The sequence below is a fragment of the Choloepus didactylus genome, chromosome 10 (genome assembly GCF_015220235.1).
Source record: "Choloepus didactylus isolate mChoDid1 chromosome 10, mChoDid1.pri, whole genome shotgun sequence".
Lineage (NCBI taxonomy): Eukaryota > Metazoa > Chordata > Mammalia > Pilosa > Megalonychidae > Choloepus > Choloepus didactylus.
Window position 1 is genome coordinate 100,538,731 of NC_051316.1, and position 405,331 is coordinate 100,944,061.

General features: G+C 44.1%; 4 protein-coding genes across 7 annotated transcripts; 3 read left to right on the plus strand and 1 right to left on the minus strand.

The window, feature by feature from the left end:
* The first annotated feature begins 236 nt into the window (after positions 1 to 236).
* On the plus strand, positions 237 to 25,497 carry LHX6 (LIM homeobox 6). 2 transcript variants are annotated; one of them, XM_037798501.1, is made up of 10 exons: positions 237 to 407; positions 1,587 to 1,658; positions 2,030 to 2,212; positions 2,576 to 2,697; positions 11,632 to 11,852; positions 14,466 to 14,566; positions 14,769 to 14,864; positions 15,092 to 15,266; positions 18,471 to 18,574; positions 22,902 to 25,497. In XM_037798501.1, the coding sequence occupies exons 1-10, from the start codon at positions 324 to 326 to the stop codon at positions 22,920 to 22,922; spliced, it is 1,179 nt and encodes a 392-aa protein (XP_037654429.1). In that variant the 5' UTR covers positions 237 to 323; the 3' UTR covers positions 22,923 to 25,497. The 2 variants fall into 2 exon arrangements, with proteins under 2 accessions (XP_037654429.1, XP_037654430.1); XM_037798502.1 differs by lacking the exon at positions 18,471 to 18,574.
* A 1,559-nt stretch (positions 25,498 to 27,056) lies between these two features.
* On the minus strand, positions 27,057 to 62,620 carry MORN5 (MORN repeat containing 5). Of its 2 annotated transcripts, XM_037798374.1 has the most exons (5): positions 62,534 to 62,620; positions 55,772 to 55,919; positions 54,435 to 54,546; positions 50,477 to 50,608; positions 27,057 to 27,646 (listed from the first exon to the last, which is right to left on the minus strand). In XM_037798374.1, the coding sequence occupies exons 1-5, from the start codon at positions 62,578 to 62,580 to the stop codon at positions 27,567 to 27,569; spliced, it is 519 nt and encodes a 172-aa protein (XP_037654302.1). In that variant the 5' UTR covers positions 62,581 to 62,620; the 3' UTR covers positions 27,057 to 27,566. The 2 variants fall into 2 exon arrangements, with proteins under 2 accessions (XP_037654302.1, XP_037654303.1); XM_037798375.1 differs by lacking the exons at positions 27,057 to 27,646; positions 54,435 to 54,546 and having other exon boundaries at positions 50,513 to 50,608.
* Positions 62,621 to 62,755: 135 nt separating this feature from the next.
* On the plus strand, positions 62,756 to 75,891 carry NDUFA8 (NADH:ubiquinone oxidoreductase subunit A8). Its single transcript, XM_037798373.1, has 4 exons — positions 62,756 to 62,906; positions 67,635 to 67,798; positions 70,988 to 71,153; positions 75,581 to 75,891. The coding sequence occupies exons 1-4, from the start codon at positions 62,856 to 62,858 to the stop codon at positions 75,716 to 75,718; spliced, it is 519 nt and encodes a 172-aa protein (XP_037654301.1). The 5' UTR covers positions 62,756 to 62,855; the 3' UTR covers positions 75,719 to 75,891.
* A 55,040-nt stretch (positions 75,892 to 130,931) lies between these two features.
* TTLL11 (tubulin tyrosine ligase like 11) lies at positions 130,932 to 387,248 on the plus strand. 2 transcript variants are annotated; one of them, XM_037797799.1, is made up of 10 exons: positions 130,932 to 131,395; positions 196,877 to 196,973; positions 203,949 to 204,082; positions 230,188 to 230,763; positions 244,087 to 244,182; positions 244,922 to 245,037; positions 247,585 to 247,638; positions 340,348 to 340,599; positions 349,480 to 349,586; positions 379,210 to 387,248. In XM_037797799.1, the coding sequence occupies exons 1-10, from the start codon at positions 130,988 to 130,990 to the stop codon at positions 379,500 to 379,502; spliced, it is 2,133 nt and encodes a 710-aa protein (XP_037653727.1). In that variant the 5' UTR covers positions 130,932 to 130,987; the 3' UTR covers positions 379,503 to 387,248. The 2 variants fall into 2 exon arrangements, with proteins under 2 accessions (XP_037653727.1, XP_037653728.1); XM_037797800.1 differs by lacking the exon at positions 247,585 to 247,638 and having other exon boundaries at positions 130,933 to 131,395.
* Positions 387,249 to 405,331: the final 18,083 nt, after the last annotated feature.

Below are 405,331 nucleotides of genomic sequence, written 5' to 3' on the forward strand. Positions count from 1 at the left end.
AGCGGGGCTCCAGAGGCAGGGCGGCCGCCGCCGCAGCTGGAGGGGGAGGAGGACGAGGAGGAGGGAGAGGAGGAGGAGGAGGACTAAGAGGAGGGGGAGGAGGGGGCGGGGGACCTCTCCAAGTTTGTCGGGACCTTCTTCCGAGGCAGCGGCGGCGGCTGCCAGGGAGGCCGGGGCTGGGCGCGGGGCGGGGGCGGGCGCTGGGGCCGGCGCCTTCGCTCTCCTGCTGCTCCTACTTCAGCCTCTGCTCCCGCTGCGACTGTGGCCCCCCTCGGCGCGGCTCTCCGCACTGCGCGTCCGCTGAGCCCGCCGCTCCCCGGCCCATGTACTGGAAGCATGAGAACGCCGCCCCGGCGCTGCCCGAGGGCTGCCGACTGCCGGCCGAGGGCGGCCCCGCCACCGACCAGGTGAGCCAACGAGAGAGTGGGCGAGCGGCCGCGGCCAGGGCCAGGCAGCGACCAAGACCCAGCCGGGCCGGGCCGGGCCGGGCGGCGGGCGGCGGCAGAGAGGAGGGGTGCTGGGGTGCGCCTGTGAGTGTCTGTGAGTGTGCGAGCGCGCGCGAGCGCGGGGGGTGGGGGCGGCGGCGCGGAAAGCGGGAACACATTATGCAAATGTTGGAGGAATTTCTCAAAAAGCGATTTAGCAAAGACACAGGCGAATCAAGAGGAGGCGAGGCGGTTATTGTCCGTCTGAATAGGCGCTGATAGCGCCGATGCACCGGGGGTTGTGCGGACACATCGCTGCGAATCCCGAAGCGGGGCTGGTCCCGGGCGCGCCGAAAGGCTAGAGAGTGCTTTCTCCTCCTTTTGGATGAATCTCTTTTCTCCTTTTGGTCCCGTTTCGCCCCCGATCTTGCCCCCATTTTGCCCCAGTTTCCCTCAGACTGTCCCGCGAAAGGCACCCGAATCCGTGTCAATATCGCCGCGTAGACTTCGCGGCGCGCGCGGAGCCGGCGGGCTGATGCTCCAGGCTCAAGGGTTTTTATTTTCCTCAATCCCATCCCGCCCCCGCCCCCCGCCCATCTCCTTTTTATTTTCTTTCTTTCTCTCTTTTCTCCTTTTTGCATTTTGTGCCTAGAGGAGGAAAAGGGAGCGAGGAAGGGGGGGGGGTGTGTGGAGGGAGAAAAAATTCGATTTTTAATTACTACCATTAAAAAATCAAATTTGCAATTCTTTGGGCGGCCTGATGGATCTCACTGATTGACAGTTGGAATTGACACTCTGGCTACCTCTTATCTTGGGCATTCACGACAATTTCTAATTGCAGGTAGTTTGTGTGTGCTCGTGTTTTTTTTCCCCCTCAGAGGCTTGGATTGCAAGGGAACTAAGCGATTACTTCAAGAGCCACGGGTTAAGTGCAGGGAGAGGGGGAGAGAGAGGGAAAAAATCCAATCCAAATTCAAATTGCTTCATTAGAGAGACACCGCTTTTGTGGGGAAGGGCTTTAAATGCCCACTACAAAGTTAGGACTCATTGTTCGGAGCCGGTTTATATAACAGGCGCGGGGAGGCGCTGGGCTCAGGCTGAGCGCAGCCAGTTCTGCAGCCGCGGTCGCCTGCGTTCCCTTCCCCCTCCCCCGCCCCCCAGGTGATGGCCCAGCCTGGGTCCGGCTGCAAAGCGACCACCCGCTGCCTCGAGGGGACCGCGCCGCCCGCCATGGTGAGTCCTCGCTGCCCTGCTTTCGGTCCCCGGTTCTCCCATGGCCCGGCCTTGGGGACCTGGCCCGGCTTTACCGCTGCCCACGCGCTGGGTAACTCCCGCGGGCGCCGCCCCTCTCTGAGCCTCAGTTTTCCGGCCGAGAATGTAGGCTTTGAGCGCCCCTGGCACCCACGATGCGCATGCTGAAAGTTGGGGTCGTCCCTTACTATCCAGTAGGCCCCTCCATTCCGGTCCTCCAGCCCACGGCCCAGAGTCCCGGGGGAATTTCGTTGTTAGTTGGCGCGCTGGGGCCCTAGATATGTCTACGAAGCAGCAGCAGCATCGCTCGGCGCCGAGCTTAGCGCCGCGTTCTCCTCTCTCGCCCACCACAGGCTCAGTCGGACGCCGAGGCCCTGGCAGGCGCTCTGGACAAGGACGAGGGTCGGGCCTCCCCCTGTACGCCCAGCACACCATCTGTCTGCTCGCCGCCCTCTGCCGCCTCCTCCGTGACGTCCGCCGGCAAGAACATTTGTTCCAGCTGCGGCCTCGAGATCCTGGACCGGTATCTGCTCAAGGTGAGCAGATAGGGGCAGGTTGCTGCGTGTATGTTGAGGGGTTAGGGGAGAAGAGGGGAGGTTACAGAGAACTGCCGGGAAGCATCGCCGGCTTAATTTCGAACCCCGGCACAGCCGCTTCCTGATTGAACTTATCTTGGGCAAGTCTTAGCGTCTGTGTCTCTGAGCCCCTGGGTTCCCATCTGTAAAATGGGAAGAGTTTATTTCCAGCTCTCTGAGTCTCATTGTTACAGAAGAAAAACGGGGGAGTCACATGCACCTTCTGAGCTTGACAGTTCCTGTCTGCAAATGGGGCCGGGGAGGCCGGGGCCGGGCGTAAAAGAGGCCCTCTCTGAGCCGCTCCCACCCCCGCCGCCTCTCCAGGTCAACAACCTCATCTGGCACGTGCGTTGCCTCGAGTGCTCCGTGTGTCGCACATCGCTGCGGCAGCAGAACAGCTGCTACATCAAGAACAAGGAAATCTTCTGCAAGATGGACTACTTCAGGTAGGCTGCGACCGCCCGGCCAGCAGTGTCGTCGCAGGCAGTCACCCGGCGCGCGCGGCGGTCGCCTTTGCTGCGCGTGGTCTCGGGCTCCGGAGCCCGGACGTCTGGAGTGCACTCCCGGCGCGCGGCGCAAGCCCAACTCGCCGGCTCCCAGCGCCGCGAACCCGGAGCTCCAAGCCGCGCGCTGGTGCCCGCATAAGTTCAGCCCCGCGATTCGTCTTCGGTTCCCACGGCCTACTGGGTTTCGGTCGCGTCTCTGGCTCGGTCTCGGGTCCTGCCAGTTCCGGCCTCAAGCGCCTCCGTCGAGCTCGGACATCCCGGCTCTGGCCTGACCCCGCACCGGACCCCAGCCGCGATCTGGCTGCATCTCCATGCGCTCCGGCTCTGGGTTCCCCTTGGAACCCTTCTCCGACTCCAGCTGTGCCCCAGTCTCTCCCGGGCGGGACCCTGAACTGGGTTCCAAATTCTTGCCCCGGTTTTGACTCCGGCTCCGCTCTGGGTTCGAGTTTCGTCCGGTCCCAAGCACCAGCGCTGAATGCGTCTCAGCTCCGACCCCATTGTGCCACGTTCCACTCCCTGGCTTCGGTCTTCGGCCCCGCCTCAACTCAGACCCCGGCGTCGTTCGCGTGTCTCATATCGGGTCTGACCGGGTCCCAGGCTCCCATTCCAGTCCCAGCTCCGTCGTCGTCTCCGGCCCCAGCTTGGCCCTCTCCGGAGTCCAGGTTCTGACTCCGGCTTTGGGCGGCAGGGACGGGAAGAGGGAGAATCGTACGCCGCAGCCCAGGGCCGCGCTCTCCGAGCCGCAGGGCAGTGTCCCGGCTTCCTGCCGCTGCGCTTCCACGTCCCGGCGGCTTGCGCACACCTCATTCCCAGCCACGCGGCGGGGGCCTGACCCGGTCATGGGGTCTAGGTCATTGAGAGGTCAGTGGTGCTGCGGGCGCCGCAGCCTCTCGGCAGGAAGCCTGGACCCGGCCTGAGGCCCGGCCACTGGGTCTACTGAGTCCGAGGAGATTGGTTCCTGAGAGGGATTCCTGTTCTGAAGTGCTTTCTCAGGAAGTGGAGAAAGCTGCTCACCCACAGCCCCCTCACCCCGCACCCCCACCTCCACCCCACAGACATCCTTCCCGTTCTTCCTCCGTGAGAGGTCTTGGCTTCAGTCTTCATGGGAAGACCTTCCTCACTGCAGGAAGATTCTCTGAGAGTCAGGGAATGTGATGGAAGGCAAGGGAACCAGCCCCTGGTGTTGAGTCTTCAGGGACCTGAAAAGAGAGGACCTTGAGTCGAGGGGGGACGTTTGCAGCATTTTGGGCTGGGGTACTCTGGGGAAAGCATAAGAAGCATCCTTAAAGGAGCTGACTCTTCCTTTGTGTAATGCGTGTGAAAGCATGTGCAGCTGGGAAGTGTGTGGGTGGGGAGGGGCTTGGGTCAGATGGCCTAGGACTCAGTGAGTGAGAGTGTGTGTGTGTGCACACTTGTATTATCTGGGCTCTGCGCAGTTGGGCCGAGTGAGTGCTTCCCTGGACTGTGTCAAGGCTGTGTGGATAGTGTGTGTGTGTTCTGTTATTGACAAGCAATTTCTCTTTCAGTTCATGTGTGAACGTCCAGAGTGTGTGTCTATGTGCCTGTTGGGATTTTGTGTGTGTGTGTGTGTGTGTGTTTGTGCAAGGTGGCCAAGACAGGTTTATAGACATGGATCTGGAGGTGAGAGGGTGAGGTGGGGTGAGGGAATTCTGGATTCCCATCATAGCCCACCCTGTTCTCTCTGAGTGGGGGGCATTCCTTCTTACCGCCGGCCTTCTGGCTGGGCATTGAAAGATCTCAGGTGTGATGTGTGCCTGTTCTATCTCTGTGAAAGTGTGTTTGTGGATGTGGAGCACTATGTGTGTGCATGTCAGAGGGAGATCATCATTGTGGAGGACATGCATATGTGTGTGGGGCGTGTGAGGTCATGTCTCACACCACTCTCTCATCTGGCCATTGATTGGGCAGGGGCAGGAAATGGGGGTTAGAGTCACTGTCTAGAGCCACCTCCCTGCTCTAGGCCTGACTCCAGTTGGTGAAAAACCAAGCCAGCTGCTGCTGTTTCAGGGCTCCCTGGACTCATCAGCTAGCTGGAGACAAGGCTCTAGCCTGGGACCCCAGAAGGATGCTGCTTGGGCCTCTCTCTGTAAGAAAGGCAGGGCAGGACCCTCTCCCAGCTCTCTTGGTGACGATGGGTCTAGCAGACCTTGCAGCCATTTGCCTGTCATCTCTTGCTGCTTCTCTAGCTCCAGCTCATGCCCAGGCTGCACTGAGCCTCCTTGGTTACTGTGCTTCACTAGACCTTGAAGGACTGGTCAACACCCAGGTCTTGACTCTACTGTTCAGAGCCTCTGCCAGCTCCTGATACCCTTCCACTCCCCATGTACGGTGGCATGGCAGGTAGGATGTGCAGCCCTGGGGAGAGGCAGGAGCCTGGGCTTTGTTGGGCCAGTGTTGGATCACCATGTACCCTTGGCAAGTCACTCTGCCCTCAGTTTTCCTCTTCCAGGATTGTCTCCCTGAGCTGCCGAGGAGGCCAGTGAAGGGGGAAGGCTCGGGAATGGCTCCCCAAATGGCAGGTGCTCTGAGTGCCAAGATTATCACCATTGTTACCATCTGCAGGGTGGGGGCCAGGCACACCCCGTGATAACATTTCCCCCAGGCAGCTTGAGGAGCAGAGCTTGCTTGGAGGGATGGGATGGGGCTGTTTCTGGGTTGCAGGTTCTGGGTACTAATCCTTTTCCAGTGACAAGAGCCCAAAAAGCAAAACTAAACCAGACTTTTGGTTAAGAAAATGGAGGGAAATAAAAGCTCACATTCCCCGGGTAGCAGGTACAAGTGTGGCTCTTCTGGGGAAGGGTGGGGGCTTTTGCCATCATTTTGCCCCCAGCCAGGTCTCCCTGCAGGTATAACGTGCCTGGCAGCCCCACCTGTAACAAAATAACAAAACCCACAGAAAGGGAAAGAAAAAACCATTGGAGCAAGGACTATTGTCTACTCTGAGTGGCAGCCCAGATTCCGGGTGGCTGCTGTGAGGAAGTTCTTCCTGGAAAGAGTGTGAATAGTGGCTTGGGAGGCAGGGTTCCCCTCTCCAGAGCTGGGGCTCAGAGAGGGGTCCTGTACTGAATGAGAGTCTCTAGGCCCCTGTTTCCTGAAGCCCAGGGTGAAGGGTCTGGTGAGACATGGACTGGAGGACTGTGCCCAAAGAAAGGCCAAGCTCTACCAACAGGGCAGGAGCGGGAGGTAGAGAGTGGCCAAGAACCCGGCGGAGGAGGCACTCAGGTCTTTCATGGTCTTCTGACCAGAGAAGTGTTTCTCCTTTTTTTTATCCCCTGTCTCACCGCTCCTTGTCACCGGCCTGTGGACCCTGTTTCAGTTCCCATTGGCACAGTCGGCATCCTCGGTGGCTCAGGAAATTAGAGGTTAGGAAGGAACTCCAAGGTTGCCAGGGAGGGGGCTGCAGAGTGTGGGGGCAGTGGGGGAGGTCTCAGTGTTGCCCCTGGCTCACTTGCATTCCTGGGAGGAGTGGACTTTCCACTGGCTTTGTGCCCTTGGCCAGATTGCTGGACCTTCCTGCCTCAGTTTCTTCAACTCATCTACCAAATAGGGGGCCTCACCAGCTGGTGGGCGTTCAACCAGATTTCCACTTCCCCTCAATCCCTGAGAGTCTTACCATAATAAAAGTTACCACCAGGGAAATGTGATATTGATTTTAAATTTCTTCACTTTTTTGTTAAGACCATTTTCCTTTTTGTTTTCTTCCAAGAAGTGAAAAATAGTGTTCCTTTCTCAGGCTTTCATATCTCCACTGCCCTCAGCGACCACATCCCCCAGACAGCTGCCAATAGCCCCCTTCCTCCCGCCCACCTGCAGCTGCTGCTCAGATGGGGCACTGCCTGATCAGCAGTGCCCTCCCGGCTCCCTCGGCCTCCTGGAGCACTGTGCCCATTGAATAGCTGGGAAGACTGAGGCCCTGGGGGAGTGGAAAGTGAAGTGCTCAGGGTCATGCAGTGAACGAGAGAGTGGAAGAGGGGTTAGGCAGGGGTGAGGACCCCCATCATTGAGCTCTTGTCTGTGCCATAAACTGTGCCTAGCTCTTTACATGCTTTACCTCATTTACTCCTCAGGTCCTCCATGTGAGTATAATACTCACAAAATCCTCATATTATAGGAGGGGAAACTGACTCCCTGAGACCTGAAAGGTGAGGTCACACAGCTAACAAGTGACAGAACCTGAATGGACGCGATGGCCACCTGACTCCACTGTCCCTGCTCCCAGACACCCCAATACTCCTGTTTCTGAGATAGTTCAGCTGCCCTTCTGTGCAGGGTGGGGTCCTCAGATGGAAAAGACCCCTTTCTGCTGGCCCCAAGATTCCCTGTCCAGTTTGGTTGACTACTGAGTGAACAGGGGCGCTCCCACTGTGTGCTCTGATGTGGGACTCCCCCTTGGGTGTACCCTGGGAGGGCAGAAGTGCCCGCCTCAGAGGCGGGGAACTGCAACAACTTGTCCAAGTTCAGGTCACCATGGTCCCTGGCCGCCTTGCTTCTGATCATGGGAGTGGAAAGTGAAGGGTTAACCACCTCCCCTTGCATTTATGGGTGTTGGGGGTTCAGAGAGTGTTCTAGGCTAGGCCGTGACCGGCTGTCCGCCAGAGGTCCTGTCCCCTGCTCGGGCCAGCTGACTTAGGACAAGCCCCCAGCCTTCCCTGGTCTTCCTCCTGGAGCTCGAGCGCGGTCTGCGGGCTCCAGCGGGAGAACCCCACCCCCTCCCCCTAGAGCGAGGGTCCCCCGGGAGGCTCAGAGCCGGGAAGCGGCCCCCCACCGCGGCGGAGAGCGGCCCAGCGGCAGCCAGCTGTTGGGGGACAGATGTTGGGGGAGCGGAGAGGGGAGCGCGGGGGAGGGGCCTAGGCCGGGACCTCCGAGCCGCGCGGCGTTTTAACCTCTTAATTGCTGGTTCCTTTTTCTCTGGTTTCTTTACCTGAGGGTTTTCCTAGAAGGGAAGTAGCAAATGGGATAGGAAGGGCTCCACCTCCAACCCCCCTTGTTCCATACATGGACTCGAAGGCCATCTAGGGAGTGCCCTGAATCCAAAATAAGTGAACCCTTGCTTGGGTTTCGGCACCCCAAACCGCTGGCTTCCTAAATAACATTGGCGGCCCCACTATCAGCTTGGGTTTCGTCTTACGGAAAAGGGGTAGCTTAATAATAAGGGCTGTAGCGAGATTCCGTTGGGCACCTGATCATTGAGGCTCATTGATTCAACAAATAATTACTGAGCGCCTACGAGGTATCTGGGGGAAGTAGGCCGCGAGAGCGGGCCTGACTTGACCAAAGGCGCCCAGCTCCTTCTGCATGACCACGGGTACCCAAATATCTCTGTTCTCCACTCAGGAGCTAGAGGGCAAGGTGGTGCGAGATGCCCACCTCGCTCCTTTCAGCAGATGCCAGGATGCGCCTAATCAGTGTGACACCTCTCCATCCCCGAAGTGCCTCTGTCATTTGCGCCTTCGTCCACCGCACCCTGGGAACCGGGGAGGGACGCACAGTGCCCGGACCTCACAGCAAGACTGGGGTGGCAGTAGGTGAGACCTTGGTCCCTTCGACGCTCCCTTGGTGGCTCCTGAGCGCCTCTTGCTTGAAGTTTCGTTGTCTTCGCCGCGGATTTCGCTGCTTCCGGAATCCGGCGGCTCGGGCCTTGCATCCCGCCTGGGAAGGAGCCTGTCGGTTCGTCAGAGCCTTCATCCGAAAGCCTCCTCATTTTGCCGCTGGCCCCTTCCCTGGGTGGGAGACGCGCTGCAGCAGCGGCCGGCAAGGCACCCCAACCTGCGTAATGACTCCTCGGAGGAACTAGCGCGAGGACGATTTGACTGAGCGGAACTACGGCGCGCGCGGGAAGGTTCTAGGGCCAGGGACAGCATTTGGAGATTTGGTGCGACAGGCGCAGGGTATCTTCCCTCCTTTGCCTCCGGAACCGGGAGAGGAAGTCGCTTGGAGGTCACTCGTGGCGCCTGCCTCGGAGCGCGTAGGATGGAGGTAATGTGAGCGGCTTGGGTAGGCGCAGGCCGGGCCCTGGCATCGGGCATTCGAGGGTCTGGAAGATCGAGGGCCGCGAGGGGAGTTCTGGACTCGTCCCTAACACAGGATGAGAAATCCCGCAGAGCCAAGCTAAAGGACCGTTGGCCGCCCAAACTTGGGTGCAGCGCACCCGCGGTGGGGCGCGGAGACCCGCCGAGACGCAGCTGCTCTCCTCGGACTACTGAGGGTAGAGCTCCTCCTTGCCCCGGCTTGCCCCCTCCGTGGGACTGCACCCCTAGCCTTCCCAAGCCGGCTGGACCACCCACCCGGCGCGCTGGAGCTTCCAGGACCCGCCGCTGGCAGTGAGGACACGGTGCGGTCCCACCAGGCTTCCTTCCTGTCCATCCATCCCGAATCCCAGCTCTCCCCATCTCCCGTCTGCACGTTCCTCTGTTTCAGATTTTTCGGTCCTTTTTGCCCCTTGGAGGGGGCCCCAATCTCAGCCCGAAACTAGCGCTTGGTCTTGGACGCGTCAATCCCCACCCGGAACCTCCGATTCTATATGAGCGAAATGGGGGCCAGAGTCCTCACCCCACCGCGTTGCCACGAAGCTGAGGGTGCATTGAAGGCGCTTTTGCCCCACGTGCCCTGCCCTCAGCAAGAACTCCGTAGGCGGCGGGTCGCAACCCCGAAAGGACTACCATTTCGGAAGCCAACAGCTGGGCGGCGGAAGCCAGGGTCGGCCCCACAGCAGGGGTGGGCTGGAGTGGGCAAAGAGGTTTCCTTTTCCCTTTAAAGCAGTTTTGGGAACAGAGATCACGGGCTGTGCTGGGCGCTTCCCTCGGGAAGCCGAGTCTCCGAAGTCGGGTACTGCCTCTGCTTAGGCGGGCGGTTGGCCGGAGCGAACCGCGCCGCCAGGGGCAGTGTCCCCTCGCACTGCTTGTTGGAGAGGAAGGAGTTGGGGTGCATCCTGGAGCCAGGGCTGGCTGCGACCCGCGCGTCTTTCTCGCTCCCGCCCTCGGTTCAACCCAAGACCGATAGTTACTTGGGTTTGCCAAGACAGGCAAGGCTGCAACCAGAGAGCTTTTGCCGGACTGGTTGCTCCAGGAGCTCACAGGCATTTCCGAAAACCTTCTCTAGGTGGAAGGGTGCCGGGCGCTTGGGATACAGAGGCGAATCTTCTTGGTCCTCCTCTGAGGGACGTGGAGGGGGTGGGGCGGGGAGGCGGCGGTGACAGCCAGGGAATCATTTATAAACCCCGTGGATCAATGCTGAGAGAGAGTGGCGCAGGAAGCTGTGGGACTCTGGGAGAGGAGCACATCTCAGAGATGGAACAGCATGTGCAAAGGCCTGAGGGTGGGAATAAAATTGTTTCATGGGGGCCGCAGAGACCTGGGACTGATCTTCCATTGAGCCGGACTCGGACTCATGACTGGAGGGGGAGGGGGTACGGAAAGATTTGAAGAAGGTTAGGGAGAAGATGGACTTCAAGAGGATGGGGTATGTTAGGCACTGTAAACTCCGGGGATCTTGAACTAGATCCTGAGGGCAGGGTGGAGTCACTACAGGATTTTAAGCAGGGAAGGGACAGGATTTGATGTGTATGCTGGAAACATCCCTGTGGCTGCTTTGTTGAGGATGGGTTGGCAGGGACAAGACTGGAAGCAGAGAGATTGGTCAGAGACTGGCAGTGAGGGGCTGGATGATGGGAACTTGGCCTAGATAGGTAGCAGTGGAGATGGAGAGGAGGAGATGGATTCCAGGGATACTTAGGAAATGGAACCAGTGGTGCTGATGATTGGTTGGATGTGAGCTTGAGTAAAGGAGGAGTGTATGATTTAGGTTTCCCAGCTTGAAGAACTAGATAAATGGTGACACCATTCCCTGAAATAGTGCACACCAGAGGGAATGGGGGCTTAGATGGTTGCAAAAAGGTCACAGAGTCATCCATGCTAGGAAGGAAACTTCCCTGGTGCCCTGGGGTCAGGCCCTGGGCTGACCTCTGGGACAAGAGGGAACGGAAGGGGCTTCCCAGTCTTATGGTCAAGGCAGCTGCAACTAAATAGCCACCTACAAAGCTGGAGGGAGAATGGGGAGAGGTATCACCAGAGAAGGCTTAAGGGGGAAGGGCCATTTGAACTGGGCTTATGGGTCTGGGTAGAATTTATTTTGTCTTTATAACATTCAATTAGAATGTCACGGGCTCTGGGATATGGTTCTCTGGCATGTGCTCAGACTAGTGAGTGCTTAGTAAACTACAAAGCACTAGACAAATAGTAGGAGTCCTTGCTATAGTCATCAGAGGAAAATAAGAACCGAGAGGGGTTAAATAATTTGCCCAGGGCCACAGAACCACTAAGTGCATAACTGTCTATTCTTCCAAGGTACGCCAAGCTGTAGCTGCAGCTTCTGCTTATTCATCTTTGGAGTCAGACTGGTTCGGTTTTCTATCCTTGTGAGTTGTGTAACCTTAGGCAAATCACTTTACTTCTCTGGTCCCCATTTTCCTCATCTGCGAAATAAGGATTAGTTGGGATCCATGTAAAACACTTAGAATCTTGCTGGGCACATGGTAAATGCTCAAAACTTGCCTATATGATGATGATGATGATGATGATGATGATGGTGTTTTCCTACCAGTTACAATGTTTAGTGAACAAATTAATACACAAAAATAAGCAGTTAGTGTAGAAAATTTGCAAAACAGAAAAGTGCCAAGAAGAAAATAATCACCCACCAGCTCACCACCTAGGTGGGACTTGGCTACAGAGGGGCAGCACCCAAGCCCTGGGGCTAGGAACTTGGGCGCTTGTGGGCAGGTGGGAGGAGGGGGGCAGGGATAATTGCTGCGCCTCCCCTTACCACGGCTCCACCTCCCTGCCTCGTGTCGCGCAGTCGATTCGGGACCAAGTGCGCACGGTGCGGCCGACAAATCTATGCCAGCGACTGGGTGCGGCGCGCGCGCGGAAACGCCTACCACCTGGCCTGCTTCGCCTGCTTCTCATGCAAGCGCCAGCTGTCAACGGGCGAGGAGTTCGGCCTGGTGGAGGAGAAGGTGCTGTGCCGCATTCACTACGACACCATGATCGAGAACCTCAAGAGGGCCGCCGAGAACGGTACCCAACTCACCCTGCCCAGCACTCAGCCACACCTCTGCCCCCAGCCCTCTCCCACCTCGCCCCAGCACCCCAGGAACCGCCCCCACGCCTCCAGGGACTAGATGCTCCTTATATTTCCTGGAGGCAGCGTGGGGGTGGGACTGCACATGGAGCATGCCCTTCTGGAACCACCATTTGCTCACCGTGTGACCGTGGGCAAGTCACTGCAGGTCTCTGCTACTGTGTTTCCTCACTGTAAAATAGGGCTAATGATAGGATACCCTCTCAAAGAGAGATGAGCTGATGTTGTAAAGCCAGAAGGCACTCAATGACTGCTGGAGATGATTCTCATAACGAGGCAGTTTACATCATCTTTGGGACAGGTCTCACTGGCCCAGGGGCTCAGCCCCTACAGCTGCCTGGAACTAGGTTTAGGCCAGTCCTGGAGAGAGGACATGGCCCAGTTCTCCCACCTCCCACCCCAGCAGCTCCAAGCCAGATGATGGGGTTTTCATCCTGGACCAGGGTGTCTGACTGTGAGGGGAAAGAGTCCATGCCTCTGAGTCAGGAGACTGGGCCTTCAATTTCACTTCTGGCTTGCTAAGCTGACATGAAATTTCTATCCCTCTCTGGGCCACAGTCTCCCTATCAGTGCAAGAAGGTTGTTGGACTAGAGTGATCTCTAAATCTCCTCTGGTTCTGACATTGTGATTACCCGAGACCCAAAGGCCCAGGGATGGGGTGGCTTCAGGTACTCCAGAGATTTTGAGGACTGAGTCGCAGTTGGTTGGGCGCTGGAGAAGAGGAATGGAGAATGGAATGTGGGCAGAGGTGGGACCCTTTCCATAATTCCCCCCTGCCAGGTCTGTGAAGACAGAGAAGCTGCTAATTTCTCTGTGACATGGAGCATTTTATGTAATCTTACAACAACCCTAGGAAGTAGGTTGGAGTATCCCTATTATACAGCCGAGAAAACAGGCAGAGATAATCTGCAGTATTTGACTTGCCAAAGGTCTGTTAACCCAGGCTCTTAACCACCATACTATGTTGCCCTACTCCTACGCTCCAGGTTCTCTTGATCAGAGCCATAAGGCCGGGGAGGCAGCTTCTATCAGTTTCATTTTACCATCTAAAAATGGGCACACCAATCCTTGCCCTTCCTTCTCCCCCATTATTAGACATTATTATCACAAACTGCTCCATCGCCAGCTCTACCTTGAGGAAGCAGTATGAACCATCCTACCTTAACTTCCAGGTGCTAGACTGGGGACCAGCTGGAGTCCCCCAGAATGCTCCTGCCAGTGGCCACACCTGGACCATCATTTTCTCCTGTCAAAATCAGGCTAAATGGGGCTAGGTGGGGACAAGTGAAGCTGGGGTGCTATGAAGTTATATGCAGTGGCAGGCAAGTCAGCAGTGGAGTGGGGATGAAAACCCAAGGGTCAGAGACAGAGCTTCTACCCCCCCCTTGACCCTCCTTGTGGTCCATTGGTGACCTCAGGCTCACTGGACCACACCTGGACAAAGTAGGACCACTCCTAGTTCCAGCTTTGCCAGTTATACCCTAGTTCTCATAGCCAGGACTGACCCCACACTCCTACCAGGCAGAGGGGCTAGGGATTGGGGTCTTGGATCTCCCTTCTTGACTAGCCCTGAGTGTTGGATACTCTTTTACTTTTTCAGCTACACAAACACAAGTTCGTTGTAGGAGAATGAAAAAAAAAAAAATGAAAATAAAGATCACGCAATGCCACCACCCCTCACATTTTGGTGTATATATTTCCAGATTTCTTCTAAGTATGTACATAGAAGTGATTTTTTCCCTTCAAAATAGTATTTTCCTAATTTAAAAAAATTACAATAAATTGTGAACAGTGGTGGATTTATTGGTGATTGTTATTTTGTTCTTTGTGCTTATCTGTATTTTCTGAGTTTTTGATAAGGCGCATGTATTACTTTTGTATTCAGAAAAATGAGGTTTTAAAAATAAAATGGGAATATTTTTAGTGTTTTAGTAGGATTGTAAAAATAATATTAATGGAAAGATAATATCTAACATATACCCCAGTTAATAAACCTTAGAGAAAAAAAGGCTACAAATGACTGTTGCGAAAACTTTAAAAATTATGGAAATATTCAAAGTAGAGAGTCTCCATGGTTCCTACTGTTTGGAAGTAACCACTGTTAACACCTTGGTGTAAATCCTTCCAATTTGTTTTCTTCCACTCGTTTTTACAAAAATGAGATCGTAGTTCTGCAAGCTGCTTGTCTTCTATCTCCATCAGCCTTTGGTTTCCCCCAGTTTAGCTAGGAGAGAGCCTAGTTTGGGGCGCTGGGGTCAGCCAGCTTGCAGAATACCAGTCGAATAGTCCGGGGCAGGAGCCTCAGTTTCCTCCGCTATAAAATAGGGATAAAGTCGCCCCTTCTCAGGGCTGGGAGACACAAAGAAAAGCGTCAGGAATGAAAGCTCCTTCCCCAAAAACTGAGCTCAGGGTCTAGGACCCTGGGATCCCCGCTCCCAACCTACTCGCTCCTGACCCTTCCAGGGACCAGCTCCCCCGACCCCCGTCCTTTTCAGGCTGCTACTAGAAGAGATGGGGACGCGTGGTCAGCCGCTTCTGTCGCCCCCAGGGAACGGCCTCACGCTGGAGGGGGCAGTGCCCTCAGAACAGGACAGCCAGCCCAAGCCGGCCAAGCGCGCGCGGACGTCCTTCACCGCTGAGCAGCTGCAGGTACCGGGTCAGGACCCGAGCGGTCGGGGCATGGGCCGGGCTGAGAAGGCCTCCTGGAGCCGCCCCCTCTGCCGGGCTCCAATGATGGCGGGGAGGGGCTGTGGCTGCCTGGGGCGTGGCCTTCGGGCCCGAGTCTCTGATTGGGCCGGGGCCTTGGAGACCTCCTCGCTCTCGTGCCTCACAGCCCCCCGGCGCCCGGCAGGTTATGCAGGCTCAGTTCGCGCAGGACAACAACCCCGACGCGCAGACGCTGCAGAAGCTGGCGGACATGACGGGCCTCAGCCGGAGGGTCATCCAGGTGGGGCTAGAGGGCGGGGCTTCGGGTCTGGGGCGGGGCCTCGGGGTCTGGGGCGGGGCCTCGAGGTGTGGGGGCGGGCCCTCGAACGCGAAGCTTGAGAGGTGCGGGTCCGGGGCGCAGGTGGCCGCCCTTCCTCCGGAGACAATGAGGCAGTCCCACTTGGAGTCTCTCGGCGGTGCGTCCGACCCTTTCCTGCGAGGCTGAGGCTGCTGAGGCTGTCGTTCCAGGTGTGGTTCCAAAACTGCCGGGCGCGTCATAAAAAGCACACACCGCAGCACCCCGTGCCGCCCTCCGGGGCGCCGCCGTCCCGCCTCCCCTCCGCCCTGTCCGAAGACATCCACTACTCCCCGTTCAGCAGCCCTGAGCGGGCGCGCATGGTCACCCTGCACGGCTACATCGAGAGTAAGTCACCGCGGCTAACCCGCCGAATTGGCCCGCGGGAGTGGGAGGTGTGGAGGCGCGGGAGCGGCCGAGGAATGGGGCGGCCTTGTGGAGTCTGGTGGGTGAAGACGGAGGCCCTGCAGTCGCTCGGACCTGGGCGGGGCGGGGTCAGGTAGTTCCCCGGTTCTGCCTCGGTGGAACGGAACCCATAGTAGGAACGAAACAATTCAACCATTCACAAAATATTTTCCAGAGCCAAGGACTACGGAAAAACAAGATGGGCAAGGCCCTTGTCGTCATGGAGAGCATAGAACAATAACTAGACAGACAGGCATGTCCTTTTAAATGTGATAATTCTAATAGGAGAGGTGCTGGATAGGAGCTTCTGGAGATGCAGGTCTGGGGCTGCCTCTCAGCAAACTGAGACCCAGACAATGGGTAGGAATTTGTGCAGCACCAGGGGTGGGGAGTAAGATGGGGGCTGTGAAATCGAGTGTGGGCAGGCCCTAGTTCAGAAAGGATTGTGGCATGGGTATGTTTGGGGGACCAGAATGCAGCCAATGTGGCAGGAGCACCCAGGCTGTAGTGCCTTGTGCAACCCCCCCAACCACCTTAAGGTTCAGTTTCCTCATCTGTAAACTGAGATGATCATAATCACCTACCCCACAGGATTGAGTCCATTCATTAATTCAGTAATTGAAGTTTTGAGTGCCTTCTGTGTTCTAAGTCCTGGATACAACAGTGTACAAATGGGCCAAAGCCTCTGTGCTCCTGGAGCTCCTATTCCAGAGTGGCAGATGGGTGGACAATCAGTAAATAGAGGAAGGACAGATTTGTGAGTTGGGAATCAGTGTTGTGGGGAAGAAGGAGGTGTCATGGTGGAGTGACCTTTGAGCGGGAACCTGGAGGAGTAAGGGAGCAAGCCATGTGGATTTCTGGGGATGAGCATTCAGGGAGTTTGCTACTGAGCAAGTACTTATGACAGATTTTCTTTCCCTCTGAGGTGGTCTCCATTGACCATTTCCTTGAACCTGGGCCTGACCCCCAAAATGGAAGTGACTTCAGCATACCTACACATATACCCACAACCACAAGTGCTCCCTTCTCTGGCTCCAAGAAGGAAAGGGAAGGATGGTCAGAGAGAGAACTACTGTTTCCTGAGCACCTGCCATGTGCCAGATGTTGTGCTGACCATGCCTCTAAACATCAGAGATCACCATTCCCATTGTATAGATGAGGAGACCAAGGGCCCACAGTAAGTTAGTGGGAGCCAGTACTCCTTAATGGTTGAGTCTGGGCTTTGTAATCAGACTAGTGGGCTTCAAATCCCATCCCTGACACTATCAGTGTGATGTTGGGTAAGTTTCTTACCTCCCCTAAATATCATCTGTAAAAATGAGGATAATGAGAGTACCTATGTCAAAGCAGTGCTGTGAGCATCATATGGGATAACCAACTTAACGTCTTTAATATTTAGTGAGTACTGAGTAAGTATTAGCTGCTGTTGGGATGGTGGTGGTGGTTATGATTGGTAGAGCTAAGAGTCCAGAGTCACTAGTGTCCTGACTACTGCACCGGTTGCCTGTGGAAAACCACGTCTCTTTAATCTATTCCATTTTTGAACTATTGGCTTAGTAGGAGGGACTCTCCCCTCCCTTTCTTTTCTAAACAATGACATGTTTAGGCCACATAGAGTTAATCTGTTAAAGGCACTAAGGACCAGGTTCTTTCTACGTACCAGGGGTCTGGGCAACCAGCCAGCACTAGGTGTGGAGTTGGTATTGGATCTGGTGACCCCCCTGGGAGTGAGGCGATGGCGTCCACAGTCCCTGGCCAGCCCTCTGTGCCCACACTTTGTTGACCAGGCCTAGATCTTTGATGCCCAGAGAAGAGGGTGAAAATGCCCTTTTCTCTTTACCTTGAGATGGAACCCAGTTTGGAGCAGGAGGTGCCAAGGGTGTCTGGACCTGTTGCCTCTTGTTGCATGACCAAAAGTCACCTCAGTATTTTGCTTCACAGTTAACTAAAGTCATGGGGTTTTCAATTTTCTGAGGCCTTAGAGCTGGGAAGCTGATAAAAGTATTAGAACCAGACCCCAGAAAAATGAACTTTGCTTTGCAGTTAACTAAAGTGAAGGATCCTTAGTTTCCTGGAGCCTTAGAGCTTGGAATAGGGTAGAAGCTTTGGAACTAGACCCCAGAAAATGCACAAACACACATAGTTTTTCATGTAATTTCAGGCTTTTCATGGATCCCTAGGACACTGCAGGTCAAGACTCCCCAATTTAATCCAACTGCTTTATTCTACAGATGGAGGAACTGTGGCTCAGAAAGGCACAGTGACTCATCCCAAGTCACATATCAATTGTAAGTTTCTGTCCAAGCCTCTTTCCCCTGTGACCAAAGAGGATGAAGTCTAAGGAAGAGACAGGCAATGGACTTTTCCACTGTAGTGGTAAGCAGGCTGAAGCATGAAAGATTTGGATCAGACACAGGGATGGACATTCTCTAACAGTTTTAGATGTTGAAGTAGGAGACTCACTCAAATCTTTAAAGAATACCTACGAGGTACCAGGCCTCATTCCAAGTACTGGAAATCCACAAAGATCTGTAATTTAGAAGACAGGAAAAGTTCCTGCACTCATGGAGCTTGCATTCTAGTTGACAAAGATGGATAATGTAAAAAAAACAATAACAAACAAATAATAAAAATATACAGTAAGAGAGATGGTGATAAGTGCTAAAGAGGAAAAATAAAGCAGGGAAGGAGGTCAGGGAGGATGGGAGTAGGTGTTGGCATGAGGTGACAATTATTATTAGAGTGATCAGGGAGGCATCACGAAGAAGATGACATATAAGTACAGAATCTCCTAGGCAATATGGCCATAAGCCTTGGGGATACCTAGCAGATCAGAAGGTACAAGGCCACAGGGGAGGATCTTAATTAGGTGGGTCACAGCCTTGCTTACAGAAGGTGTTCAGTACATATTCATTTATGCGTGATTGTTTATCAGTAACCAGACAGCTATACCTAGTCATCCTATAGCACTTTAGAGATTACAAGAACTTTCACATACAGCATCTCAACCAGCCTTGCCCAGAGTCATGCAGCTGGTAAGTGGCGGAGATGAGAACAGGTCTCAGGGCTCCAGCCTGCAGAGCACGCAGTAGGTGGGATCCCACATGGAGGCTGGGGACAGGCTCCAAGGCATCCTCTCGTCCACAGGTCAGGTACAGTGCGGGCAGGTGCACTGCCGGCTGCCTTACACCGCACCCCCAGTCCACCTCAAAGCCGATATGGATGGGCCGCTCTCCAGCCGGGGTGAGAAGGTAAATGGAGCCAGGTTGGGTCTGGTGGGGTCAAAGCGATCCTCCAGGGATGGCTTTCTGGCATCATTCCTCATTGGGGAGCTGGCACCATGCTGCTTTGTGGCAGATCCTCTCCACCCAGAACGCTCAGGCCCTGGCTCCTGCTGTGGCTCCCTAGGCAATCGTTCACCCAAGCCACTGCCATGGTTCTGTGTGTGCACTGCCAGTCCCAAAGGCCTCCCTGTGGCCCCTGCTAACAGTTGGCCTTCTCTTCTTCCGATTTGTGCATTTAGTTGCTTTACTGAATCTTTGCTGTTCCTGGGAGGGCATATATCAAACAACACCCTGCCTCCCATCATCTCACTAATTTCTTCTCCTCTTCCTCCTCCATTTCTGTCTTTTGGGAGTGAATATCCTGTGCTGGTGGGGGCCTAGAGGGCTAGCACCTAACCTTGATTGGCCGGCAGGGGCTGCTCTGCGGAACTGAACACCCAGAAGGGTGCTTAGACATCACCCAGTCCAGTGGCTTGAAGGTTTGTTTTTTGTAAAGCACTGGAACTCTTTGTTTCATCTTTTCCCAACAGACGGAAGTGGATGGGCTGTTTTGGGTGAAGGGAACAGGTGCCTCACCTCCCTCTCAGCAGTTTGAAGACACCTCACCTTTAGTCTTGAAAGTCACTGCTCTAAGACCACTCTTCTTAGTTTTAGAAATGGGAAAAATTGAGGCCCAGGTAGCTTAAGGTCACAAAGCCTGGATAAGAACCTGTGCGTTTACTCATTCACTCATTCACCTTATTCATTTATTCAGCCAACATTTTTAAGTACTGACTTATGCCCAGCAGCCCTGAGGTCAGCTGCCAGGAACACAGAGATGAGTAAAGCATGGGGGACCACAGTCGAGAGGGGGAGACAGACCCTCACAGTTGCAACACAGTGTGATCAAACCGTGATGGTGGAAGCCAAGGGGCTGGGGGTGGGCGGCACAGGAGAGGCACAGGGAAGACTTCCCAGAGGAAGTTGGGGCTTTTTCAGCCCAGGTTTGAAAGATGAATTAGTTTGTCAGGGCAGGAAGAAGAGAAAGCTAGCACAGGTCAAGGGAACAGCACGTCTGCTTTTCCTGAGCAGTTCACTGTTGCTGGCACACAGGCTTGGGAGGAAGAGTGGTAAGAGGGGAGGGCCTCAGGGCTGCCAGGCGGAGGAGTCTGGACTTGATCTCGGGGCAGTGGGGGCTCTGGAAGGATGTGTTAGGGGGCAGAGAGGCCAGTGAATCAGAGGGTGTTGGGGTCCTGGGAGACAGGGCCAGGGCCTTAGAGCTAGAAGCGCCCTTGGGGGCCTGCATCCCAGCACAGTCCAGGCTTGGAGTACCTCAGAATCACCCAAGCAACTTGTAAAGATACAGATTCCCAAGCTTAGCCCCGAGAGTCTGACTGGGAAGGTCTGGAGTGGGGTGAGCACCTACTGTGTGCAGTTCTGTGCTGGACACCGCGGGGGAAGGCATTTGGCGTGGACGTACAGCCAGTCTAGTTGGACAGATACGTGTATAAGTAGACAGTAGTGTTCAACACCATATGCTGTCATGTGTGGGTGAGCAACCCCCGGAAGAACCCCTCTGAGACTGTCATATGATAAAAGCTGCTGCTTGTTGAGCTCCTCCTTGGCTTGTGGCAGGCATTTTACTCATATCGTCTGCCTGACATCTCTCAACCACTTTATGGGTCTGAGGAAGGCTGTCCTCATGGTAAAGATAAGGAAACTGAGGCTTAGAGAAGTGACATGACTCGTCTGGGGAGTCTGGAGCTCATGTAGTTCAATAATTGCTTCCATTTGCGCAGCACTTTATAGTTTATACAGTGCTCTCCCTGACCTCATCATTCACAGCCTCCCTGGGAGAAGGGTAAGGATGATAATGACTCCATGTCATACCTGCAGGAACTGAGGCTCAGACAGAGCAGTAGCTGTCCCAAGGTCACAAAGAGAGTGTGGACAGATCTGGCCTTGATTCCAGAACTGCCTGACTAGGAGCTGCTCCCAAGTCAGGAAAGCATTTGTTCTGTTGGGCCCTGACACTGGGGCTGCAGAGGCGAGCTGACATGGTCCCTGCCCTCAAGGAGCTCATGGCTTACAGCAGGAGGCTCCAAGAACAGGGCAAGCTGGGATGGGGAACAAACATGGCCTCTGAGCACCCAGAAGAGGGAGTGATGAGCTCTGGGGGAGAAGCAGGGGACGAGGAGAAGAGTATTCCACCTTGAGAGAACAGCATATGCACAGGCACAGAGGCCTGGAGGAGCCTGGGTTTGAGAGGACTTCAGGGTGTTTAGTGTGGCTGAGGTTTGGGGAGGTGGGAGGAGTTGGCAGGGGCCACTAATGAAGGGCCTGGACCATTGAGCTGAGAGACTTGGGCATGATCTGGAGGGCAGTGGGGAGCCTTGGAACTACACAGGGCCGGGCTCAGTGTTTGGAGAAGAGCCCTTGTCTTCTGGTTGCTCAGCTAAGCTTGTGTTGTGTCTGGTTCAGTCTGAAGGAAGAGCCCAGTCTGTGATCTGGCTGCTTTGGCTGTAAAGGGTTTCTGACCACTAGGTTTGGCTGATGAGTCAGAGTTCTCTCTTGCTGGGCCCCGTTTCCAACTTTGCATCTGAAGCTCTGCAGAAAAGTATCTCTCCCTCCTTCCTGACTTTCTACACTCTCAGTGCCAGGCCTTCCCTCGACCCCATGGGGACCTTTTCTAGCTACATCTTGCCAAACCCATGGGGCCTGGTGGGACCACAGGGCGTGGGGCTGTGTGTGGTCAGCATAGGACTGCATGGGCTTTCTCCCAGGTTCCTCTAGGCCTGAGCCAACCTAGCTGTGAGGAAACTCAGTGCTCCCTTGGAACAGGCCCTAAAAGCCACTCAAAAAGACTAATGCTGGCCTGGCCAGGAGAACAGTGCCCTGAGACTCCTTCATGTCACCACTGACCATGCATGTCTGTGAGTTTCCAGAACCACATTTCTTTTTGGTCATGTCCCCTGATCCTACAACTTCTGAGCTTAGAAGGTTCTTAGAAATCAGGGATCAGAGGGACAGACTGAGGCCCAGAGAGGGGAAGGGTCTCAACCAGGGTTGTTCCTTATTAGGGTTTATAAGAGTTCCTTATTAGGGTTAATAAGAACCCTAAACCAGGTGTCCTAGGGGCCAGAGGGGAGCATTGCCCAAGGTTGGCGTAAGGCAGCGCAGCATGAGCTCTGAAGTCAGGTAGACTCTGAATCCCAGCTCTGCCACCTCCTGTCTGTGAAGATCTGGGAACATACTTAGCTTCTCTGAGGCTTGGTTTCTTCATCTGAAAAATGGGGATGATGATAGTGCCCACCATCTATGATTGTTATGGAGAGGAAAGGCAAAAAGGTATGCTAAGAGCCTAGCACAGTGCCTGGCCCGAGAAAGTGCTCCCTGATTACTCTGATTGAAATCATCATTGCTTTGCTCCATCTGCTCGTGGTGACTGATTCTGGGCAAGTGACATTCCTGACCAGAAAACAGAACAGCCTCATAGCCATGCCCACTTAATGTCCTTGGATCACATGAAACCCCCTCCTGACAATTTATTGTGAAAAGGCACATCCTAGTAATCAGCCAGCCAGTAACCCTTGTCCTGACCTTTAGGAGATGCTGTGTTGATGGCAGTGAGACACCAGCCATGCACTTTGGGTGGGAGAGGGAGAGGAGAAGGAACGGAGGGTCCTTGGTCACCCCTTGTGTGTCTGAGCCACCTGCCTCTCAGCTTTGTGGTGATGAAGTGCATGTGAGATGCTTGGCCCATTGCCTGCTGTATGGTAAGCATTCAAAGGCTATTGTCATGGTGGCATTTGAGAGGCTAAGGCAATGTGTTTTGATAAAGATATCTTGCTCTTGAGCCAGGCCTGGGTTCCAGTCCTGGGCCCACCACTTCCCAGCTGTATGATAGTGGACTCATTCATTTCCACCTCTTTGAGCCTCAGTCCCTTCCTGTAAAACAGAGGTCATGCTGGGGTTTCCTGACAGGCTTGAAGCTTCAGTGAAATAATCCATGTAAGGAACCTGGCACAGGGCAAAGCTCCCAGTAAATGTTTGCTGCTCTTATTGTATCTCACTGAATCTCCCCAAGATTCTGAGAGAGAGATTTGTCATCCCCATTTTACAGATGAGGAAACAGGCTCAGAGAGGTGAAATGAGTTGCCCAAGGTCCCACAGCAAGTAAGTGACAGAGCCAGGATTTGAACCCAGATCTGGGCCCTGAGCCCACCCTCCTTTTCCATGCCTTCAAGGATCTCTGGGGGGCTGCTGGGCAAGGCAGGCCCCCAGCTCAACTGCCTCCTGGGCTCTCCTCCTGCAGGTCATCCTTTTTCAGTACTGACACTTCCGGCTCTTCAGCATCTATCCATGGGCACCCCACAGCTGCCCCTCAGCCACTGAAATCCGGTGTCCGAGCCACGGCCAGGGTTCCACCCGCCTCTGCATCCATCCCCATCCAACATCCTGCCCTTCACCGGCTTGGCTCCCCGGGCCTGGCCTTTCCCTTTCCTGCTGAGAACCAGAACCCTTCAGGAGCACCACAGAGTCTTCCCCTCAGGAGGCAGAGCTCCCTGAAATTTGGAATCAGGGTGAAAACAGCTTATTTTTTCCATTTAAACCGGAGTCATCATCAACTTTTGCCGATTACAATACTGAAAGGCAGAATTGAACTGTGTGATGCCAACAGCCTTCTAATTTATAGGTTTTCTTTCCCCGCATATTGGCCTTTAGTTACTACTTCCTTGGAATCACCTCTGAATTCTGAATAACTGACAACTCCCAATGTTATCCACTCTGTTGCTTTTGTCTGGAAAACTCTACAGTGTTTATGGGATATCCCCAAAGGAAAGCTATGTTCTAATTTTATCATTTCCATCTGTCTGGTTATGTCAAGTTAACTCAGAGAGAGAAGATACACTGAGCAACGCTGAGAGGCCCAATAGGGCAGAGATGGAGGCCCAGACCCAGGAGCAGGGGACAAGGTGGGGGATAGGAGGCTTCAGAACCCCATTTGGTTTGGAGATCAAGGAGAAGGACATGGCACATGGTGCCAGAAGAAGCACTAGCCATTTTAATGAGAGGAAAGAGAGAACTCGGCAGGGGTGGTAGTGGGGCTACTCCATCCAGTTATCCAGGGGAAATAGCAGAGATGGGTTTGATCTTTGTGATGACCCTTCTGATTGGGCAGGTCAGAGTTGGGGACCCTTGTTTGCCACTTGTTGTCCTTGATGGGGGTGCCTGGGCTGCATCTTCTCTGGGGTGAACTAGTGATGGAAGGCTGGGTCATCCTGCTGCAATTCTGGGGAACACAGCCCAGTGACATGGAAGCCAGCATATTAATTACAGCCCAGCTCTGACTATAGAGAGGATGCCCACTGCCTGGGTGGGAGTGCCAAACCCCAGGTTCCAGCTGGCACCTCTAGGCTTCCCCACCAAGCCTGCCCAGAGCCAGCCTCACCCACTCCTCAGAGTGGAGGCCAGGCACAGCTGTGCTCTTATTCCACTCCATCCTGCTTCATCTCTTCCACCACGAACAAAAGGACCTGGGCTACACCCAACCATGATTTATGTTTTCAGGGGACTTTGACTTGTCCCAAGCTTATCCCTTAATTCTAGAACTGCTTGGTATCCTGATGCATTTCTCACTAGAGGCTGCTATTAAGCATGTTTTAGCCCAAGTCCTCCTTCCTGCTGTGGTTAAATGTTATGTTGCTTTTTGAAGGAGACTCTAGGACAGGGAAAGCAAGTTCATGGTACAGATGCAGCTGCTGCCCCTGTTCTTAACCACAGCAGGCATTGCTAATCAATCAGAGCACACTATCTCACTAAGTCTGGATAAGGTTTCAGAGTCCAAATGCTTGAAGCTGGCACTTAAAATGAAAACCTGTATGCCATTCTTGCTCTGGGATCTGGGGGAGAACTAGGCAGGGTTTTGGCCCAGGAAGAAGCTTGTTTCCTCTCCCTCCTGAAGACAGTTACAGCTGACCCAGGGCAAAGAGAGGGCACCACTCAGAATGTGGTTACTACAGTTCAGTTCGGTACTCATCTTGCAAGTAATAGGTGCCTGGCCTAGTGCTGGGCCCTGATGGTAATGGGGTGACTGGGGATGATCCTTGGCCTTAGGGAGCACTAATCTTTCCTTTGACTTTTTGCTCCTGATGATCAAAGTCCTATTGCAACCACCTGGTCAATGGCCAGCCAAGTCCTGCCCAGGGTCACTGAGTACCCACTCTGCCTTGAGCCTCTCCCGGGGTCCATTCCTTGCGTGGATCACATGGCCATAGCATGTTCCAGTTCAAACATGTCTCCACCATCCTGTTAGAACAGCCTGGGAATGTACAGGTTGTCAAGACTATTTATTTAAATACAAAGGGGAAAACACACATGGAAAAAAATTGTAAGCACTTTTTTGTAAAACCAATGTCTGTTTTGTTACATACCTTTCATGTCGTGCTTTGTAAATGTCTTATTTGTGTAATAAATAAAGTTAATGCAAGTAGAAGTGCTGGCACTTAAATCTAGAACATCATGGGATTCCATTTCTTTCCTGTTCTCTGGTTAAGGGCTCAGGCCCCTGGCTCCCAGAGTATCTGGGCTGTTGGACAGTGCAATCCCCCTTCCCAGAAAATTGGTATCATTTTCCAGCTAGTAAACTGTGCATTATGAAGGCACACTGAACTGTTATCTGAGCTTTGTAGGAAATGAAGCTGGTGGTTGTCCTCCATTAAGCTCCCTGAACACAAGCTCTCTGCTGGGCCCTGTGCTGACACTGCAGACTCATAAGGGTCCCAGAGGATTCTGCCCTGGGGCAGCTCCCAGTCTGGTAAATGTTATAAGCAGACATTCTACAATAGGCTGTGGGAGCCAAAGGAGGCATCTGAGCTGGAGCCTATCAGATGAGAAGTTCATAGAATAGATGTGAGTGTGATGGTGGAGGGTGTTGGGGGTGGGACAGGGAGGAAGGCACAGAGGAGCCTGTTTGGAAGATGGGGAAGAATTTGACGTGGTAAAGTGAAGGGAATCGGGATGGGAGACAGGGCTCCATCTGCTTCTGCACAAGACTCGGTCTCACACTGGCCTTGTCAGATCCCAGAGCCACCACTAAATCTTGAGTGGGAGAGAGAGAGCATTCTAGTGTGTTTCAGGTTTTGCTTTAGCTGCAGAATTGTCAGTTCAAGCCAAAGTCCTCCAGCAAGCCCAGCAGCTGAAGAAGATGAGTGTGGACCTGTCCTCTTAGGCACGGGGGCTTCCCTAGCTCCTGTTACCCTGCACTGTAAACCTCAGTTCATGGTGCACTATCATCATTGACTTTGGAAGGCCCCTCTCTAATTATTAAAGATATTTTTCCATCCCCCATCCTGGATGCCATTTCTCTCCCCACCCCCAACCACTCTTCCAATCCATTTTTCAAATGTTGATTTAGATATATGTGTGTCTTTGAAAATATATTAATTTAGTTTGGTTTTGTTTTTGTGTGTGTTTCTCTATATATACCTTCTGTTTCTAAAACATAGTTTTGGAACCACTGATGGAGCCCAATCATCCTTCTATCAAGGTGATCTGGAGGCTCAGAGGGGAGAGGTGATTCTCCAGGATTCCTCCAGGGCACAGCTGAGAGGGGGCTCAGACCTCCCTCTGACTCCTGGCTGTATCCTGGCATGATACCTTCTGGGTCCCTAGTTCTAAATCCAGTTTCCTTCTCCAGCAGACTGCACCCCAGTGAAGTCCTCCTGAGCTGATTCACTCTGATGAGCCAGGGGACAAAGCACAGGGGCTACAGGATCCAGCATCCTCTCTGCCGTTTCCCTAAGATTAGGTACTTACTGGCAATTGAAAGATTTGACTTTAGTGAAAGGTCTATTTCTTCTAAGCACAGAGCTAAAGAGACTGTCCACCAAGGCCATCACCCTGTCTGGAATTCATCCAGTCCTGAGACCCCATCTATACAGTTATGCATAGATCCAGGATGCCTGTTGCCCAAATGGGGCCCTGGATCATGTAACAGCTTCCTCTCCTGGTTTTCAGCTGACAAATATGATCTCTGGGGGTGATTCTGAGGAATGTTTACTCTGTTTGCACACCTAACAAATGTTCTTCAAAGCAAACACAAGTTAAGCACCTGCTAAGTGCCAGCTCCTTTACTGGCATTATCAATCCACAGCTACCCTATTGGTTTAAGCATCAACATACCTGTTTTACAGATGAGGAAACTGAGGCTTAGAGAAATGAAATGACTTGCCAAGGTTACATGATTCCTGTGGTTGAGCTGGGATTTGAACCCAAGCATGTATGATGCTAAAGCCATGTTCTTTCTATGGCACCACACTGATTCTGTGTTTAGAGTATGAAGTTCAAATGAGAGAGCTTCTAAGAAGGAGAGGTAATTCCTGGGCCTACTGGCGGGTACCAACTGTGAGTCCAGGCATGGTCACCAGGTCCTACTGCCCCATGAGACCAAGACTGGTAAGGCAGGTAACTAACTTGGTGAAGTTAAAAAACAGCTGAGCTTTGTCCTCAGAGGGACTTGATTCAAATGCTATGTGATCTTGGGCAAGTCACTTAATCTCTCTGAACTAAGCCTTCTCTTGCAAGGCTATCATGAGAAGCAGCGATAAGACACACATACTGCCTGCACATTAGTTGCTCATTAAATTATATATATTGATTATCATAAGGTAATAGTTCTCAAACTTTTATATGCATAAGATATACTTGGGAATGAAAATTGCTAGGCCCCATTCCCAGAGATTCTGATGAGCACATCTAGGGGGTACCCGGAATCTCTGTAGTTCACAGCTTTCACCAGGTGATTATGATGTAAGTGAAATGAGGGTCCCCGCTCTGAGAACCATACTTCTAAGGGCCTACTGACTACAGAAAGTCTTTATTCCCAAGTCAAAAGACAGGTTCTAGAACTATCCTGCCCTGCTAGACCAGCCCATGCCTGCAGTGCAGATGGAAATCTTGGTGAAGGCAGCTGCAGAACTTACAGTTTGGGTCTGTGACCCACGATCTCATCCCAGCCCTTCCGGCAGGTCCGGATGATCCACTCATGCTCGTCGTCATCTGCAAGGAAAGGGGAAGAGCAGGTGATGCCTGGTGCTCACTGGAGCAGGGAAGCTGCCTGGGAGTTCCCTCAGGTGGGGTGGCGTGTAGGGTCTCCAGACTGGGATGTTTCCCAGTCCCCAGACTGGTGATGATCTGGTGGCCAGTCTGTAAAGCTCTACGTTGGGAAGGAACAAACCTTACGCCAGAACCAAATCCCTTGGTTGCCAGTAAGTGCCTGGTCTTGGGGAAATTGAACATAGAAAGGTTTGATGGAGGCAAGCATGAGATCAACTGGCCACCCTGAGCTGGATGGTCCCCAACAGGCTGGCAGAGAGCAGCCCCAATCTCAGGTACTTGCCCAACCTGACATCTCACAAATGGTATCCTAAGTTTCATCAGGTCCAAGCTTTGCCGGACAGTTCTAGGAGACAGAGCCTAGAGATTCTTTCCTTTCTGGGCTCTCCATTCTTGACCCTTCAGAGAGCCTGTGGTTTCCCCAGGGACTGATACTCTCTGTTTACTCAGGTCCTTTCCATGGGGAATGGAGAGGAGGGGTGGCAGGAGCTGGTAAGCAAGAGCTGGTACTCCCTGAAGGCCCGAGACACATTTATCTCCTTAATTCACTCCTCATGACCACCTGACAGGCAGCTATCAGTCCTACCATTTTACAGATGAAAAAGAGGCTCAGGGAGGTCGAGTCACTTGTCCACCATAGGGCTAGCATCTGGGAGAGCCCAAAGTTCAAACCTAGGATTGTCTGACTACAAAGCCTGTGCTGCATTTTGCACCTCAAATGCACAGAGTTGAGTGAATCACACTCTGCAGCCCACAGCAACCACTCTCATCTCTCTATGCAAAGGCCCTCTGTGGATTGACTTTTTAAATTTTCCTGTTTCTCCCCCAAACCCCCTTCCAGCCTCTTCCCCACCACCATAGGGACTCACTGTAATGGTGGGATATATACCCTTAAAAATGCATGTAGTTCTATAAAATATGTACTATTGTTATGTGTGCGAATGTGTTTTTAATTTATATAAATGGCATTGTACTGTGAATCATTGTCTTACTTTTTTCACTCAACACTGTTTTCAAAATCTCTCTCTGTCCCTGCATGTACATCTAGTTCTTTGCTTCTTCCTGATGCCTAAGATTTCATGGGAGGCTTCTGTCACAATTTACTATCTATCTTCCCAACGGTGAGCACTTAGTCTGCCTCCAACTCCCTGCTACCAGGAACAACGCTGCGACAAACGTTCTTGTGCACATCCCTGCATGGCTACGTGGAGAATTTCTCTGGGGTTATATTCCAGGAGGAGGATCACTTCATTCACCAATGCTCTTCTTGCACTACACTCCCTGTCTGTCTGCCTGCCTGCCCACCTGCCCTCCTTCTGTCCTCCTGTCCTTCTGTGCCGTACCCTGGGGACACAAAGAGAACTAGCTCAAACACCTGCCCTCAAGCTATTATATGTCAGGGCTACAGCTCTGGAGGAGCTCTTGCCTCCTCTCTATACCCTGTGCCTTGCCCAGGGCCTCCTGTCTAAGAGATGTTCCTCATCCACCATGGGTGACAAATGTCAGAAGCTGGAGAACAAGGGAATCCCTGAGAATTGGAAATGCAGAAGGCCAGTAGAAAGACTGCCTTCTGAATCAGATTCCTCTTCTCAGGGACTCCTTCCTCTTCTGTGAAAGGCTGGGTGTGGCTGGCACCAGAACCAGGATCTGGGAGATGGAGGCTCATTGATAACCCACTGTGTGCTCTATGCTTTACAAACACATTTTATAGAATCAGTGGGAGAGGGAGATTGCCCCCATTTTATAGAGGTGACAAGCTTTGTCCCATGTCTATGGGACAAATTCAGACCATAACCCAGGAGGCTCCATAGCCTGACTTGTCCCACCCCAGGGCAGACGTGACATGCCAGGAGCCACGGCTGGCCCTACAGAACCAGGCCTCCCACCCCCTACTATTTCACTGTAGTGGCCTGATACACTCTGGCCTTTCAGGACTGCCCCACTAGCCAGTGGATCTCAGTCTCCTGTGGGGAGACTGCCTGGGAAACCCCATGTGGCTGTACAATCCCGGGGTGGGGAGGCCGGCCTGAGGGAACAGCAGCAGTGATGTGTCAGCACACAAGGAGTTAAGTGCTGGTGAAGCCCACTTTTGCCACACTGTGAGCAGCCTGGTTGATAATTACAGTTCTGAAGTCTCCAGGCTATTCGATTCAGTGCAGCTGCAACCTCTTCAGTGGTAACCCCTGAAACCAGACAAACTGGGTTTATTGTGCTGAACCAGTCTTCAGGCCCCTCCCTGATTGTTACAAATTGACAGCAATGGACTTAACAGCCCTCTTCACTACCCCTTTCACTCTCTACCTGGCTGCACAGCTACCAATTTGAATCACAGATGCCTCCCTTCTCAGCAGCTGCTCATGACCCCTCCCTCCACCTCCCCTGCACGCCCCTGCAGCTCCCCTGGCCCTGCCACGCCAGGGTGAGGCTGCCGAAGCACATTTCATCAATATTTAAAATGGAATTAAACCTGCAGCTTTGATTAATGCCTCACAGAACCTGGGAGTTGTGATTACTATTTTGCAAATTGCAATTGTTGGAATATGTTAATATGATTGTCTGAGAACATCTTCACCTTCTGGGATAATTTTCCCCCTTTTTGGCAGGAAGGGAGGAGAAGAGGTGGGGAAAGATAGGGAAAAAAAACACCCCACAAACTCTCTAATCAATTGTAAATTATTACCCTTCTCACAGTTGCTGGTGGTACAGAGTGGAAGGGGAAGAAGATTTCTGGTTTGGTGCATTTGTATTTAAAAGTTTTGGCCCCTTTTGGCCCATGTAATTCCAATTTTGGGACACTATCCTAAAGGAATAATCCTAGATATGGGGGAAAGCTTTGTTTGTCTCAGAACTATTTAGAATCAAGGAAACTAAAAGTAACCTACATTTTGAAAAACAAGGGGATGGTTAATTTGCTGTGTAGTCATTCACTTAACAGATAATTTCTCAACACCAACGGTGTGCGAGGCATTGTGCGAGGATCTGGGGAAGCCCAGGAGCCACATGAGGGGATATTTAGGAGCTACCGAAAATAATGGTTATGAAGTCTATATAGCAACATAGGGGAAATATTTTTGAAAAGATAATAAGCAAAAAAAAAAAAAAGTGTGGAGGGGCAGGAAACAAAATTACTTAGGCAGTATAATTTGTGTAAAAATTGTGCACAGAAGAAAAATGAAAGATGATACATTGAACATGAACCATGGTTACCTCTGAGCAGTGGGACTATCTGCTTAAATTATTGACATTTTTTCCTACCCTCTTATTTAGCAACTTGGTAATTTCATGCATTTTATTAATTGAAATAAAATATTTCTAGGTTCCTTAGAAACACCGACAGCATTCTTGAATTTCTACCATGGAAAAAGACCCGGCAATAAAATATTGATAAAAATGCATGAAAATTGGAGAATAGTCAAATCTCCCATGCAGAAGAATTCCAAATAATTTATGTAGATATTCTGCCTTCAAGGAGTTAGAGCATAACTTCCCAGTCCTTAAGTTTGGGCTGTGCACAGTGACTTCCTTCCAAAAAGTATAGTATGGAAAGGGAGGGGAAAAAAGAGTGACTTCACAGTGGAGAAGCCTGACAAACACTAATTTAGCCAGGCGATCAAGGTCAACATCAACAGTACTAAGTCATATTAATAGTATGTTGCCTTGGCATGATGTGATGAGAATGACACTTTATTTCTGTGGTCTTCCTCCTAAAACCCAAAACCCCAGTCTAATCATGAGAAAAATATCCGACAAATCCTAATTGGAGGACATTCTACAAAATACCTGACTAGTACACCTCAGAACTGTCATTGAGAAGAAGAAAAGTCTGAGAAACTGCCACAGCTAATAGGAGTCTAAAGGCAACTAAAGGTACTGTGGGATCCTGGAACAGAAAAAGGACATTAGGGAAAGAATAAGGACATTCAAATAAAGTACGGACTTTGGTTAGTGATAATGTATCAATACTGGTTCATTAATTGTGACGAATACACCATACTAATACAAGATGTTAATAATAAGGGAAACTGGGTATGGCTATATGGGAATTCCCTATACTATCTTTGCAATAATTCTATAATCTAAAACTATTCTGAAATTAAAATTTTATTTTTAACAATGCATGGAAAAGATGTTATTGGGACACAAAAAAACTGGAATATAGACTAAACTTTATATCAATGTTAAATTGCTTGAACTTAACTGTACTTAAGGTGGTTACATAAGTGAATATCTTTGTTCTCAGGAAATGTAAAGAAAAGTTTTAAGTGTTGAAGGAGCATGATGTGTATGGTCTACTCTCAAATGCTTAGAAAATGATAGATGGATGGAGAGAGAGAATGACTGCAAATATGGCAAAATGTTAAAAGTTGGTGGATCTGGGGATCTGGATGGGGGTTAGAGTTCTCTGTATGGATTTTGTATTGTTTTTGCAATTGTCCTGTAAGTTTGAAATTATTTCAAAATAAAAAGTTTTAAAAAATGCATTAACCTTCATAAAAGAAAAGGTTATCATGTTCTCCAAGAGGAGTTGCGGCTTCCTTTACACCTTCCCAACCATCCAAAGTCATTCACTCCTTTTTCTCTCTTATGACACCTTAGCATTTAACACAATGTATGAATTTATATTTATTTGCATATTTTCTTTTTTAACGTCTTTCTACCCCACTAGATTGTAAATTCCCTTAATATAGGGACTATATCTGCTTTGTTGACCACTGTATCCAGCACACAGTAAGCACCTAATAAATGCTTTCTCAGATAAAGTCTGGAATAAACCTGTTGTGATCTGACTTGCCATTATCACAATCAACACACATTCCCTGAGTACTCACTTCTTGATAGCCAGGTCTCAACTCAAATGTCACCTCCTCACTGACTCCCAGTCTAACTGCCTCCACTCCTAGTCATTCTGTTGCATCTTCATTTTATTTCTTTCATAGCTTCACCACTCTCTGCAATTTTCTTATTTATGTATCACCTGAGATACTGTCTGTCTCCTTCTCTCCAGACTCATCTCTAAGCTCCAACAAGACCAGGAGCCTCGTCTGCTTCTTCTCTGAGAAGAGTGTCTGGCACATAGTAGGTGGTCAATCAGTATCTGTTGAGTGAATAAATGAATCTACAAGCCCAATCTATGCCCAGCCTTTTGTCCAGAGAGGAGGGACAGAGGGGACTGAGACCCAGCTTTGAGCTCTGCTAAAGGCCTGACCAGGCACTCTTCAACTTAGGTCTGTCTGCCACTGGGGCAGAAAGATTTATTTTGGTTCTGAAACTTTGGAATTGCCTTCGCTGTCTCCTGCATACCCCTCCTCAATGAATCTCACCAATCAGCAGGAGAACTGGGCTCCTTAGAGTAAAGGAAAGGAACTTGTGGCAAGAGAAACCCCAAACCTGACCATGGACTCCTGGGGTGAAAAGCTGTCCCTGAAAAGGCTCTCCATTCCCTAGCCTGGACTCCAAGGTCCTCCCTCACACTGTAAGATGCAGCCACCCTGACATATCGCAGTTGCCTACATGCACATGCTCACTAGTGCCTCTGTGCCTCTGTACGTGCTGTTCCTCTGAGGGGAACACCCTTCCCTTCAGGACTAGGGTCAAGACTTGACCAGTGCTCAAGAGAGGCCCAGGGCGCTTTCCAATTCTGCGATTTAGTATATACTAAAAAATGAAGAAAGGCCTCAATGGAATTATAAAAATTGCAGTATATTTTAAACATTTACACTTGACAAATTAATGCTTTTAACACAAACAACCAAACGTGTTATTCCAGTATTTCGTTCAAAAACATATAGATTCACAGCACGCTCAAGGATATGGGGATATGAATTTAGAGCTGAGTGATGAACATGGTCTTCTTTCAGTCCTGTCTTGAGAGAACATGCACAGCCCAAACCTGAGGCTCCTCATGAATGTGTGGCCTGAGCCCAGTGGCCCTCCTGGCTGCCCCCCAACCCCAGGGGTCCTGCCTCTGTGTCAGCTGCCCCTGCACCAGACTGAGGTCAGTGCCCTGGCCATGCTCCACAGCCCCTGAGCATCCTGTATTGTAGGGTTGGTCACACTCGTCCTCACCAGCCTGGGGCAGTCATGCCCCAATCTCTTCTGGTCTTCAGGGCTCAGCACAGATCTGGCACTTCAAAGTTTTTAAAAAATATTTGGTGAATGAATGAAGAAAGAAATGTAAATTTGGGGACATAAAAGTAGTAGTTTTACTCTGTGGGATTTGGACAAAGGGGGAAGAATTTCTTCCCCGCCTTCAGTAAATGGAGCTCCTGAGAGGGCAAAGTAGCTGTGCCAAGTGCAGGTCCAAGGCTGCCTGATGCTGTTTTCTTTTTGTCTTGAGGCGATAGATCAGGCCTCCCCACAGCCCATTAGGCTGGGTTGTCTGGCACTAACCATACTCGAGAAGCTCAAAGCCCTGGCTAGCCTGGGGCCTGCCTCATGGTGAGGGCAGGAGGGGCAGGCCAGCACAGGCCACAGGTGTGCCCAGACTGCCAAGTTGTGCCCAGGTCACTGAGGGTGTCATTAATGCAATCTGGGAAGAAGGGATTAAATCTCAGGAGAGTTGCAAGGAAATTTAGTTCTTCAGACAGTGAGTGGGGAGGCTGGGTGGCATGATGGTTAAGAGCATGGGCTTGGGGCTCTGCTGCCACTAGCTCTCAGACCTTGGAGAGGTGGCCTCACACTTCTCTGGGCCTCGTTTCCTCATCTACGAAGGTGCCTGCTCTTGAGTTTGATCAAAAAGATCAAACTTGAAAAGCATTTAGCACAGTGCTTGGTGCACAGGAAATACCCAAATAATGGTGGCAAAACAAACAAACAAAATCCAAAGGAAAGCCAGACATTGTCTTTGCAAGGTGGGCTCTCAGGGCAGCACAATGTAGGCTGGATGGAGTTTTGGAACCAGACAGGCCTGGGTCCAATGCTGTGTCCTGCTGTCAACTCACTGGGTGATTTTGGATCGGTCCCTTCCCCTCTGACAGGGATTCCTTGCCAGACCTCCTGCAGAGGGCAGAGTGAGGGCTGGCCAGGATGAGTGGCACTTGGTAGGCACTCAGAAAGTGAGAGCAATGATCGCCATTTTGACTGGTCTTTAATTCTCAAACTGGATGCTTGCAAGGGAGCGCCCTTCAGGACTCCCCAGAGCACCCCCTGGGGACTTCTGTTCCCTGCCAACATGGAGGGGAGATCAAGGGGCAGGAGGAGGTCTTTGCACAGGATCAGCACTGTAAGGATCAAGACCCACAGCTCAGCTAATGATTTTGTTCAAAGTGAGGTGGGCAGGCTGAGGCATGCGGGCCCAGAAAGGGCAAATGGGCGGATTTGGTCATTGGGTACCCACAAGCCGGGCTCTGCCACCCCTTGGCACGTCTTTGGGCCAGACACACCTGCTCTCACCGCAGCTATGCAGCTCCCACCCTGTGTAACCAGGGGGGCTGGGTGTGGGACTGGGAGAGGGAGGAGACTGAGATGAAACAGGGCAACTAGCCTCAGGAGAGAACCCCTAGGAGGTGTGCAGGAGGAGCATTACATCCATTCTGCCTCAGTTTCTCTCTTCTGTGAGTGAGATGTGATTGTCTCCATTTTGCGATAAGGAAAAACAGGCTTAGAGGGTGAAATGATCTTCCCCACTTCATTCTACCAGGGCAGAGGGGAACAGTTCAGTGTTCTCAGCTGCCAAAGTCACACTCAGTGAGGCTGCGAGTGTGTGCATGGCACAAACGTGTGTTCCCATCCACCTGGGTGACTGTGTGTGAGAACCAACGTCAGTGTGAGTGTGAATGGGTGTGAAAGCATGAATGGTGTGCGCATGTGAGTGTGTGAGTGGCAATAACTGTGGGGGGTGAAGATGAGAGACTAGGCATGGTAAATGAGACATGTGACTGCTCAGTGTGTGTGAGACACTCGGCGTGTGCCTGGGAGTGACCGTGAGTGTGGCTGTGTTCCAGGTCAGCGTGTGGAGGACCTGAAGTGTGAGCATGGGTGTGATCATAGGCAGAGAGTGGAGGTGCTTCCAGCTAGTAGAGATAGCCCAGTAGTCACCTAATGCCAGGCCGGCAGTGTCACAGGTGCTGGGCCAGGCTCTGGTGGAAGGAGGCTTCTGTTGTCAGGGGCTGTCTTCTTTTCCTGGGGCCACTGGGCCAGGGCTCATCCTTAGACAGCTCCTGTGTGAACCAGGCTGGGATAGAAGATGCTTGGCGGCCCCGGCTCCCAGCCTGTGGTCAGGTGTCCACCCCACCAGCCCTGCCATACCCTCCATGCAAGTGCAGGGTTGCGTGAGCAGACCAGACAGGGCCAAGGTCCTGGGTGGAGCCAGGGCCTGCAGTGAGGGCGGCAACACCCAGGTGCCCCCCTCATAACTCCTGACAAGAAAGAGGCTTTGAACTTTGTTGGCACTAGAGGTGGCCAGAGGCCAAGGCCACAGCATCACCAATATTGACAGACGGGGTCACCACTCAGGCAGAGCCTGCCACAGGGCAGGAGGGGAGGGCCTCGGAGCAGCTCCTGCTTTTCCCTGTAAAGGAGCATTTTCTGGGCTGGGCCAGGGAGAGTCAGGGGTGAATGAGGCTGGGCTGCTTCACCCACTGGGCGTAGGGCCCTGCAGCCACAAGCTTTTCAAGGCCCATGAAAATATAAGAGACTCAGAAAAAAGTGACCCACTCTAAAATATAAAAAAAGGAAACTGCAAAACTGAAATTAATAAATGTTCCAATTAATGCATTCAGATTTAATTAATTATTAAATTTAGAAATCAGAACAATTTTACTATACTTGAAATCAATTTGTAGGCTAGGTCCCCACATTTTGCAAGAATACGCCAGTGTGCACATGACTCTCAAGAAATCGCAGCCGATTATTAAAGAACTGTAGTCAGTTCTTTGCTTGATTTACAAAGCAAAATTACAAAAACCCTTTCAAAGTCATAACAGCAAAAAAATTTATATTTCATGTGGGAATGTGGGAATTTTGCATATGTTTGAAATGGCTGGGGTGGGGCCTCCAAGGTAAGGCGGAGGACTGGGGTGGGGCAAGTTGGGGCAAAGCACAGGGCTGCCTTGTATTAGGAGGCATTTCCATGTGCCAGGCGCTGTGTCCCTCACTTTGTGTGCCTGATCCCATGCAAGTCTCCATAAACTCCTCCGCAGTAGGCCTAGCTGGTGTTGTGTTAGGTGGGAGTTTCAGGTGGTCCGTCGGTGGATAAGAGGGAAAGCACCCATAGTCACAACGACCCTTGGAAATCTCTTAGGAAGTTCATCTCATAAAGGGCCACACGACCAGTTTTCCAACACTGCTGGAACAGAGAGTCATTCCTGCTGTTGAGGTCCAGATTCATAGCCTGTTTGTGTTTACAAGCCAAACAATCAGAAACTACCCAGCCTTAAATACCAGAATCTTCCTCTCTGTTGGCAGATGCGCATACCACGGAGGCACACAGGAACGGAGACCAAATGACCACATCTCCCCACACTCACTTCAGGGAAGTATGCGCCGAGGAGAGAGGGGATGCAAAACCATCTGCATCGTTTACATTATTATATTATTCTTCTCGCTTCCCCACTCCCCACTTTCATTTTTCAAGCACTTATAATTGAATTTGCATTCACAAAACCTGCTTACAATGCCTAGCCACTGTACTGAGCCGGCTCCGAGAAGCAAACCGCAGAGGCCAAGGTCACTCCCCTGGGCTCTGCTCTGAACCTCTGCTCCCTTCTGCCCCTTCTCTCCAGCCACATGTGGAAGATGGACTGAAGGGACAGGCCTGGCAGCTGGGAGCTCTGGTGTCCTGTTAGCAGACTGAGGGTTGAATTAAGGCTGGGGCAGTGGGACATACAGGGTAGACGTAAAGGAGGAATCTGTGACAGATGACAACTCCTTTTTTCCTCACAGCCATCTTGCAAGGTAGCTGTCACTGTCTGTGTTTCACAGGGGAGGGCACGGAGGCTCAGAGAGGTGAAGTCATTTGCCCAAGCTCACCCAGCTAGTGAGTGGGCACAGGGTCACACCCTGCAGCCCTCAGCCACTACACTCTTCCTTGAAAAACCTTTCTGCAACTGGAAGGTCTTCACTTCTCACTGTCTGAAGAGTTGAGGCTAACCTCCCTAACATGGCATCAAGGCTCTTTCCAGCCCACACTGGTTCCCTCTGCCTTGAATGCCCAGCTCAGATCCATTCCTACCAAAGCCCAGAGCCTAGCCTGGCCATCACTGCTCAAGGGAGGCCTTCCTTGACTCATCCCCCATCCTCCAACACACAGGTGTTGAGTACCCCCTGCTCCTGCCTCCCTCTGTGCCTTTGCCCATGCTGTTCCTTTCCTTCCATGCAGTGATCCACAGCTAGTTCTTTAAGGCCCAGCCAAACACCACCTTTTCCAGGACATCATCCTGGACTACTTTTGGGACACATTTATGTTCTTCACATTGAGCTTCTGGCTCTGGGCACCAGCCAAGCAGAGGCACCCCCTGTGTTTTTGGGAAAGAATCTCATATATGAAATTTCAAATGAAACAGCAACATAAACATCATAAGGAATATAGGATTTTGTTGGACTTCTTTCTATATACATATTATTTTATTTTTATTCTGAACTACCTTATGGCGGGGGGGGGGGGGTTGGAGGTACACTGCAGTCTCTTAAGTACTTAGGATCCCTAAAGGGCCTAGGCTTTGGTCCAGAGAACACCCATCCCAGGTCCTGTACCTGTCTATTCATGCCTCTGCTCCACCTACTGCTTCCCTCCCTCACACTGGTTTTGGAGGACAGGTTCTGGGTCTGGTACCTGAGTGAGACCCGAGAGGAGTCTCTGCAGGGACTTAGCAAAGGCCTGTGGTCTGGGGGGATCTTAGGGCATGTGAAGCTCTAAGAGGATAAGAAATGGTAAAGATGATGGGGAGCACATAGATAGAACATCAGGGGCTTGCCAGAGAAATGAGCTGCAGACCAAAAGCAGGTGGGAGGAGGCCAGAGGTCAGGTTGCCAAGGTGACACTGACTCCTCCTTAACGTGGAGTTAAGGAGGCCTCTGCTTCTCAACTTCTCCTGGGTGTAAAATATCAATTGTGATGGCTAACAGGTACTAAGCACTCCTCCTGGGCCAGGCACTGTGCTCTCTGTGTCCCCTTGAATCATCTCAATGCTTACCACATCCCTATGACAGAGGTGCTTTTATTAACCCCATTTTTCAGATGAGGAGACTAAAGCTCAGAGGGGTTAATAGACTAGCTCAAAGTCACACAGCTGCTATATGGCAGAGCTGGGATCTGATCCCAGATTTGTTTGACTCTAAAGACCATGTTTGTAACCACATCTGCCTCTCCTGGACCTGAAGTTGAGCAGGGGTCTTAGCCAGCTGCCCTGAGTTCCGGAGATTGGAGTGGCCAGAGTTGGCTGTGGAAGAGGGATAAGGCTCCTCTCCCGTGGGCTCTGGCTTTGTATTTACTTCCATTAAAGGAGACAAAACCAACCCTTATGTGGCTGGCTGGGGTTGACTTCAGCCATGGGAGGGGAAGCTGTGTCCTTTGGATGCCTCCAGGAGGCTACTATGGGGAGGGAAGGAAGTATTGTCAAAAGCCAAGGAGCACAATGGCTGAAGGGGCATTTCCAGGGCCTTTGGAATTGGGGTGGGGAGAGAGGATGGCAATGGGCAATTCCTGCCAGTCAGAGAGGCAGCAACCCAGCACAGACTAGAGCAAAGATCTTTTGACAGGGGCCTATGGGCGGCTTCCAGGGGGCCAATTCTGCCCTCTGTAGGCAAAATTCTGTTGGCAGGCTCAAGTGTATTTTTCTGGGGAGAGGGGCCATAGCTTGGCCCAGATTCTCAGAGAGGTTAATGACTCAGAAAAGGCTACAGTGTATCTCACTGGTTGAGAGCATGGTCTCTGGGGTCAGAAAACCGGATTCAAATCCCAGTTCCTCCTTATACTAGTTGCGAGACCTTCAGCAAATTACATATTTTCAGAGCCTCAGTTTCCCCATCTGCCAGATAGGGATAATGGAATACTCCCCATAGGATTGTGACGTGGTAAGTTCCTGGCCCAGAGGAGGCATTCAATACTCATAACTTTCCTTTCCATCCCTTTTGCTTAAAACAAATGCTCAAGCCTGGCTGGCAGGGATGTGTGATCCGTGCAGGCATTTTATTTGGCAGTTACAAGTGTGATATTATCCCTCCACAAAGCATTCATTATGGTACTGCTAACAACACTGCAGATGAGGCAGGGATGCCCCTGCATGGCAGCCTCCAGGTGATTATAACATTTGGGAAAATTGCTTTTTGTCTCGCTGGAGAGAGGATGGGGAGGGGGGCTGTGCAGGAGATTCACTCCGCCATTTTGCGGGAAGCACGGTGGAGAGGCAGCCTGGGTTTGCAGAGGTTGCCCAGGGCGGCGGTCAGGGAAACCTGAGTTCAGCCCAGCTCTTCCACTGTTGGGCTGTGTGGGGTCAGGCATGTGATTTGCCCTTTCTGGGTCTCAGGTTTCTCACCTTTAGGTGAAAGACAGTGACTTGAAGATTAGAGGAGTCTGTCAGTGTATTGAAAGACTCTTGTTCATTGACCAATTTTTGAGCAATGAAGTGGGTAGAAAACATCCTGAGACAAAGAACCACTGCTGCAATCTTATCTATACCCCCTTTTTATATCTCTGAACTGCTGGGAAGACTTTGGTACTTTCTTTCTTTAACTAGTAAATTCGGATTTCCCGTTCAGAACCAGCTCAAACGTCATCTCTAGGTTTGGAGTCAGCGAGACCTGGGTTCAAATTCCACCTTTGCCACTTATTATCTGTGTGACTTTGGGCAAATCATTTCACCTTGCTGAGCCTTAGTTTCATCATCTTAAAGCGGGAATAATAACTATTATTATTATGTAATAACTGTGAAATAATAACTATTTAATAGGGTTACTGTAAGGAATAGATGAAGTAATATATGTTGACTATTTAGATCAGTGCCTAGAACATAGTAAGCAATCAATAAATACTAGTTGTTATTATTATACTGCCTTTTCACCTAAAATAGAGCATAGATACTTTATATATCAATGGATTCATTTCTTCATTTCCATCTTTAATAGCTGCCTTGTATTCTATTGTACAAATATACCATATGTTATTTAACCAGTCCCCTACTGTGGACATTTGGGATAGGTTCAGTTTTCAATTGTTAAAACAATGCCAGAGAAACTTTAGAAGACCAAAGTGTTCTAAAGGTGTTCTAGTCTAGAGGTCCACAGGCAGTTTAGATTAACTCCTTGCTAAATTTGGGTGGCAGCAGACTAACACCAATGTCTGGGAGCTCCTGTCTATGCCTCTTTTGACAGACGATCTTGGAGCTGGCCTGGCAAAGTGCAAAGAGGAAAAGCTCAGGAGCCAGACAAACCCGAGTGTGCATCCCAGCTCCTGCCACTTATTTGGGGACGTTCTGTAGCCTTCATGAGCCTCAGTTTCCTCCTTTGTCAAACATGGATCACATGAGCACTTCCCTCCCCCTTTGTGCAGTGTCTGGTGCATGGCTTAATAAATGTTAACTCTCATCATCAGCACCACCACCACCACCACTACCAACCACCATCATCCTGGTCCTTATTCTGCTAAAGCCAGCCCCCATTTCCTAAGGATCCTGAATCACCCCAAGTGAGGTCACTTTTTGGACTCCAATTCTCACTCCTTTCCATTGTCCATTTAACTAAGTATACATTCAAATTAGACTTGTAATCTTGATTTTAAATTCTGTCTGGAACCCACAGGTTCAAACATGAAGGGGCCCTCTCTGGAAATAATCACTGGTGTGTGATATTTTTAAGAAGGCAAAGCCATTGTTTCTGATTGAAGGAAAGTTGGTGCTATTTTGAAGAGCAGCACGATTAAGCGGTGGCGTTATCTCTTTAACCATTGGGAATTATACGCCGTTTGAAAGATTTTTGAGCTCTAGGACATTTGCCAGATGTGCTTGATTCGACATTTCAGACAACAAAGGGGATAATGTTGGCGGGAATCTTGACGGCATTTCTGATGATCAGGATATTCTTTGAGGATGGTACTGAGACCTTTTGGGGAAGAATTTCAGCTTTTACATAAACTAATTTGGGATGCTCACTCGCTGTCTCCAACAAAGCAAATTTAGTTCATTGTTAGTTGTATATGTTAAAATGGTTATGAGGGTTTTTTTCTTTGAATATTAATAATGTGCCTTTCATCTGAGACACTCGCATGGGGTATCATTAATTGGGGGGAGGGAGTAAGGATTAGTGGTACAGTTATTTTGCAAATGACTCCTACTAGTAACGTTGAAGCAAGCAACAGCTACATGAAAGAGACACACGTACAAACTGCTAACATGGCTCTGGCTTATCCTTCCTGAGAGGAATGAAAGGGACATAGAGGAGGGGGAAGGGCTAGAGTTAATGTCCCAATTTCCCACTATAATTAAGGTAATTATCCCATATATATCTTCAAATGCTTCTTTATTGGCCCCTAGTGTGTAAAGGGCCCTTTTTCAAGTAAGGTAGCATCTCAATTTGGGACTGTGGTGTTTTTTTTGTATTAAGACTGCAAAATGGACTTCTTCATTCATTTAGTAACATTCCTGAGCTCCCCCTGGGTGCCAGGAATTCTGTTTGGTGCAGGAACAAATATGAATCAGACATGGCCCTATCTAGGAGGGAAGATAGCTGTATAAAGACTAAACTAGGGCACAAAGCTGGTAAGAAGAATGAAACAGGCTTTGGACATATTTAGGTCTGAATCTGGGTTCATTACCAGCTGTGTGACCTCAAACAAGTTATTAATCTATATGAGACCAGGTAGTGTCCGCATTGCAAATGGTAGCTCATGAAAATTACCACTTGAGGTGGTAGGAAAGAGCAGATGACATAAGCAGATTAAGTGCCTAGTACAGGGCCTGGCAAGGATCCTTCACGAGGGTCATCCCTTTCCCAGGTTTGTGATGTGTGATGTACATCATTCTTCAGGGTTACAGGTGAAGACCCCACGGCCTTCTGCTATGTGCCGAGCTTTGAGAAATGAGGAGCACTGGGCTAGGTAGAGGAAAGAGGGAAGGGCAATCTGGGTGGAGGGACTATATAAGGTCAGAATAGAGATTAGAAAGTATCAGACATGTTTATCAATGATGGCGGCTAGCCTGCTCGGGCTGGAACATGGGGTGCTAGTGGCAGAGGAGGGAAGGTGGGCTTCACTGATAGGCTGGGGCTCTGAATGCCATCATCAAGAGCCCAAAGACCCCCAAGGTTCAGCAGCATTTCATTTCCAAAGTGAACCCCCTGAGGAGACAGAGAGACCCAATGTATCCAGTCACATCTGTCTCCCAAAGACATCTCTTCTCTCAAGCACTCAGAGAAATGGATAACGAGGCACCAAATATAATTTCCTTTGTGTCATTATAATGGCTTAACACACTTTTCTCTCTTCCAGCCTGAGTCAAAACTCTCCGTAATAGTAACAGCCACAATACCAATGACTGAACATGTGCCTTGTGCCAGGTGCTGTGCAACCAATGTTGCACATTTCATATCCTTTAGGAAATGTACATTTTCCGAATGCAGCTTCTCTGGATAGGGACTACTATAATGTCCATTTTCCAGATGAGGAAACTGAGGGTCCAAGAGGGGAAGTAACTTACCCAGGGCCACACAGCTGGCCAGGACTAGAGGCCAGCCAGGGGTATCCAACCCATTATCTGGGCTTTTAACCACCAAACCAAGCTGTCTCTCTGCCCTCTCTCAGCTCTTAAGCCTTCTGCAGGGTGGGAGACCCTAATTTAGTCTCTGTTTTGTCTTGCGTTGGCTGTATATTGCTGGAATACTGCCTATATTGAGTTGCGATTGTTTAGGGTTTTAAGATCCCAACAAAGATAGTGGCAGGATATAGTGGGAAGAGTACTGGACTTTTAGTAAGATGGGAGTGAATTGGAGTTCCAGCTTCACCATCGCTAGTCTTTGAGACCTTAGGCAAGTCATTTGTCATTCCAAGACCTGGTTTCCTAATCTCAGCCTACATGAGAATGCATGAGAAGGTCACGTAAGGTACAAAGCTCATGAGTTCGAAGGTCTTAATGGGTACCAGAAATGACTGAATGCTGCTGGGGGTCAGACAGCAGTGAGCGGTGGGGATATGGGCGGTGCATGCCCATCTAGTCCTCCAAACCCAAGCATTTTCAAGCACAAGGGCAAACAAACACCACTGCAGACCAGATCTGCCCTGAGAGCCACTGGTTTAAGACCTCTGATGGATGTTAAGGTGCTTTAAAAACTTTGCGGTGAACAGAAATATAAGGGGTTGTTCTTATTATTTGAAATAATTTGTCTATTATGTACCAAGTATTAAATTTTTTATGAATTATTTAAAGACTATGAGGAACTTTTAGGCAGGGGCTCTGCCTGCTTGCCTGAATTTCTTTCAGAAACTTTTAACCTCTACCTCACAGGACCTGTACAAGGTGCTGGGGACCAGTGATGAATCAGGTAGTGACACAGTTCCTGCTCCCAACAAGCTCAAAGTCTAGTGGGGAGATAGGAAAATAATGGATGCTCCCATTGGCATGGGATAAGTGCTGTTAGGGAGGAATGTGGGGGCATAGCGGAGGGCACCTAAGCCAGACAGAGCAATGGAAGGAGGGTGAGAGAAAGATGGGTGGTTGGGGAAGGCTGTGCAGAACTGTGAAGTCAATCTAGTGCAAGGTAACAAGCATTAAAAAAATTCAATTGAATAATAGAATAGCATAGAAAATATCATAGTATATGACATTAGAAAAAATACACACATACGTGTGTGTGTGTGTGTGTGTGTGTGTGTATGTGTGTGTGTGTATTGGGTCATGATGTTAAACATTTCTTACTAAGGACCTTGGTCCAAAGATTTGAAAGCCACAGTCCAAAAGAATAGCTTGTCTGCCCTCATCCCCAGAGCCTGGCACACTGTAGGAGTTCAAAGAATTTTTGATGAGGGGTGTGATGGTTGGGTTCATGTGTCAACTTGGCTAGGTGGCCCAGCTGTCTGGTCAAGCGGGCACTGGCCTGACCATTGCTGTGAGGATATTTGAGGCTGGTTAATAAACCAACGGGCTGGTTTGTTGGATCATCAGTCAATTGACTGCGGCTGACTGATGACTCATCAAGGGGCATGCCTTCCACAATGAGAGAATGCAATTGGCTGGATTTGGTCCGGGTGATCAGCGGTTTGTTGGATCATCAGTCAATTGACTGTGGCTGACTGATGATTCATCAAAGGGCATGCCTTCCACAATGAGAGAATGCAATTGGCTGGATTTGGTCCGGGTGATCAGTTGGAGGCTTATAAGCCGGACGGTTAGAAAACCTTCACTTCTTCTTCGGCTGCTCAGTGAAGCATTTCTTGGGGAGTTCGTCGAAATTGCCGGTTCGTTTCCTGAGGAGTTCGTCGAAGTTGTCGGTTCGTTTCCCGAGGAGTTCATCGGACATCTTCCTTGGAGTTGACAGTTTGTTGACGGCTCTGCAGAATTTGGACTTGTGCATACCCACAGTTGCGTGAGTCACTTTTACAATTTAATAATCAGAGACATCTCTCGTTGATTCTGTTTCCCAAGAGAACCCTAACTAATACAAGGGGATAGATAGATTTATATTCTCACAGCATTCTGTAAAGGCAGATACCATGATCCCCAATTAAGGCATTCTCTAAAACCCAAGACTAGCAACCCCAGATTGGTCAAGCATGTCTTCAGTTTAGCAATCCAGAGGTTTCCGGTCAGGCCTAAAGCAAGCTTCTCTGGCTGGGGAAAATAAGCCAGCAGGAGACAGGGAAGGAACCAGGCAGTTCGGAGAGGTGGGAAGGTGAATCAAAGGTGACTTCTGCTGGTGCCCCAGTCCGTGACCTCCTACAAAATGGGCATTTCCAGCGCTGACCCATGGAGGTGGCATGTGTTTTACTGTTCTGTTTACCCTGGGATGGCCTCAGTCACCCACCTCAGACCCCACATTCAGGAGCCCCAGGCCTTCAGGATGCAACAGAAACACTGTTTATGGGAACAGCTGGGCATGCAGGGGAGAAAGGGCACTGGGAAAAACAAGCTGGACAGAAGCCTGAATCAGTCCCTCCCAGGGTGAAGTGCGTCAGGGGTAATGACAAGGTGGCCACCAACAGGGACTCCTTTTTAGTGGTTTTCAGGACACTCTGGACCTGATCTGTTAGGACCAAAATACCTTTTAGCTACCTTTCTCTTCCATCATAGGCTCTTAAGGTTGGAAGGACCTTGGAAATTATCCAGCCCAACACTCTCATTTTACAGATGAAGAGCAAGGGGCCCAGAACAGGAAGGCACTGGCCCAGGGTCAGCCAACGGGCAGTCTGAGAGCTAGGACAAGGGCTCAAACCCAGGTCTCCTAGCTCCATGAACTTCGGGGCTTGTGGTCCTTTGGATGCCCATCTCCTGCCATTCTGCTAGAAGGATCTCCTGTGTAATCTTACCCCTTTAGCACTTTCTCTATATGCAACCAGAGGAATCTTTCTAAAGGACAAAATAGTTACTATCCTGCCCTCCAAAACCCCCCACTGCCTTCACATGGAAAGACACCCATTTCCTTCCCCTAAGCCCTCACCCTGCCCACCTGTTGGGCTTCCTCTCTTCCTCCTCTTTCCCTCATACACCATTACCTCATGTTCCCAAAACACTCAAAGCACCTTAGATATGCACTGTTCTCTCCACTCCAATCCATTGCACATGCTGTTCCCTCTTCCTTTAGATTCTTCTCAGCCCACTACATTTGTATGCTCCTCCTTAGGTTTCAGATTAGATCTTGCTTTTTCCAGGAGACATTCCCTCTCCCTCTGACACCCAGAGTTAGATATTCCTACAAGGTTCTCTTGATGTAACTCTGTGTTGTGACGACCCATTTTACTATTTTTTCTGCTCCTTGAGAGAAGATTCTGTGACACTGCTATCATCTCCATGCCTAACACAGAGCCAGACCCATATCAAGTACTCAATAAATATTTGTGGCCCAAACCATCTTCAGTGTCCATCCTTCTCCAAACTTCTTACAAATGGCTTTACTTTTCCATGACATATTTTTAAATTGATCATCAAGCATGGCTTCTGCCTACCAGATTTTGGAAACCACAGTTTCTGGTTCCCTAGGCTCACCATGCTTGTCACGCTTTTTCTTTGCCCATGCTGTTCCTTCTGCCTGGAATGCCCTTCCCCATCATTCCATTTCATCAAGTTCTTTAAGACCCACTATTTCTGTGACCTTTTTCTTGACAGATAGCCTCCATCCCAGCCAGATGATCAATCCCCTCTCCTCAATGCCCCCCCATCCTCCAGGGCTTCCCTCCACCAGAGCCCACATCACATGATATTGTAACTGTATGTTTATGTGTCTGTCTCCCCTCCTAGACTATGAGAATCTCCAGGGCCCAGGATGTCATCTCTGTGAGGTAGGACTGGAATACAGCTCAAACCCAAAAAGCTGAAAATGAATCTGTTGTATTTTACCACAACTGAAGAAAGAATGCACTAACTCAGAATTTCCCCAAAATATGTTCCATGGAATCTGAGTTCCATGAAACACTTCCCTACTGTCCCATCTCCCAACTAATTTCATGGTCAAAGAAGTTTTGGAAATGATACAACTACTTCTCCCTGGTAGAGATGCCATGTACACATTCATCCCTTCATTTATTACATATATATATATATATATATATATATATATATATTTAACATTTCTAGTTAATGAGCACGTACTGTGTGCCTTAGCCTGTACTAGGTGCTGGGGCTCCAGCAGTGTGCCATTCATTAACCAGAATTTTTGCCTCCTTCCCTGCAACTTTGAACTTTTATGATTCAAGAGTCTTAGCTCTCAAGGAGAAATGGTCCCACCTAGTGCTACAATGATGGTTCCCTTGAACTGGAAGTTTAAGTAACCACACCCCTTTTTGGGCTCCTTATGCCACTGAAATAACAGGCAAAGAAACGGAATACTGTACTAACTGGAGTGGTTGATCCTGATTTCCAAGGGAAATTGGGTTCCTGCTACAAAGTGGGGGTAAGGCATCTCAGTGGAACCCTGGGGATTCTTTAGGGCACCTCTTAGTTACTACCGTTGCCAATAGTAAAAGTTAATGAAAACCTACAGCAACACAAAAGGTAGGAACAATAAGGATTCAAGAATGACAGTTTAGGTCATCCTACCAGGTAAAGAACATTACCAACTGAAGTGCAGGCTGAGAGCAAAGGGAACATGGAATGGATAATGGAAGAAAGAATTCATAAATATTAACCACAGACTCATGACCAGTTAAAGAAAGAGGATTGTAGTGGTGATTCAGTTTTTCTTTCTTGCTTGTATAGGTATGTATATCTATATCTGCATCATCTATCTATTTATCTATCTACACAGATTTGTTTATATTACCTAATTCTTTTCTCTTCTTTCCTTTTTTCATTTGGCAGAAGGAGTAATGACAGTGGTTTGTAGGTTACAGAATATTGTTATAGAATAACTTCACTCAAAGATGGATATAATGTTTACTGGGGCTTCACTCTCCCCTCTTTGGGGAGAAGGTGAGAGTATCTTTGTATTAATATGAAGGAAAGTTGCAACTCATCAGACAAAGCATAAGTTTGTTATCTTTGTTATATGGAAGTTTCAATATATGCTGAAGAGCGTGTATGTGTGCTGAGTAACTAAAGGGGTGGACTGTGCCAATGATAAAGCCATGGAATCTCAGCTCCAAACCTATCTGTCTGTCTCTGTTTTGTGTTGCTGGAACTGAGACTATTTGACTTACATTTCTACTTTGCCAGCTGGCTCACAGGGAGATGCTGTAAGGCAGAAGAGGGAGAGTGGACATATTCCTTTCCATTTTGCTTGCTGTTCATGTCAATGTACTCTCAGCAATGGCATTTCACTTCCAGTATTTTTTTCCACGTGTTTAGAATAAGCTTTATTGTGCCCTCTTTTCGGAGACTCCTCTAGGAAGTTTTCCCTCCTCAGAGGTCTGGGTCCCAACTCTGCGGGGCTCCTCCTCTGAGCTCCTAAGGAAGCAGCACTGGATGAGCAGCGCCCTCTTCTCCGAGGTCTGGATTGCAGCTCCTTTGGGGTCTCTTTACAGACCTTCTAGGTTCTAATAACCCAATTTCTTGGTTTCATTCTTCAGTTCTTGAGGTGGCAGCCACTTCCTGTAGTTACTTTCTGTTACTGTCAATAGCCTCCTTTGCATTTTTAGTTCTCTATACCCATTTAACCAATTTCCTGGTATTAAATTTTCTCTGCTGAAATACCTATGTGATTTATGCTGTTCTGACTAGATCCTGAGTGATTCAAGCCGAGACAAGACAGACAGGGTCCCTGCTCATATGGATCTTATAGTCTAGTGGAAGAGACAGTTATTAAGCAAATAATTACACAAATAAGTATTTGATTACAGTTGAAATAAGTGTCATGAAGAGAAAGTCCAAGAGATATTAGCATAGTAAAGGCTCTGAGAAGCTCTACCATAAATATACCTGTTTAGCATTGCTTAACTCAACATTTCCTTGCTTATTTGACAAAGAAACTCACAGTGAGTCTCTTAACATTCAGCAGAATTAGTGTTAATGGAAAAGAGGAAGTTTGCAAAGAGATTTAAGCCCAGAGAACTGGAATGTGAACAATTGCCATGTTCTAGTAGTACGCAGTGGGTTAGGGGCATCTCAACTCTAGGTCCCTGTCCCAAGTTCAGCTGAGCAATTCCCTTTGCTCCAATTCCAGCCTCACAAGGCAACCTTCTGATCATCATTGCCTTATCAAGTAAATTTTTCTATAGGGAGGGAATGTGCTTATCAGCCAGGACAGGCATTCTGGTCTACCTGGCAGTTTTTTCCTCATTATTGAGCAGGATTTCTTAACTTGATCTTTAGAGGAACTATCAAGCTCTTAAAACAATATGCAAAATTCTGCATGGGCATTTTTCTGGAAGAGGGGCCATAGATTTTATTTTAGATTTCTCCAACTGTGACTCCAGAAATGAGGAAAGTTAGGAATCAGTGGGTTAAAAGAAAATGTTCATGTTCTTATTTGTACATTGACCTCCTGTGAGCTTGGTCGCTAAATCAGTCTGATCAGTCTTTGGTTCACTCACCAAACTGAAGTTGAGTCCTCCAGGGTACTTTCCTTTGCTGTTTCCTTTGGATAGAAAACTCTCTTCCCACGTATTGTGGTCAACTCCCATTTATTCTTTAGGTCTCAGCTTGGATGTCATTTCCTCCTTGAAACCTTCTCTGACTTTCCAATTCTGGATTAGATACCCCTCTTTTGTGTTCCCATAGCATCATTCCCATCTCTCTGGGACCCCTACCTTTTAACTCCCACCTTTCTCCTTTGATGGTACTTATTCCATGATGTAATCAACTGTTCACAGTAAGCTCCATGAGGAAGGAAGTTTGTTCCTGCTTTGCTCTGTCTTATCCCCAGCACCAAGTATAGTGTCTAGCACACAGTAGGTGTGCATTAAATAATTGTTGAAGGAATGCATGCAAAAATAAATATTCTAATTTGTTCTCTTTGTGCTACATTTATGTGTTGTCATAGACCACTAGTGCCCTTGGTCTCACTTTGTGATTATGCACAGACTTGCCAGCTATGAAAAGTCCAAGTAGTGAAACATTCAGATAATCAATTTTTGTCCTTCACCAGCAGAACTCTCTTTCTCACCAAACACACAAATGTGTCTGTGCATACATAGCACAAGCCTATGTGTGCATGAAGAGAAGATAAAACCTGTGCTGCAGGGTGTCAGAATAGACATACCTGCATTTCTCAGGTAGCGATATCTGTAGTCCTTGATTACCCTCGTGACTGGGTTATAGAACCCATCTCCACAATCATAACAGCCAGCAGGGATTTTTCTGGGTGGGTCCATATTGGTGAGTTGAGAGATGCCTTGAAAGGACATAATGGACAATTAATTCACCATGAAGGCCAAATCTAGATCTGATCCCCCCCATAAAGCCTATTTTGGGGAGGCTGCTCATATGAATCTCTGGCCCCTCTGTTGGAATAAAGTCTCGCTATTCAGGGCATGGAACGAAAGCAGCAGGAACAGTGCCCCACAGAGCTTTCTGAAAATGGCCCTGTGAGCAGGGTGGGAACTAGATTCCCTGTCTTCTTCCTTTGACCCCATCCTCTATTTCTAGGAACATAATGACAAAGTGCGCAAGTTCTGGAGTCAGACAGACCCTGAGAGTGAGTCAGAATGGGCCAGGTGGACAGGAGGGCAGGCACAGGACAGGAATGGCATTCAAGGCCTAGATAAAGGCCAGAGGCAAGAACCATTATATTTCACTCAAGAAACCTTGTGAAGCAGGATACATGTGAGGGAGAGTGGTAGGAAAGAAACTAGACAGGTGGGCAAGGACCAGGTAATGGAGAACCTTGAATGTCACCAAACTTATAGGAGTAGCTGCCCTTTATTGAGTGCTGATTAGGTGCCAGGCATTGTGCTAAGTGCTTGACTCCTTCTATTGCATTTAATCCTCACAGAAACCTGTGTCCCCATTTATACATAAGAAAACCGAAGCTCAGAGAGGTAAATTAACTCGCTCAAGGTCATCCAGCTAGGAAGCAGCAGAGCCAGAATTCAAGCCTAACAGTCCAGCTTTGTAACCTCTAGGTTAAGCTGCCAACATGAGAGGAGGAGAGGGTCTGGAAGTGGCCCCTAGGATCATAGGCATTTAAACCCCAGGAGTAAAAGAGAAGTTAGTGCACCTTTTAGGTTATGCCACCCTGTGTGCTATGTATCTTGGAATGCTATGGCCCGAGTAAGGGGTAGGGGGTTGGAATAAATAGTCTAAAGTTCCTTCTAATTTGTAGTTCATATAATTTCTGTTGTATCAGGATTGAGAGCTAGATGCCCACTGAGCACAGCAGCATGTTCCCAGCTCAGTGTCCTGCACCCAGCAGGTGCTCTTATGTTGCCTAACAATGTTAAATAGGTATATAGCTGGCTTATGATTACTGAGCACTTATTCTGCACCAAGCGCTTACAGACATCCTTTCACTGAAGCCTCATGCCAATGCCCATCTCACAGAGGCTCAGGGAGATGAAGAGGCACTCTTAACCATCACCCTGCCTTCCAGGCAGGAGGACAGAACTGTGTTATTGGTGCCTGCCTACCGAGGCTGCTGGGAGGCTGAAGAGTTGGCTGTTGGAGAGGTCTGCAAAGTGCCAAGGGACTCGGGAAGGAAGAGGTTACTCAGGATAAAGCTGCCCTCCTGGGGGCCACTGGAGGAGAAAGGGAAGGGCCAGGAGGGTACTGGGGAGGTTGCTGACTGCCTTCAAGACTTGGAAGAGTCCCCGCTTTGGCAAAAACTGTCTCGCTGTGAGAGCTAAGGGCCTGAGGCCCAGGTATCCGCTCTCAGGTATCACCTGGGGTGAAGAACCCGTGACAAAGTCCAGGCCCCATCATCACTAACCCAGGAGGGATGAGTCACAAAGTCCTCGAATGGCCTCTAGACTGGGAGCTCTTTGAAGGCAGAGACACTGTCCTCTCACCTCTGGACTCCCTGGGGCCTACGAATCATCTGACACAGAGTAGATGCCCAGGAGATGTTTGTTAACGTGATTGCCTTAACTCCCCTCAGCACATCCCACCCTCACCCCCAGTGACGTCAATGTTAGTAACCCTGTTTGACAATAACTCTTTATTGAGCCCTTACTACGTGACAGATGATGCGCTAGGCATTAGGGATACACTGGTGAGTCAGTCTCTGCCTTCACGGAGCTCCCGGTCTGCCCGGGAAGACCACAAGGAGATCTCACCTGGTATGGGAGTGAGGGGAAGGGGTCCCAGAAAAAGGGGCATTAAGAGACCTAAAGGATGAGAAGAAGTTATTCAGGTTAAGTGAGACGGTCAGAGCATTCCAGGTAGAGGGAATGGCAGGAAAGAGAACAGTCTCTCAGGAACAGAGAGAAGGCAAGCGTGGCAAGAGAGGATAGAGAAAATCAGAAAAGAGCAGGTAGGAGGGGATGAAGGCAGGGAGGAGGCACTGAAGGGTTGGCAGGGGATGGTAATCAGACTTGTATTTTTAAAAGAAGACAAGGCCTACATGATTGGGAATGGACCGGAAAGGGTCAAGGGTGATCTCAGGAGATCAGATAATCCAGGGGAGAGATGATGGAGGTCCAGAATAGGGCAGTGGCAGAGAGGATGAAGAGAACACTTCCCCAGCACATGGAGGTGCTAAGTAGATATTTGTTGAATGAACAGATAAGTGAATATATTTATGAATCCATAGGACCAGGTGATTGCACATGGGAGTATTAGGTTTATTTAGGTAGATGGGGGTGACATTTAGCAAGGTAGCTACCACTGAGGGAGAAGTGGGTTGGTGGTGAAGATTATAATTCAGCACAGACAATTTGGGGACAACCAAATACAGGTGTTGGGGAGTCCGGATGCAGGAATCTAAGGCTCAAGGATTCTGATGTCAGTTTGGAAGCTGATGGTAATTGAAGGCTTAAAGTGCAACTTGTTTGGGATAAGGTACAGAATGATAACAGAAGAGGGCCTAAGCTGGAGAGACTTAGGAAACTCCAACATTAACAAATTAGGTGGCAGAGGAGCAGGAACTGGAAAAGAGGACAGGGGATAGGAGGAAAGTGGGAGACTGGAGTGTCAGGAGAGCAAAGGGAGAGAAAGAGGCTCACCTGGTCAACTAACTTATTCAAGGTCGCATAGCCAGGAAGTGGAGGAGCTGGGATTTGAAGCAGGGCTGCCTGATTCTGGTGCCTGTGTGCTTTCTGGAGGTTTCTGCCCTAATGGAGGATGACTTGCCTGGGATCATCCAGATATTAAAAGGGAATGCCAGGACTCAAGCCCAGACTTTCTGGCTCCATGCTCTGTCAGCTACACCACATTACTTCTCTAACTCAAGCTGAGATTTTTTTTTTTTTTACAGTTTACAAAGTAATTTTCCCACCTGTCATTTTAGGTATATTGTCTCTGCTGTCTCAAAAACCAAGTTGTTCTTCAGATTCAAATGACCTCGCATGAATTTCGGAAACACAGATGAGTGCCCTTAGGCTGCCCACTCTCTGAATCCAGATTCAGGCCCAAATGGAACCCTCTGTGATGGAGAATGGCTTTGTGGGGAGGTAGCATGAGACAGGGCCCCAGAGAAGAAGAGCTGGGCCCATTGTGAGCTCTGTCACTGGGAAACATGTCTGGACTCTGGGGCCTCAGTTTTCTCCTCTATGACATGGGACTAAGGCCAACCTGGCAGGGTCATCTGGAGGCTCAGCTGAGCAGGGTTTATAGAGACCCTCATCAAGCACTTGACACACAGAGCACAGGGCCCTTCAGGGCTGGTCTTTCTCCTCTTCACTTTCTTTTTAAAAATATTTATACAATTTTAGGGTTATAGTTGGCACTACAAATAATAGCTGGTATGTACTGTGTACTTACCCTGTGTGCAAGACACTTTACACAAATTATCTTAATTATAATAATGTTGTGAGGTACATGGTACTATCATCCCTGTTTTGTAGATGAGAAAACTGAGGCACAGGGAGGTGAAAGCTCTTGTCCACAGTCCCCCAGCACATAAAGTGGAGCTGAGGTTTGAGTACTGGCCTTTCTGGCTCCAGACCCTGTGTTGTGCTAAACAGCTCATTTCCTCTTTTCCTTTGGATCCCTTTACTTATTTGTAACTGCCTATGGTTTCCCTCTCAGTTTTGGATATGAGGGAAGGGGAAGAACCTGGGTACCTGCAGGCTTCAAGCCATAGCAGATCTCGGTATAAAACCTCCGATCGTAGCTGTCGCAGTAATGCCAGTTCTCACCCTCGTACTGCAGCCCGTCAGCAAAGGTGTATGTACCCTGGAAGACAGGGAGCACACATGTGTGTCTGAGGAAGTCCAAGAAGGAAGGATATCAAGGGAAGAGGTGGCTTTCTCATTGCAGCAGGAAAGAAGTGGTAAATATCGTAATTATAATGGTTGTGACAATTAGAGGGAACGGATAACAAGTGCCGAACTCCATGCCTGGCACTCAAAACGTGGTAACTCATTGTGGGACCTACTCTCTCTAGGTCTCGGTTTCCACCCTTGTAAAATGAAGATGATGATCATGGCATATTTCATAGGGTTGATTGAGAATTCAAGAGATAGCATGTGTAAAGCATTTAGCACAGTGCCTGGCACATAATAAGCACTCAATAAATGTTGAGTTCTCATTAATCTTTTATCATTATCATAGCTGGAATGGTCAGAGCCATCAGCCACAGCCCTTTGTCTGAGCCCACTACTTTCTGCTTTTGCTGCCCTGGTGTGAAAGGAAGCCTCAGGAAGGAGAGCTCACATTGGCCTGGGTGTCAGGAAGAGGGTGGAAATTCCAGCAATACTATTAATTCACTGTGTGACCTTGGGTAAGTCACATCCCCTTCCTGGGGCTTAGATTCTCCAAGCTGTAAAACAAGGAATATTTTTAAACCAGTTTTTAGGTCATGAGCCAGCCCTCACACACAGACTTAGTGAAACTGATGATAGTGACAGATCCTTTCCCTCGAGAAAGACATGGTCACATACACACAGTAACTTTTGTAAAAACATTAAGAGGTTTTGCTGACCCCAGATTTCTATTTATGGCCCACAATCCCAGGTTAAGAACCTTGGATGAGATCAGTTACAATGAAAGCAGCACTGGTGGTAATAGCCCTAAGAAGAGCTAACAATTATTGAGTGCCAACCATGTACCAGGTACCGAGCAAAGTATTCATCTAGTTTGTCTCATTTACTCTCACAACCATCCTAGGAGGTGCCTAGTACTCTTGCCCCCAATTTATACATGAGGAAACCAAGTCTCAGAAAGGTGAAGTCATTGGCCTAAGGTTACACAGTAAGTGGCATAACTGGGATTCAAACTCATCATGGCTTCTCCAGGGGCCCTTCTGGGTCAAGGGGAGAGGGCTCCAGGGAGATGAAGAGGGGAGAAGGGGGAATGAGAGGAGGTAGGCTCCAGACAGAGAGGGTTGGGGAGGGGGTGATATGGCAGTGGGGGCTCTTCCTGCTTGAGAATTTCCCCTCTGCAGCCCCCAGATGATCACCTTTACGACCAATCCCTTGTCCCAGATGGCATCGTATCGGCTCCCGCTGGGGAAGTACAGGGTTCCTTGGCCATGAAACATGCCGTCCTTCATGTCCCCAACATATCTTGTTTCAGTAGGGAGGATGTATTCAGCTTTGCCCTCCATCCTGCAAAGACAACGGAAATCAATGAGCCCCATGTGGAAGCTGGAGGATCAGTCCTGGCAGGCGCTGGAGAGTGAGCTGCGAACCTCATCCTCAGAGTCCTCTGACATTATTGCCCCAGAAAAATTCTTTTCAAAAACAAAATTTTTGTTTTGTTTCCCTCAAAAGCTCAACAAACAACAGAGGCTGTTCAGGGTGCAGAGTTTGGTCTGCTTCTTCTCTCCCACACCTAGAAGCTGTCCTGGGATTCATGCTGTGCCCCGCAGCCCTGGGGCTCTCCTAATGGTATGAGAGTGAAGCAGTTTGATTCCCTCTTCTTGGGCTCAGAGAGGGAGGGCATGTGCCAAAAGCCACACAGTAAGCACTGGGAAGCAGAGACGAGGGTCTGTGTTTCTTGGCAGCTGGTTCTGCAGTTCCGTCCCCCATCATCAGCTCACCACTGCCCATTACATCACAAATAGGATATGAGGAAAAGTATGAAATTTAGAGACAAGGAGACATGGGTTTGAATCCTTACTTCCTAGTTGTATCATCTTGGAGACTTTCCCAACTTGTCTGTTTTCCTTCCTCCCTTCCAACAAATATTTACTGAGCACCTATTCTGTGCCAGGTGCTGTGCTGAGAGTGGTCTGCTGGCCACAACACAGATACAACAGTGATTGAGGCATTCCCTGTCTTCAGGGGCTCCCAGTCCAGTGGGAGACACAAGGAATTACATATTGTGTGGTAAGTGCCACAGGGACTCCCCAGCTTGACCAGTTTCTTCAAGTGTGAAATGGCTGAGATTAATGTCCAAGATTAATCCAGATAATGTAAATGGTTTGCCTAGTAAAGGGCCCGACAACTAGGGAGTGCTCAAGAAACATACTTTCCTTCCTTCCTTCCTTCCTTCCTTCCTTCCTTCCTTCCTTCCTTCCATCCATCCTTCCTTCCTTCCTTCCTTCCTCCACTCTCCATTCTTTCCCACTAGCTGGAAGTCCCCTCAACTAACCCTAAATTTCTTTAGCCTTGTGTTTGTACCTGTCTGGGGCACTTAGCACTTTTTGCCTTGCATTGTAATTGTATATCTCATTTCTCCTATTTGCTTGTAAGTTTCTTGAGAGGATGTCCTTGGGAACCCTCAGCTTTCTATGCTGAGTGTAGGTGCTATGTAAACACGTACTGTGTAAGGAATCAAGGAAACAGAAAGGGTAGTGAGCTGACTGAGTGGATGATGGAGGTGCTGCCAGGCCACAGGACCCAAGCCGGAGAGTACATTGTTAAGGCACAGCCTCCGAGCCCTGCAGACCTGGAGTCCAGGTCTGTTCTACCTCTCTGAGCCTGTGTGACCTTGGGCAAGCTCCTTCACCTCTCTGAGCCTGAGGTTCTCATCTGTGATATGGGGGTAATGATAGTATCACACCCCGTAGTTGTTGAGATAATCAAATGAAATAATGCATGCTGACACCAAGTGGAGCACCTGGCATATAGTAAGAGCGCAAAAACTATTTTGCTTTTGTTCTACTGCAAGAGATGGGGGAAGGGAACTCCTCTTCTTTTCTCCTCTGCTTCTTTGCTTTGAGATCATATCTATCATTTCTAAGCACAGTCTTCATCTTAAAGTTTCAAGCTCTTCCCTGAGATTAGACTTCACCCCTTTTCTTATAGAGAACTGGACATCATTGTTCAGACTTCCCACAGATATCTACAACTTGCACAAAATAGAACTCATCCTCTTCTCCCCCACAGCAGTGCCTCCTCAGAGTTCTCTATTTCCATGCATGGTATCAGAATCCTCCAGGTTCAAAGCCTACTATTGAGCTGGACACTGGGCTGAGGCTGAAAGCAATCTCTGGATGGGACTGGGAGTCAATCAGTTACCAGGCCCTAATTATGAAACCCCCAACCTCTTCTACATTTTTGTCTTTTCTGCAGCACCACTGCTTCTGCTTGGGCCCAAGGTCCTGCTACTCTTACCCAGACAACTGCAATGGGCTCTGACCTACCTCCCCGTCCCCAATCTTTACTCCTTCTCTCCCTTCTCTTCCTCTCTCCCTCCTTCATTTTCTCCCACCCTCCTTCCCTATTTTCCAGTTTTCTTTTATTCATTCAAGGCAAAAAAACTTTATTCCAAAATCAAAGCAAGTTAAAAAGAATAAAGAGCTACCTCATAGTGAAAACGTCAATCCATTATGAGGATATGATTACCATATCTCAAATATCATTCATTCACTCATTCTCTTATTAATTTCTTCAGCTAATATTTACTGAGTGCCTACCACACATGTGCACTCTGAGGAGAGATAAAGAAATGAAATAGGTTAGACTTCCTAATGCCAGGCCCTATTGAGGATCTATCAGTGGCTTTTTTGCCTATTCCCTGCCTCTGCCCTACCCCTCCACTCACCATAGAATTGTGCATGGAATTAAAATCTCTCTATGCCAGAGTGCAGAGTACAGATGTCCAGTGACTGCTCCCATGGCTCCACCTTACCCTCTGGCCAAACTGATCTGCCTGGTCTTCCCCATATAAGCCCTTTGGGCCATTGGTCATGCTGTTCCCTGTGCCTGGAAACATTCTTCACCTTGCATTTCCACCCAATCTTCAGGGCCATTTCAAATATTACCTCTTCCTTGAAGTCTCCCAAGACTGCCCCAAATAGATCCATCCTCTGTAGGAGCCCAGGCAGCAGGGCTGTATAGTAGGAAGCACATGGAATCAGATAGACCTGGGTTTTAACCCCTGCTCTGTCAAATGCCAGTGAGGTGACTTTGGGCCAGTTATATAATTACTCTGGACCTCACTTTTCCCACATGTATAATGGGGATAATGGTCTCTGTCTCATAAGGCTGCAGTGAGGAGGAGATCAGGCAAAGTCACGCAGATGTGGTGGTTGCTCTATAAATGTTATTGTCCTCTGTTCCTCCCCCGTGTTTGTAGATCTCCTCTGGCACTTACCTTGCAGTGCTTTGCAGTGAGTTATCTAGAACTAAATTGTGCAACTACTATAGAGATATCAAGACCTTGAGGTCAGAGAGATCCTTTTTACTTTTTATATTCACACATGGCACAGGACAATCACATCCCTTAAATTTTTTAACAACTTTATTGACATAAACTTGACATACAACAAACTACACAGGTTTAAATTGTAGTATTTGATAAGTTTTGACAAATTTATGCACCAAGGAAACCATCACCACAATCAAGGTAATGAATGTATCTATTACCCTCAAAAGTTTCTGCATATCCCTCTGTAATCCTTCTCTTTTGCCCCTTCTTGTAACCTCTATCTCCAAACAACCATTGATCTGCTTTCTGCCATTATAGTTTAGTTTGAATTTTCTAGAATTTTATGTATATGGAACTGTAGAGTTTATACTCTCTTCATCTGGCTTTTTTCACTCAACATAATTCTGAGATTCGTGTTATTGTGTATACCAATAGTTCATTCTTTTTTATTGCCAAGTAGTATATCATCAAATTCATACACCACAAATTGTTTATTCATTCACCTGTTGATAGAAATATAGGTTGTTTCCAGTTTTTGGTTATGACAAATAAAGCTGCCACAAACACTTATGTATGTGTCTTTATATGGATATATATCTTTCTCTGGGGTAAATCCCTAGGAATGGATTGGCTGTTTAACTTTTAAGAAACCTTTTCCAAAAGTGAAATTTTTCCAAAGTGATTGTATCATTTTACATCCCCACAGGCAGTTCAGGAAAGTCTACATGAATTTTTTAAACTAAACATTAAATATCTCTATAGAGAAGCTAGTCTATTCATTTAAAGTCTAAAAGGAAAACACCCCCTCTCAAAATTAAAAAATACAACAACCAAACAAATGATTATATATCTACTGCATACAAATCACATACATCTATGCTACATTGCTTATTCATTGGAACAACCCTGCTAGATGTGCATTATCATCCCCATTTTAGAGATGAAGAAACTAAGGCACAGACAGTTAGTTTAGCACACAACTAGTAAGTGGTAAACTTGAGCCCAGGCCTGTCTCATGCTGAAGGCTTTTTCCTCTACTCTGCTGTCTCTCTCATCACATGCTGAAATCTGAAGGGTCCCAAATTGGACTCTAGTGAAAAAATTCAACATAGAATACATGGCCAAATTATGAAAAGAAGTGTAACAAGCAAAACAACTGCTGACTTCTTGCCAGTTGTGGGGAGTTGGGAAACCCTGTTGAGGTCTGGAGTCTCTAACACAGTTACAGTGGTCCAGAAAAACCCCAAGCAAAGCACAGATTCCTTGAGACAAAGGCACAGAAATAGCTCATGCAATAAATAGACAATGAAAATGCAAGGAAGACCAAAGGTGAAAGACTGTGAGCCTTCTCTCTCTGTCCCTGTCTGTCTGTGTTTCTCTCATAAACACACACACATGCACACATAGCTTATTGAAAATAATTGCAGGTTCTCTAATTCTTGTGACTGAAATATCCTCCATCTCTATCTGCCAAAACCCTACTTATCTTTGTGTAGCAGAACCCTATGAAAAGAAAGAATATGGTTTGGACATGGAACTGGGTTCAAATTCTGGCCCCATCACTTCCTAGCTGTGTATCTGTAATCATGGGCAAGTCATTTCACTTCTCTTAATCTCAGTTTACTTATTTGCAAGATCAGCCTCAACTACCTTGCAGAGTTGTAAGAGGGAGTACTTATCAAACACCTCTGCCAATTACCTGCCTGGTTGGATAAGCGTCTCAAGCTCTTGAAGCCTCAGTTTTCTTATCTTTAAAGTGGAAATAACATCTCCATTTCAGGACTGATGTGAGGATTAAAGATAGCATCTCATATGTACTTTTTTAGTAATCTGTCCACTATCCCTGACCAGTAACTCCTCCTTCCTTTGAACTCAGCTCCGAATTTCACAAACCTGTAAATACAGAGCAATGATTCCACCAAAATCTTGGCCTTCATCTCCAGAGCCCCAAGATCAGAGCCCGTCATAGTCCCACCAACCAGCACTTGTTTGCCAAACCACTTTACCTTGTTGAGCTTCAGTTTTCCCAGGTATAAAATAGAGATTACACCTTCTTCACTAGGTTAGTTGGCCAGGAAAGTGGCCACCTCTGTATTTCCTCTGCTTCTCTCTACCACAGCACTTATTACAATGAATTGCAGTCATCTATTTTATGCCTACTTTCTCCACTATATTTCTCTGAACTTCCTGAGGGCAGGAGTTGTGCCTTTCATATTGTTGTGTCCTGAAGTCAAGTCCAGGGCCAGGTAGTTGGTAGAAAACATTTGTTGAATTGAACAGCTTTTACTATTCGTTTACCACAGTGATTTGTGTATATAATTATCTCTAATAATACCTAGATTGTGAACTTATTGAGGGAAGAGACCATGCATATTGTGTTCAAATTAGCCACAGCAACCCCCCAGGCTTTATTTGTTTTTATAGTATTTATCACTATCTGAAATTACCTTCTCAGCATTTGTTTATTGGCAAATAACTCATCTAGACTATAAACTCCACGAAAGCAAGGATCTTGACTATTTTTTTATCTTCATTTTATTGAGATATATTCACATACCACGCAGTCATACAAAACAAATCATACATTTGATTGTTCACAGTACCATTACATAGTTGTACATTCATCACCTAAATCAATCCCTGACACCTTCATTAGCACACACACAAAAATAACAAGAATAATAATTAGAGTGAAAAAGAGCAATTGAAGTAAAAAAGAACACTGGGTACCTTTGTCTGTTTGTTTGTTTCCTTCCCCTATTTTTCTACTCATCTATCCATAAACTAGACAGAGTGGAGTGTGGCCCTTGTGGCTTTCCCAATCCCATTGTCACCCCTCATAAGCTACATTTTTATACAATTGTCTTCGAGATTCATGGGTTCTGGGTTGTAGTTTGATAGTTTCAGGTATCCACCACCAGCTACCCCAATTCTTTAGAACCTAAAAAGGGTTGTCTAAATTGTGCATAAGAGTGCCCACCAGAGTGACCTCTCGGCTCCTTTTGGAATCTCTCTGCCACTGAAGCTTATTTCATTTCCTTTCACATCCCCCTTTTGGTCAAGAAGATGTTCTCCATCCCACGATGCCAGGTCTACATTCCTCCTGAGTCATATTCCACGTTGCCAGGGAGATTCACTCCCCTGGGTGTCTGATCCCACGTAGGGGGGAGGGCAGTGATTTCACCTTTCAAGTTGGCTTAGCTAGAGAGAGAGGGCCACATCTGAGCAACAAAGAGGCATTCGGGAGGAAGCTCTTAGGCACAATTATAGGGAGGCTTAGCCTCTCCTCTGCAGCAACTGTCTTCCCAAGGGTAAAACCTATGGTAGAGGGTGGATCTTGATTATTTTTTAAATTCTTATCCCCACGTCTAAAACTGGCAGATAAGGTTAGCGCGCACACGCAAGTTGATATGGAATGAACTTAGGCTCTGCCATTTATTACATATGAACAAGTTACTTCACTGGGGAATAAACAATCCTATCTGAAAGTTTGTCTTGAAGGTTAAAAGGGACAAAGTTTGTGACAGTGCTTGGTACAAGGTCCTCTGCAGAGGCAAAAAGACAGTTGTCTTTTCCCAGTTCCGAATGTTCAAGACATATTTAGTGGAGCAAATGAGGACCTTACCTCCCGTCTACATATTCTCCGATATATTTGCTCCCGGTGTACTCCATGGCACCTGCTTCTAGCTTCCAACAGTTGGGACCCCGGAGGGTATCCGGCCTCACTATGACAACCAAGAATGGTGGGCGGGGCCTACACGAAGCCCCGCCTCCGAGAACACGGCCCTTTCTTACATTGCGCACGCTCTGTTGCTCGCATCCGGGCAGAGCAGTGCGCCTGCGTACTGTCGGCTGCGCATGCGCAGTCGCCGTGTGGCCCTTCGGCTCTCGAAAGGCGAGTTCAAGGAGAGAAGGGCTACCCTGCTCAGGTCGGGGCTGCAGCCGTCATGCCGGGGATAGTGGAGCTGCCCACTCTGGAGGAGCTGAAAGTGCAGGAGGTGAGGCTCGTCCGGAGGACAGGCAAGTGGGGCATAGGGCTGCAGCCTCCCAGCGTTCCCTGGGCCCCGGTTCTCCCCGCTCCCCGCCCCCCAACAAGTACAGAGGTCGACCTCTGGAAGTCGTCTCCGCAAGTCTGGGAATCACCCCTCCCCCCAACCCCGTCCTGCAGTGGCTCTGGAACCAACCTGCTTCTCCCTGCTTGAGTAATGTTGGTACTTTTTCTTAAGCACCAACCAGGACCATTTCATTTACTTTCTGTCACTAAATATTCAGACCTCGGTGGGAAGTGAATACAGAGCCGCAGGTGCTCACAGTCGTGGGAGAGAGACAGTCATCTTAAAAGAGTGTCATTGGTGCCGTGGTAGAGGTGCAGAGTGTCTAAAGTAGAACTAGGAAGCTGCAGAGAAAAGATGATAATCCAGAATGAATCTGGCAATAGTCCTGGACAGGTGTTTGGTAATGGGACTTTTGAAGCATTCATGTGTTCAAGAGATATCGTTTGAATAATTACTATACGCACATACAGTGGGAAATGAGACATAGTCCCTAATCTCAAAGAGTTTATAATCTAAAGGGGTGATAGACTCATAAAGAGGCAATTACAGTAAAGGTTAGTGACGGCTATGATAAGTAAAGTACAATACAACAATAGTTATGCCATTATCAAGCCTTTACTAGATGCCAGGCAGGATGCTAATTACTGTACACACATTCATTGAATCCTCCCAGCAGTCCTATAAGGTGGGATATAATGGTCTCTCTATGTTATAAATAAGGAAACAGGCCCTTAGAGTAGAAGTGATTGCCCAAGGTCACATAGCTGTTAAGTGGTAGAACTGGAACATGATCCCAGGTCTACCTTGATTTTAAAATCTATGCTTTTAAACTACTGTATTATGGGCAAAGGTCAAAAGTGAGAAAGCTTTGAAGACCCTTGAATGTTTAGGGAGCCAAGTGCTGTTTGACATGACTAGTGTTGGTGTGACGCAACAGGTGTTGAGCCTGGTGAGATACCTTTGGCTGAGGCAGGATTAGGAAGCAGCTTCCACAAGGCCAGACTAAGGAGTTTGGACTTTATCTTCTAAGTAGGTGGTGGGGAGAGGTGGAAGATTTTAAGGCAGAGAAGTGTCATGGCAGGTCTGGGTATTAGAAAGGTCAGCCTGAATTGGAAGAAAGGGAAGGCAAGACTAAATATTATGTGCCAGAAATTATATACCAGGCACAATGTTAAGTGTTTTATATGCATTGCCTAATTTAACCTTTTTAACTGCCTGTGAGAATGGTAACTAATATTTTCCTCAGATAAAGAAATTAACTGTGTTCAGGGGCTTTATAGTAAAGTGATATTTACTAAGAAGTGAAAGAAGGGGGTTCCTGCCATGGAACCAGTCATTCTTTTGTTTCTGGTCTCATTGAAGCTGGTTTTTCAACATATATATATATATATATATATATATATGTATATATATATATTTTTTTCCCTTAAACTTTTTATTTTGAAATAATTTCAAACTTACAGGACAGTTGCCAAAATAATACAAAACCCATACAGAGAACTTTATTCCACCCCCCCGTACTCAGATCCACCAGTTTTAACATTGTGCCACATTTGCTGTATCTGTCTGTCTATCCATTGATCTATCAGTTTTCTAAACATTTGAGAGGAGGTTGAATATATATATCATGCTTCTTGAACACATAACACTTTCCTAAGAACAAGGATGTTCGCTTATGAAACCACCTTAAGTATACTTATCAACTTTAAGAATTTTAACATTGAAGAAAACTTCCCTTTTCTATCCCAATTTTCTCATATGTCCTAATAATGTCTTTTTTGGCCTTTTCTCCTCCATTATTAGATCCAGTCCAGAATTATGTATTGTATTAAGGGTCATTGTCTCTTTAGTTGCTCTGTCTCTTTTTTTTAATTGTGGAAATGTATATACAACATAAACTTTTGCATCTCGTCCACTCCCAAGCATACCATTCAATGAGATTAATAGGGTCATAATGTATGCTTACCACCATCCATTACCAGAACTTTCCCGTCACTCCAAGCAGAAACCCTATACCCGTTATGCATTAACTCCTCATTCTCCCTCCCCCCACCCCTGGTAAACTGTATTTTACCTTTTTTAAGTTGCTTTATTTTTAGTTCAAACTTTAATTTGGTTCAGCAAACATCTGAAGTTGTTCTTCATGCAAGTATTCTATATCTGGAATAAATTTGCCTTCATGCACATTTAGTTGAATTGAGAAACAGGTAACTACATAAATAAGAAATTCCGAACAATGTATGATTAAGTCCTATGGAAGAGGGGCAGATGTGGTTTAAGAGAAGAGAATAGGATTTGAAGTTGTTTCTAAGATCTAGGCCTAACTGCTTGGTCATCTTGGTTTGTAAGATGAAGTGATTCCAGCTGAACAATTCTGAGGCTGTAAGGAAACAGTGAAAGCACTTTTTGGGCATAAGAAGTGGCATTTATTGCAGAGATGGAGAGAAGAGCTCTCTGAGTGGAGGGAAGGAGATGGGAAAATGGAGGGGACCAAAAATGGGTTCTGGGAATAGTGAATTCAGTGTTTTGAGAGAATAGCAAATAGTCCCATTTGAAGTGTGGTTCATAAGAAGACTGTTAAGATAGTTTTGATCTAGAAGGCTTTGAATATCCAGTGAGAAGTCTAGACTTTATTCTGACCTTATTCTGCTGTTAAGCCTGAATACTTGGAAGGTTTTGTTGTTGATTTGTTTTAATAGCAAAATAAAATAAGAATTGTAAAGATCACTCTAGCAGCTCTGTGAAGAATGGATTGAAGAGAGTAAACAAAAAGCAGGGAGATTAGTTTCAGTGGCTGTTGAAATAGTTGAGGAAGAGGTTAAAGACCCCAATGTAATTAGTGACTGCTAACAGAGAAGAAAGAACAAATATATCTAGAATCGATCAGACTTGGCAACAGATTAGATATTGGAGGCAGGAAAGGGAGAGGAGTCAGTGTCAGATTTGCAACTTGATGATAGGATTGGGGAAGCCAGAAAAAAGAAGCAGGTTTGAGGGCAAGTTAAACACATTTTGGGCCTTATTGAGTTTGGAGTTATGACACATCCCCATGGAAAAAGTAGTCAGGAGCTTTGGGCTGGAAACTCCTTAGACAAATTAATGTTTTTGAATAACAATAAAAATAATGGCTAATATTTATGATGCGCTTTCTATGTATATGTGTAATAACTCATTTAATCCTCGTAACGGTTCAATGAGGCAAATACTATCATTGCCCAATCTACATTAATTAAGTAAAACATAAGACATATTGTAAATCAAGTACTATAAAAGGAGGTGCCAACAGGTTTTAAGGAAGAGAGAACAGGACTGGAAGATGGATGGGTTGTGGATTGTTAGACTTTCTTTGTCTCATTTTCCACACCTGCAGACTGTATGTACTAAAACCTGCTGTGCAATGAGTTGTTGTGAGAATTAATGAGGAAGGACGTTGAAATTCTGTAGTTCTTTGAGACAAAAGGAGCTGAATGAATTTGAGAGGATATTCATGGTAAGCAGCTGTGAAAGGATGTTGTTTCTGTTGTAATTCGTTAGTCTCAGTAAAGAAGCAGGTGAGGAGATGTGTTGATATCTGAAGTTCTTTGCCACCTCAGTGATGGTGAGATAGTGGGAAAAGGCCTGAATGGGAGGTCAGAATCTCTGGGTTCTAGTTCTGGAGTTGCCACTGACCCCTGTCTCATCTTTGGCACATCTCTATTTTTCATTACTTAAGAAATAGATTTGATGAGTGGCTCTCATCCTTTATTTCCTGTAACAGACATGGATGGTGTTTTCCATGCTTAATAGTATGGGTGTACCTAGATTTCGATAAGACTTCCATATTTCTAGGGAAGTAAAGCAGATAGTGATGCAGGCTTTTTTGTCATGGTAGTCATGAAAACATTTGAGTAATTAAGTCAGCCATGAAGACATTTGACAAATAAATATAACTAATTTAATTTTTTTAATATATTAAACTTCCTAAAAAATTTTAGTATGGATTTTTATTCATCCAGCTTTTTACTTTATGGGTAAAAAAGCAAGTAAATGTGTACCACTCATTAACCTAAATGAACTATTTTATTATTAAGAAAACTACAGTACAAAAACTTAAAAGATTAACATAAATATATTAGAATCGTTTTGGTAAATTTCGCCTGCATCATAACTTTACCTTTGCTTTGATAATTATAAGTTGTGGGATTATTAGACAGTCATAACTTTATCCTCTTCTTCCTTTAGTGTATAGATGAATTATTCTCTTCATATTCCTTTCCGTCTATTAATTTAATCTAAGCTGGATCAAGAGCACACACACACAAAACAGCTGTAGATTATTCTCATGTATAGAGATAAAAATTCTTAATAGGATACTTGCAAATAAAATCTAGTAGTGTATTAAATTATAATACATTATGACAGACTAAATCTTATTTTAGAAATACAATGGGTCAGCTTTATAAAGTCTCTTAATTCTTTCTATTTACATCTAGCAATAATTGAAAGAGCTTTGTGATCTCAAAAGCACTGTAGATCATAAAGAATTATTATAGTAACCCCTGTCTTTAATTTTCATGGTAACATCAGAATACCTTTGTGTTCCCTCTGTTTTGACCAGCATGAGGCCAAGTTGAAGAAGTGACATCCTGATTCATAATTCTGTGGTCTTTCTCCCATGGTTCCTTTTTCCAGGTGAAAGTCAGTTCTTCTGTGCTTAAAGCTGCAGCCCATCACTATGGCGCTCAGTGTGATAAGCCCAACAAAGAGTTCATGCTCTGTCGCTGGGAAGAGAAAGATCCAAGGCGGTGTTTAGAGGAAGGCAAGCTTGTCAACAAGTGTGCTTTGGACTTCTTTAGGTAAAAATCTTTTGGCATCAGTGCCTATTTGGTTGAAACATCATGGTATACATATCTTGGTGAATGTCCTGCTGATTAAATAGAAGGATGATTTTAGTGACTGATTTTAGTAGGAAGTACATAGGCTTTGAAATCAGATGGAACAAAGTAAGCCCTCAATATATGATATAGTTATTTTTGATTCTGTCTGGCAAGTTCTTTAATCTCCATGAACATCAATTTTTCAAATGTATTTTAAAAGTCACATAAAAATGACTCAACATAATGCTTGTTAGCAGGCATTCTCTGGTTTGTTATTATCATTACTACAGAGCACAGAATTATGGTGGAAAGAAAAGTGTGTTCAGAATCATGTTTTTAGCTAGGCCACTGTGCATGATACTATACATAAAAAAATCCACATCTGAATTATGTAACCATATTAGTCAGAACTCTATTATAAGGGAGAGATACTCAATTCAAAGGGGTAAAGTCTGGAAATAGATCTGGCACCAAGCAGGGTGAATCCAAGGGCCTAACTAATTTCACAACTACTTGGTGTCTTTTTGCTTCTCTTCTACCCCCAGTCTCTTAGTTCTGCTTTTCTCTGTTGACGTTTTTTTTCAAAGAAAGTCTTCCCTTGCTGTGGCAAAAATGGCCACTGTCAACTCCGAGCTGCTATTCTGTTTGCTTAGCACACCTCGACGGAGTGCCATTTCTCCCATAGTTGGAGCAGAGGTTTCTGGTCTGAGCCTGATTGGCCTGGATGGATGACTTTATATGCATATCTTTGAACCAGTTGTGTTGCAGGTGATACAATGATCTGATTGGCCAGGCCTAAATGGGGGTGGGTGGGTAGAGTTAGCTTTACCCAAACTACATTGCTGAGGGAGAGGAGTTGTTCCCCAAAGAAAAACAGAAGGACGTTACAGAAGAATGGGGAATGACTGCTGACTAGGCAAAAACCACAGATGTCCATGACAGTGATGGTAGAGGGAAAATCCAATACCTTAGCACAATAGCTGCTTTCTTGCTTGCTTGCGTCTGCTGTCTTTGTTCACATGCTAAGATATTTTTGTAGGTATAGTCATAATGTATGTACAATTTAAAATTCATTTTTTACTTGAAACTATTGGGAACATTTTGTCAAGTTGTCTTTATGATTATCATTTTTAATGGCTATATAATATTTCATCAGTGGACAAACCAGCCATAATGTTCCTGATCAATACCTGTTATTAAATATCATTATTGATTCCAGGTTCTTCCTTCTTGAGTCATGTTAAGTAAGATTGATGAGTTGAGAGGCAGTTAGATTTCTGGAGTATGGTAAGCATGCACTCCATAGTTATTCCACTGAGGGAAGGAGGTACTCTGAATTTTTTCCATTGCCTCCAATGTGGTGTTTATGTAAAATAATGATATTTTATTCTTGCTTAAGTCTGCCTTTTTCTGATTATTAGCTAGATTGAATGGTGAGAGAAGGGGAATTTTGAAAAATAACTGAAGCTTATCCCTTTTATGCACTAAAGTTACTTTTTCCCTAACCATTTTTGATTGTCGCAAATGAACTATATACTACCCTGCTTCTTGACAGAGAGCACCAAATATAATTTACCTTTCTTCTTGATGACAAGGATTAATCTCTGTTTTTGTTGAATGTATTAGTAGAATGCAGACCTTAAGCTTTCAAGGAGTGTAGGGCAGTTTACCTCTATAATGAATAGCCCCAGGATCTTCTTTTTAGTTTATCTTTGTACTTGCTTTTTGTAATTCTGTCTTCTCTTTGCCATCTTCTGTCACCTCTCACTTCTATCAAGATGCCCATCTGTGATTGTGCCTCCTTCTCTTCTAAATTTGCTATGCTGATAATCTTTAGAATTGGATCTAAAGAAAAGAATAAATAGGCCTCGTGAGGAGCTCCCCTCTGAGTAAAATACATGCTCCTTAGGATTTAATCTTTTAGCATTTCTTTTATTTGTTTTGCTACATAAAGAAATTAGTTTTTCACCACAGTTGCATGGAGCTTTGAATAGGAAGTGAGATACGGTAGGTTAGTATAGGCTGGAGTGAAATAGTGACACATCCTAGAGTAATTTGGGCAGATAATAAAAAATATATTTATAGCCTCCCCCTCCCCAGCCCCGAGGATCTGGGGGAAGGTGCGGATGTGTTGGGCGTCCTCACCTGGACTGGTGTTGATGTTGTCACAGGCATTGGGACTGGCGGTTTGATGTGCTGAGCCCTCGAGCATGGGACTTACCCTTATGAAGCTCATTACCACAAAGGAGAGTCTAAAGTTGTATGTAATGGTGCCTAAGAGTCTCCCCTCTGAGTACCTCTTTGTTGCTCAGATGTGGCCCTCTCTCTCTCTAACTGAGCCATCTCGACAGGTGAACTCACTGCCCTCCCCCCTATGTGGGACCCGACTCCCAGGGGTGTAAATCTCCCTGGCAACGCAGAGTATGACTCCTGGGGATGAATGTGGACCCGGCATCATGGGACTGAGAGTATCTTCTTGACCAAAAGGGGGATGCAAAATGAGATGAAATAGTTTCAGTGGCTGAGAGATTCCAAATGGAGTCGAGAGGTCACTCTGGTGGACATTCTTATGCACTATATAGATAACACCTCTTAGGTTTTAATGTATTGGAATAGCTAGAAGTAAATACCTGAAACTACCAAACTCCAACTCAGCAGTCTGGACTCCTGAAGACAATTATATAATAATGTAGATTACAGGGGGTGACAGTGTGATTGTGAAGACCTTGTGGATCACACCCCCTTTATCTAGTGTATGGATGAGTGGAGGAATGGGGATAAAAAACTAAAGGACAAATGGGGTGGGATGGGGGGATGATTTGGGTGTTCTTTTTTCACTTTTATTTTTTATTCTTGTTCTGGTTCTTTCTGATGTAAGGAAAATGTTCAGAGATAGATTGTGATGAATGCATAACTATGTTATCATACTGTGGACAGTGTATTGTATGTCATGGATGATTCTATGGTGTGTGAATGTATTTCAATAAAACTGAATTTAATAAAAAAAAATTAGTTTTTGTTCCTCAGAAACCTATTCTGTTTATATATTTGTTACCATTTGAAAAGCAAGACTGTGTATTTGAGGTTTGAGGTCTGGTCATCCCCCACCCCCTTTCTGGTTTTCAGTGTTTTAGAAAGAGCTAATCCTAACCTAACCCTCCTTTCCAGGCAGATAAAGCTTCACTGTGCAGAGCCTTTTACAGAATATTGGACCTGCATTGATTATTCCAACCTGCAGTTATTTCGTCACTGTCGCAAACAGCAGGCGAAGTTTGACGAGTGCGTGCTGGACAAACTGGGTTGGGTGCGGCCTGACCTGGGAGAGCTGTCAAAGGTAAAAAGGCTTGCTGTTGGTGGTCTCACTCTCTGACTAAGGGGTAGGGTAAAGGCAGGAATTGGTTAGAAAAAGGTCTTTTGTGACTATAGATATGATGTTACAAATAAAAATTTACCAAACAGGTTACTTAGTGAATGATTATACACAATCCAGAAGGGGGTTTATTTAATAGAAATAATCCTCTAAATAGATCTTCCAGCATGAACAGGTTTATTTTTGGTTAATTAGCTAATTAAAGAACAGCAGGGAGCAGAGGATGATAAATTAATTGTTTGGGGGACACTTTCAATTGAAAACATCTTGAGATTATTACGGAGTTCAGTGGGAAAAAAGGATCAGATTTTTCAGGAATGTACATAACATTAAAAAAAATGCCTGCCGTTTCCTTCTTTGTTGAATGAGGGATAGTCATAAGGTAGAAGCAGCTGTAAACAACCAGAAAAACTTTCTTAGCTATGGAGCAGTGTGCAGTGACCAGTCCTCTGCTGGGAAAGGTCATTTACATTCTTTCCTGCTGAATATTTTTCCTGTTAGTGTTTATACTGAGCTAGTACTGTAACTTGCAAATGAGCGCAAATTTAAATGCAATGTTTTCCTCATGATTCGCACATTCACATTTTTTGGACTGCTAGTTTTTCTATTTAAATACTTGCCTTCGTGTTAGGAATGTAACACATGAACATATTTGTAGTGGACCAAAACATAACTTCTTAGTCCAACTTAGTACTTTTTCTTTTGATGTATTCAAGGTTAAACACCTACATTTTAAGGTTATGTTGAAACTACACCAATAGAGCATTTCATATCATAATTAAAATGAATGTTAGGCTTTTTGTGGCCAATTAATAGTTGGTAAGATTTGTGATATTATTTATTACCACAGCCTGTTGTATAAACTATGCAGAGTTAAATATTATTTGCTTGTAAAATATTAGCCAATGTCATATTTTGATGTATTTCCTTGGTTGTCACCAAAAATATGTTCTTGAAATATTGAAACCAATGTCTGTGTGTTAAATGTTAACCAGCAAATTGTCTCATCATGTTTATGAAGATGTTTAATGCCTGTGCAGAAAATAGTAAAATATAATGGCATAAAAACACCTTTCTCTGAAGGTGATGTGATGTCCAGGTGTGAAATCCATATGTAAATGAAAAATAAATGTTATTTGTTAAAGTTTAAAAAAAAAAAAATACATGCCAGTAGTTTAAAAAGTGTGACACCACCATCTGTTGAAACAACAGAAACAGAAACCTGCGTGTCTTTATTCTTAACTCCCCACTCTTTCTCCCTCCATGCAGTCATCAGTTCCCATTGATTAGCATCTCTTGGGATATTTTTAGAACCTCTCACTGCCCCTGCCACTACTATCTTATTCTTGGATAGGAGTTTTTAACCTGGGCTACATGAGTTCCTGGGAGGAAAATGGAGATTAATACAGACTTTAGAAGACACTGCATCCTCTGAAATGAAGGAATTTAGGAGACGATTACATGTTTATTCTAGGAGTGATCTGTGTGGATGATAAATCTTATGTCACTTTCTTTTTTCAAACCTTGAGCAACTTCCCATTGCTTTCAAGATAAAGTATCCTCTCTCCTGTCTTGGCACACAAGGCCCTCTATGATCCAACCCATCCCTACTTCTTGAGCTTCATCACCATCTATTCTCTCTGTGGCAGCACAGGTAGCAAGGCATGGAAGAAAACACTCAATTTTTGAATGGAGACAGATCATAGATTTGAATCTTGGTTCTGCTACTTAATTGCTTTGGGATCTTGAGGAAATTCGTTAATATTTCCAGTCCTACTGCACATGGAAAATAGGGCTAATAATCCCTATTTTTCCATGAGGATTAGGTTAGAGAACCTATGTAAATTCTCAGCATTGTGCCTGGCACGTAGATCCACAATTAATGCTAGTTCTCTTCCATTTATGTCTAGCATCTGTGGATAGTTGATAAGCTTGGTCATTGGTGGAGGAATGGCATAACAAGTTTTGTTCTGGTTTTTGTATGTGGCATGATTATCTTTTCTTCAGATACCTTCTTTTTTTTGCACTGAACAGTTGATAGTTGATAATTCTGAGTTGGAAAGTGGTAGAACTTACACATTTATCAAAGAAAACTATCTTTTCTCATTTCTTTCTCATGAAAGGAATAACTCATATAATTAAGAAAGCATATTTATGCCTGTGTTTTTGTATTGAAATTAAAAAACTGTAAAATAAAAAAAGTCTTAACTTTTTGAAAGTGTATTGCTTTAAGAGAATCATCGTTTTTATTTACACTTAAATTCAGTATCCAGACTCAGTTTCTGAAAAGGTGATAATCAGCTGGATAAAGCCTAAATTTTGACTTCATTCACTTTTGCATTCTGTGTTTCCACTGGACTGCCTTTCTCTGCTGTATTTGCCTGGTGAATTCCTACTCACTCTTCTAGTCTCAGCTCAAATGCCATGTCCTCTCCAAAGTCTCTGACTTTCCTATGCAGAATTGCTTTCTCTCACCCATAATCCCATCATACTGCTGAAAATAATAATATTAAAAACAACTTAAAGTACCTAATATACATCAGGTATTTTATGTATATTATTCCTTTCATCCTAATGATGTGCGATACTAATAGCTCCATTTTACAGATGAAAACTTGAAGGTTAAGTAAACTGCCTGAGGTCATTTATCTAGTGAGAAATTTGACCACAAGCCTATATCCTTTTCCTTTTTGGGGGTGGTACAGAAGAGGAAGTTGCTTTATTGTCTTTGATAATAAAAGTAATACCTGTGCATCATGAAATATTCATTTAGAAGAAAGTAAAGATCATCCTCAGCCCACTACCCAGAGGTAACCACTTATAACTTTTCGGCATATCCTAGCCATACTTTTATGTGTTGGGAGTCCCATGATAATTTGTTCTTCATTGGGGTCTTTTAATTACTTTTAAATTAGAGAAACATTTTTCTAAATTTATTTCATAGGTATCTTGGGTTCTTTAAAGCTCTTCAAATGTCAGCTGGAGGCATTTGGAATTACTTGTTAAGCAATAAGGAGTCATTAATGATCTCTAATCATGATGGACAGATGGAAAAACTGCTTTAAAAATAAACAAACAGAAAACCTCTCTGGACTTGTAGTCAGAAGACTTGGGTTCCAGCTCCAGTTCTGACATTAACCATCTATATTTATCTTAGGCAAGTCAACCTCCCTCATCCTGATCTGTGAACTAGAGATAATACAGTCTCATAGAGTGGTTAAAATAATGGTTGTGTGATTGTATATACGAATGCTCTGTTCACAACAAATGGTTTCTGAATTTATACATCTAGAAAAATTAGTTTGGTAATATTATGCAGGGTGAGTTCAGACCACTAGAGTAGCAATCAGAAGACTGTTAATAACTTTCCTTTTCTCTGGGCCTGTTGCCTCACCTTTAAAATGGTAACAGTTTCTGCTTGAGTTCCCGATTGGGATTTTTGTGACTATTGGGATAATGTGGGTGTAATTATCTTCTTCTCTGTTGCTTTAGTTCAATACTTCATCATCTCACCTGGCTTATTGGCTCAGCTGCCTAATTCTGGACTTGCCCCTATCCAGTCTAGCTTCCATACTTTCCAGCCTACAGAAGTGATTGGCACCTTTGTGTTCAGGTTAAAAGTCAAACATCTTTGCATATCATTCAGTACCCTTCATCACCTGGACCCTGCCTACCCGTGTAGCATGTTATTTAAAGGTTCAGGCTTTGGAGTAAGGCACATCTGCTTTTGCGTCCTAAGTTTGTCTACTATTAGCTAGGTGGCCTCAGTGTGAATTTCTACAGTATGACCCCATCAGAGTTTGAAGATGAAGTGCAGTAATGTGCTTGGCATCATTTCTAGAACAGTGAGTATTTGTTTAGGTGCTTTATATCTTGCCACTCTTCATGCAACCTTTGCTTCAGCCATTCTAAACATGTGCCTCTCTGTCTTCGTATGTACTGTATTGTCTGCTTGGAATGCCCTTCCCTCCCTAATCTTCCTGGCTAACTCCTGCTCATCCTTCAAGACTGAGCTCAATGTTACCTCCTCAGAAGTAACCCATACCTCCAGCTTTTAGATGCACAGTCTCTGCTCCCACAGTACTCAGTTCATGTCTCAGTTATGGTAATTATTAGGTTAGGAAGTCTTGGTTAATACTCTTGTCTGTATCTCTCACCAGACTGTGAGCCCTTGAGGACAGTGTGTATCTTGTACTACCAAAGGGAATGACATAGATTAAACTTTTGTAAATGTTTATTCAAGAATTTTATGAGTCTCGATTTGCTGAGGCTTTAAACTAGGGTAGGAGTTTGGATGGCAGGAAGAGAGAGGAAACATGCAAAGCATGTTTATGGTCACATATTGTTCACCTGACTTTCAACTTGGCTTCTTTCCTCTTCACCCTTCCTAGGTTACCAAAGTGAAAACAGATCGACCTTTACCTGAGAATCCCTATCACTCAAGAGCAAGACCAGAGCCCAACCCTGAGATTGAAGGAGATCTCAAGCCTGCCAAACATGGCAGCCGTCTTTTTTTCTGGACCATGTGAAGATGGGGTCCATTCACATGCCCAGACAATGAGGGATGAAAACTCCCATGAAATTTGCATGGACTGATAGTGTGTTCTTTCCGGGATCACAAGTTAACAAAAAAGTTAATTTATGTGTCTTGGCAGTTATTCTATACCATTTCCTGGCCATTAAAAACTTTAAAGGAAACAGTTGTATTTTGTTATGTTTTATGTAACCTTTGGCCTTTAAAGATAGCTTTTTCTTTTTCTTGTGTTCCTGCCTGTTTCTCTCTTTACTTTAAGCAGGCCTTCACCAGTGTGGCAGGGGAGCCTGTTAGATCATGGAGAAATGACTGTGTAAAGCAAAGGTTTTGTTACCTGAGCAGCTCCTCAGGGCCTTTTTGTGTTCACATATTTTGAAGTCTCAACTCTTTTCCTATCTAGCATCTCAGATACATAGATTTCCCTAAAGGTCATACAAGGGAAGCTTCCAGGACAGGAGAAATGAAGAAATGTTGAACCTTGTGACTCAGGGCATAGGAGGGGCCTCCTGGCTGGGTCTTAGGCAGTCTTGCTCAAAGTTTCTTAAAGGACCAAACTTCCACCACTTCCCCTCGATATCCCATCCTCAAGCATTATAACCCAGATGTTTTTCCTGATAGACAAGGGACAAGGAGGCTGAACTCCCAGCTCCAAAGCCAGGAAGTTGGGAGGTCTGAGTGTCAATTCCAACCTTGGGTGTGTTCCTTAACCTCTTTTAAGAGGTTGAATTTGTGGACAAACTAAAGGGAACATGCTTATCTACCTCCTGGGCAGGTTAAAGGCTTGCGTGTTTATAAATCTCTTTGGTTCAAAGCATTATGTCTTTTTTTCTTTCATTCAATTCCTTTTTCACCATAGGCTATTTCCTCCACATCTGACTGTGACTTTACACCTTTTGGTTGTGGCCCTCAAAGTGCATATGACCCTGCATAATTCTCAACTCCCTGGGCTTTGGTTTCCTATTTGCAGTGCTCTAAAGTGTGAAGTAGTTGGACAAGAGACTTTCAACAGGCCCCTTGAACGCTGCCATTCTAGAAGTGGGCAGATTGCTGTGAGGCATTAGGTGAGGCCCAGGGCCTGTTATCCAAAGTGTTGGCATGTTTGTTAAAAAGCATAGCATGATCTGACCCCCAGTTGGAAGAATTTTGGGTGAGCCTTACTCCTTCCTACCTGTTCTGCAAAATTTTCTTGGCAGCTGCCTTTGCCTCAGATTCTCCAGTTTAATGAAGAAAAAGAGTAAGTTCTTGTGTTTTTGAAATGGCTGAGGCAATGTCCATTAACCTTTTGGTGGCCAAGTAATTGGAAGTCACCTCTTGTGGGTAGTTATGAGCATGGCTGTAGACTGGCATTTATGTGATACCTCAAGCTACATGTTGCTGCCTAGGTTCGTTCTACAAAGGAGACTGAGACTTGCATAGATAGCAAATGCTCATTGAGCACATGTCAAATATTGTGCTAAGTGCTTTACATGTATTAACTCTTTCGGTGCTCAGAACCTTTTGGAGGAGGTACTGTTATGTGTCATGCCCATTTCACAGATGAAGGAACTAAAATTTAGGGAGAGGCTAAGAAGCCCCAGTCCTCTTATATAAGAAGTAATAGACGTGGGATACAAATAAAAATTGTCTGGTTCCGATGGCCACACCCTTGTCCTTCAGATTTATCAGTGCTTCTCAGTCTTGGATACACAATAAATCACCTGGGGACCTTTAAATGCTGACATCTGGATCCCATCCCCAAAGATTCTGATTTAATTGGTCTGAGGTGTGGCGTGGACATGGAGTTTTTCAGAGTTTCCCAGGTTATTCTAATGTGCAACCCAGGAGTAGGACCACTGATTGATTTTATACTTGAGCAAGTAGGTCCAGGAGGCTGTGCTAGCAAGTAAGTAATGAGTGGCTAAGCTGAAATTTAAACCACCCATCTGATTCCAGAGCTCAAGCTCATATTCTGAACATATACCAGTGAAGATCTTGTTAAAATGCAAATTCTTATTAAATAGATCTGGGATGGAACCTGAGATTTCTAATGAGCTTGTTGATGCTGATGCTGCTGGCCTGAGAAGCACACTTTCAGGAGCAGGGTTATAAACCATTCTATCTTTCTGAATACAGCATCCATGTCTGACTGTTGCCCAAAGTGTTGTCATGGTTGTTAAAAAGCATAGCATGATCTGACCCCACAGTTGGAAGCATTTTGGGCGAGCACAGCACAGGGCACTCTCCAAGCGTTAATTCACCTCGTTAGAACTGTTAATGGCTTCAAATTCAATTCTAGGATGTTTTAACTTTTGACCAAGTTGGACAACAGTTCTTGCCCCCCACGCCTCCCACCACCTTGCTTTGAATTCTTTGAACAAAGAAACTAATTTTTGGCTTTCCTGTCCTCTTGATGCAATTATACCACTTCATAGCCTTCTAGGATAGAGGAGTCTAAGTTATTAAAGATAGGGTTTCTAAAATCTCTGACAACAAATGCATCTCTCAATTTCAGTAGGTAAAAGGTCACAGAACAATTTGAAAGCAGTTAGTCTGAAGGACCCCTGAGCAGGGCTTCAAATAATAGAAAATCTTCCTGCAGATTTGGTTTGAGACTAATGACACTAATTCCTTACATGTCCCAAAGGAAACTTATCTGCCTCTTTTCCTCAGCCAAGCCTGTTCCTGTCTTCCCTATCTGAGGTAATGGTGTCTCCATCCTCCCAGTGTCAAAACATGAGATTCATCGTTGACTCCTTCCGCTCACTGCTGCTCTCCCCATTCTAATCCAACACCAAGTCCTGTTGAGGCCTTTCTATAATCTCTCACATTTGTTACTTCCTTTTTTATCTCACGGTCACTGTCCTAGACTGTTTTTGTTCCCCCCTTCCCTGGATTTTTTTTTTTTTTTATCTTCATTTTATTGAGATATATTCACATACCACGCAGTCATACAAAACAAATCGTACTTTCGATTGTTTACAGTACCATTACATAGTTGTACATTCATCACCTAAATCAATCCCTGACACCTTCATTAGCACACACACAAAAATAACAAGAATAATAATTAGAGTGAAAAAGAGCAATTGAAGTAAAAAAGAACACTGGGTACCTTTGTTTGTTTGTTTCCTTCCCCTATTTTTCTACTCATCCATCCATAAACTAGACAAAGTGGAGTGTGGTCCTTATGGCTTTCCCAGTCCCATTGTCACCCCTCATAAGCTGCATTTTTATACAACTGTCTTCGAGATTCATGGGTTCTGGGTTGTAGTTTGATAGTTTCAGGTATCCACCACCAGCTACCCCAATTCTTTAGAACCTAAAAAGGGTTGTCTAAAGTGTGCATAAGAGTGCCCACCAGAGTGACCTCTCGGCTCCTTTTGGAATCTCTCTGCCACTGAAGCTTATTTCATTTCCTTTCACATCCCCCTTTTGGTCAAGAAGATGTTCTCCGTCCCACGATGCCGGGTCTACATTCCTCCCCGGGAGTCATATCCCACGTTGCCAGGGAGATTCACTCCCCTGGGTGTCTGATCCCACGTAGAGGGGAGGGCAGTGATTTCACCTTTCAAGTTTTGCCTGGATTTTAAAACTACTTCCTGATTGGTCTCCTGCCACCATTTCCCCATCCAGTCTGAGCTTCAATCTGCTGCATGTGCCTCTGCTACTCAAAAACCTTCAGGGACTCCCAGATAGCACCTAACTAAAGCCCAACTCTTTACTGGCATTTTGATACTCCATCTGGCCTAGGGCCAGATGATGTTTTCCCCACAATTATCTTACTTCTTATGTATTCTACATGCTTCCAAATGCTATTCCTTGAGAGCGCTTTCCAATCTCCAAATCTTCACTAATACTTCTCTCTTGCCTTGAAACAATCCTTTCCCCATCTCGGCCTCATGAAAGTCTGCCCGACTCTCAATGGGCTCTTCCCCAGGAAGCATCCTCTTTGGACAGCCAGAAGTGGACTTTCCTGCCCTTTCGTTCCCATGACAATATAGTGTGATGGCTGAATGCAAGGGTTTTGGAGTTGGGCTGCCTGGATTTGAACTTGGGCTTTGTCATTTAATAGTTGTGTAACCCTAAGCAAGTTACTAAATCTTTCTGTTCCTTATTTTCCTTATCTGTAAAATGGGGAGACAATAATTGTACCTCCTCCTGGGACAGCTGTGAAGATTTACACATGAAATGCTTTATATAGTGTTGCTAAGTGGTAACTTGTTATAACACTCTCTGAGTAGCCCCTCTCATAGCACCAGTGTGTTATCTCCCTTAGTCTTAGTGCTGCAAGAGCTAGACTTTAATATCATAAATGTTTTTCTATAGTTCTATCTCCCAGCACATGATAGGCATTCAAGAAATGGTTATCGATACACCAAGTTTATCTTTCCAAAGAACTTCTAAATCCCCTCCCTGGGACAAAACAACAAACAAAAATAAATTTTATGTAGAAATAGGAGTAACTGTTTAAAGGTCAAATTGCCTTTGTAGGTATCAAATCCCAGCTAAAATGTTTTCCTTGTGATAAAGGATGTATTCTTATGCCCTGAAATGGGAACATGACGTATCTATGCTTGAAAAACCACCAGCTGCTTCTACCACATAGGAGGTCTCAGTTTCAGGTTAAGTCTTTGTATGTCTTAATCATTTGTAATGTGTATCACAATTTGTTTTAATAAGGTATTGAGAGTTGCAATTAGTTACTTAAAAAATTAAATTAGAACACATTCAAGATTCTCCCTGTAATAAATAATATCACTTTTGTTCATTTATACTCATGTGTACTCTCTTCAGTGGGAGAAAAAAGGGGTGCAGTTGTGGCTAGAGCCCTGGCAATACATTAGTTAATGAGTTCACTCAACAGCTATTTTACAGCCTCCTGTGTGCTAGTTCCATTCTAGGCTGGGTGATACCATGATGAAGAAGACAGGGTCCCTGCTCTCATGAAGCTTCCATTCCAGTGGCGGAGATAATAAACAAGTAAAGACAGAAACGACGATTTCAAGGTGATGAGTCTTGTGAAGGCCTCTCAGAACAAGTGGTGGTTAAGCTTCCTCCTGAAGGATGAGAAGGAGCCAGCCAGACTTGACAGAAGAGGGCCCCAGTCTGAGGGAACAGCAGGAGAAAAACCCTGAAGCAGAACAGGGCTCAGCGTGCTTCAGGGACAGAGGAAACGCGTCTGGTCAGAGTGCAGTTTTGTGTGGGTAAGCCAAATGCAGGCTGTGGCTTATTTGTCTCTGCCTTTCTACTGATGGGGACGTTTCCTGCCCAGGTGTCGCCACAGCCTGCTGGATGAAGTCCAAACTCCCTAGTGTAACAGTCAGTCTCCCCAGAGTCTGACTCAAATCCCTCCAGCTTCATCTCCCACCATTGTCTCCTCACAGCTGATTCATTTCAGACATCTGCGCCCTCCCTCATGCCCCAGAGCGTCTCTCCCACCTCTTCTTGGTGAATTCTTCTTTCAAGGTTCAGCTCAAAGTTTTTCTCCTTTGTGAGCCTTCCCTCAGTTCCTCAGAGCTAATTTTACTGTTCCAGAGCATCCCGTTCGTTACTGCAGTTGTCCGTTGCTTCTGCCGTGCCTGGATTGGCACTCCTTACGAGCAACGACCACATCTCCTCCATTGTACCTGCTCCTTCACGTAACAGTGGCATAGCCAGGGTCTGAGAACTCTCTGCTGAATACTGTTACACAGCCAGCAGCTTCCCCAGAAGAGAGTGGCTTGACTTAACTGTTAAATGTGTATTCCTCTATGTAGAATAAACAAGAGGGTGTTTTCTATTCAAAGGGAGGCTCAGATTTCTACTTGAATGATTAGCACCATTGGAGAAAGAAGGGAACCCTCAGGTTTTTAATTTTTGTTTTCAAAAACAGCCCAGAAATCCCTGTCACATTCTCAGTCAAAATGCCACCATCTGTGAACTGAAGGGAGGATTCATAAAAGGTCAGATTAGGCTATGATAAGAAATATAATTGCATGCTGGTATTCCTTTAATTTGAGGGTTGAATGCAAATTAAGCAGGCATGCCCTTTCTGGAAAGCTTGTATAAATCCATTCTGCAGCTCTTGTGGAAGGGTTGAAGCTAAAAAAAATAAATAAATAAAAGAAAAGACAAAAGAGAATAATGTTCCTTACAGTTGCCATCCAAAACCAAGGTATTATGTGATGTGACAGTAGTTTGATTTAAAGGCTTTTTTTTTTTTAATGTCTATTGAAAATGCAGTACCTTTATGTTGTTGCGGTTTTCAAGGATCCGAGATTCTCAATGGTAAACTAAAACCAAAGAACTGTCAAGAAAATCCTTTAGCATCCTTTCTTCCATGTCACTGTGATGGGCAGCCGGGCATGGTGGGAGGAGGGGGCTGGGGTCCTGCTCCCCCTGCTCCATCTCTGACTTGCTTTGTGGCCTTGGGCAAGCCACTTTCCCTTCTGAGCCAATTTCTTTGGCTGTAAAATGAAATTTTGGATTAAGATTATATCTGGGCTCTTTTCCATCTCAAGAATTATATGAAACAAGTTTCTCTATTAGCCAATTTGTTGGGGAGATGGTAGAGTTTTGATGATTTTCTTGAAGTAGATCTAATTAGGCAGTACAATCTGGAAATTTCATTAAAATGAGAAGGACAATTTAGGATTTAAAGAAATTTGTTTTTATTAGAGGAATTGTAGGTTTACAGAAAGACTGCAGAAAACACAGAGTTTCCACCCCCCCCACACACAGTTTTTCCTATTATTAACACCGATGTACCTTTGTTACAGTTGATGAAAGAATGTTGTTATAATTGGACTATTAACTGTTGTCCACTTTTTACATTAGTTTACAGTGTAATGTGTTTATAATGCAAACAGAGTTTACAATGTATAGTCCTACATTTAAAAAATGTTATTCTAGTAACATATATACATCCTATAATTTCCTCTTTAAACCACATTCAAATATATAATAATGTGGGGTTAATTACATTCACAATGTTGTCCTACCGTCACCACCATCCATTACCAAAACTTTTTCATCACCCCAAATAGAAACTCTGTACCAATTAATCATTAATGCCCCATGCCCTATCCCCTTCTTGGCCCCTCCTAACCAGTATTCTAGATTCTGACTCTATAAATTTGCTTATTCAAATTATTTCATATCAGTGAGATCATATAATATTTGTCCTTTTGAGTCTGGCTTATTTCACGGAACATGATGTCTTCAAGGTTTATCTATGTTGTTGCATATAACAGAACTTCATTCCTTTATATGGCTGAATAATATTCCATTATATTGTATATATCACATTTTTGCTTATCCTTTTATCTGTTAATGGACGCTTGGGTTACTTCCATCTTTTGGCAATTGTGAATAATGCTGCTGTGAACACTAGTGTACAAATATCTGTCTGAATCCCTGCTTTCAATTCTTTTGGGTATATACTTTAAAGTGGGATTGCCAGGTCATATGCTAATTCTATACTTTCTGAGAAACCACCAAACTGTTTTCCACAGTGGCTGCACCATTTTACATTGCCAGCAACAATGAATGAGTGTTCCTTTTCCCCCACATCTTCTCTAATACTTACAATTTTCTGTTTTTTTCTTAATAGTAGCTATTCTAGTGGGTGTGAAGTGGTATCTCGTGGTTTTGATGTTGAACATCTTTTCACGTGCTTATTGGCCATTTGTATATCTTCTTTGGATACAGTCTACTCAGGTCTTTTGCCCATATTTTAATTGGATGTTTGTGTTTTGGTTGTTGAGTTGCAGGATTTTTTAAATATATTCTAGATATTAAAACCTTATCATATATGTGATTTCCAAATATGTTTTCCCATTCATTAGGTTGTCTTTTTTACTTTCACGATGAAGGTCTTTGATGCACAAAATTTTAAATTTTGATGACATCCCATTTATCTATTTTTTCTTTTATGCCTTGTGCTTTGGGCATAAAGTCTAAGAAACCACTGCTTAACACAAGGTCCTCAAAATGCTTCCCTATGGTTTCTTCTAGGACTTTATGGTTTTGGTTCTTATATTTAGATCTTTGATCTTATATTAGATCATTTTGAGTTAATTTTTGTATATGGCATGAGGTAGGGGTCCACCTTAATTCTTTTGCTTATGGATATCCAGTTTTCCCAGCACCATTTGTTGAAGAAACTATTCTTTCTCAATTGAGTGTACTTGGCACCCTTGTAAAAAAATCAATTGGCCATAGATGTGAGGGTTTATTTCTGAACCCTCAATTTGATTCCTTTGGTTTCTATATCTATTCTTATGTCAGTGTCATGCTGTTTTTTTAAAAATTCAATTTTATTGAGATATATTCACATAACATACAATCATCCAAAGTGTACAATCAGTTGTTCACATCATATAGTTGTGCATTCATCACCCCAATCTATTTTTTGAACATTTTCCTTGTACCAGAAAAAAGGGAAAATAAGAATAAAAAATAAAAGTAAAAAAGGCACCCAAATCATCCCCCAGGTGCTATTTTTCATTTAGTTTTTTTGTCCCCATTTTTCTACTCATCCATCCATACACTGGATAAAGGGAGTGTGATCCACAAGGCTTTCTTAATCACACTGTCACCCATTGTAAGCTACATTGCTATACAATTGTCTTCAAGAGTCAAGGCTACTGGCTTGCAGTTTTATAGTTTCAGGTATTTACTTCTAGCTATTCCAATGCTTTAAAACCTAAAAAGGGTTATCTGTATAGTGCATAGGAATGCCCACCAGAGTGACCTCTCAACTCCATTTGGAATTTCTCAGTCACTGAAACTTTATTTCGTTTCATTTCGCATCCCCCTTTTGGTCAAGATGTTCTCAATCCCATGATGTTGGGTCCAGATTCATCCCCTGGAGTCATATCCCACATTGCCAGGGAGATTTACACCCTTGGGAGTCAGATCCCACGTAGGGGGGAAGGCATTATGTTCACCTGCCCAGTTGGCTTAGCTAGAGAGAGAGGGCCACATCTGAGCAACAAAGAGGTACTCAGGGGGAGACTCTTAGGCACAATTATAAGCACGTTTAGCCTCTCCTTTGCAGTAATGAGCTTCATAAGGGCAAGTCTCATGAGAGAGGGCTTGCCACATCAAACTACCAGTCCTCAATGTTTGTGAGAACCTCAGTAACAGTCCAGGTGAGGAAGCCCAACACCTCTGCATTTTCCCCCAGCTCCTCAGGTCCCTGCATATATATTTTTATTCTCTGTCCAAATTACTTTGGGATATCATGCTGTTTTGATAATTGTGGCTTTGTAATAAGTTTTAAAATCGGGAAATGTGATCCTCTAATTTCATTCTTCTATTGGCTATTTGGACCTCTTACTGTTCCATATGAATTTGATGAGTGGCTTTTCCATTTCTGCAAACAAGGGAGTTGAAATTTTTATTGGGATTGCATTGAATATGTAAGTTGCTTTGGGTAGAATTAAGATCTTAACAATATTTAGTCCTCCAAACCATGGACATGGAATGTCTTTCCATTTATTTAGGTCTCCTTTAATTTCTTTTATGATCTGTAGTTTTCCATGTATAAGCCCTTTATATCCTTGGTTAAATTTACTCCTAGATGTTTGATTCTTTTAGTTGCTATTGTAAATGGAATTTTTTTCTTGATTTCCTCTTCAGATCATTCATTACTAGTGTATAGAAACATTACTGACTTTTGCATGTTGATCATGTACCTGCTACTTTGCTGAATTTTTTAATTCTAGTAGCTTTGTTGTGGATTTTTCAGGATTGTCTATATGTAGGATCATGCCATCTACAAATAAGGAGAGTTTTACTTCTTTCCTTCCAATTTGAATACTTTTTATTTCTTTATCTTGCTTAAGTGTTCTGGCTAGATCTTCTAATACAATGTTGAATAGCAGTGGTGGCAGTGGTCATCCTTGTCTTGTTCCTGATCTTAGAGGGAAACTTTCAGTCTTTCACCATTGAGTACGATGTTAGCTGTGGGTTTTTCTATATGCTCCTTATCATGTTGAAGAAGTTTCTTTCTATTCCTAGTTTTCCAGCTGTTCTCATTAGGAAGGGATGCTAGAGTTTGTCAAATGCCTTTTTTGCATCAATTGAGATGATCAGGTGTTTTTTTTCCCTTCATTCCATTAATGTGGTATATTAGGGCCTTTGTTTTAAATAAGCCACCCACACTGACATTTGGAGGACAAGATATGGAAGAGTTTCAGGAATTTTGTCATTCATTTCCCTCATTAAAAATTGCTTCATGTAACTTTATTGTTGTTTGGGGCTGAGTTTGTTCAGAGGTTTATTATGAAGGCTTTGAACTTGAAAGTTAAAGAATAAAACCTTTTGGAAGTTATCCCTGCTTGAACTGCCTTCTGATTGAGCCAAGTCCAGACCGAATCCCTCTGCCTTCTTGGGTTCAGGTTTGGTGAGTCAGCTGGAGGCTGGTGCTGTATGGAGGGGCTAGATTGGGAAGATAAATAAGAGGCTATCTGTGGGAGAGGGTAGCATCACTTGGAATTCCAGAAGGGAATTCTTGGAATTCTGAGCATCAGAAGCCAAAAGGACAGGAATGAGATAAAAAATTTGAGACAGAATCGAATTGGAAAGTCAATTCCAATTGACTTTGGGAGACAAACACCCTAAGAAATATCTGCGAAGGCCATGAACAGGCAGTTCACAGAAGAGAACATTGAAATGGGCAGTAAACATATGAAAAGATGTTTAACCCCACTGGTAATCAGAATAAAGCAAATTAAAACCACAATAAGAAGCCATTTTATTAGTTCAGCAAAAATTTTAAAGGTTGATAATCTCAAATATTGACTCAGATGTGGGGAAATGGATATTCCTCTACCCTGCTGGTAGGAGTATAAGTTGATTCACTGATGCATTATATTTGGAGGGCAATTCGTGGCATCTGTCAAAACATAAGGTGAGTGTTATCTTCCATACCTGTAGAAATTTATCCTATAGAAGCACTGACACAAGTTTGTTAAGATGTGTATGAGGATGTTCAATGCAGCATTGTTGCTTAAAATGCAAAAAAAAAAAAAAAGAAAAGAAAAAAGAAAAGGAACAACCTACATGTTTATCAGTAGCAAAACAGTTGAATGAGTTTCAGTAGAGCCATACAATGAAACCCTAAGCAGCCATTAACAAGAATGAAGCAACTCTATAATAACTTGGAAAGATTCCTATGCAATATGGTGATTTGTCCCAGATTTCTACAAATACAGAACTAAGCTTATGTGCTAACAATTTGTGGGGAGAAAAATCCCAGGGAAGCAGGTGTGAGGGAAAAGGGAGACTAAGGAATGGAATGAGGGAAAGCAAATCTAAAGGAGTATAGTACTGAGTGGCCACTGCTTTGCGACAAGCTGCGTGCTTAGGCTCATGGGATGTCTTCTGCGAGGCCACATGGAGTTACACTTTCTCTGATCAGTCAAAATGGGGGAAAAAAAGGAAGAAGAATTTGTCTGCTGGCTCCCATCTCTCACTGATGAAAGATCACCTCTATGGGACATTGACTTCCTCCGCACATATGTCTATGCTTGCAGTAGATCCTGTACCATCTCCTACCTCTGTAGCAGCAGGGAAGCCTGGGGAAGGGCGGTGAGAGGTATGTGGCACCCTTGTGAGGACAGTATTGTTGGGGTGTACTTGCAAGCAACACCGTGGACCAGGAGCAGCTGCTACAATAAGCTTCTTGGCCTGAAGAGGCCGTGAGAGCAGGTACAATAACCCAGCTCCACAACATGGGAGCAGCGCAAGCTATTAGTAGGTCTGCTCTGGCCAGAGAGAAAGCCAACTCCATGGGTCTGGGTGACGTGTAAGCTGAATCCAGTATATACTGTTAAATGAAAAATGCAGGCAACAGAATTGTGTGACCAGGAAGATCCTTTTGAGATACATACATACATATATATATATATGGAGAGGGAGAGAGAGAGAGAGAGAGAGAAATAGAAAAGAAGTTATGGTTTGGATTTTTTATAATAGCGTGCATTGCTTATTATATATAATTTTTATATTTATATTTAATCATTATGCTAATTATTATTTAATAAAACAGGTGGATGGAAAGTGTGGAGTGGGGAAAAATGTTAGGAAGCCTCAGAGTGGGTCCGGACAAGGCACTAAACCCACTAGACCATCCTGGCTGATGGGTGACATACATATGCCTTTAACAGCTCCAGGGTGTCAGTTTCCAATCCCACTAGAGTTTTCCCAATGGTTATCAGGATACAGGGCAAAAATTGTAGATTTTGGAGGGAGAAACTAGGGTGGTCACCACCCCAGAGGGACCTGGAATTAGTCCCTCTCCCTCCCTGACTGGCAGGTCCTCATTTGTCATGTGAGGCTCATACTCTCCTCCAGATACTCAGGGGATTGTGAGGACCAGTGAGTGAAAATCCTCATGTGAGCCCCCCACACAGGAGATGCTCAATGGGGACTTTCCTGCACCTAATACTACTTCACAATTGCAGGACTTTCTTGGACATTTTGGAAGAGCCAGGTCCAAACAGTACCAAACAACCTCCAGAAATTTATCCTGATGGCTTCTTAGCAGGTAGAAAGCAGGAATGTGGAAAGCCGGTTTGGGACCTTTGCTAACAACAGGAGAAGTACTCAAGCTGAATCTGGGCTCTGTGCCTGCCTGGGCTGCTGGTCACGTCCTAAATCATTAAGTAAGGGACAGAAAATAGTTGGCTCCCTTCACCCTCCTTTTCCACTCCAGGGAGGCAAGCATAAATGAGTTAAGCTGGGAGACAGGAGAGTATGGCAGTTTGGAATGGGGTGCATCTCCCAATTTTCCTGTTGCGGGAAGAGGGAAGTATCAGGTGGAGAGTAGGGATGGCCTTTCTCAGAACACACTTCCATGTCTTTGTATAGGCTGTTCCCTTTGTCCCCATCCATCTACTTATCCTTCAATACCAGCTCAAATGTCAGCTCCTCAGAGAAGCCTCCCCTGGCAAATCTGGAGATTCCCTTTAATGTGCTCCCATAGGGTGCAGGGCTCTCCATATGTCAAATTATACCTGTTTGCTGATCTATCACTCTTCCTTGACTTGAGCTTCTCAAAGGCAGGGACTGTAGGCATTTTATCACTGGCAGAAGCAGAATTAAAATTCAGGCCTGATTGCCTCCAAAACCTGGGGTCGTTGCCCTGCTCTTCGCTGAATGTCAGTTTGGAGTTGGTGAATTAGATGATAGGAAATGGAGGTATGAGGGGGATAGGAGGGAAAACAACTAGTCTTTCTCAAGTGTCACAGAGGACCAAACACCTCTTTAGATCCCAGACAGAGCAGCCAATTGGATGGTGTTTGCCAGGTAAGCTTAGAGGTGTGTGGCTTGGTCAAACAAACCACTTCTCTTCTCTGAGGCTTAGTTTCCTCCTCTGGGAACTGAGGATAACAACAATGCTTCCCTTCCTGGGAGGTTTTGTTGATTCAACAACAAGAGGATTGTTCATGGCCTAGTACCAAGTAGGTGTGCAATGAATGTGACTCCCTCAGGTTGAGGGGTTGTGAGACAATCTGTACAGGCAGCTGGAGTCAAGGTTTTCCAGGGGCTCGGGAGGAGGGCTGATGGAACACAGTAGCCCCAGCACGGTGTTCCCTGTGAGTCAGCTTTGGGCTAATTGGTGGACAATGGAACTAATGAAAAGGCCATGTTCCTTGACAAAAGCACCCACCCAGCTCTCAAGCCTGGAGACAGTTCAAGCCAGTTGTGTGGTGCTCGCCTTTTGGGGAGGATTCCAGCCTGGTTGTGAACTGGAGATGCAGACACCCTCTCACACTGGGTCTGGGCCCCAACTCTTTGTTTGGCAGGTCCAGTGCCAGGAAGCAAGCAGAAGTCTGGATTAACTCATAGAACACCAGAATTGGGAGGCCTTTAGAAACCAATAAATTCCCTTTACTTCACAGAAGGGCCCAAAGATGGGAAGGGCACAGAGACTAGTGAAATTAGGGCTGAGCCTCAACTTCTGACTTCCCACCCTAGATTACCCATGGGGCTGCAACTAGATATTAAAACTTGAGCAGAGTGGATGAGTGCACGGTAGAGAGGAAGGGCTTCCCGGCGGGGAGGACAACGTGAGCAAAGATAGGAAGGTGGTGATGTGAAGGCCCCACGTGGAAATAGCATGGGAACGGCTAACATTTACCGAGTGCCTACTCTTTAACAGTCAGTGTGCCAAGCATTGTACATTTACAACTCCATTTATTTGTCATTGGGCATTCTTGTTATTCCCATTTGACACATGAAGAGACCGAAACTCAAAATTGTCCCAGGTCGCATAACTTGTAAGTGGCAGAACTGGGATTTAAATCCAATTTTGTCTGAGTCTGAAATCTAACCAGTCTGACACACTGTGATGTGTTAGATACTGCTGCTGCTGCTGCTTCTGCTGCTATTATCACCTCCTTTGATCAACAAGCCCACTCTGCCAGGTAGGGATTATGTTCCCCACGTCTCAGGTGGGGAGGTGAGACCCAGAGAGGTTAGGTGGTTTGACTGCAGAAAGCCTAATAATTGGTGGCAGAGTGAAGCATCAGACTCAAAGAGATAAGAATAAAGCACAGCCTGGCCAGGTCTCAGGAGGTGGGGAGGGATGGGGCAGGACAAGTCCCAGGGCAGCAGCCCCTTCCTGGCTTCCTGACAGCGCTATTGTTTGAAGCCGGTTCTTGGACATCCAGGAAATGGGCGACATCACTCCCAACAAAGGAGAGGAAGCTGCTTGAATGTTTCAGCTCCACCTCGTGCTCTTGCCCTGGGGTTGGAGATGGAGCCAGGCCAAGGCTGCCTGACCCCTCAGCTCAGAAGGCTCCCCAGCCCCCACCCCATGTCTGGTCTACTCCCCCGCTTCTCTGCCAAAGTCTAAATCCAAACCCTTCAGGCTCTGACCAGCAGACCTGCCTGTTCTAGGAAGCTTACTCGGGGCACCACTGATCTCCCTCTTGATGAGAGCCTGCACCCCGAGAGTGCTGTGGGATGGAACTCTTCTTCCACCCTGCTCCATGCTGGGACGGGAGACTGACCATTAATCCTGGTTCCAGGCCTGGCTCTGCTCCCCACTTACTGCAGGTCCCGTCCCCTCAAATAGCTTCAGTTTTCTCATCTGAAGGGAGGAGAACTGGTCAGGTGGGGTTGGTCAGGGTGATCACAGAGGGCTCTTTTGCACTCTGATACTCTTGGATTCTGAGTCCAAGCACCTTTCCTGATTGGATGAGGGGAGTCAGGCACCTGGGGCACCATGGGCAGCACCTGGGGCCCCAGAAAGAGGAGGAGTCCTGGTGAGAGAGCTGTCACTCAGGGTGAGACAAGTGTAGTAGGTAGAGCAGAAAGCAAGGATGCTTTTCCTACCGGGCTCTGGAATCAGTCCTGGGTTCAAATCCCAGCTCTGCCACTTATTATCTTATGACCTTGAGCTAGTCACTACCTCTCTGAACCTTCCTTTCCTCGCCCATGAAATGCAGGCAGTAAGACCTACTTTGTTGAGGATTAAATTAGGCCACAGGGATAAAAAGAGCATGAGGCACATGGCAAGCATGCGGTGCCTTTCCCTCCCCTTCAGTGACTTTTCTGGCAGAAATTGGAGCTGGATGGAGAAATAGACAATGCAGCATCACAATGAAGAAACTCAAGGCTCTGGTGGAGCTGGGAGAACAAAGACATTGTTCTATTTCCTATTTCTTCAAGAGCAGGTGTGAAGCAAGGCCTGTCAGTTGGTGGAAGAGGTCTGTGCCCTAGTATTTGCAAACTCACAGGTCACTGTTGCTCAGGATTGCAATGACCCATGAATTTGCCATGAAATAGAAGAGAACCACAACCTATGTGAGCATAATGTGCCCTCGGGTGCCATCTGGCTCATTTTCTAATCTAGAGCATCCAAGGGAGACCCAGAGATGGCATTTGACCTCTTCCAAGGTCACAGTCAGGCCTCCTGCCTCCCAATCCAGGGCTCTTTCTACCGAGGTTCCCTTCCCCTGAACTCTTGTTGGGAACTAGGAGGAAAGTAGGGTCACCTACCTGTGCTAGGCAGAGAAAGAACGGTCCCAAGCCCCATTCCTCCCAGCCAGCCTCTCTTGGGGCTCCCCAGCGTTCGCATCCTCCTCTGTCCAGCTGGGGCTAGCAACCAGCAGAATTGGGAGGACCTTGGTGTGGCTGTATGACCTTGGCCCTTCTCTCCACCTCTCTGACCTCTTCTTCTACCAAACTGATGCTAAAAACCCACCTGGGGGGCTATTGTGAACGGAGAGATAAGAGTGCCTGGAAATCCCGTGAAGGCAGGGGGCTGTTTCAGACCTTTAATTGCACCAACAGCACTCATTGGGCACCCAGTGGTGCCACATCATTGCCCCAGACCACACAGCAACCCTGCGAGGGAGGCATCTCACAGATGAGGAAATGGAGGAGCAGAGAGAGGAAAGGTTTGGCTCAAGACCACACAAAGTGATGGTGGTTTATTTGGGATCAGAACTCCAGTTCCTGCTTCCAGTCTAGGGGAGCCCTCGCCCCCTGTCCCAGCCTGGTAGCTGGCTGTGCTGGGGGTGGGGAGGGGAAGGGAAGAAGGGGTAGGTTTAGAAGCCCCCAGCTCTCCAGCCTCCCATTATAGGGAACAGATCTCCAGGAAGCCCAGCGGGTGGCTAGGTCCCAGCACTGATTACAGGAGATGGCATGAGGGCCTGGCGGTTGCCATGGCGACTTCCTGAATCGCAGCGCCTGTTCCCGCTGAGGCTTTGGGAAGTTGAGACATACCTGGGCATCCCCTGCGCCCAGCTGGGCCTCTCTGAGGGGGAGGACACACAGGAATGAAGGATGCCTGCTTACATAGAATCAGTATGCAGCGTGTGAGATATGGCAGAAGGCACATAAACTGAGCATAGACACAGGCCTAGGATGCGGTGACCCACACATGGCTGGGCGTGCACCTTCCTGACAGGGAGCCAAGTCTCTAAGCATGAGAACAAGTGGGTGGAACGAAGGCATCAGGGAAGGATGTTCTTGGCCGAGGGAATGGCAGGGAGGTGCTAGAGAGCATGCCAGGGAGTGGGCTGGGAATGACGTTGGTAGGGCTGGCAGGAGCCAGAGCACATGGGGCCTTGAATACTAGGCTAAAGTGCTTGGGCCTTCACCTGGAGGCAGGGGGAGCTATGGAAGGCTTTGCAGCAGGGAGGTAGCCTTGCTGGATCTGTGATCCCTCTAGCAGTCCACAGGGAATGGGCTGAAAGGAGGTAAGACTGAAGGCAGGGAGACCAGTGTAGAGGCTAACCCTCCTTACCTGATTCTACTTTTGTTTCCATTAGCATTTACACCTTCTAACATATGTGATTTACTTATTCATAATGTTTATTGTTTATTACCTGTCTTCCCCACTAGGATGTCAGCTCACAAGAGCAGAGGGGTTCACCATGTATCTCTGGCACCAACAAGAGTGCTGGTACATAAGAGCTAAATAAATATTTGCCAAACTAATGAATGAATGAATGAATGAGGCCTGACTAGGGAAGTGGCAGAAGGATGGGGAGAGAAGTGTGAAGACTGGAGAGAGATGTAAAAGGTACAATGATTGGTTGGATGTAAGGTTGAGGAGGTCAGATGGTAGACGTAAACCACCAAGGGCTTCTGAGCTGGGGGTATGTGGTCTTCTGCAGGTGTCATCCTAACTCAGGGGTGGGATTCAAGGTGGGATGCGGGGATCCAGGGCCAGGCAGAACTAGAGGGCTGGATGAGGGAAACTGAGGTAGACACCACGTGCTGTGTCCTGGGCCACTGAGGGCACTGGGGAAAGGGATGTTGGTGTCACTGTAAGTGAATGTCCCTCTGGATTGGACTGTAGCATCTTCTAGAACACTACTTTCAACAGAGACACAACACAGGCCACAAATGCAAGCCACGTAAAATGCAAAATTTTAAATTTTCTGCTGAAACATTAAAAATGTAAAAAGAGGTGAAGTTAGTTTTAATAATATATTTTATTTAACCCAATATGTCCAAAATACGATCATTTCAACATGTTATCAATATAAAAACTATTAATGTCAGACATAGGGGACTGGTGGTTTGATGGGTTGAGCCCTCTACCATAAGTTTTACCCTTGGGAAGACGGTTGCTGCAAAGGAGAGGCTAGGCCTCCCTGTATTTGTGCCTAAGAGTCTCCTCCTGAATGCCTCTTTGTTGCTCAGATGTGGCCCTCTCGCTCTGGCTAAGCCAACTTGAAAGGTGAAATCACTGCCCTCCCCCCTACGTGGGATCAGACACCCAGGGAAGTGAATCTCCCTGGCAACGTGGAATATGACTCCCGGGGAGGAATGTAGACCCGGCATCGTGGGATGGAGAACATCTTCTTGACCAAAAGGGGGATGTGAAAGGAAATGAAATAAGCTTCAGTGGCAGAGAGATTCCAAAACGAGCCGAGAGATCACTCTGGTGGGCACTCTTACGCACACTTTAGACAACCTTTTTTAGGTTCTAAAGAATTGGGGTAGCTGGTGGTGGATACCTGAAACTATTAAACTACAACCCAGAACCCATGAATCTCGAAGACAGTTGTATAAAAATGTAGCTTATGAGGGGTGACAATGGGATTGGGAATGCCATAAGGACCAAACTCCACTTTGTCTAGTTTATGGATGGATGTGTAGAAAAGTAGGGGAAGGAAACAAACAGACAAAGGTACCCAGTGTTCTTTTTTACTTCAATTGCTCTTTTTCACTCTAATTATTATTCTTGTTATTTTTGTGTGTGTGCTAATGAAGGTGTCAGGGATTGATTTAGGTGATGAATGTATAACTATGTAATGGTACTGTAAACAATCGAAAGTACAATTTGTTTTGTATGACTGCGTGGTATGTGAATATATCTCAATAAAATGATGATTAAAAAAAAAAAACTATTAATGAGATATTTTACTTTTTTAATACAAAGTCTTCAAAAACCAGTGTGTATTTCACACTCCCAGCACTCCACAATTTGGACTTGCTACATGCCAAGTGCTCAATAGCCACATGTGCCACTGGCTATCATATTGGAGAGTGCAGCTCCCAGCTCTGGAGCCCACCCACAATAATGAGCTACTGGGGGAGGCTGAGCTCCCAGAGGTGCCTCAGTGATACCAACTGATTAGGGCTAGGGTTGGGGAGAAGGCGAGCCACACAGGTCAACACCCAGCCTGTCCCTGCTGCTTTAGAGTTCGCCTTCTTTTGTTTCAGCCCTTCTCTCTCACTCACTCACTTGACAGACTTTTACTGAACACTTACTATGTGTGGGAAACAGTCCTAGGTGCTAGAGCTAGAATAGTGAGTTGGGCATGGAATAGTAATTCTTACCATGACAATAATCCCATCTCATAGATGTGGAAACTGATACTTAGAGAAGCTGAATGCCTTTCTGGAAGTCACACAGTGAAGTAACCCTCTGAGCTCTTTCCCCTGTCCCATGTTACCCATCTAGGCTAACCTATATATTCGCCCCAGGAGAGGGATACAGGTGGGATCTACAAAGGAACTTCCTCAAGGAAATCTATGCCTCTAGGCTTCTACACTCCCTTGGAGACATGGTTCCGCCCCCTGCCCCTCTCCCCAACTGCCTGAGCTTTGATGCTCAGGGCCTTGAAACCACTGTTTCTGGATGAACGTGCATTTTGGCTGTCTTCCTGGATCACGCTTGGTCCCGCAACCCTGCAGAAGGGGCCACTGACTTGTTACCACCTCTGACCTGGCAGCGCGAGAGGCTGGACTAGGGCCCAGACCGGGTGTCCCTAAACTGAAGGCCCAGCTCCCACTCAGGCAGCAGAGAGATGGGAGTGGGGTCAGGGGATACTGTTCTCAGCATTTGAAGGCTTGAGCTCATGTCCTGACTCCTTTTCTTACGTTGGTGACCTTGGGGAAGTGCTTCAATCCACTAGGCTTTGGTTTCTGCCTCCCTAAAATGGCAAAATAGCCTTCCTCCTAGGATAGGGCCACATAATGGACCTGAAAGAATATTGTCTATAAGTAAGGGTCACACAGGGCTTGGGAAGGGGCCGTTTTCCAAGAAAGACAAACTTGTGAGTTTTGCTTAGAAATTCTGACTCAATTGTCTCCAGCAGCTGGGGCCTGGCAGGGGTTACTCATGAGTAAAAGCTCTGGAACATGTGCTGGGGTCTGGGCATCGGGACCAAATCCAGCCCAAGGGGTATCTTCCCTTGTGCTCTCCTTCATCCTATCATTTACTAGGCCCAGAGTGCCAAGCAGGGTGCTGAGTGAGTTAAATAGTGTCTCTTTACAAATGAGGAAACTGAGGCACAGAGCAGTTTGGTGACTTGCCCAAGGTCACACAGCCAGGAAGTGGCAGAGCCGGGTTTAAACCCTGGCCTCCTCATCCAAAGCCATTGCCTCAGTGCTCTGCCCAGCACCCCAAGATGCTGATGGGCTGTTCCCCAGGAGTCACTCGCAGCAGCTGCTTCACAGATAGCCCGGGCTTCTCGCAGGCTGGGGTCAGCCTGGCAGTGAGACACAGAGGATCACGGAGGCTGCGGGGACAGGCGGGGCCGGATTCACAGGTTGAAGACTGTTCCTCTGGGCTTCCGGACTGCGTGCCTTCCCCCGCAGCCCCGTCCGTGGCCACCTCCCTTCCTGGCCCGGTGCTGGGGGCCACCATGGGTGGGGTGGCATCCGGGCTGGGCCCAGAGCTGTGAAGAGGGTGTCTGGGCAGAGACCGATGGCTTGTCAGTTGGCTGCTGTTACATCCTCAAATTCTTTGTCTCTGCGCAGAGTGAGGCTGTGTAGGGGGTGGGGGTTGGGACACCGCAGAAGAGGGAGGTGGAGGTGGCTGTGCACTGGGGGTGGAGGAGGCCTCCGTGGCCTGCCACCTCTTTACCCGCTGGTCATTGGACTGGGTCTGGGGTTGTGTGAGTGAGTCTCAGTGTGTGTGTGTATATATGTATGTTTGGGGAAACCAGGCCCCTGTACCTCCCACTTACTGGGACGTGGGGCAGGTGTCTCCCTTGCCTGGGTCTCTGTTTCCTTATCTGGGCAATGGGCCCATCCAGCACTGACATGCTGGGATTTTATATCAAGATGAGTTTATTAGAACATTTGGCTCAGAACTTCCAGAGGCCTTGAGGCTCTCTCTCTCCATAAAGGGAGCAGCCTGGGCTGAATCTCAGTCCTGTCTGAGGATGGCATTGAGGGGGCCCAAGGTAGGTCAGGGAGGCTGGGGAGGTGAGCCCCCCACCTGCAGGGCCTGCCAGTAGGGCAAAAGTTTCTCCTCTCCCCAGCCTGGGCACACTGGGAGACTGTGCTGGGGAACTGAGGCTGATGGGGGAAGGAGTGGCTATTGGGGGGACAGAAGCTGTTGTCAGTCCTGAAAAAGACAACCCCCTCAGCGCTTGGGATATTCACACACAAGGTCCTGCCAGGTCATCTGGGCCTCAAAGGCCCCATATCTGTAGCCCCCTTCCTCACACAATTGCACAGCCCTTCCCTCCAACACACAGCCACCCTCAGTCCCTGTCACTTAGCCACAGTTGCACAGCCACACTCAGCTCATGGTCTTACACAGAGCCAAGCAAATACACACACACAGGCACACGTGTGATCATGGTCCCACTCACACAAGCATACCTGCGGACTTAGTTGTACATGCATGCACACCCCCATAGTCAAGTGGCACACATGGACACAATCATACACAGACACAAAGCCCTTCATATAGACACAAAATGACTTGAAGAGTCATAGGTACCCTCAAGCATGCAAATTCCAGCACACGTGCAAATTCACACACATGAGCTTTGTGGGTGAGACCAGGGCTGGATCCAGCTCTTTGGAGAAACACCTTCAATCCTCATAGACACACACAGTGTGAATGCAGCCTGGCCCTTCGTGGGCCCCCTTCCTCCAGCTGCCCCCAGCATCCCCCTGCACCCCCAGCCTCAGCATGAAATGCGCTAGCCCATCTCACAGAGGGCAAACTGAGACTCCGAAGTAGGAGCAAGGATTGCCCCAGGACAGAGCCAGGAGATGTCAGAGGCAGGATTCGGACCCTAGGCGGTGGGCCCCCCAAACCTGCACCCTTCCTTCCCCGTCACCCACACCTCATCTACCGGACTGGGTCCCCCTCCACCCAGCACCAAAGTATCCCTGGGGTAGAAAAACCACTTGGCGGCGCTCGGGGGGGGGCGCGCGTAGGAGCGCGCGCGGCGGCCCGCGCCTCCGGCCAAGATGTTCCCTCTCGGCGTGATTGACAGGCTCGAGTGCTGAGAAACAAAATTGTTTATGCGCTAATGAATAAAGCCCTGATTGCAAGATCCTGTTTGGAAAATTATAGTGCGGCGGCGGCGGCGGCGGCGGCGGCGGGCCAATTACAGCCCGCGCTGCATATTCATTTCGTCTCTCCTTTGCATCGAGATGAACCAGCGGCCCCGCGCCCTGCAAAGGCAACGCCAAATTTAGTCCCAGGTTCCGCACTCCTCCGTGCCATTGTCTGCTCCGTACCACCTGCCTCCTGCCGGCCTGATTGCTGGCCGCGGGCTCCCGGGAGGCCGCGAGGAGGGAGGCCAAGAAACTTCTCCCTCCCCCCACCCTTCCTCCTTGCACCCCCCCGTCTCTCCTTCTCTCCCGGGTATTCTTCTGTCTCCTTGTCTCCGATCCTCTTCTTTTCTCTCTCCCTTCCTTCATTTCTCTCCCGTGTCTCTTTTTCTGTCTCTTTTCTCTCTGTGTGTCTGACACACTTTGACTCTGTCGGTGCATCTGTGTGTGCATCTCCCAGGTCTAGAATGTAAAACATACAGAGTAGTTTCAGCTACGTCTCCCCTCCGTTCTCCATTCCAGTGCTCCAGTGCAGAAATTCCTGGGGGTTCCTGGGTCCTTGGGGACAGTAATGGGGGCCCTGCTTGTCTGTAGAGGCCCCCCCAGCTATGGGGCGGAGCTTTGGCTAGGACTCCTCCCACTTTGGCTTTGGGGATAGAGTGGCTTGGCCGGCCCCTCAAACCAGTGCGCCTGGGAGAGAGGTTGCTCTCTGTCCACGATGTCCCCTGCCTCCTCCACCCCATCACCCACACACATCCTGTGGCGGCTGGGCCACCTTCGGCTGACCAAGCCATCCTTTCTCACACCTCCCGCCTTTGCACATGCTGTTCTCTTGCTGGCACTCCCTTCCTGTCCTCCAAGACCCATCCCAAGTATCAGCTCTGAAATACCTCCCCACGCCCCCCAACAACCCCAGGCAGCAGGATAGCTGCCTCCCCTGAGCACCCTCACTTCCAGGCGTGCCCTCTGTTTCAGAAGTGGTCAGGGCTATGGTAGAATAACTACAGGGTGGGCCTTCTCCTGCAGCTGACCCGTGAGACCTGGGACAGGGTCTCGGTCACCACGGGGCCTGGGGTGGATCAAACTAACATCCTCCTTTTCTCCTCCTCTGTGATATGGACATATACTCGCACCATCCTTGTTGTGGGTATTGGGCAGGAGTGGATTGAGGCTGGGCAGGGGGACTTGAAGTGCCCCCAGCCCTCATGGGCCCCATGGGCCAGGACCTCCTGAATCTCCAAGTCTTGCGACAAGGACCTAGGACATCTGCCCCTGCTCACTGTGGTCATTGCCCAGTGGACAGAGTCTGAGGCCTGGGTGTGGCCAGTGAGGCAAGGGGGGCTGGGGACTTTTCAGAGAGTGAGGGCTGTGCACTAGGCCAGGCTGTGGTCTGCCCCATCCTTTCCTGGGGCACCAGGGAGTGGCAAGGACACCCCTTCGTGGGTGGGAATTGGGGGACCCAGACAGGCATGAATGAAAATGGAGAGCTGCAGATACCAACTGGCCTACACAGTAACGAACTCTCCCACCCAGAAACACACAAACTAACGCACTCACACAGCCACATACATACTAGCGTGGACGCACACAGATTCTCCTGGTAACACAAAGACAGGCCGGTCCCAGGAGCATGTGTGGGGCAGCACTGCCCTCTGGTGGCTACTCTGGCAATCTCTCAGTCAGGCCCAGATGGGCTTCCTGGAGCCACAGCTGAGCCAAAATAGGGGGTGGGGGCACCCAGACCCAGGGAACTGGGACTCGTAGGGACGGGTTTCAGGGAAAAAAAGGAATTTAATGACCTTGGGGACTAGGATCTCCCGAGTTGCAGTTCTCCGCCCCTATCTCCATCCACTCCAGGAGCAGAAGTTCCTCGGACCTGAGGGTAAGAATTGGGGCGCTCCGCACCGTGGGAGGTGTACAAGCTGAGCTGGGACCACTGACAGACTGGTGCCCTTTTGTGGCTAGAATGGACAATCTCAGAGGTTCTCAGCTGCTTGAAGAGCCCTGGAAGGTTTGTCCAGCCTTCTCCTACCCCCAGCCCAGCCCTGCCACCCCCCACCCCCCATTCCGGTTATTCATTAGCCATTAGACTGTAACTGTAGTCTCAGTGCCTGGAACCTTGGTATGAGGTCATGGGTGGTGGGAGATGAGGCTGCAGAGGGTAGCGAGCTCACGCTAGCCCTGGAGATAACAGGCATGTGGGGAGGGGTCCAGACAGGGAAGAGACATGGTTGGGTGGGAATGTGAAACCTGGCTAAGGAGGAGAGACTGCAGCGGGAAGGTCAGCCATGGCCTGGACCAGGGCAGGCCCTGCAGAGGGGTGGCGAGAAGGGCGCACGTTGGCAGCTATTATGGAAATTGGCTCCACAGGTCTTGGCGAGGGATTGGTGTGTTGGATGGGGAGCCTGAGGAGGTGACGGTGAAGTTCCCTTGGGGAGATCAGTGCTGGACGAAGGGGTTGGGGAGAGATGATGCGTTCGATTTGGACAGCCAGCCTGAGTGCCTGGGGGCCACGGGCAGAGAGATCGGGGAGGCGGTTGAATTCAGCCTAGAGACATCCATGTGGGAGTTGAAAGGTGATTGAAGGTAGTTGAAGGAGCAGATGAGGTCACCCAAGTCGGGCTCTTAGACTCCCTAAGCACCAAAAAGATTTTGGTGCTCATGCTACCCTGTCAGCCAAAAATAAGAACACTAAATTATTAAGAAGAATGCTAAAAACAAGTTTTCCTCCCTGTCTCCCTTTTTTGGGCTCCTGGTCTGTTGGTACCCTAAGGCTGCGTGCCTGCCTGCTGGGATCCAGCTCCAAATCCACACAAGAGCAGGGAGGACAGGGCCTCAGGAAACACCAACAGTCAGGGACAGAGGGACACAAGATATCCACAAAGGTCTGAGAAGGAACAGTAGAGAGGAAGGAGGCAAACCAGGAGTTCAGAGTCATTGGGACCAAGAAAAGGGGCGGTTCACAAAGGAGGGTATGATCAGTCATATGGATGACCAGAGAAGGCAAGGAAATGAAGACTGAAAACGGTGCCCCAGGTGTGGCAGAGGGGCATCCGGGTGGGCCTTGCTGTGGACACTCACTCAGCAACATGGGCTGGTCCAGTTAGCTCTCCTCCTTGGGATGGGGTGGGGTATGTGCCTTCACCTTTCAGGTGTCCCTGTGCAAGAGGTCAGGCTTGAATGTGGGAACTCGATGCCTTCTGCCCTCGAGCCTTCTCCAGACTGGAAAGGGAGATGGGATGGGGCCCTGGGACAGGGGTGCAGGGGGAGATGGACCCCTGTCCAGCTGGGAAGAAGAAAAGGAGACCCAAACAAGGGATACATCTGTATCTCTGCCACTGGGCAGCAATCCCTTCTCTGCACACAAGGGGGCAGCATAAGAACAGGTCATGCCTTGGCCCAGGATTCTGCATCTAAGGAATGCATCGCCAGGTCTTGTTTGCACCTGTGGTATAGCCTTGGTTTCCGTGGGCCTCAGTTTCTTTCCCTACAAAATGGAGCAGTTGGACACCATAATCTCTTTTTTGTTTACTTTTAAAAGTTATTCTTTATTAGAGAAGTTGTAGGTTTAGAGGACAATATGCATATAATACAGGATTCCCATACACCACCCCACCACAAACACCTTGCATTGGTGTGGAGCATTTGTTATAGTTGATGGAAGCACATTTTTATAATTGTACTATTAACCATAGTCCATGGTCTGACATAGTCCATGTCACTATTTGCGTATTGTAGTTACATGAATTATTATTATTTTTTTGGACACCATAATCTCTTGGGACCCGTTGGGGAGCCCCTTAATTTCACATCCTCCCATCACCTGCCCAGTCCTCAGGCTTTGCTGAGAGACTGACCCCATGACAGAGGACAAGCTTACAGCTCATGAGTGAAAAGACAACGTCACAGACTCAGAAGGAGCAGGAACACAGACTGTGGGCTGACAAGGCCCACGGGGGTGTGCAAGGTCCACAAAGCAAAGACCAGATGATGCCACCAATGTAGGAGAAACCTGCCCATAATGACAATCCCTGAAGGTGATCTCCAGCTTCCTCTCACCAGGAGTCCCAGGGAGGTGGCTACTCTCTGCCCCTTCTGTCTGACCCATGAGTGGACTCCCAGCTGGGAGCCCAGGATGTCCCTGGGCCTGCTGCCGATTATCTTGGTGACCATGTCTGACCCCTGCCATCTCTGGGGGTCAGGGCCCATCTGAACAATGGTGGGAGAAGATGGGGGAGCTTCCTAAGCATCTCTCCACCCTCATTCCTCTGTGCATCCCTACCCTATCCTTGGACACCCCCAAGGCTGCCCCATGGGTCCCTGGCCCTCTGCTGCTTGTTGGGGGAAGCAGAAATGTGGAGGAGCAGGTCAGCTGGTTCCTGGCCCTGATGCCCACAATCTGATCTTTGGAGAAGCTGGTATATTGGCAGCTTTTGTAGGCCTCAGTCACGGTTGAGGAGTTGGGCCTGGAGTCCTGTTCCCAAGTCTGGCTGAGTGTGGCCTTAGTTGACCACTCCTGGAGAGGTGGTGAGGTAGCCAGAGCCAGGGCAGGAGTAGGAGTGTCTACCAGGGAAGACAGCATCTGCCTGGAGGACCCCCTCCCCACAGGCCCAGGGCAGCCTGCTGGGAGTGGCACAGGAGAGCACTGGGGCCAATTGGCCAGTGCCAACTCTCCTGCTGTGGGCCTTGGGCAAGTTGCCAACCCTCTCTGGGCTTTGGCAGGGGTGGGTAGGTGGGTGGAACTCCTCCAGGATTCTGGACAGTATCTTATAGTCCTAGAATAGCCCAGGGACTGGGTGGGGAGAGGGGCAGGCAACCCCAGGTCACTCACTTATCCTTGGGGGCCTAGTCTCTGGGGTTTGACCTTCATAGAGCCCACTGGGGCTTGGCCACTCCCTCAACAGACAACCCTGGGCAAATCTTCTCCTTATCTTTCTGAGTCCCACCCAGGGCAGGACCCTTGGAGTTTCAACCCCCACCTGGCCTACTGCCTCCCAAGTCAGGCTAAGTTTGTTCTTGGGGCCCTTTCTTTCCCAGGTGGGCCCCAAGTTTGGCCTTCCAGGACCTGCAGTGCCAGATGCTACAGGAACTCATAGTAGGCCTCCTTGAGCCTCAAGGATCCCCACCTGCGCCAGCTGGGATGGGAAGGGGTGGTTGTCTGGCACCCTCCCACTGCAGCTCACCCACCCACTTGCCCAAGCCTCAACTTCCTGTATCTGCTGCTGAACTGAAACCTGAGGGGCTGGGGCTGTAGCTGGGTGATCCAGAGAGAGAAGAAAGAGTTGCTGGGGTCTAGGCCCCTGAGTGGGGAGCTTGAGACCTTTCGGATGCAAGTTCATCTTCCTCATCCCTACCTGTGTGCAGCCTCTTATGTGTATCTATACAAGTGCGGGGGTAGCCTTCCCATCTGGGGCTCTTCCCACTCTGGGACCCTAGGAGAATATGTGGGGAGGTTTGTGGTGGAGCTCACCAGAGCATGCGCTAACCCTCCCTGGTCTAGGGTTTGCGGGGTCACACCAGACAGTCCCCTCCCCCTCTCTGGATTTTGTCCTGTCCACAGTTCCTGGAGGGGGCTTGTCTGAGCCTGGGATGGGTGCTGGTGCTGGCCTTGTTGGTGTGGTGGTGCTGGAGTCATGCCATCTGTCATCGGTGCTTTCCCTGACCAGCTGCTGGCCTCATCTGCCATGTGCAGTGCATGCTGGAGGCCGAGCTCAGGCCAGACCGCAAAGGCCATGGTCCTGGGTCCTCACTGCCATACTGAACAAACGTGCACAGAAGTGGATGAAACGCATTGGCACACATGCCTTACCCAGAGCACAGATGGCTTCTCCAGGTCACTCTTCCAGGCCTCCCAGGTGTCTAGAGCAGGCTCAGAAGCCAGGAGGAGCCTTGTGAAGTTCCCAGGCCCTGGGTGGATGGAGACAGATCTCCACCCCTGGGGAGCCTAGGAACAGCAGGCAGAGGGAACTTTAACTTTGTCTTGGACCTGAAGACATGGCAATGGAAGGTATCTTGGGCCCTACCTTGGGTGATAGAGCCAATCATCCTGGGAGTCATGGCACACGTCACATGTCCTGGAGGAGGGGGAAGTGGTGAGCTGGGCTGAGCAGGCCGGGTACCCCGGGGCTGAGGCCCCTCCAAGGGGTCTCCATACCTGTATGTGGGGTTGTGCCGGTTTGAATGTATTATATCCCTCAAACACCATTATCTTTGATGTAATCTTGTGTGGGCAGACGCTATCAGTGTTGATTAGATTGTTAATTCTTTGAGTGTTTCTTTGGAATGCGCCCCACCCAACTGTGGGTGATGACTGTGATTGGATAATTTCCATGGAGGTGTTGCTCCGCCCATTCGGGGTGGGTCTAAGTTGAGTCACTGGAGCCATATAAATGAGCTGACAGACAGAGGGAACTCAGTGCAGCTGTGAGTGATGTTTTGAAGAGGAGCTACAGCCAAGAGGGACACTTTGAAGAAAGCACAGGAGCTGCAGATGAGAGACAGTTTGAAGACGGCCGTTGAAAGCACACTTTTGCTCTGGAGAAGCTGAGAGAGGACAAATACCCCAAGTGCAACTAAGAGTGACATTTTTGAGGAACTGCAGCCTAGAGAGGAACATCCTGGGAGAAAGCCATTTTGAAACCAGAACTTGGAGCAGATGCCAGCCACGTGTCTTCCCAGCTAACAGAGGTTTTCTGGATGCCATTGGCCATCCTCCAGTGAAGGTACCCGATTTTTGATGCATTACCTTGGACACTTTATGGCCTTAAGACTGTAACTGTGCAACCAAATAAACCTCCTTTTATAAAAGCCGATCCGTCTCTGGTGTTTTGCATTCCAGCAGCATTAGCAAACTAGAACAGGGGTCATGCAGCACTAGGGCTGAAGCCTCACCGCTTGGCTGCTCTGGTCTCTTCAGAGAGATGGGAAGCATAGGAGGGCCAGGTCCTGCCCAGGTGAAGGGGCTGCAGAAAATGAACAGACCCAGGCTAGGAGCAGCAGGGGGCCAGAGCCCTCGGTGGAGGCCTGAGTTCACCATGGGGCTGGGGTCTTTCTGCGACATCAGGGCCACTGTTACATGCAGGGAAGTTATCCAGCCCTGCCCTGCAGAGACTCCTTGACCAGAGCCAGCAATGACTGTGGCCTTGGTCTCCAACGTACAAGGACTCCAGCCAGCTCCTGGCCACAGTGGAGATAGGAAGGGAGGAACCCAGGCAAAAGGTCAGGAAGCTGCCCTGATTTCAAGAAGGGGACTGTTCTGGTTTGCAAATCCTGCCATTATGCAAAATAGCAGAAGTGGATTGGCTTTTATAAAGGGTTTTTTTTGGTTATAAAGTTACAGTCTTAAGGTCATAAAGTGTCCAAGGTAAGGCATCAACAGGATACTCTCACTGAAGGATGGCCACTGGCTTCCAGAAAACGTCTGTTAGCTCAGAAGGCACGTGGCTGGTGTTTCTTGCTCCCAGGTTGTGTTTCAAAATGGTGTTCTCCAAAATGTTGCTCTTGGGGCATTTTGTCCTCTCTTAGCTGCAGCTCCTCTTCAAAATGTCACTCTCACTTGCTCTGCGTCTGGGCCTGTGTGGCTCTTTTTCAAGTACTCCAGTGATCCAATAAAGACCTACCCTGAATGGGTGGGGCACCACCTCCATAGAAATAATCCAATGAAAGGTCTTGCCCACAGTTGATTGAGTCACATCTCCATGGAAACACTGAACCAATAGGTTCCAACCTAATCAATACTAATATGTCTGCCCCTACAAGATTGCATCAAAGAACATGGCTTTTTCTGGGGGATATAATATATACAAATCAATACAGGGATCAAGCTAGCTGTGGCCAGGAATGCCTCGGAGTGTACCTTCTCAGGGTGCTCATTTTGGGTTTCATTTAATTCTCAGTAAACCCTGTGCCAGGTGGGCATTTGCATTTCCATTTTGGAATTTTAAAAATTGAGAAAGAATTCACATGCCACAAAATTCTTCATTTTACAGTGTACAATTCAGGGCATTTTTAGTATATCCACAAGGTTGTGCAATCATTACCTCTATCTAATTCTGGAACATTTTCATCACCCCCAAAACAAACCCCATACTCATTAGTAGTCACTCCCCATTCCCCACATCCCCCAGCTCCTGGCACCCACTAGATAGGTAGATAGATAGATAGATAGATAGATAGATAGATAGATAGATAGATAGATAGATAGATTTGCCTGTTCTGGACAGACATCACATATAAATGGAATCGTACAACATGTGGCCTTTCGTGTCTGGCTTCTTTCCTTAGCACGCTTTCAAGGTTCCGTGCTGCCACTTTGTAAATGAGGTGACTTGACTAGGCAGGTGGAGTGATTGCCCCGAGTCCCACAGCCACCAGGACTCAGGTCCCTTCACAGCCCTGCCCTTTAAAGGGCCTCCACCTGGTTCTGTGGTGCTGGGGACTCTGGACAACTGAAGATCCTGTTCCCCATGGAAAGGGGCAGCCACTGTTCAGTGCTTAGTGTTTTCCGCCTTGAGGGGAATGTGGAGTCAGCAGCGCCTAATGCTAATACTAATAAATAATGATAAAAATAATATCAGCTAACACTTCAAATACTTCTGTGCCCATTACCATTCTAAAGAAGAGCTTTTCAAACATTTTCTCATTTAATCCTCATGACAAATTTATGAGGCAGGTAGTATTATCATCGCTGTTTTACAGATGAAGAAACAAGAGCCCAGAGAGGTTAAGTAATTAGCCCAGGACCCACAGCAAGCTAGTGGCAGAACTGGGATTGGAATCCAAGTCGTGTGGCTTATGAGCACATGTTCTTATCACCTGCCCAGATGCACTTCATCTGGTGAAATTTTAGAGAACAGCAACTAGTACAGATTTTAACATGAAATCTCATAATTTTAAATGTCTCTAAATGGTGGCAACTAATCAAAATTGTTTTTCAATAGTACAGGATGCAGGCCTCAAGCCTGGAAAGTTTGGGTTAACACGATGTGAGAGGACACACGCCTTTGGCTGCTCCTTTGGCATCACCGCCACATTGTCCTGTGACATTGCTGTGCTCACCTTCCTCCTCCTGACACTTCTTGCCTCGAACTCGTCCTGGCAGGGGCAGGGAGAGCCTGTTATCGGCACCCTGGGTCCAGCCTGAGGGCCATGCTGCACCAGACTGCCCCACCCCCAAGAGGTCACCTTGCACCTGGCTGTGTAGCTGGGCCAGTCCCTGCTCCTCTCGGGGTCCCCACCTCCTCCCCTGCAGCCCAGGGAGAGAACTTTCTCATAGGTTCTATGTGATACCTCTGGCATAGAGGTAGGTGGCTCAATAACCATTGCTGAATCAGAATCCATAGGACATATGGTAGGCCAGTGTTTGGAGTGAAAAGGCTCAGAGGCCAGTAGTGCCATTTATTGAGCACTTAGGCAATTCCAGACAAGGTGCAAAGTATTTTTTACATGTGTGCCAGGTTGTATATATTATGTCCCTCAGAAAAAGCCATATTCTTTAATGCATTCTTGTAGGGGCAGACATATTAGTGTTGGTTAGGTTAGAACCTTTGGATTGGGTTGTGTCCATGGAGATGTGACCCACCCAACTGTAGATGATAACTGTGTATAATTTCCATGGAGGTGTGGCCCCACCCATTCAGCATGGGCCTTGATTGGTTCACTGGAGCTCTCTAAAAGCTCAGACAGGAGGAGCTGACAGCTAGCTGGAGCTGAGACAGACATTTTGAAGATGGCTGTTGGAAGCTGATGCAGACATTTTGGAGAGCAAGCAGACACCAGCCACGTGCCTTCCCGTCTAACAGAGGTTTCCGGATGCCATTGGCCATTCTCCAGTGAAGGTACCCGATTGTTGATGACCTACCTTGGACACTTTATGGCCTTAAGACTGTAGTGTGTAACCAAATACACCCCTTTTTATAAAAGCCAATCCATTTCTGGTGTTTTGCATCCTGGCAGCATTAGCAAACTGGAACAAAATGTATTGCTTTATTACCCCTGAAATAACCCTGCACATTAGGCATATGGCATGAGGATTATGGATCTAGGGTTTCACGCCAGACAGCCTTGCTTAAATCTGCCACTTGCTAGTTGTATGATGTTGAATAGCTGCTTCACATCTGAATGTCTGTATTTTCTTCCCTGCAAGATGGGGACCATAATACCCACCTTTTAGTGCTGCAATGAAGGCTCAACAAATTAATACATAAAGCATGTAAAGCACTTGGGACAGTGCCTGGCATTCTGTAAACACTTATTGCAAGCTAGCTTTTATCTTATCTCTAGTAATTCCCATTTTACTGATGAAGTCGCTAAGGACAAGGAAAACTAAAGGACTTACTAAGGCAATGGTTCTCAGCCAGGGGTGATTTTACCCCAGGGCACATTTAGCAAGGCCCAGAGAGATGTTTGTGGCTGTCATACCTCAAGGAGGGCTGTAGTTATCCTTGAATATGTGCAGGACAGCCCTCCATACAAAGAATTATCCAACCTCAAATGTCAACAGTGCTGAAGTGGAAAAACCTGGTGTAAAGTAACAACCAAAAAGTGGCAGAATCAGGGTTTGAGTGTGGTTCTAGTACTGTGCTCTCCCGCTCCTCAGCATTTTCTTCTGGCGTGAGTGCTAGGATAGACCAACACTATCTTGGGCCAAGCGCCGCTTCTGGAAAGCCAAGAGTTGAGCACATGTTGTTCCTGGACACAGAGGCTTTGATGAGGCAGAAGATATCTATTTCAGGTTGATGTTAATCATAGGGAAGACTTGGGGGCATGTCAGAGATGCAAGGGCCAAAGAGATCATCAGATCCTGCCTGCCCGTGCCCTCACTGGACACATGGAGAAATAGCTGGAAAGAAGAAGGTCATAGAGCCAAGGTTAGGAGCAGAGCCGGGATTGGATCCCAGCTTTGTGGCTTCTCTGCCCCAGCCTTTCCCCACGGCCCCCTGCCTCTCTGCGATGATCCACCAGGGAGCAGAGGCTCACATGACACACAGGGGTACCCCACTCGCAGCAAATCCCATCGTGCCACTGCACCCAAACCCAATAATTTAGAGGGTGATGCTTTGCACAATAGTGGTGCTTTTTCTCCAGGTCCATTGGCTTTGGGGCCTCGGGACAGGCCCTGGACTGGCTCTGAAGGAGCTGGGATTGCCGCTGTCTGAAAAGCAGCCCTGGGGTTGCTGGCTGCATGCCTGCCAGGGAGAAGGTGTCTCCATTCCCCAGGGAGCCCAGGCCAGGTGCCCCACAGAGGAAAATGGGCCTGGCATGCAGCCTTGGTCCTGGGCTGGCTGGTGGGAGGGACTGCAGACCGTGCCCTGTGGGGTCTGGTAGGCTCATTGCCCAGACACTGAGCCGCTCCTCTGTGCACCCCCTGAAATAAGGAACTCATAGTCTAATGGGGGAGACAGACCAGGAAGCAAGCCAGAGGGAAGACCAGGGTCCAGGGAGCACAGAGGCCAGCCTGGCCCCTGTTTTCCTGAGGAAAGGCCACTGGAGCTGGGTTTTGAGATCCTGGAGCAGGGGCGGGGCAGGGGAGAACTGCACAGTACAGAAGCTCACGCTTCCATGATGACTGTGAGTGGGGGGAGGGAAGCCCCAGCCTGAGGTGGGCAGGGCAAGGAGGAGGCTGGTACAACACTTTGGGGTAAGGGGATGAGGCCTGACCCAGGGCAAGGGCAGGAAGGGGGTTGGTGGGTGGTGGTTCTGCATTCACGGTCCTAGGACTTCATGACCCAAAGCTGCAGCAAAGGTGGGGAGCCGAGGACACCTCAGCGTGCAGGAAACAGCACCTTCTGCAGAAGAGTGTGCCTTCTGCTTTTGCCAAGTCCAGGCCTCCACAGCAGGGAGGTGAGGGGGTCCTCCCTGCCCCCAACATCGAAAGTACTACCAGAGCTGGGTCTGGGGTGTATGGAACATTTTGGAGACAGCGATGATTTTCCAGAGATTAGACTCAGGCAGTCTCTGTTTTCAGCTGAGCAGGTGATAAAAAAGAGGGGAAAGCGTGGGTGTCCAAGGCTGAGGGGCCTCCTCTGCCCCTCAAATTGTGCCTGGATCCTTCCACGGAAGCCTGGCAGCTTCTTCAGGTGCACCTCTCTCCCTTCTTGCCTCTTAAGAATCTCGAGGAACAATTGCTAATCAGCTCCGGAGGGAGACTCAGGAATGAATGGAGCAGCCGAGAAGGCGCCTCAATTAGTGGCAGCTGGTCCCTCCCCAAGCGGCAGCCCAGAGCTCAGGTCCCAGCTCCCCTTCTCAATTCCAGTTCTTCCTCCTTCTGCCCAATTTTTCTCAGGTCTATTTGGGTTTCTCCCATGTCCCGATGGAGCCACAGGGTTGACAGGTCCTGGGAACCTTCTTTCACTCATCTCCCCTATGGTGAGGCCACAAAATGCTACTCCTTCTTCCGGGACAGCCTTCCACTATCTGGCAAACTCCTATCCATCTTCTCAAGTCCAGCTCACCTGTTGCCTCTTCTGTGAAGCCCTCCCAGATCTCTTCTGCTCTTCCAGGGCACACTCTCTTCTGTCTGGACTCCCTAAGCAGTGCCCACACTGAAAGACTCATGGCGCAGCCACGGGCATGTCCATTTCCCTTGTGCCCAGGTCAGGGCCTGGCCATGGTGGGCAGTCAGTCAATATGGCAGCATGATGTGGTGTAAAGGGTACCGGATGTGGAGTTCAGTGATTTCCCGTCATGGCTCTGACCCTTAGTTGGGCAAATGACTAACCCAAGTTTCTTCTGCATCCTTATTCCATCTTTATCTGGTTGCCTCCCTCTCCTTCTCTCCCAGAGAAGGTCTCAGCTCCTCTGCCCCTTCCTCAGGAAGCCTTCCCAGTCCTCACTCCCATGGATCCCTAAGCTCTCCTCCACACTGCTCACCCCATTAGGAATTGCTGATTCAGCATCCCTGGGCACCTGGGGGCAGCAGTCCTGACTGTGTGTTCACTGCATTCACTGCCATAGGGAAGGGAGAGATGAATGAATGAATGGAACCTTGGGTTTCTCATCTATAAAATGGGGGTCATAGTAATTCTGCCTTCCCAGGGCAGCTGTGAAAATTGATTGAGATTAAAGTTTACTTTTTGCCAATTCTCAGTATAAATGTTTACTGGGAATTGAATTTCCCTAAGGCATCACTGTTGGGATTCCCACAGGCAGACACCTGGAGAGTCCCCAGGGAGCAGCCTGCAGGCTAATGGGTGGGGGGAGGATGTGGAGGGACTGAAGGTCTATGGAGTCGGTGGGAGGCAAAGGCCCCAAGGGCTGGACTGCAGGCCGGGAGCCCGGGGCAGCCATCCCCCCACCACCCAAAACTCCAGATTGAGCCCAAAGTTACAGCTGCTGAGGAGGCAAGCTCAGCACAGGGAGAAGGAAAGCCCTGGGAAGTGGGGCCAGGAGAGAGGCCACATGGGGTACTGTCTGTGCTGCTAGAGCACCTAGTGCTCCAATCACAGCCCTTGCCACGTCTGCTGGTTTTGTCTGTGTTCTTCACTAGCCTGTGAGCTCCACAAGGGCAGGGGCTGGGTATCTGGTCCACTTCTACATCCCCAGGAGGGAACCCACCCTCCCCACCAAATCTGAAATGCTCCTAACAATTACAATATAATATGAAGTGGGAATCAGGAACAAATAGTATTCCTAACAGTCATTATAACAAAAATATTAATATACCAGCAACTGGCATTGTCATGACACTATGTATTTTATTTCCATTTCCTCATTTGATTGAGAACTATTCAAGGTAGGCATGGTTATTCCCATTTAGCAGATGAAGGAATGGAGGCTTGGGGGTAAGGACCATGAAGGGGGGAAGCATAGGCCTGTGGCAGCACAGAGGGGTTCCCCCCAATCCAGTCTTTCCCCTTGCCAGGCCTGGACCAGAGCCCCCACTTGCCAGGGCTTTCCTTCTCCCTGAATTCCAATCTGCTTCTTCTGCAGCTATGGTTTGGGGCTCAGTCTGGAATATCAGATTTTACAGCAGAGTCTGCCTGACCCCAAAGCTCAGGCTCTTTCCACCGAGTCCTGCAGATTCCAGCCTGAGGAGGGCACGGGAGGTGGGCGAGCCAGGGTGGCGGGGATGGGGTGGGGAAGAGGTGGCCTGTGGCTTCAGACTGCTTGGCTTTGAACTCAGGCTCTGCTGCTAACCGGGCGAGCTTATGACCCCCAGCTGGGCCCCAGGGTCCTCATCTGTCCACGGGGGCTGATAACACTCATGGTGGGTGGTGATGGTGGTGAGGCTCAGGTGTCTCTGCTTCCCTCCGGCCCTCAGGCCTGTCTGTCCAGTTTCTCCTCTGAAAGGTGCTCCCCCCCACCCAGAAGCTAAGTAGGCCCCCACAGCTTGAGCAGGGACATCCCCCCATGCCTCCCCGCTGGGGTACCAGCCTTGCAGCAGCTCACCGGGACTCTGCCAGGCTCACTTGGCCCAGGAATGAGCAGGGAAAGGGGAGCTCCAGATTCTGGGAGGGCCTCCCTGACCCTCCAGGCCCAGCCTGGCCACTCCCCTCTGTCCCCAAGCCTCAGAGGACCTAGGAGTCTATCTCATGTTAAGAAAAATCTGTTAGGCAACAAATGGGTACTTTATATATAGGCCACATCCATAGGATATGTATATCTCTGAAAATAAGTGGAGAAGAACAAACAGCAAATTCATGGTGTATGCTTCTATTTATATTCTCATTTCCAGAGCTAAAGATCATCACTCATTTAATAAATATTTACTGTGCACTTACTGTGTGGCAGGTATTGGCTTGACCTGAATCTCTATGCACATTGTAGTAAGAAAGTGATGGCTGAGCTTTGTGACATTGTCCTTGCTTTTGGCTACTGTCTTATTTGCCAGGGCTGCTGTAACAAAGCACCACAGACCAGTGGTGTAAAACAACAGAAATTCATCGTCTCACACTTCTGGAGGTTAGAAATCCAAAATCAAGGCATCGGCATGGGTGTGCTCCTTCTTGAGGGGGAGCCCGTCCCACGCCTCTGCCCCGGCTTCTGGGGGTGCCTGGTAACCCGTGGTCCTCCATGGCTTGTGGCAGTGCCCCTCAAACTCTGCCCCTGCCATGTCTCTGTCTCTCTCTCCTTCTCTCTTCCTCATCTGAGTAATAGCATCTTCAAAGGTCCTGTTCACAGATAAGCTCATGTTCTCAGGACCACTTGAAGGTTCATGGTTAGGACTTGAACTTGTCTTTTTGAGGAACTTGAGTCAATCCATAAAAACTTCTAAAGTTTAGCAAGTCAAACAGCTGTGAGATTCAAAATAGAAATGGAAGGAAATTTCAAGAACTTTTGGTTCACTTTACACAAAATCAATGAGAGACACTGAATCTGGGGACTTCGGGTTGTGCCAAGGACCCCTCCCTCCTCTCCCAAGGGTGTCCCAAGTCTGTGGAGGGGTGGGGGGGGAGACTCTATTTGGTGTCCAGTGGGGGGAGTGGGGCAGGAGGGCTTCCCTGCAGAGTCCAGTCCTGCCACTCTGCCCTCCACTTGGGCTCCTTCCAGCCCTCATCCCAGGCCACTTCATGGCTGCAACCACCTCCAAGTGATGGTGGGTTCAGGCCTGCCTGAGCCCTCGGGGTCCTTACTGAGAGAGAGAGACAGGACCTGCCACCAAAACAAGGTAAAACAGGAACAAGGGCACATGTTCCCTCTCTCCAAACATGCCTGTGGCCCCAATACAGCCAGCCCCACCGTGTCATTCTGGGCTGGGGATGCAGAGGTGAGTGGGTGGTGGACCAGGGCCTCAGGGAGTCGCCAGCCCAGAGGAAGGAACAGACACATGAGCAACTAGTGTAACACCAGAGAATGAAGGAAGAAGAGATCTGACAACATTCAACAAGAGATGGAGGTGGGTGGGGGTGGGGGAGGGAGTTGGGGGGGGGCTGGGGCTGAGCCTAAAAGGAGCTGGTGGGTAGAGCTGAGGATGACAATCTAGGCAGAAGGCCCAGCGTGAACCAAGGCACAGAGCACTGTGTGTCCCAGTAAGAGCGAGTAGATCTGCGTGACTGGAACATGGGGTATTGAGAGGGCTGAGGGGGTATACAAGACAGAAAAGGGTGGGCTGGGGGACAAGCCTTGAAGGCCAGGCCAGGGAGGAGGGACCCTTCTGTGTAGCCCAGAGGAAAACCCAAGTGAGAGATGGACAATTGCTGTCAGAATTCTTCATCTATCAAAAGGAGCCAAAATCCCCTCTTTTTTTAAAATGAGAAATTTCACAGTTTTAAAAACAGTGCAGGAGGGAGCTAAGATGGCAGCATAGAGAGGTGTGGAATTTAGCTAGTCCCCTGGAACAACTAGTGAACAACCAGGAACAACTAGTAAATACTCTGGAATAACTGCTGGGGGACAACCATGACTGTCCACACATTGTTCACCAACCTGGATTGGGTGGAAAGGCTGAGATCGCAGCATAAAATCTGTAAGTAAAAACCGCGGAATCACGCCAGAAGCCCCCTCCCTCCACGGCAGGCTGAGCTGTAGGACCTTCCTGTGGGAGAAAGTAGCATTCTTAGAGCAAGTGAATATAGCTCAGCCCAGGGGCAACTGGGGTTTTAATTAACAAATGTGGTCTGTTCAATATAGCTTGTTCTAGTTTGCTAATGCTGCTGGAATGCAAAACACCAGAAATGGATTGGCTTTTATAAAGGGGGTTTATTGGGTTACACAGTTACAGTCTTAAGGCCATAAAGTGTCCAAGGTAAGGCATCAACAATTGGGTACCTTCACTGGAGGATGGCCAATGGCGTCCAGAAAACCTCTTTTAGCTGGGAAGGCACGTGGCTGGCATCTGCTCCAAGTTCTGGTTTCAAAATAGCTTTCTCCCAGGATGTTCCTCTCTAGGCCACAGCTCCTCTTCAGAATGACACTCTAAGTTGCTCTTGGGGCATTTGTCCTTTCTTAGCTTCTCTGGAGCAAGAGTCTGCTTTCAGTGGCCATCTTCAAACTATCTCTCATCTGTAGTTTCTGTGCGTTCTTCAAAGTGTCCCTCTTGGCTGTAGCTCCTCTTAAAATGTCACTCTTAGCTGCACTGAGTTCCTTCTCTTTATCAGCTCATTTATATGGCTCCAGTGATTTAATTTAGACCCACTCTCAATGGGTGGGGTAACACCTCCATGGAAATTATCCAATCAGAGTCATCACTCACAGTTGGGTGGGGTGCATCTCCATGGAAACACTCAAATAATTACAATCTAATCAACACTGATACATCTGCCCACACAAGATTACATCAAAGAAAATGGCATTTTGGGGGACATAATACGTTCAAACTGGCACACAGCTACAAACATAGACAAACAGCAGAGTACGCTGAGGTCGCTCCCAGTGGAGAGGATGTAGGGCTGATGGAGAGGAAAAAAATTAAAAAAGAAAAAAAATACAGAGACTTTTAGAGACTGAACTTAGAGAGCTGGAAAACACCTGTGCCCCAGGAGGAGAGCCCAAAAGACCAGGTGCTCTATCTGTCCGATGGGCAAAATTAGGGGGCCATGGACTGGCTCTGAAAGGGAGCTTTCTTTCCCTTTTTCTCTCTTTCAACCTGAGTGACTCAGTGGAACCTCAGCCATTTTCAGTTCACAGCTCTCTGACCCAGATAGGGGTGGAGTTGACAGAATCAGAGAGACAAAGGAACTACTGAAATGAGGAAGATAGCTCCCTAGGGGGTGTATCTTCCCTAAGAGGAAGGAGATGGGGCCCAGCTCAAGGGCCTGTCTGCCATTTAGAACTCAGACCACGGGGCCTGGGGGAAAACAGTCAAAACAGAAATAACCTAAGCTAAGAATTAAAGGAGCCACACTTCTTTGCACCAGTCAGAGCAACAGGCTGACAGGCACCACCTGCTGGGCAGGTTAGGAAAAGCGCAGCAACTAGAGACCTCACAGGAAAGTTTGTCAATCTCTAAGACACACCCTCAGGGAGACTTGAAACTGAATATAACCCCATTCTGAGATCTGAACCCATTCTGGTCTGGGAAAATCTGACTGGGGCAACTGGGGAAGCCAGATGTCTAGATAACAGAAAACTGCAAATTACAATAGGAAAAATGAAGATATGGCCCAGTCAAAGGAACAAACTTACACCTCAATTAAGTTACAGTTGAGATATTGTTTCCCTTTAATGAAACAATCAATTAAAGATTTTCAAATAAATATGCTAAATCAAATAAAAAACCAAATCAATGAATTGAGGGAAGATATGGCAAAAGAGATGAAGGTTATAAAGAAAACACTGGGAAAACATAAGGTAGAAATTGAAAGTTTGAAAAAACTACTGGCAGAATCTATGGAAATGAAAGGTACAACACAAGAGATGAAAAACACAGTGGAGACATACAACAGCAGAGTTCAAAAAGCAGAAGAAAACACTCAGGAACTGGAGAACAAGACACTTGAAATCCTACACACAAAAGAACAGATAGGAAAAAGACTGGAAAAATATGAGCAACATCTCAGGGAATTGAATGACAACATAAAGAGCATGAATGATGTGCCATGGGTGTCCCAGAAGGAGAAGAGAAAGGAAAAGGGGCAGAAGCCAATAATAAAGGAAATAATCAATGAAAATTTCCCATCAGTTATGAAAGAAATAAAATTACAGATCCAAGAAGTGCAGTGTACCCCAAATGCAATAGATCTGAATAGACCTACACCAAGACACTTAATAATAAGATTATCAAATGTCAAAGACAAAGAGAGAATCCTGAAAGCAGCAAGAGAAAAGTGGTCCATCACATACAAAGGAAGCTTGATAAGACTATGTGCGGATTCCTCAGTAGAAACCATGGAGGCAAGAAGGAAGTGGTGTGAGATATTTAAGATACTGAAGAGAAAAACTGCCAACCAAGAATCCTATATCCAGCAAAACTGTCCTTCAAATATGAGGGAGAGTTTAAAATATTTTCCAACAAACAGAAAATGAGTTTGTGAACAAGATATCTGCACTGCAGGAAATACTAAAGGGAGCACTACAGACAGATAGGAAAAGACAGGAGTGAGAAGTTTGGAACACAATTTTGGGTGATGGTAGCACAACAATGTAAGTACACTGCATAAGGATGACTGTGAGTATGGTTGAAAGAGGAAGGTTAGGAGCATGTGGGACACCAGAAGGAAAGAGGAGAGATAAAGACTGGGAACTGTATAATTCAGTGAAACCTAGGGTGCTCGACAATTGTGATAAAATGTACAAATATGTTTTTACATGAGGGAGAACAAATGAATGTCAACATTTCAAGGTGTTAAAAGTGGGGTGGTATTGGGGGAAAAATACAATCAATGCAAACCAGAGACTCTAGTTAACAGAAACATTGTATTATGCTTCCTTTACGTAACAAAGGCAATATACCAAAGCTAAATGCCTATAAGAGGAGGATATAAGGGAGGGGTATGGGACGCTTGGCATTGGTGGTGTTGTCTGACTCTTTTATTGTACTTTAGTTTAATTCTATCTTTCCTTTTGTTGCTTTTTAGCTGTCATGTTTTTCTTTCTTTCGTCTCTCTACCTTTTTGACTCTTCCTCCTCCTTTGTGGAAGAAATGGAGATGTCCTTATATAGATAGTGGTGATGGTGGTGAATGCATAAATACTTGATTATACAGGAAACCATTGATTGCATACTAAGGACGGAATGTATGGTGGGTGAACAAACCGTCTTAAAAACAAAAACAAAAAAGGGATGATGAAGAAATCTTGAGGGCACGATATTGAGTGAAATAAGTCATATACAAAAGGACAAATATTGTATGGTCTCACTGATATGAACTAATTATAATATGTGAACTCATAGACATGAAATATAAGTTACCGGCATATAGAACAAGGCTAAAGAATCAGGAATGGTTGCATATTATGAGCAGAATGTTTAACTAGGTTGAACTTAAGTGTTTGGAAATGGACAGAGGTGATGGTAGCATGTTATTGTGAGAATAACTAACAGTGCTGAATGGTGTGTGAATGTGGTGGAAAGGGGAAGCTTAGAGTCATGTATGTCACCAGAAGGACAGTTGGAGGTTAAAATATGGGAATGTATAAAACAATGTATCTTGTGGTGGACAATGTCCATGATTAAATGTACAAACATTAGAAATCTCTTGCATAAACTAGAACAAATGTATGACACCATAACTAAAAGTTAATAATAGAGGGGTATATAGGCGAAAAATATACCTATTGCAAACTATGTACTACCGTTAGTAGTGTTTTAACATTCTTTCATCAACAGCAACAAATGTACTATACCAATATCATGAGTCAATAATGGAGGGGGGAGGGGTTAGGGGTATGGAAGGATTTGAGTTTTCTTTTTTGTTTTTATTTCCTTTCTGGCATAATGGATGTACAGCTGTGTGACAGTACCGTGGGCAATTGATTATGCACATTGGATGACTATGGTATGTGAACAATCTCAATAAAATTGAATTAAAAAAAACACACACACAGTGCAGGCCAAGAAAGACGTCCACAGGCCAGATCTGGCCACCTGGCCTCCCATGTGGGCAGCGGCAGGGTGATGGGGTAGGTGGGGGAGCAGTATGCAAAATCATTCTAGAATGGTGTGGATAGTGGGTGGAGGGGTGAAGCCTGAGTTAGGAGGCTGTGGCCATGGCCCGGGGCAGAGAGGCTGAGAGCTGGAATTGTCAGTGGCCTGGGTATGGAGAGAAAGGGACCAAGTCCAGAGACACTACCCAGCCCCGGGTGGGGTGAAGTCTGCAGACTCCTCTGCCTCACGTTCCTGGGAAGACATGCAAGCACTCTGCAGCCACTGACAGTTGACAGAATGAACCAAGCTCAGGAGAACTTGGGTTTGGCACCATCCTGTTCCTGCTCAGGCTACTCAGCATCTGAATCAGGCTCTGGGTTCCTGCATGTCTCCCTGGTCACCTCCCCATGCTGACTGGTCACCAAGTGTACTCTGTGGTCTAGCCCAGGGCTCAGAGCCAAAGTCACCAAGGCCACATAGGCACCCTGGCTCTGTTCTAAGCTGTGACGAGTGATTGCATCTTCTCTTTGCTACCCCAAGCCTGAGAATAAAGAAGAAATCAGGCAGAGTCTCATCAGCATGTCTGAGCCCCAAGTAAGCAGGGCCCTGATTATGGAAGGACATAGCTTTGGGGTCAACCAGGGGTAGGATCAAATCCTGGCTTTGCAGCTGTGGGGCTTTGGGCAAGTTGCTCAGCCTCTCTGAGCCTTGGACTCTTAACCTGGATAGTTAGGATAGTAATAGCGACCCACTCGAGTCACACTGTTGAGAGGACCCCAGAGTAGGTATCCTGTTAATAGCTCCATTCTTACTCGCTCTCTAAGAGCAGGGGGGAAGGGGGCTTCTCGCCTCCATCCTTCGCTCCTGCCATGCTGTCTCCCTCCCTGCCTGGCTCCCTCCCACCTCCCAACCAAGGCACCTGGCTTTATAGGACCCTTCTCTGCCTGGAACTGAAAAGGCCCCCCAATGTCTCTGTTCTTGAGCCCTTGCTCTGCTTCTGGGGTCTCACAAATTACTAAAAATGAATGTATCAGTCACTTACGGAGGGGTCATTAGGGGACTGGCTTCTTGGCTAAGAATGTTACCTGGATTCTCTGGTTTAATCCTCAACAATTTTATCAATCCCAGTTTACAGACAAGAAATGTTTGTCCCCTGGCATCCCGTTGAAGGTTTGCTGACAGTACTGGAGTCCCCTGTTCTAGTTTGCTAATGCTGCCAGAATGCAGAACACCAGAGATGGATTGGCTTTTATAAAAGGGGGTTTATTTGGTTACACAGTTACAGTCTTAAGGCCACGAAGTGTCCAAGGTAACACATCAGTAATTGGGTACCTTCACTGGAGGATGGCCAATGGCGTCCGGAAAACTTCTGTTAGCTGGGAAGGCACGTGGCTGGCGTCTGCTCCAAAGTTCTGATTTCAAAATGGCTTTCTCCCAGGATGTTCCTCTCTAGGCTGCAGTTCCTCAAAAATGTCACTCTTAGTTGCTCTTGGGGTGTTTTTCCTCTCACAGCTTCTCTGGAGCAAAAGTCTGCTTTCAACAGCTGTCTTCAAACTGTCCCATCATCTGCCGCTCCTCTCTCAGTTCCTGTGCATTCTTCAGTGTCTCTCTTGGCTGTAGCTCCTCTACAAAATGTCACTCTCAGCTGCACTGAGTTCCCTCTGCCTGTCAGCTCATTTATATGGCTCCAGTGATCAAGGAGCCATTCAGGGTGGGCCACGCCTCCATGGAAATATCTCATCAGAGTTATCACCTACAGTTGGGTGGGTCACATCTCCATGGAAATCTAATCAGCAGCAAAATGTCTGCCCCACAAGACTGCATCAAAGAATATGGCTTTTTCTGGGGGACATAATACATTCAAACTGGCACATCCCCCTACCCTTTCCAGGTTTCTCAGCCACCCCTGCTTTCCCCTTTCCTCCCATCTGGTCTCGGAACAGGCTAATTCCCACAGGTTTTCCCAACTCACCAGTGCATACACCTGGGCCACCTCTGCATCTCCTTTCTCCCAGAGCAGACTCGCACCACCTAAGGGCTCCTCTTGGGGGGAAAGAAATCCAGACCAGGAAAAATTGAAGGCAGGGACAATATTTGCATGCTGAGTTTCTTTTCCTGGCAACCCAATAGCCAGGCTTATGGTCCCCATGACATAAATGGAAATTTAGGCTGGGAGAGGTCTCCACTGGCTCCACAGATGTCTCAACTCAACATGCCCAAAACTGAACTCACTCTTGTCCCTCAAACCTGATTCTTCCTCCGAGTCTTCAAACCTGATTCTCACTCACCAACCACATCACCTCCCAACATCTCTAGATCCCCTGCCCCCTCTTTTCCATCCCCACTGTTCCCAGTTCTGTCCATCACCCAGAACTGTGCCTGGCACATCGTAGGTGTTCAATAAATATTTCTTGAATGAATGGATAGTTCAGGTCCTCACCAGCTCTGTTCAGCCTGCTTCCACACTCACTCCCTCCAATCCATTCTCCACTTCAGCCAGAGTGAGGTGCTGGACAATGCCAGCCTCACCCCAGCTTCCTCTGGTTTCAAACCCTCAGTGCCCCCTGCTGAGCTCAGGATGGTGTTTAAATTCTCTCTACTGGCTTGCAAGACCCTAAATAACCGGGTCTTGCCTGCCTCACCAGCCTCCGCTCGTCACACTCTCTAAATATAGACTTTGCAGCCATAACAAGGTGGTTGTAGGCGGCGAACTGCTCCAGGCTGTTCCACACTTCTCTGTCCTTATAGATGCTGGTCCCTCTGCCGAGGAAGCTCCCCCACCCCACTCCACCTGCCTGGTGAGCTACCTGTGGTTCAGGGGTCATCCTGACCACCTTGTCTGTCTCCCGATCACAGCATTTCAAGCTCTGCTGTCATTTATAGATGTGTCTGGCCTCTCACTGGACAGGAAACATCCCCAGGGTGGGGAGGGTCCTTCTCTTGTTCATCTCTGTGTGGAGCTCCCAGCATAGGCCTTGGCACAGAAGCAAGGCATGAAGGAAGTTTCTCAGTGAGGTTAAACCTGAGACATGTGGGAGGCAGTGTCCAGGTGCCTGAGCATGTGTCCTGCACATTTATCTTGATCCAAAGAGGCCAGCATTTCCGGGATGTATTGATGCATAAAACCAACCTTTAACTGAGTCAATTAAAACAAGGGTAATTTATTATTTCTTCTGATTCTGACAGTTGACTGGGCTCTGCTGGGCAGTTCTCATGCTCCATGTGGTGTAGCTGGGGTCACTCATGGCCGCATTCAGCTGGGAGCTCATCCTTAAGGGTCTCTCCCTGTGTGGCCTCATTCTGCAGTCTTGCCTGAGCATCTTTAGAGCCTGGTGGCTGGTTTTCATGAGGGAACATTCCAAGGGGGCATGTCCTGTTGTGCAAGAGCTTCTTAGGCCTTTGCTTGCATCATACTTGCTAATATTCCATTGGCCAAAGCAAGTCATACGGCCAATACTGGAGCCATCAGTGTGACTATCTACCCTGGTCATGTTTCCTTCTTTAGAAATGGTGCTGAGTACAAGTGAGAATCCTCTTCCCCTGTCAGGTCAAGGGCAACCTGAATCAGTCAAGGGCAGTTTGAAGTGGCCTCTGATCCCATTTCTTCAAAGATAAAGCCCAACAAAGTTGGGACCTGTCCCATTAACGAAGGCTGGGTCTGCAGGTGGGGCCATCAAGGAGATTCCCAGCCCTGACCTGTGTCCAGCATCAACCTTTCCTTCCGGAAACTGGATCTTTAAGAACAGTCCCTTCCCATGGGTTGCCTGTCACTAAAGGCAGTGGAAGAGGGAACGAAACCCTTTGCTTTCTACCGAGAGAGAAGAGCAGGACTGGGCAGGGGCTGCGGGGATTCTCCTGAAGGGTAGGCCTTTGCAGCTTGGAGAAGAACCTTTTCTCCCCCTTCCCCACTTCCTGGAGTCCCTTCCTTATTTCACTTTCTCTTTCCCATTTTTGATTCAGGGAATTGGGCTAACTGAACTTTAAAATCCTTCCATGAGTCCATGTCTCTTCTATCATCATTCTTTTGGGGCCAATTAACACTGTGTTTATTGAGTGTCTACTGTGTACCAGGCATGCACAGGGCACTTTACCTGCCTTCACACTACAAGTCCCTGGATACTGCTAAGCTCCCTGAGTCCCATGCAAAAGGTTTAAAAGTTGGTTTTTGGGCCTGGGGCCTATTGCCCTGGTCTGTATCTGAGGTGGGTTGTGGTTGTCATGACTGATGATCACTTAAACTTTTCTGGCTCCTCCTTCAGGCACATGGTGGTACCTACCCTCTCTATCTTTGAAGTGAAGCTTGCTCTGGCCAGTGCTGTATAAGCACAAGTGTCACACATCAGTCCTAGGTGGAAGCTTTAAAAGCCAATGTGTTATACACTATGTCCCCTTTCTTTCCACCAATGGTGGTCATAGAAGCATAAGTTGAAATGGCACTTCTGTCAGCCTGTGACCTTGAATGATTACCATGTGCAGACCCCCTTCCCCTGTATGTTTAATGTGAGTGTGAAATACTTTTTTGCCAAGTGGCTGAGATTGGGGGGGGGGGGGGATATTTGTCACTGTAGCCTAACATAACCTGTCCTGACATATACACATTCCAGTTCAGTACAAGAGACTACAGGAATCACCTGTCAGGACTTCCAACTAGCCTTTTTGGAAAATGGCAAACCATTCTTCGAACTATCACAAAATCCAGTTGGTAAATTCCAATAGAAACCAATTTGGGTCTTGGTGGCTAATTGGTTGTAGAGTGGTGGGGGCAATGGAGGAGTCAATAGGAGATTACTTTCCTCAATAAACCATTAAATCAACCAGGAAGGGATTCTTCTCAACCTGGGTCACCTGAGAACATCAGGAACTTACTTTTCTTTCTTTTTTTTTAACCTTGCTTTTCTAAGTTGGATTAAAATCAAGCTCTCAGTAGCGTATTCTTTTCTTCCTGGCACAACTCCACTGATACACTTCAATATCCCCTGGCTTTTTGACCTGGATGAGGCATGTCTCTTGATTGCATGCAGAAGATTGCTTTGTAAAATATTTTTAAACCCTGACAGCTGCCCAAGAGAGAAGCCTGTCCTTAGGAGAGTGCAGTAGCTTTTAGTGCTCTTAACCTTTTAGGAAAAGTAATTTGAAGTTTGGTGTTTATTCTCTGCCTCCACAGAGAACTTGGAGAATGCAAGGTGGTATCATGTTCTCAGTTATTTTATTTCCACCTCACTGCTTCACCAGCCTGGCCATTATTCTCAAACTGTAAGTACAGTATTGTGCACCTCCTCTTCTCTGGGGTTTGGCATGAGAGTCCAGAGAGTGAAGCAAGAAATCCATCTCCCAGGCTAAAGCTGATGGCACAAGGATGCATGGATCCTGGTCCCAGAGACCCCATTTCCACACCATGTTTCTCACCAATTTATAAAATGCCATTGCTGGAAGAGCTCTTAAAGGCCAACCTCCTCACCTGGCAAAGGGAGAACGGAAGCTCAGAGGGTGCAGAGCCAGGCCAGGGCCTCTCACTGAGTCAGGACATAGCCAGAAGATGCCAGCATGATAGACTGGTGGAAGGGAAAGAACACGGACCTAGCATTGGAGAGTGAACTTTGAACTCCAGTTCTGTCATTTACTCACTGTGTGACCTTGGATAAGACTCTCCTTCTGACTGAGACTTATATTTCAACTCATTTTATTTTTACAAACAATTTAAGGCACTGTTATCATCACTCCACTTTCAGATGAGGCAAATGGGGCAAAGAGAAGTTTAAAAACTTTTCCCCAAGTTGCAAAGAAGAGTGCAAAATTCCAGCCTAGACAATCTGACGACTCTACTCTAGACCAGGGGTCAGCAAACTACAGCCAGTGGGCCAAATCTGGCCTACTGCTTGTGAATGTGTGTTCTTTGTTGACAACTTTATTGAGATATAATTGACATACCGTATAATTCACATATTGAAAGTGCATGAATCACTGGTTTTTAGTATATTCTCAGAGTTGTGCATCTATTACCACCATCAATGATCATCACCCCCCCAAAAAGGCTCTGTACCCCTTGGTTGTTACTCTGCCCACCTTCCATCACCCCAGCCCCGGGAAAACTGCTACCTACTTTACACCTTTACAGATCTGCCTGTTCCTGACATTTCACATAGATGGAATCTTGCAATAGGTGGTCTTTTGTGACTGTCTTCTTTCACTCATCATAGTGTTTTCAAGGTTCATTGTGTTATAGCAAGCATCAAAACTTCATTCCTTTTTGGACCAAATAATGTTCCATTGCATGGATATATCACATTTATCGATTGGTGGATATTTGGGGCTGATTTTACTTTTGATTGTTATAATATTGCTGTAACATTCATGTATAGATTTTTGTGTGGACATACGTTTTCATTTCTCCTGGGAGTGGAAATGCTGGATCATTTGAAGAAATGACAGACTAAAGTGGCTGTTCCATTTCACATGCCCACCAGCAGGGGTTTGGGGTTCTAACTTCTCTATATCATCCTCATTAACCTTGTTATTGTCTTTTGTGTTATAAAGACATATACTCCATCCTAGTAAAAGTGTGGAGTGACATCTCACTGTGGTTCTGGTTTGTGTTACCCTGATAGCTGATGATGTTGAGCATCTTTTCGGTTTTTATAAATAAAGTTTGAGTGGAACATAGCCACTTTGTTTAGATATTGTTTGTGGTTGTTTTTGCACTACAATGGCAGCATTGAGGAATTGTGACAGTGTCTGCAAAGTCTAAAATATTTACTGTGTTTACTATTCTATTACATTTTTTACAGAAAAAGTTTGCTGACTCCTGCTCTAGACCATAGAGTATAATCTTTACTGTGAAGGTTTGTTGTAGGTCAAGTTTCCAGTGTATTGGAAATGTTTGCCTCCTTCCCTCCTTCCTTCCCCTTTCTCATTCTTTCTCCCTCCTTTCCTTCAGTTTTTTTTTTTTTCCAGGATCTATCTTCTCCTCACCCTGGCCTGCCTGTCTGGCTGTGGCTGTCCTTCTGGCACCTCTGTTTTACACTGGCCTTCTCTATGAGACTTCCCAGGACAGGGGCTCTGTGTGTGTGTGGGTTGGGGGGAGGGGGCACTGCTGAGTCTGACAGTCTCCTAGTTGCCACTGCCCCACCTTAGATGAGGGGGTGCCAGGTGTGGGGTTGATGGCAGCTTCATGCTAATCTCCTGGGGAGAGGGGCACCCTGGAGGAGGAGTTTGAATCAATCACAGTCCAGTCCTTGGGAGACAGGAATGCAACCTAGTCTAGGGGGGTCAACACTATGACGGAGGCATGAAAGTGGAGCAGAGACGGGGGACAGACAGACTGCTCCCTAGAGAATCATAAAGTCTAGGGAGACATAGGGTAGAGCTAACCCCCTGCTAGATTTTCCTGAAATGCAATGGAAAGGAACAAGCTTCTTAATGAAAATAATGTGGTGGTTTAGAGTTTGGGAGTAGGAGTTGAACACAAAAGGGTTCAAATCTGCCCCACCTCTACCAGCCCTGTGAGTTTTAGGCAACGAGTTTAATCTCCGAAACTCAGGGCTTCTCTTCATATAAGAATAATAGTAGCTAATACTTATTGAGGGCTTGGCTGTTTTCTGCTCTAAATGCTTTTCATGTGGCAGCTAGTTTAATCCTTAAAGCCACAGTAATCCTGGTGGTAGATACTGTCATTATTACCTTTTTACAGCTAAGGAAACAGAGTCACAGAAGGGTCGAGCCACCTGTGTAGGGATAATCAGCTGGGCCGCAGTTGAGTTGAGACTTGAACCTAGGCAGTCTTCAGGGCCCATGCTCAATCTCTGCTAAACTGTCATGTGGGGAAGATAACTAACTCTTGCTTCTTCAAAGGTTGTTTTGGAGGATTAAAAGCTCTAGATATGTAAAAATGCTCAATGAGCAATAGCTAATAGTTACTCATTCAATTGTTTTCAATAAAAAAGAGACAATCTAGTTGAGAAACAGTTAATCCCAAACCCCACAGAAATCCCTTTGCTCATTTATTAAGATTGATTCATTAAGATTGCTCTGTCTCACCTGGTCTAAGAAGAGGAGCTTTTTGATCAGGGCCTTAAGGATACACAGCTCACTGATCAGCCCGCAGGGGAACTGGGGTGTGGCGGAAGTGTACCAGGCAGGGGGAGCAACACTGGCAAAAGCCCAGCAGTGGGAAAGTGGGATTGCAGATAAAGCCAGGCTGGAGTGGGTTTAGTGTTATTCAGGAGTATTGTGGGAACTTGCCTAGGCCTCAGCCTTCCTCAGCCTCTTTGAAACCGGACCTTGGGCGCACCTGGTGGCAGCCACTGGGCTAACTGGGCAGAAATACCAGCTGGAGTTAAAAAACACCCTTCTGTGGGCTGCCCATCTCATCTTTTCTCTCTGAATTGGGCTTGCTGTAGAAGTGATATAACAAAATCAAGATAAATCTTTTGTTTAAAAATTACATTTATCTTCTAGTTATCAAAGTGACTCATGCTCATTGTAGAAAATTTGGAAATACAGAGAGAATAAAGAAGAAAAAGAAGTCACCCTTAATTCCATCCCCCAGAAGTAACTGCTATTGATATTTTGGAATATTTGCTTCCAGTGTTTTTCTCTGCATATACTTTTCACATAGTTGAGGACTGGTGTGTATATATACTTAAGTGTGTGTGTGTGTGTGTGTATATATATATATATATATATATATATACATATACACCTATATGGACTCAATTATGTTTCAACATATGTTGAGTATTTTTTGAACAGAGACTTGGTATGGAGGTTAGTGTGGATGCTGGGAGCCTAGTGCTGGTATCAGACCACCCTGAATTTGAATCCTGTCTTTGACTCTACTAGCTGTGTGACTGGGGTAAGTGACTTTTCTGAGTAGCAATTTCTTTCATCATCTATAGAGAGTGGTTAATAATGGGATCTATGCCTGGGCCATGGTGGAGATGAAATGTCACTATGTATGCAAAGTGAAGGGCCTGGGAGAGGTTTCTCACTGATGAATATTACTTTGTAAGGCTTATTCTGCTTTCTTATTTGTCACAGAAATCTCTAGAAAACGGGATTGATTTCTGGGTACAAAGGACATGAAGAGCCTCAAGGTCAATGCAGTTTGCCAAAACTGAAAGGAAAATTTCAACCAAGATCTCATGTCTCCAGCACCACAGCTGTTCCTGTTTGTCTATATATTCTTCCAGGCCCTGTTTAGGCAGAGCAGGTTTTTAAACATTGTAATTAGAATGCCTGTACCAGTTCCCTTATGTTCTATCCTTGACATTTTGCTAAGTGGCTAAAGCTGTTGACAGCATTCGCCATAATTCATTTAACTATTTCCTTATATCTGGGCAGTTTAATTTTTTCCTATTAATTATTAATTCATTCAAGAAATCAGTTCATTCAAGAAGTTGAATGCCTACTCTGTCAGGCACTGTGCTAGGCATTGGGACATCATGGTCAACAAGAATAGCACACTCTCCTTACTTGTGGCACTTGGACTCTGGCTCGTGGGGCAGAACGTAACAAGTAAACGAACGAATGAAACCATCACTATAAGCTATTCTAAGTGCTGTGAAAGAAGGAGGGAACTACTGGAGAGACCTACATTATTTATATATTTGTATATATTTTTTAATACATACATTCTAATCCTCTCTTGCTCTTCAGTAGCCACAGCTGAAGCTTTTCTTGAGGAGCTCCATAGGGATTGGATTTTTCCACTACACATGTAGTTTCTTGAGAACTCAGAGCTCATTGTGGTATCCAACCACCCCAACAATCAGACTCAAATGACCTTATTTCCAGTTCTCCCTTGTGTTTTCAACCAGTTCACTCTACTCACCACCCCCCCTGAAGAAGCTTATGATTATCCCCTTCCTAAATCTACCTTCACTGTGCCGTTTCCTCCCCACCCATCTCAATACAGGATCTGCACTAGCCCTGGGAGCCTTTGATACAATCAGCAAAGGCGCCCCCTTCTGGTGGACATCGCCTGGATTGGCGAGGTCTGCTGGACAAAGCAGGGCTGAGTAATGGCGGTCCTGCCCATAGCCTTGGAATGATCACCCCACATACTTCCTATTTGCTGAATTCCCTCTCCTGCCTGAAGACTCAGTTTATATTCCAACTCTCATATGAAGCCTGGCTTTTTAACTCACAAAAAGTTCTCCATTCTTTGACCTCCTAAATTATTTCTAAGTTTTTACTTTTTGCCTCACTCAGCACTTGGTCATTTACTGCCTCGTGGTCCCTTGTTTTCCTCTCTCATATCATTATTCCATCTCAAGAGGCCCAATTTAGGTGAAGAGATTAGAGTTATCTCTGCAGATGTATTATTTACATTGAACACTGAAGGAAATGTGGGCAGAGATCTGGGGAAAAGTGTCCTAGGCAGAGGGAAGGGCATGTGCAAGGTCCTGAGGCAGAAAAGGTCTGGGAACGTGAGGCCAAAACAGTGTCTCTGTGTGTGATGATCTTTCCAGCTTTAACAAATAAAGTGGAAAACGATTCATTCATTCATACTGTTTTCTGAGGGCCACTGTTCTAGCCCCTGGAGAGGGTACTGTGCAGATGAATCAGACCAGACTTATCCCTAGCCAGACTCACTGGGGAGGCTGAGAGCAAAAATGATACTTTCTATCATTTTAACAGATCGTGGTGGTGGGATATCATTCATGTCAGGGGTAGAGGGAGTAATCATTTCTTGTCAGGGACACTGAAGAAAGGTTATCTAAGAAGAGACACTTGATTTGAGTCTAAAGTATGACTCTTCCAGGTAAAGACACAAAAGAAGGGGAAACCCAGGCCTAGGGAACAGTGTGTACAGAGGCAGGGGGGCTCAGAGAGCAGGATGATTTCAGAGAATGGTGAGAAGCTCTATCTGGCGGGAGACTGGGATGAGTGGTGAGGAAGTCTGCAGAGGCAGAGAGAGCCGGACGGGTCTTTTGAGCCATTTAGAGTGCTTGGGCTTTATATTGCACATGATGGGAAACCATGGGAGGTTTCTAAGCAAGAGAAAGGCAAGTCTGGCTGCAGTGTGGAGAATGGATGGGAGTGACATTTCAATGCGAAACCTATAAGCCTTGGTGACAGACCAGTTTTAAGGGACCAGGGAGAAGGATAAGTTAAGACTTTGCTATCTTCAAGCATAAAGGTGGTACCACTCACTGAGACAGGATCACCAGGAGAAGGAGCAGGATTTGGGGGTGGGGTGGGATGGTGGAGGAGAGAGGTTAGAGTGGTGTCTGTGAGGGTTTCTTATTGGTACCACAGCCTTGAATAAATGAATTATCAGTGGTTCCCTGACCTGGGCTGCTTTAGAATTGCCAGAGGAGGAGCTAATTTAACATGCAGATTCCCAAGTCCACCCAGATGTAGTGCAAAAAGTCTCTGGGGTGGGGTTCAAGAGGTTGCCTCAAATAAGCACCCTGGGTAACTCCAGGCAGACTGTCAGGACACTACATGAAAATAAAGCCATGGTGGGGAAAGGGAAGCCTTCTGCTGCTAAAAGGAGGTTGGACCTCTTGAGTTTATGACTTGCACATTTCAAGGCAGTCTATTCACTCCATTGAAACTCAAGACCAAAGCAAAGGAACAAGAGGCCTGAGGAGATGAGTGAGGAGAAGGGGTCACCTTACTTAAAAATTTCTGTGTTCCTTTCACCCTACAGCGCAGAGTGTCGCAAAGCTCACCTATGTGCAGTCATAATTACTGTCTTCGGTCTGGGGTGCTAGTATACCTTCCCAATCCCTAAAAACCAAATGTGGCTCCTTCCACGGGAAGGGAGAACCCAAGGCATAATAAGAAAAAGCAGTCGTTAATATCTTCAACTACACTGGGAATCTGCAGGGCTTCTCCATGGCTTCTGCCCCTTCCCATTGGGAGCTCCCTGAGAACAGGGAGGGTGGCTCCCCTCAGTCTAGGGCTCTCCCAGGACCAGAAAGGTGTTTCTGTCAACGAATAGCTGTTCCCTGAGGGCCTGGACTTGCATCCATCATCCCTGTGACGCCCTTCCTAACGCTGGAGTTCTCTGGGATAGGTGGGACTTGTGCCTCCTCCCTCAGATCAGGAGTCATCCCACCCAGTGTTGGGGGCGGGGGAGGGGGAAACTGATCCTCCTGTTTGAGATCGGTATCTCTCCTTTCGAGTCCCCAGACTCAAGGGCCCACATTTGCTCAACACCTTTTTACCCTCAATCTCACCTCCACTTTCTCCTCTCCAAGTTTTGCGCCCTCAGAAACCTAGTGGATTCTTTGGTGGGCGGAGCTGAGGCGGCTTTTTGCCCTCTTCCAAGATGGTCGTTGCCACCTCTGTGACAGGCCTGGTCACGTGGACACATCCGCCTATGAGGTCGCTGGGGCTTGGTCGCCGATTGTCCCTTGCCGGGCGCCGTCCCGAGGCGGCGACCGCCCTTGTCAACCAGAGCCCCAGCGATCATGGCAACGGGCTCGCGCGGGGAGCGCGTGGCGGCGGCAGCGGCGGCGGCGACAGCTTGGTCGCGGGCCGGGGCGGCGGAGCGGCGGCGGCGGCGGCGGCGGTGGCACTGGCACTGGTACTGGCACCGACCTTGAGAACCATGCAGACGGGCAGCCCGGAGAGGCGGCAGGCGGCCGGGTGGGAGGCGGCGGCGGAGGCAGCGATGAAACAGGTCCGCGTTGACACGGGCGCGGCCGGGGAGCCCGAGCACAAGGCCGGGGAGGAGCAGCCCAAGGACCCGGCGCCGGCACAACCCCGCGCGGCCGAGGAGGGGGACGCCCGCGACCCCCCGCGGCAGCCGCCCACGCTGTCCCCGTCCAAGCAGGCGCCCGCGCGGGTCGTCTGCGCCCACGGCAAACCCAGGAGCAAGGGCCGATGCTGCAAGCGGAGCTCCGGCCGCCGTTGCGAGGACTTGCGCTCTCGGAGGCCGGTTACCGTGGACAGCTCCAAGGCCAGGACCTCCCTGGACGCCCTGAAGATCAGCATCCGCCAGCTCAAGTGGAAGGAGGTGAGGCCCGGCCCGGCCGCGTGGGCACAGGGGGGTGGACAGAACAACCGCAGAGGATCCGGCGCGGCCCAAACCGGGTCGGAGGGCAGGGGCCGAGCTCCTGCTGTGCGCCACGCTCGAGCCTGCTTGTCCGCTACAAACTGCTCATCCCTTCAATGCCTAGCCCCAAAGTCACTTCCTCCAAGGCTTCCCAGACCTCTCCAGGTCAACTTAGCTGCTCCCTCTTCTGGCTCCCCTATAGTTCTTTATAAGGTTTCCAGCACAGACCTCTTCACATTGTAGTTAGGTATTTATATGTCTGTCTCCTCCATCAGATTGTGAGTCCCTGGGACCAGAGACCCTGTCTCTTTCTCTTATTCATTTAAGTTTTATGTAAAGTACTTATTGTGCGACTTGGGCAGTATTAGCAGTTTGGAAACGGGCAGACCTAGGGTCTCTCTACACCCTGCCGCTTAGCTCTGTGATCTTTGACCAAGTTGCTTCACCTCTTAAGCCTGTTTTCTCCTTTGTAAAGTGAGATTAATAATGCTTGTTTGGTACTTTTGTTAGAAGACTCTCTGCTTAGTGGTCACAGCACACATATACACTAAATGGCAACTAATCTTACCACTCCTTTCTCTCCTCCTCCATCATCATTATCATCATCAGTGTCATCATCATTATCATCAGTGCAGGTGCTATATTTTTTATTCCAGTGTTTGGCATATAGTAGGTGGCAGTAAGTGGTGGATGAAAGGGTAAATGAGGAAATGGGTTATTCAACCCTGAACCTGTTAGACCTGGTGGGTGCTGGGATGCATTACCAATTACACCCAGAGATATCTGTTGCAGTTGGCTGAGTGCATAAAGTCACTTGACTTTAACTGCAGCATCTAAGGCTGTTTAATGTGCTTTCCAGAGTGTCAGGATTGTGATTTAGTGTAGGCGAGTCTGGAGACTTAGACCCAGATGGTCTGCTGATGGTATCAGGTTATCTGCAACATGAGGAGTCTGGTACCTAGCCCTGTACCTTGTTTGGTAACGGTTTTATAGCATTGGAACATGAGAGGGATGGCCACAGAAAGGACTGATGTGGTCAGAGGGTTGATGCCCTAGCAAAACCGAGTCATGTGTTTTGAAGGGAAGTCAAGATTCAGGCAAGGCAGACTTCCAGATGTGTAGGGGGTCATCACTGGGGAAGTCCTACCCCAGGTGTCAGGGCCTCCAGTCTTGGGGTTTGGGATTCAGGGAAGGATTTCTATGCCTGGGAAATCTGGGGAAAGTGAGAGTGGGTTCCCAGTCCTGGAGGCTCTGGGTTTCTGGATAGGGTCCCAAGCCTGGCCAAGAGATATGAGGGCCAGAACAAGAAAAAACTGGAGAATTCATCAGTGCCACAGTCCTAATAAACTGAGATCCAGACACTGAAAGTAGGCCATGGAGTCAGGCCAGGCTGGTTGGGCCTGTGCTTAGCCCTGTGGGAGAGTGAAATGAAGTGGGCCAGATCTTGTTCTCTAAGAGAGATGGTCCCAGATGAACTCAGAAATCAGCAGACATCCATGCCAGTCAAAGTTCATTCAGTCATTCAGTAAATGCCTACTATGGAGGTGCTGAGTTCTGTGCTGAGCCCTGGCAATCAAAGATGACCTTATTGTTTAGTGTGGACAAAACACAAGTAAAAAAATAATTGCAGTAATTACAGGGCCTTTGCTGCTCTTTCCTGAAATGTTCCTTTCCCAGTTATTTGTGTAGCTTACTCTGTCTCTTTTTCAGATCTCTGATCAAATGCCACCTCCTCAGAGAGGCCTGGTGATCCCCCTCCCCACTTCCATTAGTCTCCAAACCTTGCTCTTCTGTATTTTTTTTCTGCATAGCCCTTAACTCTACCTGACATTATATTATGTATTGTTTATTTACTGTCTGTTTCCCTCACTAGAATGTAAGCTCCACGAGGGCAGGGGTTTTGCTTTATTGACTGATGTATCCTCAGGTGCTTGGCACATAGAAGTTGCTCAATAAATATTTGTTGAATGGATGAATAAATTATGTGATGAGTGTTTCTCTCTATATGTGTAAAGCTCTAAGTAAAGGTGTAAGAGCTATAGGAGGTAGAGGAGGGGAATCTCGGGAGGGCTACCTGAAGCAGATAAAACTGAAATGAGTTTTGAGTGCCAAAAATGAGTAGGAGTTTAGCTAGGGACCATGGACTTTATGTCCTTGGTAGAGGGTGGAGTATAGGCAAAGTAGAGGTACATTTGGGGCTTTGTATGTAGTTACTCTGGCTGGATCATAGAGAGGGAGGTGGAATGGTGAGTACTGAGGCTGGAGAAGTGAGCAGGGGTTAGATCATGGGCCATGCTATGGGATTTGAAGTTTTTTCTGAAGGCTATATGAACCTTTAGGAATTTTAGGGTTCTTCCATTTATCAACTGTGCTACTTAGGGCAAGTCAGCTAAACCCTTCAGGCCTCAGTTTTCTTATCTATAAAGTGGGGGTGAGTATAGCTGTTAGTTGGTTCCTGTATGCTCAGCCCGCATAATGCTGATGTTAATCTCCATGAGACCTTTGCACTGATGAGGCCACCAGTGTAGGCAATTTCTAGGGTGCCCCCTCTCCTGCCACCTTTTTCTCTAGCTCAGAGAACATATTGGTCTATAAGTAGAAATACTTATTCTAATATATTGTAAAACATAAATCACTCACAAATAGACTTTACTATTAGCTGTGTGATTATTCACTTAATGTCATTCTTCCTCATTAGTCTGTGGGCTCCTGAAGGCAGGGTGGTGTCAAACTTGTGTTCCCAATGCCTGGCACATTGTAGATGGTCAATTAATACTCATCGTATAAAAGAAAGAAATACTTGTAGCAGAGTTCACATCTCATCTTGACACCCAAAAATTTGGTTTAAGTGCCATACTAGATAAACTTTGAAGTTCCTTTCAGCATTAAACTATGATTGTACTCTTCTTAGTACCTTTTACAAAGAGAATGTGTGGCTAGTAACAAATATGTGAATCAGGTACAAAGTACAAACACAGGGCCTCTCCAGGCCTCAGTTTCCCCATCTGTTACAGAGGTGGTGTTGGATCAAATCATCTCTAAAATACCTGCCAGCATTGACTTCTAGGAGTGGTAACTTCTTCTGGGGGCTGGGGGAACAAGGGAGTGAGCAACAGTGTCCCTTGCATGTAGTGCTGTGTTGCTGCAGGGTTAGGGAGAACCTGTTTGGCTGGTTTTGGGGGGGTGTTTGGGTAGGTAGTTAAGAAATCCAGAGTGTAAGTTCCCTGTCTCCTTTTGTGGGTGCATAGTGAGGGGGCTGTATAACACGGTCCACTTAACAGGGCAGTACTGAGCCAGCATGCAAATTCAGAAGTTTGTTTGGCTACAGGGCATCATCTCTCTCTCCTCCCCCATCCCCTCTCTCTCTCTTCTGCTTTTCTTTATTCCACACATGTTTAACAACAACAGCAGCAGCAGCAATGATAAACCCTTACACAGCTTTACTCTGGATCAGGCACTGGTCTAAGTTCTTTACAGGTACAAAATTATTTGATTCTCACAACAACTCCAAAAGTGTTATTATTTTCTCCATTTTACCAATGAGGAAGTTGAGGTACACAGAAGTGAAGTAACTTACCCAAAATCACATCGCTAATAAGTGGCAGAGCTAGCATTTGAAACTGGCTTTTTCTTTGAAACCAGGCTTCAATTTTGTGCCCTTCTCCACTACTCTCTACTGACTCTCTAGTGGCAGACCCTGTGTCAGGGGCTGGAGATATACATATAAATAGGATATACTCCTTACCCTCAAGGAGCTCCCAGTCCGGAGGAACTATGCAAATAGACAATTACAGTCCAGCCTGGTCAGGGCAGGGTTAGAGATGAGGACAGGGAGCTGGGAGCCTAGAGAGAAGGGATGCCTCTTGCAGTGAGGGGGCTGGGCTATGGGAGAGCACAGTGGGAAGGTGATGCTTGGACTGTATTTTAAATGCTAGGAGACAGCCAGGGAGTAGACTGGGTAAAGGGCATTCCCTACAGAGTGTGAACAAAGGCAGGGAGTGTCGACCTGGTTTTATGTTCAAGGTGAGATGATGGGACCTTAGGGAGCATGTGGGGGAGTGGAGAAAGATAAAGCAGGAGCCTGGTCATGGAGGGCTCTGAAGGCCATGCCAAGAAGCTTGTGCTTCTGACTGAATTGGGTCACAGATTGCTTGCCATATATAGACTGAACCTCCTTGCCTGCTCTTCTTCTGTCCCAAGCAAACCACGCTGACTCTCTGATGAGTCAGTTTTCAGTCATATCCATTCTAGGTCATATCTATTTCAACTGCCTCTGCAATGTCCAATTTGTTTCTCAAGGGAAAACTCACAGATGCTAGCCCTGTAAACTTGTAGATATAAGACTAAAGGTTTATTATAGAATAGCAAAATTATGTTTATAAGATCACCATTGAAGTTGCTACATGAAAGAGAGGGATGGTTCCTGGGTCATAGTAGATGCTCAATAAATATTTACAGAATTACACTGTCCTTTTCCAGTCACGAGCTTCTCTCCCCATTCCCTCCCATATTCTTTTGCAGTTTTGCTACCCTCGTTAAAGAATACCTTAGAGAAAAGGACACTGCAGAGAATAGATGCCACTGTTGTTGTGAACTGCCATCCTTAGAGATATAGATTGTGTATATGTGTACAGTGGTGCCATGGACACCAACTAACATGAATGAGGGTGCTGAGCACTTTGATAGAGGGACCTTTGTTGACAATAGTTTGCATAAGTCCCTGTCCCAAGATCTGTTAGTGTAATCTCTTTGTTTCAGAGACTTCAAACCATGCTTTGTTTTCAGAAATGAATCTAGCCTTTGTTCAAAGCATGTATACACTTGTTATATTGTCCTACTTATAATTTGTATAATATGAGTTACTCTCTATTAGCTAAATATCTATTATGTGCTAGGCATTGTACTAAGTACTTTATGTGCATTAAAAATTGTATTGAGCATTTTCTATGGATTATTTGATTTAATCTTCACAACAAGCCTCTGAAGTAGATCCTAATGTCATCTCCAATTTACAGTTGAGGAAACTGAGATTTAGAGAGGGACTGGTACAGGAATAGCCCACGGCCACACAGCTAACAAGTGGCAGAACCATCCCCAGGCTGTGATCATAGCCAGGATACAATTCTGTACCATCTTTTTTGCTAATCCTTTGTTAAAAATCATCCTGCAAGGAATTATTCTATTATTATTATTATCCCCAGATAACAAAGAAGATGCTGAGGTGGACACAGCAAGTAAGTGGTAGAGGCAGGGTTCAGACAGAAGTCGGTCTCATTCCAGAGCCCACTTTTAGGTGTGTTTTATAATTCTCCTCTTCTTAACCTACCCATTCCTCATTTGACCTATACCTCTGACAGCAGAGTCACTCAGAACTAGAAGAGCCATATTGCAAATAGGACTTAAAATAAAATACATTGAACTATATCCTGCTTGGCAGAGGGGGCATTTGGTGCCTGCGCCTTGCAAATCCTATCTTACTGTTGCCCACAGAAGAAAGGCAATTCCTGTGCCATTTAACAGGCCAAGTTGCCTTGCTCTTCCGCGGAATGTGCACTTTCTTTTTGAATTACTCTGCCTTAGATTCCTTCTGAAAGAGGCTGGGAATAAAATAAAAAATGAGTAGTTTAACCTTCCCTCCCTTTCTAGTTTCAGGGATAGCTATTGTGATTTACTTCCCCTTTTTTGAAAACAGCATTATATTTAAGAATGGTTTATATCCTCCTCCACTAAATTTTCTACTTCATCTATGTTAAACATGTTATGTAAAACAGGCATGTTATTTTAATGTCTGTAATCCACCAGAATTTTTCCTGGGCAATTTAAGCTTGCCATACTATAAAAAGCATAATTCAGTACAATGTTATTTGAACAATACAATATGTGCAAAAGCTACATGAATCCATACTAATTCCTTAAACAGTCCTTTAAAAGACTATAAATTCCAGGGGCTCAAATTCAAGTTCTATAAATACTGCAAATTAAAATTTTATTTTTCAGCAGGCGTTGCAATTGTTAGAGATGTCTTCCATGTTATGAAAATACACTGTGTGCATTTTTTGGTGACATTCTGGATCTAGTTTTTTTTTTTTTTTTTTTTTTTAATTCAGTTTTATTGAAATATATTCACAAACCATACAGTCATCCATGGTATACAATCAACTGTTCACAGTATGATCATATAGTTATGCGTTCATCACCACAATCTATTTCTGAACATTTTCCTTACATCAGAAAGAATCAGAATAAGAATAAAAAATAAAAGTGAAAAGAGAATACTCAAACCATCCCCCCATCCCACCCTATTTGTCATTTAGTTTTTACTCCCATTTTTCTACTGATTTTTTTTCAATTTTTTAACTTTGTTTATCAAAAAATTAAAAACAAACAGGCAAAGAACAACCAAAAAAACCCCACAACATTTCAAACAAAGCAATGGATTAAGGAAAACAAATAACCTAAAATAACTACTTTGCTTCCAATATGTTCCTACCATACCCCAAGAAAATTAATAAACCATGTCCAAACAGAGGAGAAAGAAAAACAAATAATCTAAAATAACTACATTGCTTCCAACATGTTCCTGCCATACCCCAAGAAAATTAACAACCCCTAAGAAAACAAAGGAATAAGAGAAAAAAAAAACCTAAAATAACTCTATTGCTTCCAACATGATCTTACTATATCCAAGAAAGTTTACAAACCATAATCATTCCTGAGCATTCCCATAACATTGAGATTACCCTCCATAGTTTATCTGTTCTTATTAGATTATCATTCCCCCTCCACTAATTGGTATCTCTAGGTCCCCTACATTCTACAGTATAAAACATTGTACATTTTTCACAGAATTCACATTAGTGGTAACATACAATATCTCTCTTTTTGTGCCTGGCTTATTTTGCTCAGCATTATGTCTTTTTTTTTTTTTTTTTTTTTAATCTTCATTTTATTGAGATATATTCATATACCACACAGTCATACAAAACAAATCGTACTTTCGATTGTTCACAGTACCATTACATAGTTGTACATTCATCACCCAAATCAATTCCTGACACCTTCATTAGCACACACACAAGAATAACAAGAATAATAATTAGAGTGAAAAAGAGCAATTGAAGTAAAAAAGAACACTGGGTACCTTTGTCTGTTTGTTTCCTTCCCCTATTTTTCTACTCATCCATCCATAAACTAGACAAAGTGGAGTGTGGTCCTTATGGCTTTCCCAATCCCCTTGTCACCCCTCATAAGCTACATTTTTATACAACTGTCTTCGAGATTCATGGGTTCTGGGTTGTAGTTTGATAGTTTCAGGTATCCACCACCAGCTACCCCAATTCTTTAGAACCTAAAAAGGGTTGTCTAAAGTGTGTGTAAGAGTGCCCACCAGAGTGACCTCTCGGCTCCTTTTGGATTCTCTCTGCCACTGAAGCTTATTTCATTTCCTTTCACATCCCCCTTTTGGTCAAGAAGATGTTCTCCGTCCCACGATGCCAGGTCTACATTCCTCCCCGGGAGTCATATTCCACGTTGCCAGGGAGATTCACTCCCCTGGGTGTCTGATCCCACATAGGGGGGAGGGCAGTGATTTCACCTTTCAAGTTGGCTTAGCTAGAGAGACAGGGCCACATCTGAGCAGCAAAGAGGCATTCGGGAGGAGGCTCTTAGGCACAACCACAGGGAGGCCCAGCCTCTCCCCTGCAGCAACCGTCCTCCCAAGGGCAAAACCTGTGGTAGAGGGCCCAACCCATCAAACCACCAGTCCCCCATGTCTGTGGTCACGCCAGCAACCATGGAGGTGGGGCAGGCGAACACCCCCGCACTCCCCACAGGCTCCTCAAGGGGGCACCGCATCTTTTTTTTTTTTTCCTTGTTTTTTTTTTTTTTTTTTAACTTTCCCTTCTTTTTTAAATCAACTGTATGAAAAAAAAGTTAAAAAGAAAACAAACATACAATAAAAGAACATTTCAAAGAGACCATAACAAGGGAGTAAGAAAAAGACAACTAACCTAAGATAACTGCTTAACTTCCAACATGTTCCTACTTTACCCCAAGAAAGTTACCTAATATAGCAACATTTCTGTGAACTTGCTCCTACTATATCCATCAGAAATTAACAGACCATAGTCATTCCTGGGCATCCCCAGAACGTTAAATAGCTTGTCTGTTCTTCTTGGATTATTGTTCCCCCTTCCTTAATTGCTCTCTATTGCTAGTTCCCCTACATTCTACATTATAAGCCATTTGTTTTACATTTTTCAAAGTTCACATTAGTGGTAGCATATAATATTTCTCTTTTTGTGCCTGGCTTATTTCGCTTAGCATTATGTGTTCAAGGTTCATCCATGTTGTCATATGTTTCACGAGATCGTTCCTTCTTACTGCCGCGTAGTATTCCATCGTGTGTATATACCACATTTTATTTATCCACTCATCTGTTGAAGGACATTTGGGTTGTTTCCATCTTTTGGCAATTGTGAATAATGCTGCTATGAACATTGGCGTGCAGATATCTGTTCGTGTCACTGCTTTCCGATCTTCCAGGTATATACCAAGAAGTGCAATCGCTGGATCGAATGGTAACTCTATATCTAGTTTTCTAAGGAACTGCCAGACTGACTTCCAGAGTGGCTGAACCATTATACAGTCCCACCAACAGTGAATAAGAGTTCCAATTTCTCCACATCCCCTCCAGCATTTGTAGTTTCCTGTTTGTTTAATGGCAGCCATTCTAACCGGTGTTAGATGGTATCTCATTGTGGTCTTAATTTGCATCTCTCTAATAGCTAGTGAAGCTGAACATTTTTTCATGTGTTTCTTGGCCAATTGTATTTCCTCTTCAGAGAACTGTCTTTTCATATCTTTTGCCCATTTTATAATTGGGCCGACTGTACTATTGTCATTGAGTTGTAGGATTTCTTTATATATGCAAGATATCAGTCTTTTGTCAGATACATGGTTTCCAAAAATTTTTTCCCATTGAGTTGGCTGCCTCTTTACCTTTTTGAGAAATTCCTTTGAGGTGCAGAAACTTCTAAGCTTGAGGAGTTCCCATTTATCTGTTTTCTCTTTTGTTGCTTGTGCTTTGGGTGTAAAGTCTAGGAAGTGGCCGCCTAATACAAGGTCTTGAAGATGTTTTCCTACATTATCTTCTAGGAGTTTTATGGTACTTTCTTTTATATTGAGATCTTTCGTCCATTTGAGTTAATTTTTGTGTAGGGGGTGAGGTAGGGGTCCTCTTTCATTCTTTTGGATATGGATATCCAACTCTCCCAGCCCCATTTGTTGAAAAGACCATTATGACTCAGTTCAGTGACTTTGGGGGCCTTATCAAAGATCAGTCGGCCATAGATCTGAGGGTCTATCTCCGAATTCTCAATTCGATTCCATTGATCTATATGTCTATCTTTGTGCCAGTACCATGCTGTTTTGGCAACTGTGGCTTTATAATAAGCTTCAAAGTCAGGGAGTGTAAGTCCTCCCACTTCGTTTTTCTTTTTTAGAGTGTCTTTAGCAATTCGAGGCATCTTCCCTTTCCAAATAAATTTGATAACTAGCTTTTCCAAGTCTGCAAAGTAGGTTGTTGGAATTTTGATTGGGATTGCATTGAATCTGTAGATGAGTTTGGGTAGAATTGACATCTTAATGACATTTAGCCTTCCTATCCATGAACATGGAATATTTTTCCATCTTTTAAGGTCCCCTTCTATTTCTGTTAGTAGAGTTATGTAGTTTTCTTTGTATAGGTCTTTTACATCTTTGGTTAAGTTTATTCCTAGGTACTTGATTTTTTTAGTTGCTATTGAAAATGGTATCTTTTTCTTGAGTGTCTCTTCGGTTTGTTCATTTCTAGCATATAGAAACATTACTGACTTATGTGCATTAACCTTGTATCCCGCTACTTTGCTAAATTTGTTTATTAGCTCTAGTAGCTGTATCGTCGATTTCTCAGGGTTTTCTAGATATAAGATCATATCATCTGCAAACAATGACAGTTTTACTTCTTCTTTTCCAATTTGGATGCCTTTTATTTCTTTGTCTTGCCGGATTGCCCTGGCTAGCACTTCCAGCACAATGTTGAATAACAGTGGTGATAGCGGGCATCCTTGTCTTGTTCCTGATCTTAGAGGGAAGGCTTTCAGTCTCTCACCATTGAGTAGTATGCTGGCTGTGGGTTTTTCATATATGCTCTTTCTCATGTTGAGGAAGTTTCCTTCAATTCCTACCTTTTGAAGTGTTTTTATCAAAAAGGAATGTTGGATTTTGTCAAATGCTTTTTCAGCATCTATTGAGATGATCAATTGATTTTTCCCTTTTGACTTGTTAATGTGTTGTAATACATTGATTGATTTTCTTATGTTGAACCATCCTTGCATGCCTGGAATAAACCCCACTTGGTCATGGTGTATGATTTTTTTAATGTGTCTTTGGATTTGATTTGCAAGTATTTTGTTGAGGATTTTTGCATCTATATTCATTAGGGAGATTGGCCGGTAGTTTTCCTTTTTTGTAACATCTTTGCCTGGTTTTGGTATTAGATTGATGTTAGCTTCATAAAATGAGTTAGGTAGTGTTCCATTTTCTTCAATGTTTTGAAAGAGTTTGAGTAAGATTGGTGTCAGTTCTTTCTGGAAAGTTTGGTAGAATTCCCCTGTGAAGCCATCTGGCCCTGGGCATTTATTTGTGGGAAGATTTTTGATGACTGATTGGATCTCTTTGCTTGTGATGGGTTGGTTGAGGTCTTCTATTTCTTCTCTGGTCAGTCTAGGTTGTTCATATGTTTCCAGGAAATTGTCCATTTCCTCTACATTATCCAGTTTGTTGCCATACAGTTGTTCATAGTATCCTCTTATAATTTTTTTAATTTCTTCAGGATCTGCAGTTATGTCACCTTTTTCATTCATTATTTTGTTTATATGGGTCTTCTCTCTTTTTGATTTTGTCAGTCTAGCTAGGGGCTTGTCAATCTTGTTGATCTTCTCAAAGAACCAACTTTTGGTGATATTTATCCTCTCTATTGTTTTTTTTGTTCTCTATGTCATTTATTTCTGCTTTAATCCTTGTTATTTCTTTTCTTCTACTTGGTTTAGGATTGGTTTGCTGTTCATTTTCTAGCTTCTTCAGTTGATCCATTAGTTCTTTGATTTTGGCTCTTTCTTCCTTTTTAATATATGTGTTTAGTGCTATAAATTTCCCCCTCAGCACTGCTTTTGCTGCATCCCATAGGTTTTGGTATGTTGTGTTCTCATTTTCATTCGTCTCTATATATTTAGCAATTTCTCTTGCTATTTCTTCTTTAACCCACTGATTGTTTAGGAGTGTGTTGTTTAACCTCCAGGTATTTGTGAATTTTCTAAGTCTCTGATGGTTATTGACTTCTAATTGTATTCCATTGTGGTCAGAGAATGTGCTTTGAATAATTTCAATCTTTTTAAATTTATTGAGGCTTGTTTTATGTCCCAGCATATGATCTATTCTGGAGAAAGTTCCATGAGCACTAGAAAAGTATGTGTATCCTGGTGATTTGGGATGTAATGTCCTGTATATGTCTGTTAAATCTAATTCATTTATCAGATTGTTTAGGTTTTCAATTTCCTTATTGGTCCTCTGTCTGGTTGATCTATCTATAGGAGAGAGTGATGTGTTGAAGTCTCCCACAATTATTGTGGAAACATCAATTGCTTCCTTTAGTTTTGCCAGTGTTTCTCTCATGTATTTTGTGGCACCTTGGTTGGGTGCATAGACATTTACGATTGTTATTTCTTCTTGCTGAATTGCCCCTTTTATTAGTACGTAGTGGCCTTCTTTGTCTCTCAAAACATCCCTGCATTTGAAGTCTATTTTATCTGAGATTAATATTGCTACACCTGCTTTCTTTTGGCTGTAGCTTGCATGAAATATTTTTTTCCATCCTTTCACTTTCAGTTTCTTTGTGTCCCTGTGTCTAAGATGAGTCTCTTGTATGCAACATATTGATGGTTCATTTTTTTTGATCCATTCTGCGAATCTATATCTTTTAACTGGGGAGTTTAATCCATTTACATTCAACGTTATAACCGTGAAGGCATTTCTTGAATCAGCCATCTTATCCTTTGGTTTATGTTTGTCATATTTCTCCCCTCTCTCTATTAATATCCTTTATTGTACCCATACCGAATCTCTTTAGTACTGAACCTTTCTCCAAGTCTCTCTGTCCTTTCTTTGTTTCTCTGTCTGTAGGGCTCCCTTTAGTATCTCCAGTAGGGCAGGTCTCTTGTTAGCAAATTCTCTCAGCATTTGTTTGTCTGTGAAAAATTTAAGCTCTCCCTCAAATTTGAAGGAGAGCTTTGCTGGGTAAAGTATTCTTGGCTGGAAATTTTTCTCACTCAGAATTTTAAATATATCGTGCCACTGCCTTCTTGCCTCCATGGTGGCTGCTGAGTAGTCACTACTTAGTCTTATGCTGTTTCCTTTGTATGTGGTGAATTGCTTTTCTCTTGCTGCTTTCAGAACTTGCTCCTTCTCTTCTGTGTTTGATAGTGTGATCAGTATATGTCTCGGAGTGGGTTTATTTGGATTTATTCTATTTGGAGTTTGCTGAGCATTTATGATTTGTGTATTTATGTTGTTTAGAAGATTTGGGAAGTTTTCCCCAACAATTTCTTTGAATACTCTTCCTAGACCTTTACCCTTTTCTTCCCCTTCTGGGACACCAATGAGTCTTATATTTGGACGTTTCATATTATCTATCATATCCCTGAGGTCCATTTCGAGTTTTTCAATTTTTTTCCCCATTCTTTCTTTTATGCTTTCATTTTCCATTCTGTCATCTTCGAGGTCACTGATTCGTTGTTCAACTTCCTCTAGTCTTGTACTATGAGTGTCCAGAATCTTTTTAATTTGGTCAACAGTTTCTTTAATTTCCATAAGATCATCCATTTTTTTATTTAGTCTTGCAATGTCTTCTTTATGCTCTTCTAGGGTCTTCTTGATTTCCTTTATCTCCCATACTATGGTCTCATTGTTCATCTTTAGTTCTTTGAGTAGCTGCTCTAGGTGCTGTGTCTCTTCTGGTCTTTTGATTTGGGTGCTTGGGCTTGGGTTATCCATATCGTCTGTTTTTTTCATATGCTTTATAATTTTCTGTTGTTTTTGGCCTCGTGGCATTTGCTGAACTTGATAGGGTTCTTTTAGGATTTGTAGACCAATTGAAGTCCTTATCTCTGATTTATCAGATCTACAGCTTCGTGGAGTACACTTTCTCTAACTAACCAGCAGGTGGCATCCACGAGCCACCTGTTCTCCACAAGCCAGTTCTCCCCTGCTTTGCCTTTTTGGTGAGTGGGGGAGTGAGTCTTGTGGGGTCCAATTGGTGTACCAAGCTTGCGTGTGTAGTTGGTGTTGCCTGCCCTGTATATGGGGCGTGTTTCTGGGCAGTCAGGGAGGGGGGGGGTGGCTCTAACAATCAAATCTCCCTGGTGATCCTAGAGTTTTAAAGCTGCTGCAATAGTCTAATCCTTCAGTTCAGTCCTGCCACAGTTTGTCTCTGCCACTGACCCACAAGTCCTTGGTATTGGCGTATGGCTCCTGAGACTTGCAAGTGGGCCCCTCTTCCAGGCTGTGCACCCCGGGTCCTCTGTTGAGGGATGACTGTGCTATGTCACAGGTGAGTGCCGTCCCCCCAGGGCAGTTCTGGGCTGCTGGGCTGTGTAGGGAGGCTCCCAGTCTGCTGAAATGATGGCTGAATGGGGGTTTGTTAATTCACACTGCTCCACCTTCCCAACTCTGGGACAATCAGCTGAGGTTGCAGGGAAGGCTAATGTCCACGCCCAGTTTTGTGGAGTGTGCCTGTTATTTGAAGCACTTCCGTCACACTGGGTTGTCTGGGGCAGTTCTGGGCTATGAGGCTGGCGATGGGCAGGAGTGTTTCCTGTCCACCAGGATGATGGCTGTGAGCAGACACCCCCCTTTTCTTGGGAAGTTGTGGTGTTTAGTGAATTTTGTCAGCCACTGGATTATTGCATTTTGTCTCAGAGCTCTCCTAGTTCTGCTCTTGACTTGACCTGTCCAAATAGTAAGTCTTTGAAGCTTTCTGTATTGGGCTTCTTAGAGTAATTGTTTTAGAAAAAGAAAAAAAGGATTAAAAAAACAAACAAACAAACAAACAAAAAAAATGGGCCCTCCTCAGAGATCTAATGGGTTATTGAAATGCTAAGAGACAAAGCAACCAGGGCCATTAAGGAAAGGTCCACAGGGCAGAGAGATCAGCTTTTCTTCGGGATTTGCATATGCGCCTCAGGGCCCTTCCCCTTTCTATGTTCACCAGAACTCCAAAAATCCTCCGCTTTTATTTTGGAGTTTTTCGTGTTGTTTTTTTTTTCTATGCCTGTCTCCTCTCTGCTGGGCTGGCTGCTCTCAGATTCTCTGGTGTCTGGTCTCAGTCTATCTATGGTTGGATTTTGGATTAGTAGAATGAGTTTCCGATAAGGGCTGCCACTTCAGTTCTCCCTTCTCCTTCCCGGAGCTGACAGCCCCTCCTCCCCCGGGACTGAGCCTGGCAGGGAGGGGCGCGGGTCCGCTGGCCGCAAAAACTTACAGATTTCGCTGATCTCAGCAGTTCCACGTTTTCATGAGTGTTGTATGAAGTATGCCCAAAGTCAGATTGCTCTGTGGTGTCCAGTCCACGCAGTTCGAGAGTGGGTTTTTTAAATTGCTCAGTTTTGAGGTCAGCAAATGTCCACATCAAGGCATCATCAAGACGATGCTTTCTTCCAGAAGAAAGTAGTCTCTGGATCTAGTTTTGTATTAGCAGAAGTTTAATGCAAAAATCCAGCCATATATTTTATTTTTCTTTTAAATCTATTCCTTGAGAAGAATACATTGTAAAAGTAATTAACCACTGTTTATGTGTGCCTTTGCTAAAGGGGAAATGTTGTATCCTGGAATTAGTATGGGCTTTGGTATCAGACAGATGTTGTTTAAAATCCTCACCACTAACTGTTTGTGTGACTAAACTGATTGTGTTCTAAATACAGAATCTCTCTGAGCCTCAAATTCTTCATCTATAAAAATGACTAGTAATATATTATCTTGCAAAATTTTTGTGAGATTATATGAGGGATGTATGTAAATTGCCTTACCCAATGCTGGGCACCCTGTAGTTACCCAGTGTTAATTCTTTTTCTTTCTATAGGGTATTTGTAAACATTGGTTATTTGATCTATTTTTTAGAAACTAGAAACTAATATTATAGAATTTAGTCTGCAAGGAAAGGTCACTGGTTAGCAGAACAGATATTGAGTCATTTAACAAATACTTTTGAGACCTGCTTTGTGGCAGGCTACATTTAGACTCTCCGGATATAGCAGATAAAAACACATAAAGATCCCCATTAGCTAAGGGGCAGGTACATTTTGAATGAATATTAACTTTGATATAATCTAGACGTCACAATTTATTTTTTAATTATACTGATTTAAAGTTTTTTTTTCTTTTTAAATCAATTATACTTTTAAAGTTTTTTGAGTTTAATAATTTTTTTCTAAAGCCTCCATTCTGGACCTGTTGTCTGTTTTATACTTTGCATATTAATTATAAACATCGCCATGAGAAACTTATTTTGACTATTTGAGTGACATATCTTAATCTTTGTGTTCACAAAACGAGGCAACTAGTTCACAGAGACAAGCTGAGGTGGTTGAACATCAATGTCCAACTATGTGGAGGAGATGCAAATTTCCAAGGTTAGTTTCTTTGCTCTTGACTTCCCTCCCCACTAATTCTGGAAATACCATAGCTGGACATGAGTTTGAATCTTGACGGTCGCATAGCGACTCTGTGACTCTGGGTAAGCTATTTTAGCTCTCTGAGCCTCAGATTCCTCATCTTGGTGCTTTAAAGTAAGACTGCTTGTTGGTTTGACTTTCCCTCTGATGAATTTCTATGACATCTTAGTTGAATTTTGTAAGAAAATTTTGTAACAAAAATTGATGGTGTGAATAGGCAAATAGCCTAGCTGTTCCCCTAATGGCTTTGAACTACTCCTCTTCCTTGTGGTTGCTCCTCTGAAGCCAGGTCATGTCCCTGAGATTCCTCAGCAAAGGTTTTATTTTCTTTTCTGGAGAGCACAATTGTCATGTTTCTCTATTCCAGATGTTCTGACATCTCTCCTTCCTCCTTACATCAAATTGTGCCTTGTCTTAATAGTTGTCTCTGCTGCTATTTGTGTACACATTTGTTTCCCTGGGCATTTTTGAACCACTATCTAGTAATTTTTATAAGTGCTTTGTAAGTCATAGCAGGCACTTCTGGCATCTTCTCTTCTCCCATCTGCTTCTACGTCCTCTGAATAAAAGCTTTTCATCTATAATGAAGCTGGGAAGATAGGGAAGTTTAACTCCTGTTCAGTCTTTCCTACCTAGCTATAGTTTTACTTTTCAGATAAGTCCCTTGGTACTTCTTCCTAGAATTCTTAGGTAGGCCAGTTTTCATATTTCATTCTTTATGCCCACAGAGAGATTTTTTTCTCGTTGTATAGAACTGTGGCCTATTGGAATTTTAAAAATAGCAACAATAGAAAATTCTAAACATCTTAAATTATTTACAATTACTTTTTAAAAAATTCTAAAAGCAATATGTGCTTATGAAAATTATACAAGTCCAAGTATATAAAACAAAAACTGAAAGTCCCTACTCCTTTATCCCCCTTCCTTCCCCTCTTTCCCTCTAATCCTACTCCCCCTCACCACGATTACAGTTTGGTATGTGCCTTTCCAGATTTTTTTTTTCTTTTCTTATTTCTGTGTAACAGGCTGGTTAAGTTGTGCTGTAGTAGCAATCACAAAATAGCAGCGGCTCAATACAACAAAAGTTTATTTCTTGTTCACACTGCATGTTCAGTGCTGGTTTGGGGTGGGAGCGGGGAGAGAGGGCTCTCATCATCTTGCCTGTTCTGAGGACCGGGTTTCTGTGGGCACAGGACGCATGCTTCCAAGAGATCCCTGAGGGGAAGGGAACATGGCAAGTGGCACACTGGCTCTTAGAACTTCTACCTGGAAGTGACGCATAACATCTATTCACATTTCATTCCCCAAAGCAAGTTACAAGGCCAAGTCTAACCTCAGAGGGAATGGGGATATGCAGTCCTACCAAGAGGGTGTAAAGAGGAAAATAAAAATATTTGGTGAATCCTAGTGACTACCAGGATATAAAACATATGTAGAGATACATATATATTCTATATAGATATAAATAATTGATTTTTACAAAAATGCAGTTATACGATATATATATAGTGTTTGGCAACTTGTTTTTTAGCAGTACATCATGGACATCTTTCTATGTTAGTAGGTATAGATTCGTTTCATTTAAATAACAACTTCATAGTCTATTTTATGGATCCATTGTGATTTATTTAATCAATCCCCTAGTGATGGATGTTGTTTCCATATTTTTTTCTTTGCTATACAAATAGTGGTACAGCAAACATCCTTTTTCAGACATTAAGTGTATGCTTGTTAAAATACTTTTGTAGGTTAAATTCCTAGGAATTTTTGGGTCAAAGGGTATATACACTTTGTATTTTGATTGTTACTACCAAATTGCCACCAGCAATTTGTAGGAGAGCACCTGTCTTATATTCTCCAGTGCTGGATACAATTAGTCTTCTAAATCTTTTCCAAACTGATAGGTAAAAATATGCTCTTTTAATTTACATTTCTCTTATTGTCAACAAGGTTGAACTTTTTGCTGAAGTTTATCAGTCATTTCTATTGCTTCATCTGTGAAATGTCAGAATGTTTTTTATCTTTTGGGTTGTTTGTGTTTTTCTTATTGGTTTGTAAAGTTTCTTTAAATGTTATAGGTAGATACTTTTTGTCTCATATGTGTTGTAAATATTTTCCCCCGTTGGTTATTTAAGTATCTAACAGCTAATCATTTGCCTTGCATGATCTACATTGTTACAATTAAAAAAATTTTTCCCCCTTCCCATTCACCTAAGACAGTCCTTAACCTATTATTGACTTGTTAACTTTAAAGGACAGAGGAAAAACACAGTTCTACCTTCAGGTACTATTAAACTTCTAGTGAATTACCAGGCTGCGTGGAGAGACTTGGAGTATTAAATCTCTATGGGACTGTGTCTTTTATGTGAAAATTCTTACATACATTCATCTAACTTGACTTTTACTTTGTGCAACAAATATGGTAGATTTCATTATTTCTGTTTTACAGATGTCAGTGTTCAGTAAAGTTAGAGCTGGATTTGTAGCTCACTACTTATTTGTTCTGTCATATGGGACATCATGATACTTATCTCATAGGGTTGTTGTCCCATTTTAATAACATATGTAATGCTTATGCCAAATAAGTGTTTATGCTGTTTCAACTCTCCTGCTTTTAAGAGGGGTTAATTGACAGAGAGGTTAGTTCTAGTGTAAGATGAGAGGCTGGGTCTCCTGGCTCTCAGACCAGGTCTTATTCCAATGGATCAGACTGACCACCTAAATAAAGAATGATTTTTTGGCCCTTTAGAAGTAAGTGCATCTGAAATTAGTATTTACTTGTCCTTTCATTGCAAGACTGAACTTTGAGACTTTATGTTAGTTTTATTTAAAAAGCACATTTCTCACTTATATAAGTGATCCTTGTCCATTGTTTAAAATATTAAAAATTTGGAAAGACAGAAAAAAAAACATTTATAATCCCACCATGGAGATCAATCAGTGTTTTCATTTGGAAGCATTTTTGTCCAGTGTTTCTTCTAGGCACATATTTTATATTTTATAAAGCTGGTGTAATTTTTTTTTATGTTAACATTAATGCCCAAATTATAATTTAAGTGTTTCCCATAGTATAAAAACTTTTCATAAATTCATTTTAATTGCTGAAAAATATTTCATTCAGTGGAATGTATTTCATTATTTATTTTTCTGATATTGAGTGTTTAAGTTAATTCTGCTATTAAAATTTTTTTCCTGGAGTGCTTCTTTATGCATAAAGCCTTCCTATATTATATATTGTTTTCTTAGGATAACTTTCCAGAAATGGAATAATTGGGCCAAGAAGTATATACTTCTTTTGAGGTGGATTGCCAAATTGCTTTCTGAAAGGCTTGTAGCAATTTAGACTAAACAATGTATGAGAGTGCCTATAAGTACTTACTTTTTAAATATGTAGTGACAAACACTGGAGAAAAGAATTGAAACATGAATTTTCTCCAACCTATGGATCCTTCTTCACCAAACACTTAATTCTAATCATCAATGCCTAATTCAAAGCAGGGCATTTTGATATGGCTATTTTGGTGTAACCATTATGTCTCAATTGAAACAGCCATGTCAAAGTATACAGTCACTTTTTTTTTAATGCAATTTACAATAATTCAAAGTGTACAATCAGTTGTTCACAGTATCATCATATAATGGTGTTTTCATTGCCACAAACTTTGAATATTTTCATTACTCCAAAAAATAAAATAAAAATAAAAATTTAAAAAAACCACCCAAAACATCCCATTCCCCTCCTCCCCCCATTGTTCATTTACTGTTTTAAAAATACAGTTTAATTGAGATATAGTCACACACCTTACAGTCATCCACAGTGTACAATCAATTATTCATGCCACCATCATACAGTTGTGCTTTCATCACCAGAATCAATTTTTGAACCTTTTTCTTACTCCAAAATAAAAAAAAAAAGCAAAAAAGAACCCCTAACTCTTTCTATCACCTCCATCCTATCCTATTCTGCATCTAATTTTTGTCCTCATTTTTCCACTCATGTGTCCATGTGCTGGATAAAGGGAGTGTGAGCCACAAGGTTTTCACAGTCACACAGTCACACTATGCAATCTATATAGTTATACAATCATTTCCAAGAATCAAGGTCACTGGGTTGCAGTTTGACAGCTTCAGGTATTTCCCTCTAACCATTCTAACACACTAAAGACTAAAAGGTAATATCTATACAGTGCATAAGAATACCCTCCAGGGTGACCTCTCGATTCCATTTGAAATCTCTCAGCCACTGGAACCTTATTTTGTTTCATCCCTCTTCCCCTTTTTGGTCAAGAAAATCCTCTCAATCCCATATTGCTGGATCCAGGCTCATCTCCAGGAGTCGTTTCCCACATTGCCAGGGGGATTCACACCCTTGGGAGTCACATCTCATGTAGGGGGGAGGGTAGTGAGTTCACCTGCTGAGTGGGCTTAGAGAGAAAGGGGGCCATGTCTGAGGAACAAAGAGGCTCTCTGGGGGGGACTCTAGGCACAATTATAAGTGGGCTTAGCCTCTCCCTTGCAGCAACTAACCTCACAGGGAAAAGCCCCCGATCAAGGGCTTGACCCATTAAATTGGCAGTCCTCAATGTTTGCAGAAAATCAGACATAGTGCAGGTCGGGAAGTCCAATACTTCCACATTTCTCCCCAGCTCCTCAGGGGGTTCCTGCAAATACACTTCTACTCTCTGCCCATATCACTCTGGGGTGTGTTGGGATTTCACCCCAGCCTGTAGAAAATCACCAAATCCTACTTCCCATTCAAAGCTCCATGCACCTATGGTGTTCAAACAAACTGATGGTACAAGTTAAATTATCTAGTGGAGTCACTCTTTTTAATTTTCAAATAATCTCTGCAGTAGATATGCATGAATTTCTCCCTATCCTTAATCCTCGCCCCACATCTAATTCCTTACCTTATTCCCAATCTTTCCATGGGTTAAGGCTTAAGCATTTCACACACATTTGGGTAATGAAATTGCTTTAAGTTTCAACAGGTTATATCTTAAGTTTTGCCAAAATGTCCTTGGTGTAGGTGTTAATAATAGGGTGGTATATGGGAACTCTGTATTTTATGAATGATTTTTCTGTAAACCTACAACTTCTCTAATAAAAAAAGAGTCTCTGGTGTAAAAAAAAAAAGAATATGTTAAAATCTGTATTAAAATGTTGTATGCCATCATCAGTGATTAAGGAAATTCAAATCAAAACCACAATGAAATACCACTTCCTACATAAAAAAAGATAGATAATAAGTGTTAGTGAGGATGTGGAAAAATTGGAAATCTCATAGACACCTGGTAGGAATATAAAATGATGCAGTTTGGAAAACAGTTCCTCAAAATGTTTAAGAGTACCATACAATTCAGCAATTCTATTTCCAGGTATACCCAGGAGAAAGGAAAACATATGTCCACACAAAAACATGTACACTACTATTCATAAGAGCATTATTTATAATAGCCAAACAGTGGAGACAACCCAAATGTCTATCAACTGATGAAAGGATAAATAAGCTGTGGCATATCCATTCAATGGAATATTATTCAGCCATAAAAAGAAAGTATTGATAAAGCTACAACATGGATGAACCTTGAAAACATTATGTTAAGTGAAAGAGCCAGTCACAAAGGACCACATATTATGTGACTCCATTTATATGAAATGTTCAAAATAGACAAATATGTAGAGACAGAAAGTAGATTACTGATTATCTAGAGCTGGAGGGGATGAGAATTGGGTATGAGGAATAGGGAGTGATTACTAATGGGTATTGTGTTTTTTTGGGGGGTGATAAAAAGGTCGTAAAACTCTATAAAAACCATTCAATTGTACATTTTAAATAAGTGAATTATAATTCTTAATAAAAAAATTTTAAAAATGTTTTAAAAAAAGTCTGTCCAATTCTCATCACTGACCAGTACCTGTCTCCTAGGTAGCAACTAGGAATATGCTTCAGGACTCTTAAGTTCTCCCCCCACCCCCCACTGTTAATTCTGCATTGTAGCATTGCCTGTTTTAGGTACATTGACTCCTTATACACTTGTATCTAATGGGATCCTGTCCTGATGGCAAAGAGTAGTAGTAGCTGTAACAGCACTCCAAACTTTGTTCTTAGGAGTGAGTTTTGTGTTTTTGGTGGGTGAAATAAAAGAAGTTGTCTGAATAATAAAGTTTGGACTCCTTATGAGGCTCCAATGGAAGCCCTCCATGACCTGAGAGGCAATATAACATGGTGGTTGAAAACATGGGCTTTGGAGTCGCACAGATATGTATTTGAGACAACTCACTATGTGACCTTGGGCAAATTTTACTCTGCACCTCAGATTCTTTATCTATAAAATGGGCACAATGTCAACCATACTTCACGGAGCCGTTTGTTGTCAGCATAAAAAGACGTAATCTTGTAAAGTACTTAGCCTATGATGCCTGATACATAGTCAAAGCTTATTTGAATATTAGCTGTTAATAATTTTTGATTATTGTCTGGCCTTAAGCTTCCCTAGATTTACCTCCCACGTTCTATGCCTTGAACCTTATGCACTACTGACACCACACTGCTTGTAGTTCTCTTGAGCCTTCATGTTGTGCGATTCCTCCTTACTTTTGTTTATGCTTTTCCCTCTACATGGAATGCTCCCTTTCTTTCTTTGGCTAACTTTTACACATCCTTCAGAAATAACCTCATGGTTCATCTTTTCCATAAGTCTTCCTTGATTCCCACATGCATCCCAGGCTAGGCTTGACTACTTATTGTACTTTATATATATATCACCATTTGATTAGTCCTTTCAAAGAAGCAACTTTAGGCTTTATTGATCATCTGCAGTGAATCTTTTGTTTCTAATTTATGACTTTGGGCTCTTTATTACTTCTTTTCTTTTGCTTTTTGAGGTTTTATTTTGTTGTTCTTTTTCTGACATTAATTGGATGCTGAGCTTCATCTTTTCTAGTAAAGTTATTAAAGACTACAAACTTGCCTCTAAGTACTGCTTTAGCTGCACACACAAGTTATGATATGTAGGGTTTTTTTTAATCACCATTCAGGTCTATGTATTTCATGATTTCTTCTTTTATCCATGATTTATTTAAGTGTGTGTGTGTTTAAAAATTTTTCTAAACATATGAGGTTATTTTTACCTATTTTTTGTTGTTAACTGCTGATAATTCATTGTGGTTAGAAGATGTTCTCTTTCTTCCTTCCTCCATCCTTCTGTCCCTCCCTCCTTCCCTTCTTTTTTTAAATATTTATTTTTGTTTTATTACCTAATATATGGTCAGTTTTTGCAAATATTCCATGTGTGCTTGAAAAGAATGTGTATTTTATAGTTATTAAATGTGGCATTCTGCATATTACATTAGATTACCTTGTGAATTGCATTGTGCTAATTTTATATCTTTCTTTTTTTGTCTGTCTGATCTATTAATTACTTGAAGAGTTATGTTAAAGTTCCCTTCAATGATTGTGGATTTCATATATTTTTAACTTGATTTTTTTCTTTTTCTCTTGCACTAATCTGGAAGATATATATTCCAGATGTATAAAATATACTATTTTCATTATAGTATTCCAAAAATTATATTTTGTTATAGTATTCCAAAAGTACTATTTTTATTCTTCTAATGGCTACCCTAGACAGTTTAATATACATGTGTAATTTCACAAAAGTTAAAGTTGGTGTCTTTACTCTCCTCTTACCAACACTGAAATCTTAGGATGCTGTCATTTTTGTCAAATATCCACTGGCATATGCTTTTATTGTCCAATATTTTAGTTTTATCTTGTTTTTTTCCTTTCTTTGGACTCCACAAATTACAAATTAATATTATTTTATATAGTCTCAGTGTCTTTTTTAATTTATCCATATGTTAACCATTTTAATTGTTCATTATTCCATTTTGCAACTCAGACCTTCCTTTTGGAATAATTTTATTTCTTCTTGAAGTAATCTTTCAGAAGTTCCTTTAGTGGGGGACTATTTTTAATAAATTCTGTCCATTTTTATTTCTTCAAAATCACCTTCATTTGCCCTCATTCTTGATAGTGTTGCTGCAATACAGTTCTAAGTTGACATTTATATGACCTCAGGTCTGAAGTTATGCCACTATTTTTTCACTTACATTTTTTGCTGTCGAAAAGTCAGCTATCAGTCTAATTTTTCTTTTGTTGGTAATCTGTCTTTTTCTTTCTATCTGCTTTTAAAATCTTCTCTTTACCTAGATGTCTTTTGTGTCATAATGATGTGTCTAGGTGAGGATTTCTTTTTATTTGTACTGCATGGAATTTGTTGGGGTTCCTGACTCTGAAGTTTTGTATCTTTCATCAATTCTGGAAAGTTATCACCAGTTTTCTCTTTCAATATTGTCTTACACTCAGTCTCTCTCTCCTCTGCTGCTGGAATTCTGATTAGATTTTATTGGATTGCTCACCCTATTCTCCATGGTTTTTAATTTCTCTAGTAGATTGAATTATACACCCTGGAAAAACATTTTCTTAATCTCAATCTATTGCTGTGAGTGTGACCTTATTGTAAATAGAATCTTTTAAAATGTTATTTTTAGATAAGGTGTGGCCAACTTAATCAGGGTGGGTCTTAATGCTGTAACTGGAGGACTTATAGAGAAGGACACAAAGAGAAAGCCATGAGAAGCTAGAAGCTGGAAGTCAACAGATCCCAGAAGAGAAAGGAGAGGAGATTGTCACATGACAGAAAAACCAAGGAACCCTAAGCATCACCAGCAACCAACTCCACAACACCACAGTCTTCGGGAAGAAAGCATTACCTTATTGGTGACTTGATTTTGGACTTCTCCTAGCCTCAAAACTATGAGCCAATACATTCCTGTTGTTAAACCAACCCATTGTGTGGTGTTTGTTTTAGCAGCTAGGAAGCTAAAACAATTTCTTTTTCATATATTCCAAATATTTATCTCTCTGTGTGATATCTTCAGAAATATCTTCCACTTCTATAATTTTTTCTTCAGATGAGTTTAATCAGCTATTTATTGCATTCATTGAGTTTCTACTTTCAAAACATGGTATTTTTCATGTCTAGAAGTTCTATTTGGTTTAAAAATATGTCTACTTATTTTTACTGGTCTTCTGTTCCTTCATGAAACCTGCTTTCATTTCTTTAAATTTATTAAACATACTTATTTTATATTCAATGTCTGATAATTCCATTGTCTTCAGTCTTGGTAGGTCTCCTTCTATAGTTTAGTGTTTCTTCTGAAACTTTCTTCCTTTCTTGTGAGCTCATTTCCTTGGAACTTTAATCTCTGATAATTTTTTGATACATGGGTTTAAAGTGAGGATTTTCATCTTGTGCAGATACTCAGGAGAGCATGACTAAACAAGAACACTTAAAATAAATTTTTAGTTTCAGGCTTTTAAAATTATAGACATAGTCCATACTGACTCCAAACTTGTATCAGGAAGGTATTATGGCTAGGCATTCTGAGGGGAGACCTTATTTCTTTATTTCCCCTTTCCTGAGGCAAGTCTAAGGCAGGGCAAGCTTTCTTCCAGTTTGCTCACTGAGTATGTGGCCTTTCAGAGGTTCTGACTGGATATGGGAATCCCCAATCTGATTGTTGCTTTGTCAGCAGGCCTTCAGGGATCAGACCACATGCAGAGCCCAGACATTGCCTAAATGTGCATAGAACAAGATAATTAGACTTGCTGTTTAAAAAGATCACTGTGGCTGCTCTATGGAGAGTGAAATTATAGAGGTGTTCAATGGTGGTGGGAGAGAGGCAAGTTAGGGTGCTATTCTAGACCTCAGAGGAGAGATGATGCTACCTGGGTCAGGATGGTAGTGGGTGGGGAAGGTTATTGATTGAGGTGGTTGTCTCTTCCCTTAGACTGTAAGACATTCAGAGGCAGGGAGCGTGACTTGTTCATCTTTGAGTCCTCAATGCCTGGCACAGAGAAAGCATTCAGCAAATGTTAATTGAATAGAACTGTGTAATCAGTAATGATTCTAGTCTGGTTTTTTGGACTACCTTCAAAGTGACTATTTTCTTTAAAGGGAAATGACATAAAGGGATTCCAGGCAGTGAACTCTCATGCCTGTATCTGGCATTGCAGAGCTTAAGCCAGAAATAGAGAGCCAGCTGTTTCTGAGCCCCTGAAAGCCTTAGGTTTTGGCAGGGTTTACTTTCCATGATAGCGTAGCTTTCTTTAGCCTGTGCACTTGTTCCTTTCTTAAGGAGTTTCAGGCTCTGTTTGAGATTACTTGCATAAAGCCTTACCATCTACTGGATTTCTATGGCATTTCTCAGAAATTACCAGACTTTATGACTCTCTAGGCAGATTGCAAAGATGTTTTTCTAGTGGTATATTATAGCTGTGAAAACTCTTTACTCCTAGGACCTTCTTCCTGGAAAAAGTACTCTGTGTCTAGGGAACAAAGGGACAGGCAAACAGTCCCTGCTGTGTGACAGCTTCATAAGCTTCAGCTGGTCACCAAGGACTGTTGTTCTGAGAGTTTATGCAGTACTCTTCCATTAGAACATGCAGAAGTATTTCTAGAAAATACAGTGAAATAAATCATACATAAAAGATTTTAATTACTGGGGCCTTGGAGCTCTTCATTATTCATTTAACAAATATATGTTGAATGCCTACTCTACCCCAAACCCTGTGCAAAGCACCGGGGTTAAAGACACAATTGATCATATCTTCTTATTGTGTGAATTTAAAAAACGCTCCCTTCTCAAGAAAAAAGAATATAACTTTATATCTGCATAACGTTTGTTAAAGCAAGTAAATTGCTAACAATAAATGAATACTAGTTATTAAATAATATTTACATGGTATCATAATGAAAGTACTTGTGATTTCAACTGGGAATTCAGAAGTATTCTGGAACAGTAAACAAACATCAGATGATCGAATTGCAATATGAAACTTCAAATTTAACCAGTGCACCAATACTAAGAAGGGATCTTTTAAATTTTAAATTTTAAGATACTCACTATCATATATCAGATATAAAAGCAGATAGTTCTTTAGAGGCACAGGTTATTTTAGATATTATTAGATCAACAAACTTTTTATTGCTGAATTTGTCAAAGGGGAGTGATATATTTATGTATATACATATGTGTGTTTGTGTATATATGTATGTCATCTTATCAGAATAAGACACTTTATTGCCATCTGCCAGAAAATTATCATAAATACAAAATTTCATAAATATGAAATCATCTGATCTTATTTAACGATCCAGAATATTTCTGAAATCCCAGTTTAAATCAAGAACTTTCATTATACTTTGTAAATTTTGTGTAATAACTAATATTTATCATGAATAATCCATTTTTTGTTGTGTTAAAAGCATCATTATAAAAATATGAAATGTGTTCAAAATAGTCACAATGGCTGCATGTGAACAGCATCACAGCATCCTTGTGCATGACCTCAGTGACCATACAGGGTGGCCTTGGAGGCCCTGGTCTAGGGGTAGCAGACGTGGCTGATGAGGCCCATACAGTATATTGAGGGCTCTGTTAGAAGTATGTACAACACGTGGAGGGAGACAGGGAAAGGCAAGATGAGATCTGCTGGGAGGTATCGGGAGAGGCTTGTGTGAGTGAGAGGCTCTCCAGTAAGTAAGATGCAGTAGCTTTTATCTCTCTCTCTGGGTTCATGCTATTTTCTGGGTACATGAGACAGCTAAGCTCTGGATTGGTGAGACATTTCTATTTTTAGGCAGATTGCACTGATCTCTCCACCTACTTACCTCTTTCTGTGTCTTCAGATATCTGCTTAAACCTCACTTTCTCCAAGAAGCCTTCCCTGCTCCTCCCTCTCCCAACTTGGCTGGATGCTCTTGCTTTGTGCTCCCATCATCCCTGTACATTTACTGTCACAGCATGAATGAGATTTATTGCTATTTCTTGGTTAATTTTCTTTCTTTCCCACCAGATTTTAAATTCCACTAGTGTAGGGGCCACATCTGTCTTATTTATTATTATATTATCACACTCCAGTGTGGCTGGCATACTCTATAATAAGCCTTTGATAAATATTGGTTGAATTCATTTTTTCAATCATTCCTTAAACCCTTCCTGAGCCCTTATGTTGTGCCAGGCACTCTGCTGAGCACTGGGCAAATAAAGAAGTCACATTCTCTGTTCCTCCCCTCAGGGTGCTCACTCTCTAGTTATTACAAAACAGTGTAGGAAGAACCCAGTTAAAGGGAAGTAATGGAGGAGGGAGGACAGCCTCTGGAGGGCTGCTGACTCAGATTCAGGGGTCTTCTACATTAAAGGGGCCTCTGAAATGAGTCTGGATGGATGGGAGGGTGAACAAGGTTTCAGGGGTGGGGGGTGGGAAAAGGATTTAGATAAGGGCTCATCTTGTGTGATGACATGGTGGGAAGATAGAAAAGGGGACTTTAGAGGGGCTGCAAACATTTTCCTCCGGCTGCAGTACAGGATGTGAGAAGAAGAGAGTGATGGGAAATAGGACCTGGATGGTATGTGGGAGCCATGTTGGGAAGGTCTGAACTGCAAACTGAGAGCTCTGCAGAGCCATCAGAAGGTTAGAAACTGGAGTTTGCATGCATATGTGAGACAAAAATTAAATTTTTATTTTAGAAAGATCCCTCTGGCTGTGGTGTTGAGGGTGTAGTTAGGGGTTGGGGCCATGGCACAGGAAGTAGGGAAACCCTCCTTGCGGGCAGGGACAGTTGCTTCCTCATCATCTCCAGTATCTGGCAAGTGCCTGGTACATACAAAGCACTGAAATAATACTTTGTGCCTAAATTGATGGATGGAAACCAGTGCTCTTCTGACTTCATCTAGGTAGGATAAGCCCTCATGGCAGAATAGCCGCAGAATTACTGCTGCCATTTTACCCAGTCACCGAGGAACCCTCTGAGGCAAGTAGGAAAATATATTATCAGCTTCACTTTACAGACAAGGCAACAGAGGTCTGGACTGAAGAAAGGACTTGCCCCAAGTCACACAGTTTAGAAGTGGCAAACCCAGACTGCAAACCCAGGTCTTTGTCGATGCCAAGTCAAGTGCACTCTCCTCTGTCCCATGCTGCCTCTAGGGAGCGGGATGGGGTGGGGGTGGCAGTGCTGGGGAGAGAATTGGCCTCTCCAGGGACCTCCTTTCTGATGAGGGAGGGGCCAAAAGGGGTGTCTCCAGGCTTCCATCCACTGAAGGCCATCTAATGTGTCCCAGGAGGCAACGAGGTCCCCTTCCCTGAGCTTTCTTCTAGGCAGAGAGAGATGGAGGCCCAGAGAGAGCTGAAAGCTGCTTTTACCAAAGCAGTGGGGAGAGATTTGTGTGCCGCTCACATTCTCATCGCCTGGGTATCATGCTGCTATTTAATAAAGGCCTCATTGCTTGAAGGGCCATTAAGTAACCAATGATATATTGCAACCTCATTGAGGAGGAAGATGCAGAGTTAAATCAAATTCATATGTGCGGATATAAAATAGTAAAGAGGCTATTCACATGCATGGCCTTCTTCCTAAGGGGAAAGGGAAGGGAACAAACATCCAGGGTTGTCTTCTCTGAGCCAGGCGCCAGTGGCCGGAAGCTTTCGCGCTGGCTTTCTTAATACTTTCAACAGTGCTGGCAAGTAGAGGTTGTGATTTCCATTTTGTAGGTGAGGAAAGGGAGGGCCAGAACTAGAATTTCAATCCTGGGTCTCTGACCTCAGGGTGTCTGCTCCTTCTGCCATACAATGCCGCCTTTTCTGTGGAGTCTGTTCTTTCCATGACACAAGCAGTGATTTATTTTTGTGCAAAAGATGAATGGTAGAGAGGTTGGCAGCCTGTGTCTGTTTAGAGCATACACTCCCCGAAGACAGGAACTCACCAGCTTGCCACCATGTACCTGGCATGGTGCTATCGCCACAGTTGGATGAAGGCTGGCATGTTCTTGTCATCCTGAGGAGGATGTCACAGTCCTTTCTACCACCCTTTCATTACTGTCCATTTTTTCTGTCATACTCTCTGAGCACTGTCCTCCCCCTTACCTTTACAAGTGCTTCCCTGCCCCTCAGAGACACTTGTGTGCCCCCATGTAAGCTAGTTTTGAATCCATCCTAAGACCTTTGCTGGTTCTAAAGAGCAGGTCAGTGGAGAAGTAAGTTGTGACTTCTTGGGGTGCCCCATTTAAAAGGAGACTGGACAACTGCATCATCCTGAAGATGCAAAGGAATGAAGTGTCTCTGGTGGAATGACAGGCTGTGGAGTGGATACTCTCACATTAAAATTCCCTACTCACATCTTGGCAAAGCACTCCAAGCCCTTAAAATCTCCCTCTCCTACCTATTTAGCCTCACCCCCGGCAGGCTTTCCCCACCCCTGCCATTCCCAGTTGCACTCTATCCTAACAAGCCAGTTCATTTTATGCCAACAGCCTTTGCTCACACTGAGTTCTTGGCCTGCTGGCTGAACTTGAGGTCACCATTCAATATCCAGCTCAATAATGAGCTCTACCATGAAGCCTTACTCTCCCTGCAGAAGTAGCCACCCCTTCCTCTGGGTCCTCCTGGCACTTGGTATGTCCCTATTACTTTTCACGGTGGGTAATGATTTGCTTACGGGGCTGGGTCTCTCACTAAATTGAGCAGTTTGAGGATAGAGATTGTGACCCCCCCCTTTTCTTCTTTGTTTTTGTGCATGTTTCCCAAGTGCATGCTCTAAAGTAGGTGCACAGGAAGGGATTGTGACCTGGAAGGATGTGAGACTGTGTGCCAGCACCGGCCTCAGCTGCAAGTGGGGAGAGAGATTCGTTATGTGAGGGTGCGAGTCAGATCCTTTCCCTCTCCTCTTTTGGGAATCACACTGTTGCGTCTTCTCTAGGGATGTCCAGCAGGGGTCCCTCACCTACCCTTACTAGGCCCCACCTAGCCTCTCCTGTCTTCTGTATTGACACCCTGGCTGACTAATAGTGCTAATAGTGAACACATGAAAACTTCCTGTCCTTCTTTTGCTTTGAAATGTCTCTGACCCAGCCTAAGGAGGTGGGATTCAAATACTAGGGAAGTCTCCCCATTGCACTGATAGGGACTATCTTAATTCATTACTGTATTCCCAGCCCTAGAACAATGCTGACTCAGTGACTGTTGTTGAACACAAAGTGGTTTTGCACTTCTTGGTCTTTATTAGTTTGTTTTCTTTGTTCACTATGTATATTTGTTAGAATAGGCTAAGCTGTTTACCCAAATATGTAATGGCTCAACACAATGGCAGTCTATTTCTTGCTCTGGTAACAGCATTGGGTAAAGTTATTCAGTTTGGTGGAATATCATTCAGGGATCCCAGATCCTTCTGTCTGTGGCTCTGCCATCCCCTAGGGTCTCTTCATCATCAACAGCTAGGTGGAAGAAAAGGAAGGAGCATTTAGGAACACACATTGGAAGTTTTTATATGTGAATCCTGGAACTGGTGTATCACTTCTGCCCACATTTCATTAGCTGGAACTCAGTCACATGGTCACACAATTGCAAAGGAGACTGGGAAATGTAGTCTAGTGTTGTGTCCAGGAAGAAGAGGAAATGAATTTTGGTGAACAGCCAGCAGTCTCTGCCACATTGCAGTATAGAAAAAGTACAGGCTTTGGAGTCTGTCAAAACTGGGTTCAAATCCAGGCTCTGTTCCTTACTAGCTGTGTGGATTTGGACAAGTTACTTAACTTCTCTGAGCCTCAATTTCCTCAACTGAACAATAGGAGATAAGAACCTCTACCTTAGAAGATTATTGAGGCATTAGATATAATGTAGGGAAAGTCATTATATCCCTATATCATTATGATATTTGTTATTACTCTAGTTATTATAAATGATAATTGTTATTACTCTAGTTATTATCTTCATTATTACCATATGTCTCAATTTTGTCAGTTGATTTAAAATGTAGTAACATGCATATGGTAAAAATCTACATGGTATAAAAAGGTATAAATCCTGGAAAATATGTTTCTCACCCACCCGACTCTGTTTCCTTTCTCATAGGCAACCACTGTTATCAGTTTCTTGGTGTCTTTCCAGAGATAGGCATATACAACCGTGCATGTATAAATAGACCTTTTTATTTACCTATTGTTTTCATGTGACACACACTATTCTGTCCCTTTTATTTCATTTCACAATATAACTTTGCTATTGTTCATATAGGTATGTATTGATTTACTGCATTCTTTTTAATGGCTGCATAGTATTCCTTAATATTGATATACCTTCATTTATTTACCCAGAGCTCCATGGACACACATTCAGCTATTTACAGGGTGTTGCCACTATATAAGGCTGCAATGACCATATCTTTGTGCATATGTCTTTGTGGACTTGTGTGAGAATATCTGTAGGATAAAATCTAGGAATCATACCATACATTTAACTTCCTTCAAGACTAGGATTTAAAATGTGGAATGCTTTCACTCTGGTAACTGATGGAGAGAGAGAATTTGGGATTAGAGCCCTGGCTTGTTATGAGAAAGTAAGAGATGAAGTACATTGTCTCTTTGCTTTTAAAATCTTTCCTGATACCAACTCTTGTTTCTTCCTTCTGTGATGCCTTGTATTCCACATTCTGCAGCAGTAATATTTGGCAGATGTGTAAATCAATGCATGCCAACTCTAGTTTCACACTTTATTTCCCCACATAAACCAGTTGTCTACCAACTTTTTGAACCCCATGCCCATCAAGTCACTCTATCAAATACAGTGTCCTCATGATTATGGAAACAAAGTCCACTTTTTTTTTGAGCGACAGAGAAACAAACACTGTTAGGTGCTTTCTCTGTGTGAGGCGTTTTTCATAGATTATTTCATTTAATCCTTGCAAACCCTTTGAGGTGCAAGTAGTACCCTGTTTACCTTACAAAGAAAGGGATGTGTTCACAGAGGTTATGTGACTTGCCCAAGGTCATGCAGAAACAGGATTTGAACTCTGGTCTTGATGATTATACTACTCTGTGGGCCTCTCTTGTTTTTATTTAGGGAAATCATTAGAACTTTCCTAGAGGTCAAATAAGTTTTTCCCTAGTGTATAAACAATGTCTAGCAGTGCCTCTTAAAGATTCTGCAGGCTTTCTCAGCTTAATGGAAAAAAGAGGGTCATTTCTATTATGGCCCCAAGCTCAGTATTTGGCATAATTAGATTTAATCATGAATTCAACAACTCTTGGGTAATTAATCCAGTTTTTGCTCAGGTCTGCTGGTTCTCATCTTTAGATGGTCTCTAGCTCTCAGTTCTGAGGTGAGGTTGCTCTCTTTTTGACCCTGGACTCTAGCTCAGTGATTTGTGTCTTTCCCATACTCCTTAGCAAACTTCTCTAATTATTAGGTTTTCTGTCTCTTAGCAAAGGAAACTCATTTTAAGCACTTTCTAAATTGAATGGCATTATTATTACTAATGTGACCTATGATTCCTGACACCATTCTGCTTTCCCAGTTCTCCAGCCTTTGAGGTGGTTTTAGCACAACCTGAAGTCTGTTCTCATTTCCAGCTCCCAGGAAATCTATTGCCTAGGAACAAAAATTAGACATTATAACTACCCTTCTCCAACCATCTTAAAACATCATATCCAGAGAACCGCATTATAATTCAATCTACCCTGTACTGGGAATGATCTTATTTTTCCACAACATAGTTTAGAATCAGTGCCTTGTGCCTGTGAGTCTTTCTTTTTTTTCTTTAATATATCTTTATTAATTGTTGGTTCCATATTAATAGTCCCTCCTTTGCTGGGCTCTAAATTCACTCTTGTTTCATTATTTATTGACAAGCATTTGTTAAGGGCCTGGCAGTGGCAGGTCGTCACCTCCATTTTCTCAGATTCCTCAGATCAACTCTGCAAAAAAGTATTCATAGCCCCCTTTTGCAATTGGGGAAAATGAGGCTCCAAGAGCCTCATTTCATTAACTTGTCCATGATTCAGCTAGTAAGTGGTAGATCTGGGATTTGGACCCAAGTTTTTGGATTCTAAATTCATAAACCTCTCCCAGATGAAAGCCAAGCCTTGTAATTTCTTATTATCTTGCTGCTTTGGATACTCTCCCAACTCCTTAATTAGAGATGACTCCAAATCAGTAGCATGTGCCCAAGACTTCTGGTGTGGGAATGGGTTTTGTTTTGACAGCCGTCACATAATCTATACCAAGAAGATGTTACTAAATCCAGAATGAGAGAAAGTAAAAATCCACAGGAAATTCAGAAGAAAGGAGGGAGAGCATTTTTATTTGACTGGCTGGCTGACTGATCTCTAGAGGTTTTGTGTGCGTACTCTCCCCCGCCCCCCACTTTCTTTTCTTCTTGGAAGGCTAAATTACTTCAAGGAGTTCCACTCAGTTCTTAAAAGTATCCCAGAGATTACTATTAAGTAAACCCTAGGGTGTTGGATTTTAGTTTTTCTGAAGCAGTAACTCACCATATCTACAATCATAAGAATCACTTGGGGCATTTGTTAAAATTTGATTTCCCAGTAGGGGCCCAATCTGGGAATCTTTTTTTTTTTTTTAAAAACAAGCCCCCTCAGGCAGTTCTTATGATCAGACTGGTTTGGGAAACACTGAGTATCAGCATTGGGAATTTGGCCCCCTTTGTGGCTGGTCCACCTTAGAGTTGAAGAATAGCTGCTCACATTGTATTGTAGTAGAAGGAATGTGAATTTTGAAGTCAGAAAGCATAGGATTCAAAACTCCAATCTGACTATTATCTCAGGCACATAACTGAACTTTCTCCTCTCAAGACTCCTGCATGCTGTTTTCTCTGCTTGGAAGCAAAGGAAATTGTTTTCCTTTCTCTCTCCACCTCCAATCCCCTCTTTTGTCTCCTTATTCTTCAGCTCTCTGGGAAGCATTCCCTGTTTCCTCCTAAGCTGGGTCATTCATTATTATTTTTACGTGTCCAGCATTCCCCAGTAGTCTCTAAGCTCCATGAAAGCAGGAACCATGACTCCTATGTTTATTATTGCATGTCCAGCATCTAGCACTGCGTTGTGTGGATGAACTTCTCTAAGCCTTGTTTTTCTCATCTATAAAAATGGGTAAATACTGTCTATCCACAGGATATTGGGAGGTTAAAGTGAAATAGTGAGCATGGGAGCATCTGGCACACAGTAGGCATCTAATAAATGTTTGTTTTTACCTTCCTTTGGAGACAGTGTTGATTTGAGTAGAGTCGGTTATAACGGAGTCTTAAAGACTGTTTGCTTGAAACACCATTCTAAAAGTTTCCCGTATTCTTAAAATTTTAAGTTCTCAATTAACTACCATACCCACACCCCCAGCCCCTGCAGCCCAAAGACTGTCTTTCACTGTCTTTTAACTTTGTTCTAATGACCCATTTCTAGGTCTCTTAACAATTTTGCCTGATTCCCTGTGGATAGCATATCTTTAAGGTTTCTTTATTCAGTTTGGTATGGAGAATGAAAATGATATAATAGTGGTTTGAACTTAAATATTTTCAAAAGATCATGGGTGATGGAATGGGTTTCAAAGGTAGCTTTATCGAATCTCTTTTCATGGAATTCTTTAGAAGAGAATAAGAAGATTGACTTGTGAAAAGTCCCTTTAGTCCTTTGTGAAATCCAGGCTGATAATATTAGGTGAACTAAATTCAGAACTTTATTTTGTTTCCCTACCCAGTTAGGAGTAACATTCAGATTTATGTAGATGAGAAGGGCTTGTTATTAATAGGCCCTTCTGCCCACACATTGCCAAATGGAAGCTGCCCCAGTGCTAGGATGACCAATTGCCCTGGATTTCCTGGGACTGGGAGGTTTCCTGGGACCCTGGACTTGCAGTTTTAAAGCCAGGAGAGTTCTGGGCGAACTGGGATGAATTGGTTAAATATCCAGTGCACAGAGTAGCTTGGTGAAGGAATTAAAGCAACAGTGAAGTAAGCATTAGCATGAATTTCTGTTGTTTTAGGAGACAGCCGAAACCGCAGGTTGTTAAAACTGCCTAGCAGAGAGCGAGCGAGCAGATCATGTGTCAGAGGCAGTGAGTAAATGATGCTGCCACAAGCCAAGGAGTGCCGTGGATTACTGGCCACCCACCAGAAGCCAGGGCAGAGGCGTGAGACGGATTCTCCCCCCCAGAGGAAACATGCCCTGCTGACACCTCGATTTCAGACTTCTAGACTCCAGAGCCTTGAAACAATGCATTCCTGTTGTTTAAGTCAGGTGGTCTATGGTGTTTTGTTACTGCAGCCTTGGCAAACTAAGACACGTGCCACTTCATGATACTGAGTGCCTCAGAGGATAGTTCAAAGATGGAACTATTTTATTTCTTAAAAAGAAATCTCAAGCAAAAATGTCAATATGTTAAGATTTGTTAATTCTGAGTTATGGATATATGAATATTTGTTCAATTGTGTTCTGAACTTTTCTGAATTTAATTTTTAAAATTAAAATAAGTTGAGAAAAGGAGGAAACTGGGAAGGTAATGACTTTGACCAGCGCAGTCAAAGGGCCATTCTGAGAAGATGATAGCCATGGGGATTCACAGGACTACTATTCACTGGGATCTGCCCCCAAACTCAGGGATACCTGGAAGGGGGACTACTTGTAGGGTTCTTCCTCAGTTAAGGGAACGAAAACATATTCTTTGGAGCTAATAATCTTCCACAGTGAAACTGAAACAGCTGTTTGATTTCTGGCTTTGCCCTGATTTGAGGCTGAACCTGTCCTTGGAGACCAGGTAGTCCATCCCATCCCCCTCACACACTCACACACACACACACACACACACACACACACACACACACACACACACCATTATACAGATGAGGATGCCCAGACAGGGAGAGTGAATTGCCCAAGACCCTAGAGACAATATGGGGCAACGCTTGGATTTGAACCTAGACTCCAAACCCTGTGTTCTTTTCATTTCAGCTGTGTTGTCAGCACTAGAAAATATCCAGGCCTCTCAGATCAATAGGGCAGAATGGGCTGGAAGAAGGCGCTCAGGTGCTAGAGTTGGAAGACTTGAGTTAAGTCTTTGTCTCCCAAGCTCTCCCAACATGGCAGGGAACATGCTATGTGATTTCTCTAATCCTCAGATTCCTATAACTTTTTCTCTAGCACCTGAATCTCTCTGAGTTGTAAGGGTCAAATGAGAAAAAATATGTGGAAAGGTACTTATTGTATTAAACTACAAATGATTATATGAATAACAGTTATAATCTAGTCTAGCCTCAGACCAGGAAAGTGAAAACTCAGAAAGGAAGGCAGGCAGAATTCTAAGATGATCCCTAATGACCCTTGCCCTTGTATAACTCTCTACCCTCTGAGTGTGTGTGGCTTGTCACTATGATGAATTATATCACTCCTGTGATTTTGTTACATTATATGGTAAAATGAGGAGTCAGCCTGGGTGAGCCTGAGTCTTCTCTAGCTGGTCACAGAAGAAGTCAGAAAGATGCATTCCGGTTAGCCTGGAACAAACAACCAACCAGGCTGTAAATTGCCGATGGTGGTCACAATGGTAAGAAACTGGCTAGTGGAGCTGAGGGTGGTCCCTGGCCAATAGCTAGAAGGAAGATGGGGACCTTAGTCCTATGGCTGCCAGGAAATGAATTCTGCCAACAACCAGTGAGAGTGGAAGAGGACGTCAAGCCTAGGTGAGAACCACAACCCTGGCTGACACTTTGATTTCATCCTTGTGATGACCCCGAGCAAAGAACTCAGCTGTACCATGCTGGACTGTGAGCTAATAAGTGGGTGTTGTTTTAAGCCCCCAAGTCTGTGGTAATTTTGTTTGTTTGTTTGCTTTTATTTTTTTTATTTATTTATTTTTTAAATCTTCATTTTATTGAGATATATTCACATATCACACAGTCATACAAAACAAATCGTACATTCGATTGTTCACAGTACCATTACATAGTTGTACATTCATCACCTAAATCAATCCCTGACACCTTCATTAGCACACACACAAAAATAACAAGAATAATAATTAAAGTGAAAAAGAGCAATTAAACTAAAAAAGAACACTGGGTACCTTTGTCTGTTTGTTTGTTTGTTTGTTTCCTTCCCCTATTTTTCTACTCATCCATCCATAAACTAGACAAAGGGGAGTGTGGTCCTTATGGCTTTCCCAATCCCATTGTCACCCCTCATAAGCTACATTTTTATACAATTGTCTTCAAGATTCATGGGTTCTGGGTTGTAGTTTGATAGTTTCAGGTATCTACTGTGGTAATTTGTTGTGCAACCATAGGAAGCTAACACAGAGAGGTTAAATGTTTTTTCCTGGGTCACAGAGAAGTTCACATGTGTGCAGTCTTTGTATTATCCCAAGAAACTCTGAGCTTCTCTAGGGCTGGAGAGCTCCATCTGCTTCCCCTCTGGAGTCGGATTCACATCCGGGCTCTGCCACTTATGAGGTTGGAAACTGAGGCAATTTACTTTACTTCCATTTTGCCTCCATTTTCTCATCTGTAAAATGAGTATGAGAATATTACTTACCCCAAAGGCCTGTTAGGCGCATTAAATTATTTTATACATGAAAAGTGCTCAGAACCATGCCTGGCACAGAGTAAGCACTCGGCAAGTGTTGTGGTGGTGTTCTGTATCCCAGCACTTAGCCCAGTAGCTGCACGTAATAGACATTCAATTAATGCTTGTCAAGTGGATGAATTAACTAATTAGAACCAGAATCTCAGTCCCTTTGATTCTTAATCCTATAGTGCTTCTATTAATCATTCTTTGCAACAGGACACAGATTTTCCCAAAAGCTAACTTTATGGATTCAATTTCTGCGCAGTGCACCAGAAAAGCACCAGACTTTTCACAATATGGAAATACAGGGGTGTTTAAATTGCTGTCAGAGTGGTTAAAATCTGCATGCTGTGGAAGCTGACTGAAAGCCATGAGTGGGCTGGCTTTGCCTTAATAGACTGTGTCAGCTGATCAGGGTGATACACACGAAATGCAGTTGCCTCATTATCTGGTCATCAGGGAAACACCGACTGCCATTTCCAACTGAGCTGGGCCATCAATCAATTTGTTCTGAGTTCATTAAGTAAATTAAAAGGTTTTGTTTAAAGGCTTAGTAGAGAAATAACAACTCTCATCTTAAGGAGCTAGTGAAATCAGTGATTTTTACCACAGCTTTTGGCTATATTGAGCTGTGAAAATGAGAGGATTTAGAACTTGATAATACAGTTCAACATCAGAAACAAAAGGAGACTTCAAAATTTGAAAGAGATGTACAGACACTCTAAATGCCTCCATCTCATTTGGCCTATTATTGCTGACGATTCCTTTTAAAATTCTAAACAATAAAGTGGATTCTCTTATAGCTGTGAACTAGCCCATCACTCTTGAGCTGGCCCAAACAGATTGTATGTTTCCTTCCCCACAGCTGCCTTGTTCTCCTGCCAAGAGACGGACATGTCATCAGTTGCTATCAAACTCTTGGCTGGGAAAATGATCAAACCTGCACATGTCTGCTGTATACCTGAGCAGTTTCACATTAAGATTTGTTTTGAGGTTTACAGATTCTGGTCCCATTCAGTTCTCCTGTTGCAAGAACCCACAGCCATACTTTACTTCCATACTGAGCTACATGCCATTCATTCCTCCAGCCGTTATTAAATGTGTGCTCCCTCCCAGGCACTGGCCCAGGCATCAGGAATATAGAGAAGATAAAGACATTCCTATCCTGAAGAAACTTAAAAGCATGCTCTTTTATGGTTCCATGCCTTTGCACACGGGCCTCCTGCAGCCTAGACAACCTCCCTGGCTCCTGGGCTTGTGAATTTTTGCCAAACCATACCTTTTACCACAGCAGAATGACTCACACTGTGCTTGATGCTCTCAGGGTTCTTGGACCCTCATCTGTTAGAGCATTTAGTACTTTGCTTTAGGATTTATTTGCAAGTTCACCATCCTTAAAGACAGGAACTGTGCCTTATTCTTCTCTGGCATTCACTTGATGCAAAATAATGCTAGCTTGAATGAAAGACTAAGTTAATAACAGGACATAACTATTCTTATGTAAGGTGCATGGGAGGGAGGAGGGTAGAGGGTAGAGGTGGGGATAGAGAATAAATGTGATTTTTTAATATCCTCTTTTACCACCAGGGGGAGAGACATGTTTATAGATATCCCATCATGCAAGCCTTTAGGTTCTATGGTTGGAAAAGCCAAGGAGAAGCCTAGGACCTTTTTGAGTGACTTCTCAAATTTATTAGGAGCTGTTTTTGCTTCAAGAAAGACTGGGACCTAAATTAACTTGAATCATGACACATTATGGCAGACCAATTTCTATTTTTCCCTAGAAAACTTTGTCATTTCTTTTTCTGAGTTCTTTGTGGGTTTTAGGTTGGTGGTGGTGGTGGTGGCTATTTATTCACAGATTCAAAGCCACAGATAACAAAATTCTATCCCCTCTGAACACATTTTAATGCCACATTGGGGTTTGTCTTAGTTTTCTATGGCCACCATAAAAAAGTACCACGAAATGGGTGGCTTAAAACAACAGAAATTTATTGTCTTACGGTTCTGGAGGCTGGACGTTCATATCAAAGTGTCAGCAGGGCCATGCTTCCTCCGCAGTGTGTAGAGATCCAGTGGGGCCTTGCCGGCAATCCATGGCATTCTGTGGCTTGTGGTATAACTCAGTCTCTGCCGCTGTCATGTGGCTGTCTTCCCTGTCTGTGTCCAAATTTCCTCTCCTTATAAGGACTCCAGTCATATTGATTAAACCCCACCCTAATCCAGTTTAGCCTCATCTTAACTAATAACATCTTCAAAGTTCCTATTTCCAAAAGGCTTGCATTCATGGAATTGGGAGTTAGGACTTGAACATATCTTTTTGAGGGACACAAGGTTCAGTGCCATAGGCAATAAAATTCTGTCCTCTCTGAACACCTTTTTTTTGTTGTTGGTGTTACAGTTTTTTAAATTTTTTTTTAGAATTCAGTTTTATTGAGATATATTCACATACCATACAGTCATCCATGGTATACAATCAACTGTTCACAGGGCCATAATATAGTTGTGCATTCATCGCCCCAATCTATTTTTGAACATTTTCCTTACACCAGAAAGAATCAGAATCAGAATAAAAAGTAAAAATAAAAAAAGAACACCTAAATCACCCCCCCATCCCACCCTATTTTTCATTTAGATTTTATCCCTATTTTTCTACTCATCCATCCATACACTGGATAAAGGGAGTGCGATCCACGGAGTTTTCACAGTCACATTGACACCGCTTGTAAGCTACATTGTTATACAATTGTCTTCAAGAGTCAAGGCTACTGGGTTGGAGTTTGGTAGTTTCAGGTATTTACTTCTAGCTATTCCAGTACATTAAAACCTAAAAAGTGTTATCTATATAGTGCATAAGAATGTCCACCAGAGTGACCTCTCAACTCCATTTGAAATCTCTCAGCCACTGAAGCTTTATTTCATTTCATTTTGTATCCTCCTTTTGGTCATGAAGATGTTTGCAATCCCACGATGCCAGGTCCAGATTCATCCCTGGGAGTCAGGTCCCATGTAGTGGGGAGGGCAGCGAGATCACCTGCCAAGGTGGCTTAGCTAGAGAGAGGGGCCACATCTGAGCAACAAAGAGGCACTCAGGGGGAGACTCCTAGTCACAATTATAAGCAAGTTAAGCCTCTCCTTGCAGCAACAAGCTTCATAGGGGCCAGCCCCAAGACAGAGGGCTCAGCACATCAAGCCATCAGTCCCCGATGTTTCTGAGAACATCTGAACACATTTTAACACAACATTGGGGTTGGAGAGTTTAGTTATTTATTCCTAGTACTCACTGTCAAGAACTGCTAGGGAGGAGTCCCAAGTCTCTTTCCTTCCCTCTGTTACTCACCCTTTGTTCCTTTTTCTTGGTCATCACTGCAAGAATGTACTTACACATTCTCCACTTCTCTCTTCTATGACTTACCGAATTTGTACCTCTTGCTTTTTACTTCTCTCCACTGTGAGTCCTATATTTCCAATCCCTTTCAGGATAGCTCCAACTGGATGTGGTTGTCCTTCAAGTTCAGTACTTCTAAAAGTTAACTGTTTTTCTTCTAGATATACCCACTTATTGCAATTCCCCTTTCCCATTTGTGGCTATACTGGGTGCTGAAATCAAAAGGTATGGGTTAGCTAGAAGATACAGGCGACCTGAATCCAAGCACTTTGGCAAAGAGAGTTCAGCCCTCTGTAGAGCTCCTAGGCAGGGACCCCCTCTCCCATCCCTTTTCCCTCCTCCCCACATTGCCCAAGATACTGAGTTTACTGCTCTGGTTACTAGGGTTCTATTGTTAAAGGATCCTCATCCATTTCTCCTAGGCTTGGTCCTTTGGGGTCTCAAGACTCACCTATACACCTCCAAATAGGAGATTGGAGGCAGCGTGGTCTTTGAGGTCTAATAGGGCTGAGTTCTGTTCCTTGTTCCAGCGTTTAATGAGGAACATAGACAAGCTAATTGCTCTAAGCTTTGGTTTCTTTGTTTGTTAAATGGAAATAATACATCTACCTACTCCATAGGGATGTGTGAAGGTGAACTGAGATACCACATGTAAAGTACACAGTACATAATATGAAATCAATAAGTTGTAGCCACTGTTTTATTATTATGGAAATTATTGGTAAAATAATATGAATTCTTAATAATAAGTGATGGTATAACTCGAGACTCTTGTGGAAGTTACATTTCTCTGGGATATTATAGGGTGGTTTTAGGGGTTAGGAGGAGAAAATGAGTTTGAGTGGGGCAGAGCCCATCATTTATCTGGCTAATCCTCTGGGAAACCTCTTCTCTTGCCCTTGGGCAATTTATTTTGGCAGCACTAGGTGCTTTAGGATTAGCACAAAAAGTAGTCAGTATCTGGAAAATTTAGAGAAAAGGAGCAGGTCCTTGTAGAACTGCAGAATGGAAGATGCAGAATGAGAAATGCATGTGACAAATGGGGAAAGAGACCTAAAGAGGTCAAATGAACTCCTAAGGTGGCTCAGCAAGTTAGTGGCTGTGTCAGTTTGGCTATATTATGTCCCCTAGAAAAAGCCATGTTCTTTGATGCCATCTTGAGAGGGCAGACGTGTTAGTGTTGATTAGGTTGGAACTTTTGGATTAGGTTGTTTCCATGGAGATGTGACCCACCCAACTGTGAGTGACACCTTTAGTTAGGGTGTGACCTCTGATTTAACGTTCCCATGGAAATGTGGCCCTGCCCCTTCAGAGTGGGTCTTCATTAGTTCACTGGTGTCCTATAAAAAGAGCTCACAAACAGGGACTTTGGAACAACTGAGAGTGACATTTTAAAGAGGAGCTGCAGCTAAGAGAAAACAAAATGTCCCAAGAGCAACATTTTGAAATGCAACCTGGGAGCAAGTGGATGCCAGCTACGTGCCTTCTGAGCTAACAGGTTTTCTGGGCACCAGTGGCCATCCTTCAGTGAAGGTACCCTATTGTTGATGCCTTACCTTGGACACTTTATGGCCTTAAGACTGTAAATTTGTAACCAAATAAACCCGCTTTATAAATGCCAATCCATTTCTTGTGTTTTGCAAAACAGCAGCATTAGCAAACTGGAACAGTGGCCATAAACAGATCACGATCTCCAGGCTCTTGACTGCTCTTTGCTCAGTCTTTGCACGTGCTGTTTTCTTCCTCCTGGTAGAACATTTTCGCTCCCTAGTTTTCTCGGCAACTTACCTCTTTCTCACTGTTCTAGTTTGCTAAACACCAGAAGTAGATCGGCTTTTATAAACAGGGTTTATTTGGTTACACAGTTACAGTCTTAAGACCATAAAGTGTCCAAGGTAACACATCAACAATTGGGTACCTTCACCAGAGGATGGCCAATGGCGTCTGGAAAACCTCTGTTAACTGGGAAGGCACGTGGCTGGCGTCTGCTCCAAAGTTCTGGTTTCAAAATGGCTTTCTCCCAGGATGTTCCTCTCTAGGCTGCAGTTCCTCAAAAATGTCACTCTTAGTTGCTCTTGGGGTGTTTGTCCTCTCTTAGCCTCTCTGGAGCAAAAGTCTGCTTTCAATGGCCATCTTTAAACTCTCTGTCATCTGCAGTTCCTCTCTCAGCTCTTGTGCATTCTTCAAAGTGTCCCTCTTGGCTGTAGCAAGCTCGCTCTTTCAGTCTGAGCATATATAGGGCTATAGGGCTCCAGTGAACTAGTCAAGGTCCATGCTGAATGGGCGGGGCCACGCCTCCATGGAAACCAGCCAATGAAAGTTCCTGCCCACAGCTGAGTGATCACATCTCCCTGGAAACAGTCAATCAAAAGTTTCCAACCTAATTAACACCAATACGTTTCCTGCCCACACAAGACTGCATCAAAAATAATGGCATTTTGGGGGACATAATACATCTAAACTAGCACACTCACCAAAAGTCAGCTCAAAAGTTTCCTACCTCTCTTATCATTTAGTTGCCTCTTCTGTGAAATGGGGATATGACTGTCTATTCACAAGGTCATGTGGAGATTAAATGTGACAGTGTGGGTAAAGAGTCTAGCTCCAAGTTAGGCATGTAGTAGATGCTTAGTAAAATGGGGGCTATAGGCATGATCGTGATCCGTTTATTTGACTGCCTCTTGCATTACACTATGAGCATCTTGAAGGTAAGGATTCTGTTTCACTCATCCTCATTCTCACCGGTCCAGCTTTGTCTCCTACCGCTAACCCTCTGCTCCCGGGCATAGTGTCTGGCTCAAAGGCCTGACTTGCTTGTGTGTTGCATGAATGACTTGATGGGCAGGCTAAAACATGGTGCCTTTAGTCTGGCTTTTTGTTGGGAATTTCCACTGTGAGAAGTACTGAATTGGCCTGGGTATCAGGGTTTAACTGGTGGGCAAGCTGCCTTAAGAGGTGTTAGGTATGAGTAAAGTTGCTTCATTTCCTCAGTGGGAAGAAACTGATGCTGAAATGGAAACCTGATTTGCTTTGTTTCCATTTCAGTTAATGAACACATTTAAAGTTTTGATGTGGAAGAGACTGGGTAATTTGAGGCCTAGTGGTGACTTGATATGATTTACCCACTGTGAGGGAGCTGAGTGCAGGGAGATTACTGTTGATAATTTTGCAGAGCATAATGGAGTTAATTTATAATTTTAATTGATATTGGAATTCTTTTCCATAGACTGAATTATGATAGAATGGAGCAAGAGTCATTTAACAGGACTATTTGGTTGTTTGTGTCACCCTTATGAATTGAAAAGTGGAAAAAGAACATAATGCTAAATTGGTATCTAATCTTTACAGAGCTATTTGCTAAATAAACTGGAATTTTAATTAAAACTGCAAGCCAAGTGGTAAATCACTTTAGAAGTTGGTGAAGTTTTTCTTCTTCTCTTGCCTAATATAATTACTGCTAATAAAGATTCTTTACAGGTGGGAAATTAGACAGCAAAGTAAATAACTGGAAGAGATTTCTGTGATGCACTGAAATTATGAAAGGTGCAAGGTTATCTTCCCTCTTGCTAGTGTGGGCTTTTTTCCCATACTTAAATTGTTTGATAGCCATTTCGGTCTTATTACAAGGATTATGATCAGAAGCAGAAGCAAGGTGGACAACAGGCCTCACTGAGCTCTTCTAGCTTTAATTCATATGAATCAATTATAATGAATGGATTTAATAAAAAATACAGCATGCTTTGGTGATTAACTCAGAGAACAACAAATGGCACACTTACCCAGAGTATCATATTTGCAATAACAAAGAAGAAGTGAACAGGGAAGGGAAAATTCATAGATCACAAGAATTGCTACTTTTCAGCAAAAGGTTGTTAATTACTTATCCTCTCACTATATTTATTGGCTCTATTACAGAATGAGTAATTATTGTGTTCCTGGGAAACTCATTGTAACCAGACGGCAACTTTATTGAATTGGAAGTCTCCTCAGAACGCTAGTTACCCCTGTAGGATCTTCTCTATTCAGAGTCCTGAAGGACCAGGAACCTTGCAGGAGATGAGAGAGGAATGTCATCCCAGGGCTTGAGAGAAGGGGCTTCTTTAAAGTGCGCCAACTGACAATATGCTCTAACTCCTCCCCGCCCCCTCCCCACCCCGCCACTACTCCCAATACACCTTTCTCTTTGCTCGGTCACCACCCTGCCGCAATCCCTTTCTCTTGCCTTGTCCAGCTTCCCCATGGGTCTCCCTGGCCTCACCCTCTCTACCTTCCATTCATTCTCCATTCTACCCAGGTCTGGCAGAGCCCTGCTTGGACACTTCTGACTCTCCTCACCTTGCAGAATCAAGTCCCAGCTCCTTGGCCTGCTCTTTGTCATCTGGGCTGTACGGCCCTCTCCAGCTTTGTCTCCCACACTCCCCCTAGGCTCCAGGCATGTGGAGCTTCTCATGCTCTCTCAGACTCCATGCCTTGTGCACATGGTTCCCTTTGTGCAATTTCCCTTCTTCAAATCTCCCTGGGGAACGCCTACTTCACAAACGTAGCTCAAATGTCCCCTCCTCGGTTAAGCTTTCCGCATTTTGAACAGAAAAGATTTCTCCTCCTTCTGGTCTCTCACGGAGCACTTTATCACACAGCATATATTTGCATATCTATTTATGCATCTGCCCCCACCCCCAGCCTGGCTCCTGAATTCCTGTAGGACTGGATCTATGTTTGATTCACTACTGTTTTGCCAGGGGTGGACTTTTTAAGGGCCGGCCTGTACTTTCTTTACCATCCGGGATTTCTGCGGACTCTTCCTCTCTGCCTTTCTCACCAAAGGACTTAATTAGATGAAGAACAATCCAGGAGGCTTGCCCTCAATATTCTCTAATTCGACTAGTTTAGCTCCTGCTATGTGCCAGCCACTTTACAAACATTTCTTTCACCTTCGTGGTTGCTTTTAAGCTTGGAATATCCCCTGCGAGAGAGGTTTTGCTATTCATCTTTCTCAGATGATAAAACCAATGCTAATAGTAGCTGGCAGGGCTGAGATTTGAATCCAGGTTCTGAAACTCAAGGCAAGGAGCTTTTCTGCAAGTGAGGGCTTTCCCCCACAGGATAGGTATACACCCAGGATGGCCCTTCATGGCTTTAATTGCCCAGAACAGACTTTGTGCACATTTAAACTTAGGCTAATTCTTGAAAACAACTCCCAGCTCCTTTGGGCAACAGAGAGATGGGGGTAGAGCGAGTATTTTAGAGCTGATCAGTCAATAGGTATGGGGTGAAAAGTGAGGGGAAAGAATGCAAGAGAAGAAGGAAACCAGCATTTTTTGAACACCCATGGGGTACCAGGCATTGTGTGACAGGCACAGTCCTTGAAGGCCCACTTGCGACATTAATCATTACAATGACCCTATCAAGTTGGCATCATTGTTCCCGCTGAGGAACTGGTTTAGAGCTCCATGGGTGGGCTTCCTCCCCAACCCCATCCCAAAACACTGCTCTTAGGAAGTCGGACCAGCACCGGGAGACCTCTTCTCATAGGGCCCCATTTTCCACAGGCAGGAGGAAGCCTGGACTCCCGCTGTGGCCTTGCCATGGGGCCGCTGGCTTTTCACATTGTCTGGGAGAATAGCTATGCCATTAGCTGAGATGTGAGCGGCAAAGAAGAGGAGAGCCTGACCTCCCTTTCTCAGGCTTGAAAAGGGCCCGTCTTATTTTGGTATGCTCACATCTGACAGCTCCAACTGTGTTCCATCTAGCCACACCCTTCAGGATTTGATAGACTTCCGTCAGTCTTTTCTTAGTCTGCTTGCTTTCTTGCTGAAAGAGAGCAGTGCTTAATTTTTAGTCCATCCTCGAAGAGCAATTGCTCAGTTCTTTCTTTGTCTTAATTGACTTTCTCTGGAATTTTTCTGTGCTACATTCTTCCTTGAATTGTTAACCACAACTGCCTGCTGTATGTGCTCTTTTTGTTTTTTCATAGATTAATCCAACTATCCATCCATCCAGTGGAGTTGAAAGAGCACATTTTGATCAATATGACTTTGAATTCTAGTTTTGGCACTTATTGACAGTGGGATTGTACTTCATCCGCAAAATGGAGGCATATATGTAAAATCAATGGTACATAGTTAAGTGCTCAATAAACAGTAATTATTATATTTATTGTATTATAATGATATATATTAGTCCTAAATTCCTTCATTCTTGGAATGTGTTCTTTCTCTATGACCCTACTCTAAGGTGTATTAGTAATCTATTGCTGTTTAACAAATTTCCCCAAATTTAGCAGCTTAAGAAAACAAACATTATCTCACTGTTTCTGAGGGTTAGGAATCTGGGAACAGCTTAGTTAGATGGTTCTGGCTCAGGGTCTCTCATGACGCTCCAGTCAAGCTGTCAGCCAGGGCCACAGTGTCTGTAGACATGACTGGAGCTGAAAGATCCATTTCCAAGTTCACTCACAGGGCTGTTTGCAGGAAACTTTGATTTCTTATCACATGGGCATTGGTAGGTTTCTCCCAAAGTGAATGATGAGAGAGAAAGAGAGAGAGAGAAAGAAGAAGGAGGAGGAGGAGGAGGGGAGGGAGGAAGGGAGAAAGGGAGGGGGAGAGAGAGAGAGGGAGAGAGAGAGAGAAGAGAAACCCAAGACAGAAGCCACCTTCTTTATTAACCTAATATCGGAAGTGACATACCATCACTTCTGCTGTATGCTGTGGCAGTTTGGGAGGGGACTGCACAAGGGTATAAATTCCAGGAGGCAGGGATCATTGGAGACCATCTTAGAGGCTGCTAACCTTGAAACAGTTCTCATTCTGTCTGGTATGGGAGGCAATCATGTAAACATAAATACTCTACAAGGTAATGGCTGTACTTCAGTCATTGACAGAGTACAGAGGGAGCACTGGAGAGGAATCTATTAACCCTGCCTGGGGACATCATGGACATTTTCCCATGGGCAGGTATACTGTGGGGTCCTCATTCAAGAGCTGTCCTAAACATGTTCAATATTTGGATAGCATTTTTAAAATTAAAGTTACTCATTGAAGTGGTTTCTTTGGACATTAAAAATAATAACCTGTCCTATATGACCAGCAATTTACTGTTTACAACATGCTTTCCCATGTATTACCTCAGTGCACATAACATCCCTGGGAGGTAGTTAGGTTTTATTGCTGGTGTTTTCTTTATTTGTTGATGATCTGCTGAGGCTTAGCGGGGCAAAGGCACTGTGTCAAGGTCTTTGGGAAGAGTGTGGCAGGTTGGGGCTTGAGCCAGGGTCCCCCTAGTCTAAGCATGGTGTTCTGGCCTCTACACCTTCCTTGTGTTCCCCTTGAGTGCTTGGGACCCCTCACTTTAAAGCAGCAGTTTGGGCCATTTCTCCCTGAAGATGAATTACATGTGTACTTGTCCATATCAAAGTTTATTTGCCACTTTTATGCCCAGTCACTCAGAAGATTTTCTGTTCATGAAGAAGCTTTATGAAGAGAATCATTCATAAAGTACAGAAATGTGAATTGTACTTTCATCAGCATTTACTGTGAAATTTCTTTTTGCAAAATCCCCAGAGGGGAGAGTTTGAACTTGCTCTTCGGACCATTAGAAGAAGGACCCAATTATCAGTTCCTTAAGAGCAAATTTTCTCAAAGGACACTTAATGACTTCAATTCTCCTCTGGGCTTGGCTATTTTTCATGGTTGTATTTAGTCTTTCTGGGCAAGAGGGAAAAGGATTTCAGGTCCACATAGGTGTATATTCACAAGGGAGTAATTTTCTTTGTGGCAAAGATGGTAGCATGTAAGGTGATGAAGTTTAGTTGAAATATTCATTTGTGACCAATAAATACAAATATAGTGATCTGTTCAAGAAGTATTGTGTAGTGGTTGAAGCTTAAGAATCAGGCAGACCTGGGTTTCATTCTGTTCTTACTAGCTTTCTGACCTTGGGCAATTTATTTAATCTCTCAAAACTTTGGTTCCCTCATCTGTAAATATGGTTAATCATAGCACCATTCTCACAGTTGTTGTGAGGTTTAAGTGAGAAATATATAAAGGGTTTAACACATAGTAAGTATTATATAAATGTTACTTTTGATGATGACGATGACAAATTTGTGTAGCTGCTATTCATAAACTCATTTATTCATGCATTCATTCATGAAACTTTACTGAAGAGATTTTTTAAAATTTAATTTTATTGAGATTGTTCACATATCATACAATTATCCAAAGATCCAAAGTGCACAATCAATTGCCCACAGTACTATCATACAGCTGTGCATCCATCACCACAATTAATATTTTTTCAATTTTTATAACATTTTCATTACTCCAGAAAAGAAATAAAGACAAAAAAAGAAAACTCAAATCTTCCCATACCCCTAACCACCTGCCTTCGTAATTGATTCATAGTATTGTTACAGTTACATTTGTTGCTGTTGATGAAAGAATGTTAAAATATTACTAACTGTAGTACATAGTTTGCAATAGGTATATTTTTTCCCTATATACCCCTCTATTATTACCTTCTAGTTACAGTGTCATACATTTGTCCTAGTTCATGAAAGAGATTTTTAGTATTTGTACAGTTAATCACAGACATTGTCCACTACAAGATTCACTGTTTTATACATTTCCATCTTTTAACCTCCAACTTTCCTTCTGGTAATATACGTGACTCTGAGCTTACCCTTTCCACCACCTTCACACATCATTCAGCACTGTTAGTTATTCTCACAATAACGTGCTACTGTCACCTCTGTCCATTTCCAAGCACTTAATTTCAACCGAGTTGAACATTCTGCTCATAATAAGCAACCACTTCCCATTCTTTAGTTGTGTTCTATATCCTGGTAACTTACATTTCATGTCTATGAGTTTACATATTATAATTAGTTCATATCAGTGAGACCATGCAATATTTGTCCTTTTGTGTCTGACTTATTTCACTCAATATAGTGCCTTCAAGGTTTCTTCATCAACTGGTTTTTTTTTTTTTTAAGAAGGTTTTGGTCACCCACCATACTTTCTGTCCTAAGTAAACAATCGATGTTTCCCTGTATAGTCACATATTTATGTATTCACCACCATCACCACTATCTATATAAGGACATTTCCATTTCTTCCACAGAAAAAGAGGAAGAGTCAAAGAAGGTAGAGAGACAAAAGAAAAAGAAAAAGAAAGAAAAAAAAAAACCATGACAGCTAAAAAGCAACAAGAGGAAAGATAGCATTAAACTAAAGTAGAATGAAAGAGTCAGACAACATTACCAATGCCAAGAGTCCCATACCCCTCCCTCATGTCCTCCTCTTATAGGCATTTAGCTTTGGTATATTGCCTTTGCTACATTAAAGGAAGGATAACACAATGTTTCTGTTAACTATAGTCTCTAGTTTGCATTGATTGTATTTTTTTCCCAAATACCACTCTATTTTTAACACCTTGCAGTGTTGACATTCATTTGTTCTCCCTCATGTAAAAACATATTTGTATATTTTATCACAGTTGTTGAGCACTCTAGGTTTCACTGAGTTATACAGTCCCAGTCTTTATCTTTCTTCTTTCCTTCTGGTGTCCGACTTGCTCCTAACCTTGCTCTTTCAACCATACTCACAGTCATCTTTGTTCAGTGTACTTACACTGCTGTTCTATGATCACCCAAAATTGTTTTCCAAACCTCTCACTCCTGTCTTTTCTTATCTGTCTGTAGTTCTCCCTTTAGTATTTCCTGTAGTGCAGGTATCTTGTTTACAAACTCTCTCATTGTCTGTTTGTGGAAAATATTTTAAATTCTGCCTCATATTTGAAGGACAGTTTTGCCAGATATAGGATTCTTGGTTGGCAGTTTTTCTCTTTCAGTATCTTAAATACATCACCCCACTTCCTTCTTGCCTCTGTAGTTTCTACTGAGAAATCTGCATATAGTCTTATCAAGCTTCCTTTGTATGTGATGGATTGCTTTTCTCTTGCTGCTTTCAGGATTGTCTTTGTCTTTGATGTTTGATAACCTGATTATTAAGTGTCTTGGTGTAGGTCTATTCAAATCTATTCTGTTTGGGGTATGCTGCTTCTTGGATCTGTAATTTTATGTCTTTCATAAGAGATGGGAAATTTCATTGATTATTTCCTCTATTATTGCTTCTGTCCCTTTCCCCTTCTTTTCTCCTTCTGGGACACCCATGACATGTACATTCACACACTTCATGTTGTCATTCAGTTTCCTGAGACGTTTCTTATATTTTTCCATTCTTTTCCTTATCTGGTGTTTTGTGTGTAGGATTTCAGGTGTCTTGTTCTCCAGCTCCTGAGTGTTTTCTTCTGCCTCTTGAGATCTGCTGTTGTATGTCTCTATTGTGTTTTTCATCTCTTGTGTTGTGCCTTTCTTTTCCATAGATTCTGCCAGTTGTTTTTTCAAGCTTTCAATTTCTACCTTATGTTTGCCCAGTGTTTTCTTTATAGCCATCATCTCTTTTGCCATATCTTCCCTCAACTCATTGATTTGGTTTTAAGGTCTTCACAATCACATTGTCACCCCTTGTAATCTACATTATTATATAATTGTCTTCAGGAGTCCAGACTGCTGGGTTGGAGTTACTTCTAGCTATTCCAATACATTAAAGCCTAAGAGGTGTTATCTATATAGTGCATAAGAATGTCCACCAGAGTGACCTCTCGACTCCATTTGGAATCTCTCAGCCACTGAAACTATTTCGTCTCATTTTGCATCCCCCTTTTGGTCAAGAAGATACTCTCAGTCCCACGATGCCAGGTCCACATTCATCCCTGGGAGTCATACTCTGCGTTGCCAGGGAGATTTACACCCCTGGGAGTCGGGTCCCACGTAGGGGGGAGGGCAGCGAGTTCACCTGTTGAGATGGCTCAGTTAGAGAGAGGGCCACATCTGAGCAACAAAGAGGTACTCAGGGGGAGACTCTTAGGCACCATTACATACAAGTTTAGACTCTCCTTTGTGGTAATGAGCTTCATAAGGGCAAGTCCCATGCTCGCGGGCTCAGCACATCAAACCGCCAGTCCCAATGTTTGTGACAACATATGCTAGGGGATCAGCATCTCAAAGTTTAGAGATAGGCCTTACAACTCAGGGATAGAGTTAACTGCTGTAAGAGCTTACAATCTAGGGACTATTACAATTATTGTGTCCACGTTAGGCTATGTTCTAAGATTCAATTCTGAGTTTACACATTGTAGTTAGTCCATATTGGTGAGGCATCATCCCTCTCACCATGTTTTCTCCAACACTTTTACTCCTATATATATTTTTTCCTACAATTTTATAGAGTTATGTTCACATACCATACATTTATCCACAGTGTACAATCAGTTGTTCATGGTATCATCATCAAGTTGTACATTTATCACCACAATCAGTACTTGAACATACTGATTACTACAAGAAAAATTGTTTGTTTGTTTGTTTTTTTAGCAATAAGAAAAAATGATAAAAAGAAAAATAACATGTCATACAATACAATATACTGCTAAGGACGGCAAATAACACCACTACCAAGAATCCCATATTCCTCCCCTATATCCCCCTCTCATATACATTTAGCATTGGCATATTGCCTTTGTTACATTTAATGGCGGTATATTACAATGTTACTGTTGACCATAGACTCCAGTTTGCTTTGATTATGTTTTTTCCTGAATACCATCCCTTTTTCAAATTTCTACATGGTTGACATTCATTTGCTTTCCCACATGCAAAAACATTTTTATATTTGTATATTTAGTAACAGTCATTGGCCCCTCCAGTTTTTGCCACATTATACAGTCCCAGTCTTTATCATGTATCTTTACCTCTGGTGTCAAACATTCTCCTATCCCACCTCTTTCAGCTTTACTCACAGACATCTTTGTTCAGTGTACTTACAATACTGTGCTACCATCACACAGTATTATGCTATTTATTTCTGGATCTATGCAATCAATCCTAAACATTCTGTAGTCCTTCAGCATCAATGGCTGATCTCTTGCCCTTTTCTATTCTCTTGGTCGCCTGTGTTGTCAGCTTTAACTCCCAAAGTTTGTTCATATTAGTGAGACCATACAGAATCTGTCCTTTTGTTTCTGGCTAACTTCACTAAACATAATGTCCTCAAGGTTCATCCACATTATTACATGATCCATGTTTGTTCTGTCTTACAGCTGCATAATATTCCATCATGTGTATATACCACAGTTTGTTTATCCACTCGTCCTTGATGGGCATTTGGGCTGTTTCCATCTCTTGGCAATGTGAATAATGCTGCAATAAACATTGGTTTACAAATGTCTGTTTGTGTCTTAAGTTTCAGTTCCTCTGAGTATATACCCAGCAATGGAATAGCTGGGTCTATGGCAAATCTATTATTAGCTTCCTAGGAACCTCCATACTGCTTCCAGAGGGCTGTACCAATCACATTCCCACCAACAATGAATAAGTGGCCTCTTTCTCCACATCCTCTCAGCACTGTCATTTTGTTTTTTTGGATAATGGCCATTCTGGTAGGTGTGAGATGATATCTCATTGTGGTTTTGATTTGCATTTCCTTAATAGCCAGTGAAGTTGAGCATTTTTTCATATGCTTTGTGCCATTGTATTCTTCTTCAGAAAAATGTCTGTTCATGTCTTTTGCCCATTTTTCATTGGATGTTTGTCTTTCTGGTATTAAATGCAGGATTCCTTTATATATCGGGATATTAAACCTTATCTGATATGTGGTTTCCAAATATCATCTCCCATGTGTAGGTTGCCTTTTGACTTTTCTGACAAGTCCTTGATGTAAAAAGTGTTTAATTTTGAGGAGATCCCATTTGTCTATTGTTCTTTGGTGCTCGTTGCCTTGGGTGTGAGGGTCTAAGAACCACCTCCTTTCACAAGATATTTAAGATATTGCCCTACATTTCTTCTAAGAGTTTTATGGTCGTGGTGCTAATGTTTAGGTCTTTGATCCACTGTGAATTAATTTTGGTATAAGGGTGCAATGATTGGTCTTTGATGATTAGAATTTCTTTGAAAATCTTTAATAAATTGTTTCATTAAAGTGAAAAAAAATCTCAATTGTACCTTGATTGAGGTGTAAGTTTGTTCCTTTGACTGGGCCATATCTTTGTTTTCCTAGTGTAGATTGTAGTTTTCTGTTGTCTAGGCTTCTGGTTTCCTTGGTTACCCCAATCAGATTTTCCCAGACCAGAATGGATTCAGATCTCCGAGTGGGGTTATATTCAGTTTCAAGTCTCTTTGCGGGTGTGTCTTAGAGATTGACAGACTTTCCTGTGAGGTCTCTAGCTGCTGTCCTTTACCTAACCTGCCCAGCAGGTGGCACCTGTCAGCCTGTCTCTCTCAACTGGTGTAAGGGGGTGTGGCCCCTTTAGTTTCTGTTTTGACTGTTTTCCCCAGGCTCTGGGGTCTGGTTCTGAAGGGAAGGCAGGTAGTAGAGCTGGGCCCTACCTCCTTCCTCTTAGGGAATATACATGCCCTAGGGAGTTTCTGAATTTGAATTGTTTTCTCTCTGACTCTGTTATCTCCACCCCTGTCTGGGTCAGAGAGGTGTGAACTGAAAATGGCCAAGACTCTCTCTACTGAAAATGGCTGAGGCTCTCTCCACTGAGCCCCTCACGTTAAGAGAAAAAGAAAAAGGGGCAGAAAGTCTCCTTTTAGAGCCAGTACACAGCCCCCCAGTTTCACTCATCAGCTAGAGGTAACCCTGGTCTTCTGGGCTCCCCCTCCCAGGACAGATGAGTCTTCTGTTTCATTAAGGTCAGTCATCACTAAAAGCCTCTGTCTGCTTGTTGGGGGTTTGTAGCTTGTATTCAGCAGTCCACATTAGTTAATTAAAACCCCAGTTGGAGGTGGGCTGAGCTATATTCGCTTGTTCAGAGAGTGCTGCTTTCTACCACAGTGAGGTTTTGCATCTCAGCCTGCAATGGGGGTAGGGGTCTCCCAGCATGGTTCTGCAGCTTTTGCTTACAGATTTTATGCTGCGATTGCAGGCATTCCTCCCAATCCAGGTTGGTGTACAATGTGTGGACAGTCACAGTTTTCCCCCAGCAGTTATTCCAAATTATTTACTAGTTGTTCCTGGTTGTTTATTAGTTGTTCCAGGGGACTAACTAATAACTAACTAAATAATAACTAACTAACTAACTCCTCTCTATGCCACCATCTTGCCCCCTCCCTACTGAGGAGATTTTTAATGGTGGTGTTTGTCAATAACTGGGGCTTCAGGGAGTCTTTGACTCTCTTAAAATAATGTGGAAAATTTTCTACATATGTCTATTTTTCTGGAGAGAATCTCAAAAAGGGATTCATGACCCCATAAAGGTTAAAAACAAAGTGTTCTATCCTGAAGACTGTGTACCTGAAGAGACACACAGATGACTAGAAGGCTGTCCTCATTGTCAAAGAGTTCTCAAAGTGGTGAGGCAGGCAGCTTTATGAACAAGGCCATCACAGAATGGCCTGTGAAGGACAATGATAGCAGAGAGTGTAAGAGTCAGAGGCCACATAGACAGGGGAGTTGGCGAGACAGCTTCATGGAGGTCATGGGTGGTCATGCCCAGTGATGAGATTCCAGGCAGAAGGAATAATATGTAGAAACCCAGGCCACAAAACCGTAAAGTGCTGTATACTTAAAGTTTCAAAAGTAACCTGGTTTGATGGCACACAGTGCCTGAGGTGTAAGCAGCCCAACTTGAGGTGGGCTAGGATGGAAGAGGTGAGGTTCTGAAATGTCTTTTGGACCAGGCTTGCAGCTTAGACTTGTTCCTTGGTCCATGGGAAGGCATTGAAGTGTTGTAAGCAGAAGAGTGACACGGTCAGAGCTGGGTTTTTAAAAGAAATTCCTCTGGCTGCTACTTGTCAAGGGAGACTCTGGTGGCAGGGAGATCAGAGGGAAGCTAGAGTAGTCCTCACCCAAGTGAGAGATGAGGCCCTGAACTAAGGCAGTGGAAATGGCAATTAAGGAAGGAGGAGAAATTTTTTAAAAAATTGGGAGATAAAACAGAGGACTTGATGAACAGTTGGATGGTGGAGAGGGAGGAGGTGGCATGGGTTATTCTCAGGATTATGGCTTCTAATTTTCCTGTAGGTCCAGGACCAGGTTAAACACCAATCTCCATTGAGACAAGGATGTCAAATTGTTCCTGCCTCTAAAAATTCATAGTGTTATGAGGAAAAAAAGGGCTATACATGAAGTGATGAAATAACAGTGCAGACAAATCATAAGCTTAGTAAGTGCTGAAGGGATTAGGAAGGTGATCATTGTGGGCGGAAGTTGTTACAAGGCCCTCCATGTCATTATATCTAATAGATAGTGTTTATTTCTCATCTTACTTGACCTTTCAGTCACATTTGCACTGTGCACCACTCTCTTAGTCTTTAAACACTTCCCCCTTTGCCTTTTACTGGCACATGTTCTCCTGGTTTTCATCTATCTTTCTTGTCCCTCTTTCTTAACTTGCTCAGTAGTTTCCACCTCCACTCCTCAGGGCTTACTGGGAGCCTACTATGTGTTCCAGGCCCTGTTCTAGGCAGTGAGGCACAGCACAACATAATCTCACCTCTGCCTAAATCTTCCGTCCTGTCTCACACTACTATCCTGTCATCCTCTGTGCTGCAGCGACCATAACCTTCTTTCAGGCTCTCCAATATGCCACAATCTTTCCTATCTATGGGCTTTTACATTTTTATTCTCTCTGCTTGGAACACGCTTCGTCCCTCATCTCCTAGTCAACTCCTGTTCTTCCTTTCTTCCTTCCAAACTCAGCTCAAATAGTACTTCCTCAGCAATAGGGTGACCATATAATTTGTTGTCCAACAATGTGGACAAATGTCCAAACTGGGATACTTTTGAGAGTGAAAAGGAGTGCTAAACTGGAACTGTCCTGGGCAAAAGGACATGTGGGCATGTGATTCAGAGTGGCCTTCTCTGACTCCCTCAATGTGATCAGTCCCCTGTGCTCTCACTGCTCTCTGTGCTTCCTTTCATATCCCTGATCATACATTGTAGTGACTATTTGATCAAACTTTTCTCCCCAGTGGGCTATAAACTCCATGAAGGCAGATATGCCCCATTGTGTTTTAGCACCTGAGATATATTGTGCCACATAATATGTTCTTTTTAAATGCAATTTTATTGAGATATATTCACATACCATACAATCATCCAAAGTATACAATCAATTGTTCACAGTATCATCATATAGTTGTGCATACATTATCGCAATCAATTTTTAAACATTTTCATTACTCCAGAAAATAAAAATAAGAATAAAAATAAAAGTAAAAAGGAACACCCAAAACATCTCATACCGCCCCCCCCCCCCATTATTCATCTACTTTTTGTTCCCCTTTTTCCTACTCATGATGGATGCATCCTTGGGTGTCTCCATGTTTTCACAATCATACAGTCACACCATAAAAGCTATATAGTTATATGATCATCCTCAAGAATCAAGGCTACTGGATTGCAGTTCAACAGTTTCAGGTATTTCCTTCTAGTCTATTCTAATACCCTAAAAACTAAAAAGGAATATTTATATAATGCATAAGAACAACCTTCAGAATGACTTCTTGACTCCATTTCAAATCTCTCAGCCACTGAAACTTTATTTTGTTTCATTTCTCTTCCCCCTTTTGTCAAGAAGCCTTTCCCAATCCCACAAGGCCTGGTCCAGGCTCATCCCTGGGAGTCATGTCTGCATTGCCAGGGAGATTTACACCCCTGGGAGTCATGTCCCATGTGGGGAGGATGTCAGTGAGTTTAACTGCTGAGTAGGTTCAGAGAGAGACAGGCCCTGAGCAACAAAAGAGGTTCCCTGGGGGGTGACTCTTGGGCACAATTATAAGTAGGCTTAGCCTCTCCTTTGCAGTAATAACCTTCATAAGGGCAAGCCCCAGGATCAAGGGCTTGGACTACTGCAAGGTAGTCCCCAGTGCTTGTGAGAATTTCAGAAATTCTCCAGGTGAGGAAATCTAATATTTTCACATTTTCCCCCAGTTCCTCAAGGGGGCTTTGCAAATACTTTTTATTCTCTGCCCAAATTACTCTAGGATGTATTGGGGTTTCATGCTAACCTGTACAAACCAACCGGATTTCATCTCCTGTTCAAGGTTCCACGTAATTATGGTGTTTGAATAAATTTAAATTACATAGCATGCTACAGAAAATATAGATTTTGCACCAAATAAACATCTCTTCCTTTGGTCTCACACAGAAGTTGAGATTTTAGAACACAGTCAATATCATCCTTTTCTCTTTAGTCTGGGTTACCTTAATTCTAATCAAGTCCATTTTGTTCATCTCTCCAACTGAAGTCTGATCTCTTTTTCATCTTCTTTAATACTTGCCACATGGGGTAATGATGATATTCATAGCTGCTGGACTCTGGCTCTGAGTCTCAGATGTCACACAGATATCTGAAGTTCCAGGGACCAACTAGGTTATACACAAACAGCTCAGCATCTCAGAATTTAGAGATAACCATTACAACTCATGAATAGGTATGACTGCTGTAAGAGTTTGCAGTTTAGGAACCTTTACCATAAGCTTTCCTCTGGTAACCTATGCTCTCAGACTCAATTCTCAGAGTTTGCACATTATAGTTAGTCCATATTAGTGAGGCATTATAATGTTTATCTTTTTGATTCTGGCTTATTTCACTTAACATACTGTTTTCAAGGTCCATTCACCTAGGTGCATACCTCACAACTTCATTTCTTCTTGCCACCACTCCGTATTCCATTTTATGTATACACCACAGTTCACCATTCCATTTATCAGTCATTGTACCCTTAGGCCACCTCCATCTATTGTGAATCATGAATGTGGTTCTCAAACACCGGTGTGCAATGTCCACCCATGTTCCTGCCCTCAGTTCTTCCAAGTATATACCCAATAACAGGGTTGCAGGACCATATAGCAGCCCCATAGTTAGATTCCTCTGGAACCACCACACTGCCCTCCAGTTGGCCTGCACCTTTCTACTGCCCTACCAACAGGGAATAGGTACATCTCTCTCTCTCTCTCCAAATTTTCTCCAGCACTTGTATCCCTGTTTATTTTTTAAGCTGTTTTATTCATACACCATACGGTCCATCCTAAGTAAACAATCAATGATTCCCAGTATAATCACATAATTATGGCTTTACCACCACAATCTATATGAGGACATTTCTATTTCTTCCACAAAGAAAGAAGAAAAGGAGAAAACAAAATGAAGAATAAAAATATAAAATATAGAAGAAAAATAAAAATAAAATAAAATACAATGAAAAGGTCAGACAACACCACCACCAAGAATCCCATATCAGTCCCTTAAATCCCCCTCTTACAGACATTTAGCTTTGGTATTTTGCCTTTGTTACAATTAATGGAAGCATCTTACAATGTTACCATTAACTATAGACTGTAGTTTGCGTTGATTGTGTTTTTCCTCTATACCATCCAATTCTCAACACCTTGCAATGTTGACATTCATTTATTCTCTCTCATTTAAAAATACTCTTATATTTGTTCATTTAATCACCATCACTGTCCAGGAATTGCTAAGTTATATAATCCCAGTTTTTATCTCCTTTCTTTCCTTCTGGTGCCATTCATGCCCCTAGCCATCCTTTTTCAACCATACTCACACACATCATTATTCAGAGTACTTTATTGTACTACAATCACACACTATTATGCTATCCATTCCGTTTCTGGATCTATACAGTCAAATCCTGTTGAACCTTCTGTACTTCTTCAGCATCAAATGCCTGATACCTAACCTCTTTCTATCTCCTGATGACCTGTGATCTCAACTCTCAAATTTCTCTCATCAATATGAATTCATATTAGTGAAACCATATAGTATTTGTCTTTTTGTTTCTGGCTAATTTCACTCAACATAATGTCTACTGTCTACCATTTTGTCTTTTAGATTTTACATGTCATATCTGATTTTATTTTTTTTCCCTCTCTCTCTTTTTACCCTTACTGATAGTCTTCATTTCTACACTCTTCTCCAAACCTCTCTCTCCTGTCTTTTCCTATCTGCCTGTAGTGCTCCCTTTAGTATTTCTTCAAGAGCAGGTCTCTTGTTCACAAACTCTCTCAGTGACTGTTTGTCTGAAAATATTTAAAACTGTCCCTCATTTTTGAAGGACAGTTTTGCTGGTTATAGAATTCTTGGTTGGCAGTTTTTCTCTTTCAGTATTTTAAATATATCATACAACTACCTTCTTGCCTCCATAGTTTCTACTGAGAAATCTGCACATAGTCTTATCGAGCTTCCTTTGTATGTAATAGATCACTTTCCTCTTGCTGCTTTCAGAATTCTCTCTTTGTCTTTGACATTTGATAATATGATTATTAAGTGTCTTGGAGTTGGTCTACTTGGATCTATTCTGTTTGGGGTATGCTGCACTTCTTGGATATGTAATTTTATGTCTTTCATAAGAGATGGGAATTTTTCAGTGATTATTTCCTCCATTATTCTTTCTGCCCTTTTCCCTTCTCTTCTCCTTCTGTGGCACCCATGGCATGTATACTCATGTGCTTCATGTTGTCCTTCAATTCCCTGAGACCCTGCTCATATTTTTTCATTCTTTTCCCTGTCTGTTCTTTTTGTATGTAGGATTTCAGATGTCTTATCCTCCAGTTCGTGAATCTTTTCTTCTGCCTCTTCAAATCTACTGTTCTATGTCTCCATTGTGTTTTTCATCTCTTCTATTGAATTTTTCATTCCCATAAGTTCTGCCAATTGTTTTTTCAAACTTTTAAGTCCTTCCTTGTGTTTGCCTAATGTCTTCTTTATATCCTTCATCTTTTTTATCATGTCTTCCCTCAACTCATTGATTGGATTTTTGAATTGATTTAGCATATTGTTTGAAGATCTTTAATTAGTAGTTTCAACTCCTGTATTTCATTTAAAGTGTAAGTTTGTTCCTTTGACTGGACCATATCTTCATTTTTCTTAATGTGATTCATAATTTTTTGCTGTCTAGGCATCTGGTTTCCTTGATTACCCCAGTCAGATTTTCCCAGACGAGACAGGCCCTGGTCTCAGGAGGGTATAATCTGTATCAGGTTTCCTTAAGTATGAGACCCAGGAGGTTGTCAGACTTCCCTGTGAGGCCTCTAGACTCTGTGCTTTTCCTATCCTGTCCAGCAGGTGATGCTTGTCAGCCTGCAGCTCCCCACTGGTGTAAAGAGGAGCAGTGTCTTTAATCTCTGTTGACACTGTCCTGGCCAGAGACAAGGGTGTCAGAAACCAAGCTTAAGCTGTTTCTGTCTCCCCGCCCCCAGGCCCTGGGATCTAAGTTCTCTGAGGGAGGGCTGCCACTTGAGCTTAGGGCTCATCTCCCACATGCTTTTCTTAGAAAATAATCCCCTTAGGGAATTATCTCCTACACTTGAGTTTTTCCTTTGACTCTCTGATTATCTTAACTCCACCCTTGCCTGGATCAGTGCTGACAACTGAAAATGCCTGAGGCTTTCTCTAATGAGCTACTTAGAATGAGAGGAAAAAAGGAAAAAAAGAAAGAAGTCCCCTTTTCAGAGCCAGTCCCAAGCCCTCCAGTTCACCAGGCAAGAACTGGAGTTGTTACCCACTTCTGTATGCCCCTTTTCTTGGGACACAGCCCTTTTCCAGTATTCTGAGCTCAGCCTACTCCAAAAGCCTCTGCTTTTATTAATTTATGTATTTTGTCCATCAGCCCCACCTTCTCTCTGCTGTGAGAAACCTCCGTGTTCTTTTCCTGCTTGCTCCTAGTTTATCTGTGCTTGTAGCTTATATTCAGTAGTTCAAATTTGTTAATTAAAACCAGAATTGGAACTTGGTTGAGCTACAGTCCCATGCTCCCACTTCTTTTCCCACATGTTCCAAATGAGCCTGCTGTGCTGGTGTGGGAGGAGTGCCAGCTCCATAGTTTGGGGAGCTTTACTTACAGTTCAATGCCACGATCTCAGCTGTTCCACCCATTCCAGACTGATGTATGATGTTATCTAGTCACAGAAGTCCTGCTAACATTTGTTCCAGATTATTTACTTGTTGTTCCTGGCTATTTGCTAGTTTGTTCTAGGGGACTAACTAAATTCCACACCTCCCTATGCTGCCATCTTACCCCACCCTCACCCCATAATAGGTTCTTAATCAACACTTAATGAGTAAATAAATTAGTGCTTGGCCTCAGATTTTTTTTTGGTGCTGTGGAGGGTAAAAAGCATTTTCATTTCCACTATCTTGCTTCCCATCACCACTTTGCCAGATTTTCTCATCTCAACACCAACCAAGGACACTGAGGTTTCAGTTTGGTTGCTTAAGATCCCATAGTTGGTGACAGAGACAGTTCTAGAATCCCAGATCTTCTGACTCCCAATCCAGTGCTTTTTTCCAAAAGTGTTTGAGGAAGGGGAAAATGAAAGATGACTCCCAGATTTAGAACCTGGGTGCTGATCTGAAGGAAAATGAGGAATGGGAAATCTGAGAACCTTTTGTCCATTTCCAATTGCCCCATAAAAATCTGAACAGCATTCCAGGCTGCAAAGAACTCAGAGTAGAGCCACAGATGGCCCCTCTACCTCAGGGGGCTTAAGCAGACAGCTTTTAAAAAGAGCTTAAAAATAGAGAAGATTATGAAGTCCTGGAACCTATGTAAAATTGTTTTTTCTGTATTCTTAGCACCTAGCACAGCACGTGGAATATAATAATTATTAAATGAATGGATAAATGAAAATTTTGGTAGTTCTCCAAGCTGAATGGGCCAAAGGTACTTCTGAATGGAAGGTTGATTTAGTATTCATCTGGTTGTTTGAGAGGAAATGCTGACATGGAGCAAGCATTAGTCCCGTATTTCAGGCAGCAAAATTGCTTGGATCTAAGCATACTTTGCTATGATATCTTGTTTTTTAGAGAAACCACTTCTAGTTATTTTCCTCTTCTATATACTAGCATTTAACAGCTGGAAGAAAATAACATATGTTGTATCTTTTTGTATTTATGACTACTGAATTAATAACTTTTAGCCCAGTGAATGCAAAGAAAATGAGTGAAAGGCTGTAAATTATAGGTGGAAGTTGTTAATGCTAATGGAGTGTGTAACATATGCTTCATTTTGGCACAGCTTTGAAATAATGTGAATGATTTAAAAGGCTGGAGTCTGTTTGCCTTCATTTCCTTTTTTAAAAAATTAGAGAAGTCATGGGTTTACAGAACAATCAGGCATAAAATACTGTATTCCCATATACCACCCTATTATTAACACCTTGCATTGGTGGAGTATGTTTGTCACAATTGGTGAAAGCACACTTTTATAATTGTACTAGTAACTATAGTCCATGGTTTAACTTAGGGTTCACTGTTTGTGTTGAACCATTCCACGGATTAAAAAAAATTTTTTTTTAATTCTAGAAACATATATATATATATATATACAACCTAAAATTTCCCCCTTTAACCACATTCAAATATATATTTCAGTGCTGTTATTTATGTTCATAATAATTATTGAAAAGCATTGAGTCACCACCATTTGATTGGTAATATTATATTCTTCCAGTGTAACTTAGCACCCTCAGTGTGAAGTATAGATCAAGTTTCTGATTAACGTAGTCTTGGAATGTTAAAATTGAATGACTTTATTTAATGTTTTTGTATTTCTATTCATTTGGATTTGTAAAGAACAGATTCTAAATACGAACTAACAATGTCCCCATTTTTTTCCTTTAACGAGATTATCTGAGTTACAGATTTCAAAAATGCATATTGCAAATGCAGAACTTGCTGATAACTTCGAGAGGCAGAAGGCAGTAGGGGAAAGGGAAGACCCTTTTGTCACAGAGGGGGATTTTCTGGTTGCAAACAACTGAAGCCCCATAAGTAGTGTAAAATAGGTGATGCATTCTAAGGCTTTGTTACAGAATATGAGGGTAGGAGGGGCAGCCCTGCTCAGGAAGATCTGGGACTAGGACCTAGAAACCTTCAGGAAGTGAGGTGAGTCAGTCCCTGTCTCCAGGGCTACGTGGTTTCTTATCTCTACTTTTCTCTCTGCACCTGCTCCTTTTTTCTCTTTCAGCACACTGGCTGCCTTTGCTTCTGTGTGCACACAGCCAGCAGAGGCTCTGGCATCCCTGAATTCCAAGTTCCTGGAAAAGAGAATCTGGTTATCTCATCTTGAGTCAGATGACTGCTCCTGCTTTGTTCACTTACTCATTCAAAAAGTCTTTATTGAGTGCTGGGAGCTATTCTAGGCATGGTGGATACCTACAACCCTTATGGCACGCATGTGCCTGTGTTTGCATTCTGAGTGTATGTGAGACAGAGGCAGAGACAGACAGACATAAGACTCTGAAAGCTCATCCTTTTTGGTGCTGGATTGAGGGTTACAATTTTCAGAAAAGAGGAAGTATGGGCTTGGGATTTAGGCAGACCTGGATTGGAATCCTGAATCCTCTCCTTACCACTATGTGTGACCTTGCACGAGTTAAATTATGCCACTCAGCCTAATTTCCTCATCAGTAAAATGGGAATAGTTCTTTGGGATGGTTATTAGGATTAAAGTGAAATGGTACCTGTAAAGCCACTGGCATTGTGCCTGCTGTGTAGAAATCATAACTCTGCCACTCACTGTTGGTTGTGATTCTGAGCAAGTTATTTAACCTGCCTGAATTGATTTCCTCATCTGTAAAATGGGAAAGAATATCACCTACCTCATGTGCTTATTATAAAGATTAAATCATGTCATGTGCCAGGGTTCCAGAACACTGTGCATAATGGGCATTCAGCTTGTAGCTGCTCTTCTTTTTGTTATTATTAATCACATTTTTCTCTTTCTTCTAGTTCCCATTTGGCCGACGCTTGCCTTGTGATATCTACTGGCATGGAGTTTCATTTCACGACAATGACATATTCTCAGGTCAAGTGAACAAGTTTCCAGGTATCTGCTGTTATTGGTGACATTTAAAAATGTTTCTATGGCCAAGTTTCAGGGAACACTCTTCTACAAAAACATGACAGTGTTTTGAGATCAAACTTGAAGTCTCTTAATTAGGCCCTGCTGCCTGCACTCAGCTGCTGTGTTGCCACCTTGGGAGGGAAGTTAACTCAGAGATAATCAGAATTAAACCACTAAGGGTTTAAAGACTTGAGGTTCAAAAACATAAAAAGACAGGCTTTCCTGGTCTAATTCCACTGGTTTAAATACACAATCTTTACCTTATGGGTTATAGGTATAATATGGGAACTTTAGTCTCAAAATGAAAAAATAGAATATTTCACTTGAATAATTTGCAGGATAGAGAAGTACTAAAATTATAGGAATATATCACAGAAATAGGTCATTATTCCCCTTTTCTTCTTGGAGGTACCATTTTTAAAACCAAATATACAAGTCTCCATACTAGATACTATAGGCGTTAGGCAGCTTCTGCCTTTTACCTAAGGACATTTTCTAAATGAGATTTTACCCTATGAGAAGGGCTTGTATGCCAGGAAAGGGTCATAGCTAATACTTTAAGATATCCCGTCACTCCATTCCCTCATTCCCCATACACCTTAATTTATTTTTAAAATCTTTACCACCGTATCCTGCTAGGATCACTATTTTTCATTATTTTTGATGAGTGAAGAGGTTGATTAAGGGTGATGGGAGTTCTTAGGGAGAAGAAAACTTTTAGTCAGGCTTGGAATGAGCAAAGCCAAAGGATCTTCTACTTATTTTTAAAATTATTCATGTATCATACAACCCATATTATAATGCAACCATAAATAATTAAAAAAAAATCACCTCAAATCCTATTCCTCATTTTAACAAAATGATATGCATATTTCCAAATTTCCTTCCAAACCTTAACCATGTTTGTTTATCATTTTTACATGGTTGCAGTCAAAGGGTAGTTACCTGAACATGAGGTATCTTCTCTTGGCATTATATCATTTACGTCTTGTTTATATTATGTTGTGTTTATCTTAAAAGGAGAATCAGTTTATTCTTTCTTTGATATTCTACTCCACGTCTTTTAGAAAAAAACTAGCAGAAAATTCAATTTTATATACTGACTATGCCATGCCCACTAGGGGGTTTTTCAACTAGCCCTACAGACTCATTGGCTCAGATTCATTCAGAAGGATAGAGAGCAGGCATTTCTCTTCAGTGGGAATCTTTGCAATGGCTCCAGATACTAGTCTCTGCCCTGTCAAGTCAAAATTTGGGTGCAAGGTGGCAAGATCCACTTTGGTGGATGTGGGTGTCTTTTGGCTTAGAAGCCCTATAGGAGTCAACATCTCTTGTAAGGACTCCAGAGCAGAGCTTCCTGGGTCTCTGCAAGGGTCATGCTAAGTTATAAGAATTACCACACTCAGGAAAGCCCAGAGCTATGACTTCCTACCAGGTATTACGCAATTAACCAATCAGAGATCATTTTAACCATACGTTTTATTGTTAGCGACATAGCTGACATTCCAACTTTATTGGTTTTCAGGGGAACAGAGCTAGAAAGTTAACCCAAGGTCAAACTTGTCCTTAGGGAAGGAGAAAGGGTTTTGTTAGAGAACAAGAATGATTCTCATAGCCAGGCTTCTTGCACACCAGTCTAATGGGCTAACTATTATGTTCTCTGTCTCACTGGTCAGAAAAGCAGATTTTGATGCCACTAAAGGGACTTGCTGGGATAATGGGATAGTACAGTTTGGAAAGGAACAACCCTTTGGTTGAGGACAGAGTGCCTAAGACATCAGTCATTGACATTTCCTCCTTTCACTCATGCCTCTTCCAGTAGCTGAGTAGCTGTGGCTCTACCTTTGGAACACAGGTTAGAAATACAGAAAAGAATACCCCAAAAGGACTAGTTTCATTAAGCGTGTTATAAGAATATTCATTCCAAAGAAGCAAGTTTGCCCTGTCTCATATTCCATGTGTCAGTGATTGGAGCATATAAGTTTCCACTTTACTAACAGCAATTAATTAGCTCTAATGACAAAGCAGGCTCTCAAACCTCCAGGCGGAGGAACGGTGCTGCCATACCTCTCCCCTGTGAAAAACAGCTTTCCTCAGCAATGGGGTAATTAAAGAACAGTCCATCCTTTGGCTCCAGTTTGTGCCAAGTCTTAACTTCTGTAGCTCATATATTCTGTTACTCTAAAAATGCATTTTCTATGCATCGTGCATTTCTTAGAGTGAGTTCTAGTGGATGTTCCAGGCAAGCATAAATTACATGCTGAATAAACTGAGACCTTTTGAATACTCTTATGGAAGTAACTTATTTTGTTTGTGTCAGTGCATTAGATTTTAGTCACTTTTCTATGGGCAATTTCCTTGTTCAAAGTATGTCATTAACTGTCTTAACTTTCTATAAAAATAATCTGATTTAGTTATGTCTGTGCCTTAAGAAAGTCCAGTGCTGTTGATCTCAGCTTATAAGCAAAGTTTTTGCTGAGTTTCAGGGTCTGAGAGGTATAGTAGCACATGGTAGGTGGAGGCTGAGAGCCCAACATGAAGAAGAGGCTTTCTGTTGGAGAGGGAGAGGACTCCAGTGAGGATTCTATGGAGGTGACTATCTCTCAAGACCAGTCTGTGCTCTGGGGGTACAAAGACAAGAAGAAAGTCATGTGAAGAGAGAAGTAAAATATAAAATAAGTGCTCCTCTAAAGGAAAGGTTGGGATGTTGTGAGAGTTTGGAGCAAGAGAATGTAACCCAGATTTGCTTAGGAACAAGAAGGGTCAGAGATCATGGAGAAGAAGACTGTTATGTGAACTGAGCCTCCAGTGATGGAGGGGTCTTATCTCAGTGCATTCAAGAGAGTGGAGTTGGTGCAAAGGCACAGAATGCTGAGAGCATGTTGCTCATTCAATGAAGTTCAAGTGGCTCATCAGTATCTCCCAGGATGAAGAGCCTGTGCATTTTTTTTTAAAGTTGTTTGGTCCCCCACCCCCACCCCAGCAGATTCTTGTGGGACTAGCATGGATGCTTGTCTCAGTTTCATCCTCAATAGCAACAGCTTCTGGCTTCCCATTGGCATCTACCAAGAGACTTGGAGAGGCAACATAACTTTTTTTTTTTTTTTTTTTTTTGATGGTGTTTTTTTCTGTTTGTTAGTATTTATTTTTTCTATCCATTCCCAAACATTTAAGTTCAACCTTGAATTAGATAACCACTCCCCCTTCTCTGGCTTCTTTCTGTCTTGGTACCCTATATTCTTCCTTTTTTCCTCCATGCATGTCTTTATTTTAATACTCATCTAACCATACACTAGACAAAGGGGGTATCAGCCACAAGGTTATTACAATCACATGATATGGCCAATTGATTTTTGAGAAGGATGTTAAGTACATGCAATGTGGAAAGAATATCTCTTCAACAAATGGTACTGGGAAAACTGGATATCCACGTTTGAAATAATTAAGTTAGATCCCTACCTCATACCGTATACAAAAATTAACTCAAAATGGATCAGGGAGCTAAATATACTAGTTAATACTATAAAACTCTTAGAAGATAACATAGGGCAAATCTTCATGACCTTGAATTCATTAATGGATTCTTAGATATGACACCATAAACATGAGAAACAAAAAGAAACAATAGATAAATTCAACTTCACCAGTATTTTAAAAATGCATTTGTATATCAAAGGACATTATCAAGAAAATGAAAAGATACCCTACAGAATGGGAGAATATAGTTGCAAACCATATATTGGTATGGGCTTAATATCCAGAATATAAAAAGAACTTTTACAACTCAACAGCAAAAAGACAACCACCCAATTAAAAGATGGGCAAAGGTCTTGAAAAGACATTTCTTTTCCAAAGAAAATATACAAATGGCCGAAAAGCATATGGAAAGATGCTCAACATCATGGGCCATTAGGAAAATGCAAATCAAAGCCACAATGAGATAACACTTTACACCTACAAGGATGGCTACTATTTAAACAAACAAACAAAGAAAAACAAAATAACTGTTGAGAAGATGCAGAGAAATTGGAATTCCAGGGCATTGTTGGTAGGAATATAAAATGGTGCAGCAAACACTGGTGGTTCCTCAGAAAGTTAAATATAGAATTACTATATGACTTCTAGGTATATGCACAAAGTGAAAATAGGGTCTCATACAGATACTTGTACACCAGTATTTGTAGTAGCATTATTCACAATAGCCAAAAGGTTGGAAAGAATCCAAGTGTCCATCAACAAATGAATGGATACATACAATGGAATACTATTTAGCCATAAGAAAGATGAAGTTCTGAGACATGCTGCAAAATGGAAGAACTTTTGAACACATTATGCTCAGTGACTAAACAAGACACTTAAGGACAAATATCATATGGCGACAGCAAATATGCAGAGACAGCAAATAGATTGGAGATTACCAGGGGATGTGGGAGGTTAGGGGGTGAGGGGCAGTGTATGTTTGGTGGATATGGAATATATGTAAATCAAATAAAATTTTTAAAAGTCAGGTAACCAGAATTTGGGGACAAGTGACTGAGCCTCAAAAAAACAAACAAACAAAAAAACAGGTAAAATAATCCTTATCTAATTGAAGTACAAAGTTGGAGCCAAACTTTTAGCAGGGGGACCTGATGGTTAGACCTAGAGTAGCAGCTTCCACCTAAGGTCAGAATTGGTCCCAGAGCCCAGGGTAGGGGCCACAGGGGGGCAGTCAGGAGCTGCAGTTGCTCGGGGAAGGGAGGCAGAGTCAGGAGCCAGCAGACCCTGGTAATGACCGCCCTTTTCACACATTTACTACAGCGACAGCCACTCTGGTTCAGCTAGCACCCACCTACTCTTGACAAGGTCTCAGTGAGAAAAAAAATGACACTCCCGAATCCATCTCTGAGCCACCACCAGAGGCAGGAAGACGCCTCGGCTTCCACGTGGCATCCAATGAGGGGCCGGAGACTTTCTCTGGCAGCTATGGAGTGGGAACACGGCTTTGGGTGATGGTGGGTTGAGGGAGGCCTGCAGTGGTGCCTCCAGGAGATGGGTATTTGGGCAGGGTTGGGGTGACCTGTCCACAGCAGGAAGTGGCTAGGAAAACGCAACCACTAGCTTGTAGGGGGATGCTTCTTAAATGGGCTGTTTTTCGTACAGAACTGCCTGGCGACAAAAAGGTAAACTTGGCAACAGATCTATTAGCTGGTGTGGAGGGAGCATTACAAATGGTGCTATTGCAGATTTCAAATGAATAAACTCAAATTGCTAGGTTTTGATTTCCCCAAAACTTTTTGGAGCATTCAAACCAAATACCATGTACTCACAGCCCTTTTGTGTTGTGTGAGTTGTTCTAACCTACATAGGAATTTCTGAGAAAATCTTCCACTGCCATAAAGCCATCTAAATACAGAAAATACTAGAACACTATTTGGTCAGCAGGCATCATCTACTTGGTCTAAAGTGCTGTATTACACTTATTTGTGAAGATTTTTAGTTTACTACTATAACTAGAATGTTAGTCAACTACATGTAAAAAAGTTTTGAAAGGTTGAAATTTTGTTTAATTTACTTTATGTTCAGCTCCAGTGTTTATAACTCAGAAATTCTAATTTTATGGGGAAATAAAAGGAAATTGCTCTAATTTTTTTTGTACCCACGTTTATTTCTTGGGAAGCTCAGAACAGTGTCCTCAAGTTGAGTTTTCTTAATAGTGAAGAGTTCACAATAGAGCAGTTTATTAGTGCTTTTTGAGCTCCTTTATTTCTTCCTTAATCCCTCTCTATATCCTTCTAAACAAGAAATAAAAATCTCGGCATTGATATCTTGAAGTTGTAATCTTTAGATTTATTGCTCTTTTTGACATGCTAAGGAAAGCAAGACGGCAGTTATTAAAACTTTCAACCTCAGGTGGTCACACTTTGTTTTCTGAGCATGGAAGTTTAGAGGGACCTCACACATTCTGCCTGTACCCATTCAGAACGTATAACTCAGACACGCCGAGCTGCCATCGAACTCTGTGCTTTCTATTAAAAATAAGTTTGCTAAGCAAATTTCTAGTGTCAGTAAAGGAAATGTTTAGACTTCTTCAGGGTGAAGGTCATTTTTAGTTTCCATTTTTAGCAGTGGTGTTTGCCTTAAAAAGTAAGCATGCTAATATTTAAAGTAGTTTTTATCTGTTTGCTTAAAATTTTCTAGGATATGTACTCAGTTTTTTCTCTTGTCAGAGTTACAGGAAAGTAACAAAGATGTTACAAGGAAAAAAACTCCATTCTTTTAAGATGTTTTATAAATGAGAAATTTGTCTCCTCTGGGGCAATTAATGAGATCTGATCAGTGTCAGTGTCAGTAATTATAACTGAAGAATTCCTACGGCTTGCTCTTTTCCCCTTAAACTACTATAAATTCTGTTGTGGTTTCTTTTCCATTCCCTGTCCTCGATTCAAGGAGACAGATTTTATGCCAGAAAGTTTATTTTCTATTTTGTACCCTTAACACCCATGAAAGATTAAAGCAAAGCAACTTAATTAAGCCTCTCATAATGTAATCAGAGTCCACTAGACACTTTTCTCTAGAGTACAAGATGGAAGGAATCCCTAAAGTATGTATGGTAGCCAAAAATTAAAGAGGATATTAAATTTTAAGTACAAGATATAAATGCTTCTCTTTATTCTTTGTCTAGGGGGCTGACAAAGAATAGAATAATAAACTAGGTGAAAACTCATTCTTTCACATTGATGCTTCATTTTTACAAGGAGAAAAAGAATTTGCCCATTACCTCAAGTTTTTTATTAATTTGGTAGATCTTTCCACGCCATGAGTCACTGCTGTGGGGAACCACTCATACCCTTTTTTTAATTCTGTCTGAAAAACAGTGAATTTGTTGGGTGGATAATTTTAAAAGTCCCCAATAATGGCTGTTTTATAGCTGGTGGCCCACTGTTGTTAAAACCTCACAGCTTCTCTTCTCCCCAGGCATGACGGAGATGGTGCGTAAAATTACTCTGAGCAGAGCAGTGAGAATCATGCAGGATCTCTTTCCTGAGGAGTACAACTTCTACCCTCGCTCATGGATTCTGCCTGACGAGTTCCAGCTCTTTGTTGCTCAGGTAGATGGCACTCTACCCCCATGATCCTTGAATTATATTATGTTTGCAAAATTGTGTCCTATCTCCCATCCCTGGCAGGGAAGCTGGGACCTGGCTAAGGGAGCATCTCACACAGCACAGTTGGTGTGGGCAACAATTGATGCAGCTTGCAGAGTTGAACTGGTGGGGTGATGGGTAGGTAAATTGAGGAAAGGAGTCTTGGCATGAGGTGACTGGTTGGTGGCTGACACTGAATCTGGAGAATGCAATCAGGGCTTTGGAGAGACAGGGAGTCAGAGCCAGAGCAGGTGGTTGGGCAGGCAAGTGGAATGGGGCTGTGTGGGTGAATCGTTGCTGTGTGGTCTCTCCAGCTTCTTGTGACATGAAATCTGAGAGGACGGGATCTCTTTAAAGACCGAAGGGAGTAATTATGACAAACTGGGAGACATTTTACTTTCACATTTGTTGTAAACACCACACTACATTGTTATTATTTTGGCTGAAACAGTTATCTTTTAGAGTGATTTAAATAATGAAAAGGAAAAAAAAATCGTATATTTACTCATGTAGTTACTATTTCAGTGTTCTTTATTCCTTTGTGTAGATCATCTTTCTGTCTGGTATCTTTTTTTTTTTCCCCAAAAAACTTTCTTTAGCATTTCTTGTAGTGTGGACCTTTTGGTGATATTATTTCAGCTTTTTTTATGTCTTAAAATGTTTTTTCTGTTTTATGAAAGATATTTTTCTCTAGGTATAGAATTCTAGGTTGGAAGTTCTTTTTTTCTTTCAGTACTTTTAACATGTTCCTTTGCCAATTACTTGCATTATTTCTGAGATGAAATCTGTTGTCATCCTTATTTTTGATTCTCTGTACACAGCATGTCCCTTTTTCTCTGGATGCTTTTGGTATTTTCTCTTTATTAATGGTTTTGACCATTGGATTATAAGTTTTGGTGTAATTTTTTTTTTCATGCTTCTCATGCTTGAGTTCATTGAGATTTTAGATTTGTAGGTTTAAAATTTTTCCCAAATTTGGAATATATTCAATCATTATTTCTTCAAATATTTTTTCTGTCCCCTCTCTCACATTTGAGGACCCCAATTACAGATACATTAGGCATTTGAAGTTATCCTTCAGTTTACTGATGCACCCTTCATTACTTTGAAATTATTTCTGGTTTTTTTTTTTTTTTTTGGAGTGTTTCTATTGTTTGCCTTCATGTTCACTAATTTTTTCTGATTTAATATCTAATCTTTTGTTAATCTTGTTTAGTGTACTTTTCATTTTACACATTATTGTTTTTATTTACAGAAATTCAATTTTTTGTATCTTCAATATTTGAACAAATGGAATATATTAAAATAACTGCCTTCATGTAATTGCCTGTGTCATTTCTGGGCTGGTTTTGATTAATTGATTTTTCTCTATGTTATTGGTTCATATTTCCCTACTCCTTTTCATACTTAGTTATTTTTGGCTGAATGCCAGACATTGTGAATCTTACCTTATTTGGGTGTTGGATATTTTTATATTCCAATATTCTTGAACTTTCTTATGGGGTCCAGTTAAGTTACTCAGAAACAGTTTTATCCTTCCAGTTCTTGTTTTTAAGATTCGTTAGGCAGGAGTGGAGCAGTGCTCAATCTAAGGCTAATTATTCCTCACCACTGTGGCAAGAATCTTATGTGTTCTCTACCCAGTGCTCCATGAATCATGATGTTTTCCAGTCTGGCTGGTGAGAACAGACACTATTCCAGACTCCGCATGAGCACGTCCTTTCAGATGCAGAGTTGAGCCTCAACTAGTTTCCCTACATGCATATTCTGATCTGTACTCAGCTATATACTCAAAGGAGACCCACAGCAGCTCTCCACAGTTCTTTCTTTATGCGGCAATTTCCTCCCTAGTCCTCTATCCTGAGAACTCTAGCTGTCTTAGCCTCCCCTGACTCTCCATTTCCTCAACTCAGAAAGTCCACCAGGCTCCACCTGAGTTCCTGCTCCCTGTGTCACAACTTAGGCTCTCTCTCATGGCAATAAACTGGTGCAATTGTAGGGCTTACCCACTTGTTTCTCACATCCCAGGAGTCTTTTGTTGTCTGATGTCTAGTGACTTGGAAACCATTGTTTCATATATCTTATCCATTTTTTTTTTTTTTCAGGTGGAAGGGTAAATCTAGTCTTTATTACACCGTCTTGGCTGGAAGTGGAACTCTTTTGAATGAATGAATGCATAACAATAACAACAGAAATATTTATTGAACATTTTACTGGATTACCTACTTTAAGAATTCTACAACAACCCAAATATGAGGGTATTAATATTATAACTAGAATAGGAAACTGAAGAGATTAGCTAATTTGACCGAGGTAACACAGCTTCGAAGATTGGCTCTAAAGCCCATACTTTTACCTTCCCTGCTATAATTTGGGAGGGTCTTTGAATAAGTGTATGTGTAAGGTACAGAAATATTCCTCAGAAAGGAGTATAACTTTGCTGGTGGTGAAGGCATGGTAGGGGCAGGATAGAGGGCAGATGGAATGGAGAGAGAGAGAAAGCTTCCTGGTAGAGGTGACCCCTGACCTGATTTTGAAATAATGAGTTTATGAGACTAGACAAAGAGTATACTAGCCAAAACCAATAGCTTGTGCAAAGGCACAAAATCTGAACTAGTTTGGTGTATCGAAATGATGAGCAGTTTGGTACTGCTGGGGCTTGAAAGAGAAGGGTTTGACAGTAGTTGAAGTATGAGAAGTAGAGGCCAGATCACAGAAAGTCTTGAATGACAAGTTAAAGAGCTTAAGAAGGGGAAGCCATGGAAGGTTTTAAGCTAGGGGTGGAGGAAGGATATGGTCAGGTTTTAGTAATAGAAAGGTAACCTTTAGCAGAGTATAGAGTAGATTGGGGAGGGCAGAGGAGGGAGACCTATTGGAAAAGGATATTCTGCTTGTCTAGGCAAAAGAGATGTTGAGGATTGTATTAAGACATAATACAGAGAATAATAATATTAATAAGAGTAATAATAATGCAGAGAAGGGCCAGATAGGAGGAATTTTAGAAGGTGGAATCAACAAGACTTAGAGACAGATTGCAGAGGGGGATTAGGAAGAAGGCGGGATTGACACTTTCAGGAATCTGGGGTGGGGGGTGCCATTTGCCAAGCTGGGAGGCACAAGAGGAGGAGTGGGTTTGGTTGATAAGATGGAGAGTCAATTCCTTGTAGCTAACTATTGAGTTTCTTTTTCAGCCATTTTAGGGAGACTCTTTTCTCATCGGTAAAATGGGGAGGTTGGGTTAGGTGATCAATTGCTCAGGTCTTTTCTTGTTTTAGCATTCTAAGCCCATTTGACTGATGCTGAAAGAACTTGGAACTGGGCAGTTCTCTGAGAGGAGGATTTCCTTTTTCATATAATGGAATTAATTTAGAAACTGCTGATTTAGGGCCTGGCCCATGCAGAATAAGGCTATAAAAACCTTACAGTAATCATTTGCCTGCGAGTCCTGACACCTACACTTATTCCTTATTGATTCTCAGGCATGTTCCTTATCCTCTCAGCCCAGTTTCTTCACTTGATAAATGAGGAAAGCATCCTAGCATTTTTGTGGGGATTCACTGAGTATTTGATAGCGAAAATGCTATATAAACTGCAAGGCTGATCAAAACACGTGGCATTATTTTTAAAATCTCCTTTGATTTAATACAAAACAATGCACTCTCATTAAGAACTCAAATGATATTGAAATGTGAAAAGTAAAAAGTGGAAAAAAGCCCTTACTCCTCAGAAATTTAATAGTTTAGTGTGTATCCTTCCAGGTTTTTTTCCTATGCATAAGCAAATATACACTGCAACACAGCTTTTTTCCTTTAAAAAATGAGATTATACTATGTATTCTCTTCTTTAGCCCTTTCCCCCCCTCTAATGAATATGTTATAGAAAGCTTTTCTTTCATGTCAGTGCATGAATGGCTGCACAGTATTCCATTGTTTGATTGTATTATAATTTTTTAAGTAGTTTTCATTTTTTTGGTTCAACAAATCGTGCTGTTGGAAACACCCTAATAGAGGTATCTTTGTGTACCCATGATAGATATATTGACGTGGAATTGCTGGTTAAAGGATATGTGAAGTTACATTTTTGACAGGTAAAGCCAAACATGAGGCTTTATTAGAAACAATACATTTAATTCTGAGGGTAAACAATGTCTTGACAATGACTCGGAAATGAGCTCTCAGACAAGTGGGTGTGAGCTTTGCATGTGCTTGCCGCCAACAACGGGAAGAGATGTGAGAAGCAGCAAAACATTCCAAAACCTGACATTTTGTAGGGTATTTTTTTCTCACACATTAATTGGGACTAAATATATTTCATTAAAGAAAGGGGACGATCCACATTTCCTGTTATCCATTTGCAAAACTGGTACCCAAATATGATCAGCAGGTGGCACCAGGAGGAAGCAAGCAGAATTCTCAGCGGAAATTTCTGTGAAGACTAGAGGAGGATGCAGGCTTTCTTTCCAATTTTAGCAGATGGCCAATAAAAAAATTCCTTGAGTTTATTTTGCATATGGTCTTCCATCTGGGTATTTGAAAAAAGTACAGTTTTGTTATCAAAACAGTATTTATTATGGTAAAGGAGTTTGTATTTCTCAGTAGAAGAATTTTTTTTGGTGAATAAAGCCAAAAACCTGTTCAATAATGTTGTGCAGTGTCTTGGAGGGAACTAGGGAGCCTGGGGTTCTTCCATTTTCCTCTCCAGTTACCATCTTAAGTGAGCTTTTATTGATTCAGCTCCACAAGGCTGAATGAAAAGCATCATTTGCAAAAACCCCAGGGAATAATGTTCGCCACTGGGTTTAGGAACTAGGAAAATGTGGAGTTATAAGTGGGTCAGCATCAAGGAAGAAAGAAACCCGGCAATATGAGGCATATATCCCTTATCCTGCTTCCAGGCTTATCAAATAACCTTCTGATTATTGATTATTCCTATCATTTCCCTTCAAAAAGACCAAATGCTGATTTGGCTGACTTCTGGTCATCCAATGGTTTATCTGAAGGATGTTTAAACGCCTTCATGTACCCTACAGAGCACCAGTCCTGACCTTGTCCTCAGGGGTCCTTCCATATTTGACTTCTTAGGACCCAGGGTACCACTATCTCTTCTACCCCTGGGTTTGGCACATGCCTTTCCTTTTACCCAGAGCCCTCATCCTCATCCTGTGTTCCCCTCCCACCTCCAAGGATGCCTTCTTTCCCCTGACTCATTTTGTTAATTATTCAGACTCCTCTTTATCTTTTACTGCCTCTTTCCCCTCACGTCTGGGTAGCTTTTTCTATGTGCCTCAATAGCGCCCTGTTGTCTTTACCCATTGTGGTATGTGCTTATTACACTATTTCGTGACTCTATGCTTAATTATCTTTCTTTCCTTCCAGACTCTGAACTTCATAACAGCAGTGACTGGGTCTGTCTTACTCACCATTTGTATTCCTACTGCCTACCACAGTGCCTGGCATGTAGTAGGAGTTTGAGTATATTTGCCAACTTACATTGTAAGTTAATACTCAGGTGTTCTGGTTTAGAAATTTTTTACTCTCATGAGTTGGTAGGCATCACAAGTGAGCCCCTCTGGGGCCAAAAATCTCTGAGGTGTCAGCATGACCCAGGCTGTCAGTCCACAAGGGTGAGGGCCAGACCTAGGCCAAGAGAAACTTCCCAAAGTGATGCCATCCAGTGAGAACTCTATGGAGGCAACTCTCTGACCTTTCCCTGGTGATGCCTCAACCTCCACAGACAGACACACTTCTCCCAAATTTCTGTAGCAAGCTGGGTAGCCTATGTTGAGAATAGAATGTCTTCTGCATGTAAAGCATCCCTGGAGCATGATGCAGTAGTCCAGGGTTCTGGTGCATAACGAGCAGAAGACTGGAGACGGAAGCGAGGGGACTCCAGCTGTCAGTAGTAGATTCAGAATCACTGACAGAAACTCTGTAGGAGCAATGGTTTCATCCTCTCTCCATCTGCTTCAAGTTTTATTTCCTTTGTTGCCAAAAATAGACCTTCACCTCCTGCTTAGACAGGTCATGCTGTTCTTGTGCCCCTTGCTTAATGGCTTAATTTGTTTACTGGGAAAATGATATCATCTGAAACTCGAGATGCTGCTCCTTGTGGAAAAGCATACTTAGAGCCTATTCATTAGGAAGTCCTTTTGAGTACCCTAAATGACATCTGTGTAGTGTTTTGCAGTTTATCAAGTGCTTTCTATATACATGACCTCTTTTATCCTCACTCAGTTTGGGGAGGTATATTATCTCCATTTTACAGATGCAGAAATAAAGGTTCAGAATCAAAAGTACTTGCTCATGGTTACACAGCTGCTAGTGACAGAACTAGGTCTTGTACTCAGATTTTTTTTTTTCCTATTAGATTTTTTTTTATTTTTTTATTTTTATTTTTTTATTAAATTCAGTTTTGTTGAAATACATTCCCACACCATACAATCATCCATGGTATACAATCCACTGTCCACAGTATGATAACATAGTTATGCGTTCATCACCACAATCTATCTCTGAACATTTTCCTTACATCAGAAAGAACCAGAACAAGAATAAAAAATAAAAGTGAAAAAAGAACACCCAAATCATCCCCCCAGCCCACCCCATTTGTCCTTTAGTTTTTATTCCCATTTTTCTACTCATCCATACGCTAGATAAAGGGGGTGTGATCCACAAGGTCTTCACAATCACACTGTCATCCCTTGTAATCCAGATTATTATATAATTATCTTCAGGAGTCCAGACTGCTGGGTTGGAGTTTGGTAGTTTCAGGTATTTACTTCTAGCTATTTCAATACATTAAAACCTAAGAGGTGTTATCTATATAGTGCATAAGAGTGTCCACCAGAGTGACCTCTCGACTCCATTTGAAATCTCTCAGTCACTGAAATTATTTCGTCTCATTTTGCATCCCCCTTTTGGTCAAGAAGATACTCTCAGTCCCACGATGCCGGGTCCACATTCATCCCCAGGAGTCATATTCTGCATTGCCAGGGAGATTTACACCCCTGGGAGTCGGGTCCCACGTAGGGGGGAGGGCAGCGAGTTCACCTGTCGAGATGGCTCAGTTAGAGAGAGAGAGAGGGCTACATCTGAGCAACAAAGAGGTACTCAGGGGGAGACTCTTAGGCACAACTACATGCAAGTTTAGACTCTCCTTTGTGGTAATGAGCTTCATAAGGGCAAGTCCCATGATCGAGGGCTCAGCACATCAAACTGCCAGTCCCAATGTTTGTGACAACATCAACACCAGTCCAGGTGAGGATGTCCAGCACATCCGCACCTTCCCCCAGAACCTTGGGGCTGGGGAGGGGGAGGCTGTAAACATATTTTTTATTACTCTGGGATGTGTCACTATTTCACTCCAGCCTATACTAACCTACTGTATCTCACTTCCCATTCAAAGTTCCATGCAATTGTGGTATTTGAACAAATTGACTGTAGAGTTGTACTGTTTAGAAAATTTAGATCCTGTACCAAATAGATATCTCTTCCCTTGGTCTCATATGGAAGTTGAAGTTTAAAAACACAGTCAGTTTCAACCTTTACCCTTTGGCCTGGCTTGCCCTGGTCTTAACCAGACCTGCTTCATTCATATCACTAATTGAAGTCTGGGCTCTTTTTCAGCTTTTTTTTTTCTTTTTTTGACAGTGGCTGTATGCACTAATACTGCCATTCATATCTGCCAAGCTCTAGCTCTGAGTTTCAGGTGTCTGAGAGATATGCATTGTTCCAGAGACCAATCAGGTTATATGCTAGGGGATCAGCATCTCAAAGTTTAGAGATAGGCATTACAATTCAGGGATAGAGTTAACTGCTGTAAGAGCTTACAATCTAGGGACTATTACAATTATTATGTCCACATTAGGCTATGTTCTAAGATTCAATTCTGAGTTTACACATTGTAGTTAGTCCATATTGGTGAGGCATCATCCCTCTCACCATGTTTTCTCCAACACTTTTACTCCTATGTATATATTTTCCTACAATTTTATAGAGTTATATTCACATACCATACATTTATCCACAGTGTACAATCAGTTGTTCATGGTATCATCATAAAGTTGTTGTTCTCAGATATTTTGACACACTTTAGTTCAAACATTTTCAGAGACCTACTAAGTGCCAAGTGCTAGGGATACCAAACAAGCTAGAAATGTCCTAGGTATATAAGGGTGATGATTCATTCATTCCGTTAGACATTTATCAGGTTCAGATCCCATTGCCTTTCCTCTATAGCATGTTCTTATTCATCATCTTATAGATGAGGAACCGAGATTCAGAGGGTTGGGTAACTTTCCAGGCTCATATGGCTTATAGTTGCATAGCCAGGACTAGGACCCACATCTTCTGACTCCAACACAATTTCCTTTAGTGTCAACATGCATTTACTGAGTCCTTTTTGTGTCCAGCACTGCTAGACTGGAGAGTCAAAGTCAAAATAATTGGTCTTTACTTACAAGGAGGGTGCTGCTTAGCAGAAGAGATAGATGGTTTAGCTGGTAATGGCTATGATGGAATTAAGCACAAGGTTCTATGGGAGCCAGAGTAACAAGTGGTGGGAAAGATGGGAGATGGAGAGTGTCAAGAAGGGTTCCTATACAATCATTTAATGTGAAATGGAACACTGGACTGGGAGTCAGGAGACCTGGGTTCAAGTCCTGGCTCCAACCAAAACTGGTTTTGGGACCCTTGGCTAGTCACCCTCCTTCCTCTGCCGAAGGAGGAGATTGGAGATTGTCCCTAAAGTCCCTTCCAGCTCTAATGTTTTGTGATTCTGTGATTTTGGCTTTCTTGGACTTCCATAAAACTCCCTTTTGGAGTTAAAATTCTGCACAAATTTCTGCTTCCAAGGTTTCAGTCAGAGAACAAAGATCTTTATGTATTCAATCATCTTCTTGCTAATGTCAGGGTCAGTGCAGCCTGAGGCTTAGTGAAGTAACGGATAATGAAGGCTGAAATACAGCTGCATCTAGAACTGCACTACAGGCTGACTGTGGACCCCCCATGGCGATTGCAGTTCCACACGTTCCTCCTTCCAGGGGAGTAACTGGTGCTGTGTCTGCACATTCCTTCCCAGAGTATTCCTGTGGTGTGACTGGTTGAGACAAGCAAATATTGGCTAAGCCAAGGCACCCTTCCTCTTGGTTCCCTCTAAATCGCATTCAGAAAGATTCGCATCTACCAAGGTTTTCACACCTCTTGACTGTCTCTCACGCCATTTCCTCTGCTTTGAAAACCTTTCCTGCACTTGTCCACTTGTCTTACTAAGTTTCCAAGTGTCAGTGTTGGTGTCACCAAATATATGAAGGCCTTTCCTGATACCTCCCTCCTCTATTACACCTCCCACCCCCTGCCTTCCTGACCTTTGGACATTGACCATTCTCTTCTCCGGGTTCCAATTCTATACTCGTTCTCAATTGTAGGGCCCCCAAACACTGTATTTTCAGTGTTCAAGATTGAGGAAAAGTGAGTCAAGGGTTTGGAATTTAGGTTAAAATGCCTTCTTTATGGGATGGCTGTTATTTAAAAAACTGAAAATAACAAGTATTGGTGAGGATGTGGAGAAATAGGAACTGCTGTACATTGTTAGTGGCAATGTAAAATGGTGCAGCCACTGTGGAAAACAGTTTGGCAGTTCCTCAGAAAGTTAAACATAAAATTACCATATGTACCAGCAATTCCACTTCTAGGTACATACCCTAAAGAATTGAAAGCAGGGACTTGGACAGATATTTGTCCACTGATGTTCATTTCAGTGTTATTCACAATAGCCAAAAGATGGAAGCAACCCAAGTGGAGTGGATAAACAAAATGTCATATGTCCATACAACGCTGATACATGTGACAACATGGATGAACCTTGAAGACATCATGCTGAGAAATAGAAGCCAGACACAAAAGGACAAATATTTTATGATTTTGTTGATATGCAATACTTAGAATAAAGAAATTCATAGAGACAGAAAGAAGAATAATGTGGTGGGGGTGGAATGGGGAGTTATTGCTAAATGAGTATGAGTTTCTCTCTGGAAAATAGTTAATGATGAAAGTTACACAGTATCATCAATGTACTTAATGTCAAAGAATTGTCATTAAATGGTTAAAATGAAAATGATTAAAATGAAAAAAAAAAAATCCTTTCTTCATCACTTTCTGAACATGTCCCTAGGGTAAGTTAATTACTCAGAGCCTCAGTTGCCGCATCTATAACACCATAGGATTACTCTGAGAATCACACTGTATCCCTTCAGTGAGTGGACATTTACTTATCTGCCTTCCCTGCTAGACTGGGGAGCTCCAGGGAGCTGGAACCTGGTCAGATTCATCTCTGTCTCCCCAGTGCCCAGCACAAAAGGGACCCTCAGGCATGTGCCTGAAATGAATGAATATTGGAAAAAAGGTTTTACAGTCTTAGATGGAAATTTAAGCTGGAGCTAAGAATGCTTAGACAAAGCATTCTGGGTGTTTCTAGCTTATTGGAAATGTGGAAATAAATGGACTTATTTCAATTTTTAATAAAAATCTAGTCTTGAGACTAATTATCTCATTATTTGAAGATAGATCATTTAGGAGAGGAAAAGAGCTAAGACTTCTCTTTGACTGAACGGCATCCCAGCTTGACTTAACTTGGTTTAAGATATATTTTCCCCAGACACAGCCCTGTGCAATAATACTTCTAAGGGTAGAAGCTTTATTGTTTAATTTTCTAAATTTCAATTTGCCCCTAAATACACTTAGAGTTTTAAATCACAATTATTATAATCTTGGTACTTTGTGGTGCTAATTTATTATGTAGGATTTTGAGATGAATGTGATAATCAGAGGACTACAGCTTTAATGTGATTTCCTTGTCTAATGGCAAGGTTTTTAAAGAGAAAAAGTGAAAGAGGTAAACATTTTTCTGGGAGACTATTTTAAAGGTCAAGAAAGCCCTGCTTCCCCAAAGCAAATTAAAGGTCATCTTTCACCCTTCAACTTTTGTCCTTTCATTTAATTTTACAGAAGTTCTTAGTGATGTCACTTGAGTAGAGATGTCTAATTTTGTACAAGGAAATAGTTGAGCCATTCTTGACTTCAATGCCTATTTCAAAGGGAAATTATGAAAATTGCTCTGCCTGTACCTTCTTTCCTCTTTTCCAAAGAAATGAACAAATCTGTCCTACTCTGTTTCTTGTTCAACTTCTTTACTGTGTAATTGCTTCTTTGAGGAGTTCTAATGAAAGGCAAAGCAAAGTAGAGATTTGGATTTAGAAAGGCGTTGTAATAGAATTCTCTAGCCTAGTTAATAAAATGATTCTCTTTTCCTTTCCTCTCACCCAAACATGCACCCCCTTCTCCAGCCTTCTTCTGAAATTAACCCCATACATTTTCTAAGAGTTAGAAGAGTGGGATAAAAGGATTTCTTTGGCTAGAATAGATCTTTGAGGCCTTCTCCATCTTTTTGGAACCAAAGTTCTTTCATTTTCTTTTAACTTTTTATTTCGACATGATTTCAGACATACTGAAGAATTGCAGGAATAATGCAAAAAATTTCTACTTACCCTTCACTCAGATACCCCAAACATTTTACCAAATTTGCTTTCTCTCTCCCTCTTCTTGAATACACACACATGCGCTGTTGTAGTTTCTAGGCGGCTCATGCAAATACCATGCAATGGTTCAGCTTAAACAATGGGAATTTATTTGCTCATAATTTTGAGGCTAAGAGAACGTCCAAATCAAGGCATCATCAAGGTGATGCACCCTCCACCCCCTCACCCCCTAAAAAACTGTGGTGTTCTGGGGCTTCCTGCCAGTGGTCCTTGATCCTTAGTTTGTCACATGACAAGGCAATTGTTGGTGTCTCCTTTTCTCTCCCTTCTCTTCTGGGGGTTCCATTGATGTTCAGCTCCTGAATGCTCCTTCTGATTTTCTCTCTCTCTCTCTCTGTCACCACACCCTAACTGAAGTAACCTCCTCAAAAGGTCCAATTTGCAATGGGTTCACACCCACAGGAGTGGATTAGATTTAAGAACATGTTTTTCTAGGGTACATATAGCTTCAAACCAACACACACACACAGACACACGTTGCAGACATGATGCCCTTTACCTCTAAACCTTTCAGTGTGTATTTCCTTAACTCTGCGTAAGGTCATTTTCTTTTACAACCACAGTGTAATTATTAAAATCATATTATCTAATTATCTAATCAATCTAACCTAACCTAATCTAATCTAATATTCAGATTTTGACTGTTGTCTCCCAAATGTCTTTTATAGCAAAAGAACGCCCTGGATCATGCATTTTATTCAGTTGTATATCTCTTTAGTCTCCTTTAATCTCAAGAGTTTCTTAGTCTTTCTTTGTGTTTCATGACATTGGCATTTTTGATGAGTACATGCCAGTTATTTTGCAGACTGTCCATCATTTTGAGTTTGTCTAAGGTTTCCTCATTATTAGATTCTGGCCATGCATTTTTGGCAGGAATTGCACAATTCTTCAGAGTGTATCATTTATGGAGGTATGTGATGTCATTATGTTTTATTACTAGTGATGTTAACTTTAATCATTTGGTTAAGGTGATGTCTGCCGTATTTCCACTGAAAGTTACTATTTCCGCCTTTCTAATTAATGAGTATCTTGTGGGAAGATACTTTGAGACAATGTAATATCCTATTACTCCTCAAACTTTCATCCTCTAGTGTTAACCTGGGGTTCATGATTCTTGCCTGATTCAGTTGTTAGACGGTTGCCAAATGGTGATTACCTAACTCTGTCATTCCTTCCACGTCTGTTATTTGAGTTTCTACTGCAAGGAAGAGACTTCCCTTCTCATTTATTGATGTATGTATGTATGCATATTTGTATGGGCTCATGCATTCTTATATTATTCAGTGGATTATAATCCTTTACTATCAATATTTATTTAAATGCTCAAATTATCCAAGATTTGGCCAGTGGAGTCCCTGTTACTTTTTGAGTACTTTCTTATTCTTGCCACAATTTATTGTTAAAGGTTTTTCTTGAACTTTCCCTGCCCCAGCCCTGAACTCAGTCAAATCTCCAAGAAGCCCTATTCCTTTTGGTGTGCTCAATTGCCTCAGCAGTGTCATCCCAGTGCCTCACTTTCATAAAAAATATTTTGTGATGTCCTCTTTACTCTCCTTAAATGAAATATGATCAACTTACGCACATAGTTTAAAAAAACCACCCTGAATGCTCTCTAAAGACAAAATAAGGGAAAGCTTTTTATAACAAAATACTATATATTTCAATAAGTAAATACTTTGTCATCACTATAGTAGAAGACTTAATTAAGTAGTCAGATGCTTGCATCTGCCTATAATGAATAATTTAGATATAAGAAAAGCAAGACAATATTTGATTAAGCATGTATTCAACTGTTTCCATAAGGGTGATTCAAATACCATGAGCCGCAGTGCCGTAAGTTATGTGATGTTTCTGAAATATTGAGCAACTCTTGATAAAATACTAGAAAAAAGGCAAAGTATATTTTTTCCTTTATTTACATGATTGTTATTTTCCTGGAAAATTATGATGCTCTTTTTAAACTTTGTAAAAAAATACTTTTTGTTTATTTGTAACATGGAGTTAAGTTCTAGGCTATCTCTGATAGCCTATAAATAGGTTTTTCACTTTCTGGGAGGCCTGGCAGGACTGTCAGCACACAGCAGTATGTCTTGCATTCCAGGCCCCTGCCCTCTAGGCAGTAATACCCCTCAGTCACCAAGACAACCAGAAACATCCTAAAACTCTCCCTAGGTGGCAGTGCCACCCTCAGTGAGAACCACTGTTCTATATATATGGAGTAGAAGCATTTTCATCTCTCTTCCTTAAGAAACACAAATACTGTTTTATTGCTTGAAGACATTTAATTTTAAACATATTCTAGAACTATGTCTAATGTTATGAATTTTCCCGATTCCTGCTCTATTTTCTGGGTCAGGATGAACCTGATGTGCCTCCCTGCCTGGGTGGGGAAGCAGCCTGAACTCCCTTAGGTGGGCAGAGTTTGCAGGCAAGGAAGTAGCTTTGTGTCCCCCTCATGGCCCAGCTTCACTACACAGGCAGTCTTGTCATAGCCCTTGCTCTCCAAAGGGCATACAGAATTCTGGAAGCCCTAAGAAGAAGTGTTCTTGATTATCTTCAGAAATGGGCAATTTAATATTTGTCAAGACAATTCGTACCATTGTGGGACTGTTCTAAATTTTAAAATATTCTTAAGTTGAGACCTTTCTCCCTCTGTCTCATCCTCCGGTCCCTGCCCTCACTGGACGTAGTTTGGCCCCGTTGTTCCCAGGGAACATGTATGTTCCCTTTAGGCTCTATGACAGCCTTTCAGAAATTTCAAAATTGTAACCATGTCCCCTGAGCCTTTTAAATTTCATTCTCTGGTTCTGTACTTGGCACTGAGGTTATGGTGGTAAACAAACCTGACATGGTTCTTGTTCTTATGGGGCTTTTAGTGTAGTAGGAAGGTAAATACTGAATAGGTAAGAACACCTGTGCTGAGGTTAAATCCCCCTGCTTCCTTTATCTCTGTGGTGCAGTAGAAAGAGTTTGGGCTTTAGACCTGGCCAGACTTGCATTTGATACCACTGACAGCCATGGTATTTATTTCTTCCCCTCTCTGAGCCTTTGTTTCCTCCTCTGTAAAATTCAGCCTTTGTTTCCTCCTCTGTAAAATTCAGTGACCCTGAATTTTACAGAGTCGAGATACAGCACTAAATAAGAATACTTGGAAAACACACAATACTGTGATGTTCCATAAATGTTACTTTCTCTTTTTCCTCTTTTCCTTCCCCCAGTATGACATGTTTGAAACAACTTCTAGATATTAAGATAGGGCTTAAAGCTCATGATAAAAATGATTTATCAGAGTAAAATCAGCCAGGTTTATCTCTGTTGCTCTTGGACTCTACCCTTTTGTAGGTAGCTATGGAATACTTTAAAAACTATACTGGCAGAACACAAACAAGGAGCTTATGCATATTTGGACTGAAGTTGAAGTAAAAAAAAAAATTGTCCTGCACATTAATTGTTATAATAATTAATTCTACAATATATATTTATTAATGTCACCATCGACTAATATCACTGTATCTTATATACTGAAATTATAGCATGCATAATTGGTCCATAATATTAATCTGAATATATCAATACCTGTTGGTTTTCCCCAAGTACATTATAATTTCAAAGGTATTCCCTGGTCATGCAAATTTGGGAAAAGCTGGACCGGGGAGGTTTATTATAATCCCCATTTGACGAACGAAGATACTGACTCTATGATATAACAAATACTCTACTACTTCTTGTACCCATCTCTTCTGGGGATGTTTAGTTTATGGTGCCCTATATTCTGCATTGGCTGTCTTGTTGAGGCTACAGCACATGCTTCTGTCTTTATAGGTTGTAGGTGTGGTCTCCCCTAAAGACAGTGAACTTTCCAAAATAGTCAGCAGAGAATTCCTTAAGACTGGGCCTCCAAGGAATCTAGATGTGCTCCTAAGGCATGGGAAAACACTGGCCTCTGCCATCTAAGGGCTAAGGGTCCTGTAGTGCTGAGATCAGAGTGTCTCATAAACAAAATATCTAAATGCAAGCTCTTTGCTGAGTCTAGTTCACTTCTGCTTTTCTTGAGTCTTTAGTAAAGTCTTTTTAAAAGCTTGGCCTAGTCTGGGTTATGGGGAACTAAAGAAAGAGTTGGAGCCTGTGCTTGGTTCAGAACGTTAAAGGGGATCAGAACTCCTCTTCTGCCCAAAGTCCATTGGGTGTTGGTGGCAATGATTAGTGAGATATTCCCAAAGGGAAAGTGAATTTTGGGTGACTGAGTCAGGAGAGTCTGTTCCCACAGAGAAAGACTGCCTCTGCTGCCCCTCTTTGACTTATTAAGGAAGCAGGGAAGTTTTCTTATGGATGACCGCTGAGGTTAAGTGACTGGCCAGAGGTCAGAAAGGGGGAGCTGAGCTAGCACTTCCTGTGAGCCCATCAAGAGCTTAGCCAAAGATCTTGTTGTTCAGTGACCACCTGCTACCATTGAAACAAAAAGGAGAAAACAGACAGTGTTTGTTTAAGGAAAAGTGGCTTATATAGCTGGCCTTCAGTGGCACAGTAGGAGTTCTGTAAAACTCAGCACAGCATGGCTTCCAACCAGCATGCTCATTTATAACACCACAGAGCTTCACGGTGATCAAAGGCACGCTACAGTAATTTCTTACATGTCAACACCTTCGTGCTTCTCCTTGAAATTTAAACCAGTGGTTGAAATCCAGAAGCTTGCAGAAAATCCTGTTATCACTCTCCTGGTGTAAATGATCAGGCTAACGACTGTCTAGTTCTTGGGCAGGCACTTGGCTGCCCCAGGCCAAGTTCTCAGAATAGATTGGTACGTGCTTAAAACTGTCTTCTTGGTTAGTCAGTTTCTGCCCAGTGTTTTTCTCCATTACAGATCAGAGCTCTTCCCCAAGGCCCCAGCGCTCTCCCTGGGATCCTGAGCCAAGCAGACCTGGCCACAAGCCATGCCACTGGTACTCAGGGCAGCCGAGTGTCCAGATTCATGGCCCTGGTCCCTGAAGTCATCCTTCCTGCCTCACCTCACTCTTACTCTTTATTATTCCTGCCCTCCTAACATTTTGGCTACTTACTAACTCTGTGATTCACAGGTTACCTGATTTCTCTGAGCCTCCGATTCCTTATTTGTAACATTATTAAAAATAACATCAACAGATTCCTTATATGGTGATTGTGAGGATTAAGTAAAATATTGAGTGTAAGGCACATAATAGGTGCTCATAATTGGTAGTTATTATTATTAATTTTACTTTAAAATATTAAGCTATGAGCATTCTTCTAGGAACTGGTATATGGGCACTGAACTATATGATTAAGCTGAAAAAAGTATGGCCTTTGGAAATCTGAGCACTTACTTGTATTCAGATCCTAGCTCCCAAGCGTGTAAGCTATGTGACTTTAGGGAAATAACATCCTTTAAATCCCAATCTCCACACCTATGAAATGGGGTAATAATAGTATTATGCCAAACCACATGAAATTGCCAATATATGACTGTGCTTGCCCCATAAAAATGGCAATTTCAAGTGGCTCAGCTTTTAATACCTACCTCATAGGGTTGCTGCAAGGATTGAAAATAACCTGTGGGAAATGGCCAACACAAAGCCTATACATTGTAGTCCTTCTGAACAGTGTTGACATGGACAGACCACTTAGGAAGCTATTGCAGTAATATAAGTGAGAAATATTGAGAGGAGAAGAAGGATATAATGTGTATTGATGAAGTAGAAATAGAAATTGGTGACTGGGTGGATATAGGGGAAGAGAAAGAAGGTAGAAACCAGGGTGACTCCCAGATTTCCGACTTGGGAACGTGAGTGGATGGTGGGAATATTTACTGGTATAGGGAACACAAAAAGAATAGATTTGAGGTAAAAGACAGTGAATTTAGTTTGGGACATGCCAAATTTGTGTTGCCTATGGAGATGCCTAATTGTATGGGTTTGGAGCCCAAGAGGGAAGTGGGTAGATGAATTGAGGGTAAGGATCAAGGGAATGCCCTGATCCGCATTCAGGGCATAATTTAATTCAAGTCCCTGGCATGGTTGAAATTACCTGAAGGTGGCATTCAAAATAATGTTACAAATGATCCTGGATAAAACGTGGCAGCATTAAATTAAGTGGGACAGTGGGCTATATTCCAACAAGCATTTGCCAAGTCCCACTCTAGGCAAGAGTGTTAGGGTAACAGAGGGAGACGAGGGACCTAGAGATGAGGGAGATATGTCCCTTGCTTCAAGCAGTTAGCAGTTAACCCAGTCTTTCTTTACATAGTCTTGGAACTATGGGGGAAAACCTTCTAGTAACAAAGTATAAACAGGAAAATGTTACTACTTGTAAGATTTAGATCTCATGTTTACATGCTGATGTGCCCAGCCCAATGCCCAGCACTGATCAATATTGCAAACAGTGACAGTATGCAGGATATCTGGCTTGAGTGTTGCAAAATGTGACATTGATATTCTCCTTTTTTTTTTTTTTTTTGTAAGTTTAATTTGTAAAGTATGGCAAGAGCCTCAGAGATAGACTGTGGTATTGGGAAGGAAGAAAGCTGGGGTCAATGATCTGAAGCACTCTGATTAGAATGTAGTCACATACATTTGGAGTTGGGCTAAAGATTATTTAGCCAGTTCATTAGGAGAAAATCCTCACTATTGGAAAAACGATTTTAGCTGGAAGGAGAGCTGATTCAGCACCCAACAGTTATGTTCTGGGTAGAACCAGTTGCAAAGCCTTCTGGGATCTCAGTAGGAGACAGTGGGGAAGAAGAGGAAGAAGAGTGATGCCTGAGAGTCCAGGGAGACAAACTAGGGTGTGGGTTGGACTCTGGTGGGTTAGTCCAAAGGAATATGGGAAACGCAAGGCTGAGCCATCCCAGGAACCAAGGGGAGAGTGCTGGTAGGATATTGTACGCAGAGTTTAGACTACAGCCAAGTATGATGGAGATGAGCCTCAATAGGGAATTTGGAAGATGATCAGGGAACCAAGGCAGAATAATAAAAAAGAAAAGAAAATAACAATAAAAAGTAACCCTGTGTTAAATACAAATGCAATACATTATTTAATCCTCACAGCAACTGTAGGAAGTAGGCATTATTATCCCTATTTTACAGATGAGGATATTGAAATGCAGAAAGGTTAAGTAACTTGGCCAGGGTCACACAGCTAGGAAGTGGCAGAGCTGAGATTTGAACCCAGATGCTCCCCACAGACACTCAGATATATGGTCTTGGTGGAAGGAAAGGGGAAGGCTGCAGCTTGAGGACTCCCTGGTGCTCAAGGATCACTCAAGGCCCTTAGGATGCTATGCTTCAGGCAAAGCAAACCTGGCTTAGGGCCTCCTTCTTAGTAGGCATTAGGTAGGGATGGGTAGAGGGATGGCTGTGGAGAAAGGGTAGGGGAGGCCATGCAGGGGCACATCAGTCACCTGTCCTCATGTCCTAACTCTCCTCAGCTCTGGCAATAAAGGGTCTGTCAGGTGTTGATGGGAGACCTGAGAGGAAGATGGACAGTCTCACAAAATTACTGGTTCCTTCCTATTAAGCAGGTTTTATGGTCCCAGGTGTGTTCTAGAGTGGCTTTTTGATTGCTCACCAATGATGGATAGATTATGGCTCACATAAAGTTGCTGTTCACTAAAAGTGGGATCCATTAAATTGAGTTGACAGCAGGCTGGATTTGGGGTAAAACAACATGGAGAGACACTCTTTGCCCACCAGACGTCAGCCTGGACATTTTACATGCGTTCGCTTAGGCAATCCTCACAACAACCCTGTGGCAGAGGCAGCAAGTACCACCACCCTCAGTTGTGAGGTGAGGAAACTGAGGCACAGAGAGGTGAGAACATTGCCGAGGGTTGTGCCGCTAGTGAGTGGCAGTGCTGGGCTTCCTAATGCCGGAGGCAATCTAGCTCCAGAGTCCAGATTCTTATCCTTCCTAAGGTACTTAAAGATGTGGTTATCATACACTCTAACTATAAACTTAAAGACACATTCATGTTTATATTACCATGTGATAAAGACATGTGTAGAAAGGTTAGATGCCACAGTTGTGCGAGCACTGAAGATGAACCTGGAGGGTTGCGGGCCAGGGAAGGATTCAGAGTGAAGCTTTGAGCTGGGCCTTAGATGACGGGTAGGAGCTGTGCAAGCAAAGACAAGGCAGAGAGGACACTGGAGGCAGAGGGGGACAGCCTAGGTAAAGACCCAGAGGGTTGGGGTAGGAAATGAGGCTGTTGAGGTAAGCTAGAGCTAGCCTACTAAGGAAGAAAGGCTTTTAAGCCATGCCAAGGAGTTTGCACACGAAGGGCAAGCTATAATCCCTTGGGGATAATGAACGCTATTTCTTTTTAAACTGTTCAAGTAAACCCAGGATAGCCATCTGTGATAAAATGAAGGGTATTTTTTTTTTTTTTTTCTTTTTCCATTTAGGTTTTCTTAACTGAAACTCTTCAAAAGCCAGGGAGTAGCAGGTGGTTCTTTTCCACTTGGCCGTGGCCGGTGGTTCCCCCACTGACCATGGAGCTGAGAGGTTTACTTGGGTATCCTTCTTCCAGTGAAGATCTTCCATGTTGACTTCAAAGTCTGTCTCACTCCTGCCACATGGCAGCTCTTATCTTTTCTAAGATTGGGAGACTTGCATCAAAATTAATCATCTCTATTAGACATTGAACATCGTGGTCTAGTTCTGATGACCAATAAGGGACTTGAGGAATGAGTTTATGAAGAAACTAGCTTGGTGGCATAGGTGCTCAGTAAATACTTATTGAATGAAGTGAACTCCTCATTTTTCCCTCCTCACCCAGACCTGCTCCTCTTCCTGTTTTCCCTAAATCTATAAATGGTACCATCATCCACCCGATTGCTGAAGCCCTGATAGCATCTGGAAGCTCTTACAGCATCTATGACTCCTTCCTCTCTCTCTCACCCTTCACATCATCCAGTCACCAAGTGCCATGATTCTAGCACATCTGTATCTCTTTTTCCTATTCTAATCTCATTGCTACTGCCCCAGCTCAGGCCTTCAGGTTACTCTGATAACCTAACCCCAATCTTCCTGCATCTCATTCCTTCCATACCATCCTCCTCATACATATCAAGGGCAAATAGAAGGCATTTCTTGACCTTTCCTGTCTGTTTTGGGCCTCTTGTTCCCAGATGTGCTCTTTTTCCTCTCTATTCTCCCTGGGTAATTGGTCCATTGTGAAGGCTTCGGCCATCATCTGGGACATGATGACCCCAAACTCAAACTCTCCCAGACTCCAGAAGCCCGTTCTCAGGTGACTCTAGAACCTCTCCACGGCATGTCCTACAGGTTCCTCTGTCTATCTCTTCCCTATGCCTCCCCTAAACCTGTTCTTCCTCCTATTATATTCCCTGTGACTAGCACCACCATCTACCTAGAAATTTCACAAGTTGTCCTACCTACTCTGTGTCCCTTACCTAGTCTCCCAGCTCTGTCAATTTTACCTCCAAAATATTTCTCAAGTCTTCATCTTGCCACTAACCCCACTGCCAGCCCCAGTTCAGGCTCTTTGTCTTTCCTGGCAAACCACCTACTCCCTACAGCCCATTTTCCATGCCACAGCAAGAAGAATCATTCTACTTACAAATCTAAGTAGCTCCCTTAAAACCCTTCAGTGACTTCCCATCTCCCCATCACTTCAGGACATTGTCCAAATTCCTGAAAGTGATATTCAGGGAGCTTCCCATCAGGCCTCAGACCCCAGCTTGATCTTTGTCCACTCCACTTCCTCACACACATCCCTCAATCCTGGAACCTTATTTCTTGGGTCCAGATTTGGCTCCATGACGTATCAGCTAGGCGACCTTCGGCACTATACTAAAATCCCTGGCCCTCTAGTATGAGGATTAAATGAGGATTAAGTGCCATGAGTTTAGAGCAGTGCCTGGCCCATAATAAATTCCTTCAGTGTAAGCTGATGTTACAGCAGTTGTTATCTGGCCCCTGCTAATCTCACTAGTGAGATTTCCACACGCACTCCCACTCACTCTTTGTTCTCCAGCCATCAGAATGATTTGCAGTTCCCCAGATGTATCTCACCCTCTACTGCCTTCATAAAACCCCACTGGGGCAACAGCATGTTATCTGCTCCAGTTGATCCTCTAGGCCTCACCTTTCTACCCCACCCCCTACTCTGCCCCTTGCCAGGCCCTTCCTGCCCTTCCATCTAGCACTTGGTAACCTGACTGCAGACTGCCTTCTTCCTCACAGACGCAGAAAATGCCTTGAACTCTGGGAGTCGGAATTTGCCCTGATGCCAGGCTCAGCCCCCTGAGGCTAGAAGGGGCTAGTCCCTGCATCCTGAATTGCATGCACTTTGTGACATCTATTTTGCCTACCAGAGGCTTAACTTTGCTTGCGCTGTGCTGCCCGTGCCTGTGGCACCAAGGGTCTGGGCTGTTATAATTAGATGCGTATCCACCTGAGTGACAAAGGACTGCTCTAACTGGCCTTGACTTTCCTGGTATTGCAGATACAATATTTCTTCAGAAATTGTCTTCTTGTCCGCCCCTCACTGCTAATAGTATTTTGTGGTTTGGTTATTCCCTTGCTGAATTTCTTTCTCCAAATATTTTAGCTCTCTTCCCCCAAATGCCCAGCTGACTTCCTCAAGTGCACCATAAGCCTCCAATCCAAATCTGCTGCTTTTATAAATCATCCAGTGCACCAGTGAAAACAGCACAGTAAGAACTCTGGTGATTACTGTCACTTTGTGTTTGTCGCACATCCTTCTCCTCTGATGATGTGAAGATAAATCCTTGTTCAGAACTTGTTAGTTGCTGAAACCAGGGACCTCATTGTAACCCCTTATTTTATAGGGTGAGTACAGCAAAGTCCAGGAGGTTAGAAGACTTTCTCGATGTTATACTGTCAGAAATTTCCTGACTAAATTGGAACTAGAATCCAGATTTCTTGTTTCTCACTTTACTACTATTTTGAACTTGCCCAAAGCTATGTCTCATGAAAATCTTTGTATCTAGAGACATTGGCTGTTGCCCACCATTTCCCCTCGTATATTTTTCCTAACAGAAAATACAGAAAGCTCAGTGAAGAATTAAAAGTCTCTGTTTTGTGTGTGTGTGGGGGGGGGGGGGATATATCTTCTCAGACTTTTATATTCATATTTCACATAATTTAAAAAATTTTATATAAAGAGAATTTTTACTGATAAGCCAATCGGTACAGCAGAGAGAACAATTGAAATGTTATTTAAGGGTCAGAGAGCATGAAAACTGAGCATGACCTTGGCCAACTGTGGCATTTGGATTCATTCAAAGTATGATCTTACCTTAACAATACTACAGAGAGAACTCTTTTTGCCGTGGTGCTTCTTTAAGACCATTTTAACATCTTAATAGAATGTCTTACTGTTGGAATTCTGAACATGGTGACTTTCCAAGTCACATTTCCTAAATATCCACTAGGCGGCAGTAAAAGACACAAAATTTTCAGATAGGCCTGATTAGTGCCAAGCCATCAGGCCACTACATCCTCTTTGTATCTCTGTCAGCCATCCATGTATACAGTTACAAGATAATGGATTTCCTGTCCAACAGCAGATGTGAATAAAATTGAAGATACCATCAGCTGTAACCTAAGTGCACGTCTTCTTCAAACCCAGGCTAACACCAATGCACAAAACTTCATTCATTATTATTGGTCCCAGATTATATTTGTATGTAATTCGTGTTAGACCAGTGATTCTCTGACAGATTGTACATCAGAATTGCTTGTGGTATTTTTCCTAAAATACACATGCCCAAGTCTCATCCCAGATCTAATAAATCAGAATGTCTGGGGGTGGGGCCTAGGCATCCAGACTATATTTTGATTCTGGTGCATGGCTCCTTGTTAAGAACCAGTGCATTAGAGAAACTTTAATAACTTGGGGGTGGGGGGTAGGGAAAGGGACACCCTTAAGCAAGACCTCAGAGGAGAGTGAATATGAATTCTGGAAAATCTTTCTCCCTTTTGAAAAGTAGAAGTGGCAGAAGGGTCTAGTGGCTATGGGAGCCACATCCTGAAGGCTTTCTGTAGATTGGACCTGTAGTGTAACAAGCCAGGAGCCCAGAAAGAATGTCTGGAATGCGGGCAGTCCTGGGAAACTCAGGCTCTGTGGTTATAGTTACAAGAGGGTGATGCTCAGGGGCCAAACTGAGTGAGGCTAGAGTTCAGATATCACTACTGCTCGGTATTTTAAGAGCATTTTTTCTACGGTAGTCAGGAAAAGGAGACCTTTAAATACATTTGTCTTATTAGGGGTAAACATGTCACAGTGAACTTGAGGTGGGGCAGGAGACCTCAGTTCTCATCCTAAGCATCCCACTAACCAGGGGGCCCAAGGCAAGTCATGCCACCTCTCTGAGCTCCAGTTTCCCCATTTGAATTATGTGAGGATTGGACTACGTCAATCTCTGAGGATCCTTCCAGGTCTGAGATTTCAATGGTTGTATTAACATTAATAATCTTAATTTGTATGGTCCTTCTCTGACAAAGAGCACAAGAAATATTCAGTGCTGCAATGAATGACAGAGGCTATTGACCACGTAGTTTGATTTATTTAATGCACATACACTGAATTCAAAGGAGAAAATATTGTTCCCAACAATATATTGAGCCGTTAGTGTCTTTGGCGTAGCAAAAGCTTTCCAGACGCAAAAATTACCCATTGGTGCAAACTTGACATTTTTCACTTCCTGATCCATAAGTGCCATTTGTCCAGTATGCTTATATTTACTGTAAGATGCCAAGTGTTTGCATACTTTGGATGAATATTAAATAACTACATAAACGTCAAGGTCACAGTTATAAGAAAGGCTCAGTTGAGGGCCCCTAGGAGAGTTGCATTAATCTCTAGTGAAGTTCCATTCGTGAATCCTGCTGACAAGGGGGATCAATTGATGTGGACCATTATTAAGGCTTTAAGTGTTTCTCCATTGTTAAAGATCTTTTACAAGCTCAGAGTAACTGATAGTGCCCAAGGAATTGGCAAAAGCTTCACTTAGAAATACAGGCTGGTCAAAGAGATGAGTAAAACCCAGAGTGTAGATGTTCTGGCTTGGGCTTCACCTCAAAGGAGGATGGCCGAGGTGGGTCCTGCACTGGGACACACCATCTCCTTGGGCTGCTGGGGCTCCGGGGTTACAGAGTTAAGAATGGAAGGTCTGGTCATGGGCTCTTTCACACCAGAAGCGGCTGAGACAGCAGCTGCCTCTTACAACTCCACCTTTAAATTTCCTTCAGCTCCTCTCTCCCGGTGAAAACCTCCTTTCCTGTCATTTCAGTTCATTCATTCTCCATAGCTGCAAGGCAGGAACTCACAAGTGTCTGGGGAATCAGGCTTGTGAAATTATGCAGAACCACAGACCCAGACTGACTGCCCGGACTGGTCAAGTGCCCCAGATAATTACATAAATGTCCTGGTGACCTGAAGCTGGGAGAAGAGCTAAGATTGTGGATGACACCATCTAAATTCACACAGATCCCAGCAGGCTGGAAGGCTTCGCTAAATCCACTAGGTGAAATTACCGGGATATAAACCATACGACGAACATTTCCTGAGCGCTAGCTATGTGTTTGTCATTATGCTTGATCCTTTAAGAATTTCAATTTATTTAATCTTTACAATGACCCAGTGAGGGTAGGTAACTTTTTATATCCCCATTTTAAAAATGAGGAAACCGGGACATGGTGGGATAGAGGAAGATTGTAAGGGCTTTAGATTCTTGGATCTAAATTCCAATACCAATTCTGCTCCCCAGTTAGCTGGCAAGTCACTTTGTCTTTTACAAATAGCAATAGCTAGGCTTTATGACCTTCATTTATGTGTCAGGTTCTGTGTGCTTAGCCCTTTGCATTTATTATCTTGTTTAATTCTCAGGACAACCTTATGAGGTAGGTTCTACTACTACTCCTATATTATAGACGAAGAAGGCTAATTTAAGTAACTTGCCCAAGGTCACACAGTAAGTGGCAGGACCAAGATTTGAACCCAGGCCTCTGACTCCAACACCGCACTCAACTGCTGTAGGTTCTCTATTTTCTATATTGTAGAAAGAGAATAACCATGTTTTCTATGAGGACTAGATGAGATAACTTATGTAAAGTGACTAAATTGAGTTCTGGCACCTAGTAGACGCTCATAAATGGTATTGATCATTATTATCAGTGATGCCTTGCTCAAATTTATAGCTAAGAATAGCAAAATAGGATTTGAACCCAGATTTTGTGCCTGCAAACCCACTGCACTCTCCATCTGACATCTGGAGGACAAGAGTCAGGGAAATTCTTATGTCACTGTCTTAGTACCTCATACAGTGCGTATTTCCATGGCAGATGCTCAGTGAGTGCTCAGATAGACAGGGCTTGTTTTGTCACTCACCCACCAAACATTTGCTAAGATCCTACTCTGTGACAGGGGTCCAGAGAGGAAAAGAACATAATGCTAACCATTCTTTTTTTCCCCCAGGTTCGCATGGTGAAAGATGGTGATCCCACCTGGAAGCCCACTTTTATTGTAAAACCTGATGGTGGTTGTCAGGGTGACGGAATCTACCTCATTAAAGACCCCAGTGATATCCGCCTGGCAGGGACCCTCCAGAGCAGGCCAGCTGTGGTCCAGGAGTACATCTGCAAACCTCTCCTTATTGACAAGCTGAAGTTTGATATTCGTCTGTATGTCTTACTAAAGTCCTTAGACCCCTTAGAGATTTATATAGCCAAAGATGGACTCTCTAGATTTTGTACAGAGCCATATCAGGAGCCCAACCCCAAAAATCTGCACCACATCTTTATGCACTTAACCAACTATTCACTGAACATCCACAGTGGTAACTTCATCCATTCAGACAGTGTTAACACAGGCAGCAAAAGGACTTTTTCTAGCATTCTTGGTAGGTTGTCTTCCAAAGGTGTTGACATCAAGAAGGTCTGGTCTGATATCATCTCCTTGGTGATTAAGACTGTCATTGCCCTGACTCCAGAACTCAAAGTTTTCTACCAGTCGGACATCCCAGCAGGGAGGCCGGGGCCCACGTGCTTCCAGGTAACCATTGCCAGCTCCCAGCCTGAGTTCCCAATCTTGACTGGGTCTATAGAGGGCTCCCTGGCCTCATGTGGGATGAGGGATGGGGGTGGGATGGCCAGAGGGGGAAAAGGGTGGTTTGCCAGTGTGGGCTTTGGTGTTAAACCTGGGGCCCACTCCCAGCTGTCTACTTGTTAGCTGTGTGATTTGGGGCAAGTTACTTCTCTTTTCTCATCTGTAAAATGAGACTAATAATACATATCTTAAAGGATTCTTGTAAGAATTAAATAAGATAACATATGTAAAGCCCAGAGCCTGCTATTTGCTTATTCATTGACTCTTGCATCAGTTTTTATCACCAACTTAGTAGGAACCTGGTGCTAGCCTAGGTTCTAGTGAGACAGCACTTAATAAGCCAGTCCCTGCTGGCTGATGCATGCAGTCTGTTGGGGGAGACAAATAATTTAAAAAGCAATTATTATTAAGTGTGATAAGTGCTAGTATAGGAGACACACTGGATACTTGAGATTGTGGGACCATCTAACATTTTCTGGGTTAGGGGTGGGGATGAGGGAAGGCCTCTCAGAAGAAGAGGCAGTTAAACTGGTACCTGAAATAAGAATTAGACAAATGAAGTAGGTGAGGCTGGATGGGGATGGTGGGTGCCAAGTGTTCTAGGTAGAGACATGTTCACAGCCCCAGAGGTAAGAGGGAAGCAGGGGGCATCGAGGAACTGAAGGAGGTTCAGTTTGAAGTAGAGTTTGAGGCAGAGATGTGGAGAGAGAGGAGGGAGGACTAGGTGGGAGATAGAGAGCACAAGGGCAGGGGACTGACTACTCAGATTTGCCTGTTACAAAGAACAAACTGACTGCAGGGTGGAGAATGGATTGAGGTGAGGCTAGAGGCAGGGAGGTCACTAATGAGGCAATTGCTTTCATACCAGCAAGAGATGATGCTGGCTTGGATTAGGAAGGTCTTGGTGGAGATGGAGAGAACCGATAGATTGGAGAGAGAGATTTGGAAAGCAGAATGATTAGACTTGGCAACTGGATGGGGCTGGGCAAGAAGAGTGTTGGTTGCAGTGAGTGAGGGGGAGGAAGTGAGGACTCATAGGTCTCTGGACTGGGCACTTGAGAGGAAGGTAGAGACCACTGGAAGAGTGACAGGCTTGTGAGGTAAAGTCAGGAGTTGGACTACAACATGAAATGCCTCTGTGATATCCAAGTGGAGAAACTGAGTGGACAATTGGTATTTGGGTCTGGAGTTCAGGAGAGAGTGGTTTGGGCTGGAGAGATACATGGGTAACTAGTTCATCAGCATTCAGATGGCAACGGAAGCCATGAGAGACCATAGGATGAGATGGGGCTGAGAAGACCCCATGGGCACCACCATTTCAGTAAGGGACAGGCAGAGGAAGAGGAGCCGGCCAGGAAGGCCAAGAAGAATTGGCTTGAGCTATACAAGGACTATCAGGAGCAGATGTGTCCTCAATGTCAAGGTAGAAGTGCTTGGAGAAGAAGCAGGTGAGGGTCAGCCATGTCAAGTGCTGCTGAGATGTCAAGAAAGACCAGGACTGAAACCGTCTACTGTATTTACTAATAAAGAATTTTCTGGGGACCTTATCGAGCTTTATCTTCAGTGATGCGCTGGGGCCAGGGACCAGATTGTAGTGGATTGAGCAGAGTGAGGGAGGGAAGGAAATGGGGGCGGAGGGTGGAGCGTCCTTTCAGGATGTTTGACTGTGAAGGGAAGGAGAGGGTGGTGGTTGGAGAGGACAGAACATGGAGCCCAGACCTGCGGTAGGCACACAGTTCCCTGCCACCAGATAAACTGGGGCGAGGAGAGTTATTGGGAGATAAGAAGTGGTATATCTGGGACTCTCTCCATCCTATCTTTGAAAATTATTTTGTAGTGGTTGATTTCATATATATATATACATATATATATATATATATATATATATATATATATGCATATATATTTTACATGAAACATATATGTAAGCTATGAGCAGAACAACAAAATGGTCATCCAAAACCCATCTCCCAACCCAAGATCTGCAATCAGTGTGCTTCTCTTCTATCCCATTTCCCTAGCCCCCCTCCCCCTGCTGAGGTAACTGTTATCCTGAATTTTATGGTTATCATTTCCTTGCTTTTAAAAGAAATATTTATATATGAATGTATCTCAAAATAATATATTGTTTTGTTTTGCTTGTTTTGAGCTTTATAAAATGCTATTATAAAGTATGTAGTCTTCTGTAAAATTTTTTTCTATTACGTGTAGTATTTCAAAGGTCGGTCCATGTTACTATGGGTAGTTAGCATTCTTTCATTTGCGCTGCTGCATATGCCATTGTAAAAATGCACAATTTATTTATCAGTTCTGCTGTCAGTGAGCACTGGGGTTGTTTCCAGTCTTCTGTCTAAGACTGCAGCAGGAGGGTAATGGATAGCATGGAACAAGAGGGAAAGAGGAATGAGTTGGGCTCCTTCTCTAATGGATGGGTAATTCTTCCAACAGCAGCGGAGAAGGCTGGCTCCTGAGGTGTGGCTGAAAATCCAGGGAGGCACCAATCAGCAGGATTCCAGGGCAGCCTGGTGGAACCCTATGGAGGGGAATTCAGGCAGAGATCTGTCCTTAAGCATTTGGACCCCAAACCTTTGGTTCCCAGGGGGGATGTCCAGCTCAGTCATCAGGTAGTGAAGACATCAGAGAGGATAAGTGGGCAGAATGTAGAAGTAGGACCAGAGAAAACAAGTGCTGACCTGAGCCTCCAAAAAGGTTAGGGCAAAGGAGACAGTTGCAACGTGGAAGCATCCAGGGGTCAGCCCAGGGGACTGTTTGGTCCCGTCTGTTTGATGGTGAAAGCTATTCTAGGAGCATCATGTGAGCCCAGTATGCATGGCCAAGCCGCAGAGCCCTGGCTCGGTGAGTGTGGCTGGGGAGTGTGGCGGGGCGGAGGGCCAGGGAGGTTGTTTTGCTGCTTGCCTTGCTATGGAGGCTGCATGGAGCAGCGGTAGGGGTGGTATCAGGGGCCCAATCTGTGGTGAACTGAAGAAAGCCTGGGAAGACAGGGAGGGAGCAACTGGTTTGGACAGATCATGTCTAGCAAATGGAGCTGTGCTGGTTTTCCATTGCTTGACCACACTAAGTGCTTCCAGGCCTGGGGTCAAGGGAGGAGCACAGGGCTAGAAGTACAAGCACAAGTAAGACCTCTGCCTCTTACCAATTGTGGGACCTTGGGCAAGTTTCTTTATCTGTAAATCATCTACACTCACTTCCCTACCTGCCTTCACTGGAGTATTGTGAAGTAGCATAGGTGAAAACACTTTGACAGGTATAAAGTGTTCGATGTTTGAAATTTGTTTTAACTTTCATTTCAGATATGCAGTGATTGAGAGAGACGATGCTATCTTTTTCTCCTAGGAGTCCTCTCATACTTCCTTTCTTCTTCTATTTTTCTAATTAATTTTTTTTTCAAATTAGAGGAGTTGTGGGTTTACAGAAAAGTCATGCACAAAATACAGTGTTTATTCTTATTACTCATTAAACCAATCGTTAGTTTGGTTCTCAAACACCTGAACTGATGTGGAGCCCAAAGACTTAGGGGAAAGTCATGGTTCTGCCATTGCCTTGCTGTGTGATCTTGCATAAGTCACTTAACTTCTCTGTGCCTCAGTTTCCTCATCCACTTCACAGGGTTACTATCCAACTCAAATGAGATAAATATTATAAAAGAGCCTTTGCAAACTCTAATGCTCTAGTTATATCTTTGCCATACAGCCAACTAAACTTGTATCCTGGGCCTGGCCCAGATTGCAGCATTCCAGAACATAATCTATAGCCAAAAAAATTACATTTATTTTAAACATGTGACTGTGACCTCTTTTCAATCATAGCCATAATAAGTACTTGGGAAATTGTGATGGCCTGGAGCAGCTGCTGACGCTGCTCAGGCTGTGGGCAGGTTTCCTGTAATCTGTTGCCTAGGAGCGTGGCTGCCCTGTCATTCTGGCCTGTTCTCCTGCCATTGCCCAGTCAGCTTCCAGCAACATATCCTCTTGTCAGTCATCATGAGGGCAGCAGTGTGACCCTGGCTTAAACATTAAGGTCTGTCTGGGTGAAGATGATTCATGTGGCAGTAAAACATATGCAGAGGAAAGGTTTCTAGCTCAGCTTCTGAGAGCATTCTTTCCCGATTCCATTACTTGCTCTGTACCTTCCTCCAGCTCCCAGTGTCTAATTCTCTTCTTGGCTCATGATCCTTTCCCTTAGATGTGGTGTTTATCATTTTGCTTTTTTGTTCTTCTTGACCTCTTCCTTACCCTTCCTTTTCCTTGGCAGACACCCCAAAGGAAGGAGGCAAAGAGGCAGTGTAGTGGTCAAGGGCTTGGGTTTTGTTCTTAGGTCCCTAGATTTAAGCTACACCCAGCTCCTCCTTGGAGCAACTCTAGTTGGTGAGCTTGGCAAGTTAATCTTTCTTAGCCTCAGTTTCCTCATCTGCAAATAGCGATAACATTGGCATTTACCTCACAGGGTTGTTGTAAGATCAAATAAGAGAAAACTATGTGGAACACTTGGCCAGATCCTAGCACGCAGCAATCACTTAATAAATTGCAGTTTTTATAATTACATTGTTAACTGTAACAACAGCAGTTCTCAGACTTGGCTGTGCCTTGAAGTTATAGGAAACCATGAAATATTGACATTTTAAACTTAATTGGAGCACCATGTTCTAAGGAGCATAGTTTGAAACCGAAGTCTTTAGTCTGGCATGTTTTTGCCTCTCCAGCCTGGCCTCAGCTGAGCTTCCCTGTACCCTACCTGAGCTCTGCGGTCCTGCCAAACAAGTCCAACTCCTATCTCTTGGACATAATTTATGCGTTCCCAGTTCTGCTCTTTTGTTCTTTTCTGTCTTGGCCTCTCTTCCATTCTCAAATTTTTTTTTTTTTTTTTTTTTTTTTTAAATCCAATGTTTTCCAAGGTGCTGCTCAAATCCCAACTTCTCTGTCAAGCCTTCTTTAAGCATTTCTGATTTTTAAGCTTTTTTACTTCTTTGGACTCCTTTGACCCTAACACATTCCCTGGGAACCCACTGAGCCAAACCCTGGGCTAATTGTGGGGCATGTGGTAATGGAGGAGACAGGCCCTAAGAGACCCACAGTCTAGTGAGAACAACAAACACATGAGAATTACAATTCTTCATAGTAAGTGTTGTGAGAGGGGCTATGCAGGGTGCTTGGAGAATACTGAAAAAGGAGTAATTAACTTTGCCTGACCCAATCAGGGGAGACTTCCCAGAGGGGGGAGACGCTCAAGCTAGAGCTTGAGGCACAAAAGAAATTTGCCAAATCATAAAAGGTGAAGAACACCACATTCTCCTGGTTTTCATCCTTACTGGCTACTGTTTCTTATCATCTTCCTGAGCTGTTGGTGTTGGGGAGCCCCAGGGCTCAATCTTCATACATTTCTCATCTTATCTATCCTCCCTTCCTAAGTGACCTCTTCTGGCCCTGTGGCTTTTTTTTTTTTCCATTTTTTTATTGTGCATTTTAATATATATCCATAACAGTGACAACATTCAATGTACGATTTCATAAGTAGTTAGAGAGCAAAACTCAAAGAATGTCACTTTTACGTATCAACTACATGCTGGGGACTCCTAAATTTGTATCTCCAGGCTTGACCTCTCCTTGAGCTCTATATTGGTATATCCAACTGCCCACTTCCATTTTCTACTTGGATATCTCATGGGCACCTCACATTTAACTTGTCCAAAATCAAACTCTTGATGTCCCTCCCAAAAATACTTTCCCATCATCTTTTCTGCGTCAGTAAATCAGTTACTCAGACCAAAAACCTAGGAGTCAACCTTATTTTTTTTCCCTCCTTTTTTTAATGCATTTTTTATTGTGAACTTTAACATATATACATAAAAGTGATAACTTTCAAAGTATGATTTAATAAGTAGGTAGAGAACAAATTTCAAAGCATGTCATGGGTCACAGTTCCACAACTTCAGCTATTTCCATTATTGTAAAATATAACATACATGCAGAAAGGTGTTAACTTTTGATGTGCAGCTTAACAAGAAGTTATATAGGTATTTTCAAAAATTGTTGTGGGTTACAGTTCCACAGTGTCAGTTCTTTCCTTATTATGCAATATAGGGTATATACAGTAAGGTGGAGACTTTCAAAGCACAATTCAACAAATAGCTATAGAGCAAATTTCAAAGGACGTTATAGGGTACAGTTCTACCATGTCATTTACCTCCTTCCAGCTATTCCAACACCCCAGCATTTAATATATATATACATACATATATATATATATATATATATATATATACTTACATAAAGTTTCAGTATTCATAGACCTTTGTTAAATCTTATCTTATTTGTTGCTAACCCTTCCTGTCACTTAATCCCTTTCTCCATCTTCAGGTGTTACTAGACAGTGAGCACCCTAACTTGTTCATGTAGAAAGGGAGTGTTGACAGTATGGGGAAAGGGGTTGCATCTGATTGTTGTTCTTAAAGAAGCTGTTGCCTCTGGGTTTTAGGTCTTGTCTGGCATAGGAACACTCTGGTGGATTTAAGTTTCTGAGAGAAAAAACTTAGTGAGTGAATCTTTTATAGAATCTCAAGTAGGGACCTAGGTATTTGGGGGTTACTTTTGGTAAGGGCATGGCATACTGTGGCCATTTGGGATGTCTAGCTGGAGCTTGCACAATAGAAACCTCCAGGATGGCCTCTCAGCTCTATTTGTTTCCCTCCTTCTTACATGCAACCATCAATAATTCCTGAAAATGTATTTTAAAATACATCCAAATGTAACCACTTTTAACCAACTCCACTGCTACCATCCCAGCTAGGCAGCCATCATCTTGCACTTGAATTAATGCAATAACTTCCTAATTGATGTCCTTCTTTCCACCCTTGTCACTTATAATCTATTCTTTGTACTGTAGCCAAAGTGATCCTTTAAAAACATAAGTCAGATTAAGTTACTTCTTTTGCACAAACTTTCCAATGACTTCTCATTGCACTTAAAATCCAGGCTCCTTACCATGCATGACCTACAAGATGCTCTATAAACTATTCCTTGTCTTTCTATCTGACTTCATCATCCTACTTCTCCCCCTCTTGATCACTCCTTCTTTATGTTTTTCAAAAGCGGCCTTTGTTTTTGCTTTCCCTCTGCCTGGAATGCTCTTCCCTAGGTCTTTGAATGGCTTATTCTCTCACTTCATTCAGTAACTGTTCACATGTCACCCGAGACTTTCACTACCATCATGATGGAGTAACAACGACTGGACTTAACTTCCTGCTGCAAACAACTAGAATATCAGATAAACTATATGAAGTAAATGGTTTCAAACTTTGGATGACAGACAGCTCAGCACTGTGACCCCTGAGAAAAGGAAGGAAGAAAAAAAAAAACAAAAAAAACTAAGGTGCTTCCTATGGTTGTCTCAGTCTTCTCTCTAGAGGCAATTTCAGGACATGGGCACAGGGAGGTGGAACCTAAGCAGAGTCCACTGACCTTAATGAATTGAGGAGATGGAGATTGGCCTTCAGGGAGGTTGAGGTGGTTGGAATTTATGGGGCAGAATTCTGGAAAGGAGGGAGCTAAGCAGGAAAAAAGATCCAGAAATCTGCATTGAATCTCCATGAGTCTTTGCTGAGGACTAAGCCATGCATGCATGGAGTGTTTCTTCATAAAGCTGAGCAACGAATGACTAAGGAACTGACAAGCTGAACAATTTCCAGAGCTCACACGGGTAGGGAGATGACCAAGCTTTCAACAGAAAGTAGAGAGTCCTTGGTGATCACTGGAAGCATTCAGTGGAGATCCCAGGGAAGTTCTGCCTTAATAGGTAGGGCTGAAACATCCCTGGAATGAAGATTACTCTAGACCTATCCTAGTAAAGTTTAAACAACAGGACTTGAGGGGATCCAACAGATCTGCAGATAATTGACTGCCAAGACAAAGCCCAGAACTCTTTAAAGGAAGGCAAAATCCAGGCACTCAGCACTGTAACTTTCACAATGTCAAGCATCCAATAAAAAAATCACTAGACATTCCCCAAAGTGGGAAAATGTAACCCATAATTAGGAGAAAAATCAGTCTTTGTAGATGAAACTAGCAGAAAAGAATTTTAAAGCAGCTATTACAACTATGTACAAAATTTTAAAGGAAAACATTAGATTAACAAGAATAGAATGGAAGCTATTAAAAAGAACCAAATGGAGCATCTGGAGGAGAAAAAGACAATATCTGAAATGGAAATTTCACTGGATGGGATTAAGAGCAGATTTGACACTGTAGAAATGATCAGTGAACTTGAATATATAGGAATAGGATCTATCCAAAATGAAACAGAAAGAGAGGAAAATATCAGGAAAAATATGAACAGACTGTCAGTGTCCTATGATAGAGTATAAGGTGGTCAAATATATGTGTAACTGTTGTCTCAGAATAGAAGAAAGAAGAAAGTACCAAAAATATTTGAAGAAATAATGGCCAAATTTTCCAAATTTGATGAAAACTGTAAACTCATAATCCAAGAAGCTTAACAAATCCCAAGTAGGATAAACACACGCACACACACACACACACACACACACACACACACACACACACTCTCACACCCCAAGGCTCATCATAATCAAACTGCAAAAAGCCGCTGATGATGAGTAAATCTTAAAAGCAGCTAGAGAGAAAAGACACATGTTCAGAGGAACAAAAAACATCCATACATTTCTCTTTAGAGACTGTTTGAGCCAGAAGACAATGGAATGACAAATATCACCTCCTTAGAGAGGCCTTTCTTGGCCAACCTATCTATACCATCACACTCTTCCTTCTATCTGCTCTATAACTCTCTATCTTCTTACCTTGCTGTAATTATTAACTTGCTTATGGTCTCTTTCCCCACTGGAATGTAAGCTCTAAGAGGGCAGGTACTTTGTCTCATTCATTGCTTTATCTTCAGTGCCTAGAACAGTGCTTGGTATTTAGTAGGTGTTCAACAAATACATGATAAATAAAGGATGACTTCCAGGCAGAGGAATGTACAGGCAGAGAGCAGAAAAGCATTCCAGAACACTAGTATTCAGCACAGTTAGATCCCAAGATGTGCAGTGAAGAGTGGGAGGAAATAAAGCTGGAGTGTGAGACAGATGCCAGGTCATAGGGGAATTTATGGGATACTATGGAACTTGGGATTCATTCTATAGGCAGGGATTTTAGGCAGAGGAGTATTAATATTTGATTTACATTTTAGAAAAAATTACTCAGGCATCCCCTTGCGCCAGATGAATCAGCAGAGTGAATTTGAGAGCAGGGAAACTAGTGGGGAGGCTATTGAAGTAGTCCAGGTGAGAGAGATAGTGCAGTCCTAACCAAGAGTAAGAGCAGTGAGCGTGGGCCAGATTGAGAAAGCATGCTAGGAGGTAGAGTGTACAGGATTTGGTGACTAGGCTTGATGTCAGGGATGAAGGGGTTTTTTTTACTTTTGTAATTGGGTGGATAAGGAATGCAAGAGGCAAAGTAGATTTTAGAGAAAGATAGCATATTAAATTCCTATTGCTGTGTAACAAATTACCCCTAAAACACAGTTTTAAACATCAGTTTAAAACAACAGAGACTTATGATCTCACAGTTTCTGTGGGACAAACATCTTTAGGTTGAGCTGAGTGCCTCTGTCTCAAGGTCTCTCAATAGACTGCAATATGCATGTCAGCCAGAGCTGCAGTCATCTCAAAGCTCACTCAAATGGCTGTGACAGGTCCTCAGGTCCTCAGTTACTGTGGCTGGAGACATCAATTCCTTCCTATGTTGGCTTATCCATAGGAATCTCACAACATGGCAGCTGGCTTCCCTCAGATTGAGTGAGAAAAAGAGTGAGAGAGTGCACCCAAAATGGAAGCCACAGTCTTTCAATAACCTAATCTTGGGAGTGAAATCCCATCATTTCTTCCATATTGTATTTGTTAGAAATGAGTCACCAGATCCAGTCCATACTCAAGGGAAAGAGATTTAATAAGGGCATGAATGCCAGGAGCAGGTGTCATTGGGATCATCTTGGAGAAATACTGCAGATAGCGGGTTTAGATGTGTTGAATTTGAGGAATCTGGAACCTCCAAGTAGGACATGCTCTGGGTGCAGACAAATGTGTATGTCCAATGCCTTTTTATTGGAATATCACTTAGGACCTTTGCCCAAGTTTATAATGAATGGTTTAGGACCCTTCTTCCCACTTGATCTGAAGCTTTTAGATGCCAGGGAGAAAGACAGATATATCTGAATCCTCCAAGGCACTACTCAAGTGAATTATTTGGGGAGGCAGAATAGCACACAGTTCAAAAACTCTCTCTCCATTTGATAATTTCTGCTCTGCCACCAATCATTGGAGGGATGGAGAGAGGATTATCTTCTCTAAGCTACAAGTCCCTGGCCTGTATAATGTGGATATTACACTAGATTAGTGGGTTTTACAAATAATGTACAGCTTTTATCCTTGAAACTCCAGTATGCAAAATAGCTAAAATTTGAGCTGATTTGGGTGGCTTCTCCATTGCTTCCCCAGAAAAGAACTCCATGTTGAAAAATACTGGGCAAATAAATTCCTGATTTTCTGCCACCTCTCATGTTTTATGACAAGATCAACTCTAGGCTCCTCCCGGTTCTTCAATTATTTTTATTGAAATCCTTTGGTGCTGTATATTTCCCTGAAGTTTTGAAAAAAAATAATTCAACTTTCCTTGAATGTGTGAAAGAATATAATAAAACTGGTCCTCATTAAACACTTACTATGTGTCAGATACTGTGCATAGTATTTTATGTCATAATCTTTATTTGATCCTGTTTCCCCTACTAGACTGTAGGCTCCATGAGGGGCAGGGACTTTGTTTAGTCCACTACTGTATTTTCAGCTGCTAGAATAGTTCCTGAGGCATAGAAAACATTCAATAATTATTTTATGAATGAATGAACTAAGGTAAGTAATTATCCTTATTCCCATTTTTACAGGTGAAGAAACTGGGTCTTGGAGCTGCTAAGTAATTTGCCTGTAGACATACAAGTTAAAGGCTTGAACTAAGATTTGAAATTAGCTCCTCTTGACTCGAAAGCACACTAATGTCATTTCTTGTTGGTAGGATTAGTAGTAAACTGGAAAGGGAGCTAGCATATATTGAATTTCTTCTATGTGATAAATATAGTCCTATGTACTTTTCACTTTCATTATTCAATTTAATTCTATCAAAAGCCCTGCAAGACAGCTTTGGTTATCCCCATCTTTTCGGATGAGGTCACTGAGGTTCAGAGAACCTAAACACCTTACCTAGAGTCATCTAGCTAGTGTGAGAGACTGAGCTGGGATTAGAAAGCAGGTCTTTCTGACTCCAAATCATTTCTGTAACATATCAAACATATTCAAATACATACACCAAAGTTTAGGGTTCTGGAAAATATTATGCCACCAGGTGGTGGAGACCAATATGGCTGATGAAGTTTTGCCACCCCCATCATTTCACTCTAGCTCCTATCATTCCTATAGCTTTATTTTCATGAAACCATGGTGTGTTGAACTTGGAAGAGTCCACTAGATTGACAAAGTACAAGTCCAAACTTCTAAGGTATAGCAAAAAGAAAGAATTGATGACTTAAGATGACATACTTTGACTCTGTGGTCTGCCATTTTCTGTAACCTCAACATCACACATCCCAGACCAGGTCTGAAATTAGACTGACGATGTCACCAGAGTCTCTTAAAGGCTCCATCATTCATATCCACTTGTCATATATTATTAAGCAGATCTATAATACATGTAACATTTTCTACTGAATTTCCACTCTTTCCTTTTCATGACCAGAGAAAGAAAAATAGAGTGAAGATGACTTTTCCTAACTTCTCATCCTTATTGCCCTTCATTGAAGAATAACTTCATGTGCAATCATCCCCAAAAATGGTCATTCAGGCTCTGAATTCATTAATGAGGATGAAGCTACAGTTTAATGATTATGATTTAACTAATGCATATTCTAAATAGACAAGTAAATGGATTTCTGTCATCTTTTCTTCTAGAGTCCACAAAGAAGGAAAGGCTACAACCATATCTTTTTCTTCTTTTCTCCTTTATCCTTCATATTATTTTTTGAAACTTTGGGGTCGTATCAATTATGTTAGATGCTTTCTACTTTATCATATCCTATGGAGATAATGAGCATCCTCCCAAGAATCTAAAGTTCTAGTAGTTCAATTATGAATCTAATTAGGAACCATGATCTCAAGGAGGAGGAAGAGTTATCAAGGCAGAAAGTTTTTTCAGGCAGAGGGAATAAGATCAACTAGGGTGGCTTGCCCCTAGCAGATGGCTTGTGAGGAATTGAGAGAGGCCAGAGCAGCCAGAAGACAAGGCCTCACCTAAGGGCCCCACACTTGGTTTAATGCTTTTATGTCACCATCATGAAGTTGTTAATACTTTTTTGAACAAAGGACCCTGAATCTTCATTTTGTACTTGGTCCCATACATTATATAGCTGGTTTGCTTGGGCATGAAACCCAGCTCTGCCACTTCTTAGCTAAGTGGACTTGGGAAAATCTATCAGCCTTTCTGAGACTCGGTTGCTGCTCCTGTAAAATGGAGAAAATCATCCTTACTTCAAATACATTGGCCTGAGGATTTAAACGAGATTATGAATAATTGTCACATTGAATAATAACAGGTGCCTAGGTGCTTGCTAGATGTTTCCGTCTCCTTAGCTAAAAAGGTGTACCAGAATCACCTGGGGATTTGATTTTTCAAAATACATTTGTCTGGATTCCATCTAGAGAGATTTTGACTCAGTAGGTGTGGGGTAGGGGCTGGAGAGTGATTCTGAAAGCTCTGTAAGTGATACTGATGAATACTTCAAGTTAAGAAAATCAGCCTTGGGTTTTCAGAGATCTAGCTAAGAAGTAACCTAGAGAACAGAGGAATAGAGGGCAGAGGGAGAAATTGATGGACTACTACTGATGCTTAACATAATAAAAAACCTGTTAAAGAAGAAAGAGGTCATCATCTTGAAACACTTCAGATGACACGGAGAGGGCTGAAATGCAGTCTGGGTACTGATCCCATTATCAAGGTTTCTATAAAATTTTCTGCTGTCCATTTGGCCTAACAAGTACACATAGAGGAAGAGGGGACAAGAGAGGCCAAGGTTAAAGCACAGGTTAGGGGACAAGTTTGAATTTATTTTCTTCATGACGACCCTAATACCATACTCAATTCCTGAAAAGAAATTGTGGCTAGAGGGAGTAATTCAAATTGTGTTTATCCTGCCCAGATTTTAGGCTTTGACATTCTCCTAATGAAAAATCTGAAGCCTATACTACTTGAAGTAAATGCAAATCCCAGCATGAGAATCGAACATGAGCAAGAAGTAAGTATTCTCAGTATCCCATTGAATATGTGGCCATACCACTGAAAGATTCCCCCCTCACGTTGTTCACTTGGCTAAACAAGATTCAATATTCCCGAATTTGCACAGCAAGGCTCTATTCAAGTCTAAATAATTTTAGTTTTGTCGCGCTCTGAACACAGTCTATTAATATAAGACCTATCTGACCTTTGGTAATTTCCCAGCGTGCCATTCTTCCAATTTTTAAGTTCTGGCAACTTAGAAGCAGCTGAGCCTCTCCATCAGTTTTGACATGAACTAATTAGTTAGCCTCAGGAGATGAACTAATTGAAATTCTATGAATATGATTTAGCCATGTTGACATGCTTGAATCACTAAGATAAATAGTATATTTAACAGTGGTTATATTTTTTTCTATAAAAATATGCATTAAAAAGACTGGAAGGAAACACACCAAATACTAATATTGGATTTGGGGAGGATTATTTGGATTCTTTTCATTTTCTTAGCCCCTGTCTAGATTTCTAAAATTTCTATAATGATCATGTATAATTTTCAAAATCAGAAAAAAGTAGTGCTATTTTTCCTCTTCATGTTGTTTGTTAAAGGAAATTGTCATTTTTAGGGTAGTATAAAGGAAACCTTTAAAATTTTTCATCTATAAATTAACAAATAAAACCTAATAGTACAACCACTTGAGCCAGTCATTTGGCACTGAATCACTCTCTTCACTCTAACACGGAATTCTCATCCATTCAAGCTTTCTCCAGGTGTGTTTGAAAATGTCCCCAGCCTTGTGGATGAAGAAGTGAAAGTGGCTGTGATCAGAGACACACTGCGCCTCATGGACCCACTTAAGAAGAAAAGAGAGAACCAGTAAGTATTTTCCTTATCATTTGTTTCTATCAACTCTGCTTTCCATGTCCTAAGCAGGTAAGTTAAATTCTTGGGACCTGTTAATGTGAGTGAGAGTTGCACATTAATCTAATAAATCATATTGTCATTTTATAAATATCAGCCCTCCAGCAAACAGGGTCTGAAAATCAGAGGATAAAAACATATATTAATCTGATATATGGGGTACAGCTGATGAATTTCTAGCTGATTGTTGTCTAAATCTGGAAAGTCTCTTCTAAAAACCCACTTTCCCCCAGTGATAGGACCCCCTCCCCCCCACCATTGTTCATAGCACTTCTCTTTGAAATCTTCAAGCAGAGGTAGAGAGTAAAGCAAATTGGTAGAAAAGAGGGCTACAGGTAACTTGAACATGGTAAGGGTGGCTTCCTTTTTATTTTCTTCTTGCAGTGTAAACTTCTTGTTTCAAAATTTGCAGAGCCAATTAAACGAACTTTTGACAGGTCTATCATATTCACAACAGTCAAAATTTTTCTCAATCCCTGCCCACCCAGTAGGACATTACATTGGAATGCTGATGGGAGTATGTGCTCCAACCTACCCTCCGTGAAATCACCCCAAATTTGATGACATTTCATTTGGGTTTTTTGTTTGTTTTGTTTTTACCAAATCCCAAGCCCTCACAAAGTAAGAGCTGAGTAAATATCATTGTGCCTATGTTTTAAGCAGAAAAATCAAAAGCATTTCAATTAGCGCTTCTCTTATCCCCAGACAAACCAGGTTGGCCCAGATACTGCCAGACAAGTAAAGCACTCTTCAGCTGAGGTCCACGACTTGGGGGAGCACTGAAGGTTACTCTGCTGTGGTCCCTTACCAGCTGGGTTCAAGCCCAAATGTTGTTAGAATCACCCTACAGTAGTGGCTCTCATCTGTGGCTAGATTTTACAATTATCTGGGGAGCTTTCAAAAATCCCAGTGCTAGGGCCCTCACTTCTGGAGATCCTGATTTTAATCACCCAGAATATTTTTACGTTCTCTAGGTGATTCTTCTGTGCAGCCAAGGTTGAGCGCCACTGCCCGACAGGAAACATTACCTTGAAGGAGTATTTGCCATTTTCTGAGTCAGGCTGGGTGTTGCCTGCTCAGATGAGTTCTCCTCAAGAGTGTTCTTTACCATGTGAGGAATCTGTAGGATTGCCATGGTTGGCAAGACTGGGCTTGGGATGGTCCCCTGTAGTGTGACTAGGCCAATCCTGCCAGGTTAGCTTCCACTGATCAGTGCTTCAACGTGAGAGTGGTGGGCCTGACAAATCTCTGAGCAGCAACAACACATGGCAGTCAAATAATTTTTCCACCAGTATGTGGATGCAGCTGCCTTCTTTAGCCATCCTTGAGGAAAAGCAATGGGTTAATTAGTATCTGTCAGTTTTGTCAGATTAATTGCAAGAAAACTCATTCCTTCAAAAACTACTGTCTAATAATTATTGTTCCCATCAGCAGAGACTGTACAGGACTGGTGGGTGAGATTTTGTGTCTATCCAAGTCAGTATGATACACTGGTACAGTTGTTTCCAGAGTGACCTTGACATGTTGGCATTCTGATTCCTTTGGTGGGAATAGCAAGTTCAAAGGCCATTGTGTGGCCTGAGCCCCCTTAACCTCTCCCACGAAAAACATCATGAGTTGGAAGGGTGGCACTGTATTTTCCCATTAAATGACAATGAAACACGATTAGCTTTCTTTCTCTTGTTCTAATTGTTTTTCTTTACTTACACCTGGCATTCTGTATAATCCATGTGCATTAGAGATCTAAAATTTAATAGCAGTGAGGCATAGGACCATTGGGAAGGATGGGAAAGGCATTTTATAATTTATCAAGTTATAAGTAGAAGCATCTCATTTTTAATTTAAAAAGCATTGACTTTTTTATTGATAACCAGAACTTCAAGAGCCTGACTGAAATTCTAATATAAAAACCCTTTCCTTAGCTACAATGTAAGGGTGTATGTTAATAACTAAATGCCAATTTACTAATATTTTTCCTTAATTTCACCTGTGTTTTTTTTCTTTTTCTTTTGTTTTGTTTCATTTTACCCAATCGTGATGTTTTGGTAATCTGTAAAATGCATTTATATGTAAAGGATTATTATTATTGTTTTGATAATCTTTCCACGCAGAGGAAAAGGCTAAAAATATTCTCAACTTCTTTGGGTAGAAATGTTTCAGAATAATTTGAAAAATCACCATATTTAGACCCAGAAAAAACGTGCAGTGTTGGACTGCTGAATCATCTGTGTCCAAACTGGAGACCACGTCCCTCCAACTGCATAAAATGATGTCACAGAGACTTCTTGGTTAGAAGTTTCCTTTAGAAGCCCGAGTTTCTTGTGTTTGCATAGGATCAGGATTAAATCTTTAAAAACAAATGGTATCCTAGCTTTCCCCCTCAACCCTTTAGCAAAAGAGGGTCAGAATTATCTCTCGTTAGGGCCTTCTTGAGTAGGTGGGCAAGACCACTGAAGTGGGTCAGCAAGACCACTGAAGTGGGTCTTCCCTCTCCCCACACAGACTGAAGAAAAAAGCGGACGCCCTGAACTCGGCTCACGATACTGCCCTGGAAAGGTACAAAGGAGGCTTCAGAAGGGGCATGAGGCTCATGTATCCATGTGTGACACATCTCCATACACCTCGGGGGGCTGGTAGGCAGGGTCAGTTTCTCAATGGGGCTGAGCGTGCTCCACGTGCACCCGTGGTAAGACGCTGCTGACACCCATCTTAACATATTTGAAAGAGATTTCTCTCAGGAGGAAGAGGCTGAGGTTCAAATCCTGTCTCTGTCATCAACCGGTGGTAAGACCTTGGTGGGTGTTACATAGTTTTGGAGCCTCAGTATCTTTTTATATAAAATGGGGATGATGATATTGAATGATATTTAAATAATAAATGTATACTAGACACTTAATAATGTTTCGTTATCCTTCTCTTTCCTGGTATACTTAAAATTAGAATTTAAGTTTAAAACCCATGACATATCCCAAAACTTGAGCTGCTAGGCCACTGTGGATCTGAATTGACATTGAGTCTGGATTGCCAATGGAAGTTTCTGAAGGAGAAAAACAGTTGCCATATGAGAACTATTTTGACTATTTGTAACATTTTATAACATCTAGTGATGTAATTGATTTTCAAATTTAGGGTTCTTTGTGCGTGACATTAGGGACAGAGGAAAGGGGAAGCTGATGGGGTGGCATTCTGGAACAATCCCCTTTTTTATATAAATATATTTATTTTAAGGGAAGTAAAATTCACATTTAAAATTAACCATTTTAAGTCTGGCAATTTGGCAATATTAGTACATTCATAATGTGTGCAACCATCACCTGTATATAGTTCCAAAACATTTTCATCATCCCAAAATGAAACCTGAACCTGTTAAGGAGTTCCCAGTCCCCCCAGCCCCTGGCAACCACTATTCTGCTTTGTGACTCTAAGGATTTACCTATTCTAGATATTTCACATAATGGAATCCTATGTGGACTTTGTGTCTGGCTTCTTGCACTTTGCATAATATTTCAAGTTTCATTAGTGTTGTAGCATGAATCAGTACTTCATTCCTTGTAATGGCTGAATAGTATTCCATTGTATGGCTGTATCACATTTTGTTTAACCCATCATCTGTTGATGGACATTTGGGTGGAAATCATCCCCTTTTCAACCAGAGAGGTGCTGTAATTACCTGTTTTATGTTTCGGCATTCTACATTAGATTTCATTTGAGGGGAAAGGGTCTCTTCTGCTACACGTTTTAAAACCCCTGATTTTATCCACCACCCTCCCCCGTCATTTTATCAATAGAACCACAGACTTTAGAATTGGAAGGTACCTTAGAAATCATCCTGTCAGCCAGTTCCCTGCTCCAAGAATCTCCCTCATGAGCATCCCTGACAGAGGAGTAAGTAGTACATGTCCCAGACAGGCACTGGCCTTGGCACCAGTCAGGCCTGGATTGAAGTCGTTGATCTCTGATTATTGCTCTATAAGCTTGGCCAAGTCACTTTGTTCTCAGATCCTGTCTATAAAATGGGAATAAGGGTATCTCCTTGGCTGGATTATCGTGGTCATCATATGAACTGATGCACGTGAGAGTGTCTCCTAAAATCTGAGAGCATTAGACAAATGCTAGTTATAATCACCAATGGTCAGTTAGGATTTACTTTAAAATGATGCTGATGGTGGCAAATTCACCAGCTCCAGAGGCAGCCTATTTGTGTTTTGAGACAGCTGTGTAAATGATGGTTCTGTCCACCTGCATCATACATGATGAAACTAAGCTGAGACAAGGTACGTAACTTGCCACAAGTCCCAAAGCTAGTTAGAGGCAGAGGAGATTTTTTGATACACTTTCTCTCCCCTTTGCCATATTGCTTCATGGGCCCCTGGCTTCTAGTTCACATTCAAAACTTAGCTTCTAAGATAAGGGGAAAAAAATAGGGAAAATCAACTGAAAACATCCTCCTTCTCAAGATATTTGGGCAGCCTAGGTTATCCTTTTCTAAAACTTGTATGAGAAGCAATTATAAATTGCATTGCATAATTGTTTTAAAAACAAAGTGATTCTTCCATCAGTTTATTAATGTTTGGAAGGTCAGTTTACCCCTGGGGGAGCCATTTTACTAGCATTGGGCTCCTTTGCTTGAATTCAGGTAGTACGGGTGACCGGATTCCTTTCTAAAGAATAATAACTCTTTGGGTCCCCAGAGTAATATAAATGAAGACAAAGACTGGCTCAGAGAAATCCCAGGGGATCTTATTGATATGATGCCACACAATACCTGGGAGCTGGGTTATAGGCAGGCTTGCCTCTTATTCCAAGGTGTATACTTGAACATGACTGATAGAGGGTACAGAGGCCCTTTCCCATAATGGTATTTCTTAGTCTTCTCCCAATTTTATTTCTCTCCTATCACCATAACAACCAGATTCATCATAAAGGGAAAAGTCAGCCTTCCAGGACAGCTTTTGCCTTAATTCAGAGATGTTTGTCCTCATAAGGTGGTATTGGGAGCTCAGGCTTAGCTTGTTACCTTACCAAGTTTAGTCCTTATATTCTGTGCTATGTTTCGAATCAATAGATTAGACAAATCCACATATTAGTTAGATTCTACATAGATGAGTCACATTCTCTTAGCATTTTCATCTTTAAATATAGGATATAAATGCAAATAAATGAAAAGGGTGCTAAGAGAGAATGTTGGGGACTAAATCATGTCCCTATAAAACAGGTTCAATCTTAATCTGCATTCCTGCAGGTGTGAGCTCCTTTGTAAACTGTACCTTCTGAAGATGCTATGATTAGTTAAGGTGTAGCCAAACTAAATCAGGGTGGGTCTTAATCCAGATAACTGGAGACCTAGAAAGAGAGGAAATTTGGATGCAGTCAGGTAGAAGTCAGTTAAAGCCAGAAGTCAGAAAGCCAGAGAAGAGATAGAGCTCGCCTTGTGACAGAGGACAGCCATCACCAGAAGGCTACCGACTCCAGGAGAAAGCATGGCCTTGACGACATCTTGATTTTGGATTTACAGCCTTCAAAACTATGAGATAATAAATGCTTGTTGTTTAAGCCAACCAGTGTGGGGTGTTTGCCATAGCAGCCCTGGCAAACTAGACAGGAAAGGAAAACAAGGAACCTCCCACTGGCTCAGTTTCAAGCTAGGGGCTGAAGCTTGTGAACCAAGGAATGTGATTCAGTCCAATCCTGGACAATAATAGGGAAAACACATTAATCAGAGACACTGAGTCCAGACCCTTGCCCCTTGAATAGGCAGTACATCTCTCCGAAGCCTCATTAACAACAAGGAAGTGTTCTTCCTAAGCTATCCAGACTACACATGCCATTGTAAGAATTGAACATTATTTTTCTGACCCAAGAGTATTCTTCTGGAAAGAAACATTCTTTCAGAAGAATCATGTGACCATCCGGCTGAGGGCCCATCTGTGTGGGCACAGCTGACACTCTGTTGCAGTTCTGAGGTTTAGTTGATTCCCAAGGAATCCTTTGTGGCAAGAACCTACAGATCAGCACACACTGATCCCAAACTCCTTTGAAGATTTCACATAAATCAGGAGTCTGGGTCACAGAGAAGAATATTTTCATATTCATTTACATTTTATTTGCACCATGTATGGATTAGAGAAACAAGTATTTGTTTATTCAGAGTGTTTATTGAGCACTTACTGTGTTCCAGGCAGAAGGCTGCAGAAGTGAATCAGCTCAGAGGCCAGTAGGGGAGGCAAGATCCACACATAAATATCTCTAAGGTGGAAAGGGCTAAGTGCACTAAATGAGGTATAGACAAATGGCCAAGGTAGGAAGGCACAGGGAGAGATTATTTTCTGATGGGAAGAATTTAAAAGACTCAAAAGGAGGAGGTGGTTCTTGAGTCAAGTCTTAATGAATGGGTAGGATTTGAAACATTGGAAATGAGGGGAAGGATGTCCCTTGTGGAGGACACATGGCACAGGGGAACCTTGAGTAGTCCAAGTCGGCTGGAGAGATGGCGTGCCTGGAGTGGATTAGCCAAGAGGAAGCGGGGAAGGTAGAAGGAGAACTGAAGGCTAGAGGTGGATGGCTTTGAATGTCCAGGTAAAGAAATCTGGAGCTCATGAACTCTTTACGTCAAATTTTAATCGTTGGAGGCTTTCAGGAGCTGAAGTGTCTTGTCCAAGATTGGGGAATTGGGGCTTTGAGATACAGTATACCCTCCATACCTTAGAAAGTTTTCACATTCCAGATGGTAGTCATCAAGCCAGAAAAATGTGCATGCATTTTCAAGTAAAAACAGAAAGGAAATGACTACTGGTAAGTCATTATTTTAAGTGCAAAAAATAAAACCAGACAATTCTCTTTCATTTGAAAATGTTTAAGGGTTAAGTCAGAAGTAACCAGTAAAAGACTCTTTTGCTTCAAGGTTGTTGAGAAGGAATGGTTTCTGAGACTTAGCAGGGAACATGGAATTTCCTGAGCTGATATGATTTCAGAGAGCCTTCGACAGGAGCCAGGCCTCTCTGCCGTCACGCAGGCCGGCTCTCCCTCTCGCCTGCGCAAGGAGCAGATGGGATCCTTGACGAGCATATGGCCAAACAGTCACCATGATGGGGGAAAGGCAGTGCTGAATTCTGCGTGGGCCCTTCTAGAGTTATTCCAGGTAGTGATGAGGTAGCAATTGCATTTGGAAATCTTACAAGTTGCTCCAGTGAGCCTTAAATGTGCAGGTGCTTTTTAAATCAGGAGTTGCCCACTTTTTTGGAAACAGGCATTGTGGTTGGGGCTCAGGAGACAAAAGTTTTGGCACCAGTTCTACCCTGCTTCAGAGGAATCACTATACTTTTCTGAGTCCAGTTTCCTCACCAGAAAAAAAAAAGGGGGAGTGGGAATACTAGTTCCTGCTTTGCCTCTTTCATGAAGAACTTGGGTACTTTAGTCATGGTGCAAGGCCTGATGGGTAAATGCTTTATGTTTACTCCCATTTACTCCTCGAAACTGCCTCGTGCAGTAGGTACTACTACTACTTCTGTTTTGCAGATGAGGAGACTGAAGCTGGAAGAGGTTAAGTGGCACACCCCAGACCATGCTGCTCCTAAGAAACAGCCTAGGATTTAAAGCCAGGGTAGTCTAGCTCCTGCCCTAGGAGAGAATGAGTGTGAAAGTATTTAGCACACTAAAGATCTGTGCACCAATAAGGTGTAATCATTATCTGGTTGGGTTCCTGCTTCGCCAAGGCTCTTTCTCTCTTACTGTGAACTTTGGGGAAGAGACTCATCTCTTTTCTTTCAGGGCCAAGCACAGAGCATGAGTAGCTACTCAATAAATACCTGCAGTTTGAGTGATTATCTCCTGTGAGAAAGCTCTGTAGCCAGCTGGGTGGCCACTTCATTTTCGACAATGTTCAAAGAATAAAATGTAAACCAATGTGCAGGGAACACCAATCAAAGCAGGATGCATGCGTGAGATAAGAGAGGGTAGTACCAGACAGGAAAGCATTTGTGTGTAGTTGTGTGTCCCAGAATGGGAAGGTGCTGAATGTTCAGAAGAAGGAGGGGGCGAGCCAAGAATGAGGTTGAACCATGTGAAATTGCCAATATCAGATCTTCTTTGGACCTAAAAGAATGGCAATTTTATATGATTAAACCTAAATGCTGGCCTGGAGTAGTCAGGGCAGACTTCTTGAAGGAGACAGGACTTAAATTTTCTAGGGCTTGGTTTGTTGAGAAAACGCAAGAAGGCTTGAGAGGGCAGGGATAGAGGCAGGGGGAGGGCACAGCGGTTAGGTGGGGGTGGCAGGGTCCACCAATCACACTTCCAAAAGGGTGTTTTGGGCTGGAGAGGACGGACCCTTCTCTGCTGCCCATTTCCTGTTAAGAATTTTTTTCTCATCATAAAAGTAATAAATGCTTATTGTAGAAAAAATTGGAAAGTACTGAAAGGTGTGCAGCATGAAATAAAAATCTCCCTCAAATTCTACCAACCAGGGTTAAGCATTATTAGCTTTTTAGTTATAAAAACAGTATAATTTTCTTTTGACTACATTGTTTTATTGTCTACGTTAGGCCTTACTATTTTATGTGCTTTTTTTTTTTTTCTCCATTTTATATGACAGTAATTTCCTCTTCTTAGTAACAACTCTTTGTGAACATGATTTTCATCAAATGGCTGGACCAGAACTTGCTTCCCTATTGGTGAATGTTTAGTTCAGGTCCAGTGTCTTGTGCTTAAAGCTCTGTGTGCAGTTTAGAATGTTGTCTTAGGAAATAGAGAGTCCCAAGAAGGAAGTGAGATCTGGTCATGTTTTTAGCATGTAGTCAGGAGAGCAGAGTGGTTGCAAATTCTGGCTCCACCATTTACAGCCGTGTGGAGTGGGGCAAGTTACCTCCTCTCTCTGTGCTTTCGTTTCTTCATCCAGAGAAGGGAGTTTCCAGTTGGGTGTTCTTTGATCTGCAAAGCTATGAGAAGTTCTTAATTTGGAGGGAAAATGTGGCTTACATCTAAGAGTATTTGTCATGGGAAATGTCCAGTCTGCATGTATATACAATTATGTCACCTGGAGAGTTTTTTAAAACAATATTTTTTTAAGAAAAAAAAAGTGTGTGAAGGAAGAGGCAGTAAAAATAAGTGGGAAGGAGGCTATGACAATGGCAGGTTAATTTTTCACTGTGGAGATGGATTTGATTTTCCTTCTAATTACCTGCAAGATTGAAAGAAATGAAAGATCAAAATTAAAGCCAGTTGTAGTAATCATTTGAAAGCCCTTGGTTACTACACCAAATGGTTTGCAATATTCTCCAACTGCCTTCTATCCTTTTCCTTTTATGCAATTTCCATTCCTTCCTTTACTTTAAGCAGCATTCGAGTCCCTTGTAACTCTCATTATAGAGGCTAATGTGAGGGGGCAGGGAAGGGGTGGAACTTGAGTAGTTCAGAGTAGTAGAAGCCACCCCCAAGCTCATCCTCAGCTGGGTGCTCAGGGCATGAGTGAAAATCAGCAGTGCTTCATGTCTAGCTGGAAAGTTGGTCTTACAGTGTGTGTACTTCCCATTTGGGTTGATGGCTTCATTTGCTTAGAGAAGATCCACTTTCTTCCCCCAGACTATACCACGCCTCTGCAGCACTGGAGGCCGTTCCTGAGAAGCTGCTAACAAATGAATGGATGAATGGACGGATGATTGAATGAATGCATACTGAGGGCTTGTTTTGTGCTGGGCCCTGTGTTAGAGGCTGGGGTCATAGTGGTGACCATGAATCTCTGTGAGTGGCAGGAGATAGTGGGAGCACCAATAGCAAGGTGAGCTGGGACAGGGATGGGGGGCAACAAGGAAGAAAAAAGACAAACCAAAGAAAAGAAAACAAGCACACGGGGGCCACAAGGTAGGACACAACATGGGGCTCTCAAAGCACTGAAAAAACACCAGAACATCCATAGCCGCATTACTCGTAACAGCTTCACTGGAAACAACCTAACTGTCCACCAACACAAGAATACACTAATTATGGATATTCACTTGCTGGAATGCCATATATCAACAAAAATGCAGGAACCACAGCTCCATGCAACAAGATGTATGAATCTCACACGTTATATTGAACAAGAGGAGCAAGTCACACACAAATCTATATGGTATAGTTCCAATCAAATAAAAATGCAAAAACAGCTAAAACTAAACTGTCATTTTACGGATGTGACCCTAAGTGGTAAAAATATGAAGAAAATAAAGGAATTATGATCAGTGTCTAAGATGGTTACTTCTGGGCAGGGATGGGAAGAGGGTGGGATAATCTGAGAGGAGTATGAGTGAGCTTTTCAGATCCTGATGGTGTTCTATTTCTTAAACTGGGTGGTGGCTCAGAGATATTAGAATATTAGAATTATTCTTTAAATGTACACATCTGTTTTATACCTTCTTCTGTTGGTATGATATCTCAGTTTTATAGGTAAAATAAAGAATTCTAGTGTGACTGGAGGTCAAGTGAGAGACAGGGTCAGATGCTGCAGGGCCTACTGGGACAGGATGAGCATTTTGCTTTTCATTTTAAAAGCAATGGCACCGTTTCCAACAGCAGGCTGATAGGATGAGGTTTGTGTTTTAAAGGGGTAGCTTGGGCTGCAGTATGAAAAACAAACTGGATGGATGGGAGGGGCCATTTAGCAGTTAGGAGAATTTATGGTGGCATGGATTAGGTGGTGGGCTTGGAGAGAAATACTTTATTTAAGGGGTATTTAGGAGAACGAATGGGTAGTGTTGGGGATAAACTAGATATGAGAGATGAGGGTGAAGGAGGAGTCAAGAAAGTGGCCTAGGTTTCTCACCTGAGCAACTGGGTGCCTGCTGGTGCCAGTTGTAGAGGTGGGGAAGGAGCAGCTTTTGGGGAAATATGATGAGGGGCCATGAGATTTCCAGGTATGTTCTGATAGGTAGCTGAGTACATGGGCCGTGAGCTCAGGAGAGGGGTGGGGCCTATTTTGGAAATAAGCATTCCCTAGCATAGACCTAGGCTATCTACCTGGGCTGTCTCTATTGAGTGATTTCAGTGGAATGAGCTGGGAACAGGAGGTCTTGGTTCAGATCCTGACTCTGCCACTCTTTCCGGCACATTCTTTAACTCTGTTCCCAGCATTTACCATGAAGCAGAATGCTCTTGGAGCACAGCCCTGCTGGCTAAATTCAGTTGCTGGGCACAGAAACATCCTGTGTTGAGGTACCTTTGGCAGGTTATCCATGTCGACTTAACATACTTCCAGGCTTTTGGAGTTTTGCAGATGCCTTGATGTCCTTAAGAAGCATGTGTCCCCATTTGTGAGTCATGTCCATGTCTGGCAGGAGGAGTGATGGAGGAACTAAACTTGTGGAGCAGGCAGAGAGGATCTCTCCCCAGCACCTGCTTCACTGGGCTTCCCCAAATCAGCCTCCCTCTGCTCTTTATCTTCAGTGCCATCATCATCCCACACACCTGTACAGTGCTTTGCAGTTTACAGAGTCATTTCAAAGCCAATTATCTTAAGTAATACTCATATGGCCATGCAAGATAGGCAGGGTATGAGTCATTGTCTCCATTTTATAGGCAAGGAAACCAAGACTCAGAGAGGCAATGTGATGCTCCACAGTCCGTGGTTCCCTGGCAGAAGCTGGTCTCAGTTGGTGTTAGGACTCTGCATATCCAAGAATGTCAACTGCCAATGATGGGAACATTTACTTGTGTGTGCCAAGCCCGCCAGCCGTGGCATTGGCTAGGTTGCATTTCTGTACACCGTGCATGGCCTCTCTGAGATGCTGTTGGGGATACCGCTGGGATCTGCCCTCAGAAGCTTGATCAGGAAGTGGGGGCTGGAAACCACCTGCTAGGAGGAAAGTTCCAAGGAATGGAGGATGTTTAGCTTGGAGAAAAAAAAGACTCCAAGGGGTGAGATTACTATTTTTAGCTTGAAAGCTTGTTATGTGGGAGAGGGCTAAACTCTCTGGAGGCCCCGGTGGGCAGAACAAGGAACCATGACTGAAACTGGCTGAGAGATTCAAGCTGGGTGAAATTAAAAACTGTACTCTGACTGAAATGCTAAGGGCTGACTTACAGGGGTAATGAGTTCCATGCAGCTAGAGGTAGTCAAGCCAAGGCTAAATATCCACGTAGAGACAATGAGCACCAGCTTTGGGATCAAATAGAGTTGGATTCAGTTCTTGGCCCACCTTTTGAGATCATGTGATCTTGGGGAGTTCCTTAACCTCTCCAAGCCCTGGTTTCCTGATCTGTAAAATGGGAAAAGTGGTACCTATGTTGCAGGTTGATTGTGAGGACCAAATAGGGTACCAAATGTAAAATGCCCAGCAGATCTCTGGGGACATGAGTTCTTGCTAGGTGTATGACATGGTACCTGATTTCATTTTCATCAGTTTGCATGCAGGCCTGCCCCTAACATTTGTGGGGCCTGAGAACAACCACAAAATGAGGTCACAGCTTCTTGCCGGTACCCCCTTCTCTTTCCTCTCCTGATTCGACTCAGTGCTAAAAGGGGGTGGGTAGTCACTCCAGTTTACATGTCCAAGCTCTGGCCACACTGACCCCCTTCCCCCAACAGGCTCTCCTTGACCACCCCTCAGGCCTAGGGGTGAGCACACCAGAAGCACCATTTGCCTTGGGAAGATGGACTTGAGCCAATTAGGAGGGGAACTCCAGGGTCCTGGGTAGTCAGAGTGGTGTCCAGAGGGGGTTGGCCTGGGGTCCCTTGGGGGCATGACTCCTTGGCTTCAAGAATTCCTTTCCCTGTGGGAAGTGTGGCTGCCAGAAGCAGGCTGGAGCAGGACTCTCAAAGGGCAAGACCCAGGACAGGGGCCCAGTTGCCAGAATCTATATAAGTGCAGTACTGTAAGCAAGATTCTGAAGTGGTTGTGCTTTGTTATCTTAGTTGTGCTGGGCCATGAGCTATGCTGGAGCCTTAACAGCAGCTAAGAGGAAGGGAACATGCAAGAAAACAGGAGGGACAACAGGGAGACTGGGTGAGGGGTAAGGTATTGGAACACGGCAGCAGTCTCAATTATAAATGTCTGTAGAGATAGGTTGAACTCAGTTTCCTTCTGGGTCGAGGTTTTTACTTTTGTGGTCGTGGAGGGAATCTACAGGCAGGGTGTTGCTTTAGGAGTCCTTGGGCTGTGGCAGAAGGAGCCTTCTGAATGTGGCTATCTGGCCAATTTAAGGAAGAACCAGGAGCACAAGTCCCTCCCGTGGGGGTGGGGAGGGTGACAAGGACCAGGCCTCATCATCCAGCCTGGAATTTAGGATAGAACTGCAGCCCTATTAAATTAGCTCATCGGGACCACATAGCAGCAGAGAAAGCACAACTGGGCATCAGATTCTGGGATTGGGCTCAAGACCACCCCCTGGCCCTTCCTCTACTGGTACTTTGGAGTCTGCCGAGGTGCTCCCTGCTGAGGTTGGCACAGGCTGTGGGGCTGGATGGGAGCAGGACCCTAGAACCTGTAGCTGAGTAGGGACACAGAGACAGACTGCCTATGCCATAGATCTGTGTTTCCCAAACTTTACTGGCATTGGCCTCACCTAGATGGCTTGTTAAAACCCAGACTGCTGACCCCTACCCCAGGAGTTTCTGATTCGTTTGCATCTTTAACATGTTCACAGAAGCTGCGGATGCTCCTGGTCCAGGTACAACAATTTGAGAACCACTCACTTGCCATCCCCCATCTTTGTGCCTGACCCAAACCACCTGAAGACTCGGGGCAGTGCCTCTCAGCCTCTGCAGGCCTTAGCATTATGCTCTCGGTGGGGTGCCAGGTGGATTCATCCTTGTGCACAGCAATGGAGGATGCCCTAGTGCAGGAGGCCTTTGGAGACAGAGTTTGCCAATAACACAGGGAACAAGATGCCCCAGTTCAGTATAACTCGACTCATAGGTGTCACATATTTGCTTATGACCACAGAACTGAAAGGGGAAAAAAAAAAAAACAAAACCATGGCCACTTCCTAAATTCGCATTTTATTCATCTGTGTCATTTCCCTGCCTTGCTGTGTAGGTTTCTTAAGACAAGTAAAATACTAAATTATTGTAAAATCTAACCTTTAAGACACACTCAAACACTTTTAAAACAATTCTTCTGATGAGGGAAAATGTTGCGGATTTTGTTTTCCATTCTTTTCCAGCTGGTACACAGGCAAAGTCCTAGATGCATTCTTAATTTTGTCTCAGCCTTTCTCTATAGCAAAACAAGTGGTGGGGAACGTTTTTCTTGAGGCAGTGGCAACATTTCTGTCTCATTTGTTAGGTTTTGCACTGTAACATGGCAGCTGGCAGGGCTGCTAATTTGAACTTAGGTCCTTCTAGGAAGGCATCGTTTCAGGATTGGTAAATATATCAGGTTGCAGATTTTAGCCATTTAATTATTGAAAATGGGAATGCTTCTTTGCCTCATGAATATTTTAAAATGGGACAATAGACAATTTATATTTCACTTCCAAATTTCATTGTAGAGCTGAGCCACTTCATGTTTCAGCATTATCTGATTATCCTGATGCTATGAGCTCTGTTTTTCCTCAGAGAATTTGCCAGCAGAGTTGCTTTGTTCCAAACCATGGAAAAGTCCAAAACATTTATGGGAAACAGGTCATCTTAACACTATTTAGTTTGTCCTTGGATCTATAAATATCCTTCTGGAAATGGAACTCAAAGCAATACTTTTATAAATGAGGGGGCTATAGCATTGTATAGTGGAAAAGGCAATGAGCTCTGGGGTCGAGTGGACCTGAGTTTGAATCTTGACTTTCCCTCTTGCTAACTGTGACATCTGGGGGCAGTTACTGAACTCAAAATCTGTTTCTTCATCTGTAAAATGTGAATAATGGCAATAATTACTCACAGAGGTATTGTGATCATTGAAGGAATTAAAGTACTTAAATACATAGCATAATGCCCGAACATGGTAAGCATTTAATAAATGGTAGATATTTTATAATTATCCTTGTTGTTATTATATAAAGTGCCTATGACAGGGCTAAGCACATAGAAGTTCACTAAATGATGATAATAATTATTATTATTATCCTTATCATTATCACCATTACAAGTCTTGCAGAGGGACATTTATTGAAACATACAGGTTTCCACCATGTATGTTTTATTTTTTATATGTAAGTGGACAGCTTCGTGAGGCTTAGCAAGATTGAAGTCAATCAACAGTGCTTATATTAATAGTTTAATTAAGATAATCCCTGATGCAAAACATTTGTTCAATTTGGGACTCAAACTGAAAATGGTTTGCATAGATTATCACAAACTTCTCTTTGCTGTGCCGTGGGTAAAGGGGCATTAAATAAGAGCAGTGTTCGTGTGGGAAGGCGGGACTGTGGGAGATGACCTGGGCTGGAAGTCGAGGTTACAGGCTGAGTCTCAGCCTTGCCACTGTTACACTCTGAGCTTGACCTTGGGCAAATCCCCACAATTCTCTGGACTGTGGCTTGCTCATCTCTAGAGTCCGTTATGGTGTGAAAATTTGATGATTTTATTGGGGCATGCAATTTTTTCCCTTCAAAAAGAGGTATAAAAAGTAAGAAGACAGACTTCATCCTTTAAAAACCCTTAGACACTGCGAAACTTTCTAGTTGCTTTTAAACCATTTGATATTAGGTGCTAGATATTTGAGACAGGCTTAATTGGAAATTGTGTTTAGCATATGGAGTGTATGTGCTTGCACTAAATGTGTTTTTGACTATCTCTCACTATCCAGTTTCTTATTCCAATCAGAATGATCTGCTTCTTCATTGCATTCAGAAGAAACTCTGTAGTCCTGGCTTATGACCATTAATTAGTTTGAAGAAGAGAAAGAGGATTGTGTTTCTAAAAATAGGTCTCAATACAGGAGGCCATTTCTTTTGGTGCTGTTACAATCTGGGTGCTTCATAAGGGTGAGATTCCAAGGCTTCACACTTATGCTCTGTGCAAGTTCATTGCTGACATGTTTGAAATTGGTGAACCAGTGCTCATAATTAAGGAATAGTATGGTGCTCATCTCTATGCTTAAATATCATACCTGTGGCCCAGTGGCTCCCATGGCCACTCATTGTTTGAATCTTAGCACTTATTCTACCAATTGTTTGTTTTATCCAGCACACATCAGTATAGGGAATGCTTTGTCATGATTGCGGGAAATCTTTCCTCTGATCTTGGAAGCGTGTTGACTTCACCTGTGATAGCACAATAGTGCAAATTCACCGTATCAGTGAAGTGAATGGAGAAGTCTCACTGTGGGCAGTGCAACATAGAAAAGGGAAGGAATCCTGGAGTTGGGAGAACCAGGACTCAGTTCTGGGTCCACCACTGATTTGCTTGACTCCACACACTGTGTACCAGGCTCTGTGTTAGTTCGTGTGGATGCAAGGATAATGCAGCATGGCTCCTCTCCCGATTCTGTCATCCGGGCTTCCTTCCTCTCTCCAGTTAGGAGGTTGGGCTTGATTGCAGAGGACCCTTTCAGTTCTAACATTCCATGTAGCTCAGTTTTATTAATAATAGTGATGTCTCAGGCCTGTTATTAAGGTAGGCATTTGGGGAGAACTCCATGAGAAGCAAAAATATCTGGACAGTCTCCAAATTTGAGATGGCCCCAAAGTGTGCTTAGTTGTGAGCTTGGTTATACCCCACCTAAGATTTGTTGTTGGGAGTGGTGAGATAGACCTCTAACTGGTTCTTGGCTGCTTCTTACTAGTTTGGAAAGGCTTTAGTTAATAGTTTATTCTGGACCCTTACTGACATTCAGATAAGTTTATGTAGGATCTCAGATTAGGATCTCAGAATTGGTGGGAGCATGGCATCTTTTTGATTTACAATGTATTCATTGGAGGTTGTGTTTTCTTTTTTTGTTTATTTTACATTTGAGTTATTTTTGGTGGTATTACCCCACTTCTTTTTTTCCTCACAGGGTTGGGCAGAGCCGGCCCCTGGTGAGCTTCCTGTGGGCATCTTGCTCCCAAGAGGATGCGAGAGGAAAGGGTGGGGCTGCATTTGCCCCCTTTCTCCCTTCCAACTCACCAATTGTAAAGGCATTTTATTTCCCCAGGGGTAGAGGGAGTTTAGGGCAGAGGGAGGCCAGAAATGTTGTGCTAATGGTGCTCCTTTCAAGTGGAAAGAAACACGGAGAGTGGGGAGAGAGTGCCCCTCCCCCAAACCATCATACTTCTCTCACAGGAAGCTGAACGGCAGTGATAAAAGTACAAGCTTTGGAATCTGACAAACCTGGATTCAAAGCCTAGTTCCTGACTGCGTTGTCCTAGATGAATTATTCCATCTCGTTAAACCCTCACCCGTAAAATAAGGATGATCATAGGCCCAATCTCATAGAATGTTGTGAAAATTAAGCGAAATAATATATGGAAAGTGCCAGGCATATAGCAAGTGCTCATAAATAATAGAAGGTCAAATGAGATCATATATGAATGTCCTTTGTAAATTATGCAATTTTATACAAATTTCATTTATATAAATATAAATATTTTTATTTGTGGTGTCAGTACTAATGTAATATTGAAGACTACTGGCTAGGTAATACTGTCATGCTCCTGACTTAGGCTTATTTAAATAGGCTGGGTGTACTCAGTGGCTTATTATGTATCTCTTTTCTATCTGTCTTATCAAAGAAGACCCACAAGCCAGAAGAAAAGAAGAAATTAAATTAACGAAAAACTTCCAACCATCAGAATGACCATTCTTCTGATTCCAGCTATTTTTATAGATACTCCTGGAAGCTGTCATAGAATTCTGTAGCAGCCATTAGAAAGTATTCACTCCATTTAATTTATGCTGAAAAATCATTAGTGGAAATTTGACACAGTCCTGAAGTGTTCATAAGCTAATATTCTGCTGTCAGGCTTCAAGAGACAGCTCCATTTGCCAGAAGCAGCCCTTGGAGTGCATTCAAGAAAAAAATGGCAGAGGTGGGGAGATTGGGGGTGGGTTTTAGTTTCACTTTGCCTCCTCTTCATCCTTCTCTGCCATCATTAGGGACATCACGTTTACTGAATGTCACCACAGCCAGGTATTTTCTTGCCTCGTCCTTCTATTACCTATGAGCTATTATTACCTCCATTTTACTGTTAACATCTCTTGCCCAACGACTTGGGCCAAGGCGGATTTTTTTTTTTTTTAATTATTATTATTATTTTTTTTAATCTTCATTTTATTGAGATATATTCATATACCACGCAGTCATACAAAACAAATCGTACTTTCGATTGTTCACAGTACCATTACATAGTTGTACATTCATCACCAAAATCAATCCCTGACACCTTCATTAGCACACACACAAAAATAACAAGAATAATAATTAGAGTGAAAAAGAGCAATTGAAGTAAAAAAGAACACTGGGTACCTTTGTCTGTTTGTTTGTTTCCTTCCCCTATTCTTCTACTCATCCATCCATAAACTAGACAAACTGGAGTGTGGTCCTTATGGCTTTCCCAATCCCATTGTCACCCCTCATAAGCTACATTTTTATACAACTGTCTTCAAGATTCATGGGTTCTGGGTTGTAGTTTGATAGTTTCAGGTATCCACCACCAGCTACCCCAATTCTTTAGAACCTAAAAAGGGTTGTCTAAAGTGTGCGTAAGAGTGCCCACCAGAGTGACCTCTTGGCTCCTTTTGGAATCTCTCTGCCACTGAAGCTTATTTCATTTCCTTTCACATCCCCCTTTTGGTCAAGAAGATGTTCTCCATCCCACGATGCCAGGTCTACATTCCTCCCCGGGAGTCATATTCCACGTTGCCAGGGAGATTCACTCCCCTGGGTGTCTGATCCCACGTAGGGGGGAGGGCAGTGATTTCACCTTTCAAGTTGGCTTAGCCAGAGAGAGAGGGCCACATCTGAGCAACAAAGAGGCATTCGGGAGGAGGCTCTTAGGCACAACCATAGGGAGGCCTAGCCTCTCCTTTGCAGCAACCGTCTTCCCAAGGGTAAAACTTATGGTAGAGGGCTCAACCCATCAAACCACCAGTCCCCTATGTCTGTGGTCATGTTAGCAACCATGGAGGTGGGGTAGGCAAATACCCCTGCATTCTCCACAGGCTCCTCAAGGGGGCACTACATCTTTTTTTCCTTGTTTTTCTTCTTTTTTTTTTTTTAACTTTCCCTTCTTCTTTTTTTTTTTTTTTTAAATCTTCATTTTATTGAGATATATTCACATACCATGCAGTCATACAAAACTAATCGTACTTTCGATTGTTTACAGTACCATTACATAGTGGTACATTCATCACCCAAATCAATCCCTGACACCTTCATTAGCACACACACAAAAATAACAAGAATAATAATTAGAGTGAAAAAGAGCAGTTGAAGCAAAAAAGAACACCGGGTACCTTTGTCTGTTTGTTTCCTTAGCCTATTTTTCTACTCATCCATCCATAAACTAGACAAACTGGAGTGTGGTCCTTATGGCTTTCCCAATCCCATTGTCACCCCTCATAGGCTACATTTTTATACAACTGTCTTCGAGATTCATGGGTTCTGGGTTGTAGTTTGATAGTTTCAGGTATCCACCACCAGCTACCCCAATTCTTTAGAACCCAAAAAGGATCGTCTAAAGTGTGCATAAGAGTGCCCACCAGAGTGACCTCTCGGCCCCTCCTGGATTCTCCCTGCCACTGAAGCCCATTTCATTTCCCTTCACATCCCCCTTCTGGTCAAGAAGATGTTCTCCGTCCCACGATGCCAGGTCTACATTCCTCCCCGGGAGTCATATTCCATGTTGCCAGGGAGATTCACTCCCCTGGGTGTCTGATCCCATGTAGGGGGGAGGGCAGTGATTTCACCTTTCAAGTTGGCTTAGCTAGAGAGACAGGGCCACAGCCAAGGCGGATTTTGAACCCAGTTTGGCTGATTCCAGAGCCCATGTTCTCTGAGTTGGGAGCCAGGGTGGAAAACTTCTCTAGGCTGGAAAGAAGTTTGGGCAAGGGCCTCGCAGCCTTTTATGTCACTGACATTTGGCCTTATCCAGCAGCGCTTCCATTTTCTTGACAATTATTACTGTTAATATCTAGCCCCAGTCCTCATTTTTCAGTTTTTGCTTTTTAAAATAATATGGCTTTTCTCCCTTGACCAGTGAACACTTAAGCCGTGAGGAGCAGGGCTCTCAGAAAGGTCCAGAAGGCACACTCTGCCCTCTGTTTGGACCCATTTCCTCTGCACTGGTTAGAGAGACCATACTCTCAGCACCGTGTTTTAAGGATATGAATAAGTTAGAGTTTTGTTCAATTCTGAAGAAAAGGTATGAACCCTACCCTTTGTTAGACCCAGGAGAAAAATTAAATAATAATACCTACCTCAAGTGGTTGAGGTAACAAGTATAAATGTTTACAACAGGGCCTGGTACATGGTGAGCACTCAGTAGGAGCAGCTATAGTATGATTGTTGTTAACCAGCTCGTGGTCATAGAGAGCTCACAGACTGCTAGGAAGAACATAGCCACAGAGAATTTCTTTACCATTTGGTGACTTCCATAATCCAGGGGGCAGAGCGCACAGGAGGGTCATAACTGGGACTTGGTGGGGAGAGTCACTGAAGACTTCCAAGAAACGAAAGCCCCCAAGCTGAGTCACAGTGAATGAGTGGAGGCTGATTAGATGGAAGAATGATCAGGCTGGGAAAAGATGGGTATTTCAGAACAGGAAGAGCTGAAGACATAGGATGGGTGGCCTGGAGCAGAGAAGACTTGGGGAAGACTAGTAACTTTCCTCCCATGTGTGAAGGTTGTCTCATGGGAGCATTGCATTTATTTGGTCTGGCTCTGGGAGGAAGAGCTATGACTAACAGGTAGAATTTACTAGAAGGCAAAACTTTAGCCAAACTTTCTAATGATCAGGGTTTTCTAAAAGTGGAGCAGGGCTGCCTAGGGACCTAGTGAGCTTGCCCTCTGTCACTGATGGGCCCAGGTAGAACCAGGCAAGGAAGGTGGTAAATTAGAAAAGAGTCCAAGATTTTGTGTCAGAGATCCAGATATGAATCAAACTCAACACACTTGCTGTGTGACCACAGGCAGATCATTTGACTTGTCCGAATCGCCTTTTCTTGCAAAGATCCAATTATCAAGTGTGAGAGTGCTTTATAAGTTATGAAACATCATACAAAATGTTCATTATTGTAATGCTCATTACCGTTTTGCTATAGTTACTGGCGAATGTCTTAGTCATCCAACTAATTTGCTTTTGATTCCCCCATGGTTTCTAGCTTAGTGCCATCACACAATAACCAGTAAATGTTTGTCACATAAGTGAATTAATAAATTCACAACTGGCCCTGAAGCTTGATGTGAGATGTATCACTCTTAGTTCACTTGTTGCTGCTGCACCTGTTTCATTACATCCACCCTCGGATCTGGCACATAGTAGGTTCCAACTTAAAATGTATTGAGTGAACAAATGAGGGAGGGGTTAAATACATTGACTGTTACTACTTACTGTGATAGTCATTGAACTAAGCATTTACATATATCATTTAATCCTAAGCACAATCCTGGAGATGGCCCCCAAATGTGTCTGACTCGGGATTATGAGGCGATGCCGGCATTGGATGGGAGGCTGGCCAGCTGGCCTAGGGGTCATTCGCACCTCCAGGATTCCACAGTTGAGGGCAGCCAAGCTCCCAAGAGGGAGTCAGACCCTCGGCTTGCGTTAGGTGGTCTTCCTGCTCCTGCACGTGTTTTGCTTGCATTAACTTTGTGCAGGCAGTGGGAACTCAGAAAGCAGTGCTTCACTCATTCCTGAGAAGCCCTACAATGTCACTCATTCAGGAATGGTCTGACACACTCCAAAGAATCACTGTAGCCCAAATATTTGGTGGTTAGGGTTAGGGACATGGGGTTTGGAGCTCCATGATCATGAATCCCAGTCTGGTTCTACCATTTTCTTAGCTCTAGTACCTTGGGCAAGTTGCTCGCCAAGCCTTGTTTTCTATGACTATAAATTGGGAAAATAACTACCTCACACAAATATTGTGAGTATCGACATTAAATGCTTGTTTAGTCCACTGCCTGGCATATGGAAGGGTTCAGAGACAGGCATATAATCACCATCCTCAGAACTTTCATATTTCTCTGTACATACATACTATATATAATTAACATTACTTGCCTAATTACAGAAACATGCATTAAAACCATTCTCTCCATTACTATAATATTGAAGGGCCCACAGTTATTTTTTGGTAAATATTGACTATGAAAACCTGAGTTTAAGTCAGCAGCAATTTCCTTTCTATCAGAAGTATGTCCCTCTCTCAGCACGGAGACCTGCCATGGAATTCGTTGCTCAGCTCAGGTTCTAGTCCTGACACTGTCACGTTCCAGTTTTGCTAACTCAGGGAAGTGACTTCAGCTCTCTAGTCTGCATATTCTCGTGTGTAAAATGGGAGGAACTGTAGCTACTTCCCAGAGTTGTTGAGAGGATTAAATGAGATACTCTGCCTAAGGACCTGATGTATAACAGTCATTCAGTAAACGCCTGACCTAGTAACGTGTCTGGCAGTGTCTACCTCAGTGGTTGGCTGTAAGGTGGTAGCTTCCTTTATTCCTTTTCAATTGACAATCTCCTTCAATCCTCTAAAAGCACTGTAGCAGCGTAACTAGCTTTATAGCTCTCAAGCCAGGCTGATAGAGGAGCCCTGCTGTGAGGAAAAGATGGCACAGAGTTCTCTGTTCACTGGGGCCCCTTGAAGCTGAGCTCCGTGGTGGCACTGGGAGATCACAAGGGGGGTGTAACTTCCGTTAGTCTCTCTTGTTATTCTTTAATAGGAGGCTCCAATCCAGCACTCCAAATCGGAACTCAGCTCTTCCAGGCAGTTAAGGTACCAGACACCCAGCAGCCAGATGGCATATTCTAGAGAACTGTTCTATTATGCTCCCAGTGGCAGGCAGGGAGCACCTCAAGAAAGGTTGTTCCACACTTATATTTTCCCTTTTTGCTGTCACTAAGTGATTTTAAGTCAAATGCACCTAGCAAATAGCAGCATGCCAAATGTGTCTGTACCCACATGGCATCTTAATAAAAATTACAGATGTATATTTTTCACATACTTGAGGTTTATCTTTTCAAACTCAAAACCTCTTTCAGTTTTGACTGTTTGGAATTGAAATCTTTCTAAAATGCATTATTGACCTTGCTTCTTGAAATCAAAGGAACATAATTTGACTTTTTGTTTTTTCTTGTTGGGTGCCTTGGCATTAAGAGGTGTTCTGGGAAACTAGCTCTCCAAGTATTTGCTGATTTCCGTGATATAAATTATCCCACCACAGCTAGCAATGGTTTTCAACAATCAGCTCGCAAAATTCCTGAATATTTATGGACTGGCTTCACACACCCCTGCAAAGAAGCAGCCTGGCACAGTGGAAAGGACACAGGCCATTAGACCTGGATGGACCTGGCTTTAACCCTTATTTTTCCACTTGATAGCTGGGTTACCTGAGACAGGATGTTTACCCTGAGTGTCTTTATATAAACTAAAAAATAAATACCCCAAGGGTGACTGTGAGGTAAGATAGATCAGATGGCCCAAACTTGAATGCTTCAGGTGCCACACAGGTGACACAATGAATGAAGCAGAATGGGGTGGGGACTTGGGCAAACATCTGAAACAGTGATGCTGAGCTTTGGCTGCACATTGGCACCACCTGGGGAACTTGACTGGTGCCTGGTTTCTCCTCAGACCAATTGAGACAGAATCTCTGGGGGGTAAGGCCTAAGTATGGATTTTAAAAACCCAAACATCTCCCCCAGGTGATTCAAACATGCAGGCCAAGGTTGAGAGCTACCAGTCCTGAGAGATGTCTGTGGATGGCCAGTGTGTCACCTCTGAATTAAGTCAATGGCTTGGCAGTGTGGCACCCACTAGGGTTTGCAGAATATCCTTCCCTGATCCAATAGCTCAGTACTAAATGGTAACAGTTCTTTGCTCAGGAACTTTTTAATCTTCCTAAATTTTATTGATTGATTGATTGATTGATTTTGAAATAAATTCAAAGATATAGGAAGAGTTGCAAAAACAATACTAACCCCATACACAGAATTCCATCATACCCCTCCCCCCTCCCCCAATAGCTCAATCCACCAACTTTAACAGGCTGTCACATCGCTATTTCTTTCCCTCCCTCCCTCCCTCCCTACCTATCATCCGTCATCTATTGCTCTGTCTTCTGAACATATGAGAGCTAGCTGCACACATCCTTGAACCTACACTATAATTCACGTATACACTTGCCATGAACAAGAACTTTCTTTTATGCAATCCCATCAAGTGCAGCTAAGAAGTATAAGAGATTCAACAATGATACGAAGCTTACATTCTATATTTCCTTTTCCTTATGTCTCAACTGTGTCCCTTTGAGCCACCTGTCCTCTATCCTCCAATCCCATCCAAGTTCATCCTTGGCATTCAATTGTCATCTATTTAGACTTTTTTTTTTTTTTTTCAATTGTGGAGACATATATACAGCATAAGTCTTCCCATTCCACCCCCTCCCTAGCCTTCCATTAGTGGGATTAATCACATTTAGAATGTTGTAATGCTCTTTCCCATCATCCATTACTAGAAACTTCCCTTCACCTCAAACAGCAACCCTACACTCATTTCTTAACTCCCCATTGCCCCTTCCCGCATTTGTCTTAACCCAAACTCTACTTTTCATCTCTATGGTTATATTCTCTGATAATTTCTTTGTGTTTACTGTGGGGCTTAAAATTAACCTCTTAAATCCATATCAATCTTGTTTTTCTTTGATACCAACTTCACTTCAATAGGACACATAAACTATGTTCCTATACTCCTCCATTCCCCCACTTTTATATAGTTGTCTAAAATTACATATTTTACATTGAGTTCAAAACCACTGATTTGTCATTAGAGTTTGTGTATTTTATATCATGTAGGAAGTAAATAGTGGAGTTACAGTTCAAAAATTATTGACTTCTATTTGTATTCCGTTGTGGTTGGAGAACGTGCTTTGCGTATATTCAATTTTTTTTTTTTTAAATTTCTTGAGGCTTGTTTTATGTCCCAGCTTATGGTCCATTCTGGAGAAAGATCTGTGATCACTAGACAAAAATGAGTGTCCTGGTGATTTGGGATGTAAGGTACTATATATGTCTGTTAAAATTCTCTATATCTCTTTCTCCTTTCTTTGTTTCTCTGTTGGTAGGGCTCCCTTTAGAATCTGAAGTAGGGCAGGTCTTTTATTGGCAAAGTCTCTCAGCATTTGTTTGTGAAAAATTTAAGCTCTCCCTCAAATTTGAAGGAGAGTTTTGCTGGATAAAGTATTCTTGGTTGGAAATTTTTCTCTCTCAGAATTTTAAATATGTCATGCCACTGCCTTCTCGCCTCCATGGTGGCCGCTGAGTAGTCACAACTTAGTCTTATGTTGTTTCCTTTGTATGTGGTGAATTGCTTTTCTCTTGCTGCTTTCAGAACTTGCTCCTTCTCTTCAGTATTTGACAGTCTGATCGGAATATGTCTCGGAGTGGGTTTATTTGGATTTATTCTATTTGGAGTTAGCTGGGCATTTATGCTTTGTGTATTTATATTGTGAGAAGGTTGGGGATGTTTTCCCCAACAATTTCTTTGAATACTCTTTCTAGACCTTTACCCTTCTCTTCCCCTTCTGGGACACCAATGAGTCTTAAGTTTGGACGTTTTATTTTATCTATCGTATCCCTGAGATCCATTTTGATTTTTTCAATTTTTTTCTCCATTCTTACTTTTGTTTTTTCATTTTCTGTTCTGTGGACTTCTAGGACACTGAAACGTTGTTTAGCTTCCTCTAGTCTTGTATTGTGAATGTCCAGAGTCTTTTTAATTTGGCCAACAGTTTCTTTTATTTCCATAAGATCTTCTATTTTTTTTATTTACTCTTGCAATGTCTTCTTTATGCTCTTCTGGGGTCTTCTTTACGTCCCTTATATCCTGGGCCATGGTCTTCTTGATGTCCTTTAAATCCTTTGCCATGTTTTCATTCCTTGATTGTAGTTCTTTGATTAATTGTGCGAGGTACTCTGTCTCTTCCGATATCTTGATTTGTGTGTTTGGAGTTGGATTCTCCATATCGTCTGGTTTTATCATATGCATTAAGATTTTCTGTTGTATTTTGCCTCTTGGCATTTGCTTTGCTTGATAGGGTTCTTTCAAGTTGTAAAAAAGAAATACCTATCTAATTTTTCAGAAACACAGTTTGATGGCGTACACTTTCTCTAACTACCCAGCAGATGGCGTCTGTGAGTCACCTATACCCCTCAAGTCAGTTCTCCACCTTGTCCCTGCGGTGTGTGGGGAAATGATTCTTATGGGGTTCAGTTGGAGAACTCAGTTTGGGTGTGTTGCTGGAGCTGTCTGCCCCAAATGTGGGGCATGTGTACAGGTGGCCAGGGAGGAAGGATAGTTTTAATATTCAAATCCCCCAGTTTCCTGGGGATTCAAGGCCACCGCAAGAGTCTAAACCTTCATTTCATTTCAGCCCCAGACCCTCTCTCTCGCTGTCCCTCAAACCACTGGACTTGGCGTAGTGTCCCTGGGTTCTCCGAGCGGGCCCCCCACCCAGCCATGATCCTCCAGGACCTCTGCCGAGGGAATGCTGTGCTACATCACCAGTGCGTGCCGTCCCTCAAGGGATGCCCCGGGCCGCTGTGCCGTGCTGGGGCGCTTTCAGCCTGATGCAAAGATGGCCAAATGGGGTGTCTCCACACCCCCCTCCTAGCACAGTTCCTCCTTCCCAGCTCCGGGACAACTGGTGGGGCTCTGGGCTGTGGGCATGGCCCCAGGCAGGAGTTTATCCAACCCTCCGGGGAGCCAGCTGCTAGCCATGGGGTTTCTTTCTGTTTCCGGCTCTCCCCTCTGTTCCCCTGGCCCCAAGGGTATCTGCAGTGGGCTATCTTCCAGGCCAGACACTGAGAGGCTGGCCCAGCCCCCTCTTGCTGTGTTTTACTGCATGGCTCCCACTATCACATCCGTAGCCGCTCCTGGGTTTTTCCCCCTTTTTTTTTTTTTTTTTTTTAAAGAGCCCATTGGTCTCCAAACGCCAAACCCTGGCTTCCCCAGACCACCGCGTGGCTGTGGGTCTTCCAGCCAGCTTACTCACTCATTTCATAATGCAGACTCCTGGTTTCACCAAGCATATGGCCTCTGTGGAACTAGAAGACCTTGTCCAGCTGGCGCATCGCTGTAACTGGTATTCTGGGTCACTTTCTAGTTTTTATCTAGTGTTTTTCATGGAGGTGTATTTTTGCCCTGTTTCACCTAGCCGCCATCTTAGTTTTCCCCTCACTTCCTAAATTTTAAAGGCTTGGCTTCAGGCATCACTTCTGCTGTCAAAGTGCCTGCCTCTGAAAGCCCCACCTGGCTTTGCCTTGCTGTTCTGGTCTGCCAGGAGCTGGGAGACCAGAAGGTCAGTAAGTCTATTTTGTTCATCTGTCCATTTTCCACCTGGTGAACACCTCATCTTTCCAAGACCAGTTCCAAGTCATCACTTGAAGCCCTTTTCTGCCTCCCCGGAAGTTAGCCACTCTTTCCTTGGAGCCCTCATGACTTTGGAGCCCTCCTCTAGCTCAGCATTTCCTGTGTGATATTGCAAATATTAGTTTACATGTTTGTCTCAATTCAGCAAATATTTATTTATTGCCCTCAATGAACCAGCCTATAATGTTCTAGATTTGTGGCTAAAACATCCTGTGAGCTTCTCACGAGTCAGAGCTGCAACTGATTCATCTGTGTCCCTGGTGTCTGACGCAGGGCCTGGTACACGGGGCTTGGTGCATATTTGAAAGATGGACGGAAGGGTGGGTGGGTAGGTGGAGGTATTTCCAGCTTACTTCTGTGTTCAGGACTGTGATTTAGAGAGATGAATTCGCTGGAAGGGTGACCTTCCAGGTAAGTGGAATGTTTTTGTAATTTCCAGAAATTTCACAGGGACATTCAATTCCGAAGACAGGACTTGTTCATGGTAGTTAAATTGTGGGCCATTTTCTTTAAGGGGTTTAGATATTGACTTTTAAAATAATTTTCCTCCCCAATATTGTCCTAAATGGAAACATTAAACTTTAGGGTGAGTTTGGAAATTGGGAGTAATTTAGTATGGGCTAGAGGGGTTGAGTGTAGGGTAGCAGAGAGAATGAAGCTAGAAGCATTGGCAGAGATCAGATTATAAAGGCCTTGAATGCCGGGTTTAGGGGTTTTAGATTTGCCCTGGAGTCAGAGGGGAGGAGCCTGGGGAGACCTTAAGGGAGTGGGCTGGCAGCAGGCACCATCAGTGATTGGGCAAGAGAATCATTTGTGGTTGACCTGTTGAGCAGATCAGATTAAATCTCTCATCCTTCAGAGAATCCCTACCACTACCACCAACGTTGTGTTCCTGTCTTAATTTGAACAGTTTACAAACTGGCAGGGATGGTCTAGTGCAGGGTGGAATTAAACTGGTTGAACCTCAGAAGACCTCCTTTGTTCATATTATTAACCTGAATATTTTTCAGAGAAGATTTTATTAAAAGAGATCACTGGGTTTGTTTTCAGCTTTATTTTCTGGGGAAAGCATGGCCAGTGACTGTTCCTTGCACTTGACTCCTCTCTGTGTGTGCATTTTTAAAAGCAGGTGTCCCTTGGAGCTTAGGAAGTGCCGTTTTCTAATTAGTTGCTTGTTAAACCACAGGCCTCCAGATTGTGCTGCTAAAATTACTAGTTTATTCAATGAAGAAATTCTGATGGCATTTTTTCTAATCCCAAAAAACAAGTATATCAAGTTCTTTGCTGACACCACATTTTTCTGAGTTGTTACATGTTACTATTTATGGTGCCAGGGGCAATGCTGGGTGCTTTGCAAATATTATTGTCTCATTGAATTCTCAAAGGATCTTTGCAGAGTATGAGTTTTGAGTACTGCTTTTACAGAAGAAGAAATCCAGTCTCAGAGAATTAAGTCACTTCCCAACATCACAGCCAGGGAGCATCAGGCTGGGATTCGAACTCAGATGGGTCCAGGCTGGCCCCATGTCTATGTTCTTTCCCCACAGCCTCTCCCCTGCAACATGCTTATTGCTGTCCACGTGTCTATGTTTAATCAACCATGTTTTATGAGATTGGAATTTGTATTTTAGTTAAATGGCATCTGGAAGATAATGAAAATATTTTTTTAAAATATAGCCTAAATATATTACAGATGGATATTAAATACCACTAATAATTTCCCTGGACTCCTGTCATTTCATTTGAGCTCATTTAAAGGAACAAATTCAGTATTTCCTTACTATATGCTAGTGAAGTTCCAAATTCTGAAATTACCCCAAGGGCAAGAGTTTAGTTCTTCAGTGATTATTCATGGTGTAACCAGTCTTCCTAGGCTATATTTATCATTTTGTTAATTGGGTCATAGTTTGCTGTTTCTTCCAGGAAAATGATAAATGTATAGAATCACTTTTGATTAGAGATTTGTAAACAACACCTTAATTTGGCTTTTTACCCTTCACTGTTAGTGGTTTGCCTTTTTATAGTGTGAGGGTAGATTTTTATTCTTTGATTGGGCAACATTTATTCAGCAACATTTCCCAAGTTCTTCCCATGTGCCTGTGCTTTACTAGGGGAGGGGGCAGAGCTGTGAAGCAAACCACAGGGGCCCTGCTCTCACGGAGCTTGCATTCCAGGGGAGGGAGACAGGCATTAAATTAGGGCACAGAGAAAGAAACCCTCGAGTAGAAAAAGTGCTGTGATGCCAAGCAGCCTGGCAGAGCGATGGTGGTGGGGCTGGTGCTGGTGAGACGTGATCCTTTGAGATGCTCTCCCTCAAGAAGGGGAGAGAAGACACACCCAAATAAATAGATACAAACTCTGGCTTCTTGGCATTAGCAGATTTAATATTTGCTGTTTTGACCATGAAGATCTGTGAAATGTAGCAATTTTTCATTTTGCTCAGGTGTAAATTATTTTCCATTGTAAAAGAAAAGGTTTTTGTCTTCTGGTAAAATAATCTGGACATCAACATGTAGATGAGGTAAGTGTTTGGGGAAGGAAGAGGTGAATCTCTCCCGAGCCCATGGAATCAATCCACATAGGTCTTTTTTCATTTATTAATTCAACAAACCTTTAACTTAATGTCTATTATGTTCCATACTCCTAAGAAGAAGAACTAAGGCTGCTCAATCCCTGCCTTTAAGAGGAGAGAAAAAGATACATAAATAATTGTAAAACAGTTGGCCCTTGACAGTCCCCAGATACATGTCTTGAGACTTTTGTGAATCCTTAAATTGACTGCTACTGATTGTTATGCAGATGTTCACTGGTTGGCTGGGCTCTGCCTTGTAGAAGAAGATCGTGCAAGGTGCTTTACTCATGTAACCTCATTTCATCCTGATGACAATCAGATGGTCAAGATTATTATCTCCATTTACACTGCTACATGTCGTGACCTTCAGGATTGCCATGGCCAAGGGTCTACTGTGCCCCACCCTAAGTCCAGTAATGGAGATATGAAAGGACATGGGAACTCTGAGCTGTTCCATTGCTTGAGGCATTTGGATTCGTCTTCTTGAATCAGGTGATGCCAGAGCTAGGTCTTGCAGAGTGGGAGGGGCTAACCAGACAGAGAAAGGGAAAACATTAGACAGAGAAAACTATATGTGCAAAGATATGAAAGTAAGAAAGTGTATCCTATATTCAGGCAAAAAAATAGGAAGGTCAGGAATGTGGGGGAGGAATGGTAGGAAATGAATTTGAAAGGCAGGTTGGAACCAGACAGTAAAGGACCTTCAGTGTCAGGCTCAGAGGTCAGGCTGTATTCCATGGCAGTGGAAAGCATGGGGCATTTTAAATTAGAGGCATGATCCCCATTTATTCATTCAACATTCAAACAAACATATATTGAGCAATTGCTGCATACCAGGCATTCTTCTAGGAAGTGGGTTTAAAGTAGAGCAAAGAGAGATGAGGTTCCTGTTCTTAAGTAGCTTACCTTCTGGGGAGGGAGGCAGACAGTACACAAGTAAGCAAATAAATCAGCAGTAAAATTTCAGAGTGAAGTACTAAGATGTATATAAAACTGGGTGATGTGATAGTGCCCAGGGAACTATTTGAGAACGGGTGGCAAGAGAAGGCCTCTCTGCAGAGACGACATTTGAGTTTAAACCTGAAGGAGGAGGTGGTCATTCAAGGAGCTAGGAAAATTTCCCAGGTGACAGGAATAGCTGAGCAGAGATGCTAAGATGGGATGAGTTTAGTATGTGTGAAGTTAAATGTGGGAAAGTACGCCACATTTGAAGGCAAGTGTGGCTGGAGGAATGATAGGAGATGACGCTGGAGAGGTAGACAGAGCTGAATCATGTTGGCCAAGGTAAAGAGTATAGATTTGATTTGAGGTGCAATGGAAGCCCTGATGATGTGATCTGATTCACGTTTTTAAAAGGTGACACAGCTGCTCTGTGGAGATTGGGTGGTAGAGGGGCATGATAGAAGCAGGGAAATGACTTGGTTATTGCAGGAGTCTAGGAGTGTTGTGACAGAGGTTTTGAACTAGCTTTGTAGAAGCAGAGATAGAAATGAACAGACTCAAAATGTGTTTGGAGGCAGTGTTGACAGGATTACTGCTGGATACAGTGGGGGGAGTTGAGGGAAAAAGGAACCACAGATTTTGGTTGGGGATTTTGGCTTGAGCAACTAGGGGGAAATGGAGAAGACAGAGGAGTTGCTGATCTGTGCCACACAAATATCCCCAAGGGGACAGTCTGAAGGATGGACTGGAACAATGAAACTAGGAAGGCTGCATGCCAGTTGGCAGATGAGAAGTGAACATTCTGAACAAAGGAGTTTGGCAGTAGAGCTGTAGACAAGGGAATTGACTAGACAGACCATTCCTGGCTCAACTCAGCAGGCCAGGAGAATCAGTGGGATCTGGAGAGTGAAGAAACTGGAGGAGTCAAGGACTACTGGTTTGAGATGAAAGAATTAGCTTAGGTCAGGGATGCACAGGAAGAAGAGATTTCAGTGGGAGAAAAGAAGTACGGTTTTGGACATGTTGAATTTAAGGTAACTCTCCAGTTGAAACTGTGACACTAGAGACATTTTAATATGGGCTGTTTACCTATGAGCCAGACCATGTGGGTACAAATTCCAGCTCTACCTGAGTGACTCAGGACAAGGCATCTAACCTCACTTAGCTTCAGTTCCTGCTTTCTTTAAAATGGAAGCACTGGTAGCACTTACACTGTAGATTGAGAGAATTATATGAGAGCTTAGCAGGGTGTTAGTACACTGTCAGTGCTCAATAAATGTTGGCTGTCATCATTATTGTTGCCATTACGGATTTTAGAGTCACAGCAGGCCAGGGGTGGTTGAGGCCATTGCTGAAGATGAGATCCTCCAGAGAGAATGTGTAGTATACAAGAGAAGAGGGTCAGGGAGAAAGCAGCCTCCACACCCATTTCTTTTAGAAGCCAGTGCAAAAGGCATTTTCTGGTATTCAGGGCTCGCTTTTGTGAAAAATGTGGCTTGACCTGAAAGTTTCTTAAAACTAATTGCAAATTTTAGAAGGTAAAGAGTAGGCTACGGTTATATCTGATAATCCCGAGGTCCCCCTTACATGAAAGCTCTTATGAAAACACCAAGTAAGAAGATGACAGGCCTCAGCACAGCTAAAAAATTTTAATGGGGAAAAATGGATGTGAATGGTAGACTCTTAAATGCATTTGTTCTCAACATTGTGAAATTAATTGGCTCCCAAATATAGCCTGCTCCTGCAGTAATTGGAGTTCTGAGAAGCCTCCAGCTTTCGTGTTACCTTTAGCCAGCATTTCTATGTTCCATGGTGCATAAAAGACCTCTTTGTTTAATTAGAGTTGAATCATGTTTTAAGAAATTAGTAATCTGATTAAAATTATTTTTCCAGCTTATATGAAAAATAAAAAGAAGAGCCCAGCAAATGTTTTATGAGCACTTGCTCTATTCCATGCAGTGAGCTGGGCACAGGGTTCCTAGAGGAGCAAGAGATAGTCCCTGCCCTCAAGAAGCTCGCAGTTCAGGACGAGAGGTAGATGTGGAAATAATAATGTTAATATGAGGTAATAAACGCTATTAAGAGTCCAAGGTGCTCTCATACCTCAGAGGAGAAGGTGGCTAACTCTGCCAGGTGGGGTCAGGAGGCACTCTCCAGAGCAGGTGACGTTTAGGTGGACCTTGAAGGGTGCCAGGCAGAAAAGGGGAGAATGTCGGTTGAAATGGGCAGGACAGCATGTGTCAAGGCAGAGAAGCATGGAGGAGTGTGGCATGTTAACAGAACAAAGTGTAATTCAGGGGAGCTAGCAGGTGTAGAATACAGGGTGGAGTGGAGGAAATTTGGAAAAAAGGTTGGCTGGAGCCAGGCTCTAAGAGACTTTGATTGTCACTCAAGAGTTCTAACCTTATTTTGAGGGAAGTCAATGGAGAGTATAAAATAAAATCATTTGTTTAAGGAATTTAACTTATAGAGGATGGTGAGAAACGTTTTTGACTGCTCCGTGGAACATTTTGAATTCCAAGTTAATACGTCCAGGCTCTACCCTGAAGATGGCAAGAAACCCTAGGGTGGTCTTAAGCTGGGGAGTCACATGATCAAATTTGAGAACGAGAGCGAGACTGAGAGTGAGAGAAGCATGGTTGCTTGGGTAGGAAGCGGGGGCTAAGACTACAGCCAGGCAGGCCAGTTAGGAGAATGCTGCAGTGGTTGAGGGGAGAGCTGAGAAGACCTGGACTAAGGCACTGATCGTGGGGACAGTTATGAGAAGTATTTTACTGCTCTTTGATGGCTGATTGGGTGTGGGCGAGTGAAGGAGACAGATCAATCAAGAGAGAAGAGATCATAAATCAAAGATGGTTAGAACTGCAAGAGAGGGAGACACGGAAAAATAGAGAGAGAGGGCAAGGGAAGAGGCTGCAGTTTCCCATGAGCATGGAATTTAATGTAATTTTGAAATGGGATTTATGACTATCAAACACATATTCAAAAAATATAACATAGCTATTAGAAGCACTTTGCTTGTAAGCTGTGCTTTGAGACACTGGTTAAATGTTTGACCTGCGCCATTGTTGAAATACCTGAGAATGAGCTAGGTTGTTAGGTTCCAGTGATGAAGGAAAATGAGCCAGGCTGCTTGGAACCATGGAGGGAAAGCTTTTGCCCTTTCTCTGCAAATTACCTTTTGAGGCACTACAAGAGATTCACTAACCTCTCATTCCACCAATCCTTCCTGGCTTTCTTTCAGTAACTTCTTTGCACCCCTCTGCCTTCTGCTCCCCTTATCCTCTCCTTGCTGAGCAAAAGTTGAACATGGCACAAAAAGAATTGATGAGATTCTTTTCAGACTTGTCACCTGCAGTATGTAGTTGGGACTGGGTGCAGGAAGGGAGGGACACAGGTGAACACCAGTGAGTTCCTTGGCACTTAGGGCTGAAGCATTGTCTTGTTCCTTCCTTGAGAAAATTTTTTAAAAAAAGTTTTTGATTATGAAATATTTTAAATATACAGAAAACAATATAATGGATACTTATGCACTCTTCACCAAGATTATGCAGCTGTGGTTGATTTTTCCATGTCTTCTTTGACGCTCTCATTCTGGCTCTACCTCTCCGTTTCCTTTTTTAAGAAATCATTTATAGATATGGCATCCCTTCTTCCTGCCCTCCCCAGAGGCATCACTAAGCTCTTTTACTTTTACTATATGTACATTTATAAACAATATGTACAATTACCTTGTATATCAATTTTATATAAATGATATAATACTGTAACTATCCTTTTGCAACTAGCTTTTGTTGTTTTTGTTCAACATTGTGTTTCTGATGTTTATCCAGTATTATACATATGGATCTATGCTGTATCCCTATTAATCTTTTGAACTGTTGTATAATATTTCATCTGATAAACCACCCTTTATTTATCTATTCCCTTATTAGTTTACTTATCAATTCTCTTACTAAGGAAAAGCCAGATTATTCCTCGTTTTCACTATTACAGACAGTGCTGCAGTGAATGGTCTTATACACATCTCCTGTGCACATGTACAAGAGTTTCTCTGGGGTAGACACCTAGACGTAGAAATGGGCATCTTCTATTTTACTGGTCACTCTCAATCATCACTTTATCTGCTTGGTTTGCTGCTATATCCCTTGCACCTAGAACAGTGCCTGATAAATACTCAATAAATACTTGTTTAACAAAATGAATACTGACAAATTACTCCCCAAAGTGATTGTACTAATTTACACTCCCACCAGTTTATACAAACGTTTTCATTTCCAGCATTCTTGCCAACACTTGCTTCAAACTTATTAATATTTGTCCATCTGATGCATATTAAACAATGTCATAATGTTTTATTTTATACTCCTGTGATTATTAATGAGATCAAGTGTCTTTTTACATATGTATTGGCATTTGGATTTCTGCCTCCATGAATTGCCTATTCATGTTTTTATGCCATTTTTGTTGTTTTTTAATTCATTTGTAGAAATTCTTTATCTTGGATTAAAAAAAAACTCTTTGGCAGCTGTATGGGTTATGCATATGGTCTGTCAGGCTGTAATTTGTCTTTATCTTTTTTGTTTGCCTTTTTTTAAAATTGAGATTGTTCACATACCATACAATTATCCAGAGTTCCAAAGTGTACAATCAGTTGCCCATGGCACCATCATACAGCTGTGCATCCATCACCACAATTAATTTTTTTCAATTTTTAGAACATTTTCATTACTCCAGAAAAGAAATAAAGACAAAAAAAGGAAACTCAAATCCTCCCATACCCCTACCCACCCTTCCTCCATTATTGATTAATAGTTTTGGTATAGTACATTTGTTTCTGTTGATGAAAGAATGTTAAAATACTACTAACTGTAGTATATAATTTGCAATAGGTATATTTTTGTTTACATGGCCATTCAGTCACCAGACACTTATTGAGTAACTCCTCTATGCAAATATATAGTGTGGGGAAAGGGGGGAGTCTCTGGACTTGAAGGGCTCACTGTTAGGTCAACACCTGTCATACAATGAGTATTTATTGTCCAGAAAGCCCTTGCAGAGCAAAGCAATAGAAGAGAATGGTCAAGAGCCCAAGATTTGATGTCAGACAAATCTGGATTCAAATTCTGGCCCCGTCAATTATTTACCCTGTCATCATGAGCAAGTTAGCCAATTTCTTAATTTCTTTAAGTCCCTTGTGTCAGTTTAGATATATTATCCAAACCAGGATCTTTTAATCCAATCTTGTGGGATAGTTGGATTAGGTTGTTTCCATGGAGATGTGACTCATCCAACCGTAGGTGACACTTTTGAGTAGATTATTTCCATGAAGATGTGGCCCCACCCATTCAGCGTGGGTCTTGATTAGTTTACTGGAGCGCTGTAAGAGCTCAGACAGAGTCAGTGCTGCAAATGAGAGAGACATTTTGGAGATGGCTGTTGAAAGCAGACTTTTGCTAGCTCAGAGTTTGCCTGGGAGAAACTAAGAAAACACTTCCAGAAGCTTAGAGAGAAATGTCCTGAGAGGAAGCCATTTTGAAACCAGAGCCCGGGAGCAGACACCAGCCACGTGCCTTCCGAGCTGACAGAGGTTTTCTAGATGCCATGACCTTTCTTCAGTGAAAATACTCTATTGTTGATGCCTTTGTTTAGACACTTTTATGGCCTTAGGACTGTAACTTTGTAACCAAATAAACCCCCTTTATAATAGCCAATCCACTTTTGGTACTTTGCATAATGGCAGCATTAGCAAACCAGAACACCCCAGTTAACCTCTTCTGTTAAAGTGGGATAACTAATAGCACGTACTTCATAGAGCACGTATGAATATGTGTGATATAAAATGCTTATCACAGTGTCTGATACATAGTGAGAATCAATAAAATTTAGTTATTATTTGATCCTCATGATTGCTTTATGAGATAGCTTATTATTCTCATTTGACAGGTGTTTTTGATCATATGAGCATGTGGGAACATTTAGCAAACTGTAAAATATAAAATGTTGACTTTTAATGTATGTTAAAGGGTTTTAATAAATGTAGAACACCTTGCAAATGGAAGGGAATGTTATTCTCTGGGATGATTTAAACCTAAATTCTTGTCAGCATTTAGAGGTATCATTAAAGAATTTAAAATCATACAGAAGAACCAGGGAAAAACTAGCATGTCTGAAAAGGAAGCATCAGAGAAAGGATTGCAAATAACATTAATAATATTTAGGCATTACTATAATGTTTTTGAAGTCTAAATGATGATATAGGAAAATGTTTTGAAACTATTTATGTATAGTCCCAATTTTGTTTAAAAATGTATATTTCTGTGCATAGACTATATTGGAAGAAGTCATGAGCGCCAACCTATAGGATTATGATAGTTTTAATTTTTTTCTTTAATCTTGTCTACATGTTCCAAGGTTTTCAACAAGTCTGCTCTGGCAAGGAAAAGAGGGAGCCAGGGCCTCCCAGTTGGACCCGCATGAGAACAGCTTGGCATCAAGTCCCAAAGGGTTCATGCCTCTGGGACCCCTACTCATTGGCATGTGCTGGGGCTGGGGTCCTCAGAAATATCGCATCAGGGCCCTCCAAAGCCAAAAGAGAAGTGGAGTCTTGTCTCCCAACTCTCTTTCCATAATCCAAGTTAATATAAACTATCTTAATCATATATCCTCTTGCCAGCCTTTGATGGTTTGGTTTTGATTCTTTCAGCTTGCTGGGAAGTATGTACCCAGGCAGTCCTGAGTAATGGAGGTTTTACTATCATTCCCCATTTTAGGCTTTCTTCTAATGTTCCACCATTGGGGCTTCCTGTCTCCATCCTCTCATCTTGAACTTCTCCAAGCAGAGAGGATCCTAACTGGGTTAGCCAAACCATCCTTCATTTATGGTAGCTCTTTTGCATAGTAGTTAGCTCCATCTTCTCTAGTCATTTACAGACTAGGTTGTGTAAATTACTTCCTAAGACTACTTTTCTCAGAGGTGGCCAGTAGGGGGCAGTGTACCTGGAACCTTTAAATACCTCATGCTCTGTCCAAGCCAGGCAGCTATTTTTCAATGAGTTCTCACTATGCGCCAGGCACTGTGCTCTGTGCATTACATGCATTATTTCTTTGAGCATTTTCCCTCTCAATTCATCCAGGTACCTAAACCAGATGCCATGGAGTTTTCCATGTACTCTCAATGAGCCCTATTGCATTTACCTCCTACAAATCTCTTGAATCTGTTCACTTCTCTACAACCTTACTGACACCGCCTTTGTCCAGGTCACTGTTATCTCTAGTTTGGGTAGCTCTAGTGATCTCAAAACTTTTTTTCCTCATCCTCTCTTACCTCCATTTTATCCTCCTTTCAGCAGCTGAAGTGATCTTTTAAAAATTAACGTCTAATTGGGTTAAGTGCCTGCTTAAAACACTTGACTAGCTTTTCATTTCCCCACAGAATAAAGATAAAGCAATTTAAAGTTCCTGACAAGTATTTGCATGATGTAGTCTAGACCAGTGGTCCTCAAAGTGTGGTCCTGTGACCCACTCCCCCCAGGGTTCCCCAAGATCTTTTCAGTTATCTGCAAGGTCAAACTATTTTCATCATCATAATACTAAGGCATTATTTGCCATTGTCATTGCATTGACTTTTGCACTGATGGTACAAAACTGTGGACTCCTTAGCACTACTTAAGACAGTGGCACCAAACTGCATGGGCAATCACAGCATACTCTCTTGCAGTTAAAAACAAGCCAGTTTCACTTAAGAGGATCCTTGATGAAACAGCAGAAGTTACTAATGCAATTAAATTTCAGGCATCAAGTACACTTCTTTTAAATATCCTGTGTGACAAAAAGGCAAGTGAGCTAAAGCACTTCCACTACCTACTGGAGCACTGTTTTAAGGTATAGCATTTTTGCTGTTGTTTGGGTTGCAAGCTGAACTGGCCCCTTTTGTCATGGAATGATTGGAAAGTTCTTTTTCATAAAAAGAATGATTGGCAGGTGAACTATGGTTATCCAGACTTGGGCATTTGGCACATATTTTCCTGAAAATGAAAGATGTGAGCTTCTCAATTCAAGGAAAACAACTGACAGCATTTTTTGTGAATGACAAAATCGAACTTTCAAGAATAATTTAGAACTTTAGAAAAGTTGTATCTTCTACCATGAACTTGACAGTTTCCCAGAACTTAAAGACTTTTATGATGAGATCAGTGGTGAATTGATGAATGTGATTTTTTGATATCATATAATGAAAATGTGCAATATTTGGAAGAGCTGCATAATTCAGTAAACTGGCATTTTCCAATTGTCCAGTGCATGATGTTGTAGAATTCTGCATGACTAAAAGATCCATTCAAAGAACAAGACAGAGCAGTGAATTTTAAAGGACCAGAGTACGAAAAGTTCATGACATGATTTCAAATTCCATATTGCAACTAACCTTGAAGAAAGCACCACGAGTACACCAGATGTTCTTCATATACTTCAACCCCAAACATATCACAGCAGAGTGAATACAGAACCCCAGACTGTAGATGGGCTCCCCCACCCCAAATCTAGGTTTGTTGCTTGGCGCGGCTTAAATGTACAGACACACCAAACAGGCTGAGGAGAAAAAAGAAGCTTATTTACGCTGGCAGGAGGGTAGGGGAAACGTCCCAAATCCGCCTCCCAGTAGTGATTTTTCAATTAGCTTTTATAAACGTTAGAGACAAAGAAAGATAATCATCTTGGCTAACAGGCAACAGGATTCTGGAGAACTTTATTAGTTCCTTATCTCAGTTATTTACTACTTCCTTAAGGATTTACATCCTCTGTTTTATTTGGGCATGATGCTTTCAAGTCTGGGGCGATAGATGAAAGTGTATTCATATCTGGGTGCAGACTTTATATTTACATATTGCTCCTCTGTGAGACTAAGAGCTCAACTTCACAGCTTGCTTGCAGTTTTAAGGTTACATTTGAAAGGCTACTACTGCAAGTTCCCCTTGTGGGGTTTTTTTTTTTTCATATTTTTAAATTGTAGAATATAACATATATACACAGAAGTGATAACTCTCCAAGTGCAATTTAATAAGCAGTTAGAGAGCAAATTTCAAAGAATATCATAGGTCACAGTTCACAGTTTCAGTCACTTCCCCATTGTGAAATATAACATATATATAAAAAGGTAATATCTTTCAAAGTATAATTTAACAAGTAGTTGTATAGGAAATTTCCAAAGTTGTTATGAGTTACAGTACCATATTATCAGTTATTGGGCTGACAAGAGCTATGAGGTGTTTTGGGTCATGAGAATTGTTTAAAATGGAGAGTGATAAGGATTTTGTACAGTTAAGTGATGGTAATGTGAGATATGGATGGATTATCGTGGACATAGCATATGTTATGTGAACTTAGAAACCCCTTACTTTATAAGTCAAGCCCTCGATCTTGAGGCTTGCTTGGGTGAAATTTATGGTTGTAAAAGGGAGGCTAAGCCCACCTATAATTATGCCGAGGAGTCACCTCCAGAGAACCTCACTCAAATGTGGACTTTCTCTCTCTAAGCCTAACTCTGCAAATAAATTCATCCCCCTGTGTTTTAAGGTTACAGTTAAAAGGCTACTACTATAATATGAGAATCCAACCATCTCTTAGAAAGCCAGACATTAAAGAGATTTGCAAAAATTTAAAACAGTGTTTCTCTTCTTGGATTTTTTTTTAGAAGTAGCTATTTTTCACAAAAATATATTATTTATATTGACATAATGGAGTAGTTATTTGAATTGAGTTAATGAATATTTTTTAATGTTAGTTTTAATTTCTATTATGGCAAATTGATAGATTTTAAGAGTATAAAGGAGTCCTGAGACCAAAACATTTGAGAACTACTGATCTAGACCCTGCCTAACTCTATAACCTCATCTCACATACTCCTAATATCTCCAGCACTCCCCCAAACCACCTTCTTTCTGTTTCTTCATCCTGACATCCTTCTACTTAGGGGCCTTTGCACATGCAGTTTCTTCTGCCTAAAACACATTTACTCCCCACTCCCCAATATTCCCTTATTAACCACTACTCATTCTTAAGATCACAACTCAGAAAAGTCTTCTCTTTCTCTGAACCCACTCTCATTCCTTTCCCTCCACAGGTTCCATGTTAATCTATTTCATACATGTCCCTCTACTCTACCTTGAGGTGAAAATTCTCATTATGTCCCTCCTTTATCATTTCCCTTGCCTATTTTGTAAGTACCACCTCCTCTGATGTCTGTTGTATTCTATTAATCACCACCTGTCTGACAGAGAGAAGAAAAACTAGCTGACAGGTTCAATGCTAAGGGAGCCAGCTGATCAATCTTTTCTTTGAGATTTCTTACATCTCTAAGAGGGTTCTCACGTACGTCTTTACAGGCTCCGGTATAATTTACTCTGTGAGGTTTTGTATGTGTGTGTGTGTTTTTAAGCTCAGAAAGAAAAGCATCTGTGTCTTTTGTCATTAACGAGGCCAATTTTCCTGTCTCTTGTGGTTGGAAATCCCTGAAGTATGTGCTTATTTTTTGTATCTGCCAAACTTCCCATTTTAATGGTACATCATCTTTTCTCTGAGCTCCAACTCCTTGAAGTGTAAACTCAGATCTCACCTATCCTCAGGATCTGTAGGAATTAGCCTTATTATTCTATTTTTCTTTGCAAAAAAGTGGGTTATCTATATCTGTCAGTCTACCATACTACTAGGAAAGGCTTGATTAGATTTTCTTTTTGAACTGGTAAGAAAGCCTTTGTAATAATAGCACAGGATATCTGTGCTGTCGGTTGAGCAGGTCTGGGATTGAAACTTCTGGATGCTAATGATCCTGCGCAAGCCTCTTTTTCCTCTCCAGACCTAGTTTTCCCATTTGCAAAACGAATGAGCTGGATGTAATGTTCGCTAAAGCTCATCCTGCTCTAAGACTGTAATCGAAGTGTATCCTGAGAACCTGTTATGTTCCAGGACGAGCTTGGCACCAACAAGGGATACAGATGCAGGAGAAAACACAGCCTGTGTCTCCAAAGAAGAGTGCAGTTTTCTTGAAACATACATATATTTCAATCCATGAAAACATCAGATGCAATTCAAACAGCATTCATTTATATATGTGTGTGTGAGTAGCTCTTTATTTGTATACAAATATATGTATATCTATTAAATGCTTACCTTGTGCTAGACCCTGGCTAGATCCTGGGGTGTAGTGGAGGCAGGTGAGGAGAGGAGAGTATGTGAGGGCCAACCCTCAAGAACTCACTGGCTTGTATCAGAGCAGAACAGATTAAATAGCTCACAAGATCCCAAAGCCCCACTTGCAGGACAGGCGCTGTAAGAAAGGATGAATGAAATGTCCTGAGGCTGTGGGGCAGGGGTGGGGGGTTGGGAATGGTGGCCACATCCAACTGAGGAGCTTTCAGGAAGCCTTCCTGAAAGAGATGATCTATTATCAAGTCTGAATCCTGTGGTTCAGATGATAAATACTGTAAGAATCCAGAAAGGAGGAAAGTCAGAGCATGCTGCCAAAGGAAGATGGTAAGAGAAAAGCCAGGGTGGCACCAAAATTTATTTGCTGGGAATGTGGAGGGACCAGTGGCACCTTCTGGAAAAAGGAGAGCTAGACCTAGGGGTCAGTGGGTGGCTAGTTGGTATGAGGGGCCTCCAGTAGGATCCTCTGTGTTATTTCACACAGTCTGACTTCCACCATTCACAAAGTTGTTTAAATAGTTTGCTGACATTTTAGCTCTATTTAGAATGGGAATTGAATATTTCTTATAGGTTGGAATGGCAGGGGTAAAATGATGTGGAAGAAATTTGAGAACATATTCTCTCTCCCTTCCCCCAACAAGAAGTCTAGTAGTAGAGCAGCTAATTTTAACCTTTCAGCCACTTAGCTTCCTCTGTCTACTCTCTGGGAGAGGTTTGCATGCTCATAAGGGCTCTGAGGAAGTCAGGGGCCTGGTGCCATTAGCATGTGCTCTCTGCGCTGAGCGCATTAGATCATGACCAAGTGCTCTGAGCGTTTGACAAATGGGACAGCTGCCGCTCAGGCAATTTCCCAGTGAATGGCTCAGCCAGGTGGAGTGGGAAGATAGCTGGCCTTACTGAACAGGGAAAGCTAATACTAATCACTAGGTCTTTGAACCTTGTTGTGTTTCCAATTAATGGTAGAATAAAGTGAAGTGAGTAATTAGATTCCAACCCACTGACTCTGCTTTCCTGCTTGAGTACCCTCCATCCACTGACCCTGTAAAGCAGAGTATAAATTCAGTTACTAGGAAGAAGGGCAAGGTGGTATAATAATACTTATAGCATTAATAACTACCACCTATTAAAAATATTAAATGAACATTTACTATGTGCCAGACTCTATGTTAGGAAATTTGCATTTAAACATCCATCCTAACAACTGAGCTGTGATTTGTGGACAGTGGATCATCTCCATTTTATACATATACAGGTCAGAGCTTAGAGAGGTGTAGAAATTGCTGATGCCAAAGTCCAAGCCCTAACTCCCCTCTGCCAGCTCTACATCAGATATCGTGTTGATTGCTTTACACACACATCTTTAATCTTCACTCGGCCTGATTGGTAGGGAAGTGGTATTCATTCTGAATTCACACAAGAGGGACCTCAGGTGCGGAGGAACCCAAGTTGCTTGCTGGAGGCTGCTTAGGGAGTCAGAGCAGGTTTCTGCCTGATACAAAAGTCCTCTTTACTCCCTGGTGCTTCTGGGCCTTCTCCCCAGTGGGGAAAATGCCCCGGGGTCCCGATTGCTTGAGGACCCCTAGGCTGCCCTGGGGGCCGAGGTGACAACATTTTGGCATACTTGTAACCCATCAAGCTCTCGAGAAAATCAGAGACCTGGGGAGTTAGGAGCTCTGGGTCTTCTAATCTTTGGCCCAGGAAAACTCTGCCACTGCTGCTGGCTGGCTGGCCCTGGGTGGGTCATTTCCTATCTCTGGTACAGGTGATCTTCAAGGGTTAGCATTCTATGGTGCTGATTCATATGGGATTGAGTATAATTCATCACCAGCCAATAAAATTTATCATTTGGTGATCTGCCTTAAAATGTGGGTTATGGTTTTAGTAATTGTGTAGCTGAAAAAGTTAACTAATTTGTGTATGTATTTCCCCAGATAAGTTATCACTTTTGGCTACCCTTTTAATGCCTCAAACTATTTGAGCAAAAGAGGGCTCCAAGAAGCCCAAGTGCCATGAGAAATTGAATACCTCTCTCTCTCTCCGTCAGTGAGCACAGTTACTGAAACTGCATGCTTTACCCCGTAATCTACAAATCACAGCATCACGGTACAGTTGGAGGTTTCATCCTGGTAGAACTAGGGGCATTGCTCAGTTCTGCTTTGCCACCTGCTGAATGGCCAGACTTGGTTTCCCTAAACCTCACTGGATAGAATTGGAGTGGGTAATCCCTACAGAATCTTATAGCTCTCAAATGCTGTGATTTTCTATTTATTGCTTCCCATTAACCACAGCCTTTGGGGAATGCAATGTTCCTGTGATTCAGATGACAAGCACTTATTCCACCAAATACCAAAACACAACATTTTAGTCATCTTTTAAATATTGGAATCTTTTCAAAAGCTTTCACATATTTGATTTCTTAACTACAGTTGATAGTAAACATTTTTCTTGATGATTTAGATTCACCATTTTGAACATCAAACCATAGAACCTTACTGCCCAAAGGAATGATGATCCAACCTCTTATTCTGTCCAAAATATGTCCAAAGAAGCAAAGTAGCCTATTCAGGAGCACACAGCTAAAAGGACAGAGTGTGGGTCCTCAGGACTTGCCTCATCCTTCCCTGTCCAGTGCGCTTTCTTCTTACCTATTGTGTTCTAATCAATTGTCCTTAAAGTCTTGCCGAATCTTCTCCGTATTCTCAGCACTCAGCACAGGACCGGGCCCAAGTGAGCACAAATTACTACGGAAGGAACAAATGGATGTTTGTTTTATACCCCACCCCTAATGGCCTCAGCATGTTCTGCTTTGCAACACAAGTGTCTGATTTTGAAATTTTTGTCCACCTCTCCCCACCACATTTTTCATTTATGGTCTTTGGCTAGGAGAGGAGCTACAAATCCTCTGGCTCTCCTAAAATAAAATGTATGCATTTTAAGGAAACTCTGTGAAGTTCTGGACCTTTGGGGCTCACTTCATGTTTGGAAGTCATGCTTTGATAGTTGAAGTTGTCTTGAAACTGCATATTCTGAAAATCACAAAAGCTGTCTCTAATACGCTGAAGATTATATTTTGTCTGAATGAGAAGAAATGACTCATTTTATACTAATGTGGCAAAAGTATGCTGTGTGTGCATAGAATTGAATAAAAGTTTTAAAAATAATCTATCATTTCTATAAAGAAATAGTGTCAAATTTTCTAGAAGTAGTAGCCTTTACCAAAGGCTGGTTGAGAGGTGATTGTGAGACAAAATTCTTGACCTCTCTAATCACAAACATGACCAGGTATTCCATAACCCTCTCCACCCCCACCCCCACCCCCATGATTCTCCATCACCCACTATGATATTTTAAGATCGTGGTTTGTGGAACACCTCCATCAAAATCACCTGGATGCATGTTACTGAATCAAAGACTCTGGGCTCAAGGCTAGAAAGATACATTTTTAACTAGATCTTTGAGTGACTTAGCACACCAAGGCTTGAGAGCTATTGGCCTATATGACCCAAACTCAAGAACATGGAATATGCCAGATCCTTCATGACCAGGTCTTACTATCTCACCAGCATCATCTTCCACCATCTCCTGCCTCCCAGCTACTGAATAAATTGTACTACTGAATATCTCTACTTACACTACTGAATAACAACCCCAATAACTAGCTGCTCTCCCTTCTATTCGAAATATTCTTTCTACCCTTTCTTTGTCCAGCTAGCTCCTAGTCTTCCATCAACATTTTATTCAAGGGGATAGCCCCCCAGAAGTCTGCCCTGCATTCTCCTACCTTCAAAAAATGCTCATTTTCTGTGTTATTTTAGTACCTTCTATTTTATTTTAAAACCATCAATTTATGAGTTCTTCTTATCCATGGACCAGGAACTTCCTGAAGGAAGTTCATACATCTCTAGATTTCTTTGTCTGAGGCCTGGCATATTTTTTAGTAGAAACTCTGTAAATGTTTTTTGAAACTTTCTGATCCAAAAAGTTGGATCAGAGTTCAGGGAGAGACAGTTTAAAGAGGATCATGGTGCTGACATTTGTTGAACAAAAATAATAACCATGAAGTTCAAATTCCAGGGGGAAGTGGAAAGCCTAGAGGGTAAAATAATAAAAATATCTATCTATCTATCTATCTATCTATCTATCTATCTATCTATCTATCATGTATCTTTCTATCTGCAGAGGATGTTCTGTGTGCCAAATACTATGCTAAAAGCATTGTGAGCATGATTTTCATTAATTCTTAAAACAGTGCCATAGGGTGAGGTACTATTATTTTCTCTATTTTGTGGGTGGGGAAACTGAGGCCAGGAGCTATGAAGCAGGGTGCCTAAATACATATTAATCATAGGGCAAAGCTAGGCTTCAAAGCCAGGTCTGTCTAATAGCAAAGCTCCTGTTCCAACTCCGAGGAGAAAGAGCAACTGAAGTAGACTCAGCACCTCAGAGATGGGGAAGAGATGCTTTGTTGACAGAGGAGAGGACCTAAGTTCCTGCTCTGCCATGGACCAGCGCTGAGACTTTGCACAGGTTGCTTCTCCTCCCTGAGCCTCAGATTCCTCGTCTGAATCCTGGGGCCACCCCTCATAGGGTTGTGGGGCAGAAACTCGGACCCGCAAAGTCTTTAGCACAGAGCCTGGCACCCAGCCAATGCACCGAGGATGTTGGCTGTTGTTACCACCACAGGATTGTTTGGAGAATGAAAGGGATTAATGAATGTGAATAAATCCTTAGTCAACCATATAGCGCTGAACAAAAGAAGGGAGGAGCTATTTTCAGATTTTAAACAAAGAGCAGGTCAGCAGAGACCAGAAGGCAAGTGCCAAGTGGAGAGTGCTTGCAGGATGGCAGGGAGTGTTTTGAAGACCCTGGCCTTCTTTGCCCAGACTCTTTGTGTTGGAAACAGTACCTGGGCAGAGCAGGGCCTCCCCATGGCCAGTCTTGGACATGGGCCCTTCTGAAGCACAGTCTCTTTACATCTAAAAAATCCTGGCTCCTTCCTGGCAGGAGCGTGTGAAGGGGGAACTTCAAAGTTTTTGTCAAGATCCCCTTTTGGCTCCAAAGATTAAAAAGCTCCTCAAGAGACAAAATAACCTCAGAGCCTTCACATGGGTAAACTGGTACTTTTTGAGAGGAACACAGAACCTAGAAAAGATTGATATGACAGGATTTTCAGAGCTCCTGTGGCACAAGTAAAAGGGGAAGGAAAGATGACTGCCTTAACTTCTAAAGAGTGGGCCTGGGCCTTTCATCCTCAGATTAGAGGCCCTGGTTGCCGGGCTCTCGCCCCTGAATGGGTGATGTTCTTAAACAAAGGGTGAGGTTGGAGGAGGGAAGTGGGGGGCTGCCATCTATTCATTCGTTCCACAGACCTGTACTGAGTAGACACCATTCCAGGCACTGGGCTAGACTTGGTGGAGAGAGAGATTCAAAGGCCAGTCCTCGCCAACAAGGCACATGCGATCTAGCCAGGAAGACAGCTGTGTGAGCCAGCCAGGACTGAGGCTACAGGAGGCTGTGAGGAGCTTGGGGAAGCAGCAGCTTGCTCTGCATGGGGGTGTCTGAAGGGCTTCCCAGGCAGAGGCAAGTGCATGAACAAAGGCTCAGAACCATGAAAGAGTTTGTCCAGGAAATATGAGAAGGCTCATCAGGGGCTGGGGCAGGCAGGGAGTAAGGAAAGGCCATGGAGTTCAGGAGCCCAGGCATCAGAAGGCCTTGCCCAGCAGGTCTAGGATTCCTCCAGTGGACTGGAGGAGAAAAAAGATATCCTAGCACCAGGGCTGCAGGGAGTTACTTTCTCTGTTTTAAATTTTTTCCCCCTAAGCTTCAATCTTAGAAAAAAAAAAAACAACTCATCCTCTGTTTGTCATGTTCTTTGGCACCTTGGTCTTTCCTTCAGAAAGGTCGTGGTAGAAGGCTGGAGCTGAAATTTCTGCTGGCGATATTAGAGATCTATAAAAAGAGGCTTTCAGAGGAGAAATGAGGAGCAAATCGCCTGTGTCTTGCTCTTCCTCTCCTTCAGCTGAGCCTGTTCTCCTTGCCATGGTGAGAGAAAATTCTAGTAATAAGACAATATCGTTGGATTAAAACAGGTGAAAAAGAAACAAAATCAATATATTGCAATTTGTTTTATTATCTGGAGCCCCCAAATTTGCTTACCGACCTTTTGGTTAGCTTCCAGCCCCTTGTGATAAATGATGGTCTCAGGGAGAGTTAAGATGTCTCTCATGAGCTGGAGGAAATCTCCGGAACAAATTTTAGATGATGAAAGTAGCTGGGCTTGACAATTTTCTCAGGTTTAAAAAAGAATGCTTGTTATCCCCACAGGTATTTCTACAGGAAATTGCCTGGGGCTGTTTTTCTCTCCTCCTTCTGGAAGTGCCCAATTTCACTCTGACCCCTGCCTTTTCATCAGGGCTCTTCCCAAAGCTGTTCTTTCTACCTGTCGTCTTCTGTTTCATTTTCAAACTTCTTGTCTTCATCTGCATAACTCTCACCTGCCCCTCCCCTTGTCTTGCTTTGCCAAGTCTTTTTCTTTCTCTTCTGAAAGGCTTCTTCTCAACATCTTCTAACTCTTAATTTACATTATGATTGAAATGAACAAACCAATAGCCAACACTGTGCAGTGCAAAGAACTCAGGAAATGGGAGCCAATGAGGGCTGCGGTCTTTGCCCCATTTCCCTGCACGTGTTATAAATCAGCACCATGACAGTATTGGAGAACATGGCATTTGGATGGGAAGGAAACATTCCTGCCTACAAATTCCCTGGAATTGCTACAGGCTAAGCCCTGGGCATGGTGCCGAGTCCTAGGAGCATGAATGAGGAGGAGGCTAACTCCAGTTGGGGGTGTCTGGAAGACTTTAGGCAAGGCCAATTACCACTCCAACACAAGAACAAACACCATCAGAAGAGGATTTCTGTTATTTGAGGAAAACAAGAGTGCTGCTTCCCTGAGAGCTACAGAGAGGCAATGTGACACTGGAAAGCAAGCTCAAGCTTGAGCCAGGCAGATCAGGATTGGAATCTTTTTTGTTTGCTTGCTTGTTTTTGGAGGGGGCACCTGGATATAGGATTGGAATCTTGAGTAACTGCCTTAGCCATGTGACCTGGGCAGGCCACTTATTCTCACCTCCCAGGTTCTGTACCTGAACTGAGACGCCTGGCATGTAGAATCGTTGGGAGCATTAAAAAGCGAATACAGTCTTCAAGCACTTAAAACCAGGCCTTCCTTGACCAGAGGACGTCTCAACAAATGCTGATTTCACCTGTTTTCAAAGAGTCTCTTCACAAGTTTTTAAATAGACATTAGTAAAGCATTTAAAAAAAAAAAAGTATTCTAATACCAATCCTAAAAGCAAAGTTTTCCAAAATTTGGAAAAAGGAAACAAGACTCTCCCAATACCAACTTCTGTCAGTAAGGTCTTTGCTCCTTCAGACCCTGTCGCCCTGCAGATGTGGCTTTAATATTTTCTCTCATAACATACAAGCAATTGGAATGCTGCTGGTTTTAAGTGACCTTATGGCATAAACTTTTCGCCTCATTTCTATGTAGTCCTCACAGGCATTCTTCGTGAATAGAGAATATCCTGGGGTGCAGATGTACTGTAATTTACCCCTATCGTTGGACATTTATGGGGTGTTCAATTTTGTTTTTCTTTAAATAAAACCCAGCTCTGGAATTGAGTCAAAGGGAATAAATGTCTTTAAAGATCTTGCTCCAAGTGCCATTTTGCTTTTCCAAAGGATCATAACTGTTCCCTTTGCCACCATTAATGGCCTGTGTGTGCCCACTTCCCTTCAAAGCATTAGAAGTTGCCTTTATTTAGGATGTGTAAGGTGGTTTTTAAATGTGCATGTCTCCAATTATCAACGAGGAGGTGCATGTTTCCTTATAATCATTTATGCTTACTGTGTATTTTCTCTTGTGCAACTTGGAAATTATCTACCTTTATCCCTTGTCCATTTAACTGTTGGTTTTTTGAGATTTATAACACACACACACACACACACACACACACACGCTCAGAATAGATACTGACCATTTGCCCTGAAAAACCTTATTTTGACATGATAACAAGCAGAAGCCACTTGACAAGCAAAAACCTGCAGTAGAGAGTGCTGGGAACTATGAGGAGTGCTAACTTAAGGGCTTTGTCTTCCTGGCCCTTCCGAGAGTATACCTCAGCCCCTTACTATTGCAGGTGATGGCAGGGACTGCGTGAGGATTTCCAGACTCTGGCTCAGTTCTCTCCAGAGAGAAAACAAACCTGTAAGTCTGAAACTTGTGGCTGGCAAATGAGTTCTTTCTACTGCCTTCAGGGGGAACCAGAGTGTCACTGCGTGATTTTTGTCTCCTCTGGCCTGAGGTCAGCTTGCTCTCAGAGTGGTTACTAGTCTAATGGAGCATTTCACAAACTCGAGAACTCCCAGACCCCAAGAATTACCTTCGGGGATCTTAGTGAGAAACGCCACATTAAAAATTCAGCAGTGACACTGGAGGGGATTGCTTGGCACCAGGGCCACGGGTGATAAGCATAAATGCACAGGAAGACACTGAAATTGTGGGACAACAATATGCTTATATTAAATGTTTAAAAAGATTATCAATGAAATGAAAACAGAGGAGGTAAAATTCTTGGGGAGAGCTCCTAGAACTCTTAGAACTTAGTAAAGAGTACTTCCTAAGGATTAGAAGTACAGTGCACAGTATAGGGATACAGTTGTCTCTACTCATCTGGTTCAACCTAGTAGATCTGGTTCCCGAAATTTCCTCTGGAACATGGATATGAAGTTGAAGAACAACTGCAAAGGTGGCAGAAGCAACAGCTGAAGTTTAGTGAGTGTCATTTGCCAGGGAGTGTGCTAAGCTCTTTAAAGATGTTATCGCATCACCTCTGCAACACAGATGAAAAAGATTTAGTGACTGTGTCAGGTTTTCCAGGTTCCTCCTTGGGTTCAGAGGCGGCCCCCCAAGCACAGACCATCAGCTGCCCTTACACATTTCTTGGCTCTTCTTCCTCCTGAGGAGGCAGCTGCGAACACCTAAGACCTAAGGATCACGTCCCTTCATTCGAGCCAAGTCTTTGTTGTTGGACTCTCTACCCTTCGCCATCTGCTTTGCTTCCACTCTCTGTTTTCAATCCCCTGTTCCCTCTTTTTGTCTAACTCTCCCCAGTTGGAGTGACTCACAGTTTGTGATTACTAAAGCTGAAATTCTCAAGGTACACAGAAATAAATCAGCAGGTGCCAGAATTTTTCCTAAGGGGGACTCAGCACTGGGGAGGGATTACTGAAGTTTAATTTACACAACAGCTGTGCTTCTAAAAGGGTGTGTAAATCAGTCCTGAGTAATTGAAAGGCACTAGGAAAAAAAATGTTACTTAGAGGAATCCTGTGGCGAGCTCTTTTGTAAAACAAATCTTACTGAGCCTTCGAAGTCCAGCTCCACGTCACCTCTTCCTTGAAGCTTTCTCTGATCCTCTCCCCTCCCCTGACTGAATTAATTGCTCCATCATCTAAGCTCCCCAAGGACATTACCCGGGCCTCTGCCTGGTTCCTGATCCCAACTTGCCTTGTGATAGAAATAGTGCTTGGTCCCCCAAAACAGTGTGAAATTAATTCATGCTTGTTGAGTGAATGATAGAACTAGTAAACCAGTGAAATAGACTCCCTGAAGGAAAGATGCGTATCTGAATTTCTCTCTTTCATTGCATAGCATCAGCAAAGGTCTTCCACTATACTCTTCTTTTGGTCAGCAAACATTTAGATGAGTGAATGAGTAAAAACAAATTAGCCTCTCTTAATTTATCCTGTGTGTAAACCCCTCTGTTAACAAGAGATAACATTTTAAGATTATCAGGAATCTATTATCAGAAGTATGAAGATGCATTTCAGGCTGTTCACACATTAGCCGGATGTTCTTTCTCCTAAACTTCCCCAGGCGAAGGGGGTCGTTGGCTCTCTGTAACAGATAAGGCTGCTCCTCCCTTTAGGGGAGCACTTCTTTTCCATGTTGATGGTTCCTTACATTCATATCATCCATGACGCTCTGATGGTCATGGCCATATTTAGAGACATAAAACTTGGGAGCTATCATCTTATCTACTGGTCTTTGTGTTAGAGCAGACACTGAATTGTTTCCAAAGGAAAATCTTGGCCTTGTCCACAGGTCCTCCTTTGCCCCATTCTTCATGGAGATGGGGTGGCCTTCTATTTAGGTACAAGACCTGTTACGTACCTCAACTTTAGAAAAGGATGTCTGCCTTACCTTTGGTTTGATTGACTATCAAAGAAGATAGCTTGGGTCTAAATCTCCAAGATATTCCATCTACTTCCTAGTGATTTGCTGCCTGATGACATCCATAATAGTTTACTGGAAAGTTATGGGCTCTATTCAGTCTAGATCCTTGGGTCAAGCCAAACCATCATGGAGCTTTGCACTTAGATTCCCTCGGTTGGGTTGCCTTTCCTGACTCTGCTTTGGTGGTCGCCCTGCAATGGGGGGCATTTTAAGAAGCATTGATTTTAAGTTAACTATTGTATGGGTAAAGGACTTAAAACAGTGCCAGGCATGTAATTAAATGCTAATAAAGCATTAGCTATTATTATCATCATTGTTACTAGTATTATTAGGTTATTGCATAGGCCATCATGCTCTGCATCCCTCACTATCTCACCAGAGGAGAAATTTCTCTCAGATATTTCTGAGAGAAAAGCTGAGCTTCTCCCAAGCAACTGTACTATATCATCTTGTGGACAAAGGGTATCTCTTTTTTTTTTTCAAATTCAATTTTATTGAGATATATTCACATACCATACAGTCATCCACAGTGTACAATCAATTGTTCACAGTACCGTTATATAGTTGTGCATTCATCAGCACAATAAATTTTTGAACATTTTCACTACCACACACACAAAAGAATAAGAATAAAAGTTAAAGTAAAAAAGAGCACCAAAAACATTCCATACTCCCTATCCCTCCCTATTATTCATTTACTTGTTGTCCTCGTTTACTTTTTGTCCTCATTTGTCCTGTATAAAAAGAGTGGGAGCTTTATCCCACAATCACATGGTCACATAGTATAAACAAGAGTTATACAATCGTCTTCAAGAATAAAGTCTACTGGGTTGCAGTTCAACAGTTTCAGGTATTTCCTTCTAGCTATTCCAATACACTAAAAACTAAAAAGGGGTATTTATACAATACATAAAAATAGCCTCCAGAATGACCTCTCAACTCTATTTGAGATCTCTCAGCCACTGAAACTTTATTTTATTGCCTTTCTCTTCCCACTTTTGGTCCAAGAAGGCTTTCTCAATCCCACGATGCCAGGGCCAAGCTCATCCCCACAAGTCATGTCCCACATTGCCAGAGAGATTACACCCCTTGGAGTCATGTCCCACATAGAGGGGAGGGCAGTGAGTTTATCCGCAGAGTATGCTTAGAGAGTGGCCACATCTGAGAAACAAAAGAGGTTCTTTGGGGGTGACTCTTAGGCACAATTTTAAGTAGGATTAGCCTCCCCTTTGCAGTAACAAACTTCATAAGGGCGAGCCCCAAGATTGAAGGCTCGGCCTTCTAAGTTGGTAACCTCCAATGGTTGTGAGAATATCATTAATTCCCCAGGTTGGGAAATTTAATATTTCCACATTTTACCCCAGTCCCTCAAGGAGGGGGTGGTGAAATTTTTTTATTCTCTGCCCAAATTACTCTGGGATGTATAGGGGCTTCACACTAACCTGTATAAATCAATCAGATTTCACTCCCTATTCGATGTTCCATGTAATTATGTTGTTTGAATAAACTGACCATACAAGTTAAATTATATAGTGTGCTACAGAAAATATAGATTTTGCACCTAATAAACTTCTCTTCCTTTGGTCTCACACAGAAGTTGAAGTTTTAAAAAACACCATCAATATCATCCTTTACCCTTTATTCTGATTTACCGTAATCCTAACCAGATCCATTTCATTCATATCTCTAATTGAAGTCTGATGCCTTTCTTCAGACTCTTTAACATTTGTTGTATGGGATAATGCTGAAATTTGTAGCTGCCAGACTCTGGCCCTGAGTCTCAGTTGTCACACAGTCACCCAAACAAAGGGTATCTCTTTATTGCTCTGTTTCTGCCTTTCCTTTAGCTGTCAGGAAGCCTGGAGGCAAATTTATGAGCCCCCTGTACCAACTTTGCAGGCACTTGAAGCGTGTGTCTCTGGGTGTTCAATTCATCCCTAACCTTATCCTTTTATCCGTGTTCTCCCTTTACCCCTGTTTCCATGTGGATTCATTTTAAACTGTTTTGTAAATGTCTGTAAGCCACTTCATAACGATTTTAAAAAGAATATAAAATCACTGTCTTAAAGTATTTCAGAGGGATAATTTTACTTCAGTCCGAACCTCCTAAAGTTATATTGCCATCTTTAAAGTTATTTAATATTGATTTTTAAAAAAGGGCACTCAAATTTATAATTAATTAAACTAGCCCCCATTTCTCCATAATTTAAAGTCCTGAAATTTGTATAATTTGTTATATTTTAATTGACATTTACATGTTTATTGACACATACCATTCATTCAGAAAAAGTACACACTTTGTAAGTATACTGCTCAACGAGTCATTATAAAGTGAATACCCTGGGGTAATCACAACCCAGGACAAGGATTGGAATATTATCAGCACCCCAGAAGCTCCCTCACATCCCCCTTCCATTCAAACCCACTCCCTCTTGCTCACAGACAACCTTACCATCCTGTTTTCTAACACCATTTTTGCCTATTTTTGAACTTTACTCTTTCAGTATGTATTTTTTGTAGCTGTCTCCTCTTAATCAACATTATGTTGGTGATACTCATCTGTGTTGTGTGTAGCAGGAGTTCATTCATTTTCATCGCTTTGTGGAATTACACTTAATGAAAGTATCACAATTTATTTATGTATTCTACAATTGATGTCTTGCATTATTTCCTGTGCTTGGCTCATATTTTATATCCTTTTGGGGAACAAGATGGGTAATTGATAAAAATAAAGAAAATGAATGAATTCTTTTAATTATCCTAAATAGTCCCCTCCACTCCTGCTTTGGCCATGGAGCCTCTAAGGTAAGGCCCCTCTTCCATCTGAGCTCTTTGGGCTACCCTTGCCTTTGCCTTACTGCCAGCTGCCCTAGACCCAGCCCATGTGATACCATTCAGTCATTCATTCAATAAATATTAAACATCTAATGTGTGCTTGGCATTGTTTAGAATCTGACGCTACATCAGGCACAAAAACAGAAGACAACTTCTACTTTCATGGAGTGTATGCCCTCTCTAACATTTCCCTCCTTTTCTCTAATATTTTTCGTCACTGTGTGACTTCTGGTGTCTCCACCAGTTAGGCCTCAAGGCCTCATAGAGTCGTGCCCTGTGCCTTCACCAACCAGCCCTCAGCCAGGAATCTGAGGAGGCCCCTCTCCACCACCTCACACAGAGGTTCCCCTCTTCTCTGGGAACCTGCCCTACACATTCCAGCCACCTCAGCACCCCCTAATGCTGATCCCTGCCTTAGTAGCTCAACAAGTCTTCACTTGGACTCCACGTCTCTGGTCCGTGATCTGTAAAGTGCCTACAGGCTGAAAGCTGGGTGAGCTGGGGTCACCTCATGTTTCCCTTTTTCAAAGATCCTATGCCTGCACTGATTGTTATCCAATGCTTAGAAACCGTTTTGTCAAAAAATTTGCCCAGTTTTATAATTGCTTAAGTCAGGAGTATAAATTTGCTGTCAGTTACTCTGTCATGGCCAAAACCAGAAGTGTATGCTTTTCTTTTTAAGAAAATGGTCATAACTTTAATAATATGGGCATACCTTAATTCTAGTGGAGTTTAAAAATAAGAATATTTATTGAGTTAAAGTTGGCTTCTGGCATGCAGTAGGAAACATTTGTTTGAATAAATATCTGATTGAGTCCTGTCACTGAAAAGAATGTTTAATTTGGCAGGAATCAAAAAGAAATATGTTATTTCCCATAAGAGGATCTCTAAAGTTGGTTAATTTCATGCTCACTGACATCAGTAAGCACTGAGTTTCTCTCCTCCTCTTTGTTCCGCCATCTTCAGTACACTGGCTGAGGCTAGCTCCCCTCATAGTCACAGGATGGATGCAGCAGTTTCAGGTGTTATATCCAGAAATGGTGTCCTCTCAAGACAGAAGAGAGTGCCATTTCTGTCCTGTGTGACTTTTAAGAGTGAAGATACCTTTCCCAGAAGCCCCTTCATAGATTTCCCATCACATTTTATTAGCCAAAATTGGGTCGTATTCCCAAACCTAAGCCAATATTGCCAAGGAATAGGCCCAATGGGATTCGCTTAGCACGGTTGGAACCCACTCTTGAGGCTGGGCCATGGGCTGGGGCCAGCCGTACCTGAAGCACATGGCCTTGAGGAAGAGAATAAGGAAGAGAAGGGAAGAAATGGATGTTGGGTGGGTCTTCAACCATGTTAGCAACAGCTTCCAAACCCTAAAATAAATCTGCCTAAGAGACAGTTACCTGGTGAGAGTTAGGTTTGTCTGCATACATTAATAAGAACCTTAACTGGAGGTCAAGTTTTGCAACAATTTTTTCAAACATCTGACTGTCATCAGTTACAGATCAAATTACAGCATGGTTAGCCATACCCAGGGCTCATACAAGTTCGTGATTCCTTCAGCCTGGATGCCATTTCTTCCTTTCTTATTCCTGGCCACCTTTTTAGGCTCAGCTCAGAAAGCACTTTCTTCGAAAGCCTTCCCTGAACCTCAGAACTAAAAAAGATTTTTCCTTTTCCTGTATTCTTTTTCATTATGCTTTTTATAACCATTGTACAGCAAGGCCTTTTGTCCCCCTTACGCTTTGTTTAAAAAATTATAAAAGTAGTAATACATTTTTCTTGTGAAAATCCAAACGATATGTAAAGTATATAAATTGAAAAGGCAGTTATTCCATTCAGCCCTTCCCTTAACCCCAAGCCCACTTTCTAGTGATAACCATTATAAACGATTTGTTTTTATCCTTCCAAACCTTTTTATTTGATATTTATACCTGCAAAGTGAGGCGTATTTGTTTTTCTTGTTGCAAATTTTTAGAAAAATGGGATCATACCATGTACTACATCATGTGCTTGTGTCTTTTCACATAGGCATATATTACGGACATCTTTCCCTGTCAGTAGATCCAGATCTAAACGTTATTATGGATTGCATATTATTTCTGTTGGGGGTCTTGCCATACTTTTTATAACCAATCCCCTAATGGTGGAGATTTAAGTTATTTCCACTGTTCCACATTTCAAACATTGCCTCCAGGAATGCCCCTGTGTGTGTAGGTGTGTGTGTGTGTGTGGGAGTGTACATGTGTGTGCATTTGCATGCCTGTAGGTGGCCGTGTGCATATGTGTGTGTTGTATCTTTGTCTACACATGCCAACATTTCTTTAAGACAGACTCCTAGAAATAAAATTGCTGGGTCAAAGAATAGGTGATTTTAAATTTTGATAGCTACTGCCAAATTTTATGAGGGTGTTTTGGGGCCAGCTGCTGCTGGTATAAGATAAGTAATTTTCAGACTTTATAAACCAATAAAACGTAAAAACAAATTGGGGAGACAACATAAAGAAGGTAACCAGCATTTTCTTTTCCTAGATAAAGATATTTTAAAAATCAAGTACCAATTATATTAGTTTGACCCATGTGAAATTGCTATGTTTATATATCAAAATAGTTGGCTATTTGTGATTTCATAGGGCTCAATTTAATATTATCAGCATGATTCTGTAAAAGAATGGGCACACACACTTATTCACACACACGAAACTTTATTTACTTTTTTCATTTCACTGTGAGTTGGTGAGTACCCAAACTCATGTCCAGGAGCCACTGGTGTAGAATCATTGACCAGCCCACCCCTCCCACCACAGCCAGTATCTGTCTATTCTGGAACTAGGAGAGAAGCTGTGGTGATGTAAAGAACCTGAAATAGGGTATTTCCTGTCCTAGGTCCCCCATGGAGAGGAGGTAAAAGGCAGAAGCTGATGAGTCTGGGGTAGAGGACCCCACTTCTCCACATGGAATCTAGCTCCATTCAAGGCCCGGAGTCATGAAAAGAGAGCCCGCTTGCCATGGCATGGTGCTCACACAATGGCCTAGCTCAGAGTGAGACATCTCCAAGCAGCCTGGTGGGCAGAGGAAACGGACCCTTGGGAGTCTGTGCAGGAGAGAAAGAGCAGAAGGAGGCTGTAGGATGATGGGGGCTGGAGCGTCAGGTGGTAGGTACTCATGTGGTTCTTCCTGAGGAACTCCCAGGAATGCCTGAGTGATCTGCTCTTTAAGGCAAATTCAGGTAGGGCTCTGGTCCTGTTACCAGGCAGGTTGAGGTCTACTGAGGTAGCAAACATTTGGGCTCATGATTTTGAAAGTTCTGCCTGTAGACTTTAGGCTCCCTGAAGACCTGGATGGCGTCTTCTTCAACTTTGATTCCACGTTCCTGCTCCAACCCAAGCCTTGTAGGTAATAGGTGCTCAGATAATTTCCTTGTTAGGGTATAGGCCCTATACTGGGGTCAGCAAACTTTTCCTGTAAAAGACCCCATAGAAAACATTTTAGGATTTGCGGGCCCTACCTACTTAATTCTGCCATTGCTGCATGAAATCAGCCATAGACAATATATTAATGAATAGGCCTGACTGTGTTACAACAAAACTTAATATACAAAAATAGATAGCAAGCTGGATTTGGCCCAAGGGCCCTAGTTTGCCAACTCTTGCTCTATACTATAGGGTCAAGAACAAGAGCAGACTGTCTTGAGTTCAAATACTAGCTCTGTTACTTATAAGTTATGTCACCTGGGTAAGCTATTTCACCTTTTTGAGCCTTGGTGTCCCCAAATGTAAAATGGGGGTAATAATTGCTACCTTCAGAACTGCTAGGAGAGTGCAATGAGACAACGTGTGTAGGGCATTTAGCACAGCCCTGGCATGCAGATATAACAGGGACTTGAAAACTGTATGTTTTAAGTGTGAATTCTAGATCCAGAGTTCTCCCCTCCCTCCAACCCGGCTTCCTTTTCGCAGCCTTGTCCGGGGAATTATATGAAAGATCAGGATGCACGATTTTTAAGGGCTAACAGAATGGAATTCTTGGGACTTTGATTTGATTTCAACACAAGCACTGGACAGAGACTAATGTCCCTGGTCCTCCTTACACATAGCCTTCAGGTGTCAGTTCAGCAGTGTCCTAATTTTATTACATCCATCACAAGCAGCTTAAGGCTTCCAAAAACACAGTTCCAGACAGGTGTTGAGCCTGTCTGGGGATTAGAAATATCCTTTTCCATTAAGCATAAATTAACTTAATCACCAGGTATGAAAGATAAGCAACATAAACAGCATTCCCTGAAGCTTTTGTTAAAATTAAAATTCTATTTAAAATTTAGCTTGTATTTTTTAGGACTTGAACCCCTTTGCAAGATAATATCTGCTGTAAATTTTTACACAGACAGAGTGGCAGAGATGAATGTGCTGAGGACAGTGATGTACTATGTAATTTAACTTTGCCTCCTGGTCTTCTCTTCGCCAATGTACAATTTAAAGGAATAATTAGTCTCGGTAAGATTTGGTCTTCGACCATTTATTCAGAATCGGTCACGCTGATTCCCAAAAATGAAACTCTGAGTGAAGATTACTGGGGAGAGCAAGGTGTTCAAAGTCCTATTGTCTGGATCCACAATATGGGAAGTGCATTTATGATAAACAAAAAGGGAGGCATTGCCGAGAAATCACCAGGAGATTCTTAAACCACCTTATTTGCTTTGCCTCTGTTTGTCTGGGGTAGGGCAGGGTGACATGGAAAATGAAAATAGCTCAGAGTTCACTGCATTCTTTAGCAAACTTTGCACAAGTGACTACCTTGAAGGAAATTCAGCAGAGTCAGTGTGGCATTGTGGAAGAACTTTAAGTCTGGAAAACCTGACTTCGAATCCTGTTTCTTTTTTTTCTGGCTCTGATCTTGGGCAAGACTCATAATTTCTCCAAGCTTCAGGTTCCAATCTGTAAAATAAGAAAATAATGTCTGTCTCATAGGATTGTTGTGAGGGTTAGAAATAATCTTAGAGAGTGCTTAGGAGCTTGTCACATTCTAGGTGCTCACTAAATGCTTAATATCGTTTATTCATTAAACAAATAGTTGTTGAGTATCTGCCATGTGTCATATCCTGGGTAAGTGTTGAGGATAGAGAAGGTCATGAAATACATCCCCCACTCTCAAGAGGCTCACAGATCCAAAAGGGGAGTGAGACATATAAATAAGAAAATCATAATTTAGGGTGCTAAGTGCAACAGTAGAAGCACATACAAGGTACAGAAGTGACGAGAGGGGAGTAGTGTATTCTGAAGAAAGGAACATCTATGCCAGGTTTTAATGACATCAAGAGGCTCACAAGAGCTATGGGGCAGAGAAAGGCATTCTGAGCAGAAGGACCAGATTATGCAAAGGCAGGGAGGTGTGCAGCGGCATTTCGTATTTGGAGGATAAGCACTGTGGTAGTGCTAGAGGGCAGGAGGGGCAGGAAGGGAGAATCATAAGAATGGAGCATCTCTTGATAGCAGTGCATCCTCTGAGGACTGACTTGAAAGTCTCCAGGTGATTAGGCCGCAGAGGCATAGGGGGTACCACGTGGTAAGATGAGGCCACCCCACCCCCACCCCAAGGTGCTCAACATGCCCAGACCAGGAGGTGTGTCTTCCAAAAGGAAATTATAGTTGTTGCCTCAGCTGTGGTGCATATTTGAGATACAGCAAGTGGTGGCATTGAAAATGCCCTGGATGAGGAGACCAGGTGACTTGATCACTGTCCCTGTGCTCTCTACCTGACTATGACCTTACACGTGTTCCTGTAAGGAAGCTGAGGGTGGTGTGCCTTGAATCATTCAGCTCTGGTTCTCTGGTTGGGGCCTGTCGGGGCCTTGTATATATTTGAGTAGATACTCAGACGCCCAGTGGGGTGACCATCTTCATCCTGCCTTCCTCGCAACGCTGTTCTGAGGACCGGGGACATAATGGGTGAAAACTCTTTGCAAATTCTCAGTGTTTATTCAAATATTCGTGTGTGACTATCATCATTATTGCTTAAAAAAAAAAAGTTGTATACCAATTAGAAACTATACCAATGTTGAAAAACCAGCTTCCCCACCCACCAACTAAAAATCTCTAAATGATTACTACTGACTCTCTCACTTAACAAAACCAACATATAACCTTTAAAAATAGGAGAAAACATAAACTATATAGTTATACTTGGTGATTTGCCTTTTATTATTGCAAATTTGACTTATTAACCAAAACTGTAATTATATTTGAGACTTTCAAAGATTTCCAGGTATTTTCTTGTGTAATCTAAAAACTGTTAACTTACGGAATTTTGGAATTACACCTAACTACAAAGCAATTGTTATTTTAAAAAAAAAAATATGTTTTCCCAAACATTTTCAACTGTCTTGTCAGCTCAGAACATTGCCCTTCCCGCAAACCCCCAACCCTTTGTTTTAATGATAAATGTGTTCTAAAGAAAACTGCTGCTGTTCTAAAGAAAGAGAGCTAGAATTGGTGTTTGATTTGAAGCACTCATAATGCACTACTGTTTTCCAAACAGTTTTATTCAGCTGACAGGGGAAAACATGAAGGAACTGGAAAGTTTCTAAAGCACTGCAAAAAAAAAGAAATACAGGGACTTTTTCTGTTGTAGCAGAACATCAAAAGAACTATTATGAAGAACAGTATTTGAATTCAAGCCCATTGTTCATTGTAGATAAGTAACGTACTTTGGCCCAAGTAATAGCTAAATAGTATCAGAGGTACCTCATGAGAGAAAGTCAGAATGTAGGAGATTTACCCAAGATCATGTGTAAAATCCAGTTAGATTTTCTTTTCCCCCAGGAGACCTATTTCTGGGGCTCTTAAAACTAGTGTTCAGGACCTGCAAAGGGCAGGAGTCTGCAGTTCCAGTGCTGATTTTGCACTTGCATACTGTATGATATGGACAAAGTAGTTCTGGACCTCAGTTTTCTTGTCAGTACGTCAATATTTTCTGCCCTACTTACATTACAGCATTGCTTTGAGGATCCAGTGAAGTCACTGGATGGAGACTAAAGTGTGGTGTGCTGGGAATGGATTGTTTGAGTGTTGTCATGTTGTCAATCATCATCCTGACCCAGGACCCCCCATTCCCCTTCTCCACTGTGCCAGGTCATCTCAGTCATTTGAGAGCCATATCTGAGACTCCTAAACCCGCTCATCCCAGGGATTTCCCTAGTCCCCCAATCACGTGGAAGAATGGCACAGGAGATAAGGTCAAGAGAACCGGGTTCTAACTCAGCTCTGCCTCTCTTTGGGTGGATTCAGGCAATTGGCTTCTCATCGTTGGGCCTCCTTTTCATAGACCTAAAATGAGGGCTTGGCCTAAATGGTTTCTGAAGTCCTTTCCATTGGGAAACCCTACATGTCCATGAGTACTTCTAGTTTGGCCCTAAATTGCCCTTGTCATCAACATGAAACCTTGGCTATTTGAGACCCTTGGAAGGGATGAGCCTTTGGACTCTTTGTTTTCTAAACGGTCTTATATTTAACCCTTTAGCATCAAACCCTTTTAGTTTGACTAGAAATGTTGACTTCTTAATACATTTCTGTGAATTTGACTTTTTGGTCTAATGGTGTTTCTGCAAACTGATTTTAGATCATTCTGTGACTCATTGGTGCCTGTTATGAGCTCTGAGCTTCTTGTGCCAGCTTTGCAGTGTTTTTCTCCTCCCTCCTCTGTTTTCAGGCTAGCAGCAATCATTTCATACTCTGCAGATTGCATGGGCTATGGCAGTCCTTCTTTTCCCTTCTAAGTTGCTGATTGTCCCTTGCTGTGCATTTGTCTGAAAACCAGATCACCAAATTTGTTAGACATATGCGTAAAGTAAGAGTATATAGGTCTGGAGTAAGTGCTGGAGTGGCCTTCCTTTCAGTTACAGACATGACCTTCAGGGAACCAACTTTGAGATCCTGATTTTGGCTCCTCAAAGGATGTCTTGCAAGCCTCCTAGTTCTCAGTAGTGTTCTAAATAGATAGAAGAGGTTCTTGGCTACCTGAGCTCTGCCAGGGAAGCTATTTCCTTGCTACTTGGGACTCTCTGCCCTGTTTACCCTTACCTCTTCATGCCTCCTCTCACCACTCCTTCACATACCTTAGGTCCCATCCATATCACTGCTCTCCCAGGCTCCTGGGTGTTTGCATGTGCAGTTTCCTTTGCCTGGAATCTAGGCATTCCCTTCTCCCTACCTACCAACTGACTGGCTCTCCCTAAGTCTCTCACTTCTCGTTCCAAGCATGGCTACCTGGCAGAAGCCCTGAACTTTCAGTGTGAGCAGAGGGCCCCAATATCCTCTGTGCCCACCTCTCTCTTTACACTTACATCAGATGAGCGATCTGTCTTTGAGGGTGACACCGCTACCAAATTGGAAGCCCTCTGTGGCTAAGATCGACTTGCCCTACATTGTGTCTCCAGTGCCCAGCTCTGTGCCTGGAACATGATAGACACTCAATAGAGAGTGGAAGGATGAGTGGACAAGCGAATGAATGAGTTGGCTAAGCAAGCAGCATGCTTGAATGAGTGTTTCTCATCATTAGTGCTCATATTAGTTGAATAAATCTGTGGCTGGACAAACAAATGAAGAGATACAGAGAGAAAACCACCATAGAAATGAAAAATGACTTTATTAGCTACTTCAATATTTTATGAATTCCCAGTGCAGCACTGTCAAAATGGGAGATGAATCTCTTTTCATCGCTCAAGAAGCACCAGCACATGGCAGGATCTTTCACAAGCACTAATTATTCTGCTTGGTGAACCGGCATGGTAGTTATCTAACCTGGAGTCATGGAAGCCAGAAGTCTTATTCGAATGTTGGCCCTGCTCTTAAGTGATTCATAATCCCCTGCCTCACTTTAGAAGGGAGAAGCAAAAGGGTAAAATGTCAGAACTGGGAGGAACCCTAGGGCCATCTATTCCAGCCCCCGCATTTTACAGGTGGGAAAACTGAGGTCATGAGAGGGGAAGGGAATTTCCTGGATCTCACTGCTTGTTTGGGATGGATCTGAGAATGAAATCTGAGTCACCTGTTGCCTGGTCTGCTGCTCATTCTTCTATCCACTGTGAATACTGATTTCTTCTCCCTCTCTGAGCAGTCCACATGCCTTATGTTTTGGTGCTGGATTTCCGTGTCTAATCTGCATAACCCTCTTCTTTGTTCTCCTACTTCTTCCCCTTCTCTCTTCTTTATGAGGTAGGTGTCATTATTCCTATTTTACAGATTAAGAATACCGATCCTCAGAAAAGTTAAAAAACTTACCAAGGCATGAGTAACTACCAACAGAATGGGGCTTTTATCCCAGGCTATCTTACTCCAAAACTTCACACCACTCCATGCTTTTGCTTAATGAATCTTTATCGCTAAAGTAGTGGAATTGTGACCCATGACATTCTTTGAAATTTGCTCTCTAATCACTTGTTAAATTGTACTTTGAAAGTTATCACTGTGATGTATACATGTTAAAGTTCACAATAAAAGAATGCATTAAAAAAAAAAGTATTCTCCTTGGAAGGTTGCTATCAAAAGGAAATGGTGAGCAAATGATCTGGACATGGCAGATAGCAGGGACCGACATGCGGTGATTTCTTGAAAGAATTTTTAATGACTCTAGATAACTGACCAGAGATGGTACTTTGCTTAATAAGTGACCTGACTCTCTTATCCCATCCTGGTTTTGCATGCTTACTTTCCCTCATCCATCTAGTAGTATCATTGGAACCTCTTTTTTTGTTGTTGTTATTTCTCCATGAGCTTTGAGAAGGTAGAAAGGGTTTCTTATTCATCTAGGATTCCCTAGCACCTGGAAGGTATCCCATGAGTATCTACAAACTAATAGATTAATTTTTCTTTTGTTTTGGAACCACTGAAATTTTGGAAGTATTGCTCTCTTCTTCTGACCGTTGTGCTGTGTGCAGCCTTTAGGCTGGTATTGGACGTCTTTTAGCTTTCCCTTTTGGACCCAACCTATACTCTGTTTCCCAGCAAGGCATAATCCTTGTGTTTACTGGCAAATTGAGAAAAAAAAGTCTTCATCCTGTTTATGCATGTCTATTATGTGTTGATCTCTGGGCTAAATCTTGGAAACCACACTGGGTTTTGCCTTCTAAGAGCTCAGAGCCTACTGGGGGACTTGAACAAATAACTCACACATGATGAAGACCAAAGTTAGTGTGAAATGAGGCACTGGAAATTTACTATGGAGGAGGAGTGATTAATTGTGCCTGGAAGAATCAAGGGAGGGAACATGGGGAAGACAGATATTTTTTAAAAATTTGTTATATAAATGGATCCTCGGCAGCTGACATCCCAAGTTCACATTCTATACAAGAATCTCAGAAATAGAGTTTGCTGTTTCCAATTCTGGCTGTTTAGGCTGCTGGCTAAGATTCAGATTTGTAGCTTTGAGAATAATCTAAAAAATAATTAGAGATACAAGTCTCAATGGTATTTTCTGTTATTAGGAAAGTGATTGTGGGTCAGTTGAAAATATTGCTTAATCTCTTTAATTCTAGTCTAATCCTACATGAAATATTTTTAACCCCATGTTTATGTTGAAATTAATAGATAATTGTGTCACCCTTTTTTATTGTGATTTCAGTAGTTAACTTCATGGCACACAAAGTATGGAAAAACTTTGAATTGGTGAATGAGTTTATTCTGTAGCCATTTAAAAGTCATAGACTAAGGCCAGATTAAGGCCCTTAAAAATGTTAATACCTGTTGACGCAGAAATTTCACTTCTGGGAATTTTCTCCAAAGATATAATGCAAAATAATGGGAATAAGGTATTCCATAAATATGTTCATCCAAGTAATAAAAAATTGGAACAAACTAAATATCCACTAGCCTAAGGGATATTCGTTCAGTCATTAAAGATAATATATATCAACAATTTAGGTGGTATGGCAAAATGCTTATAATAAAACATTAAACGCAAAAGCAAGTTACAGGCTTGTATGTATAGTGTGATTTCAATGACATGGAAAACTTTCATGCATAGAAGAAGACTGGAAAGGAATTTGCCAAGATATTATAAGTGATTATCTCTAGGTGGTGAGATTATGTGTGAGAGTTTTGTTCTCTTACCTGTATATTTCTATATTTTTTCATGCTTTCTACAAAGAGCTATGATATTAAAATACTAAAATCAAAGGGCTTAGGGAGAACCCTCACAACTTTGACCACTAGGTAGGAATGTAGATCATAAGTCAGTGCATTTTGAGGTTTAAGGGACTGGGTAACATGATGCAGAGATTTAGCAGAGCTTTTCAAAGCCAAAGGCACCTGGCAATCCAAACCGGATTCCTTTGTGTCCATAGCTGTGGGCCCAAGATGGCAGGAAGAGCATGGGAAGTCCAGGCACAAGTCAATGCTGGCAGCCAGGCTCTGGTGACCTCAAGGTATCATGTGTTCAGGTATTTCACAGCTGGACCCAAAGAGCATCAAAGTGTATGGAGAATAATGCCCAGTGCCCTGGTGAGAAGAACAAGCAAGGGCTTGGCAAGAGGCACAGTCAAATGGATAGAAATCATGGTGAGATTGTCCTTCTAGTGGGGAACTATAGTGCTAAACAGGCACCAAGGCAGAAGCCCAGTTGGATGGAATGGCCTCAACTCCATGAGGATCGGGTTGGCAGCCACCTAGAGTCTGAGGTTCCTTGCAGGCATGAGGGTTCTAGGCTCATGGCTGAAAGAGCAACGCTGGGACCAAGGTTACCGAGTCTCCACCTGCTGGGCCCAGACTGGCTCAGGGCTTAGACAGGATGGAGTGCGCTGGGGGGAGGGCCTCAGGACTGCGGAAATCCAGTTGGGGGGCTAGCTGGTGTAGCACTAGATGGGAAGTGTATTAAATGTGTAATAATGTATAAAAGCCAAGCAGTTGTAAATATCCCTTCGATGATCATTATTAAATGTGAAAATGTTTTTAGTTGTTAGTATTTTCTCCAAAGAGAAAATATAGTTTCCAAAGAGAGCTGTGTCATGAATGTGGGCATTAAAGCAATTCACGTTTCATGGTCAGACTCAGTCAGTGTGTAAAGCTAAGTTGGCCCATATTATTTAACCCACATTGTATTTGGTCCCTGAGCTGTGCTGGAAAAACCTGCAGATCCTCGGTTATAAAATGACAGGATAAATATCATTCCATTCAAAACACAGAAGCAAAACTACACCTCAGTATTTTCTTGACATACTTTACATTTATTGAACACTTTCAATTATACCATCTCATTTATTTTTTGTTGCAAATTTATGAAGTATAGACGTGGCCGACCCAAAGAAGTTGGTGACTGCCCTATGCCAGCTACCATTTATACCTAGTAAATGTGTATATATGTATGTGTGTATAAAATGAGGTTTTTCAGCATTTTATAAAATTATGTATAGATCATCTCATATCATATGTATATTTATTTTTATATTTATATTATTATATTTATATTTACATCTATATAAAATCCAATTCAATCCTCACACTAACACTGTGAGGGACTATTATCACCATTTTAAGAATGAGAAGACAGGATCAGAAGAGTTAAGTGACTTGCCCAAAGTCACAACCCATCTAAGTGGCAGAGCTGGGATTTGAACCCAGGTTTGACTCCAAATGGATGCTGTTGTCACATGGCATTCAGCTTTGTCATAGTTAAGACAGGTGCTTTCTAGCCAAACCGCGCAGGCTGCCAAAGATTTAGCTAAATAGTCTTCACATTCTTTCAGAGTACTTTTGTGTTCTAAAAACCCAAAATAAAGAAGCAGCATAGCAGGGTGGAAGGAATAAGACAGATGTGGACTCCAGTCATACTCTACTGTCTACGGTTGTGTGATTTTGAGCAAGCTAATCTCTTTGAGCCTCAGTTTCCCTATCTATAAAATGGAGAGACTATCACTTATCCCATAGGGCTCATAGAGATAAGATAAGGAATGCATGTAATGAAGTTTTAGATTCATAGAGGGCCATCTGTAACTGGCCTATCATTATATTACCTTTGGATACAGGTTATCAGACCATGCATCTAAACTTCTGGTTTGGGAAATGTGGCTACTGTAGCCTAAGAAAGCTCCAAGCAGCTGTGCTTCCCATAGACAAAAGGAGATGCTGAAGTAGATGATGTAGTTCGATTTCCAAGTGTGGAAACAACATATGTCCCAGTGTCTGACAACTTTCGGCCTGTGAGAGAATGTATTTACTGAAGGTCCAGAAAAGTCTCTGGAGCTACCCAGCTCATGGTGTGAAACAGAATCAGAACTCCAAAGAGCATGCCTGGCCTGCCCAAGACCACATTAAAGGCCAGTCCTGTGGTTTCGGGCGTGCTGTTCAAATTCCAGCTAAGCCAGGACTCAACTGAAATACAGCAAGCAGAGAGCTTAATGAATGACTTAATCAGAGTGCAGGAGCAAAAAGGAGTGTGAGATAAATCAGTCAACACCCTATTAAAAACCTTAAAAAAATAAAACACCTCAGTAGAAACAACTAAACATAAACTCAGATCCACGCTATTAAAGACACTGTAAGCCTAGAATGGGAATCTGGGAATAGAAACAGTGAGAAACATCCATTTCCCTCAAGGTTCCTAGCCACAAAGGGTCAGTGAATACTTAGGGCAGAGGATCTAGGGTGGATCAATGTAAAAGTACAGACTTAAGAGTCAGGCAGACTTTAACTCAAATACTGTCTGTTATCAACTGACATCATGGCACATAAGTGCACAACTTAACTTCACGTAAAAAGAAGTTTTGAAGAATAATAAATTCAAGGGAAAGATATGCACTAGAGTTTAAGTGGAGGAAAAATACTTTCAAAGCAACAACTACAGAGGACCCCTTTTATATACTATAAGGAAATATGTGCACCACAATGTTGACTGGTTATTCCTGGGCCGTAGGATGAGGAATGGTTTTTATTTTCATCTTATTTGTTAACCTATGGTTTCGTTTTTTTCCCTATAGTGAATATGTATTATTTTTATAATGAGAGAAAAGTAATAAAAGTACTTTTTATTTAATCACACAATAGATATATTTCTAATAATATAGCAATCTAGATACCTGGAGAAGCCATCCTGGTACGTGCCGGATAAACTAAAAAAAAAAAAAAATTAATGCATGGGTGAGCCGGCTGGAAAATAAGGGAAATTGTCAGAGGTTAGAAACAGTGAAAAAGCACAAATCCAGAGGGGTAAGTAAATACTGAAACTAGTGTTTTCCCTGCTGGCATCAGACAATCCCTGGCAGCCTAGAGCTTGGGTTTAAGTGGGCCCAATATGTGGAAACAGGAGATAAAGCCTAGAGTTCAAACAATGAGGGAAATTAGATTGGAAACCACCACAAAAAACCAGGACCCCCAAGAAGTTTTATGCTCAGTGGGTAAGCTAGGAAAACTACAGCCTGTACAACAAAGGAATAATTGTCAGTCGTGGTTTTGGCTTCTGGAGCAGAGCACCTTCCTTCAGAATCCATAAGCCCACTCTCGTGAGAGTTTGGGGCTGGAATTCACATTATCTGTATGACCTGAAAAAACAAAATACTTGTAATTTAGTTTAGAGTTGCTCTAAGTTGTTAGTGTTCCCAGGCACCTGGCAGGCACAAACACAGCCCTTCAGTGGTAGAATGCTCTTCAAACCAGGCCTCAAAGAGTACCTACCAAGGAACATGGACTTGCAACTAAATTCATACAAAAAGAAAACACAAGTATATAGGTCATATGAGCAAGAAGAAGGAAAAACAATAAAATTTAGAATTGGCCCCACAGTGACTACAAATATTCAAATTATTATGTACATAATATAGAATAAATATATTTAACATGTTTAAATTGTATCAAAAACAAAACCAAGTTAGCAGAGTTTGTTTTAAAAAAAAGATAAGGCAGATTTCGAACAAAGAAATATGACTTTTAGAAACAAAAACTATGACAATTCAAAGTAGAAACTCAGCAGATGGGTTTAATAGTAGATTAGGCCCAGCTGAAAAGAAATTATAGAACTGGAAGATAGACTTGAAAAAATCACCCAGAATTTAGCACAGACAAATAGTGAGATGGAAAATATAAGAGTTAAGATATGGAGGCTAGAGTAAGAAGGTCTAACATATATTCAGTAGGCATTCCAGAAGGAGATAATAGAAAGAATGCAGAGAGGTGATAACAAAGAGATAAAGGCTGAGAATTTTCTACAAATGCAAGGCATCAATCATCAGAGTCAAGGAACCCACTGAATCCCAAACAAAAAAAAATAAAAAGAAATCCACAAGTAGACATAGTGTTGGAAAGCTGCAAAACACAAAAGACAAAGAAAAGGTCTTAAAAGCAATCAGCAATACAAGACAAATTACTTAACTACAGAGTAGCAACAATTAGACTAACTGACAATAGAATCTAGAGGTCAGTGAAATATCTTGAAAGTGCTGAGAAAAAAATAGCTGAAAACCTAGCATTGTATACTCTGTAAGCCTATCTTTTAAGAGAAGAGGCAAAAAAAAAAAAATCTTGGCAAGACAAAGACTGAGAGTATTTAGGAGCAACAGACCCTCAGTAAAGGCTACATGCTCTCGTTAAATGCTAAATTTAGGGCTACAGATTATAGGGTCCGTTAGGAGGCACTCTTGTGTGGTGTGGAGAGGGTAACAAACAGGCATTAGAGACAGGCTGCCCCAGTTGAGATCTACTTAACTAAATTATGAATTTGGGCTACTCCTGCATCAGTCTCTTTTTCTTCCTCCGTAAAGTGGGGGGAAATAGTGTCTACCTCATAAGGTTATTGATGGGATTAACTAAGATACCACATAAAATTCCTAACAGATATTTAGAAGGGTAATTTCTTCATTTATTCATTTAACATATATTTATTGGGCACCTACCATGTGCTTGGCACTGCATTCAATTGCCGAGAATGTATCAGTGAACAAAGGAGACAAAAATCCTAAACCTCATGAAACTTACATTCTAGCGGTAGTGAAGTGGGGAGAAGGAGAAAATAGAAAACAAAACTAAACAAAATAAATTAATTAAAATATAGAGTGAGTTAGGAAAAAAATAAGTCAAGGAAAGGCATAGAGAGGGTTCGAGGCCAGGGAAGGCCTTGCAGAGAAGGCAACATTGAATAAACCCCCAAAGAAAGAGAAGAAAGCACCCTGAGGTCCAGGCGGAGGGGCCAGCAAGTCCAGAGCAGTAGCAAGTGACCACGAGGGCTGGAGCAGAGAGTCAGGGAGAGAGCAGATGTGATGTCAGTGAAGGTGACGAGAGGTCAGGTTATGTAGACCTCATAGAATGTTTCAAGTTACTCTGAGAGACGAAGCCATTGGAGAGATTTGAGCAGAGGGGCAACAAGATCAGTCTCATGTTCTAACAGGATGGCTCTGGCTGCTCTTGAGGAGGGACTGAAGGGAGCCAAGGGCAGAAGCAGGAGTGCAGTTAAGAAATTATTGCAATGATCCAGGTGAAAGATGACAGTGGCTTTGATAAAGATGGTGGTAGTGATAAAGGTTGTGAAGAAGTGATTGGAGGCATGAATTTGGGAGCTGGTACATACAGCTGGAACTTACAGGCTAGAGACTGGGTGTGAATGCCAAGAAGGTGAACATAGAGGGACGTGAGGTCCAAGAAGTGATTACTTAATTCATTCAACGAGCATTTATTAAGAGATTACTACGTGTCAGGTTCAGTTCACAGCAGAGGACACCTGACTGAGGCTATCTGAGATGACTGTTAGGCTTGAGCTTCGGTGGCTGTGCCAATTCACAGGCAAAAATGTTGGATAAGAAATGTTGGTGCAGGAGGAAGAGAAAGAGTTTAGTTTTTGAATTGCATTTTATTTGTATTTGGAATTGTATTTTATTCCAATAAATATATTATATATTCTATAAATAAAGTGTATTCATTTGGAATTGTTCAGCTGTTTTGCAGGGCATTGGGGAAGCAGAAATAAATCAACTCCATCCCTGTCCTGGGAGGTTGGGTGGCTCATAGATAGTGGGGGAGACACACTTGGAAACAAAGCAGAAAAATGCAGAGATGAATTTCCCGTATGTTGACGTGGCTGATGCCACCTTCTCTTCCTCCCTTTAACTCCCCCTTCCACACATCCTGGTGCCCTCTGAAGACCCTTCCTAATTCCCTCCATCCCACCCCCAGACATCACAGAGCAAAATCATTCAGTGAATCTTGGCCTCAACTGTGCCTTCTGCAGAGGTGTGTTTGTCAGTGCCCCACCATGGTGGAGATCTGCTGAGCCTGAGGGTCACCTGGAGACCAGTGGGGACTGCTCCAGTCCTGGTCTCCACAAGGCATTGGCTCTGGTAAGACCCTTCCAGAGGCTATCTGCAAACTGACCCCTAAGCTTATTAAAGGTGACATGACACAGTGGTGTGGTGGCTCTTTCACACAGTGTGTCCCCTGACAGAGGCTTGGGTCTGACAGGTGCAGAAGGTTGTGAAGCAGGGAGAGGGGCCCTGTAGGCTGACAAAACTGTCAGATTTCCTGAGGCTATCAGGGACTGGGAAAAGAAGAAGGGCATCCAGCAGAATGAGCAGGGATGAGGGCAAGGAGAAGGTGCATATGGCTCCTTCTCGGTCCAGCAGCTGGCCAGGCATGTATCTCACCAGGGTGGGGATGTGTTGAGTGGGTCAGTGCAGGAGGAGTGACCCTCTCCCAGTCAGGGCCATGTCCAGGCTTGACCCCTTCAGAGGACGCAGATGCAAACTGAGCATTTGAGTGTGAGCTGCTCTGGACAGGACGGCCAGGACCCCTGCACTGTCAGTCACTTTCTCTTCCAGGCCCAGGCCAGCCCCGCCCTCTCAGGACCCTCAGCTCCCACGGGCCCCTGCTTTCCTGCTCTGCCTCCCCAAATGCCTTTGGCTGCATCTGCTACCCTCACTGCAGCCAGTGGGGCTGCCTCCACCTCTCTGCAGCCCCTTATTACTCTTTCAGGGGCCAAAGATGCAGGCAACAGAGCCTTGTGCCCCCTCACTTGAGAACAAAGCTGCCTGGGCTCCTTTGTTCTCAGGTCCCCTTGTGTCTCCCTCCTGGCTTCCCCTGCCCTTCTCATTTGGGGGTAGAGGTGGCTTACGAGTGAAAGAATGGAAGGAAGAAAGGGGGGTGTGGGGAGGAAAGGAGAGAAGAGAGAGAGAAAAGGAGAAAAGCATCCTTTCAATCGGGAAGAATTGTGGTGAGAGGAGGGGAAAGCACAGCGGCAGAGGATGCCCACGGCACAGCGGAAACTGAGGCAGAAGTCGTGGAGACTGCCGCACGGATGGGCAGAGAAAGCTTCCCAGAGGAGGTGGGATTTTAGGTCTTTCTTGAAATAGGAGTGCCATCCAGGAGGCAGCTGGAAACTTAGATCAGAAGTGTGTGTGTGTGTGTGTGTGTGTGAGGAGCCACTCAGGAAGATGAATTTATGGGATATGAAGGAGCCAAGGGGTAACACTCTGCAAGGATTTGCAAATAGTGGGTTGTAAGCCTGGTAAGAAGTGGAAACTAGAAAGATCAGTCTGGGGTCACTGTGGAGGTGATGGCTGGCACACTGCCAAGGCTGAGCATCTGGAAAGAGAGAGGGAGAAGTAAGCCAAAAACTGGGCCTGTGGGGTGGCCATAGTTAGGGGGCCGGAGAGGAAACAAAAAGGAATGGCAGCAGGCTGCTTGGATTTGAACCCCCAGCTCTACCATGTCCTGGCTATGTGATATCCAGCATAGTGCCTTCTTTTCCTGACCCACAGGGTTCTTGTGAGGACTAAAAACACTCAATAGATATTAGCTAAGTGGAAAACCAGTAAGGTTTTCTCAAACCTCAGGGCCTCCCTCTGGTGGGTCACTCAAGCCTTCACTCTCAAGGGACCCACTTTTAACTGTGTCTGACATTCCTAATAAGCCCAATCATTACTAGACTTTTAGCTCAAACTGTAATTAATATGGTCTGAATTAAATTCGTTGAAGTAGGAACTTAGTTGACATTTGCTTTGCAAAAGCTAGTTTAGTGCTATATTAATAAGGAAAAGACTTATAGCTGCCTCAAAGCAGTCTGTAAATAGCTGCTCTTTCATGCCTCTGAGATGCATATGCTTTCCCTCAGCTTGGAATGCCCGTCTCAGTCTCTCTCTTTTTCACACATACACGCACACAGACACACACACACGCACACACACACATTTCTGGTCTAACAGGAAAATAGCTCCTCTCATGATCAGCTGGGCTGTCTTCTCCTCTCGGGGTGGGTGGAAGAGGGGCTTCCTTCTCCGTACTGCAATCCTTGACCATCCGCCAGGCTTCTCCATTGAAGTTCAAGTATCTGCAGATTCCCTCCTGCATACTTTTTTGTGCAACCATGAGCATTTCTCTTCCACATATAAGAGGCATGAGTCACTCCTGTTGGGCATAATTAGAAAAAGAGGGAACTGGGACTTGGGAAATGAAGGGGAAAGAGGTTGAAGAGAAAGGCAGCACAGAAGAGGTTTGGTACGAAAGTTATGAGTGAGCTAAGGGAAGCTGAGCGGCAGTGACTCAGTTCTAAAGCTGAGCTCCCATGTGTGTCAAGAGGAGGGGGCTGAACTGGGGTGAAGTGAACTCATGGGATGGGTTCCTTGGCCTGAAGTTAAGAAGGTGGGGCCAGAGGGAGAGGGTGTGTGCTAAGCCAGTTAAGAAATACCTTTTTATCTGCAGCACCAAACTAAAGGTAGAAACATTCCAAGCATTTGCAGCATTCTGTGTCTCTGCAATCATGGTAGGATCCCAAAGATAGAACTGAACACACACTCACATGCACACACAAACGGAGTTCATGATGGACATTATCTTCAGCAAAGCAAAGCATATTCCAGAAGCTTGTTCAAACTGCAAGGAAGAAAGATCCTGAAAAATGCCTAGGGAGCAAAGGGTAGCAACTTATTGTTACTCCATTGAACATATATAAGAGAAAGATAAGATGTATCTTTGTTTAGCTTTCTGGCTTTATTGTTTTATTTCAGTAAACATAGGACTTTTCTAAAAGGGCTTTCATCGGTTTTCTTCTGTCCTTCATCCCCCAACTTTTTTCCTCAATCATAAATTCTCCCGTCTTGGGTTTTAAGGAATCCGACCTTGAAGTTTTTTGAAAAAGTATTTATCTATCTCTGTATTTCACTTACAGCATCCTTATGTGAATCTTCTTTTAAATCTCCCTACACCAGACTGCAAGCTCCTTGCAGGCAGGAACACAGTCTTACTTATTTTGTCTCTCCTGTACCCAGTGTTTTGCACAGAGAAGGTATCACATATTTATCTGCTTGGTGCTAAGTTAGAGAGTTTAGTACCTATAGCTTTATTCAAACTGTTTGGCAAAATACGGACTCCAGATCCTCTGTTCCCTTCCCCATGGGTGTGGTTTATAGTGTCTTGGCACTTACACAGCTTTGCAGGCCAGGCCGGCGGAGGCCTTCCGGGCCATCCTGCAGCTGCTCTGTAGAAGTTACTTTGCATGCGAAACAGCTTGCAAAAAATAGTTCATCGTGCTTTCTGTTTTCAGCTTTCCAGATATCTATACGGACAGAAAACAAATTCCTCCCAGTTTCTGACAGAAGGTCTTCATCGAAGCTTCAGCTTTCAAAGCTTTCAGTAGTCAGGGGTACTGGCCAGCCAAGTAGATGTAGTTCGAATAATCTGCATCTCCTTTACCTGTGGCTACGTGTCTCAGTAAGGTGTGCTCCAGCAGGCCTGGGCAGAGGAGGGCCAGCAGCAGAAGAGATGCAGTTAAAACTATCCTTGGTTATCCCTTAGCGAGTGGGAAACAGTGTGGCAGAAGGACATGTTTTGACAACAGAAAGACTTGGGATGAATCCCTGTCTGGTCATCTGCTTGCTGAGTGCCTGAGCAAATTTTTTTTGTTTTAATCTTCTCTGAGCCTCAGGTTCCTTATCTGTAAAATGTTAATACCTAACTGATAGGTCACTGTGAGAGTGAAAAAAATTTTTTGTACAAGTGTGATCACAACTCTGATCACAACTTTGTTAAATCACACACACACACACACACACACACACGGAGAAAGATTGAAAGAGAGAGAGAGAAAGTAACAGAGAAGAAATCCTAGAAAGCAAACACCAACATTTTAACAGTGGCCATATGTGGGTGGTGGGACAAAGGGTGAATTTTTCTCTTTGCCTGTTTTCCGTATCTTTAAATATTTTTCCATGAATGTTTATTGAATTTATAGTTAGAAAAACAGACAACAAACTTAAAAGCATAAAATAGGGGAAAAAATAATATGCCTTAAGTAAGGCACTCAATAAATGGTAGCTATTTTTGTTAATTAGTCATTACGCTTAATAATAATAATTAGGAGTAATGATTTCCTCTGGGACAAGAGGTCGTGAATTAGTCTGTTGGCAGTGGCTGATGACTCACAGCTCCCTTCCCAGCAAGAAGGAGTTCTGGGTTCCCTCTCAGCCAGGGCTGGGCTCCCTGATCCCCTCTGCGCTCACCCTGAGCTCCAGACCCCACAGTGCTGCCCGCGCTGCCTCCCTCCCCCCAAGCAGTCCACACACGGCCCTCCCGCCCTCCCCGTGCCCTCCACATAGGCCCCTGTGCTCTCGGGCAGACAGAGGGGCTTGTCAAAAGGAAGTGGCAGCGGCGGGACATTGCCATCCCTTTGCTGATAGCAGGGCCTTTGACCAGAGGACAGTAAGAGTGAGAGGGTTGAGAATTACATCTTTTTCTTCTGTTTGTACATCAAAGAAAATGCCTTAATAATTGACTTTCCCAACATCCAAAACTAACTTGCTGCTGCTGGTCAGAAAATTAAGAAAACTAAAACTGTGTCCCTCTATCATCAGTTATTAGTATAATGATGGTAATGGTCGGGATTTAACCCAAGTGAGAGTTTTAGACTAAACTTTAAAATTCTTTAGGGTCCCATAGTTTCAACCAGAGTAAATTGAAATTCCACATTAAGGAAAGAGAAAGTGAAATTGCTAACTTGCTGTGTGACCGTGAGCAAGTCAGTCAACCTCTGTGAACCCATGTCCTCATGTTGATGGATTGACGCAGTTGGTCCTTGAGATCTCCGGCAGCTCTCAATTCCATGACATGATTTTAAATCCATTAAGTTCTGAGATGAATGTGGACTTGGATATTTTCTCTGCTGCACGGGCATGCTGCCAAAATGTGATGGGTAAGACAGGAAAGGACAGGAATTCTCTCTGGGTCTGACACTTAGCAGCATGACCCCTAGAAAAGACAAACAATGGGAGGAGTTCAGCTGGTGCCTTCTAGAACAAAGGGAACAGATATTGCACAAATCTTAGTGCTCCTGCATTGCATCAGATTGCTAGTACTGAACTGCTATGTGTTAAATGCCCCCTCTGTGCCAGACACAGTGGCAGATGTTGCACATTTTGCACCTTATCTCTAACCCTTGGGTGTCCCTGCAGCAGTGGCACTGCCACTGTTTCACAGAGGGAACAGCCAAGGCTCAGGAGGTTCACTCATGTTATTCAGTAAACACTTTCTGTGCATCTATAGTATGTTCAGCCCTGTGCGTGGCCCTGGGAATCTAAGAGTGAGCCAAGTTATCCTTCCCTTGTGGAGCTAGCAGTTTAGAAGCAGCAACAGACAAGCAAATGGTTAATTATAGGACGCTATGAAAAGGGCTTTAAAGAGGTAAGACAGGGTGTCAGTATAGTGAAGGGGGCAACTTGAATCAGCAGAAGGGTGGGGTGGGTGGGACGGGGGGATGACAGTCCAGGCAGAGGCAGCAGAATTTGCAAAGGCCCAGGGCTAAGGGACCACTGGAGGACTTGGCGAGCGGTGCTGTCTGGCTGGAGCTTAAACAGGAACCTGGCATGTGATGGGGCTGGAGAGGGACACTAGAGTCAGATCATGAAAGGACTTGGCCAGACTGAGAGTTTAGACTTTATCCTGAACTCAGTGAGGAGCCACTCATTCATACATTCGTGCATTCAACAAATATTTATTGAGCACTCACTATGTGCCAGGACTGAACAAAACTGTCAAAAATCCCTGCATTCATGGAACTGACATTCTTTATGGGGTGAGGGAAGGTGAGAGAGCAGGAGATGGATAATAAAATACATAAATGATTAAAACCTATACCTAGATAGATAGTGAGATATACTATGGAGAAAAATGAAGCAAGGAAGGGGCTTTGGGTGCTGGGGAAGGTGTGGATTGCAGTTGTAAACAGGGTGGTCAGAGAGAGCCTCTCTAAGAAGGAGCAGAGACTTGGAGGAAATGAGGGAGTGATCTTAGGCAGGTTTAAGGCCACGGAGTGACAAGGTCTCATTTGCTCTTTGGTTGTGGCATGGAGGATGGGTCAGAAGGAGAGCCCCAAATCAAGAAGACCGAGGAGGAGGCTGTTGAACTCCAGGTGACAGATGCTGGTGGCTGGTTTAGGGGTGGGGATGACAGGAATGTGAGGAGGGAGGGAGAATCAGACTGGCCCTTCTGGTTTCTGGCCCAGCACCTGGGTAGGTGGCAAATCTCTTCCCTGACTCAGGGGACAAAGCTGGAAGCTCAGATTTGGGGTAGAAGATGATGAGCTTAAAAATAATTTACCCCAAATCACACAACCACTAAGTCCAGCCCAACTCCAAAGCTCCTCTTGTGTCCGTGGCCCCTCATCCTTGGCTTTCTCTCTGTCTGGCCCTTCCCTGTCCTCTGGCCTGGCTTGGATGATCCAGTAAGCTACTTCCCACCTCTGGGCCTGTTTTTCCTTACTGAGAAGTGGGGGTGATACCCATGCCTACCTCCTAGGGTTGTTATGAAGACTAAATGAGTTCACTCATGCCACGTGCCTGGTGCATTTGATGGGCTAATACCATTATTCTTATGCCAGAACCACTGGACTTGGGTAAAATAGCACCGGCCTATACTAGAATTTGTGCTTCAGCACTTGCTAGCTGTGTGACCTTGCAGTAACCACTTAACCTGCCAGTGGGTCAGTTCCAACCTACATACCCTTCCTGCCTGGCAGGGTTGAGGGCAGAACTAACTGGGAACCATGTTCCAGGCCCCGGGCACAGTGCCTGCATGCCACAGGCTCTCAGTAAATGGCACCTGTCCCTGGGTGGATGGAAGACCATAGTTCAGCCAGGAAAAAATGAATGCAGGGCTGTGTTAAGTACACGTAACATCTTCCTTTACTTCCGCACTATTTTGTAGACAGAAACCGCCTCCCTTCTGGTAGCTGAGGTGTTCAAAGAATCCTGAAATCACAGCTTTGTGTTAGATTCAGTAAGATGTCCATGTCTGAATTATTTGTTTTACAAAGTTGTTCTGCCAAGTCTAAGCGGCATTTGCTGAGCCTCTGCTCTGGGCCTGGCCCCATGCTGCTTCCAGGGAGTCAGAAATGAATCCCCTGTCTTTGAAGAGTGGAAATATTAACCCAAAGAAGCACTAAGGATGTTGACACAGGCAGACTGCACCAGGAGTCAGGAAACTGGGGTTCTGTCCCTATCCCTAAATCGTAAGTGCCAGGAAACCTTGGACAAGTCACTTCACATCTCCAGAGCTCAGTCCTTGTCTATATACAGAATGAAGACCTTGAAATAGCCAGTCCCTATGACTCAAAACTATTTCCTTTCCAAATATGCTGATTCCTTTGCCCCATTGCTCTTTCTGGGCGTAGGATAATCGGGGGAAGTTGAACAGAATCACTTCCTTCCATACAACCAGAATGGGCTTGACCCCCAAGGCATACTGGAACCCCAGAAGCAGACTGATGAGGAAAGGGAGGATGCTGGGACCAGGCAGGACCCTGGGATGCAGGAAATTGGAATGGGGGCTGAGAGGCCCAGGCTACAAGCTGTGGTGACACTGGGTGAGCACAGAAGGCATTAGAAGTGGAGACTCCACAGCCAGGGCACCACCATGCTAATCGGGAGCTGGATTCCAGGAAGCATGACTCACTCCAGACCCCCGCTGGTGGAACTGGGTTTGCCTGGGTGCCCCTAACCAGTTCAGTCCTGATTTCCTAGGAGGACACCAGACAGCTGCCCTGGCAGGAAGAGACTGTCTTCTGAAGATAGGTGTCTCTCGGACTTGATCTGTGTGCCTGAGTGCAGGAGCCCCTCTACTCCTAGCACATTCCTACCCCAAGGAGAATAGAAGACAACTTAGGTCATTTGTTCCCAAAGAGCTCTCCACTTGGAGGATCTTAAGGAATTTCTCTCACTGACCCAAGTTTCCCCTTTGCCCGTGGGACTACAGGGCCTTTGTTTGGGTCAAGTTGCTCAGTGTCCCAGCACGTTGCTGATTGCTGATCTACCTTCTGGCCCTCTCTGTATCTCATGCCAAGGCACGTCTGCTCATTTCACATGGGACTCTGCTCCTGTGCTTTCTTATCTTGAGCCAGAATTGAGTTGAATCCAGTAAAGCTGTGTTTGGATCCAGGGGATCATTGATATGTGCATGGGCATAGCTTTGCCTAGTCAGATTCTCAGTAGCCAACCAAAGTCAATTAATGTGGGGAAGAGAAATTGCAGGTTATCATTCAACCACAGTTATCATCCATATGCATGAGGCCTAGAGACCTGACTGTCTTGCAGAATTAAGTGTAACCTTTAGAGAGACGAATTTCAGAGAAATCACTACCCCTTACCGTAACCTACTCCCTGACTGCTTCCCTGTAAACTATAGTAAGTTTTGCTTCATGTTGGCAACAACAAAGGAAAGCGATTGAGCTGCCCACACGCAATGTATGTTCTTGAAGAGCTGGATGGGCTTCTGCCATTTAAGAAATTGGTCACATTTAGAAATATTCAGCTTCAGTGAACATGTCATGGCTATGTATAGGAAAAAAACATACTATTATCTTTAGAGCTTGACTAAAACAACAGGCTTGTTCTTGAAAGAGATGTTTTGTGAAACCCATCGTGACAAGCTCATCAGGGCTGGAGATGGTCCAGCTCTTAATTACCAGCTTCCCAAAGATTAAAATGTCTCCACTGGCTTCCCGTTCGTCCTACACTTCTGGGCTCAGAGCAGACACTCCCTGTGGCTCTTCCTTCTGGCTCCTGGGTTCTAAAGTTAAATATTTTACAAGCCTGGTATTATAGACAGAGGCAGTCGGCCAGGTGTACCTCAGAGGGGGAGTTTCCAAGATACTGACTCATAATATTTTAGTTTATGTACAACTAACATTTATCAAGGGCCAACTATGTGTCAGGCACTATTCTAGTCGTTTTCAGTTGTAAAACCTCTCAGTAACCATTTGAGGTTACCCATTTCAGAGATGAGGAAACAGACTTCCAGCTCTTATTTCCCAAGTTGTTTCTCCAAGGTCATACACTGAGAATGAATCACAGCTGGGACTAGAAACTAGGCTGGCAGGTTCTGAAGTGAGATTTTTCCACTGAGCTTCATTCAGGTACTCACTCATCAGACATGAGGCAGGCCCTGTTATTGGTGTTGAGATCAAACAAGATGCAATGGACCCTGTCCTTAAGAAACTCATAATTGAGCAGTAACGAGCTTCACATATTGGTTGTGAATGAGAGCTCATGAGTCAAGCTGATCCAGATTCATAATCTGGCTTTCCTACTTCTAAGCTGTATGACCATCTTGCATCTTATAGGGAAAATGTCATACAGAAAATTGGAACCGTAATAATAATAATAGCCTCAGGGTTGTGGTGAGGATCAAATGGAGAATATGCTTAGCGTGATTCCTGGCACATACGTGCAATCGGCGAGAGCCCAGGCACCCTGAGCCTGGAGCCTCGACTGGTCACTGCCACGCTCACTGCTTTCTGCTTGCTGGGACTCCTCAGGATATTCGAATCAGAGTCTCAGAACTGAAAAGAGATGGTAGAGAGCTTCCCTCTGGATCTCTAGAAACAAGGAAGAAGCCAAAGCTTGCTTCAGAGTTTTGAGCTTGGCTGGCTGGGAGGATGACGTTGCCAATAACAACATGGAAATAGCAAGAAGTAGTTTCAGGAGGAACACATTGTATTCAACTTGGAATGCTGGATTCACTGAGATGCAAGTGGGATATCTGGGTGGATTTGCTTAGCAGGTGTCGGAGCTGGAAGGTGACTTTTAAAAACTGCAAGGAACTGAAGAGTGAGGGGAAGAATAGTCCCTGTTTGGGCAAATTCTAGCACTGTCCCAGGTTAAATGTTTTGGGGACAGAGAAGCAAACTAGAAAACAGAAGATGGAAGCAGGTATCTGTTCTCGGTGGTTTGTGGTCACAGCACTCAATTTTCTTGCCTCTAAAATGGGCCAAATGCTTTTGCCTTCCCATGCTGTTGCACAGGTTGCTTTATATCACGGATGGGAAATTTGCCCTGTAGCTTGTGCACTGAACTGTAGCAAGAAGTGGCAGGTATTGGCATCAGCCGCGTTTCCCCACATGCTGAGCATGAGAGAAGAGGCACAAGTGGCGCCACGGCTGAGGAAAATAATTGCCCGATCTCCATGCCTGAACTTCTGAACTGGGCTTTCTGAGGGGCTCTGAACCTATTCATAAACAACAAAGAAACTTCATAATAAAACTTCATAATAAAACCTGGGATTTCTCCATTCTCTGATGAGGCGTGTATTTTTGCCAGTGTTTTTTTTTTTTGTTTTTTTTTTGTAAAATAGGTGGGAGTCTCTCTCATGCACATAGCAGAGGGCTTCTACTGTGCCGTCCTTCACCCCGCGACCCCCGCCTCCACACGCACCCCCCACCTGCTCTCCAGCGCGGGCGTTTCACACGACAGGGTCGGTCAGTAGACGTTGTCATGACAACCAAGGAGAGGCAAGCTTTGTCGGCAGCTCAGAGCTTGTTAGTAGGAAAACGAAATGATAGACTCTCTTTTGGTTTTTCCCTTGGGCTGGAGGATTTACCACATTCCTGTGGGCAGGGAAACCTTTTGCTCCCATCAGGTGAGTTAGTCAAGAAGTAATGTTAATTTATTTGAATAGGTGTTTGCAGAGGCCACTCTGAAAAAAGAAAGCACAGGGACATGATGGCTCTGGCCATCATGTCACAATGAACTCACTGCTTCTTTAGGCTGCCCCAAAGGGAAGGGAGTGGTGAGTGGGGGCCACAGCCTCTCGACCCCAATCTATGTGTCTCCAAATCTTTGGGACTTTAAAGCTGTCTTATATTGAGGACCAACAATATGTCTGACACTCCACTAGGTTCTTTACATTTTCTATTTCATTTAGTGCTCACTGAAACCTGTGGGTTGGTATTATTGTCACCACTGTGCAAATGAGAAAACCGATGGCTGCTTGGAGAGGTTAAGTGCCTTCCCCAAGGTCACTCAGCTGGTAAGTGGCAGTGCTGGAGCAGAAACCCAGACCTGCTTGATTCATAATTCCTACACAACTCTCTTCACTCTGCTGCCCCTCTTTCACCTTGTACTTGAACTTCTATACTCTCTCTCTGGAGTCCCTAGAGCCATCAGGGAGACATCATCTAAAAAATGTACCATGATAACTAAACATTTAGTACTTCTGTGAGAAACACCACTGCAAACTGTCTGGATGTCCACTTGGGGAATTGTGCAGTGACAAGAGAAATTAAATACTTTAATGGATTCTGACAACAACTCTATGCTAGGGGAATTCAAATTGCATAAGAAAAAGTTAAACTTTCTCTCTGGACTTGATTGCTAATATGCATGCCTAATTTATTAGTAGAATTTTTTTAAAACCTAATTTTGTTAGGACCAGAGTTCTTTGAGTATTATAGGTTGGAGGAGGCAGTTAAATTGTTGTGGAGGGCTGGGCTGGACCTGACCCAACTTCCTTGACTGCAGAGTGGAGTATTCAATAAACATGTGTGGAATGAACTAGTGAATGAATGAATGATGACAGCTGACATTTTTAGCACTTCCTATGTTCCAGCCAGTATGTTAACCTCTTGTTTTATGTCACCCCATTTAATCCCTCAACATCTCCCTGAGGTTGATTCTATTACTCATCTCCATTTTACAGAAGAGAAACTGAGGCTGAGCATTAATGCAGCTTCCCCAAGGTCATACACTTAGTAAATGGTGGAACTAGGATGATTATTATTCTTATCATCTTAAATACTGTTGCTTTATTATAACCCGAAAAATGGCTTTATAGAATTTTAAGTGGAAAATTGCACTCAGAGGTCACCCTGCCCATTTTCTTGCTTTCAGATAAAATTACACCAAATTCTTCATGTGATTTATCTTAAAAAATACTTTTCTTGTAGTATTTCTCAGAGACTATATTCTTACAGCATGTCTTCTTTTCATCACCTATTAGATGTAGAGTATTCTGAGGGGAACAAAAATGGATTCTATTTTTAGCAAACTCAAGGTATACCAGGGGGAAAAAAGCGCAAACTTAAAAGAAAATAATACAAGCTAGAAAATGATAAATTCCACAAGAGGTGCAAATCAGGTGCTGTGGGAAACTGACAAGAGAGTATTTTGGGGTGGGATGGATAAGAGAAGGCTTTGTGGACTAGCTGGCATTTATAGTGAGCTTTGAAGGATGACCAGGTTTTGGATGTGGTGGGGGAGGCAGGTGTTGGTGAAGGGGTGGGTAGGACATTGGGATCTCAGACACAGAGGCCAGCGTAAGCTCCTGGGCACAAGGCACAGCTCTTGGAGTCATCTCTGTGTGTGCATGAGATGGCCCCGGGAGACTGTGTAGAGCAAGAAGCAGGTCAAGGACAGAGGCTTAGAGAACCATCTGTCTCTAAGAGTTCCTCAGAAGAAGAGAAAACAGAGCCTAGAAGGAATACCAGCAGAGTGCATGGGTACAGAAGCCAGGAAATGAGAGTTTCAGGAAAAGTGGTCAACCGCATCGAATGTTATGAAAAAGCTGAATTGGATAAAGATTAAAGTCAGTGGCAATTAAGAGGTGCTCAGTAACCCTTGGGAGAGCAGAATGTGTGAGCAGTGGAAGCAGAAACCAGTGTGCCCATATTGAGGTCAGAAGGGGTCCTGCACACAGAATGATTTTCTTGAGGTTATGCCCCATCATGGGGAAGAGTCTGATTGCAAGGGTCTAAATTCAGCAGCGGACCAAAAGGTAACCCCTGGATTCTGCCTAACTTTGCTGGAATCCCGGAAAGACAGGGTCTTGACAGACAGACCCAAGTTATCAGATGACAAAGTTGAGGAGACATGTGACCTCGAGTCCATTATTTAACCTCTCTAAGCTTAGTTTTGTTTGTTTTACGGTGGCTAGCCCTTATTGAGTGTTTACCACATGCCAGCTACTGTTCTAAATGCTCTACATTTATTAATCCATTTAATTCTCTCAACACTGCTGTGAGCTAGATAGAGTTATTATCCCTACGATACAGATAAAGATGCCAAGGCCAACAGTAGGTTAGGAGACTTTTCTAAGGTTACCATGTGGTTAGAGGCAGGGCCAAGTTTCCAACCCAGGCATTCTGGCTCTGGAATGTACGTGAATACGTCTACCTTAAGGCCTCTATGTGGCTTAACTGAGATAATTATGTATGGTAGAGTTCCGGGAAGGAGTCAATAAAGGTTAGTCCTCCCCTCTACCCCCAACCCCACCAGTACAAATGAGTCAGGGCACCTATGCCTGAGAAAAGTCTCACTCACGTCAGTGCAAATCCCATCCAAAGTGACGTAAAAAAGCTGCCTTGGCAAGTGGGATGCAAAGGCCGTGCACACCTGGGGCAGAGTTGAGTGACGCTGGTGTCCCCTCCAGTACCTCCACTGCAGGGGTTGACTGGCCACACCAGGATGACTGGGTGGGGAGAACCCTTTAGGCACATTACTTACTGATGAGGGAAACTAACAAAGCAAGCAATCTGGGAAGAAAGTAAACTGGATTTTCATCTGAAATCCAAGGAAGGGGATATCTGACCTTGGATATTCCTATTGAATCACTGAATAAAGCTTTACACAGTATACAAAACAGAATTAGGATTATCATAGAAAACCATTTGGTTTGCATGAAATTGAATGTCAAAAAAAAATTACAGTCTAGCAAAGAATAACTTCTGCACATGGTCCCCCCACCACACACACACTTATTGTCTAAATTCACACAGCCCTATACTTTGGTGCGGAACTGTGTTTAAACACTAAAATGCTTTGTGTTGCAGATATGTGCCGAGTATGTAATTAAAAGGATCCCTTCATTAGCAGAACTATACAATGAAAGCTCAAGTTGGCCTTTTCTGCTAATTTTGGAGGTGGTAAAACAGAGGCTAATACAACCACTGATTACAATTGTCAGCTAGACAGGCTCTTGCTGTTGCCACTGGGAAATCTTTGTTCTCCCAGAGCACAGACAGAATCTTCCCAGTAGTTGGGAGAAAGAAAAAGGAAGAAAGAGTCACTCTAGCAACCAGAAATAGAAGGGGGTGGTAATGTCGGGGTTAAAATGTAACCTCTGGAGGTAGACCCACCTGGGTTCAAATCTCAGCCCTATCGCTAAGACAAGTTGCTTACTTATCCTCTCTAAGCTTCAGTATCCTCAGATGTAAACTGAAGTTAATGATTGTATCCAATTAACTGGATTACTGTTAACTGAAACAATGACTACATCACTGTCAGATATTTTGAGCACCTACTGTGTGCCAAAAATTATGCCAGGGCTGTAGATATATCGAAAACAAAACAATAGCAGTGCCTCCCTCCTGAGACATTAAACAGACAGTTGCATAAATAACCACAACTATGTTAGCTATGAAGGAAAATTAACGTGCATAATGGTTTAGCATTGTGCAGGACGTACGTTAAGTTCTCAATAAAATTCGCAATTATTATTATGTTCAAAGTCAAGAAGGTTATGTAGAAAGGATAGTTAATTCTATCTCCAAAAGCTTTAGAAAGCTTTATGGAAAAGATGATGCTGAATCTAAGGTTGGAAGGATAAGAGATTTTTTTAAAGTGGGTAATTTGGGAAAGAGCATTTGCAAAAGGAGGGAGGTGTGTTGGTCCCCAGGCAGGGGGATGGGGAAGACAAGGCAGGTGAGGCGTAGGGACCAGACTACACAGGGCCTCGAATGCTCTGTCCAGGGCCTTGGGCAGCCGGTGCAGGCAAGGCTTAGAATTGGAGAAATCTTTCTCTAGCTTCCAATGAAAACTTTAGACAGGTCCAATCATTGGCAGAAAGACAGTTGCCAATCACTTAGTAGGTTCAAAGAAGGACTCGGAAGCCCTTTAGGCAAAAAAGTATTCTTCTGTCCTGCCAAAGTGGCTGAAATGGGCTGTAACTTTTCATTCAGAACCACAGAATCTGAATTTTGGCACTCCGTGGCAATAAAACTCAATAGTGGTAGAATTTAAAAATAAAGTAGAATAAAAGGTTCTGGACGGGAAGTCAGGAGAACAGGGCCTGCCTTGGCCACCACTCTGATGTCTCACCTCAAGCAAGTGACTTGCCCTCAGCTTCCTTATATATTGAAAAGGAGAGTGGAATGAGGTGATAGCCAGTGCCCCCTTCTGACTCCACAGTTTGACTCTTCCTTTATGTGGGGGACAGCAAACATCTCTCTGTGTGCATTATTTTGTGATGTCAGTAATCCTCAATAGAGAATGTGGATATCAGATGATGTGCAGTTATCTAGTGGGGCCTGAGGAAATGAGACATAGATGGGGCATCTGTTTAAGTTGGGAGAAGAGGGCAGGTGCTGTCTGACCCTGGACAGCCTGTAGTGGGATTCCCTAGTGGGCCTGTGGCAGTTGGAGGAGCAGGAGGACATGAGTTTCTAGTTAACACGAGTCGGATGTGGGAGAGGGTGGGATGTCAGGAAGTTGTCCTTGAAACCTCACGCTCTCCTGAGTTCACAGAGGTGTAGGCCGGTCTCTCCCACTGAGGGCTGTTGACAGTGAGCCCGTTAAGATGATGACATGCGGGAGATAAAGATACTGGTGATCCTAAGCAAAGTGGCTGACAGGTACTGAGTGCTAAGCAACATGCACCCATTTTCTCTTTTAATTCTCACATCCATCCTCTAAGTCAGGCGCCATTATTATTCCTATTTTTTTTTGTAAGAGGAAACTGAAGCCTAGAGGTGAAATGAGTTGAGGTCATAGAGCTCAGGAGTGGCAGAGCTGGGCTTCCAACCATCTCTCCAGGTGCCCCCAGAGCCCACTCCCCAGTGGGAATAACCGCCTGACGGCATCCCACCCAGGACTGTGCTTCACTTGTCTCTGTGTTGCTAGACAAAGTAGAGCAAGAGGGACAACAGTGAAGACACTTGCTCTGTCTGAGAGCACAAGGAGAGAGAACTTTACAGGTCTGTTAAAATGAGCTGTCACCTCCTTCATCTGTAAAATGAGAAGGCTGGGCCCAATGAGCTCTAATGGTGCCTGACTCTGAACTAGAGTGAGTTCTGGGCCTGTAGGAGCCGGGACAGTAGAGTAAGTCCTCATGTTTGTCCTTCTGTTAATTCATTGCCCGTGCTCCTGCCGCAATTCCAGGCTTGGGCAGCTCAGCAAACTGATCTGGACCAGGGACAGAGACTTAGTCTGCCATTGTAGCCGTCGGGTCATTCATTAATTCATTCATTCTACAAACATTGCGCATCAGTGATTCATGTGAGTCTGTGACCGTAAAATAGTGGATTGATTTGTTTGGCGAACAAAACCGAGCAGCCACATCGAGATGGGTGCTGGCCCTTCCAGGTAGTCACTGAGGTCAGTTACAAACCCCACAGGAAGATTCCTCATGTTGTTTCACAGAAAGGCTTTGATCCCAAACAGTTCAACAGTTTTGTGCCAAGCATAATCTCCATCGTAAGGGAAGAGAAAATGAGTTCAGACAAGCTGAATTACAGCTTGATGTAGAGGAAGCATTGGGCTTTGAAGTTAAACAGACCTGGGTTCAAATCCTCACTCGGTCATTTAGTAACTGAGTGCCCTTTAGAAAGTTGGTTAACTTCTCTGGGCTTTTCTTTTTCATCCATAAAATGGGGCTACTTGTAATACCTAATTCATAGGATTATTGCCATTATCAAATGAGATACTACAAGTAAGCTACCTGACTCTCAAAGTACTCAATGCATGATAACTCCCTTGTGTATATGGAAACAGGATAAAGCAGTGGTTAGAAGCAAAGACTTTGGAGCTCGCCTGCATGGGTGTGAATTTTGGATCCACAACTTATTAGCTAGTAGCCTTGTGCCTCAGTTTCCTCATCTGTAAAATGGGAAAATGATAATAACACTTCATAGGATTTTATAAAGAGTAAATAAAAAATATTTGCACAGTTCCTGGCACATAGCAAGTGCTACCAATATCATCACCAGTGTCTTTTGTTGCTGTTGTTGTCACACCATGCTATGGAAGGAAGTGATGGAGCAAGGTGGGAGTGGCAGGCAAGACTTCAAAGGAAGGATTTGGTGCATGTGGAAGGAGGTCGGTTTGCCAGGTTTTGGTTATATGCATGAAGGGGGGTTGGGATATTGACCCAGTGGGACTAGATTTACAGGGACTTGAAGGTCAGACAAAGGTCCCTCATTAACTCCTTTTCCTCATCAGTTTGGAAACCCATGCCTCGTCCATTTTATAGTCTCCATCGCCTTCTCTTCAAACAGCGTAGCATTGCCCATCAAGCAAATGGGGCATCTGGGATGGCAAAGATTTATCAAGTGATAGAGCTTGGCTCCATGGTAGTTAGATTTATTTTTAGCAACTTCCTCCTCCAACTCTTTTAAATTAGCTGCTGGGCTAATTTAAGGGGCTTCTTGATGCATGGTTAGCCTTCTTGTCAGGGTTGTCAATTATTACATGTGCCATTGAAATCCCCAGGTGACTGAGGGGACAGTGTCCCGGAAACCCAGCAGGGAAAAGTTGTTCACATCCCTTTGCCATTGTTGCCCCATTGCCCATTGGACCCTCCTGCTGAGCCACAGAATTGCCCAGAACATTATCCAGAGTATCTCTCCTTCTTTGTCCCCCACATTCATTCAGTTGCCAAATTCTTGTGTATAAAGTGTCTGTTGTGTCAACCCCTGGCTCCATGCCCATTGCAGCTGCCTTATTTAGGTCTCATCTTTCCAACTAGACCAGTAACTCCTAGACTTTAGCCTGTATCAGAATCACCTGGAAGGCTTGCTAAACCAGATTGCCCAGGCACACCAAAGGAGTTTCTGAGCCCGTAGGTCTGGGGTGGAGCCCAAGAATTTGAATCTCTTAACAAATTATGAGGCAACTGATGCTACTGGTCCAGGGACCAGGCTTTCAGAATCACTGACCTAGACTATTCCAATAGCTTCCTAACATCATCCACTCTTCCCCTCTCAATTCAGAATACATGTTGCTGGCAGATGCATCCTTCTTCAGCATGGTTCTGATCTTGCTACTTCATTATGATCCTACCCTACCAAGTCCAAGAACTCCTCTGACATTCAAGCTCCTCTGAGACTCAGACCCACATTGGCTTTCTGATCATATTTCCGTCTGTTTTCCCTTCGTGCACACTGCTAAGACCCAGCAAACTGACATCCATCATATGCTTCTACCTCTGAATGCTTGCCTGGCTGCTTCCACCTTGTTTGTTCATTGTTGATATTGGATCTCGTCTTCTCACTTTGTCATGTACTTCTGGGTGGCAAGGACTATGTCTAACTCACCTTCTTTTCTGAGGTCCCTGGGATACACAGGTGTTCAGGAAATGTTTCACGAAGGGGTGCTTAACAGGAGGTGGAAATGATTTCTTTGAGAAAATTCCAGCAGCTTCTCTGAAACCATATCTACCTTCCTATCTTACTGATTTCTTGGGATATATACAGTGTATACACAAGAAGATGTCTTTGTTTTGATGTAAATTAAATTGAATTGGCCCAAGAACTATATAGTGGTTTAAACAAAGGGTTGATAGTGGGACTGTCCTCAATATAAATATTGATTTTGTGACCTTGGACTGTTTCTCTGAGTCTCAAGTTCCTAATCTGTAAAATGGGAATCATTTTTGCCGCATCATAGTATTGTTATAAGACACAAATGAGATGATATAGGTAAGTTGCTTGGCACAGTGCTTGATATGTAATAGGTACGTGGTAAATGGTAGAGATTTTCCAGGCCAAATAAAGAGAGAGCTAGTTTTTACTGAGAGATCTACTAAAAAATAATTGTTTTATTTGAAAAATGATAACAGATAAAACATTCCAGGATTCTTTCTTTCCCCTATTTTAATGAATCAGGGATACACCAAATTCAATAAAAAAAAAATTACCCAAAGGACTAATAAGGTTGATTTATATTTTCTTTACCAATCACTTTTTATTTCATAAGCCCAACATTTCCATTAAAATGCTATTAAGTAAAAACAGGATTTTACAGTATTTGTGATGGCTTGGATCTCAATGTGATGACTGGAATTATCTCCAGCAAAGATACCATTTCTCATTGTTTTATTTCCTCATATATCAGCTATATTTTTAATGCCTTTCTCCAGTTGAGTAGAACCACTTCCACCTGAATTTGTGGTCTTGAGTTCCATGAAAATGATATCTGTGGCTTTGAAGGCACTTTTCATCTCAAGGTTATTAATTGGGATTCAGGAAGGATGGGAAATTGTAGTCATCTGGTAAATGCAGCAACCCTTGAAAGAAAGGTGAAAGGCTGTCCTGTGGAAGAGAAAACAGACTCATTTTGGGCAGCTGCAGGGTAAGGCAGGAGGCACGAGGTAGACACTGCAGGGACACAGACTCTGACATGCCATCAGGAAAACCTTTAACCCTGAGGGTGCTGGAGGCAGTGGGGCTCCCATCACCAGGGCCACCCAAGCCAAGACTACCTCTGGACAATTTGCCAACGATCTGATCCACTGGCGATAATGTCCTATCTCCTGGTTTTCACATTTCTTTGTTTCTAAAATGTCATAATTGGACAGAATGATCTCCAAGGCTGCTTCTAGCTATAACATTTTATGTTTCTGAGAGAGAACCCATCACGTAGAGAACAGATCACTCAACTCTATTTAGTCAAATGACAAGTCATACAGACATTATATGCTGAGACAGAAGGCTTAATTTAATTATGGCTTAGGCATAATATGGAATATTACATGTCCATGAGAAATCATGCTCATGACAACATTTAATATCATGGGAAGAATGATTGTAATGTAATGTAAAGTATACAAAGAAGGGTTTAAACTGCATGTAATGTGATTCTAACCTTAAAAATATAGATAAATCAAAATGTTAACTGTGCTTTTTTCTGGGTTTTGGGATTATGCATGATTTTGCCTCCTTTATACATTTCTCAATATCTTTACAAAGATCATGAATCACTATTATAAAAAGTCTTTAAAATATTTGTGGCCCCCAATGTGAATCATGATGTGCTTTAGAATATCAGGGGGTGGTAAAATAGAAAGAGCATTGGATTAGAAGAACTGAGTTATAACTGCAGTCCAGCCAGGGCAAAGGGGTGCTTCACCTCCCTGTGCCTCAATTTCTTCATCTGAAACAGGGGTATAATAATAATAATCTACCCTACAGGGTTGTTGTGAAGAGCAAGTGAGAAAATGAATGTGGGACAGTTCTGTTGATTGAAGGGTTCTCTGAGCTGTTTTCATTGTTATTGAGCACACTCAAACTGTACATTTCCAAATCTTCCCTGAACAAAAACTTAATGAGTGCTTAGACAGTCAGTGATTGCCATTTATCTAGTAATTTAAGAGCTAATTTCTGGTAACAGTGCCACTTTTGTCTCATCTTCCTTCCTATAATCTTAATGGGGAAAACATTTCATCTGAAAAGAACCTGACTTTTATTTACTGTCTTGAATTTGAGGAGCTGATGACAAAATCATTTTAACTGAAGGAAAATTGTATCCTCACCCTCATCCCCAGGGAACATTTGCTTCTCCAGGAGAGTTTGGTCTCTCCCCTCTCTTGGAAGATGCATTTGTCTCCTCTGAACCATCAACACTATTGAACTTGAAAGGAGGTTTTCCTTTGTGCTGCCCTGCGTCTTCCTTCTGCCTGTCCTTGCCTTGAGACTAGACCATCAAGACCCACTTAGAAGGGGTTGTAATCAGGATGCAGAGAATTTTTGATTCACACAAGAGAATTCTATTTCCTAGAGGCTAACTCCTTGGACTGGTATGAAGAAAGGACCATTCTGGCAGGACTTCCAAGCATGTTCTTTCTCTGTTGAACATCTTTCCCATTTGAAAAGCTTATGAAGTACAAAGCAACAAAACCATGATGTTTTGTTTAAGGCTTACCTCGTTGTTAAACTGGAATTTTCCCAAGTCAACAAATTCAATTAAACATTTCCTAAGCACCTAATATGTGTCAGGTCCTATAGAAATGGAGCTCACAAAATAGTGAGATTGGCATGTAGACCCATGGCAGAGCAGGCATGGCAAGGGAAACAAAGAGGGAAGGCCATGGAAGAGGCTCAGCGGCTTGGCCAGGAAGATGCCTGAGATGGTTTTGAAAGTGGAGCAGAAGTGTGTCAGACAGCCAGGGACAGGGCGGGGCCTTGCAGGCCAAGGAAAACAGGTACAAGGACTCCAATAAATATGGCCCACGTTAGGGACTGACTACAGTTTGCTTGGAAATGGGAGCATTAGGGGCAAGGCCAGTTAGTAAAGAAAAGAATAAAGGATGACCTTGATATTTAACTCAATACCACAAACCATAGGAATCAGTTCGTGAAGCGGACAATGTTTATCAGTCATGTGTAATATGCGCAGGGTTCTGTCTCAGTAACAGACACAACAGGTAGGGAGAGAGGCACAGCTAGCCCCAGATCAGCTGTGGGCAGGAAAGGAGATAAGCTGCAAATGCAGAGAAAGGCACTGAGTGTGGTAGGGAGCTGGATGTCCAGTAAGTTCTGAGCGTCTGGTTCCTGAGCCAGCAAATGGGCAGCAGAGTGAGAGAGAGGGGCGGTGTTGAAGGCCCTCACGGGGAACAGTGAGCACATTAGAGGCTGGCCTGTAGAAAGGCAGTGGAAGGAAACAAGGGGGGCTGAGGAGCGATTGGGAAGGGCTGGTGTGCCAGAATGAGGAGCATGGACTTAATTGTGAAGGCCCCCTGAAGTAGGTGGCCAAGCAGGTTTGCTTGAAAAGGAGCGCATCGGGGGTCAGGGTGGAGGATGGCTTTACTGATGGGAAGGGCCGGAGGCAGAAAGCCTGTCGCTCAAGTCCAGGCGAGAGTTGATGAGGTCCAGGCAGAGAGGAGGAGGAGTTGATGTTTATTCTGATTTTTCCTGTTTGGGGAACAGGCAGATGGTGGTGACATTCAAGGACATGGGAATCATGGGTTTGGGATGAAGGAAAATGATCATTTCAGTCTGAGGTGCATGTGGGCTGCCCTGAAGGTTGTATCCAGTTGGTAGTCGGATATGTGTGCCTGGAGGTAAGAAGGATGCTCCAAGCTAGAGCTAGATATTTGAGAGTTATTAGCTGCTAATTTTCTTGACAATTAGAATAATAACAGAATAAAATATCTGGACTAAGGATCACAATGCCATGATCATTTTTTTTTGTATGAATTCCAAATAAGAAAACAGTAAAGCCAGGAAACGTAATTGTTCCTATTCCTAGAATTGGGTAAATGATGTATCTTTGCAAATTGTTCATTGAACTGTGCCTATGGCTTCTTGCCAGTCCTCAATGAGATTTTTATATTTCTTAATTATCCAATTACTACCCATAAGTAGGAGTTTGAAATCAAACCCAGACTGCTCCATAATAGAGTATTCTCTTGAATCATGAGTACAGGAAAGGAAGTTCTCCAGATTAGGAAACCAGGAGAGTGGAATGGAGGAAGTGTACGTTTTCAGTCCCTGCTCCGCCACTGGGTTTCAGTCTTGGCTCTGCCTAACAGTAGCTGTTGACCTTGGGCTGATCATTTTGCTTCTCTGAGGTCAGTTTTCAGGTCTGTAAAATAAAAATAGTGATGATACTCTCCTCCCGGTGTTGTTGTAAATCGAAAGTAAATGAGAACATGCAAGGAGAAGCACTATGTATGCTGGAAAGCACTCTCCAGATGGTGGTTATATCATTAATTCTCTGTGTGCTTCAGGTCTCGGCAGCTTGGAAAGCCATTAACTGGCAAGGAAGATCCAGTGGAGAGTGCGATTGCCATCCCCCCAGACTCCAGCACCAATTCGGAAGCCCACCTGCCCTCCATTTGCCTCAAGCAGGTGTTCCCGAAGTATGCAAAGCAGTTCAACTACCTGCGCCTGGTGGACAGGATGGCAAATTTGTTTATCCGGTTCCTGGGAATCAAGGGAACAATGAAGTTGGGACCAACAGGCTTTCGAACATTCATAAGGTCAGTGCAATGAGCTCTCATTGGCTTTGGTTTGGGGCAGGGTGGAGTCCAGTTCCTCATCGGGCTGGTAGGATCTCCCTGGTTGCTCTTAGGAGAACCCGGGGTGCTGGGTCAGGGCCCCGTTTGAGGCTGGGTTGGCCCTGTGCACACTGGCTCTTGCTTGTTAAGTGAATTAATGAATGTTTCAGATCTGTTAGCATTTACTGCATCTGTTTGTGGATGGAAAAACAATTCTGTGCTACCTTGGTTAGGTTCTTAAAATGCATATAAATCATTGCCCCTTGGAGTCAGATGGTCCTTGCGCTACCAAAGCTGGGTATGTGTTCTCACAGGGACATGGCTTTGTGCTGAAGGTTCACGCAACCAGGATGGAGAAACAAGGCACATCTTTCCAAAGTGTCAATTTCAGGGGAGAAAAGTTAAGCAATTCAGCTGTTAAATAATATAAGACATTTGTCCTAATATAAAAATAACATGATTGTATTAGAGTATAATACACAATCTGCATGAATTTTAACGTTAAAACATAAGATAAAGAAATTGTGTTTCTGCTTCAGTCTGCAATGTAAACCATTGCCACTTAAGATCCTGAGATTCCTGGTTAACTGTCCTCTACCTTTTGGGGCACTTAGGGGGCAATACAGGAGCATTTACTAGCTGTGTAACCTTTGGCAAGTTAATTACTTTGAACATCAATGACTTCACTCTGTAAAATGAGGATTGTGTATGTAAGATTAGTTAAGAGTACATGGAAACAACTAGCATGTAGTAAGTGCTTAATAAATGTTGAACTCTTTTTACAGGGTTAAAAGAATGCCATGAGATATAGAGAGAGGATCCTGCATGGAGTCTGGTACAAAGTAGATTCCCGTAATATGCGCCAAACAAACGACTAGATCCCTAGAACAAAAGTGAATTGGCTGGAACAGGGAATTATTGCTTACCAAGTAGTTCACTGTAGCATATACACCTCGAAGAGTGTATCTGACAGCATCTAAAGTTGTTGTTTTTCTCATCATTGGCTCTAATATTTTTACCTTACACCTCACAGTCACACTCTTCACAGTTTTATTCACTAAAGCAAATAATTAGAAGTCTCGAGTCAAAAATCTTCTTTTGTCATACACTTTTCTCCAAATGAATGTTATAAACTCTTAACTCTAGCCTTCTGATATTCCTGATAGGATGGCAAGCAGAAGTATCAGCAGGGATTTTTACCTTTTCAGTAAACCCAGAGTAGTGTTTGCTTGGCGATTTTGAGAAGGGCTTTGTGCACATTTAGGGGAAAAAGAAAACCCAGTGGAAAGAGCACAGGCTTGGGACAAGAAGATCCTGGCTTCAGGGCCAACCTGCCTTGTAGGGTTGTTATAAGGTTGGGATATAATATAGAGTACCTGGCCCAGTGACTCATTCCTGGGAGCTGCTGGTTAAATAATATGATTATTATTTCTATTAGGGGGGAGAAGAAAGTGTATATTTTCAAGAAAGTCAACAAGCAACATTTTATAGTTTTCCTAAGAATACTACCTACCATGATACTCCCTGACTCATTTAGACTTGTAGTCATAGGCACCCATCTTTAAGTGGCTTAAATAGTGAGATTAATTTTCTGTCATATACCAGGAGATTTGGCGTTGGGGGCTCCGGGGCTGGCTACTCCACACTGAGATCACTGCCCCCTACTTTCTGTCTTTCTGCTCAACCATCTTTAGCATATACTTCCAGGTTCAGGGTTGCCATATGGCTACTGGAAATTCAACCATATGGTATAACTCCAGGTAGGAAGAAAGAAAAATGAAAGACAAGAAAAGGCCCTGCCAGATGAGTCAGAACCCTTTAAAAATCTTTCTAGGAAGCTGTGTCCAGTGACTTCCACTTCCATATCCCACTTCCATGCCATCTGAATGGGAAGCTGGGAAGTAGAGTTTTTAACTGTGCCATTCGCTGTTCCAATATAGTGAAGAAAAGGAGGAGGTAAACAGAGAGGTGGCCCTTTTTTATTCTTGGGCCTTGGGACATAGAGATACAACTTAGTGGCAGGGGTTCCAGGTCCCAAGGGCACTTGAGGTACTGTGGCAGAGTGAGGGGACCCAGGAGAATAGTGAACGCTGGGAAGCTTCTGTCTGCATATCATATCTAGTGACTCATACCTCCGCGAACAAGATCGGGAACTTTCTGGACCCTCTCCAGCATCTGCTCCAAAGAGTCAATTCAAGACCAGAGACAATGAAAGGATGGCTTGGCTGTGGGGGCTGGAGGGAATCGTGTCTATTCTCAACCTTGTGTTGTAGAGGAGAATGTCTGCTTCAACTTAACTCTTCCTGAGCATCTACTCTCTGGGAACCACAGGACATCCAAAGATAAATAATGGACCCATGCTTGCCCTCAAGGAACTCTGTCTAACGACAGCGGATGGTGAACAAATTAATTAATGCTGGCTTTGCAGAGTCACGGTGCGGTGTCCCATGGTCTCCCCAATGAGCGTGTGCCCACAGTGCTGGAAATACAAAGTTGGAGATGCCTCATCTGCCCAGGCCCCCAAGAGAAGGCAGTGTTTGGACTGGTTTAAGTGGGGGTTTGCCAGGCAGCAAAGGGAGGGACACTCCCACAGTCCTGCCAGGGGGCAGAGCCTGAGAACGGGTCACAGGCATGGTCCACGTTTGAAGTCATGCAGACTAAATTGGTGGTGGAAACAGAAATGCCTCCTTTTTACCCCTAATAAAATTCTACCAAAACACAAGAGGTGGAGATTTGAAAAAACAGCATAATGTAAGAATCACAATCTCAGTTGCCTACAGGGGCCAGGCAGGAAGCATAAACAAGTGCAGTGGGCTGGATGAAGGAGAAGCTAGAAATACTGATTTTTATTTAAAATCTCAATACCCGTATGTAAATGTTGGCAATTAAAAAAATAGTTTTTAAACTCTGTGTGGGTTCAAACAAAGCACGCCTGCCCAGGGAGACCACCAGTGTGAGAGCTCTGGTATGAGCAGAAGGCGGTACATACTAAGGGGACTCCTGTGTTCATGAACAATCTTGAAGCAAAACCAGGATTAAGGACAGTTCCAGTAAAGATTCCTAAAATGCTCTCCCAAGAGAACCTGGTGATGTCAAAAACATAGCTGCAAATCTGTCTATATGTGACATGTGTTATGATTTTCTGTTCCTTTGTTCTCTATAATTAAGGGCATTTGCATTAAAAAAACGATTTTTGTGATGTTAGGGACTATTAAGTCCTGCAAGCCATCGTTCCCAATCTGTGGCCGAACGCTATTAGGGAGAACAATTGTGTGCTTGAGAATGGAGCACGATGTCTTCAGGTGGGGAACAGACAACCAGAGCAGACAGACTCAGACAATGAACCTCTCTCCCCTCCCTCCTGACCCACCCAGCAAATGTCTTTAGTAATTAAGGATGTGAGAAGAAATGGAGAAAATATTGCACAACTGTTAATAGATTTTTCCTTTTAAAATGTACACCAAAAGAGCCCAACAGCAACTTAATTGTAAAAGATATTCTCCTCTTCTAGATTTATCTGAGTATGTTCAGTCTTGCTTGGCTAAATTAAACACAAGCATTTTCTCTTGCTAACAATCCACACTCTCCTTTACACTTTGGTTTAAATTGTGCTTCATTATAAATTAATAATATTTATGCCATATGCTAAATCGAACCAAGTGCCCTTCTCTGGGGCTCTGGGCAAGAGACACATCCGAGGGCTGGAGAGACGTTCTTTTCAGAGCTCCTACACAAACAGCAGAAGTTGAACTTGGCTTTCATCTCTACTCCCCACTCTTTCTCTTTGAGATCCTTAAAGAGAACTGGAGGGGAGAAAATAATAAACATTCTGTTTGAATGTATTTTCAGTGTCCATCTTTCATGATGTGCTGCAGAGATGAGCAGTTTCAGGAGTGAGCTATGCTAATGCCAGTCCGGTCATATTCTATTTTTCTTTTCTGCCAAGATATGAAAAATAATGAACTGTCATTCTCTTGTCTAGATTTAACTCTATCTAACCAGCTTTTTGTGTCATTTCCTCAGGAGGAACATAAGAGTGGCACATATTACCATGAATTAAGTGCCTCTTTTTACTTTTTTTTTTTTTAAATAATTGTTAGGGTGTGGAGGCTTCTCTTCTCCAAGAAATAGAAATTATCTGATTGATTCCTCACTTTTGTGGCTTTCTTTGAGGGAAATGCATTTTTGCTATTTCCATTGGATTATTAATTTGAGAGCAACCTATGTGATTCACTAAGAACACGTTTTCCAAATGTATCCTGCATCAGAAACTGGCATCAATTTGCATATGCTGCATTTTCCATTGCTGTAGCCTGGGGATTAAACAGTTTGCCAAATCTGGTTTATTTCTAGGAACTGGAGGCAGCTTCTCTGTGCCTTCATGCAGGGCAATTCCACCTTGGGATCCCTTCTTATGCCCTTTGCGGGTTCTGATCCTGCATCTCTTTGTAAATCAGAGAATGGTTTTTCTTCCCCCTTTTCCCCCCTTCGACTCCCTTTTCTCATAAAGAGATATTAATATGCTTCATAATGGGTGGTTGTGGGGGGGTTTATTTTCTGACAGGCAATACGGTGTGATAGAATGTTCTAGAATAGAAGTGCAAGGATACACTTAGGGCAAACTATGGACTGCAATTAACATTCCTCTATCAGTTGTAACAAGGGTACCACACCAAGGCTAAGTGTCAATATTAGGGGGGAATAGGCGAAATGGGGATTTTCTTTTTGGAGCAATCTATCCAACGTGTGCAATCAGTGATGCATTCATCACCACAAGCAACTTTAGACTGTTTTCATTGCTCCAAATGGCGTGTGAATAAAACTGCCTTAAAAAAAAAAGTGCAAGAAGCCTTGCTCACCCTCTGTCATTGACTCTTCCATGACTTTGAAAATCTCCCCTTTATGTGAAGGGTCTCTTTCTAGCAATATTGTGACATTCTACACCTGGGGTATCAATGGTCTTTAAAAATATATACATTTTAAGCTGGAGTGGTCTTTCTCCCCCTAGACATTTGGATAATGTTGTTTTATCTTTTTTTTTTTAAACAAATATTGACTATTTGTTAGTTTTCAAATTAAAGCTGCTTCTCTAGGAAAAAAAAATAAGCTTCTTTTCTGCACAGAGAAGGATGAACACCAAAGAGATTCTATAAATAGGATTTTATGGAGTGGAAAAAGTTGGTTTCTAAATTTCCCATGAGATGTCAGTAGTTCCTAAGAGGAAATGGGGATGATACTTTCAAATCTTTCTACACTTGGGCTCCTAATGAACGGGAATGATTTGTGATTTTTCTCCTGTCATATGTGCCCAAATTCCTTTGATTCTGAAAAAGGCATTTCTTCAAACTCATTTTATATCATGGATGGAGGATGGAAGCTTTTATTTGCTGCTTTCTCAATATGTATCAGGCACTGAGATAGTCCTTAAAATAGCCTTGTATGGTGAGTAGCTTTATTCTCATTAGACAAACGAGGAAACTTATTTGCAGAGAGTTCTGTGACTTGCTCAAAATCACACAGCATGTTAACTACAACAATTAAAGGAATGAATAAATCTTTTGGTATAAAAAAAATCACACAGCAAAGTTAAGATTCAAATTCCTAAATTCATTTTTTATTTGACTTCAAGATGTGTACTTTTCCAGCCTCTTCTGTCTTAGGAATATTTCTGGCTTTTCATGTTGCCATATTTCTTAGACTCCTGTTTCCACCGACACATTTGTCCTTCCACTCACTGGATGTTTGAAAAACTGCATCCCAGGGTGTAAGAGAAAACTGTTCTCTGTGTTTCAGAGCCACTACAGCTTCACTTTTTACCCCAGATTCTGAGACCACTTATATCTACATGGAGCGGTATTCAAGACGGACTCGCTCTGCGCCCCTCACTGGGCCTAGAAAACTACCTACACACAGTGGGCACAAAATAAATACCGTTTTGGAATGGATGTGTGCATGAAAAAAGTCATTCCAAAGTCTTCACCCTCTGAGTCATTCCCTGTTTGTGTTGACTGAGAATGCGTGGTGACCACTGACACAAGCCTGGGGGAACCTGTTTCCATGTGATCCTGGTCACGCACTCCTCTTGGCCATATAGCACAAAGCTTCCCAAAGAGTGCTTTCCAGAGACTCCAGCCTTCAGTGCTCCCTGGCCTGAGACTCTATGGCTGGAATCCACAGTTCTTTCCTCTGGCCCGGGGCTGAGCTTCCTCCTCAGTTCCCCAAAGCCCCCAATCCCGCTACTGTGTCTATCACCCAGGGAAGGGCTAGAGGTGTATCCCAGCTGTGTGGTCTTGGGCAAGTCACATCCCTTCTCTTGAGCCTCAGTTTACTCCTCATTGAAATGGGGCTAAGAATACCTGCCTCTTACAGTGGTTATAAAGGTTTAGAGAGCTAATAGACAAGAAAGCATGGCACACAGATGGTGCCCAAGAAATGCTTACAGAATCAGAATTCTTTGGAAGCATTTCCTGTCTACTGCAGCCAGCCTGGATCGCTCCTTCCCCTGTAGCAGATGTTGCAATCATCTGTATTTGCAGGCATGACCAGGGAGGATGAGTTACCTTAGAAAAGAGATAAATGGAGAATTCACTTTGGTAAATTACGGCTCCTGCTAAAGGTTTGACACTTCTATTTTCTACCTGTCAGAAAAAAAGTAACTATATGCCAGTGGTCAGTTAGGCTTCCCTTTTTAGACTTCATTAACCCACAGAGCAAGCCAAGCCAAACTCCAGTCCAGTGGGAGAACAGGCCATCCAGAGGACACTGATATAATAATTAGAGCAAATCTGTATCCATTCCTAATGAAGCTTTGGAAATTAGCAGTGCTGGTTGTTAGAATACCTTGGGAGAAACTGAAGCTTCATCCTCAGCAGGACCGGATAGAGATAGCCATCTTGGTGACAGATGACGTGAAAAGCTTCACGTCCACTGACATATTGTCATTGGGGCTCAATAACCGGGGGCTGGTGTGCTTTGAAGTCTGCCACAGTGACTTGTGATTGAAATATGGAGCAGGAGCCCAGGAGGAAGCAGGAGGTGAAATGATGGCCTGGGAGGGGAGTGGGGAGTGAGGGAATGAGCAAATGCACCAGCATGTAAGGAGCACCAGCCACCCCCAGGCACCATGCCAGGCACACTCCCTATCCCATTGTTAGGCGGGTGCAGGGTTTGAAGAGGGGCTTCTGGAATGCCCAAATCCTGCTTGCCAATCAACCCCTCACTGTGTGGTTCCTAAGGGAGTTATTCATTCAAAGGATGATGACAAATGGGAAATCAATGAACCGCTTTATCGTTAGCTGGGGCAAGGGAATTTGGACACACTGAAAAGTTGAAAGCGACATTGAGAAGTTGAAAGCGGCATTGAATGTAGATCAGCCAGCTCTAACTTGCCAAGTTGACAGCTGGCCCAGAGGTCTAGCTTTCAGGATTCCCAGAGCAAATCTAGCCCGCCTGGGGACTCACCTCCCAGCAGGATCCTGTTTGGGAGGGCAGCATGCCTGGACACACAGAGCTGCCTCTAGTCTAAACAGAGAGCCAAGCCCTTGGACCCAGACACTCTGACTGGTGAGCTTCATTTTGTCACTCACTGAAAGGTCAGCCAGAGGCAGCCTTGGGGACCAAGTTGGTTCAGTCTGTGGAAGAAGGAAAGGGAAAGGGGCTCAGAAAGGGAACTAACACTTGTCATGGGTCTACCGTGTACAGGCCCCATGCCAGGACCTTGGCGTGCATGACCTCATCTAATCCACACATCCTCATCTAATCAAGACCAGGAAACAAAGGCCCAGAAGGTTTGAGTAAATTGCCCTTAGTCACCCAGCTAGAAATGAGCAGAGCCAGATTTAAATCCTGGTCTGTCTGAAGCATGCTCTTCTCGGGGCTCTACCAGGGTGCCTCCCCACATTTCCAGAACAGAGTTGGCGGTGGAGAGACGATTCTAAACACCTATTCTGTGGCTTGGACAGGGGGTACCACTGCGGACATCAGGCTGAGGACCTGGCGACTTTGGCCTGCTCCCTGCACCTGAACACAAGGGATGTCTGCAGCTCAGAGGCCCACCGCCTCCCGCCTCATGTTGTTTTCAGGTGATGCTCCTACAGTCAGGCGTGAGCATGGGGCCTCCTCCACATGGTCTCAGCCCACACAAAGGGGCCTGGGCCTCGCCTGTGCCGTGTTGCTCTGTAATCCCCAGGCCTACTGTGGCTGATTCGGGGCCCATATGAAAATCCTCAGGTGACAGATGGAACTCCTGTCTGCAGCCTTGGCCCCACAGACTCATCTGGTGAGCATTTCCAGTGGGGAGCTGCTCAGGACATGCCAAAACGGCTTCACCCTTACTGGTGAGGAGCTGTTATCATTGGATCATCTGAGCAGACGCTGGCAGGGGAAGGCAGCTGCGAGCCCTGCTCTTCCGTCTCTCAGAGAGCAATCAATATGGAGATGAAGACATATGCACGGGGTGTATTTTTGAAGTGTGGCATTCTCATTTCCATTTTGGAGCAGGCAGGGACCCAAACTGACACGTGTAAGGACAGGCTGACATGCAGTGACTGAAAGACTACCTGTTTTAGAGGTGAGGAAACGGAGACTCAGAAAGGTGGAGTGGCTTAACTGGTGCCACAGAGCTTCTAAGTGGCAGAGCCAGGATTCAACTCAAGACTTGCTCTTTTCAGCCCATGAGACCCCTTTTTAACCACATTATCCTTACGCACTCATATGATCTAACTTCGACTTATATTTTCTGCCTTTTCTTCTACCGTTCTCTCATTTAAGGCAGGGCACACAGCCCAAGCAAAGGCATGGAGGAAAGAGAACAGGGTGGGTTTCGGGCTGGCAGTAACATGTGTCCTTCCCTGTCTTCGGCAGGAACTGCAGACTCAGCAGCAGCAGCTTGTCCATGGCTGCGGTGGATATTCTCTACATCGACATCACAAGGAGATGGAACTCCATGACCCTGGACCAGCGGGACTCAGGTACCTGAAGACTGGCCTCTGCCACACCCTTGTGGGAGTCCCGACAGGGATGGGTATCACATTTTCCATTCTTTCTTGTTAAATGTCAAAGGGGAGGGGGTCGGGTGGGAGGAAGATTATCGTATCAGCTCTAGATACCACTCCAGGGATTGAGCTGAACTTGACTTCCTGGGGCACTGTCTCCCACCAAGGCTGCACCTGCCCAAATTCTAATTCCACCATTAGAATTCCTTATCTTTGCTTACGGCTTTGATTCCCTTTACACTGGGAACGTTTGGTTTTTCATTCATTCCCTCAACACATACTTACTGAGCATTGAGACTGGAATGAGTAGCATTTGGTTCTTCTCTTGAAGAAGCTCAGTGCAGAGTTGGGGGAAGAAGAGAGACAGCTTGGAAAACAACTTTAGCATAGTGTGAGTCACGCTAGGATGGAGGGACGCACCTAGAGGCCTGCGGACCCCAAAGGAGGAACACCTAATCAAGGAAGGTTCAAGGAAGACATCTAGGAGAAGGGCTGGCTGTGCTGGCTTTGGAAGAGTGAGTGGGATAAGCCCGTGAGCAGCGTTGGGATGGACACCTCTGCAAGGGGCATTGCCCGGCTAGGCATGGATGCATGTGACAGTCTGCTGAGCTCAAGCAGCCCCCAGGAGCTCCAGTTGGCTGGAGCCAAAAAGAGAAGTGAGAGGGGCAGAGATGAGGTTGCAGGAACCGTCAAAACTTTGAATACAACGCAAAAGAATTTTACCTTAATTCTCTAGATTATGTAGAGCTAGTGATGTGGACCTTCTTCTTTTAGAAGAACCCATCTTTGAGGGGATGAGTTTCTGATCTTTTCTCACAGAGGGAGTTTTTCTGAGAAGTAACAATAACTATCACTGACATTTGTTCAGCTCATCACAAAATTATGAAGTACTTTCATGCATATTCCCTCATTAAATGCCCCCGTGAGCCAGTGTGGTAGGCGTTAGCACTCATTTCACAGACGACTAAACTGCGGCTCAGGTGACTGAGATCGTGCAGTCCATAGTGGTGAGCCTGCTCCCTGATGCCTGCACGGTCCCCTCCACTTGGCTGCCCCCCTTTGAAAGGGCTGCACAGAGGAAGGGCCCCTCAGGGAGCACCTTTCTTCTCAGGATTTGGTGGATAGGACATGAAATCAAAGGTTGGGAGACCCAGATTAGAATTGCCCATGTGCTGTTTCCTACTGACAAAAGCTTGCAGAGTTGTTTCACCACCTAATCTTCATTTCTCATCTGTAAAGTGGTTCTAACAAGTCCTACTCTCCAGGGCTGCCATGAGGTCTCGTGTCAGTGGATGCAAGAGAATTTGGAGCTGTCACTGTCGCTGACCTTGCAAGGCAATTCATCTTATTAGTGGGCACCACGAGGGAGAATTCTGTGGGTGGGTCTGTGCCACAGTGAATGCTCCCTTGCCCGAGCCCGCCCCACACTTGAGGTCCTAAGGGGCTGGAGCTCCCTGACCTCAGGGATGTGGCTGGCCCCCCCTGCAGGAGCCAGTGCATTGCTGCAGATCGGCTCCACGTGTGGTAAGGATGCTACTGGCTGCCAGCATTTTCCACACACCAAGCACTCTGCTGGGCACTTTCCTTGGGCAGTATTGCTAGAATTCTCCTGTGGGGTAGGTATGATTATCTCCATTGAATAGAGGAGGAAACTGAGGCTCAGAGGCATGGGGGGCGGATGAGGCTCTACCACTATCACTTCTGGGTTGCTTTCGCCTATGAATTGGTCTGTTGTCAGATGAACACTCAGCTCCCTAACACCCCCCTCCTGCCCCTTTTTAATTCAAAAGCAAAACTCAGGGAATACCAAGACTCACTGAACCACCAAGGTGAGTGCTTCTAAAACATCTCCGCAGTTGGCAGCTCCGTTTCAGCCTTCCCTGGCAACCATGAGAGGCTTGAGATGGAGCGTCTTCAGGAGAAATAGGCAGATTAATTATCATTTCGAGGACCGAGAGTGCTCATGTGACAGTTGAGCTCCAGCACTTTCTGCTGACGCCTTCGGAAAGGGAAGAAGTGTTTGCTCTGGGTGTTGAATGCAGGGAATCATCACAGCATCCTGTGGAGGGGGCCAGATGAGGGGGTGGGGTGGCAGTGGAATTATTAAATATTGAAATTGATCAGAAGTAGCAGCAGGAAGCTATTTATCATGTTTTATTGCTTCAAACTAGCATTACCATCTGGCCCATTGTTAATTCTGAGTAGTTTTTCATGTTTTGTTTGCTTCTAAAATTGCTCCCTGTAAGGAAATCCACAGGGACTGTCCACACTACGGGCCCAGGTGAGGTTTTGTGGGGTCTGCCAGGATCTCTCCATTCTGCTGACCAAAGCTAAGAAGCTGAGAGGAATACTTATTTTTAGCACTTACAGACGAGTGAATCCTGGGTCGGGCTTCTCCAGCCCTTTTGCCATGCCTCAGTCCCTGGATAATAATCCTTAATAATAACTGCAATTTTTAAAAGTATTTTAAAATTTTTTTATTAAAGAAGTTGTGGGTTTATAGAAAAATCACACATAAAATACCGAGTTTCCATATACCACCCTATTACTAACACCTTGCATTAGTGAGGGACATTTGTTACAATTGATGAAAGAACATTTGTCTAATTGTACTATTAACTATAAACCACAGTTTACATTAGAGTTCACAGTTTGTGTGATATAGTTCTATGGGTTTTTTTAAAAAATTTTATTCTAATAACATATATACAACCTAAAATCCCCCTTTTAATTACATTGAAATATGTAATTAAATGCCGTTGATAACATTCACAGTTTTGTGCTAGTATCACCACCATCCATTACCAAAATTTTTCCATCATCCCAAACAGAAAACCTATTCAATTTAAGCATTAACTCCCTATTCCCTATCTCCACCCCAACCTCTGGTAACCTATATTCTGATTTCTGACTCTATGAATTTGCTTATTCTTATTATTTCATATCAGTGAGATCATAAACTATCTGTCCTTTGGTATCTGGCTTACTTCTCTCAACATGATGTCTTCAAGGTTCGTCCATGTTGTCACATGTATCAGAACTTCCTTCCTTTTTACGGTGGAATAATATTCCATAACTGCAGTTTTGAGGTGACCCCATGTGTGCCTTTTTCACTGCTCATTCTCACAGCAGAGTTTTGAGATGGGTAATGGTATCCCCATTTTACTGAAGAGGAGGATACTGGGAGCAAAAGGTACTGTCTAGAATCCTGCAGCCAGTGAGTAGCAAAGGCCAGATTTGAACTCAAGCCTCCTGCCTCCTGGCCCAGGGCTCCATCCCCAATTCAGGGCCACACCAGACAGTGCTTGTGCATGTAAGTGACGGGGATGGGGAGAGGCTCGTGAGGCAGGAGTCAGAGGGCACAGCAGGAAGGTGACAGCTCAACTCACTGAACACAGGGCCTGTCGGGAGGACAGCACTCGAGTGGGATGTGGTGCCTTGTTCAAATTCCTGTCTCCCTTCCTGCATCCTTGGAACTTATGCTCCTGTTTCCATCTCTCCTGAAAGCAAATAACATGGTCTGGGATGTTTAGGGAGTGGGGGCTGGGTAGAAAAGCCAGGAATGGGTGGCCCTTCTGTGGCCATGGTCTCAGGGGCCATGCTGTCTCACAGCTGGGTACAAGCCAGGGCCCAGTTCTTGCCTCCTAGGGAGGCTGGTCAGACATCACTGAGTCTCAAGGAGAAGCTTCTGGAGCCAGCCGCATCTTGAGCACCATTCAGGAAGCTATTGGATGGTAACAGAAGAAAGTTGTAGTTGGATGGTGGTCCTTTCTTTCGACAAGTGTCAGCAGAAAGATCAGAGAGTCTGAGCCTTCCTTCCTTTCTTGATGCAGAGCCAAGAGATTTGCAGGGTTTCCAGTAACAGCTAAGTCCCAGCCAGAGGTGTGGGCACCATGTCAGAGGGAGAATGTCAGAGCTGCTGTGGGACTGATGAGAAGTCTTTGAAGAGTAATGGAATAGGTTCTCATTCTCAAAGAGCATACACTTATTCACTCATTCATTCATTCAACAAACAGGTAATGAATACTTTACCAGGCGTATGACCCTGTGGGGATATAAAAATAACTTATTTATAGATCCTGTCCTCTTAAGAAAAAAATAGAAGACCATTTACTGAACACTTACTTTGTGACAGAAGTGAACAGTGCTCACTATGAATATCTCATTTAATTCTAACACAACACTGTGAGATGAGGTTTTGTTCCATTTGACAGATTAGAAACTGAGGCCTAAAGAGGTGAAGTTAAACAGGTGTTCTAAGTGTTACAGGGGGACCCTGGGATATGAACCAAGATCAGTCTGACTTCAGAGCCCATGCCCTTTCCCTTACTCCCAATGTCTCAGCAATTGCAATAATGTACAATGAGAGCAATCATAGGGAAAGCCCGGGGAGCTGGGCCTGCCTAAAAGAGGGCTGCTCTGAGGCTTAGGAGAGAGCACTCACAAAGCACTGAGCACGGTGTGTGGCCCAGAAAGGGCACTCACTCTGTGTGCTGAGGGCCTAGCCCATGGCCCAGAACATGCAGAAGCATCTCACAGGAATGTATGATGAGTGGATGAGTGCCAAAATCAAAAATACCTCACACTCGCAAAGCGGAGACTGCTGGGCTTGAGAACCGTGGCTTACAGTGGAGGTAGCCTGGTTGACAGGGTCTTCCTTTCCTCTTCTTAATGTCCAGCATAAAACACCAGCCCATCTGGATAAAATCACCGCCCCGCATCCAGAACCAGCTGCTTCAAAGTGCTGGTGCATCGTCTCCTTTTTCCTTCTATCCTAATCAGACTTTAGTGTCCACCAAAGGGGGTAACCAGCTCCCTAACTTCACACTTTTATGATCAAAGATTACCTGCCTCAGGAATTTCAGCTATTGAAATGGAGAAGAAAAGTGAGGTTTAAAAAGATTGGTGAGGAAAACATCAAAACTAGTGAGAAAAGGCATGCACTTTATGAAATCGAAATCTCAGACCACCCTTTTTGTTTGTTTGTTTGTTTTTTATCAGACCTCAGGTGCATGGAATTGGATGCATCATGATTCTTAGTTCATGAGACACTTCCATCATTGGCCCATGCATAGTCTGCTTTTATTTAGTGAGTTTTTCAATTAGTTATTTTTAATAAATACTAACTTTCTACAAATTCACCACCCAACACAAGTACTAGGAACTTGACAACAACCTAGATCTGACATGTGGTTCTCTCCCAACAGCAGTGGGTTGGGAGAGAACCAAGGAGCCCTCATCTTGTTTCCTGGGCTCATCATTCCCTAAATAGGCTTGTCTTCCTCTTAGAATATCAGTGACTGTTCAGGAGCTTGATGGAATTTAGTAATACGCAATCTTACACTCTCCAGCATGCCAATGTAATTGTCACTTTTTGTTTAAAAAAAAACAAAAAAAGCATTGGGATTTTAATTTCCAATTGTAGAATTTCAAGCAGAACACAGAAATCTAAATGAGGGTGTTATCTGCAAAATTGGGGTGTAGTAGTCCTCCTGTTGCCCGGGATCAAATGAAAAAACAAATTTAATTGTCAGAGAAGATGCAGTTATTTCACATAAACTGCACTTATGAGCTCCTTATCATTGAGACTTGGTTCTTAACTCCTTCCAGAGTGGAATTTCAGTTCTCTCTGTTTAGAGATGAGGACAGCAACAAGAGTAGGCAATAAAAAGCAACTGGCGTCAGCTATGACAGAAAAACATTTCACTTGCAGGGAGAAAATTTTAGCCCAGCACGTGGGCATGTCATCCACTCAACAAAGTGGCTGCTTTGTTCACTTTAAGGTAGAAGCTAAAGGTCCCTCCCAGTAACCAATGGAAATATGATTGCAAAGCAAGAGAAAATGGATTGGGAGCCTTCCCCACGCCCCTTCCCCATTTTCCCCTCACATGTGTGTGTCCTTTCACACATGCACGCACACACACACACACACACACACACATCTTGCTTGCTGAGGGAAATCTAAGAATGGTATGGTTTAATGTTTGAGATGTGCTACAGTCTCTTTGACCAAAATGAGAAACCTTTCTTCCGCTGTTTAAGAACTCGTGGACTCCGTGCCCCCTTCCTGGGGCTGCCTTGGCTTGACTGACAGTGTAGCCTAGTGGCTGAGAGCATAGGCTCTGGAATCAGACATACCTGGACTCAAATCTGGGCTGGGTAACTAGCTAGCTCTGTGACCTCAAACACATTACACAGCTTCCTCCGGGCCTCCTGTTCATCATCCTCAAGGTGCCCACCTCATAGAAATACCCATGGCGGGAGCTGAAACGAGGCACGGAGAGTGCTCAGTGCAGTGCGTGCCCATAGGGAACGCCGGGTAAGCGCGAGCCACTCCTGTTGTCATCGCGTTGCTAGCACTGTGCTCATTCCTGAGCTCCCTGCTCCACAGGCGCTGGGAACAGAGGCGCTGGGAAGAAGCACCTGCCTCCAGATGCTCACAGCCCAGTGGTGAGAGGGATGAGATGTGGTGACAGCAGACTCTCCCTCGGTTCCCGACAGAACGCCATGTCCTCCTCTCCTTTCCCTCCAAGATGAATCCGGCCAGCCTTTGGCCTGGATGCAGTCTCCTGTTCACCCTCCACATCTGGTTATCTTACACCACGTTGTTGGCTTGTTTGGTTGGGAAGAGCAACCCATGCGTCTAACTCAGGGAAGCAGGAGCAATGGGAAGGTGTGCATCAGGCTGGCGGAGGCATGCTCAGGAAGGGACAGCAGGAACTGCAGCACTGCTGGTCTCAGGGCTGCTGGGAGGTGACAACCAAGAGCCACAAGCCACCCCTGACTCTCAGGCCAGCAGGCCTCTCTTGCATTGGTCTCCCTCTCTTCACAGTGTGCTCTCACAGGGGTGGGTGCTGGCTGCCTTGGGCTGGCTCTGGCGGACTCGAACCTTCCCTCCGCATGACCTTTCAACTTGGAGCCGACCATCAGCTACCTGCAGTTGCTGGTCTCATGATTCTAATTCTAGGGCGAGAGCATCTGAGTGGCTGAGGGCCTCACAGACCAGACTCCCTACCCCCTGCAGCCGCCTCTCCCAGTGCTGGTCCCACACTCCATGCCCCAGCCAGGGTGGCCCCACCTCCAAGGTCCCCCACCTCTGGGAGTTTGCTGGAAACTCCCTTCTCTCCCACACCACTGCCCAAGCCTTCTCCTCAAGGAGCCTTAGCCCTCAGGCTGGGCTGGGTCCCGTTTCTCATTGGCTCCCCCAGCATCCAGTACTTCTCTGTGACAGTGCTAAGCAAATACTGTGGAACAAGGTGTAGCGTCTGCACCTAAAGCTGGACTCCCCTCCCTGAAGCAGAGTAGTTTCAGCCATGTCCTCCATGTCCCTAGTGCCAGCAGCTGTGCCTGACACACAGGAGGTGCTCCGTGAGCATATCTCCAGTGGACAAGAGAATAAATACCCAGACAGAATCAGATCCTGACAGTCAGCTGATCCTGCGGCCGCTGAGTCTTAATTCCAAGTCGCTCACCAAATTTCCTCAGTCGAATTATGCAAATCATCTGACTTTCCTATATTTTCATCAGCTGGAATGAGCCCCAATTGAAATGTATTTGGTTAACGATGTACTGAAATATTTAAAAGTATTTTTACTTGAATGTTTAGCAAAGCCTCACTTATACATATACATGGATTGCACCCTCTCCTCTGAAATATGTGCGGCCGCGTATGACTAGGCTGGTTTCACACAGCGCCTTGCACGATATGTCTGGCACAAACGACGTTCTTCAGCCTTGAAATTATCCTGCAGTCAGATGGGCCTCTCTGGAAGTGTGCCCTACGTGCTTACAAAATAGTCGGCATCAGAATTATTTTCAATAAAAGCGAGGGAGCTAACAGAAATGCCAGCTCGCCCTCTTCCTTGCACAGACAGTTATCTTCGGGGCCTACTGAAGTGCAGGCTGCGTTTTCAGTAATTACTTTTCCCCTTGGTGAGTGCCACAGGAGCTGTGCCTCCACGCCCACAGCCCCTTTGCCGGGCGGGTGCCTGTTCTCAGTCATTCTCCCAGTCACCTCCAGGGTGAGGGAAACAGGAGCTCTGCCCATTGTCTTGTCCTACTCCCAAAAAGTATGGGTCAAAAAAAGAACAGGCTGAATTGTTTTTTAGTTAGGCTTTCTCTTTCTTGTTCTTGTTACTTCCCATCCTTGGGTCTTGCAGGAATAGCAGCAGCAGGAGTTAGCATTGTGGGGAAAGCTCAGGTGATGGCAACAGCCTCAGTTCCAATATCCTGCAGTCTGGGACCCCTGAGATGGGCACTTCACCCCGGGAGCCTTAATTTCCTTTAAAATGGGGCTGATAACATCTACTATGGGTTGTTGTAAGGAGTTAGGACTCATTTTTTTTAAACCACCATCATAGTTCCTTACTTTGTATATGCTTTCCAGATTACAGAATAGTCTCAAATCCACTCGTCCCCTGAATGCTCTCACACCTGGAGAGCTTGGTTTTATTACCCCATCCCATTTATGGAGGTGGAAAAGAAGGATCAGAGAGGTAGTTGGAGGCAGAGCAGGCCCTGGGACCCAGGTCTGAGTCCAGTACCACCTCGTTAAGTGAGACGATGAAAGTAACCGTGCCAATTCTAAAATGTCCCTTGAGCCCGAGAGTCGAATTCCAGGACTGAGGCTTGTCCAAGAGTTGTTGGGCAGAGCTGTATTTGGTAAGACGAACTGGTACCTGGTCTTAGGTTAGTGAGGTGTTAGCGACTGACCTGTCGAGGGTGCTTGCTGCTCGTTAGGGCTTCCCTGGAGCCGCCTCTCCTCTGCTCCTCCCTCCAGCCCTGTGCAGTCACTAAGCACGTGCACACACACTTATGTTGCAGAACATGTCTACTGAATGCTCCCAGCCACAACCCTATGGAGAAGAATTTCTATTATCCTTGGTTAATTGTTGAGGAAACGAGGATTAGATGGTTGGGGCCACCTCCAATGGCTCCCGGCTAGTCCATGGCAGGGCTTGGATGAGGAGTCACATCTTCTAACTTAAAATCTTCTCCAGCTTGCTGCCTCTCAACGTGACTGCCAATGATTGACACTAATATGAGCTGTATTTATTGAGGACTAAACATGTGCCAGGTGCTCTGTAAGCATTTTTAAAATTAATACACTTTGTTTTTTAGAACAGCTTTAGAACAATTTGCAGAAAAATTGAACAGATAGTACAAAGAGTTCCCATATGTCCTCCTCCCCAATACACACACAGTTTTCCCTATAATTACATCTTGCGTTCATATGGTGTATTTGTTACAATTAATGAACCAATATACTTTATAGTTAACTAAAGCCCATAGTTTACATTAACATTCACTCTGTTATTAACATTCACACTGTTTCCATTTCCATAGGTTTTGACAAGTGTATAATGTCATACATCCACCGTTACAGTATCATACAGAGTAGTTTCACTGCCCTAAAAACCTCCTACACTTCACTCATTCATCCATCTCTCTCTCTCTTTAATTTCTGGCAACCAGTGATCTTTCTACTGTCCCTATAGTTTTACCTTTTCCAGAATGTCATATCTTGAAATCATACAGTACGTAGCTTTTACAGATTGGCTTCTTTAATTTAGTGATGTGCATTTAAGTTTCCTCCATGTCTTTTTCATGGCTTGACAGCTAATTTTTTTTTATTGCTGAATAATATTCCATCATAAGAAAGTACCTCAGTTTGCTTAGCCATTCACCCGTTGAAGGACATCTTGGTTGCTTCCAGTTTGGGACAATTATGGATAAAGCTGCTGTGCCGGTTTGAATGTATTATGTCTCCCAGAAAAAGCCATATTCTTTGATGCAATCTTGTGGGGCAGACATTTTAGTACTGATTAGATTGGAATTCTTTGAGTGTTTCCATGGAGGTGTGCCCCACCCAACTGTAGGTGATAACTCTGGATAATTTCCATGGAGGTGTGGCCCCGCCCATTCAGCATGGGCCTTGATTAGTTTATGGCACACTATATAAGCTCAGACAGAAGGAGCAAGCTTGCTACAGCCAAGAGGGACACTTTGAAGAATGCACTGGAACTGAGAGAGGAGCTTCAGCTTACAGAGACAGTTTGAAGACCGCCATTGAAAACAGACTTTTGCTCCGGAGAAGCTAAGAGAGGACAAATACCCCAAGTGCAACTAAGAGTGACATTTTTGAGAAACTGCAGCCTAGAGAGGAATGTCCCAGGAGAAAGCCATTTTGAAAATCAGAACTTTGGAGCATACACCAGCCACATGCCTTCCCAGCTAACAGAGTCCGGACACCATTGGCCATCCTCCAGTGAAGGTACCCTATTGCTGATGTGTTACCTTGGACACTTTATGGCCTTACAACTGTAACTATGTAACCAAATAAACACCCTTTTGTAAAAGCCAGTCCGTCTCTGGTGTTTTGCATTCTGGCAGCATTAGCAAACTAGAACACTTGCTGTGAAAATTAAAGTGCAAGTTTTTGTGTGGACATAAGTTTTCAGCTCAGTTGGGTAAATACCTAGGAATGTGATTCCTGGGTTGTATGACAAGACTATATTTAGCTTTGTAAGATACTGTCAACTGTCTTCCACAGTTGCTGTACCCTTTTGCATTTCCACCAGCAATGAATGGGAATTCCTGTTGCTCCACATCCTTATCAGCATTTGGTGTTGTCAGTGTTTTGGATTTTAGCCACTCTAATAGGTGTGTGGTAGTATCGCATTTTAATTTGCAATTCCCTAATGACATATTAAGTTGAGCATCTGTTCGTAGGCTTATTTGCTATCTGCGTATCTTCTTTGGTGGGGTGTCTGTTCAGATCTTTTGCCCGTTTTTTAATTGGGTTATTTGTTTTCTCATTGTTGAACTTCAAGTGTTCTTTGTATATTTTGAATACAAGTCCTTTATCAGATACATGTTTTGCAAATATTTTCTCCCAGTCTGTGACTTGTCTTTTCATTTTCTTAGCAGAGTCCTCCACAGAGCAGAACTTATAAATTTTAATGAGGTTCAGCTTACCAATTTTTTTCTTCCATGGACCATGCTTTTGGTGTCATCACTAAAAATTCATTGCCAAACTCAAGGTCACCTAGATTTTCTCCTATGCTATCTTCTAGATATTGTGTAGTTTTGTGTTTTACATTTAGGTCTGTGATCCATTTTATATGAATTTTTGTGGAAGGTGTAAACCTGTGACTAGATTCTTTTCTTTCTTCTCTCCCCACACCCCCTCTCTCTTTGGTACTAAGTTAAATGGTAATTTTTAATTTCAAATTCCAGTTGCTTGTTACTGGTACATAGGAAAGTAATTCACTTCTGTATCTTAACCCTTTATCCTGCAACCTTGCTATAATTTCTTATTAGTTCCAGGGTTTTTTAAATTGATTCTTTGGGATTTTCTATATAGATGATCGTATCATCTGTGAACAAAGACAGTTTTATTCCCTCTTTCCCAATTTAAATATTTCCTTTCCTTTTCTTGTCTTATTGCATTAGCTAGGACTTCCAATACAATGTTTAATGGGAGTGGTGAGAGGGGGAAATCCTGGATTTTTAACTATTAAATATGATGTTAGTTGTAGGGTTTTTGTTGATGTTCTTATTAAGCAGAGAAAGCTTCCCTGTGTTCCTAGTTTTCTGAGAGTTTTTATCATGAATGTGTGTTGGATTTTGTCAAATGCTATTACTGTCTATTGATATAATCATATAATTTTTAATCTATTGATGTGATAAGTTACATTAATTGATCTTCAAATGTTGAAGCAGACTTTCATACATGGAATAAATCCCACTTGGTGTGTGGTGTTTAATTCTTTCCATACATTATTGGATTCAGTTTGGTAATATTTTGTTGAGAATTTTTGCATCTATTTTTATGAGAGATGCTGGTCTGAAGTTTTTCTATCTTGTAATGTCTTTATCTAATTTGGGTATTCGAATAATGCTGTCCTCACGTAATCAGTCAGATAATGTTCCCTCCCTTCCATTTCTTAGAAAAGATTATAGAGAATTGGTATCATTTCTTCCTTAAATTTTTGATTGACTTCACTAGTGAAACTATATGGGTCTGGTGCTTTCTTTTTTTGGACGGTTATTATTGATTCAATTTCTTTAACAGATATAGGCCTACTCAGATTATCTATTTCTCTTCGTGTGAATTTTGGCAGTTTGTATTTTTCAAGAAATTGTTCTATTTCATCTAAGTTATCATATTTGTGGGCAGAGCGTTGTTCAAAATATTCCTTTATTATCCTTTTAGTGCCAATAGGTTCTGTAGTGATGATATTAGTAATTTGTAATTAGTAATTCATCTCTGATATTAGTAATTTGTGTCCTCTCTCTTTTTTCCTTGATTTGCCTATCTAGAAGTTGATCAATTTTATCGATCCTTCAAGGAACCAGCCTTTGATTGTGGTGATTTTCTCTACTGATTTCCTTTTTTCAATTTTATTGATTTCTGCACTAATTTTTATTATTTCTTTTCTCAGCTTGCTTTAGGTGCATATTTTTTCTTTCTCTAATTTCCTAAGGTGGAAACTTAGATGAATGATTTTTAGATCTTTCTTCTTTTCTAATATATGCACTCAATGCTATAAATTTCCCTCTAAGCACTGCTTTTGCTGCACTCCACAAATTTTAATGAGTTTTATTTTCATTTAGTTCAAAACAATTTTTAATTTCTCTTGAGATTTATTCTTTGACCTATATATTGTTCTGATGTGTGTTGTTTAATCTCCAAATATTTGGGGATTTTTCAGCTATCTTTTTGTTATTGATGTCTAGTTTAAATCCATTGTGGTCTGAGAGCATACTTTATGGGATTTATATTATTTTAAATTGGTTAAGCTGTGATTGTGGGATGGAATGTGATCTATTTTGATGAATTTTCCATGTAGGTTTGAAAAGAAAGTGTATTCTGTTGTTGGATGAAGAATTCTATCCAGGTTAATTAGATCCAGTTGATTGTTGGTTTTGTTCAGTTCAACTATATCCTTACTGATTTTCTGCCCGCTGATCTATCAGTTACTGACAGAAGGGTATCGAGGTCTCCAACTGTAATAGTAAATTTGTCTATTTTTCCTTGCATTTTTATCAATTTCTGCCTTATGCGTATTGATGCTCTGTTAGGTGCATGTACATTAAGGATAATGTCTTCTTGAAAATATCATTACCCCTTTACCTTATGTAATGCCCCTCTTAATCCCTGGTAGTTTTCTTTATTGTGAAGTCTGCTGTGTGTGAAATTAATATAGCTACTCTGACTTTCTTTTGATTAGTGTTAGTGTGGTATATCTTTCTCCATGTCTTTACGTTTAATATATCTGTGTCTTTATATTTAAAATGGATTTCTTGTAAACAGCATACAGTTGGTCCTTGTCTTTTTATCCACTCTGACAGTATCAGTGTTTTAATTGGTGTATTTATACCATTCACTTTTAAAGTGATTATTGATATAGTTGGAGTAATATCATAGCACTTGTTCTTTGTTTCTTTTTTATCTTCCCCTCTTTTTCTGCCATCTCTGGTTTTAATTGAGCATTTTCTATGATTCCATTTTCTCTCCTCTCGTAGAATATCAACTATAGTTCCTTTAAAAATTATCTTAGTAGTTGTTCTAGAGTTTGCAATATACGTTTACAGCGAATCTAAGACCACTTTCAAATAACACTATAGCGCTTCATGAGTAGTGAAGGTGCTATTTAACAGAGTATTCCCAATTCTTCCCTTCCATCCCTTATAACTTTGTAGTCATTTATCTCACTTATCCCTAGGCTATAATTACTGGATACATTGTTGCTATTATTACTTTAAACAGTTATATGTTAGACCAATTGTAGATAAGAAAAATAAAAATTTTTATTTACCTTCATTTATTCCTTCTTGAATGCTCTTCCTTTCTTTATGCAGATCCGAGTTTCTGACCTTTATCAGTTTCCTTCTCTCTGAAGAACTTCTTTTAGCATTTCTTGTAAAACAAGTCTACTGGTGACAAATTCCCTCAGTTTTTATTTGTCTGCGGAAGTATTTCTCCTTCACAATTGAATGATAATTTCACAGGATACAGAATTCTAGTATGGTGACTTTTTTTTACTTTCAAACTTTAAATATTGCACTCCTTTCTCTTCTTACTTGCATGGTTTCAGATATTTGAGATAATTGTTATCCTTATTCCTTTTAAGTAAGGTGTTTTTTTCCTATGACTCCTTTCAAGATTTTCTCTTTGTTGTTGGTTTTCTACAGTTGGAATATGATATGCCTCGGTATATATTTTTTGGTGGTTATCCTGCTTGGTGTTCTCTGAGATTCCTGGGTTTTGTGTCTGTCATTCATTTTGGAAAATTCTCAGCCATTATTGATTGAAACACACAAAGTGTGGGCTCCCAAGACTAGGCCACCAGGAGTTTTTAAAAACCTCAAGCTAGTCTACACTCAACCTCCAGCAATTTGCCAACGACCATTTAAGTGTTCCTACCAGTTACTGGCTTTAGTAACTTCTGTTGTTGTAAACTAATCTTGGCTGTGGTTCTCTCTATTCCTCTGTCTCTCCAGTGTTTGGGGTGGTGGCTTGCCCTGTGATATCAGTTCTCTGAAGGATCTAAGAAAAGTCATAGATGTCCGGTTTGTTCAGCGATGTTGTTGTTGCGAGGATGGGAGTGATGGCCTCTATGCTCTTTACATGTCAGAGCTGAAAGTGAAGTCCTCCAGAAGCATTTTACACACTAAGCTTGAGAGTTAAGCTTTCTACTCCCAGTTACAGAGAAGAAATCTGAGAGCGTCTAAGCAATGTGCCCAAGATCACCCAGCTACTGAGTGGTAGAGCCAAAATTCTTTGTCTTTTGATAATAATGTTCTCTGAGAAACTTTACCAATCACAAGCATTTCAGAAGTGTTTACCATACAGGCCTTTTCATAGGTTTTCCATGGAATCCCTGGCAAATCTGGGCATAATAATTTAATCCAGGAATAAAGTAAGAACCTCATGAACCACCTGATCAGACCTCTGCCTCTAGTCAAGAAAATACCTGAATTAGCCCCAGCCCATAGTTCACCATCTGTCGTGAAGGATCACCTTCAATATCCCTTGGTAACATTCTCCAACGCATACTCATCTACTGCCATAAAGTCATAGCATTTAAAACTAGAAGAGGCCTTGAGCTCATCTATTCCAATCTCCTTGTTTTACAGATGGGGGGCTCTGAGACCCTGGCAATTATTGGTAGAACTACCTGCAGTCCATTAGTTTTCTACCTTCCTAACCTGCTCTTTTTCATAGATCTAGGAGCAATTTAGACAGATTTCTTTTTGAGATAGCGAATCCCTGGTATGTGATGAAAACTACACTGCCCAGTCCTTTCCCCCATGGGAGAGCAGAGAAGGCAGGCGCCATGCCCTTGAGGTGCTCTGCATCTCACTGGGAAACTTGGGAGACTTACAGAGCAGTGATTCTCAACTGGGGGTGATTTCGCCCCCTGGGGGTTATTTTTGCTGTCACAGCTGGGAGAGGAAGTTGCTACTGGCCTCTAGTTGATAGAAGCCAGGAATGCTGCTAAACATCCTGTAATGCTCAGGACAGAACCCCACAACAAAAAATTGTCTGGCCCAAATGTCAACAGTGCCAAGTTTGGAAAACCCTGAGGTAGAATGTGCCCATTCAGGACTTCCACAATAGCCCTTGTGTACTTGCAATAGCCAATTTTCCCTTTGGCTTCCCTAAGGGACAGCTCCAAGGCTTGTGAGAGCAGTTCCCCCTTGCCCCCATCATAACCATATGATGCAGCTTTCAATCAACTCAGGTCAAGGGATAGTATCCGGGGCCTAAGTATAAGGGGCCCTGTGTGGGCCCCTTGGGAACAGGTGCTCACCTAAACTGTTCACTGAGACCTTACATGACTGAGGTGCTTTCTTCTTGAAGCAAGTGGGTGTCTCTGCCCACACTTCCTCACTGATCACTCTCTGAAAGGAGGAGGAATCCTTATGTAAGAGCAGCCTCATACAACCTTCTGTCATTTTGGCACCCCAGGGCCTGGGAAACCCCCCTCCCTTCTGACATCTCATGGGGAATGTGGTTCTGTTCTGAAGAGGCCCTACTTGTCACCTGCAGAATAAAATTTGAGCTCTTTAGCTGGAGCTAAAGAGTAGCTGTTGAGACTGACTTTGCCTGCCTCATCTCCATCTGCACACACACACACCCCAACATGGCCCACCCCAGCCCCACTCTTCTCCCATACACCCAGCTGTAATGGGCGACTCTGGGCCATGCCAACATGCTTCCGTCTCTGGGCCTTTCTCATGCTTTTCTCCCTGCTGCTGATGCCCTTCCCTACCTTGACTGCCCTCCTTTGTGAAGCTTCCAGGCCCCTTCTTCCTACCCTCTTTACCAGTTAATTGCACTCTCTGTCAATTCTTAGCACATCCCTCTAGTAGCTGATACATCACTGCATCATAAGTATCTGCGTGTGTCATAAATATACGCCATCTAATGCTGAGCTCCTTGGTGCCTGTGCCTGATTCATGTCTGGGCCCAGGGCCTAGCATGGGAGGCAGGCACTTAGTGAAAACATACTGAAAGAAAGGAGGGCAGTAGGGAGGGTGAAGGGGGTGCTGGATTAGGGAGAGAGAGAAGAAAAAGAGAGGAGGGTGGGAGGAAGGAAGGAAAGAAAGAAAGAAGGAAGGAAGGAAGGAAGGAAGGGAGATGAAATCTCTTTGGGCTCCTTATTCTCAGGGTGGCTACTTCCGGGACCCCTCATGGGTCCCTGTTGCTCACCTGGTTATCTGAACCATAGGACACGTGATCTCGGCTCTACCTCTTCTGCCATTAATTCTGCATGATCCTGAACAGTCACTTGCCCCCTATACTCTGCATACACATTAGTAAACTGTAAGTTTGGATTACCAAATTTCTTTTCAGGGACTTCCCAGTGATTGCGGTGTCACATGCCATGTTCCATGCATCCTGGGATACATGGTCGTCACAAGTGGAGGAGGTGATAAACCCTAACCAGGTACAGGACTCTCCCTAATTCTCTATTTGCAGTGGTCCTAACTGGCCCCCAGACAGCACTGCTCCTGGGCATGAGTACAGTGAAATTTCCTTCACATTTTCGTGTGCTAATAAAATTACCTTCTCTAAAGAAGGCAATTTGCATGTTAATGTTTTGGGTAATTCTGTGCAGCTCCAGTGCCCTCAGGGCTGCAATTTCTCTCTGACAAAGTGACAAAAATAAACTCCTGCATAAAAGAGCATTTCTCTTCTTTCTCATTTGTGCTCTAAAGTGATATTCTAAATGCGAGTCAAGTTGAAACCCACTGCTCTTATTTTTGACACTGATCTGCTTCCTGTCACCTCTCCAAATGCAGGCTGGCTCTTTAGAGCTCTGCAGAGGGGTCTCTCGTCGAGGACGGGGCTCAGTCCTCTGGGCAAGTGGGCACCCCTTCCCCAGGGCAGCTGACCCTGGTCTTTGTGTAGTCCAGAAGGCCTGGCTGCTACCTGGAGGGCAAACATGGAGAGTGGGGAAGAGAGTTACTCTTCATCAATGATTTAGGGCAGCCCAGCATCCCCCAAATTGCCCATCTTTGAGAAATAAAGAAAAACTAAAACAGGAATGGATTCCTTGAGCCGCTGGCTTCCGGGGCAACAGTCTGTTTATTCTCCTGGGCTTGGCCTCTCTGATGACTTTCAAGACAAGAAAGAAAGAAGCTCATATCCACAGGGCACCTGCCATGTGCCCGAAACCAGGGTGGGCATTTTAGATCTCTGTTCCATCATTTAACCCTCCCAAGAGCTGAGCAAGTGAGGCAGAAAGAGAGGCTCCCAGAAGTGCAGTGAATTAGCAATCATCCAGCAGAGCATGGATCTGAATTTCCGTGTGTCTGAGACAGAGCCTGGGCCGGCCCTTCCTCCAAGAGCGGATGCTGAAGGCAGGCACAGAACATCCACCAGTGACCAAAGCAGGGCTGGAGAGGAGAGGAGTGACCATTACCCAGCACCTACCACGGGCCCAGCTCTTGCCTCAAGAGTTCACGCATCTAGTCAACATTCAATGAGCGCCTCCCGTATGCCAGGCCCGGCTGGTGATGGGTCTGCACGGCGCTGGGTAGGACACCCTGGCCCTCGTGCGGCCAGCAAGCTGGTAGCAGAGACAGACATTCGACACAGAAGCAAGCAGATAATTACAAGTAGGGGTAAGGTCTATGAAGAGAAACTAACTAAGGTTTAAGGAAAACAGCAGACAGGGCCTAGTTTTGTATTAGGAGGCGGGTCAGGGAAGCTCTGTCAGTAAAAGTAACAACTGAGCTAACACCTCTGTTAACCAGGTGAAGAGCAAGCAGAAGGGCATGCTGGGCAGAGGGGGTGGCTCGTGAAAAGGGCCCTGAGGTGGGAAAGTGTGTGGCGGTTCCCGGGAAATGGAAGGCATCCAGACTGAGGGACCCCAGGAAACGCAGGGGGTGCTGGCGGGCGAGGTAGCTGGAGAGGCAGGCAGGGTAGGAACGTTTGCCTGAATGCTGTTGAAGAGCCTAAAGTGGGGGCAGCGTGATCTGATCTGAGTTTCTGGGAGATTGTTCTGGAAGCCGCGTTGGACGTGGACAATTGAGGAAGCAGGGAGACACTGAGGAGGCCGTGTGACACTGCGGGGTGGTGGGGGCTGCGGGAGAGGAGCTTCAAAAATGGCTCCCAGGCTTCTGGCTTGAGCAACACAGTGGATGGAGACACAGTTATTGAAATGTGTATGGCTTAGGAAAAGCAGGATTGGGGAGGGAAGACCGCACGATCCATTTGTAACAGGCTCTGTGAGATATTGTTGATATCCCAGTGGCACAGAAGCAGTTTGGTCTGGAAATGAAGATGTGGCCATCACTGATTCATTAATGGCATTTGGAGCCTTGGGTATAACTGTTAGGAGAGAGAAGAGAAAGCGAGTCTAGGCCCGAGAGCCCTGCAGGACTCGAACCCAGAGCAGAGCAGAGAGGAGCCAGCGGAGGAAACGAAAGCTCGAGCCAGGAGTTAACAGAAGAAAATCAGAAGAGTGCGGTGTGGCTGTAGTGGGAGGAGAGGTGTCAGGAGGGGGGTTCTGCATTGTCACATGCTACAAAGGGAGATCAGAAGACGGGAAATGGAAGGTGCTGCTGCATTTGGCAACAGCAGTCTGGGTGGAGAGGTGGGGGACAGAAGCCCACCCTGAGGAGCTGGGGGAGAGGGTGTGGCAGTGCCGGGTGCCAACAGCTCTTTGGGGAAGTTTGGCTGCTCTGGGGAGCAGGAGGAATAGGATGGTCCCTAGAGTGAGATGAGTGCCAAGGTCGCCTTTTAGAAAAATGCAAGCTCCCGGGGCATGTTTGACAACTGACAGTCACGATTCTGGACAAGGAGAAAAACTGTTGAGCTGGGACGTTAAAGGGACCGACTCGAGAGCAGCTCTCTGGCCTTTCCTCCCATCACTCCCTCACCTCCAAAGCCCTCCTGCCAGCAGCACCGGCTCCTGTTCTCAACAACTGATGCCCTTCCATATGTTTAAGATTTTGCACAAGCTGCTTCCCCTGCTGAGAAAGATCTTCTGCAAATTGGAGCTAGAAAACTCCTGTTTACCCTTCAAGATCTCAACCCCAAGACAAGTTAGCAAGGGTGAGCAAACGCATGTGCCATTTGATCCAGAAGTTCCACTGGAAAGAAGCTATCCCTCATTCCTATACTGAACGTACATGAATACAAAAGATATGCATTGCAGCATTGTTTGTAAAAGCAAAAAAAAAAAAAAAAATTAGGAAACATCCTAAATGTCCATTAGTATGGGAAGAATTTTTAAAAATCATAGTACATGCACTATGGAATCCTGAACAATTTATAAAAAATGCTGATATGGAGATCCTTAAATGCTGATATGAAGAGATATCCATATAAAATTTTTAAAGGGCAGTACAATACTTATAGTATGATTCTATTTGTGTGAAAATGTAAGGTATATGGATATTCATATCTGCAGGAAATTTCTATGCATATATTCAATTTTTATGCATCTATGTTAACACTGTACACTCCTGGTGCACATGAATTGGGAAGTATCTACGGCTTGAGTTTTTCACCATGTGTACCATGGGCTCTCTGTAATTTTCCCTGCCTTTCCCAGGAAGTTATTTGCTTCTTTGTGTCCTAACTCTGCCCACTCCCCGGTTCCCTACCCCACTTACCTGGATCCATGCTATCCTCTTCCTTCCCTGCTCTCTCTACAACCCCCATGATTGGCGCTTGGTCATCTCTGCACCCAGCTGATGGAACTGAATTGACAAATCCCCTCAGAAAGGCTGTTGTGAGAAAGAAGAGTTTGATTTGTTCTGTGGAAAAGTGGGCCCAATGGGAAGACTTTGCAAATTTCAGCTAAAAGGCAGAGAGGAGGGGACACAGAGAGAATGAGCCTCCTGGGGAGGTAATGAGTACCCTGTCACTGGAGGTGGCCAGGTGGGGGCAAGTTTATCACTGTCAGCAATGTCAGGAGAGCAGACCGGCTCTTGGAATCTCTCGGGGAAACCACAGGAAGCCAGAGAGACTCTACTAGAAAAAATGCTCTTTCTGCAAACTCGGGACTTGCTGGCAGTGGCTTGCTGAGAGGGTGGAGCCCAAGGTTCAAATACCACCACCACCTCCAGTCTGTGGGCCTCTGGGTGAATGGCTTTACCCTCCTGCACCCCGAGAATCCTGCAGCACCCAACCAACAAACATAATCCAAGACAAAAGCAGTGTTTTGGTACGACATTAAACACAAGTGAACAGCCTAAAGGTATAACGGGGGTGGTGTGTGTGTGTGTGTGTGTGTGTGTGTGTGTGTGTGTGAGAGAGAGAGAGAGAGAGAGAGAGAGAGAGAGAGAGAGAGAGAGAGAGAGACAAGGGCAACCTACCACCCAGATTTTGTTTTGAAGATTTAAGTGTTAACCACAGTTTCTGGCAAATATTAAGCACGTGCTGTATGCCAACTACTCTTATTAACTCTTATTATTATTTTTAGTGTTGTTACTATCCTGTAAGGGCCTGGGTTTTATCTCTGATGTCCTTTCCAAGCCAGTGAATCAGGATGACGCCGGACGAACCAGGGTGGGACCTCTGGGCCATTCCGTACCGGCCAGCAGTATGACCTGTGATTAATGAAATGTTGAAATAGTTACTTTTGTCTTTGATTATGTTTGCTCTTTGGGTGCTGCAGGCTTCTAGGGGCATGACTTTTCAACAAGTGCTATTTATGGTTTAGTCCTGACACTTATTAATTTCTCCATCCAGCCAAGGACAAAGGTGATAGTGATTTTTTGTTGCTATCGTGCTTAACTATAATGACTGCATGTGTGTGATGTCTGTCCCCAAGCTATGTAGGGAGCAGCAGGAGCAAGGAAGAGGTGGGGTAGTGCAGGGCTGCAAATCCCAGCAGTGTGACTTTGGGCAAGCTGCTCCGCCCCTCTGTGCTGAGAGCTCTCATCTGCACACTGCAAGCTGAGTGGGATCAGCCTCTCTGGGCTGCCATGAAAGTAAATGACCATGTGTGTGGCAAGTATACGGTGTCACTCCTGGCCAGCCGAAAGTTCTCAACAAATGTTGTTTGTGACTTTAGTTACTACCATTTTTAAAAACATTCAGAAGTCACTCTCACTCCCAATGCTTCTGGAATCCAGAGAGATTTTCCAGTCTGACCCCTTAAGTTACAGAAAGGGAAAGTGAGGACCACAGAGAAGCATCTGGCCCCAAGTCACACCATGTGCAGGGCCAGAGACCATTTGAGAACCCAGGTCTCCTGGCCTCGCCGCCTGATTTTTCCTGCTTGTAATTCAAGTCAGTTGACTCATTTGTTCCACAAACAATTATTGACAACTCATAGCTGGGGACTGAGGAAGGCCAAGGACTCCTGGCCTTGGGAAACTCACCACCTAGTGAGTTTGGGAGCCAAGCAGCCAACTAACTGCAATAAAAGAAGAAAATGAATTCAGTATCATGCTGGCCCTCCAGGCATGAGGTGAGGGGAGATGACAGAAGGCATGTGCACTGCTATTTTTTAAGACCTGTATTAGGCTTTTTGTGGATCCTCACAAAGCCACTCGGGGCAGATATTATTGTCCTCACTTTACAGATGAAGAAACTGAGGCCCAGAGAGGTGAAATGACTTCATTAGACAGCTAGTAAGTGGCAAGGCTGGAACCCAGACCAGCTCACCTGACTCCCAGTCACCCTTCCTCGGAGCTGAGTGCCACCTCATGGGAAAGGCCCAGGGTTGACCTCCCATCTGTGGGGTCCTTTGAGACCCCAGCCCCAGGCCTGGAGAGACCCAAGGTAATGTCTAGTGGGACTTGCAGCAGCAGACAGGGAGCCAGGCTGGAAGGGGCCCTAAGAATGGAGAAAAGGCTGAGGTTCTTTGTGATTAACCATCTTGGAGCTTGTGCAGCCTTTATGTATAGCTCTTCAGGGGAGCATTTCACTGCACAGATAGGAATCACTAAGCTAATTCGAGTCAAGATCATTCAGTTTTATTTCCTACAGATGATTCTAAACAGAAAACCTGTATACTTACACATTTAGAATTTCACTGTGAGATGGGAACATCTATTCTAGGTGAGTAATAAGAAAGAGATTTAAAGGTTGGGGAGAGAGAAGGAATTGGCAAGTTGCTGTCCTAGGCCAGCACACAAATGCCTTGAAATAGAATTACTAGCAAGGGAGCTCAGGTATTTTTGAGAGGAAAAAGAAGAAAATCTCATAGTCAGTCTGGGATAATACCCCTGGCTGTCGACAATGATTTGGATTTAATTGTACCATATATGCAAATGTGCTCTGTAAAATGTAAAATAATATATAAATGTCAGATGTTAAGAAAAAGCTTGGCATAGGGAAAGGAAGGTGGGAGTGAGAGTCAGATGGGCGTGGGTTTAAACGCTGCCGTGGCCTCTTATGGGGTCACCCTGACAAGCCACTTGGCCCCTCTGGGCCCAGGTTCTGCCACTGTAGCTGGGAAATCCTTGTAATAATGTCCTGTAAATTGCTAAGTGCTATGCACGGGTAAGATATTATTCTTGTTTCCGTCCTTAAGCCCCAGAATAGACGCTGGGATTCTTGTAGAGCAGCTCCCAGCACTTTCATTAAGTCCTGTGTGCACAGGGAGGAGAAGTCTCAGGGCCAGAAAGAGCCCACAGGCCCACCCCGGCCCGGCTGATTGACAGAATGAGGCCGTGGTCGTCAGGGCCCCTCCTGGTGTCCTAGTGGCAGTCTCGGGCGAGATACGTGAGTCTGGCTCAACTGGAACGTCTCAAAGGCTGCTTTCTCCAGCGACATCCATCAACCCACATGTAGTTTTATAAAATACTCAACAGTTTCTCTTCAAGCCTGGGAGGCAGGTGGGGAAAGGACCCGAGGATCTGACTGCACCTTCTTGCTGACTTTCGATGGAAATGGATGAGGCCCCATTCCTCATTCACCGGCAAGGCAGAGATCGTTTCTTAGTTCTAAGTGACCAGAATTAACACTCCAGCTTGGCCATTTTCTTAGAGGCTCTTGAAGCAGTTGTGGAGTCAAAAAGTTAAGAGAATGGTCTTCAGGGTCTGCCATCCATGAGCTATGTGACTTCACTCAGGTCTTTCAAATGCACAATGGAATTGTTGACACATCTGCTTTGTAAAGTGTTTGTTAGAATAAGTAAAATAGTGCCTGTGAGGCCCTTTGCCCAGGGCCTTGCACATGAGGGCTCAATAAATATTAACTATTCTTGTTTACTTTCATTATTTTGCTGTAATAGGCCGTTAAAGCAATGTAATCAGTGAGGTGCTTCTAACTCCTCAGAGCTGTGAGGGTTTTTCCCAGGGCTGCTGATGGGGAGCAGAGAGGAGCAGCAGGTTTCCTTATCTTTTTTCCTAAATGACTCAGGTTATCTTAGAGACTTGGCTTGTGGGAGGGGAGTGTTCCCAAGCACCAGGCCTGCTTCAGCAGAACGGAGTTGGGGGATTCGGAGAAGAAAGTTTGTTTCTTGCAGCCCCAAAGGCTCTTGGTCACCCTCAGCAGTCCTAGCCCAGCACTGCGTTTTCCAAAGACCATTCTCCCAAATTCCTTACTCCACTGCGTCTTCTAGAGAGCCTTAAAGACCTGGGCAAGTTGGAGCACTAATTCCAAAGGTTTCCAATCACCCATGGTATCTAATTCCACCACCAGTGCAGAATCCCTCACGCTGCTATTACAAACGCAGTGTGGGGGTCTCGTCACCTACTGACAGACTCTCCAGGGGATGGGAACAAGGCAACTGCACTTCTGGAAAGATTACCAGGTTATTTCATACACGAGATGTTTGAAAACGCTGCCCTAGAAGGGAAGTGCAGTCTCCCCAGCCTGGTGTGAGGGGCCCTCCTTCCCGAGGGTCACTTGACTTCCCCCCACACCTGCCTCCATCCTTAGGCAGATTGTGGGTTGTGTTGGAGCCACCTTCAGACCCCGTCCGGAATCTAATTGCCCCTCACCACCTCCACCACGACTGCCCCGGGCCAAGCCGCTCTCGGCTCTCCTCGGACTGGTACAGTCGCCCCCTAACAGATCTGCCTGCTTGCCTTCACACACCCTGACCGCCTGGGCTCAACGCAGCAGCCACGGTGGTCGTGTCACCTCAAAACTCCCCGGTGAGCTCCCTCTTCTGCAGGATGGAATCCGAAGTTGGCACCAGGGTCTGTAGGGCCCTCTGTGGCCTGGCCTCCTAGGACCTTTCTGGACCAATCTACCTCAGGACAGATGCAGACAGAAAAGGCCAGGGTGCAGGGTAGGGCGCCAGAGCTCTCCTCCACTTAGTGGTCAGTGGCAACGCTGGAAGGACGCCGGGAGTGTGTGTTTCTCAGAAACCAAGAGAGGACCTGATGCCATGGTTTCTCAGCACCATCATTCGTCTTTTAAAAATAAATGGTTAGGTTTGCTCTCAACCCATGTCTGAAAACGTAGACAGTTTTAGCCCAAAGTTAAGTTTCTCTCAGTTGGGAGCAGGCCCTTTTGCAAATAGGCTCCTTGTTGCATTTGGGCTTTCAGAATGGACTCTGCAGGCTGCCCTCAGAAGCCCAGAGGAGGAGCAAGGGCTGGGGGCTCCAAGAGGGTCCCTGGTGGGTCCCAGGTGGATCCCAGGTGGGCCTCGACCTCACGTGGGAACTTAGACATTCAGATTCTCAGGCCCTCCCTAGACCTTCCAAATCAGGAACTCTGTGGGTGGAGCTGCAATCTGTGTTTCCACAAGTCCTCCAGGTGATCCTGAGGCCCACTAAGGTTTTAGGGTCTGTGGCCCGGATCCTTTTGGTTTCGTCAGTCTGCATGTATCTCAGGGAAGAGTTTTCACAGGTTGCTCTTTCCCTTTTTCCCTGGGCTTACCTCGGGCTTTACCTCCTAGGCTGTAAAATGGGAGTAATAACATCTGCTTCACAAGGTTGTTAAAAGGTTCACAGTCAAGTCAACTGGATCAAATGCGTCATTACTGGCGCCTGCTATGTGCCCGGCTGTGCCACTGGGAGGGAGAGAAGATTGGGACGTGGTCCCTGCCGCCAGGACCACAGAGTCTAATTGGGAAGACAGCCACATACCAGGGATTTATCACAATAGACAAGAAACAAGAGGAAGCACCAGGATGAGTGATTGGAGTGGGTGGAGTGGGTGGCTTTACAGAACCAGTGACCTCAGAGGCTGGGTTGTATTTTTTAAGTAACATTTGGTTTATTTTCCCTCTGATCTAGTATTTGCAGTAAGCCTACATTATCATATTTGGAAGATACAGAAAAGTAGAAAGAAGGATATGAAAATATCTTATGTCACTCCCTTCCCACTCCCACCCTCCCCCCAAACCAGAGTGTAATGATTGAGAACTACTGTAAATAAGGTTGCAGTGAGCATCGTTGTGTATATTGCTTTTTCCTTTGGACAGGAGTATTTTATTAGGATAAATTCCTGGGATTGTGATCACTGTGTTAAATGCTATAAACATTTGAATGGCCCTTAAAACTTATTGCCAAATTGCTTTTCAAAGCTCGGTAGCAATTCACCACTACCCCACTGTCATTGTTATTTCATGTTTTTGTTTGTTTAATGGGTGAGCAATGGTACCATATGGCTTCAATGGGACTGGATGTTTTCTCTCTCACTTGCCAATATATGTGATTTGTCCACTTGGGTACTATATAACACTTAAATATTTTTAACATGAAATGAAATTAATGACCAAATCAACTTTGCATGTAAAAAAAACACCCCAAATTCTCAGTTTTATTATAAATCAACCAGAAATAAAAACAATTATACACCAAGTGTTTATTATATTATTAAAATAATAGTGAAAACATGTAAATAGTCTGAGTGTTCAACAGTGGAGGTGTGGTAAAATGATATCCAAGGCAAAAATTTCAGTGGAATATTATGCAACCATTAAAATAAAGGTTAAGAAGTCTGCATAGCAACATATAAATAGGGCATAATTTTAAGTAAAATAACATCAAGTTTTGTGCATGCTATTATGGCTAAGTGAAAATACCTCTTCCTGCAGACAAAGATCAGTCAGTGAAGACAACTGAAGTCTAGAGGTTCCCGTACTCTCTGCTCTACTCATTCTTTGAGGCCTGCATCAAATGCCCCTTCTCCACAAGCCTCCTCTGATACCACAGACCTCCCAGACCCCACCACTCGAGGGCTTCCCTGTTTCCTGCAGGTTCTGCGTATTTCCCTCTAAGCCTGACTGTTCTCCATGACCGTGTTTTTCCACCTAGGGTGTTCTCCCTGGGGATGCTCAGGAGGGCTTTCTGGGAATTGGGTGCAGAATTAGCAATGCACAAGGCCCGGGTTTGAATCCCAGCCCTGCCACTTCCCAGTGTGTGCCCTGAGGGCAAGTTGGTCCCCCTCCCTGGATCTCAGTGTTCCCATCTGCAGGGTGGGAGTTGTAGGCAGGGTCCTCGTGCCTGGCAGAGTGTCTGCCCCATGCAAGACAGTCAGTAAATATCCACTTCCTTTCCCTTCCTCTTCCATTTTCCCTTTATATAGATTTATATTTCAAACTTTTTACCAAAATAGAATATATATGCAGAAAGTTTGCACTGCATATATTTTTTTCAAAATAATACATGTACGTGGTTTCAAATTCAAATAGTAGCAAAGGGCTCATAATTAAAAGCAGCTGCCCCGATATCCCCTCTGTCCACCCTCTAGAACTTCCCATTACATATTTTAAAATTGCATACATGTTTACTATAGAAAAATGAGAAAATGTAGACAATCAAAAAGAAAACCAAGAATAATGCATGAAATCCCACTTCTTATTTCAAATGTCTTCCAGGTGATTTACCACATGTATTTTTTTTTCCTAAGAAGGTCTTCATTGTGTCTTTTCTGTGCATGATAGCTCTAATCCCAGTCTGCTTTCAATTAAGGGAACAAAACTAATATTTGTTGAATAAAAAGGTGTTATGTGAATTGCTCTATCCCTGCTCCGTACAGTCTGGCCCAGAGATCAGCAACGTCAGCCCCACCAGGAAAGCTTTGCATGCGTCTTGGGCCTCGCTGCAGAGCCTGCACGTTAAAGAGATAGTGGTGTTTGGAGTGCACTTTACAGCTGAGAAATACGTGTCCATCAGAGCCATCAACGTGGCAATCCACAAATTGCACTCCTGCATGTCTTGGACAGGAAGCTTGGGCCAGAATATAAACAAGGCGCTGCTTGCCTCATGGAGGAAGGCTTTCTCAAAACTAATGTCAGCTGAACTACACAATGTGATTGATGATGGGAAGATTTACATTCTGGCCCAGGCCCCTTATCTCCTCAGGGACCAGGGCTGCACATCCTGTGGACTCGGCAGACCACACCTTGAGTAGTGCTGTTCAGATGGTGGAGGGGCTGCGGCTTGCACTCGGGGTCTCTGGCATTGGATCTTGTCCTCTTCCACGCTGCATGTATCTGACCCTCCGGCCTGAGTGTGACGGGCCCAGAAGATGTCTGAATCCTCCCTGGGGAAACACACACACACACACACACACACACACACACACACACACACACACACACACACACACACACACAGCAGGAGAGCCCTGACCCAGAGGAGGTAATTAGGAAGTAGCCCTTGAGCTAGACTGAGGCCACATTTCCCTGTGTCTTTGCCCACACCTGTACCTGTGTTTGAATTAAAAGGGTTTTCCACCAGGGTACTCTTCTCTTAATCAATTCCTCATGTCAGGGCCAAATAGAGCCAAGCAAAAAAAAAAAAAAAAGTACTTTGATGGATTTGGAAGGAGACCAAAAACATATTTGCTTAATCCAAGTTCCCAAGGCAAAAAGAGCTCTCAGATCCCAGGGTCCATGTATAACCCAGAACTTACAAACTCCAGGGCAGACTTCTGCCTGCAGTGACAGGATCAAGTGAACAACACTTCCAAGCCAGGAGAGCAAGGCCACTGGGAAGGGATAGATTACCACAGCCAGAGCCAGCCTCGTCTAAAATGCTGTGGCATGCCAGTCTAGCCTTGGTGTCACCTTCCCCAAGGAGCCCAGGGAATTTGATGGATTTGGATTACAGGGTTCATTTTTACTTTGACATTGGGAGTCAGAATTTGAACATCCAGTCCACCATTCTCTAGCTGTGTGACATTAGGGAAGTTACCTAACCTCTCTGAGTGTTGGTGTCCTTGTCTGTAAGTTGTGGCATAAGATAATACTGACCTCACAAGGGTGTTGTGAGGATTAGTGACAATGTCTGTAAAGAGTCTGGCACTGATTCATTCATTCACTTACTCACTCATTGATAAGGTGCTTCTATATTGAACACCGTCCAAGGGCTTGACCATGGGCATAGCTCAAGCCCAGCAGGAAAGATAGAGCTTGTCAAAGAACCACGCCAATAAATCCTGAAAAACTGCCATAGGTGCTACAAAGAAAAGATTAAGATGCTTATAACAGGGGTCTGGTCTAATCTGGGGATCAGGGAAGGTTTTACTGAGGAAGTGATTTTGAGCTCAGATCCCAGGAATGAGCAAGAGCTTATAAGGCAAAGCATTCCAGGGGCATAGTGGGGACTATTATTAATAAATTCAGAATATAGCTTTGAGTAGAAAGAAGGAGTTGTGTTTATTTTAATTTTTGAGGTAAAATTTACATACAGCAAAATGCATAAATTTTAAGGTACAATTTTATGAGTTTTGACAAATGCACACACTCATGTAACCAATACCTGTATGAAAATATAGAACATTTGCATCAGATGCATTTATTTGTAATCACCTTTTCTCCCTGGTTATGAAAGTTAGGGGCTGGGTCTTCATAGGGCACTTCACTGGGTGAAACGTGAGGCTTTGGGCTAGATTTAAATCTGAACTCCATGACTTCCTATCAACATGACTTTGCCTGGGTCTCTCCACTTCTCTGAGACTCAGTTTCCTCATCTGTAAAATGGGGTTCAAAAGCCCTACTTCAAAGGGTTGTTTAAGGGATTGACTCTGCAAATGCTTGTAAACTTCCCAGCTGGTGCCTGCTCAGGGTCAGCACTCAGTGATAAGCCTGTTTAGTATCTTCCAGAACGGAGATGGTGGTGGGGAAGAAGCCCGCTCTAGCTCGCAGCATTGTGTTGGGGTGGCCTGGCGACTCTTGCACTTCCCCGCCCCTAACACTGATCTTTCCGTCCACAGGAATGTGTCTGCAGGCGTTCATAGAGGCTTTCTTTTATCTGGCTCAGAAGAAGTTCAAGATGCTGCCACTCCACGAGCAGGTGGCCTCCCTGATCGACCTGTGTGAATACCACCTGTCTCTGCTGGACGAGAAGCGCCTGGTGTGTGGCCGGCGTGGCACGTCAGGGGACCGGCCACCTTACAGCGGTACACCCCAGGAGGCTGCCCCCTTCGCCCAGCCAGCGGACGGCGTCCCCCAGCCCCACGCCGGCAGTGCCAGTAAGCCCTCCCTTTACAGACGCCCTCTGTCCTGAGGGCCATTCTGTCCTCCCAGAAGGAGAGTGAGGCCTTCAGGACTGAAACGAACCGCTTGGGCTTCTTGCCTGTGGAGAATTCCCGTCTGTAATTCCCATTAATTGTCTCTGCGTTCTACTGAGCTCCGCTTGGAAAGGCTGACTGCTTCTCGCCCGCCTTCCCTCCAGCGCCTCCTGCCGAGCCACCCTGTTGCTATTCGTCAGTGGACATATGACATCTAAAACGTGACAGATGGCATCTCCTATTCTGGGCTCACAGGAAGCAACAACCAGGGCAAAACTGTTGTGTTTGGGGCATGTGTCACAAACAATCCCGGGACTAAGAGCCGTGGAGGGGAAGGAACTCAAGACAGTGGCATCTTGGGTTTGCAGGGGACTCCACGAGACTCCCCCTGAGAGCCCAGGAACACCGAGTTAGTTTCCTACCACCCGTTGTGTGGAAATGAGGTGCAGGCATCAAGCAGGCCTTCGTGAATCCCCCATCCCAATCATGTGCTATGTGGGTGCAGTTACCAGATTAGCCTCATTTATTTCATTAGATTGCCTGTTGCTACATGTTCAGTTTATTATTAATTATGAAATAATTACAAAGTAACTAAGCAAGGCTCCTAGAGCCTCAGAGCTGGCAGGCGCCTCAGAGGTCATTTTGTTTGATTTTGTTTGACTATGACCCCAAAGTGGGAATCCTGACTTTGACCTCCCTGACCCAAGGTTGTCTGACCTCTGATTGGACATCTCCACAGATGGAGGGCTCCCCGTGTGTCACGTCGATACACACAAGCACTGCCAGAAGGCCACTGTGCACCAAGCACTGGGCTAGGTACCCCCAGCAGGTCGAGGGGGCTTCCAAAGGGAGGAAGTTGAGATCTGGATAAGGATGAAGGAAAGCTGGAGTATAGCTGTCAAAACTTCAAGTGTCACAGCTCCAAGGGACCCTCCATCTACGCCCCACAGCTGGGTGCCCAGGCAGCCCCTTCTCAGAGAGGAAGCCTTAGAGGCAGCCAAAGGTAGCATTTTGGTAAATGGCTGCGGACAAGCCAGTGTCCAGGGTCCTTTGACAAGGCAGACAGGAGCCAAGCTCTCCAGAGTGTTTTTGGGGTTTGGGGTTGATGTGGCCCTTTCTGGGGCCCTGCAAAGAGCTGATCATCACATTCAGAGGGGAGAGGAGAGGTCTTGGAGGGCACTAGCACAATGCCTGGCACACAGTAACACAGTAGGACTCAGAAAATGCTTGCAAATGCAGGGCAAGGGGGAGGGTTAAGGGACGGCGGAAGTTTGTCCTAGACAAGTACGTGTGTCTTCCTTCTCCTACTTTCTTTCTTACCTTCTTCCTTCCTTCTAATACCCTCTCCCATCTCCTGATCCATACATCTTTTTCACTCAAACTGATGAGAACAGTTGACTCAAGATTTAACACAGAGCCTGCTCAGAATGTATCTGTTGAAATGAATCTGTTGGCTTCACCCTCACAGGAGTGTTTATATACCCAAAGAGAAGGCTGTTAATCCAAGGTCTCTCTGTTTGTTGGTGAGTTACTGTAGAGCAGAGGTTCCTCTGTTATTCCTTATCGGAACCTCCTTTTCAGCAGAAGCCCACTATCTCAAGGAGTGAAATCTGTTTGCCACTTGCAGAACAGCTACTGTGCAATGCCGCGTCTCCCCTACTCCTTGGGGCACAGGGCTGCACTTCCAGGCTGAGAGAGCTCCGGTTACCCGTCCCTCTGAGCCCATTCTGGTCTGACCAATGACAGGGTGAACTCATAATGACCTTATTTTCCCAAGCAAAAAGGAAGTCTAAAATTGGGAAGGGCATGAGGAACCCGATGTGCGTCCCACAGACAGATACTTCTGAGACGTCAGTAGCTCAGTTCTCCACTTGCCTTGGGCAGTTCGTAATGTTGTTCCCACTTTCAGATGAGGAAAAGAAGGCCTGGGAGGTCATGTGGTAGGGTCACGGCTCGGTCCGGGTCTGTGGGTTGACTCCAGAGCACTGTCTCCTCTTGGTGGCTGGGTGAGCTTCTGCTAGGCTGCCCCTCTGAGAATCCAGCTCCAAGTGCAAACCCCTGGAGGGCCTGTCTGTTCTGGGGCTGGCTAGGGCTCTCAGGTCCCATCCCACTGTCTCACAGTCCATCTGGCATGAGGCAAGAAAATTAATGTTCACAAATGGTCCACTGCTAGGAAACAGGGTGGGAGGACTCGTGCCTACTCTTTCAGTCCCCTTTGCCATAGCAAATGGAGTTCACAGTGAAAGACCCAGAAAACGTAACCCGGCATATTTGTTATCAGCTGGGAGCAGCCAAGAGTCTTTTAAACAAAGATCTAACATTATACCATTTCTTGAAGTTGGTTTTCAGAAAGCATTTGCTTGCCAAAATGGGATGCAGTTTTTTAGGTCTAAAACCAACCAAGCACATTGAATTAAAAAAAAAAAAAATTGTATCAATAGGTTCAATTCCAGCCACATAATTTGGAGTGATATAAAACCGTTACTTTTTCATAACAAGGAATGTTCTCTCTCCACCCCATGCTTTGCAGGCTGTGGTCACTGTCACTTAAGGTGACCCTTTCTCCTAGAAGGATTTCCTCCTCTGCAGACACCTCTGGAGGGCACAGAACCTGGCAGGGACTGTTAGGGAAATGAGGTTGCCATTTCATAAGAGACCAGTGATAAATTTGGCTCTTGTTTCTCAACGCTGTTGAACAGGAAGAATTTAGAGGCTGCTCCATTATCGGGATGAGCAAGAGGAGACTAGTCCCAGGTCCTGGGTTCCTAACAGGAAGCCCAGGTGTTTACTTCTTTTGCTGATGGGCCCCTCATGTGACAAGCGTGTAACTGATGTGATTGCAAAGCAGACATTTCCTTCCTCCTAGAAGACAGAAAGAGCCGGGGGTGCCCAGACCCAGAGGCTCCTCCACGTGGGGCTCAGGCCCCTGGGTGTTGCCTGTGGCTAAGTCTGTTCCTTCCATTCACCCCCAGGACCGGTCCCCAGCCTCTTCTCCCCCACTCCCTCCCAGTACACACCCATGTTCCAGCCTCGCTGGCCCTCTCCCTATTCCACTGGCTTAGTTCCGGGAGAGCCAGGCACTCCAAGAGGGTTGAAAGAATTGATGAGAAGATAATTAGTCTTAGTCTGTTCTCAGTTGGGGGTTGTGCATGGATGAATGGCAGGCAGGGTAATGGGGCCAGCCCGGGAAGGAAACTTCTTCCAGAGAGCTGGGCCATGGGCGCTCAACCCACCCTTTCCCGCCATGCCTGTCTTGCCCCTTCTGCTGTGCCCCTTACTTGGACTGAGGAGCCCACAAGCACTAGACATCTTCCTTACCACTTCCACCCTGACCTCGCCTGCTCCCTTCCTTCTGGGCCTTCCAGGGGCCAGGCCAATATGCTCAGCAGTTTCTCTGTTGTTACGGGCCCAGGGGTCTGGCGAGGATGGAGGGCAGTATGTGTTCAACTTAGTGCGGTTGTTAACAAGTGATGTGCAAAAGGCCCTTTCCTGTATGCAGAGGCAGGAGCCCCCCTCCACTCCCAGAGCAAGCCTCCTTGACCTCTCTTGCTAACTGTCTAGGCTCCTGTCCACTCTCCCTAGCTCAGACCTCCTTGTTCCTCACCCGACTTCATCAGTCTCCCTGCCTCCAAGCCCCTCCTATCAGCCTGGAAGGAACTTGGAAAACCATGGAGCTGACCACGCTTCCCTGCTCAAACCAGCCCTCATCTCTTCCTGTATAAAGTCCAAGCTCCTCAATCTAACATTCAAGGTCCTTACAGTCAGGTCTGTTTCTTTCTTTCTACCCTAAAATCCACACCTGGCCCACACCCCTCCCGGGCCAGCCTCTGCAGTGCCCGCTGCTCCCTGGCCGCCAACTCTGTGCTCACACTGCTCTTGGAGTTGATTATTGCACAGGAAGAGAATGTGTTTTTTCCCTCCCCAGCGGGAGGTCTGCAGGGCACAGACCCACTCTGTACAGTCCCTTCCTCACTCTTGCTGTTTCCCTACTAGATTGCCCTTCTCCCCTTCATCCAATGGCAAACTCATCTTTCAAGTTTCAGCTCAACTATCTCCACCGCATTCCCACAAACAGAATGACTTGCTTCCTGCTTCTGAGGCCTCTAGAGCTCCTTTATCATCACACCTACCCTGTGTTATTATGGCATTTGCTCCCACCAAGCTGTGAATTCTTTCAGAGTCATGCATGTGCAGGGTCCATGTCGGCCCTTCCAGCAGAGAGCAGGGGACCCGCAGATGCTTGTTGAAATAATATGAATGTTCAGCAGCCCCAGGTGAGGAGACGGCGTTAAGATGCTCACTCTCTGCTTAGCCTGCGGATGCCCTTAAGAATCATGGTTTTGGATGTCTTGCCAAGCCGATGCCCCAGACGTGGCCATATCTCCAGCTGGCTTGTTCTCTCCCCAGGGCACGGTGCTGCCCCATGGCCCTGAGTGAACAAGGGCTTCCTCTGACTCTGGGCAGCTCCCTCCATGTCCCTCTGTGTGCCAGCATGGGTCCTGGCTGCATCCCCATGTCATTCAGCCTTGGAGACAAGGACTGCCAGGTTGGACTGTCCTCACCACTCCTTCCAATCAGCCCACCCAGCCTGTCTCTTCAACTTGACATCAGCCAGCATCTGTGTAGGGTTGTTTAATTCCGAATAGGTAATCCTGATGTAAATGCAGATAGCTGGGGGTAGGAATAATCCCTATTGGGTAGGAGCCCAGCAATTTGGAATGGTGTTCCCTGCCTTTCTAGAACCAACTCTCTGTCCAACATGAATGTAGCAACATCTGTTTAATGCTTTCCAGTTTACAAAGTACTTCTTCATACAACCTCTGATCCTCCCAGCAACCCACAAAGGACGAGGATTCTCATCACCCTCTTTTCGCAGATGGGGGAATTGACACCCAGGAGGTTAAGTGACTTGTCCAAGGTCTCATGGCTGGTAAAGGCAGAGCTGGGACCTATACAAAGGACCTTTGGCTCCAAATCCCATGCTCCTTCCCTGGCACCTTCACTGCCTCAATGCTCCCAACAGCCCAAAGGGGAGAATTTTTGGTCCCCATTTTACAGACTTGGAAACTCACATCTCAGAGAGGCTGGATGGCTGCTCAGCAAGTCCCTGGAGGATCTGGGGACTTAACTTGGGGCGTCTGACCTGCTGTTCTCCCACTGGTGCCTGAGGAGCGCTCCAAGGGCCACTTACAATCTCAAGTGCTCCAAGCTCCTCTGCCACACAAGTAGGGGTGAAAAGCCCTTTCTTTCACTGGATCAATGGGAACTTAAGATGCAGTGATGTAAAGCATAATGTATGTGAAAATATTGTAGAAACGGAAGTGCTGCTCAAATGTTGTGTGATCTTTAGACTGGCTCTAGTTTCCTAAAAAGTGTAGAGATGAAGGTAAAATCCCTTTTTGAATGCTGTTACCCATCAAGACAAATGAAGGGGTCATCTCCTATCCCGCTCCACCTCCCCTCCATTCTCACATATCTGAAGACAATCCCAGGCTGAAAAATGGCTCCTGCCACTCCTCTGACACTTGGAATTTGCCTTGTGATTGGCAGTGTTACTCCAGTAGCTTAAGTTTTTTTTTTTTTTCTTTCATTTCTTGATTAATGTCTTACACTCCTTGTCTTACAAGTGAGAATTCGGTTTGCAACGATCAGCATTTGAGCACCTTCCCTCGAAGCTCAGAAATGATATCTCCCATCAGCGAGCCGGTATTCCCAGCGACTGAGAGAGCTGTCTTCCTCTTTCACCGAGATAAATTAAACACAATGTATATAAACCTAAAACCCACCTTGCCTTGATTGATATTTTTGCCAATCATCTATTTGTTTTGATGAATGCCAGAGAAATTTTCCCATATGGCATATGAATTTCTCCCTCACAAAATAAGTCCAATTTTTTCAATTCCTGGAGACAAAGGAACTTTGCAGAACAATCAGGATGTTCAATTACCTCCATCTCTAGTAACCAAAAGTCCTAACTTTTACATTACTGGAAAAACCCATGTAGCATAATGCTCTCCCCTCGCCCCTCACACACACACACACACACACACACACACACACACACACACACACACACACAAGTACCGTTGAGTTTTGAAATAAAATGGCCCAATTACTGATGTTTTCCCCATTGCTGGCCATTTGTGTTTGAATCTTATTTAGAAAACAGAGTAAAAAAGAGCTCTCTGCAGCCCTGGGGTAACATAATGCACACACCAATTGGCTCATGGGAAATCTTTCCTCCAATGTGAAGTCAGTGTTTGCTAAGATTCCAACCAGGACTGGGGGGCTTGGGCCGGGGGGACACTGTCTGCTCCTCACCACGGCTCCCCCAGGCCCTCCTCAGGCTACTGAAACAAGGGAAGGAGCGGCCACTAAAGAACCCAAGTGGGCATGTTTCCCCTTCAGAACTTCTTGCATCAGATCTGGGGAGACAAAGACAGACTCCCAGAGGAGACTGGGAGCTGTCGCAGAGAGAGCAAGGGCTTTGGAGTCAGCCCTGGGTCTGGGTTTTGCTGTCTGTCCATCTCTAGCTAAGTGACCATGGACGAGTCACTTCCCCTCTCTGATCCCTGATCCTCGGCTGTAAAATGGAGATCGGGTCATAATGTCTGTAAAGAGCCTGGTACGGTTGGTGGTACCTGGGCAGTGTCTTAATATCTGTTGACAAAAGGAGTGGTCCCAAGATGCTGAAACAGGATGAATGACGGTGAACAGTCTGCCCACTGGACGCCCCTGCCACAAAGGCTCCTCACAACGTGGCCTGTGAGAGGCCCCCGTGCTCCATCCCTCCTCCCTCTAGGCTGGGCTCTGTGGTTGCCGCCAGGCTGCAGGGCCTGCCGCTTAAGAGCCTTTAAAGATTCTTTATTAAATTTTCATGGCACATAAAGTCAAGGTTCTGTTACTTGGCCTCAGTTGTCTTGGTAACTTCGTAAAATGCAATAATAAAACAAAGCTGAATGTTGCTAAACACAGGCTCATTGTACAAACGGCTGCAACTTATTGGCTATTGCTTCTGCATGATAATTTCTGACAGCAGATCCACCGGGGTAGACAATGCTTATTCATTTTGGGTCAATTGGTGAGAAAAAGCTTCCTTTTCAAACCCCTCCCCACCCCACCCCCCACCCCCATGTTTAATACTTGTCCGGGAAGCTAGATACTTCCTTGAGGAAGCTGTGGGATCCTGGGGGAGATGGAGGAGTTTGGAAAATTCTCCAACACTTGTTCTGCTGGGGGACCCTCTCCCTTAGGGAAGGAGTGACCCATTCCTAGAGTTTGGCCACTGGTCCGAGACTCTGGCGGTGACTCCTGCCCTGGGAGCGAGGGTGGCCCCTCCCAGCAAGGCAGGTGTGGTAGTCTCTGCATGCTGGGGAGGTGTGCATCCCAAGTGTGACCCGCACAAGGACAGCTCCAGGCCGGGCACCTCGCTAGAAAGCTGAATGGCTCAAGCTGCCTCCCAGAAGTGATTCCGCAGCCACTGGCACACCTGGTGGCTCTGTTCCCGGGAACAGAGTTCTCACCCCACCCTAGCACCCTCTCTCACTTTGACCCATCAATAGCAGCGTACGTCTGCTACAAATATTTCCCAGACTGTGGACCACCCAGTGGAAAGTGTAAAACAGATGGTCTTGAGTTAAAAATAAAGTGAGATCACTGCTCCCTGGAAATCAACACCACCCGATGGCATCCAGAGCGTTCATTTTGCAAAGCCCCTCACCAGAGTGAGAAGCCACCAGGCAGCTTCTTTTATTGCTGGTAACTCGCTTGCGTTTTTGGATTGCTCTGTTTTGCCATTCTATGAAACACTCAGATCTCACACATCCCTCCTGCTCCTACTATGTGCCAGCCCTTGGCCTGAGACTCCCTTTTCCACAGGTCCTGGACATCAACCTCCCTCTGCTAAAGAAACCCAGCTTCCAGGGCTGGGCCGAGGCAGAGCAGTGACCCACGAGGTTGCAACTGCCTTGGCCCTCTGCATCGGGGACATGCATGGCTTCCAGGGAGGGAGCAGGGGCCCTTCCATACAGCTATCCCTGGAATTCACACCTGCTCCCTCCCAGGAGCCCTCATGTCTGTCTGTATCCGAGGAAACCCTGGCTTTCCCCCTCATCTGTAATGGGCTTTGTTGTAAGATTTTATCTATGGCTGCTGCATTCTAACCTTTCAATTTTACAAATGAGGCTAGGAAAGCCCAGAGACCAATGAGCAAGTTAGGGACACGAGCCAAAGCCAGAAATCCTTCTTCTCACTGAAGAAATTGGTTTTTTGGTTTTGTCCTGTTTGGGCAAAGGAAGAGAGCAAAAGTCAGCACCGACCCTTGGCCCATCACCTCATCAAATATCTGTCATGGAAGGGAGCTCAGAGAGCCCTAGTGCAAGGATTTCAAAACTAGATTCCACAGAACCCTAGAGAAGCTCAGCTCTTATCTGTGTTTATATATTGGCATTCCATGAAAAGAGAAAGCTCCAAATGCCACCCACCGTCACTTTAGATTTTTGTTTTCTTTTACCCGTGACAAAGCTGGGGAGAAGTAACTCATTCAAGGTCATGACCCCCACAGCATCAGCACTCACCTGCCGCTGGCCACCTGACCCCAGGCCTTCAACCCCTGGAAGATGTGTGCGTCACGCTGGCAACGGCTTAGTCACTGAGGGAGGGGCTGGGCGGGCTCCCCTGCTTGGCCTGGCGTCTCCTACCCCGACGAGGGTGGGTTGTGCAGCTCCAGGCTCATATCTCACTCGGTTCTGAATCAGCAGACACTGAGGACTGCCGAGGGGATCTGCTGAAACCCTCTACCTCAGTAGCTTCCCATTTGACCTGTAAGCAGAGCCGCTTTGAGCTATTTGCTGGAGCCAGCTGCCGTGGTACCAGTGGGCCGCTGGGCCTAAGCTGGGGCAGAAGTCGCAGCGAAAGGTCATGTAAATATTGCATTCTGCTCCGCAGTTTGTCCATATTTTAGTCACAAAAGGCCCAGCTAGGCTGAGATAACAAACCCCAAAGCTCAGCGGCTTCGTGCAATGGATGTTTATTTCTCACTCATGCAAAGTCTGATGCAGGTCAGGCAGCTCCCCGGGGTGACCGTCCTCCATGCTGCGTCCAGGCTGCTTCCTGCCTGGGCTCTGCCCTGTCAGCGATGGCCTCCCACCTCGGGGACGAAGAGAGGACAGCAAGATTACAGGGGATGCCGTTCTCGGAGCAGCTGACTTCACTTCCGCCCACGCCCCTTGGCCAGAACCCGGGCACGTGGCCGCAGCCTAGCCGCACGGCTTACTGGGACATGCTCTTCCTGTGCACCCAGGCAGAGAAAAAACAGAGTTGGGATTTGGTAAACATAGCATTGTTTTGGCCACATTCACATTTGTTTTAATAGAAACATGTTTTTCCCCCTCAATCTTCAAATAAAATTGCTGCTCCAAGACAATGGCTGTGTTTATCTTATAGCTGCAGAGAGCACCCCCTCCCCCAATCACACATTTTCCATGTGAGAAGCACGGCACGAAGGAGCTCAGTTGGATTTCCTAAGACCCTGGAGTCACAGGGCGATACCAGGGATATCGCACCTCTTCCCACCAAAGAGCCGCATCCTGGGCCCTGCAGCCTAGGCACAGCTCAGCTCCAAGCTCTCAGAGTAGCGCGCCCTCACCTGGAAAACCGAGTCCAAGTCTGGTCACTGTCAAAGTCTCCCTTCAGGGCAGTGGGGGTCAGCCCTGGCTCTAAGAACTGAGGAGGACAAGCCCATCCAAAGCAGCCTTGGCGGAGAGAATCAAACGGCACCGCCATTCCTTCCTTTGATTGTGTCACAATCAAAATAGGACAACCAGTTGGGGGGATGTAAACCACCTTCTTAACTCACGTTTATTGAGCACATACAATGGCTGGACCTGCTAAATACTTTATATGCGTTAGCTCATTTAATCCAAGAAACACACTCAGGAAATGGCTCCTCTTACTATTCACCCCATTTTAAGTTGGGGAAACAGGTTTGAAACTGAGGAGTGACCTGCCCAAGGTGGCCCCATTTGTAAAGGCCAAAGCAGGCTTCGGATCTTGGCTCCAGCACAGGCCACCCTCCAAGCCACTGCGCTCTGTGCCCCCACTCACCCCGCCCCTGACACTGCCTGTTTGGCTCCCCCTTCAAATGGCGGGTGAGTTTTGCCAAGGGTCGTTGAGCCCAGAGAATATGTGGAAGTGGGAGACACTGGGGGAGGCCTTGAAGAGCAGCACATCAGCAGACGTTCCTCTGGGAAGCACTTGGGCTTAATAAAGCCCTTTAGGAAATGCCTTGCCAGCCCCTGTGCCCTGCAAGTGGCCCCAACTCAGAGCTAGGTTTAGAGAACAGGGAGGCTTTGGAGTTGGCAGAGAAGGCCTAATCTTTGGGAATTACTTTCCGCTTGGCAGCAGGTGGGCAACAAAGAGTCTCCGTTCTGATCACTGAGGTAGACTTGGCTGTGACCTGATTGTGCCGGGCAGTGGGGGTAGGGGAGGCTGGAGGTAAAATCAGTGACCAGCTTCTCCCCAGGTGCCAGAGCAACCCCCAGCCATCGTGATGAGGCAGGTAGCAGTGTCCCCCTTTTACAGCCAAGGAAATGGAGGTTCAGCGACGTTACCCTCCTTGCTTATGTATGGCCACAGAGGTCTACCATCTCCCCTGCTCACGTGGCCGCCCCCGAGGCTCCGCACCCCTGGGCAGAGTGGAAACCCGGTGGGCAGCAGGAACAGGGAACCAGCTGCCCACTCCACTGCAGGTCAGCATGTCCCTGTGTCAGGCTCCAGCCACTGGGGAGCCACCGAGGCACTGAGCAGACAGCATCAGGAAACCCAGGGCGTCTGCCACAAAGTCCAGCTCCTGACTCCAAAACCAGGAAAGAGGTTGCCCACGCAGGCCCAGGCCTCCACTAAGGGCCCTGAAATAACACTCCTCTTCAGTTCTGTCTCTGCTCACACACTACAAAGACCCCTGACAGGTGGGGAGGGGCTTTCAGTGCAGGGCCAGCCAGTAAATGGTCAGTCCCCTGCCACACTCTTTACTTGGTAAAATATGGAAGAATATTATACATTTAAAATGTCTTTAATGAGTTTTGCTTTTTGTAATCATCTGCAAAATCCACTTCCATGGAAACTCATTCCCCAAGGACACTGGGTAAAATGAGACCTCCCTACATGAGAAAGAAGTCACCTCACAACTGGGCCTTTTATTGTTGTTATCTATATTTTTTTAAAATGCAGTGGACAAATATATTCATATATGTGCATATTTGACAATGGTGCACATAGATGGCTAAAACCAAAGCAACACACAAGGGTAGACAACGAAGTGTAGTCTCCCTCCCACTCCCACCCCTTTGTTCTCCAGTTCCTGTCCCCAGAGGCAAGTACCATGTCTGGGCTTTGTGTATCCTTTCCAACAAGAATTCTTACGAATTTAAGTATATCACGTTTTCCCTTTTTTATACTGACCTGTGCTCTGCTTTTTTCACTTAACACTGTTTCTTGGAGATTGTTGTATGATCCACACATGTAGGTTCCCCTCAGTTTGCTCATGGCTGTGGGCATGTGCATATACAATGTCCTATAATTACTAATAGTACTGTAATTTACTTACCTGGTCTCTGATTGTGGCATTTATATTGTTTCCAGTTTTCTGTTATTGCAAAAATTGCTACTGCGGTAACTATTCTTGAACATGCATCTTTGTACACATGTACATGTGTGTCCTAGAGGAGGAATGGCTAGGTCAAAGGCCATGTGTGTTTTAAATTGTAATTGATGCTTCTGAAGCGCCCTTCAAAGAGATTGGGCCAGTTTTCGGTCCCACCAACAATGGGCGGGTGGCCGGTTATCCCCAAATCCCCCACACAGTGTATTTTCAAAACACTGACCTTTGCCAATTGAGGGATAAAAAACTGCCCATTCTTTGCCCATTTTTTCTACTGATCTTTTCTTGTTGATTTGCAGCAGCTCTTTACAGATGAAAGATTCAGCCTTTCATGATTTTTTTTAATTGAGGTGAAATTCACTTAACATGAAATTAACCATTTTAAAAAGTGAGCAATTCAGTAACATTTGGTACATTCACAATGTACTGCAAACACCGCCTCGCTCTAATTCCAAAACATCTTCATCACCCCAAAAGGAAATCCAGTACCCATTAAGCACTTAGTTGCCACAACCCGCCCCGCCCCCAGCTTTTGCTGTATTTTTTGCAAAACATGTTCAAGTTGGGTCATTTTTAAGCAGCGCGCCATCTCATTGCCTCCAATGCATTCTCCCCAGGCTGCCAGAGCCTTTTTTTTTTTAATGTACTTTTTTTTTATTGAGATATATTCACATACCATACAGTCATCTGTGGTGTACAATCAACTGTTCACAGTACCATCATATAGTTGTGCATTCATCACCCTAATCTATTCTTGACCCTTTTCATTACACTAGAAAGAATCAGAATAAGAATAAGAAATAAAAGTAAAAAAGAACACCCAAATCATCCCCCTCCATTCCACCCTATTTTTCATTCAGTCTTTGTCCCCATTCTTCTACTCATCCATCCATACACTGGATAAAGGGAGTGCGATCCACAAGGTTTTCACAATCACACTGTCACTCCTTGTAAGCTCCATTATTATACAGTCATCTTCAAGAGTCAAGGCTACTGGGTTGGAGTTTGATAATTTCAAGTATCTACTTCTAGCTATTCCTAAAAAGTGTTCTCTATATAGTGCATAAGAGTGTCTGCCAGAGTGACCTCTCAACTCCATTTGAAATCTCTCAGCCACTGAAGCTTTATTTCATCTCATTTTGCACCCCTCTTTTGGTCAAGAAGATATTCTCAATCCCACGATGTTGGGTCCAGATTCATCCCCGGGAGTCATATCCTGCATTTCCAGGGAGATTTACACCCCTGGGAGTCAGGTCCCACGTAGCGGGGAGGGTGGTGAGTTCACCTACCAAGCTAGCTTAGCTAGAGAGAGAGGGCCACATCTGAGCAACAAAGAGGCACTTGGGGGAGACTCTAAGGCACAATTATAAGCATTTCCCTGTTAGGCTGTGCTCTAAGATTCAATTCTGAGTTTACATATTGTAGTTGGTCCGTATTGGTGAGGCATTATAGTGCTTGCTTTGGTTTCTGGCATACTTCACTCAACATGCTGTCTACAGGACGCTGGAGACTTTTTGAGATTCTGACCTGACCAGGTCACTCTGCTGCTTAAACGTACAAAACGGCCTGCCACCCCCAGATCCAGTTCAACCTTGTCTCCTGGTTGGGGGGCCCTTGGGGGCTCAGCCTCCTCCTCCCCCACAACCAACAGGGTCGCAGCTTGCAGCCAGAGGCCACGCATGGCACAGGGCAATGACACGCTGGTGACGACCTGGGTGGTGTCCCCTGGAGTTGAGCGGCGCGGCAGCCCTGCTGAGCAGCTCTCCCTCCCTCCCCTCGTCCCTACCTCGGATGCTCCCCGCTTTTTGCCATTCCCCGAACACCCCTATTCATCCTTTCCTCCAGTGTGGCACCCGGGCTCTTCCTTCTGCTCCCAAATCCTTCTTGCCCTGTGGGCCTGGTGGGCTCCTGCTCCCCGTCGGTCGACAGCCACCTCTTCTGCAAATCCGGCCCTGCCCTCACAGGCTGGCCGGTCGCTGCCCTCAGGTCCCCACACCCCGCCTGGGTCCCTTTAACCCGCCTCATTGAGATCCTCCGCCGTGCACTCTGCAGAGCAGGCCTGTCCTCACCCATGTCTACACCCCACCCCCCAGCCAGGGCTGCCGCAGAGGAGGGTCTCATAAGGCATGAGTGAGTGAGTGAATGAGTGGAGGCCTGCTGACTGCAAAACCCAGTGGGCACAAGAGGGGAGCGGGACTCCCCAGAAGCAACTCAGCCGCCTCAGCCTCATTTAAAAGAGGACATTTACCCAACGGGCTGTTCTTTTGTTTAAATAGCCATTAAACACTTGGTAAAATGCGTATTTTTAAAAACGCAGTAGCTGGGTTCTTCCCAGGTAATGTTACTCTGTCTTGCAAACCTGCATTCGAAGCCTTTTTCTTGGGTGGGTCTATTGCTCTTTTCCCATCCCAAATTAAGGCCCTGTCAGGGAGCAGGTTCTCTGCCTCCCCTCGAGTCCGGCGGTGGCCCCCGGGGTCCTTCTCAGTCTGTAGGGGCCTGTGGTTTGCAGGCACTGGAGCAGCTCCTTCTCCCTAAACACCACTTTCCGTTCCCATCTGGACAAGCCCTCGCCTGCAGATCTGTCCTCGAATGTGAGTGCGCCCGGGGTTCTCCATCTCTGCCCCCTGGTGCCTACAGGGCCTCCTGCTGCTCCACTCCTGCCCACCCCTCTGTCCCATCGTCATCCCGCACAACCACCCTTAAAAACCTAGCCGGACGATGGCCCCCCCACTTCACTCTTCTGGGGAGCAAGGCCACGGCCCCGAGCTGGTCTCTGGACTGGCCCCACCTGCTCCAGCCCCTGATGGCCCCAGCTGGCCCTTTCGGCCTCCCTGTGCCCTGCTCTGTGTCCAGTGGGGTCTGTGCCTCGGCCCAGGTCTGTCTCTGCCCGGCCAGGGCCCCTCCGCAGCTTCCACGGCTCTGCTGTCTTTCCTGGCTGAGGACTGCTCAGCCCACAGGCTCAGGTGCCACTCACTCTCCCTTTCCTTCCTCCCCCCAATTTGAAAAATACTGAGCACCCCTGTGTGCCAGCACCTGCTGTGAGCAAAGCCAGACATGGCCCCTACCCACCTGGGGCTTAAAGTGCAAGGAAACTCTTCTGGAAAGACAGATAGAGGCTAGCTAAGGGGAGAGGGCAGGAGCACCTCCAGGCAGACAGGGGCCTTGCAAGGGCACTGTGGGGCAGGAGTGCAAAAAGGCCCTGCGGTGCCCACGCAGAGAACAAGGAGGTGTGGGGGGCAGGATGAGGCTGGCAGGAGAAGGGCCAGACCCCGGAGGGCTCGTGAGCCATGTGGAAGGGGTTCTCCTTGTCCTTGAAGAGTGTTCAAAGGAGGGGACAACTGGGTATGTTTTTAAAGATAACTGAGTTTACAATTCGGACTTGGGTGGAGCAAGAGTGGATGTGGAATGGCTGGTTGGGAGGTGGAGCCGGGGTCCGGGGTGCAGGGTCCAGGAAGGTGGGGGTGGCCGCTAGCTGGACCCTGGTGGTGGCTCTGCAGCTGAAGGAGACGGGAGGTCTCTGTTTAGGAGGTGAAACTGACCGCACTTCCCGTAGCCATTACTGAATTCCCTCCTCGCCTCCCTGCAGGACTCGAAGCTCCCTGGGGACAGACCCTGGTCGGGTTCCCAGCTGCGCTGCACATCTGGAGGATGACTCCGCATATAGCGGGTGGGAGGTAGTGGTGTGTTCTGGGAACACGTGAACGAGAGGGGAGAAGGAATAATGGACAAATGAATGGATTTAAGAGGCGGGGAAACCGATGCTCTAAGAGGTTGAGAGGGTGGGTCATCAGGGTGGGACACGATGACCCCAAGGTGGGCACACCCAGCCACAGGGCCAGAGGGAGGTCAGGGTCTGCCTGGCCAGGCCCTGGGCAGCATGAAATCCCCATCTGCCACCTCCCGCCCCCACCCCCAACCTTGTTCACAAATACCTGTTTTCATAACTTGTCATGTCCCCAAACACCCACAGGCAGAAACACGCACCGTCCCAGTAAATAAATCTGGGCCACTTTTCAGCATCGTTTAACGTCCCTGGGAAGGTTGGATCGCGTGGCATCCAGCAGCAGCCCATTAGCTGACAGGCTGAAGCATATCGTATTGAATTCCACGGCCTGCGGAGCCATGAGACCCCGTGCTGCTCCAAAATCTGCACTGATTTATTAGGATGCAATTGTGCTGCTTATTTTCCATAATGAACATGTTGGCCCCCTCCTCTTGCCGGGACCACTTTCCCTACCCTCCACCAGGGAAACAGTCTTGGGAGAATCTTGAACCCCCTCGCTGCCCACAGCTTGAAAGGAAGAGGGATGATGTGGGGGGGAGATTATAGGGGGCAGGTACCGGTAGCTGGGGCTGGACCCGGGGGCAACTCGCAGAGGGATGGTCTCAAGGCATGGCGTTACTGCCCTCCCACTCCTCTGCCCCCTGCCCTGGGTCCCCTCGCCGCACTGTCTCTCTGTCCCCCTGCCCCCTGTCCCTGTGTCCTCCTGCTGCAGCTGGGTGGGCCTGCCAGGGACTCAGCCCTGGAACCGCGCAGTCTGGCCACAGCAGGGAGCCTCTGACTCTGCCCCACCTCCGGGGGCCACAGGCCCAGGCTTCTGCCTTCAGCATGTGACAGGCCCCACCTGCCACTCCTCTTCATAAGCGAAAATGGGGCCCGTGCCCACGCTGACATAGGAGCCATGCCTTGACAGACAGCTCACAGAAACACAGCCACTGGGTGCCACACCCACCCCGACAAGCGGGCCACCCAGACCCCACCGGTACACAGCACGCTCAGCATCCCCATACTCACACCCACACACCCACAGTACACACACTCACACATGCTCACACACACACACAATCTCATGCATGCACACTCACACACCTGCCCACCCGTTCTGCATGCATTTTAAATATATAAGCGTCAGGTAAACTTTTGTAATTAACTCCTACTTTGATTGCTCCGTGGTTAAGAAATATGGCTTTTCATTTGTTGAAACTACTATGTGTAAGGCATCATGTTAGATGCTAAATATACAAAGTTGAATAAGCCTGGACCCTACAGCCTAATAGGGGAGAAAATGTCATCATTGGTAACCCAATGTGGCATGTGCTTTGGCAGAGGAAAGCCCAGAACCTCTATTTTACTTAATATATCATATATTTTTCCTCTTCTAAGGTTGATTTCCACTGGACAAAAAAAAAAGAAATAGATACTTCATTGTTATATGAATTGGCTTTTCTTGGATTATCCGTGCAGATGAGCATGTTCTCGCTTATTTCTTGTCCATTTGTATTGCTTATTTTGCAACTTGCCATTTCATATCCCTTGCCTGTTTTCTTGCTGGGATGATTGGCTAATTTTTCAAATTTCTGATTATTTGTCTTTTGCATTGTTCTTGGATAGTTCTCCAAGCTGATGTCTTAAAATGGGTGACTCCATTGACGTTTCAGCACGTGTATTCTATGCTTTGTGACTTAGCAATGGTATTCTTTTCTTCCAAGTTTTTGTTCCAGAGCGCTTCTTTGTCTCAGCAGCACACTCCTGCTCATGGATGAAACATCACTTGAGTTTCTTGGAAACTTCTCCAGGATCCACTGAGAGGCACCCCCAGGTCTGTCAGGCTGATGGTGCACGGTGGGGAGGCAAAACGAGACAACCCATTGCCCTGTGGAGAGGGCCACCTGGAACGGGCTCTCCCTGAGCGTCTGCCCTCCAGGTTGGCGGCTGTCTGTTCCCTCCACTCGGTCTGTTCCTGCGGGGCCCCTGCTCGGGATGGGGTGGGGTAGGGTGCAGCTGCACCTCTGGCTTCTCTCTCCAGCCCGCACAGCGCTTCGTGCCCGGCAAGATGCAGAAGTCACGGGATGTGTGTTAAAACTTCAGATTCCTTGAACTTGCAGGAATGGGTGCAAACTCATGATTCCTACAGTGTGTAAGGATGTGTATGGGAGTGTTTATGTGCACTTGTGCGTGTGTGTGTATGTCTGTTTTGTATGCATAGTATATGTACATGCCTTTATTTCCTAGCTCTGTCTGCTGAAAGGGCCAAGTCGCAAAGACTCTCCAGCAACGCTGATATCTTGGTCTCTAATATCGTTCCCCGGGCTCCAAGAAAGGGCCGGTTCCAGAGCCTGGCAGGGTGGGTTCCAGAGGAGCCTGGAACAGCTCGTTATGCCAGAAAGTAAGGAAAAGCTCAAAAACGACATTGGGTCCCTGTCATCAGGACTCAAGTACCACTACAAGGGGCTCCCAGTGGCCACATTTGGGACTGTCTGAGCATCAAAATACTTAAGTAACAAAGTATAAAGCTTTAAAAATAGGAATGTAGGCATCCATTCTGACAATACACAGACAAATAAATGGGGAGGAAGGGAGGACCTTGGCTCACAGAAGAATTCTGAGGGTTCACTGGTGACTGTAGAAGGAGGGCTTGAGTCAGAAAATCATCTTTTGCAAACGTCACAGTAAAGATTGGTTCAACTAGGAATTAATAATATTGGCCAAATCTAGGGGGAAATGCATGGTCCCCCCACAGACTGCTTATTTTTGCAAGGAAGTAAAAAAAAAAAAATGTAATTATTCAGGGGAGAAACTGGGCCACACCTTGACCAGGTGATCAAAATTAACTTCACCAATGAGGGACAGGTGGGCACCGTGTGCCTCCAGACGGGTGGCTCTGGGAAGGATAGAATACACGCTATGGAATATTCTGGCCAAGAATGAATAAACAGAAAGTAGTCGTGAGCAAACACCAGACAAATGCAAAATACAATTTCTATTTAAGAGAAGGGGAGGGGGTGGGCTGTATTCTTCCAAAATGCCAATGACAGAAAAGGCAAAAAGACCATGGAAATCTATTGCTGACAGGGCGACGCAGGAATGAGACACGGACACAAAGCTAAGAATTAAGGGAGCAGGGGGCCCACTTGCATCTCGTGCTAAGTGGACGACAATGCAGCCTTACTCCAGCTAGTTATTTCAGAAGATCAGGTGTATATGCTAAAGGTGCTCAGGTGGGGGAGAGCCCACCAGATACCGATATTTACATCAGGTGTATCCAATCTAGGTTTACATCAGGTGAATACAATCTAGGTTTAAGACAATGGTAGTCACAAGACACGCATCTTTACAGGGCGGGCCTGCATGGCATTCTATGCAGGCCCGCGGCTCAGCGTTCTAAGCCACCACCCTAGATATGCCTCAGGCAACACGGAAGACTCAGTTTCCCACAGAAATCTTCCAGATTTAAAGAGGCTAAAGAGACATGACAGCTAACTGAAATTCCTGCCCCTCGACTGGATCCCGAACAAGGATAAAAAAGTTCTATAAAAGAATGTGAATGGTAGAGTAGATGAAGCATATGTCGATGTTAAATAAACTGAAGTTGATAACTGTACTGTGATCATGTATGAGAAAATCCCAGCTCTTAGGGAATACACATTTAAGCTATTTAGGGAAAGGCCCATGATTAACGTAACTTATCCTCAAGGGGTTCAGGGGAAAAAATGTGTGTGTGTATATGTATATGGAGAGAGAAAGAGAGGCTGCAATTGATAACACAAGTGGAGTAAAAATGTTAACAATAGGTAAAAGGCATATGGGTATGGATATAGGTATGGTTTGTACTGTTTTGATTTTAGTAATTTAACTGTAAGCTTGAGATTATTTCCAAATAAATTAAAAAAAAAACAAACAAAACTTCAGATTCCAGGGCTTGAAATTTTAGATTATGTGCAAGTATTATCATTAAAAAGAAAAAAAAAATGAGAACAGTTTAAAAAAGAATTGTATTCTGGCAAGAAATGGTGCTCATGCTAAACTGCCTAGTGGAAAAAGCAAACTGTGGATTGCTGTGTACAATGTGATTCTATTTTTGTCTAAAAGTATAAGTTTGTGTGTGGGAAAAACCTATCAGAAACCTTGATAAAGTGTTAACAATAGTCATCTACAGACAAGGGGATTTGTGGGTAAGGGAATCTCTTTTAATTTTATATAGTTCTCATTGTTTTGTGTGTTTTTTAAAAACAGGTGTCAGGAAAAATTATGAAAGATTTCAAGATAGGCAAAAAGGATCACTGGGTCTCCTGGATCCATAGCCTTGAGCTATTTTACAACTCTCTGAAGTCCTAAAAACCTGACCATATGGCATGTGACGCTTGTCCATAGAAATGCAAATGAATTGTGTCTGGTGGCATGCACTTGGTTACTGCCCAATGGGTCCATCATTTTTTTCCCTTCTATTTTTTTTTAAAGTTTTATTCACACACCACACAATCCATCCTGTGTTCAATCAATGGCTGTTGGTATGATCACATAGTTACACATTAACCACTACAGTCAATACGATAATCTCGTTTCTTATGAAGAAAAAAAATCCTATACCCCAACTATCCCCCTATTACTGTTATTTAGCTTTGATATGGTGCTTTTGTTACAATTAATGAAAGAATATTACAATGTTAATATTAACTACAGACCTTAGTTTACAGTAATTGTATCTTTTTCCTATGTAACACTCTATTATTAACACATTGTAATAGTGATGTAGGTTTGTTCTAGTTCATGTTAAGACCTCTCTTATATTTATACAATTAACCACCATCACTGTCCACTCTGGGTTTCGCTAAGTTATATAGTCCCAGTTTTTATCCTCTACACCACTCAAGCTTTCTTCTTTCAATTATACTCACACTCTGCTTTGTTAATTACACTTACAGTATTGTGCTCTTCATTTCCGAACCCCTTCTGTGAACCTTATTGAATATTCTGTACCCCTTAATCATTGATTGCCCAATCTCTGCCCACTTTCTGTCTCCTGGTAACCTGTGCTCTTGAATTTAATTCTCAGAGCTTGCTCATTGTAGCTAGTTCACATTAGTGAGACCATACAACATTTGTCCTTTTGTTTCTGGCTTATTTCACGCAACATAATTAATGTCCTAAACGTTCATTCACCTCATTGCATGCCTCACTACTTCATTCTTCTCTGTAGTTGCACAATATTCCATCGTATGTATACACCACAGTTTGCCCTTCCACTCATCAGTCAACAGACCCTTGGGCCACCTCCATCCCTCGGCAATCATGAATAATGCCGCCATAAACATCGGTGTGCAAATGTCTATTCATGTCCCTGCTTTCAGTTCTTCTGAGTATATACCTAGTAATGGGATTGGGAGATCAAATACTTTTGCACCTATCTGTAATTTATTTTCAGACTTCCTCGTTGCCTATGTAAGCATGGTTCCCTGAATTATTTGAACTGATTGCAACAATTGACTGGTTCTCTCATTAATTAATGAGTTTTTAAAAACGTTAAAGATATGTTCATTTTATATTTGTGTGTGTCATGATTTTATCATTCCAAAAGTGTATCACTTAACACAAGCATTTATTACCTTTTTAATTAAAAGTAAAGTCTGGAAACATTTTAAGAGAAAAAAAAAATTCCAGAGGTTCTCTGGAGACCTTCTAAATCAGAATTCCAGGGTGAGGGGTCCCCTGATTCTGCAGTTCTGACTCCCCAACCCCACCCCTACCAGCGCTGTATTCACTGATGGGCAGGAAGCTGAGCTCCAGGCACCAGCAAAGTGGGGGCCCCCAGGGACCCCACCCTGGCCTTCCTCAGGGGTTTCGCTCCTTGGGTGAGCAAGGCTTCTGACCCCCATGGTCACCTTGCCAGTCACTGGCAGGAAGGGCTGGCTGAAGTCAGGCTACCATCCTCTGGGAAAGGGCCTCTGGGAGGGCAAGCTATCCTAGGCTAATGTGTTTTCTGGATGTTTCAAGGATATAATAAAATAGAGAAATGCCCCAAAAGTCACAAAAATAGCAATACATTCTAAACATTTATGTTGGATACAAATTCAATATCCAGTACGCTATAATTGTGGGATCCATCAGCTAATCAGATTGGAATCCTGGTGCACTTTGGGGTGTAATCTGGAGATGGGATCTCCCCCCAGCTGGGGGTCTGGTGACCGTCTGGACTGCGTGTACAACCCCATTAAGCTGTCCAGGATCTGAGGCCCCAGTCCACCTGCCTCTCCTGGTGGCCAAGGCCCCTCCTGTTAATAGGCACCAACTGGTGACTGGGAAAGCATTCCCATTTTGTATATTTATTGGGTCCACTTTACTGAATCTGGACCATCTTTTGGTTGATTCCCAAGGAAAGTCTAAGTAGATAATCTAGTCTTTAGCATTCTCTCTCCCAATAGTTATAATTTGTCTCTTTCCTGCCTTTTTGTGTCAAAATGTGGCACAATCCTGATTCCTAGTCTTGTTCCTTTCCTTACTGGGAAGGTCTCTTATGCTTTGCTCTTATGGATGACGTTGGGTTTTGGCTTGAGATATTTTCTAATGTGTTGTTTTTTAATACAAAAGCAAAATCTGTTCAGAAAAAAAAAGCTTTAGAAAATACTGATAAGCAAAAAGAAAGAAGGGAGGAATAAAAAGTCATTTATTATCTCATCATTCCTAGGTGAATGTTTTGTTAACACTTTGATATATATCCCTAACAATAGTAGTTTTTATTTAAAATTTTTATTAAAATATTATTACTCTCATAGCAGGTAGCATTCATTTGTGTATTTGTCAGTAACTGTGCTAAGCAGAGGGGTGACAAGCATTAGTTCAGCGAATCCTAACAGGAGACTCCTCTGCAGTATAGATACTGTTATCTCCCTTTTGCAGTCAGGGAAACTGAGGCTGAGAGGGCTTTCCCAATTTACCAAAGATCATATAATCAACAGCTGTTAAGACAAGACTCAAACCCAAGTCCCTTCCATGCTCACGCTTGAGTTCTTACCTACACTCTACTGTCTCCTAGTCCAGATCTTTTCTTGAAAATGTATTTTAAAAATTACACTAAAATCCTCCTGGACATCTGATTCTGTTATCAGCTTTTATACTTACTATATTATTAACATCTTTCAATGCCATTTATTTTTCTTCTAAAAATTTAATGGCTGCATGGTGTTTCATTATATGGATATGTTTTATTTATTTTTAAATGGCTCCATATCAAAACAGAAATAAAACTGGTTGTGAAAAATTCAAATACACAAGAATATAAAGTATAAAGTGCAAGTCCTTGTTCCCCATCCTGCTGAATCTCACTCCCCAGAGAAAATCAACATCAACAGTACTATGATGTGTATGCTCTATGTAATTTATTAGATGCAATGTAATTTAGTCTTTTTTTTCTTTAAAGGAATGGGAGCATACTAATCTAACACTTGCTTTTCACCTGCAAGATATTGTGTTCATCATTACAAACCCACACATCCTTTTCAAGAACAAGAATCAAGAAGTCACATGTGACTTAAGTAACTGGGAGGATGATGGAGCAGTTTATTGCGATTGGAAGATGAGAGGAGGGGCAAGTTTCAGGGGTCAGAAAAGTCAAGAGCTCTGTTTCAGACACACCAAACTCAAGATGCCTGGAATGATATCAAGGAAGCACTTAGCCCTGTGAAAATGGAGCTCAGGGAGGAGTGCAGCTGGATAGAGAGATGTGGGAGCCAGCAGAGAATGATGGTGTGTAAATCCAAGGTGGCAGGTCCCTCTGCTGAGAAGCTGCACCTTTAGAAAGGGCATATGCTCACCAACTCGCCACAGTCACCACCTCTCCCTGTTGTCTCCCCGACAGTGGGTACCATCTGGATTGGGCCTGCTTCAGTCACTCAAATCGAATTGCCAGGTCACTGGGGCTTTGAGCTTTGTGGATACAGTGTATTGTCAAGAGGTATTAAGAAAAATCACCCAAAACTTGGAACTCAGGCAAAAAGAGGGCAGCCTGCCCCTCAGAGCCTTCCTGGCCACCCAGGGACTATTCCATTATCTCAGGAATAGTCACCTTTATTTGACTTCCCATTTACTATGGATTAAAAGCCCAGACTCTGTGAAGATGCATGCTAACTTGTGGATTATTGTCTGGTAAGTATGCAACCATATGGCCATGGTTTTATTGCCCTGTAGAGCATTAACTAGTTTTGACCATGGCCGGAGAAACGCATGCAATCGTACTGACTGGTCTCGCTGAAACTTCACTTCTTGCGCAGTGGGTCCTGGTGCTGCCTGGTGATACTGCTGATATTCTCAGGATTATCAGCCCCTCTCCAGTCTCTGGGGTCACTGTTCTGCAACTTCTCCTCATTTAGGCCCATCTGCTCCGCTTTGTCCCCTCCTGGGCATGAACTCTGTGGGCTCGTAGCTAAGGCCAGGCAGCTGGCCCAGATCAGTGTGGTTCTGGCCGTGTTCAGAAATTTCACCAGGCTGTGCCTGGGGTGCGTCTTTTTCTATCTGCTGTACCGGATCTTTCAACCTGGAGACTTGGGTCCTTCCTTCAGCCCTGGAAAATTTGCTTTTATTATTCCTTTGATAGTTTGCTCCCCTCCTTTTACTCTTTTCCCCCTTCAGGAATTCCTAATGGTTGGACATTGGATAGCCTGGATTGCGTCTCTAGGTTTTCTCTCTCTTGTTCTGCCTTCTGGAGAGCACCTCAGTGTTGCAATGCATCACTTCTACTGGACATTTTATTTTTGTAAAAACCTTGTTAAATATTCAGAGCTCTTTCTTGATCTTGGTTGCTTTTTCATTGTATCCTGTTCTTGTTTTATCTGTCTGAGGATATTACAGTTTTGGGTTATTTTTTTTTCAATGCTCTTCTCATCCCTGCATTGCCTCTATTTCCTGCTTCCTTTCTCTAGTTGGTTGATCTGGCCACTCTCTTTCACTGTGGAACCTTTCCTCAACTGTCTGTGGGTCCTTGGCTGTCTGAGCTCCTGTGTGTGTACATGTGGGCGTGCATATGTGAATGCACTGTCCCCGTCCCCCGCAGACCCCTGGCCCTGTGTGTGTACATGTGTATATGTGCATGGCAAGCAGATTGGTGGGCAGCGATGCAGCCTTTTCATTGGGGGACTGCCAGCTATTAGCATCTGAAGTTCTTTTCTCTGAAGTCATTTTTTCCCCAAAGAATGTTCCATTCTGCTACCTAGTTCCAGGCATTCTGGGAGCAGGGAAGATGCTGGGGGTGGGGAGTGGGAGGACCTGTTGAGTACACCAGCTTCAGCCATGCACCTCACACAGTCCTGTTTTGCCTGGTGTCCCCAAATCCAGAGCATACCTGGTCCAATTTCCCCAGAGAATAGATGTCCAGTCCCTTGCAAGGAGATGAGTAGGGGATGAGGATACTCCCAGCTCTGCCTCCCATCATGCCTGGGGAACCCCGGTCCTGAGCCTCAGGGGTTCCTTGGGACTGATCAGCTCATTTCTGGTTGGTCTTCCTCCCTGCTCTGCTAATTTAGTTAACATTCTTTCATCAGCTTTCCATCTTCCAAAGTTTTTCAAATTCTTTTACTGAAATCTCTTTTCCCACTAATTTTGTCCTTGGAGGTGCTACCCTATTTATTCCCTGTCAGTATAGTGGTTTGGGGATGAAAAAAGATAAAGGCATATGGTCAATACATCTTGTTTACTTAGAAGTCTGATTTCTAGAGAATAAAAATCAAATTCTTTTAACTCAGTATTTGTTTTTTAAGCTTCCTGATGAGTTTTTTTATATTAACATTTATTAATCTCTAGTTTTATTGCTTCCAGGAAGTGTATGGCCTGAACTCTTCTTTGGGCAACTTTATAAGGTTTTCTTCATATCTTAGTATATAGTCAATTTTGGTAAATGCTCCAAGTACACTAGAAAAGATGTCTTCTCTCTAGGGTAAGAGCTTGCTGTACCTCTGATTATGAAACCTTATTAATTATTGAAATCCTCTGCTTTTGGTCTACTTACTCTGTCATAGACTAATGTGGTGTGTGAGTCACAAATACAACTGTTTCTGTCCATTTTTTTTCCTTTGCATTTCTAACAGTTTTTACTTTAAATTTAATGCTACTTAATATACACGGGGGTTCGTGGCTTTTTCCCCTTCACTATAAGTGCCTTCTGTCAACAGGAAATGATTTCTTTGCCGCATTCAGGGTGACTGCCTTGAATTCTACATTGTTTAGGAGGCTTCACCCCAGCAGCAGCAGGATGGCAGGTTTCAGCAGGAGACTGTGGCTGACAGTGGAGACTGGGGATGGCGGTAGAGAGTGCTGAGGGGGTTCCTGGGGTTTGGCAACGGGAGGTGGGGGAGAAGCTGGGTCTCCACGGGCTGGGGAAATAACGGGGGGTGAGGCTG

Excerpts from the sequence above, each read along its gene's own strand:
- LHX6 (XM_037798501.1), top strand. The coding sequence starts at position 324 with ATGTACTGGAAGCATGAGAACGCCGCCCCGGCGCTGCCCGAGGGCTGC. Across the intron at positions 14,567-14,768 it reads TCACCGCTGAGCAGCTGCAG|GTTATGCAGGCTCAGTTCGC; the intron begins GTACCGGGTCAG and ends GGCGCCCGGCAG. Across the intron at positions 14,865-15,091 it reads TCAGCCGGAGGGTCATCCAG|GTGTGGTTCCAAAACTGCCG; the intron begins GTGGGGCTAGAG and ends CTGTCGTTCCAG.
- MORN5 (XM_037798374.1), bottom strand. The coding sequence starts at position 62,580 with ATGGAGTACACCGGGAGCAAATATATCGGAGAATATGTAGACGGGAG. Across the intron at positions 54,547-55,771 it reads ACAAGGGATTGGTCGTAAAG|GGTACATACACCTTTGCTGA; the intron begins GTGATCATCTGG and ends CCTGTCTTCCAG. Across the intron at positions 50,609-54,434 it reads CTATGGCTTGAAGCCTGCAG|GCATCTCTCAACTCACCAAT; the intron begins GTACCCAGGTTC and ends TGTCCTTTCAAG.
- NDUFA8 (XM_037798373.1), top strand. The coding sequence starts at position 62,856 with ATGCCGGGGATAGTGGAGCTGCCCACTCTGGAGGAGCTGAAAGTGCAG. Across the intron at positions 62,907-67,634 it reads AGGAGCTGAAAGTGCAGGAG|GTGAAAGTCAGTTCTTCTGT; the intron begins GTGAGGCTCGTC and ends TCCTTTTTCCAG. Across the intron at positions 71,154-75,580 it reads ACCTGGGAGAGCTGTCAAAG|GTTACCAAAGTGAAAACAGA; the intron begins GTAAAAAGGCTT and ends CACCCTTCCTAG.
- TTLL11 (XM_037797799.1), top strand. The coding sequence starts at position 130,988 with ATGCAGACGGGCAGCCCGGAGAGGCGGCAGGCGGCCGGGTGGGAGGCG. Across the intron at positions 196,974-203,948 it reads TCAAGTGAACAAGTTTCCAG|GCATGACGGAGATGGTGCGT; the intron begins GTATCTGCTGTT and ends TCTTCTCCCCAG. Across the intron at positions 244,183-244,921 it reads GAATCGAACATGAGCAAGAA|CTTTCTCCAGGTGTGTTTGA; the intron begins GTAAGTATTCTC and ends CATCCATTCAAG.